Source organism: Ranitomeya imitator, chromosome 3 (genome assembly GCF_032444005.1).
Source record: "Ranitomeya imitator isolate aRanImi1 chromosome 3, aRanImi1.pri, whole genome shotgun sequence".
NCBI classification, from domain to species: domain Eukaryota; kingdom Metazoa; phylum Chordata; class Amphibia; order Anura; family Dendrobatidae; genus Ranitomeya; species Ranitomeya imitator.
The window spans coordinates 329,869,011-330,445,726 of record NC_091284.1 but is presented as its reverse complement, the minus strand read 5'-3'; the positions used below and the strand labels follow the sequence as shown (position 1 = coordinate 330,445,726).

The window sequence follows — 576,716 nt, the reverse complement described above, 5'->3', positions numbered from 1 at the left end:
TTGGTACTGGGCATGGAAGACTCATCAGATGAGGGAGACCTTGATCAAATTTCTGTTGTGCGATGTTGGGGGGAGAGGGCAGACGAAAGAAGCATTATTCTCACCTCGCCACCACCAAGACAACAAGGACTTGGTCCTCCTGGATGCGCAAGACACATGAGTGCCTTGTTGCTGCAGTACCTGCAACATGACCCTCGGATTGTCAGAATCCAAAGTAATGCCGACTTCTGGGTTGCCACACTCTTTGATCCACGGTACAAAAGTAAATTTGGCGAAATAATTCCTGCCATAGAAAGGGATTCACGCATGCAGGAGTATCAGCAGAGACTGTTACAGAATCTAACATCTGCTTTTCCACAAAACACCAGTGGTGCACATAGCGAATCTCTGAGTTCTAACTTGCCAACCGTGGGACTATCAAGTCATCACTCAAACCGTAACCGTAACATCGTATCTTGTGGTAACAGCAATTTTTTCCAATCGTTTCAAGATTTTTTTAGACCATCCTTTGCAAGGCCAAAGGAGACAAGAAGTCTGACGCACAGCCAACGCCTAGAGAGGATGGTACAAGAGTATCTCCAAGTTAACATCGATGCCATGACTGTGGAACTGGACCCTTGCTCATTTTGGGCTTCCAATCTTGAAAAATGGCCTGAGCTCGCCACTCACGCCTTGGAGATCTTGTCGTGCCCCGCAGCCAGCGTTCTCTCTGAACGTGTATTCAGGGCTGCTGGTGGTGTGCTGACAGATAAGCGCACGCGGCTGTCCAGTGACAATGTAGACAGACTAACGTTCATCAAGATGAACAAATCCTGGATCCGCAAGGACCTTTCTACCCCTGTGTCATCTTGGGGAGACTAAAAGCTTGATGATTTTTGAAAATCACCTCATCAACCGTTTTAAAAAACTCTGGCGAAATTGATGGCACTTAAGTGGTGTCTGTGGCCGAATTTCTGGAAAAAATGGAAACTCTTTATTTAATCCCCTTGCTGAGTTTTATATGACGTTGCCATCGTCAATTCCAGGTGGGTGGAGTCATCTGCAGAGTTGTTTACTCATACTATGGCCTGGGATCCAGAGGTCTGCTTCAAAGCTTCAGTGTCTGCTATTCAGCAGAGTAGCCCAGCCACCCACCACCTATTTACCTAAGTACTATTTTTAACGGCATCTGGCCCAGGAAATCCTTTTGGGCCTAGTAGAATTTAGTGCTACTCAGCAGCGTACCCCACCCATGAAGCAAGCTACACTGCCTGTTTACCTAAGTACTGTTTTGTAACGGCATCTAGCCCAGGAAATCCTTTTGGGCCTAGTAGAATTTGGTGCTACTCAGAAGCGTACCCCACCCATGAAGTAAGCTACACCGCCTGTTTACCTAACTACTATTTTGTAACGGCATCTAGCCCACAAAATCCTTTTGGGCCTAGTAGAATTTAGTGCTACTCAGCAGCGTACCCCACCCATGAAGCAAGCTACACCGCCTGTTTACCTAACTACTATTTTGTAACGGCATCTAGCCCAGGAAATCCTTTTGGGCATAGTAGAATTTGGTGCTACTCAGCAGCGTACTTCACCCGTGAAGCAAGCTACACCGCCTGTTTACCTAAGTACTATTTTTTAACGGCATCTGCCCCAGGAAATCCTTTTGGGCCTAGTAGCAATTTCTGCTACTCAGCAGAGTACCCCACCCATGAAGCAAGCTGCACCGCCTTCTTTCTTTCTCAAACTAACCCCTTGGCTCTGGGGTGTCCACTCTCCCTCCAGCTCTCTCCTTCTCACAGGTGTTTTCACACTGTGGCGAATCTTTTGGACCCAGGCATAAGAAGTCGTCGAGGTAATGGATAATATGTGCCGCCTTACAAACGTCCATGATGACACATTCGAGGAAGCAACTAAACGCCTCAAATAGTGAGCAGGATATGGAGCACCCCATGGGCAAACAGCGATCTATGTAGTATGCTCCATCACAGAAGCAGCCCAATGGGAGGACACTATTCGGAGGCACAGGTAGTAACCGGAACACCCCCTCAATGTCTGTTTTGGCCATTAGGGTGCCCCTTACCAACTTCTTGACCCGCCTGATTGCCTCGTCAAAGGAGGTACAGTACATAGTACTGTACTTGGTTCCACGTTTGTTGTTGTCGTTTACTGACCTGCCCCTTGGATATGACAAATGGTGGATTAGTCTGAATGTATTGGGTTCATTTTATGGCACAACACCCAACGGGGGTACCACTACGTCTTCCAAGGAAAGTGTTCTGAATGGACCTGCCGCCATTCTACCTAAAGATATTTATTTTTCTATTTTTTTTGTCAAGACGTCTGGGTGTTGGTAGAGTGATTTTAGATTTTTACTCCAGCCTTTCTTGATTTTAGAAGGGCATAACATGCCTATATCTGTGTCTACTCCTTTTACTCCTCCACCTCTTTTCTTTTCGCATGACTATATGTAGTTGTGACTTTTCCATGTGTTTGTCGTGTCTTCTGAGCAGTTTGTCAGCTTTTGGACACCTTTTAAGATGTTTTCTATGTGTTTTCTATGTGTTTGTGTTTGCCTGCCATTGGTTTCAATGGGGTTCGACGGTGTTCGGCGAACGTTCGACGAACATTCGTCGAATACGTCCCTGTTCGACGAACCGAACCGAACTCGAACACTAGGGAGGTGGCTCAACACTACTTATTACACTGAAAAACAATACTGTATAATGGTATGCACTACATGGAAAAAAGCATTGGGATACCTACACATTATACCTACAGGAAATGTTATGACATTTCATTCAAAATCAACTTTAAGGTCATGTTTACATGTTCAGTGTTTGGTTAGCATTTACATCAGTATCTGTAAGCCAAAACCAGGAGTGGAACAATCAAAGGGAAAATATAATAGAAACACGTCACCACTTCTGTATTTATCACCCTCTCCTGATTTTGACTTAGAAATACTGATGCAAAATACCGACCAAATACTAAATGTGTGAACGTGGCCTAAAGTTGTCCCACTTTTCAGTTTTTATTCTTCTCAGAACTTTTTCTCATAGGTCAGACACAGATGTTGGAGATGTCGTAGAGCCTGGTTTACAATCTCTTTTCTAGTTCAGCCCAAATGTGTTTGATGGGGTTGAGGTCAGGGCTCTGTGCTTGCAAATTAAGTTCTTCCACACCAAAGACACCCAACCATACCTTTGTAAATATTGCTCTGTGGGCTGGGGCACATTCATGCTTCAACAGAAAAGGGCCTTCCCCATAGTATTCTCACAAATTTGGAAGCGTACTATTGTCCAAAATGTCTTGATATGCTGAAGGATTAAGATTTCCCTCCATTGGAACTAAAGGACCTAGGTCAACCCTTGAACAACCCATGCACAATCCATCCTCCACCAAATTTTACAATTTAACATTCTTTTTGCATTCATGAAATTCAGTCTCGTCCATCAGACTGTCAGATAGATATGCATGATTCGTTACTAGACCACTTAAACCACTCCATCAAATGCTTGGTAATATGCTCGTTGATTTAAAGGAAACCTGTCAGCTCATAAATGCTGCCCAAACCATGGGCAGCATAAACAGGCTCTGGTTGTAATTTTTGTGTAGGAAGATGGACCAGAATAGTAGTCTCTCCTGCGTGTCCTGGCCGGATCTATCGGGTCTGTCACCTTTGATGCCGGGAGAAGCACTTTCCGACTGGGATAGACCTTAGCACCTGACTTCCGGGGGCGGGTGTGATATAAAGGCAACTGCGCGCGCAAAAACAGGGGTTTTGGCAGAGACCCAGCCTGTGCAACAGGAGAAGGTTGACTCCCTCTCTTCAGACCGACGCCAGCTTACATGCCCGATTCACAGAGTAACTTCCCCTGCGCATACATACTGTGCTATTCCAGAGACTAATTCCCCGTTGACCCCCGACCTTAACAGCACTAATCGGTTGGTGCAACTCACACCTGCTGACTATTTTTGCAACGCTGATCCAGCGACACAAGCGGTCAGCAGCTTTGACACTGAGGCCTACACTCCGAGACTTTGTACTTCTTTGGCTGTGCAGAAATCCTTCCCCAGTACTGCACCTCATTCTAGGACCACCAGACCATGTATAAGAAGATCAGGATACTCTGCCATCGTACAGAGTCAGTGCTTCACTTTTCTCCAGGATCGGCTCCGGAACGTCACTTGCCACCTAGACCGCCATCGTGGGATCTTCCAACCACCATCATCCAGGAACCAGAGACTGCTAAGTTAACCCGTTGTTTATCACCTGTTGCAATATATATATATATATATATATATATATATATATATATATATATATATATATATATATATTGTGGGCTGGGCTCTTATGCTTACACCCCCTTACTCCCTGCATGGAGTATTTACTGTTGGGACATATTCTGATATAAAATCTGTTAACTCTTGCTCTGCCTCCTGCTTGTCATTGCATCAAGCGTTCCTGCTTGAACCTTACAATTTCAGCCATGTATGTTTGACTCTGAATTCTTATGGAATTTCAGAGAAAAACATAATTTAAAAGCTGCCGGGAACCAAGCTGCAAGGCAGACTAGTCACACAGGTAGTTCCTCTGGTGGCTTCTTGCTGCCTGTTCCCCTTATGTGACAGGTCTTTTTCTGCATACGTACTTAGGGAAAGACCTGCAAGTCATTGGCAGCAGATGGGGAGAAGCTGTCGAGGATCCACCTTTCCGGCTGGTTTCTCTTGAGCCTTGGTCCCGGTTGGATTTTAAAGTATTTTTTTTCTCTGAGGTTCTTATGCTTGACCAAGGAAACCCATGCCATGAATGTTCTGGTGCACAGTTTTTTGCTGATGTCAATGCCAAATGAAGATTGGAACTTTGTGGTTATTAAGAGGCAACCCTGCCCTGTAACTTTACCTCATCTGCCACTTCATAGCTGAGTTGCTGTGGTTCCTAAACTCTTCCATTTTTCAATAATGCTACTAATACCTGATTGTGGAATATTTGGGAGACAAGAAATTTCTGAAATTGACATGTCCCCTCTGAATTGTACAGTGTTTTGGAATACATTGGCACTATAGAAATAAAATTAGACTGCTCCATGTACCTTACCTGAATAACAAAGCCCTATAGCAAACTTGACACAAAGACCAGTGTTGGGTGAACTAATGGCCACAGCTTTATTAATTTTACCAATGGACAATGAAAACCTTTGCTTCATTTTAATTTGGTCCTTGTATATGACCAAATGATAACTCCACCCCATGCAGAGTCACCGCTCAAAGCAGTGAGCATGTGTAAACCTCCGGGCCAAAACCAAAAGCTGTGATGACTACCACGCATGAACCACTTACCACAAAACAAAGGGAAGGGAGGGTGGTTGATTCTCCAACAATGAGGTGACATGAAAAGGTACCCTTCTTCCATCCTTATAAACCCCTTTGACCATCCATCAATCCAGGGTTCTGTGTGTCCACATGAGGCAAGTACAGTAATAGTTTTGTTGTAACTCCTTCATTTTGTTAACCTCTCGCAGTCCTAGGCGCTTTCACTACTTGCTATACTTGCTATGTTGCCCATAAGACTGCTCCATTTACCTTAGCTGAATACCAAAGCCCTATAGCAAACTTGATACAAATACCAGTAATGGTTGAACAAATGGTGACAGCTTTATTGATTTTATCAATAAACAATGCAAAACCTTTATTTTATTTTTGTTCCTGTATATCACCAAATTATATCTCAACCTCACTCACCATTCCAGGCAGTGAGCATTTGTAAACCTCAGGGTCAAAATTGCCACGGAAGAAGTATAAAATCACCTATTCGTTCCTCCGACCATCGCCCCTCAACAAAATCAACACACCTTTGATCCCATCCTGTATGCTGAATAGAAAAGTGTCATTACCAATAGCATTCAAATGTACACCATCCGCTAGAAGCAAATCCTGGTTGTTGTCTTCCAGCATTCAATGGCGTATGACCACCTGCCCATTAGATATGAAAAACCAAGAAACTTGCATAATCTGCAACCTGCAAACCTTTTCCTACGCTGCCAAATTCCTCACTCCTTTCCAAATCTTACTTGGAATGATTTCTGACCATACCAAAAATGCAATTTTTTTGGCACAAATTTTTAAACCTGGCCAAGTCTGCTTTTATGAAAAATAATGAGATGTGCCAACTTGATCTAACCCAGATCATTGCCCCCTACATCTGACTAAGACAACAGGCTATAACAGCGATTCACTAATTGCCGCTGCCTGTGGCAACAACTGGGCCCTCCTCAAACCTCTGAAACCTTGTATGTATGTATGAATTATCAAGGCGTCATATATGCGGAATTGATAAATCTGGAATAAAGCATAATCAGATATACCATTAAGACTACAGCAAAATAAAACTGAACGCCTATGTGCTTTACAACATATCCAGTCTCACATATGTATGAACGCAGGACGATTTACATGTACCTATTTAATTGCCTCATTACCTAGACCAAGTATGTTTGCCTCAGTAGCTATGCCAATCCTGAAGAAATGCATGCCAAATTGCCAGAAAACGCAACTCAGAAGAAAAAAACAGTCTTAAATTGAGTGCGTTAAGATAGTGTGTTAAGATGTCAGCAGACTCATGCACCAAAAATTGGGGAAATGAGAGACTTACAGCAGTAAATTCTTTTATGATTTGAACGGGGCAAAATGAACCCCCAAAATGTTTTACTGTTAAACAAAATTCTAGCCCACTTTGATCTGTTTTTGACTTCTGCACACAAATTCTCAAACCTTCGTCAGAAGCGATAACATCGCTGGCCTGCAAACCGCCTATGCAACTGCTGCTTGGTGCCACTAAATCACCCACCCATAAAGCAGCGATGCAAGCAAGGGAAAAAGTCGCCGCATAAAGACATGCCTCGAAAGAACTATTCATAAGAGACAAAAATACACCAAAAATACGGGTCAACATTGCAAAGGATACCTAATGCCTATAATCCTGATTCTACTTCTCCTCCCTCCAGCCTTTAACAATCTATTTTATCAAAAAAACCTTTCGTCACGTCCTGTATGCCCCATAATTTCAACATGAATGCAATACGTGCTAGACCCTTTTGCACACTAGGGCTGGAAATACCTTTTTTCCTTCAATAATCTAGTACTGATAATGTTATTTCCAAATGCTGCTGAGCAGTAGAGGCAAAGTTTGGACCAGCAATACTCAACCAAGTATCTCAGGCTGCAATATGGCTCCACCATGTGGACTGCGCCACTGTCGATCCTACTAAATACAACAGCTCGGTTCTAACAGTGCCCACAAGTAATCCGAAGGCAACATTCTGAAGCGATCCATTATCCAGACCTGCAATATGGTGGGCCCTGAACCATCCATTCAACTGGAAGCAGCATAACACCTAGAATCACAATAATGCAAGGAAGAACTGAAAAGAGAATTAACATTGTGTACAACAGCAATGGTGTCTGTCCAAAATTGGATCCACCTATTGGCCAACTCAGAGACCCAATGACAACAATTATGGGGAAAAAATTGAGAAAGGTTATATTGGTAACTAAGACAGAATCATAACACCCCAGAGGCCATGCTGCCTGACACCATGATGACAACCTCGAAACCAATGCTAACAGCAGCATTGGTCAAAAGCTGTAAATCATCATTGGACACCTCAACCTCCTTACACATTAGCCTGCCATTAAATTATGTTTTACTATTTTTGCCAAACCAACAGATCATGTTTTATAGCCTGTGCAATTATAATAAAATTGTCCAGTTTTTTCATACCGCTAGCAACCTGGGACAGGCGCTTTGAAAAAACTCGACCCATCGATATTATCCAACATGCAAAAACCAACAGACCTAACAATGACTGGACTTGTCTAAGATTAACCTTTTTGGCGGTGAAAAAATTATCAATAAGGGATACTAGTCTCTTCAATTTTTTGTCAGAAAGGCAAAAACCACGAAGAGTGTGCCGATCTCGACACCCCCCAACACAAAAAGAAGTCTAGTTGTTGGACCTTCAGCTTTCACCTCGGCTATAGGAAAGTCAATGTGCTCTATTAACCTCCCAAAAACATGCAACGCATAACTGCACGTGTTAGGCCGGTTTCACATTTGTGGTTGTGTCTCCAGCGTTTCTGATGCATACATCCGCATGCGTCTTGATTTCATATCTTTTACATTGTGGACGCAGGTACATGCGTTTGAATGCGTTCACCTGCGTTTGCTTATGCATGCGTCGTTTAGCGGTGTACGGCTGGGCGGGGCTAACACACCATGTTGCATTTCTTGAGGCGTCAAATTTCCGCCGCCATACGCATGCAGACGCTTGCGGAATCAGTGCGTAATAAAAAGCATTACAGTCTATGAGAATGCATAGGCATGCGTTTTTATGAGTAAATATGTCCAGGAACTTGTTTTAAGCCACCCCAAACAAAACTTTTAAAAGAGGGTGTGGGCTCTGGAAGTACATTTCTCTCCCGACTCTGGAAACGATATAAGGCATTGCGGCATCTTTTTTGGAAGACTCTGACTATCAAAAAGTGAGTATACAAGCTACAGTATATGTCTGCCTGTCTGTTTTTCTCCCTGCAGTCTGTAATCATTTCTGCCTCTCATGCACCACTCCTCACCATGTCCTCACACAGTGGACAAGAGACTGAAGTGAGTACATTTGCTACTGTGGCACCCCAGGAGTTCGGGTACCACAGTAGTGCTGCCTTCCTCTAGGGGAGGGTAGTGCTATGTTTGGAGACAAGTGGGATTCCATTTGGTAGGTTCACACACACAACACCTTCCAAATCCAGGCCAGGAGGGGGAGCTCAAAACCCTGTTTTAGGGCAGCTTCCCTGGATAAGGATCATGGTTTGGAGGCGGAGAGAGTTCAGTTAGTGCAGACAGTCTGTGTGCGAGGACAGACAGGGATGGAGCACACTGGAAATACAGGACTCCAGGAGGCCATGAGTAGGCCCCCAGGTAGTCAGTGTGCACAGAATCCGGGAACCAGGAGCCCGAGGCTTATGTGGATTATAATACACAGAGCAGATGAGGAGGGCATTGAATCACATGGACTTTGCCCATATTTACCTGTGGCACAGCAGCACCTTGGAGCCTGGAGTCACCGTGAAAGGACCCCAGTAGGCACGGCTCAAGCTTCCTGCGATAGAGGTACCTGTCTCTGGACAGGAGAACGAATAAGGACCTTGTTTGAGACGCTTAGTGGCAGCAGGGACCTGAGAGACAGTGAGCGCAGAGTGGAAGGCCCCTACCTGACTTACCCAAGGGATGCCACTTGTCTCTGGACTGCCCGGACTCCTAACCAACCTGTTGCTGGTACCCTGGACTGTAGCCTGTCACCCACAAGTAAACCAGGTAAAGACTTATCACTTGTCTCCTCCATTTATTCAATGGCTACACCATCTATGCCACACACCATATGACCCCTGAGGACCCCGCTTCACCTGTGGGAAGTGTAACATCTGGGCTGCCGCAATATCCCCCAGGGGACCCCTCTAAAGCAGCATCGGTCATCCTATTGACCGATCTCCACAGGTGGCATCACGACAAACATTGAACATTAATCCCTTTAACGTTGATGCCCACTGCCATGGTCCAGGTCGCAGCCACCGTGACATCCCCTTTGCAACCGGACCCGGTACCAAGTATCCCACTGCCCTGTGGGCGCGTCAACTTTGGCATCACAAACAGGATTTCATGCCCTAGCATCGCCATGTACTGTGTGCCAGTGCCTGAGACAGTTTGCCGCCAAAAACGCCATTCCTGCGCTGCATGGAGCGCGAGGGGAAGGAGGAGACATACCTTCGTGGGCGGAGCCAGCTGGAAAGAGCGCGAAGAGGAGAAACAGGTGCCACGCTGCTGAGAGGAATGCCGGAAGTGAAGGCGCCGTACAGCGACGCCAGAAGTGAAGACTCTGCAAAGTGCTGAGCGGCGCACCGGAGGAACCCCTGCAGACTACAGAGAGGAGGCCCGGCTTGCACTAGGTTACCGAGGGGGAAGAGCCATGTCCGACTCAGGGGGTGGATTGGCGGCGGACGCTGCCGCAGGCCCCATAGCACCCCCAGGCCCCGCAGTGGACGCAGCTGCAGGCCCAGTGATGCCCCCAGGCCCTACGATGGAAGCAGCCGCAGGCCCCATACCGCTTCCAGGCCCCGCAGAGCTCGCAGCTCCCGTAAGCCGGATGGACACCACCAAAGCTACGGCGCCCATCATGCACCTCTCCATGCCGTACATACCTGGAGCGTCATGGCTCCCACAGTATTCTGGAGAGTCACATACGTTAAATGACTTTAAAGAAAGTCTCTGCAGCCTGTTTGAAGTTTATCCTTTGACAGAGCATCAGAAAGTTAACATTTTGACTGGTCAGCTGATTGGTGCGGCCCTGATAGAGGTAAAATCCTGGCCAGATGTGGATAAAAGGACTGTGCAGCAGATCTTTGCTAAGATAAAAATTACCTTTGACACCTGCACCGCTGCAGAAATAAAGATGAAGTTCTTCGGGTGTAAGCAAAAAGCACAGGAAAGTATACTGGACTATGCCCTTAATTTGCAGGAGGCACTCCGGGCTGCTAATCAAGTGGATCCTAACAGTATGGAGATAGTCTCTTAAAAGAGCAGTTCATTGAGGGGCTCCTGTCTAGCACCTACAGGACTCAGTTACGCATCCTGGCCTTGCAAATCCCTGACCTGGACTTTGCGCAATTTAGGGACAGAGCCATCCGGTTGCTGCACGAACCTCTACTCAGCTGTTCAGTGCCTATTAAGCGTCCAGCCCTCACCTACCACCAGGAGGTGGCATCATATCCTCAGGTCCCCGTTGAAACTGATGCACAGGTCCTAGATGAGGATTCTTCTACAGGACTACGCTTCCAGGTGCAGGAGCTGACCAAGAGTGTTGCTGCTTTAGCCCAGACTGTACAGTCTCTACAGGAATCCCCTAAGGAGAGGATCAAGCTGGCTTCCAGACTGGAGGACATCCCCTGGTGATGACAGAAGAGGATCCCACTGACCAGAGGGAGAGACGACGACCGCTATCACCAGGATGGACGACCCATCTGCCGCTGCCGCTGCCGCAACCAGGCAGGACACATTGCAAGGTACTGTCATTTAAACGAGCGACCCCTGGGGCAGAGGGCCAACTCCCAGGAATAGACGACCAGGCCCACACAACTGGTGAGCCAAATACGTCGGAGGATGACTAGTTCTCCCCATTGTGATTGACAGCATCCCGATGAACGCTGTAATGCCGCTGGGTTTATACCTTGTTTCTTCGGCGTTACTTTTGCATGTCTCTGCTTTAACCCTTGCTCCTCTCCCCCCTAACTTGCAGGGATACTGTAGTCTGTTACCTGTATGGGTGCTGCTTAGTTCCCTGTGCTGCTGTGTAGCTGTACATATGCTGTGATGTCTTTGCTCTGCTGCATGACCACTCACATGTGCGGTCGCTGGCTGCCACTGTGGAAGCTATACGTGGCTTGCACGGTCCTCTGCAGCTGGTGCACGACTTTCCATGTGTGTTCAGGCTTGCAGTCACTGCCAGGTGCCCTAAGCCACAGTTCCTGTGCTGTCTGTGCTGTAATGGTTTCTGTTTGTGCTTAGGGTGCGCGCGGCCACATCTGCCCTGCTTTTATTAGGGCTTGAGTGTGCACCTGTGTTGCTTCCTCAGCCTATTGCTGAGGGGCAGCTCCTATATAAACACCCTCTTTCCTGTAGGGCGTTGCCAGAGCATTGCATTGTGTTTCTGTGTCTTGCCTTATGAGTTAGGTATCCAGCTCCCGTTCTGTCTGCAGTATGTTCTGGGAGAGCTGATACCTGTCTTCTGCCTGTTCTGGGGGCAGAGTACCCAGATCCGCCTATCCTGGAGGTTGCATATCCAGATCCGTTTGTGTTTTGTTTTTCCGCCTAATCTGGGGGCAGAGTACCCAGACCTGCCTATTCTGGAGGCTGCATATCCAGTACCTGACCCTGTCTGAACTGTGTCCTTGGTTATGTTCCTGAAGTCCTTTTGTGTCTGACACCCCGTACCCAGTGACTGAACTTCCTGGGCTCATCTTTTAAAGATGCTGAGCCCTAACTATGCTGTGCTCAGCCTGTTATGTGGTGCTAATCCCGTCTTGTCCAGGTCCAGTCCGGCAGTGCTTGCACCTTCACGCTTGAGTTCCTTCCTAGGTCTGATGCCCGGAGCCTGATGGCCGTAGCTAGGAACCTGATGACCACCGCTACCTGATCCTGTGCCATCTGAGTCTCAGCCGATGACCTGGGCTGCCTCGCCAGTGTCCCAGATGCCTATCCTGTATTCCTGATGTCTTGATGCCCTGCCTATGTCCTGATGTCCTTCCTGTGTCCGATGTCCTGATTTCCTGGGCTGCCACGCCAGTGTCCCAGCCGATGACTTGGGCTGCCACGCCAGTATCCCAGATGTCTATCCTGATGTCCAGCCTGTGTCCTGATGTCCAACCTGTGTCCTGATGTCCAGCCTGTGTACTGATGTCCAGCTTGTGTCCTGATGCCCAGTCTGTGTCTGATGTCCTGATGTGTCATGATCCCAATGGCAGGGGATCACAAAAGGACAAGCACAAAAACAAAACAAGCTCTAGGGTGATGGAACCTGAGCTGACCGCGATCCTGAACCTAAACACACAACTAGCAGTAGCCGGGGAACGTGCCTACGATGATTCCTAGACGTCTCGCGCCAGCCGAAGGATTAACTTCCCCTATAAGAAGAAACACAGACCTCACTTGCCTCCAGAGAAACACCCCACAGAAATAGCAGCCCCCCACATGTAATAATGGTGAAATGAGAGGAAAGCACATACGTAGTTATGAAAATAGAATCAGCAAAAATGAGGCCCGCTAAAGCTAGATAGCAGAGGATACAAAAGTGAACTGCGCGGTCAGCGAAAAACCCTTCAAAAAACCATCCTGAAATTACTTGAACTCATGTGCCAACTCATGGAACATGAGGAGTAATTTCAGCCCACTAGAGCAACCAGCAGCAAGGAATCACATATCTGCAAGCTGGACTAAGACAAAAATAAAGCAAAACGTGGAACAGGAAAATCAAAACTTAGCTTGTCCAGAAGATAACAGACGCAGGGAGCAGAGGTAAAAAGACACGCTGATTACATTGATAGCCGGCGAGGAAATGACAAAAAAGCCAGGTTAAATAGGAAACTCCCATAACCTGATGGAAGAGGTGGACACCAGATTCCGCAGAGAACACAAGTCACCCAGTACCATCAGTAACCACCAGAGGGAGCCCAAAAACAGAACTCACAACAGTACCCCCCCCTTGAGGAGGGGTCACCGAACCCTCACGAGAACCACCAGGGCGACCAGGATGAGCCCTATGAAAAGCACGGACCAAATCGGCAGCATGAACATCAGAGGCAATCACCCAAGAATTATCCTCCTGACCATAACCCTTCCACTTGACCAAATACTGGAGTTTCCGTCTGGAAACACAAGAATCCAAGATCTTCTCCACAACATACTCCAATTCACCCTCCACCAGCACCGGAGCAGGAGGCTCAAGCGAAGGAACGACAGGTACCTCATACTTCCGCAACAACGACCGATGGAACACATTATGAATAGCAAACGATGCAGGGAGATCCAAACAAAACGACACAGGGTTAAGAATTTCCAAGATCCTATAGGGACCGATGAACCGAGGCTTAAACTTAGAAGAAGAGACCTTCATAGGAACAAAACGAGAAGACAACCACACCAAGTCCCCAACAAGAAGTCGAGGACCCACGCGGCGACGGCGATTAGCAAACTGCTGAGCCCTCTCCTGGGACAACTTCAAATTGTCCACCACATGACTCCAAATCCGATGCAACCTATCCACCACCATGTCCACTCCAGGACAATCAGAAGGCTCCACCTGACCAGAGGAAAAATGAGGATGAAACCCCGAATTACAAAAGAAAGGAGAAACCAAGGTAGCAGAACTAGCCCGATTATTAAGGGCAAACTCGGCAAGCGGCAAAAAGGAAACCCAGTCATCTTGATCAGCAGAAACAAAACACCTTAAATAAGTTTCTAAAGTCTGATTAGTTCGTTCCGTCTGGCCATTCATCTGGGGATGGAATGCAGACGAAAAGGACAAATCAATGCCCATCTTAGCACAGAACGTCCGCCAAAATCTAGACACAAACTGGGATCCCCTGTCAGAAACGATGTTCTCCGGAATGCCATGCAAACGGACCACGTTTTGAAAAAACAGAGGGACCAACTCAGAGGAGGAAGGTAACTTAGGCAAGGGTACCAAATGAACCATCTTAGAAAAGCGGTCACACACAACCCATATGACGGACATTTTTTGAGAGACAGGGAGATCCGAAATAAAGTCTATGGAAATGTGCGTCCAAGGCCTCTTCGGGATAGGCAAAGGTAACAACAATCCACTGGCCCGAGAACAGCAAGGCTTAGCCCGAGCGCAAACTCCACAAGACTGCACGAAAGAACGCACATCCCTCGACAAAGAAGGCCACCAAAAAGACTTGGCCACCAAGTCTCTAGTACCAAATATTCCAGGATGACCTGCCAACACAGAAGAATGGACCTCGGAGATGACTCTACTGGTCCAATTATCCGGAACAAACAGTCTTTCCGGCGGACAACGATCAGGTTTATCCGCCTGAAACTCCTGCAAAGCACGTCGCAAGTCTGGGGAGACAGCCGACAAAATCACCCCATCCCTAAGGATACCAGTGGGCTCAGAATTTCCAGGGGAGTCAGGCACAAAACTCCTAGAAAGAGCATCCGCCTTCACATTCTTTGAACCTGGCAGGTATGAAACCACAAAATTGAAACAGGAGAAAAACAGTGAACAACGAGCCTGTCTAGGATTCAGACGCTTGGCAGACTCAAGGTACATCAGATTTTTGTGATCAGTCAAGACCACCACACGATGTCTAGCACCCTCAAGCCAATGACGCCACTCCTCAAATGCCCACTTCATGGCCAAAAGCTCCCGATTACCAACATCATAATTCCGTTCAGCGGGCGAAAATTTTCTAGAAAAGAACACACATGGCTTCATCACTGAGCCATCGGAGCTTCTCTGTGACAAAACCGCCCCCGCTCCGATCTCGGAAGCATCAACCTCAACCTGAAAAGGAAGCGACGTATCTGGCTGACGCAACACAGGAGCAGAAGAAAACCGGCGCTTAAGTTCCTGAAAGGCCTCCACAGCCGCAGGAGACCAATCAGTAACATCAGCACCCTTTTTAGTCAAATCCGTCAAAGGCTTAACAACACTAGAAAAATTAGTTATGAAGCGACGATAAAAATTAGCAAAGCCCAAGAACTTCTGTAGACTCTTAAGAGATGTAGGCTGCGTCCAGTCACAAATAGCCTGAACCTTGACGGGATCCATCTCAATAGTAGAAGGGGAAAAAATATACCCCAAAAAAGAAATCTTCTGGACTCCAAAGAGACATTTAGAACCCTTTACAAACAAAGAATTGGCCCGCAGGACCTGAAACACCTTCCTGACCTGCTGAACATGAGACTCCCAGTCATCAGAAAAAAACAAAACATCATCCAAATACACGATAATAAATTTATCCAGATATTCACGAAAAATATCGTGCATAAAAGACTGGAAGACAGAAGGAGCATTAGAAAGTCCAAAAGGCATCACCAAATACTCGAAATGGCCCTCAGGCGTATTAAATGCGGTTTTCCACTCATCACCCTGCCTTATCCGCACAAGATTATAGGCACCGCGAAGATCAATCTTAGTGAACCATTTAGCCCCCTTAATGCGAGCGAACAAATCAGTCAACAATGGCAAAGGATACTGATATTTGACTGTAATCTTATTCAAAAGACGATAATCTATGCAAGGCCTCAAGGAACCATCTTTTTTGGCCACAAAAATAAAACCTGCTCCCAAAGGGGACGAAGATGGACGGATATGTCCCTTTTCCAAGGACTCCTTAACATAATTCCGCATAGCAGTATGCTCTGGCACTGACAGATTGAACAAACGACCTTTAGGGAATTTACTGCCAGGAATCAAATCTATAGCACAATCGCAATCCCTGTGAGGAGGAAGCGAACTGAGCTTAGGCTCCTCAAAAACCTCCCGATAATCAGACAAAAATACCGGAACCTCAGAAGGAGTAGATGAAGCGATAGAAATCGGAGATGCATCATCATGAACCCCCTGACATGCCCAGCTTAACACAGACATTGTTTTCCAGTCCAGGACTGGGTTATGAGTTTGTAACCATGGCAGACCAAGCACTAAGACATCATGTAAATTATACAGTACCAGGAAGCGAATCACCTCCTGATGAACGGGAGTCATACGCATGGTCACTTGTGTCCAGTACTGAGGTTTATTCATAGCCAAAGGTGTAGAGTCAATTCCTTTCAAAGGAATAGGAACTTCCAGAGGTTCCAGACTAAACCCACAGCGATTGGCAAATGACCAATCCATAAGACTCAGGGCGGCGCCTGAATCCACATAGGCATCGACGGAAATGGATGATAATGAACAAATCAGCGTCACAGACAGAATGAACTTAGACTGTAAAGTACCAATGGCAACAGACTTATCAACCTTTTTTGTGCGTTTAGAGCATGCTGATATAACATGAGCTGAATCACCACAATAAAAACACAATCCATTTTTCCGCCTATAATTTTGCCGTTCACTTCTGGACTGAATTCTATCACATTGCATTATCTCAGGTGCCTGTTCAGAAGACACCGCCAAATGGTGCACAGGTTTGCGCTCCCGTAAACGCCGATCAATCTGAATAGCCATAGTCATGGACTCATTCAGACCTGTAGGCGCCGGGAACCCCACCATAACATCTTTAATGGCCTCAGAAAGGCCATCTCTGAATTTTGCAGCCAGAGCGCACTCATTCCACTGAGTAAGCACCGACCATTTCCGAAATTTCTGACAATATATTTCTGCTTCATCTTGCCCCTGAGAGAGAGCCAATAAAGCTTTTTCAGCCTGAATCTCTAGGTTAGGTTCCTCATAGAGCAAACCCAATGCCAGAAAAAACGCATCCACATTGAGCAACGCAGGATCCACTGGTGCCAATGCAAATGCCCAATTCTGAGGGTCACCCCGCAGGAAAGATATAACAATCTTGACCTGCTGAGCAGGGTCTCCAGAGGAGCGAGATTTCAAGGAAAGAAACAACTTGCAATTGTTCCTAAAATTCAGAAAACTAGATCTATCTCCAGAAAAAAACTCTGGGACAGGAATTCTAGGTTCAGACATAGGCGTATGTACAACAAAATCTTGTATATTTTGAACCTTAGCAGCAAGATTATTCAGGCTGGAAGCCAAACTCTGGACGTCCATGATAAACAGCTGAAGTCAGAGCCATTCAAGGATTAAGAGGAGGAAAAAAGCAGTCAAGCTGCAATTAAGGCTAGGCAGCAAACACTGAGGAGGGGAAAAAAAAAAAAAAAAAAAAAAACTTCCTCAGACTACTTTTCCTCCTACTTCAGCCAAAACGATGACCAATTTTTTCAGGCCGGCTATACTGTCATGATCCCAATGGCAGGGGATCACAAAAGGACAAGCACAAAAACAAAACAAGCTCTAGGGTGATGGAACCTGAGCTGACCGCGATCCTGAACCTAAACACACAACTAGCAGTAGCCGGGGAACGTGCCTACGATGATTCCTAGACGTCTCGCGCCAGCCGAAGGATTAACTTCCCCTATAAGAAGAAACACAGACCTCACTTGCCTCCAGAGAAACACCCCACAGAAATAGCAGCCCCCCACATGTAATAACGGTGAAATGAGAGGAAAGCACATACGTAGTTATGAAAATAGAATCAGCAAAAATGAGGCCCGCTAAAGCTAGATAGCAGAGGATACAAAAGTGAACTGCGCGGTCAGCGAAAAACCCTTCAAAAAACCATCCTGAAATTACTTGAACTCATGTGCCAACTCATGGAACATGAGGAGTAATTTCAGCCCACTAGCGCAACCAGCAGCAAGGAATCACATATCTGCAAGCTGGACTAAGACAAAAATAAAGCAAAACGTGGAACAGGAAAATCAAAACTTAGCTTGTCCAGTAGATAACAGACGCAGGGAGCAGAGGTAAAAAGACACACTGATTACATTGATAGCCGGCGAGGAAATGACAAAAAAGCCAGGTTAAATAGGAAACTCCCATAACCTGATGGAACAGGTGGACACCAGAGACCGCAGAGAACACAAGTCACCCAGTACCATCAGTAACCACCAGAGGGAGCCCAAAAACAGAACTCACAACACTGATGTCCAGCCCGTGTCTGATGTCCTGCCTGTGCTTCGATGTTCCACCGGTTCCCCGGGGTCCACCCTATGATGACGTCTGTCCTGGGTCAGTGTCTGATGTTCTCTTGCTGAGCCTGTGCTGTGCTTGAGGCCTGAGAGAGAGGCCATCCTAGCATGCCCGTGCCAGATAACCCTGGACTTCATCAACCCGTGATGTCCTCCTGCCTTCGTCCGTTATCCTGAGATGTGTACCCTACTCTAATGTGTGGAATCGGGATCCTGACATCATTATGTTTTGTTATGTACTGTGTTTTCATTTAAGTAAACTTTGTTTCTTCATACTTGAAGTTGTGCGGTGTAATCTAGTTCTGCATATTGCCATCTTGTTCACATGTTCAGCTGCCACAGACCCTGTTCGCTGCCCTTCCCTAATCTGGGTAGGTACAGGTTACTCTATGTAGTCCAGTGGGTCCACATCACGTTCCCATTTGGAACGCTCGCCCACGTCGTCATGGTTTGGCAACGTGGGGGCATCGGCTCGCCACGTTTACGGTCGCAGCCGTAACAAACGCTTTGTTGGACACCGGTTCACAGGTTACAACCATGCCTTACATCCTTTATAAGCGCTATTGGGCCGATACAGACATTAGCCGTGGTACAGATAGTGACTTAATGATAGTAGCAAGTAATGGTCAGCCTTTGCCGCAGGTGGGATACAAGGAGGTCACCATTAAAGTGGGGCAGGTAGAATTAAAAGCCAAAGGGATGGTGATTGTTGATATCGATCGACGTGAATGTAACCCTATGATGACCATTGGTACTAATGTTATTAAAAATTGCCTGGCAGAGGTTATTGTCTTGTTACAACAGGTGGCAGACACTGCTGGTTCCAGTGAACAGAGAGTTCTGTAATAGGAAATCAGAGCCCTGGTACAAAGACAACAGGTAGAACTATTTGGTGGAGAAATTGGCAAAGTCATAGTGAGTGATCCAATCCCCATTGCAATACCCCCCTGAAGTGAAATATTGATATGGTGTCGGGCAGCAATAAGTATCAGAGGTAACGACTACGAGGCGCTGGTAGAACCTGTGTATTCGGACAGTAGGCCTACAATCCTGACAGCCAGAGGAGTGGTTGAAGTCCCCAAGGGGAGGGTACCAGTACTTGTTCTCAACTGTGGGGAGGAGGAGCTTCACTTAACCAGATATGCCACAATAGCCAAACTGTTTACTGTTGATAACAATGTGATACAGGCGACAGAACCCTTGGTCCCTTGGACAAATGGGAGATTGTTGTCAGAAACTACACGTGGGCACTGAATTTACACCTTCACACCAGAAGCATCTTGGCTGCCGCAACATCCCCAGGGGAGCCCTCTAATGCAGCATCAGTCCCCCTATTGACCGAACTCAACAGGTGGCATCACGACAAACATTGAACATTAATCCCTTTAACGTTGATGCCCAGGGCCACGGATCGGGTCGCATCCACCGTGACATCCCCTTTGCAACCGGACCCGGTACCAAGTACCCCACTGCCCTGTGGGTGCACCGCTACTGATTGGTAAGTATTCACTGTCTCATTACACATATGGCAAAATATTTATTTTTCTTTTCAGAACCATTCCAGTGCAGATGAGAAGGAGCAGCAGACTCAGGACCAAGGCAAGATGATGTGTAAGTATTCTTGACTGTTTTCGGTTATTCTTGATTGTTTTTGGGTATTCTTGAGTATTTTTGATTTAAGTGTTTTATCATTACAACATTAATGTCTTTCTTTCATTGCTAGGTTACACAATGGGAGGAAGAAGCCATTGACAATGACCTCCTCATCACACTTGTGCAGGAGCGAGTTGCATTGTAGGAAACCCAGGAGCAGCAGCACTCGGACGCTGTGGTGATTCATCAGCTGTGGAATGAGGTGGACGAAGCGCTGAAGGATGACTGGGACAACGCCACGAGTCAGAAAGGAATTTCGTAAATATTGCATTATGGTCTGATGCGGCAGTGAACTTAAAGGCCAGGATCACACAGCCATGTGTGATGCGATAAACTCCTGCGAGGTTGTGTGATCCCGGCCTCAAGTGCATTGTTTAACAAAAATTTTTTTTCCCCCTTCACAGTGAACAAAGTCAAAACCTGTTGGCATACGATGAAGGATCTCTTCATAGGACCTGAGACAGGAGAACCAAGTTCACAGTGGTGCTGCAGCAAGGATCGGGATATATAAGTACCACCGGTTGCTGGCTTTCCTGAGGCCTGTCCTTGCTCAGAGAATGTAAGTATTTTTGTGTTGTATTCCATTGTGTTGTATTCCCTAATCTGAATTTTTCTATTCCACAGGAGCTGGCGCTTTTACAATTTTTATTTTTTGGTAGTAATGTTTTGCTTTTCTTTTCACAAAACCTGGATCGTACTCTGGAGCAGTCCCTCATTGAACAGCCATGGACCAGTCCCAGCCATCCACCAGAGATGCAGCAAGTGGGTCGGCGTCACAAGCTGGAGAACAAGCAGCTGGTCCTTCAGGTGTTCCCCTGTCCCAGTCCTGTGCCTCTTTTTTGGGGGGGTCTTTCCATCAGTGGCAGAAGGCCTCAGACAGGTCACTCATGCCCGAGTTTATTCACTCGGTCTTCCAGAATGGCCTGAAGGTGCTGGGAGATAGACTGGAAAGTGGTCTGACCCATATTAACACACTTTTCCAGGATGTCAACCAACGCCTTGACCCTCTGGAAGCCGACCTCCAGAGACCGGCACACCATTTTTTAAATAAGATAGAGCGGGGCATGTCGGAACACCTTATGCCTGAACTCCAGCTTAATGTGATGCAGGCCTGCAATGCTGCTTACGTTCAGACTATGCAGCAGACTTGGTACTTACAGCAGCCACGTAACAGGTATGTAACATTACATAACATTACAAGAACATTTTACTAAAGCATTTCATCTTGCCATGCCACACGTCCATTCTCATAAACAAAGTAGGCCGCAAATGTATCCCTCATTTGGGCAACTTCAACTGTTGTCCTCAGAGGGTGATGATGGTAATCTGGCAATGGGTTACTAAGAGGTTCAACAAGTTCAATGTTGGGTCGCTCTTTAGCCATTATATAGTTGTGCAGAACCACACACGCCTTGACCAACTCATCAAATGTCTCAATTTTCAGATTAATGGCTGTCCCTAAAATGTGCCATTTTGAGACAAGAATACCAAAGGCACTCTCAACAGTTCTTCGTGCCGTGGTCAGTCGGTAATTAAAAATCCTTTTTCTGTGGTTCAAGTCACGAATGGAGTTTGGTTTAAGGAGGTTTCCACACATCTCAAAGGCCTCATCCCCAACCACAACAAATGACATTGGCGGGCCTTCAGTGTTGGGAAGAGGTCGTGGCAGGGGGGAATTAAACTGATTCCCATACAACCGTTGGCCCATGTCCGAGTTTTTAAATGTCTGGGAGTCATTACCACAGCCAAAAGATCCAATGTCCACGGCGACAAACCTACAGTCCGGAGCTGCATTCGCCATAAGCACTATGGAAAAATATTTTTTATAATTAAATTACTTAGATCCAGTTCCAGCCTGTTTGGTAATCCAGATATGTTTTCCATCCACTGCTCCCAAACAGTTGTGGAAATTACAAACTTCAAAATATTTTTCTGCAGTTTCCTGCCAGATTTCCGTGGTGGGTAGGCAGTTAAATTCCTCATGGAGAACATCCCACAAAGCCTGGCAGGTGTCTGCAACAATCCCAGGTATTGTTGAAATTCCAATTTGGAACTGGAAATGGAGCGATGATAGGCTCCCTCCGGTAGCCAAGAATCTGCCGAACAGAGAAGGGGGGAAAAAAAGGACAAGGACATTGCTTTTAGAACAATAATATTTAGGACAGTTTTCTTTGCAAAACCAAAAAAGGGAAAAAAAATGAAGTACATTGCAGAACAATAATAATTCTGACAGGCGTTTATTTTTAAATATTACGTACCTTAATGTCACCAGCAGACATTCCTCAACAAGAATCGCTCTACGATGCTGGGTGTCTTGCCTGCTGATGGCTCCTTGTACACGAAGCAGCAAATCCATGAAGCTCTCTTGAGACATCCTCGTGTACTCAAAATATTTCTCTGGGTTTTCACAGAGCTCACTGTATAAGGAGTGGTAGACTCCACGGCTCTGTCGGAGTCAACAATCGGGTGCTGCGAAAAGTGCCGACGCCGTCTTCTCTGTCTTTCTCTTTTCCGTTCTTGCTCACAAGCAAATGCAAAGTAGACAACCCCTTTAAGGCTATATTTCGCTTCTGTTCATATGGAGTATACAGAGTCAATGCTATGTCATTGAGCTGTTTACACATCTGTATTGCTACATGACTGTATTCTACACGTATTTTACATCCTTTTTATAGTACCACATTATGGCACAATGCTGTGTCAGTATTTAACTCTGCATTATAAGTGCTTGCGACCCAAAGCTACACACAGTATGGTGCAGGGCATGTGCTGACAATTTTTTTCTTTTAAGCCAAAACTGGGATTAGAGCTAAAAAGGACTACAGGTATAATATTTTTCTTTAGATCTCTGATCCCATTTGGATCTTAACCAGTTTCAGGACACAGAAGAGGGCTGCAAACGTCTGTGGCCCATCCATTTGTTTTGCTGCTAGATATTGTGCTGCACCAACATGGTTAGCAATATTGGGGAGTAAGTACACTTTCATGATAAAATTATAGTTCACGGTATTTTTGGAGAGATATCATTCTTATCACATGTGAAATGTATACCACTTATGTGTCGCCCACCAGGGCCATGGGGTACCCGGTACCGGGTTCGGTGTTCAGAGGGGGATGTCACAGTGGTGACCTGGTCCGTGGCCCTGGGCGCCCATGTAATAGGGGAAATTGAATAAAGTTTAGGTTCGTGACGCCACTTGTAGTATTCAGTCAGTGGGGACCGACGCTGCTTTAAGGGGTCCTCTGGGGTAATGTTATGGCAGCTAGATGGTACAACTTACCACAGGTGAAGTATATTATTATTTATTTATATAGCACCATTAATTCCATGGTGCTGTACATGTGAAAAGGGGTTACATACAGGGTTATAGATATCATTAACAGTAAACAAATTTACAGTGACAGACTGGTACAGAAGGGAGAGGACCCTGTCCCTGTGGACTTACATTCTTCAGGATAGTGGGGAAGAGACAGGAGGTTGGTGTGCTGCAGCACTGGTTGTGGTGAGGTGGCAGCTCGGGTGGTCGTGGCGGCAGCTCGGGTGGTCGGTGACGTGGTGGCAGCTCGGGTGGTCGGTGACGTGGCGGCAGCTTGGGTGGTCGGTGACATGGCGGCAGCTCAGGCGGTCGGTGACGTGGCGGCAGAATGGTTATTGCAGGTTGTAGGCTTTCCAGAAGAGATGGGTTTTCAGGTTCCGTCTGAAGGATCAGAGGGTGGTGGATAATCGAACGTGTTGAGGCGTGGAATTCCAGAGGAAGGGGGATATTTGGGAGGAATCTTGGAGACGGTTGTGTGAGGAACGAATAAGTGTGGAGGAGAGTAGGAGGTCTTGGGAGGATGGGAGATTACGTGAGGGAAGATAGTGGGAGATTAGTTCAGAGATATAGGGAGGGGACAGGTTGTGGATGGATTTGTAGATCAGTGTTAGTAGTTTGAACTGGATTCGATGGGGAATTGGGAGCCAGTGGAGGGATTTGCAGATTGGTGAAGCAGGGGAGTAGCAAGGAGAGAAGTGGATTAGCCAAGCAGCAGAGTTGAGGACAGACTGGAGTGGTGCAAGGGAGTTAGCGGGGAGGCCACAGAGGAGGGTGTTGCAGTAATCGAGGCGGGAGATGATGAGGGCATGCACAAGAGTTTTAGTAGATTGTGGGCTGAGGAAGGGATGGATTCTGGCAATATTTTTGAGTTGGAGGCGACAGGAGGTGGCAAGCGTTTGGACATGCGGTTTGAAGGACAGGGCAGAATCGAGAGTTACCCCGAGGCAGCGTATTTCAGGTGCGTGAGAGAGCGTGATGCCGTTTACTATAATAGGTAGGGGGTATACGTGAGATGGGGGAAAGATGATGAGTTCGGTTTTGTCTAAATTGAGTTTTATGAAGCGAGAGGTGAAGAAGGAGGATATGGCCGACAGACACTCCGGGATTCTGGACAGAAGAGAGGCGACATCTGAGCCAGAGAGGTAGATCTGAGTGTCGTCCACATATAGGTGGTACTGGAAGCCATTGACTTTATGAGTTGTCCTAGGCCAAGGGTATAGATGGAAAAAAGTAGGGGCCCTAGGACAGAGCCTTGAGGGACTCCAACAGAGAGAGGGCGGGATGAGGAGGTAGTGTGGGAGTGAGAAACATTAAATGTGCGGTCAGAAAGGTATGAGGCAATCCAGGACAGGGCAAGGCCTTTGATACCAAGGGAAGAAAGATTCTGTAGCAGTAGGTGGTGGTCGACTGTGTCGAAAGCCGAGGACAGATCGAGAAGGAGGGGGATGGAGAACTATCTGTTAGCTTTGGCTGTCATTAGTAATTTTGGTCAGAGTAGTTTCGGTGGAGTGGTGGGGGCGGAAGCCAGATTGGAGGTTGTCAAGGAGAGTTAGATGAGAGGTGGGAGGAAAGTTGAGTATGGACATGCTGCTCAAGGAGTTTGGAAGCAAATGGGAGCAGTGATATGGGGCGATAGCTGGGCATAGCGGTTGGGTCAAGGTTAGCTTTTATGAGGATGGGTGTGATGGTGGCATGTTTGAAGGCAGCAGGGAAAGTACCAGAAGATAGCGATAGGTTGAAGAGAAGGGTTAGGGCTGGAATGAGCGTGTTAGTGAGGTTGGGGAGCAAGTGGGAAGGGATGGGGTCAAGTGCACAGGTGGTGAGGTGTGATTTGGAAAGGAGGCGAGTAAGTTCTCCTTCAGTGATGTTGGAGAGGGAAGTTATTGGGGAAGTGCAGAGGTCTGGTATATGGAGTGGTTGGGGTGGTGGAAAAGTAAAGGTTTGCCTTGTTTGGTCGATCTTGTTTTTGAAGTAGGTGGCAAAGTCCTCAGAAGAAATTAGGGGAGTTGGAGGTGGCAGTGGTGGGCGGAGGAGAGAGTTAAATGTGCTGAACAGTTGTTTTGGGTTGTAGGATAGTGAAGATACAAGGTTAGTGAAATAGGTCCCAGGTTAGTGAAATAGGAAATATATTCCCAGGGCTCCCGCTGTGTAGATGGAAGATGGTGAATGGCGCAGTAAAGAACGAGGACACAGGTTTGCAGTCTCTTTACCTGGTTTACTGAAGACTTCAGGCAGCCACAGTCCAGGGTATCGGATCACAGGGAAGGCAGAGTCCAGCCGGCTTGGAAGCGAATCCAGAGTCCCCTTTACCAGGTGGAGTTAAAAGTCTTCCTCTAGCGCGGTGGTGTTATGGCCCCTTACTACCTATGGCTTCAGATAAGGTCCTCACAGTTCTTCTCTCTGTCCCCCACATAGGATAGGACAATACCTGTATGACAGGTAACTCAAGCCTTTTTACAGGGACTCTATGATGCCCCGGGCTCTATGTTACTGTGTCTTCAGGTGTGTGTGGCAGACAGGTAACTTGCAATTCAGCTGTCCTGCCGGTCTCTGATCTAAGTCTTAGAAACCCTTACAACCTCGGTGTGCCAGCTATCGGTTATCTGCGCTTTGCCAGGGAGACAGTCTGCTCGCTGCTGTACTCCCCCTGGTGTCCTCGCCTGTGCCTCACTCTCCTTCACTGTCACTGAACAATGTCCTTTCCTTCAGTATCTCTGTCCAGGAGCTGCAGCACTTTCTCGTGACTGCACTGCCCCTCATGGGTTCTAACTGCCTCAGACTGCTCCAGTCTGCTTCCTAGCACTTTCTAACTGAAACTGAAACTAAATTTCCCTCCAAACCACAATATACTGTATATGATTATGCATGGGAGTCACCTAGAAATAGGATCAAAAGCTCCCCCTTGTGGCCTGGAGTGTGAACATGTTGTGTGTATGGTGATTGCCTGATAAAAGATATCCTTCATAGCTTCCAAGCGTAACATCACTCTCCCCGTGAGGAAAGCAATGCTACTGTGACGACCAGGACCCTGGGGCGCCACACTTATCTATACCCAGTTATGTACCTACATCTAATGTGTTACTTACATTTATTCGCTCTCTGTTGCCCGTGTTACAGCAGTTTATATGAACCAACCAGCTACCTACCTGTCTTTTAACAGCCTGTTTACACAGGCAGACCGCTCTTCAGATTTTCACTGCACAATCTATGATATATTGTTCGTGAGCATTGGATGGATGCCTTTGTTATTGGCAGCACAGGTAAACAGGCAGACCGCCCTTCAGATGTACACTGCACAATGTGTGATATATTGTTTGTGAGCATCGGCTGCCTTTGTTCTTGGCAGCACAAGTTCTGTTTATACAGTATGATGTGCTTCCCAGAATGATGATTTTTTTGTGTAGCCCAACAGGTCATTTCACCTGACGAACTTGTGGTTTGCTATTAATTCGGGTGATCGGCAGCATGTTTATGCTTCTAGACTATCATAAAATGAGCGCACCTGAAACACACATTCATAATAATCTTAATGAACCATTAGAGTCGGGTACTCGATATATTTAGAGTAGATTTAATTTGCTGATATGCATAGCCAGATAGCATGTGGTCACTATACACAGGGCACAGACTGGCTCTTCCAGAAGGAAAGGAAAGGAGAGCCGTGTCATCTATCGGAGGCAGCTAGTCTCATATTACACACACACACACACACACACGCACGCACGCACACGCACACACGCACACACGCACACACCTTCCTTTAAACCATTTTCTTGTTTCCAACCACTCATTCTCCCTTTGACCTCCTACCAGGCCATTACCCTGGATCTTCTCTCTTCCTCTACAGAGCTTTCAATTACTTTAAGTCACCCCTACTAACTCTTAATCACCACCCTGCTGCTTCTCACAACCTTCCCTAGTCACAGCCCCTATTACTGATTCCATTCCACACTCCATGCTACCCACATCTTGCCTCTTTCAGGCACGTGATACCATCTGCCCCTCCACCTCTTCTTTCTCCTGCTTTCTATCCCTTTACAGCCCCCAAGGGTGGAAAGGGCGACAAGAGGCTGGCATTCTGTTTGCACAGGGAAAGGGCTGGTTTAATGCCAATCTGTCTCTGCACACACAGCAGAAAAATCCAGTCTGGGAGTTATAGGGAGGAGGGAAAGAGGACTTTATGCAAGGAGGGAGGTGTGAAAACATCTGAATCAGCTGAGAGGTGTCTGTAATGTAACCCCAAGAGAAGGAGAAGACAGAGAGATACAGAGAAAAGATAGGGGTGGGAAGGAAAGAGTGAATCACTATGCAACAGAAAATAGCTAGGCTTCTTAGTACCGAAGAGACTGATTCCGGATAGAAATTAATGATAGACGGGTCACCAGATCTTTCTACGTCACGCAGTGTCTGATTGTAAAGGGTTAATTTTATTATTGAGGATCCAAGGCTTGTGGCCTGCTGCGTTAAAGTATAACTGTTAGTGGGCACCTGAATTAGTGAAATACATTATTAGCCTTTTCCTAATTTTCACTAGCCAACTCAGTATAGAGAAGCCGCAGGAAAACCTAATCCCCCGAGGTACCGCCACAGCCGCCACTCAGCGCTACACTGTTTATATGACGATATATATATCGCTCCTCTATAGATTGCCGCACAGCAGTGGAGTAACGATTGTGTGACCGGCTCCCGGGCGATATCGCAATTCCCTTTGGCTGCTCTGCGTCTGCTGCAGAAGAGATTCGACTAATGACAGCATTTTAGGGACGTGCAAATAATGCAATTCTCCACCACTAAACTGCTATCTTCAGATTTGCAGTACATGTTAACTGCTTGTTTTGCCAACAAATATAGCTTAAAGGAAATGTGTCAACCAAAAATGAAATTTACGTGTTTTTTTTTTAAATGTTTGCAGTGGTATATCTTTTTTTTAATCAAAATCTGAATGAAGAAATAAAATGATTAATCTTGCAATTTTCTTACTAGCCACTGGGCTATTTTAGACTCATACTTTTTGTCCTATTAGGCTGCGTGTCCACGATCAGGATGGCCGGCGGTATCGTCGGAGCGGCTTTGCCGCTCTGCGCTAAGCCCCGTCCCCTTCTGGGATGCGATGATGCCGGATGTGTTCACAGCACACATCCGGCATCATCGCACCCATCGCATAGGGCCCTGTGCTATATCTTGCGGCGATGCAGCGTCGCCGCAAGATATACGGACATGCTGCGATCTGAAAAGACGCGCAGCATGTCCGGAGTCGCAGGGCCGCCGCGTGCGTGTTACCACGCATAGTGGAGACGGGATTTCATTAAATCCCCTCCACTATGCTGTAACATCTGGACGCTGCGTGTTTGACGCTGCGTCTCTATGCAGCGTCAAACACGCAGCGTTTACTGCACGTGGACACATACCCTGAGGAAGAGTTTTCTGCAGGCATTTTATTGGAGCGCTCGTCAGGGCCTAGGGGTTACTCAGTACTGGGTTCTTTGGTCATTAAAGGGGTGGTCACGTGGCAGTGACCCAGTCCGTGGCCCTGGGCGTCCAAGTAAAAGGGAAAGGACTTTAAAGGGGATGTGGAATAAAGTATGTTCGTGACGCCACCTGTGGTATTTGGTCAGGGATGACCGACGCTGCTTAACCCCTTACCGGCATCGGACGTACTATACCGTCCGATGCCGGCTCCCCTGCTTTGATGCAGGGCTCCGCGGTGAGCCCGCACCAAAGCCGGGACATGTCAGCTGTTTTGAACAGCTGACATGTGCCCGTAATAGGCGCGGGCAGAATCGCGATCGGCCCGCACCTATTAACTAGTTAAATGCCGCTGTCAAACGCAGACAGCGGCATTTAACTACCGCTTCCGGCCGGGCGGCCGGAAATGACGTCATCGCCGACCCCCGTCACATGATCGGGGGTCGGCGATGCTTGTGAATGGTAACCATAGAGGTCCTTGAGACCTCTATGGTTACTGATTGCCCGTCGCTGTGAGCGCCACCCTGTGGTCGGCGCTCACAGCACACGTGCAATTCTGCTACATAGCAGCGATCAGCAGATCGCTGCTATGTAGCAGAGCCGATCGTGCTATGCCTGCTTCTAGCCTCTCATGGAGGCTATTGAAGCATGGCAAAAGTAAAAAAAAAAAGTTAAAAAAAATGTGAAAAAAATAAAAAAAACATAAAAGTTTAAATCACCCCCCTTTCGCCCCAATCAAAATAAATCAATAAAAAAAATATCAAATCTACGCATATTTGGTATCGCCGCGCTCAGAATCGCCCGATCTATCAATTAAAAAAAAGTATTAACCTGATCGCTAAACAGCGTAGCGGGAAAAAAATTCGAAACGCCAGAATTACGTTTTTTTGGTCGCCGCGACATTGCATTAAAATGCAATAACGGGCGATCAAAAGAACGTATCTGCACCGAAATGCTATCATTAAAAACTTCATCTCGGCACGAAAAAAATAAGCCCTCAACCGACCCCAGATCACGAAAAATGGAGACGCTACAAGTATCGGAAAATGGCGCAATTTTTTTTTTTTTTTTTAGCAAAGTTTGGAATTTTTTTTCACCACTTAGATAAAAAATAACCTAGTCATGTTTGGTGTCTATGAACTCGTAATGACCTGGAGAATCATAATGGCAGGTCAGTTTTAGCATTTAGTGAACCTAGCAAAAAAGCCAAACAAAAAACAAGTGTGGGATTGCACTTTTTTTTGCAATTTCACCGCACTTGGAATTTTTTTCCCGTTTTCTAGTACACGACATGCTAAAACCAATGATGTCGTTCAAAAGTACAACTCGTCCCGCAAAAAATAAGCCCTCACATGGCCAAATTGACGGAAAAATAAAAAAGTTATGGCTCTGGGAAGGAGGGGAGCGAAAAACGAACACGGAAAAACGAAAAATCCCCTGGTCATGAAGGGGTTAAAGGGGTCCACTGGGGTGATGTAATGGCAGCAGGGATTGTATGGCTTCTCAGAGGCGAAGCTGGGTCCCCAGGGCTCCTGGGAGAATAGGGACAGATGGTAGGTGGTGTAGAAAGAATCAGAGGACACAAACTTGCAGTCTCTTTACCTCTTTACTGTTGCTACGACAGTCCTGGGTACAGATCACAGATCCTGGTGTGGTCTGGCCGGTCTGGAAGCGATTATGGATCCCCTTTCAGGTGAGGTGGAAAGCCTTCCTTCTCACGCTTTTAGGCGAGTCCCTTGTTGCCTATGGATCCACACAAGGTCCTCTCTTTTACTGTCCTAAGACAGTACCCGCACGGCAGGCAATGCAAGCCTTTTTACAGGTGTCTCTAATTCTGACTCCATGCCCTATGTGTTGCTGTGCCTTCGGGTGTGGGTGCAGACAGATGACTTAGAATCTTCTGCTCTCTGGTTTCTGCTATGGGACATACAGTTCCACCCAGCCTCGGGCTCCCGGTACCTGGTTACTGTGCTTCAGCATGGAAGGAGCTCAGTCGCAGCTCCCTTCCAGCTCCTTAGTTCTCCTGTGCTTCGTCCCCTCTTGCACGTTCTACAAATACAACGATGTCTGCTTCTTCTCTCTGGCCTGGAGCTGCAGCACCACGTGGCTGTACTGCTACAACTTTTCTGTTCACTTCCTCTCTTCTCCAACTCCTCTCACAGACTGTCTAACTCCTCCTCCATGCCAGAATATTTATCTAGGGAAGCACACCTGAAACCGGGTTCAGAGCTCCCCCTTCTGGCCTGGAATCAGAACATGTTGCATGTGTGTACCACCTGTTAAAGGGATCCTCTTCGCTTCCAGGCATGGCATCAATCTCCCCAAAAGGAAGGCAACACCACTGTAACAACCGGTTCCATACACAGCAGATGACACAGGATCCACCATTCTCAGTAGCTGACCCTGCTCCCCCAGGGCCCAGCTCTTCAAAATTACCTTTGCACACTCTCATTAGATGCTTCAGTACAAAAGGCAGTCAGTCAATTGCTGGTAATGTACAAGCAGATTTTCTGAAACAAAAGTTTGAGTTTAAAATGGCCCTAGTGACCAATGTGAAAACTGCAACATTTCTTATTTTTATTTTTTAAAACAGATTGTGACATGAAAATTTTTAAATAACATATTCACTTTAAAGTACATGTACATAGGCAGATTCCTGTCCAGTGAGCACGACTATATACAAGCCAATCGAAGTCTCTTTCACACAGACCTATGCAAGCTGTTAGGGGACATAATGATAGTTAACAGCAAAATTCTTTCTACCCCCATGGAGAATGCATATTCTTGGCAGAACAGTGACTACTTTGTCAGCTTGTAAGTGGCATGGGTCAGCATGGTCGTTAGCACAGCTGCTTTGCAACGCTGGGGTCCTCTGAGTTCCAATCCCACCAAGGACAACATCTGCAAGGAGTTTGTATGTTCTCCCCTTGTTTGCTTGGGTTTCATCCAGGTTCTCCGGTTTCCTGCCACATTCCAAAGACATACTGATAGGGAATTTAGATTGTGAGCACCAATAGGGGCAGTGATGTAAAGAAGGGGGGCTGTAATGGGCGCAGCTGGATGAAAGCCCCCACATGACTGCGTTGCCAAGAAGGGAGTTTTAGAGTTTTGAATAAAAAAAAGGGATCTTATAGGTGATTGGTGGAAATTTTTGAATAAGGGGTGGACCTAGTGGGGAAAGGAGGCAGGGGCTGGAGAAGTGCGGGAAGGATCACTTGTGAGGTGAATCATCAGGAGAGAAGAAGTGTGCAGCTACTCACCATGGCCTCCATAGACAGCCTCGTGGAGCAGCTGCGCAGGGAATCCAGGTCCAGGAGCGATGGATGGCTGGAAGAGCAGCTCACCAGGCTGCTGGGCGACTGCGGGAGCCGGGGCAGCAGGACCAGGAGAACCCGGCCCCCAGAAAGATTGTCCCCTGACATGTCACCGCGCGGCAGGCGCAGGCCGCGGAGCCCCTCCGGGGACCCTGCGGGGGCTGCGGGACGCGGCGCGACCATCCTGCCCGTCCCCCCCTCCGGCAGGAATCCACCCGGCGGCTCTGCCGGCGCGAGGCGGCGACGTGGAGCGGCGACCAGCCAGGCATGGCCCGATGCCAGGGCCGCAGCGGAAGCCAGGGCCGCAACGGAAGTGCGGCCTAGTCCGGGAGCGAGCAGCGGTGCGGCGCCCTCTAGCGGTGCCAGAAGCAGCCGGAGCACAGCGCGGGCAGCGGCGGCAGAGTCAGGAGGAGAAGGGAGCACAGCGACGTCAGCGGTGAGGGCCGCACAGGTAGTGCGGCCTAGTCCGGGATCGAGGGGAAGTGCGGCGCCCCCCAGCGGCGCCAGGAACAGCAGACTTACAGCACAGTCAGCGGCGGCGACAACAGGAGGAGCCAGGAGTCCAGCGACGGCAGCAGTGAGGGGGAGCTATGGAGCAGCGGTGACAGCGGCGGGCTCACCTCCCCTAGGTGGGCCTGGCAGCGGCACGAGACGACAGAGTAGGGCGACGGGCAGGCTGGCATCGGTGGTTCAGCTGGGCCCGGGACGCGTTGGTCGTGGGGCAGGTGCCGGTCGGGCAAGTAGGCCAGGAGGCCGAGGTGGATTGCAAACAGCCGTCAGGTCAAGATCCGCCAGGAGGTCCAGCGACAGGAGTGTATCGCCAGTCTCGGTCCCCCCTGGTGACGTGGAGGCCAGGGGCGCGGGCCTGGGGCAATTCAGCGGCAGCGACGACCCCGGATCTGAGAGCGAACATCCAGAAGATGGCGAACAGCGGGATTCCGGAGACACGGCTGGTGGGGACACAGCACCTGCGCAGCCTCGTGAGTACATGTCTATTCCTATTTCGGTGCCGGGTACGGTGGGGTTAGTGGAGGGGGTAGGGGACGCTGGTTCTGGGCTTCCTGGCGTTAGAGAGCTTTTGGCAGGTATGTCGCATATTTTGAGGCGATTGGACGCGGGGCCAGCAAGTAATATGGGAGGGTCACCTGCTGGGGCTTGGTTGGTGGATCCTGTTAGTACAGCCGGGGGAGGGGGCTCCGGTGAATTAGTGAGGTCTGGGGCGGCCGCGTCGGCCCAGGCAGCTGGGGTGTCAGTGTCGGTTCAAACGGAGACGGGTAAGAAGGATGAGATAAAGTTGGATGATCGGGCAAAAGGGGAGGTCTTTGTGTGCTTTGAGGGTCCCCTCGGTGCCCATTTAAAGAAGGAGGTGAAGGAGAAGATCTGGAAGGATGAATTTGTTGAGATTTTCTCCCTCCTCCCTTTGGAAAAATTTAATCTGGACAAAGGGAAAAAAGATGATAGCAAAAAGGAAGAGGAGGAAAAAAGGCGTTGGCGCCTGATTCCGCAAACGTTTGTTAATTGGCAACAGGCTTTTGCTATCTTGGCCAGTGTGATAGGAGAAAAATTCCCGGAAAATTGCTCGGGTCTTTTCTGTTACTTTGATTCTATTGGTGAGGCACATCGTACGTATGGGGGCCAGGCTTGGCAGCGTTACGATGAACAATTCAGGCAGCGGAAGGCGGTTAGGCCTGAGATAAAATGGGAGCATAAGGACATTGGATTGTGGCTGAAGGTGATGGCCCCTGTGAGGTACGGGCAGTCCTTTCAAGGGGGCGCGGGGAGTAGTAGTCAGCAATCAGGACAAGGGGGAGGAGGAGGACAGGGGTATCAAGGGGCGAAGGAAAAAACGGGAACGTGCTGGCAGTTCAATGACGGCCAGTGCAAGTATGGCAATACCTGCAGGTTTAAGCACGTGTGTTCCCATTGTAGCGGAGCTTCACACGGGGCTTCAAAATGTTTCAAAAAAGCAAGGGGCAAGCCAGCAGGGGGTAGCGGTCATGGGGGTGACGCCGGTGAGGCTTCAAAAGATGGCCCCTTATCTAAGTAGATATCCGGACCGGTTGAAGGCGGTGGTGATTAGGGACGGTTTTGCTGAAGGTTTTAGGATTCCTCACCCGAATCATACGGTCCCCTTTTCTACAAAAAATCTGAGGTCAGCAAGTTTACATGCGGATGTTGTTTCGAGTAAGTTAGCAAAAGAGGTGGAGTTAGGAAGAATGGCGGGCCCGTTTAGTTCGCTGCCTATGGAAGGGGTGATCGTTTCTCCATTGGGGGTGGTGCCCAAGAAGGAGCCAAATAAGTTTCGTTTAATCCAGCACCTATCGTACCCAAAAGGTTGTTCTGTTAACGATGGCATTGCGGAGGAATTATGCTCGGTTGTATACACGTCGTTCGATGCGGCAGTGCAATGGGTTCGTATGTACGGAGCGGGGGCCTTGATGGCGAAGACAGACATCGAGTCTGCCTTTCGGCTTCTGCCGGTACATCCGGAGAGCATTCCGTTACTAGGTTGTTTTTGGAATGGAGAATTTTATTTAGACAGGTGTTTGCCGATGGGCTGTTCCATTTCTTGCTCGTTGTTTGAAACTTTCAGTACTTTTTTGGAATGGGTTGTTAGAGACGTTTCTGATGTTGCTTCGGTCATTCATTATTTGGATGACTTCATGTTTGTGGGCCCCCCGGACTCTGCGGTTTGCGGTAATTTATTGGCCACCATGGAATGGGTGTCCGGGCATTTCGGGGTCCCTTTGGCGCAGGAGAAAACAGAGGGTCCCTGTACGGTCTTAAGTTTTCTCGGGATTCTTATCGATTCTAGAAAGATGGAATGCAGGTTGCTCGACGACAAATTGTTGTTGCTGAAGCAGGAGGTGTCCAGAATCGGAAAATTGAGGAAAGTGACGTTGAAGGAGTTACAGTCGTTGCTAGGGCGCTTAAATTTTGCGTGCCGGATCATGCCTATGGGCCGGATTTTTTGCCGAAGGTTGTCCAGAGCTACGGCGGGAGTCCGTGCAGCTCATCATTTCATACGTTTGAGCCGGGAGCACAAGGACGATCTGTTGGTTTGGCAGCGTTTCTTGGAAAATTATAATGGCAGATCATTGATTCAGCAGGAGGATTTGAACGCCTTTGATTGTGAAATTTATACGGACGCAGCAGGGGGAGCCGGTTATGGCGCCTACTGTGCAGGAAAATGGAGTGTCGGAGTGTGGCCGGAAGAATGGCGGCAAAACGGGCTAACCAAAAATTTGGCATTGTTGGAGTTGTTCCCAATTGTAGTGGCAGCGTTTATTTGGGGCGAGAATTTTAAGGATCGTCGGGTACGATTCCATTGTGATAACTTGAGTGTCGTGTCAGTTATCAACAGTTTATCTTCCTCTTCTCCCCCCGTGATTAGGTTGGTTAGGGAATTGGTGTTGAGGTGTTTGGAATTGAATTCGTGGATTTCGGCGGTGCATGTACCAGGTGTCCAAAACAATATAGCTGATGCTTTATCTCGTTTTCAGTGGGACCGATTCCGGGAACTGGCGCCAGATTCGGAACCTACAGGAGCGGGATGTCCTTCGCATCTGTGGCAGATTGTTGCGGAAGGGGAGGTCGCTTGATACAGGCCTCACTGTCGAGCAGGACATGGTCGGATTATGCAGCGGCGTGGGAGATGTGGGAAGGTTGGTTGGTCCAATGCGGCCCAGTGGAATCCGACGGCGATAAGATTATGGCTCTGCTGGCTTTGATGGGTAAGGCGGCCGAATGGGGATGGTCCGTTTCGAGGTTAAACAAAGTTGTTGCGGGTCTGGCCTTTGGTTTTCGGTTGCAAGGTTCAGCTGATCTGACAAAAGATTTTTTGATAAGGCAGGCTTTGAAGGGTTTTCGGAAGGGCAATGTGTCTTTTGATAAGCGTAGGCCGATTTCTTTTGGTATGCTGGAACGGCTTGGGGAGGCTTTGGGCGGTATTTGTAGTTCGCAGTTTGAGGTTGTATTGTTTAGGTTAGCCTTCTCTTTAGCGTTCTTTGGCGCTTTGCGCCTGGGGGAGCTGGTGTCCCCAAATAAAAATAAGGTGGGTGGTCTGTTAGCGGAAGATGTTGACTTTTGGGCAGGAGGTATTGTATTTTGGATCAGGCGTTCTAAGACTGATCAGCTTGGTAGGGGTAGGCGAGTGGTGCTGGGGAGAGTTGACGGTAGCGGGATGTGCCCGCAGCACTGTTTGGAATCTTATTGGCGTCTGTCGGCACTGAGGGCAGGCCCTTTGTTACGACATCAGAACGGGGAATTTTTGTCGCGCTACCAATTTACGGCGCTGTTGAAGAGGGGTTTGGGATCGTTGGGTGTTGACCCGAAGAATTTCGGGTCGCATTCATTTCGAATTGGTGCTGCGTCCGAGGCGGATGGTCTGGGCCTAGGCGTTGATGTTATCAAAAGAATAGGCAGATGGAGTTCGGATCGATATCTGTCTTATATTAGGAATTAGGTCTGTGGGGGAGAGAGCCTTGTTATGGTGTTAATCATTGTTGTGTTTTTTCAGGTCGAACCTCCCTCCTGGCATGGATTATCGGACATTCATTTGTTCATTGGGGTGCGCTTCGTGCGGATGTCAGGCGAAATGGTAGGCAATTAGGCTTTGTAAGGGATTCGGTGGTTATTAGATGGTTGGGATTCCGGGGTATGTTATGGCGGAGTTTGTTGCCGGCAGTTGCCAACGCCGTTAGATTGGATCGACCCCCGGACATTTTGGTGGTTCACCTTGGAGGAAATGATTTGGGAGTTAGGCCAGTGAGGGAGTTGATCAGAGACATTCGTTTTGATTTTTTACGGTTGTGGGTATCTTTCCCGGGTGTTGTGACGGTGTGGTCGGACATTGTACCAAGGCGGAAGTGGCGTGATGTACGGTCCCATAGAGGGATCAATAGAGCCCGGGTGAAGCTGAATAGGGCGGTGGCAGGATTTGTGTCTCGGAACGGGGGTATTGCCGTTAGACATTTGGAGCTGGAGGATGGGATTGGCAATTATTGGAGGGATGATGGAGTGCATCTTAATGATGTTGGTATGGATTTATGGGCACTCGGGCTACAGGAAGGAGTCGAGAGAGCTTTGGTGGCGGTGGGGCACTCACGAGCCTGAGGTGGTCAGGGCTGTTCGTGTGTGGCGGGGGGTGGGGTTCTTGGAGGTGGTGATGACGTTTTTACGGGGTTGATCTGGCTTTTGTTTACGGGCTCTGGACGGGGAATTTACCTCGGGAGCTTTGGGGTTTTGGTTTGCCCGAAATGGGTTACATGGTGCCCTTGAGCTGGTGGTCACGGCTGAGGGTAAAGAAGTGTTTGGTTTTAAAGTTGGTGGTGGCTTTATGCCTATTTTTGAGCCAGATTTCTTACCCCCAAGAACCCTCCCCTCCAGGTTTTTACATATGGTATATATGTTGTTATTTATGTTATTGTTTGTTTAATAAAATGGCCGCTGTGGCCAAAATTATCCAAAGAAATTTACGTGTTGGTGTTTAATTTAAATTTACAGGAGAAGGGGAGAATGGCCCCCTGGGGATGGGGTGGGGGTCAGGAAGATTGAGTACGGGAAAGACCCTGTTTTGGCGATACGCGGTCAAGAAGGGGGGCTGTAATGGGCGCAGCTGGATGAAAGCCCCCACATGACTGCGTTGCCAAGAAGGGAGTTTTAGAGTTTTGAATAAAAAAAAGGGATCTTATAGGTGATTGGTGGAAATTTTTGAATAAGGGGTGGACCTAGTGGGGAAAGGAGGCAGGGGCTGGAGAAGTGCGGGAAGGATCACTTGTGAGGTGAATCATCAGGAGAGAAGCCCACCCTCCCTCCCTTTATTGTGGATTAGTTTAAGTGAACAGTTTGATGGAGGGGTAGCCGGGGAGTTGGGTTTTTTCTCATCTCGGTTTTTTAATCAGTTATTGCCAGAGGGGAGTTTTCGTTATCATTGTCACAGTGGCAGTTTTGGCGGGGGGTGGGGTTCTTGGAGGTGGTGATGACGTTTTTACGGGGTTGATCTGGCTTTTGTTTACGGGCTCTGGACGGGGAATTTACCTCGGGAGCTTTGGGGTTTTGGTTTGCCCGAAATGGGTTACATGGTGCCCTTGAGCTGGTGGTCACGGCTGAGGGTAAAGAAGTGTTTGGTTTTAAAGTTGGTGGTGGCTTTATGCCTATTTTTGAGCCAGATTTCTTACCCCCAAGAACCCTCCCCTCCAGGTTTTTACATATGGTATATATGTTGTTATTTATGTTATTGTTTGTTTAATAAAATGGCCGCTGTGGCCAAAATTATCCAAAGAAATTTACGTGTTGGTGTTTAATTTAAATTTACAGGAGAAGGGGAGAATGGCCCCCTGGGGATGGGGTGGGGGTCAGGAAGATTGAGTACGGGAAAGACCCTGTTTTGGCGATACGCGGTCATGACTGCTGTGGAATATGATGGCGCTATATAAGCAAAGCATAATAACAATATGTTATGGCTCTCATAGTGAGGCATGTAGAACTGGATATGATGGTCAGCACTTTGATACAGCAGAACTGAGAACCTGTTCCTTGGAATAGTAGAACTCAGTACAGGAAAGATATACACTGCTCAATAAAATAAAGGGAACGCTAAAATCCCACATCCTAGATATCACTGAATGAAATATTCCAGTTGTAAATCTTTATTCATTATATAGTGGAATGCGTTGACAACAATAAAACCTAAAAATGATCAATGTAAATCACAACTAATATCCCATGGAGGTCTTGAGTTGATATGATGCTCAAAATCAAAGTGGAAAATCAAATTACAGGCTGATCCAACTTCAGTGGAAATGCCTCAAGACAAGGAAATGATGCTCAGTAGTGTGCATGGCCTCCACGTGCCTGTATGACCTCCCCACAACGCCTGGGCATTCTCCTGATGAGGCAGCGGATGGTCTCCTGAGGGATCTCCTCCCAGACCTGGACTAAAGCATCCACCAACTCCTGGACAGTCTGTGGTGCAAAGTGACTTTTGGTGGATGGATCGAGACATGATGTCCCAGATGTGTTCAATCGGATTCAGGTTTGGGGAATGGGTGGGCCAGTCCATAGCTTCAATGCCTTCATCTTGCAGGAACTGCTGACACACTCCAGCCACATGAGATCTCGCATTGTCCTGCATTAGGAGGAACCCAGGACCGACCGCACCAGCAAATGGTCTCAAAAGGGGTCTGAGGATCTAATCTTAGTACCTAATGGCAGTCAGGCTACCTCTGGCGAGCTCAAGGAGGGCTGTGCGGCCCTCCAAACAAATGCTACCCCACCCCATTCCTCCTGACCCACTGCCAAACCGGTCATGCTAAAGGATGTTGCAGGCAGCAGATCGCACTCCACAGCGTCTCCAGACTCTGTCACGTCTGTCACATGTGCTCAGTGTGAACCTGCTTTCATCTGTGAAGAGCACAGGGCGCCAGTTGCGAATTTGCCAATCCTGGTGTTCTGTGGCAAATGCCAAAAGTCCTGCACGGTGTTGGGCTGTGAGCACAACCCCCGTCTGTGGACGTCGGGCACTCAGACCATCCTCATGGAGTCAGTTTCTAACCGTTTGTGCAGATACATGCTCATTTGTGGCCTGCTGGAGGTCATTTTAGGGAGGCATGCATCTCCCGGCAGCAAAGTATAACGGCAGCTAAAGTATTGTGAAGTGCAGTTATTTCAATGGCCGAGAATTAACATCCATCTCCTCTCTTCAAAAAGGTACAATCTCTGCTTGCTGTCATCTGCTGCTTATCATCCTGCAACAATTCTTTTAATGGTACAATCTCTGCTTGCTGTCATCTACTGATTATCATCCTGCAACAATTCCTTTAATGGTACAATCTCTGCTTGCTGTCATCTGCTTCTTATCATCCTGCAACAATTCATATAATGGTATATAACAGTGCCTTCTGAATGTTTGCTAAATTCCTTTGTTGCATTGCATTGAATACTTACTGCTGTACATCCACGCTGGGGTTACAGGAGATATTATCTGGTGCAAGGTGTTACAGCATATGGTTGTAGCCAGGCCCAGTGCCTTTGATCATGTAACCTCCCCTGGTGTGTTGGCCAATTGCTAATTTATCCCAAATATGGTCCCACAATCCCTCTCACATGATTCTCTACTTAGTCCTATAAATTTAGTAGCATTCTAGGGGGGCACGCGTGCGGTGTAGGCATGCGTCTCCCGGCAGCAAAGTATCACGGCAGCTAAAGTATCGTGAAGTGCAGTTATTTCCATGGAAGTTAGTCACGGCAGGACTCAGGACTACACACTTTGTATCTGTCTCTTTTGGGCATGTCTGCTGAATAAGCACTTTTTATTACTTGGATCTAGCTTTTGTATTAACCCATCTTACTCCTTCACCATGATAACATATGCCCTTACAGTGTTTGCTCCACTAATCCTCTCTCTCCTTTGCTATCCACAAACCCCAGCACCCTCTAACCAAATAATCATCTCCCCTTCCCTCATACCTAGCCACCTGTCCTCCTCTGCTGACCTGCTCCTAAACCTCAAATCTGTCTTAATAAAACATAAAACAAGCCAGCCACTCTCTTTCTCCCACCTGCTCTCCCTTTCTCTGCTTCTCCTCACTGCTGGCGACAAATCTCCCAACCCTGTACCCCCACAGCTCATGCCTCCCACTACTACCCCCTCCTACCACTCCCTATCTAATATGAACTACCTCAATCTTTCCAACATAAGTCCTGTTCCCCTTGACGCCCACGCCAATGCTCCCTCTCTCTGGAGCACTCTGGAATACTCGCTCAATCTGCAACAAGCTTCATGTGATTCATGAGCTTTTTCTCTCTAACAAGCTTGCCTTCCTCGGCCTCACAGAAACATGGCTAACACCCTCTGACACCGCCTCCCCTGATGCGCTGTGTTACGGTGGCCTCCACTTTACTCACACCCCTCGCCCCAGCAACAAACATAGTGGAGGAGTGGGTCTTCTACTTTCTTCAAACTGCACCTTTAACCCAATCTCACCTTTTCCCTCCCTTATCATCCCCTCTTTTGAAGTCCACTTTGTCCGCATCTACTCTCCCTCCAACGTCCAAGTGGTCGTCATATACCAACGTCCGGGCCTGGCCACTGCTTTTATTGACCAATTCTCCACCTGGCTTCTTCACTTTCTCTCTACCTAACATTCCCACCATCATCATGGGTGACTTTAACATCCCCACTGATACCCTTCAGTCAACAGCCTCCAAACTTCTGTCCCTTACTTCATCTTTTGGACTTACTCCGTGGTCCTCTGCAGCCACCCACACAGACGGACATACACTAGACCTGGTCTTCACCTGTCTCTGCTCTCTATCTAACTTCACCACCTCCCCTCTCCCTCTATCCGACCACCATCTGCTCATTTTCTCATCCCTGTCCTCCTTACCGGTCACCCATATCCACCAACATGCGCACCCCCACAGAAACCTTGCACACCTTGACACTCACACGCTCTCTGACTCTATCCTACCACTGGCATCCATATCCTCACTGCACGACACATACAGTGTCAATGCTTTCTACAATGCCACTCTCGCACCAGCTATTGACATGGTTGCCCCTCTCGTTCACGGCAGAGTGCGACATATCAATAGACAACCCTGGCACAATAACACCAGTAAAAAGCTCCGGCAAGTGTCCACGGTTGCAGAGCGGCATTGGAAGAAAACACATTCGCAAGCCGACTTCACTGCATTCAAACAGGCAACACTCGCTTTTAAATCTGCTCTCACCTCTGCTAAACCGGCCTACTTCACAACCCTCGTATCTCCCCTATCTTACAACCCCAAACAGTTATTCAAAACCTTTAACTCCCTCCTGCGCCCCCCACTGCCCTCTCCAACCTCCCTCATCTCTGCTGAGGACTTTGCCACACACTTTAAAAATAAGATCGACCAAAAAAGGGAAGTCTTTATTGTTCAACCACCACAACCCCTTTGTATACCAGACCAATTCCCAAACCCCATAACCTCCCTATCCAACATCACTGAAGGGGGCTTAACTGTCTCCTCTCCAAATCGCACCTCACCACCTGTGTGCTCGACCCCATCCCATCCCACCCCACCTCCTCCCCAATCTCACCACCACTCTTATCCCATCCCTAACCCACCTCTTCAACCTATCATTAACTCCTGGCACCTTCCCTTCTGCTTTCAAACATGCCACAATCTTACGTCTATCCTTAAAAACCCGACCCTCGATCCAACTGCTATGTCCAGTTATCCCCCAATATCACTGCTCCCATTCGCTTCCAAACTCCTGGAGCAGCACATCCACGCTGAACTTTCCTCCCACCTCTCACCTAACTTGCTCTTTGACAATCAACAATCTGGTTTCCGCCCCCATCACTCAACTGAGACAGCTCTGACCAAAATTAGTAACAACCTACTTACAGCCAAAGCTAAAGGTACCTTCACACATAACGATATTGTTAACGATATCGTTGCTTTTTGTGACGTAGCAACGATATCGTTAATAAAATCGCTATGTGTGACAGCGACCAACGATCAGGCCCCTGCTGGGAGATCGTTGGTCGCTGAACAAAGTCCAGAACTTTATTTCGTCGCTGGATCTCCCGTGGACATCGCTGGATCGGCGTGTGTGACACCGATCCAGCGATGTCTTCACTGGTAACCAGGGTAAACATCGGGTAACTAAGCGCAGGGCCGCGCTTAGTAACCCGATGTTTACCCTGGTTACCATGCTAAAAGTAAAAAAAAACAAACACTAGATACTTACCTACCGCTGTCTGTCCTCCAGCGCTGCGCTCTGCACTCCTCCTGTACTGTCTGTGAGCCGGAAAGCAGAGCGGTGACGTCACCGCTCTGCTTTCCGGCTCCCAGACAGTACAGGAGGAGAGCAGAGAAGCAGAGCGCAGCGCTGGAGGACAGACAGTGGTAGGTAAGTATGTAGTGTTTGTTTTTTTTTACTTTTAGCATGGTAACCAGGGTAAACATCGGGTTACTAAGCGCGGCCCTGCGCTTAGTTACCCGATGTTTACCCTGGTTACCGGCATCGTTGGTCGCTGGAGAGCGGTCTGTGTGACAGCTCTCCAGCGACCAAACAGCGACGCTGCAGCGATCCGGATCGTTGTCGGTATCGCTGCAGCGTCGCTAAATGTGAAGGGGCCTTAACAGACAATACTCTGTACTCCTCCTTCTAGACCTGTCCTCTGCTTTCGACACAGTTGACCACTGCCTCCTACTACAGATCCTCTCCTCCTCTGGCATCAAAGACATCACCCTATCCTGGATCTCCTCATACCTTTCCAACCATACATTCAGCGTCTCCCACTCCAATACTACCTCCTCATCCCACCCTCTCTCTGTTGGAGTCCTCAAGGCTCTGTTCTAGGACCCCTACTCTTCTCAATCTATACTTGGCCTGGGACAATTCATAAAGTCCCATGGATTCCAGTACCACCTTTATGCTGATGACACTCAAATCTACCTTTGTGGCCCAGACATTATCTCTCTGCTGTCCAGAATCCCAGAGTGTTTATCAGCCATATCCTCCTTCTTCTTCTGTCGCTTCCTCAAACTCAATATGGACAAATCTGAACTAATCATCTTTCCTCCATCTCATAGATCTTCCTTACCTGACCTATCTATTGCAATTAACGACATCACGCTTTCCCTCATACCGGAAGTCCGCTGCCTCAGAGTAACCCTTGACACGGCCCTGTCCTTCAAACCGCACATCCAAGCTCTTTCCACCTCCTGTCGCCTCCAGCTCAAAAATGTCTCCAGAATCCGTTCTTTCCTCAACCGTCAATCTACTAAAATGCTTGTGCATGCCTTCATCATCTGCCGCCTTGACTACGGCAACATCCTTTTCTGTGGCCTCCCTGCTAACACCCTTGCACCTCTCCAGTCCATCCTTAACTCTGCTGCCCGACTAATTTATCTCTCTCCTCGCTACTCCTCTGCTTCCCCCCTCTGCAAATTTCTTCACTGGCTCCCATTCCCTCAGCTTATCTAGTTTAAATTACTAATACTATCCTACAAAGCCATCCATAACCTGTCTTCCCCATATATTTCTGAACTAATCTCCCGATATCTTCCCTCACGTAATCTCCAGTCCTCCCAAGACCTCCTTCTCTCCACCACACTTATTCGCTCCTCACCCAACTGCCTCCAAGACTTCTCCCGAATATCCCCCATCCTCTGGAATTCTTTGCCCCAACACGTCCGACTATCAACCACATTCGAACGATTCAGACGGAACCTGAAAACCCACCTGTTCAGGAAAGCCTTCAGCCTGCCCTGACCCCGCTGCCTCCTCACCACTACCAAAGCTACCCAACGCCCAACAATGCCTTTTCCAGCACGATTGAGCACCTGGCCATAAAGCAAAGGTGATAACTAAATGGCTCGTGGAACAAAACAGAGATTTTGGGTCCATGGCCTGGAAACTCCCCAGATCTTAATCCCATTGAGAACTTGTGGTCAATCATCAAGAGACGGGTGGACAAACAAAAATCAACACATTCTGGCAAAATGCAAGCATTGATTATGCAAGAATGGACTGCTATCAGTCAGGATTTGGTCCAGAAGTTGATTGAGAGCATGCCAGGGAGAATTGCAGAGGTCTTGAAGAAGAAGGGTCAACACTGCAAATATTGACTTGCTGCATTAACTCATTCTTACTGTCAATATAACCTATTGGTACTCATAATATGATTGCAATTATATTTCTGAATGTGATATAAACATCAGACAAACACTAATAAAAACCAGAGGGCAGCAGATCATGTGAAAATATAATTTTGGTGTCATTCTCAAAAATTTTGGCCATGACTGTACTTTGCAGCAGATATCTCTGCACGGTGGACCGCGGGCTGCGAACGCACCTTGTTGCTTCCTACCTATACTCGGTGCGTTCCGCTTGCCCTAACACATTGTATAATATCTTTGTACCGTGTTAGCCAGTATAGATAAGAAAAAAATGTTGCTGTCCATTAGAGTTGAGCGACTTTTACTTTTTTAGGATCGAGTCCGGTTTTGAGAAGCCCCACTTTCTCAAAGGTTGGGTCGGGTGAAATCGGACGATTATTGCAAAAAGTCGGGGGCCGACCGAAACACGAAACCTAATGCAAATCAAAGGGGAATCAAAGTCGGCAGTGAGTGGAGGACAGGAAAACACCTACAGTGCCCATTTTAATGCCAAAAACATCAATTCGTATTACTGAAGCTTGTTAATCTTAATTTACTTTATAATAATAGTTAGGCATTGAAAACATGGGATCATTTGGCTAAAGTTGTGGGGGGGGGGGTAGGGCTGGCTCAAGATTTTCGTGGGCCCAGGAAACGCGGAATACGTCACGGCGGTGGAGCAGGAAGAGGTAAGTATTTCAACTTTGCAAGTGCTATGATCCTGTGTAAGCAGGGGAGCCCACTAGTTGGCACTGGCACAGGGCCCCTCATAGTACGGCGGTATGTTTGATGGCGGGTTCGCCTCCCACTGCCAGAGACATTTATGCGTACTATGAAGGGTCTTGTGCCAGTGCCAACGAGTATGCCCCCCCACCTGATGAAGGAACCTGCACTTTCATCTGCACCTTCCTCTTTGTCCCCGTGTAAGGTGGTATAGTATGCGGGAAGGGGAACCTGACTTTCAGCAGGGTCAGATTCTGGCTGTGTAGAGTGCAAGGGGAATGTAGTGGTCTGGGTCAATGTACCATTAGACTCATCAAGCAGTGGCTGGGCAATGGGCAGGATGAGGAGGAAACACAGATGTAGGCCCAACTAATAAAGTAGGCTAAATGCAGTTCAAAATTGGTAACAGGAGTACACAGGCGGCATTGCTTTGTTCAGTGGAGGAGGACAACTGTAATGAGTGGCTGAAAGCCAGACACAGGTAGTACGCCCAAATGATTAAGTAGGCTAAATGCAGTTCAAAATTGGTAACAGGAGAACACAGGCGGCATAGCTTTGTTCAGTGGAGGACAACTTTATTGAGTGGCGCAGACAGACTTAGTACGCCCAAAATAAAAAAGTAGGCTAAATGCAGTTCAAAATTGGTAACAGGAGTACACAGGCGGCATTGCTTTATTCAGTGGAGGAGGACAACTGTAATGCGTGGCGCAGAGAGACTTAGTCTACGTTCACATTAGCGTCACGTCGCCGTTGCGTCGGCGACGCAGCGGCGACGCACGGAAAAACGCGCGCAAACGTGCGTCGTTTTTGACGAAAATCGGACGCACAGAAAATGCTACATGTAGCGTTTTCTTGCGTCCGACGCTAGCGTCGGAAACGACGCACGTGGCGAAAAACGCCACCAAAACAACGCACGCGTCCCCTATGTTAAACATAGGGGCGCGTCGCCGCTGCGTCGCCGACGCAACAGCGACGCACATTAGCGTAACGCTAATGTGAACGTAGCCTTAGTAGGCCCAAAATAAAAAGGTAGGCTAAATGCAGTTCAAAATTGATAATAGGAGTACACAGGCGGCATAGCTTTGTTCAGTGGAGGAGGACAACTGTAATGAGTGGCGCAGAGAGACTTAGTAGGCCCAAAATAAAAAAGTAGGCTAAATGCTGTTCAAAATTGGTAACAGGAGCACACAGGCGGCATAGCTTTGTTCAGTGGAGGACAACTGTATTGAGTGGCGCAGACAGACTTAGTAGGCCCAAAATAAAGTTCTCATGTGGCATGATATTTTGTAATTTTCCTTTATATCGTGGATCCAGGAGGCAGGCCAACCAGAAATCGTCATCGGTCATCATTTTGATAATGAGGGGGTCCCTTTTCAGGATTCGCAAGGCATACTCAGCCATGTGGACAATATTCCAGTTGTCAATTCACTGCTTGTGCTAGGTTGAGGAGCACTTTCTTGCAAATCAACATCACTTGTGTCCCACAAAAACCCTGTACCTGACCTTGCAACGCCACCAGTTTCTTATGCCCCCTGAGAAGTATCCTCCTCCCATAAAAATTCATCCCCATCATCCTCCACCTCTTCGTCTGCCACCTCGTCCAGAAGAGTTCCCTGAGCAGACAATGGCTGACTGTCATCAAGGCTTTCCTCCTCGGCTGCAGATGCCTGCTCCTTAATGTGCGTCAAACTTTGCATCAGCAGACGCATTAGTGTGATGCTCATGCTTATGATGGCGTCGTCTGCACTTACCAGCCGTGTGCATTCCTCAAAACACTGAAGGACTTGACAGAGGTCTTGTAGCTTCGACCACTGCACACCAGACAACTCCATGTCTGCCATCCAACTGCCTGCCCGTGTATGTTTATCCTCCCACAAATAAATTACAGCACGCCTCTGTTCGCACAGCCTCTGAAGCATGTGCAGTGTGGAGTTCCACCTTGTTGCAACGTCGATTATTAGGCGGTGCTGGGGAAGATTCAGCGATCGCTGATGGTTCAGCATACGGCTGAAGTGTTCGGGCGACCGGCGGATGTGCGAGCAAAGTCTTCGCACCTTCAGGAGCCGGGTGTTATGACCTGGTGGTAAGGACAATAATGGACCTGGTGGTTAAGAGCACACGGAATGACCTGATAGTTACTAATAATATAGGATGAGCTCTGAGACGTGGGAACTCTGCTGACCGCAATCCCTAATCCTATCAAATACACTAGAAATAGCCGTGGATTGCTCCTAACGCTCCCTATGCAACTCGACACAGCCTAAGAAACTAGCTAGTCCTAGAGATAGAAAAATAAGCCTACCTTGCCTCAGAGAAATTCCCCAAAGGAAAAGGCAGCCCCCCACATATAATGACTGTGAGTAAAGATGAAAATTACAAACACAGAGATGAAATAGATTTAGCAAAGTGAGGCCCGACTTACTGAACAGACAGAGGATAGGAAAGGTAACTTTGCGGTCAGCACAAAAAGCTACAAAAAGACCACGCAGAGGGCGCAAAAAGACCTTCCGCACCGACTCACGGTGCGGAGGCGCTCCCTCTGCGTCCCAGAGCTTCCAGCAAGCAAGTCAAAAATCAAAATAGCAAGCTGGACAGAAAAATAGCAAACCAGAGAAAAACAAGCAGGAACTTAGCTTCTGCTGGGAAGACAGGTCACAAGAACGATCCAGGAGAGAACTAGACCAATACTGGAACATTGACAGGTGGCATGGAGCAATGATCTAAGTGGAGTTAAATAGAGCAGCCAGCCAACGAATCAACCTCGTCACCTGTGGAAGGAAACTCAGAAGCCGCAGCTCCACTCACAACCACCAGAGGAAGCCCATGGACAGAACCAGCCGAAGTACCATTCATGACCACAGGAGGGAGCCCGACAACAGAATTCACAACAGCCGGGCTGGTAACCCCGGATAATTTTTCAGGAAGCACTGCACCACCAGGTTCAAGGTGTGAGCCAGGCAAGGTATGTGTTTCAGTTCTGAAAGGGCTATGGCAGCCATAAAATTCCTTCCGTTATCACTGACTACCTTGCCTGCCTCAAGATGTACACTGCCCAGCCATGACTGAGTTTCTTGCTGCAAGTACTCGGCCAGTACTTCCGCTGTGTGTCTGTTGTCGCCCAAACACTTAATTTCTAACACAGCCTGCTGACGCTTACCACTAGCTGTTTGATAATGGGACACCTTGTGTGCAACTCTTGCAGCTGCGGATGGAGTGGTCGTGCGACTGCGCTCTGTGGACGAGCTTTCGCTTCTGGAGGAGGAGGAGGAGGGGTGGTGAACGCCTACAGCCAACTGTTTCCTAGACCGTGGGCTAGGCAGAACTCTCCCACTATGGCTGTCTCCTGTGGACCCTGCATCCACCACATTAACCCAGTGCGCCGTGATGGACACGTAACGTCCCTGGCCATGCCTACTGGTCCATGCATCTGTCATGAGGTGCACCTTTCTACTGACTGATTTCCTCAGTGCATGGACAATGCGGTCTTTGACATGCTGGTGGAGGGCTGGAATGGCTTTTCTCGCAAAGAAGTGTCGACTGGGTAGGTCATAGCATGGTACTGCGTAGGCCATCAGGGCTTTGAAAGCTTCACTTTCAACCAACCGGTAGGGCATCATCTCTAACGAGATTAGTCTAGCAATGTGGGCGTTCAAACTCTGTGTACGCGGATGACAGGATGAGTACTTTCTTTTCCTAGCGAGAGTCTCTTGTAGGGTGAGCTGGACTTGGAGAGCTGCATATGGTGGAACTAGCGGGGGTGGTGGTGGACATGGCAGATTGAGAGAGGGTTGGTGATGGTATTCTTGATGTTGGCCTACATACAGTGTTTCCTACCAAGAACCTTGTGATTCCCTGACTGCTTTGGCCTTGCAACAATTTCCCTTTCTAACCCAGGCACGGTATGTGTAAAGAGCTCCATGGAGTAAACTGTAGTGTCGCCTGCCGCTTCCTTCACTTTTGGTTTGGGTAAAGGACACAAGGAAGCGACTTGTTCCTGACCGAAAGCATCCACTGACGACTCGCTGCTTTTATATTTCTAACTTTCTGAAGAGGAGGCGAAAGAGCTAGAGGCTGAGTCAGCAAGGAAAGCCAAAACTTTTTCCTGCTGGTCCGGCTTTAAAAGCCGTTTTCCTACTCCCAGATAAGGGAGCCTTCAAGGCCTTGTGTAGCCAGACGATGACGCTGGTTCAACACCTCGAGCCTTTGGTGCTATTTTGCTTTTCACACTAACACCAGATGCTTCATCAGCACCACCACCATCAGTACCAACTGGCAACGACGCCCACGGCCTCTTCCACCAGACTTCCTCATTTTTGGGAAAATCTAACCAAAATAACAACCGTTATATGGTACTGTAAAACAAGGAGGAAGGTGTATATAAACTAGTTGAGAATTTAAATCTCCCTTTTTTTGGGGGGAGACTGAACCAAAACTCAGGCCCGGTGTATAACACTACACAATGTAAGTGGCAGAACGTGGCAGGCTGATATACAACAAACTAACAGAACTGACGTAGATCCACCTAGTGACAATTTAAATCTCCCTTTTTTAGGGGGTAGACTGCACCAAAACTCAGGCCCAGTGTATAACACTACACAATGTAAGTGGCAGAACGTGGCTGGAAGATATACGACAAACTAACAGAACTGACATAGATCCACTTTGTGACAATTGAAATCTCCCTTTTTTTGGGGGGAGACTGCACCAAAACTCAGGCACAGTGTATAACACTACACAATGTAAGTGGAAGAACGTGGCTGGCTGATATACGACAAACTAACACAACTGACGTAGATCCACTTAGTGACAATTTAAATCTCCCTTTTTTGGGGGGGAGACTGCACCAAAACTCAGGCCCAGTGTATTACACTTCACAATGTAAGTGGCAGAACGTGGCTGGAAGATATACGACAAACTAACAGAACTGATGTAGATCCACTTTGTGACAATTTAAATCTCCCTTTTTTGGGGGGAGACTGCACCAAAACTCAGGCACAGTGTATAACACTACACAATGTAAGTGGCAGAACGTGGCTGGAAGATATATGACAAACTAACAGAACTGACGTAGATCCACTTAGTGACAATTTAAATCTCCCTTTTTTGGGGGGGAGACTGCACCAAAACTCAGGCCCAGTGTATTACACTTCACAATGTAAGTGGCAGAACGTGGCTGGAAGATATACGACAAACTAACAGAACTGATGTAGATCCACTTTGTGACAATTTAAATCTCCCTTTTTTTGGGGGGAGACTGCACCAAAACTCAGGCCCAGTGTATAACACTACACAATGTAAGTGGCAGAACGTGGCTGGAAGATATATGACAAACTAACAGAACTGACGTAGATCCACTTTGTGACAATTTAAATCTCCCTTTTTTGGGGGGAGAATGCACCAAAACTCAGGCCCAGTGTATAACACTACCAAATGTAAGTGGCAGAACGTGGCTGGAAGATATATGAAAAAATACAAGGACTGTAGTACTATTTCAATCTCCCTACAATGATCTCTGGACAAGTATGGAAGCTATAAAAAGGACTGCTGCACACAAAAGTGTGGACAAAGAAACAAGATAACTGTGCAGAAAGGAGCAACAGGATTTTTGCTTTTAAAAAAGCAGTTGGTTTGTACAGCGGCGTACAAACAGCAATGCAGCTATCAGGGAGCCTTTTAAGGCAGCCTAATAAGCTACAGAGCTGATGCACAAAAATATAAACTCCACTGTCCCTGCAAAGAAAAGGTGATGTTGGACAGTGGAAATTGCTACAGCACAAGCAGTTTCGGGGCTTAATCTTCCCTCCCTAACTATATCCCTTCTTCTGATGCAGCTGCAGCAACCTCTCCCTATGCTACGATTGGCAGAAGTAAGATGGCAGTCGGCGTGCACGCCCCTTTATAACCCCTGTGACGCCGCAGAAAGCAAGCCAATCACTGTCATGCCTTTCTCTAAGATGGTGGGGACCGAGACCTATGTCATCACACTGCCCACACTCTGCATCCTCCTTCATTGGCTAAAAAATGACGCTGAAAACATCATACGAAACGCGACTTTGGTGCGAAGATCGACGACCTCATGGCCGATCCCACACTAGGATTGGGTCGGGTTTCACAAAACCCGACTTTGCCGAAAGTCGGCGATTTTTGAATTTGTCCGATCCGTTTTGCTCAACCCTACTGTCCATTTGCATGTTTCTTCAGAAGTGGCTTTATAGCATTATTTCTGTGCTGTGTTGTGCATAAATATGCGATTCTTCAGATATTATATTGCGGCGCACCAGTGTCCTGGTTATCGCAGTGATGTCATTATCCTTCCAGGGTAGAAATGATGTCATGTCTGAAGGGAATGAAAGACAACCACGTTCAGGTATCACACACATGCAACATGTTCACACTCCAGACCAGAAGGGGGAGCTCTAAGCCTGTTTAGGGTGAGCTCCCCGACTTACATCCTGATCTGGAGGAAAAAGGAGTTCAGTTCCTGTCAGGCAGTGAGAAGGAGAGGAGCTATGCTGGCATGACGTGCTGCAACTCCTGGGAAAAGACACTAAAAGGTGACCATACTGCAGAGAGTGTACAGGAAAGCAGAGCACAGGAGAGAAATACGAGAGGGAGATCAGCCAGGAACAAGCTACTCCTTTCTGAGGCGCAGAAGCCGGTAGCCAGGAACACCGAGGGAGCAACTGTCTCTAAGCCTTGCTCCAGAGTCCGGCAGGACAGTCAATTCCAGGTTGGCTGCCCGACTTTTATACCTAAGAAGACACGGTGGCAACTTGTGGGGGTCGGGGCGTCTCTAGGGTCCCTAGAAACAAGCCCTAGGCCATCAGTCATATGGGTTTGTCCTATCCACACAATCTGGGGGACAGAGAGGAAGAAATAACATATAGAACATGTACAAGAGTTGTGAGGACCTTACCGAGGAGCTCAGCAGGGAGGTACTACAACACACAGGCGATAGAAGGAAGGCTACTGATTTCCACCTGGATAATGGGAGTCTGGAATTGCCTTCAGACCTACCGGACTCTGCCTGCCCTGTCATCTGGCGCTCTGGGCTGAGGATACAATCTAAAGTCTTCAGTAAACAAGGTAAACGACTGCAAACCTGTCTCCTCGTTCTTTACTGCATCTTGCCCATATATAAACTCTGTTAATGGACACCCCTGAGGGCCACGGACCGGGTCAGCCACCGTGACATTCCCCCGAACCGCAGGACCCGGTGCCGAGTACCCCATTGCCCTACTCTGGGGGAGATCCAGTAAAGTCTATGCCTGATGAAGAGACCGGAGTAGTCTCGAAAGCTTGCAATTTGTTACCATCTTTTCAGTTAGTCATTAAAAGGTTTCAACCACTGAGGACTCTCAACTCTAAATATGTTTTTAGAACTCAGTAGGCAGACTAGTATTTTGATATAGGAGAGATGAATTTGTGGCCTGCATTTTGGAAAAGCAGAAATTAATAGGCACACTGAAACTTTGATATAGCTGCAGTGATTGTGTGGACTGCTTTTTGGAAAAGTAGAACTGAATAAGCAGACTGGTAACTTAATATAGCAGAGTTGGGTGTGCTGATTGCACCTTAAAACAGCAGAACTAAATAGATAGTACCTTTATTTAGCAGAGCCAAGTTTGCAGACTGCACCTTGGAAAAGCAGAATCAGATTGGTAGACACTATTTTATAGCTGGAAACAGCCGTAGCAGAGTTGAGTTTGCCTTGCATCAAAATATGGCATCAGGGTGGGCTTGCTACCTGAATACTCACACAGTACAACACTGCTTGAGTTAGCCTTAAAAGGCCTGTATGAGTGACATCAAATTAGCCCACTGCCTGGATTACAATGGTAACTAGTGTTGAGCATTCCGATACCGCAAGTATCGGGTATCGGATACCGGAATCGGAAATTCCCATAATTCAAAGAGCCCGAATTCAGCCAATGAGGAATGATTAGAAGTGTGGGCACATCCTGTTCTGCATGGTAGACATGTAACTACTGGCATGGCTGTGATGGCTGCTGAAATGATGTCATGATGCACTATAAAAGTCGCAGCCGCCATTTTGGGCTCACTCTGCTGTGAATTCAGTTAGGGACAGGACGCTGTGTTCTGACTGAGGGCCAGTTTAGAGATAGCGATTTGCTTCATTGTGCTTTACCCAGGCTAATTTAGCAACCGCTGTGTGAGAACCTTGCTTTTGCTGTCTGCAAGGTCTCTGTGTGTGTGAGTGCAGCTCACTCGGTATTCTGTCCGCAGCCACCGCTGGTTGTAGTCAGCTCAGGGTGCGTCACTGCCTCATACTATTCAATCCATTGTCCTTTTTTGCAATTAGTGCAGCCTGCTGCCCATTTTTTCAAATTTATCCTATTAGTGGCTTTTCATCCGTATCCTGCTAGATTGTGGAAAAACACTATATAGGATTACATAGAGGAGCTTGTTTTGGCCTTACAGTGCCGTTTACGGCTGTCTGCACGGTGTCTGTGTGAGTGCAGCTCGCTCTATAGTCTGTTCTGCCGCCACAGCCGGTTGTAGTCAGCTCAGGGTGCGTCACTGCCTCATACCGTTCCATTGTCCGTTTCTCAATTAGTGCAGCCTGCTGCACATTTTTTCAAATTTATCCTATTAATGGCTTTCCATCCGTATCCTGCTAGATTGTGGAAAAACACTATATAGGATTACATAGAGGAGCTTGTTTTGGCCTTGCAGCGCCGTTCACAGCTGTCTGCACGGTCTGTGTGTGAGTGCAGCTCACTCTGTAGTCTGTTCTGCAAAAAAATAAAAATAATAATAAAGTTCACCAAACACACCACTTTACAGTTGTGTAGGCCACATTAGCTCATATAAAAGTCTAGTCCACACTCTAGAAAATTAGTGTTTCTTATACCTGTTAGGAGCACACTAAGCCTTTAGTACTTTTCTGCTTATCTTTATCAGTCTACCAAGATGAAGAAGGCAGGGAGTAAGGGTACCGTCACACTATACGATTTACCTACGATCACGACCAGCGATATGACCTGGCCGTGATCGTAGGTAAATCGTAGTGTGGTCGCTGGGGAGCTGTCACACAGACAGCTCTCCAGCGACCAACGATGCCGAGGTACCCGGGTAACCAGGGTAAACATTGGGTTACTAAGCGCAGGACCGCGCTTAGTAACCCGATGTTTACCCTGGTTACCAGCGTAAAAAAAAACAAACAGCACATACTTACATTCCGGTGTCCGTCAGGTCCCTTGCCGTCTGCTTCCCGCACTCACTGACTGCCGGCCGTAAAGTGAAAGTGAAAGCACAGCACAGCGGTGACGTCACCGCTGTGCTCTGCTTTCACTTTACGGCCGGCAGTCACTGAGTGCGGGAAGCAGACGGCAAGGGACCTGACGGACACCGGAATGTATGTGCTGTTTGTTTTTTTTTAGTTTTACGCTTGTAACCAGGGTAAACATCGGGTTACTAAGCGCGGCCCTGCGCTTAGTAACCCGATGTTTACCCTGGTTACAAGCGAACGCATCGCTAGATCGCATCGCTAGATCGGTGTCACACACACCGATCTAGCGATGCCAGCGGGAGATCCAGCGACGAAAGAAAGTTCTAAACAATCTGCTACGACGTACGATTCTCAGCAGGATCCCTGATCGCTGCTGCGTGTCAGACACAGCGATATCGTAACGATATCGCTGGAACGTCACGAATCGTACCGTCGTAGCGATCGAAATGGCAGTGTGTGACGGTACCCTAAGGCACGTGGGCGTGGAGCAGGGAGAGGACGTGGGGATTCTGTGCCTGCTGCGGGCACCTACCACCTCTTCAGCTCGTGTTGTTGCCTCTTCCTCCAGCTCACACACAGCTGGTTCAGCTTCCTCACAGGATCGCCATGGAAGAACCTCTGGCACTGTTGTCCAGAGACCCAGTGTAATTCCTCCCACAGCACCATGTCCCAGTCATCCTCACACTCCCAGCCCAGTCTACAGCCATCGGTATCACAGGCATGGGAGAAAAGGCGGCCATTCTCGGCAAACCACCCCCGAGCACAGGCTCCGAATGCTGGCATTGCAAAACTACTGTCCCTTGAAATGCTGTCATTCAGGCTGGTGGAGACTGACACCTTCCGTAACTTGATGGCATTGGCAGTCCCACAATACAATGTGCCCAGTCACTTTTATTTCAGCAGGCAAGCCGTCCCTGCCCTGCAAAAGCATGTGGAGGGACACATAAAACACGCACTACTGAACGCCGTCAGTAGCAAGGTCCACCTAACCACCGATGCGTGGACCAGTCACCATGGACAGGGGCGATACCTTTCCCTCACTGCCCATTGGGTTAATGTTGTGGAGCCGGGTACAGATCATGCGAGTGGCGCAGGACGTGTTCTGCCAACTCCAAGGATTGCAGGAATCCAGTCTTTACACATTGCCTCCTCCTCATACTCCAGTTCCTCAGAATCATCGCTGCAGGAGCCGTCGTGGTCTACCTCCACCTTGACCCGTGAACGCTTACCTGTTACGACCGATATGAGCACAGCCGTGGCCAAACGGTCAACAGGCCGTACTGAAATTAATTTCTTTGGGAATCAAAGCCACACAGCACAGGAGCTCTGGAATGCCATCAAGCAGGAGAGCGACGTGTGGTTTGTGCCAGCGAATCTCCAGCCAGGCATGGTAGTGCGTGACAATGGTCAATATCTGGTGGGAGCTCTGGCCCGAAGCAACCTCACTCGCACACTTTTCCCCAACCAACACTGGTTTAGATATTTTCTCAACATTAAAGGATATTAATAAATTCATAAGGGATCTGACTGTGAAAAAACATTTTTTTGAAGAAAATAATGTGAGTGAAAACAAGTTCTCTATCCCTATTAATGAATTTACGGGTAAAAATTTCTCTGAACAAAATGGATTAATCTTTCTTATGGACTTGGATACGGAATTTAGCACCGGTGAACCTACTGACAGTTTCCCTGTATTCAAAACAAAAAACTCTTCATTTTATCCCATCCAGAGTCGGACTGAATCAATGGATTGTTTTCAGTAAATAGTCGAAAAGGAAATTCGTAATCTCACGATGCAGATCAACATTTGTACACACAAATATAATTTATCTAAAGTCGAACTTGATTCTCTGGATAATATTAAAAACTAGCTATTGAACCCGTTCTACGCACGGGTGGTGAGCATTTATATTGGTATATGGTCTCCATCCTGGTATTTGTTGCTTCCATTGCGCCCTAATCCTGTCATGTGCAGCCCCATCCTGTGCCCCCATGCTGTCATGTGCTGCTCCCATCTTGAGCCCCCATTCTGTCATGTACTGCTCCCATCCTTTGCCCCAGTTCTATCATGTGCTGCTCCTATCCTGCTCCCCCACCCTGCGCCCCCATTTTGACATGTGCTGCACCCGTCCTGCGCCTACATTCTGTCATTTGCTGCTACCATCCTGCTCCCCCATCCTGTCATGTGCTGCTCCCATCCTGTACCCCCATTCTGATATGTGCTGCACCCATCCTGCGCCTCCATTCTGTCATTTGCTGCTCCCATCCTGCTCCCCCATCCTGTCATGCGCTGCTCCCATGCTGCGCCCCCATTCTGAAATGTGCTACACCCATCCTGCGCCTCCATTCTGTCATGCGCTGCTCCCATCCTGCACTCGTACGATGAAGATATTCGGTTCATGTGAATAATTTTATTACATAAATGTTCAGGTGAAGCGATAAGCATAAAACGTTTCGGCCAACCCGTGGCCTTGTTCACTAAATTGCCTTAGGTAGAAGATTCTTCCTTCGAATATGTAAATAGTACTGCTGGGGTGTCAGCCAAGAAATAAAGGTAGGCAACCTTAATGTTAATGATGCCGTAGTCGCCGTGGTGCAGGGCAGACAGGTATATGTACCAATGGTTGTGAGCTTTAAGGGACCAGCCAGAGCAAATGTTGGATACCTTGGAAGAGTACAACCAGCAATGTGGGGAAATTCGTATAGCTTAATGTTAATGATGCCGTAGTCGCCGTGGTGCAGGGCAGACAGGTATATGTACCAATGGCTGTGCGCTTTAAGAGACCAGCCAGAGCAAAAGTTGGATACCTTGGAAGAGTGCAACCAGTAATGTGTGGAAATTCGTATAGCTGATGGATTGTGGAGCCAGCCAGAGCCAATGTACACTGAGCTAAACCAACGGAATAAGGGGATCAATGTCGATCCGTCCTCTGATGTCGCAGTGACACTGTGAGTGTCTGCTCTTCCCACTTGCCCACCAACGCTGGTCCTGGCCTCCTGTCTCCACGGACATCAGAGGACGGATCGACATTGATCCCCTTATTCCAAGGTATCCAACTTTTGCTCTGGCTGGTCTCTTAAAGCGCACAGCCATTGCACCACGGCGACTACGGCATCATTAACATTAAGCTATACGAATTTCCCCACATTGCTGGTTGTACTCTTCCAAGGTATCCAACTTATGCTCTGGCTGGTCCCTTAAAGCGCACAGCCATTGGTACATATACCTGTCTGCCCTGCACCACGGCGACTACGGCATCATTAACATTAAGGTTGCCTACCTTTATTTCTTGGCTGACACCCCAGCAGCACTATTTACATATTCGAAGGAAGAATCTTCTACCTAAGGCGATTTAGTGAACAAGGCCACGGGCTGGCCGAAACGTTTTATGCTTATCGCTTCACCTGAACATTTATGTAATAAAATTATTCACATGAACCGAATATCTTCATTGTACGAGTGCAGTGATTTTACATTCTATGACTGAGAGGACCACAGGTTCCGTTCATTTGCACCGTCACCTTCACAACTGTCGAGTGCTAGCCTTCTATACTCTCTATACAGTTCTGTCATGTGCTGCTCCCATCCTGCGCCACCGTTCTGTAATTTGCTGCTCCCATCCATATGCCCTATATGCTGCTCCATAAAGGTTGATGGCCCCCATAAGATGCTCCATAGTATATGCCCCGTATGCTGCTCCATAAATGTTGATGGCCTCCATAAGATGCTCCATAGTATATGCCCCGTATGCTGCTGCATTATGGTTGATGGCCCCCATAATATGCTCCATAGTATATGCCCCGTATGCTGCTACATAAATGTTGATGGCCCCCATAAGATGCTCCATAGTATATGCCCCGTATGCTGCTCCATAAATGTTGATGGCCCCCATAAGATGCTCCATAGTATTATATGCCCTGTATGCTGCTGCAATATATATAAAAAAAAAATAACATACTCACCTATCAACGCTGGGCGCCGAGTGCTGGGGGGCCTGAGCAGGCGGGGACACCGGCGTGCTGTGGGGGTCAGGTGCCGGAGTCGCCCCAAGCTCAGGCCCCCGACACTTGCTATAGTCACCTGGCCCTGATCCAGTGCTGCGTGCCGCTCCATCTTCCGGGTCCTCTGGCTGTGACTGTTCAGTCCGAGGGCGGCGCGCATTAAGCGCGTAATCACGCCCTCTGAACTGAACGTCACAGGCAGAGGACCCGGACAGAGCGGCACGCAGCGGTGGAACGGGGACAGGTGAATATAGCATACTTACCCTCCTGGCATGTCCCTGCTTCTCCGTTGGAGATCGCGGTGTGCGTTCAGTGCTTACACATACCGCGATCTCCTGGGCTGCGTCAATCTGTGAGGTCCAGACTGCGCCGGCGCTTGCGCAGTCTATAAAGGCTTCGGACAGAGTGACGCTCCCAGCGTTATATTATAGATAACTCTGACATAGTCATCAGAATGTCAGACAAGGGTGGCTCAGTGGTCATTCTGAATAAAACTGATTATTTTGACATTATCCATCAGATGTTACAAGAAAGTGATGTATATGTTCCCTTAAAATCAAATCCCACCTCAGAATATTTGTCACTTATCAAATGCATTGTGAATGATGGTCTTATTTACGTTTTTTTTTCTTCAAAACAACAGACTGAATATTTCATTGTAGATTTTCCAAAAATTCCCATATTACATGCCTTACCTAAAACTCAAAGGTATTTTTCTCCCTCCCATGCGTCTCATCATATCTGGCATGGGTTCATATAGTGAGCATTTGGGGGAATGGCTCAATGTTATATTACAGCCCTTAGTTCAGAGGGTACCAGGGTACATAAAGGACTCACGTGATGTGCTCAGTATGTTTCAGAATATCACATGGAATACTCAATGGTCTTGGCTCACTTGTGATGTCATAGCTCTCTATAAGTCGATACCCCATAAAGTGGCAATTTGTGCGGTTCAATTGCATTTACGTAAATATAGTCACTTTTCTAATGATCTTCAAAACTATATAATCTCGGTATTGTCTTTTTTTACTTTCCCACAATTATTTTTTATTTGATAACATTTTTTTTTTACAATCTAAAGGAGTTTCAATGGGGGCGAAATTTTCCCCTTCTGTAGCTAACCTTGTCATGTCGTGGTGGGAAGAAAATTACATCTTTAATGTAGATAATCCATTCCTATCGCATATACAATGGTACCTGAGATTCATAGATGACTTACTGCTAATTTGGAAGGGTGATTCTTTTTCTATTGATAGTTTTATTTTTTATATCAATAATAACCCATTCAATTTGCAATTTACATTCACATGGAATAGTGATCATATTAATTTTCTTGATCTAGCTTTATCTGGAGACCCGCAACGAGTTATTAAAACACACACCTATCGCAAGCCCACTGCGGTCAATACAATCTTGCCTGCAAGCAGTTTTCATCCAAGTCATACTATCAAAGCTATTCCTGTGGGGGAGGCAATCAGAGCTAAAAGAAACTGCAATGAGGAAACCACTTTTAACAAGGAAAAAATCACTATTCGGGAACGTCTTAAAAAACAGAAAATATCCTAAATGGGCCATAGATAGAGCTTTCAGTTTGGCAGACAGAAAGCCAAGATCAGCACTGTTGAATGGTACGTCAAATCAGATTTGTAATAATACCGCAGATTTAGTACAATCTCCAACAAATAAATTTTATGACAATCAACCGGTGCTGATACTCACCTATAGTACTCATTTTCAATCTATGTCCAACATTGTTCGCCGAAATTTAAATATTCTACGAGATGACCCTTTAGTAGATGTGATTTTGAATGACGGCATTAAAATTGTGTTGAGGAAAGCACCTACTCTAGGTGCTGCACTTGCTCCAAGTTTTTTATCATCAAATGTCTCTAACAATTCCTCCAATTGGTTGTCCACAAAAGGCTTCTTCAGATGTGGATCATTTCCATGTAAAACGTGCACTTATGTTAAAAAAACCACATCATTCTTCTGTGCTAAAAAACTTTTTAATCCAAAATTATTTGAATTGTAACTCAGACTACGTGATTTACATTATAGAATGCACAGATTGTAATTTACTTTATGTTGGATCCACAATACGGAAATTAAAAGAGAGATTTCGGGAACATCTAAATCACATTGTACAGCCCACTATTAGACATGTTTCCAATGTGTCTATCCATTTTATAAAAGCTAACAATAGACGCACCTCATCTTTAAAAATCTATGCAATTGAACAGATTTATAAAAACATGCGAGGTAGGGACAGAGAACAAACATTATGAGACAGGGAAACCTTTTGGATTTTAAATCTTAATTCTAGGGCCCCTTTAGGATTAAATCTCAGAAAGGAAATCATGCTATTTTACTAATATCGATTGATCTTATGTATTCCTGTTTTTTTCTCCATGTATATTAACAATTGTCCATGTATTTGTTTTTTTTTCTTGTTTTTGTTACTTGTCATTCTTTTGCTACTGTCATTTCCTTGGTTATTTTGCTGTTCCAGATTTGGATTCTAAATTCACTTTTTTTTTTTTCTTGGGTGGTTTAATTATTCCTTCACCTGTGGAGGTCTCACATAAGGAAATGTGACCTGCCTCTCTTTGTATTGAGGACTAAGAACCTAGTGTTCGAAACGCGTTCAGTTATGACTGCCGTGTGATCTTTTCTTCGTTTTTTTTTGTCAGCCTTTGCTATTTTAAATTATGGATAAAGATACAATATTTTTATATTTATGTCCTGGAGCTGGAAATCTTGCTTTGTTTGGTGCTTCATCCACGTCACAGTGGAGATGTCTTTCCCCTGCTCGGATGCTATAACCACAGCTTTTGGACTTTCATGGTGAGCTGAATACTTCTGTTTTTTTCTAACCTCACTCACATCCTATGTCTGGCACATGTGCTGAACTTGGTCGTGCAGAGTTTTTTGAGGGACTATCAGGAACTTGATGCACTGCTGCACAAGGTCCGCCTGGAGTGTGCTCACTTGCGGCGTTCCAGCATGGCAAGATCGCGCATTGCAGCTCTGCAGCGCCGATTCCGCCTTCCGGAACATCGCATTATATGTGACCTACCCACCAGGTGGAATTCCACGTTGGATATGTTGGAGCGGTTGTGTGAGCAGCAGCAGCAAGCAGTAATGGAGTACCAGCTGCATCAGGCGCAAAGAAGTCGCAGTGCGCGCCGTTCAGACTTCACAACCACTGAGTGGGCCACTATGAAGGACGTCTACCAGTTTTGCGTGCCTTCGATGATTCCGCACGGATGGCGAGTGCTAGGGTTGAGCGAAACGGATCGGACATTTTCAAAAGTCGCCGACTTTTGGCAAAGTCGGGTTTCGTGAAACCCAACCCGATCCTAGTGTGGGATCGGCCATGAGGTCGGTGATCTTCGCGCCAAAGTCACGTTTCGTATGATGCTTTCAGCGCCATTTCTCATCCAATGAAGGAGGACGCAGAGAGTGGGCAGCATGATGACATAGGTCTCGGTCCTCACCATCTTATAGAAGGGCATTACAGTGATTGGCTTGCTTTCTGCGGCGTCATAGGGGCTATAAAGGGGTGTGCACGCCGACCGCCATCTTACTTCTGCCGATCGTAGCATAGGGAGAGGTTGCTGCAGCTGCATCAGAAGGGATATAGTTAGGGAGGGAAGATTAACCCCAAAACTGCTTGTGCTGTAGCGATTTCCACTGTCCAACACCACCTTTTCTTTGCAGGGACAGTGGAGGTTTTTTTTTGTGTGCATCAGCTCTGTAGCTTATTAGGCTGCCCTAAAAGTCTCCCTGATAGCTGCATTGCTGTTTGTACGCCGCTGTGCAAACCAACTGCTTTTTTAAAAGCAAAAATCCTGTTGCTCCTTTCTGCACAGTTAACTTGTTTCTTTGTCAACACCTTTGTGTGCAGCAGTCCTTTTTATTGCTGCCATACTTGTCCTGAGATCATTGTAGGGAGATTGAAATTGTACTACAGCCCTTGTATTTTTTGATATATCTTCCAGCCACGTTCTGCCACTTACATTGTGTAGTGTAATACACTGGGCCTGAGTTTTGTTGCAGTCTCCCCCAAATAAAAGGGAGATTTAAATTGGCACTAAATGGATCTACATCACAGTTCTGTTAGTTTGTCGTACATCTTCCAGCCAAGTTCGGCCACTTACATTGTGTAGTGTAATACACTGGGCCTGAGTTTTGTTGCAGTCTCCCCCCCCCCCCCAAAAAAAGGGAGATTAAAATTCTCCACAAGTTTATATACACCTTCTACCTTGTTTCACAGTACCATAGATTTTTCCAAAAATGAGGAAGTCTGCTGGAAGAGGCCTTGAGCGGGCGTTGCCAGCTGGTACTGATGGTGGTGTTGGTGGCGGTGGAGCATCTGGTGGTAGTGGGAAAAGCAAAATAGCACCAAAGGCTCGAGGTGTTGAGCCAGCGTCATCGTCTGGCTACACAAGGTCTCGAAGGATCCCTTATCTGGGAGTAGAAAAACAGCTTTTAAAGCCGGAGCAGCAGGAAAAAGTTTTGGCTTTCCTTGCTGACTCAGCCTCTAGCTCTTTCGCCTCCTCTTCAGAAGGTTCGAAATCTAAAAGCAGCGAGTCGTCAGTGGATGCTCCCAGTCAGGAACAAGTCGCTTCCTTGTGTCCTTCACCCAAACCAAAAGTGAAGGATGCGGCAGGCGAAACTACAGTTTACTCCATGGAGCTCTTTACACATACCGTGCCTGGGTTAGAGAGGGAAAGCCCATTACAAGATGGATCGGACATGGAGTGCACAGATGCACAGCCACAGCTAGATTATAATGCTGTTCCATTGACTCAGATCACTACATTGCCCTCGCAGTGTACTGAGCCAGAATCTGACCCTGATGAGACTATGGTGCCCTGTCACGAACGCTATAGCACCTTACACGGTGACACAAAGGAAGGTGCACATAACATTGAAGAGGAGGTGATAGATGACCCAGTTGTTGACCCAGATTGGCAGCCATTGGGGGAAGAGGGTGCCGCTGCCAGTAGCTCCGAAGCGGAGGAGGATGATCCGCAGCAGCCATCTACATCGCATAAGCTTTAATCTGGCAGGCCCATATCTGGCCAAAAATGTTTGTCAAATCCAAAAACAGTTTTAGTACACCGTGGCCATCCGGTGAAAGTAGCACAGTGTGCAATGCCTGAAAAGGTAATCCATAGTAGGAAGAGTGCAGTGTGGGCATTTTTTAACCAAGATCTGAATAATCAGTGCAAAGTTATCTGTAAGAAGTGCTCAAGAATCTTTAGCAGAGGGAAGAATCTCCAAAGTTTAAATACAACGTACATGCGTAGACATCTAACCAGCATGCGCTTGCAAGCCTGGACTAACTATCAAACGTCCAGTACCATTGGTGCACCTGCTCAGAATGAAGGTAGTCAGCAACGCTACATTGCTTCTGCAGCTCCCCAGAGTCCTGGTCGTTGCAGTAATGTTATTCTTCCACCAGGAGGAGTGATGTTACGTCTGAGGGCAATGAAGGAGATCTTCTGTCCACGTATCACAACCACAAAACACACTTCACACTCCAGTCCGCCAGGGGGAGCCATGCTTCTATCTATTAGGGCACTTCTCACACTTAGGTAAAACTGGTGGGTTGGTTAGGAAGTGAGACAGGAGTTGACTGGGCTTCACCCACACAGTGAGTCCCGACCAAGTTTGGCAGAGGCTGGTTGGAGTGAGTTCCAGCCAGCTCCAGACTGTGGCCTGTGGAAGATGAGGGTACATGGAGCTGCGCCTGCATCCCATGCGGCAGCATCCTAAGAAAGGACATGAAAGGAATTGTGTTGCAGTGAGTGAGCAACGAAGTCATAGCAAAAGGAGAGGAACATCAGAGGGAGACCAGCTAGAAGCAGGCTGCCTCCTTCTGAAGCACACTACCGGTAGCTAGAACACCGAGGGAGTAAGGATCTCTATGCCGTTACTTCAGAGATTGGCAGGACAGTTGATTCCACGTCGGCTGCCCGACCATATACCCAGGAGGCAGGGTGGCAACTTGTGGGGGCCGGGACATCTCTAGGGTCCCTGTAAAAAGCCTCAGGCCACCAGTCATACGGGTTTGTCCTATCCATCAGGGGGACAGAGAGAGAAGAGACTTAACATCTATAATAGTTGTGAGGACCTTACCGAGTTGCTCAGCAGGGAGGTACTACAACGCCCAGGCGCTAGAGGAAGGCTATTGAATTCCACGTGGATAAGGGGACTCTGGATTTGCCTTCAGACTGGCCGGACTCTGCCTACCCTGTGGTCCCTACCCTGCACTGTGGATGCTGAAGCCTTCAGTAAAGGTAAAGAGACTGCAACTTTGTGTCCTCGTTATTCACTGCGCCTTACATCATCCACCATCCACCATCTACACTCTGGGAAGCCCTGGGGACATTCTTCACCTGTGGGAAGGTATACCATCTAGCTTCCATAACATCACCCCAGCGGACCCCTAAGCAGCGTCGGTCACCCTGACCGAATACCACAGGTGGCGTCCCTTTAAAGACCTTTCCCCATTTCATCAACGGACCTCCCGAGGGCCATGGACTGGGTCAGCCACCGTGACATCCCCACTGAGAACCGAAGAGCCTGGTACCGAGTACCCCATAGCCCTTGGGGGCGCTCCACTTCCCTCACAGTAAGCCCACCAGTTAGGACACCACCAGCAGCAAATGTGGAGGTATCGTCGCAAGGCCAAAGCAGTCAGGGAATCACAAGGTTCTTGGTAGGAAACACTGTAGGTAGGCCAAAATCAAGAAAATAGTTCCACCATATGCAGCTCTCCAGTCCAGCTCACCCTACAAGAGACTCTCCTTAGGAAAAGGATGTACTCATCCTCTCATCCGCTTACACAGGGTTTGAACGCCCACATTGCTAGACTAATCTCGTTAGAGATGATGGCCTACTGATTGGTTGAAAGCGAAGCTTTCAAAGCCCTGATGGCCTACGTAGTACCACGCCATGACCTACCCTTCTTTGCAAGAAAAGCCATCCCAGCCCTCCACCAGAATGTCAAAGACCGCATTGTCCATGCACTGAGGCAATCAGTCAGTAGAAAGGTGCACCTCACAAAAGATGCATGGACCAGTAGGCATGGCCAGGGATGTTACGTGTCCATCACGGCACACTGGGGTAATGTGGTGGATGCAGGGTCCACAGGGGACAGCCATAGTGGGACAGTTCTGCCTAGCCCACGGTCTAAGAAACAGTTGGCTGTAGGCGCTCGCCACCCCTCCTCCTCCTTCAGAAGTGAAAGCTCGTCCACAGAGCGCAGTCGCACGACCACTCCATCCGCAGCTGCCAGTGTTGCACACGAGGTGTCCCATTATGGAACAGCTAGTGGTAAGCGTCAGCAGGCTGTGCTACAAATGAAGTGTTTGGGTGACAACAGACACACCGCGGAAGTACTTGCAGCAAGAAACTCTGTCATGGCTGGGCAGTGTACACCTTGAGGCAGGCAAGGTAGTCAGTGATAACGGAAGGAATTTTATGAACTGAAAACAGAACTGAAACACATTCCTTGCCTGGCTCCCACCTTGAACCTGGTGGTGCAGTGCTTCCTGAAAAATTATCTTGAGTTGCCAACCCTGCTCCTGAAGGTGCGAAGACTTTGCTCGCACATGCGCCGGTCGCCTGTACACTCCAGCCGTATGCAGAGCCATCAGCGATCGCTGAATCCTCCCCAGCGCCGCCTAATAATCGACGTTGCAACAAGGTGGAACTCCACACTGCACATGCTTCAGAGGCTGTGCGAACAGAGGCGTGCTGTCATTTATTTGTGGGAGGATACACATACACGGGCAGGCAGTTGGATGGCAGACATGGAGTTGTCTGGTGTGCAGTGGTCGAAGCTCCAAGACCTCTGTCAAGTCCTTCAGTGTTTTGAGGAATGCACATGGCTGGTAAGTGCAGATGAAGCCATCATAAGCATGAGCATCCAACTAATGCGTCTGCTGATGTAAAGTTTGACGCACATCAAGGAGCAGGTGTCTGCAGCCGAGGAGGAGGGAAGCCTTGATGACAGTCAGCCATTGTCTGGTCAGGGAACTCTCCTGGACGAGGTGGCAGACGAAGAGGAGGAGGAGGAAGAGGGTGATGGGGATGAATATTTATGGGAGGAGGATGCTTCTCAGGGGGCAATAGAAACTGGTGGCGTTGCAAGGTCAGGTACAGGGTTTTTGCGGGCCACAAGTGATGTTGATTTGCAAGAAAGTGCTCCTCAACCCAGCACAAGCAGTGAATTGACACCTGGAACATTGGCCCACATGGCAGAGCATGCATTGCGTATCCTAAAAAGGGACCCCCACATTATCAAAATGATGACCGATGACGATTACTGGTTGGCCTGCCTCCTGGATCCATGATACAAAGGAAACAAAATATCATGCCACATGAGAACCTAGGTCAAATATTGACTACCAAACAAGCAACTCTTGTAGACTGTTTGGTTCAGGCATTCCCAGCACACAGAGGCGGTGATGGTTCTCACACGAGCTGTAGGGGGCAACATGGCAGAGATGTTAGAGGTACACAAATCCGAAGTGGCATTGGACAGAGGGGTTTTATGACCAGGTTGTGGAGTGATTTCGCAATGACCGCAGACACAACAGGTACTGCTGCATCAATTCAAAGTGAAAGGAGACAGCATTTGTCCAGTATCGTTACCAACTATTTTTCCTCCCTTATCGATGTTCTCCCTCACAGGTCATTCCCCTTTGATTACTGGGCATCTAAAATAGACACCTGGCCTGAATTGGCAGAATATGCATTACAGGAGCTCGCTTGTCCAGCTGCTAGTGTGCTATCAGAAAGAGTCTTCAGTGCTGCTAGTTCAATACTAACTAAAAAAAGGACACATCTGGCTACCCGAAATGTTGATCTAACCTTAATTAAAATGAACCAATCATGGATTTCAAATTGTTTTGCCCCACCTTCCCCTGCTGACACATAGCTTGCCTTAAAAATGTCTTGCTTTTGGTCTCCTCTTACTGACTGCTCCAATTCCTCCATTTGCAGCTGCTGAATGTCCACCATAGGCTATTTTTATACCTCCCTAAATGGGCTGACTCCCCCCAGAGGCCCTTGGTCACCACTTGGCGCAAGCACCCATGCGAGTGCCGTTTGCCTGGACAGGTGGGTGTGCCCACTCTTGGGCGACGGCACTGGCACTGGGTCCCTCATAGTACAATGAAGTGTCTCTGATGGTGGTGGTGCACAACCAACGTCAGACACACCATCGTAATATGAGGGGTCCTGTGCCAGTACCGCCGCCCATGAGAGAGTGTTCCCCCCCAGCTCGAACAGTGCTCTACCACTTGCAAAACTTACCTCTACCTGCTCCACCACTGTGTAGTCTGTGCTGTTAAATCCTTCAATGGCACTGCCAATACAAATTTGTTGAAATGATAGATGATAGTAAAAATATACAGGGGCCTTGGCCTCCATTTAGACCAGTTAACACTTTGCGCCAACTACCACTGTCTGCTACTCAGCAGAGGAGCCCACCCCTGTACCTAGCTATGCCACCAGTTTATTTATGAACATTTTTTTGGCTGACATTTAGCCCACTTTATTATTTTGGCCTATTAACTGTGTCAGCCACTTATTACAGTTGTCCTCCACTGAACAAAACAATGCCGCCTGTGTACTCCTATTACCAATTTTGAACTGTATTTAGCCTACTTACTTACTTGGGCCTTGTAACTTTGTGAGCCTCTCATAACAGTTGTCCTCCTCCGCTGAACAAAGCTATGCCGCCTGTGTTCTCCTGTTACCAATTTTGAACTGCATTTAGCCTACTTACTTATTTGGGCCTAGTAACTGTCTGCCCCTCATTAAAGTTGTCCTCCGCTGAACAAAGTAATGCCGCCAGTTCAGTCCTGTTAGCAATTTTGAACTGCATTTAGCCTACTTACTTTTTGGGTCCTACTAACTGTGTCAGCCTCTCATTACAGTTGTCCTCCGCTGAACAAAGCAATGCCGCCTGTTTAGTCCTGTTACCAATTTTGAACGGGATTTAGCCTACTTTCTTATTTGGGCCTATATCTGTGTTTCCTCCTCATCCTGCCCATTGCCCAGCCACTGCTAGATGAGTCTGCTGGTACATTGACCCAGACCACTACATTCCCCTTGCACTCTACACAGCCAAAATCTGACCCTGCTGAAAGTCAGGTTCCCCGTCCCGCATACTACACCACCTTACACGGGAACAAAGAGGAAGGTGCAGATGAAAGTGCAGGTTCCTTCATCAGGTGTGGGGGCATAATCGTTGGCACTGGCACAGGGCCCCTCAAAGTACGCAAAAGCGTCTTTCGCAATAATCGGTCGATTTCAACCGGGCCGACTTGAGAAAGTCGGGTTTCGCGAAACCCAACTCGATCCTAAAAAAGTAAAAGTCGCTCAACTCTAGCGAGTGCAGATGATGCACTAGTCAGCATGACTGTCCCCCTTATCTGCCTGCTTGAAAGAACACTGCAAGCGCTAAGGGGTGATGTTGTGGAAGAGTTGGAGGATGAGGAGTCACTAATTCCATCTGCTTCTGGACAGTCAGCACAACATGGTTCCTCACAAAGGCCTAGGCAGGGGACACTTTGTGAGGAGGATGAGGAGGAGTCAATGGAGGAGGAAGACATCGGTCCAGAGGAAGGAGTAACACAATTCTCAAGTAGTCAGTGTGTAGAGCGAGGGTGGGGTGATGCAGAGCAGGCAGAGATCACGCCTCAAGCAGGGGACAGCATTTCTTGGCCAGTTGGCAGTCTGCAGCACATGGTTGATTTCATGCTGCAGTGTCTCAGAAACGACCGCCGCATTGCCCTCGTTCTTAACACGGCTGATTGTTGAATGTACACCCTCCTAGATCCTCGCTACCGGGACAACTTACAAAGCCTCATAACACCGTTGAACCGGGAGCGTAAAATGCGGGAGTACCAAGACACACTGGTGCATTCCATCATCTTCTCCTGTCCAACTGAGAGCAGTGCTGCTAGTGCTTTACAAAGCAGCTCAGTGCGTCGAGGCAGTGGAGGAAGGTCAGCACAAACAGGGAGCAGAAGCAGTGCCTCAGCACAAGGCAAGACCAGTATGGCCCAACTGTGGCAAACTTTTGTGTGCCCGCCACAAATGTCTACACCATCACAGACGGCTCCAGTCAGCAGGAGGCAACGTTTCCGTCAGATGGTGACAGACTACATGGCTTGCCCTCTCAGTGTACTCCCAGACGGCTCTTCCCCCTTCAAGTTTTGGGTCTCTAAGCTGGATACATGGCCAGAGCTTAGCCAGTATGCATTGGAGGTGCTGGCTTGTCCTGCTGCTAGTGTATTATCGGAACGCAACTTTAGTGCATATCTTCACCTCAGGCTCTCACTCATCTCCCTCCGCCTTCTTCAGACTGTGCGTCGTCAGCTGATCCCTAATAGCATGCCACGGCCGTGACGCCGCACAGTCTGAAGAAGCCGGAAGGAGGTGAGTGAGAGGTGAAGATATGCACTGTGCATGTCCATGAATCCCAGGTCCGCAGTGTGATTAAATCTGAAGACACTGTGAGGCGGGATCTCGGGCAGTGCGGCCGCACAGGCGCAGTCAGCCTGACACCAAATGTTGTCAGAAGACGGGCAGCGCTAACTGCGCATGGCCAAGTTTGACCATAACAGCACAGGCTGCGGGACAGATTCAAACAACGCTGAAGAGGTGGCGCACGGCACCAAGGGGGTAGGAATGACGGCTGTGCTGCCTCCCATTACGAAGGAAAGTCCTTCGGGACGGTTTCACGGTATCAGGGGACACATTTTAGAAGTGTTTACTTCTGCGTTTGCAAGGAGCATAACTAAAAGAGCCACCCTCTCCTTGTGCAGCATTATTGCTGCACAAGGTGGCTCTTTCAGTTTCAAATACTCGGGGGGGGGTTAAAGGTTCCCTTTCAACTTGCTCCAATTAGGCCTCGGCCTACACTCTGCTTCTCCTGCATTCCCTGGGCTCCAACAAAGCCAGTTGTTGACCGGAAGTGCTGTCTGTACAGTCAACACTTGCTGCAGTGCTATTGGGGTTCAGTAACGCCAGCTGTTCCCCTGTGTGTATCTGGCAATGTGTCCTGCGACTGCCACACAGACACAACAACAGATATTAAACTGCCTCCAGTGCAGGCCTCGGCCTACACTCTGCTCCTCCTGGATTCCCTGGGTTCCAATACCGCCAGTTGGTGCTCAGAAGTGCTGGCTGCACAGAGAAAAACACTCGCCACTGTGTCAGTGGGGTTCAGTAACGTCAGCTGTTCCCCTGCTGTGTAGCCGGCAATGTGTCCTGCGACCGCCACGCTGACACAACAACAGACATTAAACTGCCTCCAGTGCAGGCCTCGGCCTACTCTCTGCTCCTCCTGGATTCCCTGGGCTCCAATACCGCCAGTTGGTGCTCGGACGTGCTGGCTGCACAGAGAAAAACACTCGCTCCTGTGTTAGTGGGGTTCAGTAATGTCAGCTGTTCCCCTGCTGTGTAGCTGGCAACGTGTCCTGCGACCGCCACGCTGACACAACAATAGATTTTAAACTGCCTCCAGTGCAGGCCTCGGCCTACAGTCTGCTCCTCCTGGATTCCCTGGGCTCCAATACCGCCAGTTGGTGCTCGGAAGTGCTGACTACACAGAGAAAAACAATCGCTCATGTGTCAGTGGGGTTCAGTAACGCCAGCTGTTCCCCTGCTGTGTAGCTGGCAATGTGTCCTGCGACTGCCACGCAGACATAACAACAGATATTAAACTGCCTCCAGTGCAGGCCTTTGCCTACACTCTGCTCCTCCTGGATTCCCTGGGCTCCAATACTGCCAGTTGGTGCTCAGAAGTGCTGGCTGCACAGAGAAAAACACTTGCCACTGTGTCAGTGGGGTTCAGTAACGTCAGCTGTTCCCCTGCTGTGTAGCCGGCAATGTGTCCTGCGACCGCCATGCTGACACAACAACAGACACTAAACTGCCTCCAGTGCAGAGAAATGTATAGTACAATGCCAGATTTCACTTCTTACATGAGTGACAGCTATTGTAAATTCTGCAGTGTATATATACAGGACAGGAGGAGTTGTACTGTGCAGTGTATATATACAGGAGAGGTGCTGTGCAGTGTATACATACAGGAGGAAAGGTGCTGGGCAGTGTATATATACAGGTCCTTCTCAAAAAATTAGCATATAGTGTTAAATTTCATTATTTACCATAATGTAATGATTACAATTAAACTTTCATATATTATAGATCCATTATCCACCAACTGAAATTTGTCATGTCTTTTATTGTTTTAATACTGATGATTTGGGCATACAACTCCTGATAACCCAAAAAACCTGTCTCAATAAATTAGCATATTTCACCCATCCAATCAAATAAAAGTGTTTTTTAATAACAAACAAAAAAACCATCAAATAATAATGTTCAGTTATGCACTCAATACTTGGTCGGGAATCCTTTGGCAGAAATGACTGCTTCAATGCGGCGTGGCATGGAGGCAATCAGCCTGTGACACTGCTGAGATGTTATGGAGGCCCAGGATGCTTCAATAGCGACCTTAAGCTCATCCAGAGTGTTGGGTCTTGCGTCTCTCAACTTTCTCTTCAAAATATCCCACAGATTCTCTATGGGGTTCAGGTCAGGAGAGTTGGCAGGCCAATTGAGCACAGTAATACCATGGTCAGTAAACCATTTACCAGTGGTTTTGGCACTGTGAGCAGATGCCAGGTCGTGCTGAAAAATGAAATCTTCATCTCCATAAAGCATTTCAGCCGATGGAAGCATGAAGTGCTCCAAAATCTCCTGATAGCTAGCTGCATTGACCCTGCCCTTGATGAAACACAGTGGACCAACACCAGCAGCTGACTGTGGGTACTTGACACTGGACTTCAGGCATTTTGGCATTTCCTTCTCCCCAGTCTTCCTCCAGACTCTGGCACCTTGATTTCCGAATGACATGCAAAATTTGCTTTCATCAGAAAAAAGTACTTGGGACCACTTAGCAACAGTCCAGTGCTGCTTCTCTGTAGCCCAGGTCAGGCGCCTCTGCCGCTGTTTATGGTTCAAAAGTGGCTTTACCTGGGGAATGCGGCACCTGTAGCCCATTTCCTGCACACCAGACCAAAAACTGTTTATAAAATATTTTATTTATACAATATTATAATAATAAAAAAAAAAAAAAAAAAAAAAAAAAAAGTAATATTACTATAACCATAAACATATAAAAAGGAAATCTTTATTGAGACCATACAATAAAAAAATATATAACAATTAACAAGATAAAAAATGTCAATAAAAAATATATAAAAAACGATATATTTGAATGCTTATTAATCCATGCGTAGATGTCAAACTTAATGACAGAGAAATTATTTATTTAGGGATTAAGTATTTTTTACTTGATGTTATTCTTGAATTTATTTCATTATCTTAATTAATATTAAATTTAAACATAATCCCTGTATGTGCAGGACAGGGCAAACCCCAAATGATCGGTACAAAGTACATACATGCAAAACTATATATAAAAAATGAATAATATTAAAAATGAATAATATTGTAAAAATAAATAAATATATTTTTTTACAAAATATGTATGCTATATGAGAGCATATGTGATCCAGAAAACATATCTAAAATGACCAAAAAAAATATGTAAAAAATAATAATATGTGAAGAAGTTATATATGTGAATAAATATATAAAAATATATAAAAAAAATTTTTTTGTGTATATATATATATATATATATATATATACATATATATATAAATAATTATATATTTAATAATAAATAATAATAAACAGTAATAAAGTGCCCATAATGTGACAATCCAAATAGATGACAACTAAAAAATGTGTTTGCGAAATAAGTCACTGAGATATAATATTATGCCAGATCACATATATAGCAAAACATACCACACATATATGATACAATGCAAAAACATAAATATAAATTGCACCAACCAATATGGGGAAGCCTGCCCTGCACACACCACTCCAACGCACGTTTCGCTCACCGCTTCGTCAGGGACTGACATGCTATATATGTGATCTGGCATAATATTATATCTCAGTGACTTATTTCGCAAACACATTTTTTAGTTGTCATCTATTTGGATTGTCACATTATGGGCACTTTATTACTGTTTATTATTATTTATTATTAAATATATAATTATTTATATATATATGTATATATATATATATATATATATATATACACAAAAAAATTTTTTTTATATATTTTTATATATTTATTCACATATATAACTTCTTCACATATTATTATTTTTTACATATTTTTTTTGGTCATTTTAGATATGTTTTCTGGATCACATATGCTCTCATATAGCATACATATTTTGTAAAAAAATATATTTATTTATTTTTACAATATTATTCATTTTTAATATTATTCATTTTTTATATATAGTTTTGCATGTATGTACTTTGTACCGATCATTTGGGGTTTGCCCTGTCCTGCACATACAGGGATTATGTTTAAATTTAATATTAATTAAGATAATGAAATAAATTCAAGAATAACATCAAGTAAAAAATACTTAATCCCTAAATAAATAATTTCTCTGTCATTAAGTTTGACATCTACGCATGGATTAATAAGCATTCAAATATATCGTTTTTTATATATTTTTTATTGACATTTTTTATCTTGTTAATTGTTATATATTTTTTTATTGTATGGTCTCAATAAAGATTTCCTTTTTATATGTTTATGGTTATAGTAATATTACTTTTTTTTTTTTTTTTTTTTTTTTTTTTTTTTTTATTATTATAATATTGTATAAATAAAATATTTTATAAACAGTTTTTGGTCTGATGAATTTTTTAGGAGGTTATGATTTGTATATCTTTTCATTGACCATAAAGAATTTTATATCTGGCATCCTTTTCTATATAAGTTTTTTCATTTCCTGCACACGCCTGTGCACGGTGGCTCTGGATGTTTCCACACCAGACTCAGTCCACTGCTTCCTCAGGTTCCCCAAGGTCTGGAATCGGTCCTTCTCCACAATCTTCCTCAGGGTCCGGTCTCCTCTTCTCGTTGTACAGCGTTTTCTGCCACATTGTTTCCTTCCAACAGACTTACCATTGAGGTGCCTTGATACAGCACTCTGGGAACAGCCTATTTGTTGAGAAATTTCTTTCTGGGTCTTACCCTCTTGCTTGAGGGTGTCAATGATGGCCTTCTTGACATCTGTCAGGTCGCTAGTCTTACCCATGATGGGGGTTTTGAGTAATGAACCAGGCAGGGAGTTTATAAAAGCCTCAGGTATCTTTTGCATGTGTTTAGAGTTAATTAGTTGATTCAGAAGATTAGGGTAATAGGTCGTTTAGAGAACCTTTTCTTGATATGCTAATTTATTGAGACAGGTTTTTTGGGTTATCAGGAGTTGTATGCCAAAATCATCAGTATTAAAACAATAAAAGACCTGACAAATTTCAGTTGGTGGATAATGAATCTATAATATATGAAAGTTTAATTATAATCATTACATTATGGTAAATAATGAAATTTAACACTATATGCTAATTTTTTGAGAAGGACCTGTAGGACAGGAGGAAAGGTGCAGTGTATATATACAGGAGAGGTGCTGTGCAGTGTACGTATACCGGAGGAAAGGTGCTGCGCAGTGTACATATACAGGAGGAGCGGTACTGTGCAGTGTATATATACAGGGGGAGAGGTGCTGTGCAGTGTATATATACAGGAGGAGCGGTACTGGGCAGTATATATATATAAAGGGGGAGAGGTGCTGTGCAGTGTATATATACAGGAGAGGTGCAGTGCAGTGTCGTGAGCAGGGCATTGTTGTATCAGAAAATCTTTTCTGTTTCGAGTTTTTCTATGAAACAAATACTTTTCTACATAAACAACGTTGTTTGGTTTTGCGGCCCTAACAGATCTGTGCTACAAAGTAACAGGCGGCTCGGGCATTAATGAGGGACCTGATGCTGAATCCTTTCCACAAACCCTAATGACCCAATTAGTGCCCCGTCATTAGAAGCTCATTAAACGCCTCCCTGTCCCGAGCAGTCATGTACAGTATGGGGGGATCCTGCAGCCCACCCCCTGACTGCTCCATACCATACACTGCCCTCTGTCACGCTCACTATTATCCTGTGCATTTCTCCGTCATCGTTACCCCATGTTACACTTGTCACCCCCCACTACAGAGTAGCAGGGCAGCCAATGTCACAGGTCACCCCCTCCCGGACCCTAATGGCAGCAGGAAATGTCTGCTCCTCTATTGAGTTGGAACCTGATTTAATCAAGGAATAATGTGGATTTGTTGCCGGTGGCTGCAGGGGAAGGGTTAAGTGATGCCATGTCCTTGGTGGGAGCAGTGGCAGCTGCTGGGACCTGGGCAGACACAACCAATGTTGCTGTGACTGCACAGTGTGATGTGGAGGTGAGAAGCTGAGACGCAGAAATCACCCACATGCCGGCACTGGGCGGAGTCCCTCCAGTCACCTGCCTGGGGCCACAGGGCCCCAACGTACAGCCCACAGCTCAGTTTTATCCATGGCAGCAGCTCCCCTTCCTCCTGGCATTTGGTTAACCCCATTTATGCGGGTCGGATTGTTATCTTTAAGGTTTAGCAATAACCTTCATAAGGATGGGAAGGGGTTAAGCTTCTTCCTACCCCACTGGTGCAAGTTCGGGTGGGGCATGCATGTATTCTGGGGTTCTGGGTGAGCTGGGCAGCTGCAGGTTGCAGGCTGCACCCCACCAGCTGCTCCTCCAGACATCACTCACATTTTTAGGCAGCGGAGACAGACAGCAGCAGACTGAGCCACAAGTCCATCTGCAACCACTGCTTTGCTGGATACCATATCACTCACTCAGGCACTGGTAGGAGCTCTGGAATCTGCATGATAAACTTCAGGACTGCAGCCAGCTTGGGGCCAGAGCAGGAGAACGTGCTCTCTCCGCCCACAATGTCACACTGGCTGCGTTTTCTTAACCCATATGTGTGCCTGCCTGGCTGCACTGACTGAGTGAGAAGATGCTTGTGTCAGAGCTGGCACATAGGGGTTAAGAGAACGCAGCCAGCAGTGACTTTGTGGGCGGAGAGAGCATGTTCTCCTGCTCTGCTCTCCCAGCTGTATCTATGACACCGTGAGTGGGCCCCCTCTCTCTCTAGGGCCCCGGCATTTGCCCAGGTGCGCCGGGTGCTGACGCCGGCCCTGGACACAACAACAGATATTAAACTGCCTCCAGTGCAGGCCTCGGCCTACACTCTGCTCCTCCTGGATTCCCTGGGCTCCAATACCGTCAGTTGGTGCTCGGAAGTGCTGGCTGCACAGAGAAAAACACTCGCTCCTGTGTTAGTGGGGTTCAATAACGTCAGCTGTTCCCCTGCTGTGTAGCTGGCAACGTGTCCTGCGACCACCACGCTGACACAACAGACTTTAAACTGCCTCCAGTGCAGGCCTTGGCCTACACTCTGCTCCTCCTGGATTCCCTGGGCTCCAATACCGCCAGTTGGTGCTTGGAAGTGCGGACTGCACAGAGAAAAACACTCGCTCATGTGTCAGTGGGGTTCAGTAACGCCAGCTGTTCCCCTGCTGTGCAGCCGGCAACGTGTCCTGCGATCGACACGCAGACAAAACAACAGACATTAAACTGCCTCCAGTGCAGGCCTCGGCATACACTCTGCTCCTCCTGGATTCCCTGGGCTCCAATACCACCAGTTGGTGCTCGGAAGTGCTGGCTGCACAGAGAAAAACACTTGCCACTGTGTCAGTGGGGTTCAGTAACGCCAGCTGTTCCCCTGCTGTGTAGCCGGCAATGTGTCCTGCGACCGCCACGCTGACACAGCAACAGACATTAAACTGTCTCCAGTGCAGGCCTCGGCCTACACTCTGCTCCTCCAGGATTCCCTGGGCTCCAGTACCGCCAGTTGGTGCTCGGACGTGCTGGCTGCAAAGAGAAAAACACTCGCTCCTGTGTTAGTGGGGTTCAGTAACGTCAGCTGTTCCCTGCTGTGTAGCTGGCAATGTGTCCTGCGACTGCCACGCTGACACAATAACAGACTTTAAACTGCCTCCAGTGCAGGCCTTGACCTACACTCTGCTCCTCCTGGATTCCCTGGGCTCCAAAACCGCCAGTTGGTGCTCGGAAGTGTTGGCTGCACAGAGAGAAACACTCGCCACTGTGTCAGTGGGGTTCAGTAACGTCAGCTGTTCCCCTGCTGTGTAGCCGGCAATGTGTCATGCGACCGCCACGCTGACACAACAACAGACATTAAACTGCCTCCAGTGCAGGACTCGGCCTACACTCTGCTCCTCCTGGATTCCCTGGGCTCCAATACCACCAGTTGGTGCTCGGAAGTGCTGGCTGCACAGAGAAAAACACTTGCCACTGTGTCAGTGGGGTTGAGTAACGCCAGCTGTTCCCCTGCTGTGTAGCCGGCAATGTGTCCTGCGACCGCCACGCAGACAAAACAACATATTAAACTGCCTCCAGTGCAGGCCTCGGCCTACACTCTGCTCCTCTTGGATTCCCTGGGCTCCTATACCGCCAGTTGGTGCTCGGACGTGCTGGCTGCACAGAGAAAAACACTCGCTCCTGTGTTAGTGGGGTTCAGTAACGTCAGCTGTTCCCCTGCTGTGTAGCTGGCAACGTGTCCTGTGACCGAAAAAGACCAAATTGAAATATTTAACAGATTTCTCTACCATGCTCACAACCCTAGTGGGGGAGCCTCCCAGAGAGAATCACAATTACAGATTGGACACTCCACAGTACAGGAATAACCATAAGGAATCGGAGTTAATGTCCATAAATATTCATCAAATTTTTATTAGTCATCAACCAATACAGCTACAAAATACTCATATTGATACATCATATTAAACAATACATATAAAATTAAGACAACAATAGGAGGGATGATGGTAGCAAAAAGATGGAAAAGCACTGCGTGGATATACCTAATGCCAAAAAATACTTTCCTAAAGTGCATAGTGCAACTACTAACTGGGCCAGGATCAAGGCACTATAAGGTTTCCATAGTAAGTCATAACAAATGCTTTTTCAAGTACGCTGAGCCATGCGCACTGGCTCAGAGGCCCTCTAATCAAAATACATTCATGCATAGAAATGTGCTCAAATGACCTTACCCAGATGCTGGCAGTTAGGATGCTCCACGCAGTGGCCCCAACGCGCGTTTCGCGTCAGCTTCGTCAGGGGGCGCCCAGATATGCACTGCGGATGCCCATGAATCCCAGGCCCGCTGTGTCTTCAGATTTATTCACACTGCGGGCCTGGGATTCATGGGCATGCGCAGTGCATTTATTCGCCTCTCACTGATCTCCTTCCGCCTTCTTCTGACTGTGCCGCATCATGGCCGTGGCATGCAATTTGGGATCAGCTGGCGCGGCACAGTCTGAAGAAGGTGGAGGGAGATGAGTGAGAGGCGAAGATATGCACTGCAGATGCCCATGAATCCCAGGCCCGCGGTGTCTTCAGATTTATTCACACTGCGGGCCTGTGATTCATGGGCATGCGCAGTGCATTTATTCGCCTCTCACTCATCTCCTTCCGCCTTCTTCTGACTGTGCCACGTCACGGCCGTGGCATGCAATTTGGGATCAGCTAGCATGGCACAGTCTGATGAAGGTGGAAGGAGATGAGTGAGAGGCGAAGATATGCACTGCGGATGCCTATGAATCCCAGGCCCGCAGTGTGAATAAATCAGAAGACACGGCAGGGCGGGATCTCTGGCAGGGCAGTCGCACAAGCTCAGCCAGTCTGACAACAAATGATGTCTGAAGACAGGCAGCGCTAACTGCGCATGGCCAAGGGATAACATAACAGTGCAGGCTCCGGGACAGATTCAAACAATGCTGAGGAGGCGGCGCATGGCACCAAGGGGGTGTGAATGACAGCTGTGATGCATCTCATTAAGAAGGGAAGTTGCGCCTCCGGGACGGTTTCAAGGTATGAGGGGATACATTTTATAAGTGTTAACTTCAACGTGTACAAGGAGCATAATGAAAAGAGGCACCTTTTTCTTGTGCAGCATTAGTGCCACACAAGGAGGCTCTTTTAGTTGCAAACACCTTTGGGGGTTAAAGGTTCCCTTTCAACTGGCTCCAATTAGGCCTCAGCCTATACTCTGCTTTTCTTGGATTCCCTGGGCTCCAACACAACCAGTTGCTGCTCAGTAGTGTCTTTGTCACGGGTAGTCCCTCCTGCCCATCCTGGTTCCAGTACCATCAGCTGGTTCTAGGCAGAGCCTTTGGCTTAGGTGCCTCCTTCTGGGTATCTGAGTTCCACCAACGTCAGGTGGTCCTTGGTAGTGCTTTCTGGCACGGGTACCTCCTGCTTAGTAACCGTGTTCCAGTAATGTCAGCTCGTCCTCGGTAGTTCCATTGGCTCTTGTACCTTCGGCTAGCCATCCGGGTTCCAGTACCATCAGCTGGTTCTCGGCAGTGTCTTTTGCTCTTGTACCTTCTGCTCCCCATCCTGGTTCCAGTACCGTCAGCTGGTTCCAGGCAGAGCCTTTGGCTTAGGTGCCTCCTTCTGGGTATCTGAGTTCCACCAACGTCAGGTGGTCCTTGGTAGTGCTTTCTGGCACGGGTACCTCCTGCTTAGTAACCGGGTTCCAGTAATGTCAGCTGGTCCTCGGTTGTTCCATTGGCTCTTGTACCTTCGGCTAGCCATCCGGGTTCCAGTACCGTCTGCTGGTTCTCAGCAGTGTCTTTTGCTCTTGTACCTTCTGCTACATTTCCAAGTTCAAGACCCTAAAGATGACGACCCTGAAGACCGAGAAGCAGAAGAACAAGAAGCTGCAGAACAAAAAGCAGAAGAACATTAAGCATAAGACTAAATATCAGAGTAAAATATATTATCTAAATTTATAAGCAGAAGAAGACTAAGCAGTGTATGGGGGGTGAGTCCGTTCCTCCTCGTGGTGCCCCTGGAAAAAACCTGCTGCTGCAGGCCAAACTGAACGCAGACAAATCCTGTTGTAAATCTTTTGTGACAGGCAGAACAGAAGGTGTAATCTTCAAACTTTAATAGATATCAACTACAGGAAGGCCTGGCTGTCACAAATAAGAATATGATGATGAAGAAGAAGAAGATGAAGAAGTTGATTATGAAGAATAATAGTTGAATAAAAGGAATATGAAGAATGTAAAAAAAAAAATAATATGAAGAAGGTGAAGAAGAAGAAGATGAATAAGGTGAAGGAGAATGTGAAGAAACCAGATTGTATCTTAATTACCCAGACAGCTACCTTTTTGCAAACCAATAAGAACTGACTTTTCATTTGTATATTGGCTGGTGCATTTAAGTGTTTATGTCTGGTGGTTCAAGAAGACAGACTTGCAAACTGATACCATTTAACATACAGTATAAGTCTGTAATAGTGACTTGTACATAGTGTGTGTTTATCTTTGTTTATTGATGTGTGCTGATATGCTAATTGTGCATTGAATTCCAGAACTAGCTTGGCCTCCCCGAGGCCAATCATCTGTGCCTTTATAGCCTTTTTACTAGGCACTGCTCCTAATAGCCAGATTCCTACTCCACACTGATGAGGGGCAAAAACCCCGAAACAGCTGTCTGTGGATGGATACCATGCTTGGCATAGGTGGCTTTCCTTCATAGGATGCTGCCCTTCCCGTGGTTGTTCCTTCCCGGGGAAAGGCCCGGCTATTCGCTGCTTGCGTCGAGAAACACGTGATGGTGTCTCTGCAGCTTCTTTACATGCATCTGCATATTTCCCATAAGGGATGGGGCAGTGTTCTGGAATCACTGCGTTGAGAAACACGTGATGGTGTCTCCGCGGTGTTGGATGTTTTGGTCTCCCCGAGGCCAATCATCTGTGCCTTTATAGCCTTTTTATTAGGCACTGCTCCTAATAGCCAGATTCCTACTTCACACTGATGAGGGGCAAAAACCCCGAAACAGCTGTCTGTGGATGGATACCATGCTTGGCATAGGTGGCTTTCCTTCATAGGATGCTGCCCTTCCCGTGGTTGTTCCTTCCCGGGGAAAGGCCCGGCTATTCGCTGCTTGCGTCGAGAAACACGTGATGGTGTCTCTGCAGCTTCTTTACATGCATCTGCATATTTCCCATAAGGGATGGGGCAGTGTTCTGGAATCACTGCGTTGAGAAACACGTGATGGTGTCTCCGCGGTGTTGGATGTTTTGGTCTCCCCGAGGCCAATCAACTGTGCCTTTATAGCCTTTTTACTAGGCACTGCTCCTAATAGCCAGATTCCTACTCCACACTGATGAGGGGCAAAAACCCCGAAACAGCTGTCTGTGGATGGATACCATGCTTGGCATAGGTGGCTTTCCTTCATAGGATGCTGCCCTTACCGTGGTTGTTCCTTCCCGGGAAAAGGCCTGGCTATTCACTGCTTGCGTCGAGAAACACGTGATGGTGTCTCCGCAGCTTCTTTACATGCACCAGTACATAGAGACCTGGCTGCTGGAGAAGGAGGTAAAAGAGTGAAATACTGGAGTCTTGACAGATAAATAACATTGTCACTACATTTAGGGCCCCTCCCTGAAAAGTCCATTAAAGGGACACTGTCACCAGAATTTAGAGGGAACAATATTCAGCCATGGAGGTGGGGTTTTTGGGTTTTTGATTCATCCTTTCCTCACCCGCTGGCTGCATGCTGGCTGCAATATTGGATTGAAGTTCATTCTCTGTCCTCCATAGTACACGCCAGCGCAAGGCAAGATTGCCTTGTGCAGGCATGTACTACGGAGGACAGAGAATGAACTTCTCTTAAAGGAGAGAGAGGTTGCTTATTATGAAACTTTTTGTGCAAAGTTGGGGCATAAATGTCCTATAGGTATCTTTCATCTCCCTTTGGGACCGTATTTCTTTCAGTCAATCAAACATAGAAAATTCCCAACAACTCTCTCGTAGTTCAGAATTTGGTTAATTTCATATACCATGTCAGGATCATGAGTAAACTTGACGGAAGAGGATAATTTATTGTGAACCAATGAATAAAGTAAAGAAATGAAAAAATCATTGGGAATCTTCAAGTTGGAGGTCAGTTTCAAACAGAAAGAGACTGAGTGGATATGCTCACTTAATTGAAGCAGGCTGATGAACCACCTTGGAGCCAGCTTTCTGAACATAGTCTTTAGTTGAATATTTGGATGGAATGCAAAACTTTATCACCAGAAGAGATGTAAGGGTACCGTCACACTATACGATTTACCTACGATCACGACCAGCGATATGACCTGGCCGTGATCGTAGGTAAATTGTAGTGTGGTCGCTGGGGAGCTGTCACACAGACAGCTCTCCAGCGACTAACGATGCCGAGGTCCCAGGGTAACCAGGGTAAACATCGGGTAACTAAGCGCAGGACCGCGCTTAGTTACCCGATGTTTACCCTGGTTACAAGCGTTAAACTAAAAAAAAAAAAACAGCACATACTTACATTCTGGTGTCCGTCAGGTCCCTTGCAGTCTGCTTCCCGCATTGTGACTGCCGGCCGTAAAGTGAAAGCACAGCCGCTGTGCTCTGCTTTCACTTTACGGCCGGCAGTCACAGTGCGGGAAGCAGAGACGGCAAGGGACCTGACGGACACCAGATGTAAGTATGTGCTGTTTGTTTTTTTTTAGTTTAACGCTTGTAACCAGGGTAAACATCGGGTAACTAAGCGCGGTCCTGCGCTTAGTTACCCGATGTTTACCCTGGTTACAAGCGAACGCATCGCTGGATCGCATCGCTAGATCGCTAGATCGGTGTCACACACACCGATCTAGCGATGACAGCGGGAGATCCAGCGATGAAAGAAAGTTCCATACGATCTGCTACAACGTACGATTCTCAGCAGGATCCCTGATCGCTGCTGCGTGTCAGACACAGCGATATCGTAACGATATCGCTGGAACGTCACGAATCGTACCGTCGTAGCGATCGAAATGTTATAGTGTGACGGTACCCTTAGGTGTAGGTCATCTATGTTTATCAGCACAGCCCCAGACTTTAGCTCAGACAAATAAGATAAACTATTTATGGCATTCAGTTACCTTTGATATGTAAATAGAAAAGGAAGATGAGGTTGCAAACCAAAGACTCTGGAAAAGGGAGATTTTCTGAAATACTCAGAAAAAGTTGTTGTAGTCAAGTTCAGGCCAAAGAAGCAAATAAGGCTAGGGTCACATTGCGTTAGGGCAGTCCATTTAGCGTATAGCGCTACGGACTGCGCTAACGCAATGTCCCAAAAGGGATCACATTTGCTGATCCCGCTAGCACAGATCCCCGATCTGCGCTAGCGAGGAACGGACCGCGAACGCTGCAAGCAGCGTTCGCGGTCCGTCACTCAAATGACGGCACATCGCTAGCGCACGCCCAATGTGGGCATGCGCTAGCGATGCATTCGCCATTACAATCAATGGCAGCATTAACGGACTACGTTACACTGCGTTATGCCGCGGTGTAACGTAGTCCGTTAAATGTACCGCCATAACGCAGTGTGACCCTAGCCTAAGCCATTTGTCCTCATGAACATGGATTATGCAAAGTGCCTTACAAAACCTGGAAAAAACTGTACACTACGATCTGAGACTATGCAAGCAGGAAGAATGTGGATCAGGAAAATTTCTCTAAAGAAAGCTAGGGTTAACTGTGGAGCAGATGGAAGTCCAGGTAATGGAAGAAAAGAAAACATCTTGGATAACTGGTCCACCATGACCCATATAGTAGTGAACACTTGTGCACCAGGAAGATCAGAAACCCAAAAAATTGAAATTTCAACACAAGGATTTGTAGCGACAGTAGAAAACCAAGAGGTGCTTGACAAGAAGAATTGAATTGTAGACATTGAGGGAAGAATGCCACAAACACTTTCATGTCCTGATTCAACTTAGTCCATCAATAAAAAAACTAGTTCTGCAGTTCAGTTTACTTCTGGATGACCAAATTGAAAAGCAGAATAAGCCTAAGCTGAGACCTTGAAACATGGCGCTTTGTAGACAACGAATCCAACAGATGTAAATTGACTATACCGAGTATTGAATGCTGGTTTCCATATGTCATACATTAATACAGTAAAGTATAGAAATATACCGCACACTCAATTCTGGTATGTTGCAAAAAAAAGAAGGTTTTGTGCCAAATTTATTCAAATACAGAATACAAAAAGTTGCCACATTGAAAATGGTAGAGAGAACCCAATGTTTCGACCCTCCCGGGTCTTATTCATGGGGTTGCTCTGGTTCTTGTTATAATTATACACAACAGTGGCAGTGGTAGAGGAAAAATAAACGATCCCTTCCAGGTATGACCTTAGCGTAGGGCCAGAAATAGTCTCTGTGTCCCGGGTGTATGGAGCCTGATAGGGAGGGCCGTCTCACTGTTAGAGCTCGTATCTTGGTGTGATGTCAGCGGCGCTCCCGCGCCCTGCTGTGGGGCGGGAGCGCCGCTGACATCACACCCTCCCTATCAGGCTCCATACACCCGGGACACAGAGACTATTTCTGGCCCTACGCTAAGGTCATACCTGGAAGGGATCGTTTATTTTTCCTCTACCACTGCCACTGTTGTGTATAATTATAACAAGAACCAGAGCAACCCCATGAATAAGACCCGGGAGGGTCGAAACGTTGGGTTCTTTCTACCATTTTCAATGTGGCAACTTTATGTATTCTGTATTTGAATAAATTTGGCACAAAACCTTCCTTTTTTTGCAACATACCAGAATTGAGTGTGCGGTATATTTCTATACTTTATTGACTTGGACCACACGGTCCGTTTTACCAGCACCTCCGTGTCCCAGACCCGAGTGCACACCATTACCCCTACATTTATACATTAATACAGATCAGGTTTTAGGCTGTACGTAGGTCTACGTTAGTGAAGATACAAGCATCCTTAATCAGATCAAAAAGCTCTGAGATGAGCCATTGATCAGGAGCGAGAACTCCCTTAAATCTTAATTTGGCCTAATCCCAACCTGAGTGAAAGGTCTTTATAAAGGTAGTCAGACATTCAGTAAGCATGCTGCTTGACCAAAAATCACAAAACATAAGGTCAAAATGTTATGTGGCTGCAAACTTGTGTTTCAAGCCAAGCAAAATTGCAATTCATATTTATTTTAAGGCATGTGACAATTTTACAAATTCTACCTTTTAATTAATTGAAAAGGAATTTAATGCATGCAATGGTATGAAGTTGGATGTACAAGGATATATTAATATGTATCTTTTCACAACTATTATAAAACCAGGACGACTTGCAGAACACAGAATAAGTCACACATGTCATCTGCGAAATTCCTCCGTATCAATATACAGTGGGGCAAAAAAGTATTTAGTCAGTCAGCAATAGTGCAAGTTCCACCACTTAAAAAGATGAGAGGCGTCTGTAATTTACATCATAGGTAGACCTCAACTATGGGAGACAAACTGAGGAAAAAAATTCCAGAAAATCACATTGTCTGTTTTTTTTAACATTTTATTTGCATATTATGGTGGAAAATAAGTATTTGGTCAGAAACAAACAATCAAGATTTCAGGCTCTCACAGACCTGTAACTTCTTCTTTAAGAGTCTACCTGTTTAAACTTGTTATCAGTATAAAAAGACACCTGTGCACACCCTCAAACAGTCTGACTCCAAACAGTGAAGACCAAAGAGCTGACAAAGGACACCAGAAACAAAATTGTAGCCCTGCACCAGGCTGGGAAGACTGAATCTGCAATAGCCAACCAGCTTGGAGTGAACAAATCAACAGTGGGAGCAATAATTAGAAAATGGAAGACATACAAGACCACTGATAATCTCCCTCGATCTGGGGCTCCACGCAAAATCCCACCCCGTGGGGTCAGAATGATCAGAACGGTGAGCAAAAATCCCAGAACCACGCGGGGGGACCTAGTGAATGAACTGCAGAGAGCTGGGACCAATGTAACAAGGCCTACCATAAGTAACACACTACGCCACCATGGACTCAGATCCTGCAGTGCCAGACGTGTCCCACTGCTTAAGCCATTACATGTCCGGGCCCGTCTGAAGTTTGCTAGAGAGCATTTGGATGATCCAGAGGAGTTTTGGGAGAATGTCCTATGGTCTGATGAAACCAAACTGGAACTGTTTGGTAGAAACACAACTTGTCGTGTTTGGAGGAAAAAGAATACTGAGTTGCATCCATCAAACACCATACCTACTGTAAAGCATAGTGGTGGAAACATCATGCTTTGGGGCTGTTTCTCTGCAAAGGGGCCAGGACGACTGATCCGGGTACATGAAAGAATGAATGGGGCCATGTATCGTGAGATTTTGAGTGCAAACCTCCTTCCATCAGCAAGGGCATTGAAGATGAAACGTGGCTGGGTCTTTCAACATGACAATGATCCAAAGCACACCGCCAGGGCAACGAAGGAGTGGCTTCGTAAGAAGCATTTCAAGGTCCTGGAGTGGCCTAGCCAGTCTCCAGATCTCAACCCTATAGAAAACCTTTGGAGGGAGTTGAAAGTCCGTGTTGCCAAGCGAAAAGCCAAAAACATCACTGCTCTAGAGGAGATCTGCATGGAGGAATGGGCCAACATACCAACAACAGTGTGTGGCAACCTTGTGAAGACTTACAGAAAACGTTTGACCTCTGTCATTGCCAACAAAGGATATATTACAAAGTATTGAGATGAAATTTTGTTTCTGACCAAATACTTATTTTCCACCATAATATGCAAATAAAATGTTAACAAAACAGACAATGTGATTTTCTGGATTTTTTTCTCTCAGTTTGTCTCCCATAGTTGAGGTCTACCTATGATGTAAATTACAGACGCCTCTCATCTTTTTAAGTGGTGGAACTTGCACTATTGCTGACTGACTAAATACTTTTTTGCCCCACTGTATATAATATGGCAGGTCGACCGCACATTGACTCATAATTCTGTTAATGGTTTCAAACACAAATTTTAAAAACGGTGAGTGAGCAAGCAACGTACCATAATGACTGGTATAACATATACAGTATATACTCGAGTATAAGCCGACCCGAGTATAAGCCAAGACCCCTAATTTGGCACAAAAAACTGGGAAAACTTATTGACTTGAGTATGTGATTTTTTTTTTTATTATCGCAGCAACAGCATATGGGGCAAATGTCTACATTGAGCATCTTATGGGGCATAATCAATGTTTGTGCAGCTTTATATGGGGCAAATATCTCTATGGAGCATCTTATGGGGTCATAATCAACGTTTGTGCAGCACTACAGTATATGGGGCAAATGTCTTTATGGAGCATCTTATGGGGTCATAATCAACGTTTGTGCAGCACTACAGTATATGAGGCAAATGTCTTTATGGAGCATCTTATGGGGCCATTATCAAAGTTTGTGCAGCATTATATGGGGCAAATATCTTTATAGAGCAACTTATGGGGCCATAATCAACATTTGTGCAGCATTATATGGGGCAAATGTCTGTATGGAGCATCTTATATGGCCATAATCCCCATTTGTGCAGCATTTTATGGGGCAAATGTCTGTATGGAGCATCTTTTGGGGCCATAATCCGCATTTGTGCAGCATTATATGGGGCATATTTTAATATGGAGCACCTTATGGGGCCCATCATAAACTTTATGGAGCATTATATGGGGCTCCTGATTCAATATGGATATTCAAAAACACAACCTAATGATGTCTCAATTAATTTTACTTTTATTGGTATCTATTTGCATTTTTGACATTTACCGGTAGCTGCTGCATTTTCAACCCTAGGCTTATACTCAAGTCATTAAGTTTTCCCAGTTTTTTGTGGCAAAATTAGGGGTCTAAGCTTATACTCGGGTCGGCTTATACTCGAGTATATATCGTAAAATTAATTGATACATCAGTAGGTTAAGTGTTTTTGAATATCCATATTGAATCAGGAGCCCCATATAATGCTCCATAAAGTTCATGTGGGCCCCATAAGATGCTGCATATTAAAATATTCCCAATATAATGCTGCATAAAAGGTTAATGATGGCCCCATAACATGCTCCAAAGAATATTATGCCCCATATAATGCTGCACAAAGGTTGATGGCCCCATTAGATGCCCAACATAATATTATGCCCCATATAATGTTGCACAATGGTTGATGGCAACATAAGATGCTCCATAGAATATTATACCTCATATAATGCTGCACAAAGGTTGATGGCCCCATAAGATGCTCAATAGAATAATATGCCCCATATGCTGCTCTATAAACGTTGATGGCCCCATAAGATGCTCCATAGAACATTATGCCCCATATAAAGCCGCACAAAGGTTGATGGCCCCATAAGATGCTTCATAGAATGTTATTGCCGATATAATGCTGCACAAAGGTTGATGGCCCTATAAGATGCTCCATAGAATATTATGCCCCATATAATGCTGCACAAAGGTTGATGGCCACATAAGATGCTCCATAGCATATTATGCCCCATATGCTGCTCCATAAAGGTTGATGGCCCCATTGTTGTGAATTCTGCTCTTGGGCTCCCTCCGGTGGTTATGAGTGGTAGTGCTTCGGTAGTTGGATCGCAGCATTTATCAGGTGTATCTATTTTTTGCAATTTGGGCTGGACTATATAGCCTTGCTTGATCCTTTAGTCAGTACCAGTTGCCCATTGTTTTTGGAGGATTCACATCTCTTCTGGTCTCTCCTGTTTGCTGTGCTTTTCTTCAAAGATAAGTCCTGGCTTTGTTTTTGCTGTCTACCTGCTGTGGACCTTATAGTTCTGTGCATTTTTCATGTTTTTGTCTTGTCCAGCTTAGTCTGTGAAGGATTTTTTGCAGCCTAGCTATTTCTCTGGAGATGCAGATATACCCTCCATGTCTTTAGTCAGATGTGGTGTTTTGTATTTTCTGTGGTGGATATTTTCTAGTGTTTTAATACTGACCGCATAGTACTCTGTTCTATTCTTTCTTTTTAGCTAGTATGGCCTCCTATGCTAAATCCTGATTTCATTTCTGCGTATGTTATTTCCCTCTCCTCTCACAGTCAATATTTGTGGGGGGCTGTCTTTCCTTTGGGGATTTTCTCTGAGGCAAGATAGGTTTCCTGTTTCTGTCTTCAGGGGTAGTTAGTTCTTAGGCTGTGTCGAGGGGTCTAGGGAGTGTTAGGTACCCCCCACGGCTACTTCTAGTTGCGCTGTTAAGTTCAGGGTTTGCGGTCAGTACAGGTTCCACCTTCTCCAGAGTACGTCTCATGCTGCTCCAAGGCCACCAGATCATAACACCCCATAAGATGCTCCATAGAATAATATACCCTGTATGCTGCTGCTGCAATAAAAAAAATGACATACTCACCTCTTGTCCTGGGCAGGCAGGGACACCGGAGTGCTATGAGGGCGAGGTGCCAGTGTCGCTGCTGGCTCAGGCCCCCGGCACTTGTGATATTCACCTGTCCCCGTTCCACCACTGCGTGCTGCTGTGTCTTCCGGGTCTCTGTAGTGACTGTTCAGGCAGAGGGCGCACACTAAACATGTCATCATGCCCTCTGACCTGCACGTCACAGCCAGAGGACATGAAAGACAGCCCAGCGATGGAATGGGGACAGGTGAATTTCGCATGGCTCACCCTCGTCCGTCATACTCACCCCCTCCTGGCACGGTCTATCTGTATGTCCCTGCTTCTCCGATGGTCTCTGGCACGCGCCGGCAGCTTGTTCCTGTGTTCAGCGGTCACATGGTACCGCTCATTAAAGTAATGAATATGTGCTCCATGCCTATGAGACCGTTGAACGCAGGAAGAGCTACGGGCGCCGGAGACCAGCGGAAAAGCAGAGACCATGCCGGGAGCAGGTGAGTGTGAGGTGACAGCCGCCATTCCTGCTGCTCCCCCTCCCCCGCTGACCCCCTGGGACAATGACTTGAATATAAGCCGAGTGGGGCGCTTTTAGCCTAAGAAAATGGGCTGAAAATCTCGGCTTATACTCGAGTATATACGGGTATGTGGTAGTCGACAAAGAAAAAAAGCTGATCAGTGTGCAAAAAGCAAAAATTAGGCCAAAATATTAAAATGCTGCAGTAAGCATGTAAAATATATTAATTAAAACTGCAAGAATAAGTAAAACTAAAGACGCATGTAATGACTACCAGAGTTGAACCTCCACGATCAATGTTCCTCTCATCAGATGAAACCTTTGGTGGAATATGTATTGGGTATGGTAGGTGAGATGATCTGTTAGACCTTTACTGATTATTTTATCCTGCTGTTTGCAGTATTTGATTATTTTATTGCAATGTGACCATTATGTTTCTATGTAATACTGGTTTTAAATGTCCTTTTTTTGCTTGACCCTATGTTAATATTGGCTGCTGTTTTTTAGTAAATTAATAAATTTTATTTTTAATATATTCAGGAAGTGAAGATGAACTTTGGTCTTTCACTGCCTTTTTCTCACTGGTGTTGATTTGTATACTGTTGCGCTTTGTGTCCGCTCACGATTGTGGAAACATTTTTTGGTGTCATTACATCAGCAGTTTCCCAAGTTTTTTTTATTAATGTTACTGTTATGACCAATGTTTCATGATTTAGTACTACAACATTAAGCCCATGTCATTGTTGCTCTTACTGAATGTTATACACTTCAAGAACATGTTCTATAGTTTGGCTGAAAAGATTCAGGAATCATCTCATAGTGAGCTGAAAGCAATTTAGGACCACACTGCTAAGCCTTCAACCTTTCTTCAGTGCTTGTTAAAATCACAATAAACTTTAGATATTGTCCCCAGGCTGATACTGTGGCTCTGTAGCTGTAAAATAATCTTCCAAAAATGACTGTAAGTACTCAAATGTTGGACGTTCCTCAGGATCACCCTTCCAGCACTGTAACATAAGGTCATGAAGAGATGGGGGGCAACCTGAAGGACATGGCATGCGGTACCCCCTTTCCACTTGCTCCAATACTTCTCTATTACTCATACCTAGTGTGGTGATAAAAAGACAATGGAATAGATTTGTACATATACATAATAACCTAACAAGCAAGACATATAAAATGGCACTTATTAAAGAAAAATGGCATCAGAAAGTGAACTAGTCTTTTGGGCTACTTTCACACATCAGGTTTTTTCATTCCAGCCCATTACGGCTATTTTTAGAAAAACCGTAACTGGCAAAATTCAAAACCAGAACCATTTTTCCCCCATTGACTTGTAGTAGCGCCGGATTGCGCCGCATGGCCCAACGTTCCTTTCTCTTTTTCCCGGATAGAGTGAAAATTTCAATTCCGTCATCTGGAAAAAAAACTTTTTGTCTGCGGCAAAAAAGCCGGAAAGGCCGGATTCCTACAATGCATGTCTATGGACGCTGGAATGTACCGGATCCGGAAAAAGCTGGATCCAGCGACCTGATCTGGCTTCTTAATCTGAGCATGCTTAGAACATATTGGCCTGCCCCCAGGATACATATATAAACAATGCCAGTGAGGCCCTCACTCATTACCAGCCATAGAGAGCCTGCCTGCCAAGAGCCTGCCAGCCAGAGAGCCTAGCCTGCCTGCCTGCAAAGAGCCTGCCAGCAGAGAGCCTAGCCTGCCTGCCAAGAGCCTACCAGCAGGGAGCCAAGAGCCTGCCAGCAGAGAGACTAGCCTGCCTGCCTGCCAAGAGCCTGTCAGCCAGAGAGCCAAGAGCCTGCTAGCCAGAGAGCCAAGAGCCTGCCAGCAGAGAGCCTAGCCTGCCTGCCAAGAGCCTGCCAGCAGAGAGCCAAGAGCCTGCCAGCAGGAGAGCCAAGAGCCTGCCAGCCAGAGAGCCAAGCCTGCCTGCCTGCCATGAGCCTGCCAGCAGAGAGCCTAGCCTGCCTGCCAAGAGCCTGCCAGCCAGAGAACCAAGAGCCTGCTAGCCAGAGAGCCAAGAGCCTGCCAGCACAGAGGCTAGCCTGCCTGCCTGCCAAGAGACTGCCAGCAGAGAGCCTAGCCTTCCTGCCTGCCAGCAGAGAGCCTGCCAGCCAGAGAGCTAAAAGCCTAGCCTGCCAGCCACAGAGCAAATCAGCCAGCCATCAGCCATGTCTTCTTCTGGGAGCCCTCCAGCGCACTGAGGTAAATAAAAGTTCTGTTTTTAGAGATACATTTTTTTTGCCCATTCTGAATATCTATCTATCTATCTATCTATCTATCTATCTATCTAATATCTTTTTTTATATGTATATATATATATATATATATATATATATATATATATATATATACAGGTCCTTCTCAAAAAATTAGCATATAGTGTTAAAGTTCATTATTTACCATAATGTAATGATTACAATTAAACTTTCATATATTATAGATTCATTATCCACCAACTGAAATTTGTCAGGTCTTTTATTGTTTTAATACTGATGATTTTGGCATACAACTCCTGATAACCCAAAAAACCTGTCTCAATAAATTAGCATATTTCACCCATCCAATCAAATAAAAGTGTTTTTTAATAACAAACAAAAAAACCATCAAATAATAATGTTCAGTTATGCACTCAATACTTGGTCGGGAATCCTTTGGCAGAAATGACTGCTTCAATGCGGCGTGGCATGGAGGCAATCAGCCTGTGACACTGCTGAGATGTTATGGAGGCCCAGGATGCTTCAATAGCGGCCTTAAGCTCATCCAGAGTGTTGGGTCTTGCGTCTCTCAACTTTCTCTTCACAATATCCCACAGATTTTCTATGGGGTTCAGGTCAGGAGAGTTGGCAGGCCAATTGAGCACAGTAATACCATGGTCAGTAAACCATTTACCAGTGGTTTTGGCACTGTGAGCAGGTGCCAGGTCGTGCTGAAAAATGAAATCTTCATCTCCATAAAGCATTTCAGCCGATGGAAGCATGAAATGCTCCAAAATCTCCTGATAGCTAGCTGCATTGACCCTGCCCTTGATGAAACACAGTGGACCAACACCAGCAGCTGACATGGCACCCCACACCATCACTGATTGTGGGTACTTGACACTGGACTTCAGGCATTTTGGCATTTCCTTCTCTCCAGTCTTCCTCCAGACTCTGGCACCTTGATTTCCGAATGACATGCAAAATTTGCTTTCATCAGAAAAAAGTACTTGGGACCACTTAGCAACAGTCCAGTGCTGCTTCTCTGTAGCCTAGGTCAGGCGCCTCTGCCGCTGTTTATGGTTCAAAAGTGGCTTTACCTGGGGAATGCGGCACCTGTAGCCCATTTCCTGCACACGCCTGTGCACGGTGGCTCTGGATGTTTCCACACCAGACTCAGTCCACTGCTTCCTCAGGTTCCCCAAGGTCTGGAATCGGTCCTTCTCCACAATCTTCCTCAGGGTCCGGTCTCCTCTTCTCGTTGTACAGCGTTTTCTGCCACATTGTTTCCTTCCAACAGACTTACCATTGAGGTGCCTTGATACAGCACTCTGGGAACAGCCTATTTGTTGAGAAATTTCTTTCTGGGTCTTACCCTCTTGCTTGAGGGTGTCAATGATGGCCTTCTTGACATCTGTCAGGTCGCTAGTCTTACCCATGATGGGGGTTTTGAGTAATGAACCAGGCAGGGAGTTTATAAAAGCCTCAGGTATCTTTTGCATGTGTTTAGAGTTAATTAGTTGATTCAGAAGATTAGGGTAATAGGTCGTTTAGAGAACCTTTTCTTGATATGCTAATTTATTGAGACAGGTTTTTTGGGTTATCAGGAGTTGTATGCCAAAATCATCAGTATTAAAACAATAAAAGACCTGACAAATTTCAGTTGGTGGATAATGAATCTATAATATATGAAAGTTTAATTGTAATCATTACATTATGGTAAATAATGAAATGTAACACTATATGCTAATTTTTTGAGAAGGACCTGTATATATACATATATATATATATATTTAGTTATTAATTAATGTATTTATTAATCTCTAATTTTTGTAGGAAGCTGCAGAAGAAGAGGTGCTTCCAGAAGAAGACTGAAGGGGTGGAGAGAGACCTGGAGTGGGATCGCAATTGGTAAGTTTCTTGCATGCATCGCGGAACCATAACCTCACACTACACCCAACACCTACAAACAAAACATCCTTACCAAAAAGAACACTGGACACAACACATAAAAAGCAAATACACAAGCACATAATTTTTTTTTCTTATAGTCTTCTGATTCCGGTGCTCGATCCAGAGGTCCTCTGAGCGGCTCCCAGGGTCATCGGCGTGAGGGTGCGGGTGGCTGTCATCGTGTAAGCATCTCCTTATTTATTTTTTTTATTTAAACTTAATGTTGTTTTGAATGTAATGTATTTTTTCTTCCCTTTTTAACACTCTTCACAGTGTGCTCCTGACGCGGACACTGAGGAGGTTGGGCTAAATATTGACCTCCTCATCGATCTGATCCAAGAGAGGGTGCCACTGTGGAACATGGCTGACCGCCACCACGATGATGTCATTGTGACCCGTCGGTTCTGCGAACAGCTGGTAGACAACTGGGAGGACCTCGATGTTCGGGCCCAGAATCAAGCACGTAAGTATACACAGCTCAGTTATGTTGATGGATTTAAAGTGTTGTATCCTAACCAATTTGTGTTTCTCCTTTTTTTACAGGTGAGAAGATTGTCAAGCGGTGGCGGTCGATCAGGGATCGCTTCAAGAAGGAGTTCAACAAAGAGATGCGGGCCCCGAGTGGATCTTGAGGATGCAGGAGCAGATATAAATATGCCCAAGCCCTGTCGTTCCTCAGGTGAACGATGGTGAGCCGAAGGTAAATATTACCCACCACATTTAATAACTAATGTTTTACATGTCTAACCCTCTTTTGCTGTTTCAGCCAGGGCCATGCAATATCAGTATATTAATTATATTTTCTTTTCGTTTGCAGCACTCGGGGCCTGCAGCAGAGTTGAACCCTTCTGCGGCGATCCCTCAGGAGTCTGCAACTGCGGGACACTTTGACAGTCCCGGCCCCCTGCACCTTCCCAGCCTTTCCTCACATCTGATCCCTCGGTCCCATCCACCAGCGCTGGGGCATCCTGGCCGGCTGCATTGCATGAATCTGCTGGTGAGGATAGCGTTTCCTGTACCCCACCCCTCTGATGCTGCCACCTCTACTACACCTGTGGCTTCGGGGCGGCAGCGCCAGAGGGGTCAGGTACAGAGCTATACGCCCGAGTTCTTGCACCTGAGCGCATCCTTCCAGAACTGTCTCAAAGTTTTGTCCGAGCAAATGGCTGCAGGTTTCAATTTGATAAATAAAAGTATTCTTGAGTTGCATACACTTCTGCTACGGATGCATTCAGAAGCAAGTCAATCCCGAACCACACTTTTTTCCGGTCGGTACTCGAGCACATGGATAAGCTATCTCCTGATCAGCAGATGCAAGTAATGCAATCGTGCCAGTCTACTCTAGTGCTTGTTACTTCTCAAGCCACTGCACCTGCCCCCCCTCCTGCACCTGCCCCCCTCCAGCCACTGTCCCTCACTCCAGCCACTACCAGCATCCTGCCCTGTACCAGCATCCTGCCCCGTACCAGCATCCTGCCCGTGCCCCGTCCCAGCATCCTGACCCGTACCAACATCCCACCCCATACCAGTTCCCAACAACATTTTCCGCACCTCCTCTCCCTGCCCACTACCACCAGTCTCCTTCACCCATCATGTCACTATCCCAACCCTTTTCTCTACCCATCACCTCTTCTGCCTCCCAATCCATCAACTATACCCCTCCATCATTTCAAATCCCAAATCCAACTCCCAGTTTCCTGTCCACCCGTCCACTTTCTTTCTCCACCCCTTCACCACTACCTACTGATCCTTCACCACCACCACCACATTCCCCTCTCAACACTCCCACTGTCGAAGTATCCCAATCTGACAGCCCCTCCAGTAATATCTCCACCCCAAATTATGCTAACTTATAAAAATTACTTTTGTTAAAAAAATTTGTATAATAAAACTGTTTTGGTCAAACAAAATTTGTATCTTATTTATAAGGTATTGTAATACATTTAAGAATGTGGTTAGAGGTTAAATCCTTCAAACAGCTATATAATTTGGGTAAAAGAAGGTAAAATACTTTGGGTACAACCCAAACAGGTACATAACTTGGGTGAAGGTAAAATACTTTGGGTACAACCCAAACAGGTACACAACTTTGGTTATATAAGGTTAAATACTTTGGGGGCAACACAAACAAGTACACAACTTGGGTACAATGAGGTAAAATACGGTTAACAAGGTCCAAGAAAAATTGTTCAAACTCTCTCATCTTGCCAGTCTACTCTTCCTTCAGGTGAGATAAAGTATTCTGCGAATTGGTCCCTCATTCTGGAAACTGCCACAGAACTTCTATACGTAATGTTGTTATAATCAGCCAAAGTGGTTTCTTCTGAGTGGTCTTCAATGGAAATATGCTCCTTGCATATCACATAATTATGCAGGACAACACACGCTTTAACCACCTCGTCAACAGTGTCATTCTTCAATAGCTGTCAATAGAACTCGCCATTTGGCGGTCAAAATCCCAAAAGCGCACTCCACCATTCTCCGTGCACGTGTGAGGCGGTAGTTAAAAATTCCTTTAGTTTGCGTTAATCCACTACTGGAGTAGGGTTTCAGCAGATGTTCTGACAGCTGGAAGGCTTCATCCCCAACACAAACAAAAGGCATTGGTGGCCCAGAGGTTTGAGGCAGTGGTCTTGGGGGGGGGGGGGGGGGGGGAATTGGAAGGTGTTTCCATACAGGTGACGCCCCATTGCAGACAGTTTGAAAACTTTGGAATCATTGGAGCGTCCATACGTCCCAATATCCACTGCTATAAATTTGTACTCCGCATCGGCGATGGCCATCAGCACAATGGAGAAGTATTTTTATAGTTGAAATATTCTGAGCCAGAACCAGCCGGTTTCATGATGCGGATATGTTTCCCGTCAACTGCGCCCACGCAATTGGGAAACTGACACGCTTGCTGGAATTTCTTGGCTACTTCCAACCAACTCTCCATTGTGGAATGTGGTATAAATTCACCATGCAAAGAGTCCCACAGTGCACGGCAGGTGTGCTTGACAATTCTGGAGATGGTGGCAATCCCAAGACTGAACTGGAAATGGACAAATAAATAAGGCAGCACACTGCGGCGCTAAAACATGTAAACATGAAACATGAAAATTGAACTGCATTACTGCATTAGAAATATGAAAAATGAGAGCGTTTAGCACATAAATTGGCCAATTCATGTGTACCTGGTAGCCACATTAAGGCATCTCTCGTATACCAGGACCTAGACATTCCTTTCCTCACTGAGAATAAACATGCCAAAAACCTGATGTGTGAAAGTAGCCTTAGTCAGGATTTTGTGTTACAAGAATTTAAAAGGAATCTTCACCAGGCTATTGCTATCTAATCTGAGAACAACATGATGTAGGGGCAGAGTCCCTGAATTCTTCGATGTGTCACTTACTGGTCAGCTTGGTGTAGTTTTGATAACATCCCTTTTGCCTGCAGGAGATTCATACTAGAGGACTAGTAAACATGCGGCCATGTAGCCTTGCATATTCAAAAGCTCTGTATAATCCTGCACCACCACTTATTTCCAGTTTTTTGCCTTTGCACAGTGTACACAGAAGGCTGCCAATCAGTGGTGGGTTATACAGAGCTCAGTAAACAGAAAACTGGTAGATCTTCAGACGAGAATACAGTTGTAAATCAAAATTGCAGTATCTAGCAAAGTTTGTGATACATCACTGGAATCTGGATCTCTGTCCGTACATCATGCTGCTCTGATATGGGGTAGTAAAAACGCGGTGACAAATTTCCTTCAAAGAATAAAAAATTCCATATCACAAGTTACCTAACACAAATCCAAATCATGCAAATTTCACACTCTCCAATAAGCCTAAAACTAGTTTCCTTTTACGTACAGGTGTGTTTTCAGTGGTCTCATTATCATGACAGATAGGGATTAAAACGACCAGTAATCCCCCTGCATACAGCAGATAATACAGGATCCACCATTCACAGTAGATGATGGTACATCTGATCTCTCCTCTCTTTGCCCGTATCGGAGTATTCTTAGCAAGCTCTCCTGTACAGCAATAAGGCAGTCTATTGCAGCCTATGTCAGTGTGGCTCCCTGCACAGAACAGGAACTAGAAGTCAAGTATTAGGCTTAGTGGACACTGTCAAATTTGCAATATTTTTTAGTTTTCTATTTTATATACATTATAATAGGAAAAATGTAAAAAAAAATAATGAAAAAAAATACATTTAACATAAAAAGTGATTTGAATAATAGATCGTATCCTGATGATACATTGCCAAGGAATACTGTTTTTCCATGTGATTGGAATAGGACTATTTTGTAACCATGACTGTGCGTATATGTGTGAATAAGCGGGGTCTGAGTACAGCTGGGTGTTGTTATGGCACAGAAGCTCGCGGATTTGGTTGCCTAGCAGAGTTTTTGCACCTGGATACGGAATTCTCCCCTTCGTCACTAGCTCACACACAAGGATTCCAAATGACCAGACATCAGATTTAATTGTGAATCTTCCATACATTGCAGCCTCAGGAGCTGTCCATTTGATGGGAAACTTGGCACCTGTTATAATAATAGAATATACATACAGTCATGAAATGTTCAGGGGTGACATGAAGCAGAGTGAGGAAATGGCAAATGTGCCTTTTTAATACAGCAATATTTTTTTCTACCATTTCAATTAGTGGGCATATGACAAAAAGTTTTACTTATATAGTGTAGCCAGTTCCTGCTTTAGGGGCAGGCAGACTAGGCTGCACCAGGCCGCTGCACCAGGGATTCCCAGCCAGTGGCATGTTGCTAAAAGCGGCACACCATGTAGCTATGGGGCCCATGAGTCAGGGGGGCCCACCTGGCACCAGCGGCGGAGCAGTGGGTGACAGGAGGCAGGAGCTGGCTGCTGCGGCTATCGTGGGTCCCCATTGCTAAAGAGAAATTAATATTCACTGCTCCCCACACCCTTAGTCTCTCCCACGTCTATGCACTGAAGCCGACACCGAGAGATGGATGGAAGGACTGTAGGAGTGGAGAGCAGTGAATATTCATTTCACTTTAATAGTGGGCGAGGTGGCAGCAGCTGCAGGCTTCCTGCTGATGGGAAATTACGTGTGTCCACTACAAAAGGGAATGAATATTCACTGCTCTCCAAGTCCATGGGCGTAGAGAAAAGTGAATCTTTATTTCACTTTAATAGCGGGCAGTGTTAGCTGCAGCCACTGGTTCCTGCAGCAGCTGGGAGATTACGTGTGCCCACTACTAAAGAGAATGAATATTCACTGCACTCCAAGCCCATGGGAGTGAAGAGCAGTGAATATTCATTCCCTTTAGTAGCGGGCACACTTGAACGCCCAGAAACAGGAAGCCTGCGGCTGCGGCTAACAGTGCCCGCTGTTGTGAATTCTGTTGTTGAACTCCCTCCTGTGGTCGTGAATGGTACTTCGGCGAGTTCTGTCCATGGACTCCCTCTGGTGGCTGTGAGTGAAGCTGCTGCTTCTGAGGTTCCTTACACAGGTGATGTGGTTTATCCTTTGGTTGGCTGCTCTATTTAACTCCACTCAGATCGTTACTCTATGCCAGCTGTCAATGTTCCTGCATTGGTTCAGTTCGCTCTTGGATCTTTCTGGTGACCTGTCTTCTCCAGCAGAAGCTAAGTTCCTGATAGTTATTATTTGTTCATTGTTTCCTTGTCCAGCTGGTTATCATGATTTTGTCTTGATAGCTGGAAGCTCTGGGATGCAGAGTGGCATCTCCGCACCGTTAGTCGGTGCGGAGGTCTTTTTGCACACTCTGCGTGGTCTTTTGTAGTTTTTTGTGCTGACCGCAAAGATACCTTTCCTATCCTCTGTCTGTTTAGCAAGTCTGGCCTCCCTTTGCTGAAACCTGTTTCATTTCTGCGTTTGTGACTTTCAACTTAACTCACAGTCAATATATGTGGGGGGCTGCCTTTTCCTTTGGGGAATTTCTCTGAGGCAAGGTAGGCTTTATTTTCTATCTCTAGGGCTAGCTAGCTCTTAGGCTGTGAAGAGGCGTCTAGGGAGAGTCAGGAACGCTCCACGGCTATTTCTAGTTGTTGTGATAGGATTAGGGGTTGCGGTCAGCAGAGCTCCCACATCCCAGAGCTTGTCCTGTGTGAGTTTAACTATCAGGTCGTGCCGGGTGCTCCTAACCACCAGATCCATAACAGTACAGCTGGCCCAAAGTATTAATGCATCTCAATAGAGGGATAAGAGAAGTTCTGAGACCATTTTTTTTTCTTTGCACTGTGTTTTGTCTTTCTTTTCCCCTAAACCTTTGGGTGGTTCAGGACACAGGTGTAGATATGGACATTCAAGGTCTGTCCTCTTGTGTGGATCATCTCACTGCAAGGGTACAAAACATTCAAGATTTTGTGGTTCAGAATCCAATGTTAGAGCCTAGAATTCCTATTCCTGATTTATTTTCTGGGGATAGATCTAAGTTCTTGAATTTCAAAAATAATTGTAAACTGTTTCTAGCTTTGAAACCCCGCTCCTCTAGTGACCCCGTTCAACAAGTAAAAATCATTATTTCTTTGTTGCGTGGTGACCCTCAAGACTGGGCATTTTTCCTTGCGCCAGGAGATCCTGCATTGCGTGATGTTGATGCGTTTTTTCTGGCGCTTGGATTGCTTTATGATGAACCAAATTCAGTGGATCAGGCAGAGAAAATCTTGCTGGCTTTGTGTCAGGGTCAGGATGAAGCGGAGGTGTACTGTCAGAAGTTTAGAAAGTGGTCTGTGCTTACTCAGTGGAATGAGTGTGCCCTGGCGGCAATTTTCAGAAAGTGTCTTTCTGAAGCCCTTAAGGATGTCATGGTGGGATTTCCCACGCCTGCTGGTCTGAATGAGTCTATGTCCTTGGCCATTCAGATCGATCGGCGCTTGTGTGAGCGCAAAGCTGTGCACCATCTGGCGGTATTCTCTGAGCATAGGCCTGAGCCTATGCAGTGTGATAGGACTTTGACCAGAGCTGAACGGCAAGAACACAGACGTCGGAATGGGCTGTGTTTTTACTGTGGTGAATCCACTCATGCTATCTCCGATTGTCCTAAGCGCACTAAGCGGTTCGCTAGGTCTGCCACCATTGGTACGGTACAGTCTAAATTTCTTTTGTCCGTTACTCTGATTTGCTCTTTGTCATCCTATTCTGTTATGGCATTTGTGGATTCAGGCGCTGCCCTGAATTTGATGGACTTGGAGTTTGCCAGGCGCTGTGGTTTTTTCTTGGAGCCCTTGCAGTATCCTATTCCATTGAGAGGAATTGAAGCTACGCCTTTGGCCAAGAATAAGCCTCAGTACTGGACTCAATTGACCATGTGCATGGCTCCTGCACATCAGGAGGATATTCGCTTTTTGGTGTTGCATAATCTGCATGATGTGGTCGTTTTGGGGTTGCCATGGCTTCAGGTCCATAATCCAGTGTTGGATTGGAAATCTATGTCTGTGTCCGGCTGGTGTTGTCAGGGGGTACATGGTGATGTTCCATTGTTGTCAATTTCGCCTTCCACTCCTTCTGAAGTCCCTGAGTTTTATCAGATTACCGGGATGTATTTAAAGAGCCCAAATCCGGTGCCCTACCTCCTCATAGGGATTGCGATTGTGCTATTAATTTGATTCCAGTTAGTAAGTTTCCTAAGGGCCATCTGTTTAATTTATCTGTGCCAGAGCACGCCGCTATGCGGAGTTATACAAAGGAATCCTTGGAGAAGGGTCATATTCGCCCGTCGTCATCACCGTTGGGAGCAGGGTTCTTTTTTGTGGCCAAGAAGGATGGCTCTTTGAGACCTTGTATTGATTACCGCCTTCTTAATAAGATCACAGTCAAATTTCAGTATCCTTTGCCGCTGCTGTCTGATTTGTTTGCTCAGATTAAGGGGGCTAGTTGGTTCACCAAGATAGATCTTCGAGGGGCGTATAATCTTGTGCGAATTAAACAGGGCGATGAATGGAAAACAGCATTTAATACGCCCGAGGGCCATTTTGAGTACCTGGTTATGCCATTCGGGCTTTCTAATGCTCCATCTGTGTTTCAGTCCTTTATGCATAACATCTTCCGAGAGTACCTGGATAGATTCATGATTGTATATTTGGATGACATTTTGGTCTTTTCGGATGATTGGGAGTCTCATGTGAAGCAGGTCAGAATGGTGTTCCAGGTCCTTCGTGCGAATTCCTTGTTTGTGAAGGGGTCAAAGTGTCTCTTTGGAGTTCAGAAGGTTTCATTTTTGGGTTTCATTTTTTCCCCTTCTACTATCGAGATGGACCCTGTTAAAGTTCAGGCCATTTACGATTGGACTCAGCCGACATCTGTGAAGAGCCTGCAGAAATTCCTGGGCTTTGCTAATTTTTACCGTCGCTTCATCGCTAATTTTTCTAGTATTGCTAAACAGTTGACTGATTTGACCAAGAAAGGTGCTGATGTGGTCAATTGGTCCTCTGCGGCTGTAGAGGCTTTTCAGGAGTTGAAGCGTTGTTTTTCTTCTGCCCCTGTGTTGTGCCAGCCAGATGTTTCGCTCCCATTTCAGGTCGAGGTTGATGCTTCTGAGATTGGAGCAGGGGCTGTTTTGTCGCAAAGAAGTTCTGATGGCTCGGTGATGAAACCATGTGCCTTCTTTTCTAGAAAATTCTCACCTGCTGAGCGCAATTATGATGTTGACAATCAAGAGCTGTTGGCCATGAAGTGGGCATTCGAGGAGTGGCGACATTGGCTTGAAGGAGCTAAACATCGCGTGGTGGTCTTGACGGATCACAAGAATTTGACTTATCTCGAGTCTGCCAAACGGTTGAATCCTAGACAGGCTCGATGGTCGCTCTTTTTCTCCCGTTTTAATTTTGTGGTTTCATACCTTCCGGGATCTAAGAATGTGAAGGCTGATGCTCTATCAAGGAGTTTTGTGCCTTACTCTCCGGGTGTTCCGGAGCCGGCGGGTATTCTTAAAGAGGGGGTAATTTTGTCTGCCATCTCCCCTGATTTGCGGCGCGTGCTGCAGAAGTTTCAGGCTGATAGACCTGACCGTTGTCCTATGGAGAAACTGTTTGTCCCTGATAGATGGACTAGTAGAGTTATCTCTGAGGTTCATTGTTCGGTGTTGGCTGGTCATCCTGGAATCTTTGGTACCAGAGATTTGGTGGCTAGATCCTTTTGGTGGCCTTCTTTGTCACGGAATGTGCGTTCTTTTGTGCAGTCCTGTGGGACTTGTGCTCGGGCTAAGCCCTGCTGTTCTCGTGCCAGTGGGTTGCTTTTGCCCTTGCCGGTCCCGAAGAGGCCCTGGACGCATATTTCCATGGATTTTATTTCTGATCTCCCCGTCTCTCAAAAAATGTCGGTCATTTGAGTGGTTTGTGATCGCTTCTCTAAGATGGTCCATTTGGTACCCTTGTCTAAATTGCCTTCCTCCTCTGATTTGGTGCCATTGTTTTTCCAGCATGTGGTTCGTTTGCATGGCATTCCAGAGAACATCGTCTCGGATAGAGGTTCCCAGTTTGTTTCGAGGTTTTGGCGGTCCTTTTGTGCTAAGATGGGCATTGATTTGTCTTTTTCTTCGGCTTTCCATCCTCAGACTAATGGCCAAACCGAACGAACTAATCAGACTTTGGAAACATATCTGAGATGCTTTGTTTCTGCTGATCAGGATGATTGGGTGTCCTTCTTGCCTTTGGCTGAGTTCGCCCTTAATAATCGGGCCAGCTCGGCTACTTTAGTTTCTCCTTTTTTCTGTAATTCTGGTTTCCTTCCTCGTTTCTCTTCAGGGCAGGTGGAGCCTTCGGACTGTCCTGGTGTGGATACGGTGGTGGACAGGTTGCAGCAGATATGGACTCATGTGGTGGACAATTTGACATTGTCCCAGGAGAAGGCTCAACGTTTCGCTAACCACCGGCGCTGTGTTGGAACCCGACTTTGTGTTGGGGATTTGGTTTGGTTGTCATCTCGTCATGTTCCTATGAAGGTTTCCTCTCCTAAGTTTAAGCCTTTATTTCATTGGGCCATATAAGATTTCTGAAGTTCTTAATCCTGTGTCATTTCGTTTGGACCTTCCAGCTTCTTTTGCCATCCATAATGTGTTCCATAGGTCGTTGTTGCGGAGATACGTGGCGCCTATGGTTCCCTCCGTTGATCCTCCTGCCCCGGTGTTGGTCGAGGGGGAGTTGGAGTATGTGGTGGAGAAGATTTTGGATTCTCGTGTTTCGAGACGGAAACTCCAGTACCTGGTCAAGTGGAAGGGTTATGGTCAGGAAGATAATTCCTGGGTTTTTGCCTCTGATGTTCATGCTGCCGATCTAGTTCGTGCCTTTCATTTGGCTCATCCTGATCGGCCTGGGGGCTCTGGTGAGGGTTCGGTGACCCCTCCTCAAGGGGGGGGTACTGTTGTGAATTCTCTTGTCGAACTCCCTCCTTTGGTCGTGAATGGTACTTCGGCGAGTTCTGTCCATGGACTCCCTCTGGTGGCTGTGAGTGAAGCTGCTGCTTCTGAGGTTCCTTACACAGGTGATGTGGTTTATCCTTTGGTTGGCTGCTCTATTTAACTCCACTCAGATCGTTACTCCATGCCAGCTGTCAATGTTCCTGCATTGGTTCAGTTCGCTCTTGGATCTTTCTGGTGACCTGTCTTCTCCAGCAGAAGCTAAGTTCCTGATAGTTATTATTTGTTCATTGTTTCCTTGTCCAGCTGGTTATCATGATTTTGTCTTGCTAGCTGGAAGCTCTGGGATGCAGAGTGGCATCTCCGCACCGTTAGTCGGTGCGGAGGTCTTTTTGCACACTCTGCGTGGTCTTTTGTAGTTTTTTGTGCTGACCGCAAAGATACCTTTCCTATCCTCTGTCTGTTTAGCAAGTCTGGCCTCCCTTTGCTGAAACCTGTTTCATTTCTGCGTTTGTGACTTTCATCTTTACTCACAGTCAATATATGTGGGGGCTGCCTTTTCCTTTGGGGAATTTCTCTGAGGCAAGGTAGGCTTTATTTTCTATCTCTAGGGCTAGCTAGCTCTTAGGCTGTGAAGAGGTGTCTAGGGAGAGTCAGGAACGCTCCACGGCTATTTCTAGTTGTTGTGATAGGATTAGGGGTTGCGGTCAGCAGAGCTCCCACATCCCAGAGCTTGTCCTGTGTGAGTTTAACTATCAGGTCGTGCCGGGTGCTCCTATCCACCAGGTCCATAACAGCCCGCTATTAAAGTGAAATGAGTATTCACTGCTCTCCACTGCTATAGTCCCGGTCGTGGGGAGCAGTGAATATTCCAACTAGTGTTGAGCGACTTTTACTTTTTTAGGATCGAGTCGGGTTTCGCGAAACCCGACTTTGTCAAAAGTCGGGTCGTGTGAAATCGGCCGATTATTTCGAAAAGTCGGGGGCCGACCGAAACACGAAACCCAATGTAAGTCAATGGGGAATCAAAGTCGGCAGTGAGTGGAGGGCAGGAAAACACCTACAGTGCCCATTTTTATGCCAAAAACATCAATTCTTATTTCTTAAGTTTGTCAATCTTAAGTTACTTTATAATAATAGATAGGCATTGAAAACAGGGGGTCATTTGGCTAAAGTTGTGGGGGGGTAGGGCTGGCTCAAGATTTTCGTGGGCCCAGGACATGCGGAATACATCATGGCGGTGGAGCAGGGAGACGTAAGTATTTCAACTTTGCAAGTGCTGTGATCCTGAGCAAGCAGGGGGCGCCCACTAGTTGGCACTGGCACAGGGCTCCTCATAGAAAGGAGGTGTGTTTGTCGGCGGGTGGCGCCTCCCACTGCCGGAGACACTTTTGCGTACTATGAGGGGCCATGTGCCAGTGCCAACGAGTATGCCCCCCACCTGATGAAGGAACCTGCACTTTCATCTGCACCTTCCTCTTTGTCCCCGTGTAAGGTGGTATAGTATGCGGGAAGGGGAGCCTGACTTTCAGCAGGGTCAAATTCTGGTTGTGTAGAGTGCAAGGGGAATGTAGTGTAGTGTAGTGTAGTCAATGTACCAGCAGACTCATCTAGCAGTAGCTGGGCAATGGGCAAGATGAGGAGGAAACACAGACATAGGCCCAAAATAAAAAAGTAGGCTAAATGCAGTTCAAAATTGGTAACAGGACTAAACAGGCAGCATAGCTTTGTTAAGTGGAGGACAATTGTAATGAGTGGCGCAGACACAGGTAGTAGGCCCAAAATACAAAAGTAGGCTAAAATCAGTTCAAAATTGGTAACATGACTAAATAGGCGGCATAGCTTTGTTAAGTGGAGGACAATTGTAATGAGTGGCGCAGACACAGGTAGTAGGCCCAAAATACAAAAGTAGGCTAAAAGCAGTTCAAAATTGATAACAGGACTAAGCAGGCGGCATAGCTTTGTTCTGATGAGGACAATTGTAATGAGTGTCGCAGACACAGGTAGTAGGCCCAAAATACAAAAGTAGGCTAAAAACAGTTCAAAATTGGTAACAGTACTAAACAGGCGGCATAGCTTTGTTAAGTGGAGGACAATTGTAATGAGTGGTGCAGACACAGGTAGTAGGCCCAAAATAAAAAGTTAGGCTAAATTCAGTTCAAAATTGGTAACAGGACTAAACAGGCGGCATTGCTTTGTTCTGATGAGGACAATTGTAATGAGTGGCGCAGTCACAGGTAGTAGGCCCAAAATACAAAAGTAGGCTAAAATCAGTTCAAAATTGGTAACATGACTAAATAGGCGGCATAGCTTTGTTAAGTGGAGGACAATTGTAATGAGTGGCGCAGACACAGGTAGTAGGCCCAAAATACAAAAGTAGGCTAAAAGCAGTTCAAAATTGGTAACAGGACTAAACAGGCGGCATAGCTTTGTTCTGTGGAGGACAATTGTAATGAGTGGTGCAGACACAGGTAGTAGGCCCAAATAAGTAAGTAGGCTAAATGCAGTTCAAAATTGGTAACATGACTAAATAGGCGGCATAGCTTTGTTAAGTGGAGGACAATTGTAATGAGTGGCGCAGACACAGGTAGTAGGCCCAAAATACAAAAGTGGACTAAAAGCAGTTCAAAATTGGTAACAGGACTAAACACGTGGCATAGCGAGGTACAGGGGTGGGCTCCTCTGCAGAGTTGTAGACAGTGGTAGTTGGTGCAAAGTATTAAATGGGTCTAAATGGAGGCCAGGGCCCCTGTATATTTTTACTATCATCTATCATTGCAACAAATTTGTAATTGCAGTGCCATTTTAGGATTTAACAGCACAGACTACACAGTGGTGGGGCAGGGAGAGGTAAGTTTTGCAAGTGGTAGAGCACAGTTCGAGCTGGGGGGGAACACTCTCTCGTGGGCGGCGGTACTGGCACAGGGCCCCTCATATTACGACGGTGTGTCTGACGTTGGTTGTGCACCACCACCGTCAGAGAAACTTCATTGTACTATGAATGACCCTGTGCCAGTGCCGTCGCCCAAGAGTGGGCACACCCACCTGTCCTGGCAAACGGCACTGCATGGGTGCTTGCGCCAAGTTGTGACCACGGCCCTGTGGGGGAGTCAGCCCATTTAGGGAGGTATAAAAATGGCCTACGGTGGACATTCAGCACCTGCAAATGGCGGAATTGGAGCAGTCAGTAAGAGGAGGCCAAAATCAAGAAATTTTTCTGGCAAGCTACGTGTCATCAGGGGAAGGTGGGGTAAAATAATTTGAAATCCATGATTGGTTCATTTTAATGAAGGTTAGATCATCAACATTTTGGGGAGCCAGACGTGTCCTTTTTTCGGTCAGTATTGAACCAGCAGCACTGAAGACTCTTTCTGATAGCACACTAGCAGCTGGGCAAGCGAGCTCCTGTAATGCATATTCTGCCAATTCAGGCCAGGTATTTAGTTTAGATGCCCAGTAATCAAAGGGGAATGACCTGTGAGGGAGAACATCGATAAGGGAGGAAAAATCGTTGCTAACCATACTGGACAAATGCTGTCTCCTTTCACTGTGAATTGATGCAGCAGTACCTGTTGTGTCTGCGGTCATTGCGAAATCACTCCACAACCTGGTCATAAATCCCTCTGTCCAACACCACTTCGGCTTTGTGCACCTCTTACACCTCTGCCATGTTTACCCCTACAGCTCGTGTAAGAACCATCACCGCCGCTGTGTGCTGGGAATGCATGAACCAAACGGTCTACAAGAGTTGCTTGTTTGGTAGCCAATATTTACTCTCATGTGGCATGATATTTTGTAATTTTCCTTTGCATCGTGGATCCAGGAGGCAGGCCAACCAGTAATCGTCATCGGTCATCATTTTGATAATGCAGGGGTCCCATTTTAGGATACGCAAGGCATACTCTGCCACGTGGGCCAAAGTTCCAGGTGTCAATTCACTGCTTGTGCTGGGTTGAGGAGCACTTTCTTGAAAATCTACATCACTTGTGGCCCGCAAAAACCCTGTACCTGACCCTGCAATGCCACCAGTTTCTATTGCCCCCTGAGAAGCATCTTCTTCCCATAAATATTCATCCTCATCATCCTCCTCCTCCTCCTCTTCATCCGCCACCTCGTCCTGGAGACTTCCATGAGCAGACAATGGCTGACTGTCATCAAGGCTTCCCTCCTCCTCGGCTGCAGACGCCTGCTCCTTGATGTGCGTCAAACTTTGCATCAGCAGACGCATTAGTGGGATGCTCATGCTTATGATGGCGTCATCTGCGCTGACCAGCCGTGTGCATTCCTCAAAACACTGAAGGACTTGACAGAGGTCTTGGAGCTTCGACCACTGCACACCAGACAACCGCATGTCTGCCATCCAACTGCCTGCCCGTGTATGTGTATCCTCCCACAAATACATGACCGCATGCCTCTGTTCGCACAGCCTCTGAAGCATGTGCAGTGTGGAGTTCCACCTTGTTGCAATGTCGATTATTAGGCAGTGCTGGGGAAGATGGTTCAGCATACGGCTGGAGTGTACGGGCGACCGGCGGATGTGCGAGCAAAGTCTACGCACCTTCAGGAGCAGGGCTGGTAAATCAGGGTAATTTTTGAGGAAGCACTGCACCACCAGGTTCAAGGTGTGAGCCAGGCAAGGTATGTGTTTAAGTTCTGAAAGGGCTATGGCAGCCATAAAATTCCTTCCGTTATCACTGACTACCTTGCCTGCCTCAAGATGTACACTGCCCAGCCATGACTCAGTTTCTTGCTGCAAGTACTCGGCCAGTACTTCCGCGGTGTGTCTGTTGTCGCCCAAACACTTCATTTGCAGCACAGCCTGCTGACGCTTACCACAAGCTGTTCGATAATGGGATACCTCGGGTGCAACACTGGCAGCAGCAGATGGAGTAGTCGTGCGACTGCACTCTGTGGACGAGCTTTCGCTTCTGGAGGAGGAGGGGTGGCGAACGCCTACAGCCAACTGTTTCCTAGACCGTGGGCTAGGCAGAACTGTCCCACTATGGCTGTCCCCTGTGGACCCTGCATCCACCAGATTAACCCAGTGTGCCGTGATGGACACGTAACGTTCCTGGCCATGCCTACTGGTCCATGCAACTGTTGTGAGGTGCGCCTTTCTACTGACCGATTGCCTCAGTGCATGGACAATGCGGTCTTTGACATGCTGGTGGAGGGCTGGAATGGCTTTTCTCGCAAAGAAGTGTCGACTGGGTAGGTCATAGCGTGGTACTGCGTAGGCCATCATGGCTTTGAAAGCGTCGCTTTCAACCAACCAGCAGGGCATCATCTCTAACGAGATTAGTTGAGCAATGTAGCCGTTCAAACCCTGTGTACACGGATGAGAGGAAGAGTACTTTCTTTTCCTATCGAGAGTCTCTTGTAGGCTGAGCTGGACTGGAGAGCAGCATATGGTGGAACTAGCGGGGGTGGTGGTGGACATGGCAGATTGAGAGAGGCTTGGTGATGGTATTCTTGATGTGGGCCTACCTACAGTGTTTCCAACCAAGAACTTTGTGATTCTCTGACTGCTTTGGCCTTGCGACAATACCTCCACATTTGCTACTGGTGGTGTTATAACCGGTGGGCTTCCAGTGAGGGAAGCAATGTTGCGTTGCTGACTAGCTTCAATATGAGCAGGTGCACCAACGGTACGGGATGTTTGGTAGTTAGTCCATGCTTCCAAGTGCCTGCTGGTTAAATGTCTACGCTTGCACGTTGCATTTAAATTTTGAAAATTCTTCCCTCTGCTAAGGGTCTTGGAGCATTTCTTACATATAACTTTGGACTGATCATTCGGATCTTTGTTAAAAAATTGCCACACTGCACTCGTCCTACTATGGAATACCTTTTCAGGCTTTGCGCGCTGTGCTACTGTCACCGGGTGGCCACGCTGTCCTACACCTGTTGTGGTTTTTGACACACGTTTTTGGCCTGATACGGGCCTGCCAGATGACAGTTTTTGCGATGTAGATGGCTGCTGCTGATCATCCTCCTCCGCTTCTGAGCTACTGTCAGCAGCACCCTCTTCCCCCAATGGCTGCCAATCTGGGTCAACAACTGTGTCATCTATCCCCTGCTCTTCAATGTCATGTGCACCTTCCTCTGTGTTACCGTGTAAGGTGTTATATAGTTCGGGACTGGGCACCATAGTCTCATCAGGGTCAGATTCTAGCTCAGTACACTGCGAGGGCAATGTAGTGATCTGAGTCAATGGAACAGCATAATAATCTAGCTGTGGCTGTGCATCTGTGCACTCCATGTCCGATTCATCTTGTAATGGGCTTTTAACAATTTCCCTCTCTAACCCAAGCACGGTATGTGTAAAGAGCTCCATGGAGTAAAGTGTTGTGTTGCCTGCAGCATCCTTCACTTTTGTTTTGGGTGAAGGACACAAGAAAGCTACTTTTTCCGAACCAGAAGCAGCCACTGACGACTCGCTGCTTTTAGATTTTGAAACTTCTGAAGAGGAGGCGAAAGAGCTAGAGGCTGAGTCAGCAAGGAAAGCCAAAACTTGTTCCTGCTGCTCCGGCTTTAAAAGCTGTTTTCCAACTCCAAGATAAGGGAGCCTTCGAGGCCTTGTGAAGCCAGACGATGACGCTGGCTCAACACCTCGAGCCTTTGGTGCTATCTTGCTTTTCCCAGTACCACCAGATGCTCCACTACCACCACCACCATCAGTACCAGCTGGCAACGAACGCCCACGGCCTCTTCCACCAGACTTCCTCATTTTTGGGGAAATGTTACCAAAATAACAACCGTTATATGGTACTGTTAAACAAGGTAGAAGGTGTATATTAACTTTTGGAGAATGTAAATCTCCCTTTTTTTGGCGGGAAGACTGCAGCAAAAAACAGGCCCTGTGTATTACACTACACAATGTCAGTGGAAGAACGTGGCTGCGAGATATACGACCAACAGAACTGACGTATAGAAACTTGTGGGCAATTTAAATCTCCCTTTTTTGGGGGGAGAATGTAGCAAAAAACAGGCCCAGTGTATTACACTACACAATGTCATTGGCAGAACGTGGCTGCCTGCTATACGACAAACAGAACTGACGTATAGAAACTTGTTGGCAATTTAAATCTCCCTTTTTTGGGGGGAGAATGTAGCAAAAAACAGGCCCAGTGTATTACACTGCACAATGTCATTGGCAGAACGTGGCTGCCAGATGTACGACAAACAGAACTGACGTATAGAAACTTGTGGGCAATTTAAATCTCTCTTTTTTGGGGGGGAGAATGCAGCAAAAAACAGGCCCAGTGTATTACACTACACAATGTCAGTGGCAGAACGTGGCTGCCAGATGTACGACAAACAGAACTGACGTATAGAAACTTGTGGGCAATTTAAATCTCCCTTTTTTGGGGGGGAGAATGCAGCAAAAAACAGGCCCAGTGTATTACACTACACAATGTCAGTGGCAGAACGTGGCTGCCAGATATGCGACAAACAGAACTAACGTATAGAAACTTGTGGGCAATTTAAATCTCCCTTTTTTGGAGGGGGGGAGAATGTAGCAAAAAACAGGCCCAGTATATTACACTAGAAAATGTCATTGGCAGAACGTGGCTGCCAGATATACGACAAACAGAACTGACGTATAGAAACTTGTGGGCAATTTAAATCTCCCTTTTTTGGGGGGGAGAATGTAGCAAAAAACAGGCTTAGTGTATTACACTACACAATGTCAGTGGCAGAACGTGGCTGCCAGATATACGACCAACAGAACTGACGTATAGAAACTTGTGGGCAATTTAAATCTCCCATTTTGGGGGGAGAATGTAGCAAAAGACAGGCCCATTGTATTACACTACACAATGTCAGTGGTGGAACGTGGCTGCCAGATGTACGACAAACAGAACTGACGTATAGAAACTTGTGGGCAATTTAAATCTCCCTTTTTTGGGGGGGGGGAGATTGCAGCAAAAAACAGGCCCAGTGTATTACACTACACAATGCCAGTGGCAGAAAGTGGCTGCCAGATATACGACAAACAGAACTGACGCATATAAACTTGTGGGCAATTTAAATCTCCCTTTTTTGTTGGGGAGAATGCAGCAAAAAACAGGCCTAGTGTATTACACTACACAATGTAAGTGTCAGAACGTGGCTGGCAAATATACGACCAACAGAACTGACGTATACAAACTTTTTGGCAATTTAAAACTCCCTTTTTTTTGGGGGGGGGGGAGAATGCAAAAAAAAAAACAGGCCCAGTGTATTACACTACACAATGTAAGTGGCACAATGTGGCTGGCAGATATACGACAAACAGAACTGGCGTATAGAAACTTTTTGGCAATTTAAAACTCCCTTTTTTGGGGGTGGGGGGGGGGGGAGAATGCAGCAAAAAAACAGGCCCTGTGTATTACACTACACAATGTAAGTGGCACAACGTGGCTTGCAGACATACGACCAACAGAACTGACGTATAGAAACTTTTTGGCAATTTAAAACTCCCTTTTTTGGGGGGGAGGATGCAGCAAAAAAACAGGCCCTGTGCATTACACTACACAAAGTCAGTGGCAGAACGTGGCTGGCAGATATATCAAAAAATACAAGGGCTGTAGTACAATTTCAATCTCCCTACAATGATCAAAGGACAAGTATGGCAGCAATAAAAAGGACTGCTGCACACAAAAGAGTGTGGACAAAGAAACAAGATAACTGTGCAGAAAGGAGCAACAGGATTTTTGCTTTTAAAAAAGCAGTTGGTTTTACAGCGGCGTACAAACAGCAATGCAGCTATCAGGGAGCCTTATAGGGCAGCATAATAAGCTACAGCGCTAATGCACAAAAAAAACCTCCACTGTCCCTGCAAAGAAAAGGTGGTGTTGGACAGTGGAAATCGCTACAGTAGAAGCAGTTTTGGGGTTAATCTTCCCTCCCTAACTATATCCCTTCTTCTGATGAAGCTGCAGCAACCTCTCCCTATGCTAAGATTGGCAGAAGTAAGATGGCGGTCGGCGTGCACGCCCCTTTATAGCCCCTGTGACGCCACAGAAAGCAAGCCAATCACTGCCATGCCCTTCTCTAAGATGGTGGGGACCGAGACCCATGTCATCACGCTGCCCACACTCTGTGTGCTCCTTCATTGGCTGAGAAATGGCGCTTAAAGCGTCATACGAAACGCAAGTTTGGCGCGCAGATCGCCGACCTCATGGTTGATCCCACAGTGGGATCGGGTTGGGTTTCACGAAACCTGACTTTGACAAAAGTCGGCGATTTTTTAAATTGTCTGATCCGTTCCGCTCAACCCTACCAACCAGTAATTGTCATCGGTCATCATTTTGATAATGCGGGGGTCCCTTTTTAGGATACGGAAGGCATACTCAGCCATGTGGTACAATGTTCCAGATGTCAATTCACTGCTTGTGCTGGGTTGAGGAGAACTTTCTTGCAAATCAACATCACTTGTGTCCCGCAAAAACCCTGTACCTGACCTTGCAACGCCAACAGTTTCTATTGCCCCCTGAGAAGCATCCTCCTCCCATAAATATTCATCCCCATCATCCTCCTCCTCCTCCTCTTCGTCTGCCACCTCGTCCAGGAGAGTTCCCTGAGCAGACAATGGCTGACTGTCATCAAGGCTTCCCTCCTCCTCGGCTGCAGACGCCAGCTCCTTAATGTGCGTCAAAGTTTGCATCAGCAGACCCATTAGTGGGATGCTCATGCTTATGATGGCATCGTCTGCACTGACCAGCCGTGTGCATTCCTCAAAGCACTGAAGGACTTGACAGAGGTCTTGGAGCTTCGACCACTGCACACCAGACAACTCCATGTCTGCCATCCAACTGCCTGCCCGTGTATGTGTATCCTCCCACAAATTAATCAGAGCACGCCTCTGTTCGCACAGCCTCTGAAGCATGTGCAGTGTGGAGTTCCACCTTGTTGCAACGTCGATTATTAGGCGGTGCTGGGGAAGATTCAGCGATCGCTGATGGTTCAGCATACGGCTGGAGTGTACGGGTGACCGGCGGATGTGCGAGCAAAGTCTTCGCACCTTCAGGAGCAGGGCTGGTAACTCCGGATAATTTTTGAGGAAGCACTGCACCACCAGGTTCAAGGTGTGAGCCAGGCAAGGTATGTGTTTAAGTTCTGAAAGAGCTTTGGCAGCCATAAAATTCCTTCCGTTATCGCTGACTACCTTGCCTGCCTCAAGATGTACACTGCCCAGCCATGACTGAGTTTGTTGCTGCAAGTACTTGGCCAGAAGAAAGTGGCTGGCTGACATACACCAAACTAACAGGACTGCAGTAGATCCACTTTGTGAGAATTTGAATCTCCCCTTTTTTTGGGGGGAGACTGACCCAAACCTCAGGCCCAGTGTATATAACAACACAATCTAAGTGGCAGAAAGTGGCTGGCTGACATACAGCAAACTAACAGGACTGCAGTAGATCCACTTTGTGAGAATTTGAAACTCCCTTTTTGGGGGAGACTGACCCAAAACTCACGCCCAGCGTATATATAACAACGCAATCTAAGTGGCAGAAAGTGGCTGGCTGACATACACCAAACTAACAAGACTGCAGTAGATCCACTTTGTGAGAATTTGAATATCCCCTTTTTTGGGGGGAGACTGACCCAAAACTCAGGCCCAATGTATATAACAACGCAATCTAAGTGACAGAAAGTGGCTGGCTGACATACAGCAAACTAACAGGACTGCAGTAGATCCACTTTGTGAGAATTTGAAACTCCCTTTTTTGGGGGGAGACTGACCCAAAACTCAGGCCCAGTGTATGTAACAATGCAATCTAAGTGGCAGAAAGTGGCTGGCTGATATACACCAAACTAACAGGACTGCAGTAGATCCACTTTGTGAGAATGTGAATCTCCCATTTTTTGGGGGGGAGACTGACCCAAATCTCAGGCCCAGTGTATAAAACAACGCAATCTAAGTGGCAGAAAGTGGCTGGAAGATATATGAAAAAATACAAGGACTGTAGTACAATTTCAATCTCCCTACAATGATCTCAGGACAAGTATGGCAGCAATAAAAAGGACTGCTGCACTCAAAAGTGTGGACAAATAAACAAGATAACTGTGCAGAAAGGAGCAACAGGATTTTTGCTTCTAAAAAAGCAGTTGGTTTGCACAGCGGCGTACAAACAGCAATGCAGCTATCAGGGAGCCTTATAAGGCTGCCTAATAAGCTACAGAGCTGATGCACAAAAATATAGCCTCCACTGTCCCTGCAAACAAATGGTGGTGTTGGACAGTGGAAATCACTACAGCACAAGCAGTTTGGGGGTTAATCTTCCCTCCCTAACTATATTCCTTCTTCTGATGCAGCTGCGGCAACCTCTCCCTATGCTACGATCAGCAGAAGTAAGGTGGCGCTCGGCGTGCATGCCCCTTTATAGCCCCTGTGACGCCGCAGAAAGCAAGCCAATCACTGTCATGCCCTTCTCTAAGATGGTGGGGACCGAGACCTATGTCATCATGCTGCGATCACTCTGCGTCCTCCTTCATTGGCTGAAAAATGGCACTGAAAACATCATACGAAACGCGACTTTGGCGCGAAGATCGCCGACCTCATTGCCGATCCCACACTAGGATCGGGTCGGGTTTCATGAAACCCGCCTTAACCGAAAGTCGGTGATTTTTGAATTTGTCCGATCCGTTTCGCTCAGCCCTAATTCCAACAGTTGTCCTCGGCTGTCATGACTGTCATGCGCTGCTTACAAGCTGAAATCAGCTGTTGGCATCAGAACAGGACTCTGCAAGGGAGCACAGGGAAGGTAAATAGAATGGTTTATGTTTTTTTATGTCTTTTCAGGGGGGCCATGCATACCAGAATGCAAGCCATTCATACCAGGATGAGGAGGGAGGGCATGCCTACCAGGATAGGGACGAGGGGCCCATTCATATCGGGATAGGGATGAGGGGACCATGCACAACAGAATGTGGAATGAGGGGGTCATGCATACCAGGATAGGGATGAGGAGGCCATTCATACTTAGCTGGGGATGATAGGGCAACATACACCAGGCTGTGGATGAGGGGGCCATGCATACCAGGCTGGGGATGAAGGGCCATGCATACCAGGGGGAGATTGAGGGGACCATGCATACCAGGATGGGGATGAGGGGGCAATGCATACCAGGATGGGGATGAGGGGGTCATGTATACCAGGATGGGGATGAAGTGGCCAAGCAAACCACGATGGGAAGGGGGCCATGCATACCAGAATATGAATAAGAGGGCCATGCATACCAGGATAGGGATCAGGGGGTCATGTATACAAGGATGGGGAGAAAGTGACAATGTATACCACAATGGGGATTGAGGCCATTCATACAAGGATGGGAATGAGTGGGCCATGTATACCAAAATGGGGATGAGGGTTCCATGCATACCAGAATAGGGATGAGGGGACAATATATACCAGAATGAGGATGGGAGCCATGTATAGCAAGATGGTGATGAGGGAGTCATACCAGGATAGGGATGAGGGGGCCATGCAAACTAGGATTGTAATGGGGGCTATGTATACCTGGATTGGAGACATATATATACCAGGATGGGGAATATTAGTACAGAATTGACCACATTTTGTACTTCTTTTCACTTCAATTTTTTCTGTTTTCCTCCTCTAAACCCTAGGTGTGTCTTATGGTCCAGTGCGTCTTATGGTCCGAAAAATATGGTATATATCAGTGAGTGAGACAGTACATGGTGGCCATAATACTGTAAGACTGCATTATATTCTATGGGGGGCTGCATTATATTCTATGAGGGGAGCTGTATTATATTCTATGTGGGGGCTGCATTATAATAATAATAATTTTATTTATATAGCGCCAACATAGCGCTTTACAAATTATAGAGGGGACTTGTACAGACAATAGACATAACAGCATAACAGAAATCACAGTTCAAAATAGATACCAAGAGGAATGAGGGCCCTACTCGCAAGCTTACAAACTATGAGGAAAAGGGGAGACACGAGAGGTGGATGGTAACAATTGCTTTAGTTAGTCGGACCAGCCATAGTGTAAGGCTCAGGTGTTCATGTAAAGCTGCATGAACCAGTTAACTGCCTAAGTATGTAGCAGTATAGACACAGAGGGCTATTAACTGCATAAAGTGTATGAGAACATGATGCGATGAACCCAATTATGTTGTTTTTTTTTTTTTTTGAATGGGCCACACAGGGATAGTTAGGTTAAAGTGTTGAGGCAGTAGGCCAATCTGAACAAAAGAGTTTTTAGTGCACGCTTAAAACTGTGGGGATTGGGTATTAATCATATTAATCTAGTTAACCTAGGTAGTGCATTCCAAAGAATCGGCGCAGCACATGTAAAGTCTTGGAGACGGGAGTGGGAGGTTCTGATTAGAGTTGAGCGACCTTGACCTTTTTAGAGTCGAGCCGGGTTTCGCGAAACCCGACTACCTCAAAAGTCGGGTCGAGTGAAATCGGCCGATTATGACGTAAAGTCGGGATCGACCGAAACACGAAACCCAATGCAAGTCAATGGGGCAGCATAGTCGGCAGTGAGTGGGGGCCAGGAAAACACCTAGAGTGCCCATTTTAATGTCAAAACCATACATTCTTCTTAATGAAGCTTGTCAAGCGTAATTTACCTTATAATAATTGGAAGGCATTTGAAATTGGGGGTCATTTGGCTAAAGTTGTGGTGGGTAGGGCTGGTTCAAGTAATTAGTGGGCCCAGGAAATCTGGACCACGTCACGGCAGTGGAGCAGGGAGAGGTAAGTATTTCAACTTTGCAAGTGCTGTGAACCTGAGCAAGCAGGGGGGGCCCACTCGTTGGCATTGGCACTGGCACAGGGCCCCTCAAAGTACAGCGGTGTGTTTGCACGGCGGGGGCGCCTCCCACCGGCAGCAACACTTTTGCGTACTATGAGAGGCCCTGTGCCAGTGACGTCGCCAACTAGTATTCCTCCCCCCACCTGATGAAGGAACCTGCACTTTCATCTGCACCTTCCTCTTTGTCCCCGTGTAAGGTGGTATGGTATGCGGGAAGAGCAACCTGACTTTCAGCAGGGTCACAATATTGTTGTGTAGCGTGCACGGGGAATGTTGCGTTATGGGTCAATGTACCAGCAGACTCATCTATCACTGGCTGGGCAATGGGCAGGATGAGGAGGAAACACAGATATAGGCCCAAATAATAAAGTGGGCTAAATGCAGTTCAAAATTGGTAACACAGGAATAACCAGGGGGCATTGCAGTGGAGGACAACTGGAATGAGAGGCTGACACAGAGAGTAGGCCCAAATCAGTAAGTAGTCGAAATGCAGTTCAAAATTGGCAACCGTAGTAAACAGGCGGCACAGCTTTGTTCAGTGGAGGAGAACAGCAAGGAGTGGCAGACACCGATAGTAGGCCCCAACCCAACTAGTAGGCCAAATGCAGTCTAACATTAACAACTACTTAACAAGCGCCTGAAAACGGAATTTCAGGACAGGAAACCAGGAGAACAGCAAGGAGCGGCAGACACTGTTAGTAGGCCCCAAACCAACTAGTACGCCAAATGCAGTTGTTCCATTTAACCACAATTTAACGAGAGCCTGAAGATAGAAGCTCAGGAAAGGCAACCTGGAGAACACCTTGGAGTGGAACACACCATCTCTCTCCACTCCATACCCATTTTGTAGGCCTAATGCTGTGTAGTTTTCTACAACTACTAAACGAGAGTCGGAAGACCGAAGCAATGGCAAGGCAACCTGGGGAACACCTTGGAGTGTAACACACCATCTCTCTCCACCCGATACCCATTTTGTAGGCCTAATGCAGTGTAGTTTTCTACAACTACTAAACGAGAGTCGGAAGATCGAAGCAATGGCGAGGAAACCTGGAGAACACCTTGGAGTGTAACACACCATATCTCTCCACCCCATACCCATTTTGTAGGCCTAATGCTGTGTAGTTTTCTACAACTACTAAACGAGAGTCGGAAGACCGAAGCAATGGCAAGGCAACCTGGGGAACACCTTGGAGTGTAACACACCATCTCTCTCCACCCGATACCCATTTTGTAGGCCTAATGCAGTGTAGTTTTCTACAACTACTAAACGAGAGTCGGAAGACCGAAGCAATGGCAAGGCAACCTTGGGAACACCTTGGAGTGTAACACACCATCTCTCTCCACCCGATACCCATTTTGTAGGCCTAATGCAGTGTAGTTTTCTACAACTACTAAACGAGAGTCGGAAGATCGAAGCAATGGCGAGGAAACCTGGAGAACACCTTGGAGTGTAACACACCATCTCTCTCCACCCCATACCCAATTTGTAGGCCTAATGCAGCCTACTTTCCGACAACTACTAAACGAGAGCATGAAGATCGAAGCTCAGGAAAGGCAACCTGGGGAACACCTTGGAGTGTAACACACCCTCTCTCTACACCACGGAAGGGCTGATTCTTAGGAAGGAAGGCTGTCGGAAAGAAGCAGGGCGCGTCCGAGGGTGATTATATTCTTATTAGGTATATACTCACCCTCGGACGCGCCCTGCTTCTTTATTTGTAATGAATGTTTATTTGCAATGTGGTTTTGACTTACTCTATTTTTTTGGTAAATAATGATTTTATTATTTTCATTGTTTTGCATCTTCTTGGCAATAATATAAAGAAGACGCGACAGGACAACACTCGGTGGATGCCATATCTGTGTTTAAAATTGAAAAAAACTTTCAGTTAACTACTTGCAGGAGAAAGTTATTGTAGCTGGTGGCCATTTTTAGTACTGTACCAGATTTTTGTTGTATGTGTTTGTTTTTAATGTTAAAATGTCTGCATTTGATATCTCTCCAGTATTTTCTTTTTTATAAGCAAAATACTTATTTTTATATTTTCTGATGTTGGTTCAAGGGGTACACGGGCAGCAGTAGACAGGTCAGTGGAGGCCTAGTGGAAGGAGGGACCGCAGACAGGCTTCGAAGCCCTAACATAATAAATTGGGCTGGCTGTAGGCAATTTAAAATTGGTTCCAGGGGAACCCGGGCAGCAGTAGACAGGTCAGTGGAGGCCTAGTGGAAGGAGGGACCGCAGACAGGCTTCGAAGCCCTAACATAATAAATTGGGCTGGCTGTAGGCAATTTAAAATTGGTTCCAGGGGAACCCGGGCAGCAGTAGACAGGTCAGTGGAGGCCTAGTGGAAGGAGGGACCGCAGACAGGCTTCGAAGCCCTAACATAATAAATTGGGCTGGCTGTAGGCAATTTAAAATTGGTTCCAGGGGAACCCGGGCAGCAGTAGACAGGTCAGTGGAGGCCTAGTGGAAGGAGGGACCGCAGACAGGCTTCGAATCCCTAACATAATAAATTGGGCTGGCTGTAGGCAATTTAAAATTGGTTCCAGGGGAACACGGTCAGCAGTGGCCTGGTCAGTGTAGTAGTAGTGGAAAAACGGGCCGCAGACAGGCTTCGAAGGCCTAACATAACAAAAATTGGGATGTAGGCAATTTACAATTGGTTCCAGGGGAACACGGACAGCAGTAGACAGGTCAGTGGAGGCCTAGTGGAAGGAGGGACCGCAGACAGGCTTCGAAGCCCTAACATAATAAATTGGGCGGGCTGTAGGCAATTTAAAATTGGTTCCAGGGGAACCCGGGCAGCAGTAGACAGGTCAGTGGAGGCCTAGTGGAAGGAGGGACCGCAGACAGGCTTCCAAGCCCTAACATAATAAATTGGGCTGGCTGTAGGCAATTTAAAATTGGTTCCAGGGGAACCCGGGCAGCAGTAGACAGGTCAGTGGAGGCCTAGTGGAAGGAGGGACCGCAGACAGGCTTCGAAGCCCTAACATAATAAATTGGGCTGGCTGTAGGCAATTTAAAATTGGTTCCAGGGGAACCCGGGCAGCAGTAGACAGGTCAGTGGAGGCCTAGTGGAAGGAGGGACCGCAGACAGGCTTCGAAGCCCTAACATAATAAATTGGGCTGGCTGTAGGCAATTTAAAATTGGTTCCAGGGGAACCCGGGCAGCAGTAGACAGGTCAGTGGAGGCCTAGTGGAAGGAGGGACCGCAGACAGGCTTCGAATCCCTAACATAATAAATTGGGCTGGCTGTAGGCAATTTAAAATTGGTTCCAGGGGAACACGGGCAGCAGTGGCCTGGTCAGTGTAGTAGTAGTGGAAAAACGGGCCGCAGACAGGCTTCGAAGGCCTAACATAACAAAAATTGGGATGTAGGCAATTTACAATTGGTTCCAGGGGAACACGGACAGCAGTAGACAGGTCAGTGGAGGCCTAGTGGAAGGAGGGACCGCAGACAGGCTTCGAAGCCCTAACATAATAAATTGGGCGGGCTGTAGGCAATTTAAAATTGGTTCCAGGGGAACCCGGGCAGCAGTAGACAGGTCAGTGGAGGCCTAGTGGAAGGAGGGACCGCAGACAGGCTTCCAAGCCCTAACATAATAAATTGGGCTGGCTGTAGGCAATTTAAAATTGGTTCCAGGGGAACCCGGGCAGCAGTAGACAGGTCAGTGGAGGCCTAGTGGAAGGAGGGACCGCAGACAGGCTTCGAAGCCCTAACATAATAAATTGGGCTGGCTGTAGGCAATTTAAAATTGGTTCCAGGGGAACCCGGGCAGCAGTAGACAGGTCAGTGGAGGCCTAGTGGAAGGAGGGACCGCAGACAGGCTTCGAAGCCCTAACATAATAAATTGGGCTGGCTGTAGGCAATTTAAAATTGGTTCCAGGGGAACCCGGGCAGCAGTAGACAGGTCAGTGGAGGCCTAGTGGAAGGAGGGACCGCAGACAGGCTTCGAAGCCCTAACATAATAAATTGGGCTGGCTGTAGGCAATTTAAAATTGGTTCCAGGGGAACCCGGGCAGCAGTAGACAGGTCAGTGGAGGCCTAGTGGAAGGAGGGACCGCAGACAGGCTTCGAATCCCTAACATAATAAATTGGGCTGGCTGTAGGCAATTTAAAATTGGTTCCAGGGGAACACGGGCAGCAGTGGCCTGGTCAGTGTAGTAGTAGTGGAAAAACGGGCCGCAGACAGGCTTCGAAGGCCTAACATAACAAAAATTGGGATGTAGGCAATTTACAATTGGTTCCAGGGGAACACGGGCAGCAGTAGACAGGTCAGTGGAGGCCTAGTGGAAGGAGGGACCGCAGACAGGCTTCGAAGCCCTAACATAATAAATTGGGCGGGCTGTAGGCAATTTAAAATTGGTTCCAGGGGAACCCGGGCAGCAGTAGACAGGTCAGTGGAGGCCTAGTGGGAGGAGGGACCGCAGACAGGCTTCGAAGCCCTAACATAATAAATTGGGCTGGCTGTAGGCAATTTAAAATTGGTTCCAGGGGAACCCGGGCAGCAGTAGACAGGTCAGTGGAGGCCTAGTGGAAGGAGGGACCACAGACAGGCTTCGAAGCCCTAACATAATAAATTGGGCGGGCTGTAGGCAATTTAAAATTGGTTCCAGGGGAACCCGGGCAGCAGTAGACAGGTCAGTGGAGGCCTAGTGGAAGGAGGGACCGCAGACAGGCTTCGAATCCCTAACATAATAAATTGGGCTGGCTGTAGGCAATTTAAAATTGGTTCCAGGGGAACACGGGCAGCAGTGGCCTGGTCAGTGTAGTAGTAGTGGAAAAACGGGCCGCAGACAGGCTTCGAAGGCCTAACATAACAAAAATTGGGATGTAGGCAATTTACAATTGGTTCCAGGGGAACACGGGCAGCAGTAGACAGGTCAGTGGAGGCCTAGTGGAAGGAGGGACCGCAGACAGGCTTCGAAGCCCTAACATAATAAATTGGGCGGGCTGTAGGCAATTTAAAATTGGTTCCAGGGGAACCCGGGCAGCAGTAGACAGGTCAGTGGAGGCCTAGTGGAAGGAGGGACCGCAGACAGGCTTCGAAGCCCTAACATAATAAATTGGGCTGGCTGTAGGCAATTTAAAATTGGTTCCAGGGGAACCCGGGCAGCAGTAGACAGGTCAGTGGAGGCCTAGTGGAAGGAGGGACCACAGACAGGCTTCGAAGCCCTAACATAATAAATTGGGCGGGCTGTAGGCAATTTAAAATTGGTTCCAGGGGAACCCGGGCAGCAGTAGACAGGTCAGTGGAGGCCTAGTGGAAGGAGGGACCGCAGACAGGCTTCGAAGCCCTAACATAATAAATTGGACTGGCTGTAGGCAATTTAAAATTGGTTCCAGGGGAACACGGGCAGCAGTGGCCTGGTCAGTGTAGTAGTAGTGGAAAAACGGGCCGCAGACAGGCTTCGAAGGCCTAACATAACAAAAATTGGGATGTAGGCAATTTACAATTGGTTCCAGGGGAACACGGGCAGCAGTAGACAGGTCAGTGGAGGCCTAGTGGAAGGAGGGACCGCAGACAGGCTTCGAAGCCCTAACATAATAAATTGGGCGGGCTGTAGGCAATTTAAAATTGGTTCCAGGGGAACCCGGGCAGCAGTAGACAGGTCAGTGGAGGCCTAGTGGAAGGAGGGACCGCAGACAGGCTTCGAAGCCCTAACATAATAAATTGGGCTGGCTGTAGGCAATTTAAAATTGGTTCCAGGGGAACCCGGGCAGCAGTAGACAGGTCAGTGGAGGCCTAGTGGAAGGAGGGACCGCAGACAGGCTTCCAAGCCCTAACATAATAAATTGGGCTGGCTGTAGGCAATTTAAAATTGGTTCCAGGGGAACCCGGGCAGCAGTAGACAGGTCAGTGGAGGCCTAGTGGAAGGAGGGACCGCAGACAGGCTTCGAAGCCCTAACATAATAAATTGGGCGGGCTGTAGGCAATTTAAAATTGGTTCCAGGGGAACACGGGCAGCAGTGGCCTGGTCAGTGTAGTAGTAGTGGAAAAACGGGCCGCAGACAGGCTTCGAAGGCCTAACATAACAAAAATTGGGATGTAGGCAATTTACAATTGGTTCCAGGGGAACACGGGCAGCAGTAGACAGGTCAGTGGAGGCCTAGTGGAAGGAGGGACCGCAGACAGGCTTCGAAGCCCTAACATAATAAATTGGGCGGGCTGTAGGCAATTTAAAATTGGTTCCAGGGGAACCCGGGCAGCAGTAGACAGGTCAGTGGAGGCCTAGTGGAAGGAGGGATCGCAGACAGGCTTCGAAGCCCTAACATAATAAATTGGGCTGGCTGTAGGCAATTTAAAATTGGTTCCAGGGGAACCCGGGCAGCAGTAGACAGGTCAGTGGAGGCCTAGTGGAAGGAGGGACCGCAGACAGGCTTCGAAGCCCTAACATAATAAATTGGGCGGGCTGTAGGCAATTTAAAATTGGTTCCAGGGGAACCCGGGCAGCAGTAGACAGGTCAGTGGAGGCCTAGTGGAAGGAGGGACCGCAGACAGGCTTCGAAGCCCTAACACAATAAATTGGGCTGGCTGTAGGCAATTTAAAATTGGTTCCAGGGGAACACGGGCGGCAGTAGACAGGTCAGTGGAGGCCTAGTGGAAGGAGGGACCGCAGACAGGCTTCGAAGCCCTAACATAATAAATTGGCCTGGCTGTAGGCAATTTACAATTGGTTCCAGGGGAACACGGGCGGCAGTAGACAGGTCAGTGGAGGCCTAGTGGAAGGAGGGACCGCAGACAGGCTTCGAAGCCCTAACATAATAAATTGGGCTGGCTGTAGGCAATTTAAAATTGGTTCCAGGGGAACCCGGGCAGCAGTAGACAGGTCAGTGGAGGCCTAGTGGAAGGAGGGACCGCAGACAGGCTTCCAAGCCCTAACATAATAAATTGGGCTGGCTGTAGGCAATTTAAAATTGGTTCCAGGGGAACCCGGGCAGCAGTAGACAGGTCAGTGGAGGCCTAGTGGAAGGAGGGACCGCAGACAGGCTTCGAAGCCCTAACATAATAAATTGGGCTGGCTGTAGGCAATTTAAAATTGGTTCCAGGGGAACCCGGGCAGCAGTAGACAGGTCAGTGGAGGCCTAGTGGAAGGAGGGACCGCAGACAGGCTTCGAAGCCCTAACATAATAAATTGGCCTGGCTGTAGGCAATTTACAATTGGTTCCAGGGGAACACGGGCGGCAGTAGACAGGTCAGTGGAGGCCTAGTGGAAGGAGGGACCGCAGACAGGCTTCGAAGCCCTAACATAATAAATTGGGCTGGCTGTAGGCAATTTAAAATTGGTTCCAGGGGAACCCGGGCAGCAGTAGACAGGTCAGTGGAGGCCTAGTGGAAGGAGGGACCGCAGACAAGCTTCGAAGCCCTAACATAATAAATTGGGCTGGCTGTAGGCAATTTAAAATTGGTTCCAGGGGAACCCGGGCAGCAGTAGACAGGTCAGTGGAGGCCTAGTGGAAGGAGGGACCGCAGACAGGCTTCGAAGCCCTAACATAATAAATTGGGCTGGCTGTAGGCAATTTAAAATTGGTTCCAGGGGAACCCGGGCAGCAGTAGACAGGTCAGTGGAGGCCTAGTGGAAGGAGGGACCGCAGACAGGCTTCCAAGCCCTAACATAATAAATTGGGCTGGCTGTAGGCAATTTAAAATTGGTTCCAGGGGAACCCGGGCAGCAGTAGACAGGTCAGTGGAGGCCTAGTGGAAGGAGGGACCGCAGACAGGCTTCGAAGCCCTAACATAATAAATTGGGCTGGCTGTAGGCAATTTAAAATTGGTTCCAGGGGAACCCGGGCAGCAGTAGACAGGTCAGTGGAGGCCTAGTGGAAGGAGGGACCGCAGACAAGCTTCGAAGCCCTAACATAATAAATTGGGCTGGCTGTAGGCAATTTAAAATTGGTTCCAGGGGAACCCGGGCAGCAGTAGACAGGTCAGTGGAGGCCTAGTGGAAGGAGGGACCGCAGACAAGCTTCGAAGCCCTAACATAATAAATTGGGCTGGCTGTAGGCAATTTAAAATTGGTTCCAGGGGAACCCGGGCAGCAGTAGACAGGTCAGTGGAGGCCTAGTGGAAGGAGGGACCGCAGTCAGGCTTCGAAGCCCTAACATAATAAATTGGGCTGGCTGTAGGCAATTTAAAATTGGTTCCAGGGGAACCCGGGCAGCAGTAGACAGGTCAGTGGAGGCCTAGTGGAAGGAGGGACCGCAGACAAGCTTCGAAGCCCTAACATAATAAATTGGGCTGGCTGTAGGCAATTTAAAATTGGTTCCAGGGGAACCCGGGCAGCAGTAGACAGGTCAGTGGAGGCCTAGTGGAAGGAGGGACCGCAGACAGGCTTCGAAGCCCTAACATAATAAATTGGGCTGGCTGTAGGCAATTTAAAATTGGTTCCAGGGGAACCCGGGCAGCAGTAGACAGGTCAGTGGAGGCCTAGTGGAAGGAGGGACCGCAGACAGGCTTCGAAGCCCTAACATAATAAATTGGACTGGCTGTAGGCAATTTAAAATTGGTTCCAGGGGAACACGGGCAGCAGTGGCCTGGTCAGTGTAGTAGTAGTGGAAAAACGGGCCGCAGACAGGCTTCGAAGGCCTAACATAACAAAAATTGGGATGTAGGCAATTTACAATTGGTTCCAGGGGAACACGGGCAGCAGTAGACAGGTCAGTGGAGGCCTAGTGGAAGGAGGGACCGCAGACAGGCTTCGAAGCCCTAACATAATAAATTGGGCGGGCTGTAGGCAATTTAAAATTGGTTCCAGGGGAACCCGGGCAGCAGTAGACAGGTCAGTGGAGGCCTAGTGGAAGGAGGGATCGCAGACAGGCTTCGAAGCCCTAACATAATAAATTGGGCTGGCTGTAGGCAATTTAAAATTGGTTCCAGGGGAACCCGGGCAGCAGTAGACAGGTCAGTGGAGGCCTAGTGGAAGGAGGGACCGCAGACAGGCTTCGAAGCCCTAACATAATAAATTGGGCGGGCTGTAGGCAATTTAAAATTGGTTCCAGGGGAACCCGGGCAGCAGTAGACAGGTCAGTGGAGGCCTAGTGGAAGGAGGGACCGCAGACAGGCTTCGAAGCCCTAACACAATAAATTGGGCTGGCTGTAGGCAATTTAAAATTGGTTCCAGGGGAACACGGGCAGCAGTGGCCTGGTCAGTGTAGTAGTAGTGGAAAAACGGGCCGCAGACAGGCTTCGAAGGCCTAACATAACAAAAATTGGGATGTAGGCAATTTACAATTGGTTCCAGGGGAACACGGGCAGCAGTAGACAGGTCAGTGGAGGCCTAGTGGAAGGAGGGACCGCAGACAGGCTTCGAAGCCCTAACATAATAAATTGGCCTGGCTGTAGGCAATTTACAATTGGTTCCAGGGGAACACGGGTGGCAGTAGACAGGTCAGTGGAGGCCTAGTGGAAGGAGTGACCGCAGACAGGCTTCGAAGGCCTAACATAAGAAAAATGTCAATACAATGGTATTGACAGTGCCAGGCATTGAAGGTTGTCAGCGCATAGACTAAACATTGGTGGAGCTGTGAGAGAAAATTTTGCAAGTGGTAGAGCACTGTTTGACCTGGGGGGGGGGGACTGTCTTGTGGCCGGCGGTACAGGCCCAAGGCCTCTCATATTACAACGGTGTGTCTGACGTTGGGTGCGCACCACCACCGCCAGACACTTTATTGTACTATGAGGGACCTAGTGGCAGTGCCGTCGACCAAAAGCGGGCACACCCACCTCTTCAGACAAACAGTACTCTCACGGGTGCTGGCGCCAAGTGGCGATACCACGGCCCCGTGTGGGGACTTTGGCCATTTAGGGAGGTGTTAACATGTCGGATGCTGGACAATCAGGTGCTGCAAATTACGAGATTGGAAAAGTCGTTCAGAATAGTCCACAGGCAAGACCTTTACATAGGAAAGCTAGGTGTCAGCCGGGCAAGGTGGGGCAAAAGATTTCGAAATCCAGTTGTGGTTCATTTTAATGAAGGTTAGATCATCTACATTTTGGGTAGCCAGACGAGTCCTTTTTTCTGTTAGTATTGAACCTGCAGCACTGAATACTCTTTCTGATAGGACACTAGCTGCCGGGCAAGCAAGCTCCTGCAATGCATATTCTGCCAATTCTGGCCAGGTGTCTAATTTTGATGCCCAGTAATCAAATGGGAATGACGGTTGAGGGAGAACGTCGATAAGGGATGAAAAATAGTTAGTAACCATACTGGACAAATGTTGTCTCCTGTCACTTTGAATTGATGCTGCAGTACCTGTCCTGTCTGCGGTCATAGCAAAATCACTCCACAACCTGGTCAGAAAACCCCTCTGGCCAACGACACTTCTGATTTCTGCCCCTCTAACACCTCTGGTCTGCTGGCCCCTGCAGCTCGTGTTAGAACGATCACGGGCGCTGTGTGCAGGGAATGCCAGAAGCAAACGGTCAACAAGAGTTGATTGTTTGGTTGCTAATATTAGTTCCAAGTTCCCATGTGGCATTATATTTTGCAATTTGCCTTTATAGCGAGGATCAAGGAGGCAGGCCAACCAGTAATCGTCATCGTTCATCATTTTTGTTATGCGTGTGTCCCTTTTGAGGATACGTAAGGCATAATCCGCCATGTGGGCCAAAGTTCCAGTTCTCAAATCTGTGGTTGTGCTTGGTTGAGGGGCAGTTTCAGGCAAATCCACGTCACTTGTGTCCCTCCAAAAACCAGAACCCGGCCTTGCCGCGCCAACAATTTCCACTGGCCCCGGAAAAGCTTCCTCATTAAAAATATAATCATCCCCATCATCCTCCTCCTCCTCTTCGCCCGCTACCTCGTCCTGTACACTGCCCTGGCCAGACAATGGCTGACTGTCATCAAGGCTTTCCTCTTCCTCAGCTGCAGACGCCTGATCCTTTATGTGCATCAAACTTTGCATCAGCAGACGCATTAGGGGGATGCTCATGCTTATTATGGCGTTGTCTGCACTAACCAGCCGTGTGCATTCCTCAAAACACTGAAGGACTTGACACATGTCTTGAATCTTCGACCACTGCACACCTGACAACTCCATGTCTGCCATCCTACTGCCTGCCCGTGTATGTGTATCCTCCCACAAAAACATAACAGCCCGCCTCTGTTCACACAGTCTCTGAAGCATGTGCAGTGTTGAGTTCCACCTTGTTGCAACGTCTATGATTAGGCGATGCTGGGGAAGGTTCAAAGAACGCTGATAGGTCTGCATACGGCTGGAGTGTACGGGCGAACGGCGGATATGTGAGCAAAGTCCACGCACTTTGAGGAGCAGGTCGGATAACCCCGGATAACTTTTCAGGAAGCACTGCACCACCAGGTTTAAGGTGTGAGCGAGGCAAGGAATGTGTTTCAGTTGGGAAATGGAGATGGCAGCCATGAAATTCCTTCCGTTATCACTCACTACCTTGCCTGCCTCAAGATCTACAGTGCCCAGCCACGACTGCGTTTCTTTCTGCAAGAACTCGGACAGAACTTCAGCGGTGTGTCTGTTGTCGCCCAAACACTTCATAGCCAATACAGCCTGCTGACGTTTGCCAGTAGCTGCCCCATAATGGGAGACCTGGTGTGCAACAGTGGCAGCTGCGGATGGAGTGGTTGTGCGACTGCGGTCTGTGGACGAGGTCTCGCTTCTGCAGGAGGACGAGGAGGAGGAGGAGGGGGTGCGAATGGCTACAGCCAACTGTTTCCTAGACCGTGGGCTAGGCAGAACTGTCCCAAACTTGCTGTCCCCTGTGGACCCTGCATCCACCACATTTACCCAGTGTGCCGTGATGGACACGTAACGTCCCTGGCCATGCCTACTGGTCCATGCATCTGTTGTCAGGTGCACCTTTGTGCTCACAGATTGCCTGAGTGCATGGACGATGCGCTCTTTAACATGCTGGTGGAGGGCTGGGATGGCTTTTCTGGAAAAAAAGTGTCGACTGGGTAGCTCGTAGCGTGGTACAGCGTAGTCCATCAGGGCTTTGAAAGCTTCGCTTTCAACTAACCGGTAGGACATCATCTCTAACGAGATTAGTCTAGCTATGTGGGCGTTCAAACCCTGTGTACGCGGATGCGAGGCTAAGTACTTCCTTTTTCTAACCATAGTCTCATGTAGGGTGAGCTGGACTGGAGAGCTGGAGATCGTGGAACTAGCGGGGGTGCCGGTGGACATGGCAGACTGAGAGACGGTGGGAGATGGTATTGTTGCCGCCGGTGCCCTAGATGCAGTGTTTCCTACTACGAAACTGGTGATTCCCTGACCCTGACTTCTTTGGCCTGGCAAAGAAACCTGCACAGATACTGCAGGTGGTGCAGAAAATGGTGGCCCTACACTGCCGGAAGGGATGTTGCGTTGATGACTAGCTTCATTGGCCGAGGGTGCTACAACCTTAAGGGACGTTTGGTAGTTAGTCCAAGCTTGCAAATGCATGGTGGTTAAATGTCTATGCATGCAACTTGTATTGAGACTTTTCAGATTCTGCCCTCTGCTTAAGGTAGTTGAACATTTTTGACAGATGACTTTGCGCTTATCAATTGAATGTTGTTTAAAAAAAATGCCAGACTGCACTCTTTCTAGCATCGGATACCTTTTCAGGCATTGCAGACTGAGCTTTAACCGGATGGCCACGCTGTCCTCCAACAGGTTTTGACTTTGCCACGCGTTTTGGGCAAGATACGGGCCCGGCAGATGGAACCTGTTGCGATGTTGATGCCTGCTGCGGCCCCTCCTCCTCCGCTTCAGAACTGCTGCCGCCTGCACCCTGTTCCCCCAATGGCTGCCAATCGGGGTCAAGAACTGGGTCATCTATTACCTCTTCTTGTAGCTCGTGTGCAACTTCGTCTGTGTCACCTTGTCGGTCGGTGGTATAGCGTTCGTGATGGGGCAACATAGTCTCATCAGGGTCTGATTCTTGATCAGCACCGTGCGAGGGCAATGTTGTGGTCTGAGTCAAAGGACCAGCATAGTAGTCTGGCTGTGGCTGTGCATCAGTGCACTCCATGTCAGATTCAACTTGTAATGGGCATGGACTGTTAACTGCTTCACTTTCTAAGCCAGGGACGGTATGTGTAAAGAGCTCCATGGAGTAACCCGTTGTGTCGCCTGCTGCATTCTTCTCTGTTGTTGTTTTTGCTGAAGAGGACAAGGAAGCGACTTGTCCCTGACCGTGAACATCCACTAACGACGCGCTGCTTTTACTTTTACCAGTTTCACGAGAGGAGGCAAAAGAGCTAGAGGCTGAGTCAGCAAGATAAGCCAAAACTTGCTCTTGCTGCTCCGGCTTTAAAAGCGGTTTTCCTACTCCCAGAAAAGGGAGCGTTCGAGGCCTTGTGTAGCCAGACGACGAACCTGGCTCCACAGCTCCAGACTTAGGTGCAATATTTTTTTTCCCACGACCACCTGATGCTCCACCACTACCACTACCCTCATTACCAGCTGACAATGAACGCCCCCGGCCACGACCTCTTCCACCAGACTTCCTCATTGTTTTAAAAACGTTACCAAACTAACGGTATTTGTTGCAGTCACACAACTTACACGGTGAGCTATAACTTCAGTATGATTTAGCTACCCCTTTACAGGTGGGTGAGACCACAACGAAAATCAGGCACAATGTTACACACTCTGTTGTTGGTGGCAACAAATGAGAGAGATGCCACACACGCAGGACTGTCACTGAAGCGCAAATGTAAATATTAATCTCCCACTGATTTGTGTTTTTTTTTTTAAAAAGGAGACTTTAGAAAAAAAAAAAAATGATTTTTTAAGGAAGAATTTATAAACCAAATAAAATGAAATGATTTTTTCAGGGAGAATTTAGAAAACAAATAAAACCTAAAATAGCCTTTCTAGGGTCCAGTGAGTGAGAGAGGACGCACACAGGAGTCAGGAGTGGCACACAAGCCCAGAGGCCAATATTTATCTCCCACTGATTGATTTAGTGATTTTTTCAGGTAGATTTTGGAACCCAAATCAAGCAAAAAAAATTAATAGGCTTTCTATGGCCCACAATTGGAGAGAGAGAGATGGCACACCCAGGAGTCAAGACTGGCACACAAGCAGAAAGGGCAATATTAATCTCCCACTGATTTGATTTTTTTTTTTTTTTTCAGGGAGACTTTAGAAAAAAAAATACAAAAAAATGAATTTTTCAGGAAGAATTTAGAAACAAAATAAAATAAAATGATTGTTTCAGGGAGAATTTAGAAAACAAATAAAAAAAAAATAGGCTTTGTAGGGCCCACTGAGTGAGAGAGGACGCACACAGGAGTCAGGAGTGGCACACAAGCCCAGAGGCCAATATTTATCTCCCACTGATTGATTTAGTGATTTTTTCAGGTTGATTTTGGAACCCAAATCAAGCAAAAAAATTAATAGGCTTTCTATGGCCCACAATTGGAGAGAGAGAGATGGCACACCCAGGAGTCAAGACTGGCACACAAGCAGAAAGGGCAATATTAATCTCCCACTGATTTGATTTTTTTTTTTTTTCAGGGAGACTTTAGAAAAAAAAAATACAAAAAAAATGATTTTTTTCAGGAATAATTTAGAAACCAAATAAAATAAAATTATTTTTTTCAGGGAGAATTTAGAAAACAAATAAAACAAAAAATAGGCTTTCTAGGGCCCACTGAGTGAGAGAGGACGCACACAGGAGTCAGGAGTGGCACACAAGCCCAGAGGCCAATATTTATCTCCCACTGATTGATTAAGTGATTTTTTCAGGTAGATTTTGGAACCCAAATCAAGCAAAAAAATTAATAGGCTTTCTATGGCCCACAATTGGAGAGAGAGAGATGGCACACCCAGGAGTCAAGACTGGCACACAAGCAGAAAGGGCAATATTAATCTCCCACTGATTTGATTTTTTTTTTTTTTTTCAGGGAGACTTTAGAAAAAAAAAATACAAAAAAAATGATTTTTTTCAGGAATAATTTAGAAACCAAATAAAATAAAATGATTTTTTCAGGGAGAATTTAGAAAACAAATAAAACAAAAAATAGGCTTTCTAGGGCCCACTGAGTGAGAGAGGACGCACACAGGAGTCAGGAGTGGCACACAAGCCCAGAGGCCAATATTTATCTCCCACTGATTGATTTAGTGATTTTTTCAGGTAGATTTTGGAACCCAAATCAAGCAAAAAAAATTAATAGGCTTTCTATGGCCCACAATTGGAGAGAGAGAGATGGCACACCCAGGAGTCAAGACTGGCACACAAGCAGAAAGGGCAATATTAATCTCCCACTGATTTGATTTTTTTTTTTTTTTTCAGGGAGACTTTAGAAAAAAAAATACAAAAAAATGAATTTTTCAGGAAGAATTTAGAAACAAAATAAAATAAAATGATTGTTTCAGGGAGAATTTAGAAAACAAATAAAAAAAAAATAGGCTTTGTAGGGCCCACTGAGTGAGAGAGGACGCACACAGGAGTCAGGAGTGGCACACAAGCCCAGAGGCCAATATTTATCTCCCACTGATTGATTTAGTGATTTTTTCAGGTAGATTTTGGAACCCAAATCAAGCAAAAAAATTAATAGGCTTTCTATGGCCCACAATTGGAGAGAGAGAGATGGCACACCCAGGAGTCAAGACTGGCACACAAGCAGAAAGGGCAATATTAATCTCCCACTGATTTGATTTTTTTTTTTTTCAGGGAGACTTTAGAAAAAAAAAATACAAAAAAAATGATTTTTTTCAGGAATAATTTAGAAACCAAATAAAATAAAATTATTTTTTTCAGGGAGAATTTAGAAAACAAATAAAACAAAAAATAGGCTTTCTAGGGCCCACTGAGTGAGAGAGGACGCACACAGGAGTCAGGAGTGGCACACAAGCCCAGAGGCCAATATTTATCTCCCACTGATTGATTAAGTGATTTTTTCAGGTAGATTTTGGAACCCAAATCAAGCAAAAAAATTGATAGGCTTTCTATGGCCCACAATTGGAGAGAGAGAGATGGCACACCCAGGAGTCAAGACTGGCACACAAGCAGAAAGGGCAATATTAATCTCCCACTGATTTGATTTTTTTTTTTTTTTCAGGGAGACTTTAGAAAAAAAAAATACAAAAAAAATGATTTTTTTCAGGAATAATTTAGAAACCAAATAAAATAAAATGATTTTTTCAGGGAGAATTTAGAAAACAAATAAAACAAAAAATAGGCTTTCTAGGGCCCACTGAGTGAGAGAGGACGCACACAGGAGTCAGGAGTGGCACACAAGCCCAGAGGCCAATATTTATCTCCCACTGATTGATTTAGTGATTTTTTCAGGTAGATTTTGGAACCCAAATGAAGCAAAAAAATTAATAGGCTTTCTATGGCCCACAATTGGAGAGAGAGAGATGGCACACCCAGGAGTCAAGACTGGCACACAAGCAGAAAGGGCAATATTAATCTCCCACTGATTTGATTTTTTTTTTTTTTCAGGGAGACTTTAGAAAAAAAAAATACAAAAAAAATGATTTTTTTCAGGAATAATTTAGAAACCAAATAAAATAAAATGATTTTTTCAGGGAGAATTTAGAAAACAAATAAAACAAAAAATAGGCTTTCTAGGGCCCACTGAGTGAGAGAGGACGCACACAGGAGTCAGGAGTGGCACACAAGCCCAGAGGCCAATATTTATCTCCCACTGATTGATTTAGTGATTTTTTCAGGTAGATTTTGGAACCCAAATCAAGCAAAAAAATTAATAGGCTTTCTATGGCCCACAATTGGAGAGAGAGAGATGGCACACCCAGGAGTCAAGACTGGCACACAAGCAGAAAGGGCAATATTAATCTCCCACTGATTTGATTTTTTTTTTTTTTTCAGGGAGACTTTAGAAAAAAAAAATACAAAAAAAATGATTTTTTTCAGGAATAATTTAGAAACCAAATAAAATAAAATTATTTTTTCAGGGAGAATTTAGAAAACAAATAAAACAAAAAATAGGCTTTCTAGGGCCCACTGAGTGAGAGAGGACGCACACAGGAGTCAGGAGTGGCACACAAGCCCAGAGGCCAATATTTATCTCCCACTGATTGATTAAGTGATTTTTTCAGGTAGATTTTGGAACCCAAATCAAGCAAAAAAATTAATAGGCTTTCTATGGCCCACAATTGGAGAGAGAGAGATGGCACACCCAGGAGTCAAGACTGGCACAGGTCAGTGGAGGCCTAGTGGAAGGAGGGATCGCAGACAGGCTTCGAAGCCCTAACATAATAAATTGGGCTGGCTGTAGGCAATTTAAAATTGGTTCCAGGGGAACCCGGGCAGCAGTAGACAGGTCAGTGGAGGCCTAGTGGAAGGAGGGACCGCAGACAGGCTTCGAAGCCCTAACATAATAAATTGGGCGGGCTGTAGGCAATTTAAAATTGGTTCCAGGGGAACCCGGGCAGCAGTAGACAGGTCAGTGGAGGCCTAGTGGAAGGAGGGACCGCAGACAGGCTTCGAAGCCCTAACACAATAAATTGGGCTGGCTGTAGGCAATTTAAAATTGGTTCCAGGGGAACACGGGCAGCAGTGGCCTGGTCAGTGTAGTAGTAGTGGAAAAACGGGCCGCAGACAGGCTTCGAAGGCCTAACATAACAAAAATTGGGATGTAGGCAATTTACAATTGGTTCCAGGGGAACACGGGCAGCAGTAGACAGGTCAGTGGAGGCCTAGTGGAAGGAGGGACCGCAGACAGGCTTCGAAGCCCTAACATAATAAATTGGGCTGGCTGTAGGCAATTTAAAATTGGTTCCAGGGGAACCCGGGCAGCAGTAGACAGGTCAGTGGAGGCCTAGTGGAAGGAGGGACCGCAGACAGGCTTCCAAGCCCTAACATAATAAATTGGGCTGGCTGTAGGCAATTTAAAATTGGTTCCAGGGGAACCCGGGCAGCAGTAGACAGGTCAGTGGAGGCCTAGTGGAAGGAGGGACCGCAGACAGGCTTCGAAGCCCTAACATAATAAATTGGGCTGGCTGTAGGCAATTTAAAATTGGTTCCAGGGGAACCCGGGCAGCAGTAGACAGGTCAGTGGAGGCCTAGTGGAAGGAGGGACCGCAGACAGGCTTCGAAGCCCTAACATAATAAATTGGACTGGCTGTAGGCAATTTAAAATTGGTTCCAGGGGAACACGGGCAGCAGTGGCCTGGTCAGTGTAGTAGTAGTGGAAAAACGGGCCGCAGACAGGCTTCGAAGGCCTAACATAACAAAAATTGGGATGTAGGCAATTTACAATTGGTTCCAGGGGAACACGGGCAGCAGTAGACAGGCTTTCTATGGCCCACAATTGGAGAGAGAGAGATGGCACACCCAGGAGTCAAGACTGGCACACAAGCAGAAAGGGCAATATTAATCTCCCACTGATTTGATTTTTTTTTTTTTTCAGGGAGACTTTAGAAAAAAAAAATACAAAAAAAATGATTTTTTTCAGGAATAATTTAGAAACCAAATAAAATAAAATGATTTTTTCAGGGAGAATTTAGAAAACAAATAAAACAAAAAATAGGCTTTCTAGGGCCCACTGAGTGAGAGAGGACGCACACAGGAGTCAGGAGTGGCACACAAGCCCAGAGGCCAATATTTATCTCCCACTGATTGATTAAGTGATTTTTTCAGGTAGATTTTGGAACCCAAATCAAGCAAAAAAATTAATAGGCTTTCTATGGCCCACAATTGGAGAGAGAGAGATGGCACACCCAGGAGTCAAGACTGGCACACAAGCAGAAAGGGCAATATTAATCTCCCACTGATTTGATTTTTTTTTTTTTTCAGGGAGACTTTAGAAAAAAAAAATACAAAAAAAATGATTTTTTTCAGGAATAATTTAGAAACCAAATAAAATAAAATGATTGTTTCAGGGAGAATTTAGAAAACAAATAAAAAAAAAATAGGCTTTGTAGGGCCCACTGAGTGAGAGAGGACGCACACAGGAGTCAGGAGTGGCACACAAGCCCAGAGGCCAATATTTATCTCCCACTGATTGATTAAGTGATTTTTTCAGGTAGATTTTGGAACCCAAATCAAGCAAAAAAATTAATAGGCTTTCTATGGCCCACAATTGGAGAGAGAGAGATGGCACACCCAGGAGTCAAGACTGGCACACAAGCAGAAAGGGCAATATTAATCTCCCACTGATTTGATTTTTTTTTTTTTTTTCAGGGAGACTTTAGAAAAAAAAAATACAAAAAAAAAGATTTTTTTCAGGAATAATTTAGAAACCAAATAAAATAAAATGATTTTTTCAGGGAGAATTTAGAAAACAAATAAAACAAAAAATAGGCTTTCTAGGGCCCACTGAGTGAGAGAGGACGCACACAGGAGTCAGGAGTGGCACACAAGCCCAGAGGCCAATATTTATCTCCCACTGATTGATTAAGTGATTTTTTCAGGTAGATTTTGGAACCCAAATCAAGCAAAAAAATTAATAGGCTTTCTATGGCCCACAATTGGAGAGAGAGAGATGGCACACCCAGGAGTCAAGACTGGCACACAAGCAGAAAGGGCAATATTAATCTCCCACTGATTTGATTTTTTTTTTTTTTTTCAGGGAGACTTTAGAAAAAAAAAATACAAAAAAAATGATTTTTTTCAGGAATAATTTAGAAACCAAATAAAATAAAATGATTTTTTCAGGGAGAATTTAGAAAACAAATAAAACAAAAAATAGGCTTTCTAGGGCCCACTGAGTGAGAGAGGACGCACACAGGAGTCAGGAGTGGCACACAAGCCCAGAGGCCAATATTTATCTCCCACTGATTGATTTAGTGATTTTTTCAGGTAGATTTTGGAACCCAAATCAAGCAAAAAAAATTAATAGGCTTTCTATGGCCCACAATTGGAGAGAGAGAGATGGCACACCCAGGAGTCAAGACTGGCACACAAGCAGAAAGGGCAATATTAATCTCCCACTGATTTGATTTTTTTTTTTTTTTTCAGGGAGACTTTAGAAAAAAAAATACAAAAAAATGAATTTTTCAGGAAGAATTTAGAAACAAAATAAAATAAAATGATTGTTTCAGGGAGAATTTAGAAAACAAATAAAAAAAAATAGGCTTTGTAGGGCCCACTGAGTGAGAGAGGACGCACACAGGAGTCAGGAGTGGCACACAAGCCCAGAGGCCAATATTTATCTCCCACTGATTGATTTAGTGATTTTTTCAGGTAGATTTTGGAACCCAAATCAAGCAAAAAAATTAATAGGCTTTCTATGGCCCACAATTGGAGAGAGAGAGATGGCACACCCAGGAGTCAAGACTGGCACACAAGCAGAAAGGGCAATATTAATCTCCCACTGATTTGATTTTTTTTTTTTTTCAGGGAGACTTTAGAAAAAAAAAATACAAAAACAATGATTTTTTTCAGGAATAATTTAGAAACCAAATAAAATAAAATTATTTTTTTCAGGGAGAATTTAGAAAACAAATAAAACAAAAAATAGGCTTTCTAGGGCCCACTGAGTGAGAGAGGACGCACACAGGAGTCAGGAGTGGCACACAAGCCCAGAGGCCAATATTTATCTCCCACTGATTGATTAAGTGATTTTTTCAGGTAGATTTTGGAACCCAAATCAAGCAAAAAAATTGATAGGCTTTCTATGGCCCACAATTGGAGAGAGAGAGATGGCACACCCAGGAGTCAAGACTGGCACACAAGCAGAAAGGGCAATATTAATCTCCCACTGATTTGATTTTTTTTTTTTTTTCAGGGAGACTTTAGAAAAAAAAAATACAAAAAAAATGATTTTTTTCAGGAATAATTTAGAAACCAAATAAAATAAAATGATTTTTTCAGGGAGAATTTAGAAAACAAATAAAACAAAAAATAGGCTTTCTAGGGCCCACTGAGTGAGAGAGGACGCACACAGGAGTCAGGAGTGGCACACAAGCCCAGAGGCCAATATTTATCTCCCACTGATTGATTTAGTGATTTTTTCAGGTAGATTTTGGAACCCAAATGAAGCAAAAAAATTAATAGGCTTTCTATGGCCCACAATTGGAGAGAGAGAGATGGCACACCCAGGAGTCAAGACTGGCACACAAGCAGAAAGGGCAATATTAATCTCCCACTGATTTGATTTTTTTTTTTTTTCAGGGAGACTTTAGAAAAAAAAAATACAAAAAAAATGATTTTTTTCAGGAATAATTTAGAAACCAAATAAAATAAAATGATTTTTTCAGGGAGAATTTAGAAAACAAATAAAACAAAAAATAGGCTTTCTAGGGCCCACTGAGTGAGAGAGGACGCACACAGGAGTCAGGAGTGGCACACAAGCCCAGAGGCCAATATTTATCTCCCACTGATTGATTTAGTGATTTTTTCAGGTAGATTTTGGAACCCAAATCAAGCAAAAAAATTAATAGGCTTTCTATGGCCCACAATTGGAGAGAGAGAGATGGCACACCCAGGAGTCAAGACTGGCACACAAGCAGAAAGGGCAATATTAATCTCCCACTGATTTGATTTTTTTTTTTTTTTCAGGGAGACTTTAGAAAAAAAAAATACAAAAAAAATGATTTTTTTCAGGAATAATTTAGAAACCAAATAAAATAAAATTATTTTTTCAGGGAGAATTTAGAAAACAAATAAAACAAAAAATAGGCTTTCTAGGGCCCACTGAGTGAGAGAGGACGCACACAGGAGTCAGGAGTGGCACACAAGCCCAGAGGCCAATATTTATCTCCCACTGATTGATTAAGTGATTTTTTCAGGTAGATTTTGGAACCCAAATCAAGCAAAAAAATTAATAGGCTTTCTATGGCCCACAATTGGAGAGAGAGAGATGGCACACCCAGGAGTCAAGACTGGCACAGGTCAGTGGAGGCCTAGTGGAAGGAGGGATCGCAGACAGGCTTCGAAGCCCTAACATAATAAATTGGGCTGGCTGTAGGCAATTTAAAATTGGTTCCAGGGGAACCCGGGCAGCAGTAGACAGGTCAGTGGAGGCCTAGTGGAAGGAGGGACCGCAGACAGGCTTCGAAGCCCTAACATAATAAATTGGGCGGGCTGTAGGCAATTTAAAATTGGTTCCAGGGGAACCCGGGCAGCAGTAGACAGGTCAGTGGAGGCCTAGTGGAAGGAGGGACCGCAGACAGGCTTCGAAGCCCTAACACAATAAATTGGGCTGGCTGTAGGCAATTTAAAATTGGTTCCAGGGGAACACGGGCAGCAGTGGCCTGGTCAGTGTAGTAGTAGTGGAAAAACGGGCCGCAGACAGGCTTCGAAGGCCTAACATAACAAAAATTGGGATGTAGGCAATTTACAATTGGTTCCAGGGGAACACGGGCAGCAGTAGACAGGTCAGTGGAGGCCTAGTGGAAGGAGGGACCGCAGACAGGCTTCGAAGCCCTAACATAATAAATTGGGCTGGCTGTAGGCAATTTAAAATTGGTTCCAGGGGAACCCGGGCAGCAGTAGACAGGTCAGTGGAGGCCTAGTGGAAGGAGGGACCGCAGACAGGCTTCCAAGCCCTAACATAATAAATTGGGCTGGCTGTAGGCAATTTAAAATTGGTTCCAGGGGAACCCGGGCAGCAGTAGACAGGTCAGTGGAGGCCTAGTGGAAGGAGGGACCGCAGACAGGCTTCGAAGCCCTAACATAATAAATTGGGCTGGCTGTAGGCAATTTAAAATTGGTTCCAGGGGAACCCGGGCAGCAGTAGACAGGTCAGTGGAGGCCTAGTGGAAGGAGGGACCGCAGACAGGCTTCGAAGCCCTAACATAATAAATTGGACTGGCTGTAGGCAATTTAAAATTGGTTCCAGGGGAACACGGGCAGCAGTGGCCTGGTCAGTGTAGTAGTAGTGGAAAAACGGGCCGCAGACAGGCTTCGAAGGCCTAACATAACAAAAATTGGGATGTAGGCAATTTACAATTGGTTCCAGGGGAACACGGGCAGCAGTAGACAGGCTTTCTATGGCCCACAATTGGAGAGAGAGAGATGGCACACCCAGGAGTCAAGACTGGCACACAAGCAGAAAGGGCAATATTAATCTCCCACTGATTTGATTTTTTTTTTTTTTCAGGGAGACTTTAGAAAAAAAAAATACAAAAAAAATGATTTTTTTCAGGAATAATTTAGAAACCAAATAAAATAAAATGATTTTTTCAGGGAGAATTTAGAAAACAAATAAAAAAAAAAATAGGCTTTCTAGGGCCCACTGAGTGAGAGAGGACGCACACAGGAGTCAGGAGTGGCACACAAGCCCAGAGGCCAATATTTATCTCCCACTGATTGATTAAGTGATTTTTTCAGGTAGATTTTGGAACCCAAATCAAGCAAAAAAATTAATAGGCTTTCTATGGCCCACAATTGGAGAGAGAGAGATGGCACACCCAGGAGTCAAGACTGGCACACAAGCAGAAAGGGCAATATTAATCTCCCACTGATTTGATTTTTTTTTTTTTTCAGGGAGACTTTAGAAAAAAAAAATACAAAAAAAATGATTTTTTTCAGGAATAATTTAGAAACCAAATAAAATAAAATGATTGTTTCAGGGAGAATTTAGAAAACAAATAAAAAAAAAATAGGCTTTGTAGGGCCCACTGAGTGAGAGAGGACGCACACAGGAGTCAGGAGTGGCACACAAGCCCAGAGGCCAATATTTATCTCCCACTGATTGATTAAGTGATTTTTTCAGGTAGATTTTGGAACCCAAATCAAGCAAAAAAATTAATAGGCTTTCTATGGCCCACAATTGGAGAGAGAGAGATGGCACACCCAGGAGTCAAGACTGGCACACAAGCAGAAAGGGCAATATTAATCTCCCACTGATTTGATTTTTTTTTTTTTTTTCAGGGAGACTTTAGAAAAAAAAAATACAAAAAAAAAGATTTTTTTCAGGAATAATTTAGAAACCAAATAAAATAAAATGATTTTTTCAGGGAGAATTTAGAAAACAAATAAAACAAAAAATAGGCTTTCTAGGGCCCACTGAGTGAGAGAGGACGCACACAGGAGTCAGGAGTGGCACACAAGCCCAGAGGCCAATATTTATCTCCCACTGATTGATTAAGTGATTTTTTCAGGTAGATTTTGGAACCCAAATCAAGCAAAAAAATTAATAGGCTTTCTATGGCCCACAATTGGAGAGAGAGAGATGGCACACCCAGGAGTCAAGACTGGCACACAAGCAGAAAGGGCAATATTAATCTCCCACTGATTTGATTTTTTTTTTTTTTCAGGGAGACTTTAGAAAAAAAAAATACAAAAAAAATGATTTTTTTTCAGGAATAATTTAGAAACCAAATAAAATAAAATTATTTTTTTCAGGGAGAATTTAGAAAACAAATAAAAAAAAATAGGCTTTCTAGGGCCCACTGAGTGAGAGAGGACGCACACAGGAGTCAGGAGTGGCACACAAGCCCAGAGGCCAATATTTATCTCCCACTGATTGATTTATTGATTTTTTCAGGTAGAATTTAGAACCCAAATCAACCAAAAAATAAATAGGCTTTCTATGGCCCACTATTTGTGAGAGAGATGGCACGCTCAGGACTGGCATACAAGCCCAGAGGCCATATATTAATCTCCCACTTTTTTTTTTTTTTTCCAGGGAAAATTTATAAACCCAATAAAAAAAATAATAAATAGGCTTTCTATGGCCCACTATCTGAGAGAGAGAGATGGCACGCTTAGGACTGGCACACAAGCCCAAAGGCCAAAATTAATCTCCCACTGATTGATTTATTGATTTTTTCAGGTAGATTTTGGAACCCAAATCAAGCAAAAAAATAAATAGGCTTTCTATGGCCCACTGAGAGATGGCACACACAGGAGTAAGGAGTGGCACACAAGCCCCGAGGCCAATATTTTTCTCCCACTGATTGATGTAGTGATTTTTTCAGGTAGATTTTAGAACCCAAATCAAGCAAAAAAATAAATAGGCTTTCTATGGCCCACTGAGTGAGAGATGACACAGACAGGGATGGCACTCTAGCAGAAATGCCAATCTTAATCTCCCACAAAAAAAAAAAAAAAAATGGAACTGTCCTTCAATTACTATCTCCCTGCAGTAATCTCAGCCAGGTATGGCAGGCAGCAATAAGGAGTGGACTGATGCACAAATTAAATAAAAAGTGTGGACAAACAAACAAGATAGCTGTGCAGAAAGGAAGGAACAAGAGGATTTGTGCTTTGAAAAAAGCAGTTGGTTTGCACAGCGGCGTACACACAGCAATGCAGCTATCAGGGAGCCTTCTAGGGCAGCCCAATGAGCTACAGCGCTGAGGGGAAAAAAAAAAAAAAATGTAGCTTCCACTGTCCCTGCACACCGAAGGTGGTGTTGGGCAGTGGAAATCGCTACAGCACAAGCAGTTTGGTGGTTAATGGACCCTGCCTAACGCTATCCCTGCTTCTGACGAAGCGGCAGCAACCTCTCCCTAGGCTCAGATCAGCAGCAGTAACATGGCGGTCGGCGGGAACGCCCCTTTATAGCCCCTGTGACGCCGCGGACAGCAAGCCAATCACTGCAATGCCCTTCTCTAAGATGGTGGGGACCAGGACCTATGTCATCACGCTGCCCACACTCTGTGTTTACCTTCATTGGCTGAGAAATGGCGCTTTTCGCGTCATTGAAACGCGACTTTGGCGCGAAAGTCGCGTACCGCATGGCCGACCCCGCACAGGGGTCGGATCGGGTTTCATGAAACCCGACTTTGTCAAAAGTCGGCGACTTTTGAAAATGTTCGACCCGTTTCGCTCAACCCTAATTCTGATTATTGAGGATGCTAACCTGAGGTCATTAGCGGAGCGGAGGGTACGGGTAGGGTGGTAGACTGAGACCAGAGAGGATATGTAGGGTGGTGCTGAGACATGGAGTGCTTTGTGGATGAGGGTAGTAGTTTTGTACTGGATTCTTGAGTGGATGGGTAACCAGTGTAATGACTGGCACAAGGTAGATGCATCTGTTATGATCAGGCGGCCTTGGAACAACATGAAAAGACCTTCGCTGGAGTAGTGGTAACTATACAGACCGCTAACCCTGAACTTATCACAGACACTAGAAGTAACCGTGGGGTGTACCTATCAGACCTAGACACCTCGACACAGCCGGAGGACTAAATTTCCCTAAAGATGGAAAATAGGAAAACTGACTTGCCTCAGAGTAGACCCCCAAAGTATAGGCAGCCCCCCACAAATAATGACGGTGAGTAGGAGAGGAAAAGACACACGCAGGCAGAAAACAGATTTAGCAAAGGAGGCCACTTCTACCTAGATAGGAAAGTATAGTACAGGATACTGAGCGGTCAGCACAAAATCTACAAAATATCCACCGCAGAAAAATACAAAATCTCCACCACCTAACTAAAGGTGTGGAGAGTATATCTGCAACTCCAGCAAATCCAACCAGACTGAGAAAACAACAGGACAGTCAAAGCTGGAACAAAATAGAAACTATGAACAGCACTGAAAAATAGAAACACAGCCTGTGAGCCTAAGAAAAAGAATAAGACACTTATCTTTAGCTGAAATAGCAGCAGGCAGGAGAGGCCAGGAGAGAACCATTACTGGCAATAGAACATTGACAACTGGCAGGGATTAATGAGTCCTGCAAAGCTAAATACCCGAGTCAGCTTTGCAATTAGCAGATACACCTGTCCAATCCTGCAGTCCAGGCACAACTGCATTACCATCTACAACCACCGGAGGGAGCCCAAAAGCAGAATTCACAACAGTACCCCCCCCCTTGAGGAGGAGTCACCGAACCCTCACCAGAGCCCCCAGGCCGATCAGGATGAGCCCGATGAAAGGTATGAACCAAATCAGCGGCATGGACATCAGAGGCAGAAACCCAAGAATTATCCTCCTGGCCATAACCCTTCCATTTGACAAGGTACTGAAGCTTCCGCCTCGAAAAACGAGAATCCAAAATCTTCTCAACAACATATTCCAACTCCCATCGACCAACACAGGGGCCGGAGGATCAACAGAGGGAACAATGGGCTCCACATATTTCCGCAACAAAGATCTATGGAAGACATTATGAATAGCAAAAGAGGCCGGAAGCGCCAGGTGAAAGGACACCGGATTAATAATCTCAGAAATCCTATAAGGATCAATAAACCGAGGCTTAAACTTAGGGGAAGAAACCTTCATAGGAACATGACGGGAAGATAACCAAACCAGATCCCCAACCCGAAGCCGGGAACCAACACAACGACGACGGTTAGCAAAACGTTGAGCCTCCTCCTGAGACAGCACCAAATTGTCCACCACATGAGCCCAAATCTGCTGCAACCTGTCGACCACAGAATCCACACCAGGAAGGTCAGAAGGCTCAACCTGCCCAGAAGAAAAACGAGGATGAAAACCAAAATTACAAAAAAAAGGTGAAACCAAAGTAGCTGAACTAGCCCGATTATTAAGGGCAAACTCGGCCATTGGCAAGAAAGCCACCCAATCATCCTGATCAGCAGACACAAAGCATCTCAAATAGGTCTCCAAGGTCTGGTTAGTTCGCTCAGTCTGGCCATTTGTCTGAGGATGAAATGCAGAAGAAAAAGACAAATCAATGCCCAGCTTGGCACAAATCGCCCGCCAAAACCTAGAAACAAACTGGGAACCTCTGTCGGACACAATATTCTCCGGAATACCATGCAAACGGACCACATGCTGAAAAAACAACGGAGCCAAATCAGAAGAAGAAGGCAATTTAGGCAAAGGCACCAAATGAACCATCTTAGAGAATCGGTCACAAACAACCCAGATAACCGACATCCTTTGTGAAACAGGAAGATCGGAAATAAAATCCATAGAAATATGCGTCCAGGGCCTCTCAGGGACCGGCAATGGCAAAAGCAACCCACTAGCAAGGGAGCAACAAGGCTGGCCCGCACACAAGTCCCACAGGACTGCACAAAAGACCGCACATCACGTGACAAAGAAGGCCACCAAAAGGACCTACCAACCAAGTCTCTGGTACCAAAAATACCAGGATGACCAGCCAACACAGAACAATGAACCTCAGAAATCACTCTACTAGTCCATCTGTTAGGAACAAACAGTTTCCCCACAGGACAATGGTCAGGTTTGTCAGCCTGAAATTTCTGAAGAACCCGTCGTAAATCAGGAGAAATGGCAGAAAGGACCACCCCTTCCTTCAAAATACCGCCTGGTTCCAAGACCTCAGGAGAATCAGGCAAAAAACTCCTAGAGAGGGCATCAGCCTTAACATTCTTAGTACCAGGAAGGTACGAGACCACAAAATCAAAACGAGAAAAAAACAAGGACCATCGAGCATGTCTAGGATTAAACCGTTTGGCAGACTCGAGGTGAATCAAATTCTTATGGTCGGTCAAGACCACAATACGGTGCTTAGCTCCCTCAAGCCAATGTCGCCACTCCTCAAACGCCCACTTCAAAGCCAACAACTCCCGATTGCCGACGTCATAATTGCGTTCCGCAGGCGAAAATTTACGGGAAAAGAAGGCACACGGTTTCATCAAGGAACCAACAGGATCCCTCTGAGACAAAACGGCCCCTGCCCCAATCTCAGAAGCGTTAACCTCAACCTGAAACGGAAGAGAAACATCCGGCTGACGCAACACTGGAGCAGAAGAAAAACGACGTTTAAGTTCTTGAAAGGCAGAGACAGCCGCAGAGTGCCAATTCGCCACATCAGCGCCCTTCTTAGTCAAATCAGTCAAGGGTTTTACCACGCTGGAAAAATTAGCGAAACCCAAAAAATTCTGAAGGCTCTTCACGGATGTGGGCTGGATCCAATCATGAATGGCCTGAACCTTAACCGGATCCATCTCTATAGATGAGGGAGAAAAAATAAAACCCAAAAAGGAAACCTTCTGCACCCCAAAAAGACACTTAGACCCTTTTACAAACAAGGCATTGTCACGAAGGATCTGAAATACCATCCTGACCTGCTGCACATGAGACTCCCAATCGTCGGAAAAAATCAAAATATCGTCCAATTATATGATCAAGAATTTATCAAGATAACTCCGGAAGATATCATGCATGAAGGACTGAAAAACAGATGGAGCATTAGAGAGTCCGAATGGCATCACAAGGTATTCAAAATGGCCTTCGGGCGTGTTAAATGCAGTTTTCCATTCATCACCCTGCTTTATACGAACAAGATTATAAGCCCCCCGAAGGTCAATCTTAGTAAACCAACTAGCTCCCTTAATCCTAGCAAACAAATCAGAAAGCAAAGGCAAGGGGTATTGAAACTTGACCGTGATCTTATTTAAGAGGCGATAATCAATACAGGGTCTCAAAGATCCATCTTTCTTAGAAACAAAAAAGAACCCCACTCCCAACGGTGAAGAGGATGGACGAATATGCCCCTTCTCCAAAGACTCCTTAATATAACTCCGCATGGCGGTATGTTCAGGTACAGAAAGGTTGAAAAGTCGACCCTTAGGAAACTTACAGCCTGGAATCAAATCAATAGCACAATCGCAGTCCCTATGCGGTGGAAGGAAACTGGACTTAGGCTCATTGAATACGTCCTGAAAATCAGACAAAAACTCCGGAATTTCAGAAGAGGAAGAAGGGGCGATTGACATCAGAGGAACATCATTATGAACCCCCTGACAACCCCAACTAGTTACAGACATGGACTTCCAATCGAAAACAGGATTATGGACCTGCAAGCACGGGAAACCCAGCACGACAGCATCATGCAAATTATGCAACACCAGAAATCGACAATCTTCCTGGTGGGCTGGTGCCATGCGCATGGTCACCTGTATCCAAAACTGGGGCTTATTTTTAGCCAAGGGTGTAGCAGCAATGCCCCTTAAAGGAATAGGATTCTGCAAAGGCTGCAAGGGAAAACCACAGCGCCTAGCAAAATCAAAGTCCATCAAATTCAAGGCGGCGCCTGAATCCACAAACGCCATGACAGAAAATGACGACAATGAACAGATCAAGGACACAGATAGCAGAAATTTAGGTTGTAGAGTACTAATGGTAAATGAACTGGTGACCCTTTTTGTCTGCATAGGGCAGACAGAAATGACATGAGAAGTGTCGCCACAATAAAAACACAACCTATTGAGACGTCTGAAACCTTGTCGTTCCGTTTTAGACTGAATGCTATCACACTGCATAGGCTCAGGACCTTGTCCTGAAGATAATGCCATATCACGCACAGCCCTGCGCTCCCGCAAGCGCCGGTCAATCTGAATGGCCAAAGACATAGAATCACTCAGATTGGAGGGTGTGGGAAACCCCACCATAACATCCTTAACGGATTCAGAAAGACCCTTTCTGAAAATTGCCGCCAAAGCATCATCATTCCATTTAGTCAGCACAGACCATTTTTTGAATTTCTGACAATACAATTCAGCCGCCTCTTGCCCCTGAGATAGGGCCAACAAGGTCTTCTCAGCTTGATCCACAGAATTAGGCTCATCATACAATAACCCCAATGCTTAAAAGAAGGAATCAACATTAAGCAAAGCAGGATTGCCAGATTCCAGGGAAAATGCCCAATCCTGTGGGTCACCACGCAGCAGGGATATGATGATTTTAACCTGCTGAATGGGATCACCAGAGGACTGGGGTCTCAATGCAAAAAACAGTTTACAGTTATTTTTGAAACTCAAAAATTTGGATCTGTCACCAAAAAATAAATCAGGAGTGGGAATCTTAGGTTCTAAAGCAGGAGTCTGAACAATATAATCTGAAATGCCCTGTACCCTAGCAGCAAGCTGATCCAGACGAGAAGCTAACTCCTGAACATTCATGTTAGTACTAGGTTCCTCAGCTACTCAGAGATTAAGAGAGAGGAAAAGACAAAACAGGCTAAGGAAAAAAAAATGGCTCAAAACCTTTCCTCCCTTCTTCTGAGATGCAATTAACTCATTGTTGGCCAGTTGTACTGTTATGATCAGGCGGCCTTGGAACAACATGAAAAGACCTTCGCTGGAGTAGTGGTAACTATACAGACCGCTAACCCTGAACTTATCACAGACACTAGAAGTAGCTGTGGGGTGTACCTATCAGACCTAGACACCTCGACACAGCCGGAGGATTAAATTTCCCTAAAGATGGAAAATAGGAAAACTGACTTGCCTCAGAGTAGACCCCCAAAGTATAGGCAGCCCCCCACAAATAATGACAGTGAGTAGGAGAGGAAAAGACACACGCAGGCGGAAAACAGATTTAGCAAAGGAGGCCACTTCTACCTAGATAGGAAAGTATAGTACAGGATACTGAGCGGTCAGCACAAAATCTACAAAATATCCACCGCAGAAAAATACAAAAACTCCACCACCTAACTAAAGGTGTGGAGAGTATATCTGCAACTCCAGCAAATCCAACCAGACTGAGAAAACAGGACAGTCAAAGCTGGAACAAAATAGAAACTATGAACAGCACTGAAAAATAGACACACAGCCTGTGAGCCTAAGAAAAAGAATATGACACTTATCTTTAGCTGAAATAGCAGCAGGCAGGAGAGGCCAGGAGAGAACCATTACTGGCAATAGAACATTGACAACTGGCAGGGATTAATGAGTCCTGCAAAGCTAAATACCCAGTCAGCTTTGCAATTAGCAGGTACACCTGTCTAATCCTGCAGTCCAGGCACAACTGCATTACCATCTACAACCACCGGAGGGAGCCCAAAAGCAGAATTCACAACAGGCATCAGTGTAACGATTGGTGAGGAATATGATCCTGGCTGCAGCATTCAGGACAGATTGGAGCGGGGCGAGTTTGGTAAGAGGGAGGCCGATTAGTAGAGTGTTACAATAGTCCAGACGAGAATGAATGAAGTGAAACAGTAAGAGTTTTTGCAGAGTCCAAAGTAAGAAAAGGGCCAATTCTAGAAATGTTTTTGAGATGCAGATAAGAAGAGTGAGTCAGTGATCGGATGTGGGGGGTGAATGAAAGCTCAGAATCAAGTATGACCCCAAGGCAGCAGGTATGTTGCTTTGGAGTAATGGTGGAACTGCACATGGAGATGGCAATGTCAGGCAAAGGTAGGTTAATAGAGGGAGAAAACACGAGGAGTTCAGTTTTTGACGGGTTCAGTTTCAGATAGAGGGAGGACATGATGTTAGAGACAGCGGTAAGACAATCACTGGTGTTTACTAAAAAGGTCGGCATGATAACAGGAGAAGAAGTGTATAATTGGGTGTCATCAGCATAGAGATGGTACTGGAACCCAAATCTACTGATTGTTTGTCCAATAGGGGCAGAATACAAAGAGAAGAGGAAGGGGCCTAGGACTGATCCTTGAGGAACCCCAACAGTAAGGGGAAGGTGAGAGGAGGAACCAGCAAAAGATACAGTGAAGGAGCGGTGAGAGAGATAGGAGGAGAACCAGGAGAGAACGGTGTCCTTGAGGCCGATGGAGCGGAGCATAGTGAGGAGGAGCTGATGATCCACAGTGTCGAATGCTGCGGAGAGATCCAAGAGAATTATATTCTATGAGGGGGCTGCATTATACTATATGAGAGCGGCATTATATTCTATGAGGGAGCTACTTTATATTGTATGATGGGGCTGTATTATATTCTATGGGGGGCTGCATTATAATCTATGGGGTGGCTGCATTATACTCTGAGGGGGCTGCATTATACTATATGGGGGCTGCATTATATATTATGGGGGCTGCATTATACTCTATGAGGCTACATTATACTATATGAGGGGCTTGCATTATACTATATGGAGGACTATGGAAGTGTATTATACTAAATGGAAGACAACGGAGGGTGCGTTATACTATATGGAGGACTATGAGGAGTGCATTATACAATGCACTATCACCTCATAAACTTTAAAACTGGTGTCCAGAATAAATGAGCAAATATCAGTTATTTACAGTACTACATATAATACACTATTTTATAAAGTCCATTTTAAATCAATAAAGTCCATTTATGTCCTTTAAGTACAATTACCTTGTCGAGCTGTGTACTCATTGTCTTCGATGAGCCGAGCAAGGCCAAAATCTGCCACCTTACAGACCACGTTGTTATCCACAAGAATATTGGCAGCTCTAAGATCACGATGAATATAGTTCATTCTTTCAATATATGCCATACCGGAAGCTACCTAAAAGTAGAGATGCAATGTTCATATAAGTCTATAGAATTAGCATTACTTCAATAATTGGCACATAGATACGTATAGCCAGGAGCTGTAGAGTGAGAAATTATGGCCAGTGACTGGTAACACTGGAGGAGAATGAGCTGAAGGGTTAAATCCATGAGGAAGCATACTAATATGGCAATGGCTCTGGATTGCCTTCAGATTAAACCTCAAAACTTCAGATACATATACAGAATAAACCTTTTTTTTATTTGGCTCAGGCACATTAAAAAATCACACCAGCATAACATTCAACCTTTCGCAACTGCTTTCAATACAAACTACCACAGAATGCTGCCCAGTGTATACAGTTCAAATACTGAAATCCAATATGCTGAATTCAGGAATGAAACAGATTACAGAATCCATTTTTTCCAGCAGCTGGGAAGTCAGAAATTTATAAAAATTGATACACGTATGAAATTGTCCCTTTAGATACCTTTACTGAGCAGGCCTCCTTTACTACATTGTCAGATGCTGTAATCACTTCCCTAAAACCCAGTAATGTTGGATTTCAATTATATTCCCATTTATGGATATCTTCTTTCTTTTTCTTTCATATTTGCCTTATCAAGTGTCTACGGAGGTTCTTTGTTTTCAAAAGCAAAGCAAGTGCTTGTATATGCAAGTGCTTCTCACTTAATTAGAATATCATCAAAAAGTTGATTTTATTTCAGTTCTTCATTACAAAAAGTGAATCTCATACATTATATAGAGTCATTAAAAACAGAGTGATCTATTTCAAGTGTTTATTTCTGTTAATGTTGATGATTATGGCTTACAGCCAATTATAACACCAGCTTGAAAAAATGATTTTAAAATCCGAAATGTTGGCCTACTGAAATGTATGTTCAGTAAATGCACTCAATACTTGGTCGAGGCTCCATCTGCATCAATTACTGCATCAATGTGGCATGGCATGGAGGCGATCAGCCTGTGGCACTGCTGAGGTCTTATGGAAGACAAGGTTGCTTTGATAGCAGCCTTCAGCTTGTCTGCCTTATTGGGTCTGGTGTCTCTCATCTTCCTCTTGACAAATCCTCATAGATTCTCTATGGGATTAAGGTCAGTCATGTTTGCTGGCCAATAAAGCACAGTGTTACTGTTGTTTTTAAACCAGGTATTGGTACTTTTGGCAGTGTGGACAAGTGCCAAGTCCTGCTGGAGAATTAAATATCCATCTCCAAAAAGCTTGTCGGCAGAGGGAAGCATGAAGTGCTCTAATATTTCCTGGTAGACGGCTGCGCTGACTTTGGTCTTGATAAAACACAGTAGACCTACACAAGCAGATGACATGGCTCCCCCAAACCATCACTGATTGTGGAAATTTCACACTAGCCTCAAGCAGCTTGGATTGTGTGCCTCTCCACTCTTCATCCAGACTCTGGGTCCTTGATTTTCAAATGAAATGCAAAATTTTATTTAATCTGAAAACACCTCGGACCACTGAGCAACAGTCCAGTTCTCTTTCTCCTTGGCCCAGGTCAGACGCGTCTGGCGTTGTCTATTGGTCATGAGTGGCTTGACACAAGGAATGCGACACTTGTAGCCCATGTCCTGGATACATCTGTGTGTGGTGGCTCTTGAAGCAATGACTGCAGCAGCAGTCAGCTCCTTGAGAATCTCCGCCAAATTTTTGAATTACCTTTTCTTAGCAATCTTTTCAAGGCTGCAGTTATCCCGGGTTGCTTGTGCACCTTTTCCTATCACACTTTTTCCTTCCACTAAACTCTCCATTAATTGTTGTGAATTCCATTCTTGGGCTCCCTCCGGTGGTTGTAAATGGCACTTTTGTGAATTCTGCCCTTGGGCTCCCTCTGGTGGTTTTGAGTGGAACTGCCGCTCCTTGGGCTTAGCTTTAGCAGCTGCTTTCACTAATCGTCTCTCCTGGCTCTGCTATTTAACCTGGCTCTAGTCTTCAGCCTATGCCACTTGTCAATGTTCTCTGGCTGGATTCACATCTCTGCTTGGATTCTCCTGGTTTCCTGACCAGTTCTGCAAAGATAAGTTCTGGCTTTGCTCATTTCAGTCCACATGTTGTGGACTTATTGTTCTGTGCATTCTATTTTTGTCCAGCTTGTCATTATGGATTTTTTCTGTTAGCTGGAAACTCTGGGAAGCAGATTTACCCTCCACACCTTTAGTCAGGTGTGGAGATTTTGTAAACTCTGTGTGGATTGTTTTGTAGTTTTTATACTGACCGCACAGTATCCTTTCCTGTCCTATCTTTCAAGCTAGACTGGCCTCCTATACTAAAATCTGATTTCATCTCTGCGTATGTTATTTTCCCCTCCTCTCACCGTCAATATTTGTGGGGGGCTATCTTTCCTTTGGGGATTTTCTCTGAGGCAAGATAGGTTTCCTGTTTCCATCTTTAGGGGAAGTTAGATCTTAGGCTGTGCCGAGGGGTCTAGGGAGCGTCAGGTACCCCCCACGGCTATTTCTAGTTGCGCTGCTAGGTTCAGGGTCTGCGGTAAATACAGATACCACCTCCTTCAGAGCTTGTCTCATGTTGTTCCTAAACCACCAGATCATAACAATTAATATGCTTGGATACAGCACTCTGTGAACAGCCAGCGTCTTTAGCAATTGCCTTTTGTGGCTAAAGGTACCGTCACATTAAGCGACGCTGCAGGTGATATAGACAACGAGCTGATCGCTGCAGCGTCGCTGTTTAGGTCGCTAGGAGACGTCAAACACGGCACCAGAGGGACGATGCAGGAGCGATCCAGTGACGTACTTATCGTTCTCGCTGGTTGTTAGCTCCATGAAAAAACATTGCAGGCATCGTTGCTTTCACTGTCAAACATGACGAATCACGCCAATCTGATGACCAAATAAAGTTCCGGACTTCTAGCTACGACCAGCGATGTCACAGCGGGATCCTGATCGCTGCTGCGTGTCAAACACAACGAGATCACTATCCAGGATGCTGCAACGTCACGGATTGCTGTCGTTCTCGTTCTAAAGTTGCTCAGTGTGAAGGTACCTTTACCCTCCTTGTGGAGTGTATCAATGACTGGCTTCTGGACATCTGTCAAGTCAGCAGTCTTCCCCATGATTGTGGAACTTACTGAAACAGACTAGGGGACCTTTTTAAATGCTTAGGAAGCCTTTGCCGATGTTCTTTGTTAATTATTCTAATTTACTGAGATAATGACTTTTGGGTTTTAATTGGTTGTAAGCCATAATCATCAACATTAACGGAAATAAACATTTGAAATAGATCACTCTATTTGTAATGACTATATAATATATGAGTTTCACTTTTTGCATTGAAGTACTGAAATAAATTAACTTTTTGATGAGATTCTACTTTAGTGAGCATTTGTAGATGTAAGCAGTTACAAAGCTCTGTAGTGAATGGAGAAGTGCATTTCAATGGAGTGATGCATGACCCCTCTTTATCAGACTGCAGAGACTGTAAAAGGTACAAAAATGCAGCCCCATCAGGTTGCCATATTTCGAACTGCATTTCTCAGTCAAAGTACCGTTGTTGTGATTCTTGTTAGAAACAGGGTAAATACAACACCAATATATAACAATACTAACTTGTATATGACACAAAATATGTTTACTATTAAGCGCCATATCATGGACTGATTGTTTTATCTTATTACAGTACTTATAATAAATTTCACACCACACCCATTTACCCATTTTGCATTTCTAGAAATATAGTAATGCCTTTATTTACAAGCATATTTTTTTTTTGTAAATTGAATCTAATACATGAGCATACATTTTAACAGCATTTAATCTAGGCTCAGTTAATTTCAGGTTCTTTGGACTAAGAAACTCTCATTTTTGCATGGTGGATCCCAGGAGAATCATAACTGAGCTTAATCAAGATGCTGAAGTCCAACAGTCTCCATGTACAACAGCCCGGAATGACTAGCTAGCAGCAACGTAAAATATTTCCTGGCTGTGTCCCTGGAACCCTGTAATTAGCAGCCTGGTAGTTGTTAGCATGAACAGGGATGCACACTGCCAGCGTAATGAACATCTGTATGTATCAAATGTTAAACAATAATCGTCCAGCACATCATATACTCAAGGCCAAAGGTATATTAACATAAAAACTTTCCCAATATATTCAAACGGCATGTCGCCGGGTGAAATACTCAAAACAGCATAATTAACACTAAGGAGAAAGAGTATAATAATAATCTTTATTTATATAGCGCCAAGATATTCTGCAGCGCTTTACAGTTTAACAGCTTCAATCACAACAGTCATAAGTAACAATGTTAACAATACAATAATTAAAGCAACACAAGATGACCCTTCTCGTGAGAGCTTACAATCTACAATGAGGTGGGGAGATACAAAGTACAGGTGTGTATTTACAATGATGTATTTACAATGATGGTCCAGCCATCTTCAGGGGGTGGGGAGTAGATGGAAGTAGTGAATGGGCTACACACAAACAAAATAACTGATTAGGGAACATGATAGGCCGCTCTGAACAAATTTGTTTTGAGGGAGCGCTTAAAACTATGCAAACTGTGGATGGTCCTAATTTCTTGGGGTAGAGCATTGGTGCAGCACAGGAGAAGTCTTGTAGTCGGGAGTAGGAGGTACGGATTAGTGTAGAGGTTAGTTGAAAGTCATTTGCAGAGCACAGAGGTTGGTTAGGCTGATAGACAGAAATGAGGGAGGAGATGTAAGGGGGTGCTGCACTGTGAAGAGCTTTGTGGGTGAGAACAAGTACTTTGAATTTTATCCTGTAATGAATGGGCAGCCAGTGTAATGACTGGCGAAGAGCGGACGCGTCCGAGTAACGATTAGCTAGATAGACGACCTTGGCTGCTGCATTAAGGATGGACTGGAGAGGGGAAAGTCGAGTGAGGGGGAGGCCAATTAATAGAGCGTTACAGTAGTCCAGGCGGGAGTGGATCAGGGTGACAGTGAGGGTTTTTACAACACCCACAAAATAACTATTTAACATTCAATTTTTATTAGACATATATCTAAATTACATATAACATACTTCAATAAATTAGCAAATGAAGGAGGAAACAAAGAATGGTACATAAAGGGAGGGTCACGTATCCACTATATGACCTGAGGGAGCACGCGCCTATATAAGATTGTAGAAAAAAACAAATACACAAGTGTTCCCAACTATACTAAGTAAGGTACCGCCAAATCCATTTAGCACATATTAAATCAGAGGCAATGCTCACCCATAAGTCCGGATACTGTCGTGACCTTCCCCACAACCCCTGACTCGCGTTTCGTGTGATGGCTTTCTCAAAGAGGATGTGATAACACAGTCCTGTCACTGCTTTCCTATTTATAGAAGCATGGCACACTAATCAAAATGGCGCATGCATCCACGGCCTCCCACACATAAATCGCATCCCCATGTCAGCGTTTCTGCACAGTGCGCATGCGGGTGGACACACACCCGATGACGTAAAAAAAAAACATGCGCACTGCGCGTTACAGTCACCTTCCTGAGTACGTGGTGTGAGACAGGTCGCAGTGCAAACGCGCACCATCAGTGGCCATTTTATGGTGGGCAAGCTCAAGGATCATCATCCAGGTAACCCTGCTCCATAGAGCCACCCTAGCTAATTTCCTTGCAGCCATAAGAACGAGTCTATTAGCAACAATATCGTTTACATAAATATCTACACAAATATTCCAAAATGCTACCGACCAGGTGAAAAAAAATAAGTTTGTGAATATCATTATAAAACCACATAGTAGAAAAGAGAACGGAAATTCTCATAAAAATGTCTGTATAGACTATATGTGCAATAAGTGACACTATAGACATAAAAAGACAATCCAGTATATGAAATATGTGAAAAATAACAAATTAATAAAATGTCAGACATTATTCCCCAAAATACATATATCTATGTCCGACAATAAATAATAATATCTAGTGAGGTGTTCACAACTATTATAACAGAATAATCCATTATATTAAATATTAAGAAACTATGACAATAATAAAGTGACTATAGTGCAAAATGAGAATTATATAAAACATATATACTCATAACACAGACGAACTTGCAGCAAAAAATGCTGCAAATAACACATTTTAAAAGACATGATCCGGATGGCCACTGGTGATGTCTTCTTGCCCTCCAACTGAAGACGATCAGAAGGATATAGTCCCAGTAAATGGAATAGGTGCCACAAGTATCATATATCTACTCTAAAAATCGAAAAAGAACTAAAAAACACAGAAACAGACAATAATTAAAAATCAAGGCAACAGGAAAATTTTTTTTTATATATACCGTAAATCCACTTATTTCACTCTACACCTACACAGTACCAATGATGGCTGTGGAGAAACATGACATCCAAAAAAATATATATAATGGTATGCTAGATGGAAAAATCACAAAAATGGTACAAATGTAAGCTTCTCGTTCAAACCCCTAGGAGACATAGTATCAAGGGTTACAATCCACCTACATTCACGCTGAGCGAGAATCTGCTTAAGGTTGCCACCCCTAACCCCAGCATGGACACAATCAATGCCCCTCACCTTCAGCCCACGGGGATCAGATCAGTGAAATTCCCTGAAGTGCCTCGGTAGCGTTTTTAATGTGGAGACATCTAGCACTTCTTTGGCAGCTATGATGTCACGCACATGCTCACAGGTTCTGATTTTTAATTCCCTGGATGTGAGACCCACATATATCAAGGAGCAGGGACACGTGGCATAATATACCATATATGAAGTGTTACAGGAGATATACTCATGAATCCTAAATTCCCTGCTCTCATCAGATGTCTTGAACGTCTCACACCTCAGGAAATTAGGGCATGCCACACATGACCCACAGGTGAAACAACCGTGTTTAGGGCCACCAGAATTGAACATTCTCTTCTGCTTCACCACATAGTGGCTTCGTACCAAATGGTCACATAAATTTTTTCTCCTCCTTTGTGTCATGTATGGAAAATGTGGAATATGAGCTGCCAAAACAGAATCCGTGCGCAGCACTGGCCAATGTCTATTCAGGATCTCACGTATCTGATCCCAGCGGCAATTCGACGTTGAAATATAGCTCATCCCATATTCACCCTTATTTCCTTTTTTGCTAGAAGGCTACAATAAATCATTTCTCCTTGTAGATCTTGCCCGCCTATAGCCGGCTTTTATACAGTGGGCACTGTATCCCCTGGACTTGAACCTCTCTGCCAGGATTGCGGATTGTCTCTCGAATCAGGTTTCTGTGGAGCAGACCCTCTTGTTCCTGATACACTGGCCAACTGGGATGGCCTTAATAGTAGAATGAATGAGTGCCGAGGAGGCATACAGGGGTGAATTCACAGAGGTGTCTTTTCTGTACAAATCAGTCTCTATTCTCCCATCCTCCCCAACAAACAGACTTATGTCCCAAAAATCAATGTTTTCTATGCCAATTAAAAGTAAATTTTAAATTGAACGAGTTGTTATTTAGCTGTTGCTTAAAGTTAGATAGGCTGGTCTCGTCACCCTCCCAAATCATGAGTACATCACCACTGTAACGAAACCGGCTTATCACTGGGTCGGCGGCCCGTGCCCCATCGCCCTGAAAAACCTGCCTCTCCCAAAAACCGAGGTTTGCGTATGACGAGGCACAGGTCACGCCCATCGCAGTACCCTATGTCTGCAGGAAAAAAACGATCCTTAAAAACAAAAAAATTGTGCATAAGAATAGATTCTAACAAATCCAAAACAAAATCTGAAAGGTGGCTATCCCAGTTGCCCGTCTCAAGAAAGAATCGGGCCGCTCTCAGATCATCAGAGTGTCTGATTGATGTATATAGTGACTCGATATCAATAGTAACCAACATCATACCCTCATCAATTGAGACAGGACTGTGACAGGACTGTGTTATCACATCCCCTTTGAGAAAGCCATCACGCAAAATGTGCATCAGGGGTCGTGGCGAAGGTCACAACGGTATCCGGACATACTATGGGTGAGCATTGCCTCTGATTTAATATATGCTAAATGGATTTGGCGGTACCTTACTTAGTATAGTTGGGAACACTTGTGTATTTGTTTTTTTCTACAATCTTATTTAGGCGCGTGCTCCCTCAGGTCATATAGTGGATACGTGACCCTCCCTTTATGTACCATTCTTTGTTTCCTCCTTCATTTGCTAATTTATTGAAATATGTTATATGTAATTTAGATATATGTCTAATAAAAATTGAATTTTTAAATAGTTATTTTGTGGGTGTTGTATATACTCTTTCTCCTTAGTGTTAATTATGTATCAAATGTTGTAATGTCTTAAACTCTCGACTTCTGTAAATTGATGAAGAGATTATAAATGGCCTAATGCTTCAGCTATTCTTAATATATAGAGACATGGAGTGATTTTGTTACCAATGCCTTAACAAGATAGCTCTAACATAACCCTCACCAAACCCCAAGCCAGATATAAGGCAGCCTGGCATAAAATGTGCCAGTCGTTGTTGAATTCCACACCATTAAAACTAGAACATATGAACAGAGTGACTGAACGTGACATGACCGTGAATTCTACAAATACAGCGCCTAGCATTAACAAAACCATAAACATAGTAACATAGTAACATAGTTATTAAGGTTGAAGGAAGACTTTAAGTCCATCTAGTTCAACCCATAGCCTAACCTAACATGCCCTAACATGTTGATCCAGAGGAAGGCAAAAAAAAACCATGTGGCAAATAGTAAGCTCCACTTTGAGGAAAAAAAAAATCCTTCCCAACTCCACATACGGCAATCAGACTAGTTCCCTGGATCAACGCCCTATCAAGGAATCTAGTATATATACCCTGCAACATTATACTTTTCCAGAAAGGTATCCAATCCCCTCTTAAATTTAAGTAATGAATCACTCATTACAACATCATACGGCAGAGAGTTCCATAGTCTCACTGCTCTTACAGTAAAGAACCCGCATCTGTTATTATGCCTAAACCTTCTTTCCTCCAGACGTAGAGGATGCCCCCTTGTCTGTCTCAGGTCTATGATTAAAAAGATCATCAGAAAGGTCTTTGTACTGTCCCCTCATATATTTATACATTAAAATAAGATCACCCCCTAGTCTTTGTTTTTCCAAACTAAATAGCCCCAAGTGTAATAACCTATCTTGGTATTGCAGACCCCCAAGTCCTCTAATAACCTTGGTCGTTCTTCTCTGCACCCGCTCTAGTTCAGCTATGTCTTTCTTATACACCGGAGACCAGAATTGTGCACAGTATTCTAAGTATAGAGGTAAAATTATGTTCTCCTCATGTGCATCTATGCCTCTTTTAATGCATCCCATTATTTTATTTGCCTTTGTAGCAGCTGCCTGACACTGGCGACTGAATATGAGTTGGTCATCCACCCATACACCCAGGTCTTTTTCATTGACGGTTTTGCCTAGAGTTTTAGAATTAAGTGCATAGCTATAAATCTTATTGTTAGGAGTCGAGTTTCCTCTGCTGCACAGGGGGAATCTCGATCCGTGTCTGCTGCGGTCTCCCATTCTGCTTCGGCCGCAGTGGGCTCTGCTCAGCGGAGGCGTCTCGCTGGGACTGATTCTGTGCAGAGGGTTACTGCTGCCTTTTCTGGCTCTCCTGTTGTACCCTGCACTGACCTGCGGCGAGCGAGCTTCTATGGGACTAAGTCCTTATTTGCACACACTGAGCATGCCCAGGGCAAGATCTCCCGTTGGAGATCGAGGGTCACATGCTCAGGTACTGCAGCACATCCCATTGGTCCTCCTGGCAGGTCCTGAAAGGGCAAAACTTCTGTAGCAGCTTCCTGTGCTGCAACTATATAAACTGCGCATGACCGCACGGCCATGCGCTAGTATTGTCTTGATAATGTGTGTGTGTAGATGGATGTACAGTTAGGTCCATATATATTAGGACAGAGACAACATTTTTCTAATTTTGGTTATAGACATTACCACAATGAATTGTAAACAAAACAATTCAGATGCAGTTGAAATTCAGACTTATAGCTTTCATTTGAGGGTATCCACATTTAAATTGGATGAAGGGTTTAGGAGTTTCAGCTCCTTAACATGTGCCACCCTGTTTTTAAAGGGACCAAAAGTAATTGGACAGATTCAATAATTTTAAATAAAATGTTCATTTCTAGTACTTGGTTGAAAACCTTTTGTTGGCAATGACTGCCTGAAGTCTTGAACTCATGGACATCACCAGACGCTGTGTTTCCTCCTTTTTGATGCTCTGCCAGGCCTTCACTGCAGTGGTTTTCAGTTGCTGTTTGTTTGTGGGCCTTTCTGTCTGAAGTTTAGTCTTTAACAAGTGAAATGCTGCTCAATTGGGTTGAGATCAGGTGACTGACTTGGCCATTCAAGAATATTCCACTTCTTTGCTTTAATAAACTCCTGGGTTGCTTTGGCTTTATGTTTTGGGTCATTGTCCATCTGTAGTATGAAACGACGACCAATCAGTTTGGCTGCATTTGGCTGGATCTGAGCACACAGTATGGCCCTGAATACCTCAGAATTCATTTGGCTGCTTCTGTCCTGTGTCACATCATCAATAATCACTTGTGACCCAGTGCCACTGACAGCCATGCATGCCCAAGCCATCACACTGCCTCCGCCGTATTTTACAAATGATGTGGTATGCTTTGTATTATGAGCTGGACCATGCCTTCGCCATACTTTTCTCTTTCCATCATTCTGGTAGAGGTTGATCTTGGTTTCATCTGTCCAAAGAATGTTTTTCCAGAACTGTGCTGGCTTTTTTAGATGTTTTTTAGCAAAGTCCAGTCTAGCCTTTTTATTCTTGATGCTTATGAGTGGCTGCATCGTGCAGTGAACCATCTGTATTTACTTTTTATGCAGTCTTCTCTTTATGGTAGATTTGGATATTGATACGCCGACCTCCTGGAGAGTGTTGTTCCCTTGGTTGGCTGTTGTGAAGGGGTTTCTCTTCACCATGGAGATTATTCTGCGATCATCCACCACTGTTGTCTTCCGTGGGCTCCCAGGTCTTTTTGCATTGATGAGTTCACCAGTGCTTTCTTTGTTTCTCGGGATGTACCAAACTGTAGATTTTGCCACTCCTAATATTGTAGCAATTTCTCGGATGGTTTTTTTTCTGTTTCTGTTCACAGCTTAAGGATGGCTTGTTTCACCTGCATGGAGAGCTCCTTTACCGCATGTTTACTTCACAGCAAAACCTTCCAAATGCAGCACCACACCTCAAATCAACTCCAGGCCTTTTATCTGCTTAATTGAGAATGACATAACGAAGGGATTGCCCACACCTGTCCATGAAATAGCCTTGGAGTCACATGTCCAATTACTTTTGGTCCCTTTAAAAACAGGGTGGCACATGTTAAGGAGTTGAAACTCCTAAACCCTTCATTCAATTTTAATGTGGATACCATCAAATGAAAGCTGAAAGTCTGAACTTCAATTGCATCTGAATTGTTTTGTTTCAAATTCATTGTGGTAATGTCTATAACCAAAATTAGAAAAATGTTGTCTCTGTCCAAATATATATGGACCTAACTGTATGTCGATGGATGAAAGCTCCTAAGTATCCCTCCCTAGTGTTGTTGACTGCTCGCGGATGATGGTAGCTATCTAGCGCCCGACTAGCCATCTGCACGTGACACACATCACAGCGTCCAGTTGCTGTGTCCGCCAGTACGGCGCCGTGCGCTTCCTTTGCGCTTACCTTACCCAAGCCTGGGTGGTTAGTGGCGTCCGTCAGTGCGGCACCGCACGCACTCTCGTGCCTTTATATTCCTTCCTTACACACCCAGTTGCGGTGTTGTGCCAGCAAGTGTCTAATCGGACTTCAATCCTGAGTAGGGGTTGAGTTCGCTGACTTCTTGCTCGCGCTCTATGTGCGGTACTGCGGTCCTGTGATGCAACAGGATCGCTTCCTTCACGCAGGGTGAAGTTAACCCATGTGTGTATACTTAGTACCGCCATATAGTCCATCTTACTAGCAGCAGGGTCTTTACCTGCACGGTGGACCTCGGACTGCGAACGCACCTAGTTTCATACCATCTATACTTGGTGCGTTCCGCCGGTCCTTAACATAATACTAGCGCCAAGGTCTGGCTAGTAATGACAGACGATCAGCGTCTACAGCGGTACATCCAGCAGCTGGAGGGAAGGTTGGCGGCTCTAGAGCGTTCAACCTCAGCTGTGGATGTTACTGCTGTCGCTGTTCAGGCTGCAAGTGTGGATGCAGCTACCTTGTCCACTGCCGCCCCTGTACCGACGCTATCTCGCCTCCCGCTACCAGAGAAATTTTCTGGTGACAGTAAGTCCTGTAGGGGTTTCGTGAGTCAGTGTTCAATACATCTCGAGCTTCTGGCCTCTCGTTTCCCTACAGAGCGGGCTAAGGTGGGCTTTATAATTTCCTTATTGTCGGACAGGGCGTTGCAGTGGGCTACGCCGCTGTGGGAGCGTGGCGATCATGTGGTGCAGATTGCTCCGTTATTCCTGAGCACTCTGAAACAGGTCTTTCTAGGACCTCGTGTCACCCATGATACGGCGCTCCAACTGTTGGCACTGACTCAGGGCTCGTCCTTGGTCAGCCTTTTTGCCGTCCACTTCCGCACTCTAGCATCTGAGCTGGAGTGGTCGGATAAAGCCCTTATCCCTAAATTTTGGAGGGGGCTGGCTGACCACGTTAAGGATGCTCTGGCCACTAGGGAGATTCCCGCCACACTGGCAGAGTTAATAACAGTATCTACTCGCATTGACCTCCGTTTTCACGAGCGGAGGTTAGAGCGAGCCCAGTGTAGGCAGAGGTTTCGGCTGGCTCCCACCTTCGCCAAACCTTTGGAATCTCCAGTCCAGGCTCCTGAGTTCCATGAACCTAAGGTGGTGTCACGAGCGGGATCTAAGTCCCAGACCGCTCGTGCACTCCAGGGTTGCCATGTATGCCAACAGTCAGGACATCTTGCCACCAGATGTCATCAGCGGTCGAGGAAACGTCAGCGTCTAGTGGTAGTAGGTGGAGGTGCACTAGACACTGCGACGTTTGCCTCCAAATTGTCCTTTAAGGGGACAATTACCTTTGGCTCATCCTCCCACTCGGTAGACCTCTGCGTGGATTCTGGGGCGGAGGGAAATTTTATGTCTTCTGCCTTCGCCCAACGTCACGCAATACCCCTAGTTATGCTACCTCAACCAGTAACGGTACGAGTGGTGAATGGGTCGACACTCCCCGCACAGATAACACATCAGACCATCCCTTTTACTCTGTCCATGTCGCCTTTCCATCAGGAGATTATTTCTCTGCTCATCATTCCTGAGGGTATTGATGAGGTCCTGTTGGGGATACCTTGGCTACGGTACCACTCTCCTCACATCGAGTGGTCATCAGGCAGAATTCTGTGATGGGGTGAATCATGTGGGGGTAGGTGTCACCGAGAGTGCGTTCAGGTTGCTACTACTGAGGTACCCGCAGATCTATCCTCTCTCCCCAAGCAATATTGGTCTTACGCAGACGTGTTCTCCAAAAAGGCGGCGGAGACCCTTCCACCCCATCGCCCCTATGACTGTCCTATCGATCTCTTGCCTGGTGCGGAGCCTCCCCGGGGTCGAGTTTATCCATTATCTCTCCCGGAGACGGAGGCCATGTCTCAGTATATTCAAGAGAATCTGGCAAGAGGGTTTATCAGGAAGTCAGTGTCACCTGCTGGGGCAGGGTTCTTCTTCGTGCAGAAGAAGAATGGGGAACTACGTCCATGCATAGACTACAGGGGTCTTAACGCTATCACCGTTAAGAACAAGTATCCTTTGCCCTTGATATCCGAGCTCTTCGATAGGCTTCGGGGAGCTAGAGTGTTTACTAAACTAGATCTGCGGGGTGCTTACAACTTGATTCGCATCCGTGAGGGGGACGAATGGAAAACGGCGTTTAACACCAGAGATGGGCACTATGAGTATCTGGTGATGCCCTTCGGGCTCTGTAATGCCCCAGCCGTTTTTCAAGACTTTGTCAACAACATCTTCCGGGATATGCTTTCCACCTCAGTTGTAGTCTATCTGGATGATATTCTCATCTTTTCTCCAGATATTGACTCCCACCGGAGAGATGTTGGCAGAGTCTTCGACCTCCTACGGGCAAACTCTCTTTACGCTAAGTTGGAGAAGTGTATGTTTGAGCAGGAGTCTTTACCGTTCCTGGGCTATATCATCTCCGCCCAGGGATTGGCTATGGATCCTGCCAAACTACAGGCTGTGATGGACTGGCAAGAGCCCCATTCTCTTAAAGCAGTGCAGCGCTTTATGGGGTTTATTAACTATTACCGCCAGTTCATTCCCCACTTCTCAACTCTGGTAGCTCCCTTGGTAGCCCTCACCAAGAAGGGAGCGAATCCTAAATTGTGGTCGGAAGAGGTCTCCAAGGCCTTCACTTCTATTAAGTCCCACTTTGCTAGCGCTCCCATCTTACATCGTCCCGATGTGGATAAGCCGTTCCTAATGGAGGTGGATGCCTCATCCGTTGGTGCTGGAGCAGTCCTCTATCAGAAGGATGCTCAAGGTCGGAAGCATCCATGCTTCTTCTTCTCTAAGACCTTCTCGCCAGCGGAGAGAAACTACTCCATCGGCAATAGGGAGCTGCTAGCAATGAAGTTGGCCTTTTCAGAGTGGAGACATCTTCTGGAAGGTGCGCGGTTTCCCTTCCAGGTTTACACGGACCACAAAAATTTGGTCTACTTACAAACAGCCCAGCGGCTAAATTCTCGCCAAGCCAGATGGTCCTTGTTCTTTTCCCGGTTCCACTTTTCTCTTCATTTTCTCGCCGGGGAGAAGAATATTCGTGCTGATGCTCTCTCTCGCTCCCTTATGTCAACTGAAGAGGAGGAAGAGGAGCCTCGGCTTATTGTCCCTTCTGAGAGCCTGAGAACCGTAGCGCCGGTTTCGCTAGAGTCTGTGCCTCCGGGCAAGACTTTTGTGCCCATTAATTTGCGACCGGAGGTTCTCTCTTGGGCTCATTCGTCCAGGGTGGGTGGACACTTTGGGACAAAGAGGACATCTGAGCTACTGGCGAGGACGTACTGGTGGCCGCATATGGTCCGGGATGTCAGGGATTATATTCTGGCATGTGTCTCCTGCGCCAAAAATAAATCTCCGCGTCAAAGGCCAGCTGGGTTGCTCTATCCCTTGCCGGTGGCAGATAGGCCCTGGGAGATGGTCGGGATGGACTTTGTCGTGGGTTTGCCCAAGTCTCGCGGCTGTACCATCATTTGGGTCATCACCGATCATTTCTCGAAAATGGTGCATTTGGTGCCGCTACCACGGTTACCTTCTCCACGGGCCTTGGCTGCGTTGTTCATTAAGCACATCTTCCGCCTACATGGTATGCCTGACAAAATTGTCAGTGACCGGGGTCCCCAGTTTGCGTCTCGGTTCTGGAGAGAGCTGTGTCGTCTTCTCAGTATTGAGTTGAATCTCTCTTCCGCTTATCATTCCGAGACGAATGGGTTGGTAGAAAGGGCCAATCAGACCTTGGTCACATACCTGCGACATTTTGTTTCAGCCAGGCAGGATGACTGGGCATCCTTGCTATCATGGGCAGAGTTTGCGCTGAACAACGCCGTAGCCGACTCCACTGGACAAACTCCATTCCTCCTCAACTGTGGTCAGCATCCACGGGTACCTGTGCCTATGCCCGTGTCTTCCGCAGACTCCAGGGTGGCAGACTGGGCTGTGGAGGCACGGGATATTTGGGACCGCACTCAGGATGCCATTCGGGCCTCTAAGGAGAGAATGAGGTCCTCCGCCGATGCTCATCGGCGCCCTGCCCCGACCTTTGCTCCTGGCGACTTGGTGAGGCTCTCCGCCCGTAACATCAGGCTGCGAGTTGAGTCCACTAAATTTGCTCCTCGCTACTTGGGTCCCTTCAAGGTCCTCGAACAGGTTAATCCTGTGGTCTACCGTCTGGCTCTTCCTCCACGCCTTGGTATCACCGACACCTTTCATGTGTCCCTCCTTAAGCCCGTATACATGTCCCGATTTTCTGAGTCATCTGCCGGGACATCGGGTTCGTCTACGGACGATTTCGAGGTGAACGCTATCTTGGGGTGCAAGGTGGTACGTGGCAAAAATTTTTTTTGGGTGGACTGGAAGGGTTACGGTCCTGAGGATAGGTCCTGGGAGCCTGCTGAGCACATTCGGGCTCCGCAGCTTATTGCTGCCTTCGAACGTAGCGAGGCCCAAGGAGGGGGGGGGGCCCTAGGAGGGGGGGTAATGTTAGGAGTCGAGTTTCCTCTGCTGCACAGGGGGAATCTCGATCCGTGTCTGCTGCGGTCTCCCATTCTGCTTCGGCCGCAGTGGGCTCTGCTCAGCAGAGGCGTCGCTCCCAGCGTCTCGCTGGGACTGATTCTGTGCAGAGGGTTACTGCTGCCTTTTCTGGCTCTCCTGTTTTACCCTGCACTGATCTGCGGCGAGCGAGCTTCTATGGGACTAAGTCCTTATTTGCACACACTGAGCATGCCCAGGGCAAGATCTCCCGTTGGAGATCGAGGGTCACATGCTCAGGTACTGCAGCACATCCCATTGGTCCTCCTGGCAGGTCCTGAAAGGGCAAAACTTCTGTAGCAGCTTCCTGTGCTGCAACTATATAAACTGCGCATGACCGCATGGCCATGCGCTAGTATTGTCTTGATAATGTGTGTGTGTAGATGGATGTATGTCGATGGATGAAAGCTCCTAAGTATCCCTCCCTAGTGTTGTTGACTGCTCGCGGATGATGGTAGCTATCTAGCGCCCGACTAGCCATCTGCACGTAACACACATCACAGCGTCCAGTTGCTGTGTCCGCCAGTACGGCGCCGTGCGCTTCCTTTGCGCTTACCTTACCCAAGCCTGGGTGGTTAGTGGCGTCCGTCAGTGCGGCACCGCACGCACTCTCGTGCCTTTATATTCTATTTATTAGTTTCCTTACACACCCAGTTGCGGTGTTGTGCCAGCAAGTGTCTAATCGGACTTCAATCCTGAGTAGGGGTTGAGTTCGCTGACTTCTTGCTCGCGCTCTATGTGCGGTACTGCGGTCCTGTGATGCAACAGGATCGCTTCCTTCACGCAGGGTGAAGTTAACCCATGTGTGTATACTTAGTACCGCCATATAGTCCGTCTTACTAGCAGCAGGGTCTTTACCTGCACGGTGGACCTCGGACTGCGAACGCACCTAGTTTCATAACATCTATACTTGGTGCGTTCCACCGGTCCTTAACACTTATTACTTCTACCCAAGTCCATGACCTTACATTTATCCCCATGAAAGCTCATTTGCCATTTATCAGCCCAAGGTTCTAGTTTACATAAATCATCCTGTAATATAGAATTGTCCTCCTCTGTATTGATTACCCTGCAGAGTTTAGTGTCATCTGCAAATATTGAAATTCTACTCTGAATGCCCCCTACAAGGTCATTAATAAATATGTTAAAAAAAGAGGGCCCAATACTGACCCCTGTGGTACCCCACTGCTAACCGCGACCCAGTCCGAGTGTGCTCCATTAATAACCACCCTTTGTTTCCTATCCCTGAGCCAGCTCTTAACCCACTTACACATATTTTCCCCTATCCCCATTATTCTCATTTTATGTATCAACCTTTTGTGTGACACCATATCAACAGCTTTTGAAAAGTCCATATACACTACATCCACTGGGTTCCCTTGGTCCAGTCCGGAACTTACCTCTTCATAGATACTGATCAGATTAGTCTGACATGAGCGGTCCCTAGTAAACTCGTGCTGATACTCGGTCATGAGGTTATTCCTCTTCAGATATTCCAGTATAGTATCCCTTAGAATGCCTTCCAGGATTTTACCCACAGTAGAGGTTAAGCTTACTGGCCTATAATTACCGAATTCAGTTTTTGTCCCCTTTTTGAATTTTGGCACCATATTTGCTATACGCCAGTCCTGTGGTACAGACCCTGTTATTATGGAGTCTTTAAAGATTAAAAATAATGGTCTATCAATGACTGTACTTAATTCCTGCAGTACTCGGGGGTGTATCCCATCCGGGCCCAGAGATTTGTCAATTTTACTGTAGTGATTTTTAGACACTGACATATTTCCTGCTGGGTTAAGTGTTGTGAATTCTGCTGTCGAACTCCCTCCTGTGGTCGTGAATGGTACTTCGGCGAGTTCTGTCCATGGACTCCCTCTGGTGGCTGTGAGTGGAGCTGCTGCTTCTGAGGTTCCTTACACAGGTGACGTGGTTTATCCTTTGGTTGGCTGCTCTATTTAACTCCACTCAGATCGTTACTCCATGCCAGCTGTCAATGTTCCTGCATTGGTTCAGTTCGCTCTTGGATCTTTCTGGTGACCTGTCTACTCCAACAGAAGCTAAGTTCCTGCTTGTTATTATTTGGTCATTGTTTCCTTGTCCAGCTGCATATTATGATTTTGCCTTGTTAGCTGGAAGCTCTGGGATGCAGAGTGGCATCTCCGCACCGTTAGTCGGTGCGGAGGTCTTTTTGCACACTCTGCATGGTCTTTTGTAGTTTTTTGTGCTGACCGCAAAGATACCTTTCCTATCCTCTGTCTGTTTAGTAAGTCTGGCCTCCCTTTGCTGAAACCTGTTTCATTTCTGCATTTGTGACTTTCATCTTTACTCACAGTCAATATATGTGGGGGGCTGCCTTTTCCTTTGGGGAATTTCTCTGAGGCAAGGTAGACTTTATTTTCTATCTCTAGGGCTAGCTAGCTCTTAGGCTGTGAAGAGGCGTCTAGGGAGAGTCAGGAACGCTCCACGGCTATTTCTAGTTGTGTGATAGGATTAGGGGTTGCGGTCAGCAGAGCTCCCACATCCCAGAGCTTCTCCTGTGTGAGTTTAACTATCAGGTCGTGTCGGGTGCTCCTAACCACCAGGTCCATAACAGTTAAGCAGGTGACATTTAATGGGGAATTTTTATCACTAGTCATTTTGTCTGCCATGGGATTTTCTTGTGTAAATACTGATGAAAAAAAGTCATTTAGCATATTAGCTTTTTCCTCATCCTCATCCATCATTTCACCCAGACTATTTTTAAGGGGGCCAACACTATCATTTTTTAGTTTCTTACTATTTACGCGGTTAAAGAATATTTTGGGATTATTTTTACTCTCTCTGGCAATATCCCTATTGATTATACCATATATACTCAAGTATAAGCCGAGATTTTCAGCCCAAAACAATGGGCTGAAAGTGCCCCTCTCGGCTTATACTTGAGTCATGGAAGGTGGGGGGGTCGGCGGGTGAGGGGGAGCGATGCCTGTCAAATACTCACCTGCTCCCAGCACTCCTGACGCGGTCCCTGCATGTCCCACGGTCTTCGGGCGCCTTGCAGCTTCTTCCCCTGTTCAGCGGTCACTGGTACCGCTCATTAAAGTTATGAATATGGACTCCACTCCCATAGGCATGGAGCCGCATATTCATTACTGTAATGAGTGGTACCATGTGACCGCTCACTACAGGAAGAAGCTACAGGCGCCCAAAGACCGTGGGACATGCAGGGACCACGTCAGGAGCGCCTGGAGCAGGTGAGTATGTCATATTCACCTTTCTGCGTTCCACCGCCGCCTCGTCTTCCCGTCCTCTTGCTGTGACTGTTCAGGTCAGAGGGTGCGATGACGTATTAGTGTGCGCGCCGCCCTCTGCCTGAACGGTCAGTGCGGAGAGACGGGACGCTGAGGAGCTGCGACGAGAAGTGAGTATGTCATTTTTTTTAGTGCAGCAGCAGCAGCATTACATGTGGCACAATGCATGGAAGAACTGCATGGAGCATTATATGGGGCATCTATGGGGCCATAACTGCATGGAGCATTATATGGGGCATCTATGGGGCCATAACTGCATGGAGCATTATATGGGGCATCTATGGGGCCATAACTGCATGGAGCAATATATGGGGCCATAACTGCATGGAGCATTATATGGGGCATCTATGGGGCCATAACTGCATGGAGCATTATATGGGGCCATAACTGCATGGAGCATTATATGGGGCATCTATGGGGCCATAACTGCATGGAGCATTATATGGGGCATCTATGTGGTCATAACTGCATGGAGCATTATATGGGGCATCTGCGGAGCCATAACTGCATGGAGCATTATATGGGGCATCTATGGGGCCATAACTGCATGGAGCATTATATGGGGCCATAACTGCATGGAGCATTATATGGGGCATCTATGGGGCCATAACTGCGTGGAGCATTATATGTGGCATCTATGGGGCCATAACAGCATGGAGCATTATATAGGGCCATAACTGCATGGAGCATTATATGAGGCATCTATGGGGCCATAACTGCATGGAGCATTATATGGGGCCATAACTGCATGGAGCATTATATGGGGCATCTATGAGGCCATAACTGCATGGAGCATTATATGGGGCATCTATGGGACCATAAAGAACTGCATGGAGCATTATATGGGGCATCTATGGGGCCATAACTGCATGGAGCATTATATGGGGCATCTATGGGGCCATAACTGCATGGAGCAATATATGGGGCCATAACTGCATGGAGCATTATATGGGGCATCTATGGGGCCATAACTGCATGGAGCATTATATGGGGCGATAACTGCATGGAGCATTATATGCGGCATCTATGGGGCCATAACTGCATGGAGCATTATATGGGGCATCTATGTGGTCATAACTGCATGGAGCATTATATGGGGCATCTACGGGGCCATAACTGCATGGAGCATTATATGGGGCATCTATGGGACCATAAAGAACTGCATGGAGCATTATATGGGGCATCTGAGGGGCCATAACTGCATGGAGCATTATATGGGGCATCTATGGGGCCATAACTGCATGGAGCATTATATGGGGCATCTATGGGGCCATAACTGCATGGAGCAATATATGGGGCCATAACTGCATGGAGCATTATATGGGGCATCTATGGGGCCATAACTGCATGGAGCATTATATGGGGCCATAACTGCATGGAGCATTATATGGGGCATCTATGGGGCCATAACTGCGTGGAGCATTATATGCGGCATCTATGAGGCCATAACAGCATGGAGCATTATATGGGGCCATAATTGCATGGAGCATTATATGAGGCATCTATGGGGCCATAACTGCATGGAGCATTATATGGGGCCATAACTGCATGGAGCATTATATGGGGCATCTATGAGGCCATAAATGCATGGAGCATTATATGGGGCATCTATGGGGCCATAACTGCATGGAACATTATATGGGGCATCTATGGGCCCATAACTGCATGGAGCATTATATGGGGCATCTATGGGGCCATAACTGTATGGAGCATTATATGGGGCCATAACTGCATGGAGCATTATATGGGGCATCTATGGGGCCATAACTGCATGGAGCATTATATGGGGCATCTATGGGGCCATAACTGCATGGAGCATTATATGGGGCATCTATGGGGCCATAACTGCATGGAGCATTATGTGGGGCATCTATGGGGCCATAAAGAACTGCATGGAGCATTATATGGGGCATCTATGGGACCATAAAGAACTGCATGGAGTGTTATATGGGGCATCTATGGGGCCATAACTGCATGGAGCATTATATGGGGCATCTATGGGGCCATAACTGCATGGAGCATTATATGGGGCATCTATGGGGCCATAACTGCATGGAGCATTATATGGGGCATCTATGGGGCCATAACTGCATGGAGCATTATATGGGGCATCTATGGGGCCATAAAGAACTGCATGGAGCATTATATGGGGCATCTATGGGACCATAAAGAACTGCATGGAGCATTGTATGGGGCATCTATGAGGCCATAACTGCATGGAGCATTATATGGGGCATCTATGGGGCCATAACTGCATGGAGCATTATATGGGGCATCTATGGGGCCATAACTGCATGGAGCATTATATGGGGCATCTATGGGGCCATAACTGCATGGAGCATTATATGGGGCATCTATGGGGCCATAACTGCATGGAGCATTATATGGGGCATCTATGGGGCCATAACTGCATGGAGCATTATATGGGGCCATAACTGCATGGAGCATTATATGGGGCCATAACTGCATGGAGCATTATATGGGACATCTATGGGACCATAACTGCATGGAGCATTATATGGAGCATCTATGGGGCCATAAAGAACTGCATGGAGCATTATATGGGGCATCTATGAGGCCATAACTGCATGGAGCATTATATAGGGCATCTATGGGACCATAAAGAACTGCATGGAGCATTATATGGGGCATCTATGGGGCCATAACTGCATGGAGCATTATATGGGGCATCTATGGGGCCATAACTGCATGGAGCAATATATGGGGCCATAACTGCATGGAGCATTATATGGGGCATCTATGGGGCCATAACTGCATGGAGCATTATATGGGGCCATAACTGCATGGAGCATTATATGGGGCATCTATGGGGCCATAACTGCATGGAGCATTATATGGGGCATCTATGTGGTCATAACTGCATGGAGCATTATATGGGGCATCTACGGGGCCATAACTGCATGGAGCATTATATGGGGCATGTATGGGACCATAAAGAACTGCATGGAGTGTTATATGGGGCATCTATGGGGCCATAACTGCATGGAGCATTATATGGGGCATCTATGGGACCATAAAGAACTGCATGGAGTGTTATATGGGGCATCTATGGGGCCATAACTGCATGGAGCATTATATGGGGCATCTATGGGGCCATAACTGCATGGAGCATTATATGGGGCATCTATGGGGCCATAACTGCATGGAGCATTATATGGGGCATCTATGTGGTCATAACAGCATGGAGCATTATATGGGGCATCTACGGGGCCATAACTGCATGGAGCATTATATGGGGCATCTATGGGACCATAAAGAACTGCATGGAGTGTTATATGGGGCATCTATGGGGCCATAACTGCATGGAGCATTATATGGGGCATCTATGGGGCCATAACTGCATGGAGCATTATATGGGGCATCTATGGGGCCATAACTGCATGGAGCATTATATGGGGCATCTATGGGGCCATAACTGCATGGAGCATTATATGGGGCATCTATGGGGCCATAAAGAAATGCATGGAGCATTATATGGGGCATCTATGGGACCATAAAGAACTGCATGGAGCATTGTATGGGGCATCTATGAGGCCATAACTGCATGGAGCATTATATGGGGCATCTATGGGGCCATAACTGCATGGAGCATTATATGGGGCATCTATGGGGCCATAACTGCATGGAGCATTATATGGGGCATCTATGGGGCCATAACTGCATGGAGCATTATATGGGGCATCTATGGGGCCATAACTGCATGGAGCATTATATGGGGCATCTATGGGGCCATAACTGCATGGAGCATTATATGGGGCCATAACTGCATGGAGCATTATATGGGGCCATAACTGCATGGAGCATTATATGGGACATCTATGGAACCATAACTGCATGGAGCATTATATGGAGCATCTATGGGGCCATAAAGAACTGCATGGAGCATTATATGGGGCATCTATGAGGCCATAACTGCATGGAGCATTATATAGGGCATCTATGGGACCATAAAGAACTGCATGGAGCATTATATGGGGCATCTATGGGGCCATAACTGCATGGAGCATTATATGGGGCATCTATGGGGCCATAACTGCATGGAGCAATATATGGGGCCATAACTGCATGGAGCATTATATGGGGCATCTATGGGGCCATAACTGCATGGAGCATTATATGGGGCCATAACTGCATGGAGCATTATATGGGGCATCTATGGGGCCATAACTGCATGGAGCATTATATGGGGCATCTATGTGGTCATAACTGCATGGAGCATTATATGAGGCATCTACGTGGCCATAACTGCATGGAGCATTATATGGGGCATGTATGGGACCATAAAGAACTGCATGGAGCATTATATGGGGCATCTATGGGACCCTAACTGCATGGAGCATTATATGGGGCATCTATGGGGCCATAACTGCATGGAGCATTATATGGGGCATCTATGGGGCCATAACTGCATGGAGCATTATATGGGGCATCTATGGGGCTATAACTGCATGGAGCATTATATGGGACCATAACTGCATGGAGCATTATATGGAGCATCTATGGGGCCATAAAGAACTTAATGTAGCATTGTATGGGGCATCTTATGGGGCCATAAAGAACTGCATGGAGCATTATATGGGGCATCTATGGGGCCATAAAGAACTGAATGTAGCATTATATGGGGCATCTTATGGGGCCATAAAGAACTGCATGGAGCATTATATGGGGCATATTTTGTATGGAGCATCTTATGGGGCCATAATTAACTGTATGGAGCATTATATGGGGCCTATTTTGTATGGAGCATCTTATGGGGCCATAAAGAACTGCATGGAGCATTATATAGGGCATATTTGTATATGGAGCATCTTATGGGCCATAATGAACTGTATGGAGCATTATATGGGGCCTATTTTGTATGGAGCATCTTATGGGGCCATAATGAACTGTATGGAGCATTATATGTGGCTCTTGATTCAATATGGATATTCAAAAACACTTAACCTACTGATGTCTCAATTAATTTTACTTTTATTGGTATCTATTTTTATTTTTAACATTTACCCGTAGCTGCTGCATTTTCCACCCTAGGCTTATACTCGAGTCAATTAGTTTTCCCAGTTTTTTGTTGCAAAATTAGGGGGGTCGGCTTATACTCGGGTCGGCTTATACTCGAGTATATACGGTAATTGCCAGACCTGAAATAATCACTTTTCACCTATTGTGTCCCCCCATTTCCTTGTAGATTGTAAGCTTGCAAGCAGGGACCTCACCCCTAATGTCACTGTTTAAATTGTCTTAACTTGTACTGAATTTATTGTCTGTACATGTCCCCGCTTAATTGCAAAGTGCTGCAGAATATGTTGGCGCTATATAAATAGAAATTATTATTATTATTATTATTAATGAGTCTCTCTGTCTCAATCTTTGCTGCCTTGATTTGCTTTTTACAGAATTTATTTAATTTTCTGTATTTATTTAATGCCTCCTCACTACCTACTTCCTTTAATTCTCTAAATGCTTTCTTTTTGTCGCTTATTGCACCCCTTACAGCTCTATTTAGCCATATTGGTTTCCTCCTATTTCTAGTATGTTTATGTTATGAACTGGTGATTCAGAAACGCAATGGACCTGGTGGTTAAGAGCACACAAAGTGACCTGATAGTTACTAATAACATAGGACGAGCTCTGAGACGTGGGAACTCTGCTGACTGCAATCCCTAATCCTATCACACCACACTAGAGGTAGCCGAGGAGCGCTCCTGACCAGACCTAGGCGCCTCGGGCACAGCCTGAGAAACTAGCTAGCCCTGAAGATAGAAAAATAAGCCTACCTTGCCTCAGAGAAATTCCCCAAAGGAAAAGGCAGCCCCCCACATATAATGACTGTGAGTAAAGATGAAAATACAAACACAGAGATGAAATAGGTTTTAGCAAAGTGAGGCCCGACTTACTAAATAGACCGAGGATAGGAAAGATAGCTTTGCGATCAGCACAAAAACCTACAAACAACCATGCAGAGGGCGCAAAAAGACCCTCCGTACCGACTAACGGCACGGAGGTGCTCCCTCTGCGTCCCAGAGCTTCCAGCAAGCAAGAAAAACCAATATAGCAAGCTGGACAGAAAAAATAGCAAACAAAAGTAACACAAGCAGAACTTAGCTTATGCAGGGCAGACAGGCCACAATAACGATCCAGGAGAGAGCAAGACCAATACTGGAACATTGACTGGAGGCCAGGAACAAAGAACTAGGTGGAGTTAAATAGAGCAGCACCTAACGACTTAACCTCGTCACCTGAGGAAGGAAACTCAGAAGCCGCAGCCCCACTCACATCCACCAGAGGAAGCTTATGGACAGAACCAGCCGAAGTACCACTCATGACCACAGGAGGGAGCTTGACCACAGAATTCACAACAGTACCCCCCCCTTGAGGAGGGGTCACCGAACCCTCACCAGAGCCCCCAGGCCGACCAGGATGAGCCAAATGAAAGGCACGAACCAGATCAGCAGCATGAACATCAGAGGCAAAGAACCAGGAATTATCTTCCTGACCATAACCCTTCCACTTAACCAGGTACTGGAGTTTCCGTCTCGAAATACGAGAATCCAAAATCTTCTCCACTAAATACTCCAACTCCCCCTCAACCAAAACCGGTGCAGGAGGATCAACTGATGGAACCACAGGTGCCACGTATCTCTGCTACAATGACCTATGGAATACATTATGGATGGAAAAAGAAGCTGGAAGGGTCAAACGAAAAGACACAGGATTAAGAACCTCAGAAATCCTATACGGACCAATGATACGAGGCTTAAACTTAGGAGAGGAAACTTTCATAGGAATATAACGAGACGACAACCAAACCAAATCCCCAACACGAAGTCGGGGACCCACACAGCGCCTGCGGTTAGCGAAACGTTGAGCCTTCTCCTGGGACAATGTCAAATTGTCCACTACATGAGTCCAAATCTGCTGCAACCTATCCACCACAGTATCCACACCAGGACAGTCCGAAGACTCGACCTGCCCTGAAGAGAAACGAGGATGGAAACCAGAATTGCAGAAAAACGGCGAAACCAAAGTAGCCGAGCTGGCCCGATTATTAAGGGCGAACTCCGCCAAAGGCAAAAAGGACACCCAATCATCCTGATCAGCAGAAACAAAACATCTCAGATATGTTTCCAAGGTCTGATTGGTTCGTTCAGTTTGGCCATTCGTCTGAGGATGGAAAGCCGAGGAAAAAGACAAATCAATGCCTGTCCTAGCACAAAAGGCTCGCCAAAACCTCGAAACAAACTGGGAACCTCTGTCAGAAACGATGTTCTCCGGAATGCCATGTAAACGAACCACATGTTGGAAAAACAATGGCACCAAATCAGAGGAGGAAGGCAATTTAGACAAGGGTACCAAATGGACCATCTTAGAGAAGCGATCACAAACCACCCAAATGACCGACATCTTTTGAGAGACGGGGAGATCCGAAATAAAATCCATAGAGATATGTGTCCAGGGCCTCTTCGGGACCGGCAAGGGCAAAAGCAACCCACTGGCACGAGAACAGCAGGGCTTAGCCCGAGCACAAATCCCACAGGACTGCACAAACGAACGCACATCCCGTGACAGAGACGGTCACCAAAAGGATCTAGCCACCAAATCTCTGGTACCAAAGATTCCAGGATGACCAGCCAACACCGAACAATGAACCTCAGAGATAACTCTACTCGTCCATTTATCAGGGACAAACAGTTTCTCCGCTGGGCAACGGTCAGGTCTATTAGCCTGAAATTTTTGCAGCACCCGCCGCAAATCAGGGGAGATGGCAGACAAAATTACCCCCTCTTTGAGAATACCCGCCGGCTCAGGCAAACCCGGAGAGTCGGGCACAAAACTCCTAGAAAGGGCATCCGCCTTCACATTCTTAGAGCCCGGAAGGTACGAAACCACAAAACGGGAGAAAAACAGCGACCAACGAGCCTGTCTAGGATTCAACCGTTTGGCAGACTCGAGATAAGTCAAGTTCTTGTGATCAGTCAAGACTACCACGCGATGCTTAGCTCCTTCAAGCCAATGACGCCACTCCTCGAATGCCCACTTCATGGCCAGCAACTCTCGATTGCCAACATCATAATTACGCTCAGCAGGCGAAAACTTCCTGGAAAAGAAGGCACATGGTTTCATCACCGAGCCATCAGAACTTCTTTGCGACAAAACAGCCCCTGCTCCAATCTCAGAAGCATCAACCTCGACCTGGAACGGGAGCGAAAAATCTGGCTGGCACAACACAGGGGCAGAAGAAAAACGACGCTTCAACTCCTGAAAAGCTTCCACAGCAGCAGAAGACCAATTGACCACATCAGCACCCTTGGTTAAATCAGTCAATGGTTTAGCAATACTAAAAAAATTATTGATGAAGCGACGATAAAAATTAGCAAAGCCCAGGAACTTTTGCAGACTCTTCAGAGATGTTGGCTGAGTCCACTCATAAATGGCCTGAACTTTAACAGGGTCCATCTCGATAGTAGAAGGGGAAAAAATGAAACCCAAAAATGAAACCTTCTGAACACCAAAGACACACTTTGACCCCTTCACAAACAAAGAATTAGCACGCAGGACCTGGAACACCATTCTAACCTGCTTCACGTGAGACTCCCAATCATCCGAGAAGACCAAAATATCATCCAAGTATACAATCAGGAATTTTTCCAGGTACTCTCGGAAGATGTCATGCATAAAGGACTGAAATACTGATGGAGCATTGGAAAGCCCGAATGGCATAACCAGGTACTCAAAATGGCCCTCGGGCGTATTAAATGCTGTTTTCCATTCATCGCCCTGTTTAATACGCACAAGATTATACGCACCACGAAAATCTATCTTGGTGAACCAACTAGCCCCCTTAATCCGAGCAAACAAATCAGATAACAGCGGCAAGGGGTACTGAAATGTAACCGTGATCTTATTTAGAAGGCGGTAATCTATACAAGGTCTCAACGAACCATCCTTCTTGGCCACAAAAAAGAACCCTGCTCCCAATGGCGACGACGACGGGCGAATATGACCCTTCTCCAAGGATTCCTTTACGTAACTCCGCATAGCGGCGTGCTCAGGCACAGACAAATTAAACAGTCGAACTTTAGGAAACTTACTACCAGGAATCAAATCGATAGCACAATCGAAATCCCTATGCGGAGGTAGGGCACTGGACTTGGGCTCATCAAATACATCCCAGTAATCCGACAAGAACTCTGGGACCTCAGAAGGGGTGGATGATGAAATAGACAGAAATGGAACATCACCATGTACCCCCTGACAACCCCAGCTGGACACAGACATAGATTTCCAATCCAATACTGGGTTATGGACTTGTAGCCATGGCAACCCCAACACGACCACATCATGCAGATTATGCAACACCAAAAAGCGAATATCCTCCTGATGCGCAGGAGCCATGCACATGGTCAGTTGGGTCCAGTACTGAGGCTTATTCTTGGCCAAAGGCGTAGCATCAATTCCTCTCAGTGGAATAGGATACTGCAAGGGCTCCAAGAAAAACCCACAGCGCCTAGCATACTCCAAGTCCATCAAATTCAGGGCAGCGCCTGAATCCACAAATGCCATGACAGAATAGGATGACAAAGAGCAGATCAAAGTAACGGACAAAAGAAATTTCGACTGTACCGTACCAATGGTGGTAGACCTAGCGAAACGCCTGGTGCGCTTAGGACAATCGGAGATAGCATGAGTGGAATCACCACAGTAAAAACACAGCTCATTCCGACGTCTGTGTTCTTGCCGTTCAACTCTGGTCAAAGTCCTATCACATTGCATAGGCTCAGGTTTATGCTCAGATAATACCGCCAAATGGTGCACAGTTTTACGCTCACGTAAGCGTCGATCGATCTGAATGGCCAAAGACATAGACTCATTCAGACCAGCAGGCGTGGGAAATCCCACCATGACATCCTTAAGGGCTTCAGAGAGACCCTTTCTGAAAATTGCTGCCAGCGCACATTCATTCCATTGAGTGAGCACAGACCACTTCCTAAACTTCTGACAATATATCTCTACCTCATCCTGACCCTGACACAGAGCCAGCAAATTTTTCTCTGCCTGATCCACTGAATTAAGTTCATCATAAAGCAATCCGAGCGCCAGAAAAAACGCATCAATATCACATAATGCAGGATTTCCTGGCGCAAGGGAAAATGCCCAGTCTTGAGGGTCGCCACGTAATAAAGAAATAATGATCTTAACTTGTTGAACTGGGTCACCAGAGGAGCGGGGTTTCAAAGCCAGAAATAGTTTACAATTATTTTTAAAATTCAGAAACTTAGCTCTATCTCCAGAAAATAACTCAGGAATAGGAATTTTAGGTTCTAACATAGGATTCTGAACCACTAAATCTTGAATGTTCTGTACACTTATAGTGAAATTATCCATCAAAGAGGACAGACCTTGAATGTCCATGTCCACACCCGTGTTCTGAACCACCCAGATGTAAAGGGGAAAAGAAAGACAAAACACAGTGCAAAGAAAAAAAAATGGTCTCAGAACTTCTCTTTTCCCTCTATTGAGAAGCATTAGTACTTTGGGCCTCCAGTACTGTTATGAACTGGTGATTCAGAAACGCAATGGACCTGGTGGTTAAGAGCACACAAAGTGACCTGATAGTTACTAATAACATAGGACAAGCTCTGAGACGTGGGAACTCTGCTGACCGCAATCCCTAATCCTACCACACCACACTAGAGGTAGCCGAGGAGCGCTCCTGACCAGACCTAGGCGCCTCGGGCACAGCCTGAGAAACTAGCTAGCCCTGAAGATAGAAAAATAAGCCTACCTTGCCTCAGAGAAATTCCCCAAAGGAAAAGGCAGCCCCCCACATATAATGACTGTGAGTAAAGATGAAAATACAAACACAGAGATGAAATAGGTTTTAGCAAAGTGAGGCCCGACTTACTGAATAGACCGAGGATAGGAAAGATAGCTTTGCGATCAGCACAAAAACCTACAAACAACCACGCAGAGGGCGCAAAAAGACCCTCCGTACCGACTAACGGCACGGAGGTGCTCCCTCTGCGTCCCAGAGCTTCCAGCAAGCAAGAAAAACCAATATAGCAAGCTGGATAGAAAAAATAGCAAACAAAAGTAACACAAGCAGAACTTAGCTTATGCAGGGCAGACAGGCCACAATAACGATCCAGGAGAGAGCAAGACCAATACTGGAACATTGACTGGAGGCCAGGAACAAAGAACTAGGTGGAGTTAAATAGAGCAGCACCTAACGACTTAACCTCGTCACCTGAGGAAGGAAACTCAGAAGCCGCAGCCCCACTCACATCCACCAGAGGAAGCTTATGGACAGAACCAGCCGAAGTACCACTCATGACCACAGGAGGGAGCTTGACCACAGAATTCACAACAGTTTATTCCCATACGGTATATACTGTGCACAGGTCCTATCCAGGATGCTAATAAATGTCTCCCATTTTCTTTGTGTATTTTTATGTCTCAGGATATCGTCCCAGTTAATTGCACCAAGATCCTCTCTCATCCGTTGGAAATTTGCCCTCCTGAAGTTTAGTCAACACAATAGTCGTAAGGGTACAACAAGGATGTGATAGAAGAGCCTAGATTTTTTCTTCAGTAATTTTTTTTTCTTTTGGAAATTTACTTTTGATTTCTGGGATTTCAGGGGTTCTCCAGGAAGAGAAAAAAAAGTAACTAAAGAAAATGCTGTTATGAACATATTCCTCAATAGTTTTAATTAGCAAATCAGGATTGTTTTGTCCAATGAGGTAATCAATGAAGAATTAAAGTGGACACTGTCCTGTAACAGCAGAGCTCTCCGCAAGATTTAACTCGGCACGTGTCTCTCTGAGGGACCGCCGTGACCTGAATGTCCGCACGGCAATGCTCTGCCCGGCGCACATCTCTCTGTGTGCCAGCCGATACCTGGACCTCTGTACTGCGATGCTCTGTCCAGCTCACACTCCAGCCGCACACCTGCTGATATGGGTGAGTCTCTAACATGGCTGCTCTGAATCTACGCACTGTGGCCTATCGCTCTCCTCGTTCGAGCCGTGGTCCGCACCGCACAATCCCTTTTAACCCACTGACCCTGGCTACACCCCCTTCACCCAGGTTACCGGCTCGCTCCGTCTGCAATTTCATTCCCTCCAGCAAAAGGAGGTTCAGCCCCAGCAGTTCTGGACCCGGCGCTTAAGCAGCACTTGCAGCCCGATCCTCTCTTCTCCACCTCCACCTTCCTTTAGCTCGCCATTCCACTAACGAGAGCTCTTTCACCAGATGTTCACAATTCTCAACTTCTTGGATAATTCTTTGCCAAAAAACTGATCTTGCTCGTAGCGGACGGGAGGCATTCCAGCTGTGGTTTGCTCTGATCGGCATAATTCGGCATGACTCGTGGGCGGTAAAGGGCTGCTCTGATCCAGTGGGTCTGCCACTTTAGCGACTTCCAGCATCGGTGGCTCAGTGCTCATCTCCCCGGGAGTGGTAGGTGGCAAATCAATGGGGTCTGAGCACAAAGCGGACACTCCCTCTTCTCCATCGAAGTTGGGAACCAGAGCTGGGGGCACCTCTCTGGTTTTTGGCAACTATTCTCCACTTTTGGGTTCTTTAGACAAGCAGGACCGCAACATGCTACGATGGACTACTCTAGTGGGTGCTCCTTCTTCCTGTTCAGGCTGAACTTCATACACCGGGGCCGCTTATTCCAGACCAAAACTCGATCACCGGGTTTCAGAGCTGGCCCTTGGATAGGTGGCGCCTCATGGTGCTCGAGTTCCTGAAACTTCATCTACACCAGCCGACAGGGTGTCTGCAATCGGTGTTCCTTAACCCAAGAGGACACCCCCATCCGTGGGTAGTCAGCTCCATAACCTCTCATCCTCTTTGTCCGAACTTCCATAACTCGCCCCTGAAAGCAGGCGCCTTGATCGGAATGGATTCTTTTCGGGCAGCTGTACACGAGGATTAAATCTTGACAGATGGCCTGTGCAGTTGACTCGGCAGTATGATCTCTAGTCGGAGTTACCACAGCAAACTTGGTGAAATGATCGGTCATCACCAATGTTCACAACCAAGATGTGCTGGTCCTACAGTAAGGTAGTTGATCGTCAGGACTTCCAAAGGGGCGGGAGTCACAATGGTCTGTGTTGGGGCCGCTGTCCTGGGGGCTTAGCCAGCTCACAGTTTCTGCATTGTTGGCAAGCATTTCCTACCGCATTCCTCAGTCGTGGGTGAAATACCAATCTCAGAGAGGAATTTCTCAATTTGGGGCAACGGATAAGAGTCTCGCACTGTGCAGGCGTTCAGCCGCCTATAATCGATGCAGAAAGTAAGGTTCCGTCTATTTTTCAGACTAGCACAATGGGGCTGCCCATGGACTCTGATTTTCTCGTATTACTCCACTGAGCCAGCATTTCCTTCATCTCCTTTATACATCTGTGGAGGCATTTAACAATATCTTTCTCCGTTTGGCATGGCACTCCCCGTAGGTATTTCATGAGCGACAGTCTGGGTGCATGCTGCGGCTTATCGCTCTCCTCGCTTCAGCCGTGGTCTGCACCTGCTCAGCACTCTGGCGGAAAGCCCCCTTCAGTTCCCGCACAACCCCTTTTAACTCACTCACACTGGCTATGCCCCCTTCACCCAGGTTACCGGCTTGCTCTGTCTGCAATTTCATTCCCTCCAGCAACAGGTGGTTTGGCCCCAGCAGTTCGGGACCCAGTGCTTCAGAAGCACTTACAGCCCAGTCCTCTCTTCTACACTCACACCGCTGTCCACCTTTTTTCTGATCTAATGCTGCAGATGTCAGTAACGCTGAGATACCAAGAGGCCACTCACAGCACCTATTTAAGGACCACTTTAGCTCCCCTCATTCACACACCACCAGGGAGAAGCCATAAAGTAAAACATACATTGGGGTTCCTTGTCCTGTGCATCAATTCCAATAAGGTAGTGTATGTGTAAGAAGAAGGACCGGGCCGGGGGTACCACTTTTATACCGGGTCCGGAACTGTCGGGCCATCTCTGTTGTCCGGGGATAAGCTTAGAGACCCGGACCGACCTTTGCACTTGTTGGCAGGGGACGTGGCTAGGTTAAATAAGAGCGAGTGCGAGCGGAAGCAGACAGACTTGGTGGGAAGAGATAGTGCGCAGCAGGTAGAAGCGAGTGCTCCATCTCCTGAGCACCGGAGCAGAGCAGGCCCGCACCGCAGCATTCACGCTAGTATTGCCAGAGACTGTGATCGAGAGCGTGCTGTGTGTCTTCTGCCTCCCAAAAGGCAAAGTGACAGAGTCTACGGGCCTGTAAGTGCCGCGCACTTGCCGCCTAAGAAAGACCGGGCCCGCTATTGGGAACTGTTCCTGGAACCCCGGTCCTCACCAGTCAGACTTTGTTAAGCTTTGGCCAGATGCTGAACTTTATTCTTCCAAAATACGAAGAAAAAATAGGAAGCAGCACAGCCTGATAACGAGATACAATGTGGAATCACTAAAAGAACCGCTGAGCCTAAACACACATAGGGAGGTGCTCACGTCTGGAACACAGCAGGTACTTACTAATACAAGATAAAGAAAGACGTGGCGACACTCACCGATCCTGTGAAGCAGACTATGCCCTTTTATTCAAGCAATGGTGAAGCCGTCTTCACGGCACGGGGGAGAAAAGAACAAGAGAGGTGAGCGGGAAGAGGACAACAGCCATTTCACGCCAACACCGGCGCTTCTACGGGTCCACGGGTTTATTCTTCTGCCGACCCAGCTTTCCCGGAACCTGAAACCTGCGACAGACAGCAAGGACTCGCCGCTCCCTCAGGACCCTGCTCATCCACGTCTGGAGGACCACGCCAGACTCATCACATGCTGATTATTTTTGGCGCCATCTTACTGTTCGTGGACATTCCACTCTAGGAGTCTCCAGGACCGGATAAGTTATACGTTTAATAACTGTTTGCTACTCCCCTTTCTACCTGCATACCCATACCCCATTTACTTCTCCCTGCGTGGAGTACAAATCTGTTCATAGTAAAAACTGTTAACCCTTGCTCTGCCTCCTGTCCATTACTACATCCCGCAACCTGCTCACACTTGGTGTAGTTGGCAAGATGCAGTTCAACAGCATGGAGGGGGCAGACCAAGCAGTTGGGGGTGCCCCAAGGTCCAGCATATCCTTGGGGGCAATATTCAGTAACCTCCCAAAATTTACTGGTAGCAACACTCTGCTATGGACTTGACTGAGCGAGTCAGGGGTATGAAGAGGATGCACCCCATGACCCCAGTATAAGAGGCAGAGGTTGCTATGATGGCTCTAGATGTGGAGGCAAGGAGTTCCGTTATGCTTCAGCCTCTTCATGAATGGGACACTTTTGAAAAGGCGCTGAAAATACTGGAGAAAAAGCATGGGGGCCCCACGAATGTCAGAGAATTGCACATGCGTGTCTTTGGCCATATTCAAAGGGAGGGGGGAGACTGTGACTCAATACATGAAAGTGCTACAAGAGATCCATGCTGCAGTTATCAAGCGGCCCCTTGATATAGTATTGCGAGATCAGCTGGTAGCAGGCTTGAGAGATGCACTGTTAAAGCAGGCGCTAAGGGAACACTTGTGGGTAAACATAATCTTTTCAGAAGTTGGGGGGTGAAGCGAGCGCAAGCGAGCAGGAGCAGGGGGTGACGGTCCCATCGGGGAAGGTCCGGAGTGGAGAGGTATCCATGTCAATGCTTACCAAACCGAGCTGGGTAGAAGAGCTATGGAAGGAGATTCTGAGCATATGGGAAGAGTTGGCTGATTCAAAGAAGAAACCCACTGCACCAGTGAGCTTCCATCTCGGGGGCAGAACTAGTCTTGAACCCCGTCAAGAAATGAGCGCGTCTCGCAGGGAAGAACTGCCTACCTGCTACAATTTTGGAGAAATTGGACATTTGGCTTGAGGTGTGGACGACAGGGGCAACCTCTCCAGTGCCGTCTGTTAAACTAGGAGGCTCCGTGGCTCGAGGATGCCGCCTAGAGCCTGAGCATTCAAGGAGAAGTCCAAAGAGAATCCACTCAGATCAGGGAGCCTGTTTCCAGGGGCGAGTGATGGAGGAATTACATTGCATATGCACCTCTCCAGTCCATCCTTAACTCTGCTGCCCGACTAATTCATCTCTCTCCTCGCTACTCCTCCGCTTCCCCCCTCTGCTAACGTCTTCACTGGCTCCCATTCCCTTAGCATATACAGTTCAAATTACTTATACTAGCCTACAAAGCCATCCATAACCTGTCTCTTCCATATATCTCTGAACTAATCTCCCAAAATCTTCCCTCACGTAATCTCCGGTCCTCCCAAGACCTCCTTCTCTCCTCCACACTTATTCACTCCTCACCCAACCGCCTCCAACACTTCTCCCAAATGTCCCCCATCTTCTGGAATTCTTTACCCCAACACGTCTGCCTATCAACCACATTACGATCCTTCAGACGGAACCTGAATACCCACCTCTTCAGGAAAGCCTACATCCTGCACTGACCCTGCTGCCTCCTCACCACTACCGAAGCTACTGCCTCACCAACACCGGAGCTCCTGCAACCCTCAACCTACTGTTTCCTTCCCCACCATCCTGTAGAATGAAAGCCCGCAAGGGCAAGGTCCTCGCCCCTCTGTATCAGTCTGTAATTCTTAGTTTGCTTACTGTAAGTGATATCTGTAATTTGTATGTAACCCCTTCTCATGTAGAGCACCATGGAATCAATGGTGCTCTATAAATGAATAATAATAATAATAATAATAATATATCAGATTGATAAGTCTCGAATGATAACTTATCATCCCCAAGGAATTTTGGGTTGTGAACGGTTCAATTGTACCTTGATTCACCTGTTGAGAACCCTGAAAGTAGACCTAAAAATTTGCTGGCCTGAGTTTGTGCCCGAGCTCATTTGGATGTACAATAACCGAGTACATCACACCACTGGGTATACACCCTACACCTTACTATTTGGTTGGCCGGGAATAGAGATCACCAAGCTGGAGTTGGATCTAGGGCAAGACTACCCGCAGAAGGGGGTGTCTACTTGGGTCTGAGAACATTGTCATCATTTGCAAACATTGCATCGACTTGTGCAGACTAGATATAGGGAACTTGAACATCCAGAAATAGCTCCTCTGTAAGGGACAGCTATTCAAGTTGGGGACCATGTGTTGGTTCGCCCATGGGGTAAGCTGGATTACCGTGGGAGAGAACTCCGTATCGTGTGAAGCGAAGAATCGGCTCAGAAGGTCCCGTTTATGAAATTCAACCTGAGGGAGAAAAAGACACTCCTACCCGAATGGTGCCCCGGAACACGTTACGTGCTTGTTTGTTAAAAGATCCTGATCGAGTAGAGGAGACGCCATGTGTACCTGAAATATCTGTTCCTATAGTTATTGACTCTGATAAAGAAGAGTGCCTACACTTGCCATGTGTGGACTCAGGGGAGGAACGGGCGCTCAATACCCCTAGATTAACTGCTCTACTAGATCATTGCGGGTCCCCACCCCTACCTACACGACCTAACCCTACTCCTCAGCCAGGTTCGACTGAACGAGCAACCGCTGGAATACCCCCAACAGATACAATCAAGACCAATTTATTTGGCAGCGAATTGTCCAAGGAGTGAAAGCATGTCAATGGCTACTGCAAGAAATCTCGCCCATGGAATGGTGAGCAAAAGGTGAGGGGGAGTGTAAGAAGAAGGACCGGGCCAGGAGTACCTCTTTGACGCCGGGTTCAGAACTGTCGGGGATGTCTTCTCTGTTGTTTGGGTATAGAAAACTATACTTCTTGCAGGGAATAGGGAGTTGAAGGGTGAAGGTAAGGAATGTGGCAGAACTGGGAAGATGGCAGGGTAGGATAGGGACGAACGGAAGTTGAGTAATAATTAAACTTATCGGACTGTAGACTTCTGATGTAAAGAAGTTCAAGATTCCAATGATGGCACTGGCAACAGCGGTGCAGGTCGATCTTGATGGAGCCTCTGACAGGCAGGAATCCAACGGTGGCACCGACAACAGTGGCGCAGGTCGTCTCATCGCAGTCTCTGGGAGGTAGGAAGTTTTCCCGTGCTCAAAACATATCTAGCGCGGTACTGAGTAGAGATGAGTGGTGTTCGAGTCGAACTGTATGTGTCATTGGCTGTGTATGTCACATGTCCTTGCCCTATAAGAACCAGCCATTTGCCCCGTCGCCACCATTTCCTCACTGCTGCAGCTTAGTGTTAGACGGCACCGCTGCTGATGTGGGCGCTATACAGTCTAAGAGTGATTTTTTTGGAGCGAATTTTCAGAGAGATAGGTTTAGGGAGTTGGGAGGAGTTGGGACTAGTTGTAATATCAGCCCTTTTCAGGGTAGGTTGACTGCAGTTCATAGCACTGTTTGGCAGACAGGTCTGTGCCAGTGCTGTGCAAGTGTTTGTCACAGCATTTGGTGTAATCTAGCTCAGCCAATCCTTTTGGGCTAGTAGCATTGTATCATAGTCATCTGAGTAGCCCATCTGTGAAGCTAGCTACACCGCCTGTGTATCTCAATTTTTACTGCATTTAACCCAGTCAATAGTTTTGGGCCTAGGAGCAGTGTCTGCACGTCAGCAGAGTAGCCCACCTGTGAAACTAACTATAACGCTTGTGTATCTCTATTTTTACGGCATCTAATCCAGTTAATAGTTTTGGGCCTAGGAGCAGTGTCTGCACGTCAGCAGAGTAGCCCGCCTGTGAAACTAAATACACCGCCTGTGTATCTCTATTTTTACTGCATCTAATCCAGTTAATATTTTTGGGCCTAGGAGCAGTGTCTGCACGTCAGCAGAGTAGCCCGCCTGTGAAACTAACTATACCGCCTATGTATCTCTATTTTTACTGCATCTAATCCAGTTAATAGTTTTGGGCCTAGGAGCAGTGTCTGCAGATCAGCAGAGTAGCCCGCCTGTGAAACTAACTATACCGCCTGTGTATCTCTATTTTTACTGCATCTAATCAAGTTAATAGTTTTGGGTCTAGGAGCAGTGTCTGCACGTCAGCAGAGTAGCCCGCCTGTGAAACTAACTATACTGCCTATGTATCTCTATTTTTACTGCATCTAATACAGTTAATAGTTTTGGGCCTAGGAGCTGTGTCTGCACGTCAGCAGAGTAGCCTGCCTGTGAAACTAACTATACCGCCTGTGTATCTCAATTTTTACTGCATCTAATCCAGTTAATATTTTTGGGCCTAGGAGCAGTGACTGCACGTCAGCAGAGTAGCCCGCCTGTGAAACTAACTATACCGCCTGTGGTTCTCTATTTTTACTGCATCTAATCCAGTTAATATTTTTGGGCCTAGGAGCTGTGTCTGCACGTCAGCAGAGTAGCCCGCCAGTGAAACTAACTACACCGCCTGTGTATCTAAATTTTTACTGCATCTAACCCAGTTAATATTTTTGGGCCTAGGAGCAGTGTCTGCACATCAGCAGAGTATCCCACCTGTGAAACTAACTATACTTCCTGGGTATCTCTACTTTTACTGCATCTAATCCAGTTAATAATTTTGGGCCTAGGAGCAGTGTCTGCACGTCAGCAGAGTAGCCCGCCTGTGAAACTAACTACACCGCCTGTGTATCTCAATTTTTACTGCATCTAATCCAGTTAATATTTTTGGGCCTAGGAGCAGTGACTGCACGTCAGCAGAGTAGCCCGCCTGTGAAACTAACTATACCGCCTGTGGTTCTCTATTTTTACTGCATCTAATCCAGTTAATAGTTTTGGGCCTAGGAGCAGTGTCTGCACATCAGCAGAGTAGCCCGCCTGTGAAACTAACTATACTGCCTGGGTATCTCTACTTTTACTGCATCTAATCCAGTTAATAGTTTTGGGCCTAGGAGCAGTGTCTGCACGTCAGCAGAGTAGCCCGCCTGTGAAACTAACTACAACGCCTGTGTATCTCAATTTTTACTGCATCTAATCCAGTTAATAGTTTTGGGCCTAGGAGCAGTGTCTGCACGTCAGCAGAGTAGCCCGCCTGTGAAACTAACTATACCGCCTGTGTATTTCTAGTTTTACTGCATCTAATCCAGTTAATAGTTTTGGGCCTAGGAGCTGTGTCTGCACGTCAGCAGAGTAGCCCGCCTGTGAAACTAACTACACCGCCTGTGTATCACAATTTTTACTGCATCTAATCCAGTTAATATTTTTGGGCCTAGGAGCAGTGTCTGCACGTCAGCAGAGTAGCCCGCCTGTGAAACTAACTACACCGCCTGTGTATCTCAATTTTTACTGCATCTAATCCAGTAAATATTTTTGGGCCTAGGAGCAGTGACTGCAAGTCAGCAGAGTAGCCCGCCTGTGAAACTAACTATACCGCCTGTGTATCTCAATTTTTACTGCATCTAATCCAGTTAATATTTTTGGGCCTAGGAGCAGTGACTGCACGTCAGCAGAGTAGCCCGCCTGTGAAACTAACTATACCGCCTGTGGTTCTCTATTTTTACTGCATCTAATCCAGTAAATATTTTTGGGCCTAGGAGCAGTGACTGCAAGTCAGCAGAGTAGCCCGCCTGTGAAACTAACTATACCGCCTGTGTATCTCAATTTTTACTGCATCTAATCCAGTTAATATTTTTGGGCCTAGGAGCAGTGACTGCACGTCAGCAGAGTAGCCCGCCTGTGAAACTAACTATACCGCCTGTGGTTCTCTATTTTTACTGCATCTAATCCAGTTAATATTTTTGGGCCTAGGAGCAGTGACTGCACGTCGGCAGAGTAGCCCGCCTGTGAAACTAACTATACCACCTGTGGTTCTCTATTTTTACTGCATCTAACCCAGTTAATTTTGGGCCTAGGAGCTGTGTCTGCACGTCAGCAGAGTAGCCCGCCTGTGAAACTAACTACACCGCCTGTGTATCTCAATTTTTACTGCATCTAACCCAGTTAATAGTTTTGGGCCTAGGAGCAGTGTCTGCACATCAGCAGAGTAGCCCGCCTGTGAAACTAACTATACTGCCTGGGTATCTCTACTTTTACTGCATCTAATCTAGTTAATAGTTTTGGGCCTAGGAGCAGTGTCTGCACGTCAGCAGAGTAGCCCGCCTGTGAAACTAACTACACCGCCTGTGTATCTCAATTTTTACTGCATCTAATCCAGTTAATAGTTTTGGGCCTAGGAGCTGTGTCTGCATGTCAGCAGAGTAGCCCGCCTGTGAAACTAACTACACAGCCTGTGTATCTCAATTTTTACTGCATCTAATCCAGTTAATATTTTTGGGCCTAGGAGCAGTGACTGCACGTCAGCAGAGTAGCCCGCCTGTGAAACTAACTATACCGCCTGTGGTTCTCTATTTTTACTGCATCTAATCCAGTTAATAATTTTGGGCCTAGGAGCAGTGTCTGCATGTCAGCAGAGTAGCCCGCCTGTGAAATTAACTATACCTCCTGTGTATCTTTATTATTACTGCATGTAATCCAGTTAATAGTTTTAGGCCTAGGAGCAGTGTCTGCACGTCAGCAGAGTAGCCCGCCTGTGAAACTAACTACACCACCTGTGTATCTCACTTTTTACTGCATCTAATCCAGTTAATAGTTTTGGGCCTAGGAGCAGTGTCTGCACGTCAGCAGAGTAGCCCGCCTGTGAAACTAACTATACCGCCTGTGTATTTCTATTTTTACTGCATCTAATCCAGTTAATAGTTTTGGGCCTAAGAGCTGTGTCTGCACGTCAGCAGAGTAGCCCGCCTGTGAAACTAACTACACCGCCTGTGTATCACAATTTTTACTGCATCTAATCCAGTTAATATTTTTGGGCCTAGGAGCAGTGTCTGCACGTCAGCAGGGTAGCCCGCCTGTGAAACTAACTACACCGCCTGTGTATCTCAATTTTTACTGCATCTAATCCAATTAATATTTTTGGGCCTAGGAGCAGTGACTGCACGTCAACAGAGTAGCCCGCCTGTGAAACTAACTATACCGACTGTGTATCTCAATTTTTACTGCATCTAATCCAGTTAATATTTTTGGGCCTAGGAGCAGTGACTGCACGTCAGCAGAGTAGCCCGCCTGTGAAACTAACTATACCACCTGTGGTTCTCTATTTTTACTGCATCTAATCCAGTTAATTTTTGGCCTAGGAGCTGTGTCTGCACGTCAGCAGAGTAGCCCGCCTGTGAAACTAACTATACCGCCTGTGGTTCTCTATTTTTACTGCATCTAATCCAGTTAATATTTTTGGGCCTAGGAGCAGTGACTGCACGTCAGCAGAGTAGCCCGCCTGTGAAACTAACTATACCGCCTGTGTATCTCAATTTTTACTGCATCTAATCCAGTTAATATTTTTGGGCCTAGGAGCAGTGACTGCACGTCAGCAGAGTAGCCTGCCTGTGAAACTAACTATACCGCCTGTGGTTCTCTATTTTTACTGCATCTAATCCAGTTAATATTTTTGGGCCTAGGAGCAGTGACTGCACGTCGGCAGAGTAGCCCGCCTGTGAAACTAACTATACCACCTGTGGTTCTCTATTTTTACTGCATCTAATCCAGTTAATTTTGGGCCTAGGAGCTGTGTCTGCACGTCAGCAGAGTAGCCCGCCTGTGAAAATAACTACACCGCCTGTGTATCTTAATTTTTACTGCATCTAACTCAGTTAATAGTTTTGGGCCTAGGAGCAGTCTCTGCACATCAGCAGAGTAGCCCGCCTGTGAAACTAACTATACTGCCTGGGTATCTCTACTTTTACTGCATCTAATCTAGTTAATAGTTTTGGGCCTAGGAGCAGTGTCTGCACGTCAGCAGAGTAGCCCGCCTGTGAAACTAACTACACCGCCTGTGTATCTCAATTTTTACTGCATCTAACCCAGTTAATAGTATTGGGCATAGTACCACAGTTTGGGCACTCAGTTCTGCTCGCTTTTCATACATCGGTTGTTGTGCCAAGTGCCAACAACTACAGATACAGAGTTGCCAATTAGTTAAGCACTAAAATGAGTGGCAAAAGGCCTGCTGCTGGTGGAAAGGGGAATAGGCGTGTTGGAAAGGGAAAATAAGGTTGTGTCCGTGGGGTAGGTGGTAAAGCAACAGTAACATCTGCAGAAGAAAGACCATCTTCCAGCCAAAGTAAGATGTCTACTTCTTTTCGTGGACAATCTGATATGATCCCTTTCTTACGACCATCGCTACAAGCATCGCCAAAAATTCCAGATGAGGCACAAAACCAGCAGGTGCTTGAACAGATATCAACTGCTCGTTCAAGTGGGCTCTCCTCCATGTCAACTTCAACATCACAACTACTCCAGTCCTCAGAGTTGTCACCCCAATCGCACTTGCTTCCTCACAGCTCCCAAGTCTCCAGCCGCCCGTCTGAGCATGGGGTAACAAACATGGTTGAGTCTGTAGAGCTGTTTACGCATACTATAGCCTGGGAATCAGAGGTCTGCTCCAGAGCTTCTGTGAATCCAGACGAGGAAATGATCTGCACTGATGCCCAGAATCTTTGTAAGTCGGATCCAGGCTCAGATGAAGAAGGTTCTGAGCATAATGTAGATCCTCGTTCCCAAACTGTAACTCCTGTTGGTGGAGACAATGAGGAAGATGATAATGAGACTGAGATACCTGATTGGAACGAAAACTTGACTTTTCGGTCAGGGCAGGAAGAGGTTGGCTCTGAGGACGACGGGTCTGAGAACACACAGGATGATGATGACAAGGTTGTAGACCCCACTTACTGTCAACCCCCAGTCTGCCAGTCCATGAGGTCAGCATAGGAGGTGGAGGAGGATGCTAGTGACGAGTCTGACGACGAGGTAATGGTGCGCCTTCCTGGATTGAGACTGAGTACTGGAAGCACGTCAACAACTGCATCCTCAACCCGAACTGTGCCTCAGACCAGAAGTCATGGTGGCTCTTCAGGTTGCACGGGCTCTAAGCCTTGCATAGCCTGGGCATTTTTTCATGTTGTCTGTAAGATTTGTCAATAAAATCTCAGTAGAGGACAAAAAATGACTAGCTTGAGTACTTCATGCATGAACCATCACATGGATATGAGGCATAAGTTGCAGTGGGAAGCTCACTGTGCTACAATGCGGCCTAGTGGGCCGGGTAAATCACCGTCTGCCCCATCAAGTGCATCCGCATCCTCTTCATCCTCTGTGACTGTGGGGACAGCAGTTGCACATGGTTTTGGATGCAGACCTTACACCTTTTTATCTGCAACAGCCAGTGTGATTGGCAGGTCGTCAGGACATTTGCAAGTGGAAACACCTGCTGTTGTTGAGCGCTCTCCGACATCGACACCACATTTTGATCAAGGCAACATAACATCTCCGCCTGCACCTTCCTCACAGACCAGCAGTTTGCCAGGGACACCCTACTCAACTCTGTCTAAGCACGGCAGCCAGCCCTCAGTCCCTCAGATGTGGACAAGTAAAAGACCATTTCCTCCTAGCCATGACAAAGCTAAGAGGTTGAATTTCTCCATCTGCAAGCTATTGGCTACAGAAATGCTGCCTTTCTGCCTGGTGGACACAGAGGATTTTCGAGACCTTATGTCCGTCGCAGTGCCACAGTACCAGATGCCCAGTTGCCACTACTTCTCAAAGAAAGCTGTGCCTGCGCTACACCAGCATGTCACACACAACATTACCGCCTCCTTGAGAAACTGTGTGTGACAGGGTGCATTTCACCACAGACACTTGGACGAGTAGACATGGACAGGGGCGTTATTGTCATTGTCATTGACTGGGCACTGGGTTACTACAGCGACATCAGGAGAAGGGTCTGCTGTCCAAGTCTTGCCGACCCCACGAGTTGCTCGTCGATCCTCTGTATCTAGAAGTTCCTCCACTGCTTCTGCCTCCTCAACCTCCTCTCGGTCCTCCACCTGCATCCAAAGCCTGTCTGGTAAGGCCACCTGCGTTGTAACTGCGCAGAAGGAATCCTGCACACCTGCTCACTATGCTGTCACCAGGGCTCAACGGCATCAGGCGGTGTTTACATTTAAATGTCTGGGAAATGTGAGTCACACAGCTGAGGAGTTGTGGTCAGCTCTGGAGACCGAGTTCCATCAATGGTTGTCTCCACTCAACCTGCAGCCAGGGAAGGCTGTGTGCGACAATGCTGCAAACCTGAGTGCGGCCCTTCGCCGGGGCAATGTCACACACGTGCCTTGTATGGCTCTCGTTTTGAACCATAGTTGTCCAGCAATTTTTATCCCACTATCCCAGACTAGATGGGCTTCTGAAGAGGGCATGGTCGCTGTGTGCTCACTTCCGCCATTCGCATCCCGCAGCTCAACGACTTACATCTCTGAAATGCGATGTGCCCACATGGTGGAATTTAACTCTGCACATGTTTGAATGACTGTGGCAGCAACGACAAGCCCTGGTGCAGTACGTTATGACGTAAAGCCTGGGCCAACGAGATCAAGAGGTGGGGCAAATCATGCTGCAGGATTGGTCTCAGATCAGGGACCTATGCACCCTTCTGCACAGTTTTGAAATAGCTACAAAGATGTTAAGTGGTGACGATGCCATTATCAGCATGACCATTCCGGTGATTTACATGCTGGAGCACACCTTAAACAGTGTTCGGAGTCAGGTGGTGGAACAAGAGGAGGAGGAGGAACAGGAGGAGTCGTATGCGGAAGGGATAATATCTCCAAGGTCAAGAAAGTTGGCAGCACCAAGGTGGCAGGCATTGGAGGCTGGGGAAGAGGGATTACCGAGGGCGCATGGTAGCAGCCAAACTGTTGAGGAAGGTGCAGGAGCAGAGGAAGAAGTGGAGGACGAACTGGCGCTGGGCATGGAAGACTCATCAGATGAGGGAGACCTTGATTAAATTTCTGTTGTGCGAGGTTGGGGGGAGAGGGCAGACGAAGGAAGCATGATTCTCACCTTGCCACCACCAAGACAACAAGGACTTGGTCCTCCTGGATGTGCAAGACACATGAGTGCCTTGTTGCTGCACTACCTGCAACATGACCCTCGGATTGTTAGAATCCGAAGTAATGCTGACTACTGGGTTGCCACACTCTTAGATCCCCGGTACAAAAGTAAATTTGGCGAAATAATTCCTGCCATAGAAAGGGATTCATGCATGCAGGAGTATCAGCAGAGACTGTTACAGAATCTAACATCTGCTTTTCCACAAAACACCAGTGGTGCACATAGTGAATCTCTGAGTTCTAACTTGCCAACCATGGGACTATCAAGTCATCACTCAAACCGTAACCGTAACATCGTATCTGGTTGTAACAGCAATTTTTTCCAATCTTTTCAAGATTTTTTTAGACCATCCTTTGCAAGGCCACAGGAGACAAGAAGTCTGACGCACAGCCAACGCCTAGAGAGGATGGTACAAGACTATCTCCAAGTTAACATCGATGCCATGACTGTGAAACTGGACCCTTGCTCATTTTGGGCTTCCAATCTTGAAAAATGGCCTGAGCTTGCCACTCACGCCTTGGAGATCTTGTCATGCCCCGCAACCAGCGTTCTCTCTGAACGTGTGTTCAGCGCTGCTGGTGGTGTGCTGACAGATAAGCGCTCGCGGCTGTCCAGTGACAATGTAGACAGACTAACGTTCATCAAGATGAACAAATCCTGGATCCGCAAGGACTTTTCTACCCCTGTGTCATCTTGGGGAGACTAAAAGCTTGATGAAAATCACCTCACCTACCGTTTTAAAAAACTCTGGTGATATTGATGCCACTTAAGTCGTGTCTGTTGCCGAATTTTGGGAAAAAATGGAGGCTCTTTATTTAGTCCACTTGCTGAGTTTTACATGACATTGCCATCGTCAATTCCAGGTGGGTGGGGTCATCTGCAGAGTTGTTTACTCATACTATGGCCTGGGATTCAGAGATCTGCTCCAAAGCTTCAGTGTCTGCTAGTCAGCAGAGTAGCCCAGCCACCCACCGCCTGTTTACCTAAGTACTATTTTTAACGGCATCTGGCCCAGGAAATCCTTTTGGGCCTAGTAGAATTTAGTGCTACTCAGCAGTGTACCCCACCCATGAAGCAAGCTACACCGCCTGTTTACCTAAGTACTATTTTGTAATGGCATCTAGCCCAGGAAATCCTTTTGGGCCTAGTAGAATTTAGTGCTACTCAGCAGCGTACCCCACCCATGGAGCAAGCTACACCGCCTGTTTACCTAACTACTATTTTGTAACGGCATCTAGCCAAGGAAATCCTTTTGGGCCTAGTAGAATTTGGTGCTACTCAGCAGCGTACCCCACCCATGAAGCAAGCTACACCGCCTGTTTACCTAACTACTATTTTGTAACGGCATCTAGCCTAGGAAATCCTTTTGGGCCTAGTAGAATTTAGTGCTACTCAGCAGCGTACCCCACCCACGAAGCAAGCTACCCCACCTGTTTACCTAACTACTATTTTGTAACGGCATCTAGCCCAGGAAATCCTTTTGGGCCTAGTAGAATTTGGTGCTACTCAGCGGTGTACTTCACCCGTGAAGCAAGCTACACCGCCTGTTTACCTAAGCACTATTTTTTAACGTCATCTGGCCCAGGAAACCCTTTTGGGCCTAGTAGCAATTTCTGCTACTCAGCAGAGTACCCCACCCATGAAGCAAGCTACACTGCCTTCTTTCTTTCTCAATCTAACCCCTCGGCTCTGGGGTGTCCACTCTCCCTCCAGCTCTCTCCTTCTCACAGGTGGACTACCGCGTGTTTTCACACTGTGGCGAATCTTTTGGGCCCAGGCATAAGAAGTCGTCGAGGTAATGGATAATATGTGCCGCCTTACAAACGTCCATGACGACACAATCGAGGAAGCAACTAAACGCCTCAAATAGTGAGCAGGATATGGAGCACCCCATGGGCAAACAGTGATCTATGTAGTATGCTCCATCACAGAAGCAGCCCAATGGGAGGACACTATTCGGAGGCACAGGTAGTAACCGGAATGCCCCTTCAATGTCTGTTTTGGCCATTAAGGTGCCCCTTACCAACTTCTTGACCTGCCTGATTGTCTCATAAAAGGAGGTACAGTACATAGTACTGTACTTGGTTCCGCGTCAATGTTGTCGTTTACTGACCTGCCCCTTGGATATGACAAATGGTGGATTAGTCTGAATGTATTGGGTTCATTTTTTGGCACAACTCCCAATACGTCTTCTAAGGAAAGTGTTCTGAATGGACCCGCCACCATTCTACCTAAAGATATGTCTTTTTTCATTTTTTTTGTCAAGACGTCTGGGTGTTGGTAAAGTGATTTTAGATTTTTACTCCAGCCTTTCTTGATTTTAGAAGGGCATGACATGCCTATATCTGTGTCTCCTCATCCTTTTACTCCTCCACCTCTTTTCTTTTCGCATGACTATATGTGTTATGGCTGGCAATCAGGCAACACAGCGTGCAGTAATCAGCGCACACACAGAGATCTGGCAACAACCAAAAACAACAGGACGAGCTCTGAGACGTGGAATCTCTGTAGACTGCAGTACCTGATCTATCCTCACACAACTATAAGCAGCAGTGGATTGCGCCTAACAACTACCTATGCAACTCGGCACTGCCTGAGGAGCTGACTAGCCTGAAGATAGAAATACAAGCCTGACTTACCTCAGAGAAATACCCCAAAGGAATAGGCAGCCCCCCACATATAATGACTGTTAGCAAGATGAAAAGACAAACGTAGGAATGAAATAGATTCAGCAAAGTGAGGCCCGATATTCTAGACAGAGCGAGGATAGCAAAGAGAACTATGCAGTCTACAAAAAACCCTAAAACGAAAACCACGCAAAGGGGCAAAAGACCCACCGTGCCGAACTAACAGCACGGCGGTGCACCCCTCTGCTTCTCAGAGCTTCCAGCAAAAGACAATAGCAAGCTGGACAGAAAAAAACAGAAAACAAACTAGAAGCACTTATCTAGCAGAGCAGCAGGCCCAAGGAAAGATGCAGTAGCTCAGATCCAACACTGGAACATTGACAAGGAGCAAGGAAGACAGACTCAGGTGGAGCTAAATAGCAAGGCAGCCAACGAGCTCACCAAAACACCTGAGGGAGGAAGCCCAGAGACTGCAATACCACTTGTGACCACAGAAGTGAACTCAGCCACAGAATTCACAACAGTACCCCCCCCTTGAGGAGGGGTCACCGAACCCTCACCAGAACCCCCAGGCCGACCAGGATGAGCCACATGAAAGGCACGAACAAGATCTGGGGCATGGACATCAGAGGCAAAAACCCAGGAATTATCTTCCTGAGCATAACCCTTCCATTTGACCAGATACTGGAGTTTCCGTCTAGAGACACGAGAATCCAAAATCTTCTCCACAATATACTCCAATTCCCCCTCCACCAAAACAGGGGCAGGAGGCTCCACAGATGGAACCATAGGTGCCACGTATCTCCTCAACAACGACCTATGGAATACATTATGTATGGAAAAGGAGTCTGGGAGGGTCAGACGAAAAGACACCGGATTGAGAATCTCAGAAATCCTATACGGACCAATAAAACGAGGTTTAAATTTAGGAGAGGAAACCTTCATAGGAATATGACGAGAAGATAACCAAACCAAATCCCCAACACGAAGTCGGGGTCCCACACGGCGTCTGCGATTAGCGAAAAGCTGAGCCTTCTCCTGGGACAAGGTCAAATTGTCCACTACCTGAGTCCAGATCTGCTGCAACCTGTCCACCACAGAATCCACACCAGGACAGTCCGAAGACTCAACCTGTCCTGAAGAGAAACGAGGATGGAACCCAGAATTGCAGAAAAATGGAGAGACCAAGGTAGCCGAGCTGGCCCGATTATTAAGGGCGAACTCAGCCAACGGCAAAAATGACACCCAATCATCCTGGTCAGCGGAAACAAAACATCTCAGATATGTTTCCAAGGTCTGATTGGTTCGTTCGGTCTGGCCATTAGTCTGAGGATGGAAGGCCGAGGAGAAAGATAGGTCAATGCCCATCCTACCACAAAAGGCTCGCCAGAACCTCGAGACAAACTGGGAACCTCTGTCAGAAACAATATTCTCAGGAATGCCATGTAAACGAACCACATGCTGGAAGAACAAAGGCACCAAATCAGAGGAGGAAGGCAATTTAACCAAGGGCACCAGATGGACCATTTTAGAAAAGCGATCACAGACCACCCAAATGACCGACATTTTTTGAGAAACGGGAAGGTCAGAAATGAAATCCATCGAAATATGTGTCCAAGGCCTCTTCGGGACCGGCAAGGGCAAAAGCAACCCACTGGCACGTGAACAGCAGGGCTTAGCCCTAGCACAAATTCCACAGGACTGCACAAAAGCACGCACATCCCGTGACAGAGATGGCCACCAGAAGGATCTAGCAACCAACTCCCTGGTACCAAAGATTCCTGGATGACCGGCCAGCACCGAACAATGAAGTTCAGAGATAACTTTACTAGTCCACCTATCAGGGACGAACAGTTTCTCGGCCGGACAACGATCAGGTTTATTAGCCTGAAATTTCTGCAACACTCTCCGCAAATCAGGGGAGATGGCAGACACAATGACTCCTTCCTTGAGGATACTCGCCGGCTCAGATAACCCCGGAGAGTCGGGCACAAAACTCCTAGACAGAGCATCCGCCTTCACATTTTTAGAGCCCGGAAGGTATGAAATCACAAAATCAAAACGAGCAAAAAATAACGACCAACGGGCCTGTCTAGGATTCAAGCGCTTGGCAGACTCGAGATAAGTCAAGTTCTTATGATCAGTCAATACCACCACGCGATGCTTAGCACCCTCAAGCCAATGACGCCACTCCTCGAATGCCCACTTCATGGCCAGCAACTCTCGGTTGCCCACATCATAATTACGCTCAGCAGCAGAAAATTTCCTGGAAAAGAAAGCACATGGTTTGAACACTGAGCAACCAGAACCTCTCTGTGACAAAACCGCCCCTGCACCAATCTCAGAAGCATCAACCTCGACCTGGAACGGAAGAGAAACATCAGGTTGACACAACACAGGGGCACAGCAAAAACGACGCTTCAACTCCTGAAAAGCTTCCACGGCAGCAGAAGACCAATTAACCAAATCAGCACCCTTCTTGGTCAAATCGGTCAATGGTCTGGCAATGCTAGAAAAATTACAGATGAAGCGACGATAAAAATTAGCAAAGCCCAGGAATTTCTGCAGACTTTTTAGAGATGTCGGCTGAGTCCAATCCTGGATGGCCTGAACCTTAACCGGATCCATCTCGATAGTAGAAGGGGAAAAGATGAACCCCAAAAATGAAACTTTCTGCACACCGAAGAGACACTTTGATCCCTTCACGAACAAGGAATTAGCACGCAGTACCTGGAAAACCATTCTGACTTGCTTCACATGAGACTCCCAATCATCTGAGAAGATCAAAATGTCATCCAAGTAAACAATCAAGAATTTATCCAGATACTCACGGAAAATGTCATGCATAAAAGACTGAAAAACAGATGGAGCATTGGCAAGTCCGAACGGCATCACCAGATACTCAAAATGACCCTCGGGCGTATTAAATGCCGTTTTCCATTCATCTCCCTGCCTGATTCTCACCAGATTATACGCACCACGAAGATCAATCTTAGTAAACCAACTAGCCCCCTTAATCCGAGCAAACAAGTCAGAAATCAATGGCAAGGGATACTGAAACTTAACAGTGATCTTATTAAGAAGGCGGTAATCAATACACGGTCTTAGCGAACCATCCTTCTTGGCTACAAAAAAGAACCCTGCTCCCAATGGTGACGACGATGGGCGAATATGTCCCTTCTCCAGGGACTCCTTCACATAACTGCGCATAGCGGTGTGTTCAGGTACGGACAAATTAAATAAACGACCCTTAGGGAATTTACTACCAGGAATCAAATCGATAGCACAATCACAATTCCTATGCGGAGGTAGGGCATCAGACTTGGACTCTTCAAATACATCCTGAAAGTCCGACAAGAACTCTGGGATGTCAGAAGGAATGGATGACGAAATAGACAAAAATGGAACATCACCATGTACTCCCTGACAACCCCAGCTGGTTACCGACATAGAGTTCCAATCCAATACTGGATTATGGGTTTGTAGCCATGGCAACCCCAACACGACCACATCATGCAAATTATGCAGTACCAGAAAGCGAATAACTTCCTGATGTGCAGGAGCCATGCACATGGTCAGCTGGGCCCAGTACTGAGGCTTATTCTTGGCCAAAGGTGTAGCATCAATTCCTCTCAACGGAATAGGACACCGCAAAGGCTCCAAGAAAAATCCACAACGTTTAGCATAATCCAAATCCATCAGATTCAGGGCAGCGCCTGAATCCACAAACGCCATGACAGAATACGATGACAAAGAGCACATTAAGGTAATGGACAAAAGGAATTTGGACTGTACAGTACCAATAACGGCAGAGCTATCGAACCGCCTAGTGCGTTTAGGACAATTAGAAATAGCATGAGTAGAATCACCACAATAGAAACACAGTCTGTTCAGACGTCTGTGTTCTTGCCGTTCTACTTTAGTCATAGTCCTGTCGCACTGCATAGGCTCAGGTTTACTCTCAGGCAGTACCGCCAGATGGTGCACAGATTTACGCTCGCGCAAGCGACGACCGATCTGAATGGCCAAGGACATAGACTCATTCAAACCAGCAGGCATAGGAAATCCCACCATTACATCCTTAAGAGCTTCAGAGAGACCCTTTCTGAACAAAGCCGCTAGTGCAGATTCATTCCACAGAGTGAGTACTGACCATTTCCTAAATTTCTGACAATATACTTCTACATCATCCTGACCATGGCATAAAGCCAGCAGATTTTTCTCAGCCTGATCCACTGAATTAGGCTCATCGTAAAGCAATCCGAGCGCCAGGAAAAATGCATCAACATTACTCAATGCAGGATCTCCTGGTGCAAGAGAAAACGCCCAGTCCTGTGGGTCGCCGCGCAAAAAAGAAATAATAATCAAAACCTGTTGAATAGGATTACCAGAAGAATGAGGTTTCAAGGCCAAAAATAGCTTACAATTATTTCTGAAGCTCAGGAACTTAGTTCTGTCACCAAAAAACAAATCAGGAATCGGAATTCTTGGTTCTAGCATCGATTTCTGATCAATAGTATCTTGAATCTTTTGTACATTTACAACGAGATTATCCATTGAGGAGCACAGAGCCTGAATATCCATGTCCACAGCTGTGTCCTGAAGCACTCTAATGTCTAGGGGAAAAAAAAGACTGAAGACAGAGCTAAGAAAAAAAAATGATGTCAGGATTTCTTTTTTCCCTCTATTGGGAATCATTGGTGAGGCTCCTTGTACTGTTATGGCTGGCAATCAGGCAACACAGCGTGCAGTAATCAGCGCACACACAGAGATCTGGCAACAACCAAAAACAACAGGACGAGCTCTGAGACGTGGAATCTCTGTAGACTGCAGTACCTGATCTATCCTCACACAACTATAAGCAGCAGTGGATTGCGCCTAACAACTACCTATGCAACTCGGCACTGCCTGAGGAGCTGACTAGCCTGAAGATAGAAATACAAGCCTGACTTACCTCAGAGAAATACCCCAAAGGAATAGGCAGCCCCCCACATATAATGACTGTTAGCAAGATGAAAAGACAAACGTAGGAATGAAATAGATTCAGCAAAGTGAGGCCCGATATTCTAGACAGAGCGAGGATAGCAAAGAGAACTATGCAGTCTACAAAAAACCCTAAAACGAAAACCACGCAAAGGGGCAAAAGACCCACCGTGCCGAACTAACAGCACGGCGGTGCACCCCTCTGCTTCTCAGAGCTTCCAGCAAAAGACAATAGCAAGCTGGACAGAAAAAAACAGAAAACAAACTAGAAGCACTTATCTAGCAGAGCAGCAGGCCCAAGGAAAGATGCAGTAGCTCAGATCCAACACTGGAACATTGACAAGGAGCAAGGAAGACAGACTCAGGTGGAGCTAAATAGCAAGGCAGCCAACGAGCTCACCAAAACACCTGAGGGAGGAAGCCCAGAGACTGCAATACCACTTGTGACCACAGAAGTGAACTCAGCCACAGAATTCACAACATATATGTAGTCGTGACTTTTCCGTGTGTTTGTTGTGTCTTCTGAGCAGTTTGTCAGCTTTTGGACACCTTTTAAGGTGTTTTCTATGTGTTTTCTATGTGTTTGTATATGTTTGTGTTTGCCTGCCTTTGGTTTCAATGGGGTTCGACGGTGTTCGTCAAACGTTCGATGAACATTCATCGAACACGTCCCTGTTCGACGAACCGAACCAAAACCGAATAGGGAGGTGGCTCAACACTAGTACTGAGTCTAGTATGGGGAACCGCCGGAATGGGACATCGCTCCACAGTGTACACAAGTTCTTGGTAAAGCCTAGCCATCTGTCTCTCTCTCTCTGCATCGCACACTCAGTGCTGTCTCTGCCTTCAACTAGGGTCACCTCCTAGTGTGGAGGGTAGCGTGGAGCTGATAGTCGGTCGTCCACAAATGGTGGACCTGTATGCAGGGTGCTGTCAAGTATGCGGTCACTCTTGGGCAGAGCATGTGCAGTACTCATTATCACGCTGGTACGGCACCTGGCTTAGCTCCGCATGGCTCCACACAGCTCCACTCTGTTGGCACGGCTCTGCTGGCACGGCTCTGCTCTGCTGGTTCGGCTCTTCACTGCTGGCACAGCTAACCCCCCAGCACTACAGATCCTATCCTGGACAGCAGCAGCATGGCCTTTCACAGGCCCAGCACTCTCAGTTAGGGAAAGCTGAGCTTATACTCCTTTGACTGTGTGATCTTTCTAGGCTCTCCCCACCCCCTCCTGTCAGCAGGAAGCTCCATCTCAGGCCTCCCTCTGGAAGCAGTGGAAGGTACACCTCCCTCAGGCTTCCACCCGGAAACAGAGGATTCAGCCCCTTCAGTTCCAGACCCGGAATGCAGGAACCCGCGGTCTGGTCTATCTTCTTACATTCCCCCTCTCTTTTAGCTCACTATTCCACGGGCGAGGACTCTTCGTGCTCCTCTTTGCCCTTTTGAGGGAAGACAGATACCCACAATTTTCGCATCTTCTCCTGCCTTTCTTTCCTTCATATGCAGCCGTAGAAGAAAATTCCTCAAACGAATTTTGTGTTGTCACATTAAACTTTCCTACAGCATCCACTGTCTTCTTTTTATTCTTCTTAGCTTTGCCACTAACAGACGTTTGAGCAGACGGTTGGCCCTTCTCTTGATCATCAGCGGAAACCGTAGGGACTTCTTGCTCTGGCTCCTCAGTTTGGGGACTTAGTTTTGCTAATTCTTTTCCATAGCTCCCCCTCTTTTTGACAGGCACATTCCCGTCAGAACTAGATTCGGATGCATTAAGACCATGCAGGCCAGACCCTTCATCATCCGCGCTGTAGTCGGCAGGATCTTGTGAGCTGACGGCTGGCAAACTTTCCATCTCTGGAGACGATACAAACGGCTCTTCCTTCTCATCAACGAGAACTGTAGGAGTGGGCGTCTCGTGAACACTTGTCACCTTATCTCCTTTGTTGCGAGCTTGTGGTGAGCATGATTTACTCCGATGGACCGCTCGGGCAGTCGCCCCTTCCTCATCTTCAGGTCGAGTCTCACCATCGGGACCTCTAGACCCAGATTGGAGTTCTGCCAGACTCGCCACCACGCATTGAGACAGCGCAGACATTTTACCGTGGACAGTCGACACCCTCTCTATCTCTTCTAGCCGTCCGACACCGTGGCACTATCTTGTTCTGAGTGGGGCTCTTCTCTTTCCCCGTACCTTTGCCTCCAGGGGTGACATTCCCTCCAATTAGCAGGACCTTCGGAGAGGTGAGCGGATCTTTGCTGTTGTTTTACTTAGGTAGGGCAATTTCTGGACAGGAGTCCCACTCTTCCGCACGCCTAGCACTCACGACTGCGTCTGTCTGGTGGATGCTTTATTCTGGATCTTTGGCCTCTGTGGGAAGCATATCCCATCTGCGAACGCTCTTTACTCCACGACCTAGAAGCAAATTTTGAAGCAACAGCTGGGGTACCTCTGCTGCTCCGCACCTCCCTTCTAAGTTCTTCTATTCTTCACCGTGAAGTACCTCGAGATATAACAGTGTGCTTCAGAACAGCAGCAAGGGCTTTCTTCAAGCTTTCGACTTCCTGCCATATTTTTTGCACACCCATGCCAGCTTTTCTTCGTTCGGGTTGGTACTCCGCAACTCCGGACCATCCCTGTCAAGGCTGCAATCCCCTGCTCCTGCTTGCCTATGCGCGCTTCTGCCCCTATTTCAGAGACAGTCATGCTTGGTCAACAATCGTATCGCCTATGCTTCACAATAGAGGCATTTACTTTCTCACCCTACACTAGTAGCTGTACTGTTATGATCCGGCGGTTCAGGAGCAACATGGGACGAGCTCTGAAGGAAGTGGTACCTGTACTGACCGCAGTCCCTAAGCTCAACACAACACTAGAAGTAGCCGTGGGATGCTCCTAACACTCCCTAGGCACCTCGTCACAACCTGAGAACTAACTACCCCTAAAGATAGAAACAGGAAAACTGTCTTGCCTCAGAGAAAATCCTCAAAGGATAGATAGCCCCCCACAAGTAATGACTGTGAGTGGAGAGGGAAAGACATACACAGAATGAAACCAGGATGATCACAGGAGGCCAGTCTAGCTAGATAGATAGGACAGGATGGAATACTGTGCGGTCAGTATAAAACACTACAAAAAATCCACACAGAGTTTACAAAAATCTCCACACCTGACTAAAGGTGTGGAGGGTAAATCTGCTTCCCAGAGCTTCCAGCATCACTGAATTAATTCATACTGACAAGCTGGACAAACATAGAAAGCACAGAACGGATAAGTCCACAACCTGTGGACAGAAAAGAGCAAGCAAGGACTTAGCTTTGCTGAACTGGTCAGGATAACAGGGAAATCCAAAGAGATGTGAATCCAACCAGGAACCATTGACAAGTGGCACAAGCCGAGCAGAATAGACAATCAGTGGAAGCAGCTGCTGACAGCTAAATCCAAGGAAAGGAGCAGCCATTCCACTTAAAACCACCGGAGGGAGCCTGATGTGAATTCTGTGGTCGAGCTCCCTCCTGTGGTCACAAGTGGTACTTCGGCTGATTCTGTCTATGGGCTTCCGTTGGTGGATGTGAGTGGTACTGCGGCTTCTGAGTTTCCTTCCTCAGGTGATGAGGTTAAGTCGTTAGGTGCTGCCCTATTTAACTCCACCTAGTGCTTTGATCCTGGCCTCCAGTCAATGTTCTAGTATTGGTCTTGCTTCCTCCTGGATCGTTCCTGTGGCCTGTTTGCCCAGCATAAGCTAAGTTCTGCTTGTGTTACTTTTTGTTTGCTATTTTTTCTGTCCAGCTTGCTTTATTGGTTTTTCTTGCTTGCTGGAAGCTCTGAGACGCAGAGGGAGCACCTCCGTACCGTTAGTCGGTGCGGAGGGTCTTTTTGCCCCTCTGCGTGGTTGTTTGTAGGTTTTTGTGTTCACCGCAAAGCTATCTTTCCTATCCTCGGTCTATTCAGTAAGTCGGGCCTCACTTTGCTAAATCTATTTCATCTCTGTGTTTGTATTTTCATCTTAACTCACAGTCATTATATGTGGGGGGCTGCCTTTTCCTTTGGGGAATTTCTCTGAGGCAAGGTAGGCTTATTTTTCTATCTTCAGGGCTAGCTAGTTTCTCAGGCTGTGCCGAGTTGCATAGGGAGCGTTAGGCGCAATCCACGGCTACTGTTATGGCTGGTAATTCAGTACCACAATGGACATAGAAGTCAGAGCACATACAGTGATCTGACAATAACCCAAAAACATAGAACGAGCTCTGAGACGTGGGAACTCTGCTGACCGCAATCCCTAATCCTCTCCAACCACACTAGAGGCAGCCGTGGATTGCGCCTAACGCTCCCTATGCAACTCGGCACAGCCTGAGAAACTAGCTAGCCTGAAGATAGAAAATAAGCCTACCTTGCCTCAGAGAAATACCCCAAAGGAAAAGGCAGCCCCCCACATATAATGACTGTGAGTTAAGATGAAAAGACAAACGTAGAGATGAAATAGATTTAGCAAAGTGAGGCCCGACTTTCTGAACAGAGCGAGGATAGGAAAGGTAACTTTGCGGTCAACACAAAACCCTACAAACAACCATGCAAAGGGGGCAAAAAGACCCTCCGTACCGACTAACGGCACGGAGGTACACCCTCTGCGTCCCAGAGCTTCCAGCAAGGAAGAAAAACCAAATAAACAAGCTGGACAGAAAAAACAGCAAACAAAAATAACACAAGAGCAACTTAGTTATGCAGAGCAGCAGGCCACAGGAACGATCCAGGAGGAAGCAAGACCAATACTAGAACATTGACTGGAGGCCAGGATCAAAGCACTAGGTGGAGTTAAATAGAGCAGCACCTAACGACTTCACCACATAACCTGAGGAAGGAAACTCAGAAGCCACAGTACCACTCTCCTCCACCAACGGAAGCTCATAGAGAGAATCAGCCGAAGTACCACTTGTAACCACAGGAGGGAGCTCTGCCACAGAATTCACAACAGTACCCCCCCCTTCAGGAGGGGTCACCGAACCCTCACCAGAGCCCCCAGGACGACCAGGATGAGCCATATGAAAGGCACGAACAAGATCGGGAGCATGGACATCAGAGGCAAAGACCCAGGAATTATCTTCCTGAGCATAACCCTTCCACTTAACCAGATACTGGAGTTTCCGTCTTGAAACACGAGAATCCAAAATCTTCTCCACAATATACTCCAACTCCCCCTCCACCAAAACCGGGGCAGGAGGATCAACAGATGGAACCATAGGTGCCACGTATCTCCGCAACAATGACCTATGGAATACGTTATGGATGGAAAAAGAATCTGGAAGGGTCAGACGAAAAGACACAGGATTAAGAACCTCAGAAATCCTATAAGGACCAATGAAACGAGGTTTAAACTTAGGAGAGGAAACTTTCATAGGAATATGACGAGAAGACAACCAAACCAAATCTCCAACACGAAGTCGGGGACCCACACAGCGTCTGCGATTAGCGAAACGTTGAGCCTTCTCCTGGGACAAGGTCAAATTGTCCACTACATGAGTCCAAATCTGCTGCAACCTGTCCACCACAGTATCCACACCAGGACAGTCCGAAGACTCAACCTGCCCTGAAGAGAAACGAGGATGGAAACCAGAGTTGCAGAAAAACGGCAAAACCAAGGTAGCCGAGCTGGCCCGATTATTAAGGGCAAACTCAGCCAAAGGCAAAAAGGACACCCAGTCATCCTGATCAGCAGAAACAAAGCATCTCAGATATGTTTCCAAGGTCTGATTGGTTCGTTCGGTCTGGCCATTAGTCTGAGGATGGAAAGCCGAGGAAAAAGACAAGTCAATGCCCATCCTTGCACAAAAGGCTCGCCAAAACCTCGAAACAAACTGGGAACCTCTGTCAGAAACGATATTCTCTGGAATGCCATGTAAACGAACCACATGCTGGAAGAACAATGGCACCAAATCAGAGGAGGAAGGTAATTTGGACAAGGGTACCAAATGGACCATCTTAGAGAAGCGATCACAAACCACCCAAATGACTGACATTTTTTGAGAGACGGGCCTCTTCGGGACCGGCAAGGGCAAAAGCAACCCAGTGGCATGAGAACAGCAGGGCTTAGCCCGAGCACAAATCCCACAGGACTGCACAAAAGAACGCACATCCCGCGACAGAGATGGCCACCAAAAGGATCTAGCCACTAACTCTCTGGTACCAAAGATTCCAGGATGACCAGCCAACACCGAACAATGAACCTCAGAGATAACTTTATTCGTCCACCTATCAGGGACAAACAGTTTCTCCGCTGGGCAACGATCAGGTTTATTAGCCTGAAATTTTTGCAGCACCCGCCGCAAATCAGGGGAGATGGCAGACACAATTACTCCCTCTTTGAGAATACCCGCCGGCTCAGACAAACCCGGAGAGTCGGGCACAAAACTCCTAGACAGGGCATCCGCCTTCACATTTTTAGAGCCCGGAAGGTACGAAACCACAAAGTCAAAACGGGAGAAAAACAGCGACCAACGAGCCTGTCTAGGATTCAACCGCTTGGCAGACTCGAGATAAGTCAAGTTCTTATGATCAGTCAAGACCACCACATGATACTTAGCTCCTTCAAGCCAATGACGCCACTCCTCGAATGCCCACTTCATGGCCAGCAACTCTCGATTGCCAACATCATAATTTCGCTCAGCAGGCGAAAACTTACTGGAAAAGAAGGCGCATGGTTTCATCACCGAGCAATCAGAACTTCTCTGCGACAAAACAGCTCCTGCTCCAATCTCAGAAGCATCAACCTCGACCTGGAATGGAAGCGAAACATCTGGTTGACACAACACAGGGGCAGAAGAAAACCGACGATTCAACTCTTGAAAAGCTTCCACAGCAGCAGAAGACCAATTGACCACATCAGCACCCTTCTTGGTCAAATCGGTCAATGGTTTAGCAATACTAGAAAAGTTGCAGATGAAGCGACGATAAAAATTAGCAAAGCCCAGGAACTTTTGCAGACTTTTCAGAGATGTCGGCTGAGTCCAATCATGGATGGCTTGGACCTTAACAGGGTCCATCTCGATAGTAGAAGGGGAAAAAATGAACCCCAAAAATGAAACCTTCTGAACACCAAAGAGACACTTTGATCCCTTCACAAACAAAGAATTAGCACGCAGGACCTGAAACACCGTTCTGACCTGCTTCACATGAGACTCCCAATCATCCGAGAAGATCAAAATATCATCCAAGTATACAATCAGGAATTTATCCAGGTACTCACGGAAGATGTCATGCATAAAGGACTGAAACACTGATGGAGCATTGGCAAGTCCGAATGGCATTACTAGATACTCAAAATGGCCCTCGGGCGTATTAAATGCAGTTTTCCATTCATCGCCTCGCTTAATACGCACAAGATTATACGCACCACGAAGATCTATCTTGGTGAACCAACTAGCCCCCTTAATCCGAGCAAACAAATCAGATAACAGCGGCAAGGGGTACTGAAATTTAACCGTGATCTTATTTAGAAGGCGGTAATCTATACAAGGTCTCAGCGAACCATCCTTCTTGGCCACAAAAAAGAACCCTGCTCCTAATGGCGACGATGACGGGCGAATATGTCCCTTCTCCAAGGACTCCTTCACGTAACTCCGCATAGCGGCGTGCTCAGGCACAGATAAATTAAACAGTCGACCTTTTGGGAATTTACTACCAGGAATCAAATCGATAGCACAATCACAATCCCTATGCGGAGGTAGGGTATCGGACTTGGGCTCATCAAATACATCCCGGTAATCAGACAAGAACTCTGGAACCTCAGAAGGGGTGGATGACGAAATAGATAGAAATGGGACATCACCATGTACCCCCTGAAAACCCCAGCTGGACACAGACATGGATTTCCAATCTAATACTGGATTATGGTCTTGTAGCCATGGCAACCCCAACACGACCACATCATGCAGATTATGCAACACCAGAAAGCGAATAACCTCCTGATGTGCAGGAGCCATGCACATGGTCAGCTGGGTCCAGTATTGAGGCTTATTCTTGGCCAAAGGCGTAGCATCAATTCCTCTCAATGGAATAGGACACTGCAAGGGCTCCAAGAAAAACCCACAACGCCTAGCATACTCCAAGTCCATCAAATTCAGGGGAGCGCCTGAATCCACAAATGCCATGACAGAATAAGATGACAAAGAGCAGATCAAGGTAACGGACAAAAGAAATTTTTGACTGTACCGTACCAATGGTGGCAGACCTAGCGAACCGCTTAGTGCGCTTAGGACAATCAGAGATAGCATGAGTGGAATCACCACAGTAGAAACACAGCCCATTCTGACGTCTGTGTTCTTGCCGTTCAACTCTGGTCAAAATCCTATCGCACTGCATAGGCTCAGGTTTATGCTCAGATAATACCGCCAAATGGTGCACAGATTTACGCTCACGCAAGCGTCGACCGATCTGAATGGCCAAAGACATAGACTCATTCAGACCAGCAGGCATAGGAAATCCCACCATGACATCCTTAAGGGCTTCAGAAAGACCCTTTCTGAAAATAGCTGCGAGCGCACCTTCATTCCATTGAGTGAGTACGGACCACTTTCTAAATTTCTGACAATATACCTCTATCTCATCCTGACCCTGACACAGAGCCAGCAAATTTTTCTCTGCCTGATCCACTGAATTAGGTTCATCGTACAGCAATCCGAGCGCCAGGAAAAACGCATCAATATTACTTAATGCAGGATCTCCTGGCGCAAGAGAAAATGCCCAGTCCTGAGGGTAGCCACGTAAAAAAGAAATAATGATTCTAACTTGTTGAACTGGGTCACCAGAGGAGCGAGGTTTCAAAGCCAGAAATAGTTTACAATTATTTTTGAAACTCAGAAATTTAGTTCTATCTCTAAAAAACAAATCAGGAATAGGAATTCTTGGTTCTAACATAGAATTCTGAACCACAAAGTCTTGAATATTTTGTACTCTTGCCGTGAGCTGATCCACACATGAAGACAGACCTTTAATGTTCATCGCTACACCTGTGTCCTGAACCACCCAAATGTCTAGGGGAAAAAAAAGGCAAAACACAGTGCAGAGAAAAAAAAATGGTCTCAGAACTTCTTTTTTCCCTCTATTGGGAATCATTAGTACTTTGGGCCTCCAGTACTGTTATGGCTGGTAATTCAGTACCACAATGGACATAGAAGTCAGAGCACATACAGTGATCTGACAATAACCCAAAAACATAGAACGAGCTCTGAGACGTGGGAACTCTGCTGACCGCAATCCCTAATCCTCTCCAACCAAACTATAGGCAGCCGTGGATTGCGCCTAATGCTCCCTATGCAACTCGGTACAGCCTGAGAAACTAGCTAGCCTGAAGATAGAAAATAAGCCTACCTTGCCTCAGAGAAATACCCCAAAGGAAAAGGCAGCCCCCCACATATAATGACTGTGAGTTAAGATGAAAAGACAAACGTAGAGATGAAATAGATTTAGCAAAGTGAGGCCCGACTTTCTGAACAGAGCGAGGATAGGAAAGGTAACTTTGCGGTCAACACAAAACCCTACAAACAACCATGCAAAGGGGGCAAAAAGACCCTCCGTACCGACTAACGGCACGGAGGTACACCCTCTGCGTCCCAGAGCTTCCAGCAAGGAAGAAAAACCAAATAAACAAGCTGGACAGAAAAAACAGCAAACAAAAATAACACAAGAGCAACTTAGTTATGCAGAGCAGCAGGCCACAGGAACGATCCAGGAGGAAGCAAGACCAATACTAGAACATTGACTGGAGGCCAGGATCAAAGCACTAGGTGGAGTTAAATAGAGCAGCACCTAACGACTTCACCACATAACCTGAGGAAGGAAACTCAGAAGCCGCAGTACCACTCTCCTCCACCAACGGAAGCTCATAGAGAGAATCAGCCGAAGTACCACTTGTAACCACAGGAGGGAGCTCTGCCACAGAATTCACAACAGGCTACCTCTAGTGTGGTGTGATAGGATTAGGGATTGCGGTCAGCAGAGTTCCCACATCTCAGAGCTCGTCCTATGTTTTTTGGTTATTGTCAGGTCACTTTGTGTGCTCTGAACTTCAAGGTCCATTGTGGTTCAGAATTACCTATTCATAACAGTACTGGAGGCCTAAAGTACTATGCTTCTCAATAGAGGGAAAAAAGAAGTTCTGAGACCATTTTTTTTTCTTTGCACTGTGTTTTGCCTTTTTTTTCCCCTAGACATTTGGGTGGTTCAGGACACAGGTGTAGTGATGGACATTACAGGTCTGTCTTCATGTGTGGATCATCTCACTGCAAGAGTACAAAATATTCAAGACTTTGTGGCTCAGAATTCTATGTTAGAACCAAGAATTCCTATTCCTGATTTGTTTTCTGGAGATAGAGCTAAATTTCTGAGTTTCAAAAATAATTGCAAACTGTTTCTGGCGTTGAAACCTCGCTCCTCTGGTGACCCAGTTCAACAAGTTAAGATCATTATTTCTTTATTACGTGGCGACCCTCAAGACTGGGCATTTTCCCTTGCGCCAGGAGATCCTGCATTATGTAATATTGATGCATTTTTTCTGGCGCTCGGGTTACTGTACGATGAACCTAATTCAGTGGATCAGGCAGAGAAAAATTTGCTGGCTCTGTGTCAGGGTCAGGATGAGATAGAGATTTATTGTCAGAAGTTTAGAAAGTGGTCCGTGCTCACTCAATGGAATGAATGTGCGCTGGCAGCTATTTTCAGAAAGGGTCTCTCTGAAGCCCTTAAGGATGTCATGGTGGGATTTCCTATGCCTGCTGGTCTGAATGAGTCTATGTCTTTGGCCATTCAGATCGGTCGACGCTTGCGTGAGCGTAAATCTGTGCACCATTTGGCGGTATTATCTGAGCATAAACCTGAGCCTATGCAGTGCGATAGGACTTTGACCAGAGCTGAAAGGCAAGAACACAGACGTCAGAATGGGCTGTGTTTCTACTGTGGTGATTCCACTCATGCTATCTCCGATTGTCCTAAGCGCACTAAGCTGTTCGCTAAGTCTGCCACCATTGGTACGGTACAGTCGAAATTTCTTTTGTCCGTTACTTTGATCTGCTCTTTGTCTTCCTATTCTCTCATGGCATTTGTGGATTCAGGCGCTGCCCTGAATTTGATGGACTTGGAGTTTGCTAGGCGCTGTGGGTTTGTCTTGGAGCCCTTGCAGTGCCTTATTCCATTGAGAGGAATTGATGCTACGCCTTTGGCCAAGAATAAGCCTCAGTATTAAACCCAGCTGACCATGTGCATGGCTCCTGCGCACCAGGAGGATATTCGCTTTCTGGTGTTGCATAATCTGCATGATGTGGTCATGTTGGGGTTGCCATGGCTACAAGTCCATAACCCAGTATTAGATTGGAAATCAATGTCTGTGTCCAGCTGGGGTTGTCAGGGGGTACATGGTGATGTTCCATTTCTGTCTATCTCATCATCCACCCCTTCTGAGGTCCCAGAGTTCTTGTCTGATTACCGGGATGTATTCGATGAGCCCAAGTCCAATGCCCTACCTCCGCATAGGGATTGTGATTGTGCTATCGAGTTGATTCCTGGTAGTAAGTTTCCTAAGGGTCGACTGTTTAATTTATCTGTACCTGAGCACGCCGCTATGCGGAGTTACGTAAAAGAATCCTTGGAGAAGGGTCATATTCGCCCGTCGTCATCGCCATTGGGAGCAGGGTTCTTTTTTGTGGCCAAGAAGGATGGTTCGCTGAGACCTTGTATTGATTACCGCCTTCTAAATAAAATCACGGTCAAATTTCAGTACCCCTTGCCGCTGCTATCTGATTTGTTTGCTCGGATTAAGGGGGCTAGTTGGTTCACCAAGATAGATCTTCGTGGTGCATATAATCTTGTGCGTATTAAACGGGGCGATGAATGGAAAACTGCATTTAATACGCCCGAGGGCCATTTTGAGTACCTAGTTATGCCATTCGGACTTGCCAATGCTCCATCAGTATTTCAGTCCTTTATGCATGACATCTTCCGAGAGTACCTGGATAAATTCCTGATTGTATACTTGGATGATATTTTGGTCTTCTCGGATGATTGGGAGTCTCATGTGAAGCAGGTCAGAATGGTGTTCCAGGTCCTGCGTGCTAATTCTTTGTTTGTGAAGGGATCAAAGTGTCTCTTTGGTGTTCAGAAGGTTTCATTTTTGGGGTTCATTTTTTCCCCTTCTACTATCGAGATGGACCCTGTTAAGGTCCAGGCCATTTATGATTGGACTCAGCCGACATCTCTGAAGAATCTGCAAAAGTTCCTTGGCTTTGCTAATTTTTATCGTCGCTTCATCTGTAATTTTTCTAGCATTGCTAAACCATTGACCGATTTGACCAAGAAGGGTGCTGATGTGGTCAATTGGTCTTCTGCTGCTGTGGAAGCTTTTCAAGAGTTAAAGCGTTGTTTTTCTTCTGCCCCTGTGTTGTGTCAACCAGATGTTTCGCTTCCGTTCCAGGTCGAGGTTGATGCTTCTGAAATTGGAGCGGGGGCTGTTTTGTCGCAAAGAGGTTCTGATTGCTCGGTGATGAAGCCATGCGCCTTCTTTTCCAGGAAGTTTTCGCCTGCTGAGCGAAATTATGATGTTGGCAATCGAGAGTTGCTGGCCATGAAGTGGGCATTCGAGGACTGGCGTCATTGGCTTGAAGGAGCTAAGCATCGCGTGGTGGTCTTGACTGATCACAAGAACTTGACTTATCTCGAGTCTGCCAAACGGTTGAATCCTAGACAGGCTCGTTGGTCGCTGTTTTTCTCCCGTTTTGACTTTGTGGTTTCGTACCTTCCGGGCTCTAAAAATGTGAAGGCGGATGCCCTGTCTAGGAGTTTTGTGCCCGACTCTCCGGGTTTGCCTGAGCCGGCGGGTATTCTCAAAGAGGGAGTAATTGTGTCTGCCATCTCCCCTGATTTGCGGCGGGTGCTGCAAAAATTTCAGGCTAATAAACCTGATCGTTGCCCAGCGGAGAAACTGTTTGTTCCTGATAGGTGGACGAATAAAGTTATCTCTGAGGTTCATTGTTCGGTGTTGGCTGGTCATCCTGGAATCTTTGGTACCACAGATTTAGTGGCTAGATCCTTTTGGTGGCCGTCTCTGTCGCGGGATGTGCGTTCTTTTGTGCAGTCCTGTGGGATTTGTGCTCGGGCTAAGCCCTGCTGTTCTCGTGCCAGTGGGTTGATTTTGCCCTTGCCGGTCCCGAAGAGACCTTGGACACATATCTCTATGGATTTTATTTCGGATCTCCCCGTCTCTCAAAAAATGTCGGTCATTTGGGTAGTTTGTAATCGCTTCTCTAAGATGATCCATTTGGTACCCTTGTCTAAATTACCTTCCTCCTCTGATTTGGTGCCATTGTTCTTCCAGCATGTGGTTCGTTTACATGGCATTCCAGAGAACATCGTTTCTGACAGAGGTTCCCAGTTTGTTTCGAGGTTTTGGCGAGCCTTTTGTGCTAGGATGGGCATTGATTTGTCTTTTTCCTCGGCTTTCCATCCTCAGACAAATGGCCAGACTGAACGAACCAATCAGACCTTGGAAACATATCTGAGATGTTTTGTTTCTGCTGATCAGGATGATAGGGTGTCCTTTTTGCCGTTGGCTGAGTTCGCCCTTAATAATCGGGCCAGCTCGGCTACCTTGGTTTCGCCGTTTTTCTGCAATTCTGGGTTCCATCCTCGTTTCTCTTCAGGGCAGGTTGAGTCTTCGGACTGTCCTGGTGTGGATACTGTGGTGGACAGGTTGCAGCGGATTTGGACTCATGTAGTGGACAATTTGACCTTGTCCCAGGAGAAGGCTCAATGTTTCGCTAATCGCAGATGCTGTGTGGGTCCCCGACTTCGTGTTGTGGATTTGGTTTGGTTGTCATCTCGTTATATTCCTATGAAGGTTTCCTCTCCTAAGTTTAAGCCTCGTTTCATTGGTCCATATAGGATTTCTGAGGTTCTTAATCCTGTGTCTTTTCGTTTGACCCTTCCAGTTTCTTTTTCCATCCATAACGTATTCCATAGGTCATTGTTGCGGAGATACGTGGCACCTATGGTTCCATCTGTTGATCCTCCTGCCCCGGTTTTGGTGGAGGGGGAGTTGGAGTATATAGTGGAGAAGATTTTGGATTCTCGTGTTTCGAGACGGAAACTCCAGTATCTGGTTAAGTGGAAAGGTTATGGTCAGGAGGATAATTCCTGGGTCTTTGCCTCTGATGTCCATGCTGCCGATCTTGTTCGTGCCTTTCATATGGCTCATCCTGGTCGGCCTGGGGGCTCTGGTGAAGGTTCGGTGACCCCTCCTCAAGGGGTGGGGTACTGTTGTGAATTCTGTGGTCAAGCTCCCTCCTGTGGTCACAAGTGGTACTTCGGCTGATTCTGTCTATGGGCTTCCGTTGGTGGATGTGAGTGGTACTGCAGCTTCGGAGTTTCCTTCCTCAGGTGATGAGGTTAAGTCGTTAGGTGCTGCTCTATTTAACTCCACCTAGTGCTTTGATCCTGGCCTCCAGTCAATGTTCTAGTATTGGTCTTGCTTCCTCCTGGATCGCTCCTGTGGCCTGTTTGCCCAGCATAAGCTAAGTTCTGCTTGTGTTACTTTTTGTTTGCTATATTTTCTGTCCAGCTTGCTTTATTGGTTTTTCTTGCTTGCTGGAAGCTCTGAGACGCAGAGGGAGCACCTCCGTACCGTTAGTCGGTGCAGAGGGTCTTTTTGCCCCTCTGCGTGGTTGTTTGTAGGTTTTTGTGTTCACCGCAAAGCTATCTTTCCTATCCTCGGTCTATTCAGTAAGTCGGGCCTCACTTTGCTAAATCTATTTCATCTCTGTGTTTGTATTTTCATCTTAACTCACAGTCATTATATGTGGGGGGCTGCCTTTTCCTTTGGGGAATTTCTCTGAGGCAAGGTAGGCTTATTTTTCTATCTTCAGGGCTAGCTAGTTTCTCAGGCTGTGCCGAGTTGCATAGGGAGCATTAGGCGCAATCCACGGCTACCTCTAGTGTGATGTGATAGGATTAGGGATTGCTGTCAGCAAGGTTCCCACGTCTCAGAGCTCGTCCTATGTTTTTTGGTTATTGTCAGGTCACTTTGTGTGCTCTGAACTTCAAGGTCCATTGTGGTTCTGAATTACCTATTCATAACAGGAGCCCAAGAGCAGAACTCACAAAAGTGCCACTTACAACCACCTGAGGGAGCCCAAGAGCGGAATTCACAACACTGTACTATATGTGCAATCTATTTCTGTTCCTTGTTATTATAATGCACTAATACTTTATTATATATATATATCTTTGTTTGGATGTTCATAAGTCACCTTATGTATGATATACACTGCTCAATAAAATAAAGGGAACACTAAAATACCACATCCTAGATCCACATCCTAAATATTCCAGTTGCAATTCTTTATTCATTGCAAAGTGTAATACGTTGAGAATAATAAAACATAAAAATGATCAGTGTAAATCACAACTAATATCCCATGGAGGTCTGGATTTGGAATGATGCTCAAAAACAAAGTGGAAAATAAAATTACAGGATGACAAGGAAATAATGCTCAGTAGTGTGTGTGTTTGTGGCCTCCACATGCCTGTATGACCTCCCTACAACACCTGGGCATGCTCCTGAAGAGACAGCGGATGTCTTCTGAGGGATCTCCTTCAAGACCTGGTTTAAAACATCAGTGAACTCTTGGCCAGCCTGTGGTGTAACTTGGCATTGGTGGATGGAATGAGATATGGTCTCCCAGATGTGCTCAATGGGATTCAGGTTTGGGGAATGGGCAGGCTAGTCCATAGCATCAATGCCTTCATCATACAGGAACTGCTGACACACTTCAGCCACATGAGGTCTGGCATTGTCATGCATCAGAAGGAACCCAGGGCCCACTGCACATGCATATGGTCTCACAATGGGTCTGAGGATCTCATCCCAGTACCTAATGGCAGTCAGGATACCTTTGATTAGCACACGGATGGCTGTGTGGCCCTCCAAAAAAATGCCACCCCACACCATTACTGACTCACTGTCCAACCGGTTATGCTGAAGGATGTTGCAGACAGCAGATCGCTCTCCACGGCATCTCCAGACTCTGTCACGTCTGTCACATGTGCTCAGTGTGAACCTGCTTTCATCTGTGAAGAGCACAGGGCGCCAGTGGTGAATTTGCCAATCCTGGTGCTCTGTGACAAATGGCAAGCATCCTGCACGGTGTTGGGCTGTGAGCACAGCCCCCATCTGTTGACGTCGGGGACTCAGACAATCCACACGGAGTCAGTTTCTAACCATTTGTGCAGACACATGCACATTTGTGGCCTGTTGAAGGTCATTTTGCAGGACTCTGGCAGTGCTCCTCCTGTTCCTCTTTGCACAAAGGCTGAAGTAGCGGTCCTGCTGCTGGGTTGTTGCCTTCCTACGGCCCCCTCCACATCTCCTGGTGTACTGGCCTGTCACCTGGTAGCGCCTCCAGCCTCTGGACACTACGCTGACAAACACAGCAAATATTCTTGTCGCAATGATGTGCCATCCTGGATGAGCTGCACTACCTGAGCCACTTGTGTGGGTTGTAGAGTCCGTCTCATGCTACCATGAGTGTGAAAGCACAACCAACATTCAAAAGTGACCAAAACATCAGCCAGAAAGCATTGTTACTGAGATGTGATCTGTGGTCCCCACCTGCAGAACCACTCCTATATTGAGTGTGTCTTGATAATTGCCAATAATTTCCATCTGTTGTCTATTCCATTTGCACAACAGCATGTGAAATTGATTGTCAATCAGTGTTGCTTCCTAAGTGGACAGTTTGATTTCACAGAAGTCTGACTTACTTGGAGTTATATTCTGTTGTTTAAGTGTTCCCTTTATTTTTTTGAGCAGTGTATGTTTTTTGGTCGCTCTATTATACTGGAACGCACTGGCACTTTTATAGTTTCTTCCATTGATTCAGATTCAGATACAAATCGAGTTTATGCCCATTTAATACAGGAAAGATATATATCTTTGTACCGTGTTAGCCAGTAGATAGAAAATTATATATAGATAGATAGATAGATAGATAGATAGATAGATAGATAGATAGATAGATAGATAGATAGATAGATAGATATGGATATTGTAGATAGATAGTAAGCTAAAGAACAATGAAATACAGTAGAAACATCCCTGTATCAGAAGCCAATCGACTGAGCAACATACCTTAAATGGGACAGTTCCATCCAAAACAGATAAAAAACTGGTTGCCTTAAAAATACTTTTTTGAATCAGGGCGACCATCCAAGAGCAATTGAAAAGTAAATTACAAGAGCCACCAGAATATCAAGGAATCACCTGCTACATTACAAAGCTAAAGAAGAATTAATCGGGTGCCTCTAGTATTCACCCACAATCCAAATCTGGAGATGCTAAGGGGAGCTGCATGGAAATTACAACTTTTACTACAAAAAGATGCCCGCTTACAATCCATTGTTCCAGACCCCCAGTGGCGTAGGAAGGGGGGTGCGGGGGGGGCGGTCCGCCCCGGGCGGCACAATGCTGGGGGCGGCCGGCGCTGCAGGAGAAGAAGATGGAAAAAAAAAAAAAAAAAAAAAAAAAAAGACGCCCCTTTAAATCTTCGGGCGGCGCCGTCCGCCGCCACGACCAGGGCCAGCTCCCCCCACCCCCGGGTCCCGCCCCCGCCCCCGCCCCCCGCTCTATACTCACCTCTCCTGGTTCCTGCGGCGCCGGCAGCTGCAGCGTCCTCTGACTCTGCGACGTCTCAGAGCAGAGGGCGCGATGACGTCACTACTGTGCGCGCCGCTCTGCCTCTCTGTCCTGAGCGTCGCAGAGCCGGAGAGATGCTGACTGCACCGGACCTGCGCTGGGAACGGGAGAGGTGAGGATTTTACTTTTTTTTTTTTTTTCTTTATGTCTGACTGTCTGGGGCTGGGGCAATGCTGGACACACTGGGGCAATACTGGAGACCATGGGGCAGATTGCTGGACACACTGGGGCAGTACTGGAGACCATGGGGCAGATTGCTGGACACACTGGGGCAATACTGGAGACCATGGGGCAGATTGCTGGACACACTGGGGCAGTACTGGAGACCATGGGGCAGAATGCTGGACACACTGGGGCAATACAGGAGACCATGGGGCAGATTGCTGGACACACTGGGGCAATACAGGAGACCATGGGGCAGATTGCTGGACACACTGGGGCAATACAGGAGACTATGGGGCAGATTGCTGGACACACTGGGGCAATACAGGAGACCATGGGGCAGATTGCTGGACACACTGGGGCAATACAGGAGACACTGGGGCAATACAGGAGACTATGGGGCAGATTGCTGGTCACACTGGGGCAATACTGGAGACCATGGGGCAGAATGCTGGACACACTGGGGCAATACTGGAGACCATGGGGCAGAATGCTGGACACACTGGGGCAATACTGGAGACCATGGGGCAGAATGCTGGACACACTGGGGCAATACTGGAGACCATGGGGCAGATTGCTGGACACACTGGGGCAATACTGGAGACCATGGGGCAGATTGCTGGACACACCGGGGCAATACTGGAGACCATGGGGCAGAATGCTGGACACACTGGGGCAATACTGGAGACCATGGGGCAGATTGCTGGACACACTGGGGCAATACTGGAGACCATGGGGCAGATTGCTGGACACACCGGGGCAATACTGGAGACCATGGGGCAGAAAGCTGGACACACTGGGGCAATACAGGAGACCATGGGGCAGATTGCTGGACACACTGGGGCAATACTGGAGACCATGGGGCAGAATGCTGGACACACTGGGGCAGTACAGGAGACTATGGGGCAGAATGCTGGACACACTGAATACTGGAGACCATGGGGCAGATTTCAGGACACATTGAGGCAATGCTGGAGACCCTGGGGCAGACTTCTGGACATACTGGGGCAATACTGGAGACCATGGGGCAGATTGCTGGACACACCGGGGCAATACTGGAGACCATGGGGCAGAATGCTGGACACACTGGGGCAATACAGGAGACCATGGGGCAGATTGCTGGACACACTGGGGCAATACTGGAGACCCTGGGGCAGATTGCTGGACAGACTGGGGCAATACTGGAGACCCTGGGGCAGATTTCTGGACACATTGAGGCAATGCTGGAGACCCTGGGGCAGACTTCTGGACACACTGGGGCAATGCTGGACACTGGGGCAGATTGCTGGACACACTGGGGGTAATATGCTGGACATACTGGGGCAATGCTGGACACTGGGGGTAATATGCTGGACACACTGGGGCAGACTGCTGGACACACTGGGGAAAGGCTGGACACTGGGGCAGATTGCTGGACACACTGAGGGCAGATTGCTGGACACACTGGGGGTAATATGCTGGACATACTGGGGCAGATTGCTGGACACACTGGGGGTAATATGCTGGACACACTGGGGCAGATTGCTGGACAACATGGGGGTAATATGCTGGACACACTGGGGCAGATTGCTGGACAACATGGGGGTAATATGCTGGACACACTGGGGGCAGGACTTGAGGCATGGGCAGAATGTAGATACGGGGCATGATTGGAGACACGGGGCAGGATTGGATCATGGGGCAGGACGGATACGATGGAGGCTGGTGGGGCAGGATGGGGAGATCATATGGGGTAGAATGGATACTCATGAGGGCAGGATACGACAACATATGGCTGGAGCCAGGAATGAGATAAACGGGGCCAGGGTGGGGAATATTATTACCATAGGGGATAATTAAGGGATATTATTACTGCAGTGATGTATTTATTTTATTTTTTGAGTATACTGTTTTAAATGGGGGGGCGGTCCTGTTACTGTGCAGAGTGACACTATATCGCCTTTTTTTCTTCATGTGGTGTAATGTAGAAGTTGTGAAAAATTAAGTAATGTGTTCTGCAAGCGGAGCTCGAGATAACTGTGTTATTTCCTGCAGAAACGAGTCCTGGCTGGAAGGAATGATGGCGGTCTGTGCTGGATGAAAGATGAAGGACTTCACCTAGAGACGTCACTGGTGAGTCAGTGTTACCTATACACTGACACTATACGCTGTATACTATATAGAGGTCCTGTGTATAATGTCACCAGTGATCTCTGTATTACCTCTACACAGACACTGCATACTAAGTACAGATCTCCTGTGAATACTGGCACTTATGGTGATAGTATTGTGGTTTTTTTTTATTACTGATCAGTATTGTAGTATTCAGTCACTGTGGTGGTAATATGTGGTCTGGAAATGGTGCGGTGGTATTTGTCCCTTGTATGTAGTATTATTCGGTCACTATGTGGCCTGGTCATGGTGTGGTGGTATTAAGTCACAGGTGTGGCATGTGGGGGTGACACCATTAGGCCCAGTTTAAGTTCTACAAAACAGGAAAACCATTTTTGGTAACCTTTGTCTGTATTGAGCTGGGGGGGGGAGGGGGAGGGGGCGCCAAACTCGGGAACAGCCCCGGGCGGCAAAAGCTCTAGCTACGCCTCTGCAGACCCCCCACTACTGTGTTTTAGGCAACCTTTAAATTTAAGAAGAATCATTGTCAGACGCTGCCTGTCCTCTCCAACAGCTGCAGGTACCTTTCCTTGTAACCAGAAACAATGTAAAACTTGTCTATTTATAATGACCATGGACAAGATAAAGATCCTCAACTCACATCAGGACTACAAGATCCCAGGAACTTTCAGCTGCATCACATCTAATGGGGTGTATTTAATTATTTGTACTAAATGTCCAACTGGGGGTCTGTATGTGGAGGAGACGGCAAAAACTTAGAATAAGATTAAATTCTCATTGCCACACAATAAGAGAAAAAAGAATGGACCTACCGGTAACAAAACATTTTTGTATCCCCGGTCATAGCAACATGGACATGAAATTACTTTACTTGTTTTAAAAGGTAATTTCAAATCTCAGAAAGACAGAAGAGTCTGGGAGTATATACTCATGATAACCTTTGACACACTCATTGCAGGAATGAATGTGTCGCATGGATTTATGTCTTTTTACATCAATTAAGGAATTTGCTCTTCAGACCTTCTGGGGTCATCACAACACAGAACCAGATCCATTCAGAGGACCATAAAGCATTAAGACTTCCTTATCTTTGAACTGTTCCAATATCTATGTCTATTCCTCTCACATAATGATAATTCTGCTTCTCGTCACTTGTCTTATCTATTGCCTTCTTTCTTTTGCATTAGTCTTTCCTGATGAAGACAAAAATTGAAAGGAACGTATGGCACTCACCGGTTAAAAAAACTTCTTTATTCCAATACTTTAATAATAATAATAATAATCTTTATTTTTATATAGCGCTAACATATTCCGCAGCGCTTTACAGTTTGCACACATTATCATCGCTGTCCCCAATGGGGCTCACAATCTAAATTCCCTATCAGTATGTCTTTGGAATGTGGGAGGAAACCGGAGTACCCGGAGGAAACCCACGCAAACACGGAGAGAACATACAAACTCTTTGCAGATGTTGTCCTGAGTGGGATTAGAACCCAGGACTCCAGCGCTGCAAGGCTGCAGTGCTATCCCCTGCGCCACCGTGCTGCCCGTGCTGCTTTAAAACATCACCATCGGGAGGATGGGGGGAGGAGGAGTGGAATGAATGACAGCATTTTCGCGCTGTGACCAGTAGAAGTACCACTGCAGCGCGAAACTGCTGTCGTCCATCCCACTCCTGCTCCCATCCTCCTGATGCAGATGTTTTAAATTATTGGAATAAAGAAGTTTTTTTAACCGGTGAGTGCCATCAGTTCCTTTCAATTTTTTCATCCATTGTGGCTATTTCTTTGGACTGGCACCTCGGCTCACGGAGCCCTCACTGTTGTATATATGCTTGCAGCACCAGTTCATGCAGTTACCTGTGCACTGAATGGGCTTCCCGGTTTTCCGGATTAACACTTTGTTGGAGCTTTGTTGATGAAGAGTAGTCTCGAAAGCTTGCAATTTGTTATGTTAAAAAAATAGTTAATCTCCATTCTGAATAAAATTGGAATTACTGAATATTAGTTGAGCAAGAGGTCATGCAGTACAGACCAAAAATTTGGACACACCTTCTCATTTAAAGATTTTTCTGTATTTTCATGACTATGAAAATTGTACATTCACACTGAAGGCATCAAAACTATGAATTAACACATGTAGAATTATATACTTAACAAAAAAGTGTGAAACAACTGAAAATATGTCTTATATTCTAGGTTCTTCAAAGTAGCCACCTTTTGCTTTGATGACTGCTTTGAACACTCTTGGCATTCTCTTGATGAGCTTCAAGAGGTAGTCACCGGGAATGGTCTTCCAACAATCTTGAAGGAGTTCCCAGAGATGCTTAGAACTTGTTGGCCCTTTTGCCTTCACTCTGCGGTCCAGCTCACCCCAAACCATCTCGACTGGGTTCAGGAATGGTGACTGTGGAGGCCAGGTCATCTGGCGTAGCTCCCCATCACTCTCCTTCTTGGTGAAATAGCCCTTACACAGCCTGGAGGTGTGTTTGGGGCCCATGTCCTGTTGAAAAATAAATGATGGTCCAACTCGGATGGAATAGCATGCTGCTGCAAGATGCTGTGGTAGCTGTTATGATTAGGTAATTCAGAACCACAATGGACCTTGAAGTTCAGAGCACACAAAGTGACCTGACAATAACCAAAAGACATAGGACGAGCTCTGAGACGTGGGAACTCTGCTGACCGCAATCCCTAATCCTATCCAACCACACTAGAGGCAGCCGTGGATTGCGCCTAACGCTCCCTATGCAACTCGGCACAGCCTGAGAAACTAGCTAGGCCTAAGATACAAAAATAAGCCTACCTTGCCTCAGAGAAATACCCCAAAGGAAAAGGCAGCCCCCCACATATAATGACTGTGAGTAGAGATTAAAATACAAACGCAGAGATGAAATAGATTTAGCAAAGTGAGGCCCAACTTACTGAACAGACCGAAGATAGGAAAGATAACTTTGCGATCAACACAAAACCCTACAAACAACCACGCAGAGGGGGCAAAAAGACCCTCCGCACCGACTAACGGTACGGAGGTGCTCCCTCTGCGTCCCAGAGCTTCCAGCAAGCCTGAAAAACCAATTAAGCAAGCTGGACAGAAAAAATAGCAAACAAAAATAACACAAGCAAAACTTAGCTTATGCAGAGCAGACAGGCCACAGGAACGATCCAGGAGGAAGCAAGACCAATACTAGAACATTGACTGGAGGCCAGGAGCAAAGCACTAGGTAGAGTTAAATAGAGCAGCACCTAACGACTTCACCACAGCACCTGAGGAAGGAACTTCAGAAGCCGCAGTACCACTCACCTCCACCAACGGAAGCTCATAGACAGAATCAGCCGAAGTACCACTTGTGACCACAGGAGGGAGCTCTGCCACAGAATTCACAACAGGTAGCCATGCTGGTTAAGTATGCCTTCAATTTTGAATAAATCCCCAACAGTGTCACCAGCAAAGCACCCCCACACCATCACACCTCCTTGTCCATGCTTCACGGTGCAAACCAGGCCTGTAGAGTCCATCCGTTCACCTTTTCTGTGTCGCACAAAGACACGGTGGTTGGAACCAAAGATCTCAAATTTGGACTCATCAGACCAAAGCACAGATTTCCACTGGTCTAATGTCCATTCCTTGTGTTCTTTAGCTCAAACAAGTCTCTTCTGCTGGTTGCCTGTCCTTAGCAGTGGTTTCCTAGCAGCTATTTTACCATGAACGCCTGCTGCACAAAGTCTCCTCTTAACAGTTGTTGTAGAGATGTGTCTGCTGCTATAACTCTGTGTGGCATTGACCTGGCCTCTAATCTGAGCTGCTGTTAACCTGTGATTTCTGAGGCTGGTGACTCGGATAAACTTATCCTCAGAAGCAGAGGTGACTCTTGGTCTTCCTTTCCTGGGGCGGTCCTCATGTGAGCCAGTTTCTTTGTAGCGCTTGATGTTTATTGCCACTGGACTTGGGGACACTTTCAAAGTTTGCCCAATTTTTCGGACTGACTGACCTTCATTTCTTAAAGTAATGATGGCCACTCGTTTTTCTTTACATAGCTGCTTTTTTCTTGCCATAATAAAAGTTCTAACAGTCTATTCAGTAGGACTATCAGCTGTGTATACACCAGACTTCTGCACAACACAACTGATGGTCCCAACCCCATTTATAAGGCAAGAAATCCCACTTACAAAACCTGACAGGGCACACCTGTGAAGTGAAAACCATTCCCGATGACTACCTCTTAAAGCTCATCAAGAGAATGCCAAGAGTGTGCAAAGCAGTCATTAAAGCAAAAGGTGGCTACTTTGAAGAACCTAGAATATAAGACGTAATTTCAGTTGTTTCACACTTTTTTGCTAAGTACAGTTAGGTCCATATGTATTTGGACAGAGACAACATTTTTCTAATTTTGGTTATAGACATTACCACAATGAATTTTAAACAAAACAATTCAGATGCAGTTGAAGTTCAGACTTTCAGCTTTCTTTTGAGGGTATCCACATTAAAATTGGATGAAGGGTTGAGGAGTTTCAGCTCCTTAACATGTGCCACCCTGTTTTTACAGGGACCGAAAGTAATTGGACAATTGACTCCATGGTAATTTCTTGGACAGTTGTGGGCAATCCCTTTGTTATGTCATTCTCAATTAAGCAGATAAAAGGCCTGGAGTTGATTTGAGGTGTGGTTCTGCATTTGTAAGGTTTTGCTGTGAAGTAAACATGCGGTCAAAGGAGCTCTCCATGCAGGTGAAACAAGCCATCCTTAAGCTGCGAAAACAGAAAAAATCCATCTGAGAAATTGCTACAATATTAGGAGTGGCAAAATCTACAGTTTGGTACATCCTGAGAAAGAAAGAAAGTACTGGTGAACTCATCAATGCAAAAAGACCTTGGCGCCCATGGAAGAGAACAGTGGTGGATGATCGCAGAATAATCTCCATGGTGAAGAGAAACCCCTTCACAACAGCCAACCAAGTGAACAACACTCTCCAGGAGGTCGGCGTATCAATATCCAAATCTACCATAAAGAGAAGACTGCATGAAAGTAAATACAGAAGGTTCACTGCACGGTGCAAGCCACTCATAAGCATCAAGAATAAAAAGGCTAGACTGGACTTTGCTAAAAAACATCTAAAAAAGCCAGCATAGTTCTGGAAGAACATTCTTTGGACAGATGAAACCAAGATCAACCTCTACCAGAATGATGGAAAGAGAAAAGTATGGTGAAGGCGTGGTACAGCTCATGATCCAAAGCATACCACATCATCTGTAAAACACGGCAGAGGCAGTGTGATGGCTTGGGCATGCATGGCTGCCAGTGGCACTGGGTCACAAGTGTTTATTGATGATGTGACACAGGACAGAAGCAGCCGAATGAATTCTGAGGTATTCAGAGACATACTGTGTGCTCAGATCCAGCCAAATGCAGCAAAACTGATTAGTCGTTGTTTCATACTACAGATGGACAATGACCCAAAACATAAAGCCTTAGCAACCCAGGAGTTTATTAAAGCAAAGAAGGGGAATATTCTTGAATGGCCAAGTCAGTCACCTGATCTCAACCCAATTGAGCAGCATTTCACTTGTTAAAGACTAAACTTCAGACAGAAAGGCCCACAAACAAACAGCAACTGAAAACCACCGCAGTGAAGGCCTGGCAGAGCATCAAAAAGGAGGAAACACAGCGTCTGGTGATGTCCATGAGTTCAAGACTTCAGGCAGTCATTGCCAGCAAAAGGTTTTCAACCAAGTACTAAAAATAAACATTTCATTTAAAATTATTGAATCTGCCCAATTACTTTTGGTCCCTTTAAAAACAGGGTGGCACATGTTATGGAGCTGAAACTCCTAAACTCTTCATCCAATTATTATGTGGATACTCTCAAATGAAAGCTGAAAGTCTGAACTTCAACTGCATCTGAATTGTTTTGTTTAAAAATCATTGTGGTAATGTCGATAACCAAAATTAGAAAAATGTTGTCTCTGTCCAAATATATATGGACCTAACTGTATATGTGTATATATATATATATATATATATATACTAGATGGTGGCCCGATTCTAACGCATCGGGTATTCTAGAATATGCATGTCCACGTAGTATATTGCACAGCCCACGTAGTATATTGCCCAGCCATGTAGTATATTGCCCAGCCACGTAGTATATTGCCCAACCACGTAGTATATTGCCCAGCCACGTAGTATATTGCACAATCACGTAGTATATTGCCCAGTCATGTAGTATATTGCCCAGCCACGTAGTATATTGCCCAGCCACATAGTATATTGCCCAGCGACGTAGTATATTGCCCAGCAACGTAGTATATTGCCCAACCACGTAGTATATTGCCCAGCCACGTAGTATATTGCACAGTCACGTAGTATATTGCCCAGTCATGTAGTATATTGCCCAGCCACGTAGTATATTGCCCAGCCACGTAGTATATTGCCCAGTGACGTAGTATATTGCCCAGCCACATAGTATATTGCCCAGTTACGTAGTATATTGCCCAGCCTCGTAGTATATTGCCCAGTCATGTAGTATATTGCCCAGCCACGTAGTATATTGCCCAGCCACGTAGTATATTGCCCAGTGACGTAGTATATTGCCCAGCCACGTAGTATATTGCCCAGTGACGTAGTATATTGCCCAGCCACGTAGTATATTGCCCAGCGACGTAGTATATTGCCCAGTGACGTAGTATATTGCCCAGTTACGTAGTATATTGCCCAGTCACGTAGTATACAGCACAGAGCCACATAGTATATTGCACAGCGACGTAGTATACAGCAAAGAGCCATGTAGTATATTGGCCAGTCACGTAGTATATTGCCCAATTACGTAGTATATTGCCCAGTGACGTAGTATACAGCACAGAGCCACGTAGTATATTGCACAGAGAAGTAGTATACAGCACAGAGCCACGTAGTATATTGCACAGCCACGTAGTATATTGCCCAACCACGTAGTATATTGCCCAGCCACGTAGTATATTGCACAATCACGTAGTATATTGCCCAGTCATGTAGTATATTGCCCAGCCACGTAGTATATTGCCCAGCCACATAGTATATTGCCCAGCGACGTAGTATATTGCCCAGCAACGTAGTATATTGCCCAACCACGTAGTATATTGCCCAGCCACGTAGTATATTGCACAGTCACGTAGTATATTGCCCAGTCATGTAGTATATTGCCCAGCCACGTAGTATATTGCCCAGCCACGTAGTATATTGCCCAGTGACGTAGTATATTGCCCAGCCACATAGTATATTGCCCAGTTACGTAGTATATTGCCCAGCCTCGTAGTATATTGCCCAGTCATGTAGTATATTGCCCAGCCACGTAGTATATTGCCCAGCCACGTAGTATATTGCCCAGTGACGTAGTATATTGCCCAGCCACGTAGTATATTGCCCAGTGACGTAGTATATTGCCCAGCCACGTAGTATATTGCCCAGCGACGTAGTATATTGCCCAGTGACGTAGTATATTGCCCAGTTACGTAGTATATTGCCCAGTCACGTAGTATACAGCACAGAGCCACATAATATATTGCACAGCGACGTAGTATACAGCAAAGAGCCATGTAGTATATTGGCCAGTCACGTAGTATATTGCCCAATTACGTAGTATATTGCCCAGTGACGTAGTATACAGCACAGAGCCACGTAGTATATTGCACAGAGAAGTAGTATACAGCACAGAGCCACGTAGTATATTGCCCAACTACGTAGTATATTGCCCAGCCAGATTTGTCACAGGTTAAAAAATAAAAAATAAACATATGCTCACCTTTCCAAGGGCCCCTTGTAGTCCATGGCAGCTTCCGGTCCCAGGGTTGGTATGAGCGCAGGACCTGTGATGACGTCACGGTCACATGACCGTGACGTCATGGCAGGTCTTTCTAGCGCAGGCGCGCAGGGCCTGTTATGACGTTGCGGTCACATGACCGTGACGTCATGGCAGGTCCTTCTCCCATGCCATCTTTGCCACCGGAACCTGCAACGGAAGATGGCGACAGGCGCGAGCGACTACAGAGGGTGAGTATAGCAGGTTTTTTTTAAATTATTTTTAACATTAATGGGCGGCACGGTGGCGCAGTGGTTAGCACTGTAGCCTTGCAGCGCTGGAGTCCTGGGTTCAAACCCCACCAAGGACAACATCTGCAAAGAGTTTGTATGTTCTCTCCGTGTTTGCGTGGGTTTCCTCCGGGCACTCCGGTTTCCTCCCACATTCCAAAGACATACTGATAGGGAATTTAGATTGTGAGCCCCATTGGGGACAGTGATGATAATGTGTGCAAAAATGTAAAGCGCTGCGGAATATGTTAGCGCTATATAAAAATAAAGATTATTATTATTATTAACATTAAATTTTTTACTATTGATGCCGTATAGGAAGCGTCAATAGTAAAAAGATGGGGACACACAGGGTTAATAGCAGCGGTAATGGAGTGCGTTACCCGCGGCATAACGCGGTCCGTTACCGCCTGCATTAACCCTGTGTTAGCAGTGACTGGAGGGGAGTATGCGGGCAACAGGCACTGACTGCGGGGAGTAAGGAGCGGCCATTTTCTTCCGGACTGTGCCCGTCGCTGATTGGTCACGGCAGCCATGACAGGCATCTGGCGAGACCAGTCAGCGAATGAATAACCGTGACAGAAGGACAGACAGACAGACAGACGTGACCCTTAGACAATCATATAGTATATATATATATATATATATATATATATATATATATATATATACATACTGTATGTTTACCTTTGGCTTGATTTACCCTGTAACCCCTCCTCTGCTCTAGTGGAGCATTTCAATGGAAATGTCACTTAATGATAATTACCACTAAATACTGTCAGACTGCCTTACCATGAATATTACACTTATCTGCACTAATCAGGGCTCTTGCTTATTAACAAAAGCACTAGCACTTTACAATTAGTTATGAGTAGTGTTGAGCGATACCTTCCGATATCGGGAAATATTAGATCAGATTAGATCAGACCGATACCCAAAAAATATCGGATATCGCCGATTCCGATACCGGAAACCAATGCAAGTCAATGGGACACAAATATCGGAATGAAAATAAACCCTTTCTTTCCTTGTAGGTTAAAAAAGATCTGCGGTTTTGCTGTGAGAAACGCTGCAGATCGGGAGGAGGGAAGAGTGCGTGGGCAGAGTGTGGTTGGTGCGTGGGCGGAGACTGTGTGTGCGGGGAAAATGTGCGTGTCAGTGTGCGGCGATTGCGAGGGTCTGCAGGGATCGCGGGGCTGCTGGGGGTCTGTGCCGGGCTGTGGGGGGTCTGTGCTGGGCTGTTGGGGGTCTGTGCCGGGCTGTTGGGGGTCTGTGCCGGGCTTTTGGGGGTCTACGGTGAGCTTTTGGAGGTCTGCGGTGGGCTGTCGTGGGGCTACGGCGGGCTGTGGGGGGGTCTGTGTCGGGCTGTCGGGGGTATGCGACGGGCTCTGGGGGTCTGTGCCGGGCTGTGGGGGTCTGTGCAGGGCTGTGGGGGGTCTGTGCCAGGCTGTCGTTGGTCTGCGGCGGGCTGTGGGGGGTCTGTGCCAGGCTGTGGGGGGTCTGTGCCAGGCTGTCGGGGGTCTGCGGCGGGCTGTGAGGGGTCTGCAGCGGGCTGTGGGGGGTCCTTGGGGGTGTGTGCGCATGCAGGCATCGTCCGATGGGACTACAAGTGACAGTGATTGACACATTAGCCAATGATGGGACAGCAGTAGTCCCATCATCCGGCTAATGTGTTGAATGTAAAAAAAAAAAAACACGAACATACAACAGAACATACAACATATGACAGAACATACAACATATAACATATGACAGTACATACAACATGCAACATATGACAGAACATACAACATATGACAGTACATACAACATATGACAGTACATACAACATACAACATATGACAGAACATAAAACATACAACAGTACATACAACATACAACATAGGACAGAGCATACAACATACAACATATGACAGTACATACAACATATGACAGAACATACAACATATGACAGTACATACAATATATGACAGAACATACAACATACATACTACATATATATAGACATACAATACATACATACAGTACATTCATACAATACATACATATAGACATACAGTACATATAACATAGAGTACATACTCACCCTCACTTGTCACTTTGATCACCGAAGCCAGTGTCATCTGTAAAAAATATTAATATAACAAACAAACACTATACTCCCTGATCTGCAGAAATCCACGAGTGTGCCACGACGACTCCCGTGGAGAGCAGCAGCATCAGCTGATGCGACCGCTCTCTAAGGGCTCAAGGAATATAATGACGGGAGGAAGGTATCCTTCCTCACTGTATTCCTCCGCCACTGTAAAAAATAGTCCCTAGTCTCACTTTTGGCATTGCTGTGTGAGAAAGTTCACACGCAGCAAATGCCATAAAGTGAGACCAGTGAACTACAGTAACCCCTCAGTGATGCACTGCAGGAGCCATTGTCTCCTGTCAGTGTGTCACTGGAGGTCCTATAGAGCAGTGACATCACCAGATGTCACTGTTCTATAGGGGAGATCGTCGTGGGACAATCGTTATTAATTGGACTGTTTTGGACAGGGAGTATACGGTTTATTATTTTACGTTTTTTGCAAGCGGTGAAGTATGGCAAATATGGTTAAATTAAGAATAATAAAATACTTTTTTCTGGCTGTGTCTTTATTTTGTTTTTAACTCTTTCACTACTCTAGGATTAATAATGGATAGGCGTCTTATTGACGCCTCTCCATTATTAACCCGGCTTAATGTCACCTTACAATAGCAAGGTGACATTAACCGCTTTTTACCCCATATCCCACGGATACTCGGGAGTGGGAAGAAAGGGGCTAAGATGCGCTATTTCTGGGGCGGCTGCGGACTGGTATTTGTAGCCGGGGGGGACCAGTATCCATGGCTCCTCTCTAGGCTATGAATATCAGCCCACAGCTGTCATTTTTCAGGGGGGTCCCCCTATTTTAATAGCCAGTAAAGGCTACGCAGACAGCTGCGGGCTGATATTCATAGCCTGGGAGGGGCCATGGGTATTAACCCCTTCCCAAGCTACAAATATTGGCCCCCGGCCATCGGCTTTCCCCCTCTGGCGCAGAAAATTGCGCAGAAGCCCACGCTGTTTTTTTTTTACCGTTTTTTTCTTTATGTTGATTAATCAACATCGGCCTATCTATGGATATACAGTGGGGCAAAAAAGTATTTAGTCAGTCAGCAATAGTGCAAGTTCCACCACTTAAAAAGATGAGAGGCGTCTGTAATTTACATCATAGGTAGACCTCAACTATGGGAGACAAACTGAGAAAAAAAAATCCAGAAAATCACATTGTCTGTTTTTTTAACAATTTATTTGCATATTATGGTAGAAAATAAGTATTTGGTCAGAAACAAACAATCAAGATTTCTGGCTCTCACAGACCTGTAACTTCTTCTTTAAGAGTCTCCTCTTTCCTCCACTCATTACCTGTAGTAATGGCACCTGTTTAAACTTGTTATCAGTATAAAAAGACACCTGTGCACACCCTCAAACAGTCTGACTCCAAACTCCACTATGGTGAACACCAAAGAGCTGTCAAAGGACACCAGGAAACAAAATTGTAGCCTTGCACCAGGCTGGGAAGACTGAATCTGCAATAGCCAACCAGCTTGGAGTGAAGAAATCAACAGTGGGAGCAATAATTAGAAAATGGAAGACATACAAGACCACTGATAATCTCCCTCGATCTGGGGCTCCACGCAAAATCCCACCCCGTGGGGTCAGAATGATCACAAGAACGGTGAGCAAAAATCCCAGAACCACGCGGGGGGACCTAGTGAATGAACTGCAGAGAGCTGGGACCAATGTAACAAGGCCTACCATAAGTAACACACTACGCCACCATGGACTCAGATCCTGCAGTGCCAGACGTGTCCCACTGCTTAAGCCAGGACATGTCCGGGCCCGTCTGAAGTTTGCTAGAGAGCATTTGGATGATCCAGAGGAGTTTTGGGAGAATGTCCTATGGTTTGATGAAACCAAACTGGAACTGTTTGGTAGAAACACAACTTGTCGTGTTTGGAGGAAAAAGAATACTGAGTTGCATCCATCAAACACCATACCTACTGTAAAGCATGCTGGTGGAAACATCATGCTTTGGGGCTGTTTCTCTGCAAAGGGGCCAGGACGACTGATCCGGGTACATGAAAGAATGAATGGGGCCATGTATCGTGAGATTTTGAGTGCAAACCTCCTTCCATCAGCAAGGGCATTGAAGATGAAACATGGCTGGGTCTTTCAACATGACAATGATCCAAAGCACACCGCCAGGGCAACGAAGGAGTGGCTTCGTAAGAAGCATTTCAAGGTCCTGGAGTGGACTAGCCAGTCTCCAGATCTCAACCCTATAGAAAACCTTTGGAGGGAGTTGAAAGTCCGTGTTGCCAAGCGAAAAGCCAAAAACATCACTGCTCTAGAGGAGATCTGCATGGAGGAATGGGCCAACATACCAACAACAGTGTGTGGCAACCTTGTGAAGACTTACAGAAAACGTTTGACCTCTGTCATTGCCAACAAAGGATATATTACAAAGTATTGAGATGAAATTTTGTTTCTGACCAAATACTTATTTTCCACCATAATATGCAAATAAATTGTTAAAAAAACAGACAATGTGATTTTCTGGATTTTTTTTTCTCAGTTTGTCTCCCATAGTTGAGGTCTACCTATGATGTAAATTACAGACGCCTCTCATCTTTTTAAGTGGTGGAACTTGCACTATGGCTGACTGACTAAATACTTTTTTGCCCCACTGTATCTATCTAGTACATAGACATATATCTATCTAGTACATATATAGTACAGACATGTGGGTCTGATTAAATCTTGCACACTTGATAAAGAAAAAATGGAGTGCTGCCTTCTTCTTTTTTGTATCTATAGATATATCTATAGATACATAGATGTTTCTATCCATATATCTATCTAATTTCACATATCTGGTTTTTGCTGTCAGGCACAATCCGGCGATTTTTGAAAAAACTGATCCTTTTTTTATCTGCTGGATCCGTTTTTTCTCATAGAGTTGTATTAGTGCCGGATTGCGCCTGATGGCCACACGTTTCATCCGTTTTTTGCTGGATCCGTCAAAAAAAGCTGTTTCCGCCAGACGGAAAACACATACAGAGGAATGGTTTTTCTGTCCAGCGAAAAAACGCACAGCGACGGATCCGGCGAAAAACGTATGAAACTGAGTTTTTTTATTTGTTTCCAAAAACTGCATCAAAACCACACCAAAAACTGCATCAAAACTGCAACAAAACCTGCATCAAAAACGCATCATAAACTGCACCAAAACTGCATATGTAGTATGTTGTATGTATGTATGTTGTATGTATGTAGTATGTTGTATGTATGTTGTATGTATGTGGTATGTTGTATGTATGTATGTAGCATGTATGTTGTATGTATGTAGTATGTTGTATGTATGTTGTATGTATGTGGTATGTTGTATGTATGTATGTAGCATGTATGTTGTATGTATGTAGTATGCATGTAGTATGTATGTAGTATATAGTATGTTGTATGTATGGATGTATGTATGTAGTATGTATGTTGTATGTACGTAGTATGTATGTAGTATGTATGTAGTATATAGTATGTTGTATGTATGTTGCATGTATGTTTGTGGTTTTTTTTTTACATTCAACACATTAGCCGGATGATGGGACTACTGTCTCATCATTGGCTAATGTGTCAATCACTGTCATTATAGCAGGCATAACCCGATGGGACTTGTAGTCCAATCGGATGATGCCTGCACACACACAAAGACCCCCGAGAGGCCCGCACAGACCCCCGACAGGCCCGCACAGACCCCCGGCAGGCCCGCACAGACCCTTGGCAGGCCCGCACAGAACCCCGGCAGGCCTGCACAGACCCCCGAGAGGCCCGCACAGACCCCTGGCAGGCCTGCACTGACCCCCGGCAGGCCCACACAGACCCCCGGCAGGCCCGCTCAGACCCCCGGCAGGCCCGCACAGACCCTGCACACACAGACACGCAGTCTCCACCCACACACCGCCCACACTCCATTATAGTGCATCATGACATCATTTCAGCAGCCAATCACAGCCATGCCATTAGTTAACATGCCTAAGAGGATGTGCCCACACTTCTTAGGATCCTTATTGGCTGAATAAAATCAAACTGGCTCATTGCATTATGGTAACTTTCAATTCCGGTATTCGATATTCTAAAAGTATCGGAACTCAGTATCAGAACTCCGATACAGCGAATATCGGTCAATACCGGATATTTCAGTATCGGAATGCTCAACACTAGTTATGAGTACATCTGTATATGCTCAACTGAGTCTGGACTATATAGTCTAAATTTAACATTTCCTGATCATTTGAATATTCAATATATAACATCTTTGTACAAAATTTATCCATTGGATTATTGATGTCAGAGTACCACCTTGGATATAATATTGTTCTACCTGCTTGAATTTTTAATATTATACTTTTTTAAATATAAATCATTAAAAATTTAACTTTAAAAAATTTTTTTTTTGCAATGGATCCTCCTTATTCCCTAACATTTATGCATTAAGGGGATGTGTTGTTATTACATCTAATTATGGAGATATTTCGCCTCTAAAAACTGCTCTATAGACTGTCTTAAGATAGAAGGTAATCAGTCTGAACCCACTTACCTGTGCAGACATATCCACTAACTCAGGTAGCTTCTTAAATCGGCCTTCCTTTTCTTTCATGTATTCTAGTAGGCTTCCTAGAGAAAAAAAACAGATTTATGTTGGACCATCTTTAGCAGCCTTATTTTACAGTAGTTTAAGATAAATATCCCCCAAAAGTCAAAACTTTGTGAGAAAACCATGCAAAAACTAAAGAAATGTATCATGTGCAGGGAAGTACCAGTCACTAGAAGAAATGTCATATCTAATTTATCAATGCTGTCAGCTTATTGTTTTATAAACTCACCCTGTGCCATATATTCAGTGACAATGTATATGGGTTCCTCAGAAACAACTGCATATAACTGGACTAGTTTATCATGGCGAAGCTTCTTCATAATCTGAGCCTCCTCCAAAAATGCTTCAGGAGACATAGTGCCTGGCTTGAGGGTCTTCACAGCTACATTTGTTGTACCATTCCATGTACCTTGTAAATGTGGAAAGGGAGTGTAATATGTGAAAATAGCAATTAACGTAGATATCTCCATACGAAAATACCAAGTTAGAAAACCATCGTGTTATGGAGGAAAACCAAGGCAGTGAATCATGGACATGCTTCTTCATTGCAGGCATCTATATTTTATTGATCTGCTGGCCACTCCTTGCTTTACAGGTCCCTCTCTAACTTTGTATAGGGTGACCTGACATTGAAGCCAAGGGTTAGTCAGGAACATCTAGGCTTTGGAGGAACATCTGAATAAGATTATATCGTCGAGATGTGCATGGATCTCCGAAAGACTGAATCAGCTAAATCAGACAAATTTTCTACACCAAATCTCCAGAATGTGAACATAAGATAAGCACAGAGTATAAATTTAGAACAAGTAAAACTTAAATATATAACAGTAAATGCATAAACTTAAAAGGGATGTGAAGCTATGGAGAATCCCTTCTACAATGCCTATTTAGGGTAGGTTTACCCATTAGGACACTTCATATTCCATAAATTAATGTGGACCTTGACAATCAGAGCTGTTGTCCTTTTGTCATCATGATTGAACAATAACCACAAAGAGTGCAGAAATGACCTCCCAAATCTGAGAAGTCTTACCTTTCCATACATCTCCAAAGCAGCCCTGTCCCAGCTTTTTATCAAGAGTGATAGACTCTCTTCCTATTTCCCAGGCATCTTTTGCTAGTCCCATTGTTTGGGGCTTTAGGTTGACACAAGGTTTTGTTAACAGTTGGCACAGACCATCATTGAATTCTGCGGATATGAGGAAACACCAAAAAACAGATAAAGATTATAACAGATGTGCAAAAGATATATATAATTTTTAAGTGTAGCTGTGAAAAGAATATATTGCTCTATTAAACTCTTTAACCCCTTCACGACTTTGGGATTTTCCATTTTTGTTGTGTGCTCCCCTTCTTCCCAGAGCCATAACTTTTTTATTTTTCCGTCAAAATGACCGTGTGAGGGCTTGTTTTTTGCAGGACAAGTTGCACTATTGAACAACACCATTGGTTTTATCTTATAGTTTATGGGAAAATGTGAAAAAAAGGAAAGTGCGGCGAATTTCCAAAAAACATGCAATTTTGCAATGCTTTTTTTCCTTACCATGCTCTGTCACGGATCCCTTTTCCGCGGTGTCACTAATTAGTCACGTGTCCACTCTCACAAGTGACTTGGGGTTGTGCCTGCAAGGGTTAATCTATCTCCCCACTCTCAGTCCAGCATTCAACCTCTGTCCTATGCTGTAATGGGAGCATAAATCACACACCGACCCAGGCAACACACCCGCTCATACACGCTGCCACTACTCACCGAATACACGGGCGATGAGTCCCAGACTATTAATACTAGTAATGTCTATCACTCATAAGGCTCACACACCTTAGGCTATGGATTCTTTTAGAACATTCAAGGTTCAACTTGTTAAAGTTTTATACTTTAATAACAAAAGGGTCAGTGCTTACAATAAGAAAAAGGTATAAAAATATGATAATAAAAAGACATACAACTTATGCAAAAACAGTATAAAATAAAGAGGAGAAGTTACAGAAATTATCTAACTGGTAGTTGCTTCTGCTCCCTGAGGGTAGAACAATTATAGATTGGATCACACCAGCTTCTCAGGCTGCCCCCATCATGTGAACACAATTCTCTGTCTGCAGCCTAAATTTATAACTTTGGTCTGAGGTCAGGTTTCTAGACCGGCCCCCCAGGTTAATATCATAATTGCGGTCTGTTTGATTGGGTATGGCCGCTCTACTAACGAATATATATTATTTTCCTCTGGAGACACTTGTGAGATGGTTCCCAGGAATAGCTAACCTCAGGCCGCAATTAACATCTCCCCTCCCCCTCTTGGCCCTAGCCAGACCTCCTGGTGAGATATGGAGACACAATTTCTACTAGTCCCAAGGAAGTACCTATTAACACCTAGGTGCGACTTCAGGACAGATGTTACATTATCACTAGTCACACATATGTCACTACACACATATAGATATATATACACATACTTCACCACAAGCTCAATAAATTCTAAAAAGACCTGCAATTATGATTCTCCAGGTCATTAAAATTCATAGACACCAAATATGTATAGCTTCTTTTTTTATTTAAGTGGTGAAAAAAAATCCAAAGTTTGTAAAAAAAGAAAAAAAAAGCCACCATTTTCCGAGACCCGTAGCGTTTTCACTTTTCGGGGTCTAGGGCTGAGTACTTGCTTATTTTTTGCACGCTGAGCTTACATTTTTATTGATACCATTTTTGGTTAGATACAATGTTTTGATCAACTGTTATTGCATTTTATTGCAATGTTGTGGCAAACAAAAAAACTGCAATCCTGGCGGTTTTATTTTTTTTCTCATTATGCTGTTTATCAATAGGATTAATTATTTTTATATTTTGATAGATCGGGCGATTCTGAACACGGCGATACCAAATATGTGTACTTTGGACATTTTGTTTATTGTTTTATTTTGAACTTTTAGATTTTTAATTTTTTACAACATATTTTTCTATTTTTTACTTGCTTCAATAGTCTATTTAGGAAACTTGAAGCTGCAATTTTCTGGTCGCTTGTGCTACACATAGCAGGGTTTTTGTCCTGCTATGTGCAGCAAAAATCATCATCTGCTATGAGCGTTGGCCAAGGAGCAGCATTCATAGCAGATCTGCAATGACAAGTACGGGGGTCTCCTGCAGATCCCTGGTTGTCATGCCAACCCATCGGCGCCCCGTGATCATTTGACAAGGGCGTCAATGGGCACGGTTTGTGACGCGCTTCTGGTGCACTCATGTTAAATGCCACAGTCAGAGATTGAAAGCGACATTGCGGCAGTTGGATTGCGATTCCACTTGCGGCTGTTAAAGGCACATGACAGCTGATCAGATCAACTATCATGTGCCTGAAAAGATGTGGGCTCAGAGCTGGAGCCGCATCAAAGGGAGGGAGGTGCCCTATGACATACCTATACGTCATACGTCGTAAAGGGGTTAAAGGGAAGCTGATACCTGATACAGTATTGGATTGGACAGCATGTATCAGACACTAGCTGGATGATTTCAGCTAAGTATGTGAGTCACCCTACCAGGGCCTGGGGTACTCAGCACCAGGTCCGGTCACTTCTTAAAGGGAAAATCACAGTGGCTGTGACCCGGTCCGTGCCCTGAGCGCTCACTATAAAGGGGAACGGTCTTTAAAGGGGAATTGTGAATAAGTCTGCCATGAAGCCACCTGTGGAGTTTGGTCAATAGTGGGACCAACGCTGCTTCAAAGGGGTCCTCTGGGAGATGTTGTTGCAGCAATGATGGTGACGCTTCCCACAGGTGAAGCGGGGTCCCCAGGGGTCATATAGTGTATGGCGATAATGATGTATGCTGGGCAATGAGCAAAGGACACAAGTTGTAAAGTCTTTACCTGGTTTACTGTAGTTGGCAGGCCACAGTCCAGGGTAGCGGCAACAGGTACAATAGGACTCCAGGCAGCCCGGAAACAAGTGGAATCCTCTTGGCAAGTCAGGTTGGGAGCCTTCCACTTTGCGCTTGCTATAGTCCCTTGCTGTCTGTAATGTCCTAACAAGGTCCTGGTTCTTTCCCCTGTCCTGGGACAGGTACCTGTATGGTAGGCAGCTTGAGCCGTTCCTTCTGGGGTCTCTGCACTGTGACTCCAGGCTCCAGAGTGCTGCTGTACCACAGGCTTAATTTGGACAGTATACCTGTAGTTCTGTGCCCTCTGATTTTGCTGTGTGTCCTACGGTTCCACTCTAGCCTCGGGCTCCCAGTACCTGGTTTCTGCGCTTTGGCTCCTAGGAAGCCCCTCACAGCCTCCTTGAGTCCTGAAATATTTCCTCTGCTCCTTTCCTGTCTGCTCTCCAGACTAAACTGAACTCACTGGTCTCTCACGACCAACTGTCTCCTCTGGTCTCTCTTGACCGACTGTCTGACTCCTCCAACAGACCAGGATCTTTATCCAGGGAAGCTGCCCTAAAACAGGGTTTTGAGCTCCCCCTCCTGGCCTGGATTCAGAAGGTGTTGTGTGTGTGATTTACCTGCCAAAGAGATCCCTCTTGCTTCCAGGCATATCACTACCTTCCCGAGAGGAAGGCAGCACTACTGTGTTACCTGAACTCCTGGGGTGCCACATATGTTTAACTGAAACACATGGGTGACTAGCTGAAGAAGACGGTCCCCGGGGGCTTCTCCCCACTTGCTGTCAATAATCAACAGGTCTTTCCTTATACACACGCATATGGAGAGCAGGGGCGGATTATAAGAGGGTCAATATGGGCAGTAGCCCAGGGCCCAGTGGTGTGGGGGGCCCTGAGCTACCGCACAGATCGCCCGCCGCCATCAGGGCATTACTGCCCGTGCCCAGACTGGTGTATCATTTATGGGCCCGGTGGGCAGAGAGAGGGGGCCCGCATTGGGCCCCGTCTCATCTGCTCACTGGGCCCCTACCGGCACTGCGGCGGTTTCCTATTGACGTGCGGGCGCGCCCGCACATCAATAGTTAACAACAGCCGCCAGCCAATTGGAGGCTGGCAGCTGAAGTCGGCCACATGCGCAGCGCACACGTCGCCGGCGTCTGACGTCATTGTCAGTCGCTGGCGAGTGCGCGCTGCTGGGGGGAGCTCGCCGCCTGGAGCGCTGGTCAGGTGAGGAGAACTCGGTTTGTTTTTTTGTTTTTTACTAACCTAACGATTGCTGGACACACTGGGGGCAATGCTGGAGGACACACTGGAGCAGATGATTGCTGGAGACACTGGGGCAATGCTGGAGACACTGGGGCAATGCTGGAGACACTGGGGCAATGCGGGAGACACTGGAGCAGATGATTGCTGGACACACTTGGGGTAATATGCTGGACACACTGGGGCAGATTGCTGGACACACTGTCTGGGGGCAATGCTGGACACACTGGGGCAATATGTTGGACATACTGGGGCAGATTGCTGGACACAATGGGGGCAATGCTGGACACTCTGGGGCAATATGCTGGATATACTGAGGCAGATTGCTGGACACACTGGGGGTAATATGCTGGACACACTGGGCAGATTGCTGGACACACTAGGGGTAATATGCTGGACACACTGAGGGCAATATGCTGGACACACTGGGGCAGATTGCTAGACACACTGTCTGGGGGCAATGCTGGACACACTGGTGCAATATGCTGGACATACAGGGGCAGATTGCTGGACACACTGGGGGCAATACTGGACACTCTGGGGCAATATGCTGGTCATACTGGGGCAGATTGCTGGACACACTGGGTGTAATATGCTGGACACACTGGGGCAGATTGCTGGACACACTGTCTGGGGGCAATGCTGGACACTCTGGGGCAATATGCTGGACATACTGGGGCAGATTGCTGGACACACTGGGGGTAATATGCTGGACACACTGGGGCAGATTGCTGGACACACTGGGGGTAATATGCTGGACACACTGGGGCAGATTGCTGGACACACTATCTGGGGGCAATGCTGGACACACTGGGGCAATATGCTGGACATACTGGGGCAGATTGCTGGACACACTGGGGGTAATATGCTGGACACACTGGGGGTAATATGCTGGACACACTGGGGCAGATTGCTGGGCACACTGGGGCAGACGGCTGGACACACTGTCTGGGGTAATGCTGGACACTCTGGGGCACATTGCTGGACACACTGGGGGCAATATGCTGGAGTCAGACACTGGGGCAGATTGCTGAACACACTGTCTGGGGGCAATGCTGGACACACTGGGGAAATATGCTGGACATACTGGGGGTAATATGCTGGACACACTGGGGGTAATATGCTGGACACACTGGGGCAGATTGCTGGACACACTGGGGCAAATTGCTGGACACACTGGGGGCAATGCTGGACACATTGGGGCAATATGCTGGATATACTGGGGCAGATTGCTGGACACACTGGGGGTAATATGCTGGACACACTGGGGGTAATATGCTGGACACACTGGGGCAGATTGCTGGACATACTGGGGCAGATTGCTGGACACACTGGGGGCAATGTTGGACACACTGTCTGGGGGCAATGCTGGACACACTGGGGCAATATGCTGGACATACTGGGGCAGATTGCTGGACACACTGGGGGTAATATGCTGGACACTCTGGGGCAGATTGATGGACACAATGGGGCAGATTGCTGGACACACTGTCTGGGGCAATGCTGGACACACTGGGGCAGATTGCTGGACACACTGGGGGCAATATGCTGGAGTCAGACACTGGAGCAGATTGCTGGACACACTGTCTGGGGGCAATGCTGGACACACTGGGGCAGATTGCTGGACACTGGGGCAATATGCTAGACATACTGGGGGTAACATGCTGGACACACTGGGGGTAATATGTAATATGCTGCACACACTGGGGCAGATTGCTGGACACAATGGTGGTAGGACTGGAGGAATGGGCAGAATGTAGATACGGGGCATGATTGGAGACACGGCGCAGAATGAAAGACATGGGGCAGGATTGGATCATGGGGCAGAATGGATACGATGGAGACAGATGGGGCAGGATGGGGAGATCATATGTGGTAGAATGGATACTCATGAGGGCAGGATGCGAGAACAAATGGCTGGAGCCAGGAATGAGATAAATGAGGCCAGGATGGGGAATATTATTACCATAGGGGTTAATTAAGGGATATTATTACTGCAGTGATGTATTTATTTTATTTTTTGAGTATACTGTTTTAAATGGGGGGGCGGTCCTGTTACTGTGCAGAGTGACACTATGTCGCCTTTTTTTCTTCATGTGGTGTAATGTAGAAGTTGTGAAAAATTAAGTAATGTGTTCTGCAAGCGGAGCTTGAGATAACTGTGTTATTTCCTGCAGAAACGAGTCCTGGCTGGAAGAAATGATGGCGGTCTGTGCTGGATGAAAGATGAAGGACTTCACCTAGAGATGTCACTGGTGAATCAGTGTTACCTATACATTGACACTATATACTGTATACTATATACAGAGGTCCTGTGTACAATGTCACTAGTGATCACTGTATTACCTATACATTATATACAGAGCTCCTGTGTATAATGTCACCAGTGATCACTGTATTACCTATACATTATATACAGAGCTCCTTTGTATAATACAACCAGTGATCACTGTATTACCTATACATTATATACAGAGCTCCTGTGTATAATACCACCAGTGATCACTGTATTACCTATACATTATATACAGAGCTCCTGTGTATAATACCACCAGTGATCTCTGTATTACCTCTACACAGACACTGCATACTAAGTACAGATCTCCTGTGAATACTGGCAGTTATGGTGATAGTATTGTTTTTTTTTATTTTTTTTATTTATTACTGATCAGTATTGTACTATTCAGTCACTATGTGGTGGTAATATGTGGTCTGGAAATGGTGTTGTGGTATTTGTCCCTTGTATGTGCTATTTGGTCACCAAGCGGTGGTAATATGGGGTCTTGACATGGTGCGGTGGTAATTGTTCCTTGTATGTGATATTATTCGATCACTGTGGTTGTAATTTGTGGTCTGGTCATGGTGCGGTGGTATTTGTTCCTTGTATGTGATATTGGTCAAAATATACCTAAACTGTATTGCATAGTTTAACAAATATTTAATAGGTTACAGTAGAGTAGGGCCTGGCCATTTTTCTGGAATAATCTGGTTCAGGTATATCATGACCCCGTCACATGACCCCCATCACATGACCGGGGGGCCCACAGTGTCTGAACAGCCCGGGGCCCTGGCTACACTTAATCCACCCCTGAGGGAGAGACCCGTCACTAAATGGAGGCTTGCAGGGAGAACCGGCTGGGGACCTGCCATTTTGACCAGTCATCAGTGTGGCTTGGTCTCCAGTGACTTTTAAAGTATTTTTTACCTTGAAACATGGCAGCGTTTCATAATCAAACATACAGTCCACGGACTTTTGCTTCCTGTCGACTGTTGCATGTAATGTATTAACAATTTTCAAGACATACAGAGCAGATTTTGTAACAATGTATTTTTTACTTTTTTAATTGTATTAGATATCAATCATAAAGTAAATGAAGAATTAACTTTTTAAATGATAAAAATATTTTTCTGAATATAGATTTTCTAATTTTCCATTTTGAAAATTCACATTACAATGTAGTATTTAACCCCTTAGCGACCGCCGATACGCCTTTTAACGGCGGCCGCTAAGGGTACTTAAACCACAGCGCCGTTAATTAACGGCGCTGTGGAAAAAGTGTATAGCGCCCCCCACAGGCCGATTTTCTCCGGGGTCTCGGCTGCCGAGGGTAGCCGAGACCCCAGAGAACATGATTCGGGGGGTTTTTAACCCTCCCCGCATTTGCGATCGCCGGTAATTAACCGTTTACCGGCGATCGCAAAAAAAAAAAAAAAAGCGATCTCTTTTTAATTTCTCTGTCCTCCGATGTGATCGCACATCGGAGGACAGAGAAAAGGGGTCCCAGGTGGCCCCCCAATACTCACCTAGCTCCCCCGATGCTCCTCGTGTCTCCCGGTGGGCGCCGCCATCTTCAAAATGGCGGGCGCATGCGCAGTGCGCCCGCCGGCCGGCACCGGGAGAATCTTTGGGGTCTCGGCTGCCTGGGGTAGCCGAGACCCCAAAGAGCATGATCGGGGGTCGGTTTTAGCGACCCCTGTTTTGCGATCGCCGGTAATTAACTGTTTACCGGCGACCGCAAAAAAAAAAAAAAAAAAAGTAAAGTGTAATTCTCTGTCCTCTGATGTGATCGCACATCAGAGGACAGAGAAATAGGGGGATTCGGGGACCCTAGCATACTCACCTAGGTCCCTGGATCCTCTTGCTGCTCCTCCTGGCCGCCGGCAGAAGAACATGGCGGACGCATGCCCAGTGCGCCCGCCATCTGTCTCCATCTGCCGGCCGGCAGGAGAACAGCGGTTAGGGCTAAAATTATGGTTAGGGTTAGGGGTAGGGTTAGGGGTAGGGTTAGGGGTAGGGGTAGGGTTAGGGGTAGGGTTAGGGTTAGGGGTAGGGGTAGGGTTAGGGCTAGGGTTAGGTTAGGGGTAGGGTTAGGGGTAGGGTTAGGGGTAGGGGTAGGGTTAGGGTTAGGGTAGGGTTAGGGCTAGGGTTAGGTTAGGGGTAGGGTTACGGCTAGGGTTAGGTTAGGGGTAGGGTTAGGTTAGGGGTAGGGTTACGGCTAGGGTTAGGTTAGGGGTAGGGTTAGGTTAGGGTTAGGGGTAGGGTTAGGTTAGGGTTAGGGGTAGGGTTAGGGGTAGGGTTAGGTTAGGGGTAGGGGTAGGGTTAGGGGTAGGGTTAGGGCTAGGGTTAGGGCTAGGGTTGGGGCTAAATTTAGGGTTAGGGTTGGGGCTAAATTTAGGGTTAGGCTTCTTTCACACTTACGTCGGTACGGGGCCGTCGCAATGCGTCGGCCCGACATACCGACGCACGTTGTAAAAATTGTGCACAACGTGGGCAGCAGCTGTAGTTTTTCAACGCATCCGCTGCCCAATCTATGTCCTGGGGAGGAGGGGGCGGAGTTACGGCCACGCATGCGCGGTCAGAAATGGCGGATGCGACGTACAAAAAAAGTTTCATTGAACGTTTTTTTGTGCCGACGCTCCGCCAAAACACAACTGATCCAGTGCACGACGGACGCGACGTGTGGCCATCCGTCACGATCCGTCGGCAATACTATGGGCAAAAAACGCATCTTGCGGGCACATTTGCAGGATCCGTTTCTTGTCCAAAACGACAGATTGCGACGGAATGCCAAACAACGCAAGTGTGAAAGTAGCCTTAGGGCTAGGGTTAGGGTTGGGGCTAAAGTTAGGGCTAGGGTTGGGGCTAAAGTTAGGGTTAGAGCTGGGATTAGGTTTAGGGTTTGGATTAGGGTTGGTATTAGGGTTAGGGTTGGCATTAGGGTTACGCTTGGGATTAGGGTTAGGTTTGGGATTAGGGTTAAGGTTAGGGTTGTGATTAGGGGTGTATTGGGATTAGGGTTAGGTTTGAGGTTAGGGTTGAGATTAGGATTAGGGGTGTGTTGGATTTAGGGTTTTGATTAGGGTTATGGTTAGGGTTGACATTAGGGTTGTTTTGGGGTAAGGGTTGTGATTATGGTTAGGGTTAGTGATTAGGATTATGGATCAGGTTGGGATTAGGGTTAGGGTTGGAGCTAGAATTGGGGGGTTTCCACTGTTTAGGTACATCAGGGGGTCTCCAAACACGACAGCGCTCAAAAAGTCAAATGGTGCTCCCTCCCTTCTGAGCTCTGCCGTGCGCCCAAACAGTGGGTTACCCCCACATATGGGGCATCAGCGTACTCGGGATAAATTGGACAACAACTTCTGGGGTCCAATTTCTCTTGTTACCCTTGTGAAAATAAAAACTTGGGGGCTACAAAATCTTTTTTGTGAAAAAAAAAAATATTTTTTATTTTCACGACTCTGCATTCTAAACTTCTGTGAAGCACTTGGGCATTCAAAGTTCTCACCACACATCTAGATAAGTTCCTTGGGGGGTCTAGTTTCCAAAATGGGGTCACTTGTGGGGGGTTACTACAGTTTAGGTATATCAGGGGCTCTGCAATCGCAACATAATGCCCACAGACCATTCTATCAAAGTCTGCATTCCAAAAAGGCGCTCCTTCCCTTCCGAGCTCTGCCGTGCGCCCAAACAGTGGTTTACCCCCACATATGGCACATCAGCGTACTCGGGATAAATTGGACAACAACTATTGCAGTCCAATTTCTCCTGTTACCCTTGTGAAAATAAAAACTTGGGGGCTACAAAATCTTTTTTGTGAAAAAAAAAATATTTTTTATTTTCACGACTCTGCATTCTAAACTTCTGTGAAGCACTTGGGCATTCAAAGTTCTCACCACACATCTAGATAAGTTCCTTGGGGGTCTAGTTTCCAAAATGGGGTCACTTGTGGAGGGTTTCTACTGGTTAGGTACATCAGGGGCTCTGCAAATGCAACATAATACCCGCAGACCATTCTATCAAAGTCTGCATTCCAAAACGGCGCTCCTTCCTTCCGAGCTCTGCCGTGCGCCCAAACAGTGGTTTACCCCCACATATGGGGTACCAGCATACTCAAGACAAATTGGACAACAACTTTTGGGGTCCAATTTCTCTTGTTACCCTTGTAAAAATAAAAACTTGGGGGCTACAATATCTTTTTTGTGGAAAAAAAAAATATTTTTTATTTTCACGGCTCTGCATTATAAACTTCTGTGAAGCACTTGGGCATTCAAGGTTCTCACCACACATCTAGATAAGTTCCATGGGGGGTCTAGTTTCCAAAATGGGGTCACTTGTGGGGGATTTCTACTGTTTAGGCACATCAGGGGCTCTCCAAACGCGACATGGCGTCCGATCTCAATTCCAGACAATTCTACATTGAAAAAGTAAAACGGCACTCCTTCTCTTCCAAGCTCTGCGGTGCGCCCTAACAGTGGTTTACCCCCACATATTGGGTATCAGCGTACTCAGGAGAAATTGCACAACAACTTTTGTGGTCTAATTTCTCCTGTTACCCTTGTGAAAATAAAAATTTGTGGGCAAAAAGATCATTTTTGTAGAAAAAATGCGATTTTTTTTTTTCACGGCTCTACGTTATAAACTTCTGTGAAGCACATGGGGGTTCAAAGTGCTCGCCACACATCTAGATAAGTTCCTTAAGGGGTCTAGTTTCCAAAATGGTGTCACTTGTGGGGGGTTTCCACTGTTTAGGCACATCAGGGGCTCTCCAAACGCGACATGGCGTCCAATCTCAATTCCAGCCAATTCTACATTGAAAAAGTAAAACGGCGCTCCTTCACTTCCAAGCTCTGCGGTGCGCCCAAACAGTGGTTTACCCTCACATATGGGGTATCGACGTATTCAGGAGAAATCGCACAACAACTTTTGTGGTCTAATTTCTCCTGTTACCCTTGTGAAAATAAGAATTTGTGGGCAAAAAGATCATTTTTGTGTAAACAAAAGCGATTTTTTTATTTTCACGGCTCTACGTTATAAACTTCTGTGAAGCACTTGGGGGTTCAAAGTGCTCACCACACATCTAGATAAGTTCCTTAAGGGGTCTAGTTTCCAAAATGGTGTCACTTGTGGGGGGTTTCCACTGTTTAGGCACATCAGGGGCTCTCCAAACGCGACATGGCATCCAATCTCAATTCCAGCCAATTCAACATTGAAAAAGTAAAACGGCGCTCCTTCACTTCTAAGTTCTGCGGTGCGCCCTAACAGTGGTTTACCCCCACATATGGGGTATTGGAGTATTCAGGAGAAATTGCATAACAAAATTTATGGTTACATTTCTGTTTTTACACTTGTGAAAATAAAAAAAATGGTTCTGAATTAAGATGTTTGCAAAAAAAAGTTAAATGTTCATTTTTTCCTTCCACATTGTTTCAGTTCCTGTGAAGCACGTAAAGGGTTAATAAACTTCTTGAATGTGGTTTTGAGAACCTTGAGGGGTGTAGTTTTTAGAATGGTGTCACACTTCATTATTTTCTATCATATAGACCCCTCAAAATGACTTCAAATGTGATGTGGTCCCTAAAAAAAAATGGTGTTGTAAAAATGAGAAATTGCTGGTCAACTTTTAACCCTTATAACTCCCTAACAAAAAAAAATTTTGTTTCCAAAATTGTGCTGATGTAAAGTAGACATGTGGGAAATGTTATTTATTAACTATTTTTCGTGACATATCTCTCTGATTTAAGGGCATAAAAATACAAAGTTTGAAAATTGCAAAATTTTAAAAATTTTCGCCATATTTCCGTTTTTTTCATAAATAATCGCAAGTAATATCGAAGAAATGTTACCACTAACATGAAGTACAATATGTCACGAAAAAACAATCTCAGAATCAGCGGGATCCGTTGAAGCGTTCCAGAGTTATAACCTCATAAAGTGACAGTGGTCAGAATTGCAAAAATTGGCTCGGTCATTAAGTACCAAATTGGCTCTGTCACTAAGGGGTTAAATGGGTTTCGCACAATTGCATACTGAGTATTGTTACATTGTCACAAAAGAGCACAGCCTTGAAATATAGTTAAAGCAGGATTGTGACATCATTGCAATAGAACACAACCTGTAAATGAATATATCAATCAATACACAATTAGGACAGAACACAGCCAAAATATAGCTACATATATTATTGTGACATCATTGAAATAGAGTGCAACTTATAAAGGCATACAGAGCCTATTGTAGTTTTATTACAATTAGAGATGAGCGATGTTCGAGTCGAACTCTTCCCCAATTTCAAATTTGAGCTGTTTGGGCGGTGTTCGAGTTGTTTGACGAACACGAACAATTTGCTTAAAATTTGGCTCTTCGAGTTTCTGTTCGATAACTGTTCGTTCACCATAAGCCTAACTTGATTTGCACATTAAAACTGTTTATCAATGTTAATAGACTGTTTCAATGTATAGTGAGTGAGTGTGTGTGTGTGTGTGTGTGTGTGTGTGTGGGGGGGGGGCAAGGAGGGGGCAATTTACGGACCGAAAAAATGGAGGAAAATCATGCGATTGTCATGCGAGTGTCATGCGATTTTTAATCGCAGCATCCGTAAGACATCCGTATGACATCCGTATTGCTGTCCGATTTTTACGCACCGGTGTCCTTTGAAAAGCCGGCAAATCAGTGCTGGGTACAGTAAAATCACACTGACACATTAGAAAAGAAAAGATAGAATAGATATATACACATAGAATAGGTATATATACATATATATACAGTTAGGGCCAGAAATATTTGGACGGTGACACAAGTTTTGTTATTTTAGCTGTTTACAAAAACATGTTCAGAAATACAATTATATATATAATATGGGCTGAAAGTGCACACTCCCAGCTGCAATATGATAGTTTCCACATCCAAATCGGAGAAAGGGTTTAGGAATCATAGCTCTGTAATGCATAGCGTCCTCTTTTTCAAGGGACCAAAAGTAATTGGACAATGGACTCTAAGGGCTGCAATTAACTCTGAAGGCGTCTCCCTCGTTAACCTGTAATCAATGAAGTAGTTAAAAGGTCAGGGGTGGATTCCAGGTGTGTGGTTTTGCATTTGGAAGCTGTTGCTGTGAGCAGACAACATGCGGTCAAAGGAACTCTCAATTGAGGTGAAGCAGAACATCCTGAGGCTGAAAAAAAAGAAAAAATCCATCAGAGAGATAGCAGACATGCTTGGAGTAGCAAAATCAACAGTTGGGTACATTCTGAGAAAAAAGGAATTGACTGGTGAGCTTGGGAACTCAAAAAGGCCTGGGCGTCCACGGATGACAACAGTGGTGGATGATCGCCGCATACTTAATTTGGTGAAGAAGAACCCGTTCACAACATCAACTGAAGTCCAGAACACTCTCAGTGAAGTAGGTGTATCTGTCTCTAAGTCAATAGTAAAGAGAAGACTCCATGACAGTAAATACAAAGGGTTCACATCTAGATGCAAACCATTCATCAATAACAAAAATAGACAGGCCAGAGTTAAATTTGCAGAAAAACACCTCAAGAAGCCAGCTCAGTTCTGGAAAAGTATTCTATGGACAGAATGATGGGAAGAAAAAAGTTTGGAGAAGAAAGGGAACGGCACATGATCCAAGGCACACCACATCCTCTGTAAAACATGGTGGAGGCAACGTGATGGCATGGGCATGCATGGCTTTCAATGGCACTGGGTCACTTGTGTTTATTGATGACATAAGAGCAGACAAGAGTAGCCGGATGAATTCTGAAGTGTACTGGGATATACTTTCAGCCCAGATTCAGCCAAATGCTGCAAAATTGATTGGACGGCGCTTCATAGTACAGATGGACAATGACCCCAAGCATACAGCCAAAGCTACCCAGGAGTTCATGAGTGCCAAAAAGTGGAACATTCTGCAATGGCCAAGTCAATCTCCAGATCTAAACCCAATTGAGCATGCATTTCACTTGCTCAAATCCAGACTTAAGACGGAAAGACCCACAAACAAGCAAGACCTGAAGGCTGCGGCTGTAAAGGCCTGGCAAAGCATTAAGAAGGAGGAAACCCAGCGTTTGGTGATGTCCATGGGTTCCAGACTTAAGGCAGTGATTGCCTCCAAAGGATTTGCAACAAAATATTGAAAATAAAAATATTTTGTTTGGGTTATGTTTATTTGTCCAATTACTTTTGACCTCCTAAAATGTGGAGTGTTTGTAAAGAAATGTGTACAATTCCTACATTTTCTATCAGATATTTTTGTTCAACCCTTCAAATTAAACGTTACAATCTGCACTTGAATTCTGTTGTAGAGGTTTCATTTCAAATCCAATGTAGTGGCATGCAGAGCCCAACTCGCGAAAATTGTGTCACTGTCCAAATATTTCTGGCCCTAACTGTATATATATATGTCACTGAGACACCTATATATATATATATATATATATATATATATATATTTATATTTAACACAGAGATAGATAGCAGAAAAGCCGGTAATTCAATTGCCGGCTTTTGCTATCTCCTTCACAAACCTGACAGGATATGAGACTGTTGTGAATTCCGCTCTTGGGCTCCCTCCGGTGGTTGTAAGTGGCACTTTTGTGAGTTCTGCTCTTGGGCTCCCTCTTGTGGTTTCTAGTGGTATGGCTGCTCCTTGGAGTTAGCTGTCATCAGCTGCCTCCACTTATCGTCTCTTCTGCTCGGCTATTTAAGTCTGGCTCTTTCTTCAGCCAGTGCCACTTGTCAATGTTTCCTGGCTGGATTCACATCTCTGCTTGGATTCTCCTGGTTTCCTGACCAATTTCTGCAAAGATAAGTTCTGGCTTTGCTCATTTCAGTCCACATGTTGTGGACTTATTGTTCTGTGCATTCTATATTTGTCCAGCTTGTCAGTATGGATTATTTCTGTTAGCTGGAAGCTCTGGGAAGCAGATTTACCCTCCACACCTTTAGTCAGGTGTGGAGATTTTTGTAAACTCTGTGTGGATTGTTTTGTAGTTTTTATACTGACCGCACAGTATCCTTTCCTGTCCTATCTATCAAGCTAGACTGGCCTCCTATGCTAAAATCTGATTTCATTTCTGCGTATGTTATTTTCCCCTCCTCTCACCGTCAATATTTGTGGGGGGCTATCTTTCCTTTGGGGATTTTCTCTGAGGCAAGATAGGTTTCCTGTTTCCATCTTTAGGGGAAGTTAGATCTTAGGCTGTGCCGAGGGGTCTAGGGAGCGTCAGGTACCCCCCACGGCTATTTTTAGTTGCGCTGCCAGGTTCAGGGTTTGCGGTCAGTACAGATACCACCTCCTTCAGAGCTTGTCTCATGTTGTTCCTAAACCACCAGATCATAACATGAGACATGGTTTACTTACAGTAATCCATTTCATATCCCTTATTTTATTACATATTCCTGACTACTAATATAAGAAGTGCCTTTGTGTAAAATTTGGGGGCTCTAGCTGTTAAAATAAAGGGTTAAATCACGGAAAAAATGGCGTGGGCTCCTGCGCAATTTTCTCTGCCAGAGTGGGAAAGCCAGTGACTGAGGGCAGATATTAATAACCTAGAGAGGGACCATGGTTATTGGCCCCCTTGGCTAAAAACATCTGCCCCCAGCCACCAGAAAAGGCACATCTGTAAGATGCGCCTATTCTGGCACTTGGCCACTCTCTTCCCACTCCCCTGTAGCAGTGGGATATGGGATAATAAAGGGTTAATGCCACCTTGCTATTGTAAGGTGACATTAAGCCTGGTTAATAATGGAGAGATGTCAATAAGACACCTATCCATTATTAATCCAATACTAGTAAATGGTTAATAAAACACACACACATTAGGAAAAAAGTATTTTAATGAAATAAAGACACATGGTGTTGTAATAGTTTATTATACTCTCAATCCAAATGACGACCCTCGTTCTGTAAAAAAGGAAAATTAAAAAAACAACAATATCCCATACCTCTCCGGCGTTACTGTCATGTCCCACGCTGTAAATCCATCTGAAGGGGTTAAATCATTTTACAGCCAGGAACCTGCTAATGCAGCTGTGCTCCTGCCTGTAAAAGCTGGGGAATGAATGGAAGCAGGAGAACATAGCTACCTAGACTTTCTGTGCGGCGCCCCCTGCTAGCTTAAACTTATATGAACTCTAGCGTGAGAAAATACCGTATATACTCGAGTATAAGCCGACCCGAGTATAAGCCAACTCCCCTAATTTTGCCACAAAAAACTGGGAAAACTTAATGACTCGAGTATAAGCCTAGGGTGGGAAATGCAGCAGCTACAGGTAAATGTCAAAAGTAAAAAGAGATACCAATAAAAGGAAAATTAATTGAGACATCAGTAAGTTAAGTGTTTTTGAATATCCATATTGAATCAGGAGCCCCATATAATGCTCCATAAAGTTTATGATGGCCCCATAAGATGCTCCATATTAAAATATGCCCCAGATATTCCTGCATAAAGGTTAATAATGGCCCCATAAGATGCTCCATAGACACATTTGCCCAATATAATGCTGCACAAATATTGATTATGGCCCCATAAGATGCTCCATAAAGATATTTGCCGCATATAGTGCTGCACAAAACTTGATTATGGCCCCATAAGATGCTCCATACAGACACTTGCCCCATATAATGCTGCACAAATGTTTTGGCCCCATACAGACACTTGACCCATATAGTGCTGCATATAGTGCTGTTATGGTCCCATACAGACACTTGCCCCATATAGTGGTGCACAAACGTTATGGTCCCATACAGACACTTGCCCCATATAGTGCTGCACAAACGTTATGGCCCCATACAGAGCTGCACAAACGTTATGGTCCCATACAGACACTTGCCCCATATAGTGGTGCACAAACATTATGGCCCCATACAGACACTTACCCCATATAGTGCTGCACAAACATTATGACCCCATTCAGACACTTGCCCCATATAGTGCTGCACAAACATTATGGCCCCATGCAGACACTTGCCCCATATAGTACTGCACAAGCATTGATTATGGCCCCATAGATGCTCCATACAGACACTTGCGCCATATAGTGCTGCACAAAATTTATGGCCCCATAGATGCTCCATACAGACACTTGCCCCATATAGTGCTGCACAAACGTTATATCCCCATAGATGCTCCATACAGACACTTGCCCCATTTGCGGTTGCTGAGATAAAAAAAATCACATACTCACCTCTCCGTTGCTCAGACCCCTGGCACTTTCAATATTCCGCTGCTCCCCATTCCGGCACCGCTCCATCTTCAGCGTCTTCTGCACTGACGTTCAGGCAGAGGGCGCGCACTAACCATGTCATCGTGCCCTCTGACCTGAGCGTCATTGCAGAAGATGCTGAAGACCGAGCGGCGCCGGAACGAGGAGCAGCTGAATATCGCGCAGTGCTCCCCTCCCCGTTATATTCACCTGCTCCTGGTGCAGTCCCTGCTTCCCCGACGCTGCAGCTTCTTTCTGTACTGAGCAGTCACCGTTACCGCTCATTACAGCAATGAATATGCGGCTCCACCCCTATGGGAGGTGGAGCTGCATATTCATTAATGAGCGGTACCATGTGACCGCTCACTACAGGAACAAGCTGGGGTGCCAGGGACCTGCAGGGACCGCGCCAGAAGCAGGTGAGTATAATAAGACAGCCCCCGCTCCCCCTCCCCTGCCGACCCCTGGGTATAACTTGAGTATAAGCCGAAAGGGGGACTTTCAGCCCAAAAAAGTGGGCTGAAAATCTCGGCTTATACTCGAGTATATACGGTATTCAGAAAAATTCCCACGCTAGAGTTCATATGAGTTTATATCAGCAGGGGGCGCATCAGCGCAAGTATAGGTAGCTACGTTCCCCTGCTTCCATTCATTCCCCAGCTTTTACAGGCAGGAACACAGCTGCATTAGCAGGCTCCTGTCTGTAAAAATCTTTAACCCCTTCAGATGGATTTACAGCGTGGGACAAGACTGAACGACGGAAGGTATGGGATATTGTTGCTTTTTTATTTTAACTTTGTGTCAGGTGACAAGGATCTTCAATTGGATTGAGCGTATAATAAACTATTACAACACCATGTGTGTCTTTATTTCATTAAAGTACTTTTTTCATAAATTGTGTGTGTTTTATTAACCATTTACTAGTATTGGATTAATAATGGATAGGTGTCTTATTGACGCCTCTCCATTATTAACCAGGCTTAATGTCACCTTACAATAGCAAGGTGGCATTAACCCGTTATTACCCCATATCCCACTGCTACAGGGGAGTGGGAAGAGAGTGGCCAAGTGCCAGAATAGGCGCATCTTACAGATGTGCCTTTTCTGGGGTGGCTGGGGGCAGATGTTTTTAGCCAGGGGGGTCAATAACCATGGTCCCTCTCTAGGCTATTAATATCTGCCCTCAGTCACTGGCTTTCCCACTCTGGCAGAGAAAATTGCGCGGGAGCCCACACCAATTTTTTCCATGATTTAACCCTTTATTTTAACAGTTAGAGCCCCCAAATTTTACACAAAGACACTTCTTACATTGGTAGTCAGGAATATGTAATAAAATAAGGGATATGAAATGGTTTACTGTAAGTAAACCATGTCTCATATCCTGTCAGGTTTGTGAAGGAGATAGCAAAAGCCGGCAATTGAATTACTGGCTTTTCTGCTATCTAGCGCTGCATCTACTATACAATTGTCTAAGGGTCACTTCCGTCTGTCTGTCTTTCTGTCTGTCTGTCACGGATATTCATTGGTCGCGGCCTCTGTCTGTTCTGGAAATCCAAGTCGCTGATTTGGAGCCACGACCAATCAGCGACGGGCACAGTCCGGAAGAAAATGGCCGCTCCTTACTACCCGCAGTCAGTGGCCGGCGCCTGCATACTCCCCTCCACTCACCTCTCATACAGGGTTAATGCCGGCGGTAACGGACCGCGTTATGCCGCGGGTAACGCACTCCGTTACCACCGCTATTAACCCTGTGTGTCCCCAACCTTTTACTATTGATGCTGCCTATGCGGCATCAATAGTAAAAAAATGTAATGTTAAAAATAATAAAAAAACAAAAAACCTGCTATACTCACCCTCCGTTGTCCGCTGTGCCGCTCGCGCCAGCTGCCATCTTCCGTTCCCGGCGATGTATTGCGAAATTACCCAGAAGACTTAGCGGTCTCGCGAGACCGCTAAGTCATCTGGGTAGTTTCGCAATGCATCCTGGGAACGGAAGATGGCGGCAGCTGCGCGCCGGAGCTCCACTGGATCCCAGGAGGTGAGTATGTAACTATTTTTTATCATAATTATTTTTTTAACAGGGATATGGTGCCCACACTGCTGTATACTACATGGGCTGTGTTATATACCGCGAGGCTCTGTGCTGTATACTACATAGGCAGTGTCATATACTCCGTGGGCTGTGCTATATATTACGTGACTGGGCAGTATACTACGTGGCTCTGTGCTGTATACTACGTCGCTGTGCAATATACTACGTGACTGGCCAATATAATAAGAATCTAAGAATATTAAGGCTGATGCCCTCTCTAGGAGTTTTTTGCCTGATTCTCCTGAGGTCTTAGAACCGGTCGGTATTCTGAAAGAAGGGGTGGTCCTTTCTGCCATTTCCCCTGATTTACGACGGGTTCTTCAGGAGTTTCAGGCTGACAAACCTGACCGCTATCCTGTGGGGAAACTGTTTGTTCCTGACAGATGGACTAGTAGAGTGATCTCTGAGGTTCACTGTTCCATGTTGGCTGGTCATCCTGGCATTTTTGGTACCAGAGACTTGGTTGGTAGGTCCTTTTGGTGGCCTTCATTGTCGCGTGATGTGCGTTCTTTTGTGCAGTCCTGTGGGACTTGTGCGTGGGCCAAGCCTTGTTGTTACCGTGCTAGTGGGTTGCTTTTGCCATTGCCAGTCCCTGAGAGGCCCTGGACGCATATTTTGATGGATTTTATTTCTGATCTTCCGGTCTCCCAGAAGATGTCTGTTATCTGGGTTGTTTGTGACCGGTTCTCTAAGATGGTTCATTTGGTGGCATTGCCTAAATTGCCTTCCTCTTCTGATTTGGTTCCGTTGTTTTTTCAGCATGTGGTTCGCTTGCATGGTATTCCGGAAAATATTGTGTCCGACAGAGGTTCCCAGTTTGTTTCTAAGTTTTGGCGGGCCTTTTGTGCTAAGCTGGGCATTGATTTGTCTTTTTCTTCTGCATTTCATCCTCAGACAAATGGCCAGACCGAGCGAACTAATCAGACTTTGGAGACTTATTTGAGATGCTTTGTGTCTGCTGATCAGGATGATTGGGTGGCCTTCTTACCATTGGCCGAGTTTGCCCTTAATAATCGGGCTAGTTCGGCTACTTTGGTTTCGCCTTTCTTTTGTAATTTTGGTTTTCATCCTCATTTTTCTTCTGGGCAGGTTGAGCCTTCTGTCTGTCCTGGTGTGGATTCTGTGGTTGACAGGTTGCAGCAGATTTGGGCTCATGTGGTGGACAATTTGGTGTTGTCTCAGGAGGAGGCTCAACATTTTGCTAACCGTCGTCGGTGTGTTGGTTCCCGGCTTCGGGTTGGGGATCTGGTCTGGTTGTCTTCCCGTCATGTTCCTATGAAGGTTTCTTCCCCTAAGTTTAAGCCTTGGTTTATTGGTCCTTATAAGATTTCTGAGATTATTAATCCGGTGTCTTTTCAATTGGCGCTTCCGGCCTCTTTTACTATCCATAATGTCTTCCATAGATCTTTATTGCGGAAATATGTGGAGCCCGTTGTTCCCTCTGTTGATCCTCCTGCCCCTGTGTTGGTTGATGGGGAGTTGGAATATGTTGTTGAGAAGATTTTGGATTCCCGTTTTTCGAGGCGGAAGCTTCAGTACCTTATCAAATGGAAGGGTTATGGCCAGGAGGATAATTCTTGGGTTTTTGCCTCTGATGTCCATGCCGCTGATTTGGTTCGTGCCTTTCATCTGGCTCATCCTGATCGGCCTGGGGGCTCTGGTGAGGGTTCGGTGACCCCTCCTCAAGGGGGGGTACTGTTGTGAATTCTGCTTTTGGGCTCCCTCCGGTGGCTGTAGGTGGTAATGCAGTTGTCCCTGGCCTGCAGTTCTGGACAGGTGTATCTGCTGATTGCAAATCTGACTGGGGTATTTAAGTTTGCAGGACTCAGTAGTCCTTGCCAGTTGTCAATGTTTCTTGTGAAGTGTTGGATCACTTTCTGGCTCTCCTGCTTAGCTGCCAATTCAGCAAAAGATAAGTGTCTGTTCCTTTTTCTGTGGCACACATGCGGTGTGCTAGTATTCTGTGCTATTCATTTGTTTTTCTCTTGTCCAGCTTAGACTGTGTCAGTGTTTTCTCAGTCTTGTTGGATTCTCTGGAGTTGCAGATATACACTCCACATCTTTAGTTAGATGGTGGAGTTTTTGTATTTTCTGCTGTGGATTTTTTGGAAGGATTTTTAATACTGACCGCTTAGTATCCTGTCCTATTCTTTCCTATTTAGCTAGTGTGGCCTCATTTGCTAAATCCTATTTCCTGCCTGTGTGTGTCTTTTCCTCTACTACTCACAGTCATTATTTGTGGGGGGCTGCCTATTCTTTGGGGTTCTGCTCTGAGGCAAGATAATATTCCTATTTCCATCTATAGGGGTATTTAGTCCTCCGGCTGTGTCGAGGTGTCTAGGTTTTGTTAGGCACACCCCACGGCTACTTCTAGTTGCGGTGTTAAGATCAGGGTTTGCGGTCTGTATAGTTACCACCTACTCCAGGGAAAGTTTTCATGCTGCTCCAAGGTCACCTGATCATAACAGGCATATAGTACGTGACTGGGCAATATACTACTGGGCAAGGGCTCTGGTTCCCCCCTTGCTGTCACACTACCAGGTAATTTTTGTGAGTACATGAGGCCATGTCCTGTTTGTGGATGGATATTTGTATGGGGACAACTGTGGACATATGGGGCGTTTGTGCCAATCTGCACTAGCAATTTATTTCCATATATGGGGCGTCTGTGCCCATCTGCATTGGCAATTGATTTCTATATTTGTCCATTGTTGTTCCCTATTATTGTCCATTATAGGATATTCACATTTGGCCCATGTTCCCGTTTATATCCGGTATTATTTAACTTTTTGATTATTAGTAATACCCTGGGTGTGTCTTTGTCTATGGGGGGCACCATGTAGCCCTTTTCTGTGTATTGTGGTGCTACATTTGGTTGGTTTTGACTAGCCCCATCTGTATTGTATGTATTTGTTCCGGTTTAGTTTTCTATGTATAGATATTCAATAAAGATTTATATTTTATACTTTATGGGACATATTGACTGTGTTCTTTCTGTGGTTGTGTAGGATTCCTGTTATACAGTTGTCCCTGCGAAATTAGTCCTTATATACACACATAGCACATCACATTTTGCTGTTATTATTAGTTATTGGTATTTACTTTTGTATGTGACCTATGTGTGTAATATGTGTACTACAATTCCTTTATCAAATATACTACGTAGCTGGGCAATATACTACGTAGCTGGGCAATATACTACGTGACTGGGCAATATACTACATCGCTGTGCAATATACTACGTGGCTGGGCAATATACTACGTGGCTGGGCAATATACTACGTGACTGGGCAATATACTACGTGACTGGGCAATATACTACGTCGCTGTGCAATATACTAAGTGGCTGGGCAATATACTACATGGCTGGGCAATAAACTACGTGACTGGGCAATATACTACGTAGCTGGGCAATATACTACGTGACTGGGCAATATACTACATGGGCTGTGCAATATACTACGTGAACATGCATATTCTAGAATACCCGATGCGTTAGAATCGGGCCACCATCTAGTTGAATATAAATATATATATATATAGGTGTCTCAGTGACACACATATATATATATATATATATATATATATATATATATATATATATACAGTTAGGTCCATATATATTTGGACAGACACAACATTTTTCTAATTTTGGTAATAGACATTACCACAATGAATTTTAAACAAAACAATTCAGATGCAGTTGAAGTTCAGACTTTCAGCTTTCATTTGAGGGTATCCACATTAAAATTGGATGAAGGGTTTAGGAGTTTCAGCTCCTTAACATGTGCCACCCTGTTTTTGAAGGGAACAAAAGTAATTGGACAGATTCAATAGTTTTAAATAAAATGTTCAGTTTTTGTACTTGGTTGAAAACCCTTTGTTGGCAATGACTGCCTGAAGTCTTGAACTCATGGACATCACCAGACGCTGTGTTTCCTCCTTTTTGAAGCTCTGCCAGGCATTCACTGTGGTGGTTTTCAGTTGCTGTTTGTTTGTGGGCCTTTCTGTCTGAATTCTAGTCTTTAACAAGTGAAACGCATGCTCAATTGGGTTGAGATCAGGTGACTGACTTGGTCATTCAAGAATATTCCACTTCTTTGCTTTAATAAACTCCTGGGTTGCTTTGGCTTTATGTTTTGGGTCATTGTCCATCTGTAGTATGAAACAACGACCAATCAGTTTTGCTGCATTTGGCTGGATCTGAGCACACAGTATGTCTCTGAATACCTCAGAATTCATTCGGCTGCTTCTGTCCTGTGTCACATCATCAATAAACACTAGTGACCCAGTGCCACTGGCAGCCATGCATGCCCAAGCCATCACACTGCCTCTGCCGTGTTTTACAGATGATGTGGTATGCTTTGGATCATGAGCTGTACCACGCCTTTGCCATACTTTTATCTTTCCATCATTCTGGTAGAGGTTGATCTTGGTTTCATCTGTCCAAAGAATGTTCTTCCAGAACTATGCTGGCTTTTTTAGATGTTTTTTAGCAAAGTCCAGTCTAGCCTTTTTATTCTTGATGCTTATGAGTGGCTTGCACCGTGCAGTGAACCCTCTGTATTTACTTTCATGCAGTCTTCTCTTTATAATAGATTTGGATATTGATATGCCGACCTCCTGGAGAGTGTTGTTCACTTGGTTGGCTGTTGTGAAGGGGTTTCTCTTCACCATGGAGATTATTCTGCGATCATCCACCACTGTTCTCTTCCATGGGCGCCAAGGTCTTTTTGCATTGATGAGTTCACCAGTGCTTTCTTTCTTTCTCAGGATGTACCAAACTGTAGATTTTGCCACTCCTAATAATGCAGCAATTTCTCGGATGTTTTTTTTCTGTTTTCGCAGCTCAAGGATGGCTTGTTTCACCTGCATGGAGAGCTCCTTTGACCGCATGTTTACTTCACAGCAAAACCTTCCAAATGCAAGCACCACACCTCAAATTAACTCCAGTCCTTTTATCTGCTTAATTGAGAATGACATAATGAAGGGATTGCCCACACCTGTCCATGAAATGGCCTTGGAGTCAATTGTCCAATTACTTTTGGTCCCTTTAAAAACAGGGTGGCACATGTTAAGGAGCTGAAACTCCTAAAACCTTCATCCAATTTTAATGTGGATACCCGCAAATGAAAGCTGAAAGTCTGAACTTCAACTGCATCTGAATTGTTTTGTTTTAAATTCTTTGTGGTAATGTCTATAACCAAAATTAGAAAAATGTCTCTGTCCAAATATATATGGACCTAACTGTATATATATATATATATATATACATGTATATATACCTATTCTATGTGTATATATATATTCTATTCTAACCTGTCAGTGTGATTTTACTGTACACCGCGCTGATTTGCCGGCTTTTCAAAGGACACTGGTGCGTAAAAATTGGACAACACTCGCATGGCCCGAGTGCTGTGCGATATTTTACTCACACCCATTGACTTACATTGGCGAGTCATGTCTGAGAATCACAGCAATACGCAGTATGCTGCAATTTTTTTCTCAGTTTGATTTCAGCTGAGAAAAAAATCGCAAATGAGATGTCACCCATTGAATAATATTGGTCCGACTGCAATCCAATTTTTTATCGGATTGCACTCGTCCATTTTTATCTCAAGTGGAAATGAGCCCTAAAAGTGTGAATTGCGAGCGAATTTCCAGTTAGATAGAGAGAGATAGGATTAGGGAGTCAGGACTAGTTGTAATATCAGCCCTTTTCAGGGTAGGTTACAGCAGTTCATAGCTCTGTTTGCCAGGCAGGTCTGTGCCAGTGCTGTGAAAGTGTTTGTCACAGCATTTGGTGTAATCTAGCTCAGCCAATCACTTGGGCTAGTAGCATTGTCTAGTAGTCATCTGAGTAGCCCGCCTGTGAAACTAGGTGTATCTAACCCAGTAAATCGTTTTGGGCTTAGTAGCAGTGTCTGCACGTTAGTGGTGTAGCCCGCCTGTGAAGCTGGCTACACCGCCTGTGTATATAAATTTTTACTGCATCTAACCCAGTAAATCATTTTGGGCCTAGTAGCAGTGCCTGCACGTCAGTGGAGTAGTCCGCCTGTGAAGCTAGCTACACCGCCTGTGTATCTAATAATTTTTTACTGCATCTAACCTAGTAAATCGTTTTGGGCTAGTACCACAGTTTGGCCACTCAGCTCTGCTCGGTTTCCATCCAACGTTTTTTGTGCCAACAACTACAGAGTTGCCAATTAGTTAAGCAGCAAAATGAGTGGCAAAAGGCCTGTTGCTGGTGGAAAGGGAAATAGGCGTGTTGGAAAGGGAAAAAAAGGTTGTGCCCGTGGGGTAGATGGTAAAGCAATAGTAACATATGCAGAAGAAAGACCATCTTTCAGCCAAAGTAAGATGTTTAAGATGGACAATCTGATATGATCCCTTTCTTAAAACCATCGCTACGAGCATCGCTACAAATTCGAGATGAGGCACAAAAAGAGCAGGTGCTTGAACGAATATCAAGTGCTCCTTCAAGTGGGCTCTCCTCCACCTCAACTTCAACATCACAAATACTCCTGTCCTCAGAGATGTCTCCCCAATCGCACTTGCTTCCTCACAGCTCCCAAGTCTCCAGCCGCCCGTCTGAGTATGGGGTAACACAGATGGTTGAATCTGCAGAGCTGTTTACTCATACTATAGCCTGGGAATCAGAGGTCTGCTCCAGAGCTTCTGTGAATCCAGACTAGGAAATGATCTGCACTGATGCCCAGAATCTTTGTGAGTTGGATCCAGGCCCAGGTGAAGAAGGTTCTGAGCATAATGTAGACGCTCGTTCCCAAACTGTAACTCCTGTTGGTGGTGACAAAGAGGATGATGATGATGATGAGTACTGACGGCACACTGGGTTAGCGTAGAGGAAGCCAAGACCCAGTCGAACATTGAGAGACCTTGTTGCTTATGTATGGAGACTTTGGGGAGGTTCTGGAAGGCTGTGTCTGTCATAGTTAGGGTTTTGAACTGTAGCCACTGGGCAATTGGAAGGCAGTGAAGGGCCTGGCAGAGAGGAGAGGCTGAGAAATAACAGAGGGACAGTTGGTTTACTTCGGCATCAGACTTTATGATAGATTGGAGTGGTGCAAGAGTGCTAGAGGGGAGGCCAGAGAGTAGAAGGTTGCAATAGTGTAGGCGTGAGATCATGAGGGCATGCGCAAAATTTTTGCAGTTTCTTGGAATGTACGGATCCTGGAAATGTTTTTGAGTTGTGGTGGCCAAGGGCTTGGATATGCATCTTGAAAGAGATGACAGAGTCGAGGATCACCCCGATGCCCCAAACATGCGGCACTATTTGTACCGGTGTGCCGTCCCGGCATTACACAGGCACGTGTCCCACAACATTACCCGTGCCCTCCACAATGCTGTTATTGGGAAAGTCCACCTAACCACAGACACGTGGACAAGTGCTTGTGGTCAGGGAAGGTACATCTCACTAACGGCACTCTGGTTTAACATGGTGAAAGCCGGGACACAGTCCGACCTTGGGATGGTGCACATCCTCCCAACCCCGAGTATTGTTGGCCCTACATCAATCTGGGTTGCCACCACAGTCTGCAGCTCCTGCACCTCCTCCTCCTTCGCATCCTCTTCGGCCTCCATCTCCGAAAGAAACACATCAGTCACAAGCTGGAAGCATTGCAGCACTGCCTCAGGCAATCAGCAACAGGCTGTGCTGAAGCTAATATGATTAGGTGACAAATCGCACTATGATGAAGAGTTGTGGACAGCTCTGAAAGAGCAGGCAGATCTGTGGCTGACACCACTGAACCTACAGCCAGGCATGGTCGTGTGTGACAATGGCTGGAACCTGGTGGCTGCTCTGTGTCGAGGCAAGCTCACACACGTGCCATGCCTGGCTCATGTGCTTAACCTCATTGTTCAACGTTTCCTGAAAAGTGACGCGGAGGTGCCAGATCTGCTAGGAACAGTACAAGGCTCTGCGTACCCAGTTTAAAAAGTCAGCTACAGCTTCATCTGCCCTTGCCGTGCAGCGCTTGCAGCTTTTGGCTCACTGACTGGTGTGTGATGTCCTCCCCATGCATTGGAACTCTACACTGCATATTTTGGAAAGGATATGTGAGCAGAAGAGGGCAGTTGTTGACTACCAGCATCAACAAGGTCTTGATATTCAGTTCTGACTTCACACATAAGATAGGAGTGGACATGGATGTCAGACATATTTACCATCCTCCAAAACTTTGTGGAATTCACCAAGATAGTGAGCGGCAATAACGCCATAATTAACATCTCCATCCTGCTTCTCTGTGTTCTAATATAAATATTCATAGTTATTTATATAGCGTCAACATATTTACAGTTTGAAACACAACAGTCCTAAGTAACAACGATGACAATAATACAATAATTAAACAGAAATAAAACATCCCTGCTCGTGACAGCTTACAATCTACACTAAGTAACAACGAGAAAAATAATTAAACCCAAAAAAAAATCCTGCTCGTGTCAACTTACTATCTACAATGAGGTGCAGGACATAAAAACTACAGGGGAATCCATTTACAGTGATGTATTTACAATGATATTACTGAGGTTTGTCAAAAGTTGTGGAGGCCTGAGGACAAGGAGGAGGAGGAGGAGAGCATGGTCAGTTGTCCTCTTGGTGATGACACGGAAGTATTGACTATTAGCAGTCTTGCACACATGCCTGAGTTTATGTTCCGCTAGCTTTCCCGTCACCCTCGCATTCTCAAAATTTTGGGTGACAGGGAATACTGATTGGTGACACTTCCAGACCCATGCTACAAGGAGAACTTTATTTCTCTTATTCCAGAGGCAGACAGGTGTAGTACAATGTTGGAGGACCATTATTGCTGAATTATTAACCCCTTAGTGACAGAGCCAAATTTTTGAAATCTGACTAGTGTCAATTTATGTGGTAATAACTCTGCAACGCTTCAACAAATCCCAGTGATATTGAGATTGTTTTTTCGTGACACATTATACTTTATGATAATGGCCAAGTTAGGTCAATATGTTTTGTGTTTATTTATGAAAAATATAAAAAATTTGAGAAAAATGTAAAAAAAATTAGCAATTTTCAAAATTTGAATGATTATCCCTTTAATCCAGATTGCCATACCACAGCAAACCATTAATAAATAACATTTCCCACATGTCTGCTTTAACCCCTTTCTGACATCGGACGTACTATCCCGTCGAGGTGGGGTGGGCCCCCATGACCATGGACGGGATAGTACGTCCAGCGCGATCGGCGGCGCTCACGGGGGAGCGCCGCCGATCGCGGCCGGGTGTCAGCTGCCTATCACAGCTGACATCCGGCACTATGTGCCAGGAGCGGTCACGGACCGCCCCCGGCACATTAACCCCTGGCACACCGCGATCAAAGATGATCGCGATGTGCCGGCGGTGCAGGGAAGCATCGCGCAGGGAGGGGGCTCCCTGCGGGCTTCCCTGAGCCCCCCGCAGCAACGCGATGTGATCGCATTGCTGCGAGGGTCTTACCTCCCTCCCTGCCTGCTCGAGCCCCGGATCCAAGATGGCCGCGGATCCAGGTCCTGCAGGGAGGGAGGTGGCTTCACAGAGCCTGCTCAGAGCAGGCACTGTGAAGCAGCCTGCACTGCTATTAGATCGGTGATCTGACAGAGTGCTGTGCAAACTGTCAGATCACCGATCTGTGATGTCCCCCCCTGGGACAAAGTAAAAAAGTAAAAAAAAATGTTTTCAAATGTGTAAAAAATTATTTTTAAAAATATTCCAAAATAATGAAAAAAAAAAAATATTATTCCCATAAATACATTTCTTTATCTAAATAATAAAAAAAAACAATAAAAGTACACATATTTAGTATCGCCGCGTCCGTAACGGCCCGACCTATAAAAATGGCCCACTAGTTAACCCCTTCAGTAAACACCGTAAGAAAAAAAAAAAAAACGAGGCAAAAAACAACGCTTTATTATCATACTGCCGAACAAAAAGTGGAATAACACGCGATCAAAAAGACAGATATAAAAAACCATGGTACCGCTGAAAACATCATCTTGTCCCGCAAAAAACGAGCCGCTATACAGCATCATCAGCAAAAAATAAAAAAGTTATAGTCCTGAGAGTAAAGCGATGCAAAAATAATTATTTTTTCTATAAAATAGTTTTTATCGTATAAAAGCGCCAAAACATAAAAAAATATATAAATGAGGTGTCGCTGTAATCGTACTGACCCGAAGAATAAAACTGCTTTATCAATTTTACCAAACGCGGAACGGTATAAACGCCTCCCCCAAAAGAAATTCATGAATAGCTGGTTTTTGGTCATTCTGCCTCACAAAAATCGGAATAAAAAGCGATCAAAAAATGTCACATGCCCGAAACTGTTACCAATAAAAACAAGACCTCACATGATTCTGTGGACCAAAATATGGAAAAATTATAGCTCTCAAAATGTGGTAACGCAAAAAATATTTTTTGCAATAAAAAGCGTCTTTCAGTGTGTGACGGCTGCCAATCATAAAAATCCGCTAAATAACCCGCTATAAAAGTAAATCAAACCCCCCTTCGTCACCCCCTTAGTTAGGGAAAAATTAAAAAAATGTATTTATTTCCATTTTCCCATTAGGCTTAGGGCTAGGGTTAGGGCTAGGGTTAGGGCTAGGGTTAGGGCTAGGGTTAGTGCTAGGGTTAGGGCTAGGGTTAGGGTTAGGGCTAGGGTTAGGGCTAGGGTTAGGGTTAGGGTTAGGGCTAGGGTTAGGGTTAGGGCTAGGGTTAGGGTTAGGGCTAGGGTTAGGGCTACAGTTTGGGTTGGGGCTAAAGTTAGGGTTCGGGTTGGGGCTAAAGTTACAGTTAGGGTTTAGATTACATTTACAGTTGGGAATAGGGTTGGGATTAGGGTTAGGGGTGTGTCAGGGTTAGAGGTGTGGTTAGGGTTACTGTTGGGATTAGGGTTAGGGGTGTGTTTGGATTAGGGTTTCAGTTATAATTGTGGGGTTTCCACTGTTTAGGCACATCAGGGGCTCTCCAAATGCGACATGGCGTCCGATCTCAATTCCAGCCAATTCTGCGTTGAAAAAGTAAAACAGTGCTTCTTCCCTTCCGAGCTCTCCCGTGTGCCCAAACAGGGGTTTACCCCAACATATGGGGTATCAGCGTACTCAGGACAAATAGGACAACGACTTTTGGGGTCCAATTTCTCCTGTTACCCTTGGGAAAATACAAAACTGGGGGCTAAAAAATAATTTTTGTGGGAAAAAAAAGATATTTTATTTTCACGGCTCTGCGTTATAAACTGTAGTGAAACACTTGGGGGTTCAAAGTTCTCACAACACATCTAGATTAGTTCCCTGGGGGGTCTAGTTTCCAATATGGGGTCACTTGTGGGGGGTTTCTACTGTTTAGGTACATTAGGGGTTCTGCAAACGCAATGTGATGCCTGCAGACCATTCCATCTAAGTCCTCATTCCAAATGGAGCTCCTTCCCTTCCGAGCCCTCCCATGCGCCCAAACAGTGTTTTCCCCCCACATATGGGGTATCAGCGCACTCAGGACAAATTGGACAACAAATTGTGGGGTCCAATTTCTCATGTTACCCTCGGGAAAATACAAAACTGGGGGCTAAAATATAATTTTTGTGGGAAAAAATGTTTGTTTTATTTTTATGGCTCTCCATTATAAACTTCTGTGAAGCCCTTGGTGGGTCAAAGCGCTCAGCACACATCTAGATAAGTTCCTTAGGGGGTCTACTTTCCAAAATGGACAAATTGTACAACAACTTTTGGGGTCCAATTTCTTCTCTTACCCTTGGGAAAATAAAAAATTGGGGGCGAAAAGATAATTTTTGTGAAAGAATATGATTTTTTATTTTTACGGTTCTACATTATAAACTTCTGTGAAGCACTTGGTGGGTCAAAGTGCTCACCACACCTCTAGATAAGTTCCTTAGGGGGTCTACTTTCCAAAATGGTGTCACTTGTGGGGGGTTTCAATGTTTAGGCACATCAGGGGCTCTCCAAACAAAACATGGCGTCCCATCTCAATTCCAGTCAATTTTGCATTGAAAAGTCAAATGGCGCTCCTTCCCTTCCGAGCTCTGCCATGCGCCCAAACAGTGGTTTACCCCCACATGTGGGGTATTGGCGTACTCAGGACAAATTGTACAACAATGTTTGGGGTCCATTTTCTCCTGTTACCCTTGGTAAAATAAAACAAATTGGAGCTGAATTAAATTTTTTGTGAAAAAAAGTTAAATGTTCATTTTTATTTAAACATTCAAAAAATTCCTGTGAAGCACCAGAAGGGTTAATAAACTTCTTGAATATGGTTTTGAGCACCCTGAGGGGTGTAGTTTTTAGAATGGTGTCACACTTGGGTATTTTCTATCATATAGACCCCTCAAAATGACTTCAAATGAGATGTGGTCCCTAAAAAAATATGGTGTTGTAGAAATGAGAAATTGCTGGTCAACTTTTAACCCTTATAACTTCCTACCAAAAAAATATTTTGGTTCCAAAATTGTGCTGATGTAAAGTAGACATGTGGGAAATGTTACTTATTAAGTATTTTGTGTGACATATCTGTGATTTAATTGCATAAAAATTCAAAGTTGGAAAATTGCGAAATTTTCATAATTTTCGCCAAATTTCCGTTTTTTTCACAAATAAACGCAGGTACTATCAAAGAATTTTTACCATTGTCATGAAGTACAATATGTCACCAGAAAAGAATGTCAGAATCACTGGGATCCGTTGAAGCGTTTCAGAGTTATAACCTCATAGAGGGACAGTGGTCAGAATTGTAAAAATTGGCCCGGTCATTAACGTGCAAACCACCCTTGTGGGTTAAGGGGTTAAATCAGCACCATTTGTAAAATGTTATTTCACTTTGCTAGCATTTTAGGAGGATTAAAAATGTACCAGCAGTTTTTCATTTTTTTCAAGGAAATTTGCAATATGTATTTTTTTTAGAGACTTATCCATGTTTGAAGTGACTTTAGGGGTCCCATATATTGGGAAACCCCAAAATGTGATACCATTTTTAAATCAGCACCCCCTGACGTATTGAAAACTGCTGTCAGGTAGTTTATTAACTCTTCAGGTGCTTTACAGGAATTAATGCAAAGTGGCATGACAGAAATGAAAATGTTTATTTTTATCACCTAAATGTCTCTAACTTCTGAACAGATTACTACAGTCATGGACAAAAATTTTGAGAATGAGACAAATATTAATTTTTCCAAAGTCTACTGCTTCATTTTTTCTAATGGCAATTTGCATATACTCCTGAATGTCAGAGTGATCAGCTTAACGGCAATTACTGTACTTGCAAAGTCAATATTTGCCCAGAAAATGAACTTTAACCCCTAAAACACATTTCAACATCATTGCAGTCCTGCCTTAAAAGGAGCAGCTAACATCGTTTTAGTGATTGATCCATTAACACAGGTGTGGGTGTTGATGAGGACAGGGCTGGCGATCAATCAGTCATGATTAAGTAAGAATGACATCACTGGACACTTTAAAAGGAGGCTGGTGCTTGGTATCATTGTTTCTCTTCAGTTAACCATGGTTATCTCTAAAGAAACACGTGCAGCCATTATTGCACTGCACAAAAATGGCCTAACAGGGAAGAGTATCGCAGCTTCAAAGATTGCACCTCAGTCCACAATCTATCGCATCATCAAGAACTTCAAGGAGAGAGCTTCCATTGTTGTCAAAAAGACTACAGGGCGCCGAAGAAAGACCAGCAAGCGCCAGGACCGTATCTTAAAACTGTTTCAGCTGTGGGATCGGACTGCCAGCAGTGCCAAGCTTGCTCAGGAATGGCAGCAGGCTGGTGTGAGTGCTTCTGCACGCACTGTGAGGCGGAGACTCTTTGAGCAAAGCCTGGTTTCAAGGAGGGCAGCAAAGAAGCCACTTCTCTCCAGAAAAAACATCAGGGACCGACTGATATTCTGCAAAAGGTACAGGGAGTGGACTGCTGAGGACTGGGGCAAAGTCATTTTCTCTGATGAATCCCCTTTTCGATTGTTTGGGACATCTGGAAAACAGCTTATTCGGAGAAGAAGAGGTGAGCGCTACCACCAGTCTTGTCTCATGCCAACTGTAAAGCATCCTGAAACCATTCATGTGTGGGGTTGCTTCTCATCCAAGGGAATTGGCTCACTCACAGTCTTGTCTAAAAACACAGCCATGAATAAAGAATGGTCTCAGAATGTTCTCCAAGAGCAACTTCTCCCAACTGTCCAAGAGCAGTTTGGCGCCCAACAATGCCTTTTCCAGCATGATGGAGCACCTTGCCATAAAGCAAAGGTGATAACTAAATGGCTCATGGAACAAAACATAGAGATTTTTGGTCCATGGCCTGGAAACTCCCCAGATCTTAATCCCATTGAGAACTTGTGGTCAATCATCAAGAGACGGGTGGACAAACGAAAACCAACAAATTCTGGCAAAATGCTAGCATTGATTATGCAAGAATGGACTGCTATCAGTCAGGATTTGGTCCAGAAGTTGATTGAGAGCATACCAGGGAGAATTGCAGAGGTCTTGAAGAAGAAGGGTCAACAGTGCAAATATTGACTTGCTGCATTAACTAATTCTAACTGTAAATATAACCTATTGGTACTCATAATATGATTGCAATTATATTTCTGTATGTGATATAAACATCAGACAAACACTAATAAAGACCAGAGGACAGCAGATCATGTGAAAATATAATTTTGGTGTCATTCTCAAAACTTTTGGCCATGACTGTACAGCCGTTAGATTCTTAGGCCACTATTTGGTCGTGAATTGCCATGGCAAACATCAGGACCACAAAATAATGATCTGAGGGCACCAATTTGGATAAAGAGGATGCCCCCACACTCTGTTAACCATTCATAATGATGTAGGCACTATTGACAGCAGCTTTAAGGGGTTAAACAGATATGGACGGTGCAAACACTGATCGTGGGTGATACAGAAAGTTGTCAGCTATAGTGTACAGTGGACAGCTGTTGGATTGTCTCCTGTATGGGGAGGCTATTCTCTTATATCTCAGGTCAGTTAAAAGACGTATTTGCTGTCATTAAGGGGTTAAAACAGTTCCAATCTGAAAACGCTGGCGGAAGAGGTCAAAGTTCGTTGGCCAAGCAAGTAGTACAGGTGAGAGAGACACAACTCCAATCCAGCAGAGGCAGTGGAACACTGACAAAGTTCGGGGAGAGTTTTCTCACACCCTCCTATCGCCCTGGCCCTGAGGCGTGGAGGAGTCTCACAAGGAGTGCTTTGTTTTGGAAAATGCTGAGGGAGTACCTTGCTGACCGTACCAACATCCTCTGTCATTCCTCTGTGCCCTTTAATTGTTGTTTTGCAAAAGTTGAACAAAGAACATGAACTGTCTCTCTACTGCGAACGTGCGCTGTACTCACCGTCATGGAGCGCATGGTGCCTCGCTTTTTGGCGGTCACTGTGAACATGGCTCCTCACTTTCTGGCAGTAACGCTTCTATTGATGGGAGCACACGCCTTCGTAATACAGAGACAGAGAACAACACCACAAAAGCGTTCACACTCAGCTCCTCAGACTTTCTATGTGTGCAGTGACTGCCTCTAGGCAGAAGATGATGATGGTGGTAGTTGGAGCATTTAACACAGTCATGAAGTAGCCATAACAACGTGAAAGAGAAGTATTTTTAACGAGAAACCACACTGTTCAATATGTGACCTGTATTTGTTAATATTTTAAACTAAAATAGTGTACCGAACTAGGGTAACAGATATCAAATAAAGCTGAATGTAGGCCTGAATTTCCACATTTTGTAGGCCACAAATACCACAGATGTCTGACAGCGATAACACACTGGAAAATATTATCATACAGAAGATATAATCTACAAGATATTACATAACAATTAATTGTTATTGGACAGTGATATGTATAATTTCTTAAAATGTCCTTTAATATTAATATTTAATAGTCACTGTTCCAATATCACTTGCGATTTTTTGAATTCATTCTATTTAATTTATCATGTGTATTTAATTATCCATACCCTCGTGCTGATTCCAGCATTTTTATTGCCACTTGGTGGCCTTTTCCTTGTTATATTTATGAATATTTTGCTATGATTGTATGAAATAATAAAACATATATCTTTCTCAAGAAATGAAGTGTGTATCATATGTTTAGGTTTACACAGGAAAATATGGCCTTTTTATAATTTGGCAAGGTAAATAGTGCTGTATAGAATTAGAGTATCAGACAGAAAAAAAAGAGGTCCACCGGCCTACAATGACCAAACTTGGAGCACGCAGATATATGAGGGCTGTCACAAAAATACCACACTGGCAAATATGTGGTCTTTTTTGATATGCTAAATAGTGCTGTATAGAATTAGAGTATTAGACAGGAAAAAAAGGGGTCCACTGGCCTACAATGACCAAACTTGAAGCACGCAGATATATGAGGGTGTCACAGAAAAACCACACTGCCAAATATGTGGCCTTTTTTTATATGCAAAATAGTGCTGTTTAGAATTAGAGTCTCAGACAGCAAAAAAAAGAGGTACACCCCAGCCTACAATGACCAAACTTTGTCAACGACATCTTCCGGGATATGCTCTCCACCTCGGTCGTAGTCTATCTGGATGATATTCTCATCTTCTCTCCAGATATTGACTCCCACCGGAGAGATGTTGGCAGAGTCTTCGACCTCCTACGGGCAAACTCCCTCTATGCAAAGTTGGAGAAGTGTATGTTTGAGCAGGAGTCTTTACCTTTCCTGGGCTATATCATCTCCACCCAGTGATTGGCTATGGATCCTGCCAAACTATAGGCTGTGATGGACTGGCAAGAACCCCATTCTCTTAAAGCAGTGCAGCGCTTTATGGGGTTCATTAATTAATATCGCCAGTTCATTCCCCACTTCTCAACTTTGGTAGCTCCCTTGGTAGCCCTCACCAAGAAGGGAGCAAATCCCAAATTGTGGTCTGAGGAGGTCTCAAAGGCCTTCTCTTCTATTAAGTCTCATTTTGCTGCGCTCCCATCCTACATCGTCCCGATGTTGATAAGCCGTTTATAATGGAGGTGGATGCCTCATCCGTTGGTGCAGGAGCAGTCCTCTTCTAAAAGGATGCTCAAGGTCGGAAGCATCCTTGCTTCTTCTCCAAGACCATTGGGGACAGGGAGTTGCTAGCAATGAAGTTGGCTTTCTCAGAGTGGAGACATCTTTTGGAGGGGGCTCGCTTTCCTTTTCAAGTCTTCACGGATCACAAAAATTTGGTGTATTTGCAAACAGCCCAGCATCTAAATTCTCGTCAGGCCAGATGGTCCTTGTTCTTCTCCCGGTTCCACTTCACCCTCCATTATCTCGCTGGGGAAAAGAACATTCGTGCTGACGCCCTCTCTCACTCTGTTGTGTCATCTGAGGAGGAGGAAGGGGAGCCTCGGCTTATTGTCCCTTCTGAGAGCCTGAGAACCGTAGCTCCGGTTTCACTAGAGTCTGTGCCTCCGGTCAAGACTTTTGCACCCATTAATTTGCGACCGGAGGTTCTCTCTTGGGCTCATTCGTCCAGGGTGGGTGGACACTTTGGGACAAAGAGGACATCTGAGCTGCTGGCGAGGACCTACTGGTGGCCACATATGGTTCGTGACGTTGGAGATTATATTCGGACTTGTGTCTCCTTCGCCAAACATAAGTCTCCTCGACAACGGCCAGCTGGGTTACTCTATCCATTGCCGGTGGCAGACAGGCCCTGGGAGATGGTCGGGATGGACTTTGTGGTGGGTTTGCCCAAGTCTGGTGACTGTACCATCATTTGTGTTATCACCGATCATTTTTCTAAAATGGTGCATTTGGTGCCGCTTCCACGGCTACCTTCTGCACGGGCCTTGGCAGCGTTGTTAATAAAACACATATTCCGCCTACACGGTATGCCGAACAAAATTGTCAGTGACCGGGGTCCCCAGTTTGCGTCTCGGTTCTGGAGAGAGCTTTGTCGTCTTCTCAGCATTGAGTTAAATCTCTCTTCCGCATATCATTCCGAGACGAATGGGTTGGTAGAGAGGGCCAACCTGACCTTGGTCACATATCTGCGACATTTTGTCTCAGCCAGGCAGGATGACTGGGCATCCTTGCTATCGTGGGCGGAGTTTGCGCTGAACAACGCTGTAGCCGACTCCACTGGACAAACCCCATTCCTCCTTAACTATGGTCAGCATCCACGGGTACCTGTGCCTATGCCCGTGTCTTCCGCCGACTCCAGGGTGGCAGACTGGGCTGTGGAGGCACGGGATATTTGGGACTGCACTTAGGATGCCATTCGGGCCTCCAAGGAGAGAATGAGGTCCTCCGCCGATGCATATCGGCGTCCCACTCCGACCTTTCCTCCTGGCGACTTGGTGTGGCTCTCCGCCCGTAATATCAGGCTGCGAGTTGAGTCCACTAAGTTTGCACCTCGCTACTTGGGTCCTTTCAACGTCCTCGAACAGGTTAACCCTGTGGTCTACCGTTTAGCCCTTCCACCACGCCTGGGTATCACCGACACCTTTCATGTGTCCCTCTTCAAACCAATATACATGTCCCGGTTTTCCAAGTAATCTGCCGGGACATCGGGTTAGTCTACGGAAGATTACGAGGTGAACGCTATTTTGGGGTGCAAGGTGGTACGTGGCAAAAAATTTTATTTAGTGGAATGGAAGGGTTATGGTCCTGAGGACAGGTCCTGGGAGCCTATTGAGCACATTCGGGCTCTGCAGCTCATTGCTGCCTTCGAGCGTAGCGAGGTCCAGGGAGTGGGGCCCTAGGGGGGGGGTAATGTTAGGGGTCGAGTTCCCACCTCTGCACAGGGGGAATCTCGGGCCATCTCCGCTGCGGTCTCCCATTCTTCTCCTGCCGCAGTGGAGTCTGCTCAGCGGAGATGTCGGTCCCAGCGTCTCGCTCAGTCTGACTCTGTGTAAAGAGTTACTGCTGCCTTTCCAGCTTCTGCCATTGAAGCCAGTGTTGGGCAGCGGCGAGCAGATGCTTTTGGGACTAAGTCCTGCTTTTCCCTTCTGAGCATGCTCAGGGTAAGATCTCTCATTGGAGATCGAGGGTCACATGCTTAGATACTGCAGCAAGACCCATTGGTTCTCCAGGAAGGTCCTGAAGTTCCTCAGGCTCTGTGGCAGCCTCTCATTGGTCCTTCTAGGAAGGTCCTGTACTTGCTGCAGCTACAAAATATAAGGTTTGCATGGCCGCACGGCCATGCGCTAGTATCAAATCTAAGTTATGTGCTTTGCGGCAGTGTGGTTATGTGAGAATGTATTCAGGGACCTGGCTGAAATAAACCCCTAGAATACCGACCCCTCTGGTGAGGAGATTGTATGAGTGTGTTCAGTAACCCGGCTGAAATAAGCCCCTAGAATACCGGCTTCTCCGGTGAGGAGATTGCATGTTGCATAACCACTGACTGCTATCAGCTCGGCAGTAAGCTTGTGCTCCTGTGAGGCTAACAGGGCGCAGTGCTTTCCTCTCACGGCTACTCTGTGAAGTAACAGAGCTAGTCTATACCGCCAAACAGTGCCGCCATTCGCTAGCAGCAGAATCCTCCTGCATGGTGGACCCCGGGCTGCGAACACACCAATTATAATAAACATCTCTATTTACTCGGTGCGTTCCGCTAGCCCTAACAGGCTGTCACAGAAATACCACACTGGCAAATATATGGACTTTTTTAATAAGCTAAATAGTGCTGTGTAGAATAAGAATATCAGACAGCAAAAAAGGGGTCCACCAGCCAACAATGACCAAACTTGGAGCACGCAGATGTAGGAGGGCCGTCACAGAAACACCACACTGCCAAATATGTGGCCTTTTTTATATGCAAAATAGTGCTGTATAGAGAATTAGAGTATCAGACAGCAAAAAAAGGGGTCCACTGGCCTGCAATGACCAAACTTGGAGCACGCAGATACAGTGGGGCAAAAAAGTATTTAGTCAGTCAGCAATAGTGCAAGTTCCACCACTTAAAAAGATGAGAGGCGTCTGTAATTTACATCATAGGTAGACCTCAACTATGGGAGACAAACTGAGAAAAAAAAATCCAGAAAATCACATTGTCTGTTTTTTTAACAATTTATTTGCATATTATGGTGGAAAATAAGTATTGTAGCCCTGCACCAGGCTGGGAAGACTGAATCTGCAATAGCCAACCAGCTTGGAGTGAAGAAATCAACAGTGGGAGCAATATTTAGAAAATGGAAGACATACAAGACCACTGATAATCTCCCTCGATCTGGGGCTCCACGCAAAATCCCACCCCGTGGGGTCAGAATGATCACAAGAACGGTGAGCAAAAATCCCAGAACCACGCGGGGGGACTTAGTGAATGAACTGTCGAGAGCTGGGACCAATGTAACAAGGCCTACCATAAGTAACACACTACGCCACCATGGACTCAGATCCTGCAGTGCCAGACGTGTCCCACTGCTTAAGCCAGTACATGTCTGGGCCCGTCTGAAGTTTGCTAGAGAGCATTTGGATGATCCAGAGGAGTTTTGGGAGAATGTCCTATGGTCTGATGAAACCAAACTGGAACTGTTTGGTAGAAACACAACTTGTCGTGTTTGGAGGAAAAAGAATACTGAGTTGCATCCATCAAACACCATACCTACTGTAAAGCATGGTGGTGGAAACATCATGCTTTGGGGCTGTTTCTCTGCAAAGGGGCCAGGACGACTGATCCGGGTACATGAAAGAATGAATGGGGCCATGTTTCGTGAAATTTTAGGTGCAAACCTCCTTCCATCAGCAAGGGCATTGAAGATGAAACGTGGCTGGGTCTTTCAACATGACAATGATCCAAAGCACACCGCCAGGGCAACGAAGGAGTGGCTTCGTAAGAAGCATTTCAAGGTCCTGGAGTGGCCTAGCCAGTCTCCAGATCTCAACCCTATAGAAAACCTTTGGAGGGAGTTGAAAGTCCATGTTGCCAAGCGAAAAGCCAAAAACATCACTGCTCTAGAGGAGATCTGCATGGAGGAATGGGCCAACATACCAACAACAGTGTGTGGCAACCTTGTGAAGACTTACAGAAAACGTTTGACCTCTGTCATTGCCAACAAAGGATATATTACAAAGTATTGAGATGAAATTTTGTTTCTGACCAAATACTTATTTTCCACCATAATATGCAAATAAAATGTTAAAAAAACAGACAATGTGATTTTCTGGATTTTTTTTTCTCAGTTTGTCTCCCATAGTTGAGGTCTAACTATGATGTAAATTACAGACGCCTCTCATCTTTTTAAGTGGTGGAACTTGCACTATTGCTGACTGACTAAATACTTTTTTGCCCCACTGTATACGAGGGCTGTCACAGAAATACCACACTGGCAAATATGTGGTCTTTTTTTTATATGCAAAATAGTGCTGTAGAGAATTAGAGTATCAAACAGCAGAAAAATGGGTCCTCCGGCCTACAATGACCAAACTTGGAGCACGCAGATATATGAGGGCTGTCACGGAAATGCCACATTGGCAAATATGTGGCCTTTTTTATATGCAAAATAGTGTTGTAAAGAATTAAAGTATCAGACGGCAACAAAAAGGGGTCCTCCGGCCTACAATGCCCATACTTGGAGCACGCAGATATATGAAGGCTGTAACAGAAATACTACACTGGCAAATATGTTGCCTTTTGTATACTGTATGCTAAATAGTGCTGTATAGAATTAAAGTATCAGACAGCAAAAAAAAGGGGTCCACTGGCCTACAATGACCAAACTTGGAGTGTGCAGATATATGAGGGCTGTCCCAGAAATACCACACTGGCAAATATGTGGTCTATTTTTTATATGCAAAATAGTGCTGTAGAGAAATAGAGTATCAGACAGCAGAAAAAGAGGTACACCGGCCTACAATGACCAAACTTGGAGCACGCAGATATATGAGGGCTGTCACAGAAACACCACACTGGCAAATATGTGGCCTTTTTTTTAAATATGCAAAATAGTGATGCATAGAATTAAAGTATCAGACAGCAAAAAAAGGGGTCCTCCGGCCTACAATGACCAAACTTGGAGCACGCAGATATATGAGGGCTGTCCCAGAAATACCACACTGGCAAATATGTGGTCTATTTTTTATATGCAAAATAGTGCCGTAGAGAATTAGAGAATCAGACAGCAAAAACAGAGGTACACCCCGGCCTACAATGCCCAAACTTGGAGCACTCAGATATATGATGGCTATAATTGTGAAATACTACACTGGCAAATATGTGGCCTTTTTTTATATGCTAAATAGTGCTGTACAGAATAAGAGTATCAGACAGCAAAAAAAGGGGTACACCGGCCTACAATGACCAAATGTGGAGCAGCCAGATATATGAAGGCTGTCACTGAAATACCACACTGGCAAATATGTGGTCTTTTTTTTATATGCAAAATAGTGCTGTAGAGAATTAGAGTATCAGACAGCAGAAAAAGTGGTCATCCGGCCTAAATTGACCAAACTTGGAGCATGCAGATGTATTAGGGCTCTCACAGAAATACCACACTGGCAAATATGTGGCCCTTTTTTTAGATGCAAAATAGTGCTGTATGGAATTAGAGTATCAGACAGCAAAAAAAGGGGTACACCGGCCTACAATGACCAAACTGGGAGCATGCAGATAAATGAGGGCTGTCACAGAAATACCACACTGGCAAACGTGTCGTCTTTTTTATATGCTAAATAGTGCTGTATAGAATTACAGAATCAGACAGCAAAAAAAGCGGTCTACCTGCCTACAATGAGAAAACTTGGAGCATGCAGATATATGAGGGCTGCAACGGAAATACCACACTGGCAAATATGTGGCCTTTTTGAAATTAGGAAGGTAAATAGTGCTGTATAGAATTAGAGTCTCAGACAGCAAAAAAAGGGGTCCACCGGCCTTCAATGCACAAAGTTGGAGCACTCAGATATATGAGGCCTACAACTATGCTACGTATGGCTGACAAACTATGATTTTTCAACAGGCCTCAGTCTGACAGAACAGACAGGCCTTGCATTGATGTGGATATGCTGTGCCCTGCCTACCCAGCGCTGCAATATCGGGAACCACGATTCTGACCCTATCTCGGCAGCAGCTTTCCCTACTCTCGCTGAATCCGGAGCTGAATGCGGCGAGTAGGGTGGCGCCAGGTCTCTTATACTCAGGATGATGCTGTACAGCCAAGCCAATCACTGCACGACCACAACAAACATGGCTGCGGTGTTTCATGGCATGGCAGACAATCCCTTGCACTGTGATTGGGTCTCTAAAGTCCGCCAAAAACGCTGGGTGGAGACACTAGTTACCGCCGAATAATCCCGGAAATGTACACTGCTCGCCGAGTACACCGCGCATAGTGATACTTGGGCGAGTAACGAGCAGTGGCGAGCACGTTCGCTCATCACTACTCAAGGTTCCTAAGAGCACAGTGGCCTCCATAATAATTAAATAGAAGAAACTTGGGACCACCAGAGTCTTCCTAGACATGTTCATCCAGACAAACTGAGCAATCGTGGGAGAAGAGCCTTGGTGAGAGAGGTAAAGAAGAACCCCAAGATCACTGTGGCTGAGCTCCAGAGATGCAGAAGGGAAATGGGAGAAAGTACCACAAAGTCAACTATCACTGCAGAACTTCACCAGTCGGGCCTTTATGGCAGAGTGGCCCAATGGAAGCCTCTTCTCAGTGCAAGACATAAGAAAGCCCACATAGAGTTTGCCCAAAAAAACATGAAGGACTCCCAGACTATGAGAAATAAGATTCTCTGGTCTGATGAGACGAAGGTAGACCTTTTTGTTGATAATTCTAAGAGGTATGTGTGGAGAAAACCAGGCACTGCTCATCACCTGCCCAATACAATCCCAACAGTGAAACATGATGGTGGCAGCATCATGCTATGGGAGTGTTTTTCAGCTGCAGGGACAGGACAACCGGTTGTCATTGAAGGAAACATGAATGCGGCCAAGTACAGAGATGTCCTGGATGAAAACCTCTTCCCGAGTGCTCTGGACCTCAGACTTCGCCGAAGGTTCACCTTCCAACAAGACAATGACCCTAAGCAGACAGCTAAAATAACAAAGTAGTGGCTTCAGAACAACTCTGTGACCATTCTTGACTGGCCCAGCCAGAGCCATGACCTACAAATCAAAAAGATCCAGCACTCAAAAATGTCTGCAATTTAGATTTATTTCAATGCAATCCCAAATTCATCGTAACGTTTCAGTCTGTTACTTAGACCTTCCTCAGACTGATTGCTGAATTGCTGTGAATGGCACGTGGTAAAGGATAAGCTCCTATTGGTAACAGCGCTTTTACCAATAGGAGCTTATCCTTTACCACGCGCCGTTCACAGTTAATGCTTTTCACCTTTCAGCAATCCGTCTGAGGAAGGTCTAAGTAACAGACCGAAACGTTATGATGAATTTGGGATTGCATTGAAATAAATCTAAATTGCAGACATTTTTGAGTGCTGGATCTTTTTGATTTGTGCGTGATAAGGGAGTGGTATCTGTTATGACCTGGTGGTCAAGACAATAATGGACCTGGTGGTTAAGAGCACACGGAATGACCTGATAGTTACTGATAATAAGGACGAGCTCTGGGACGTGGGAACTCTGCTGACCGCAATCCCTAAACCTATCAAACACACTAGAAATAGCCGTGGATTGCGCCTAACGCTCCCTATGCAACTCGGCACAGCCTAAGAAACTAGCTAGCCCTGAAGATAGAAAAATAAAGCCTACCTTGCCTCAGAGAAATTCCCCAAAGGAAAAGGCAGCCCCCCACATATAATGACTTTGAGTAAAGATGAAAATACAAACACAGAGATGAAATAGATTTAGCAAAGTGAGGCCCGACTTACTGAACAGACCGAGGATAGGAAAGGTTACTTTGCGAACAGCACAAAAACCTACAAAAAGACCACGCAGAGGGCGCAAAAAGACCCTCCACACCGACTCACGGTGCGGAGGCGCTCCCTCTGCGTCCCAGAGCTTCCAGCAAGCAACACAACAAATTAAATAGCAAGCTGGACAAAAAAATAGCAAACCAAAGAAATACAAGCTGGAACTTAGCTTCTGATGGGAAGACAGGTCACAAGAACGATCCAGGAGTGAACTAGACCAATACTGGAACATTGACAGGTGGCATGGAGCAAAGATCTAAGTGGAGTTAAATAGAGCAGCAGCTAACGAATTAACCTCGTCACCTGTGAAACTCAGAAACACCCACCAGAGGAAGTCCATGGACAGAACCAGCCGAAGTACCATTCATGACCACAGGAGGGAGCCCGACAACAGAATTCACAACAGTACCCCCCCCTTGAGGAGGGGTCACCGAACCCTCACCAGAGCCCCCAGGCCGACCTGGATGAGCCAAATGAAAGGCACGAACCAGATCGGCAGCATGAACATCAGAGGCAAAAACCCAGGAATTATCTTCCTGACCATAACCCTTCCACTTGACCAGGTACTGGAGTTTCCGTCTCGAAACACGAGAATCCAAAATCTTCTCCACCACATACTCCAACTCCCCCTCAACTAACACCGGGGCAGGAGGATCAACGGATGGAACCACAGGCGCCACGTATCTCCGCAATAACGACCTATGGAACACATTATGGATGGCAAAAGAAGCAGGAAGGGCCAAACGAAATGACACAGGATTGATAACCTCAGAAATCTTATACGGACCAATGAAACGAGGCTTAAACTTAGGAGAGGAAACCTTCATAGGAACATAACGAGACGACAACCAAACCAAATCCCCAACACGAAGTCGGGGACCCACACAGCTCCGGCGGTTAGCGAAACGTTGAGCCTTCTCCTGGGACAATGTCAAATTGTCCACCACATGAGTCCAAATCTGCTGCAACCTATCCACCACAGTATCTACACCAGGACAGTCTGAAGACTCAACCTGCCCTGAAGAGAAACGAGGATGGAAACCAGAATTGCATAAAAACGGCGAAACCAAAGTAGCCGAGCTGGCCCGATTATTAACGGCGAACTCAGCCAACGGCAAAAAGGACACCCAATCATCCTGATCAGCAGAAACAAAGCATCTCAGATATGTTTCCAAAGTTTGATTAGTTCGTTCGGTTTGGCCATTTGTCTGAGGATGGAAAGCCGAGGAAAAAGACAAATCAATGCCCATCCTAGCACAAAAGGATCGCCAAAACCTTGAAACAAACTGGGAACCTCTGTCAGAAACGATGTTCTCCGGGATACCATGTAAACGAACCACATGCTGGAAAAATAATGGCACCAAATCAGAGGAGGAAGGCAATTTAGACAAAGGTAACAAATGGACCATCTTAGAAAAGCGATCACAAACCACCCAAATGACCGACATCTTTTGAGAGACGGGGAGATCCGAAATAAAATCCATAGAAATATGCGTCCAGGGCCTCTTCGGGACCTGCAAGGGCAAAAGCAACCCACTGGCACGAGAACAGCAGGGCTTAGCCCGAGCACAAGTCCCACAGGACTGCACAAAAGAACGCACATCCCGCGACAAAGACGGCCACCAGAAGGATCTAGCCACCAAATCTCTGGTACCAAAGATTCCAGGATGCCCAGCCAAGACTGAACAATGAATCTCAGAGATAACTCTACTAGTCCATCTATCAGGGACAAACAGTTTTTCCGCTGGGCAACGGTCAGGTCTATCAGCCTGAAATTTTTGCAGCACCCGCCGTAAATCAGGGGAGATGGCAGACAAAATTACCCCGTCTTTGAGAATACCCGCCGGCTCAGGAACACCCGGAGAGTCAGGCACAAAACTCCTTGACAGGGCATCAGCCTTCACATTCTTAGAGCCCGGAAGGTACGAAACCACAAAATCAAAACGGGAGAAAAATAACGACCATCGAGCCTGTCTCGGATTCAACCGTTTGGCAGACTCAAGATAAGTCAAATTCTTGTGATCTGTCAAGACCACCACGCGATGCTTGGCTCCTTCCAGCCAATGACGCCACTCCTCGAATGCCCACTTCATGGCCAACAATTTACGATTACCAATATCTTAGTTATGCTCAGCAGGCGAAAACTTTCTAGAAAAGAAAGCACATGGCTTCATCACCGAGCCATCAGAACTTCTCTGCGACAAAACAGCCCCTGCTCCAATCTCAGAAGCATCAACCTCAACCTGAAACAGAAGCGAAACATCTGGCTGGCACAATACAGGGGCAGAAGAAAAACGATGCTTCAACTCCTGAAAAGCCTCTACAGCCGCAGAAGACCAATTGACCACATCAGCACCCTTCTTGGTCAAATCAGTCAACGGTTTAGCAACAGTAGAAAAATTAGCGATGAAGCGCCGATAAAAATTAGCAAAGCCCAGGAACTTTTGCAGGCTCTTCACAGATGTCGGCTGAGTCCAACCGTAAATGGCCTGGACTTTAACAGGGTCCATCTCGATAGTAGAAGGGGAAAAAATGAACCCCAAAAATGAAACCTTCTGAACTCCAAAGAGACACTTTGACCCCTTCACAAACAAGGAATTCGCACGAAGGACCTGGAACACCATTCTGACCTGCTTCACATGAGACTCCCAATCATCCGAAAAGACCAAAATATCATCCAAATACACAATCAGGAATTTATCCAGGTACTCTCGGAAGATGTTATGCATAAAGGACTGAAATACTGATGGAGCATTGGAAACCCCGAATGGCATAACCAGGTACTCAAAATGGCCCTCGGGCATATTAAATGCTGTTTTCCATTCATCGCCTTGTATAATACGCACAAGAATATACGCCCCTCGAAGATCTATCTTGGTGAACCAACTAGCCCCTTTAATACGAGCAAACAAATCAGACAGCAACGGCAAAGGATACTGAAATTTGACAGTAATTTTATTAAGAAGGCGGTAATCAATACAAGGTCTCAAAGAACCATCCTTCTTGGCCACAAAAAAGAACCCTGCTCCTAACGGTGATGACAACGGGCGAATATGGCCTTTCTCCAAGGATTCCTTTATATAACTCCGCATAGCGGCGTGTTCTGGCACAGATAAATTGAACAATCGGCCCTTAGGAAACTTACTACCAGGAATCAAATTAATTGCACAATCGCAATCCCTATGAGCAGGTAGGGCACTGGCTTTGGGCTCATCAAATACATCCCGATAATCCGACAAAAACTCTGGAACTTCAGAAGGAGTGGAAGACGAAATAGACAAAAATGGAACATCACCATGTACCCCCTGGCAACCCCAGCTGGACACAGACATAGATTTCCAGTCCAATACTGGAATATGAACCTGTAGCCATGGCAACCCCAAAACGACCACATCATGCAGATTATGCAACACCAGAAAGCGGATATCCTCCTGATGTGCAGGAGCCATGCACATGGTCAATTGGGTCCAATACTGAGGCTTATTCTTGGCCAAAGGCGTAGCATCAATTCCTCTCAATGGAATAGGATACTGCAAGGGCTCCAAGAAAAAACCACAGCGCCTAGCATACTCCAAGTCCATCAAATTCAGGGCAGCGCCTGAATCCACAAATGCCATAACAGAATAGGATGACAAAGAGCAAATCAGAGTAACAGACAATAGAAATTTAGACTGTACCGTACCAATGGTGGCAGACCTAGCGAACCGCTTAGTGCGCTTAGGACAATCGGAGATAGCATGAGTGGAATCACCACAGTAAAAACATAGCCCATTCCGACGTCTGTGTTCTTGCCGTTCAGCTCTGGTCAAAGTCCTATCACATTGCATAGGCTCAGGCCCATGCTCAGATAGTACCGCCAAATGGTGCACAGCTTTACGCTCACGCAAGCGTCGATCGATCTGAATGGCCATGGACATAGACTCATTCAGACCAGCAGGCATGGGAAATCCCACCATGACATCCTTAAGGGCTTCAGAGAGACCCTTTCTGAAGATTGCTACCAGGGCACATTCATTCCACTGAGTGAGCACACACCACTTTCTAAACTTCTGACAATATATCTCCGCTTCATCCTGACCCTGACACAGAGCCAGCAAGATTTTCTCTACCTGATCCACTGAATTAGGTTCGTCATAAAGCAATCCAAGCGCCAGGAAAAACGCATCAACATCACGCAATGCCGGATCTCCTGGCGCAAGGGAAAATGCCCAGTCTTGAGCGTCACCACGTAACAAAGAAATAATGATCTTTACTTGTTGAACAGGGTCACCTGAGGAGCGAGGTTTCAAGGCAAGAAACAATTTACAATTATTTTTGAAATTCAAGAACTTAGATCTATCACCAAAAAACAAATCAGGAATTGGAATCCTATGCTCTGACATCGGATTCTGAACCACAAAATCTTGAATGTTTTGTATCCTTGTAGTGAGATTATCCATCCAAGAGGACAGACCTTGAATGTCCATGTTTACACCAGTGTCCTGAACCACCCAGAGGTAAAGGGGAAAATAGAGACAAAACACACTGCAAAGAAAAAAAAATGGTCTCAGAACTTCTCTTATCCCTCTATTTAGATGCATTAGTACTTTGGGCCACCTGTACTGTTATGACCTGGTGGTCAGGACAATAATGGACCTGGTCGTTAAGAGCACACGGAATGACCTGATAGTTACTGATAATAAGGACGAGCTCTGGGACGTGGGAACTCTGCTGACCGCAATCCCTAAACCTATCAAACACACTAGAAATAGCCGTGGATTGCGCCTAACGCTCCCTATGCAACTCGGCACAGCCTAAGAAACTAGCTAGCCCTGAAGATAGAAAAATAAAGCCTACCTTGCCTCAGAGAAATTCCGCAAAGTAAAAGGCAGCCCCCCACATATAATGACTGTGAGTAAAGATGAAAATACAAACACAGAGGTGAAATAGATTTAGCAAAGTGAGGCCCGACTTACTGAACAGACCGAGGATAGGAAAGGTTACTTTGCGAACAGCACAAAAACCTACAAAAAGACCACGCAGAGGGCGCAAAAAGACCCTCCACACCGACTCACGGTGCGGAGGCGCTCCCTCTGCGTCCCAGAGCTTCCAGCAAGCAACACAACAAATTAAATAGCAAGCTGGACAGAAAAATAGCAAACCAAAGAAATACAAGCTGGAACTTAGCTTCTGATGGGAAGACAGGTCACAAGAACGATCCAGGAGTGAACTAGACCAATACTGGAACATTGACAGGTGGCATGGAGCAAAGATCTAAGTGGAGTTAAATAGAGCAGCAGCTAACGAATTAACCTCATCACCTGTGAAACTCAGAAACACCCACCAGAGGAAGTCCATGGACAGAACCAGCCGAAGTACCATTCATGACCACAGGAGGGAGCCCGACAACCGAATTCACAACAGGTATCCCTCTCCGAGCACCCCCCAGTTACAGAGTGACGTGCATTATATTTTTATAGAGCCCTGACCTAAACCCAATTGAGCATCTCTGGAGAGACTTGAAAATTGCTGTTCACCATCCAGCCTAACAGAACTGGAGAGGATCTGCAAGGAATAATGGCAGAGGATGCCCAAATTCAGGTGTGAAAATCTTGTTGCATCTTTCCTAAGAAGACTCATATCTGTAGTAGCTCAAAAGGGTGCTTCTACTCAATACTGAGCAAAGGGTCTGAATACTTATGACCATGTGATATTTCAGTTTTTCTTTTTTAATAAATTTGCAAAAATTACAACAATTCTGTTTTTTTTTTGGTCAAGATGGGGTGCAGAGTGTACATTAATGAGAAAAAAATGAACTTTTTTGAATTTAGCAAATGGCTGCAATGAAACAAAGAGTGAAAAATGTAAAGGGGTCTGAATACTTTCCGCACTCACTGTATAAAGTCAAATGACATTATCACATTTGAGCATGTAACTTTTTAAATAAAAAGAATCGCTATAGTGAGTGACATCATTGCTTTAGGATGCCACCTATAAAAAACACAGATGCTAATATGTCGTCATCACAAATATAATTAATAAACTAAAGAGTTAATCCCAAAAAATCAAGTTATCCCCTATTCCCTATTAATTTTGGATAACCACATTTCTTTTCAGCTATGCAGACAAATGGATTTTGTTGTCAGAATAAAGAAAGTAACTTAGATAATCCTGAAAGTAATACATATAAATGTTAACATTTTCCCCCTTTTGGCCTTTAGAGTGTGTTAAAAGACATATGTCACTTGTCTCTAACACCTTTACACTGTTCAAATGTTCAAGCATCAGTGCAATAATAGCAAAAGGTTTACTGTGAATGGCAAAAAAGCACAACTGTGACGTGGGTATGCAGACCTTACTTTTGTCTACTTCTCAATTTTTGAACTAACGCTGTTATTGCTAAGAAGGGTTAGGCTGGTTTCCCTCTTCCTTCAATCTGGAGGTTTTGTAGTGCTGGCATGATGACAAAGAAAAACATTCCTTATCTAAGAACTTGCCCGATATTTATGGAAATAACTGTTTATCACTCATGATAATTCTGCTTCATGTCACCTGTCTTAACCATAGGTTTTTTTCTTTGCTATGTTGTGCATAAATATGTGATTCTTCAGAATTTCTTTTAGTCTTTGCCTGATGAAGAGACCTGTGTAGTCTCGAAAGCTTGCAATTTGTTACCATCTTTTCAGTTAGCCATTAAAAGATATCAACCACTGAGGACTCTCAAATCTAAATATTTTTCTATAAAGAAAAATAGTTATCCAGTGAAGCTGCAATACCAGTTATGTCCTAATGATGGCAACATCACCCTGTGTTTTACACATTGCATTCACAGAGCAAAATATTTTTTCTAATATCATTTACCTTTGCATGCATTTTTGTAATATAGTAATATAGTACATAGTTATTAAGGTTGAAGGAAGACTTTAAGTCCATCTAGTTCAACCCATAGCCTAACCTAACATGCCCTAACATGTTCATCCAAAGTAAGGCAAAAAAACCCATGTGGCAAAGAGTAAGCTCCACATTGGGGAAAAAAATTCCTTCCTGACTCCACATACGGCAATCAGACTAGTTCCCTGGATCAGCACCCTATCAAGGAATCTAGTATATATACCCTGTAACATTATACTTTTCAAGAAAGGTATCCAGTCCGCTCTTAAATTTAAGTAATGAATCACTCGTTACAACATCATACGGCAGAGAGTTCCATAGTCTCACTGCTCTTACAGTAAAGAATCCGCGTCTGTTATTATGCCTAAACCTTCTTTCCTCCAGACGTAGAGGATGCCCCCTTGTCACTGTCTCAGGTCTATGATTAAAAAGATCATCAGAAAGGTCTTTGTACTGTCCCCTCATATATTTATACATTAACATAAGATCACTCCTTAGCCTTCGTTTTTCCAAACTAAATAGCCCCAAGTGTAATAACCTATCTTGGTATTGTAGACCCCCCAGTCTTCTAATAACCTTGGTCGCTCTTCTCTGCACCCGCTCCAGTTCAGCTATGTCTTTCTTATACACCGGAGACCAGAACTGTGCACAGTATTCTAAGTGTGGTCGAACTAGTGACTTGTATAGAGGTAAAATTATGTTCTCCTCATGAGCATCTATGCCTCTTTTAATGCATCCCATTATTTTATTTGCCTTTGTAGCAGCTGCCTGACACTGGCCACTGAACATGAGTTGGTCATCCACCCATACACCCAGGTCTTTTTCATTGATGGTTTTGCCTAGAGTTTTAGAAGTAAGCACATAGTTATACATCTTATTACTTCTACCCAAGTGCATGACTGTTGTGAATTCTGTGGTCAAGCTCCCTCTTGTGGTCATGAGTGGTACTTCGGCTGGTTCTGTCCATGAGCTTCCTCTGGTGGATGTGAGTGGGGCTGCGGCTTCTGAGTTTCCTTCCTCAGGTGACGAGGTTAAGTCGTTAGGTGCTGCTCTATTTAACTCCACCTAGTTCTTTGTTCCTGGCCTCCAGTCAATGTTCCAGTATTGGTCTTGCTCTCTCCTGGATCGTTCTTGTGACCTGTCTTCCCTGCATAAGCTAAGTTCTGCTTGTGTTACTTTAGTTTGCTATTTTTTCTGTCCAGCTTGCTATATTGGTTTGTCTTGCTTGCTGGAAGCTCTGGGACGCAGAGGGAGCACCTCCGTACCGTTAGTCGGTGCGGAGGGTCTTTTTGCACCCTCTGCGTGGTTGTTTGTAGGTTTTTGTGCTGACCGCAAAGCTATCTTTCCTATCCTCGGTCTATTCAGTAAGTCGGGCCTCACTTTGCTAAAATCTATTTCATCTCTGTGTTTGTATTTTCATCTTTACTCACAGTCATTATATGTGGGGGGCTGCCTTTTCCTTTGGGGAATTTCTCTGAGGCAAGGTAGGCTTATTTTTCTATCTTCAGGGCTAGCTAGTTTCTCAGGCTGTGCCGAGGCGCCTAGGTTTGGTCAGGAGCGCTCCATGGCTACCTCTAGTGTGGTGTGATAGGATTAGGGATTGCGGTCAGCAGAGTTCCCACGTCTCAGAGCTCGTCCTATGTTATTAGTAACTATCAGGTCATTTTCTGTGCTCTTAACCACCAGGTCCATTGTGGTTCTAAATCACCAGTTCATAACACATGACCTTACATTTATCCCCATTAAAGCTCATTTGCCATTTATCAGCCCAAGCTTCTAGTTTACATAAATCATCCTGTAATATAAAATTGTCCTCCTCTGTATTGATTACCCTGCAGAGTTTAATGCAATCTGCAAATATTGAAATTCTACTCTGTATGTCCCCTACAAGGTCATTAATAAACATGTTAAAAAGATAAGGGCCCAATACTGACCCCTGTGGTACCCCACTGCTAACCACGACCCAGTCCGAGTGTGCTCCATTAATAACCACCCTTTGTTTCCTATCCCTGAGCCAGCTCTTAACCCACTTACACATATTTTCCCCTTTCCCCATTATTCTCATTTTATGTATCAACCTTTTGTGTGGCACCATATCAACAGCTTTTGAAAAGTCCATATACACCACGTCCACTGGGTTCCCTTGGTCCAATCCGGAACTTACCTCTTCATAGAAGCTGATCAAATTAGTCTGACATGAACGGTCCCTAGTAAACCCGTGCTGATACTGGGTCATGAGGTTATTCCTCTTCAGATACTCCAGTATAGCATCCGTTAGAATGCCCTCCAGGATTTTACCTACAGTAGAGGTTAAGCTTACTGGCCTATAATTTCCGAGTTCAGTTTTTGTCCCCTTTTTTGAATACTGGCACCACATTTGCTATACGCCAGTCCTGTGGTACAGACCAGGGGCGTAATTACCGCGGTCGCAGCGGTCGCCATTTCGACCGGGCCCGTTTGGTCAGGGGCCCGGGAGGTCCAAGGCACCCGACCCGGGCGGCACAATGAGATGGGCGGCACAATGAGACGCGGGCCCTTTAAATCTTCGGGGGGCGCCGATCGGGGGGCCCTGGTCGTGGCGCCGATTGCCGCCACGACCAGGGCCCCCCCGGTGCCAGCACTGGCATTGGGCCCCCCTTCTTCTAATACTCACCTCTCCTGGTTCCTGCGGCTGCGCGGTAGCTGCAGCGTCTTCAGCGCTCTCTGACTCTGCGACGTCTCAGGGCAGAGGGTGCGATGACGTCATCACTGCGCGCTCAGCTTCTCTGTCCTGAGCGTTGCAGAGCAGGAGAGACACTGAGTGCACCGGACCTGCGCTGGGAACGGGAGAGGTGAGGATTTTACTTTTTTTTTTTTTTTATGTCTGACTCTGGGGGCAATGCTGGACACTGGGGCAGATTTCTGGACACACTGGGGCAGATTTCTGGACACACTGGGGCAATGCTGGAGACCCTGGGGCAGATTTCTGGACACACTGGGGCAGATTTCTGGACACAGTGGGGCAATGCTGGAGATGCTGGGGCAGATTTCTGGACACACTGGGACAGATTTCTGGACATACTGGGGCAATGCTGGAGACCCTGGGCAGATTTCTGGACACACTGGGGCAATGCTGGACACTGGGGCAGATTTCTGGACACACTGGGGCAATGCTGGACACTGGGGCAGATTGCTGGACACACTGGGGCAATGCTGGACACTAGGGCAGATTGCTGGACACTGGGGCAGATTGCTGGACATACTGGGGGCAATGCTGGACACACTGGGGCAATGCTGGAGACCCTGGGGCAGATTGCTGGGCACACTGGGGCAGATTGCTGGGCACACTGGGGCAGATTGCTGGACACACTGGGGGCAATGCTGGACACTGGGGCAGATTGCTGGATACACTGGGGCAATGCTGGACACACTGGGGCAGATTGCTGGACACACTGGGGGCAATGCTGGACACACTGGGGCAATGCTGGAGACCCTGGGGCAGATTTCTGGACACACTGGGGCAATGCTGGACACTGGGGCAGATTTGTGGACACACTGGGGCAATGCTGGACACTGGGGAAGATTGCTGGACACTGGGGCAATGCTGGACACTGGGGCAGATTGCTGGACACACTGGGGCAATGCTGGACACACTGGGGCAGTTGCTGGACACACTGGGGGCAATGCTGGACACACTGGGGCAATGCTGGAGAGCCTGGGGTAGATTGCTGGACACACTGGGGCAATGCTGGAGACCCTGGGGCAGATTTCTGGACACACTGGGACAGATTTCTGGACATGCTGGGGCAATGCTGGAGACCCTGGGGCAGATTTCTGGACACTGGGGCAATGCTGGACACTGGGGCAGATTGCTGGACATGCTGGGGCAATGCTGGACACTGGAGCAGATTGCTGGACACTGGGGCAGATTGCTGGACACTGGGGCAATATGCTGGACATACTGGGGCAGGTTGCTGGACACACTGGGGGTAATATGCTGGACACACTAGGGGTAATATGCTGGACACACTGGGGCAGATTGCTGGACACACTGGGGGCAGGACTGGAGGCATGGGCAGAATGTAGACATGGGGCATGATTGGAGACACGGGGCAGAATGAAAGACATGGGGCAGGATTGGATCATGGGGCAGGATGGATACGATGGAGACAGATGGAGCAGGATGGGGAGATCTTATGGGGTAAAATGGATACTCATGAGGGCAGGATGAAAGAACATATGGCTGGAGCCAGGAATCAGATAAACGGGGCCAGGGTGGGGAATATTATTACCATAAGGGCTAATTAAGGGATATTATTACTGCAGTGATGTATTTATTTTATTTTTTGAGTATACTGTTTTAAATGGGGGGGGGGGGGGGCGGTCCTGTTACTGTGCAGAGTGACACTATATCGCCTTTATTTCTTCATGTGGTGTAATGTAGAAGTTGTTAAAAATTAAGTAATGTGTTCTGCAAGCGGAGCTTGTGATAACTGTGTTATTTCCTGCAGAAACGAGCCCTGGCTGGAAGAAATGATGGCGGTCTGTGCTGGATGAAAGATGAAGGACTTCACCTAGAGACGTCACTGGTGAGTCAGTGTTACCTATACACTGACACTATACACTGTATACTATATACAGAGGTCCTGTGTATAATGTCACCAGTGATCACTGTATTACCTATACATTATATACAGAGCTCCTGTGTACAATGTCACCAGTGATCACTGTATTACCTATACATTATGTACAGAGCTCCTGGGTATAATACCACCAGTGATCTCTGTATTACCTCTACACAGACACTGCATACTAAGTACAGATCTCCTGTGAATACTGGCACTTATGGTGATAGTATTGTGGTTTTTTTTAATTACTGATCAGTATTGTAGTATTCAGTCACTATGTGGTGGTAATATGTGGTCTGGAAATGGTGTTGTGGTATTTGTCCCTTGTATGTGCTATTTGGTCACCAAGTGGTGGTAATATGTGATCTGTTCATGGTGTGTCGGTATTTGTCCCTTTTATATAGTATTATTCGGTCACTATGTGGTCTGGTCCTGGTGTGGTGGTGTTCCTTCCTGTATGTGATATTATTGGTCTTGGTATAGTGGATTGTGTTGTGTATGGCGGTCATTTGTTCTCTCTGATATTAATTAGGAGAAGATTCTTTATTTCCATTAGTTTTAATGCTTTGTACACAGCGGCGGAGATGCACTTACAGGGGGTTTCCTGTGGAAAAAAGTAATCACCTCTCCACAGGATAAGTGATAACGTATTGATTGGTGGGGGTCTGCCTGCTTGGACCATTTTTGCATGATTGGGGGGGCCCCATTTGAAAGTTCACATCGGGGCCCATAACTTTCTAGTTACGCCACTGGTACAGACCCTGTTATTATGGAGTCTTTAAAGATTAAAAATAATGGTCTATCAATGACTGTACTTAATTCCTGCAGTACTCGGGGGTGGATCCCATCCGGACACGGAGATTCGTCTATTTTAGTGATTTTTAGACGCCGCCGTACTTCCTGCTGGGTTAAGCAGGTGACACTTAATGGGGAATCACTGATCATATTGTCTGCCATGGGATTTTCTTTTGTAAATACTGATGAAAAAAGTCATTTAGCATATTAGCTTTTTCATCATCCTCATCCACCATTTCACCCAGACAATTTTTAAGGGGGCCAACACTATCATTTTTTAGTTTCTTACTATTTACATAGTTAAAGAATATTTTGGGATTATTTTTACTCTCTCTGGCAATGAGTCTCTCTGTCTCAATCTTTGCTGCCTTGATTTGCTTTTTACAGAATTTATTTAATTTTCTGTATTTATTTAATGCCTCATCACTACCTACTTTCTTTAATTCTCTAAATGCTTTCTTTTTGTCACTTATTGCGCCCCTTACAGCTCTATTTAGCCATATTGGTTTCCTTCTATTTCTAGTATGTTTATTCCCATACGGTATATACTGTGCACAGGTCCTATCCAGGATGCTAATAAACGTCTCCCATTTACTTTGTGTATTTTATGTCTTAGGATATCGTCCCAGTTAATTGCATTAAGATCATCTCTCATCCGTTGAAAATTTGCCCTCCTGAAGTTTAGTGTCCTTGTAACCCCTCTACTATACATCTTATTAATCCCTTAACGACCACCGATACGCCTTTTAACGGTGGCAGTTAAGGGTAATTAAACCACAGCGCCGTTAATTAACGGCGCTGTGGAAAAAGTAAATAGCGCCCCCCAGAGTCCAATTTTCTCCGGGGTCTCGGCTGCCGGGGGTAGCCGAGACCCCAGAGAACATGATTCGGGGTTTTTTTTACCGACCCCGCTTTTGCGATCGCCGGTAATTAACCGTTTACCGGCGATCGAAAAAAAAACAACGTGATTTCCCTTTTAATTTCTCTGTCCTCCGATGTGATCGTACATCAGAGGACAGAGAAATGGGGTCCTCGATAGCCCCCCAATACTCACCTGTCTCCCCGGTGCTCCTCGTGGCTCCCGATGGGCGCTGCCATCTTTTTCCGGCGGGCGCATGCGCAGTGCGCCTGCCGGCCGGCACCAAGTGGATCTTTGGGGTCTCGGCTGCCAGGGGTAGCCGAGACCCCAAAGAACATGATCGGGGTCTGTGTAACCGATCCCTGTTTTGTTATCGCCGGTAATTAACTGTTTACCGGCGATCGCAAAAAAAAAAAAGTGGTGTGTAATTCTCTGTCCTCTGATGTGATCGCACATCAGAGGACAGAGAAATAGGGGGATTCGGGGACCCTATTATACTTACCGGTGTCCCTGGGACCTCCTGGGTCCTCTCCTGCCCGCCGGCGTCTTCTTTGGGAAACAAAATGGCGGGCGCATGCGCAGTGCGCCCGCCATCTGTCGCCATCTGCCGGCCGGCAGGAGAAAGCAGTTGGGGCTAAAATTAGGGTTAGGGTTAGGGCTAGGGTTAGGGTTAGGGCTAGGGTTAGGGTTAGGGCTAGGGTTAGGGCTAGGGTTAGGGTTAGGGTTGGGGCTAAGGTTAGGGCTAGGGTTAGGGTTAGGGCTAGGGTTAGAGTTAGGGTTCGGGCTAAAGTTAGGGTTAGGGTTGGGGCTAAATATAGGGTTAGGCTTCTTTCACACTTGCATTAGTACAGGGCCGTCGCAATGCGTCGGCCCGACATACCGACGCACGTTGTGAAAATTGTGCACAATGTGGGCAGCGGATGCAGTTTTTCAATGCATCCACTGCCCAATCTATGTCCTGGGGAGGAGGGGGCGGTGTTACGGCCACGCATGCGCGGTCGGAAATGGCGGACGCGACGTACAAAAAACCGTTACATTGAACAATTTTTTGTACCGACGGTCCGCCAAAACACAACTGATCCAGTGCACGTCGCGATCCGTCGGCAATACAAGTCTATGGGCAGAAAACGCATCCTGCGGGCACATTTGCAGGATCCGTTTTTTGTCCAAAACAACGGATTGCGACGGATGCCAAACGACGTAAGTGTGAAAGTAGCCTTAGGATTAGGGTTGGGGCTAAAGTTAGGGCTAGGGTTGCGGCTAAAGTTAGGGCTAGGGTTGCGGCTAAAGTTAGGGTTAGAGTTGGGATTAGGGTTAGGGTTTGGATTAGTGTTGGCATTAGGGTTACGCTTGGGGTTAGGTTTGGGATTAGGGTTAAGGTTAGGGTTGTGATTAGGGGTGTATTGGGATTAGGGTTAGGTTTGAGGTTAGGGTTGAGATTAGAATTAGGGGTGTGTTGGATTTAGGGTTCTGATTAGGGTTATGGTTAGGGTTGACATTAGGGTTGTTTTGGGGTAAGGGTTGTGATTATCATTAGGGTTATGATTAGGATTATGGATCGGGTTGGGATTAGGGTTAGAGGTGTGTTGGGGTTAGGGTTGGAGTTAGAATTGGGGGGTTTCCACTGTTTAGGTACATCAGGGGGTCTCCAAACAGGACAGCCAATTTTGCGCTCAAAAAGTCAAATGGTGCTCCCTCCATTCTGAGCTCTGCCGTGCGCCCAAACAGTGTGTTACCCCCACATATGGGGCATCAGCGTACTCAGGATAAATTGGACAACAACTTTAGTGGTCCAATTTCTCCTGTTACCCTTGTAAAAATAAAATCTTGGGGGCTACAAAATCTTTTTTGTGGAAAAAAAATATATTTTTTATTTTCACGACTCTGCATTCTAAACTTCTGTGAAGAACTTGGGCAATCAAATTTCTCACCACACATCTAGATAAGTTCCTTGGGGGGCCTAGTTTCCAAAATGGGGTCACTTGTGGGGGGTTACTACTGTTTAGATACATCAGGGGCTCTGCAAACGCAACATAACGCCCACAGATCATTCTATCTAAGTCTGCATTCCAAAACGGCGCTCCTTCCCTTCCGAGCTCTGCCGTGCGCCCAAACAGTGGTTTACCGCCACATATGGGGCATCAGCGTACTCGGGATAAATTGGACAGCAACTATAGTGGTCCAATTTCTCCTGTTTCCCTTGTGAAAATAAAAACTTGGGGGCTACAAAATCTTGTTTGTGGAAAAAAAATATTTTTTATTTTCACGACTCTGCATTCCAAACTTCTGTGAAGCACTTGGGCATTCAAAGTTCTCATCACACATCTAGATAAGTTCCATGGGGGGTCTAGTTTCCAAAATGGGGTCACTTGTGGAGGGTTTCTACTGTTTAGGCACATCAGGGGCTCTCCAAACGCGACATGGCGTCCGATCTCAATTCCAGACAATTCTACATTGAAAAAGTAAAACGGCACTCCTTCTCTTCCAAGCTCTGCGGTGCGCCCAAACAGTGGTTTACCCCCACATATGGGGTATCAACGTACTCAGGAGAAATTGCACAACAACTTTTGTGGTCTAATTTCTCCTGTTACCCTTGTGAAAATAAAAATTTGGGGGCAAAAAGATCATTTTTGTAGAAAAAATGTGATTTTTTATTTTCACGGCTCTACGTTATAAACTTCTGTGAAGCACTTGGGGGTTCAAAGTGCTCACCACACATCTAAATAAGTTCCTTAAGGGGTCTAGTTTACAAAATGGGGTCACTTTTGGGGGGTTTCCACTGTTTAGGCACATCAGGGGCTCTCCAAACGCGACATGGCGTCCGATCTCAATTCCAGCCAATTCTACATTGAAAAAGTAAAACGGCACTCCTTCTCTTCCAAGCTCTGCGGTGCGCCCAAAAAGTGGTTTACCCCCACATATGGGGTATTGGCGTGTTCAGGAGAAATTGCATAACACAATTTATGATTACATTTCTGTTGTTACACATGTGAAAATAAAAAAAAATGGTTCTGAATTAAAATGTTTGCAAAAAAAAGTTAAATGTTCATTTTTTTCCTTCCACATTGTTTCAGTTCCTGTGAAGCACGTAAAGGGTTAATAAACTTCTTGAATGTGGTTTTGAGCACCTTGAGGGGTGCAGTTTTTAGAATGGTGTCACACTTGGTTATTTTCTATCATATAGACCCCTCAAAATGACTTCAAATGTGATGTGGTCCCTAAAAAAAAATGGTGTTGTAAAAATGAGAAATTGCTGGTCAACTTTTAACCCTTATAACTCCCTAACAAAAAAAAATTTTGTTTCCAAAATTGTTCTGATGTAAAGTAGACATGTGGGAAATGTTAATTATTAACTAATTAACTATCTCTCTGATTTAAGGACATAAAAATACAAAGTTTGAAAATTGCAAAATTTTACAAATTTTCGCCATATTTCCGTTTTTTTCATAAATAATCACAAGTAATATCGAAGAAATGTTACCACTGAGATGCAGTACAATATGTCACAAAAAACAATCTCAGAATCAGCGGGATCCGTTAAAGCATTCCAGAGTTATAACCTCATAAAGTGACTGTGGTCAGAATTGTAAAAATTGGCTCGGTCATTAAGTACCAAATTGGCTCTGTCACTAAGGGGTTAAAGGATACATGAAAACTTATTATTTTGTGATCACTATTTCCCAAGTGACCCCCAACCCTTATATTTGCTATGCGGTCTGGCCTATTGGTTAATATTAGGTCTAGCAGTGCCCCCCTTTTTATTGGGTCCTGAACCAGTTGTGAAAGGTAATTGTCTCTCATAGTTGTCAAAAACTGATTACCTTTGCTGGAACTGCAGATTTCCGTTCTCCAATCTATTTCAGGGTAGTTGAAGTCCCCCATAATAATAATAATAATAATAATTTTTATTTATATAGCGCCAACCTATTCCGCAGCACTTTACAATTAAGCGGGGACATGTGCAAACAATAAATTCGGTACAAGTTAAGACAATTTAAACAGTGACATTAGGAGTGAGGTCCCTGCTCGCAAGCTTACAATCTACAAGGAAATGGGGGGACACAATAGGTGAAAAGTGATTGTTATTTCAGGTCTGGCAATTATAATAAATAGGGATTTTCATACAAAGCTACATAATCCGGTCATCAGCCCGTGTGTTTAAGTGCAATAGTCAAGTATCAAGTGCAGTTATCATGTGCATGGAGGGTGTGGAGACAGATGAATAGTAGGGGGCAGATTCAGAGTAATATTTGGAAGGAGGGAACAGGGCAAAGTTAGTTTACTGAGTAGTTGATGTGGTATGCTTGTTTGAAGAGATGGGTTTTCAAAGCGCGCTTGAATAGGTCGGGGCTAGGTATCAGTCTGATCATCTGGGGAAGTGCATTCCAGAGAGCTGGCGCAGCACGAGAGAAGTCTTGGAGACGGAGGTGCGAGGTTCGGATTCCAAGGGATGTTAAGGTACCGACTCACAGTGGCACTTTGGTCGCTACGACGGCACGATCTGTGACGCTCCAGCATCGCTCCATTATCGCTCCAGCGTCGTAGACTGCGGTCACACTTCGCAATGCACGACGCTGGAGCGATAATTTCATGACGTGTTTGCGATGTAGAAGCTGTTGGTTACTATGCGCACATCGTATACAATATCGTGCACATCTTTGTTACACGATGCGATCATGCCGCCACAGCGGGACACTTGACGACGAAAGAAAGTTTCAAACGATCTGCTACGACATACGATTCTCAGCGGGGTCCCTGATCGCAGTAGCGTGTCAGACACAGCGAGATCGTAAGTATATCGCTGGAATGTCACGGATCGTGCCGTCGTAGCGACCAAAGTACCACTGTGAGACGGTACCCTTAGTCTTAGGTCATTTGTAGAACGGAGGGCACGTGTAGGGCGATAGGCAGAGATGAGAGAGGAGATATAAGGCGGTGCAGAACTGTGGAGGGCTTTGTGGGTGAGAGAGATGAGTTTATACTGGACCCTGTAGCGAATTGGTAGCCAGTGAATGACTGGCACAAGATGGAGGCATCGGTGAAGTGGCTGGACAGAAATATGACTCTGGCTGCAGCATTCAAGATGGATTGGAGAGGAGAAAGTTTGGTAAGAGGGAGACTGATCAGACAAGAGTTGCAGTAGTCCAGATGAGAATGAATAAGAGCGACAGTAAGAGTCTTAGCAGTTTTAACAGTGAGAAAAGGTCGGATTCTGGAGATGTTTTTTAAGATGCAGGTGACAAGAGCGAGTGAGTGATCGGATATAGGGAGTAAAGCAAAGTTCGGTGTTGAATATAACCCCAAGACAGCGGGCATGCTGCTTGGGAATTATGGTTGAACCCTCCAGGGTAATTTCAATGTTGAGTAGAGTGAGGTTAGTAGAAGGGAGAAACACAAGAAGTTCCGTTTTGGAGAGATTTAGTTTTAGGTAGAGGGAGGACATAGAGACAGCAGACAGACAATCCTTGATATTTTGAATTAGGGTAGGGGTGATGTCGGGGGAAGAAGTGTATAATTGGGTGTCATCAGCATAGAGATGATACTGGAACCCAAATCTGCTGATTGTTTGTCCAATAGGGGCCTTGTAAAGAGAGAAGAGGAGGGGGCCTAGGACTGAGCCTTGCAGAACCCCGATAGTGAGGGGACGAGGAGAGGAAGAGGAGCTGGCAAAAGATACAGTGAAGGAGCGGTCAGAGAGGTAGGAGGAGAACCAGGAGAGGGCTGTGTCCTTTAGGTCTATAGAGCGGAGCATAGTGAGGAGGATATGGTGATCCATGTCATAATTATGCTCCAACAACATTAGTTCTAATTCGTCCATTTTGTTGGCGAGGCTTCTGACATTAGTATACATACATTTTATGTATCTCTCTGCATCTCTATTCTTTCTTAAATTATTAATTGTTCTAACCCCACCCCCCATGCCACCGCCACCCCCAACTTCCTTATTTGTGCCCAGGTCTCTATCTGCACTGTCTTCCCCTCCTATAAAATGAATACCCTCCCCCCAATCCCTAGTTTAAACACTTCTCCAACCTTCTAGCCATTTTCTCCCCCAGCACAGCTGCACCTTCCCCATTGAGATGCAGCCCGTCCCTAGCGTAGAGCCTGTAGCCAACTGAGAAGTCGGCCCAGTTCTGAAGGAACCCAAACCCCTCCTTCCTACACCAGTTCTTGAGCCACTTATGAATCTCCCTAATCTCCCATTGCCTCTCTGGCGTGGCACGTGGTACAGGCAGTATTTTGGAAACTACCACGTTGGAGGTCCTTGCTTTCAGCTTGCAGCCTAATTCCCTGAAATCGTTTTTAAGGACCTTCCACCTACCTCTAACTTTGTCATTTGTGCCAATGTGCACCACGACCGCTGGGTCCTCACCAGCCCCTCCCAGTATTCTGTCAACCCGATCAGCGATGTGTCGGACTCGAGCGCCAGGTTGGCAGCACACCTTTCGATGATCCCTGACTTTGTGACAGATTGCCCTATCTGTTCCCCTAAAAATTGAGTCCCCCACTACAGCACCTGTCTGGCCTGCCCTGCGCTCCTATTTCCCTCCTTACTGGAGCAGTCACTCCTCCGTCTTTCAGAGGACATGCCTCTGTGCCAGATCAGGACTAGCCTCCCTCTTCCCTCTACTCCACCTTCTGACTGTCACCCAGCTGGCTGCCTCACTGTCCTGCAGCTCCATCCTACCATCCCACGCTTCACCTATCCCATTGAGCGTCTGCTCAGTGAGCAGAAGACTCCTCTCCATATTGTCTATGGATCTCAGTGTCGCCAGCTGCACATTTAGATTCAGAATCTGGGCTTCCAAATGCACAACGTGCTCACATCTCGCACAGCAGTATGCATCCTCGACCGGCTGTTCAAGGATTGTATACATGTGGCAAGATGTGCACTGGATGGCATTAACAATAGTGGAGCACATTTCCTAATGGGGATTGCACCAGACAGAAAAGTTAAATAAAAATTAAATACAAAGTATCAATAAAATACAGACAGCAATTCAATTATTCCTCCCTTGGAAACTCCCTGAATCCAAAGTCACTGAATCTCAAGTCACACTTACCGCCGTCCACACTTACGCTCAGGTCACACTCAGCTCGTTCACACTCGCTAAGCTGAAGATTCAAAGAGATTTTTTTTCTCATTCCCCTCAGCAGCAATCCACCTTGCTGTTCAATGCACTTCCAATGTATTTAGTTATAAAAAATAAAGTGTCACAGACATAGTTAAATATTATGTACTAAATGATGTCCCGATTCTAACGCATCTAGAATATGCATGTCCACGTAGTATATTGCACAGCCCACATAGTATATTGCCCAGCCACGTAGTATATTGCACAGCCACGTAGTATATTGCCCAGCCACGTAGTATATTGCCCAGCCACATAGTATATTGCCCAGCCACGTAGTATATTGCCCAGCCACGTAGTATATTGCACAGCCACATAGTATATTGCCCAGCCACGTAGTATATTGCCCAGCCACATAGTATATTGCCCAGCCACGTAGTATATTGCCCAGCCACGTAGTATATTGCCCAGCCACGTAGTATATTGCCCAGTCACGTAGTATATTGCCCAGCGACGTAGTATATTGCCCAGCGACGTAATATATTGCCCAGCCACATAGTATATTGCCCAGTCACGTAGTATATTGCCCAGTCACGTAGTATATTGCCCAGTCATGCTGTATATTGCCCAGTCACGTAGTATATTGCAAAGCCACGTAGTATATTGCCCAGCCACGTAGTATATTGCCCAGTCACGTAGTATATTGCCCAGTCACGCTGTATATTGCCCAGCCACGTAGTATATTGCAAAGCCACATAGTATATTGCCCAGCCACATAGTATATTGCCCAGCCACGTAGTATATTGCACAGCGACGTAGTATACAGCACAGAGCCACGTAGTATACAGCACAGACACATAGTATATGGCCCAGTCACGTAGTACCGTATTTTTCGGACTATAAGACGCACCGGACCATAAGACGCACCCCAAATTTTCAGAATAAAAATAAGGGAAAAAAAAAATGTTTCAAATGGCGGTACGTCTTACAGTCCGAATTCAGCTTACCAGTGAAGGGATCGGCACAGGTGGAGAAGTGGTCACAGGGGTCTTTTGGTGGTCCAGGCTGGTGCGTTGGCCTCCAGGAAATCCCATCCCAGGCTGGTGCTCTGTGCTTGGGCAGGGGTGGAGGCTCTGTGCTTCGGGGTAGTGGCTGTGCTCCGGGGCAGGGGCTGGGCTCCGGGGCAGGGGCTGTGCTCTGCTCCAGAACAGTGGCTGGGCTCCGGGGCAGTGGCTGGGCTCCGGGGCAGTGGCTGGGCTCCGGGGCAGGGGCTGGGCTCTGCTCTGGGGCAGTGGCTGGGCTCCGGGCCAGGGGCTGTGCTCTGCTCCAGGGCAGTGGCTGGGCTCCGGAGCAGTGGCTGGGCTCTGGAGCAGTGGCTGGGCTCCGGGGCAGGGGCTGTGCTCTGCTCCGGGGCAGTGGCTGGGCTCCGGAGCAGTGGCTGGGCTCCGGAGCAGTGGCTGGGCTCCGGGGCAGGGGCTGTACTCTGCTCCGGGGCAGTGGCTGGGCTCCGGAGCAGTGGCTGGGCTCCGGAGCAGTGGCTGGGCTCCGGGGCAGGGGCTGTGCTCTGCTCCGGGGCAGTGGCTGGGCTCCGGAGCAGTGGCTGGGCTCCGGGGCAGTGGCTGGGCTCCGGGGCAGTGGCTGGGCTCCGGGGCAGGGTCTGTGCTCTGCTCCGGGGCAGTGGCTGGGCTCCGGGGCAGTGGCTGGGCTCCGGGGCAGGGGCTGGGCTCTGCTCTGGGGCAGTGGCTGGGCTCCGGGCCAGGGGCTGTGCTCTGCTCCAGGGCAGTGGCTGGGCTCCGGAGCAGTGGCTGGGCTCCGGAGCAGTGGCTGGGCTCCGGGGCAGGGGCTGTGCTCTGCTCCGGGGCAGTGGCTGGGCTCCGGAGCAGTGGCTGGGCTCCGGAGCAGTGGCTGGGCTCCGGGGCAGGGGCTGTACTCTGCTCCGGGGCAGTGGCTGGGCTCCGGAGCAGTGGCTGGGCTCCGGAGCAGTGGCTGGGCTCCGGGGCAGGGGCTGTGCTCTGCTCCGGGGCAGTGGCTGGGCTCCGGAGCAGTGGCTGGGCTCCGGGGCAGTGGCTGGGCTCCGGGGCAGTGGCTGGGCTCCGGGGCAGGGGCTGTGCTCTGCTCCGGGGCAGTGGCTGGGCTCCGGGGCAGGGGCTGTGCTCTGCTCCGGGGCAGTGGCTGGGCTCCGGGGCAGTGGCTGGGCTCCGGGGCAGGGGCTGTGCTCTGCTCCGGGGCAGTGGCTGGGCTCCGGGGCAGGGGCTGTGCTCTGCTCCGGGGCAGTGGCTGGGCTCCGGGGCAGGGGCTGTGCTGTTTGGCTGTGGCAGCAGCTCTCTGGGCTCAGTGGGGGCTCCGATGGCATTATGAAAAAGCCCGGTAGCCCCCCGCTCATCCGTTAATGCATGGCCATGTTGCGGTGGCCTCCGAGAACATGGGCGCCGGGAAAATGGCCGCCGGCTGGCGCACGCTCAGATTCAGATCTTGTTGCCGAGATCTCGCCCCGAGATCTCGGGAGACGAGATCTCGTTGATGAGATTTGAATCTGAGCGTGCGCCGGCCCGGCGGCCATTTTCCCTGTGCCCATGTTCTCGGAGGCCACCGCAACATGGCCATGCATTAACGGATGAGCGGGGGGCCACCGGGCTTTTTTTAAATGCCGTCGGAGCCCCCACTGAGCCCAGAGAGCTGCTGCCACAGCCCCGCAGCCCCACAGCACAGCCCCTGCCCGCAGCACAGCCATAGCCGCACCAGCATGGGAAGGGAGGCTGCATCGGGACCGCCGCCGCTGCCGCATGATTTGTGAGTATATTGCGACTACAAGACGCACCCCCATTTTCCCCTAATATTTTTGGGGAAAAAAGTGCGTCTTGTAGTCCGAAAAATACGGTATATTGCCCAGCCACGTAGTATATTGCCCAGCCACGTAGTATATTGCCCAGCCACATATGTAGCAGGTTAAAAAAGACTTAAAATAAAAAATAAACATACTCACCTTCTGAAGGGCTCCTGTAGTCCTGGCGCCTGTGTGCGGTGCACGCGGCAGCTTCCGGTCCCAGGGTTGGTATGAGCGCAGGTCCTTCTCGCATAGCATCCTTAGCACCGGAACCTGCTGCTTGCACTGCCGAGGACAGTGCCACGTCGGAAGATGAGAATAACGTTTTTTTTTGTAACATTAGATCTTTTTACTATTGATGCTGCATATGCAGCATCAATAGTAAAAACTTGGTCACACAGGGTTAATAGCAGAGGTTACGGAGTGCGGTACTCGCGGCCCGTTACCGCTAGCATTAACCCTGTGTGAGCGGTGAGTGGAGGGGAGTATGTGGGCGCCAGGCACTGACTGCAGGGGAGTAGGGAGGGACTAATCGGACTGTGCCCATCGCTGATTGGTCGTGGCAGCCATGACAGGCAGCTGGTGAGACCAATCAGTGGCGCGGGATTTCCGTTACGGAAGTTGCAGACAGAAAGACAGGCAGACAGATGGAAGTACCCCTTAGGCAATTATATATATAGATGTATAAAGTGATACAGGCATGACCAATAATGCCCTTATTTACGTCCACAGACTATAAGTGCATAAGTCCTGCTTTTGGGAGAGAAGTGACTACAATTATATTCGGTCTGTACAATAGTTTGTGGGCTAAAAATTCTATGCTCCAAACTTATAAATTGTACCAAACTAGTGGAGAGCTTTATGCTGCTTTAATTGATATATCTAGCTCGCAGAACATTGTTTTAGATGCATAGAATTCTAATCACCTCTCATCAGAGAGCAGGACTATTTAGGTACCACTGAATTCAAAGGGATTTTACTACCTAATCAGTGATGTGTGACTTACTAGGCTGCTTAGTGTAGTTTTTATAAAATCACTGTTGTTTTCAACCTGAGTTAATCACTAGATTATTACTAGAGGATCAGTAATAGACCTGCTACCAGGTGGTCCAAACACTCTTTCACCAGTTAGCAGCTTTCTCCCTATGCACAGTGCATGATGCAGCGTCACTTCTCATTGACAAGCTGTGAATCAGGGTAGTCAAGGAGTCCGAGGTCAAGAGCCAAGAGGGTACATCATAAACAGAGAGAAAAGACAAAGGTGTAGTCAGGTAATGATCTGAGGTCATAATACGAGGAGGATATCGATCACAGCAAAGGGGATAGGGAAAAACAAATGGTCAGAATGAGGTCCAAGGTCAGGCAGCAAAAAGATGCACAAGCAAAGCACAAGTCACAAAGAAACTAAACCACACAGATCTGAATCTATGTCTGGCACAGATCTGGGACTGAATGCCCGGCTCAGTAGCTTGACAGTCACCTGGGACATGGAACACCTGAAGGCCCAGTACCTCCCAGTCTCAGATTGGATGGCCAAGCTGTCAATCAATACACAGACAGCTTAACACGCCGCTGTACCAGACTGGACAACTGAGCTTTCAATCAAAGCACTTACAGCTTCAGCATGCCCCTGCACCAGATTGGACTGCTAAACTGTCAGTAACTGAATCTCAGACACACTGAGGGGTGGAATCGCTGCAGGGCTACCAGATACCCAAGTTTCTCAAGAAATTTCAAACAAACAAACACCAGTACACAGCCTCGCCAGAAATGGCGCATCTCTAAGATGTGCCAATTCCTGCACTTAGCCTCTCTCTTCCCATTGCCCTGTAGTGGTGGCATATGGGGTAATAGGGGTTAATGTCACCTTTGTATTGTAAGGTGACATCAAGCCCATTAGTAATGGAGAGGTGTCAATAAGATATTTGTGAAAGGGTTAAATAAACACACAGCCAGAATAAAGTATTTTAATGAAATAAAACACCACACATTTTTCCCATATTTATTTTTCTGCTAATCCATGCGATGCCCTACATCTCCTGCAAAAAAAAAAAAAAATAAACCAACACAAACACTCCCTGTTAGGAAGCAGTCCATTTATTAATGACTGTCCCACGACAAACTCCCCTAGAAAGCAGTCACGTCAGGAGATGTGACTGCTCTATAAGCCTCCAGTGACACACTGACAGGAATAATGGCTCTTGCCGTGCATCACTCAGACTCTCACTTTACGGCAACGCTGCATGAGAATTTTCCCATGCAACAATGCTGGTGACAGTGACCTCTGACAGTGGAGTGATACACTGCAGAGGGATACCTTTCTTCATTGTATCACCGCAGCCCCTGGAGAGCGGTCACATCTCCAGATGTGACAGCTCTCAAAGGGAGATCGTCGTGGGACACTCGTTATTAAATGGATTACGTCAGAGCAGGGAGTATACTGTTTGTTTATTATTTTTTACAGGTGACCGAGGGCGTCGGGGATTAGCTGTATGGTGAATATATACTGTGTATGTGTGTGTATGTGTTTTTTTATTTTTACACAGTAGCTAGATGATTTTTGTTATTATTTATTTATATAGTACCATTAGTTCATGGTGTTGTACATTGGCACTACTGTTGTCCCATCATCGGCTAGCTGTCACTGTAGCAGGCATAGCCGGATGGGACTAGTGGTCCCATCGGACGATGCCTGCCTACATACAGATCCACACACACACACAGACACACACAGACACCCACACACAGACACCCGCACACAGACACGTGCACACACACAGACACGCACACACACACAGTCCCGCAGACCCCCGCACACACACACAGACACACACACACAGATACACACAAATACCCACACAGAGACACGGACATCTTTTCCACACACAAATAGTCTCCACCCCATACTCCGCACACACACTCTTCCTCTTCCTGATCTGCAGTGTTTCTCGCACCCAACTCTGCAGCAAAACCGCAGATCTTTTTAATCTGCGGTTTTGCTGCGGATTTGACTGAATCAATGGAAGTCGCTGGGTGCAGAAACGCTGCAGATCCACAAAAAACATTGACATGCTGCGGAAAATAAAACGTTGCAAATCCGTGTGTTTTTTTCCGCAGCATGTGCACACCAATTGTCAACTTCCCATTGACTAACATTGCTTGTGCACTACACTGTGGATTTGTTGCAATTCCACACCTACAAAAACGCTGTGAAAAACGCATCAAAATCCGCATCGTGTGCACATAGCCTAAGTCTAATGTTTCTAGATGATAACTAAACCCTATCTCCAATTTTAAAAACAGGACCCACCGAATGTCTTCTATCGACCTTCTGCTTTTTGGCAAATCTGAATGACTTCAATATTCTTTTGAACCTCCCTCCAGACATCATCAAGTCTCTGCACAGTGACCTCCACCCCACGACATTTAGAACAAATCCTAGAAAATGATCCAACATGGAGATGAAAACCATAATTACAGAAAAATGGTGAGGTTCCAATAGACCGATTTACTGGATTGTTTAAAGTGAACTCAGCAAGAGGTAAAAATGAAGACTGAGCCGCCACAAAGCACCTTAAAATTTGTTCCAAAGATTGATTTGTCCTCTCAGTCTGACCATTGGTTTCAGGGTGGTAAGCAGAAGAAAATGACAACTTAGTCCTCAGTTTACTACAAAAATCTTTCCAAAATTTGGAGACAAATTGCACTCCCCTATTAGACACAATGTTAAGAGGGATCCCATATAAAGCTAAAATATGAGAAATAAATAATCTGGAGAGTTTGCCTGTATTAAATAATTCTGACAAAGGAACAAAATTAACTTGTTTGCTGAATCAGTCAATCACCACTCAGATAGCATTTTTCCAACCAGACAGAGGCAAATCCGTCATCAATTCCATGGACAGATGGGTCCATGGTCTTTCTGGAATACGCAATGGAGCCAATTTCCTGTACGGGTATGACAGACTTTAGCTTTTGTGCAGACTTCACAAGCAGATACAAAATCTTTAATATCATTATGCATGGATGGCCACCAAAAAGTCTAGCAATGGCTATTCACGTAGCTGTGACCTCAGGATGACCACCAAGACAAAATCATGAAACTCCTGTAACAAACGCAATCTTAGATACACACGCATAAATAATTTAGACTGTGGAGTAGCCAGTGACCACACTAATACCTTAAAGCCAACAACCACACTGCAGCCAATGAAGGAGCTGTGGTGCCCCAGGGTCCTGGTTGTCACAGTAGTATTGCTTTCCTCATGGGGAGAGTGATGTTACGTTTGGAAGCGATGAAGGATATCTTTTATCAGGTAACCACAATCCATACAACATGTTCACACTCAAGGCCAGAAGGGGGAGCTCTAAGCCTAGTTTAAGGTGAACTCCCCTATAAATACATTCTGATCTGGAGGGAAAGGAAGAGAAAGTGCAGAAAGTTACAGACAGAGAAGAGAGCAGACCGACATGGAGTGTCTGAAGGGGCTGTGTATTCCGAAGTACTACAGCTCCTGGAAAGAGACATACAGAAAACCGAACATTGTTCAGTGAGCATGAAGGAGAGCAAAGCACGGGAAAGGAACATCAGGGGAGACCAGCCATGAGCAGGCTATCTCCCTCTGAAGCGTAGATCACCGGTAGCCGGAACACCGAGGCTTTTATGGGACTCTAAGACACATAGCAGAGACTGGCAGGACAGCTGAATTACAAGTTACCTTTCCACCACACACCTGAAGGCACAGTAACACATAGAGCTCGGGGCGTGCTAGAGTCCCTGTAAAAGAGCTTGCATTACCTGTCATGCAGGTATTGTCCTATCCTATATGGGGGACAGAGAGAAGAACTGTGAGGACCTTATCTGAAGCCATAGACAGTAAGGGACTACGACACCATCACGCTAGAGGAAAGTAACTCCACCAGGTAAAGGGGACTCTGGATTCGTTCCAAGCCGGCTGGACCCTGCCTGCGCTGTGATCTGGTACCCTGGACTGTGGCTGACTGAAGTCTTCAGTAAACCAAGTAAAGAGACTGCAAACCTGTGTCCTCGATCTTTACTGCACCTTTCACCATCATCTTCCATCTACACACCGGGAGCCCTGGGCATATACTTCACCTGTGGGAAGTTATACCATCTAGCTGCCATAACATCACCCCAGAGGACCCCTTAAAGCAGCGTCGGTCCCCACTGACCGAATACCACAGGTGGCGTCACGAACAGAAACTCTATTCACCAAATCCCTTTAAAAACTTTCCCCTTTTACATGGGAACCCAGGGCCACGGACCGGGTCACAGCCGCCGTGACATCCCCCTGTGAACACCGGATCTGGTACCGGGTACCCCACGGCCCTGGCGGGCAACTCAGAGCCAATGACCACACTAATACCTTAAGGAAAAATGGAGGATGGAGGTTCTGGTGGAGAAACTGAATCAAGACTACGAGCAGTGGCGTAGGAAGGGGGGTGCGGGGGGGGCGGTCCGCCCCGGGCGGCACAATGATGGGGGCGGCCGGCGCTGCAGGAGAAGAAGATGGAAAAAAAAAAAAAAAAGACGCCCCTTTAAATCTTCGGGCGGCGCCGTCCGCCGCCACGACCAGGGCCAGCTCCCCCCACCCCCGGGTCCCGCCCCCGCCCCCGCCCCCCGCTCTATACTCACCTCTCCTGGTTCCTGCGGCGCCGGCAGCTGCAGCGTCCTCTGACTCTGCGACGTCTCAGAGCAGAGGGCGCGATGACGTCACTACTGTGCGCGCCGCTCTGCCTCTCTGTCCTGAGCGTCGCAGAGCCGGAGAGACGCTGACTGCACCGGACCTGCGCTGGGAACGGGAGAGGTGAGGATTTTACTTTTTTTTTTTTTTTCTTTATGTCTGACTGTCTGGGGCTGGGGCAATGCTGGACACACTGGGGCAATACTGGAGACCATGGGGCAGATTGCTGGACACACTGGGGCAGTACTGGAGACCATGGGGCAGATTGCTGGACACACTGGGGCAATACTGGAGACCATGGGGCAGATTGCTGGACACACTGGGGCAGTACTGGAGACCATGGGGCAGAATGCTGGACACACTGGGGCAATACAGGAGACCATGGGGCAGATTGCTGGACACACTGGGGCAATACAGGAGACCATGGGGCAGATTGCTGGACACACTGGGGCAATACAGGAGACTATGGGGCAGATTGCTGGACACACTGGGGCAATACAGGAGACCATGGGGCAGATTGCTGGACACACTGGGGCAATACAGGAGACACTGGGGCAATACAGGAGACTATGGGGCAGATTGCTGGTCACACTGGGGCAATACTGGAGACCATGGGGCAGAATGCTGGACACACTGGGGCAATACTGGAGACCATGGGGCAGAATGCTGGACACACTGGGGCAATACTGGAGACCATGGGGCAGAATGCTGGACACACTGGGGCAATACTGGAGACCATGGGGCAGATTGCTGGACACACTGGGGCAATACTGGAGACCATGGGGCAGATTGCTGGACACACCGGGGCAATACTGGAGACCATGGGGCAGAATGCTGGACACACTGGGGCAATACTGGAGACCATGGGGCAGATTGCTGGACACACTGGGGCAATACTGGAGACCATGGGGCAGATTGCTGGACACACCGGGGCAATACTGGAGACCATGGGGCAGAATGCTGGACACACTGGGGCAATACAGGAGACCATGGGGCAGATTGCTGGACACACTGGGGCAATACTGGAGACCATGGGGCAGAATGCTGGACACACTGGGGCAGTACAGGAGACTATGGGGCAGAATGCTGGACACACTGAATACTGGAGACCATGGGGCAGATTTCAGGACACATTGAGGCAATGCTGGAGACCCTGGGGCAGACTTCTGGACATACTGGGGCAATACTGGAGACCATGGGGCAGATTGCTGGACACACCGGGGCAATACTGGAGACCATGGGGCAGAATGCTGGACACACTGGGGCAATACAGGAGACCATGGGGCAGATTGCTGGACACACTGGGGCAATACTGGAGACCCTGGGGCAGATTGCTGGACAGACTGGGGCAATACTGGAGACCCTGGGGCAGATTTCTGGACACATTGAGGCAATGCTGGAGACCCTGGGGCAGACTTCTGGACACACTGGGGCAATGCTGGACACTGGGGCAGATTGCTGGACACACTGGGGGTAATATGCTGGACATACTGGGGCAATGCTGGACACTGGGGGTAATATGCTGGACACACTGGGGCAGACTGCTGGACACACTGGGGAAAGGCTGGACACTGGGGCAGATTGCTGGACACACTGAGGGCAGATTGCTGGACACACTGGGGGTAATATGCTGGACATACTGGGGCAGATTGCTGGACACACTGGGGGTAATATGCTGGACACACTGGGGCAGATTGCTGGACAACATGGGGGTAATATGCTGGACACACTGGGGCAGATTGCTGGACAACATGGGGGTAATATGCTGGACACACTGGGGGCAGGACTTGAGGCATGGGCAGAATGTAGATACGGGGCATGATTGGAGACACGGGGCAGGATTGGATCATGGGGCAGGACGGATACGATGGAGGCTGGTGGGGCAGGATGGGGAGATCATATGGGGTAGAATGGATACTCATGAGGGCAGGATACGACAACATATGGCTGGAGCCAGGAATGAGATAAACGGGGCCAGGGTGGGGAATATTATTACCATAGGGGATAATTAAGGGATATTATTACTGCAGTGATGTATTTATTTTATTTTTTGAGTATACTGTTTTAAATGGGGGGGCGGTCCTGTTACTGTGCAGAGTGACACTATATCGCCTTTTTTTCTTCATGTGGTGTAATGTAGAAGTTGTGAAAAATTAAGTAATGTGTTCTGCAAGCGGAGCTCGAGATAACTGTGTTATTTCCTGCAGAAACGAGTCCTGGCTGGAAGGAATGATGGCGGTCTGTGCTGGATGAAAGATGAAGGACTTCACCTAGAGACGTCACTGGTGAGTCAGTGTTACCTATACACTGACACTATACGCTGTATACTATATAGAGGTCCTGTGTATAATGTCACCAGTGATCTCTGTATTACCTCTACACAGACACTGCATACTAAGTACAGATCTCCTGTGAATACTGGCACTTATGGTGATAGTATTGTGGTTTTTTTTTATTACTGATCAGTATTGTAGTATTCAGTCACTGTGGTGGTAATATGTGGTCTGGAAATGGTGCGGTGGTATTTGTCCCTTGTATGTAGTATTATTCGGTCACTATGTGGCCTGGTCATGGTGTGGTGGTATTAAGTCACAGGTGTGGCATGTGGGGGTGACACCATTAGGCCCAGTTTAAGTTCTACAAAACAGGAAAACCATTTTTGGTAACCTTTGTCTGTATTGAGCTGGGAAGGGGGTGGGGGGTGGGGCGCCAAACTCGGGAACAGCCCCGGGCGGCAAAAGCTCTAGCTACGCCTCTGACTACGAGATAATGCATTTACTTTTAGATTCTTAGACCCCGGCCTTAATGTGATAGAGAACCTAGAGACATAAATCTAGAGAAAAACATGAACCATCTGGCCTGTTAGGGAATTAATCGTTTAGTTGATTCAATATACGCTAGATTCTGGTGATCAGTGACCATAGTAACTTGATGAAAAAATGCCTCTATTCCTCAAAGGCAATTTCACAGCAAGTAACTCACAATTCCCAACACCATAATTTCTATTATCAGACAATAATTTAAAAAAAAAAATCACATGGACGCAGGTTAGTCAGAGTTATGGACCCTTGCGATAAAACGGTCACTACGCTGACCTCTGAAGCATCCATCTCCACAATTAAAGGTTCTTGGAGAACGGGTTGGATTAGAACAGCAGCAGACATGAAATACTATTTTGTCAAAAGCCCTAATACCAGCCAGTGGCAAAACCTTGAAATCCGCCCCCTTCCTTGTAAGGTCAGTAAAAGGTTTAGCAATCTGAGAAAACCCCTTGATACATTTTTTATATAATAATTGGCGAATCCAAAAAAACGTTGCAAAGCCTAAGGGCATGTGCACACGATGCGGATTTTGCTGCAGATCCGCAGCAGTTTCCCATGCGCTTACAGTTCAATGTAAACCTATGGGAAACAAAAAACGCTGTGCACATGCTGCGGAAAAAACTGCGCAGAAACGCAGCGGTTTACATTCCGCAGCATGTCACTTCTTTCTGCGGATTCCGCAGCGGTTCTACATCTGCTCCAATAGAAATCCACAGTTGTAAAACGCAGTGAAAACCACAGAAAAACCGCGGTAAATCCGCAGTAAATCCGCGATAAATCCGCAGCGGTTTTCCACTGCGGATTTATCAAATCTGCTGAAATCTGCTGCGGAAAAATCTGCATTAGACCAGAATACGTGTGCACATAGCCTTAAGGTCATAAGGTTGAACCCAATCAATTATGGCCTGCACCTTCCCAAGTCCTTCTTAAACCCTTCTGCTGACAAGATAAACCCCAAGAAAGAAATTTACTGAACAAAAAAAAACAGATTTATCTAATTTAGTAAACAAAGAGTTCCCTCTCAACCTTTACTACACAGACATGTTCCTGGTGAGAGTCCAAATTGAGTGAGAAAATTAGAATAATATCCAGGTGCATCGCAACAAATCTCCTAATGCAATCAGAGAAAATATAATTCATAAACAGCACGGTAGTGCATTATCACAGCGCCATGAGACAATACTTTTAAGAAGGTCCCACTGTTCTGATAAAGGCCATGTTATCGGCCGAAACATCAACTTTTTCCATACAGTGGATGATCCTGTATCAATAAAGTATTCTAATATTCTTTGCATCTACTTTGGAGTGACAAGATTATTTTTTACATTATTGTGGAGTGGAATCCTATTCGTGCACCAACCTACAGAGTATTGCTGTGCAGCCCTTTTTTTTGCCTGAGAATGAGTTGGCCAATTCTTGACAAAATGTCCAGCGAGACCACAATATAGTCAAAGCCTGAGATCTTGTCTACGTTTTCTTTCCACCTCACGAAAACTGGCAACTCTAATCTCCAATGGCTCCAGCTCAGGTAAACGGACCTGCTCCAGCAAAGTATAACGGGCGGCCTGCTATTCACACCGCCTCTCACTTATTCTGTGGTCCATACATATGGCTTGGGTCATGGCCTTCACCAGAGAAAAAGGTGTGTAATGAAGAACCAGACCTTTGCGAAACTGGCACCTGAGAGCTGCATCATTCCACAGAACTTCAGTGGACCTCTGCCCAGAACTCACTGCAGTAGTCCTCAGAAGTGTGGCCCCCCTGTGTTAGGTTCATGATCTTTGCCTTTGAGATCTAGATTCATTATAGAACAAAAAAGTATAAAAAAGGCATCCACAGAAGACCATTCTGGGACTTGTGGCTACTAAGAATATGCCCAGGTCTGAGGACCCGATCGTAGTAAGGGCATGATTATTCCCACCCGCTGGCACTCATCCCCTTACAGGTTTGGGAGATATCAACTGTGCGTCAGATGGTACTGATGTCACAGCCAGCACTGGAGGGCTATAGGAAGTTTTCAAAAAACTAATTATCTGACGCTCGAATTGATATTGTGATGATTTCCATCCTACATAATCTGCGTCAAATTTGCAACCTGGCCATAGAGCGTGTGAACAAGATCCATACTGGTGGAAAAGAAAAAAAGAAAAACATATAGGCCAGACGTAATGTGACGCTGAGTCACTTTCTCACGGACAAGCCGTGAGTCAGAGTAGTCAAGGAGTCTGAGGTCAGGAGCCATGAGGGTATCTCATAAACTGAGGGAAGAGACAAAGACATCAGGTAATGATCCGAAGTCAGAATACCAGGAGGATATCAGATAAGAGCAAAGGGGTGAGGCAAAATGGATGGTCAGAATGAGGTTCAAGGTCAGGCAGCAAAAAGATCCAAAAGCAAAGCACAAAGCACAGAGAAACAAGCCACACAGAGCTGAATCTACGCCTGGCAGATATCAGGGACTGACATCCCAGCTACGTCACTGTGCAATCACCTGGGTCAGGAAAAGCTGAAGGCAGCCCAGCACTTCCCAGTCTCAAATTGGACAGCTGAGCTGTCAATCAAAACATCGACAGTTCAGCACGCTCCTGTACTAGACTTGACGACTAAGCTGTGAATCAAAGTACTTAAAGCATAATCATTGGACAGCTGAGCTGCCAGTAGCTCCATCCCAGACACACTGAGCGGTAAATCATGACACAGTGCACACAGAAGGCTGCCAATCAGTGGCATTGGCGGGGTTGTACAGATCGTATTATCTACAGAACTACTAGATTTGCAGCAGAGAAAAGTGATTGTATCAAAACTACAACAAGCAGCTTCGTAAATATGATACATCACTGGAATCAGTATCTTTGCCCTCATATCATACTGTTCCCAGATTGGGAATCAAAAACCTAATGACAGATTCCATTTAAGGTTGGTTTCATGCACCCGTGAAACATGGACCGTTCTCACATTGGAAGATACAGGAAAACTGCTTATGAAGCAGGTGGCGCAGATCGGCTCAACGGGAGACCTGGCAGTCAGTCTGAGCCTTATGATGTGAGAACGGTCCGTATTTCACAGATGTCTGAAGTTGACCTAACCATGAGGTTACTCATTCACTATCATAAGAATGGCATGACATAGAAAAACAAATTTGCATATAATTTGCAACATATAGGCATTAAAAAGTTATACATGCTACTAAATATTAGAGAAACTAAAGATATAACTTTCCTCTTCATATCAACAGAGCAAACATACTGGACTTTACCAGTTCTGGCGCCATGTCATATGTACCTGTACTTAGTAGATTTTCATACCTGTGTAATGTTGTACCAGCTCCTGTACACTGTCAAACTGAACCCGTGTTGTGATGTAAAAGCCTCCGATGTCAATCTTCCGGATCTTATAGTGTTTGACATGATCTCCTTTGGTATTATCCCAGTCACGAATAGAGAGAGAGAATGCCCCTGTGTTTGGAGAGCAGGAGAGGTAACAACATGAGCAGCAAGGTAAATGAAGAGAAAGCACACTTATAGTGTAAGGGCATCAATCCAGAAGTTAACAGTATCTGTTGTAACACTTGACAGGTCTGTTTTAGTTAATACATGAATTTTGTTTGAAATTATAATTCCTCTGTTATTCCTTTTTGTCATTTATGAACAAATTGATAGCTCGGTGCTACAATTCTCATTGTCAAAGAGGCGTGTCTCTACACATTCTAGCACTTATTGGACAGTGTCAGAATATAGAGGCACGCCCTCAAATGGTAACACCCTGATGGCAATGTATTCATACATTTCAAAGAGGAATAACTAAGGGACTGTTCGATAAAGAGATAGGAGAGAAAATGATCTAAAATTATGGTTTGATAAGGAGTCCAAATGTTTAGTAAAATAGACAGCTTAGGAGAGCTGACAGGTGGTACTCTTTAAAAAAAGGCAGTGTTCACATCACCTCTGGACATTATGTTTAAGTTGAAATAAAAAAAAACAATACAGCATACTTATCCATAATGTAATACCATCACAGGGGCATCTGATTTGGCACAAAATGTATTCTGTAGTAGTGCAACGACCCTAAACGTACAGCCAATCTCATGAAGTACTGTGTTTAGCAAAAAAGAAGAACAATGATTCCAGGAAATGATGATATGGCCCCACAGAGCCCTAATGTCAACATCTTTGAATATGTGTGGGATTACATTAAGAGACAGGAGGATTTGTGTAAGCCCACATCCACAGAGGATCTGTGGTTAGATATCCAAGATGTCTGGAACAATTTGCTGCTAAGTTCCTACAAAAATAGTGTGCAAGTGTACCCCAAAGAATTGATGCTCTGGTGCGTTTTTGAAGCCAAATGGTGGTCACACCAAATATTGATTTGATGTAGATGTCACTTTTGTTCATTCACTTTGCATTTTGTTAATTGCAATAAACTATTACCATCTTTTGAACAGTACTGGACATCCTCGCTGTATGAGAATGATCATTTACAAGTAAGGCACTGTTCACATGTCCTGTTGTATGAGATGCAGTATTTTTGTTTATTATTAATGTTTCTTTTACACACTTCCATTAATTCCACAGCACTTTATAGTGTTGCAGCCTTGCAGATGCTGTTCTTGGTGGAATTTGAACCCAGGACCCCAACACTGCAAAGCAACAGTGCAAACCACAGAGCCACCGTACTATTTCAGCTTTAGGTTTTGAACACAAAAAAGGATGCCTTGAAAATCTGGCACTCGGCATGCACAGTACTAAAAAACTAATTCTTCAACAGATGACATGGCAGAGTCAATTTCCCATCAATAATAAAAAAAACAAATAATCCAGTTGCTATCATGTTTTTTGGCTGGATAAAAACGTTAGACAGACTACATTTTAGTTACAGCTAAAAAAAAAAAAATAGCAGCTGGAAAGGAGGCAAGCAGAAGACATTTTATGATATTGCGGTTCTCACTCCAATCAATGGTTCAGGGACTGGAATGTTTTGCTTCTATTTTTATTATCTCAAAAAGGACCCAAAACGGCAGTAACTACTGGATATGTGAACATAGCTTAGTGATTCAATAAATAATAACTTAATTTAGTTTTTTTATGCATCAATTTTTACCAACAATAAAAAAAACTAAAGTTTATTTTGTGTGTTTACATTGAACAATTTTCTTTGTGAACACTCATAATTGCAACTGGTAAACAGGATTTTACAGTATGGTTTCTAAACTGTAGGAGCTTTTGGTGATTTCATCTTTGATACATTTGTCTTAGGCTGCCGTCACACTAGCAGTATTTGGTCAGTATTTTACATCAGTATTTCTCAGCAAAAAACAGGAGTGGGTGATAAATGCAGAAGTGGTGCATATGTTTCTATTATACTTTTCCTCTAATTGTTCCACTCCTGGTTTTGGCCTACAAATACTGATGTAAAATACTGACCAAATACTGCTAGTGTGATGGCAGCCTTACACAGGAAATCTATCAGTCCTACAATAATTACTTTCCTGTATCAGTTCTCAGTTTTTCAATACCCAAAGTGCTGTGACAGATAAGCATCACCCATCTCTAAATCAAGGATCATATACATAGGTACAACCAACACCAGCTGCAATGAGTGTCAGAGTGTGTTATTCGTCCAGAGGATTAAACCATCATAAGCAAGGTGTCACGGTTCACAAGGAGGATGCCTTTATCATCCCCACCACTCACACCAACTTGTCATGAATCAGGGTTGTTTGGGTGCCCTGGTTCTTTCTGAAGGGGATTTATCTATATCCCACTTCCGGTTTGGAACGTGCAGCTCTCTGGCGCCCCCCCCCCCCCCCCTACCTTCAGGTCAGTCAGGGCACTTCCCCTAGGATAATTAGTCGCCAGAAAGGCTGCCTTAAATTGTACTGGCTAATGGGCACACTGCAGCAAGGGCGATATGACTACTCCCACTCAGGCAGGAACAATAATTATCAACGCCGCCGTCACTCCACAGCCTCCCAAATGCACAGGACAAATTCCGCTGCCACCAGTTCCGATTTCTTAATTATTAATGGGTCTTATTAATGGGTCCGGAGCCAACCCAAATTAGTAGCGTAATTCACTTCAGAGGACATGACAGTTCGTTAAAGAGCAAGGAGAGACAGAGCCAGTAATTTTTTATATTGTACTCCAAAAAAAGGTAGGCAGTGTTTACAGAAGTATAAAAATATATTATAAAGAAGACAAGTATCGTATGTACAGTACAATTGCAAAATAAAATGGGATTAAAGTTGAAAGAACACTTAAATTTCGTTCAGATCATATCATCTCCTGGCCGACCATGTGCTCAGGGGGACACATCAAGATGCATATCACACATCTGTAAAGCAGCTAGACCCCAGACAAGAGACAGATGAAGACTGCTGCTTCACTCACTTATTTCCCAGCCTAAAACTAAGGCAATCCCCCTGTGGTGACCTCACTTAGAGGCTGAATCCTCCCCTTTTCTTAGAGTTATGGCACCCATTTTAATACCTAGCTCGCTGTATGAACCTTGTATATGAAAGACACAATGATCAGGAGGTGCACCACATTGGGGGGATTCTTTTAAGTGTAAACACGGCGTAGGTACACAACCCGCTTATGGATAAACCCGCTGCTTGCACTTTTTTGGCTTAGCTTCTAGTGATTTCAGGGAGTTACATATCTTTCGATGGATATCCAGAATATATAATCCTTATATGTCAAGCCCTGATAGGTGCCAATATACATAACCTTAAAAGAACAATAGAATCCCATGCTCTCTGTACCAGTTTTAGCCAATATCAGGAGGGAGGGGAGAATGAGGAGTGTAGGGAGACTTGTCTGTTGCAACACAGAGCCATATTAATTCCTGAGGGAGGGGGGGGAAGAAGTATGGGATTACACAGACAGGCAGAGGGAGAAAAAGTGGCTTAGAATTCCAGCCTTGTGTTGGCAGGCAGAGGAAACTGCAGCTGAGAGCCCTGTATGTGTAATTGAAGTAGTCACAACTTCTTCCTATTTCCTGACACCTCCCCCTTTTGGACTGTGCTACAGAGGCAGAACCTTGTGGTACTCTTCTATGCACACCTCGGCAGGTTCGCCCTGGCGGGACAACCCGTCTGCATTGCCATACTCCCTGCCCATTTTGTGTTTGACTGTAAAGTTGTACTGCAGGAGGGCAAGGCTCCAGCGTACCAACCTTCTGTTGGTTCCACACATGGCTTGAAGCCAGCGCAGAGGGTTGTGGTCGGTAACCACAGTGAAGATGCGACCGTACAGGTAGGGATGCAAATGTTGCAGGCACAGACTATGGCCAGGCACTCCTCGATGGTGGAGTAGGCCACTTCCCTCGGTAGAAGCTTCCGGCTCAGGTACAACACGGGGTGCTCTTGGTTCCCTGAGTCGACCTGGCTGAGCACAGCACCGAGGCCAAACTTGCTGGTGTTGGTCTGCACCAGGAACAGTTGACTGCTGTCGACTGCTTTTAACACGGGAGTGTTGCACAGGGCTGTTTTCAAAGCCCTGGAAGGCCCCCTCACAGCCATCGGTCCAGTTGACTATTTGGGGTAGCTTCTTCCTGGTGAGGTCAATCAAGGGTTTTGCCAGACTACTATAGTTCTGTATGAAGCGCCTATAGTACCCTGCAGTCCCCAGGAAGGACATCACCTGTTTCTTGGTCCTGGGGTGGGCCAGGACACAATCGCATCCACTTTCCCAGGCTCTGGCCATATGGAGTTCCCACCTACCTGGTGTACAAGGTAGTGGACCTCTCTCATGCCCATCTGCCACTTTCCCTGCTTAATGGTCCGATCTGCTTGGTGAATTTCCCTGAGCTCTCCTGAAGATGCTGCAGGTGTTCATCCCAGGAGGAACTGAAGATGGCAATTTCATCCAAGTACGCCACCACGTACTTCTCCAGTCCCTGAAGCAGGAGATTGACCATCCGCTGGAAAGTGGCAGGGGCATTCTTCATACCAAAGGGCATGATCATGGACTCGTACAGTCCGAAGGGTGTGATAAAGGCGGACTTCTCCTACACCTCAGGGCTCAGGGGAATCTGCCAGTATACTCGACTCAGATCCTTTATGGACAGATATTTTGCACCAGCTAACTGCTCAAGCAGCCCCTCAATGTGCGATATTGGGTGCACATCAGAGGCTGTGATGACATTGAGCCCCCTGTAGTCAACGCAGAAATGGATGGTCCGATCCTTCTTTGGCACGAGAACTACAGATGAGGCCTACATGCTCTTTGACGTTGAATCACCCCCAGCTGTAACATCTCATCGATCTCCTGGCGCATAACCTGCTGCACCTCGTTGGAGATCCAATAGGGTGTTCGCTGTAGTGGGGTATAATTTCCGGTGTCCACCTCATGGACTGCTAACTCAGTCCTTCCAGGTCAGTTGGAGAACACGGCCCAGAAGGTTTCCAGCGTGGTTCGCATCTGTGACCGCTGGGGTTTGGTTAACAAAGCGCTTACCTCCAAATCCTTGATGGACCCATCGGCCTTGGCTTGGGCCAGCATGTCCAGGAGGAGGTCTTCCTCCCCATCTTCGGGCAGGCTGAAGACCGGTAGGACATAGGACTTGATGAGCCTTCATCATATTGACGTGAAAGGCCTTTCTCCTACCCTGAGCGTGGTCAAGCATGACCACGTAGGTGTTATGACCTGGTGGTGAGGACAATAATGGACCTGGTGGTTAAGAGCACACGGAATGACCTGATAGTTACTAATAATACAGGACAAGCTCTGAGACGTGGGAACTCTGCTGACCGCAATCCCTAATCCTATCACAAACACTAGAAATAGCCGTGGAGCGCTCCTGACGCTCCCTAGGTGCCTCATCACAGCCTAAGGAACTAGCTAGCCCTAAAGATAGAAAAATAAAGCCTACCTTGCCTCAGAGAAATTCCCCAAAGGAACAGGCAGCCCCCCACATATAATGACTGTGAGTAAAGATGAAAATTACAAACACAGAGATGAAATAGATTTAGCAAAGTGAGGCCCGACTTACTGAACAGACAGAGGATAGGAAAGGTAACTTTGCGGTCAGCACAAAAAAACTACAAAAAGACCACGCAGAGGGTGCAAAAAGACCCTCCGCACCGACTCACGGTGCGGAGGCGCTCCCTCTGCGTCCCAGAGCTTCCAGCAAGCAAGACAAAAATCAAAATAGCAAGCTGGACAGAAAAATAGCAAACAGAGAAAAATAAGCAGGAACTTAGCTTCTGCTGGGAAGACAGGTCACAAGAACGATCCAGGAGCGAACTAGACCAATACTGGAACATTGACAGGTGGCATGGAGCAATGATCTAGGTGGAGTTAAATAGAGCAGCCAGCTAACGAATTAACCTCGTCACCTGTGGAAGGAACCTCAGAAGCCGCAGCCCCACTCACAACCACCAGAGGAAGCCCATGGACAGAACCAGGCGAAGTACCATTCATGACCACAGGAGGGAGCTTAACAACAGAATTCACAGCAGTAGGTGACTGGGTTGAGCTGTTGGTGGATGATGTACGGGCCTTCCCAGGCTGCCTGAAGCTTATCCTTTGGTATGGGGACCAGTACCCACATCTTTTGACCCACCTGGTAGGTCCTGTTGTCATGCACCAACTGTGTCAAGGTCTGCATATTGTCACGGAAGCGCATGACATACTAAATTATGGACACTTCAGAAAGGTTCAGCTCCTCTTCCCAGGATTCCCTTGCCAACCCAAGGGGTCCCCGGACTCACCTGCTGTACAGGAGCTCAAAGGGGGAGAATCTCGTTGAGGCCTGCGTTACCTCTCGGTCAGCGAATAGCAGGTGTGGGAAGTTCCGCTCCCAGTCGCATCCTTGGGTCTCAACCAGCATGTGTAGCAGTTGTTTGAGGGTACCATTGAAGCACTCATACAAGCCATTCGTCTGTGGGTGATACACACTCGATACCAGATGCTTCACCTGCATTCTCTTAGGCTGGTTTCACATTTTCGTTTTTTGCTGCTGCGTTTGTAACGCATATAAACGCATGCGTCATGTTTTCCTATATTTAACATTAAAACGCATGCATTTTTTTGTTTGCGTTTGGCCGCGTTTAACGTTGCATGCGTCGTTTCGATGCTCGCGTCTTGGCGCGGAAATGCAACATGTAGTAATTTCTAGAGGCGTCTTTTTGCCGCAAGGAAACGCATGCATTCGATTGCGTCAAAAAAAGTATTGCTGTCTATGTAAACGCATGTGTTTTTTAGCACATGCGTTTGGTTGCGTTTTTGAACGCATGCGTTTCAATTAAGATAACAATGTCTAGACACTGATAAGCCACCCCCCACCATCAAGGTGATAAAAGGGAGGGTGTGGACAGTTGCAGGTCACTTCTCACCAGACTCTGAAGCCGAAGAGACACGGACAGGCCACATCTTGGAGGACAAGACCCTGAACAATGTGAGTATATCCTAGCCAATGCCTTTATTTTCTATTTTCTGTCTCTACATGTCCTAATTTCTGCCATTTCTTTCTTTCTACATGCATCAGTATGTCTTCTTCGGATTCTTCATCTGTTGAGGAGTTTCAGCCACGAGAGTAGGAAGTGGAGCATGTCAATGAGGTGAGTATTTGCCTCGTCAGCTTGGTAAGTATTCACAGTCACTGTTGTGAATTCAGCTTTTGGGCTCCCTCCGGTGATTGTAGAGGGTAATGCAGTTGTGCCTGGACTGCAGGAGTGGACAGGTGTATCTACTAATTGCAAAACTGACTGGGGTATATAGCTTTGCTGGATCCTTTAGTCAGTGCCAGTTGTCCATTGTTCTTGAAGGATTCACTTCCCTGCTGGTCTCTCCAGTTTGCTGTGTTTTTCTACAAAGATAAGTCCTGGCTTTGTTTTTGCTGTCCTCCTGCAGTGGACCTTATAGTTCTGTGCATTTTCATGTTTTTGTCTTGTCCAGCTTGGTCTGTGAAGGATTTTTTGCAGCCTAGCTATTTCTCTGGAGATGCAGATATACCCCCCATGTCTTTAGTCAGATGTGGTGATCCGTATTTTCTGCGGTGGATATTTTTTAGTGTTTTTATACTGACCGCATAGTACTCTGTTCTATTCTTTTTTTTTAGCTAGTATGGCCTCCTATGCTAAAATCTGATTTCATATCTGCCTATGTTATTTCCCTCTCCTCTCACAGTCAATATTTGTGGGGGGCTATCTATCCTTTGGGGATTTTCTCTGAGGCAAGATAGGTTTCCTGTTTGTGTCTTTAGGGGTAGTTAGATCTTAGGCTGTGTCGAGGGGTCTAGGGAGTGTTAGGTACCCCCCACGGCTACTTCTAGTTGCGCTGCTAGGTTCAGGGTTTGCGGTCAGTACAGGGACCACCTTCTCCAGAGTACGTCTCATGCTGCTCCAAGGCCACCAGATCATAACAAGTCACATCGACACATGTGACAATTTGATTTTTTTTTTTTTAGAGCTCTTCTACTGAGGCACAGACAGGGCAGGAGCAGCGGAGTCAAGGTCCGGTGGAAAGACGGCAGCGGGTACGTATACAAGGCTGACTGTTCTCAGTGCAATATTCTTGAATTCGTATTTTTAAACTTTTTCCTTCTGGAATCCTTTTGTATCTTTACTTTCCTATTCATGCCATTTCTCAGCATCTTTTTTCTTTCTTTTCCTTATGTAATTGAGCAAACTTTAATGACTTTCTTTAATTTTTAGGTTTCACAACGGGACGATAACCTGATAGACAATGACCTACTTATCACCCTGGTCCAGGAGCGAGTCCCATTGTGGGACAGCTGGGATCCACTGCACTCGAACAACACCACGATCCGGCGGTTGTGGAATGAGGTGGCCCAAGCGATGTGGGATAGCTGGGACAACGCCACAACACGGGTCTGAAGTGCATTTGGTAAGTATTGCACTGCAGTGTGAAGCAGCAGAGACCTTGGCCGTGCTCACTCGACTGTGTGTGATGAAAGAAACTCTCCGGAGTTTCTCTTATCACACACAGTTGTCTGAGCATGGCAAAAATTCCATTTTCTGACCATAATGTTTTGGGTTTTTTTAACAGTGGACAAAGTAAAAACATGTTGGCGTTCAATGAAGGACCGCTTCAACAAGGACCCTGGCATGGCTTTCCGTACCGCCCCCACCACGATGCAGCAGGACCTTGGCATGGCTTTTCGTACCGCCCCCACCACGATGCAGCAGGACCCAGGCATGGCTTTCCGTACCGCCCCCACCACGATGCAGCAGGACCCTGGCATGGCTTTCCGTACCGCCCCCACCACGATGCAGCAGGACCCTGGCATGGCTTTCCGTACCGCCCCCACCACGATGCAGCAGGACCCTGGCATGGCTTTCCGTACTGTCCCCACCACGATGCAGCAGGACCCTGGCATGGCTTTCCGTACCGCCCCCACCACGATGCAGCAGGACCCTGGCATGGCTTTCGGTACCACCTCCACCACGATGCAGCAGGACCCTGGCATGGCTCTCGGTACCGCCCCCACCATGATGCAGCAGGACCCAGGCATGGCTTTCCGTACCGCCCCCACCACGATGCAGCAGGACCCTGGCATGGCTTTCCATACCGCCCCCACCACGATGCAGCAGGACCCTGGCATGGCCTTCCGCTCTCCAAGCGCTATGGACTCTGGCATGGCTGCACGCTCGATGAGCACTATGGACTCTGGCATGGCTGCACGCTCTACGAGCACTATGGACTCTGACACAGTGCAGCCGGACCCTGGCAGGTCACCCGCCACCACGCCACAGCATATGAGCCCACCAAGACGTCCCCTAACCAGGCAAACCCAAAAAAAAAAACAGAAAAAAAAACAGAGGACTCTTAGCATTCCTCCCCCTTCACCTACCAATGTGTCTGTAATGTCAGTTTTGTCTCATCCTTCCAGTGCGTCTCAAGCCTCTCATGTGTCAAGCCCCATCCCCGAACTTCCAGACCCTTCTAGTTTCATTGCCCCTTCTCCTGCTACCTCTGCGACGTCCACGGTTAGCCAGACCTCAGTTCTTCACACCCCCTGTTTACATCACTCTACCCCAAACCGGCGCAGTAAAAAATAAATTTTTTCTGTTGTTAACAAAATAAAAAAAGTTTGATTTGCCACAATTATGTTTGGTTTATTGTGTCTATCGCCGCCGGCAACACACACCGTGCGCCAAGAAACGTCGCCACACACTTACTTTTTGGCCCACATCATATCTCCAGTAGTTAAAAATAAAAAGACTGCAGCTTTGTGTGTCTTTAGTATACAGATATGAGGTGGGCCAAAAAATATTACATGTATCTCCATAATCTCTTTTTGTCTGTGCCTAGTGTGGCAGTCTAAAGAGAAAATGGTGGAAATACAGTGCAGACCTCTACTGAACAGGTCAGGTGTCAAAAAACTCATTAGTTATGACACCTGACCTGTTGAGTAGATAACTGCCTTGTATAACCACCATTTTCTCTTCTTTATACATAACCTATTACACACAAATTGAGGGGACAATGGTTGTCACACGCTACATATCTATGCTCACCTGCACAGGTGTCAGAAATAGTGAATTCATGAGCCTGTATATGTTTATCACGAATTCATTATTTCTGACACCTGACTTGATGAGTATAGATAGTGTGACAGTGATTGTCTCTTTAGTTTGTGTCCAATGGATATAGGAGAAGACAATCATGACGCAATGACGTCAACAAGCTTACCAATAAAGCAACATGGCTGCCATTACTAGCAGTATGTGACCAGTGTTTTATATCAGTATTTGTAAACCAAAACAAGGAGTGGAACAATTAGAGGTGAATTATGATATTAACATAATAACTAGCACCTCTGCCTTTATCACCCACTCCTGGTTTTGGATTACAAAAACTGATATTAAATACAGATCAAATACTGCCAGTTTTAGGACAACCTTGGTTTGGAGAGGAAAAAGATAGGAGAGATGGTCAACACAAACAAAACTAAAGTTTATTAATGAGAAATATTATTATCATTGTAGAAAATTACTGGTACAGATATAATTACAACAGGACATTTACACAACATTGTCCTGCCATGACACACGTCCAATATCTGAATCAAAAAAGGCAGCAAATTGATCCCGCATGTGACCAACGGCTGCAGTTGACCGCAGCGGGTGATGCTGGAAATCGGGCAGTGGGTGTGCAACTGGTTCATCCAGTTCAATGTTGGGTCGCTCCTTAGTCATTATGTAATTGTGGAGAACCACACAGGCTTTGACCACCTCGTCGACTGTTTCCACTTTTAGATTTATGGCTGATGCAAGAATGCGCCATTTAGCGACAAGAAAGCCAAAGGTACACTCTACTATTCTTCGGGCCCTGGTCAGTCTGTAGTTAAAGATCCTTCTAGTGTAGTTCAAGTCCCGACTGGAATATGGCTTTAGTAGGTTTTCACACATCTGGAAGGCCTCATCCCCAACCATAACAAATGGCATCGGTGGACCTTGAGTGTTGGGGAGAGGTTGTGGCGGTGGAAAATTGAAATTGTTGCCATACACACGGCGGCCCATATCCGAGTTCTTGAAACTCTGGGAATCGTTGCCCCGGCCAAAAGCTCCAATGTCCACGGCGATGAAGCGACAGTTCGCATCGGCTATTGCCATGAGCACCACAGAAAAATATTTTTTGTAATTGAAGTACTCCGATCCTGTCCTGGCTGGTTTGATAATGTGAATGTGTTTTCCATCCACCGCTCCTAAACAGTTGGGGAAATCACACACGCTCCAGAATTTTTCCGCAATTTCAAGCCACATGTCCAAGGTGGGTAGGGGTATAAACTCATCCCGGAGTACATTCCACAAAGCCCGGCAGGTGTCCGCAACTATTCTGGACAGGGTGGACATTCCAAGCCGGTTTTGGAAGTGGAGGGATGATAAACTCTCTCCGGTGGCCAGAAATCTGGAAGAAAAACAAACACAAAAATAACATTACAATCTATTCTTTTTATGGTGTGGTTACGATAAAAAAAGAAAGGAAAATACAAAAAAAATACATGTCAGAAAAAACTAAATTTGGACTGTCATTGGTTTAGATTTTGAACGTACCTTAATGTAACCAGCAGACGTTCCTCGGGTGGAATCGCTCTACGGAGCTGGGTGTCCTGTCGCCGTATGGCTCCTTGGACACGAGAAAGCAAATCCCAGAACGAGTCTTGCGACATTCGTGTGTATTCCTGGAATTTCTCCGGGTTGGCAGTAAGCTCGGCATAAAGCGTGTGATAGGCTCCACGGCTCTCACGTACTTCAATAATGGGGTGCCTCCAAAAACGCCTACGTTGTCTCCTTCTCCATCTTTCGCGATTTCTGTCTTGCTCCCAAGCAAAAACACAGGCAAGAAACAGCTTGAAGCTGAAATCCAGGTTGAAATAAAAGCTCTCCATGCGAAGATCCATCATGACACAGGATACAGTAGCAAACTGTTAAAATTTCAGTAGCCCTAGGGTCTATATATAGAGATCCCATCATATACGCCCTCTGTAGCCCCTATTGGTGTCTGGTTATCTTGATTTTTCTCTTGTGAAATTTCTCATCGTGCGCACCAAAAACACAAACGCAGGAAAAAATGCATGTAAACGCGTACAAACGCGGCGTTTTTTTTAACCGCATGCGACAACGCATGCGTCTAAAAAACGCTGCATTTGTACGCGTTTATATGCGTTTTTTCCACCACTTGAGGATGCGTTTTAAACGCTGCGGATTTAAATGCAAATGTGAAACCAGCCTTAGAGAGCCTCCATTAGGCGAGACATGAATTGGGTCCCTTGATTGGTAAGCATCTCCCTGGGAAATCCTATCTGGGAAAAGATGGCCATTAGTGCATCCGCCACCTTATCTGCCATAGTTTAGTACAGAGCCACTGCCTATGGGTACCAGGTAGCATAGTCTACCACAGTGAGGACGTATTGCTTTCCAGAGCTGCTGAGGACGGCCAGCGGGCCCACAATGTCCACCGCGATCCTCTGGAAAGGCTCATCTATCACTGACAAAGGGATCAGGGGAGCCTTAAGAGCAAGCACCGCCTACCCCACTCTTTGACAGGTGATACAGGTGCTGCAGTAGTTTGTCACATCTGTCTCATCTTGGGCAATAGAAGTGTTGAGACAGCCGGGCTTTTGCTTTGCTGATCGGCAAGTGGCCAGCTAGCGGAATTTCATTGGCAGTCCACAACAACCCACCCCTGAATTGGTGCGGGACGACCAGCTGTCTTTCCCTCAACCACTCCTTTTGGGATTTTCTGGGTACTGTCTCCCAGTACAACCTCCCTCGTTCCCCGATCACCCTCTCCTTATCAGTCACGAAGGTGGGCATCTCGGCGAGGCGACTCAAATTCTCCAGGCTCGCATCGGAGTGCAGAGTGGCCTGGGACTCCTGGCTAGGGGCAGCCAGAAGCGACATCAGGGTCCCTTCCCCACAGGAACCCTCTGGGATTTGCTCTGGGTCCAGTTCCAGTTCAGTCACGCCTGTGACTGAGGAGGGTCCAGAAGGCAGAAAGTGCACTCTGACTGCGGGTGACAGCAGCAACGTAAGCCGTCTCCCTGGGGATTTCCACAGACCCATCAGCCGGCGCTGCTATGGGTACTATCTCCCCATCCACCCCCAACATCCCAGGAACAGTGCTACTTGTGGGGCAGCTACCTTCCTCTGTGGCACTGGTCAGTGGCACGGCATCACCTTCCTCATGGTTCCCATGCATCTCCTCATTTCCCTTAGCACCATCACTTGTTCCTGTTAGGGGTTCCTCAGCCATCCCACCCCGAGAAGTGACGTGACTGAGCACTCCTGCACCTGTGAACACATCATTCTTAGGTAATAAATGGATAGCAGGTAACACATGCAATTTTCCATCACTATCATCAGCAATCGATCGGGGAGGGGAGTCAAGGACATGATATGCCATCATCTGCCCCAAATCAGTCCCCAATAAAACGTCAGTGGGCAAGTTATCTGACAGCCTCACTCCTTCACCCTGCTCCCAGCACCCCAATCTATATACACTGAGGCCAATGGCAGGGGTCAACGGATGCCCCCAATCCCAGTGACAGTCAGGGTTTTCCCTGGAATAATCTCTTCAGGGACCACCAGTTCGGCTCGGATGAGGGTTCGTTCAGCACTGGTGTCCTTCAGGCCTTGGGCGACATGGCTCCCTACGGTGACGTGCTGCACGTTGTCATACACCCTCCCATTTGCCCTACCCACCAAAATAACTGCTGCATTAGACCCTGGGGCCTTGGCTGGGGAGTTCTTCTGCTTCTCTGGATAGTGGGCACTGATATGACCAGTCCGCTTGCACAAAAAACACTGGCGAAAGTTGGTGATCTGTCTGATGCTGTTGGCAACGAGGACAGGGCCTCTGGTAAGTTGGCTGGCAGGGGTACTGGCGCTAGTGGCAGGCTTACCCCCTTTCCAGCTGGCAGTGACTGGCTTCCAGACTTCCGTTTTACGGTTGGCCTCAATCTGTGCTGCTTTATCCACGTCTTTGGACTCTCGGTCCATCATGAACTGTCGCACCTCATCTAGGCAAAGATGTAAGAACTGGTCTTTGATTATCTGGTCTCCCAGCTGTTCAAAGGTGGTCACTGACAGTCTTTGGATCCACTGGTTAAAGTGGGTTCTAAGTCCATGCAGCACATTGCTAAAACTGTCGTGTGGGCCACGTTAGAGGTTTTGGAACTTTTCACGGTAAACCTCAGGATTTAGCTGGTACTTCTTTACCAGGGCCTGCTTGATGGCCTCATAGTCTTCATCTTGGTCTGGTGGGAGAGAAGCATACGCCTCCAGAGCTTTGCCTTTTAGCCCTGGAGTCAGGTATCGGACCCATTGGTCATCCGGCAGCCGATACTGTCTGCAGGCCTTCTCAAAGGCCCTCAAAAAAGTGTCCAAGTCCCCATCCTTTTCCACAGGAAAGTGCTCTGACCGGGGTTTAGAGGTCTGAGCGCTCTTGGGCTCACCGCTGGACTTGGACGACCTCGACCCCGGGAATCGGGCTAACTCCAGCCGTGCTCCCACTCCAGCCGTGCTCCCACTCCGCTTGCTGCTCGGCTCTCTCCACTTGCTGCTCGACTTTCGCCGCCTTCCGCTTGGCTCTCTCCACCTCCCGCTGGGCATCTGCTTTCTCTTGGTATTGCTGGATCAGCCTCAGACGTCCATCACGGTCGTCGGCGGGGAGTTGTTCCATAGCCATCGGCAGGTGGGGGTCCAGTCTGCCCTGGTTGCAAGTAGGGCCTGCATTCAGTGGTTGGAACTCAGCCGCAGCACCACCTGCACTGGTGCTGGCTATAGCATCCACTGGGCTCTGAGAGCGGTCTTGAGCGGCTTCCCATTGCAACAGCTCCGCGACCAGTTGGTCTTTGTTTTTGCAAGCAGATTGAATCTGCTTCGATATGCACAAGACCGTAAAAGCATCCTTGTTCTGCTTCTTAAAAAAGATTTCTCCCAGCATGGCGATGGTTGCCAAATAAAAGATATGATAGAAAAACAAAGAGAAAGGGAGGGGGTAATTGCAAGTACACACGGTATTGTCTCAGGACTAGTAAACACTGAGCTTGTTCTCCAAAACTTATTTGTGCCTAGTCCTCGCAAGAACTGTGCAAGTTTTTAGTGAGAGGAATGATTGCTCAAACCCGATCAGTAATGCTCTATGATCCCACCTCTCTGCCACCAATATGTCAGGAATCCCACTGCGCTGCCACCAATATGTCACGGTTCACTGGGAGGATACCTTTATCATCCCCACCACTCACACCAATTTGTCATGAACTGGGGTTGTTTGGTTGCCCTGGCTCTTTCTGAAGGGGATTTATCTAAAACCCACTTCCCAGTTCCGGTTTGGAACTTGCAGTTCTCTGGCGCCCCCCTTACCCTCAGGTCAGTCAGGGTACTGCACCTAGGATAATTTGTCACCAGAAAGGCTTCCTTTTCTTTGTACTGGCAAACTCGAGATGCAAACTCGGCTTTGGGAAAATGGCCGCCGCGATCTCTACTGCGCACGCGCGGCATCCCGCGGCCATTTTCCTGAAGCCCCGTGCAGCAGAGCACTCCATCTGCGCACGCGCGGCCCCAGGAAGATGGCCGCCCCCACCGATGCAAGGGATTATAGCGCAGATCGCGCGCTGTGTCTTCACGTGGGCGCAGGGAAGTCGGAACTCTGGACATGCGCACACCACTACGCCACCAACGGAAAGCTGGGGAAGAAAAGAGCGCTGTGAACACGCCCACCTGACCAGACCAGCCTGATTGACAGGCGAAAACGGCGACTTTGGTAATGTATTTCTCAGCATACATGGGGAATCAGGGTACACTACATACACTATAGTAACGCACAGCGCAGGCCCTATTTAACAGTATTTATAGCTCAATCTCAAAAAACGGGGTGACAGGTTCCCTTTAACAGCCAACCCAAATTAGTAGCGTAATTCACTTCAGAGGACGTGACAGTTCGTTATGGAGCAAGGAGAGACAAAGCCAGTAATTTTATATATTTTACTCCAAAAAAAGGTAGGCAGTATTTACAGAAGTATAAAATGATATTATAAAGAAGACAAGTATCGTATGTACAGTACAATTACAAAATAAAATGGGATTAAAGTTGAAAGAACACCTACAATATGTTCAGATCATTTCATCTCCTGACGGACCATGTGCTCAGGGGGACACATCAAGATGCATATCACACATCTGTACAGCAGCTAGACCGCGGACAAAGGACACGTGAAGACTGCTGCTTCACTCACTTACTTCCCAGCCTAAAACCAAGGCACTCCCACAGGGGTGATCTCACTTAGAGGCTGAATCCTCCCCTTTTCTTAGAGTTACGGCAGCCATTTTTATACCTAGCTCGCTGTATGTATCTCGTATACAAAAGACACAATGATCAGGAGATGCACCACATCGGGGGGATTTTTTAAAGTGTAAACACGGTGTAGTTACACAACCCGCTTACGGAGAAACCCACTACTTGGACTTGTTGAGTTTAGCTTCTAGTGATTTCAGGGAGTTATAGATCTCTCGAAGGACATCCGTAATATATAATCCTTATATCTCTAGCCCTGATCGGTGCCAATATACATAACCTTAAAAGAACAATAGTATCCCATGCTTTCTATACCAGTTTTAGCCAGTATAATAATAATAATCTTTATTTTTACATAGCGCTAACATATTCTGCAGCGCAGTTTACACACACTATCATTGCTGTCCTCATTGGGGCTCACAATCTAAGTCCCCTATCAGTGTGTCTTTGGAATAGGGGAGGAAACCAGAGTACCCAGAGGAAACCCAAGCAAAGACAGAGAGAACATACAAACTCTTTGCAGATGTTGTCTTTGGTGGGGTTTGAACTCAGGACTCCAGCGCTGCAAGGCTGCAGTGCGAACCACTGCATCAACGTGTGGCCCCAGGATGAAGGGGGGGGAATGAGGAGTGTAGGGAGCCTTGTCTGTCATAGCACACAGCCATATAAATTCCTGAGAGAGGAGGCAAGAAGTATGGGATTACACACAGGCAGAGGGAGAAAGAGTGGCTTAGAATTCCAGCCTTGTGATGGCAGGCAGAGGAAACTGCAGCTGAGAGCACTGTATGTGTAATTGAAGTAGTCAGAGCTTCTTCCTATTTCCTGACACCTCCCCTGTGCTATGGAGGCAGACTCTTGCGGTACTCCTCTATGCACACCTTGGTAGGTTTGCTCCGGCGGGACAACCCATCTGCATTGCCATGCTCCCTGCCTGTTTTGTGTTTGACTGTAAAGTCATACTGCTGGAAGGCAAGGCTCCAGCGTAGCACCCTTACATTAGTTTTACACATGGCTTGAAGCCAGCGCAGAGGGTTGTGGTCGGTCACCACAGTGAAGGTGCGACCGTACAGGTTGGGATGCAAATGGTGCAGGCCCAGACTATGGCCAGGCACTCCTTCTTAATGGTGGAGTAGGCCTCTTCCCTCGGCAGAAGCTTACAGCTCAGGTACAACAAGGGGTGCTCATGGTTCCCTCTCTGCTCTGTATGTGTAATTGAAGTAGTCAGAACTTCTTCCTATTTCCTGACACAAGGTATAAAGAACTTGATGCTTTATTAGGATAAAACTGCAACAAGTTTTGATTCCAAACTCAACAACCTTCCTCAGGCATAAAAATACATCTGCTTGATTTTAAATATAAACAAAATAATCCCTGAATTGTGGTAAATGCCATGAGACACATATCAAGGATTATTTGGTTTATATTTGTAACACCCCTTTAAGCTGCCTCTGTGGGCTGGGTGTTTGGTAGTTCTCATCTTAAACTGGCATAGTGCTCCACCTGAATCTCGCTGGTATCTGCAGTAGGATGTAGGAAGGTCTTCCTCTTTTGCCAGGAAAATACAAGATTCAGAAGGATCTAGATAAACTTGAACAATAGGCCGCGACTAATAGAATGGTATTTAACAGGGAGAAATGCAAGATTCTACATCTTGGCAAGAAAAACAAAAATTACATCTACAGAATGGGAGGAATAGAACTAAGCATCATCACGTGTGAAAAATACTTGGGTATACTAAATCACATACTATACATGGGTCAACAGTGTGATACAGCAGCAAAAAGGTCAATCGCAGTTCTAGGATGTAGAGTCTAGATCACATGAAGTAATTATCCCTCTGTACTCCCCCTTCATCATGCCATATCTGGAATACTGTGTCCAATTTTGAGCACCACATTTTAAAAAAGACATTGAAAAACTGGAGCATGTTCAGAGAAGAGCTAACAGGATGGTGAGCAAACTGCAAAGTATGTCCTACGAGGAATGGTTAAATGATCTGGGAATGTTTAGCTTACAAAAAAGAAGGCTACGAGTAGATGTAATAGCGGTCTACAAATATCTGAAGGGATATTACAGTTTAGAGGGATCATTCTTAGTCTCATTTGCACATGGAAACACAAGAAGCAATGGAATGAAACTGAAAGGGAGAAGATACAGATTAGATAATAGAAAAAACTTTTTGACAGTGGGGGTCATCAGTGAGTGGAACAGGCTGTCGCAAGAGGAGGTGAGTTCTCCTTCAATGGTAGTGTTCAAACAGAGACTGGACAGACATCTGTTTGAGATGGATTAGTGAATCATGCATTGAGCAGGGCGCTGGACACCATGATCCTTGAGGTCCCTTCCAACTCTAACATTCTATGATTCTATGATGCTGTACCTGCATCCTACATTGCGCCACCAATGACTCTTGGACAAAATACCAGGACAAGAATTTCCTGGGAAACCAATGCACACATTGAACAGCTAGCTGAAGCTAAACGGGACATTGCGCTATCTTTTACTTTGCATAAGCATTGATTTTACCCAATCGGTGATCCCCCATTGAAATAAAGGAAATAGGCGACTATGTGAAAAAGGCCATGTTCTGGCTGAAACATCAGCTGTTGCTATACACTTCACCGTTTGATCAATAAACATTCAACTAAAGCAAAAAAATTTCAATAGTATGTGTGCAGTGACTCTATAATTGAACTTCTATGATTAAATGATCAGTGACCACTAAAATGCTGATATTGCCCTAGTCAGGCTCAATTGAAATGAAGTCATTACACACTAGGTCAAGGGGGCTATCACTGGTAATGTTGACAAAGGGTGCGGACCGAGAAGGCAATGTTTTCCTCAGGACACACCATGCACAAAAATTAAAGTAACTCTCAACGTCAGTTTCCTTCCTTGGCCAGTAAAACCGATCTGCTATGAGACTAATAGTCTTCTCAACATCCAGGTGCCCATTGTCGTCATTCAGCACCTTCATGACCATCTTCTGAAATCGAGTTGGAAACACCAGCTGCTTACGAACTTCCATGTTCTAATGCTCAAACTCTTGAAACAGCAATCCATTTTTCACAACAAGAGACTCTAACTGTTGGGTCAGTAAGACAGATTCTTTGATCCTCAATGCATTCCTCTCAGGCATTTGGCCCCCTTTCACACAACATCCCACAACCTACACAGAAGGATCTTCCTGTTGGGTCTTAGGCAACTGACAGAACGAAGGTGGAGGAGCTTCTTTTGGAACTCTTAAGAGGGTAGCACAGCTGCCAGATCTAACAGTCTTCCCTTGGTGTTGATGAGACATAGTTTTCACCTCTGGGGTCGGGACTTTAATCCAAGCATCTTCTTTTTCCATTTTCAACATCTGCCTTGGCAGGTGGGACAAAGCATCTGCAGCAATATTGTAGGCACGAGGTCGATGCTTCAGGCTGAACTCATATACAACTAGTGCAGCGAGCCATCAATGACCAGTTGCATCAAGCTTTACTGTTGTCCTCACATAGGTCAGCGGATGGTTGTCTGTGTGGACTTCAAAATGCACCCCATACAGGTAGCCGTGTAGCTTGTCCACCACAGCGCACTTCAATGCTAGGAACTCAAGGTTGTGTGCTGGGTAATTGAGCTCATGCAGAGTCAATTCTCGACTGATGTAGCAGACTGGTCACAGGACCCTATTATGCTCTTGATACAAGAAGAAAGCATTCACATGAAGTACATATGGTTTCTTGGGGCCCGCATAGGCCAACACTGGTTTCTGTGTTAAGAAGTTTCTCCAAGGCCTCATGCCGCGCTGGTGTCAATCTCTCTCCGAATTGCTCATTTACCTTGAAATAAGCTTTTGTTGCATGGTTTTTGGAGTGAGCTGTCCCTTGTGGAGGGGGATACCCTTGGGTAAGAGTAGTTAAAGGTTTCACTATCTTGGAATCCTATAGTACAAATCTTCAGTAGTACCCGCAGATTCCTAGAAGAGAGAAAAGATCCGAGCTTTCTCAATTTGGTGATTTTGGGCCACTCAACCACAGCTTCTACTTTGGCCGGGTCTGTAAAGATCCCTTCCTGGCTGACATTATGTCGTACATACTTCACAGCCTTTTGGCAGAACTGGCACTTGTCAAGGGATAATTTTAGTCCAGCTTCTTCTAGTTACTCCAACACCTTGAATAACCTCTGGTTGTGCTCTTCCAAAGTGTACCTGAATACAATCAGATTATCTTTGTAGACCAGGACCTTACGAAAGTTCATTTCTGGCATTACATCTGGAAGGTAATTGGGGCACCCGTTCCTCCTTGAGGCATCCTCTTTAATTGGTAGAGCCCGATAGGACAAATGAAAGTGGTCTTCTCATGATCTTCCTTGGTCATGGGTATCTGGTAGTATGCACTCCAGAGATATAACACAGAAAACCACTGGCTGCCCTGCAGGCAATCTATGGCTTCATCAATCCTAGGCACAGTATACTGATCAGGTACTGTGCACTTGTCCAGAGTGGGATAATCCACACACATCCTGATAGCCCCATTTTGATTCTGAGCAACCACAATGTGAGATGTGTACAAACTATTTGACGCTATGATGACTCAAGTGTCCAGTAAGCCCCATAAGTGTTGTCTGATGTAAACCCCATGTGCGGGAGCCAACCTTCTGGATCTCTCTTGAAACAGCTTTTCATTAGTCAGCCGAATGTGGTGGTCCACACCTTTTATGAGGCCAAGATCCCAATCGCACAATGAGAAGGCCCTGGCACACTTCATCATACCACTTATCATGGACAGCTTTTCCTCCTTCTTCAAGTCACTACCTTCAAACAGGGGTCAAAATGTTTTGAATGTAGTTCCCTCCTTACATATTCCGCTTTCTTCTTATAAGCAAGCATACATACAGGATAAACTATGAGAGTCTGCGAATATCTATCACCTTCAACTTCTCAATGCCACTGAGCCAGAATACGGAAAAGGTACGCATTCATCCCCACTATAACAGGTACTGTTCCCCACTTTTCGTCCGCTTCTGGATAGATTAGGGCTATGTTGGTAACTCTATCTCCACCCCAGCGATAGTCTCTGGAAACCATCGTGTGACAGATACATGTCCTTTGTAACTGCTCTTCATCAGTTACATCAATGAGTTCATCACATACTGCAAAACTGCTTTCCGCTGAGATGATCATCTCCCCACACCATATGCACACTTGTGCTTCAGTTAAAGTTTCCATAATGAATGTACCTGTGTTAATCGTTCTCAGCAGTAGCACCACTTTAACACCCCTCTAAAGGAGCTCTGTCACACCAAAAATCATATCTGAGCTACACCCACCGGCATCAGGGGCTTATTTATAGCATTCTGTAATGCTGTAGATAAGCCCCCGATGTAACCTGAAAGTTGAGAAATAAAGGTTATATTATACTCACCCAGGTCCGATGGGCATCGGGATCCGGGTCCAGCGCCTCCCATCTTCATTCGATGACGTCCTCTTCTTGTCTTCTTGCAGCGGCTCCAGCGCAGGTGTACTTTGTCTGCCCGGTTGAGGACAGAGCAAAGTACTGCAGTGTGCAGGTGCCGTGCCTCTCTGACCTTTCCAGAATGCTGTAGATAAGCCCCTGTTGCCGGGGGCTTAGCTCAGATACGATTTTTGGGGTGACAGAGTCCCTTTAAGCCACCTCCATGTGCAGGGTGTTTGGTAGTTCTCAAATCAATATGGTGCGTGGCTCCACCGGAATCTTGCTGGGAGCTATATGAGATGCCACAGGGTCTTCCTCTTGTGCCAGGAGTCTACTTGGGAAACCCCTGTCCACACTTCTTATACACTCACAAGAGATGAGGTTGGAACAATTAATAGGTTTATTTGTAAAGCCGACAAATGGTGAATATAGTAAGGGGGATGGCAAGTAACAATAAAACAAATAGTATTACACAATCTGCAAATACAAATGCAATATAGAGCTTTGCAGTTTGCATGGATGTTAGGAATGACGTTTCCACTTTAAATCGTAACAAGCACACTCCTAATTAATACTGTTTAAACTGTAAATGGCTGCAGCAATGGAAACAACACAGTTCAATATTGGGGCCCGGTTTCTGCAGTTGATGGTGCGCTGGCATAGTCCGTTGGTGCATGTAATGCCATAGGAACACGATCCCCTCCACGGCTGATTCTATTATAACTCCAAGTGTGTTGAACCACATGTCGCAACAATGCTGCTTCCTTATAGACAGCATTTATATAATTGTCCCCAGTGGAACCACAAGTTCCAGCAAGCTACTCACTTCTTGATGTGGCAGTTCTGCAGTCACACAGGTTTCCAACCTGGAGCTTCAGGATTCAGTTGCTTAGGAATACAAGGCAGAGTTCTTCTATTTGATGCAAAGCCAGGAGGACATGTGCAACCCCATACAACCTGACTGGTCTGTAGTTGCAGTGCAGCGCCAAGGCTCTCTGTCCTCTCGCATTGAGCTGCAGAATTACCAGTCCGTACACTGTGCTCTCCTCCCGGATCACTGCTGTCTTCTCTCAGAAATGGCTAACAATCCTCATGTGCTCTGGTACTGACCCTCCTCCCTTTTTCTTCAGCCTACTCAGCCAGTCAGCCCTGTCCTCTGCTGCTGCTTTCCTTCTTTCAATTTGCCAAGGCAATGCAGCTAATCAGGAATTAAAGTCAGTTACTGAGAAACACTATCTGCTCCCATCAGACTCAGTTTCTCTATACCAGTCTTCCCTCACAGGGGTGACATATTTAAAATGGAACAGATGAAATTTTATGCCTGAGAAAGATTCCTGTGTTTAGGATCGAAACGCGTTGCAGGTTTATCCTAATAAAGCATCAAGTTCTATATACTCACGTCACCTGGCTCATTAAGGTTTAATCCTCCAGACAAACACCACACTCAGATTGCAGAACCATTCCGTTGATGTTGGTTGAACCTATGTATCTGTTCTCTTCCCCATCCTCCCGATATGAAACTGGGATTCCTTCTGCAGGAGTGTTGAGTGGACGTGGAGATCTATACTTGTGACAAACTATAATGATTGTATGCACAGTGCAACTCCAATACATAAGAGGACATCCTCTATAATTATTTTGTTCTCATCACTTGCAATATTACACTAAGGAGCACCCTTCCCTGTATTTTTACTCTTCCTAAAACAAGGATCATGTGACTTAACTTAAAATAAAATTTCTAATATCTTTGTTCATTGGTGTCATACAGGATTACATCCATGGCCTACATAGGATATAAAATCTATAACATGATGCACAACGCATGTCAAAGAAACAATATAAATTTTATTAATTAAATCACGAAATAGCAAAGATTAAAAAAATTGAAAAAAGTGAAAAAACTCAACCAGATAAAGGATAAAATGCACAGGAAGTGGGTTTACAAAAAATAAGAAAAAGTGATCTACACACATATGTATGCATGAAATAATAATACGATGGATGATTAAGTCAGGTAAGTACAATAGTAATGGTAAAATCCAAGAATTATATTTATCTAATGATTAAACCTGAGATGGTAAACCAAGATCAGTCCAAACCCAATGATTATCAACATGAATTTACAGATAAGACTGGAAAGAAAATGAATAGGGGTATATAATGTCCAAATAACAATAAATATTGTAACTTCAGTAAAAAAAAGGTCCGAATTGTACAACATCATTAACTGTCCAAATTCATAAAAGATAAGGTAAAGTGCCAAATGCTTTCAAACTTATAAACAAGATCAAATATTTGATGAAAAATCATGTGTAGTACACCGTGATAGGTTTTCACTGGCAAAATTCAAATTTTGCACTTCCTGTGCATTTTATCCTCTACCTTGCTGAGTTTTTTTTTCAATTTTTGAAATTATTGCTATTTTGTGATTTAATTAATAGAATTTATATTGTTTCTTTGACATGCATTGTGCATCATGTTATAGGTTTTAATTCCAATAGGATACACAGTGGAATTGGTTATCTATGTATTTCTCTTTTATACTACATAGGATGTAGATGACATATTCAAGTGTGTTTATTTATTCCCGGCCTTCCTAAACCATGATCCGCTACCACCCATATTTTTAGGATTGTCGCTCACCCTTTGTAGTTTCACTTTCTCTGATCAGGAAACTTCCTTGAGTATTGCCTTCACTCAACAATTGCCTCTCTGCATCCTTTCTTCCAAGTTTACCAAAGAACCACCTATGGGAATGGAGATAGTTAAAATAATTAAATCTATTACACTCCCTGTAGACACAGAATGACTGACAGAAAGCAAAAAAATAGCCTTTATACAAATTGAGAATGCACCAAATGATGGTGTTTCCGTGTAAGCTATAATCTCCACAGTAAGATTGAAAAAAAAAAACATCAGAGGAAGAGAGAGGAGTGAGAGCAGACACTGGGGCCATGCTGCCACGTGTGAGTTGCAGCTCCAAGAAAGAAAGATAACCTGAAGGGTTGAATTGTAGTGAGCATCTGAGCGAATAAGCACGGGAGCAGGAAAGGGCTTGGAGGGAAAACGTGACTGAGCACCCTCTGAGCCGAAGCGCAGGAACAGGGCAACGGGAGCCCAAGGCTGTGTTGTACTCCAGGTCACACAGCAGAAACAGAGGGCATAGGACTTTATGTAATTTGCCCGCACCCATACCTGAAGGTGCAGCAGTACACTGAGAGCCCGGGTCGTGACAGAGACCCTATAAAAAGGCTCACACTGCCCACCATACAGGTAACTGTCCCTGGACAGGAGAGAGAGGACTTTGTGCAGAAGGGACAGGCAGGAGGGACCTTGCATATGAGCGTGAGTTGGAAGGCTTACGGACCTCACCTGGGAGAGGGATCTACCTTTGCCTCCAGGTCGGCAGGACCATATCACCACCTGTTGCTGGTACCCTGGACTGCGGCTGCTTACAACCAGTAAACCAGGTAAAGACGTTACAACTTTGTGTCCTCCATTTATTTGCAGGCATACACCATCCCTGCTCAGCACATTGGGAGCCCTCGGGACACCGATTCACCTGTCGGAAGCGTTACCATCTTTGCTGCAGTAACATCATTCCAGAGGACCCCTTTAAGCAGCGTCCGTCCCCTCTGACCGAGAACCACAGGTGGCATCACGAACACAAACTTTATCACAACTCCTCTAAAAGACCATTTCCCATTTTACTTGAGCGCCCAGGGCCACGTTCCGGGTCGCTGCCACCGTGACCACCCCTTTAATTGCGACCGGACCCGATACTGTGTACCCCACGGCCCTGGCAATAAAAAAGTTACGGCTATTAGAAGAAGGGGGTGTAAAAATGTAAACAGAAAAATGCAAAATGGCAGCAGAGGTAAGGGGTTAATGAAATAGGCAAAATAATCATTGCCCTGTAGAAACCTCACAAGAGAGTCAGGGTTCTATTATTCACAGCCTACTGTGTACTTTACACTTCTACTATACTCACTCTTTTGCTTGAATTGAATCTATGGGAGCCACATAGTTACTGGGGATGTATCCTGCTTCTCCAGAACGCAGTGATCGTGCTTCCCACCAGTCACCCTCACTTTGAAGATACAAAAGATATACAGTAATGAAACAGCTATAGTTTACTAACATAAGTAACTTAAATACAATATATACACATACAGTACAGACCAAAAGTTTGGACACACCTTCTCATTTAAAGATTTTTCTGTATTTTCATGACTATGAAAATTGTACATTCAAACTGAAGACATCAAAACTATGAATTAACACGTGGAATTATATACTTAACAAAAAAGTGGTAAACAACTGAAAATATGTCTTATATTCTAGGTTCTTCAAAGTAGCCACCTTTTGCTTTGATGACTGCTTTGCACACTCTTGGCATTCTCTTGATGAGCTTCAAGAGGTAGTCACCGGAAATGGTCTTCCAACAATCTTGAAGGAGTTCCCAGAGATGCTTAGCACTTGTTGGCTCTTTTGCCTTCACTCTGCCGTCCAGCTCACCCCAAACTATCTCGATTGGGTTCAGGTCTGGTGACTTTGGAGGCCAGGTCATCTGGCGTAGCAACCCATCACTCTCCATCTTGGTCAAATAGTCCTTACACAGCCTGGAGGTGTGTTTGGGGTCATTGTCCTGTTGAAAAATAAATGATGATCCAACTAAATGCAAATCGGATGGAATAGCATGCCGCTACAAGATGCTGTGGTAGTCATGCAGGTTCAGTATGCCTTCAATTTTGAATAAATCCACAACAGTGTCACCAGCAAAGCACCCCCACACCATCACACCGCCTCCTCCATGCTTCACGGTGGGAACCAGGCACGTAGAGTCCATCTGTTCATCTTTTCTGCGTCGTACAAAGACACGGTGGTTGGAACCAAAGATCTCAAATTTGGACTCATCAGACCAAAGCACAGATTTCCACTGGTCTAATGTCCATTCCTTGTGTTCTTTAGCCAAAACAAGTCTCTTCTGCTTGTTGCCTGTCCTTAGCAGTGGTTTCCTAGCAGCTATTTTACCATGAAGGCCTGCTGCACAAAGTCTCCTCCTAACAGTTGTTGTAGAGATGTGTCTGCTGCTAGAACTCTGTGTGGCATTGACCTGGTCTCCAATCTGAGCTGCTGTTAAAATGCGATTTCTGAGACTGGTGACTCGGATAAACTTATCCTCAGAAGCAGAGGTGACTCTTGGTCTTCCTTTCCTGGGGCGGTCCTCATGTGAGCCAATTTCTTTGTAGTGTTTGATGGTTTTTGCAACTGCACTTGGAGACACTTTCAAAGTTTTTCCAATTTTTCGGACTGACTGACCTTCATTTCTTAAAGTAATGATGGCCACTAATTTTTCTTTACTTAGCTGCTTTTTTTCTTGCCATAATACAAATTCTAACAGTCTATTCAGTAGGACTATCAGCTGAGTATCCACCAGACTTCTGCTCAACACAACTGATGGTCCCAACCCCATTTATAAGGCAAGAAATCCCACTTATTAAACCTGACAGAGCACACCTGTGAAGTAAAAACCCTTTCTGGTGACTACCTCTTGAAGTTCATCAAGAGAATGCCAGGAGTGTGTAAAGCAGTTATCAAAGGCAAAGGTGGCTACTTTGAAGAACCTAGAATATTAGTCATATTTTCAGTTGTTTTACACTTTTTGTTAAGTATATAATTCCACATGTGTTAATTCATAGTTTTGATGCCTTCAGTGTGAATGTACAATTTTCATAGTCATGAAAACACAGAAAAATCTTTAAATGAGAAGGTGTGCCCAAACTTTTGGTCTTTACTGTATATATATATATATATATATATATATATATTAATCACCTTCATGGTGATGCAATAGCCCTTGTGCATGTAATTTTTATGTAGTTATATACTTCTGTGCAAGTTATACAGCCATTTACCTTAACAAATATGGTGCCGTGATCCTCAGAGCTGCTTTGCGTATTTGCAGCTCTAAGCACTATGGGCAATTGATATAGACATCTCAGACATGCGCAGTGAATTCATGAGGATGCTGAGGACTTGGCGTGCATGGAAAAATATACAAATGTGAGTGTGTTTTAATCTTGTTTCATAGGGATGGGACACCTGAATTTGCTTGATTGATTATTAAGTATATTTTAATCATAAATCACGCTGCACAATATGATTAAAGTCATACATAATGAATATTAAAAGATGGTTTAAATATGCACGAAAGCACTTTAATTGTAACCTACTATGAATGAACTATTATCATATTTTGTAATGCTTGTCTATAACTAAATTTATTAATGAGAAATGTATGTGTACCCTATAAATATATATGTACCACTAATGTGTTCACTGCTTGAGAAAGGATATTATATCCGAAATGTCACCACGCAATTGGGCAATAAAGTCTTTTTTCCTTTTTTTTTTCATGCTGTATTCATTTTTTTATTAGATATATACAGTATATAATTATATATATATATATATATGTATACAGTGGGGCAAAAAAGTATTTAGTCAGTCAGCAATAGTGCAAGTTCCACCACTTAAAAAGATAAGAGGTGTCTGTAATTTACATCATAGGTAGACCTCAACTATGGGAGACAAACTGAGAAAAAAAAATCCAGAAAATCACATTGTCTGTTTTTTTATCATTTTTTTTGCATATTATGGTGGAAAATAAGTATTTGGTCAGAAACAAACAATCAAGATTTCTGGCTCTCACAGACCTGTAACTTCTTCTTTAAGAGTCTCCTCTTTCCTCCACTCATTACCTGTAGTAATGGCACCTGTTTAAACTTGTTATCAGTATAAAAAGACACCTGTGCACACCCTCAAACAGTCTGACTCCAAACTCCACTACGGTGAAGACCAAAGAGCTGTCAAAGGACGCCAGAAACAAAATTGTAGCCCTGCACCAGGCTGGGAAGACTGAATCTGCAATAGCCAACCATCTTGGAGTGAAGAAATCAACAGTGGGAGCAATAATTAGAAAATGGAAGACATACAAGACCACTGATAATCTCCCTCGATCTGGGGCTCCACGCAAAATCCCACCCCGTGGGGTCAGAATGATCACAAGAACGGTGAGCAAAAATCCCAGAACCACGCGGGGGGACCTAGTGAATGAACTGCAGAGAGCTGGGACCAATGTAACAAGGCCTACCATAAGTAACACACTACGCCACCATGGACTCAGATCCTGCAGTGCCAGACGTGTCCCACTGCTTAAGCCAGTACATGTCCGGGCCCGTCTGAAGTTTACTAGAGAGCATTTGGATGATCCAGAGGAGTTTTGGGAGAATGTCCTATGGTCTGATGAAACCAAACTGGAACTGTTTGGTAGAAACACAACTTGTCATGTTTGGAGGAAAAAGAATACTGAGTTGCATCCATCAAACACCATACCTACTGGAAAGCATGGTGGTGGAAACATCATGCTTTGGGGCTGTTTCTCTGCAAAGGGGCCAGGACGACTGATCCGGGTACATGAAAGAATGAATGGGGCCATGTATCGTGAGATTTTGAGTGCAAACCTCCTTCCATCAGCAAGGGCATTGAAGATGAAACGTGGCTGGGTCTTTCAACATGACAATGATCCAAAGCACACCGCCAGGGCAACGAAGGAGTGGCTTCGTAAGAAGCATTTCAAGGTCCTGGAGTGGCCTAGCCAGTCTCCAGATCTCAACCCTATAGAAAACCTTTGGAGGGAGTTGAAAGTCCGTGTTGCCAAGCGAAAAGCCAAAAACATCACTGCTCTAGAGGAGATCTGCATGGAGGAATGGGCCAACATACCAACAACAGTGTGTGGCAACCTTGTGAAGACTTACAGAAAACATTTGACCTCTGTCATTGCCAACAAAGGATATATTACAAAGTATTGAGATGAAATTTTGTTTCTGACCAAATACTTATTTTCCACCATAATATGCAAATAAAATGTTAAAAAAACAGACAATGTGATTTTCTGGATTTTTTTTTCTCAGTTTGTCTCCCATAGTTGAGGTCTACCTATGATGTAAATTACAGACGCCTCTCATCTTTTTAAGTGGTGGAACTTGCACTATTGCTGACTGACTAAATACTTTTTTGCCCCACTGTATATATATATATAAATCTATCTATATAATCATCTAAGGGGTACTTCCGTCTGTCTGTCTGTAACGGAAATCCTGCGTCGCTGATTAAGCAACAGGCTAAGTCAGGCCGTGAATTGGTCCCTCCCTACTCTCCTCCAGTCAGTGCCCCCTCCCAACTCCCCTTCAGTCAGTGCCAGTGTGTCGCCCCATCCCGGACCAACTTTTTACTATTGATGTTGCCTATGCAGCATCATTATTAAAAAGATATAATGTTAAAAATAATAAAAAAAAAAAATTGTGCTATTCTCACCTTCCGACGTCCACCGATGCGCGCGCGTCGGGACAGCTTCGGTGGACGACGGAGGGTAAGTATATAACTATTTTTTATTTTAATTCTTTTTTTTAACAGGGATATGGTGCCCACATTGCTATATACTGCGTGGGCTGTGCTCTATACTGCGTGGGCTGTGTTATATACTGCATGGCCTGTGTTATATACTACGTCGGCTGTGTTATATACTACGTGGGCTGTGCTGTATACTGCCTGGCTGCTATATACTATGTGGGCAGTGTTATATACTGCATGGCTATGTTATATGCTGCGTGGGCTGTGTTATATACCGCATGGGCTGTGTTATATACTACGTGGACTGTGTTATATAGTACATGGGCTGTGCTATAGACTACGTGGGCTGTGCTATATATTACCTGGGCTGTGCTATATACTGCCTGGCTGCTATATACTACGTGGGCTGTGTTATATACTGCGTGGCCTGTGTTATATACTATGTGGGCTGTGTTATATACTGCCTGGCTGCTATATACTACATGGGTAGTGTTATATACTGCATGGCCTGTGTTATATACTATGTGGCTGCTATATACTATGTGGCTGCTATATACTACATGGCTGTGCTATATACTACGTGGGCTGTGTTCTATACTGCGTGGGCTGTGTTATATACTGCGTGGCCTGTGTTATATACTACGTGGGCTGTGTTATATACTACGTGGGCTGTGTTATATACTTCGTGAGCTGTGCTATATACTACGTGGGCTGTGCTATATACTACGTGGGCTGTGCTATATACTATGTGGGCTGTGCTATATACTACGTGGGCTGTGCTATATATTACGTGGGCTGTGCTGTATACTGCCTGGCTGCTATATACTACGTGGGCAGTGTTATATACTGCATGGCTATGTTATATAGTGCGTGGGCTGTGTTATATACCGCATGGGCTGTGTTATATACTACGTGGACTGTGTTATATAGTACATGGGCTGTGCTATAGACTACGTGGGCTGTGCTATATATTACCTGGGCTGTGCTATATACTGCCTGGCTGCTATATACTACGTGGGCTGTGTTATATACTGCGTGGCCTGTGTTATATACTATGTGGGCTGTGTTATATACTGCCTGGCTGCTATATACTACATGGGTAGTTGTTATGAAAGGCAATTCAGAATCACAATGGACATGGAGGTCAGAGCACATACAGTCCTATCACACTGCATAGGCTCAGGTTTAAGCTCAGGTAACACCGCCAAATGGTGCACAGGTTTACGCTCACGCAAGCGTCGACCGATCTGAATGGCCAAAGACATAGACTCATTCAAACCAGCAGGCATAGGAAATCCCACCATGACATCCTTAAGGGCTTCAGAGAGACCCTTTCTGAATATTGCTGCCAGCGCAGATTCATTCCATTGAGTGAGCACTGACCACTTTCTAAATTTCTGACAATATACCTCTATCTCATCCTGAGCCTGACAAAGAGCCAGCAAATTTTTTTCTGCCTGATCCACTGAATTAGGCTCATCGTACAGCAACCCAAGCGCCAGGAAAAACGCATCGATATTACTCAATGCAGGATCTCCTGACGCAAGAGAAAACGCCCAGTCCTGAGGGTCGCCGCGCAAAAAAGAAATGACGATCCTAACCTGTTGAATTGGGTCACCAGAAGAGCGAGGTTTCAAAGCCAGAAATAGTTTACAATTATTTTTGAAACTCAGAAATTTAGTTCTATCTCCAAAAAAGAAATCTGGAATAGGAATTCTCGGTTCAAGCAAAGAATTCTGGACCACAAAATCTTGAATATTTTGAACTCTTGCCGTGAGCTGATCCACACATGAAGACAGACCTTTAATGTCCATTGCTACACCTGTGTCCTGAACCACCCAAATGTCTAGGGGAAAAAAAAGACAAAACACAGTGCAAAGAAAAAAAAATGGTCTGAGAACTTCTTTTTTCCCTCTATTGAGAATCATTAGCACTTTTGGCTTCCTGTACTGTTATGAAAGGCAATTCAGAATCACAATGGACATGGAGGTCAGAGCACATACAGTGAACTGACAATAACCCAAAATAATAGAACGAGCTCTGAGACGTGGGAACTCTGCAGACCGCAATCCCTAAGCCTATCAAACCACACTAAAGGTAGCCGTGGAGCGCTCCTGACCAGAACCTAGGCGCCTCGTCACAGCCTGAGAAACTAGCTAATCCTGAAGATAGAAAAATAAGCCTACCTTGCCTCAGAGAAATTCCCCAAAGGAAAAGGCAGCCCCCCACATATAATGACTGTGAGTAAGATGAAAACACAAACATAGAGATGAAACAGATTTAGCAAAGTGAGGCCCGACTAGCTGAACAGAACGAGGATAGGGAAGATAACTTTGCGGTCAGCACAAAAACCTATAAAAAACCACGCAGAGGGGACAAAAAGACCCTCCGCACCGACTAACGGTACGGAGGTGGTCCCTCTGCGTCTCAGAGCTTCCAGCAGGCGAGAAAAACCAATAAAGCAAGCTGGACAGAAAAATAGCAACAAAATAACATAAGCAAAACTTAGCTTTGCAGAGCAGCAGGCCACAGGAATGATCCAGGGAAAAAACAAGTCCCACACTGAAACATTGACAGGAAGCATAGATCAAAGCATCAGGTGGAGTTAGGTAGAGAAGAAGCTAACGAGCTCACCAGATCACCTGAGGGAGGAAGCTCAGAAGCTGCAGTACCACTTTCCTCCACAAACGGAAGATCCCAGAGAGAATCAGCCGAAGTACCACTTGTGACCACAGGAGTGAACTCTGCCACAGAATTCACAACAGTACCCCCCCTTGAGGAGGGGTCACCGAACCCTCACCAGAGCCCCCAGGCCGTCCAGGATGAGCCACATGAAAGGCACGAACAAGATCGGGAGCATGGACATCAGAGGCAAAAACCCAGGAATTATCCTCCTGAGCATAACCCTTCCATTTAACCAGATACTGGAGTTTCCGTCTTGAAACACGAGAATCCAAAATCTTCTCCACAATATACTCCAATTCCCCCTCCACCAAAACCGGGGCAGGAGGCTCAACAGATGGAACCATAGGTGCCACGTATCTCCGCAACAATGACCTATGGAATACGTTATGTATGGAAAAAGAATCTGGAAGGGTCAGACGAAAAGACACAGGATTAAGAACCTCAGAAATCCTATACGGACCAATAAAACGAGGTTTAAACTTAGGAGAGGAAACCTTCATAGGAATATGACGAGAAGATAACCAAACCAGATCCCCAACACGAAGTCGGGGACCCACACGACGTCTGCGATTAGCGAAAAGTTGAGCCTTCTCCTGGGACAAGGTCAAATTGTCCACTACCTGAGTCCAAATCTGCTGCAACCTGTCCACCACAGTATCCACACCAGGACAGTCCGAAGACTCAACCTGTCCAGAAGAGAAACGAGGATGGAACCCAGAATTGCAGAAAAACGGTGAAACCAAGGTAGCCGAGCTGGCCCGATGATTAAGGGCGAACTCAGCCATAGGCAAAAAGGACACCCAGTCATCCTGATCAGCAGAAACAAAGCACCTCAGATATGTTTCCAAGGTCTGATTGGTTCGCTCGGTCTGGCCATTAGTCTGAGGATGGAAAGCCGAGGAAAAAGACAAGTCAATGCCCATCCTACCACAAAAGGCTCGCCAAAACCTCGAAACAAACTGGGAACCTCTGTCAGAAACAATATTCTCTGGAATGCCATGCAAACGAACCACATGCTGGAAGAACAAAGGCACCAAATCAGAGGAGGAAGGCAATTTAGACAAGGGTACCAGATGGACCATCTTAGAAAAGCGATCACAGACCACCCAAATGACTGACATCTTTTGAGAAACGGGAAGGTCAGAAATAAAATCCATAGAGATATGTGTCCAAGGCCTCTTCGGGACCGGCAAGGGCAAAAGCAACCCACTGGCACGAGAACAGCAGGGCTTAGCCCGAGCACAAATCCCACAGGACTGCACAAAAGCACGCACATCCCGCGACAGAGAGGGCCACCAAAAGGATCTAGCCACTAACTCTCTGGTACCAAAGATTCCAGGATGACCAGCCAACACCGAACAATGAAGTTCAGAGATAACTCTATTCGTCCACCTATCAGGGACAAACAGTTTCTCCGCTGGGCAACGATCAGGTTTATTAGCCTGAAATTTTTGCAGCACCCGCCGCAAATCAGGGGAGATGGCAGACACAATTACTCCTTCCTTGAGGATACCCACCGGCTCAGATAAACCCGGAGAGTCGGGTACAAAACTCCTAGACAGAGCATCCGCCTTCACATTTTTAGAGCCCGGAAGGTACGAAATCACAAAGTCAAAATGGGCAAAAAACAACGACCGACGAGCTTGTCTAGGATTCAAGCGCTTGGCAGACTCGAGATATGTCAAGTTCTTATGATCAGTCAATACCACCACGCGATGCTTAGCTCCTTCAAGCCAATGACGCCACTCCTCGAATGCCCACTTCATGGCCAGCAACTCTCGGTTGCCCACATCATAATTACGCTCAGCAGGCGAAAACTTCCTGGAAAAGAAAGCGCATGGTTTCATCACTGAGCAACCAGAACCTCTCTGCGACAAAACAGCCCCTGCTCCAATCTCAGAAGCATCAACCTCGACCTGGAACGGAAGAGAAACATCTGGTTGACACAACACAGGGGCAGAAGAAAAACGACGCTTCAACTCTTGAAAAGCTTCCACAGCAGCAGAAGACCAATTGACCACATCAGCACCCTTCTTGGTCAAATCGGTCAATGGTTTAGCAATACTAGAAAAATTGCAGATGAAGCGACGATAAAAATTAGCAAAGCCCAGGAACTTTTGCAGACTTTTCAGAGATGTCGGCTGAGTCCAATCATGGATGGCTTGGACCTTAACAGGATCCATCTCGATAGTAGAAGGGGAAAAGATGAACCCCAAAAATGAAACCTTCTGCACACCAAAGAGACACTTTGATCCCTTCACAAACAAAGAATTAGCACGCAGGACCTGAAAAACCGTTCTGACCTGCTTCACATGAGACTCCCAATCATCCGAGAAGATCAAAATGTCATCCAAGTACACAATCAGGAATTTATCCAGGTACTCTCGGAAGATGTCATGCATAAAGGACTGAAACACTGATAGAGCATTGGCAAGTCCGAACGGCATCACGAGATACTCAAAATGACCCTCGGGCGTATTAAATGCAGTTTTCCATTCATCACCTTGCTTAATTCGCACCAGATTATACGCACCACGAAGATCTATCTTTGTGAACCAACTAGCCCCCTTAATCCGAGCAAACAGATCAGATAACAATGGCAAGGGGTACTGAAATTTAACCGTGATCTTATTAAGAAGGCGGTAATCTATACAAGGTCTCAGCGAACCATCCTTCTTGGCTACAAAAAAGAACCCTGCTCCTAATGGCGACGATGACGGGCGAATATGCCCCTTCTCCAGAGATTCCTTCACATAACTGCGCATAGCGGTGTGCTCAGGCACGGACAAATTAAACAATCGACCTTTTGGGAATTTACTACCAGGAATCAAATTGATAGCACAATCACAATCCCTATGCGGAGGTAGGGTATTGGACTTGGGCTCATCAAATACATCCCGGTAATCAGACAAGAACTCTGGGACCTCGGAAGGAGTGGATGACGAAATTGACAGAAATGGAACATCACCATGTACCCCCTGACAACCCCAGCTGGACACCGACATGGATTTCCAATCTAATACTGGATAATGGGCTTATAGCCATGGCAACCCCAACACGACCACATCATGCACATGCAACACCAGAAAGCGAATAACCTCCTGATGTGCAGGAGCCATGCACATGGTCAGCTGGGTCCAGTATTGAGGCTTATTCTTGGCCAAAGGCGTAGCATCAATTCCTCTCAATGGAATAGGACACTTGCAAGGGCTCCAAGAAAAACCCACAACGCTTAGCATATTCCAAGTCCATCAAATTCAGGGCAGCGCCTGAATCCACAACTGCCATGACAGAATACGATGACAAAGAGCAGATCAAGGTAACGGACAGAAGAAATTTTGACTGTACAGTACCAATGGTGGCAGACCTAGCGAACCGCTTAGTGCGCTTAGGACAATCAGAGATAGCATGAGTGGAATCACCACAGTAGAAACACAGACGATTCAGACGTCTATGTTCTTGCCGTTCAACTCTGGTCAAGGTCCTATCACACTGCATAGGCTCAGGTTTAAGCTCAGGTAATACCGCCAAATGGTGCACAGGTTTACGCTCACGCAAGCGTCGACCGATCTGAATGGCCAAAGACATAGACTCATTCAAACCAGCAGGCATAGGAAATCCCACCATGACATCCTTAAGGGCTTCAGAGAGACCCTTTCTGAATATTGCTGCCAGCGCAGATTCATTCCATTGAGTGAGCACTGACCACTTTCTAAATTTCTGACAATATACCTCTATCTCATCCTGAGCCTGACAAAGAGCCAGCAAATTTTTTTCTGCCTGATCCACTGAATTAGGCTCATCGTACAGCAACCCAAGCGCCAGGAAAAACGCATCGATATTACTCAATGCAGGATCTCCTGACGCAAGAGAAAACGCCCAGTCCTGAGGGTCGCCGCGCAAAAAAGAAATGACGATCCTAACCTGTTGAATTGGGTCACCAGAAGAGCGAGGTTTCAAAGCCAGAAATAGTTTACAATTATTTTTGAAACTCAGAAATTTAGTTCTATCTCCAAAAAACAAATCTGGAATAGGAATTCTCGGTTCAAGCAAAGAATTCTGGACCACAAAATCTTGAATATTTTGAACTCTTGCCGTGAGCTGATCCACACATGAAGACAGACCTTTAATGTCCATTGCTACACCTGTGTCCTGAACCACCCAAATGTCTAGGGGAAAAAAAAGACAAAACACAGTGCAAAGAAAAAAAAATGGTCTCAGAACTTCTTTTTTCCCTCTATTGAGAATCATTAGCACTTTTGGCTTCCTGTACTGTTATGAAAGGCAATTCAGAATCACAATGGACATGGAGGTCAGAGCACATACAGTGAACTGACAATAACCCAAAATAATAGAACGAGCTCTAAGACGTGGGAACTCTGCAGACCGCAATCCCTAAGCCTATCAAACCACACTAAAGGTAGCCGTGGAGCGCTCCTGACCAGAACCAAGGCGCCTCGTCACAGCCTGAGAAACTAGCTAATCCTGAAGATAGAAAAATAAGCCTACCTTGCCTCAGAGAAATTCCCCAAAGGAAAAGGCAGCCCCCCACATATAATGACTGTGAGTAAGATGAAAACACAAACATAGAGATGAAACAGATTTAGCAAAGTGAGGCCTGACTAGCTGAACAGAACGAGGATAGGGAAGATAACTTTGCGGTCAGCACAAAAACCTATAAAAAACCACGCAGAGGGGACAAAAAGACCCTCCGCACCGACTAACGGTACGGAGGTGGTCCCTCTGCGTCTCAGAGCTTCCAGCAGGCGAGAAAAACCAATAAAGCAAGCTGGACAGAAAAATAGCAACAAAATAACATAAGCAAAACTTAGCTTTGCAGAGCAGCAGGCCACAGGAATGATCCAGGGAAAAAACAAGTCCCACACTGAAACATTGACAGGAAGCATAGATCAAAGCATCAGGTGGAGTTAAGTAGAGAAGAAGCTAACGAGCTCACCAGATCACCTGAGGGAGGAAACTCAGAAGCTGCAGTACCACTTTCCTCCATAAACGGAAGATCCCAGAGAGAATCAGCCGAAGTACCACTTGTGACCACAGGAGTGAACTCTGCCACAGAATTCACAACAGGTAGTGTTATATACTGCATGGCCTGTGTTATATACTATGTGGCTGCTATATACTATGTGGCTGCTATATACTACATGGCTGTGCTATATACTACGAGGGCTGTGTTCTATACTGCGTGGGCTGTGTTATATACTGCGTGGCCTGTGTTATATACTACGTGGGCTGTGTTATATACTACGTGGGCTGTGTTATATACTTCGTGAGCTGTGCTATATACTACGTGGGCTGTGCTATATACTACGTGGGCTGTGCTATATACTATGTGGGCTGTGCTATATACTACGTGGGCTGTGCTATATATTATGTGGGCTGTGCTGTATACTGCCTGGCTGCTATATACTACATGGGCAGTGTTATATACTGTGTGGGCTGTGTTATATACCGCGTGGGCTGTGTTTTATACTACGTGGACTGTGTTATATAGTACATGGGCTGTGCTATAGACTATGTGGGCTGTGCTATATATTACGTGGGCTGTGCTATATACTGCCTGGCTGCTATATACTACGTGGGCCGTGTTATATACTGTGTGGCTGTGTTATATACTACGTGGGCTGTGCTATATACTGCCTGGCTGCTATATACTACGCAGATAGAGTTACATACTGTGTGGCCTGTGTTACATACTACGTGGGCTGTGTTACATACTGCCTGGCTGCGATATACTACGTTGGCAGTGTTATATACTGCGTGGCTGTTGTGAATTCTGCTCTTGGGCTCCCTCCGGTGGTTATGAGTGGTAGTGCTGCTGTCTGTGGATCGCAGCATTCATCAGGTGTGTTGAATTTGGACTCAGCTATTTAGTCCTGCTTCATCCTTTAGTCTGTGCCAGTTGTCCATTGTTTTTCGAGGATTCACTTCCCTTCTGGTCACTCCTGTTTGCTGTACTTTTCTACAAAGATAAGTCCTGGCTTTGTTTTTGCTGTCCACCTGCTGTGGACCTTCTAGTTCTGTGCATATTCATGTTTTGTCTTGTCCAGCTTTGTCTGTGAAGGATTTTTTGCAGCCAAGCTGTGTCTCTGGAGATGCAGATATACCCTCCATGTCTATGGATATTTTCTAGTGTTTTAATACTGACCGCATAGTACTCTGTTCTATTCTTTCTTTTTAGCTAGTATGGCCTCCTATGCTAAATTCTGATTTCATGTCTGCGTATGTTATTTCCCTCTCCTTTCACAGTCAATATTTGTGGGGGGCTATCTATCCTTTGGGGATTTTCTCTGAGGCAAGATAGATTTCCTGTTTCTGTCTTTAGGGGAAGTTAGATCTTAGGCCTTGTTGAGAGGTCTAGGGAGTGTTAGGTACCCCCCACGTGTACTTCTAGGTTCAGGGGTTGCAGTCAGTACAGGGACCACCTTCTCCAGAGTCCGTCTCATGCTGCTCCTAGGCCACCAGATCATAACAGTACAACTCGCCAACAATGAGTTAACTGCATCTCAGTAGAAGGGAGGGAAGGTTTTGAGCCATTTTTTTTCCTTAGCCTGTTTTGCCTGTTCCTCCCTCTTAATCTCTGGGTGGCTACGGAACCTAGTAATAACATGAATGTTCAGGAGTTAGTTTCTCGGGTGGATCAGCTTGCTGCTAGGGTACAGGGTATTTCAGATTATATTGTTCAGACTCCTGCCTTAGAACCTTAGATTCCCACTCCTGATTTATTCTTTGGTGACAGATCCAAATTTTTGAGTTTCAAAAATAACTGTAAACTGTTTTTTGCATTGAGACCCCGGTCTTCTGGTGATCCAATTCAGCAGGTTAAAATCATCATATCTCTGCTGCGTGGTGACCCACAGGATTGGGCATTTTCCCTGGAAACTGGCAATCCTGCTTTGCTTAATGTTGATTCTTTCTTTCAGGCATTGGGGTTGTTGTATGATGAGCCTAATTCTGTGGATCAGGCTGAGAAAATCTTGTTGGCCCTGTGTCAAGGTCAAGAAACGGCAGAATCGTATTGCCAGAAATTTAGAAAATGGTCTGTACTGACTAAATAGAATGAGGATGCCTTGGCGGCAATTTTCAGAAAGGGTCTTTCTGAATCCGTTATAGATGTTATGGTGGGGTTCCCCACGCCTGCTGGTCTGAGTGATTCTATGTCTCTGGCCATTCAGATTGATCGGCGCTTGCGCGAGCGCAGAGTTGTGCACACTGTGGCGTTGTCCTCTGAGCTGAGCCATGAGCCTATGCAGTGTGATAGGATTTTGTCTAGAGCTGAACGTCAAAGATTCAGGCATCAGAATAGGTTGTGTTTTTACTGCGGCGATTCTGCTCATGTTATTTCTGATTGCCCTAAGCGTACAAAGATAATCGCTAGTTCTGTTACCATCAGTACTATACAACCTAAATTTCTGTTATCTGTGACCTTGATCTGCTCATTGTCATCATTTTCTGTCATGGCATTTGTGGATTCAGGCGCCGCTCTGAACTTAATGGACTTAGAATTTGCCAGACATTGTGGTTTCCCTTTGCAGCCTTTGCAGAACCCTATTCCTTTAAGGAGCATTGATGCTACACCGTTGGCTAAAAATAAACCTCAGTTTTGGACACAGCTGACCATGCGCATGGCGCCAGTCCATCAGGAAGATTGTCGTTTTCTGGTGTTGCATAATTTGCATGATGATATTGTGCTGGGTTTTCCATGGTTACAGGTACATAATCCGGTGTTAGATTGGAGATCTATGTCTGTGACTAGTTGGGGTTGTCAGGGGGTTCATGGTCACGTTCCTTTGATGTCAATTTCCTCTTCCCCCTCTTCTGAAATTCCTGAGTTTTTGTCAGATTTCCAGGATGTATTCGATGAGCCCAAATCCAGTTCCCTTCCACCGCATAGGGACTGTGATTGTGCTAATGACTTGATTCCAGGTTGTAAGTTCCCTAAGGGCCGACTTTTCAACCTGTCTGTGCCAGAACATGCCACCATGCGGAGCTATATTAAGGAGTCTTTGGAGAAGGGGCATATTCGGCCATCTTCTTCACCGTTGGGAGCAGGGTTCTTTTTTGTTGCCAAGAAGGATGGCTCCTTGAGACCCTGTATTGATTATCGCCTCTTGAATAAGATCACGGTCAAATTTCAATACCCTTTGCCTTTGCTTACTGATTTGTTTGCTAGGAATAAGGGGGCTAGCTGGTTTACTAAGATTGACCTTCGAGGGGCTTCATATTAAACAGGGTGACGAATGGAAAACTGCATTTAATACGCCCGAAGGCCATTTTGAATACCTTGTGATGCCATTCGGATTCTCTAATGCCCCATCTGTGTTCCAATCCTTCATGCATGATATCTTTCGGAGTTATCTTGATAAATTCATGGTTGTATATTTGGATGATATTTTGATTTTTTCCAACGATTGGGAGTCTCATGTGAAACAGGTCAGGATGGTATTTCAGATCCTCCGTAATAATGCATTATTTGTGAAGGGCTCAAAGTTGCTCTTTGGAGTGCAGAAGGTTTCTTTTTTGGGTTTCATTTTTTCTCCCTCATCTATAGAAATTGGATCCGGTTAAGGTTCAGGCCATTCATGATTGGATTCAGCCCACATCTGTGAAGAGCCTCCAGAAATTCTTGGGCTTTGCTAATTTTTATCGTTGTTTCATTGCCAACTTCTCCAGTGTGCTAAATCTCTGACCAATTTGACGAAGAAAGGCGCTGATGTGACGAATTGGTCCTCCGCGGCTGTTTCTGCCTTTCAGGAGCTTAAACGCCGATTTACTTCTGCCCCTGTGTTGCATCAGCCGGATGTTTCTCTTCCATTTCAGGTTGAGGTTGACGCGTCTGAGATTGGGGCAGGGGCCGTTTTGTATCAGAGGAATTCTGATGATTCTTTGATGAAACCGTGTGCCTTCTTTTCTCGGAAGTTTTTGCCTGCGGAACGCAATTATGATGTCGGCAATTGGGAGTTGTTGGCTATGAAGTGGGCATTTGAGGAGTGGCGACATTGGCTTGAGGGGGCCAAGCACCGTATTGTGGTCCTGACCGATCATAAGAATCTGATTTACCTCGAGTCTGCCAAACGGCTGAATCCTAGACAGGCTCGATGGTCCCTGTTTTTCTCCCGTTTTGATTTTGTGGTCTCGTACATTCCTGGTACTAAGAATGTTAAGGCGGATGCCCTCTCTAGGAATTTTTTTCCTGATTCCCCTGGGGTTCTTGAGCCGGTCGGCATTCTGAAGGAAGGGGTGATTCTTTCTGCCATCTCCCCTGATTTACGACGGGTTCTTCAGGAATTTCAGGCTAATAAACCTGACTGATGTCCAGTGGGGAAACTGTTTGTTCCTGATAGATGGACTAGTAAAGTGATTTCTGAGGTTCATTGTTCTGTTTTGGCTGGCCATCCTGGGATATTTGGTACCAGAGATTTGGTTGGTAGGTCTTTTTGGTGGCCTTCTTTGTCGCGGGATGTGCGTTCTTTTGTGCAGTCTTGTGGGATTTGTGCGCGGGCTAAGCCTTGCTGTTCCCGCGCTAGTGGGTTGCTTCTGCCTTTGCCGGTCCCTGAGAGACCTTGGACGCATATTTATATGGATTTTATTTCAGAGCTTCTGGTTTCCCAGAGGATGTCTGTTATCTGGGTGGTTTGTGACCGGTTTTCTAAGATGGTTCATTTGGTACCTTTGCCTAAATTGCCTTCCTCTTCTGATTTGGTTTTTTTCAGCATGTGGTTTGTTTGCTTGGCATTCCGGAGAATATTGTGTCCGATAGAGGTTCACAGTGTGTTTCTAGGTTTTGGCGGGCCTTTTGTGCTAGGCTGGGCATTGATTTGTCTTTTTCTTCCGCATTTCATCCTCAGACAAATGGCCAAACCGAGCGAACTAATCAGACTTTGGAAACTTATTTAAAATGCTTTGTGTCTGCTGATCAGGATGATTGGGTGGCTTTCTTGCCATTGGCCGAGTTTGCACTTAATAATCGGGCTAGTTCTGCTACCTTGGTTTCGCCTATTTTTTGTAATTTTGGTTTTCATCCTCGTTTTTCTTCAGGGCAGGTTGAGCCTTCTGATTGTCCTGGTGTGGATTCTGTGGTTGACAGGCTGCAGCAGATTTGGGCTCATGTGGTGGATAATTTGGTGTTGTCTCAGGAGGTGGCTCAGCGTTTTGCTAACCGTCGTCGGTGTGTTGGTTCCCGGCTTCGGGTTGGGGATTTGGTCTGGTTGCCTTCCCGTCATGTTCCTATGAAGGTTTCTGTTGTGAATTCCGCTCTTGGGCTCCCTCCGGTGGTTGTAAGTGGCACTTTTGTGAGTTCTGCTCTTGGGCTCCCTCTTGTGGTTTCTAGTGGTATGGCTGCTCCTTGGAGTTAGCTGTCATCAGCTGCCTCCACTTATCGTCTCTTCTGCTCGGCTATTTAAGTCTGGCTCTTTCTTCAGCCTGTGCCACTTGTCAATGTTTCCTGGCTGGATTCACATCTCTCCTTGTATTCTCCTGGTTTCCTGACCAGTTCTGCTAAGATAAGTTCTGGCTTTGCTCATTTCAGTCCACATGTTGTGGACTTATTGTTCTGTGCATTCTATATTTGTCCAGCTTGTCAGTATGGATTATTTCTTTTAGCTGGAAGCTCTGGGAAGCAGATTTACCCTCCACACCTTTAGTCAGGTGTGGAGATTTTTGTAAACTCTGTGTGGATTGTTTTGTAGTTTTTATACTGACCACACAGTATCCTTTCCTGTCCTATCTATCAAGCTAGACTGGTCTCCTATGCTAAAATCTGATTTCATTTCTGCGTATGTTATTTTCCCCTCCTCTCACCGTCAATATTTGTGGGGGGCTATCTTTCCTTTGGGGATTTTCTCTGAGGCAAGATAGGTTTCCTGTTTCCATCTTTAGGGGAAGTTAGATCTTAGGCTGTGCCGAGGGGTCTAGGGAGCGTCAGGTACCCCCCACGGCTATTTTTAGTTGCACTGCTAGGTTCAGGGTTTGCGGTCAGTACAGATACCACCTCCTTCAGAACTTGTCTCATGTTGTTCCTAAACCACCAGATCATAACACGGATCATGATGCATGGACTGTCTCCAGATCTCTTGACCTGAACTCAACAGCATTTTATATGCCTACTAGACGGTGGCCCGAATCTAACGCATTGGGTATTCTAGAATATGTATGTATGTATGTACGTCACTTAGCACAGCCACGTAGTACATAGCACAGCCACGTAGTATATAACACAGCCACATAGTATATAGCACAGCGGCATAGTATATAGCAGCCACATAGTATATAGCAGCCACATACTATATAGCACAGCCCACGTAACACAGACAGCCACGTAGTTTATAGCACAGCAACATAGAATATAGCAGCCACATGACATAGAATATAGCAGCCACATAGCATATAGGAGCCACATAGTATATAGCAGCCACATAGTATATAGCACATCCCACGTAACACAGACAGCCACGTAGTATATAGCATAGCCACGTAGTATATAGCAGCCACATAGTATATAGTAGCCACATAATATACAGCACATCCCACGTAATATATAGCACAGCCCACGCAGTATATACACAGGCCACGTAGTGTATAACAAAGCCCACGTAGTAAATAGCAGCCAGGCAGTATATAACACAGCCCACGTAATATATAGCACAGGCCACGCAGTATATAACTGCCCACGTAATATATAGCACAGCCCATGTAATATATAACACAGACCACGCAGTATATAACACTGCCCACGTAGTATATAGCAGCCAGGCAGTATATAACACAGCCCACGTAATATATAACACAGCCCACATAGTATATAACACAGCCCACGTAGTATATAACACAGGCCACACAGTATATAACACTGCCCATGTAGTATATAGCAGCCAGGCAGTATACAACACAGCCCTTGTAATATATAACACAGCCCACATAGTATATAACACAGCCCACGTAGTATATAGCACAGGCCATGCCGTTGTATAACACTACCCACGTAGTATATAGCAGCCAGGCAGTATATAACGCAGCCCACGTAATATATAATACAGCCCATGTAGTATATAGCACAGCCAATGTAGTATATAACACAGCCCATGCAGTATATAACACTGCCCACATAGTATATAGCAGCCAGGCAGTATATAACACAACCCAGGTAATATATAGCACAGCCCACATAGTATATAATACAGCCCACGTAGTATATAACACAGCCCACGTAGTATATAGCACAGCCCACGTAATATATAGCACAGCCCACGTAGTATATAACACAGCCCATGTGGTATATATCACAGGCCACGCAGTATATAACACAGCCCACATAATATATAGCACAGCCAATGTAGAATATAACACAGGCCATGCAATATATAACACTTCCCACGTAGTATATAGCAGCCAGGCAGTATACAACACAGCCCACGTAATACATAACACAGCCCACGTAACACATAACACAGCGCACATAGTATATAACACAGCCCACGTAGTATATAACACAGCCCACATAGTATATAACACAGGCCACGCAGTATATAACACAGGTTACACAGTATATAACACAGCCCACGCAGTATATAACACTGCCCACGTAGTATATAGCAGCCAGGCAGTATATAACATAGCCCACGTAATATATAACAAAGCCCACATAGTATAAGACACAGCCCACATAGTATATAACATAGGCCACGCAGTATATAACACAGGCCACAAAGTATATAACACTGCCCACGTAGTATATAGCAGCCAGGCAGTATACAACACAGCCCATGTAATATATGACACAGCCCACGTAGTATATAACACAGCCCACATAGTATATAGCACAGGCCTGTCTGTCTGTCCTGGAAATCCCGCGTCTCTGATTGGTCGAGGCCGCCAGGCCTCGACCAATCAGAGACCGGCACAGCATCGACGTAGAAATCCCGCGTCTCCGATTGGTCGAGGCCGCCAGGCCTCGACCAATCAGCAACGGGCACAGCGATGATGATGTCATAAAGGACGTAGACATCTCGCGTCTCTGATTGGTCGAGGCCGCCAGGCCTCGACCAATCAGCAACGGGCACAGAGACGATGATGTCATAAAGGACGTAGACATCCCGCGTCTCTGATGATTTTATAATGGTTGCCATGGCGACGATGATGTCATAAAGGTTGCCTCGACCAATCAGCGACGGGCACAGTCTGCCGCGAATTTTGAAATCATCATTGTCCATATACTACGGGGACATGCATATTCTAGAATACCCGATGCATTAGAATCGGGCCACAATCTAGTAGTATATAACACAGGCTACGCAGTATATAACACTGCCCACGTAGTATATAGCAGCCAGGCAGTATATAACACAGCCCATGTAATATATAACACAGCCCACGTAGTATATAACACAGCCCAAGTAGTATATAGCACAGGCCATGCCGTTATATAACACTACCCACGTAGTATATAGCAGCCAGGCAGTATATAACGCAGTCCATGTAATATATAGCACAGCCCACGTAGTATATAACACAGCCCACGTAGTATATAACACAGCCCACACAGTATATAACACTGCCCACATATTATATAGCACACATAGTATATAACACTGCCCACGTAGTATATAACAGCCAGGCAGTATATAACATAGCCCACGTAATCTATAACAACATAGTATAAGACACAGCCCACATAGTATATAACACAGGCCATGCCGTTATATAACACCCATCCACGTAGTATATAGCAGCCAGGCAGTATTTAACACAACCCACGTAATATATAGCACAGCCCATGTAGTATATAACACAGCCCACATAGTATATAAACACAGCCCACGTAATATATAGCACAGCCCACGAAGTATATAACACAGTCCATGTAGTATATAACACTGCCCACGTAGTACAGTATATAGCAGCCAGGCAGTATATAACACAGCCCACATAGTATATAACACAGCCCACATAATATATAACACAGCCCATGCAGTATATAACACAGCCCACATAGTATATAACACAGCCCATGTAGTATATAACAGCCAACGTAGTATATAGCAGTGTGGGCACCATATCCCTGTTAAAAAAATAATTAAAATAAAAAAGTTATATACTCAACCTCCGTCGCCCACCGAAGCTGTCCCGACGCGCACGATGCGGCCGCCAGCTTCCGATCCCAGAGATGCATTGCAAAATTATCCAGATAACTTAGCGGTCTCGTGAGACCGCTAAGTCATCTGGGTAATTTTGCAATGCATCTCTGGGAACAGAAGCTGGCAGCAGCAACGCGCACATCGGTGGACGTCGGAAGGTGAGAATAGCACTCTTTTTTATTATTTTTAACATTATATCTTTTTACTATTGATGCTGCATAGGCAGAATCTATAGTAAAAAGTTGGTCCGGGATGGGGCAACACACTGGCGCTGACTGGAGGGGAGTAGGGAGGGGGCACAGACTGGAGGAGAGAAGGGAGGGGCCAATTCGCAGCCGGACTAAACCTGTCGCTGATCAGCGATGTGGAATTTCCATTACAGACAGACAGACGGAAGTACCCCTTAGACGATTATATAGATAGATAAGGTTTGGGTCAGGAGATCGGACTGGGGTGTCTGGGGCCCACAGGGGGAATGGACTCTAGGGACCCACCCAGCATTTATATGCAAATATCTGTCAGTCATTATCCCTATTAGGCCGGCGTCACACTCAGCGTATAAAAATACGGTCCGTAACTTACGGCCGTAATACGCAGAAAAGTCCCCAAAATAGTGGTCCGTATCTCCTCCGTAGGCAGAGTGTGTCAGCGTATTTTGCGCATGGCATCCTCCATATGTAATCCGTATGGCATCCGTACTGTGAGATTTTCTCGCAGGCTTGCAAAACCTACATACGGACATACAATGGATCCATGTGCTCCCAAAAACATAAAAACATATGTACTGTCTATATATGTATATATATATATATATATATATATATATATATATAAATATATATATGTCAGTGAGACATATATATATATATATATATATATATATAAATATTTCATCCAGCGCGAGATAGCTTAAAAGCCGGTAATTCAATTGTCGGCTTTTGCTATCTCCTTCCTAAACCCGACATGATATGAGACATGGTTTACATACAGTAAACCATCTCATATCCCCATTTTTTTGCATATTCCACACTACTAATGTTAGTAGTGTGTATGTGCAAAATTTGGGCTGTCTAGCTATTAAATTAAAGGGTTAAATGACGGAAAAAATTGGCGTGGGCTCCCGCGCAATTTTTTTCCACCAGAGTAGTAAAGCCAGTGACTGAGGGCAGATATTAATAGCCTGGAGAGGATCCATGGTTATTGCCCCCCTTCTGGCTAAAAACATCTGCCCCCAGCCACCCCAGAAAAGGCACATCTGGAAGATGCGCCTATTCTGGCACTTGGCCACTCTCTTCCTATTCACGTGTAGTGGTGGGATATGGGGTAATGAAGGGTTAATGTCACCTTGCTATTGTAAGGTGACATTAAGCGAGATTAATAATGGAGAGGTGTCAATTATGACACCTTGTTAGGGTTGGCGGAACGCATCGAATATATTTATTAGGTGGAATTGGTGCGTTCGCAACCCGGGATCCACCGTGCAGGAAAGAACCTGCTGCTAAGTAAATGGCGGCACTATATGGCGGTATGAACCAGCTCTGTTAGCTTCACAGAGCAGCCGTGTTAGACTTTCACAGAGGCACAGGCCAACTACCCAAATGAGAGCAGTCAGTGGTCATGCATGCACACAAAACTCCTCACCGGAGGTGCCAGCACTCTAGGGGCTTATTTCAGCCGGGTCCCTGAACACATACAACATATGACCACACTGGCGCAAAGCACATAACATAAGAAGATATTAGCGCATGGCCATGCGGCCATGCGAGCCTTAAATAGTTGCAGCACAGTCAGGACCTTTCAAAGAAGGACCAATGGAGTTGCTGCAGTACCTGAGCATGTGACCCTAGATCTCCACTGAGAGATCCCACCCTGGGCATGCTCAGCGCGTGCAAACCAGGACTTAGTCTGTTGTGAATTCTGTGGCAGAGCTCCCTCCTGTGGTCACAAGTGGTACTTCGGCTGATTCTCTCTGTGAGCTTCTGTTGGTGGAGGGAAGTGGTACTGCGGCTTCTGAGTTTCCTCCCTCAGGTGATCTGGTGAGGTCGTTAGGTGCTTCTCTACTTAACTCCACCTAATGCTTTGATCCTGGCTTCCTGTCAATGTTCCAGTGTTGGACTTGCTTTTCCCTGGATCATTCCTGTGGCCTGCTGCTCTGCATAGCTAAGTTCTTCTTTGCTATTTTGTTTGCTATTTTTTCTGTCCAGCTTGTCTATTTTGTTGCTGGAAGCTCTGGGACGCAAAGGGTGTACCTCCGTGCCGTTAGTTCGGTACGGAGGGTCTTTTTGCCCCCTTTGCGTGGTTTTCTTTAGGGTTTTGTGTAGACCACAAAGTTACCTTTTCTATCCTCGATCTGTTAAGAAAGTCGGGCCTCACTTTGCTGAATCTATTTCATCTCTACGTTTGTCTTTTCATCTTAACTCACCGTCATTATATGTGGGGGGCTGCCTTTTCCTTTGGGGTATTTCTCTGAGGCAAGGTAGGCTTATTTTCTATCTTCAGGCTAGTTAGTCTCTCAGGCTGTGCCGTGTTGCATAGGCAGAGTTAGGCGCAATCCACGGCTGCCTCTAGTGTTGTTTGGAGAGGATTAGCGATTGTGGTCTGCAGAGTTCCCACGTCTCAGAGCTCGTTCTATGATTTTGGGTTATTGTCAGATCACTGTATGTGCTCTGACCGCTATGTCCATTGTAGTACTGAATTGCCTTTCATAACATTAGTCCTAACACCTACAGGACCTTCCAAGAAGGACCAATGGAAGTTGCTGCAGTATCTGAGCATGTGACCCCAGATCTCCACTGAGAGATCTTGCCCTGGGCATGCTCAGTGTGTGCAAAGCAGGACTTAGTCCCAGAAAAGCCTGCTCGCCGCAGATCAGTGCAGGGTACAATAGCAGAGCCTGGAGAGGCAGTAGTAACCCTTTGCACAGTATCTGTCTCAGTGAAATGCTGGGACTGACGACTCCGCTGAGCAGGCTCCACTGCGGCCGATGCAGATTGGGAGACCGCAGCAGACACGGATCGAGATTCCCCCTGTGCAGCAGAGGAAACTCGACTCCTAACATCACCCCCCTCCTAGGACCCCCCCACCTTGAGCCTCACTACGCTCAAAAGCTGCAATGAGCAGCGGAGCCCGAATGTGCTCCACAGGCTCCCAGGTTCTATCTTCTGGAACGTGACCCTTCCAATCCACCAGATGAAATTTCTTGCCACGTACCACCTTGCACCCCACGATGGCATTCACCTCAAACTCATCCGTGGATGAACCCGATGTCCTGGCAGATGACTCAGAAAATCGGGACAAATGAACGGGCTTTAAGAGGGAAACGTGAAAAGTATCGGTGATACCAAGGCGTGGAGGAATAGCCAAACGGTAGACCACTGGGTTGACCTGTTCCAGAATCTTGAACGGACCAATGTAGTGAGGCGCAAACTTAGTGGATTCAACTCACAGCCTGATGTTACGGGCGGAGAGCCACACTAAATCGCCAGGAGCAAAGGTCGGAGCGGGGCGCCGGTGTGTATCAGCAGAAACCCTCATTCTCTCCTTGGAGGCCCGGATGGCATCCTGTGTGCGGTCCCAAATGTCACGTGCCTCCACCGCCCAGTCTGCCACCCTAGAATCGGTGGAAGACACGGGCATGGGCACAGGGACACGCGGATGCTGGCCGTAATTAAGGAGAAAAGGAGTCTGCACAGTGGAATCGGCTACGGCGTTGTTCAAGGCAAATTCCGCCCAAGGTAGCAAAGATGCCCAGTCATCCTGCCTAGCAGAGACAAAATGCCGCAAGTATATCACCAGAGTCTGGTTGGTCCTCTCAACCAACCCATTCATCTTGGGATGGTATGTAGTGGAGAGATTCAACTCTATGCTGAGTAAACGGCAGAGCTCTCTCCAAAACCGAGACGCAAACTGGGGACCCCAGTCGCTGACAATTTTAGTACGCATTCCATGTAAGCGGAAAATATGTTTTATGAACAACGCTGCCAAGGCCCGTGCAGAAGGTAACCGTGGAAGCGGCACCAAATGCACCATCTTAGAAAAATGATCGGTGACTACCCAGATAACGGTGCAGCTACGAGACTTGGGTAAGCCCACCACAAAGTCCAACCCGACCATCTCCCAGGGCCTGTCTGCCACCGTCATGGGGTAAAGTAACCCAGCAGGCCGTTGCCGAGGAGACAGATTCTGGGCGCAGGAGACACATGCCCGAATATAGTCGCCCACGTCACGGGCCATATGCGGCCACCAGTGCGTCCTCGCCAAAAGCTCAGATGTCCTCTTGGTCCCAAAATGTCCACCCACTCTGGACGAGTGAGCCCAAGAGAGAACCTCCGGGCGCAAATTCGCTGGTACGAAAGTCTTGCCCGGGGGCACGGACTCTAGCAAAACCGGAGCCACAGTTCTCAGGCTCTCAGAAGGGACAATAAGCCGAGGCTCCTCCTCAGATGACACTACGGAGCGGGAGAGAGCGTCGGCACGAATGTTCTTCTCCCCGGAGAGAAAATGGAGAGTAAAATGGAACCGGGAGAAAAACAGGGACCATCTAGCCTGGCGAGAATTCAGCCGCTGGGCCGTCTGTATATATATATCAAGTTCTTGTGGTCAGTGAACACTTGGAAGGGAAAGCGAGCTCCCTCCAAGAGGTGTCTCCACTCAGATAAAGCCAACTTCATGGCTAGCAACTCCCTGTCCCCGATGGAATAATTCCTCTCTGCTGGTGTGAAGGTCTTGGAGAAGAAGAAGCAAGGATGCTTCCGACCTTGAGCATCCTTTTGGAAAAGGACTGCTCCAGCACCAACGGATGAGGCATCCACCTCCTTGATAAATGGCTTATCTACATCGGGGCGATGTAGGATGGGAGCGCTAGCGAAGTGTGACTTAATCGAGAGAAAGGCCTTGGAGACCTCCTCTGACCACAACTTGGGATTTGCTCCCTTCTTGGTGAGGGCAACCAAGGGAGCTACCAAAGTTGAGAAGTGTGGAATGAAATGGCGATAGTAATTAATGAACCCTATAAAGCGCTGCACCGCTTTAAGAGAATGGGGTTCCTGCCAGTCCATCACAGCCTGTAGCTTGGCAGGATCCATAGCCAAACCCTGGGCAGAGATGATATAACCAAGGAAAGGCAAGGACTCCTGCTCAAACACACACACTTCTCCAACTTGGCGAAGAGGGAGTTTGCCCGTAAGAGGTCGAAGACTTTGCGAACATCTTTCCGATGGGAGTCAATATCTGGAGAGTAGATGAGAATATCATCCAGCTAGACTACGACCGAGGTGGTGAGCATATCCCGGAAAATGTCGTTCACAAAGTCTTGGAAAACTGCTGGAACATTACAGAGCTCGAAGGGCATCACCAGATATTCATAGTGCCCATCCCTGGTGTTAAAAGCCGTCTTTCATTCGTCCCCCTCGCGGATGCGAATCAGGTTGTAGGCACCCCGCAGATCTAATTTTGTAAATACCCTTGCTCCCCGTAGCCTATCAAAAAGCTCAGATATCAGGGGTAACGGGTACTTGTTCTTAACGGTGATGGCGTTAAGACCCCTGTAGTCTATGCATGGACGTAAGTCTCCAATCTTCTTCTGTACGAAGAAGAACCCAGCTCCTGCAGGTGACACTGACTTCCTAATGAATCCTCTTGCCAGATTCTCTTGGATGTACTGAGACATTGCCTCCATCTCCGGGAGAGATAATGGATAGACTCAACCTCGGGGAGGCTCAGCACCAGGCAAGAGGTCAATAGGACAGTCATAGGGGCGGTGGGGCGGAAGAGTCTCCCCAGCCCTTTTGGAGAACACGTCTGCATAGGGCCAATAGTGCTTGGGGAGAGAGGATAGATCTGCGGGTACCTGTGTTGTAGCAACCTAAACTCACTCCCTCTGACATCTACCCTCGCAGGATTTACTCCATCCCAAAATTCTCCCTGAGGACCATTCTATATGAGGAGAATGATAGCGTAGCCATGGTATCCCCAACATGACCTCATCAATTCCCTCAGGAATGACTAATAGGGAGATAATCTCCTGATGTGATGGAGACACAGAAAGCGTGATAGGAATGGTTTGGTGGGTAATCTGTGAGGGTAGTGTCGACCCAATTACCACTCGAACGGTTACTGGTTTGGCGAACATAACCAGGGGTATTGCGTGACGCTGGGCGAAACCGGATGACATAAAATTACCCTCCACCCCAGAGTCCACGCATAGCTCTACCATAAGAATGGATGGGCCTAAGGTAATTGTCCCCTTGAAGAACAACTTTGAGGCAAATGTCGCCGTGTCTAGTGTACCTCCTCCAACTGCCACTAGACGCTGATGTTTCCCTGACTGCTGAGGAGACTTGGAGGCAAGATGTCCTGACTGCCGGCAAACATGACAGACCTTATGTGTAAGAGCAGACTGGGACTTGGATCCCGCTCGTGTCACCTCTATGGCCTCATGTGACCATTACTTAGCCAGATCCTGGCGCTAGTATTCTGTTAGGGTTGGCGGAACGCACCGAATATATTTATTAGGTGGAATTGGTGCATTCGCAACCCGGGATCCACCGTGCAGGAAAGAACCTTCTGCTAAGTAAATGGCGGCACTATATGGCGGTATGAACCAGCTCTGTTAGCTTCACAGAGCAGCCGAGAAGGCAAGGCTCTGTGCCCTGTTAGACTTTCACAGAGGTACAGGCCAACTACCCAAATGAGAGCAGTCAGTGGTCATGCATGCACACAAAACTCCTCGCCGGAGGTGCCAGTGCAGCGCCCCAGAGATCTGGTCGTTGCAGTATGACACTCTGCCACTAAGGGGAGTGATGGTATGTCTGATGGCACTGAAGGAATTCCACTGACCAGGTATCACCAGCACACATTACACTTCACATTCCAGCCACTAGGGGGAGCAAAAGGCTTTATTTATTGGGCCCCTCCTCACACTGGTAAAACTAGGGGTTGGATAGAAAGTTAGTCAGAAGCTGACTGGGTTGGATTCAGGCAACATCCCGTGGCAGGGGGTGTTGCAGGGAGAAGACACAGGGGGGTCCCTGTCAGGTGTGGGAACCTGGCAGGTACCTAGCGACCAGAACAGAACGTTATGGAACTGCGCCTGCACACCCCGCGGCGGTATCCTAAGAAAGAGACACGAAGCGAAGGACATTGTAAGACAGTGAGAAACGAGATCAAGCACAAAGGAGAACCAGTAGGAGTCTGTTATGATCTAGTGGTTTAGGAACAACATGAGACAAGCTCTGAAGGAGGTGGTATCTGTACTGACCGCAGACCCTGAACCTAGCAGCGCAACTAGAAATAGCCGTGGGGGGTACCTGACGCTCCCTAGACCCCTCGGCACAGCCTAAGATCTAACTTCCCCTAAAGATGGAAACAGGAAACCTATCTTGCCTCAGAGAAAATCCCCAAAGGAAAGATAGCCCCCCACAAATATTGATGGTGAAAGGAGGGGAAAATAACATACGCAGAGATGAAATCAGATTTTAGCATACGAGGCCAGTCTAGCTTGATAGATAGGACAGGAAAGGATACTGTGTGGTCAGTATAAAAACTACAAAACAATCCACACAGAGTTTACAAAATCTCCACACCTGACTAAAGGTGTGGAGGGTAAATCTGCTTCCCAGAGCTTCCAGCTAACAGAAAAAATCCATAATGACAAGCTGGACAAAAATAGAATGCACAGAACAATAAGTCCACAACATGTGGACTGAAATGAGCAAAGCCAGAACTTATCTTAGCAGAACTGGTCAGGAAACCAGGAGAATCCAAGCAGAGATGTGAATCCAGCCAGAAAACATTGACCAGTGGCATAGGCTGAAGACTAGAGCCAGGTTAAATAGCAGAGCCAGGAGAGACGATTAGTGAAAGCAGCTGCTAAAGCTAAACCCAAGGAGCAGCAGTTCCACTCAAAACCACCAGAGGGAGCCCAAGGGCAGAATTCACAAAAGTGCCATTTACAACCACCGGAGGGAGCCCAAGAACGGAATTCACAACAGTACCCCCCCTTGAGGAGGGGTCACCGAACCCTCACCAGAGCCCCCAGGCTGATCAGGATGAGCCAAGTGAAAAGCACGAACCAAATCGGTAGCATGGACATCGGAGGCAACAACCCAAGAATTATCTTCCTGGCCATAACCCTTCCACTTGACAAGATACTGGAGCCTCCGCCTTGAAAAACGAGAATCCAAAATCTTCTCAACCTCATATTCCAACTCTCCCTCAACCAACACCGGGGCAGGAGGGTCAACCGAGGGAACAACGGGCACCACATATCTCCGCAACAAAGATCTATGGAAAACATTATGAATGGCAAAAGAGGCTGGAAGAGCCAAACGAAAAGAGACCGGATTAATAATTTCAGAAATTTTATAAGGACCAATAAACCGAGGCTTAAACTTAGGAGAAGAAACCTTCATAGGAACAAGACAAGAAGACAACCAAACCAAATCCCCCACACGAAGCCGGGGACCGACACGCCGACGGCGGTTAGCAAAACGTTGAGCCCTTTCCTGAGACAACGTCAAATTGTCCACCACATGAGTCCAAATCTGCTGCAGCCTGTCCACCACAGAATCAACACCAGGACAATCAGAAGGCTCAACCTGCCCAGAAGAAAAGCGAGGATGAAAGCCAAAATTACAAAAGAAAGGTGAAACCAAAGTAGCCGAACTAGCCCGATTATTAAGGGCAAACTCGGCCAACGGCAAGAAAGACACCCAATCATCCTGATCAGCAGACACAAAGCATCTCAAATAGGTCTCCAAGGTCTGATTAGTTCGCTCAGTTTGGCCATTAGTCTGAGGATGAAACGCCGAAGAAAAAGACAAATCAATGCCCATCCTAGCACAAAAGGCCCGCCAAAATCTAGAGACAAACTGAGAACCTCTGTCAGACACAATATTCTCCGGAATGCCATGCAAACTAACCACATGCTGAAAAAACAATGAAACCAGATCTGACGAGGAAGGCAACTTAGGCAAAGGTACCAAATGGACCATTTTAGAGAACCGGTCACAAACAACCCAGATAACAGACTTCTGGGAAACAGGAAGATCCGAAATAAAATCCATGGAAATATGCGTCCAGGGCCTCTCAGGGACCGGCAAAGGCAAAAGCAAACCACTAGCGCGGGAAGAGCAAGGCTTGGCCCAGGCGCAAGTCCCACAGGACTGCACAAAAGCACCCACATCGCGAGACAAGGAAGGCCACCAAAAGGACCTAGCAACCAAATCTCTGGTACCAAAAATCCCAGGATGACCAGCCAACACTGAACAATGAACCTCAGAAATTACCTTACTTGTCCATCTATCAGGAACAAACAGCTTCCCCAGTGGACAGCGGTCAGGCCTATCAGCCTGAAATTCCTGAAGCACCCGGCGCAAATCAGGGGAGATAGCAGAAAGAACCACCCCCTCCTTAAGAATGCCAACCGGCTCAAGGACTCCAGGAGAATCAGGCGAAAAACTCCTAGAGAGGGCATCAGTCTTAACATTCTTAGATCCCGGAAGATACGAGACCACAAAATCAAAACGGGAGAAAAACAGGGACCATCGAGCCTGTCTAGGATTCAGCCGCTTGGCCGACTCGAGGTAAATCAGATTCTTATGATCGGTCAGGACCACAACACGGTGTTTAGCTCCCTCAAGCCAATGTCGCCACTCCTCAAACGCCCACTTCATAGCCAACAACTCCCGATTGCCGACATCATAATTGCGTTCCGCAGGCGAAAACTTTCTGGAAAAAAAAGCACACGGTTTCATCAAAGAACCATCAGACTCCCTCTGAGACAAAACGGCCCCTGCCCCAATCTCAGAAGCGTCGACCTCAACCTGAAAAGGTTGCCTTTTTACTAGGCACTGCTCCTAATAGCCAGATTCCTACTCCACACTGATGAGGGGCAAACACCCCGAAACAGCTGTCTGTGGATGGATACCATGCTTGGCATAGGTGGCTTTCCTTCATAGGATGCTGCCCTTCCCGTGGTTGTTCCTTCCCGGGGAAAGGCCTGGCTATTCACTGCTTGCATTGAGAAACACGTGATGGTGTCTCCGCAGCTTCTTTACATGCATCTGCATATTTCCCATAAGGGATGGGGGCAGTGTTCTGGATTCACTGCGTTGAGAAACACGTGATGGTGTCTCCGCAGTGTTGGATGTTTTGGTCTCCCCGAGGCCAATCATCTGTGCCTTTATAGCCTTTTTACTAGGCACTGCTCCTAATAGCCAGATTCCTACTCCACACTGATGAGGGGCAAAAACCCCGAAACAGCTGTCAGGAGTGAGGTTTCCTGGAGCAATCCAGACCCTTTTGCAGAGAATTCTGTTTTTTTCTGTGGTCATTTGTACCGACAGCTTTGAAGATGAGTTATGTGAAGAACACCATCCGAGTGACGTTGGAGCCATCTATCCGGGCAAGGAACAGCGTTGTCTTTATTGTACGTGACCTTATTGAGGAAAAGGCTGGAGGAAAGCGGGAGAACATCTATAGCATCAATGAGTTCCCTAATCAAGGTAACTACGATGTTACTTTTATGTCGGAGCATTATTGCCTGAATGTCTATGAGTGGTTTCGGAATCATGCCGGAGATCCCTGTTTGAAGGGAGTCAAATGTGAACCACTGTTTGGTCTTCAGGAAAGGCAGGTGACTATCACTGTCTATAACCCCTTTACTGAACCTGCATTGTTGGAGAGCTTCCTCTCACAGTATTGTGACTTTGTTTCAAAGGGAGAGAAGCAAGTGAACTGTTTAGGAATCTTCAATTGTCGATACAAATATCGTGTAAAGTTCAGAAGAGATCATGGCAGTGTGGGTGGGTTCAGACACCCTCCGGCGAACTTCTCTGTGGCAGGGCATAGGGGTTTCCTCACGTACCCTGGGCAGCCTCTGTTTTGCAGGAGATGTTTCTCTTTTGGACATGTCCAGGCAGACTGCCAGAAGGGGCAGTGTTGCCGAAACTGCAAGAAGGAGGGGCATATGGCTGGTGATTGCCCGATGGCTAAGACCTGTGACGTGTGTGGTAGTAGTGACCACATGTATAAGGATTGTCCGTGGAGGGCGCCTAGACGCTCAGAGAGTGAATGGAGAGAGGAGGAGGAGAGAAGGAGGAGGTTGGCGACTATCAGGAAGGAAACTGAAAGAATGGAGAGAGAGGAAAGGAGGGAGAGGGAGAGGGAAAGACGCTCTGTGACTCCAGATAACATTGTGCTAGCACCCCGTGGTACTATGAGTGATGCACAGAAGGAAGATGAGGAGTTTTGGTTGGCGGCAAAAAAAGTAGAGAAGGGGTTTAATAAGGAAGATCAGGAAGAAGATGAGGAAGAGGATGATGACTCTACTGTGCCTGAAATGTTTTCTCTTGAGGAAGCAATGGATGCAACGGAGGAAGACGTGCATATTTCTGAAGCTGAGAGCCCTGTGCACCCCTCAGATCCTCAGAATATTAGAGGGCTTTCTTCAGATCAGGACAGGGGTGCGAATAAGTGTCAGAGGGAGGAGGATGGGGAAAGTGATGAGGCATGCAGTAGTATGCCTAAGAGGAAAATTGGGCCAGCTAAAAAAAAATGGAGTGAGCACGAAGGGGTTAGTGGTTCAGAGACTTGCTGTTCAGTCCAAATGGCAGAGGAGGACAATGGTGATACTGGGTAAAATGAAAGCTCAGTGGATCTGTTTTTTTTTTCTCTCCTTTCTGTGAGTCTTGACCTTTGTCAAGGGCTTTTTGTGTAATGTGTGTAGTTTTGTGGTAATTTTTGCATTGTTTTTTTGTTTTTATAGTATGGGTTTTTCTATAGTTTCTCAAAATGTGAGAGTTTTTAAGAAAGCGAGGAGGAGAGCAGCAATTTTGGATTTTTTAGCTATGCAGAGTGCATCTATTTTTTGTTTGCAAGAATGTGGGATTGTGGATGGTGTGAAAGGGGATGAGTGGTCTTATGGTGCGTCTGTGTGGTCTGGTAGTGCAAATAATAGAAATGATGGTGTGGGTATTTTAGTTAAGGGGCAGGAGGTTGTTTTGAATAATTATTTGGTGGTGGAGGTGGGGAGGTGTATCTTAGCAAATTTTGAATATAAAAATGCTAAGTTTTGTGTTATCAATATTTATGCGCCAGTAGAAAAAAATGAGCGTAAGTTATTATTTGAAAAAGTGAAGCTTTTTGTTCCAGGAAGAGTGCCTGTGGTGATTGTGGGTGATATGAATTGTGATGTGGGGGGAGTGAATGTGGATGTGTCTGGAAAAGTTTTGCTGGAGTTAGTTACTGACTTTGATTTGAGTGATATGCAGCGTGTGTGTAAGGTTAACCCTTTGTTAGATACCTTTTTTCTGATAGTGGAAGAGCACAGTCCAGGTTGGATTATTGTTTTATTTCTAAAAATATTATTCCTGTTGGATATAAGCAGGATAGGGTCGTTTTTTCGGACCATGTTTGTGTGTTGTGCGAGTTAGATATTAATGTTAGTGGTGTGTTTGGAAAGGGTTTGTGGAAATTAAATGTGAAATTGTTGGAAAATGAAGCTGTGAGGAAGGAGTATGTGAGAAAGTATGAACAGTGGTGTAAAAGTAAGGAAAGTTTTGGGAATGTTTGTGAGTGGTGGGATTGGGTTAAGAGGCAGACAAAAAAGTTTTTTAAAAGTGTGGGGTATGAATTTGCGGCAATTAAGAGGGAAAAGTTTGTTAAGTTGAATGCCCGTTTATGTTTATTGTATAAATTGAGGGAAGGAGGAATGGAGGTGGAGGAGGGGATAAAAAAGGTTAAAAAAGAAATTAAAGAGTTTTTGGAAGAGAAAGGGAAGAGTATTATTTTTAGGGCAAAAATTGATAGAATGGAGCAAGATGAAAGGTGTTCGAGGTTTTTCTTTAAAAAGGTTTTTGGGAAAAAGCAGAGTATGGGTGTTTTGAATGCAGAGGATGGAAGAGAGGTAAGTGGGGAGGATATGTGTGAACATGTGGCTAAGTTTTATGAGGAGCTGTATGCAGTGAAGTGGAGGGATGAGGCTTTGGAGGAGGATGTACTAAGTGTATTAGAAAATAAATTGAGTGAGATGGAGAGAGAGAGAGTGATGGGTGAGGTGACAGGTGATGAGGTATGGAAGGTAATGAATAGCATGGCGTTAAATAAGACTCCAGGAGAGGATGGACTTCCTATAGAGTTTTATAGGGTGATGTGGCATGTGATTGGTAAGGATTTTGTGGATATGTGTAAGTATATGTGGTCTAGTATGGAGGTGGCTGAGAGTATGCGTGCAGGGATGGTTGTGTTAATACCTAAAAAAGGAGATTTGAAGAGTTTAAAAAATTGGAGACCGATAACATTGTTGAATTGCGATTATAAGATCTATGCGAAAGTAATGGCGAATAGGATGCGTGATGTGATAGAGAGTGTGATTGGGGATGAACAGTGTTGTGCAGTGCCTGGGAGACGTATACATGAGTGTGTGTGTATGTTGAGAGATTGTTTGTGGGACTGTATGAGTCGGAAGAAGAGTGTATTTGTTTTGAGTTTGGACTTTGAAAAGGCGTATGATCGGTTATCACATAGTTTTTTGTTCCGGGTATTATTGAGAATGGGGTTTCCGCCTGATTTTGTTTGGAGGGTGAGGAGCTTATATAAAGACATTTATAGTTGTGTTTTGATGAATGGTTCTGTGGGTAGAAGAGTGAATGTTTTTTCAGGTGTGCGACAAGGTTGTCCTTTGTCTCCTGTGGTTTTTATTTGTGCGATTGAACCGTTGCTTTGTATGTTGAGGAAAGATAAAGTGATTAGAGGAGTACAAGTGCCAGGAGGTGGAGGGAGGGAATGGAAGGTTAGTGCTTATATGGATGACGTGTGTGTGTTGTGTGATTCAGAGTATTCTGTGAGGCGGGTGAAGTTATTAGCGTCTATTTTTTGTGGTGCGTCAGCATTTAAGGTGAATTGGGAGAAGAGTGAGTGTAAGGTTTTTGGGGGAGGGGTTTTAAGTAAGGATGTAGGAGTGAATGAGGTGACTGGGTCTATTAAGGTTTTGGGGGTGAAATTTTCAGAGAGTTTGGATGGGAAAGAAAGTTGGGATGATGCGAAAGGAAAGGTTGAGCGGAAGTTATGTTTTTGGAAGATGAGAAGTCTTTCGTTTTTTGGAAAAATCTTAGTTATTAAAAGTGTGATTTTGCCTATTTTCTTATATATTGCAGTGGTCTTTCCACCGGGGTATATGTGTATGAGGGGGTTAAATAGGATTCTGTTTGTGTTTTTGTGGAATTCTAGAATGGAGAGGGCTAGGAGGGAGGTTTTGGTGAAACGTTTAGAAAAAGGTGGGTTGGGTTTTCCAAACCTTGAGGTGTTTTTTGGTGTAAATATTGTGGTTTTTGTGTTGAGGGTGATTAGGATGGATGGCAAGTTTTCTTGTCTGTGTAGGTTTTTGTTTGGGGCGTATTTATTTCGTTTGAAGTGGCGAGAGAGGGATCTGAGGTATCCGGTTGCTTTTGACGTGCCTAGATGGTATGTGTGGGTTTATAAATTTTTGGTGAAGTATGAGTTATGTGATGTGGATGTTAGGTTGTTGAGTAATAAGAAGGCTGTATATAGGATGATTGAATGTAGAGAGACAGAGTGTGGAATAAACATGGTAAGAGGGAATGATATAGAATAAGTATGGAAGAAAGTGCGGTTAGACGGTATGACGAATAGGCAGAGTGAGATTGTGTGGCAGTCTTTGCATGGAGTGTTACCAGTTAGGGAATTTCAGAAGAATCGTGGGTTGGGGAGAAATGATATGTGTCCGAGAGGTGGGTGTGGTGGAAGGGAAAGTGTAATACATGTGTTTTGGAATTGTCATTATGCTAGGGAGGTGATTGGAAGAATGGGACCGTTGTGTAAAGAATTGTGTGGTGTGAGCTTGTTATCATTCGAGTTGTTCATGTTTGGCTTGGGAATGTGTGATGGAGTGAAGGAGAGAGTGTTGTGGTTAATAGTTGCATGTATAAAGGAAGTATTATGGGATGTGAGGAATGTGTATGTTTTTAAGAGAAAGGAAATTGTAGTAAAGAATAGTCTAAAAGTGATTTTGGGGAAGATGTATGTGTGTTTTCTATGGGATAAAAGAAGAAGGGGGGAGGTGGATGCCGAAGGGATTTGGAAGGTGAAGAAGTGGAGATACCTTGTAAATATGTCTTGACTTGTTTTTTCTGATGTTGTAGTAAACTGAAATTTTCCGATGATGATGGGAACAGCTTTTGTGTTTTGGATTTGACGCAGCTGTTTGGGATTTTTCTTTGGTCTTGGATTTCTGGACCGTGGATTTTCCCATCTGAGGGGAAAAAAAAAAAAAGAAACAGCTGTCTGTGGATGGATACCATGCTTGGCATAGGTGGCTTTCCTTCATAGGATGCTGCCCTTCCCGTGGTTGTTCCTTCCCGGGGAAAGGCCTGGCTATTCACTGCTTGTGTTGAGAAACACGTGATGGTGTCTCCGCAGCTTCTTTACATGCATCTGCATATTTCCCATAAGGGATGGGGGCAGTGTTCTGGATTCACTGCGTTGAGAAACACGTGATGGTGTCTCCGCAGTGTTGGATGTTTTGGTCTGCCCGAGGCCAATCATCTGTGCCTTTATAGCCTTTTTACTAGGCACTGCTCCTAATAGCCAGATTCCTACTCCACACTGATGAGGGGCAAACACCCCGAAACAGCTGTCTGTGGATGGATACCATGCTTGGCATAGGTGGCTTTCCTTCATAGTATGCTGCCCTTCCCGGGGAAAGGCCTGGCTATTCACTGCTTGCGTTGAGAAACACGTGATGGTGTCTCCGCAGCTTCTTTACATGCATCTGCATATTTCCCATAAGGGATGGGGGCAGTGTTCTGGATTCACTGCGTTGAGAAACACGTGATGGTGTCTCCGCAGTGTTGGATGTTTTGGTCTCCCCGAGGCCAATCATCTGTGCCTTTATTCCCTCTGAGACAAGACGGCCCCTGCCCCAATCTCAGAAGCGTCGACCTCAACCTGAAAAGGAAGAGAAACATTCGGTTTACGCAACACAGGGGCAGAAGTAAATCGGCGTTTAAGCTCCTGAAAGGCCTCAACAGCCTCAGAGGACCAATTCGTCACATCAGCGCCTTTCTTCGTCAAATCAGTAAGGGGCTTAACCACACTGGAATAGTTGGCAATGAAACGGCGATAGAAATTAGCAAAGCCCAAAAATTTTTGAAGACCCTTCACAGATGTGGGCTGGATCCAGTCATGAATAGCTTGGACCTTAACAGGATCCATTTCTATAGACGAGGGAGAAAAAACAAAACCCCAAAAAGAGACCTTCTGAACTCCGAATAGGCACTTAGACCCCTTCACAAATAAAGCATTATCACGAAGGATCTGGAACACCATCCTGACCTGCTTCATATAAGACTCCCAATCATTGGAAAAAATCAAAATATCATCCAAATATACGACCATGAATTTATCAAGATAATTGCGGAAAATATCATGCATGAAAGACTGGATCACAGATGGAGCATTAGAGAGCACAAATGGCATCACAAGGTATTCAAAATGGCCTTCGGGCGTATTAAATGCAGTTTTCCATTCGTCACCCTGTTTAATACGAACAAGATTATATGCCCCCCGGAGGTCAATCTTAGTAAACCAACTAGCCCCCTTAATCTGAGCAAACAAATCAGTAAGCAAAGGCAAGGGGTATTGGAATTTGACCGTGATTTTATAAAGAAGACAATAATCAATACAGGATCTCAAGGAGCCATCCTTCTTAGCAACAAAAAAGAAACCCGCTCCCAATGGTGACGAAGAGGGCCGAATATGCCCTTTCTCCAAAGATTCCTTAACATAGCTCCGCATGGCGGCATGCTCTGGCACAGACAGATTGAAAAGTCGGCCCTTAGGGAACTTACAACCAGGAATCAAGTTAATAGCACAATCACAGTCCCTATGTGGAGGAAGGGAACTGGACTTGGGCTCATCAAATACATCCTGGAAATCCGACAAAAACTCAGGGACCTCAGAAGAGGGGGAAGAGGAAATTGACATCAAAGGAACGTCACTATGTACCCCTTGACAACCCCAAAGAACAAATCCGGAGTAGGAATTCTGGGCTCTAAAGCCGGAGTCTGGACAACATAGTCCTGGATACTCTGTACTCTTGCAGCCAGTTGATCCACACGAGAAAACAAACCCTGAGCATCCATTCCAGAGCATATATCCTGCACCACCCAGATATCAAAAGGAAAAAAGAGGCAAACCAGAGCACAGAAAAAAAAATGGTTCAGAACTTTCTTTTCCTTCTTTTGAGATACATTTAATTCATTTTTGGCCACTTGTACTGTTATGATCTGGTGGTTTAGGAACAACATGAGACAAGCTCTGAAGGAGGTGGTATCTGTACTGACCGCAGACCCTGAACCTAGCAGCACAACTAGAAATAGCCGTGGGGGGTACCTGACGCTCCCTAGACCCCTCGGCACAGCCTAAGATCTAACTTCCCCTAAAGATGGAAACAGGAAACCTATCTTGCCTCAGAGAAAATCCCCAAAGGAAAGATAGCCCCCCACAAATATTGACGGTGAGAGGAGGGGAAAATAACATACGCAGAGATGAAATCAGATTTTAGCATAGGAGGCCAGTCTAGCTTGATAGATAGGACAGGAAAGGATACTGTGCGGTCAGTATAAAAACTACAAAACAACCCACACAGAGTTTACAAAATCTCCACACCTGACTAAAGGTGTGGAGGGTAAATCTGCTTCCCAGAGCTTCCAGCTAACGGAAAAAATCCATAATGACAAGCTGGACAAAAATAGAATGCACAGAACAATAAGTCCACAACATGTGGACTGAAATGAGCAAAGCCAGAACTTATCTTAGCAGAACTGGTCAGGAGAATCCAAGCAGAGATGTGAATCCAGCCAGAAAATATTGACAAGTGGCATAGGCTGAAGACTAGAGCCAGGTTAAATAGCAGAGCCAGGAGAGACGATTAGTGAAAGCAGCCGCTAAAGCTAAACCCAAGGAGCGGCAGTTCCACTCAAAACCACCAGAGGGAGCCCAAGGGCAGAATTCACAAAAGTGCCATTTACAACCACCGGAGGGAGCCCAAGAACGGAATTCACAACAGGAGTCGTGCCGTGAGACCGAGGCAACATCCTACTGAGGCGCGTAGCCGGTGGCCGGAACACCAAGGGAGTAACTGACTCTATGCCTTACTTCAAACTCCGCAGGACACTTAATTATAACCTAAACACCTACGAAGACATAGGGGGCAACAGTGGGAGAGGGGCGACTCTAGGGTCCCGGAAGACCTCCAGGCCTTCCCTGTTATGATCCGGTGACCTTGGAGCTGCATGAGAACTTTCACTGGAGAAGGGGGCCCCTATACTGACTGCAATCCTGAACTTAACACTGCAACTAGAAGTAGCCGTGGAGTGTACCTAAAACACCTAGACACCTTGTCACAGCCGGAGGACTAAATACCCCTAAAGATGAAAATTGGAATACTATCTTGCCTCAGAGAAAATCCAAAGGATAGACAGCCCCCCACAAATATTGGCGGTGAGTCGGAGAGGAAAAAACATACACAGGCAGAAAAACAGGATTTAGCACAGGAGGCCACTCTAGCTAGATAGGACAGGATAGGACAGAGTTCTGTGCGGTCAGTACTAAAACCCTTCAAAACATCCACAGCAGAATATACAAAAAACTTCCTACATCTAACTAAAAGATGTACGAGCGTAAATCTGCAACTCCAGTGAAACCTACAATCAGAGCAGGAATAAAACTGAAACAAGCACACAGCCGTGTGCCACAGATACAAAAACCAAACACTTATCTTTGCTGAATTTGGCAGCAAGCAGGAGAAGCCAGAAAGTGATCCAACACTTCACAAGGAACATTGACAACTGGCAAGGGCTAAAGGATCCTGCACACCTAAATATCCCAGTCAGAATTGTAATCATCCGATACACCTGGCCAGGACTGCGAATCAAAGACAACAGCATTCCCACCTACAATCACTGGAGGGAACCCAAGAGCAGAATTCACAACAGCACCCCCTTCCTTGAGGAGGGGTCACCGAACCCTCGCCAGGGCCCCCAAGGACGATCCGGACGAGCCAGATGAAAGGCACAGACCAAATCAGCAGCATGGACATCATAGGCAAAAACCCAAGAATTATCCTCCTGGCCATAACCCTTCCATTTGACCAGGTACTGAAGCTTCCGCCTCGAGAAACGGGAATCCAAAATCTTCTCAACAACATATTCCAACTCCCCATCAACCAACACAGGGGTCGGAGGATCAACAGAGGGAACAACGGGCTCCACATATTTCCGCAACAAAGATCTATGGAAGACATTATGGAAAGCAAAAGAGGCCGGAAGCGACAGTCGAAAAGACACCGGATTAATAATCTCAGAAATCCTATAAGGACCAATTAACCGAGGCTTAAACTTAGGAGAAGAAACCTTCATAGGAACATGATGGGAAGAAAACCAGACCAGATCCCCAACCCGAAGCCAGGAACCAACACACCGACGACAATTAGCAAAACGTTGAGCCTCCTCTTGAGACAACACCAACTTGTCCACCACATGAGCCCAAATCTGCTGCAACCTGTCCACCACAGAATCCACACCAGGACAGTCAGAAGGCTCAACCTGCCCAGAAGAAAAACGAGGATGAAAACCAAAATTACAAAAGAAAGGCAAAACCGAGGTAGCAGAACTAGCCCGATTATTCAGGGCAAACTGGGCCAATGGCAAGAAGGCCACCCAATCATCCTGATCAGCAGACACAAAGCATCTCAAATAAGTCTCCAAGGTCTGATTAGTTCGCTCGGTCTGGCCATTTGTCTGAGGATGAAATGCAGAAGAAAAAGACAAATCAATGCCCAGCCTAGCACAAAAGGCCCGCCAAAACCTAGAAACAAACTGGGAACCTCTGTCGGACACAATTGTTATGATCTGGTGGCCTAGGAGCAGCATGAGACGGACTCTGGAGAAGGTGGTCCCTATACTGACCGCAAACCCTGAACCTAGCAGCGCAACTAGAAGTAGCCGTGGGGGGTACCTAACACTCCCTAGACCCCTCGGCACAGCCTAAGATCTAACTTCCCCTAAAGACAGAAACAGGAAACCTATCTTGCCTCAGAGAAAATCCCCAAAGGATAGATAGCCCCCAAAAAATAATGACTGTGAGAGGAGAGGGAAATAACATACGCAGACATGAAATCAGAATTTTGCATAGAAGGCCATATTAGCTAAAAAGAAAGAATAGAACAGAGTACTATGCGGTCAGTATTAAAACACTAGAAAATATCCACCACAGAAAATACAAATCACCACATCTGACTAAAGACATGGAGGGTATATCTGCATCTCCAGAGACACAGCTTGGCTGCAAAAAATCCTTCACAGACAAAGCTGGACAAGACAAAGCATGAATATGCACAGAACTATAAGGTCCACAGCAGGTGGACAGCAAAAACAAAGCCAGGACTTATCTTTGTAGAAAAGCACAGCAAACAGGAGAGACCAGCAGGGAAGTGAATCCTCCAAAAACAATGGACAACTGGCAGGGACTAAAGAGTCCTGCAAAGCTATATGCCCCAGTCAGTTTTGCAATTAGTAGATACACCTGTCCAATCCTGCAGTCCAGACACAACTGCATTACCCTCTACAACCACCGGAGGGAGCCCAAAAGCTGAACTCACAACAGTACCCCCCCATTCCTTGAGGAGGGGTCACCGAACCCTCACCAGAGCCCCCAGGCCGATCAGGATGAGCCCGATGAAAGGTACGAACCAAATCAGCGGCATGGACATCAGAGGCAGAAACCCAAGAATTATCCTCCTGGCCATAACCCTTCCATTTGACAAGGTACTGAAGCTTCCGCCTCGAAAAACGAGAATCCAAGATCTTCTCAACAACATATTCCAACTCCCCATCGACCAACACAGGGGCCGGAGGATCAACAGAGGGAACCACGGGCTCCACATATTTCCGCAACAAAGATCTATGGAAGACATTATGAAAAGCAAAAGAGGCCGGAAGCGCCAGGCGAAAGGACACCGGATTAATAATCTCAGAAATCCTATAAGGACCAATAAATCAAGGCTTAAACTTAGGGGAAGAAACCTTCATAGGAACATGACGGGAAGATAACCAAACCAGATCCCCAACCCGAAGCCGGGAACCAACACACCGACGACGGTTAGCAAAACGTTGAGCCTCCTCCTGAGACAGCACCAAATTGTCCACCACATGAGCCCAAATCTGCTGCAACCTGTCAACCACAGAATCCACACCAGGAAGGTCAGAAGGCTCAACCTGCCCAGAAGAAAAACGAGGATGAAAACCAAAATTACAAAAAAAAGGCGAAACCAAAGTAGCCGAACTAGCCCGATTATTAAGGGCAAACTCGGCCAATGGCAAAAAAGCCACCCAATCATCCTGATCAGCAGACACAAAGCATCTCAAATAGGTCTCCAAGGTCTGATTAGTTCGCTCAGTCTGGCCATTTGTCTGAGGATGAAATGCAGAAGAAAAAGACAAATCAATGCCCAACTTGGCACAAAAGGCCCGCTAAAACCTAGAAACAAACTGGGAACCTCTGTCGGACACAATATTCTCCAGAATACCATGCAAACGCACCACATGCTGAAAAAACAACGGAACCAAATCAGAAGAAGAAGGCACTTTAGGTAAAGGCACCAAATGAACCATCTTAGAAAATCGGTCACAGACAACCCAGATAACCGACATCCTTTGGGAAACAGGAAGATCGGAAATAAAATCCATAGAAATATGTGTCCAGGGCCTCTCGGGGACCGGTAATGGCAAAAGCAACCCACTAGCGCGGGAACAGCAAGGCTTAGCCCGCGCACAAATCCCACAGGACTGCACAAAAAAACGCACATCCCGCGACAAAGAAGGCCACCAAAAGGACCTACCAACCAAATCTTTGTTACCAAAAGTCCCAGGATGGCCAGCCAACACAGAACAATGAACCTCAGAAATCACTTTACTAGTCCATCTATCAGGAACAAACAGTTCCCCCACTGGACAGCGGTCAGGTTTATTAGCCTGAAATTCCTGAAGAACCCGTCGTAAATCAGGGGAAATGGCAGAAAGGACCACCCCTTCCTTCAGAATGCCGACCGGCTCAAGAACCCCAGGGGAATCAGGAAAAAAACTCCTAGAGGAGGCATCCGCCTTAACATTCTTAGTACCAGGAATGTACGAGACCACAAAATCAAAACGGGAGAAAAACAGGGACCATCGAGCCTGTCTAGGATTCAGCCGTTTGGCAGACTCGAGGTAAATCAGATTCTTATGATCGGTCAGGACCACAATACGGTGCTTGGCCCCCTCAAGCCAATGTCGCCGCTCCTCAAATGCCCACTTCATAGCCAACAACTCCCAATTGCCGACATCATAATTGCGTTCCGCAGGCGAAAACTTCCGAGAAAAGAAGGCACACGGTTTCATCAAGGAACCATCAGAATTCCTCTGAGACAAAACGGCCCCTGCCCCAATCTCAGACGCGTCAACATCAACCTGAAATGGAAGAGAAACATCTGGCTGACGCAACACAGGGGCAGAAGTAAATCGGCGTTTAAGCTCCTGAAAGGCAGAAACAGCCGCGGAGGACCAATTCGTCACATCAGCGCCTTTCTTCGTCAAATCGGTCAGAGGTTTAACCACACTGGAGAAGTTGGCAATGAAACGACGATAAAAATTAGCAAAGCCCAAGAATTTCTGAAGGCTCTTCACAGATGTGGGCTGAATCCAATCATGAATGGCCTGAACCTTAACCGGATCCATTTCTATAGATGAGGGAGAAAAAATGAAACCTCAAAAAGAAACCTTCTGCACTCCAAAGAGGCACTTTGACCCCTTCACAAATAAAGCATTATTACGGAGGATCTGAAATACCATCCTGACCTGTTTCACATGAGACTCCCAATCATTGGAAAAAATCAAAATATCATCCAAATATACAACCATGAATTTATCAAGATAACTCCGAAAGATATCATGCATGAAGGATTGGAACACAGATGGGGCATTAGAGAGTCCGAATGGCATCACAAGGTACTCAAAATGGCCTTCGGGCGTATTAAATGCAGTTTTCCATTCGTCACCCTGCTTAATACGAATAAGATGATATGCCCCTCGAAGGTCAATCTTAGTAAACCAGCTAGCCCCCTTAATCCTAGCAAACAAATCAGTAAGCAAAGGCAAAGGGTATTGAAATTTGACCGTGATCTTATTCAAGAGGCGATAATCAATACAGGGTCTCAAGGAGCCATCCTTCTTGGCAACAAAAAAGAACTCCGCTCCCAATGGTGAAGAAGATGGCCGAATATGCCCCTTCTCCAAAGACTCCTTAATATAGCTCCGCATGGCGGCATGTTCTGGCACAGACAGGTTGAAAAGTCGGCCCTTAGGGAACTTACAACCTGGAATCAAGTCAATAGCACAATCACAGTCCCTATGCGGTGGAAGGGAACTGGATTTGGGCTCATCGAATACATCCTGGAAATCTGACAAAAACTCAGGAATTTCAGAAGAGGGGGAAGAGGAAATTGACATCAAAGGAACATGATCATGAACCCCCTGACAACCCCAACTAGTCACAGACATGGATTTCCAATCTAACACCAGATTATGTAGCTGCAACCATGGAAAACCCAGCACAATATCATCATGCAAATTATTTCAAGAAAAGCACATCCAGCCCATGAATGGCAGCGCTTCCCAGGACTCACATTCAAAGATGATATTTCATATTTTTTTATTTCATAACTTAAAATAGAAGAGATACAACGCGTTTCGGATACAGTATATATCCTTCTATTTTAAGTTGCTTTTCTTGAACTACTCATCCTGTGTGAGCCTTACTCTGGCTCTCTCACTTGGATCCACCCGAGGCAAGCTGCAAGCCCTGTATATTGAAAAGTATCTCAGAGGGAATTTGGAGGATACACGATCTAAAGCCATTTTAGTCTTTTATCAGGTGAGTGCATAAAATTGTGCACCCTTTAAAGACTATAATATTGTGTTTACGCACTTAGGGCGCCGCGATTTGTCTGTTCTTCTCTCCCAAACAGGGTTTTTTTGTATCATGCAAATTATGCAACACCAGAAAACGACAATCTTCCTGATGGGCTGGCGCCATGCGCATGGTCAGCTGTGTCCAAAACTGAGGTTTATTTTTAGCCAACGGTGTAGCATCAATGCCCCTTAAAGGAATAGGGTTCTGCAAAGGCTGCAAGGGAAAACCACAACGTCTGGCAAATTCTAAGTCCATTAAGTTCAGAGCGGCGCCTGAATCCACAAATGCCATAACAGAAAATGATGATAATGAGCAGATCAAGGTCACAGATAACAGAAATTTAGGTTGTATAGTACTGATGGTAACAGAACTAGCGATTCTCTTAGTACGCTTAGGACAATCAGAAATAACATGAGCAGAATCGCCGCAGTAAAAACACAACCTATTCTGATGCCTGAATCTTTGACGTTCAGCTCTAGACAAAATCCTATCACACTGCATAGGCTCCGGGCTCCGCTCAGAGGACAAAGCCACAGTGTGCACAACTCTGCGCTCGCGCAAGCGCCGATCAATCTGAATGGCCAGAGACATAGAATCACTCAGACCAGCAGGCGTGGGGAACCCCACCATAACATCTTTAACGGATTCAGAAACACCTTTTCTGAAAATTGCCGCCAAGGCATCCTCATTCCATTTAGTCAGTACAGACCATTTTCTAAATTTCTGGCAATACGATTCTGCCGCTTCTTGACCTTGACACAGGGCCAACAAGATTTTCTCAGCCTGATCCACAGAATTAGGCTCATCATACAACAATCCCAATGCCTGAAAGAAAGAATCAACATTAAGCAAGCAGGATTGCCAGTTTCCAGGGAAAATGCCCAATCCTGTGGGTCACCACGCAGCCGAGATATGATGATTTTAACCTGCTGAATAGGATCACCAGAAGACCGGGGTCTCAATGCAAAAAACAGTTTACAGTTATTTTTGAAACTTAAAAATTTGGATCTGTCACCAAAGAATAAATCAGGAGTGGGAATCTTAGGTTCTAAGGCAGGAGTCTGAACAATATAATCTGAAATACCCTGTACCCTAGCAGCAAGCTGATCCACCCGAGAAACTAACTCCTGAACATTCATGTTAATACTAGATTCCGTAGCCACCCAGAGATTAAGAGGGAGGAAAATACCAAACAGGCTAAAGAAAAAAAATGGCTCAAAAGCTTCCCTCCCTTCTTCTGAGATGCAATTAACTCATTGTTGGCCAGTTGTACAGTTATGATCTGGTGGCCTAGGAGCAGCATGAGACGGACTCTGGAGAAGGTGGTCCCTATACTGACCGCAAACCCTGAACCTAGCAGCGCAACTAGAAGTAGCCGTGGGGGCTACCTAACACTCCCTAGACCCCTCGGCACAGCCTAAGATCTAACTTCCCCTAACGACAGAAACAGGAAACCTATCTTGCCTCAGAGAAAATCCCCAAAGGATAGATAGCCCCCCACAAATATTGACTGTGAGAGGAGAGGGAAATAACATACGCAGACATGAAATCAGAATTTAGCATAGGAGGCCATACTAGCTAAAAAGAAAGAATAGAACAGAGTACTATGCAGTCAGTATTAAAACACTAGAAAATATCCACAACAGAAAATACAAATCACCATATCTGACTAAAGACATGGAGGGTATATCTGCATCTCCAGAGACACAGCTTGGCTGCAAAAAATCATTCACAGACAAAGCTGAACAAGACAAAGCATGAATATGCACAGAACTATAAGGTCCACAGCAGGTGGACAGCAAAAACAAAGCCAGGACTTATCTTTGTAGAAAAGCACAGCAAACAGGAGAGACCAGCAGGGAAGTGAATCCTCCAAAAACAATGGACAACTGGCAGGTACTAAAGAGTCCTGCAAAGCTATATACCCCAGTCAGTTTTGCAATTAGTAGATACACCTGTCCAATCCTGCAGTCCAGACACAACTGCATTACCCTCTACAACCACCGGAGGGAGCCCAAAAGCTGAACTCACAACACACAATATTCTCCGGAATACCATGCAAACGAACCACATGCTGAAAGAACAACGGACCAAATCAGAAGAGGAAGGCAATTTAGGTAAGGGCACTGTTATGGCTGGCAATCAGGCAACACAGCGTGCAGTAATCAGCGCACATACAGAGATCTGGCAATAACCCAAAACAATAGGACGAGCTCTGAGACGTGGAATCTCTGTAGACTGCAGTACCTGATCTATCCTCACACAACTGGAAGCAGCAGTGGATTGCGCCTATCAACTACCTATGCAACTCGGCACTGCCTGAGGAGCTGACTAGCCTGAAGATAGAAATACAAGCCTGACTTACCTCAGAGAAATACCCCAAAGGAATAGGCAGCCCCCACATATAATGACTGTTAGCAAGATGAAAAGACAAACGTAGGAATGAAATAGATTCAGCAAAGTGAGGCCCGATATTCTAGACAGAGCGAGGATAGCAAAGAGAACTATGCAGTCTACAAAAAACCCTAAAACGAAAACCACGCAAAGGGGCAAAAAGACCCACCGTGCCGAACTAACAGCACGGCGGTGCACCCCTTTGCTTCTCAGAGCTTCCAGCAAAAGATAATAACAAGCTGGACAGAAAAAACAGAAAACAAACTAGAAGCACTTATCTAGCAGAGCAGCAGGCCCAAGGAAAGATGCAGTAGCTCAGATCCAACACTGGAACATTGACAAGGAGCAAGGAAGACAGACTCAGGTGGAGCTAAATAGCAAGGCAGCCAACGAGCTCACCAAAACACCTGAGGGAGGAAGCCCAGAGACTGCAATACCACTTGTGACCACAGAAGTGAACTCAGCCACAGAATTCACAACAGTACCCCCCCCTTGAGGAGGGGTCACCGAACCCTCACCAGAACCCCCAGGCCGACCAGGATGAGCCACATGAAAGGCACGAACAAGATCTGGGGCATGGACATCAGAGGCAAAAACCCAGGAATTATCTTCCTGAGCATAACCCTTCCATTTGACCAGATACTGGAGTTTCCGTCTAGAGACACGAGAATCCAAAATCCTCTCCACAATATACTCCAATTCCCCCTCCACCAAAACAGGGGCAGGAGGCTCCACAGATGGAACCATAGGTGCCACGTATCTCCTCAACAACGACCTATGGAATACATTATGTATGGAAAAGGAGTCTGGGAGGGTCAGACGAAAAGACACCGGATTGAGAATCTCAGAAATCCTATACGGACCAATAAAACGAGGTTTAAATTTAGGAGAGGAAACCTTCATAGGTATATGACGAGAAGATAACCAAACCAGATCCCCAACACGAAGTCGGGGTCCCACACGGCGTCTGCGATTAGCGAAAAGCTGAGCCTTCTCCTGGGACAAGGTCAAATTGTCCACTACCTGAGTCCAGATCTGCTGCAACCTGTCCACCACATAATCCACACCAGGACAGTCCGAAGACTCAACCTGTCCTGAAGAGAAACGAGGATGGAACCCAGAATTGCAGAAAAATGGAGAGACCAAGGTAGCCGAGCTGGCCCGATTATTAAGGGCGAACTCAGCCAACGGCAAAAATGACACCCAATCATCCTGGTCAGCGGAAACAAAACATCTCAGATATGTTTCCAAGGTCTGATTGGTTCGTTCGGTCTGGCCATTAGTCTGAGGATGGAAGGCCGAGGAAAAAGATAGGTCAATGCCCATCCTACCACAAAAGGCTCGCCAGAACCTCGAGACAAACTGGGAACCTCTGTCAGAAACAATATTCTCAGGAATGCCATGTAAACGAACCACATGCTGGAAGAACAAAGGCACCAAATCAGAGGAGGAAGGCAATTTAACCAAGGGCACCAGATGGACCATTTTAGAAAAGCGATCACAGACCACCCAAATGACAGACATCTTTTGAGAAACGGGAAGGTCAGAAATGAAATCCATCGAAATATGTGTCCAAGGCCTCTTCGGGACCGGCAAGGGCAAAAGCAACCCACTGGCACGTGAACAGCAGGGCTTAGCCCTAGCACAAATTCCACAGGATTGCACAAAAGCACGCACATCCCGTGACAGAGATGGCCACCAGAAGGATCTAGCAACCAACTCCCTGGTACCAAAGATTCCTGGATGACCGGCCAGCACCGAACAATGAAGTTCAGAGATAACTTTACTAGTCCACCTATCAGGGACGAACAGTTTCTCGGCCGGACAACGATCAGGTTTATTAGCCTGAAATTTCTGCAACACTCTCCGCAAATCAGGGGAGATGGCAGACACAATGACTCCTTCCTTGAGGATACTCGCCGGCTCAGATAACCCCGGAGAGTCGGGCACAAAACTCCTAGACAGAGCATCCGCCTTCACATTTTTAGAGCCCGGAAGGTATGAAATCACAAAATCAAAACGAGCAAAAAATAACGACCAACGGGCCTGTCTAGGATTCAAGCGCTTGGCAGACTCAAGATAAGTAAGGTTCTTATGATCAGTCAAAACCACCACGCGATGCTTAGCACCCTCAAGCCAATGACGCCACTCCTCGAATGCCCACTTCATGGCCAGCAACTCTCGGTTGCCCACATCATAATTACGCTCAGCAGCAGAAAATTTCCTGGAAAAGAAAGCACATGGTTTGAACACTGAGCAACCAGAACCTCTCTGTGACAAAACCGCCCCTGCACCAATCTCAGAAGCATCAACCTCGACCTGGAACGGAAGAGAAACATCAGGTTGACACAACACAGGGGCACAGCAAAAACGACGCTTCAACTCCTGAAAAGCTTCCACGGCAGCAGAAGACCAATTAACCAAATCAGCACCCTTCTTGGTCAAATCGGTCAATGGTCTGGCAATGCTAGAAAAATTACAGATGAAACGACGATAAAAATTAGCAAAGCCCAGGAATTTCTGCAAACTTTTTAGAGATGTCGGCTGAGTCCAATCCTGGATGGCCTGAACCTTAACCGGATCCATCTCGATAGTAGAAGGGGAAAAGATGAACCCCAAAAATGAAACTTTCTGCACACCGAAGAGACACTTTGATCCCTTCACGAACAAGGAATTAGCACGCAGTACCTGGAAAACCATTCTGACTTGCTTCACATGAGACTCCCAATCATCTGAGAAGATCAAAATGTCATCCAAGTAAACAATCAAGAATTTATCCAGATACTCACGGAAAATGTCATGCATAAAAGACTGAAAAACAGATGGAGCATTGGCAAGTCCGAACGGCATCACCAGATACTCAAAATGACCCTCAGGCGTATTAAATGCCGTTTTCCATTCATCTCCCTGCCTGATTCTCACCAGATTATACGCACCACGAAGATCAATCTTAGTAAACCAACTAGCCCCCTTAATCCGAGCAAACAAGTCAGAAATCAATGGCAAGGGATACTGAAACTTAACAGTGATCTTATTAAGAAGGCGGTAATCAATACACGGTCTTAGCGAACCATCCTTCTTGGCTACAAAAAAGAACCCTGCTCCCAATGGTGACGACGATGGGCGAATATGTCCCTTCTCCAGGGACTCCTTCACATAACTGCGCATAGCGGTGTGTTCAGGTACGGACAAATTAAATAAACGACCCTTAGGGAATTTACTACCAGGAATCAAATCGATAGCACAATCACAATTCCTATGCGGAGGAAGGGCATCAGACTTGGACTCTTCAAATACATCCTGAAAGTCCGACAAGAACTCTGGGATGTCAGAAGGAATGGATGACGAAATAGACAAAAATGGAACATCACCATGTACTCCCTGACAACCCCAGCTGGTTACCGACATAGAGTTCCAATCCAATACTGGATTATGGGTTTGTAGCCATGGCAACCCCAACACGACCACATCATGCAAATTATGCAGTACCAAAAAGCGAATAACTTCCTGATGTGCAGGAGCCATGCACATGGTCAGCTGGGCCCAGTACTGAGGCTTATTCTTGGCCAGAGGTGTAGCATCAATTCCTCTCAACGGAATAGGACACCGCAAAGGCTCCAAGAAAAATCCACAACGTTTAGCATAATCCAAATCCATCAGATTCAGGGCAGCGCCTGAATCCACAAACGCCATGACAGAATATGATGACAAAGAGCACATTAAGGTAATGGACAAAAGGAATTTGGACTGTACAGTACCAATAACGGCAGAGCTATCGAACCGCCTAGTGCGTTTAGGACAATTAGAAATAGCATGAGTAGAATCACCACAATAGAAACACAGTCTGTTCAGACGTCTGTGTTCGTGCCGTTCTACTTTAGTCATAGTCCTGTCGCACTGCATAGGCTCAGGCTTACTCTCAGACAATACCGCCAGATGGTGCACAGATTTACGCTCGCGCAAGCGACGACCGATCTGAATGGCCAAAGACATAGACTCATTCAAACCAGCAGGCATAGGAAATCCCACCATTACATCCTTAAGAGCTTCAGAGAGACCCTTTCTGAACAAAGCCGCTAGTGCAGATTCATTCCACAGAGTGAGTACTGACCATTTTCTAAATTTCTGACAATATACTTCTACATCATCCTGACCCTGGCATAAAGCCAGCAGATTTTTCTCAGCTTGATCCACTGAATTAGGCTCATCGTAAAGCAATCCCAGCGCCTGGAAAAATGCATCAACATTACTCAATGCAGAATCTCCTGGTGCAAGAGAAAACGCCCAGTCCTGTGGGTCGCCGCGCAAAAAAGAAATAATAATCAAAACCTGTTGAATAGGATTACCAGAAGAATGAGGTTTCAAGGCCAAAAATAGCTTACAATTATTTCTGAAGCTCAGGAACTTAGTTCTGTCACCAAAAAACAAATCAGGAATCGGAGTTCTTGGTTCTAGCATCGATTTCTGATCAATAGTATCTTGAATCTTTTGTACATTTACAACGAGATTATCCATTGAGGAGCACAGAGCCTGAATATCCATGTCCACAGCTGTGTCCTGAAGCACTCTAATGTCTAGGGGAAAAAAAAGACTGAAGACAGAGCTAAGAAAAAAAAATGATGTCAGGATTTCTTTTTTCCCTCTATTGGAAATCATTGAATGGCTCCTTGTACTGTTATGGCTGGCAATCAGGCAACACAGCGTGCAGTAATCAGCGCACATACAGAGATCTGGCAATAACCCAAAACAATAGGACGAGCTCTGAGACGTGGAATCTCTGTAGACTGCAGTACCTGATCTATCCTCACACAACTGGAAGCAGCAGTGGATTGCGCCTATCAACTACCTATGCAACTCGGCACTGCCTGAGGAGCTGACTAGCCTGAAGATAGAAATACAAGCCTGACTTACCTCAGAGAAATACCCCAAAGGAATAGGCAGCCCCCACATATAATGACTGTTAGCAAGATGAAAAGACAAACGTAGGAATGAAATAGATTCAGCAAAGTGAGGCCCGATATTCTAGACAGAGCGAGGATAGCAAAGAGAACTATGCAGTCTACAAAAAACCCTAAAACGAAAACCACGCAAAGGGGCAAAAAGACCCACCGTGCCGAACTAACAGCACGGCGGTGCACCCCTTTGCTTCTCAGAGCTTCCAGCAAAAGATAATAACAAGCTGGACAGAAAAAACAGAAAACAAACTAGAAGCACTTATCTAGCAGAGCAGCAGGCCCAAGGAAAGATGCAGTAGCTCAGATCCAACACTGGAACATTGACAAGGAGCAAGGAAGACAGACTCAGGTGGAGCTAAATAGCAAGGCAGCCAACGAGCTCACCAAAACACCTGAGGGAGGAAGCCCAGAGACTGCAATACCACTTGTGACCACAGAAGTGAACTCAGCCACAGAATTCACAACAGGGCACCAAATGAACCATCTTAGAGAACCGGTCACAAACAACCCAGATAACAGACATCCTCTGGGAGACCGGAAGATCAGAAATAAAATCCATCGAAATATGAGTCCAGGGCCTCTTAGGGACTGGCAATGGCAAAAGCAACCCACTAGCACGGGAACAACAAGGCTTGGCCCACGCACAAGTCCCACAGGACTGCACAAAAGAACGCACATCACGCGACAAAGAAGGCCACCAAAAGGACCTACCAACCAAATCTCTGGTACCAAAAATGCCAGGATGACCAGCCAACACGGAGCAGTGAATCTCAGATATCACTCTACTAGTCCATCTGTCAGGAACAAACAATTTCCCCACAGGACAACAGTCAGGTTTGTCAGCCTGAAATTCCTGAAGAACCCGTCGTAAATCAGGGGAAATGGCAGAAAGGACCACCCCCTATTTCAGAATACCGACCTGCTCTAAGACCTCAGGAGAATCAGGCAAAAAACTCCTAGAGAGGGCATCAGCCTTAATATTCTTAGAACCCAGAAGGTACGAGACCACGAAATCAAAACGGGAAAAAAACAAGGACCATCGAGCCTGTCTAGGATTCAGCTGTTTAGCAGACTCGAGGTAAATCAAATTCTTATGATCGGTCAAGACCACAATACGGTGCTTAGCTCCCTCAAGCCAATGTCGCCACTCCTCAAACGCCCACTTCATAGCCAACAACTCCCGATTGCCGACATCATAATTGCGTTCAGCAGGCGAAAACTTATGGGAAAAGAAGGCACACGGTTTCATTAAGGAACCAACAGGATCCCTCTGAGACAAAACGGCCCCTGCCCCAATCTCAGAAGCGTCAACCTCAACCTGAAACGGAAGAGAAACATCCGGTTGGCGCAACACTGGAGCAGAAGTAAATCGACGTTTAAGCTCCTGAAAGGCAGAGACAGCCGCAGAGGACCAATTCGCCACATCAGCGCCTCTTTTCGTCAAATCGGTCAAGGGTCTAACCACGCTGGAAAAATTAGCAATGAAACGGCGATAAAAATTTGCAAAACCCAAAAATTTCTGAAGGCTCTTCACAGATGTGGGCTGAATCCAATCATGAATGGCCTGAACCTTAACCGGATCCATCTCTATAGACGAAGGAGAAAAAATGAAGCCCAAAAAAGAGACTTTCTGCACCCCAAAGAGACACTTAGACCCTTTCACAAACAGGGCATTGTCACGAAGGATCTGAAATACCATCCTGACCTGTTGCACATGAGACTGCCAATCATCGGAAAAAATCAAAATATCGTCCAAATATACAATCAAGAATTTATCAAGATAAGTCCGGAAGATATCATGCATGAAGGACTGAAAAACAGATGGAGCATTAGAGAGTCCGAATGGCATCACAAGGTACTCAAAATGGCCTTCGGGCGTGTTAAACGCAGTTTTCCATTCATCACCCTGCTTAATACGAACAAGATTATATGCCCCTCGAAGGTCAATCTTGGTAAACCAACTAGCTCCCTTAATCCTAGCAAACAAATCGGAAAGCAAAGGTAAAGGGTATTGAAACTTGACCGTGATTTTATTCAAGAGGCGATAATCTATACAGGGTCTCAAGGAATCATCTTTTTTAGCAACAAAAAAGAACCCCGCTCCCAACGGTGAAGAAGATGGCCGAATATGCCCTTTCTCCAAAGACTCCTTAATATAGCTCCGCATGGCGGTATGTTCAGGCACAGATAGATTAAAAAGTCGACCCTTAGGAAACTTACAGCCTGGAATCAAGTCAATAGCACAATCGCAGTCCCTGTGCGGTGGAAGAAAACTGGACTTGGGCTCACCGAATACATGTTGAAAATCAGACAAAAACTCTGGAATTTCAGAAGGTGAAGAAGAGGAGATTGACATCAAAGGAACATCATTATGAACCCCCTGACAACCCCAACTAGTCACAGACATGGACTTCCAATCCAACACAGGATTATGTACCTGCAACCACGGAAAACCCAGCACGATAGCATCATGCAAATTATGCAACACCAGAAATCGACAATCTTCCTGATGGGCTGGCGACATGCGCATGGTCACCTGTGTCCAAGACTGGGGCTTATTTCTAGCCAAGGGTGTAGCATCAATGCCCCTTAAAGGAATAGGGTTCTGCAAAGGCTGCAAGGGAAAACCACAACGCTTGGTAAACTCAAAATCCATTAAATTCAAGGCGGCGCCTGAATCCACAAACGCCATGACAGAAAATGATGACAATGAGCAGATCAAGGACACAAATAACAGAAATTTAGGTTGTACAGTACTGATGGTAATAGAACTGGCGATCCTCTTTGTCCACTTAGGGCAGACAGAAATTACATGAGAAGCGTCGCCACAATAATAACACAACCTATTTTGACGTCTGAAACCTTGTTGTTCCGTTCTAGACAGAATTCTATCACATTGCATAGGCTCAGAAATTTGCTCTGAGGATAACGCCACAGCGCGCACAGTTCTGCGCTCCCACAGGCGTCAGTCAATCTGAATGGCCAGAGACATAGAATCACTCAGGCCGGAAGGCGTGGGAAACCCCACCATAACATCTTTAACGGATTCAGAAAGCCCCCTTCTGAAAATTGCCGCCAAAGCATCATTATTCCATTTAGTCAACACAGACCATTTTCTGAATTTCTGACAATACAATTCTGCCGCCTCTTGACCCTGAGACAGGGCCAACAAGGTCTTCTCAGCTTGATCCACAGAATTAGGTTCATCATACAATAGTCCTAAAGCCTGAAAAAAGGAGTCAATATTAAGCAAAGCCGGATTCCCAGATTCCAGGGAAAACGCCCAATCCTGCAGGTCGCCACGCAGCAGGGAGATTACTATTTTTACCTGCTGAATGGAATCACCAGAGGATCGAGGTCTCAGGTCAAAAAACAGTTTACAGTTGTTTTTAAAACTCAAAAATTTAGACCTGTCACCAGAAAACAAATCAGGAGTAGGAATCTTCGGTTCTAAAGCAGGAGTCTGAACAATATAATCAGAAATACCTTGCACCCTAGCAGCAAGCTGGTCTACACGAGAAGCTAATTCCTGAACATTCATGCTTGCACCAGGCTCCTCAGCCACCCAGATATTAAGAGGGAAGAGAACACAAAACAGACTGGAGAAAAAAATGGCTCAAGAGCTTCCTTCCCTTCTTCTGAGATGCATTTAACTCATTGTTGCCAGTTGTACTGTTATGATCCGGTAACCTTGGAGCTGCATGAGAACTTTCACTGGAGAAGGTGGCCCCTATACTGACCGCAATCCTGAACTTAACACCGCAACTAGAAGTAGCCGTGGAGTGTACCTAACACACCTAGACACCTCGTCACAGCCGGAGGACTAAATACCCCTAAAGATGGAAATTGGAATACTATCTTGCCTCAGAGAAAATCCCCAAAGGATAGACAGCCCCCCACAAATATTGGCGGTGAGTCGGAGAGGAAAAAACATACACAGGCAGAAAAACAGGATTTAGCACAGGAGGCCACTCTAGCTAGATAGGACAGGATAGGACAGAGTTCTGTGCGGTCAGTACTAAAACCTTTCAAAACATCCACAGCAGAATATACAAAAAACTTCCTACATCTAACTAAAAGATGTAGGAGCGTAAATCTGCAACTCCAGTGAAACCTACAATCAGAGTAGGAATAAAACTGAAACAAGCACACAGCAGTGTGCCACAGATACAAAAACCAAACACTTATCTTTGCTGAATTTGGCAGCAAGCAGGAGAAGCCAGAAAGTGATCCAACACTTCACAAGGAACATTGACAACTGGAAAGGGCTAAAGGATCCTGCACACCTAAATATCCCAGTCAGAATTGTAATCATCCGATACACCTGGCCAGGACTGCGAATCAAAGACAACAGCATTCCCACCTACAACCACTGGAGGGAACCCAAGAGCAGAATTCACAACACTTCCCGTCATATGGGTGCGTCCTAGCCATAACATACCTGGGGGACGTTGAACTAGAAACATCTGAAACTAAAGAAAGAGAGAGCTGTAAAGAACGAACCAATGAGAAAAGCAGTTGTGAGGACTATTCCGAATGCTCAGCAGGGTAGCACTACAACACACAGGCGCTATTGGTAGGCAACAATTTCCACCTGCAAAGGGAATTCTGCAAGTGCCCATCGGAGCGGCCTGTCTCAGATAGCCCTGTTAAGCGTGCTCTGGATTGCGGATCCTGAAGTCTTCAGAAAAGAAGTAAAGAGACTGCAACCCTGTGTCCTCATTATTACCGGCACCTCACACCATCACCATTCACCTTACTGGGAAACCCTGGGGACATACTTCACCTGTGGGAAGGTATACCATCCAGCTGCCAGTCCATCACCCCAGCGGACCACACAGCAGCGTCGGTCGCCCTGACCGAACACCACAGGTGGCGTCACGAACCCCTGACAGACTGTGCCACCTTTATTGGACGCCCCTTAGCAGGGTCGCGGACCGGGTCTAGCCACCGTGACAGCTTCAGAACCGAACCAGAGAGGCCCAGTACCGAGAACGCGTGGCCCTTTGTCTGGGGGCGCTCCAACTTGGCGTCACATACAGGATCGTACTTAAGCCTGAGAAGCAGGTCATGTGTGCCTGGGAATTGTGATTGAAACGTGTTTGAACTGTGATTTATTGCAAAGACTGTGTACTGCTATCTGCCGCAAGATTCCCACCAAAACTGCCGCCATTGCCGCGCCATGAGGAGCGCAGGAGAAGAAGAAGGGCGTGGTGGTGGGCGTGAGCAAGCTGAAGAGCACGAAAAGTAATGGCCGCCCAGTCTAAATATTTCTGTACCTTGAGGACGTGTCCGTCAGCAGCTGACATCCGCCTCCTGATCCTCAATGGAGGGCGGAGAAACAAGAAAGGGAACCGCCCACGAAGGAGAGAGCTGGAAAGAGATCAGGGAGTGACCCACGTGGAGGACGCCATGGCCGGCTGCTCAGACTCAAACTGAGGGGTTGAAGCAGAGGGCTCCCCCAGCTACCTGGATGAGCACAGCAGCCAGAGCCTCACCTCTGGGACCGGTCTCCTGCAGGGTGAGATGGAGGACCTTGTGGAGCAGCTTCTCCAGTAGCGGCTGGAGACCAAGGCCTTGTGCCAGGAGGCACCAGTGGAGGAACTCCCGACCCCGGATCCTTCACCATCCTTGGAGTCGGCTGCAGCGGAGGAAGTCGAGTCGGTCGGTGAGTCTGCTGACCCCGTCCCGCCGGCTGAGGATCTGCTGATAGGCCCCGTTGCGGCGCCCCCTTCCCCCGGGCCCTATGCTTGCAAGTCTCTTCTACATTGGAACTGGGCCACCGGCATGGAGCATTTCTATAAGGCCCCAATCTCGCTGAACGTCATGCCAGGCGAGGTCTACGCTGAGCGCACCATATGTCGCTGGGTGAACCCGGGGTCGAATATTATGGGGTTCCCTGGGGTGAAGACGCGAGAAGGGGAGATGGTGGAGGCCCTTAGCTGGTAAGAGTACCAGTCCCAGCTGGATCGGCAGTGAGAGGATCAGGAGAAACAGCACCAGGCCCAGCGAAAAGCCCACTACCGGCGGGACCTCGAGGTGAAGGATCGGGCCCGCAAGGTCCGCACCACCCACCAGGCCCCGCGCAGGCAGGGCACCGTTGTGGACTTCAAGCTCCATGGGGGATGGGGCTTCTCTTAAGGAACCGGATCTGTATTCCGAGGTTTTCGTAAACCAGAGGGATGTGGAGTCCCATCTCAAGGAAGGCCACCCGGACCGGGATCTATACAAGGGGGACGAAGTCACCTATACCCGGCATTTTGGGGAGAGGGGGTGGTTCGCCCTGAATGTGCGCAAGCGACCAGTCCCCATGACATCACCAGTCAAAGCGGCGGAGAAGCCGTCCCCCATAGTGAGGGTGCCCCCTTGTGACCAGACCACGACCGTCACCAAGACCAGGGTGGTGACCCCCACATGCACCATTGTGAAAACCACCACTTGCACCGTGGACACTGCTACTACGGTGGTGGCGGAGAGCTCAACCTCAGGAGTGGTTGGCACCTCGGTTGCTGCGAGGTCCAGGACAATTGCCACACAGACTCCTGACTGGAGCCCGGGGTCTCCTGTGACCACACCGAGTGCCCGCTAGTACCCGGCGGGGTGGCCCCGCCCATTGCTGCCGGTGGAGTTGTCACGACCACTAACGCCGAGGAAATAAACCTCGGAAGCCCGCAATTGTACATAGTTAACTGTTTCCTGTTTGCTGCTTTAAACCCGACCAGGGTTAACTCCTAGGGATCCCTTTGTTTACCCGGGATCCCTCTTCTTTTTGTTTGTTTATCATTGTTTAAAAGACTGCCGGATCATGAACAGTGAATGAATCCAAAACTGCTTTGTATATAGTTTGCACCTTCTTAAAGGTGCTCCCTACTGGTTTTACACAGAAAGAAGACTTTGCGAAGATAATGCTTCTGGACATGACGCAGAAGGTCTTGCTTTCATTGGACTTGCAGACAGAGAGAATCTGCACTACCTCGGAGAGACTTGGTTCCCTCTTAAAGGGAATGTTCACATGTTGCACGGAAGTTATAATGTTGCCTTGAGAAAAGTTGGAATGTTAATAATGTTGAAATTTAGGATAGTTTGATAATGTTGATAGAGATTGAGGACAGGAAAGATTGAAAGTGAACCCGTAGGGGTTAGAGAGAGAGTCCTCCTGAGAACTGTAGAATGATAGTTGGTTGCTGAAAGAGAGACAATGACAGTAGGCCCGACCTAGGAGCTAGGCGGTCCTGCATTGGTGAAGCTAGAAAGGAAAGACAAGTTGAGTTATTTTATAGTATTTTATAGTAGGCCTTTAGTGGGTTCAGCTTATACGTCCTTAAAGGAGAATTTGCACTGAGTAGAATACCCGGTTGGGTGAAAAGAGTTATTTATAGTCATAATGTTATTTAAAAATATTTAATCTTGTTTTGTTTGTAACGTTCAAGTGTCCTCACCTTCCACAAAGGGAAGCATTGTTCTATTTACTTGTTTTAAGCATTTCAAAATTTTGAATGTCTTTTGCTGAATTGTATTGTTGTTCTTCTTCCCAGTCCAGGAGTACTGGATTTAACCGGGGGGGGGAGGGGGGAGTGCAGCGCCCCAGAGATCGGGTCGTTGCAGTATGACACTCTGCCACTAAGGGGAGTGATGGTACATCTGATGGCACTGAAGGAATTCCACTGACCAGGTATCACCAGCACACATTACACTTCACACTCCGGCCACTAGGGGGAGCAAAAGGCTTTATTTATTGGGCCCCTCCTCAAACTGGTAAAACTAGGGGTTGGATAGAAAGTTAGTCAGAAGCTGACTGGGTTAGATTCAGGCAACATCCCGTGGCAGGGGGTGTTGCAGGGAGAAGACACAGGGGGATCCCTGTCAGGCGTGGGAACCTGGCAGGTACCTAGCGACCAGAACAGAACGTTATGGAACCGCGCCTGCACACCCCGCGGCGGTATCCTAAGAAAGAGACACGAAGCGAAGGATATTGTGAGACAGTGAGAAACGAGATCAAGCACAAAGGAGAACCAGTAGGAGTCGTGCCATGAGACCGAGGCAACATCCTACTGAGGCGCGTAGCCGGTGGCCGGAACACCGAGGGAGTAACTGACTCTACGCCTTACTTCAAACTCCGCAGGACAGTTAATTATAGGTTAGCTGTCTAACCTAAACACCTACGAAGACATAGGGGGCAACAGTGGGAGAGGGGCGACTCTAGGGTCCCGGAAGACCTCCAGGCCTTCACGTCATACGGGTGCGTCCTAGCCATAACATACCTGGGGGACGTTGAACTAGAAACATCTGGAACTAAAGAAAGAGAGAGCTGTAAAGAATGAACGAATGAGAACAGCAGTTGTGAGGACTATTCCGAATGCTCAGCAGGGTAGCACTACAACACACAGGCGCTATTGGTAGGCAATGATTTCCACCTGCAAAGGGAATTCTGGAAGTGCCCATCGGACCGGCCGGTCTCAGATAGCCCTGTTAAGCGTGCTCTGGATTGCGGATCCTGAAGTCTTCGGTAAAGAGGTAAAGAGACTGCAACCCTGTGTCCTCGTTATTACCTGCACCTCACACCATCACCATTCACCTTACTGGGAAACCCTGGGGACATACTTCACCTGTGGGAAGGTATACCATCCAGCTGCCAGTCCATCACCCCAGCGGACCCCACAGCAGCGTCGGTCACCCTGACCGAACACCACAGGTGGCGTCACGAACCCCTGACAGACTGTACCACCTTTATTGGACGCCCCTTAGCAGGGTCGCGGACCGGGTCTGGCCACCGTGACAGCTTCAGAACCGAACCAGAGAGGCTCGGTACCAAGAACGCGTGGCCCTGTGTCTGGGGGCGCTCCACCAGCATTCTAGGGGCTTATTTCAGCCGGGTCCCTGAACATACATAAACACAATCTCCTCGCCGGAGGTGCCAGCATTCTAGGGGCTTATTTCAGCCGGGTCCCTGAACACATACAACATATGACCACACTGGCGCAAAGCACATAACATAAGAAGATACTAGCGCATGGCCGTGCGGCCATGCGAGCCTTAAATAGTTGCAGCACGTACAGGACCTTTCAAAGAAGGACCAATGGAGTTGCTGCAGTACCTGAACATGTGACCCTAGATCTCCACTGAGAGATCCCGCCCTGGGCATATTCAGCGCGTGCAAAGCAGGACTTAGTCCTAGCACCTACAGGACCTTCCAAGAAGGACCAATGGAAGTTGCGGCAGTACCTGAGCATGTGACTCCAGATCTCCACTGAGAGATCTTGCCCTGGGCATGCTCAGTGTGTGCAAAGCAGGACTTAGTCCCAGAAAAGCCTGCTCGCCGCAGATCAGTGCAGGGTACAATAGCAGAGCCTGGAAAGGCAGTAGTAACCCTTTGCACAGTATCAGTCTCAGTGAGACGCTGGGACCGACGACTCCGCTGAGCAGGCTCCACTGCGGCTGATGCAGAATGGGAGACCGCAGCAGACACGGATCGAGATTCCCCCGGTGCAGCAGAGGAAACTCAACTCCTAACACACCAATCCATTATTAATCCGTGGGAACTTTTCTGAATATTTTCCCAGCCTCGAGGTCATATGAGGACATCCAGCAGAGGACGCATCACCGCGAATGAAGGTAACTACAGGTCATTGACCTACATTCCATTCCTTCCCCGGGGTTTTACAGGCAGGAGCACAGCTGCATTATAGCAGAGCTCCTGCCTGTAAAATAATTTAACACCTTCAGATGGATTTACATCGTGGGACATATCGACGGAAGGTATGAGATATTGTTGGTTTATTATTTTTAATTTGTTACAGGTCGAGGGTCTTCAGGTGGATTGAGAGTGGAATAAAATATTAAAACAACCTGTGTGTTTATTTCATTAAAATACTTTGCAATATTGTGTGTGTTTTTTTAACCATTTCATGCTATTGGATTAATAATGGATAGGTGTCATAATTGACACCTCTCCATTATTAATCTGGCTTAATGTCACCTTACAATAGCAAGGTGACATTAACCCTTCATTACCCCATATCCCACCGCTACACGGGAATGGGAAGAGAGTGTCCAAGTGCCAGAATAGGCGCATCTTCCAGATGTGCCTTTTCTGGGGTGGCTGGGGGCAGATGTTTTTAGCCAGGGGGAGGCCAATAACCATGGACCCTCTCTAGGCTATTAATATCTGCCCTCAGTCACTGGCTTTACTACTCTGGCGGAGAAAATTGCGCAGGAGCCCACGCCAATTTTTACCGCCATTTAACCCTTTAATAGCTAGAGCGCCCAAATTTTGCACATACATACTACTAACATTAGTAGTGTGGAATATGCAAAAAAAATGGGGATATGAAATGGTTTACTGTATGTAAACCATGTCTCATATCATGTCGGGTTTAGGAAGGAGATAGCAAAGCCGGCAATTGAATTATCGGCTTTTAAGCTATCTCGCGCTGGATGAAATATTAATATATATATATATATATGTGTGTCTCAATGACATAGAATAGGTATATATATATATATATATATATATATATTATTATTATTATTATTTATTATTATAGCGCCATTTATTCCATGGCGCTTTACATGTGAGGAGGGGTATACATAATAAAACAAGTACAATAATCTTGAAAAATACAAGTCACAACTGGTACAGGAGGAGAGAGGACCCTGCCCGCGAGGGCTCACAATCTACAAGGGATGGGTGAGGATACAGTAGGTGAGGGTAGAGCTGGCCGTGCAGCGGTTTGGTCAATCGGTGGTTACTGCAGGTTGTAGGCTTGTCGGAAGAGTATATATATATACCTATTTTATGTGTACACACTTATTCTACCTACTCTATTGTAAGCTGTCAGTGTGATTTTACTGTACACCGCACTGAATTGCCGGCTTTTCTCTCTAACACCGCTGCTGGTCCGTGTGTAATCCGTATTTCTCGCCCCCATAGACTTTCATTGGCATATTTTTTGCGGAATACGGTGACAAATGCAGCATGCTGCGATTTTCTACGGCCGTAGAAGACCGTATAATACGGATCAGTAAAATACGGCTGATAGGAGCTGGGGCATAGAGAAGCATTGTACTGTATGCAATCCATATTTTCAGCACCTCTCTTACGTCCGTAAAACACGGTAGTGTGACGCCGGCCTTATAGTGGAACATTGGCTGTAAAACACAGGTGGCTCCTGCACATCTACTGTGTGCCCCTATAACTGGGATGTATAATTACAGTAGTTTACAGTAATGGAGTCCTCTGATTAAAACAAGTTATCCATGGGTTCTATAGGATAGGTGATCGCTTAGGTCCGACCATTAGGAACTACACCGATTGGAAGAATGAGGATGTTTTATCATTGATAAGCAAATTGCCTCTTCAGAGAAAAAGAGTACTTGAACTCTACAGCGCCACCTTTTGGAAGAGGCAATTTGCATATTAAATTTTTCAGAGAACCATTGCACGGCGAATAAGCCTCCTTACCTTGCCAAGCCACAACTGGTACATTATTCTGCACAAGGAGAAACCTTACCCCTTAGACTTCAGTGCAGAGCCTCTCACCTAGCCAAATTAGTTCTCATGCTTCGCACTGACGAGGGCCAACAGCCCAAAACACTGTGCCTCCAAATTGAGATACTGATTTGGCTTTTATCCTAAGTCATATTACAAGACTCGTTAAAAGGGTTGATTGTGATTTGTAGGATCGCTACTTCCAACAGGTGGCACTATAGAGTTCAAGTCTTCTTTTTCTCTGAAAAGGCAATTTGCATATTAAATTTCCCAGAGGAGCATTGCACGGTGAATAAGCCTCCTTACCTTGACAAGCCAGAGCTGGTATGCCACTCTCCATAAGGAGAAAACTTGCCCCTTATCATGGATAAGACACTTATTCCCATTGATAAGACACTTATTCCCATTTTAAAATGGAGCGGCAGGTGGGATATCTGACCTGAAAAGTTCCACATTTTGCTGAATGGGTCCAAGCAGTCAGACCCCCACCAATCAATTCATTATCACTTATCCTATATGGGGAAGTTGGGTCAATGATTAGGGCATCAAATCAAAATACAATATGTAAGAAATACTGCCAAAGAGCCAAACAAAAATGGACATATATAGGATTCAGTACAATATGGTAGAATCAGAAAAAGAAAAAACGTACAGAGGAACCAATTGTGGGACCCCAGGAGTCCAGATGCCTTTATGGTATTGCCTTCCTCACGGAGGAGGAGATGCCATGACTGGAAACAAGGAGGGATCCCTAAATCAGGTAAAACTGAAATGCAACACCGTCCTGACTCCAGACCAGAAGGGAGAGCTCTAAACATGGTCTCAGGGGAACTTCCCTTACAAATGGTCTGGAGGTGGGGTTAGTTAGTTGAGTGTGAGTCTGCGAAGGGTGAGGAGGCAGAGGCAAGGAGAGGAGCCTGGGGTCTGGAGCTGCGAGTGGGCTCACCCCAGATGAAAGCGCCAAGAGACCGGACACCAGAGTCCGTGGTGGTGTGGGAATTGCAGACTCAGCCACTGAATCAGGAGGGCAGGAGATTGCAAGTCTCCTGTACCACCTAACACCTGGAGATACCACAGCAAGTCAGGAGCCTGGGGCTGCCCAGAGAGAGGGGACAGTGCCCATGAAAGGTTCAGGCTGTCAGCCATACAGGTTGAGAATACAGGCGCAGAGAGGATTTGTGCAGAGCTTCAGGCATCAAGGGTCAGATTATACAGTGCAGAAGGAAGGCCTCCGAACCCACTTGGCTAAGTGGACACCAAGCTGTTTCCAGGCTGCCCAGACCCCACCATCACCTGTTACCTGTACCTGCATTCTACCAGTAAAAGGTAAAGGAAACTGCTATCTCTGGGTCCTTCAATTATTTCCTGCACCCTAAGTCCTGCACCCCACCGTCAATCATCCCTCTTACCAACTACACCAGGAGCCCTGGGGACCAAGCCCTACCTGTGGGGAGCTATATCAACCCTGCTGCAAAATCATGAGCCCCAGAGGACCCCTTTAAGCAGCGTCGGCCACCCCTGGCCGAATACCACAGGTGGCGTCACGAACATACTACATTAGACTTTATTCCCATTTCCATTAACTCCCTTTAACTGGACGCCCAGGGCCACGGACCAGGTCACTGCCACTGTGACCACCCCTTTAAGAACTGCCAGACCCAGCCCGAGTACCCCACGGTCCTAGCGGTTCCACGATCATAATAAAAATACAAAATTTTATTGACAAAAAAGAACCAAAAAGACAGACAAGGTTATTAAAAAGTGGAAAAGCAAAAAATGTACACCAGAAACCCACCGCATGTTATAAAGAGGTTGGACATGGAGCTTTTTAAAGGGACACTGTCACCTGAATTTGGAGGGAACAATCTTCAGCCATGGAGGCGGGGTTTTGGGGTTTTTGATTCACCCTTTCCTTACCCGCTGGCTGCATGCTGGCTGCAATATTGGATTGAAGTTCATTCTCTGTCCTCCATAGTACATGCCTGTGCAAGGTAAGATTGCACTGTGCAAGCATATACTACGGAGGACAGAGAATGAACTTCAATCCAATATTGCAGCCAGCATGCAGCCAGCAGGTAAGGAAAGGGTGAATCAAACACCCAAAAACCCCGCCTCCATGGCTGAAGATTGCTCCCTCCAAATTCAGGTGACAGTGTCCCTTTAAGCTAGCACACTTCACACTTTTCAGAATATTTTCCCAGGCTCGAGTTCATATGAGGACATCCAGCAGAGGACGCATCACCGCGACTCGAGGTAACTACAGGTCATTCCCCTGCATTCCATTCATTCCCCGAGTTTTTACAGGCAGGGGCGGCTGCATTAGCAGGCTTCTGCTTGTAAAATTAGTTAACCCCTTCAGATGGATTTACAGCGTTGGACTGAACGACGGAAGGTATGGAATATTGTTGTTTGTTTTTTTTTCACTTTGTTTCAGGTGACAAGGGTCTTCAGGTGGATTAAGAGTATAATAAAATATTACAACAACCTGTGTCTTTATTTCATTAAAATACTTTGTAATAATGTGTGTGTGTTTTATTAACCATTTCGTACTACTGGATTAATAATGGATAGGTGTCATAATTGACGCCTCTCCATTATTAATCTGGCTTAATGTCACCTTACAATAGCAAGGTGGCATTAACCCTTCATTACCCCATATCCCACTGCTACACGGGAGTGGGAAGAGAGTGGCCAAGTGCCAGAATAGGCGCATCTTACAGATGTGCCTAATCTCTGGTGGCTGGGGGCAGATGTTTTTAGCCAGGGGGGTCAATAACCATGGACCCTCTCCAGGCAATTAATATCTGCCCTCAGTCACTGGCTTTACCACTCTGGCGGAGAAAATTGCGCGGGAGCCCACGCCAATTTTTTTCCGCGTTTTAACCCTTTAATTTAATAGCTAGAGACACCAAATTTTACACACATACACACTACTAACATTACTAAAGAGGAATATGTAATAAAAAAAGGGATATGATATGGTTTACTGTATGTAAACCATGTCTCATATCATGTTGGGTTTGGGAAGGAGATAGCAAAAGCCGGCAATTGAATTACCGGCTTTTCTGCTATCTAGCGCTGTATGAAATATTAATATATATATATATATATACATATATGTGTCTCACTGACATATAGACAGTATATATGTTTTAACGAATATTTGAGGCCATGGATCCATTCTATGTCCGTTTTGCAAGCCTGCGAGAATATCTCGCCATACGGATGTCACACGGATGTCAAACGGATCATTTGAGGCAAGAAAATTGCATCCTCGCACTGCACACGGATCACTGTTTTATTAACATTTGTGCGATTCTCGTCCGTGAAAAACTGAGCTTTTTTTATACGTTGTGTGTGTCCCCTGCCTTTTGCTCAACCTGTAATTGCCCTGCAGTGACATCAGAGGAGGGTGTCATTTCATCTCATACAGTTGCAGCCCAGAAGAGACTGTGTCTTTGTGACAGGTAATGACATATTGCCCTAATCTCACTGCAGAGTGATTACAGGATGCCTGAGCACAACAGATACACGTTTGATTTCATCTCAAAGCTGAGAAACCTGTTGTAAGCTATTGTAGGGGTGTGTTCTTTTTTCCTTTGAGTTTCGCTGCCTGCGTATGAACTGTTCCAATATTTATGGACACAACTGTTTATCACTCTCCCATATTGGAAGTTCTGCTTCAGGTCACCTGTCTTATCTATGGCATTATTACTGTGATGTGTTGTGCATAAATATGTGATTCTTCAGATTTTGTATTAGTCTATGCCTGATGAAGAGACCTGTGTAGTCTCGAAAGCTTGCAATTTGCTACCATCTTTTCAGTTAGGCTAGTTTCACACTAGCATTTACATGATCTGCGGAGGGCTGCGGACTTCCTCCGTGAAGCCCCGCCCTTGGCTGCACCTCCGCCGCTAGCTCCGCCTACTTCTGCATGTGACTTGCATACAACCTGCGTACCTATCTTTAACATTAGGTACGCAGGTCGTGCCGCTATATGCGGATGCTTCCGCATTCGTCGTTTTGACGATGCTGTGACCATCGTAGGACGCAGCCTGTAGCAATTTTTTCTTTCTCCACATCGTCAAAACGACGCATGCGGAAGCATCCGCATACAGCTGCACGACCTGCGTACCTAATGTTAAAGATAGGTACGCAGGCCGCATGCAGGCCGCATGCAGAAGTAGGCGGAGCTAGCGGCAGAGGTGCAGCCAAGGGCGGGGCTTCACGGAGGAAGTCCGCAGCCCTCCGTAGATCAGGTAAACGCTAGTGTGAAACTAGCCTTAGCGATTAAAAGGTATCAACCACTGAGGACTCTCAATTCTGAATAATTTGCATATGAATGGTCAGCATCTTATGGGGGGGGAGCTGAAAACTGATAACATCCTCTTGGACTTAACAAAAGTTAACACATTAGATAACAAATACTTTGATTGCTAATGGAGAGGTTATTAATATCTACAACCACTATTACATCAGGTGTCCAGTTCAACTTGAAAAATTTGGTGAAAGGTCATCTTTAAAATGGGTTCAGGTTAAATGGAAAACTGTCCTAAAGAAAAGAGCAAAATAATCTTCCAGCCTGTTACCACTGCACAGTTCAAAAGCTTCCATCTCTGATGGTACGAGGTTGCATTAGAGCCTATGGCATGGGTTGCTTACATATCATTAAAGGCACTATCAAAGCTGATTATTATATAGAGGTTTAAGAACAAAATGATCCCATCCAACTTTTATTTCTGGGAATACGTTCCACATGCTGTATCCATCACAACAGCATGGCTTTGCAGAAGAGTTCAGGTAATGAACTGGCCACCAGCAGTCCAGACTTTTCACCAATAGAAAACATTTGGTGCATCATGAAACTACAAATCTGGCAAACACCCAGGACTGTGGAGCAGGGAGAATCCAACATCAGACAAGAATGGGACAACATTCCTCAGCCAAAGTTCAGCAATAGGTTTTTCTCACTTCTCATTCAGACTGCCGAAAAAGAAATTGGAACTCTACATAATGGGGCCGGTCATAATGTTTTTGAGATGTATTGCTGCCATCATTTTCTAAGTGAGTTTTTTCAAATGAAATGAAAAAGAATCTTTAACCTTCTGATCTGAGTTCTATCCTCTGTTGTGTATAAAGTATGGCAAGAAGAAGTTTACAAATCATTGCATTCTTGTTTTCGTAACATTTTACACATTGTCCCAATTTTTTTGTAGTTGGAGATGTAATTGATATTGTGTAATACTTAACAGGATTAAACAGCAACAAAGATCAGTTCACCTCCTCTCAGTCCCACCGCGCAGATCATGCAGTGCTGCAAGTGGTATGAAGGTGAAGCAGAAGTCCAGCGTGGGTGATATCCATAACAAATAACTTTTATTCCTTTTTCATTAAAAGCACGTAAGTCCAAAATCCATCTTTATATCCAGAGACCCAAAAACGGGTGATTCATACCAGTGACAGTCACAGGCTTAAAGTGCATTTAAAATCATACGCATTTCAACGGTCGTGCCGCCTTAGTCATTGTGACTAAGGCGGCACGACCATTGAAACGTATATAATTTTAAATGCACTTTAAGCCTGTGACTGTCACTGGTATGAATCACCCGTTTTTGGGGCTCTGGATATAAAGATGGATTTTGGACTTATGTGCTTTTAATGAAAATGGAATAAAAGGTATTAATATCACCCACGCTGGACTTCTGCTTCACCTTAACAGGATTGTTACATTAAACATATATTATCATTATTATTATTATTATTATTAAAGATGTGCTCAGATTAGGTGTTATCTGAACATGCTTGGGTGCTGAGTGTCTTCGGTGTGCTCTAATAATATGTTTTCAGACCCAGGTGCTGCATATCTCGTGGCTGTTCGACAGCCTCAATACATGCGGGGATTGCCTAACAAACAGGAAATCCATGACATGCAGGCATGCAGGCTCAAACAAATTATTTGAGTATGCCGAAAACACTCAGTTAGCACCCGAGCACGCTTAGATAACACCTTTTCCGAACACGTTCGCTCATCACTAATTATTATTTATCCCAAAGTTAGGTGACAAAAGTATGATCTCTTTGCATTCAACTGCTGGGACCACTAACAACCACAAGAATTGGAATTCCAAAGTCCCTTCTTTGAATGGAGAATAGTGAGCATCAGAGGCCACTGCTCAATTCACTGTGTATAATAGTGGTGGTCTCACATGCTCCATACTGCTCCATTTACACAGACTATTGGCATACCATTCTCAGGATTGGTGGGGATCCCAAACTAGAACCACTCCCAATGTGACAAATCTTCCAGTAATTATGCTTGTAACATACTTATTATTTTATAACGATTGTTTTGTTAGTTAGAAGATGTTTTGATTACATACGAGTTGTTTATAATGTGAAATTTGTCCCCCTTTACAAAACTGTGGTCATCTTCTGTCCGAGCTTCATAATCATACAATGCAATGAAGGTTGTTGCTCCTAGGAAGAGGTGGAGAAGAAAGATTACAGGAGAGAATAGTGGATATAATAGTCTTAGTTTCAAAAAAAGTAAAACAAAACCGTAGCCCTGTTTCAAAATGAAAGCAACAAAAAAATTGTATATTCAAACTTAAGGGATAAAATATCAGTCGGTTCAGCATTTCCTGTGCCTTACGCATTTCAATTACCACGATGGTAAGAGAATATTCCAACAACTCAATATGTGACCTCAGCTGTTTTCAGTTCTCTATGAGGCTGTGGCCACAATATGGATCACAAAGGACTTGATGAGGAGGTGTGCTGGAGTCATATGCTCCTGAATCATTAAGCGGTACATACCATTAATGAGTCAGGACCGTCGGGCAAGTGACATATACCTCTTTGTGCGCCTCACCACAGTTTTTACTCCAGCCTCAAGTTGTAGCAAAAATGTGTGACTGTTCAAGGCTTATTACAACAGAATTCTGGCATAAAAGCTTTGATGAATCAGACCCTATAAGGGAATCGGAATCAAAGAGGGAGTGTGGGGATGGGGAGGGTGCCAGTGGTCCCAAAAACATTGACTTTGGGGGTCAATTGTTCTTATATATGGAAATGCTACATTGCCATCATTCACAAATTTACCTATGCTTCAAAAAAATAATCATCAGGATACTGTATAGTTTGACAAATGAATGAGGAGATACTGCCCTTTTCCATACATAGTGAATCAAATGTATTGTGCCATCTATTGCTCATATACGGAGTGGGGCTCTCTCCCGCAGCGGAGCCCACCAGTGGATTCACCTGTTTCCAGTCCGAACCTGCATGCAGCGCTCTGCTTGCTGAGGAGGCTGAATTACACCATACACTCATTCTCTCTTACTGATGTTCCCCTGGACTATTGCATCATGACATGATCTATCGAAATTCTACATTGGTAAGTGTGTGTTTATATGTGTGTGATGTATGTGTAATGTGTATGCATTGTGTATAATATGATGTATGAGGTTGTATATTGTATGACTTATATGTGGGAGGGTGTATATTATACACTGATATATACTGGGTTCAGGACGTTATACTGTAGACTGCGGAGACCAGTGTGTCGTAAACAGTGCCCTCCCACCAATCCCGAAAAGACAACGCAAACAGGCATAGATGGGTTGAAAAGGTCGGTAACAGTTTCTTAATTTGATAAGCAGGGAGGGGCAATTACATTTCACAATGGGCTCACAGCCGTGGGCCCAGTCTACGACCACCGGGCGGGCAGCCAATGAGCAGCTACCAACCTTTGCCCCTCCCTCCGCTTCCGCCACTGAGGATCATGTGTACTACCTACACATGACTAGGACCCCCACCCACCAGGGTTAGGGCCTGTTCGATCCCTTCCTGCAGACCTGACAAAAATATATCAAGCCCAATGTCCATGAGATGAATACCGTTGGTCCTCAGTAACCCTGATTTGTCACTTTCCAGTTGGTAGTGGCGAACTACGATGCCAAATTTTCCTTTGGCCCTCTAAGCGATGTCGACTACTTCTGGGAAGATCTTTTGCCATTGTAGCCCTCTTATACCTCTCCAGTTGACCTCTACGTTCCTGAAGCCTAAATTCGCACCGCCCAGCCAATGTTCGGCCCTTTTCTTAGCCCAGTAGATGTACGAGTGTGTACAGCTTCCAGACACTGATTAAAAATTGTGTGGAACTGGTATTTAGTAAGGGGGGAGCCATCTGTATGTGACAGAAAGAATCTACTTGCGTGTTTTATTGCCATGTATCGTCTGACTATGTTAAGTGGGCATACAGGACTGTCCGACGACTTAACGAGGACCTATGTCCCTATCCTGGCGGGGTCACATTTGGATTCGCCCCCCTAATGCGCAGTGCGTCGCTGCATATGACGAGGTCTTCGTTGATTAGACCGCCTTCCGACAAGGTTTTTGAACGCGGTACCAGCTCGCTAATACAAAGCGCTCAAAAAAAGGCAATGGTGAACGCAGCCGATGCTAGGATTGCCTCGTATTGGGACGTGCATACCGATGGGGAAATTGTGATAATATCGTGCAGTAGCCTCAACGAAATGGGTCGACGACATTCCTGACTAGATTGGAGCTTTTTCCAGCCTTTAACGGCTTGTCTGATGAAAAAATACTTCGTCATATCCGCCCACCCCATTAGCTGGAAGAAAAAGGCTATTCCCGAAATATGATCCTGCGCCGCTGTTTCTGATGTTCCTCTTTGCCTGAGCATATTCAAGAGATCAACCAGCACCTCACATCTTGCCCGATCGCACCTATCGACCGGTGCTCGATCGGCCGTGAATTAATGAGCACCACTCGTCCCACGCCTTACGGTAAACCTGCCAGGTAGCCGATATCACCGATGCACGGATCAATGGCATCATTGATTGGCTACAATAACCAACAGGAGTGTTGGACACTGGACACTTGATGGTTGCCCGTTCGGGAGGTGTTATGATGCGGTGGTTCAGGAGCAACATGGAACGAGCTCTGAAGGAAGTGGTAACTGTACTAACCGCAGTCCCTAAGCTCAACACAACACTAGAAGTAGCCGTGGAATGCTCCTAACTCTCCCTAGGCATCTCATCACAGCCTAAGAGCTAACTACCCCTAAAGACAGAAGCAGGAAAACTATCTCGCCTCAGAGAAAATCCCCAAAGGATAGATTAGCCCCCCACAAATAATGACTGTGAGTGGAGAGGGAAAAGACATACACAGAATGAAACCAGGATAAACACAGGAGGCCAGTCTAGCTTGATAGATAGGACAGGATGGAATACTGTGTGGTCAGTATAAAACACTACAAAAATCCACGCAGAGTTTACAAAAAATCTCCACACCTGACTAAAGGTGTGGAGGGTAAATCTGCTTCCCAGAGCTTCCAGCAAGACAGAATTAATTCATACTGATAAGCTGGACAAACATAGAAAGCGCTGAACGGATAAGTCCACAATCTGTGAACAGAACAGAGCAAGCAAGAACTTAGCTTTGCTGAACTGGTGAGCAAAATAGGGAAATCCAAAGAGATGTGAATCCAACCAGAAACCATTTACAAGTGGCACTGGCTGAAGAAAGAGCCAGACCTAAATAGCCGAGCAGAAGAGATGATAAGTGGAGGTAGCTGATGACAGCTAACTCCAAGGAGCAGCCATACCACTAGAAACCACAAGAGGGAGCCCAAGAGCAGAACTCCCAAAAGTGCCACTTACAACCACCGGAGGGAGCCCAAGAGCGGAATTCACAACAGGAGGATAGCTTTGAAGGCCTGCCAATCAGAAAATAACAGAGAGTTAGCAAAGTTATCATTGACCGACGTTACTACGGCACGACATCGGATGTTGTGTTTCAGGCATAGTAATGCTAGGCGGCGCAGGAGAGCGAGTAAAGGTCGGGAAGCAGAAGACATGCTGTTTAAGCTCTTTGCTGTTCCGGGGTATTTAGTTAAGAATCTGATGTTCCTGTTCTCTAGTTGTGCGCCCCAGAGCTCTACTGCAACTACAATCGAAAAGACTTCTAGCAGGGCCGGGTCGTGGCCCCAGCCGGCCGTGGTCCATAACGCTGGCCAGCTGCCTTTGGACCATTGGTCCTTGTAGACAGCCACAAAACCGATTTTGAGACTTATTTTGAGACGTTTATCCCATATCTTCTGTTTTATCTCTAAATCTACGTGAGTACCTAGGGGGCTAATTCCACAAAAATGCGTCTTTGTGAAGACTAGCTGACTGGGTTTTCCTTGCGTCAGTTGATCCAGCAGGGCTAGTCAGCTGGTGGACAAGTGTCCTGATAGAGGATGCTAATTCGCCTTTTCCTGCGATGTGTATGGCGTGGTGCTTGCTGAGTTCGAAACACTTACCGCTCTCCGACGCAGGCCGAGTGTCTCCCGGTGGCGGAGGGACTCAAACTCCCGTCGTAGCGAAGACTTGTTGGCAGGAAGCCCAGGGAGATGGAGATGGGGTTCCCTGGCCGGTAGCCAATGACGCAGCACATGGTTGCAGTCTGCCGTGTGCTGTGGCGAGAGTGACTCCTCCGTCTCCCGATGTAGTGGTGCTTTGTTGTAGTTGGCCGTTAGCCTGGGGAAATGACGGTGGGTATCCCCTGCCAGCAGCCAAGGCTGGGGCACGTGAGAGCAGAGGCTCGTCGTGTGCCTGGGAAGTTACCGTGGATGGTATCGCTCCGGCCCTGTCGATGGATCCTCGGGGTGACCGCCATCTTCTCTGGTACCGCCTATCACGGCTCTCGGAACCATCGAACCATCCTGATGTAGATAGTGAGTGCCACATAGCGGACCGAGACCTGTGGTGGTACCTATGTGTGCTGCGTCAACGTCTTAAGGGGGAATAGTGGGAATTAGAGGGACGGGGAACGTGATGTATGGAGTCTTCGGATGAGGATCCTCGCTGGCGCGCGGTGCAACCAGGGTGGGTGCTCGGACCTGGAGAAATGGGCAGCAAGATCGTGGGCCAGGGTAAGGGGCCTGGTGGCGTGGCATGTGCCATGTCTGTGATACAGGGGTGGAGGTGGGCAGGTGCCCATTGGCTCGCGCTGCACGCTAAGCAGCTGTGCGAGCCTGCAGGCCAGAAGTGGGCGGTGCTTTCCAGGCTCGCACTGCACTGTGGATGACAGTGCGGGCCTGCATTATTGGAGTGGGCGGGGCTTTCCCCACACGTGCTAAGCCCTGGTCTGCTAACCAGGGACCGGAAGTGACCGGGGCCTGCGTGCTTGTGGAGGAAGGAACCTGGCACGGACGGGCCCGATGACCGGACACCTTGCGGCGGGCAGCGGCGCCCGGCAACAACATTGCGATGCCCACCGCACCCCCCGGAGCCATGCGTGGGGCAGCGGAAGGAGCTCGGCAACTTGGAAGCGCAGGCTCCCCAAAGACACATAGGCGCTAGGGAGGAACGCCCCGAGCATCTACCCGGAGGCAACGCTGCAGCGCTGGCGATAGGAGCGCCGGTGGCCGCAGACAGAAGCTCTGGCGGAGCGGTGGAGGATAAATAGCCCGCTGGACTGGCAGTGGACAGAGGTGAGTCCGTGGGCAGGGGAGGGGGAACTGGCAGTCCAGGAGAGGGGTCAGTGGGAGATCTGGAGGCGATGCCCGTGTGACCCTGGGAAAGGATAGGAGAGGGCAGAGCTCTAGGGAAGAGAATAGAGAGGAGGGAGCCCTGGGGGACAATGGGGAGGCCTGAGAGGAGGCTAGGGGGTCGCAAGAGGGCACAGAAAGGTGAGCGCCCATGCCTGATATAAGGGATTGTAAACACTGCTCACTATCCTGTGCTGCTCTCTGCCGCAGGGCCTCGATCATGGCTTCAAACATGGTTGTCAGGAGGTCCGGGACAACAAATGTACAAATGCTTCCAGGGGGTCAGCTGGGGAGAAAGAGGAAGGCACTGACCCTGGCACCTGGATTTAACCTTCCTGTTTCTTCCCGTTGGTTAGCTGGGAGTCCCAATTATGGCATCACCTGGGGAAGTAGTGGGAAGGGGGAATTTGCACTGCACGGTGTTTCCTACTAGCTTTTCCATAGGGGCTCTGCAGTCCGAGGCCCATTCCCTATGCGGTATCGTGCCTGCCAGACTGATGTATAAGGGGGAGTCTACATTATGTAATGATGTATGCGTGTGGTATTCATTATATACTGATATATACTGGGTGCAGGACATTTTACATTGATATATACAAGGCGCAGGACATTACATATTGATATATACTGGGTGCAGGACATTATACACAGATGAATGATGGCGTGAACACTATATACTGATGCATAAGGGGAGCCTACATTATGTAATGATGTATGAGTGGGATATACATTATATACTGATATATACTGGGTGCAGGACATTATACACTGATATATATATTGGGTACAGGACATTATACACTGATATATAATGGGTACAGTACATTATACACTGATATTTACTGGGTGCAGCACATTATACACTGATGTCTACTGGGTGCAGGACATTATACACTGATACAGTTATATGAAAAAGTTTGGGCACCCCTATTAATCTTAAGCTTAATGTTTTATAAAAATTGTTTTTTTTTTTGCAACAGCTATTTCAGTTTCATATATCTAATAACTGTTGGTCACGTAATGTTTCTGCCTTGAAATGAGGTTTATTGTACTAACAGAAAATGTGCAATCTGCGTTCAAACATAATTTGACAGGTGCATAAGTATGGGCACCCTTATCATTTTCTTGTTTTAAATACTCCTACCTACTTTTTACTGACTTACTAAAGCACTTTTTTTGGTTTTCTAACCTCATTGAGCTTTGAACTTCATAGCCAGGTGTATGCAATCATGAGAAAAGCTACTTAAAGTGGCCACTTGCAAGTTGTTCTCCTGTTTGAATCTCCTCTGAAGAGTGGCATCATGGGCTCCTCAAAACAACTGTCTAATGATCTGAAAACAAAGATTATTCAACATAGTTGTTCAGGGGAAGGATACAAAAAGCTGTCTCATAGATTTAACCTGTCAATTTACACTGTGAGGAACATAGTAAGGAAATGGAAGAACACAGGAACAGTTCTTGCTAAGGCCAGAAGTGGCAGGCCAAGAAAAACATCAGAAAGGCAGAGAAGAAGAATGGTGTGATCAGTCAAGGACAATCTTCAGACCACCTCCAGAGAGCTGCAGCATCTACTTGCTGCAGATGGTGTCACTGTGCATCGGTCAACTATACAACGCACTTTGCACAAGGAAAAGCTGTATGGGAGAGTGATGGGAAAAAAGCCGTTTCTGCAAGCACGCCACAAACAGAGTCGGCTGAGGTATGCAAAAGCACATTTGGAGAAGCCAATTTCTTTTTGGAAGAAGGTCCTACGGACTGATGAAACCTTCCAAATGCAAGTACCACACCTCAAATCAACTCCAGGCCTTTTATTTGCTTAATTGAGAATGACATAACGAAGGGATTGCCCACACCTGTCCATGAAATAGCCTTGGTTTGAATTGTCCAATTACTTTTGGTCCCTTTAGAAAACAGGGTGGCACATGTTAAGGAGCTGAAACTCCTAAACCCTTCATCCAATTTTTAATGTGGATACCCTCAAATGAAAGCTGAAAGTCTGAACTTCAACTGCATCTGAATTGTTTTGTTTAAAATTCACTCTGGTAATGTATATAACCAAAATTAGAAATATGTTGTCTCTGTCCAAATATATATGGACCTAACTGTATACCTCATAATTCTGGGACACAGTACGCTATTTTCCCTGAAGAAGCCGCAGTGAGTGCAGCAATACATGTGGGTGTCTATCCCACACTCTCTCCCCTCCCAGCTAATATGGCTGCATCCAGGACTTGAGGATTCCCACATCTTTTGGTCTGAGCATTTGGGTTTCTGTTTCTTTCTTTTTCTTACTATCAGAAAAGGAATGGTAACTCCCCTTTCTCTTTCAAATATTTTACTGTGATTACTGCATTATATTGCTATCATCTGATCTATCCTTTTTTGAGCCATATTATACCATTATGCTGTGAGGGGTTGTTTTGTGGGTTGTCATTGCCATTACCACAAGGCATGACTAGCACATGCATCTTTAATGGTTTTAAAATGTTTTAACACTGTTGTTGCTGTGTTCTGTTCAAAATTGTTTGAATTTTGAATTTTTGGGGTAATAAAGTATGTTTGTTTACCTGTTACGGGTGTTCCCATTCTGTGGGCATGTTCTGTCCTCTTTTTCTTCTATAGTATGTTTCACATGCTTATGGAGAACCCTGTGTACATTGTTTAGTGGTGCCCTCCAACCTTTCTTTATTTCATACTGTATAATGGCCTCGCATGATGCTGCGTACAGTATAATGGCCCCACATGATGCTCCATACTATATAATGGCCACACAGTGCTCCATACTGTATAATGGCCCCACATGATGCTCCATACTGTATAATGGCCACACGTGATGCTCCATACTGTATAATGGCCACACATGATTCTCCATTCTGTATAATGGCCACACAGTGCTCCATACGATATAATGGCCCCACATGATGCTCCATACTATATAATGGCCACACAGTGCTCCATACTGTATAATGGCCACACATGATGCTGCATATTGTATAATGGCCTCACATGATGCTTTGTGCAGTATAAAGAAAACACCGGAGACTAGACCGAGGTGGACATGACTTGGGGATGGGTGGACCGAGAACTCCTGCAGCTTTTGTTTGTTTTGCGGTGTAGATTTTAAACAAGAGTGTTGTTGCTTTAAGAGGAAGGAGTTTAGATGTTTGTGCCTGTTGTATTACTGTGAGGAGGGTGGGGCTTATATAGGGGAGGCAACTCTGGCTCTCCCTCTTTCTCTCACAGGATGGACAGGAGGAAACATGTCTGCAGTTTCAGGGAGTATAATACTGGGGTTATCACTTCACATTATAGCTGATAGGAGTACTGTTATGATGAGGTAATTCAGTACCACAATGGACATAGAAGTCAGAGCACATACAGTGACCTGACAATAACCCAAAAACAAAGAACGAGCTCTGAGACGTGGGAACTCTGCTGACCGCAATCCCTAATCCTCTCCAACCACACTAGAGGCAGCCGTGGATTGCGCCTAACGCTCCCTATGCAACTCGGCACAGCCTGAGAAACTAGCTAGCCTGAAGATAGAAAATAAGCCTACCTTGCCTCAGAGAAATACCCCAAAGGAAAAGGCAGCCCCCACATATAATGACTGTGAGTTAAGATGAAAAGACAAATCTAGAGATGAAATAGATTTAGCAAAGTGAGGCCCGACTTTCTGAACAGAGCGAGGATAGGAAAGGTGACTATGCGGTCAACACAAAACCCTACAAACAACCACGCAAAGGGGGCAAAAAGACCCTCTGTACCGAACTAACGGCACGGAGGTACACCCTCTGCGTCCCAGAGCTTCCAGCAAGCAAGAAAAAAAAAATAAGCAAGCTGGACAGAAAAAACAGCAAACAAAATAACAAAAGCGGAACTTAGCTATGCAGAGCAGCAGGCCACAGGAACGATCCAGGAGGAAACAGGTCCAATACTAGAACATTGACTGGAGGCCAGGATCAAAGCACTAGGTGGAGTTAAATAGAGCAGCACCTAACGACTTCACCACATCACCTGAGGAAGGAAACTCAGAAGCCGCAGTACCACTCTCCTCCACCAACAGAAGCTCATAGAGAGAATCAGCCGAAGTACCACTTGTGACCACAGGAGGGAGCTCTGCCACAGAATTCACAACAGAGTACATTCACCTCACACATCATGTATTAGTGTGGTATCAGCTCCTACATCATATATGGGATCAATTTTACCTCAGAAATTCATGTAGCCCCATGTTCCCTCATGTGTACCTCCCTGCAGACATGGCTGATATACTACTCCACATTTCTCATGTATTAGTGTAGTCTCAGCTCTTACATCTTATTTGGGAGTAATATTACCTCAGAGATTCATGTAGCTGCCATGTTCCTTCATGGGTCTGTTACAAGTTGCCTCACACACTGCAGAGACAGCTCCTGTTTGACCTCCTTACAGACATGGCTGTTGTATCACATTTCTGCTGTATTATACAGAGTCTTCATGAGTTTTGGGTATATGTGTGATAGGTCAGAGCATGGACACATATAGTGTCTGCTATTGGTAGCGTGGAGCTGGGCAGTTACAGGGACTAGTCATTGGTGAGAGGGAGCAGTAACGGGATGGTATATATATATATATATATATATATATATATATATACACTGTATATATATATGATGGTAAGAGGCTGCACTTCATGTCTGTGCATTGCATGCTGCTGTGTGCTGAATCCCTCCCTTCCCATTTTTGGAGTCTGGTGACCTGTATGTGACCTCATCTCTGCTACAGTACAGTCTGATGATGCTGGGTGTACAGATCCAGCATAATCAGGTGACTCACGATATATATGTTGTGATGGTGTGATATGCTATGTGGGTATCATTTTGTGTATATTTCTATTTTACTTATTTTCATGGTGTTCTCTTGTAGAAGGAGTTATTTGCTAACTGAATTGAATGGCTGTTGCTGCCACCTGATATCAGCCCCCACAGTATTGTATTATATGCTAATGACATGTTGACCTAACTTGTTGAAATAATGAGCCCCTGAGACCTTCCCCCTCCTGACCTGTGAAGGAGGAGGGAGACTTGTAAATATCAGTGAGGTGAGACACAGGTCAGTCTTGTATGGAATAAAGGTACCGTTACACTGAACGACTTACCAATGATCACGACCAGCAAATACGACCTGGCCGTGATCGTTGGTAAGTTGTTGTGTGGTCGCTGGGGAGCTGTCACACAGACAGCTCTCTCCAGCAACCAACGATCAGGGGAAAGACTTCGGCATCGTTGAAACTGTCTTCAACGATGCCGAAGTCCCCGGGTAACCAGGGTAAATATCGGGTTACTAAGCGCAGGGCCGCGCTTAGTAACCCGATATTTACCCTGGTTACCATTGTAAAAGTTAAAAAAAATAAAACAGTACATACTCACATTCCGATGTCTGTCACGTCCCCCGGCGTCAGCTTCCCGCACTGTCTGTGTCAGCGCCGGCCGGCCGTAAAGCAGAGCACAGCGGTGATGTCACCGCTGTGCTCTGCTTTACGGCCGGCCGGCGCTGACACAGTCAGTGCGGGAAGCTGACGCCGGGGGACGTGACAGACATCGGAATGTGAGTATGTACTGTTTTTTTTTTTTTAACTTTTACAATGGTAACCAGGGTAAATATCGGGTTACTAAGCGCGGCCCTGCGCTTAGTAACCCGATATTTACCCTGGTTACCAGTGAACACATCGCTGGATCGGCGTCACACACGCTGATTCAGCGATGACCAAAAAAGGTCCTGATCATTTCCAGCGACCAACGATCTCCCAGCAGGGGCCTGATCGTTGGTCGCTGTCACGCATAACGATTTTGTTAACGATATCGTTGCTACGTCACAAAAAGCAACGATATCATTAACGAAATCGTTATGTGTGAAGGTACCTTAAGGTGAACAGAGCACATTAGAGAGAAGGGGAAGCATATGGACCATTTTTTATCCTGATGGATCGTATATATGGACCTTTCGTGTTTTGCCTAAATAAAGGTCTTGGAATTGTTCACTATTCTCTTGCTCTGTTGATTGTGTGATACCGGAGAAGGAACCCGTGACATATGTGATTTATGAGAAAAGGCTCCATCTCTGCACAGCATGCTTATCATGTATACAGACTTTGAGTACATGTTAGATCCTGGGTCTCCAGGTTATTTTCCTTGTTGCACATACAGTATAATCTGTGCATGACTTCCAAATCCATGCTTTATTTCTGGAGATATGGCAGCCTTTAGTCCTATTATGTTGCATGCTGTCCTTCCTGATAAATCCACCCCTTTTTCTGTATATTGTCCCCCTCATATGTTTGCAGGATTGGGTTATAACCACTGAGCGCTTTTTTATATTACCTAAGATGGTGGATAGCACTAGCCTGAGTGGATTATCTAGAGCCTTACTATATATATTTTATCAGGTGTCAATAATTATTTGGGGAGTAATTCAGCACATGGCAGTATGGCAGTGAGTGGGCACTACTAACGCAGTCATGGCGGGCAGTGAGTGCGCACTAATAACTCAGCACATGGCGGGCAGTGAGTGGGCACTCCTAGTATGATGCTGCACCGTACTCTGGAGAATACATCATGGGCCCAGTTTTCAGCCCTGTCTCTCGTCTATTGTATGTAGGTAGTGTGACTGACTGGGGACACAGACCTTGCAGTTTTCTGCACATACACTTATGGCTGCAGGCAGCTTATACTAGACCAACATATTATATTTTCTTACGTTGTAAGTGCAGCTGGTGATTAGAGAGCCTGTCTGTAACTGCTGTAGAGGAGCAGGCGGCTTCTTTATTGTTACAGCATATAACACAGCATTGCCCATCATCGAATGTATCTGACCTTATGATGGGACATTTTCCAGTATCAACCTGTAATATACCTTGGTTGCAAACTTACATGGTGTTTTCATCTTCACTTATCCCACATCTTGTGCAGTTGGGGGGGTCCTTGAAGTTGGTTATAAATTTGTCTGGGGGATTCATTGGGATTTGTATTCCTCTTTTTGGAATTTAATTTGGTTCTTGATCTGGTGCAATGTAGAGGTGATTTTCAGCAAGGGTTTGTTGAATCCTCAGGAAGTTCAAGTGAACATTGGAACCCTGTGGTTGTGGTGCTCCCGGGCTAGTGGTGTATCGGCTGGGAGTAATTGTTGGTACATTTTATGTTCACTTTTTGTTTGGTAATCACCAGATCTTATGAGCTTCAAGGACTCCTCCCAGCATGTTAATGTTCTTTATGCTTTGATGCTTTATTGTATGTTCTTTTAATTCTTATATTGTCCTCTTCATATATTTGCAGGAATAGTGTACACCCACCGAGCGCTTAATTTTATATTACCTAAGGTGGTGGATAGCACAGACTGAGTGGATTACCTGGAGCCGGGCAGTTGGGGGGGTCCTTGAAGTTGGTTACAAATTGGTCTGGGGAATCTATTGGGATATGGATTCCTCCTTTTGGTATTAAGTATGGTTCTGGATCTGGTGCAATGTGGAGGGGAGTTTCGGCAAGGGTTTGTCGGATCCTCAGGAAGTTCAAGTGAACATTGGAACCCTGTGGTTATGGTGCTTCCGACCCAGTGGGGTAACGGCTGGGAGTAATTGGTGCATTTTATGTTCACTTTATGTTTGGTAATCGCCAGATCTTATGAGCTTCAAGGACTCCTCCCAGCGAGCTAAGGTTATTTATGCTTTGTTGGGTTATTGCATGTTTGTTTTGATAAAGGTGTGTATTATTAAAAAAAAAAAGAAAGCACTTATTTGTTTCTTTTTTAGTGGGTCCTTGAAGCTAATTATAATTTAGTCAGTAGGGGTAACCATCTCAGGTATGGATCCTCTATTTAGGGGGTATTGATCATAGTATAACCCCTTGTGTGGAGGAGTAAACATCTCGGGTATGGCCCCTGTTTGGAGGCGTGTACATCATAGTATGACCCCCTGGTATGGAGGGGTAACCATCTTTGGTATGGCCCCATGGTGTGGAGGAGTGACCATCGCAGTATGGCTGGTTTCCAGAAGCATTTATATCTTACAAGACCCTGTTGGGTTAAAGTCCCTGTGGTCCTGGCAATCATATTTTACATGCCTACAAATTAAATTGGGTCCTATGAGCTAGGAACAATAGCTGGAACAAGAAAAAAAAAAGTAGGCATGCATTTCAATACAATCTGTAGCTTCAAGGATGCTCTCTTTTTCATGTGACTTGAGAATGCTGAGGCACAGATTTTGATTGTTTATATTGACCAACTCCTGTTTCTTTCAAGAAATGTAGTAAGGAGTCTGGACAATGTAGTAATATGGGGCATTAAACTGAAGAGCAATGTACCTAATATGGGTGCCCTGGAGACAGTGGGAGTGACTAAGGGAAAAGTAATAAAGTGCATCCCGATGCCCTTGAGCCAGTGGGAGCCGCTAAGGGTGAAGTAATCAAGCGTATTAACACAAAGGGCAATGTGCCTATTCCCAATGCCTTTGTCCCAGTTGGAGAGGGTTAATGGTATATGTTATCAAGTGCTTGTAAAGCAATTAACAATGACATGGAAAGGTTATTAATAATGCCATTGTAGACTTTTCTGCTATAGGCTTATTTAATTTAGTATGTCCAAATATTACAGAAATTATTTAAATTATTCAATGATCGGTTATACTGACGATATTATATTGTGTATGGCTTTTAACTACCGTACTCCTTGTTTATAGTGTCTTTCTCTTTATATACACTCATCACTTTTTGGGTAGTAATAGTAAGTGGGTTTAAGAATTGGTTACTGCATCCCAGCTACTGTATGTAATGGTGGTTTCTAGAACTAAAATCTGTGAATTGGTGAGTTATTAGAGCTGGCTACAATACATGTGGTATAATAGTGTTTGTGGCATGACAGATGTTATTATACAGGTAGTCAGACTGTGGCTACCCCTTTGTTATGGTTTAGTTTCCGCATTCCCCATTATAGGATCCTCATTGCAGGATGTTTAGAGGCTGTTATTTTGCTGTAGTTACCGTATTACCGATCATAATTTGGTAGTGTTCCATTGTTAAAATTAATCTGTTGTAGCCCTGGAATTTTGTTACTCATATGCACAGTCTTTCCATAGCAAGCAGAACTGGTTGATGACTTTATTAGGCATGGGTGATGGGGGTCGAGTCCATTCAAGGTGTCAAATGGCCTCGCTGGTGGCAGTTTAGGAGTCAGGTGGAAGTTGCAGACAAGTTAACGTGGACTCATTTTAACTAATGGAGGATGTAAAACCTCATGGTGGTGAGCAGGCTCGGCTTTGGTGGCCAGCCTCAAGGACGTTGTAATGGTAACATCAATCAGGGGCGGGCATAGTGGTTAAGCAAAGGAGTGATGATAATACGGTCATTGGTGCCCTGAAAGTTTACTGGCTCTGCTTGAATGGCAAGCCAGTGCGTGCCGCCCCTTTATGGCTGTCTGTCCTGGTGCTGTATGTCAGACAGCTGGGGATATCGCAGTACTTGTGAATCCCAATGTACTAGCACTCCTCCTGACTCCTACTGTGATTATTTAATCCTGTGATTTCAATAAAAGCTGTGGCCATTTTGACAACCAAAATAATGTGTTTTGTGTATTTATTTTAGTACCTAGGTTTACAGAAGTTATGGTGGTTTGAAGATGGAGTGGGGTCCATCCCATATCCAAAGGTCATGGCCCCACATGATGCTGCGCACTGTATAATGGCATTGTTAGGGGTCGCGTTCCCGCCTCTGCACAGGGGAATCTAAAGCCATCGCCGCTCCGGTCTCCCATTCTTCTCCTGCCGCAGTGGAGCCTGCTCAGCGGAGGCGTCGATCCCAGCATCTCACTCAGTCTGACACTGTGCAAAGCTGCCTTTCTAGCTTCTGCCATTGTAGCCAGCACTAGTCAGCGGCGAGCAGAAGTCTTTGGGACTAACTCCTACTTTTCCCCTTCTGAGCATGCCCAGGGTAAGATCTCTCATTGGAGATCAAGGGTCACATGCTCAGGTACTGCAGCAACTCCCATTCGTCCTCTAGGAAGGTCCTGAAGTTGCTCAAGTTCTGTGGCAGCCTCCCATTGGTCCTTCTGGGAAGGTCCTGTAGTTGCTGCAGCTATAAAAGGTTCGCATGACCGCACGGCCATGCGCTATTATCAATCTATGTTATGTGCTTTGCGCCAGTGTGGTGTTGTGTGTATGTATTCAGGGTCCCGGCTGAAATAAACCCTAGAATACCGGCACCTCCGGTGAGGAGTTTGAGTGTGTGCAAGACCACTGACTGCTATCAGCTCAGCAGTTAGCTGTGTACTCCTGTGAGTCTAACCGGGCACAGTGCTTTCTTTTGTCGGCAACTCTGTGAAGTAACAGAGTTCGCTTATACCGTCATATAGTGCCATTTGCTAGCAGCAGGTTCCTCCTGCACGGTGGACCCCAGGCTGCGAAAGCACCAATAACTTTATCTATTTACTCGATGCGTTCCATTAGCCCTAACACATATGATGCTGGGTACAGTATAATGGGCCCACATGATGCTGCATACGGTATAATGGCCTCACATGATGCTTTGTACAGTATAATGGCCCCACATGATGCTGCTTTCTCCATAATGGCTCCACATGATGCTGCGTACATTATAATGGCCACACATAGTTTCCCCACCCCCATCATTGCCTTCTCCATCTCCACACACACACCTCTCACCGCGCTCCCTCACAGCAGCCGGTAGCTTCCTCTCCCACGGCGCTGAATTATGTCATCCAGCAGCGCCATGCCGCTGACTGCTCATGGAGCACCCCCATGGCAGGGCAATGGGGTACTCGGAACCGGGCCCCCTTCTGTAGTCGGTGGAGATGTCGCGGTGGCTGGACCCGGCCCGTGGCGCTTTGAAGGGCGTCCAATAAAAGAGACAACAGTTTATAGGATAGTGTTCCTGACGCCACCTGTGGTATTCGGTCAGGATGACCGACGCTGCTTAGGGGTCCGCTGGGGTGATGTTATGGTGGCTAGATGGTATACCTTCCCACAGATGAAGTGTACCCCCAGGGCTTCCCAGAGTGAAGTTGGTAGATGTTGGATGTTGTAATGCGCAGGAAATAACGCGGACACAAGGTTGCAGTCTCTTTACCTTTACTGAAGGCTTCAGCATCCACAGTCCATCGTACCAGACCACAGGGCAGGCAGAGTCCGGCCGGTCTGAAGGCAATATCCATAGTCCCCTTGTCCAGGAGAAATTCAATAGCCTTCCCCTTGCACACAGTAACGCAGTAGGTCCCTACTTGCATAAGCTACCATAAGGTCCTCACTGTTGTTACTCCTCTCTGTCCCCCAGATGGTGCAGATAGGACAAAACCCGTATGACTGATGGCCTGAGGCTTTTTATAGGGACCCTAGAGATGCCCCGGCCCCCACAAGTTGCCACCGTGTCTTCTTAGGTATAAAGGTCGGACAGCCAACTTGGAATTAACTGTCCTGCCAGTCTCTGAAGTAACGGCATAGAGCTCTTTACTCCCTCGATGTTCTGGCCACCGGATCTGCGCTTCAGATGGAGGCTTCCTGCTTCTAGCTGATCTCCCACTGATGTTTCACTCCTGTTGCTATGACTTCTTTTCTCACTTACTACAGCACAATTCCTTTCGTGTCCTTTCTTGGGATGCTACCGCAGCTCCATGTCCTTCTCCCTCCTCAGATTTCAGTCTGGATCTGACTAGAGATCACCCTAGCCAGCTCGACCAGGAGACCTTTCCTCGTTGGTCCCCAGCCAGGAACTCTCCTCTCCTCGTTCTGACTCTGACTAACTTCCTAACCAACCCCCCAGTTTTACCCTAATGTGAGGAGTGGCCTAATAGATAGAACCCTTAGCTCCCCCTGGTGGGCTGGCATGTGAAGTGTGTGTGGCTGTGATACCCCGACAGCAGATCTCCTTCATTGCCTTCAGACGTAACATCACTCCCCCTGGTGGAAGAATAACATTACTGCAACGAACCAGGACTCTGGGGCACTGCACTTACATCGCTGCAGCTCTGGTATGCCACTGATTAAGACCTCTCCATGTCTCCCTTGAAAGACAGTGTCAAAGCGAGGAGCAATATCTGCTATGATCCGACAAAGATAACGATCGTGCAAGCAGTTTAAAGCGGCGGTACATTTGGTCTGAGGCCATGCGGGGAAATGAGGATCCCAGCCAGGACAGTGGGACAGAGTCTAAAAACTGGGACTGTTCCTCTGGATCCGGGATGGGTAGGAGTTATGCACATGCGACTCCGCACCGTACACCTCGTACACATGCGGCTCTGCTCCGTACACCTTGTACACACGCGGTTCCGCTCCGTACACCTCGTACATATGTGGCTCTGCTCCGTACACCTTGTACACATGCGGCTCTGCTCCGTACACCTCGTACACACACAGCTCCGATCCATACACCTCTTACACACGCAGCTCCGATCTGTACACCTCGTACACATGCGGCTCCTGCTACATCCACACTGTAAGGTTATGTGCACACGTTGCGGATTTGGCTATGGAGCACATTGGCCGCTGCGCATTTGCAGCAGTTATCCATGTGGTTTACAGTACTATGTAAACCTATGGAAAACCAAATCAGCAGTGCCCATGCTGCGGAAAATACAGCGCGGAAACACTACGGTTTATTTTCTGCAGCATGTCATTTCTTTGTGCGGGTTCCACAGCGTATTACACCTGTTCCTCAATAGGAATCCGCAGGTGTAAAAACACAGGTGAAGTCCGCACAAAAAATGTGGTAAATGCACGGTTAATCTGCAGATTTTACAAAAACTGTGCTGAAAAATCCGCACACGAATCCGCAACATGGTCACATAGCCTAAACCCCTCCTAACCCCACAAACAAAATTACCCTCATCCAGCACCTTGACAACCAGCACAGCAGAGTCCTGCATACACGGAGGCCCCTGATCATGTGACCCCTGACTCCTCTCCTCTTGTGACCTCATTACAGGTCCTGTGTGCACAGAGCAGCCATCCGGATGTTGTACAAAGAAAAGCTGCAGAGCAAGTTTCCCCACGTCTCTTAGCAATCAGTCGGTGAATGAATAATGGACCACAGTCAGTGCAGTGTGGGAAAAGTAAGATCCTGGCCGTGACAGCAGGGCAGACTCTTAAAATCGGGACTGCCCTGCTGGATCTGGGACGGTTGGGTGGTCTGGAACAGTAAGCACTCCATATAGGAGCTGAAGATTGAATGTAGGGACTATTATTGTAGATAGTGAGAGGGATTTCTGTGGGAGCACATTATGAATTAATGGGAAAAATGGTGAGAAAAGAGAAGCATGGGGGATATTATGGAGAGGGGCAGTGTGTGTAAGGGATATTATGGAGGGAGGCAGTGTAGGGGAATATTGTGGAGAGGGCAGTGTGAGGAGGAATTATGGAGAGTGCAGTGTAGGGGGATGTTATGGAAAGGGCAGTGGGGAAATTATTAATGAGAGGGGCAGTGTGGGGAGGGGGGATATTATGAAGAAGGCAGTGCATGTAGGATATTTGAAATGTGCATGCTCTCATACAGTTTCTTAAGTTAATAATGGCAGTTTATTAGTAAAATTCAAGTTCAAAACGGATGTTCCATGTAGGGTGCGATTTTTTTTTTCCTTTTGTTCATCTGTAGACTCAAATGGACAACTATCATGCTATACATGGTAGAGTATAATGCATGCTTTTTTCACATAGACACTAACTAGATCCATATGAGAAAATTTAATACGTGTGAGCTTAATGTCCAAGTTCAGAAATGGTAGATTTGAGGTGCAGATTCCACAACACATGTCTGCAGCAGTTTACAGTATATAACGTGGGTGGGGTTATTTTACGGCAGGAAAAAAAACTGTGTGGAAAAACCCAAATTAATTTTCAAAAAAATAAAAGTGAGCCTCCTGCTAATAAATTTGTCCTGGGGAAACTGAAGAAAAAAAAAACATTGGGTTTGGAGCACCAAAGGGAAATTTAGCACAGGGCCCAATGCAACCTAAAGCTAATGCTTTACTCTCATTAGATTTTTATGGCTTAGCCATGAGCCTCCTTGTTGTCTGCGATCCCTTGCACAATGCTTTATATTAAAGCACACTATCTTTATTCACCTTACCTGAAGTTCCTGTGACACCCATGCCTCTCTGTCCTCCTCCCAAAAAAGGTCCTCCAACTATGCATAATGACTTGCTGTCAGAAGTACCAATGTCTTGATTATGGAATGCTGCTACAGGATCTGGGTAATAGCGTTTATTGGATATGTTCTCCGCACTTACATCCCATGCTTTTTCTTCTTCCATTTTGTACTGTGCACAGCCCATTACCTGTAGAGATAGTAGCAATCTAAGGAGTTTTAGGTTCAGGCAGGTAAAAGTGTACAGATAATTATGAAAATGTACAGATAATTAATTGCACAATAGAAGAAATCAAACACTTTCATCATATTATGCAATCATAATAGGGCTTTATTTACAACTAGATGGTGGCCGATTCTAACGCATCGGGTATTCTAGAATATGTATGTAGTTTATTTATGAAGATTTCAGAATAATGCAATGAATACACAGGATTCGGCCGGCCGGGTACGACCAATTAGCGAAGCGTGGTTCAAATCCCGCACCAATTCGCGGACGGACTGCGTCTGTCGCTGATTGTTCGCAGCCAGCCGGACACGACCAATCAATTAAGTCAGGGCGAGCTCCAGGTTTTTGAGGGCCCCGGGCGAAAGAGTCTCACAGCCCACGTAGCATATAACACAGCCCACGTAGTATATAGCACAGCCATGTAGTATATAGCACAGCCACGTAGTATATAACACAGCCACATAGTATATAGCACAGCCACGTAGTATGTTGCACAGCCACGTAGTATATTGCACAGCCACGTAGTACATAGCACAGCCACGTAGTATATAGCACAGCCACGTAGTATATAGCACAACCCATGCAGTATATCACACAGCCCATGTAGTATATAGCACAGCCCACGTAGTATATAGCACAGTCCATGCAGTATATAACACAGCCCATGTAGTATATAGCATAGCCCACATAGTATATAGCACAGCCCACGTAGTATATAGCACAGCCCACGTAGTATATAACACAGCCCACGTAGTATATAGCAGCCAGGCAGTATATAACACAGCCCACGTAATATATAACAAGGTGATTCCCTATGTCTCTGGCGAAGACAGCAATCAACCTGGATCACCATAGACATGGCTGCCTCAAGGGAGTCAGGAGTCTCATACAAAGCCAAGGCATCTTTCACCCTTACAGTTAGCCCCTCACAGAACTGACTAAGGAGTGCAGTTTCATTCCACTTAGTGTCTGTTGGCCACCTCTGGAACTCAGAACAATATTCCTCCGCAGGCCGGTCTCCTTGATGAAGTTGCCGCAGTGTGGACTCAGCTAAGGAAACGCGATCTGGGTCATCGTAAATAAGGCCCAGTGCCTGAAAAATATCCCTCCATTGTCTAAAGCGACTGAGAGTCAGACGGGAGAGAAAATGCCTATGCTTGGTGGTCCCCCTGAAGGAGCGAGATGACTATTCCCACACATTGCTCCTCTATACCTGAGGAAACCGGATGTAACTTGAAGTACAATTTACAGGCATCTCTGAAAACAACAAACTTGTCACGCCCCCCAGAGAACATGTCAGGTAATACAACCTTGGGCACCACTATGGTTTGCCTCAGAGATGAGATTCGCACCTCAGATGTATTAGGGTGCTGCAAAACCACCATGCATAAATCCGCCAGCTCCAGGCTGAGCTGCTGCAACTGGATCAGAGAAAATGACTGCGCTCAGAGCTAATGTTAAGACACAACTGTCTTCCCTGTCTCTTCGCCCTGCTCCCCGGGATACTTGAGATGATGAAGATGCCGGGGCCTCTACCCTTGCCTTATCTCCTATGTTAGCTCTCCATCTTTTCTCTTCCCCCACCCAGGGAAGAGAGGATGCTACTGTGTATCATAGGACACCAACCCGACAAACCAGGCTACACAGACAAGGGATAACTGAAAACTCAAGGCATACAAAATATTCATTCACATGTAACAGAGGAGTGCACCGAGGTGTGAAGGTAAGGGAATAAGCAAAAACAGAGAAGGATAAGGAATTACCATGCATACAAACCAAGCAACAGTCATTAATAACACCTTCAATTCTCCTCATATGTACTCCTCTCCCACCGATAGCCATGAAGCAAATGCTAGCTCTGATGAGGATTAGTAACAGAGCTCAGATGATAAAGGGAAAAGGAGTGGCTAACAGAGCACAGTTGTGAGCACAGTGATCTACAACATGGCCGATTAACCAGTAGAAGTGCTTCTTCTCAGTGCCGGAGTAGGAGCAATCAGATGCTGTGGTCTTCTGGCTCCACACTGTCGTGGTAGCCCCATGACAAGCACGTTTCGATACTCCAGCATTCGCAGGTCCCTTTCCAAGGCAGGAAGCATCTGGTAAAATTTGGTCTTTTAATGTGTATCTCAGGCCTCTTTCACGGGTCCCTGTCTCTGGTATGTGTGGTGACAGTTTTCACACGTAGCGGTGTACACAAGTAAACCCATTATAATCTATGTGTCTGTGTACATGTGTGTGTTTTCACATGGACTGTGTGTCCGTGTGCAAAACTTGTAGACATGTCCGTTTTTTCCCTTCAGCATGTACCGCAATACGGACGGCACACGTGCACACGGATGAGCATCCGTGTGCTGTCCATGTGCGTTTTTGAAATCATTGTATCATTATTAGAGTTGAGCGACCTTGACCTTTTTAGAGTCGAGCCGGGTTTCGCGAAACCCGACTATCTCAAAAGTCGGGTCGAGTGAAATCGGCCGATTATGGCGAAAAGTCGGGATCGACCGAAACACGAAACCCAATGCAAGTCAATGGGGCAGCATAGTCGGCAGTGAGTGGGGGCCAGGAAAACACCTAGAGTGCCCATTTTAATGTCAAAACCATCCATTCTTCTTAATGAAGCTTGTCAAGCGTAATTTACCTTATAATAATTGGAAGGCATTTGAAATTGGGGGTCATTTGGCTAAAGTTGTGTGGGGTAGGGCTGGTTCAAGTAATTAGTGGGCCCAGGAAATCTGGACCACGTCACGGCAGTGGAGCAGGGAGAGGTAAGTATTTCAACTTTGCAAGTGCTGTGATCCTGAGCAAGCAGGGGGGGCCCACTTGTTGGCATTGGCACTGGCACAGGGCCCCTCAAAGTACAGCGGTGTGTTTGCACGGCGGGGGCGCCTCCCACCGGCAGCAACACTTTTGCGTACTATGAGAGGCCCTGTGCCAGTGACGTCGCCAACTAGTATTCCTCCCCCCACCTGATGAAGGAACCTGCACTTTCATCTGCACCTTCCTCTTTGTCCCCGTGTAAGGTGGTATGGTATGCGGGAAGAGCAACCTGACTTTCAGCAGGGTCACAATGTTGTTGTGTAGCATGCACGGGGAATGTTGCGTTATGGGTCAATGTACCAGCAGACTCATCTATCACTGGCTGGGCAATGGGCACGATGAAGTGGAAACACAGATATAGGCCCAAAGAATAAAGTGGGCTAAATGCAGTTCAAAATTGGTAACATAGGAATAACCAGGGGGCATTGCAGTGGAGGACAACTGGAATGAGAGGCTGACACAGAGAGTAGGGCCAAATCAGTAAGTAGTCGAAATGCAGTTCAAAATTGGCAACCGTAGTAAACAGGCGGCACAGCTTTGTTCAGTGGAGGAGAACAGCAAGGAGTGGCAGACACCGATAGTAGGCCCCAACCCAACTAGTAGGCCAAATGCAGTCTAACATTAACAACTACTTAACGAGAGCCTGAAAATGGAATTTCAGGACAGAAAAACCAGGAGAACAGCAAGGAGTGGCAGACACCGATAGTAGGCCCCAAACCAACTAGTACGCCAAATGCAGTTGTTCCATTTAACCACAATTTAATGAGAGCCTGAAGATAGAAGCTCAGGAAAGGCAACCTGGGGAACACCTTGGAGTGTAACACACCATCTCTCTCCACCCCATACCCATTTTGTAGGCCTAATGCAGTGTACTTTTCTACAACTACTAAACGAGAGTCGGAAGACCGAAGCAATGGCAAGGAAACCTGGGGAACACCTTAGAGTGTAACACACCATCTCTCTCCACCCCATACCCAATTTGTAGGCCTAATGCAGTGTAGTTTCCAAGAACTACTAAACGAGAGCCGGAAGATCGAAGCTCAGGAAAGGCAACCTGGGGAACACCTTGGAGTGTAACACACCCTCTCTCTACACCCCATACCCAATTTGAAGGCCTAATGCAGTGTAGTTTCCAAGAACTACTAAACGAGAGCCGGAAGATCGAAGCTCAGGAAAGGCAACCTGGGGAACACCTTGGAGTGTAACACACCCTCTCTCTACACCCCATACCCAATTTGAAGGCCTAATGCAGCGTAGTTTCCAACAACTACTAAACGAGAGCCGGAAGATCGAAGCTCAGGAAAGGCAACCTGGGGAACACCTTGGAGTGTAACAAACCCTCTCTCTACACCCCATACCCAATTTGTAGGCCTAATGCAGCGTAGTTTCCGACAACTACTAAACAAGAGCATGAAGATCGAAGCTCAGGAAAGGCAACCTGGGGAACACCTTGGAGTGTAACACACCCTCTCTCTACACCCCATACCCAATTTGAAGGCCTAATGCAGTGTAGTTTCCAAGAACTACTAAACGAGAGCCGGAAGATCGAAGCTCAGGAAAGGCAACCTGGGGAACACCTTGGAGTGGAACACACCATCTCTCTACACCCCATACCCAATTTGAAGGCCTAATGCAGCGTAGTTTCCAACAACTACTAAACGAGAGCCGGAAGATCGAAGCTCAGGAAAGGCAACCTGGGGAACACCTTGGAGTGTAACACAACGTCTCTCTACACCACGGAAGGGCTGATTCTTAGGAAGGAAGGCTGTTGGAAATAAGCATTGCGCGTCCGAGGGTGATTATATTCTTATTAGGTATATACTCACCCTCGGACGCGCCCTGCTTCTTTATTTGGAATGAATGTTTATTTGCAATGTGGTGTTGACTTTCTCTATTATTTTGGTAATTAATGATTTTATTATTTTCATTGTTTTGCATCTTCTCGGCAATAATATAAAGAAGACGCGACAGGACAACACTCGGTGGATGCCATATCTGTGTTTTCAATTTAAAAAACCTTTCAGTTAAATACTTGCAGGATAAAGTAATTGTAGCTGGTGGCCATTTTTAGTACTGTACCAGATTTTAGTTGTGTGTTTGTTTTTAATGTTAAAATGTCTGCATTTGATATCTCACCAGTATTTTCTTATTTATAAGCAAAATACTTTTTATTTTATTTTATGATGTTGGTTCAAGGGGTACACGGGCAGCAGTAGACAGGTCAGTGGAGGCCTAGTGGAAGGAGGGACCGCAGACAGGCTTCGAAGCCCTAACATAATAAATTGGGCTGCCTGTAGGCAGTTTAAAATTGGTTCCAGGGGAACACGGGCAGCAGTAGACAGGTCAGTGGAGGCCTAGTGGAAGGAGGGACCGCAGACAGGCTTCGAAGCCCTAACATAATAAATTGGGCTGCCTGTAGGCAATTTAAAATTGGTTCCAGGGGAACACGGGGAGCAATAGACAGGTAAGTGGAGGCCTAGTGGAAGGAGGGACCGCAGACAGGCTTCGAAGGCCTAACATAATAAAATGGGCTGGCTGTAGGCAATTTAAAATTGGTTCCAGGGGAACACGGGCAGCAGTAGACAGGTCAGTGGAGGCCTAGTGGAAGGAGGGACCGCAGACAGGCTTCGAAGGCCTAACATAATAAAATGGGCTGGCTGTAGGCAATTTAAAATTGGTTCCAGGGGAACACGGGCAGCAGTAGACAGGTAAGTGGAGGCCTAGTGGAAGGAGGGACCGCATACAGGCTTCGAAGGCCTAACATAATAAATTGGGCTGCCTGTAGGCAATTTAAAATTGGTTCCAGGGGAACACGGGCAGCAGTAGACAGGTAAGTGGAGGCCTAGTGGAAGGAGGGACCGCAGACAGGCTTCGAAGGCCTAACGTAATAAAATGGGCTGGCTGTAGGCAATTTACAATTGGTTCCATGGGAGCACGGGCAGCAGTAGACAGGTCAGTGGAGGCCTAGTGGAAGGAGTGACGGCAGACAGGCATCAAAGGCCTAACATCATAACATTGGGCTGTTGGCAATTTAAAATTGGTTCCAGGGGTACACGGGCAACAGTGGTCTGGTCAGTGGAAGTCTAGTGGAAGGAGTGACGGCAGACAGGCATCAAAGGCCTAACATAATAACATTTGGCTGTTGGCAATTTAAAATTGGTTCCAGGGGTACACGGGCAACAGTGGTCTGGTCAGTGGAAGTCTAGTGGAAGGAGTGACGGCAGACAGGCTAAGAAGGCCTAACATAACAAAATTGGGCTGGCTGTAGGCAAGTTTAAATTGGTTCCAGGGGAACACGGCCAGCAGTGGCCTGGTCAGTGTAGTAGTTGTAGAAAGAACGGACCGCAGACAGGCTTCGAAGGCCTAACATAACAAAAATGTCAAAACAATGGTATTGTCAGTGCCAGGCATTGAAGGATGTCAGCGCATAGACTAAACATTGGTGAAGCTGTGAGAGATAATTTTGCTAGTGGTAGAGCACTGTTTGAGCTGGGGGGGGAACTGTCTTGTGGCCGGCGGTACAGGCCCAGGGCCCCTCATATTACAATGGTGTGTCTGACGTTGGGTGCGCACCACCACCGCCAGAGACACTTTATTGTACTATGAGGGACCCAGTGGCAGTGCCGTCGACCAAAAGCGGGCACACCCACCTCTTCAGACAAACAGCACTCTCACGGGTGCTGGCGCAAAGTGGCGATACCACGGCCCCGTGTGGGGAGTTTGGCCATTTTGTTAGGAGTAAACATGTCGTATGCTGGACAATCAGGTGCAGAAAATTACGAGATTGGAAAACTCATTCAGAAGAGTCCACAGGCAAGACCTTTTCATAGGAAAGTTAGGTGTCAGCCGGGCAAGGTGGGGGCAAAAGATTTCAAAATCCAGTTGTGGTTCATTTTAATGAAGGTTAGATCATCTACATGTTGGGTAGCCAGACGAGTCCTTTTTTCAGTTAGTATTGAACCTGCAGCACTGAATACTCTTTCTGATAGGACACTAGCTGCCGGGCAAGCAAGCTCCTGCAATGCATATTCTGCCAATTCTGGCCAGGTGTCTAATTTGGATGCCCAGTAATCAAATGGGAATGACGGTTGAGGGAGAACGTCGATAAGAGATGAAAAATAGTTTGTAACCATACTGGACAAATGTTGTCTCCTGTCACTTTGAATTGATGCTGCAGTACCTGTCCTGTCTGCGGTCATAGCAAAATCACTCCACAACCTGGTCAGAAAACCCCTCTGGCCAACGCCACTTCTGATTTCTGCCCCTCTAACACCTCTGGTCTGCTGGTCCCTGGAGCTCGTGTGAGAACGATCACGGGCGCTGTGTGCAGGGAATGCCAGAAGCAAACGGTCAACAAGAGTTGATTGTTTTGTTGCTAATATTAGTTCCAAGTTCTCATGTGGCATAATATTTTGCAATTTGCCTTTATAGCGAGGATCAAGGAGGCAGGCCAACCAGTAATCGTCATCGTTCATCATTTTTGTAATGCGTGTGTCCCTTTTGAGGATACGCAAGGCATAATCCGCCATGTGGGCCAAAGTTCCAGTTGTCAAATCTGCGGTTGTGCTTGGTTGAGGGGCAGTTGCAGGCAAATCTACGTCACTTGTGTCCCTCAAAAAACCAGAACCCGCCCTTGCCACGCCACCAATTTCCAATGACCCCGGGAAAGCTTCCTCATTAAAAATATACTCATCCCCATCATCCTCCTCATCCTCCACCTCCTCTTCGCCCGCTACCTCGTCCTGTACACTGCCCTGACCAGACAATGGCTGACTGTCATCAAGGCTTTCCTCTTCCTCTGGTGCAGACGCCTGATCCTTTATGTGCGTCAAACTTTGCATCAGCAGACACATTAGGGGGATGCTCATGCTTATTATGGCATTGTCTGCACTAACCAGCCGTGTGCATTCCTCAAAACACTGAAGGACTTGACACATGTCTTGAATCTTCGACCACTGCACACCTGACAACTCCATGTCTGCCATCCTACTGCCTGCCCGTGTATGTGTATCCTCCCACAAAAACATAACAGCCCGCCTCTGTTCGCACAGTCTCTGAAGCATGTGCAGTGTTGAGTTCCACCTTGTAACAACGTCTATGATTAGGCGATGCTGGGGAAGGTTCAAAGAACGCTGATAGGTCTGCATACGGCTGGAGTGTACAGGCGAACGGCGGATATGTGCGCAAAGTCCACGCACTTTGAGGAGCAGGTCGGATAACCCCGGATAACTTTTCAGGAAGCACTGCACCACCAGGTTTAAGGTGTGAGCCAGGCAAGGAATGTGTTTCAGTTGGGAAAGGGAGATGGCAGCCATGAAATTCCTTCCGTTATCACTCACTACCTTGCCTGCCTCAAGATCTACAGTGCCCAGCCACGACTGCGTTTCTTGCTGCAAGAACTCGGACAGAACTTCCGCGGTGTGTCTGTTGTCGCCCAAACATTTCATAGCCAATACAGCCTGCTGACGTTTGCCAGTAGCTGCCCCATAATGGGAGACCTGGTGTGCAACAGTGGCAGCTGCGGATGGAGTGGTTGTGCGACTGCGGTCTGTGGACGAGCTCTGGCTTCTGCAGGAGGACGAGGAGGAGGAGGAGGAGGAGGGGGTGCGAACGGCTACAGCCAACTGTTTCCTAGACCGTGGGCTAGGCAGAACTGTCCCAAACTTGCTGTCCCCTGTGGACCCTGAATCCACCACATTTACCCAGTGTGCCGTGATGGACACGTAACGTCCCTGGCCATGCCTACTGGTCCATGCATCTGTTGTCAGGTGCACCTTTGTGCTCACAGATTGCCTGAGTGCATGGACGATGCGCTCTTTAACATGCTGGTGGAGGGCTGGGATGGCTTTTCTGGAAAAAAAGTGTCGACTGGGTAGCTCGTAGCGTGGTACAGCGTAGTCCATCAGGTCTTTGAAAGCTTCGCTTTCAACTAACCGGTAGGGCATCATCTCTAACGAGATTAGTCTAGCTATGTGGGCGTTCAAACCCTGTGTACGCGGATGCGAGGCTAAGTACTTCCTTTTTCTAACCATAGTCTCATGTAGGGTGAGCTGGACTGGAGAGCTGGAGATCGTGGAACTAGCGGGGGTGCCGGTGGACATGGCAGACTGAGAGACGGTGGGAGATGGTATTGTTGCCGCCGGTGCCCTAGATGCAGTGTTTCCTACTACGAAACTGGAGATTCCCTGACCCTGACTGCTTTGGCCTGGCAAAGAAACCTGCACAGATACTGCAGGTGGTGCAGAAAATGGTGGCCCTACACTGCCGGAAGGGATGTTGCGTTGATGAGTAGCTTCATTGGCCGAGGGTGCTACAACCTTAAGGGACGTTTGGTAGTTAGTCCAAGCTTGCAAATGCATGGTGGTTAAATGTCTATGCATGCAACTTGTAATGAGACTTTTCAGATTCTGCCCTCTGCTTAAGGTAGTTGAACATTTTTGACAGATTACTTTGTGCTGATCAATTGGATGTTGTTTAAAAAAATGCCAGACTGCACTCTTTCTAGCATCGGATACCTTTTCAGGCATTGCAGACTGAGCTTTAACCGGATGGCCACGCTGTCCTCCAACAGGTTTTGACTTTGCCACGCGTTTTGGCCAAGATACGGGCCCGGCAGATGGAACCTGTTGCGATGTTGATGCCTGCTGCGGCCCCTCCTCCTCCGCTTCAGAACTGCTGCCGCCTGCACCCTGTTCCCCCAATGGCTGCCAATCGGTGTCAAGAACTGGGTCATCTATTACCTCTTCTTGTAGCTCGTGTGCAACTTCGTCTGTGTCACCGTGTCGGTCGGTGGTATAGCGTTCGTGATGGGGCAACATAGTCTCATCAGGGTCTGATTCTTGATCAGCACCCTGCGAGGGCAATGTTGTGGTCTGAGTCAAAGGACCAGCATAGTAGTCTGGCTGTGGCTGTGCATCAGTGCACTCCATGTCAGATTCAACTTGTAATGGGCATGGACTGTTAACTGCTTCACTTTCTAAGCCAGGGACGGTATGTGTAAAGAGCTCCATGGAGTAACCCGTTGTGTCGCCTGCTGCATTCTTCTCTGTTGTTGTTTTTGCTGAAGAGGACAAGGAAGCGACTTGTCCCTGACCGTGAACATCCACTAACGACGCGCTGCTTTTACTTTTACCAGTTTCACGAGAGGAGGCAAAAGAGCTAGAGGCTGAGTCAGCAAGATAAGCCAAAACTTGCTCTTGATGCTCCGGCTTTAAAAGCGGTTTTCCTACTCCCAGAAAAGGGAGGGTTCGAGGCCTTGTGTAGCCAGACGACGAACCTGGCTCCACAGCTCCAGACTTAGGTGCAATATTTTTTTTCCCACGACCACCTGATGCTCCACCACTACCACTACCCTCATTACCAGCTGACAATGAACGCCCCCGGCCACGACCTCTTCCACCAGACTTCCTCATTGTTTTAAAAACGTTACCAAACTAACGGTATTTGTTGCTGTCACACAACTTACACGGTGAGCTATAACTTCAGTGTGATTTAGCTACCCCTTTACAGGTGGGTGAGACCACAACGAAAATCAGCCACAATGTTACACACTCTGTTGTTGTTGGCAACAAATGAGATGGCACACACGCAGGACTGTCACTGAAGCGCAAATGTAAATATTTATCTCCCACTGATTTGTGTTTGTTTTTTTTAAAAGGGAGACTTCAGAAAAAAAAAAATTTAAAAAAAATTATTTTTTACAGAAGAATTTATAAAACAAATAAAATGAAATGATTGTTTCAGGGAGAATTTAGGAAAAAAAAAAAAAAAAAAGGCTTTGTAGGGCCCACTGAGTGAGAGAGGACGCACACAGGAGTCAGGAGTGGCACACAAGCCCAGAGGCCAATATTAATCTCCCACCGATTGATTTAGTTATTTTTTTTGGTAGATTTTGGAACCCAAATCAAGCAAAAAAATTAATAGGCTTTCTATGGCCCACAATTGGGGAGAGAGAGAGAGATGGCACACCCAGGAGTCAAGACTGGCACACAAGCAAAAGGGGCAATATGAATCTCCCACAGATTTTTTTTTTTTTTTCAGGGAGACTTGAGAGAAAAAAAAATACAAAAAAAATGATTTTTTTCAGGAATAATTTAGAAACCAAAGAAAATAAAATGATTGTTTCAGGGAGAATTTAGAAAACAAATAAAACAAAAAATAGGCTTTCTAGGGCCCACTGAGTGACAGATGACGCACACAGGAGTCAGGAGTGGCACACAAGCCCAGAGGCCAATATTAATCTCCCACTGATTGATTTAGTGATTTTTTTTGGTAGATTTTGGAACCCAAATCAAGCAAAAAAATTAATAGGCTTTCTATGGCCCACAATTGGGGAGAGAGAGAGATGGCACACCCAGGAGTCAAGACTGGCACACAAGCAGAAGGGGCAATATGAATCTCCCACAGATTTTTTTTTTTTTTTTTTTCAGGGAGATTTGAGAGAAAAAAAATACAAAAAAAATGATTTTTTTCAGGAATAATTTAGAAACCAAAGAAAATAAAATGATTGTTTCAGGGAGAATTTAGAAAACAAATAAAACAAAAAATAGGCTTTCTAGGGCCCACTGAGTGACAGATGACGCACACAGGAGTCAGGAGTGGCACACAAGCCCAGAGGCCAATATTAATCTCCCACTGATTGATTTAGTTATTTTTTTTGGTAGATTTTGGAACCCAAATCAAGCAAAAAAATTAATAGGCTTTCTATGGCCCACAATTGGGGAGAGAGAGAGAGATGGCACACCCAGGAGTCAAGACTGGCACACAAGCAGAAGGGGCAATATGAATCTCCCACAGATTTTTTTTTTTTTTTTTTTCAGGGAGACTTTAGAGAAAAAAAAATACAAAAAAAATGATTTTTTTCAGGAATAATTTAGAAACCAAAGAAAATAAAATGATTTTTTCAGGGAGAATTTAGAAAACAAATAAAACAAAAAATAGGCTTTCTAGGGCCCACTGAGTGACAGATGACGCTCACAGGAGTCAGGAGTGGCACACAAGCCCAGAGGCCAATATTAATCTCCCACTGATTGATTTAGTGATTTTTTTTGGTAGATTTTGGAACCCAAATCAAGCAAAAAAATTAATAGGCTTTCTATGGCCCACTATTTGTGAGAGAGATGGCACGCTCAGGACTGGCACACAAGCCCAGAGGCCAATATTAATCTCCCATTTTTTTTTTTCCAGGGAAAATTTATAAACCCAATAAAAAAAATAATAATAAATAGGCTTTCTATGGCCCACTATCTGAGAGAGAGAGATGGCACGCTTAGGACTGGCACACAAGCCCAAAGGCCAATATTAATCTCCCACTGATTGATTGATTGATTTTTTCAGGTAGAATTATGAACCCAAATCAACCAAAAAAATAAATAGGCTTTCTATGGCCCACTATTTGTGAGAGAGATGGCACGCTCAGGACTGGCACACAAGCCCAGAGGCCAATATTAATCTCCCACTTTTTTTTTTTTCCAGGGAAAATTTATAAACCCAATAAAATAATAAAAAAATAGGCTTTCTATGGCCCACTATCTGAGAGAGAGAGATGGCACGCTTAGGACTGGCACACAAGCCCAAAGGCCAATATTAATCTCCCACTGATTGATTTAATGATTTTTTCAGGTAGAATTTAGAACCCAAATCAAGCAAAAAAATTAATAGGCTTTCTATGGCCCACTGAGTGAGAGATGGCACACACAGGAGTAAGGAGTGGCACACAAGCCCTGAGGCCAATATTTTTCTCCCACTGATTGATTGATTGATTTTTTCAGGTAGAATTATGAACCCAAATCAACCAAAAAAATAAATAGGCTTTCTATGGCCCACTATTTGTGAGAGAGATGGCACGCTCAGGACTGGCACACAAGCCCAGAGGCCAATATTAATCTCCCATTTTTTTTTTCCAGGGAAAATTTATAAACCCAATAAAAAAAATAATAATAAATAGGCTTTCTATGGCCCACTATCTGAGAGAGAGAGATGGCACGCTTAGGACTGGCACACAAGCCCAAAGGCCAATATTAATCTCCCACTGATTGATTGATTGATTTTTTCAGGTAGAATTATGAACCCAAATCAACCAAAAAAATAAATAGGCTTTCTATGGCCCACTATTTGTGAGAGAGATGGCACGCTCAGGACTGGCACACAAGCCCAGAGGCCAATATTAATCTCCCACTTTTTTTTTTTTTCCAGGGAAAATTTATAAACCCAATAAAATAATAAAAAAAATAGGCTTTCTATGGCCCACTATCTGAGAGAGAGAGAGATGGCACGCTTAGGACTGGCACACAAGCCCAAAGGCCAATATTAATCTCCCACTGATTGATTTATTGATTTTTTCAGGTAGAATTTAGAACCCAAATCAAGCAAAAAAATTAATAGGCTTTCTATGGCCCACTGAGTGAGAGATGGCACACACAGGAGTAAGGAGTGGCACACAAGCCCTGAGGCCAATATTTTTCTCCCACTGATTGATGTTGTGATTTTTTCTGGTAGATTTTGGAACCCAAATCAAGCAAAAAAATAAATAGGCTTTCTATGGCCCACTGAGTGAGAGATGACACAGACAGAGATGGCACTCTAGCAGAAATGTCAATCTTAATCTCCCACAAAAAAAAAAAAAAAAAAAAAAAGGAACTGTCCTTCAATTACTATCTCCCTGCAGTAATCTCAGCCAGGTATGGCAGGCAGCAATAAGGAGTGGACTGATGCACAAATTAAATAAAAAGTGTGGACAAACAAACAAGATAGCTGTGCAGAAAGGAAGGAACAAGAGGATTTGTGCTTTGAAAAAAGCAGTTGGTTTGCACAGCGGCGTACACATAGCAATGCACCTATCAGGGAGCCTTCTAGGGCAGCCCAATGAGCTACAGCGCTGAGGAAAAAAAAAAAAAAAGGAGCTTCCACTGTCCCTGCACACCGAAGGTGGTGTTGGGCAGTGGAAATCGCTACAGCACAAGCGGTTTTGTGGTTAATGGACCCTGCCTAACGCTATCCCTGCTTCTGACGAAGCGGCAGCAACCTCTCCCTAAGCTCAGATCAGCAGCAGTAACATGGCGGTCGGCGGGAACTCCCCTTTATAGCCCCTGTGACGCCGCAGACAGCAAGCCAATCACTGCAATGCCCTTCTCTAAGATGGTGGGGACCAGGACCTATGTCATCACGCTGCCCACACTCTGCGTTTACCTTCATTGGCTGAGAAATGGCGCTTTTCGCGTCATTGAAACGCGACTTTGGCGCGAAAGTCGCGTACCGCATGGCCGACCACGCACAGGGGTCGGATCGGGTTTCATGAAACTCGACTTCGCCAAAAGTCGGCGACTTTTGAAAATGTTCGACCCGTTTCGCTCAACCCTAATCATTATTATATATTATATTATATATATTATAGACAGCTGTCCTGAATTTGAGAGGAAAAAAAAACTCTGTCTTGGCCTTTTCTTTGGTGAGGTCAATTTGTTGTGTGTGGAGGCACATGTGTGTAGTTCTCCTGCATTTTCATGACATCATGGCACCTCGTATTGATACTGAGCGCCTAATATCTCTTGTGGAACAACACCCAGAACTTAGGGACGCTTGTGTGGTGGGATACCAGGACCTGCTGAATATAGAGCATGGATGGCGTGCAGTAGCAGAAGCATTGTTTGCACAAAGTGGTTGGTCAACATGTTCCCTATCCAAGCAAGGGAAGTATGGTGACTGCACCCATGGATGTTCCTATGTCATAATGGAGCGCCCCCAAACACAGGGCCACGTGTTTCGGTACCTGGCCTCTCTGGTTCGGTGCTGAGGCTGTCACGGGGGCTAGACCCGGTCCGCGACCCTGCTAAGGGGCGTCCAATAAAGGTGATGGTACAGTCTGTCAGGGATTCGTGACGCCACCTGAGGTGTTCGGTCAGGGTGACCGACGCTGCTATGGGGTCCACTGGGGTGATGGAATGGCAGCTGGATGGTATACCTTCCCACAGGTGAAGTATGTCCCCAGGGCTTCCCAGTAAGGTGGATGGTGATGGTGTGAGGTGCAGTCAATAATGAGGACACAAGGTTGCAGTCTCTTTACCTCTTTACTGAAGGCTTCAGGATCCTCAATCTAGAGTATGTTTAACAGGGCTCTCAGAGACCGGCCGGTCCGATGGGCACATCCAGAGTTTCCTTCGCAGATGGAAATCGTTGCCTACCACTAGCGCCTGTGTGTTGTAGTCCTACCCTGCTGAGCATTCGGAATAGTCCTCACAACTGCTGTTCTCGTCCGTTTGTTCTCTACAGCTCTCTCGTTCTTTGGTTCCAGATGTTACTAGTTTCTAATGTCCCCCAGGTATGTTATGGCTAGGACGCCACCCGTATGACGGGAAGGCTTGGCGGTCTTCCGGGACCCTAGAGACGCCCCTCTCCCAATGTTGCCCCCTATGTCTTCGTAGGTGTAGTAAGGTAGACAGCCAACCTATGATTAACTGTCCAGCGGAGTTTGAAGTAAGACTTGAAGTCAGTTACTCCTACGGTGTTCCGGCCACCGACTACCCGCCTCAGTAAGATGTTGCCTCTCTCTCTCTTGGCACGACTCTTACTGGCTCTCCTTTGTGCTTGATCTCGTTTACACGGTTCCACAATATCCTTCCCTTCGTGTCTCTTTCTTAGGATACCGCCGCAGGGTGTGCAGGCGTGGTTCCGTTACGTTCTGTTCTGTTCGCTAGGCACCTGCCAGGTTCCCACGCCTGACAGGGACCCCCCCTGTGCCTTCTCCCTGCAACACCCCCTGCCACGGGATGTTGCCTGAATCCAACCCAGTCAGCTTCTGACTAACATCCTCCCCAGCCCCTAGTTTTACCAGTGTGAGGAGTGGCCCAATAAATAAAGCCTTTTTCTCCCCCTAGTGGCCGGAGTGTGAAGTGTAATGTGTTCTGGTGATACCTGGTCAGGAGAACTCCTTAGTGCCATCAGACGTACCGCTACTCCCCTTAGCGGCAGAGTGCCATACTGCAACGACCAGGTCTCTGGGGTGCTGCACTCCCCCCCGGTTAAATCCAGTACTCCTGGACTGGGAAGAAGAACAACAATACAAAACAGCAAAAGACATACAAAATTTTTGAAATGCTTAGAACAAGTAAATAGAAAAGGTGCTTCCCTTTATGGGAGGTAAGGACACTTAAACGTTACAAACAAGAAAACAGGATTAAATACTTTTAAATAACACTTTGACTATATATAACTCTCAGTACCCAGCCGGGTATTCTACTAAGTGCAAACTTTGAACAATAAGTTAACTTTCCTTTAAGGGCGTATACGCTGAACCCACTAAAGGCCTACCATAAAATGCTATATAAATAACTCAACTTTCTTTCCGTTCCAACTTCACCAATGCAGGACCGCCTAGCTCCTTGGCTGGGCCTACTGCCATTGTGCCGACCATCTTTCTACATCTCTCAGGAGGACTCTCTCTCTAACCCCTACGGGTTCACTTCAAACTTTCCTGTCCTCAATCTTTATTAACATTATCAAACTTTCTAAATTTTAACATTATTAACGTTTCAACTTTTATTAAAGCCATCATGTAAACATTCCCTTTAAGAGGGACCCAAGTCTCTAGTGCAGATTCTCTCTCTGTCTGCCAGTCCACCGAAAGCAAGACCTTCTGCGTCATATCTGGAAGCATCATCTTCGCAAAGTCTTCTCTCGCTTGTAAAACCAGTAGGGAGCACCTTTAAGAAGGTGCAAACTATATACAAAAACAGTTTTGAATCATTCACCGTCCATGATCCGGCAGTCTTTTAAACAGTGATAACTTGTGCAAACGTAGAAAAGAAATAGAAAACATTAGGGATCCCGGGTAAACAAAGGGATCCCTAGGAGTTAACCCTGGTCGGGTTTAAAGTAGCAGCAACAGTAGGAAACAGTTAACTATATACATTTCGGGTCTCCGAGGTTTATTTCTATAATAGGTTGCAAGGCATCCATCGGTAATGAACACTTCCCGGCCGTGGAAGCCCTGGTTCCATGTTCTCGCCGGATGCGGTGTCAGTGTCGTGGGTTTGTCTCTCAGGTGCGACCAGGTCACCCGGTGTCTGATCCAAATGTCAGCTTTGGTTGCAAGTTCAGTAGCGGCGATAATGCACACTGTGGTGATAGGGGTGGAGTTCGTCAAATCAGGGTTAGTCGTAGTCGGGGCAGCAGGTGACGCCATTACCGGCTTGCATCGGTAGACATTTCGAGAGCACCACCCTTGCGCACTCCGATGGCGGGTGTACGTCACCTGGTCCCCTCTATGTAGCAGCTGTCCATCACCTCGATCGCGGCGCGGTTCCTTCACATTGTAGCTAGTAAAGAAGATTTCCGTCGGTAGCCCCGGTTCCTGTATATAGCCCTAACCCCGCTTTGGGTGAAAGGCCAGTACAGTTCCCCGCTTTACCGGACTCCCTTTACTGCGTTCCGTCTTTGGTTCTTGTACTTTCGGTGGGTCACTTTGTTCTGTCTCTTTTCGGTCTTTCCAGTGTAAAATTAGACATTGTTTATATTGTTCCCAAGTGAGCGCAGCGATGCTGAGGCCCTCCTGTCTGGTCCCGTCTGGCTCTACCTTCGGGTTATCCCATTGGAAGATCACCCCCTCGGAGCTTACGCACAGTGGTGTCCCCATAGTTGTCGGTAGCGGAGGCACCAGCTTCTCCATGGTGCTGGGGGCTATAACCACCAGTTCAGGGGCAGGGAATCGGTCACTGTCAGGACGGGGAGCAGTCGCGGGAGCCGGATCGGTCAGGAGGGCAGGGGTGTTTTCCATACCTCCGTCTGATGTGGTTCCACCGATGCCGATCGGTTCCGTTGATAAGGACACTGGAGTCGGCTGCGGCTCGAACTGCGGTTCTCCCGACGCGGCTCTCGGTGGCGGCTCTGATCTCCATTGCTTCACATCGGCTGGCCCCACGCTCGAGATAGGCCGACCCGGGTCCCCCGCCCACAGCTCCAAGCCCGAGTCCTCCAGCCGCGGCAAACTCGAGCCCAGATCCTCCTCCAGCTGACGGGCACAGGCCAGAATCACTCCTTCGTCGTTCGGGCACCCGCTGGTCGTCATCCCCACTCAGGGATCTGCGATGGCACTCACACACTGCTCCTCCATTTTCTGGGGGTGGAGCTCCTTCTTGTCTTGGTTCCCGCCGTTGCAAATCACGGGGCGGTTCTCCTCTCCTTCGGGGCAGATCGTCCTCCCGCAACAGCAATCGGAGGGGGCGGTCAGCACTTCTGGTGCCACTTTGATAGTCTCCTCCCATGGCACGCCCTCCTTCTTCTCCTGCGCGGCAATGGCGGCGGTTTTGGCGGGAATCTTGCGGCAATAGCAGTACACAGTTTTTGCAATAAATCACAATCCAACACGTTTCAATCACAGTTCCAAGGCACACATGACCCGATTCTTCAGGCTTAAGTACGATCCTGTTTGTGAAGCCAAGTTGGAGCGCCCCCAAACACAGGGCCACGCGTTTCGGTACCGGGCCTCTCTGGTTCAGTGCTGAGGCTGTCACGTGGCTAGACCCAGTCCGCGACCCTGCTAAGGGGCGTCCAATAAAGGTGATGGTACAGTCTGTCAGGGGTTAGTGACGCCACCTGTGGTGTTCGGTCAAGGTGACCGACGCTGCTATGGGGTCCACTGGGGTGATGGAATGGCAGCTGGATGGTATACCTTCCCACAGGTGAAGTATGTCCCCAGGGCTTCCCAGTAAGGTGGATGGTGATGGTGTGAGGTGCAGTCAATAATGAGGACACAAGGTTGCAGTCTCTTTACCTCTTTACTGAAGGCTTCAGGATCCTCAATCCAGAGTACGTTTAACAGGGCTCTCAGAGACCGGCCGGTCCGATGGGCACATCCAGAGTTTCCTTCGCAGATGGAAATCGTTGCCTACCACTAGCGCCTGTGTGTTGTAGTCCTACCCTGCTGAGCATTCGGAATAGTCCTCACAACTGCTGTTCTCGTCCGTTTGTTCTCTACAGCTCTCTCGTTCTTTGGTTCCAGATGTTACTAGTTTCTAACGTCCCCCAGGTATGTTATGGCTAGGACGCCACCCGTATGACGGGAAGGCTTGGAGGTCTTCAGGGACCCTAGAGACGCCCCTCTCCCAATGTTGCCCCCTATGTCTTCGTAGGTGTAGTAAGGTAGACAGCCAACCTATGATTAACTGTCCGGCAGAGTTTGAAGTAAGGCTTGAAGTCAGTTACTCCTACGGTGTTCCGGCCACCGACTACCCGCCTCAGTAAGATGTTGCATCTCTCTCTCTTGGCACAACTCTTACTGGCTCTCCTTTGTGCTTGATCTCGTTTACACGGTTCCACAATATCCTTCCCTTCGTGTCTCATTCTTAGGATACCGCCGCAGGGTGTGCAGGCGCGGTTCCGTTACGTTCTGTTCTGTTCGCTAGGCACCTGCCAGGTTCCCACGCCTGACAGGGACCCCCCTGTGCCTTCTCCCTGCAACACCCCCTGCCACGGGATGTTGCCTGAATCCAACCCAGTCAGCTTCTGACTAACTTCCTCCCCAGCCCCTAGTTTTACCAATGTGAGGAGTGGCCCAATAAATAAAACCTTTTTCTCCCCCTAGTGGCCGGAGTGTGAAGTGTAATGTGTTCTGGTGATACCTGGTCAGGAGAACTCCTTAGTGCCATCCGACGTATCGCTACTCCCCTTAGCGGCAGAGTGCCATACTGCAACGACCAGGACTCTGGGGCGCTGCAATAACAAACTGTACTTAATTTATGTTTCAAATAGTGCTAACAGTGCTGATGTGTTAGGCTGGTTTCACACTTGCGTTTCAAAACGCATGCGTTTTTGCATGTGGTGAAAAAAACGCGGCGTTTTGACACGTTTACATGCGTTTTTCATGCGTTTGCGTTTTTTAAACACATGCAGATAAATGTGTGACAGCTGCCAATCATCAAAATAAAGTAAAAAACCCACTATAAACAGAAAGAGCTAGGGTTAGGGTTAGGGGTAGGGTTAGGCGTAGGGATCCTAACTCTAACCCTAAAGGGATCCTAACCCTAACCCTAGCCCTACCCCTAACCCTAACGGGATCCTAACCCTAACCCTACCCCTACCCTTAACCCTAACCCTACCCCTAACCCTACCCTTAAAGGGATTAGGGTTAGGGGTAGGGTTAGGGGTAGGGTTAGGGGTAGGATCCCTTTATCAATTTTATGGTGTAGGGTGGTTTACCAGTGTGTTTTTTTGTTTTGTTTTTTTTAAAAAACGCATGCGTTTTCAACGCATGCAAACGCATGTGGCTAAAAATGCATGCGTTTACATAGACAGCAATGCATTTTTTTGCTGCTAAAAAACGCATGCTTTTTTTGCGGCAAAAAAAAGGCCGCTAAAAATACTACATGTTGCATTTCTGCAACACAACGCATGCAGAAAAAAACCACATGCGTTGCAAAAACGCATCAAAACGCATACAAAAAAAAACGCATGCGTTTTTAATGTTAAATTTAGGGGAGAAAACGCATGCGTTTTTTTTTGCGTTTTTTACCGCAAAACCGCAAAAAAAAAAACGCAAATGTGAAACCACCCTTAAGTTGAGTTATTGGGCCATCAAAATAGCATGTAAATTGTAAGAACTCATCAGTATCACAGTCACTAGACATCTGAATGTGCTTGTTGAATGCTAAAAATAACCTTCAGGGTATGTGCACATGTCAGGATTTCTTGCAGAAATTTCCTGAAGAAAACCGGAAATTTTCTGCAAGAAATCCGCATTTTTTTTTTTTGCGTTTTTTTTTAGCATTTTGCAAGCGTAATTAGCTTGCAGAATGCTAAAGTTTTTCAAGCGATCTGTAGCACCGCTTGGAAAACTGACTGACAGGTTGGTCAAACTTGTCAAACATAGTGTTTGACAAGTGTGACCAACTTTTTACTATAGATGCAGCCTATGCCGCATCTATAGTAAAAGATAGAATGTTTAAAAATAATAAAAAAATGGTTATACTCACCCTGCAGACAGCCGATCTCCTCAGCGGCGTCCATTCCTATAGATGGTGTGTGTGTGCAGGACCTTCGATGACGTCGCGGTCACGTGAGCGGTCGCACGACCAATCACAGGACCGCGACGTCATCGCAGGTCCTTCACACAGACCATCTATAGGAACAGAAGCGTCAGCATGCACCGCTGAGAGGCGGGAGGACTCCGGGGCCATCAGAGGGAAAGTATATGACTATTTTTTATTTTATTTCTTTTTTTTTTACTAATTATATGGTGCCCAGTCCGTGGAGGAGAGTCTCCTCTCCTCCATCCTGGCTACCAACCGCACATAATCTGCTTACTTCCCGCATGGTGTGCACAGCCCCATGCGGAAAGTAAGCAGATCAATGCACTCCTAGGTGTGCCGAATCCCCGCAATTCCGCATTTTTAATGAACATGTTGCTTTTTTTTCCGCAATGCAATTTTTTCGCGAAAAAAAAGCAACATTTGCACTAGAAATGCGGAATACACTGTAATTAATAGGATGCATATGTAAGCGTTTTTTTTCGCGTTTTGATTACATTTTTATAGCGAAAAAACGCGAAAAAAAGGCGAAAAATACATTTGTACATTTGAATAGTCTTTTTAAGTACTCACAAAAAACTTGTTAAAATTGTTGTTGCACAATGTTATCACACATTACTGTTGGGCCTGGTCTGGACAACCATGCCTCTGCAAGCCCCCAAAGTATAGTCTCCCTTGTTCAGTGTTGGTCATACACAAGTTTTAGTGGACCCTGCACTTTTTCCCTCTTCACTTGTTTATTTCAGCAGTAGTTGGTTATTTTGCAAAACCCCAGCAAATATCTTCCACCAATACTGCCCTTATCGGTGTCTGGCAGGCATTGTAAAGGTTGTGTATACTTACTACTCTACACACATAAACCTGGAAATGATTTTTTTCTGCTACTAACCTTAGCACTGTGTACATTATGGTGCTGGGTAGAGTTGTAAACTTTATGCATGGCAGGAGGCATCTAAGTGCCAGGAATTACATGTATAGTAAGGCCATAGCTGCTGTTTACTTTTGTGAACATACTGAGCAAGTTAGCATTAAAGGCATATGATGTTTTTACTAATTTTCTTTGCGTATATTGCATAGGCATAATTTGTAAGATTGCAATTTTTTTTTTTACTTTGTCTACAGTGGCTTTGCTGAAACGATGCTGGCGCTCAGCAAGGGACCAGTACCGCCAGGAATATTATCCCCTTCCCTCTACATCTGGGGCAGCTATAAAGCGCCAATATGTGTATTTCTGGCATTTTGAATTCCTGCGCCCAGTCATGGAACTCAACCAGTAAGTGTTCTGCTTCAACCAGCTCAATTTTCAGTGTGGTTTCTCCCACACCAATATTGTTTGAGGCTAACTATGTAGGTGGTACTGTAAATACTCAAGTAATCATCAATGTACATGCACATGTAAAATACCTTGTCACACGCAAGTGTGTTGATTTTAAAATTAAGGTTCAAGATTAATCCTACCGAAACCAAAAAAAAAGGGACAAAAATTGGTTGAATAAAAATACCAAGGTTGACAAAAATCACAGTTGAACTAGAAGGGTCTGACCTCACATCCCCTATTGCTAGCTCACATTTTTTAATATTAGTAATTTTTAATGAGAAAATTGAAAACATGTTTATGTGACACCTTTTGTGACAATGTCCATGTCTTTAATTCTAGGCTGAGGAGAACTTGGACGATTCTGATGAATCACCAACAGCTGTAGCCTCTGCACCTTGTACGTCAGCATCGGAGACGGATCAGACAGCTGTGGCCAGTCAAACAACACAGCCACAACAGCCATCTGATGCTGGTGAAACAAACACTAAGGGTGTGATTTTAAGCAGCCAAATAACAACAGAACAACCATCACAGGCATCAAGCGCCCCAGCACCCCAGCCATCACAAGCATCACCAACCATCCCATGCAGTGCATAGCAGCTAGTGTGAGAGGAAGACGCAGCAGGCGACATGAGGAGATCAAGATGTTGCCTGAAGCAATTAATGGAAGATTGCTGCATATCATGAACTCACTGACGCCAGAAACAGATGCTGAACAGTTTTACCGCTCACTGTCTCCTTGTCTGTCAAAAGTACCCACACAACATCAAGAACAAGTCCGGGCAGCTATGCTGACCCCTCCTTGCTGCCAGCCAGGGAGAGAATGAGCCCAACCAGGTGCTTGCAACCATACAGTAGAACAGTGGCGTACTGACCAAAATCAGACCCAGTTGACAACTACAGCGTCAACACACCAGGAGCAACAGGTGCCTGCAACCTCTATGGCCCTGAACAACCGTCAACCAGCTAACAAAACCCACAAATGGGCGCACCATATTATGTCCAGGAACCACCCCCTGCATCAAGCCAACAGACATAGGCTACTGGGTGAAGTTGCTCACACATTTCAAGTGCAACAGCAGTACACTCTGCCACCAAGGCAAATGACACCTGTCCTAACTAGATTTGGGCATCTGACCCCTCTGCCAACAACACAACAAACAACTGGCCAAACATATCAAGGTTACATATCACGGCCACAAAGGCAAATGCAACCTGTTGGTCAGGTTGTACAATACTCAGTCAGTGCAAACTACCAGCAACAATCACTCCAACCACAACAACCCTTTTATGGCCTCTCCTTAGAAACTCAAAGCTACCACACTACTACCTCAGGATACTGACAAATGTATGTTGGAACATCTGTCGATAATCAACCACTGCAGCCACAAATAACACAATATCAAATGCCCCCCCAATCTGCCATCATGGAAGGTGTAGTCCCAGAAAACACTACACAAGAATCAGTGTCTACTCAGGAAGAGAGGCCGTACTGGGCCCTCAGCCCTTTAGGGAAGGCGTAGTCCCAGAAAACACTACACAAGAATCAGTGTCTACTCAGGAAGAGAGGCCGTACTAGGCCCACAGCCCTTTAGGGAAGGCCGACATGACAAGGAGATGTGGGAATATAGGAGCGGACAGGGTTGGAAAGAGATTAAGGGGTTAATGGCACATGTGATACGTTGGAGTGATGAGGTCACGGGGGAGGAGGTAGCAGAGGCGGGATTAAGGGGACAATATAAAATGGGGAAGTTATATTATTGGGGCAACCATTTTAGGTACCCACTGGTTAGGTTACAAAGCTCAGCGGAACCTGGTGTGGAGATGGAGGCCTTGCTCCAACGCTTAAGGGATGCTTTGGGTACTCATGGCACAGAATGGCTGCAGGCATCGATCAGTAGCTTGCTGCAGGGGTCAGCGGTGGAAGCTTCCCAGGCTCTATCAGATGGCAGACGGCCACGGAGATCCAGGTCTCTGGTGTGCCTGAGTCCAGACGCCATCCCCCATGTTCGGTGCCGAATAAGGACCCCCTCCGGGGACCCTCCGGTTAATGACACATGCCGCAGGCTGGTGGCTCCTCGTCAGAGGGCCGGGAGGAATCCAACAAGGCAGTGGGGACAGCAGCAGGGGGAGGAGTCAGCCTCCCTCGCGTCCATAAGTACACAGCAGAGTATGTCGGGACCCGGACCGCTGGGCGCCTGGGCGACAGCAGGGCCCTCTCTGCAGAGAGGTCAACCCATCAGCGTAGGGAGAACAGCGGGCGGCACCCGGCCGGCTCCGGTAGCAGCGCGTTGCCGGCGGCAGTGCTGTATGGGATACAGCAATGTAGCTCGGGCCCAAGGGGGGGGGTCGGCACATGTGTCCTATGTGGGATGCGGGAGCAATCGGGTGCCTCGGTCGTCAATTCTGCACACCCAATGCATGAGCCTGGGGGATCTGTTGTGAATTCTGTGGCTGAGTTCACTTCTGTGGTCACAAGTGGTATTGCAGTCTCTGGGCTTCCTCCCTCAGGTGTTTTGGTGAGCTCGTTGGCTGCCTTGCTATTTAGCTCCACCTGAGTCTGTCTTCCTTGCTCCTTGTCAATGTTCCAGTGTTGGATCTGAGCTACTGCATCTTTCCTTGGGCCTGCTGCTCTGCTAGATAAGTGCTTCTAGTTTGTTTTCTGTTTTTTCTGTCCAGCTTGCTATTATCTTTTGCTGGAAGCTCTGAGAAGCAAAGGGGTGCACCGCCGTGCTGTTAGTTCGGCACGGTGGGTCTTTTTGCCCCTTTGCGTGGTTTTCGTTTTAGGGTTTTTTGTAGACTGCATAGTTCTCTTTGCTATCCTCGCTCTGTCTAGAATATCGGGCCTCACTTTGCTGAATCTATTTCATTCCTACGTTTGTCTTTTCATCTTGCTAACAGTCATTATATGTGGGGGGCTGCCTATTCCTTTGGGGTATTTCTCTGAGGTAAGTCAGGCTTGTATTTCTATCTGCAGGCTAGTCAGCTCCTCAGGCAGTGTCGAGTTGCATAGGTAGTGATAGGCACAATCCACTGCTGCTTATAGTTGTGTGAGGATAGATCAGGTACTGCAGTCTACAGAGATTCCACGTCTCAGAGCTCGTCCTATTGTTTTTGGTTATTGCCAGATCTCTGTATGTGCGCTGATTACTGCACGCTGTGTTGCCTGATTGCCAGCCATAACAGGGATCATCCTAAGGAGAGCACAGTGTGACTGGAGTCATAGCCAGAACAGCAGCGGCTTCATGGGTCAGCATCAGCTGAAGGGATTTGGCAGCCTGGCAGACAGGGAGACCCTGGAGCCATGGAAACAGCATAGAATCGATCCAGGATTGGAGCAGGACAACTTCACCAGGAGTCATTTTCTGGGGGAGTGAGCGGGGGTATGGTTTTAATATTGCATGGTCTTAGGGATTTAGCTGTCTCCGTCAGCCGCGTGGTTGGGGGATTCGAGTTCGCTTATGGGTGTCGGGGGCCCAGTTGGAACCGGGGGAAGTTTGAGTAATTTAGTTATTAATACTGGTGGTACTTCCTCTTTAACGGGTGGGGGTAGGGCATCCGGAGCTACTACGGTTGTGGATAACCCGGCTAGTACTAGCCAGAATGTGGGGACGGGTGGTGAAAAAGAGAAAGAAGATGCGGTAAGTTTAGATTACACAGCAAAGGGGGAGGTTTATGTATGCTTTAAGGGACTGTTGGGGGCGCATTTGAAGCAAGAGGTGAGAGAAAAAATATGGAAAGGTGACTATATAGAAATATTTTCTTTGTTGCCATTAAAGCGTTTTAATTCAAGGAGAGGAGGTACCGTTTAATCCCTAGAACGTTCTCTAATTGGTTGCAAACATTTGCCATTCTGGCTAGCGTAATTGGGGAGAAGGACCATGAAAATTGTACAGGTCTTTTTTGTTATATGGGCGCCATAGGCAAGGCTTATCGGGTTTATGGGGATCAGTGTTGATTGATATATGTTGAACAGTTTCGTCAGTGGAAGGCAGTTTGGCCCAGTATTAGGTGGGACCACAAGGATTTAGCCTTGTGATGGTTCCGTCTAGGGTAGGTCAGGGTGGTCAGCCTTTTCAAAGGGGCACTGGGGGTTCTGGACAGTCAGGACACTCAGTGGCTATGCAAAAAAGGACTGTGTTTTCCATTCAATGAGGGAAACTGTAGGCTTGGGGGACAATGTAAATTCAAACATGAATGTTCAGTTTGTGGGGGTACATACGGGGCCGCAGAATGTTTTAGGCAGAAGGGAGGAGATACAATTGAGAAAGGGGGAGACCCCAGTGTGGCTGGGCAGGATAGAGGTATATCTAAATAGGTATCCTGACGGTTTTAGTGAAGGACGGCTTTAAGGAGGGTTTTAGAATTCCGTTGAACAAGAAGTTAGGTTGTTGAAAAAGAATTTAAAGTCTGCATTGCAGTTTCCAGATGTGGTTTCAGATAAGTTACCAAAACAGGTCACCTTGGGTAGGATGGCTGGTCTGTTTGCTGTGGCTCCCCTCTGTAATTTGAGGGTATCTCCACTTGGTGTAGTTCCTAAAAAAGAGCCCAATAAGTTCAGATTTATCCATCACTTTTCATTTCCAAAGGGGTCATCAGTAAACGATGGGATCAACCTCCAGTTGTGTTCGGTCTTGTATATGTCATTTGATGCAGCCATGGATTGGGTCAGGTTATGCGGAAAAGGGGCATTGCTAGCAAAAACAGACATTGAAGCTGCATTTTGTTTGTTGCCAGTGCATCCGGAGAGCATGCATTTGTTGAGTTGTTTTTGGGATAGGTTTTTTTTGGAGATCGTTGTCTCCCTATGGGCTATTCTCTATCTTATTTCGAAACCTTTAGTACATTTTTGGAGTGGTTGGTTAAGGACGTATCTGGTTTGAATTTTTGTATTCATTATCTTGATGACTTCTTGTTTATTGGTCCGGCCCAGGCAGCTGATTGTTCAGTTTTACTGCATACAATGGACAGAATGGCGAAAATGTCTGGGATTCCATCAGTGGCTGATAAAACAGTTGGGCCGGTTGTTTCATTGAGTTTTTTAGTAATAGAGATTGACACGTTGACGAAGGAGTGTAAATTGCCAGAAGAAAAGGTGATGGCTTTGAAGGAAGAGGTGGGAAAAGCAGCGAGTTCACGTAAATTGATTTTGAGGGAGTTACAGTCTTTGTTAGACAAGCTGAATTTTGCTTGCAGGATCTTGCCAATGGGGCGTGCTTTTGGTCGGCATTATCTTTGGCAACGGTGGGGGTAAAATCACCTATGCATTTTATCAGACTTAAAAATAATAATAATAATCTTTATTTATATGGCGCCAACATATTTCACAGTGCTTTAAGTTTAAGGCTAAGTTTAAGGCTACTTTCACACTTCCATCAGTACGGGGCCTTCGCAAACCGTCGGCCCGACGTACCGATGGACGTTGGGCAAAATAGTGCACAACGTGGGCAGCGGATGCAGTTTTCAGACCCATCCGCTGCCCATTATGAGTTCCGGAGAGGATGGGGCGGAGTTTTGGACGCGCATGCACAGTCGAAAATGGCGGACGCGTGGCCCCCCAAAAAAGTTACATTGAACTTTTTTGTGACGACGGTCTGCCAATTACCGACGCATCCAGTACACGACATATGGAACGTGTGTCCATACGTCACGATGCGTCGGTAATACAAGTCTATGCAAAAAACGCATCCTGCGGGCAACTTTGCAGGATGCGTTTTTTGCACTGAACGATGCATTGCTACGTCTGTATAAAGACGGAAGTGTGAAAGTAGCCTAACAGTTTCAAACACAAGTTATTAGTAACAACGTTAACAATACAATAATTAAAGCACAATAAGATGACCCCGCTCATGAGAGCTTACAATCTACAATGAGGTGGGGAGATACAAAGTACAGGAGAATATTTACAATGATGTATTTACAATTATGGTCCAGTCAGGGGGTGGGAGATATATGGAGATAGTGAATTGGGCAACACACGCGTCCTTACACATAAAATGACTTTTATTAGGGAACGTGATAGGCCAGTCTGAACAAATATGCTTTAAGGGCGTGCCTAAAACTATACAAATTGTGAATGGTCCTAATTTCTTGGGGTAGAGCATTCCAGAGGATTGGCGCAGCGCGGGAGAAATCTTGGAGACAGGAGTGGGTCGTAAGGATTAGTGCAGAGGTTAGTCAAAAGTCGTTTGCAGAGCGCAGCGGTCGGCTAGGCCGATAGACAGAAATAATGGAGGAGATGTAAGGGGGTGCTGCATTGTGAAGAGCTTTGTTTGTGAGAACAAGTACTTTGAATTGGATCCTATAATGAATGGGCAGCCAGTGTAACGACTGGCGAAGATACCGGTTAGCCAGGTAGATGACCCTGGCTGCTGCATTAAGGATAGACTGGAGAGGGGAAAGTCGAGTGAGGGGGAGGCCAATTAATAAAGCGTTACAGTAATCCAGGCGAAAGTGGATCAAGGCAACATTGAGGGTTTTTGTTGTTTCCATGGTGAGAAAAGGGCGGATTCTAGAGATGTTCTTTAGGTGTAAGCGACAAGAGCGGGATGTGAAGGAGAAATCGGAGTCAAACATAGCACCCAGACAGCGCGCCTGCTGCTGGGAAGTTATGATGGTGCCACCCACAGAGAGGGAAATGTCAGATTTAGGGAGGTTAGTAGACGGTGGGAGCAGAGGTTGAGTTTCAGATAGAGAGCGGACATGATGTTGGAGACTGCGGACAGACAGTCACCGGCGTTCTGTAGGAAGAGGGGACGAAGTGGAGTCAACGAACAATACACTGAAGGAGCGGTGAGAAAGATAGGAAGAGAACCAGGTGAGAGCAATGTCCTTAATGCCTAGAGACTAGAGCCCAGACAGTAGGAGATGGTGGTCAACAGTGTCAAAAGCTGCAGAAAGGTCGAGAAGAATGAGCAGAGAGTGGTCACCATTACACTTTGCTATCAGAAGGTCATTGGTCACTTTGATGAGTGCAGTTTCTGTTGAATGTAGGAGGCAGAAGCCGGACTGTGAAGGGTCTAGGAGAGAGTGAGTGGAGAGGTAACTGGTAAGACGGGAGTAGACCAAGCGTTCCAAGAGTTTAGACATGAAGGGGAGATTGGAGACTAATCTGTAGTTATTTGTGCAGGATGGATCGAGAGAGGGTTTCTTTAGTAATGTTGTAATTATAGAGTGTTTGAATGAGGAGGGGAAAATGCCAGAGGAGAGGGAGAGATTAAAGATTGTAGTTACGGTAGGCGAGTTGTGACGACTGGAGAGAGCGACTGGAGGAGGTGTGAGGGAATGGGGTCAGTAGTGTGTGTAGTCAGACGAGAAGAAGAGAGGAGCCTGGAGACTTCTTCTGTGATTGGATCAAATGTGAAGAGTGTGCCAGGGGAAATGCAGGAAGGTATGGGAGTCACTGCACTTGGTGGCTGGAGCAGATTTACTGACGGATATTATTTATTTTCTCTATAAAGTGGGAGGCCAGGTCATCAGCACAAATGTCTCTGATAGGGGCTTGTGCTTTTTGGCCTGAGAAGGGAATGAAAGGTGTCAAAAAGTTTCTTGGGGTTGTTGGATAGTGAGAAGATCAGGGTGGTGAAGTAGGTCTGTTTGGTGAGGTGAAGGGCAGAATTATAGGTTCTTAACATAAATTTGAAGTGGATGAAATTTTCTGGTATGCGAGTTTTCCTCCATAAGCGTTCAGCACTTCTAGAGCATCGCTGGAGAAGCCAAGTTTGCGTTCTGAGCCAGAGATCAGGGAAGATTTAAAGGTGTGGGCACTTTTTCTGGAAGATTATAACGGCCATTCCATTAGGATTCGGCCAGTCGCGGATGCTGATGTTCTGGGTTTTTCATCAGTGTGGATGAAAAGCGAGGTTTTGGTCTTTTCTTTCAAGGTAATTGGATGGTGGCAAATTAGCCTCGGGCATGGCTTGATTTGGGTCTATTGGCAAACCGCATTTTACTTCTATTGTTTCCCAGAGTCATAGCGTTGTCGCAGGGAAGGGGGGGGGGGGAAATGGTCCAGAACAGGAACATTTGTTTCCTTTGCGAGAATACAGGTGTGGTGACGGCAATAAATACGCTATCTGCTGCGACGCCGGCAGTTGTAAAAATACTGCAGCACTTGGTGTTTTTGTGTTTAAAATTTAATTTATGAATTGTGGCGGATGTTGGGGTTGTTACGTTTAATCCTGTTGCTGATGCTCTTTTTCATTCACAGTGGGATCGGCCTCTGGAGTTGGATTAGTGGGGCATGGAGTGTCTAGCAGAATTATGGAAACTGCCCTGTGGGCCGTAAGGGAACTGTTTTCTAGGTCACTGTCGGACAGGTCATGGAAGCATTATGGCCAAGCTTGGAGCATGTGGGAGGTTTGGAGGGCATCCTTAAGTGTGCATATGGAGGATGAGAGTAAATTATTGTTGTTAGTGGGTCATGAATGGAATCATGTTGGTCTGTTTTGAAGCTGAATATGTTTTTAGCGGGTTTATCATTTGGTTCTAAGGTTAGAGATGTTAGAGACGAAACCAAATCATTTTTAATGCGGCAAGTGGTTAGGGGCTTGAGGAAGGGGTGAAAGTCAGCGGATAGTAGGCGGCCAGTTTCATACGAAGTATTATTAGTGATTGGTAGGCAATTATCAAGGTATATGTTCTTCCGCATGGGAAATGGATTTATTTAGCGCAGCTTTTGCTTTGGCGTTCTTTGGGGATTTTCGTTTAGGGGAGCTATTTAGTCCATCAAGGTCTAAAAGAGGTGGCCTGTTGAGGGAAGATGTGGACGTTTATGTTGATAGCATTGTGGTGTTCCTTAGCTCCTCTAAAACAGATGTGAATGGTAATGGTTGTAGAGTGATGTTGTTTGGGGTTCATGGTTCTCCTTTGTGTCTGGAGGTTTGAGTGAGTAACTTCATGAAGCATGGTGGGGTATTAAGGGAACCTTTACTAGTACATGAGGACAGCTCTTTTCTGTCTCGATTCCAGTTTATCACTGTATTCAGGCGTTGTCTGGGGGCATTCCAGCTGCAGATTATAGTGGTCATTCATTCAGGATTGGTGCAGTGACAGAAGCTGCTAGAATGGGCTTGAGGGGAGGAGATTGTGAAGCGGATTGGGCGTTGGGAATCAGAGAGATTTCGGTCACATGTTCGCCCAAATCTGGTTTGAAATTTAGCGGTTCTGTTTTTCCAATTTTCAGTCTTAAATAGGGTTTTGCTTTTCTTTTTTCTATTGAAGAGCATCATCAATGGTTAATTTGGATAATGGGACACTCTGAAGGCAATAGTGCGCCCGACTGGGCGACAATTGGGATTTCCTCGGGAATCAACAACCCTGTGGTGGATTGGTAAAAGGGATATTTGGGGACAATTCCTACCTGAATTTCATTGTTTTGTTTGATTGGATCTTGTTCCTGATATAGTTGTTATACACTTAGGGAGGAATGATCTAGGTAAGAGGCCCTGTAGAGAGTTAATAAAATATATTAAGTTTGATATGTTGAGGCTATGGGAGATGTTTCCAAAAGTTGTGATGATTTGGTCTGATATTGCTCCTCGGAAGGTCTGGCGAGGAGCGAGATCAGTGATAGGGGTTAAAAACGCAAAGATTAAAGTGAATAAGGCTGTTTCTCGTTTTATGGGGAGGAATGGGGCAGTGGTCGTACATCATGTGGATTTGGAATCAGTTGAGGGAGGTTTTTGAAGAGCGGATGGCGTTCATTTCAACAAGAGGGCATCGAGACAGCTTTAAAAGTATGGAGGGACATAAATGTTTGAGGGATCAGAACATTTATGTTGGTGGTGTGGGGGGGAAGGTGCTTGAAGTTGATGGAAATGAAAACTATGGATTGGTGGGAAGGATCTCACGAGGTCCTGGACTTCCCTAGGTCAATTCGGATGGATGAGGTCTGTACAATCCTATGGAAAGGTTAATCAAGGGACCAGTGAATGGGTCAGCGATTCGACCAGGTTGGTTGTTATCTGCCCCCAAGCTGGTGTAGCGATGGGGGTAAGACTTAACCTGGGGCCATGGTGGGTTTTGGGATATTTGTGGCATATGCGTTTTGCTTTGAGGACCATCCCTTTCAGGTTTATTGTTAAACTGTTTTATTAAATGTTAATAAAAGGCTCCTGTGGCCATTTAATCCAATTTACGTTGTAGTGTTTAATTTGGGGATGGTCACTGTGACAAGTATTTTGGGGGTTGTGTGCTGGGAAGGGTTAAAAACTGAGTATCATCACAAGCTACCATGAGTCACGGAAACCCTCTGTCTAGACAGGACGTACTGTGCCCTCGGCCCTTTAAGGGAGGCCAACATGACAAGGAGACATGGGAATATAGGAGCGGACAGGGTTGGAAAGAGATTAAGGGGTTAATGCACATGAGATATGTTGGAGTGATGAGGTCACATGGGGAGGAGGGGCAGAGGCGGGATTAAGAGGTCAGTATAAAAAGGGGAAGCCATATTAGTGGGGCAGCTATTTTAGGTACCCACAGGTTAGGTTACAAAGCCACCTTCCCTTTATTGTGGTTGAGGTTGTAGTCATGCTTAGATGGAGTCTTTAGTATGAGGGCTAATTTCGAATTCGGTTGACCATTGAATTTATGTTTATTTTGTCAATATGTCATGGCAGCGGGGCGTGGGGGGGAAGGTCCTCGAAGTTGATGGAAATGAAAACGGTGGAATGGTGGGGGGAGGGGAAATCTCACGAGGTCCTGGACTCCCCTGGGTGAATTCGGATGGACGGGGTCTGTACAATCCTTTGGAAGGTTTAATCAAGGGACCCGTGAATGGGTCAGTGATTCGGCCAGGTTGATTGTTATCTGCCCTGGAGCTGGTGTATGGCGGCTGGGGGAAGACTTAACCTGGGACCATGGTGCTTTTTGGGATATTTGTGGCATATGTGTTTTTGGGGCTTCGAGGACCATCCCTTTCGGGACTTTATTCTTAAACTTTTATTAAATGTTAATAAAAGGCTGCTGTGGCCATTTAATCCAATTTACGTTGTAGTGTTTTATTTGGAGATGGTCAATATAAGGCCAGAGTCACACTACAGCGAGATACGACCGAGTCTCGCTGGTTAAAAGCAAGCTCTGGCACCGGCTTTCCGGAGCGGAGCGTGCAGCTCCATGTATTGCTATGCGGCCACACGCTCCGTTCTGGAGTGCCGGTGCCAGAGCTTGGTTTTAACCAGCGAGACTCGGCCGTATCCCGCTGTGTGTGATCCCAGCCTAACAAGTATTTTGGGGTTTGTGCGGGGAAGGGTTAAAAACTAAGTAACATCGGAAGCTACCATGAGTCATGGATACCCTCTGTCATCATGAGCTTCTAAATATTTAATTTTCAAAAATGTTTTCTACATTTGTTCGCAAATATCAGGAATGTACCAATGTCATGAATGCACATTTTTAATCATATGTTGTGTGAAAAATAAAAAATGTTCTTTTTTTGTTGCCTAGTAATAAAAATAGTTTTGCGAAAAACAAAAATGTTGTCCCTGTTGTGTTTTGTTGGATCACCATTACTAAATAGTTTTAGGCTAGGTAGCACCAAGTGATCAAATGCACAATCTAAAATACACAATAAAAATAATGTCGTAAATTGGGAGGACATAAGTTTTGCAACACAGGTAAATAAATGGCGTTCACAAGAAATAATAACAACACAGGCAAAACATCATTTTTTGTTTAAACAAAAACTTTAATTATTACATTAAAAATTTTAAAACAAATTTCGAGGGGAAACATAGTGATATTATTTTGAAGGACAGCAAAGTCACTTAAAAAATACAATGGCAAAAAAACAATGCCTCATTGTAAAAAACATATATAACCTCACCCACAAGCAAAAAACCATAAGCCAAAGGAGAAATGGCCAAGATCAATGAATTTATTAAGCTTTAACCCCTTTACCCCAAAGGGTGGTTTGCACGTTAATGACAGGGCCAATTTTTACAATTCTGACCACTGTCCCTTTATGAGGTTATAAGTCTGGAACGCTTCAACGGATCCAGGGGATTCTGACATTGTTTTCTCGTGATATATTGTACTTCATGTTAGTGGTAAAATTTCCTTGACATTACTTGAGTTTATTTGTGAAAAAAAACAGATATTTGGAGAAAATTTTGAAAATTTCACAATTTTCCAAATTTGAATTTTCATGCTCTTAAATCACAGATATGTCACACAAAATACGTAATAAGTAACATTTCCACATGTCTACTTTACATCAGCACAATTTTGAAACCAAAACGTTTTTTTGTTAGGGAGTTATAAGGGTTAAAAGTTGACCAGCAATTTCTCATTTTTACAACATTTTTTTTAGGGACCACATCACATTTGAAGCCACTTTGAGGGGTCTATATGATAGAAAATACCCAAGGGTGACACCATTCTAACAACTGCACCCATCAAGGTGCTCAAAACCACATTCAAGAAGTTTGAAAACCCTTCAGGTGTTACACAGGAATTTTTGGAATGTTTAACCCCTTTACCCCCAAGGGTGGTTTGCATGTTATGGACTGGGCCAATTTTTACAATTCTGACCACTGTCCCTTTATGAGGTTATAACTCTGGAACGCTTCAACGGATCCCAGGGATTCTGACATTGTTTTCTTGTGATATATTGTACTTCATGTTAGTGGTAAAATTTCCTTGACATTACTTGAGTTTATTTGTGAAAAAAAAACATTTGGAGAAAATTTTGAAAATTTCACAATTTTCCAAATTTGAATTTTCATGCCCTTAAATCACAGATATGTCACACAAAATATGTAATAAGTAACATTTCCACATGTCTACTTTACATCAGCACAATTTTGAAACCAAAATGTTTTTTTGTTAGGGAGTTATGAGGGTGAAAAGTTGACCAGCAATTTCTCATTTTTACTACACCATTTTTTTAGGGACCACATCACATTTGAAGCCACTTTGAGGGGTCTATATGATAGAAAATACCCAAGGGTGACACCATTCTAAAAACTGCACCCATCAATGTGCTCAAAACCACATTCAAGAAGTTTGATAACCCTTCAGGTGTTACACAGGAATTTTTGGAATGTTTAACCACTTTACCCCCAAGGGTGGTTTGCACGTTATGGACCGGGCCAATTTTTACAATTCTGACCACTGTCCCTTTATGAGGTTATAACTCTGGGTCGCTTAAACGGATCCCGGGGATTCTGACATTGTTTTCTCGTGATATATCGTACTTCATGATAGTGGTAAAATTTCTTTGATATTACCTGCGTTTATTTGTGAAAAAAATTGAAATTTGGCAAAAATTTTGCAATTTTTCCAACTTTGAATTTTTATGCAATTAAATCACAGAGATATGTCACACAAAATACTTAATAAGTAACATTTCCCACATGTCAACTTTACATCAGCACAATTTTGTAACCAAAATTTTTTTTTGTTAGGGAGTTATAAGGGTTAAAAGTTGACCAGCAATTTCTCATTTTTACAACACCATTTTGTTTTAGGGACCACATCTCATTTGAAGTCACTTTGAGGGGTCTGTATGATAGAAAATACCCAAGTGTGACACCATTCTAAAAACTGCACCTCTCAAGGTGCTCAAAGCCACATTCAAGAAGTTTATTAACCCTTCAGGTGTTTCACAGGAATGTTTGGAATGTTTAAATAAAAATGAACATTAAACTTTTTTTCACAAAAAATTTACTTCAGCTCCAATTTGTTTTATTTTACCAAGGGTAACAGGAGAAAATGGACCCCAAAAGTTGTTGTACAATTTGTCCTGAGTACGCCGATACCCCATATGTGGGGGTAAACCACTGTTTGGGCGCATGACAGAGCTCGGAAGCAAAGGAGCGCCATTTGACTTTTCAATGCAAAATTGACTGGAATTGAGATGGGACGCCATGTTGCGTATGGAGAGCCACTGATGTGCCTAAACATTGAAACCCCCAACAAGTGAGACCATTTTGGAAAGTAGACCCCCTAAGGAACTTATCTAGAGGTGTGGTGAGCACTTTGACCCACCAAGTGCTTCATAGAAGTGTATAATGCAGAACCATAAAAATAAAAAATCATTTTTTTCACAAAAATTATCTTTTCGCCTCCAATTTTTTATTTTCCCAAGGGTAAGAGAAGAAATTGGACCCCAAAAGTTGTTGTACAATTTGTCCTGAGTACGCTGATACCCCATATGTGGGAGTAAACCACTGTTTGGGCGCATGGGAGAGCACGGAAGGGAAGGAGCGCCGTTTGACTTTTCAATGCAAAATTGACAGGAATTGAGATAGGATGCCATGTTGCATTTGGAGAGCCACTGATGTGCCTAAACATTGAAACTCCCCACAAGTGACACCATTTTGGAAAGTAGACCCCCTAAGGAACTTATCTAGAGGTGTGGTGAGCACTTTGACCCACCAAGTGCTTCACAGAAGTTTATAATGCAGAACTGTAAAAAAAAAAATTTTTTTTTCACAAAAATTATCTTTTCGCCTCCAATTTTTTATTTTCCCAATGGTAAGAGAAGAAATTGGACCCCAAAAGTTGTTGTACTATTTATTCTGAGTACGCTGATACCCCATGTGTGGGGGTAAACCACTGTTTGGGCGCATGGGAGAGCTCGGAAGGGAAGGAGCGCCATTTGACTTTTCAATGCAAAATTGACAGGAATTGAGATAGGATGCCATGTTGCATTTGGAGAGCCACTGATGTGCCTAAACATTGAAACTCCCCACAAGTGACACCATTTTGGAAAGTAGACCCCCTAAGGAACTTATCTAGAGGTGTGGTGAGCACTTTGACCCACCAAGTGCTTCACAGAAGTTTATAATGCAGAGCCGTAAAAATAAAAAAAAATATTTTCCCCCCAAAATTATTTTTTAGCCCCCAGTTTTGTATTTTCCTGAGGGTAACAGGAGAAATTGGACCCCAAAAGTTGTTGTCCAATTTGTCCTGAGTACGCTAATACCCCATATGTGGGGGGAACCACCGTTTGGGCGCATGGGAGGGCTCGGAAGGGAAGGAGCACCATTTGGAATGCAGACTTAGATGGAATGGTCTGCAGGCGTCACATTGCGTTTGCAGAGCCCCTAACAGCGTCGGACTGGAGTACCTTGGGCCCACCAGAGAAAAATCATTCTTGGGGCCCACCATGCAGTTTAAAAATACCACACAGGATAGATCCTATATACCACACCACACAGGAGAGCTGACAGATCCTCTATATACCACACCACACAGGAGAGCTGACAGATCCTCTATATATTACACCACACAGGAGAGCTGACAGATCCTCTATATACTACACCACACGGGAGAGCTGACAGATCCTCTATATACTACACCACACAGGTGAGCTGACAGATCCTCTATATATTACACCACACAGGAGAACTGACAGATCCTCTATATACTACACCGCACGGGAGAGCTGACGGATCCTCTATATACTACACCACACAGGAGAGCTAACGGATCCTCTATATACTACACCACACAGGAGAGCTGACAGATCCTCTATATACTACACCACACGGGAGAGCTGACAGATCCTCTATATACTACACCACACAGGTGAGCTGACAGATCCTCTATATATTACACCACACAGGAGAACTGACAGATCCTCTATATACTACACCGCACGGGAGAGCTGACGGATCCTCTATATACTACACCACACAGGAGAGCTAACGGATCCTCTATATACTACACCACACAGGAGAGCTGACAGATCCTCTATATACTACACCACACGGGAGAGCTGACAGATCCTCTATATACTACACCACACGGGAGAGCTGACAGATCCTCTATATACTACAGCACACGGGAGAGCTGGCAGATCCTCTATATACTACACCACACGGGAGAGCTGGCAGATCCTCTATATACTACACCACACACGAGAGCTGACGGATCCTCTATATACTACACCACACGGGAGAGCTGACGGATCCTCTATATACTACACCACACGGGAGAGCTGGCAGATCCTCTATATACTACACCACACAGGAGAGCTGACAGATCCTCTATATACTACACCACACGGGAGAGCTGACAGATTCTCTATATACTACACCACACAGGAGAGCTGACGGATCCTCTATATACTACACCACACAGGAGAGCTGACAGATCCTCTATATACTACACCACACAGGAGAGCTGACAGATCCTCTATATACTACACCACACAGGAGAGCTGACAGATCCTCTATATACTACACCACACGGGAGAGCTGACGGATCCTCTATATACTACACCACACGGGAGAGCTGGCAGATCCTCTATATACCACACCACACAGGAGAGCTGACAGATCCTCTATATACTACACCACACAGGAGAGCTGACAGATCTTCTATATACTACACCACACAGGAGAGCTGACAGATCCTCTATATACTACACCACACAGGAGAGCTGACAGATCCTCTATATACTACACCACATGGGAGAGCTGACAGATCCTCTATATACTAAACCACACGGGAGAGCTGGCAGATCCTCTATATACTACACCACACAGGAGAGCTAACAGATCCTCTATATACTACACCACACAGGAGAGCTGACAGATCCTCTATATACTACACCACACAGGAGAGCTGACAGATCCTCTATATACTACACCACACAGGAGAGCTGACAGATCCTCTATATACTACACCACACAGGAGAGCTGACAGATCCTCTATATACTACACCACACGGGAGAGCTGACAGATCCTCTATATACTACACCACTCGGGAGAGCAGACGGATCCTCTATATACTACACCACTCGGGAGAGCTGACAGATCCTCTATATACCACACCACATGGGAGAGCTGACGGATCCTCTATATACTACACCACACGGGAGAGCTGACGGATTCTCTATATACTACACCACACAGGAGAGCTGACAGATCCTCTATATACTACACCACATGGGAGAGCTGACAGATCCTCTATATACTACACCACACGGGAGAGCTGACAGATCCTCTATATACCACACCACACAGGAGAGCTGACAGATCCTCTATATACTACACCACACAGGAGAGCTGACAAATCCTCTATATACTACACCACACGGGAGAGCTGACAGATCCTCTATATACTACACCACATAGAAGAGCTGACAGATCCTCTATATACCACACCACACGGGAGAGCTGACAGATCCTCTATATACTATACCACACAAGAGAGCTGACAGATCCTCTATATACTACACCACACGGGAGAGGTGACAGATCCTCTATATACCACACCACACAGGAGAGCTGACAGATCCTCTATATACTACACCACACGGGAGAGCTGACAGATCCTCAATATACTACACCACACGGGAGAACTGACAGATCCTCTATATACTACACCACACAGGAGAGCTGACAGATCCTCTATATACTACACCACACAGGAGAGCTGACAGATCCTCTATATACCACACCACACGGGAAAGCTGACAGATCCTCTATATACTACACCACACAGGAGAGCTGACAGATCCTCTATATACAACACCACACAGGAGAGCTGACAGATCCTCTATATACTATACCACACGGGAGAGCTGACAGATCCTCTATATACTACACCACACGGGAGAGCTGACAGATCCTCTATATACCACACCACACAGGAGAGCTGACAGATCCTCTATATACTACACCACACAGGAGAGCTGACAAATCCTCTATATACTACACCACACGGGAGAGCTGACAGATCCTCTATATACTACACCACATAGAAGAGCTGACAGATCCTCTATATACCACACCACACGGGAGAGCTGACAGATCCTCTATATACTATACCACACAAGAGAGCTGACAGATCCTCTATATACTACACCACACGGGAGAGGTGACAGATCCTCTATATACCACACCACACAGGAGAGCTGACAGATCCTCTATATACTACACCACACGGGAGAGCTGACAGATCCTCAATATACTACACCACACGGGAGAACTGACAGATCCTCTATATACTACACCACACAGGAGAGCTGACAGATCCTCTATATACTACACCACACAGGAGAGCTGACAGATCCTCTATATACCACACCACACGGGAAAGCTGACAGATCCTCTATATACTACACCACACAAGAGAGCTGACAGATCCTCTATATACAACACCACACAGGAGAGCTGACAGATCCTCTATATGCTACACCACACGGGAGAGCTGACAGATCCTCTGTATACTACACCACACAGGAGAGCTGACAGATCCTCTATATACTACACCACACAGGAGAGCCGACAGATCCTTTATATACTACACCACACGGGAGAGCTGACAGATCCTCTATATACTACACCACATGGGAGAGCCGAAAAATCCTCTATATACATACATATATATAAACATATATACATACATCTCTATATACTACACAACAGAGGAGAACAGTAATGTAGGTCCACTGTGTGTAGTAAAATACTTACCAGTGGCCATATTCCACTGCAATGAAGACACAAGCAACGACACAGCGGCAGAAGACGGCGACTGCTGCGTATTTTATTACACACAGGGAAGCTTTCTGTTGGGGGCGAGACATTGTTTTTATTAGTATGATTTTGGGATAGATGTGATGTTTTCATCATTTGTTATAGCTTGTGGAATTGTGGCGAACAGAAAAAAGGACATTTGGCATATGTTTCTTTTTACGGTGTTTTCTGATCAAGTTAATTGTTTTTATAGTTTGATTGATCGGACTTTTCTGAACCCAGCAATACCAAATATTTGTTGTTTTTTATTTTTAAAATATATTTATTTTCAATGGGATAAAAAGGGTAATTTGAACTTTTAGGAATTTTTTTTATTTTCTTTTTACCTTTCACTGGTACAGTTAGCCCCCTTAGGCTATGTGCACACGTTGCGGATTCTCTGCGGATCCGCAGCATTTTATGCAGTGCAGAAACGCTGCAGATCCGCAATTGATTTACAGTACAATGTAAATAAATGAGAAAAAAAAATGCTGTGCACACTTGGCGGAAAATCTGCTGCGGAAACGCCGCGGTTTAAAAAGTAGCATGTCACTTCTTTTTTGTGAATCTGCAGCGTTTTTGTACCCATTCCATTATAGAAAACTGCAGGAGTAAAAACCGCAGCAAATCCGCAAAAAAAAAAGCAGCAAAACCACACAAAAAACGCTGCGGAACCGCACAAAAAAATGCGACAAATCCGCAGGTGCGTTTTCTACCAGGAGAGGCAGAATCCATACCAGAAATTCCTAAGCCTAATCCGCAACGTGTGCCCATAGCCTTAAAGGGAACCTGTCACCCCGTTTTTTGAGATTGAGCTATAAATACTGTTAAATAGGGCCTGCGCTGTGTGTTCCTATAGTGTATGTAGTGTACCCCGATTCCCCATGTATGCTGAGAAATAACTTACCAAAGTCGCCGTTTTCGCCTGTCAATCAGGCTGGTCAGGTCGGGAGGGCGTGGTGACATCGCTGGTTCTTCCTCAGCTTTACGTTGGTGGCGTAGTGGCGTAGTGGTGAAGACACAGCGCGCGATCTGCGCTGTCATCCCTTTCGTCGGTGGGGGCGGCCATCTTCCTGGGGCCGCGCGTGCGCAGATCGAGTGCTCTGCTGCACGGGGCTTCAGGAAAATGGCCGCGGGATGCCGCGCGTGCGCATTAGAGATCGCGGCGGCCATTTTCCCAAAGCCGAGTTTGCATCTACATGATGCAATCCCATGCGTTTACAGTACCATGTAAACCTATGGGAAACCGAAAGCGCTGCGCCCATGCTGTGGAAAAAATGCGCAGAAACGCAGCGGTTTACATTCCGCAGCATGTCTCTTCTTTCTGCGTTTTCCGCAGCGGTTTTACAACTGCCCTTATGGAAAACTGCAGTTGTAAAACCGCAGTGGAAAACGTAGAAAAACCGCGGTAAATCCACGATAAATCTGCAGCGGTTTTCCACTGCGGATTTATCAAATCCGCTGCAGAAAAATCCGCAGTGGACCCTAGTACGTGTGCACATAGCCTAAAATAGAGGTGGTTGACACAATGGGGGAGGGGCCCACAAGAAAATTAGAATATCACTGTGGGCCCCCTCCCTTGTGTCACCTATAGGATGCATGGGGCCCCCTCCCCTAACTGCCTCTGTGGCCGGAGATCTACTAAGGGTGCAGGAATCCTAACTATTTATGTACTTACCGTCATACTGACTGCAGCCATCAGACTCCCTCTGCTCCACTGCTGCTTGGGTAGGACTCCTGACCAATCACAGCACAGCTCCTTGCCTGAGCTGTGCTGTGAGCTCACACAAAGAAAACTAACGCTGATTGGCTGAATTGCAGCCAATCAGTGTTTACACTGCTATCCAGGGCTTTGCTGAAGAGGAGCAGAGGGACAGAGCACAGGAAACTGGTGACTGACTGCGGGCCGTCAGCTGCTGTGTGCTGTCTGCTCTCAGCCTCACAGTCAGCTGTTCCTCTGACTGCTGGCTGAAGTGAGGGTCGGCACTCTGCACACACAGCTCTCCTGGCAGAGGAATGGCAGCGGCAGCAGGTGATGTGAAGGAGCTGCTCCTGCACTTCCCATCACCTGTGTAGTCTGCCAGCCGATGCCGGCTATACAATAACGTGCGCACTGCTGGGTGCACGCTATGAGCATGATGCAGGGCAGGCACAAATGAGGGAGGCAGGGGCTGGGGGCGGGGCCCACCGGAGGATTCTCCGGTGTCCCGGTGCCCCAGTCCGACCCTGGCCCCTAATGTACCTAAACAGTAGAAACCCACCACAAGTGACCCCATATTGGAAACTAGACCCCCCAAGGAACTTATCTAGATGTGTTGTGAGAACTTTGAACCCCAAGTGATTCACTACAGTTTATAACGCAGAGCCGTGAAAATAAAATAAAAAAATTTCCCCAAAAAATTATTTTTTAGCCCCCAGTTTTGTACTTTCCCAAGGGTAACCGGTTGAAATTGGACCCCAAAAGTTGTTGTCCAATTTGTCCTGAGTATGCTGATACCCCATATGTTGGGGTAAACCCCTGTTTGGGCGCACAGAAGAGCTCGGAAGGGAAGGAGCACTGTTTTACTTTTTCAACGCAAAATTGGCTGGAATTGAGATCGGACGCCATGTCGCGTTTGGAGAGCCCCTGATGTGCCTAAACAGTGGAAACCCCAAATTATAACTGAAACCCCAATCCAAACACACCCCTAACCCTAATCCCAATGGTAACCCTAACTACACCTCTAACCCTGACACACCCCTAACCCTAATCCCAACCCTATTCCCAACCGTAAATGTAATCCAAACCCTAACCCTAACTTTAGCCCCAACCCTAACTCTAACTTTAGCCCCAACCCTAACTGTAGCCTTAACCCTAGCCCCAACCCTAACCCTAACCCTAGGCCTAACCCTTGCCCTAACCCTAACCCTAGCCCTAACCCTAGCCCTAGCCCTAACCCTAGCCCTAACCCTAATGGGAAAATGGAAATAAATACATTTTTTAAATTTTTCCCTAACTAAGGGGGTGATGAAAGGGGGTTTGATTTACTTTTATAGCTGTTTTTTTAGCGGATTTTTATGATTGGCAGCCGTCACACACTGAAAGACGCTTTTTATTGCAAAAAATATTTTTTTGCGTTACCCCATTTTGAGAGCTATAATTTTTCCATATTTGAGTTCACAGAGTCATGTGAGGTCTTGTTTTTTGTGGGACGAGTTGACGATTTTATTGGTAACTTTTTCGGGCACGTGACATTTTTTGATCGCTTTTTATTCCGATTTTTGTGAGGCAGAATGACCAAAAACCAGCTATTCATGAATTTCTTTTGGGGGAGGCATTTATACCGTTCCACGTTTGGTAAAATGGATAAAGCAGTTTTATTCTTCGGGTCAGTATGATTACAGCGATACCTCATTTATATCATTTTTTATGTTTTGGTGCTTTTATGCGATAAAAACTATTTTATAGAAAAAATTATTATTTTTGCATCGCTTTATTCTGAGGACTATAACTTTTTTATTTTTTTGCTGATGATGCTGTATGGCAGCTTGTTTTTTGCGGGACAAGATGACGTTTTCAGCGGTAGCATGGTTATTCATATTTGTCTTTTTGATCGCGTGTTATTCCACTTTTTTTTTTAAACCATAAATTTTTATTGAAGTTTGCATATATGATACAGGAAAAGAAGAAACTTTAGTATTATCATATAGTACATTGCATCATAACAAGGGGGTAACAGTCCTTCATTTATGTTCTGATAACTGGCAATAAACTTAAGACGAGTCATATCAAAGGACGAGTGTAACAGCGACAAAAACACACACAAAATGGGGGACAAGGGTTAGGGGAGGGGGAAGGGAAGGGGGACCCGAGAAGAAGTTATAATGAATCCATACCCATTTGGGTAATTTTAATCAGAAGCCTGAGGACTACGGTTAGATAGTCGAGATACTGGAATAGCGAAAGTGGTGTGGCAGGCATATTCCGCCCAGGGGAGCCAAGTAAGTTCAAATCTCTCTACTTTGTCAGTGAGTATAGCTGATAATTTTTCATTTACCATGTACCATGATAGACGAGATTTAACTCCCGACAAATCCAAGCCAGGTTTTTTCCAAGCCGAGGCTATAGTTTGTTTGGCTGCTAAGAATATAAACGTGATAAGGGCTCGGGAATATTTAGAAATATTGGGGATACGCTTGTTTAGTAGGGCTTCCCAGGGGTTTTTCCTAAGATTGATATTTGTTATTGAGAGAATCAAGTAGTATACCCTGGTCCAAAACCTTGGAGACGTTGGGCATAACCACCAGATATGAAGCATATCTCCTATAGAGTTACTTCCCCGAAAACAGTTTGAAGAGTAGTTAGCAACTGCCTTCGCCACTCTAGCTGGGTTCAAGTACCATCTTGTAAGTACTTTGTAATTGGTCTCTAGCATGAGGGTGTTAAGCAAGCCTCCAGTGGAGGAAGATCAAATCTGGGTCCATTTCGAGTCCGTCAGGGTTGAACCAATATCAGACTCCCAGCGAGAGGTGTAGCCCAGGCACCGCCTGTGAGTTGGAGAGTTGATGTGTGAGTAAAGAAGGGATATGATACCTGGAGCATGTGGGTTTTGGCCGCATCTCTGTTCAAAGGGGGTGAAGGAATAGGGGGGGCAGAGTTTCTTAGTAGAGATTGAACAAAATTTTTAAGTTGCAAGTATCGAAATTTTTCTCTCGGTGTGGTATTTTTCACTCAAAGCAGAAAATGGGATAAGCCCATCCACGTTGATGAGATGGTGAACTCTCGTTATTCCCGCCGCGACCCATAGTCGGAAGTCCCTCAGGGAATCCACTCCCGGGGGGAACTGGGCATTACCCCACAAGGGGGCCAAGGGTAGGAATGAAGATATTAAATGTGAGGAGTATTTTAATGAGTCCCAGATTCTGAGAGAGTGAACCATGATGGGGTTAGTGATTTCTCTCCGGTGTGTTGGGAGAGTCCAGAGCAACGTATCTAGGGTACTCAAGTGGAGTTCTGAGGCCTCTAGAGCTAGCCATAGGGGGGTTCAGAATAGGCGTGGTACAACGTCAGTTGACCAAGTTGGGCTGCTTGATAATATTTCGAGAGGTTTGGGACCCCCAATTCCCCTTTTAGATGATGGAGGTAAAGGGTGGCTCTATTAACCCTAGGGAGACCCCCCTCCAAACAAAGGTATTAATTGCTCGCTGAGCTATTTTAAGGTATTGTGTGGGGACCGAGACTGGGAGGACCCAAAATAGATAAAGTAATTTAGGGAGTATAGTCATCTTTAGTGCGCGTACTCTGCCGAGCCAGGAGAGGTTAAGTTTGCCCCATGACTGGATTATTGCTCGAATTTTTTTTATGGAGCATATGAGGATAATTAGCGGCGTATAATGAGCCGTACTCTGAAGTAAGTTTCACTCCTAAGTAGTCCAAATGGTTAGAGGTCCACTGAAATGGGAAATCTTGTTTTAGCAATGTGATAGTGGAGGAAGGGAGAGTGATGTTCATGGCATAGGATTTAGAGGGATTAATTTGTTTACCTGAAATGTGTTGAAAGTTATTAAGAGTTTGAAGTAGGGCTGGGAGGGATGACCGAGGAGATGTTAGGAGGAGCAGCATGTCGTCAGCAAACAAGAAAAGTTTATGGGGGACTGATGCTATAGTGACTCCCTGTATGGATGAATTGAGTCGAAGGTGTATCGCCAAGGGTTCAAATGCTAAAAGAAATAATATAGGTGATAACGGGCAGCCTTGGCGAGTGCCTCTATGAATAGGGAAGCGCGGGGAGGAGAAGCCGTTGTATCGTACATATGCAGAAGGGGAGCTATAAAGGGCCTGAATCATTGTAAGAAAGTAAGGAGGGAAACCCCATTTCCGCAAGACCGCAAACAGATAAGACCAAGAAATAGAGTCAAAGGCTTTTTTAATGTCAAGCGATAATAACATGCTTGGTAAATTGCGCTGTTTGCAATGGTGCAACAGGTGAGAGACTCTTCTTATTTTATCTGATGCTTGTCTTTTGGGAACGAAACCTACCTGGTCTTTATGTATTATGGCTCCCAGACCCGAGTTTAGACGTTGGGATAGAATCTTGGCTAATATTTTAAGGTCTATGTTAATTAGGGATATTGGTCTGTAGTTAGACCATACTAACTGATCAGAATTAGGCTTTGGTATCATAGACACAGCTGCTATTTATGATGCCTCTCCAGGTTTATTACCGTCTCTCAAGGAGTTAAAGTAATTGGTAAGATGGGGTATCCGAAGTGGGGCATATTTTTTATAATATAGGGCTGTAAAGCCGTCCGGGCCGGGCTTTTTATTGACTTTCCATTGTTGGATAGCTAACTCTATGTCGTTAGAGGAAATAGGTTGGTTCAGCGAATCAATCAAACTTGGGCCAAGAGCCGGGAGTGGGACGGAGTCCAAGAAAGCTTCCAGCTCCCCTGAATCGACAGTTGAAGTGGCACTATATAATTGTTTTAATTTCTGCTGAAACAATTGCGTGATCTTCAGCGGGTTGGATGTGATTCCTGAGGGGGTACGTAATCTTACTGGGGGACGGGGTTGGGGTAGGCATTTTAACCGACGTGATAAATTGGAGTTGTTTTTATTATTGAGGGCATAAAACCGTTGTTGGGACAAGTGTAAGGCTCGGTTAGCATTTTCAGATAGACAGAAGTCAAGTTCAGTTCGGGCGTGGGTGAGATTTCTATATATGTCAGGGGATGGCGAATTCTTTAATTGAGTCTCAAGCACTGATACCCTGTCCTCCAATTCAGCCATCTTCGCACATCTCTCTTTTTTCCTGCGGGAGGCCACTTGAATACAGAGGCCTCTCAATACTGCCTTATGCGCTTTCCACAAAGAAATAGGGGAAGAAGCTGATTGAAGATTTAAAGAAAAATACTCTTCTAGGTGACCTTTTAATTTCAAATTGATATCAGGGTAGGAGAGCAGAGAGTCGTTCAGGATCCAATTATATGATTGCGGTTTAGGGTGCAGCGCGGAACATATAAGCAAGATTGGGGAATGATCAGACCATGGGGTGGAAAGGATGGAGACATTAGAGACGTTAGGAATGAAGGATGGATGGGCAAATATGTGGTCTATTCTGGTATGGACTAAGTGTCGCGGGGAAAAATACGTATAATCTCTCTGTGAGGGGTGCAAGTCCCTCCCCAGGTCCACCCACTGGTATTGGGAGAGGAGTTTATTAAGGGAGGACGAGTCCGCCGACGGAAGAAGCAATGGAATAGTAAGGGATTGTGTAATTGTTGACCTATCCAAATGGGGTTTGAGTATACAGTTAGAATCGCTGCACAGTACCGTAGCTCCTTGGGCATGCTCGGTGATTAATTCACATAATTGAGAGAAAAAGGCGGTTTGATGGGTGTTAGGGGCATAGTACGAAACGATGGTTACCAGTTCGTCCGAAATGGTGCCTGTAACTATCAAGTAACGACCTTCTTTATCGGCTACTAAAGATTTAAAGACAAAAGGGACGGACCTCTTAAAGCAAATGGCAACGCCTTTAGTCTTATTTGGGGCAGTAGCTAAATAATATAATGGGTAGGAAGCGGATAAGAACTTAGGATAAGAACTGGCCGAGAAGTGTGTCTCTTGGAGACAGACCACGTCAGCCCGTTGAGACCTATAATAGCGAAAGGTCTTGGTACGTTTGTATGGAGAATTAAAACCGCGTACATTGTGTGAAATGATCGTTAGCGACATGATAAAGAGATGTGGGGTTCGCCTATGGTAGCCATCTTTCGTGGTTTGGGATTGGAAATGAAAGAGTCCTCTTGGTTCAGGCAAGATAGATAGTGTTTACTCGGGTGGGGAATGGGGGAGGAGAAGTGGGTGGTCGGGTATAACTGGGATATAAGGGTAACAGGGGAAACCGTAACATTAGCCAAGCACAACATGCTGAGCAGCAGTGTATAGGGACACTGTAGGGACATAAGGACAATTCAGGGACAACGCAATTTAGAGTAGACCTAGTAATTAAGTGTGAAGGAAGGGTGGGGTAGGTGGGGAAAGCTGGATATATGGAGTGCCAATAAGGCCTAGCAATATATCGGGTCTACATGTAGGCTGCGAACTGTGCCAGCCCTGTAGGGGCGCTTATTAAGAAAGAACTTACAGCTATAATGGAATACCAAAACAAAACAAGGCATGAAGTTAGTATCAATAACCTTATAACACAAATAAACAACGGTGCATTATAAGAAAAATAGACCTTCTTAGGCACTCATAGCTGATAAAATAACAAATCAAATCTGGATTCCAAGTAAACGTCCAATAGAGGCCAAAGGCGCTGAAGAATCATAGAAAAGAAACTGGAAAAGAATCCTAAACTGAAGTGAAAAAACATTAGTATGCGTCAATAGCATTAACACGAACTTTTCTGTCTGCTATGTGTTATTCCACTTTTTGTTCGGCGGTATGATAATAAAGCGTTGTTTTTTGCCTCGTTTTTTTTTTTTTCTTTCTTACGGTGTTTACTGAAGGGGTTAACTAGTGGGACAGTTTTATAGATGGGGCCGTTACGGACGCGGCGATACTAAATATGTGTACTTTTATTGTTTGTTTGTTTTTATTTAGATAAAGAAATGTATTTATGGGAATAATATATATATATTTTTTTCCATTATTTAGGAATTTTTTTTTTTTTTTTTACACATGTGGAAAAAATTTATTTTACTTTTTTACTTTGTCCCAGGGGGACACATCACAGATCGCTGATCTGACAGTTTGCACAGCACACAGCACAGTGCAGGGTTACCAAGCTCTGAGCAGGCACTTGGTAAGCCACCTCCCTCCCTGCAGGACCCGGATGCCGCGGCCATCTTGGATCTGGGGCCTGCAGCGAGGAAGGAGGTAAGAGACCCTCGCAGCGATGCGATCACATCGCGTTGCTGCAGGGGTGTCAGGGAAGCCCACAGGGAGCCCCCTCCCTGCACGACGCTTCCCTATACCGCCGGCACACCGCGATCACGTTTGATCGCGGTGTGCCGGGGGTTAATGTGCCAGGGGCGGTCCGTGACTACTCCTGGCACATAGCGCCGGATGTCAGCTGCGATAGGCAGCTGACACTCGGCCGCGATCGGCCGCGCTCCCCCCGTGAGCGCGGCCGATCGCGCTGGACATACTATTCCGTCCTTGGGAAGTAGGGCCCCCCCACATGGATGGAATAGTACGTCCAATGACAGAAAGGAGTTAAAATAAAAGAACATTTAACTTTTTTTCACAAAAAATTTACTTCAGGTCCAATTTGTTTTATTTTACCAAGGGTAATAGGAAAAACTGGACCCCAAAAGTTGTTGTACAATTAGTATTGAGTACGCCGATATCCAATATGTGGGGGTAAACAACTGTTTGGGCACATGGTAGAGCTTGGAAGGGAAGGAGCGCCATTTGACTTTTCAATGCAAAATTGGCTGGAATTGAGATAGGACGCCATGTCGCGTTTGGAGAGCCTCTAATGTGCCTAAACAGTGGAAACACCCCAAAAGTGACACCATTTTGGAAAGTAGACCCCCTAAGGAAGTTAGCTCAGCACCACACGATCATCAAGCTCGCACAGCAGCATTACCCATTCCAGCGCCCTGCCCGACAAGAGGGATAAAATAAATCCCACTTTTGCCTGTTCCGTAGCAACTCGGCTTCAGGAAAATGGCCGTCGAGATCGCCATCTGCGCACGCGCGGCGTCCCGCGGCCATTTTCCTGAAGCCCCGGGAAGCCGAGAAGAACCATCTGTGCACACGCGGCCTCACAAAGATGGCCGCGCCCACCGATAAACGGCTGAATAGCGCAGATCGCGATATTTTCCTTGAAGCTGCGCAGTGGATTCGCCACTTGGACATGCGCACACCACTACGCCACCAACGGAGATCTGGGGGAGAAACAGCGCTATCACAACGCCCATATGACCTGACCAGAGTGAGTGACAGCCCAAAACGGCGACTTTACAAAGGTATTTCGGCAGCATAGGTGGGGAATAAAGGCTCCAAAATACACTAATGTAAAGCCCAGCTCTGCCCCTATTTAACGCTATTTTTAGCTCTTCTTGAAAAAACGGGGTGACAGGTTCCCTTTAACAAGTGAAATGCATGCTCAATTGGATTGAGATGAGGTGACTGACTTGGCCATTCAAGAATATTCCACTTCTTTGCTTTGATAAACTCCTGGGTTGCTTTGGCTTTATGTTTTGGGTCATTGTCCATCTGTAGTATGAAACGATGACCAATCAGTTTGGCTGCATGTGGCTGGATCTGAGCACACAGTATGGCTCTGAATACCTCAGAATTCATTCAGCTGCTTCTGTCCTGTGTCACATCATCAATAAACACTAGTGACCCAGTGCCACTGGCAGCCATGCATGCCCAAGCAATCACACTGCCTCTGCCGTGTTTTACAGATGATGTGGTATGCTTTGGATCATGAGCTGTACCACGTCTTCGCCATACTTTTCTCTTTCCATCATTCAGGTAGAGGTTGATCTTGGTTTCATCTGTGCAAACAATGTTCTTCTAGAACTGTTCTGGCTTTTTTTCGATGTTTTTTTTAGCAAAGTCCAGTCTAGCCTTTTTATTCTTGATGCTTATGAGTGGCTTGCACCGTGCAGTGAACCCTCTGTATTTACTTTCATGCAGTCTTCTCTTTATGGTAGATTTGGATATTGATACGCCGACCTCCTGTAGAGTGTTGTTCACTTGGTTGGCTGTTGTGAAAGGGGTTTCTCTTCACCATGGAGATTATTCTGCCATCATCCACCACTGTTGTCTTCGGTGGGCGCCAGTGCTTTCTTTCTCAGGATGTACCAAACTGTAGATTTTGCCACTCCTAATATTGCAACAATTTCTCGGATGGGTTTTTTCTGTTTTCGCAGCTTAAAGATGGCTTGTTTCACATGCATGGATAGCTCATTTGACTGCATGTTTACTTCACAGCAAAACCTTCCAAATGCAAGCACCACATCTCAAATCAACTCCAGGCATTTTATTTGCTTAATTGAGAATGACATAATGAAGGGATTGCCCACACCTGTCCATGAAATAGCCTTGGAGTGAATTGTCCAATTACTTTTGGTCCCTTTAAAAAACAGGGTGGCACATGTTAAGGAGCTGAAACTCCTAAACCCTTCATCCAATTTTAATGTGGATACCCTCAGATGAAAGCTGAAAGTCTGAACTTCAACTCCATCTGAATTGTTTTGTTTAAAATTCATTGTGGTAATGTCTATAACCAAAGTTAGAAAAATGTTGTCTCTGTCCAAATATATATGGACTTAACTGTATATATCTTTATATTTCATACAAAGCTAGATAGCAGAATAGCTGATGATTCAATTGTCGTGTTCTGTAAAATCATTACAGAACCCGATAGGATATGAGACATGGTTTACATACAGTAGACCACTGCACATCCATTAGATTTTTATATGTCCCTCACTAATAATGTTAGTAGTAAGTGTGTGCAAAATTTTGGAGCTATGAAAATTGTACATTCACACTGAAGGCAGCAAAACTATAAATTAACACATGTGGAATTATATACTTAACAAAAAAGTGTGCAACAACTGAAATTATGTCTTATATTCTAGGTTCTTCAAAGTAGCCACCTTTTGCTTTGATGACTGCTTTGCACACTCTTGGCATTCTCTTGATGAGCTTCAAGAGGTAGTCACCGGGAATGGTCTTCCAACAATCTTGAAGGAGTTCCCAGAGATGCACTACTAATTTACTTAGATTCACAGGAAACAGTAGATTAGTTTCAAAAAGTGGGCACATCTAGAGCAGTTCCTTGGGGAGAAACCCAATAAAGGATGGGCACACGAGCTAAAATGAACAATTTTATTGAAGACAAAAATCTAAAAGAGTATATAAATACAACAACAGTACAGACAACAGTAAAACAGATGCAATGAAAAAAGAAAGGCAACACTAGTGCCACGCACAAGCAAAAATGGTCAGGTAAACCATACAAAAAGTACATATAAGTATATGCCTATAAATGACCAAAGTAGGTGAGCTTGATTACTCCACATGCATAAAAATCCAATTGAATGATTGTGCTAATAGCTAATAAAGCATAGGAGCAGCCACACCAACAATAGAAGGCTCTATGGCGTACCACATCAATAAGGAGGTTCAGGGTATAAACATGCAAACAATTACTTTAATACAATCCTAGTACTGTAAGGAAACCCATACAGCCTATTGGGAATAGTATGTGCCGATATTTTTGGGGATGTCCCGTAAATATATAGTAGATGAGGCCAAAAATAAATCCTTAATGGTAGCAAAGGATAGAGATGGATAGTAAGAAATATAACTGAAAACAATGAACCAACCTGCTGCTTGTGCGTGGAAAGAGGGGCCCCTTTCCTACCATTAAGGCTCCTCCTCCACTGATGGTACTACGGAGTGGGAGAGAGCGTCGGCACGGATGTTCTTCTCCTCGGAAAGATAATGGAAAGTGAAGTGAAAACAGGAGAAGAACAAGGACCGTCAAGCCTGGCGAGAATTTTGCCGCTGGGCAGTCTGCAAGTAACCCAAATTTTTATGGTCAGTATAGACTTGGAAGGGAAAATGAGCCCCCTCCAGGAGGTGTCTCCATTCTGAGAAGGCCAACTTCATAGCTCGCAACGCCCTGTCCCCGATGGAATAATTCCTCTCCGCCGGTGTGAAGGTCTTAGAGAAAAAAAAGTAAGGATGCTTCCGACCTTGAGCATCCTTTTGGAATAGGACTGCTCCAGCACTGACAGATTAGGTATCCACCTCCATTATGAAAGGTTTATCTACATCGGGGCGATGTAGAATGGGAGCGCTATCAAAGTGGGAGTTAATAGAGAGGAAGGCCTTGGAGACCTCCTCCAACCACAATTTGGGATTTGCTCCCTCCTTGGTGAGGGCAACCGGAGGAGCTACCAAAGTTGAGAAGTGAGGAATGAACTGGCGATAATAGTTGATGAACCCCATAAAGCGCTACACCTCTTTGAGAGAATGGGGTTCCTGCAGGTCCATAACAGCCTGTAGCTTGGCGGGACCCATAGCCAATCCTTGGGCCGAGATGATATAGCCCAGGAAAGGCAAAGACTCCTGCTCAAACACACACTTCTCCAACTTGCCATAGAGGGAGTTTGCCCGTAGGAGGTCGAAGACTTTGCAAACATCTCTACAGTGGGAGACTATATCTGGAGAGTAGATGAGAATATCATCCAGATAGACTACAACTGAGGTGGAGAGCATATCCCGGAAGATATCGTTCACAAAGTCTTGGAAAACGGCTGGGGCATTACAGAGCCCAAAGGGCATCACCAGTTATTCATAGTGCCCATCCCTGGTGTTAAAAGCCATCTTCCATTCGTCCCCCTCATGGATGCGAATCAGGTTGCAAGCACCCCACAGATCTAGTTTAGTAAATACCCTTGCTCTCTGAAGCCTTTCAAAGAGCTCAGATATTAGGGGCAGTGGGTACTTATTCTTAACGGTGATGGCATTAAGACCCCTTTAATGTCTGCATGGACGGAATTCTCAGTTTTTCTTCTGCATGAAGAACCCAGCCCCTGCAGGTGACACTGACTTCCTAATGAATCCTCTTGCCAGATTCTCCTGGATGTACCGAGACATTGCCTCCATCACCGGAAGAGATAACGGGTAGACTTGACCCCGGGGAGGCTCAGCACCAGGCAAGAGGTCAATAGGACAGTCATAGGGGCTGTGAGGCGGAAGGGTCTCCGAAGCCCTTTTAGAGAAAACGTCCGCATAGGGCCAATATTGCTTGGTGATAGAAGAAAGATCTGCGGGTACCTCAGTAGTAGCAACCTGAACGCACTCCCTCTTACATCTACCCTCACAAGATTCACTCCATCCCAAAATTCTGCCTGTAGACCACTCTATATGAAGGTAGTGGTACCACAGCCAAGGTATCCCTAACAGGACCTCATCAATTCCCTCAGAAATGACTAGTAGAGAAATACTCCGATGAGATGGTGACATAGAAAGAGTAAATGGGATGGTCTGGTGTGTTATCTGTGAGGGCAGTGTCGACCCATTCACCACTCGTAGGGTCACTGGTTTGGCGTGTCGTTGGGCGAAGGCAGATGACATAAAATTGCCCTCCACCCCGGAATCCACACAAAGCTCTACCGAATGAGAGGATGAGCCTATGGTAATTGTCCCCTTAAAGGACAGTTTGGAGGAAAACGTTGCAGCGTCTAGTGTACCTTATCCTAGAACCACTAGATGCTGACAGATGGGAACATCTGGAGGCAAGATGTCCTGACTGCCGGCAGACATGACAGACCTTGGGTGCACGAACGGGTTGGGACTTAGCTCCCGCTCGTGACACCTCCATGGCTTCATGTGACTCAGGCGCCTGGACCAGAGATTCCAAAGGTTTGGCGAAGGTAGGAGCCAGCCAAAACCTCTGCCTCCACTAGGCTCGCTCCAACCGTCATTCGTTAAAATGAAGATCTATGCAAGTAGATACAGCTATTTGCTCCTCCAGTGTGGCGGGAATTGTTATGAAAGGCAATTCAGTATCACAATGGACATGGAGGTCAGAGCACATACAGTGATCTGACAATAACCCAAAATAATAGAACGAGCTCTGAGACGTGGGAACTCTGCAGACCGCAATCCCTGATCCTCTCCAAACACAACTAGAGGCAGCCGTGGATTGCGCCTAACGCTCCCTATGCAACTCGGCACAGCCTGAGAAACTAACTAGCCTGAAGATAGAAAAAATAAGCCTACCTTGCCTCAGAGAAATACCCCAAAGGAAAAGGCAGCCCCCCACATATAATGACTGTGAGTAAGATGAAAAGACAAACGTAGGGATGAAATAGATTCAGCAAAGTGAGGCCCGATATTCTAGACAGAACGAGGATAGGAAAGATAACTTTGCGGTCTACACAAAACCCTAAAGAAAACCACGCAAAGGGGCAAAAAGACCCTCCGTACCGAACTAACGGCACGGAGGTACACCCTTTGCGTCCCAGAGCTTCCAGCAAAACAAATAGACAAGCTGGACAGAAAAAATAGCAACAAATAGCAAAGAAGCACTTAGCTATGCAGAGCAGCAGGCCACAGGAATGATCCATAGAAACACAAGTCCAACACTGGAACATTGACAGGAAGCATGAATCAAAGCATTAGGTGGGGTTAAGTAGAGAAGCACCTAACGACCTCACCAGATCACCTGAGGGAGGAAACTCAGAAGCAGCAGTACCAGTTTCCTCCACAAACGGAAGCTCCCAGAGAGAATCAGCCGAAGTACCACTTGTGACCACAGGAGGGAGCTCTGCCACAGAATTCACAACAGTACCCCCCCCCTTTAGGAGGGGTCACCGAACCCTCACCAGAGCCCCCAGGCCGACCAGGATGAGCCACATGAAAGGCACGAACAAGATCGGGAGCATGGACATCAGAGGCAAAAACCCAGGAATTATCCTCCTGAGCATAACCCTTCCATTTAACCAGATACTGGAGTTTCCGTCTTGAAACACGAGAATCCAAAATCTTCTCCACAATATACTCGAATTCCCCCTCCACCAAAACCGGGGCAGGAGGTTCAACAGATGGAACCATAGGTGCCACGTATCTCCGCAACAATGACCTATGGAAGACGTTATGTATGAAAAAAGAATCTGGGAGGGTCAGACGAAAAGACACAGGATTAATAACCTCAGAAATCCTATAAGGACCAATGAAACGAGGTTTAAACTTCGGAGAGGAAACCTTCATAGGAATATGACGAGAAGATAACCAAACCAGATCCCCAACACGAAGTCGGGGACCCACACGGCGTCTGCGATTAGCGAAACGTTGAGCCTTCTCCTGGGACAAGGTCAAATTGTCCACTACATGAGTCCAAATCTGCTGCAACCTGTCCACCACAGTATCCACACCAGGACAGTCCGAAGACTCAACCTGTCCTGAAGAGAAACGAGGATGGAACCCAGAATTGCAGAAAAATGTCGAAACCAAGGTAGCCGAGCTGGCCCGATTATTAAGGGCGAACTCAGCCAAAGGCAAAAAGGACACCCAGTCATCCTGATCGGCAGAAACAAAGCATCTCAGATACGTTTCCAAGGTCTGATTGGTTCGTTCGGTCTGGCCATTAGTCTGAGGATGAAAAGCCGAGGAAAAAGACAAGTCAATGCCCATCCTACCACAAAAGGCTCGCCAAAACCTCGAAACAAACTGGGAACCTCTGTCAGAAACGATATTCTCTGGAATGCCATGCAAACGAACCACATGCTGGAAGAACAATGGCACCAAATCAGAGGAGGAAGGCAACTTGGACAAGGGTACCAGATGGACCATCTTAGAAAAGCGATCACAGACCACCCAAATGACTGACATCTTTTGAGAGACGGGAAGATCTGAAATAAAATCCATAGAGATATGTGTCCAAGGTCTCTTCGGGACCGGCAAGGGCAAAACCCACTGGCACGAGAACAGCAGGGCTTAGCCCGAGCACAAATCCCACAGGACTGCACAAAAGAACGCACATCCCGCGACAGAGACGGCCACCAAAAGGATCTAGCCACCAACTCTCTGGTACCAAAGATTCCAGGATGACCAGCCAACACCGAACAATGAACCTCAGAGATCACTTTATTTGTCCACCTATCCGGGACAAACAGTTTCTCCGCTGGACAACGATCAGGTTTATTAGCCTGAAATTTTTGCACCACCCGCCGCAAATCAGGGGAGATGGCAGACACAATTACTCCCTCCTTGAGGATACCCGCCGGCTCAGATAAACCCGGAGAGTCGGGCACAAAACTCCTAGACAGAGCATCCGCCTTCACATTTTTAGAGCCCGGAAGGTACGAAATCACAAAGTCAAAACGGGCGAAAAACAGCGACCAACGAGCCTGTCTAGGATTCAAACGCTTAGCAGACTCGAGATAAGTCAGGTTCTTATGATCAATCAATACCACCACGCGATGCTTAGCTCCTTCAAGCCAATGACGCCACTCCTCGAATGCCCACTTCATGGCCAGCAACTCTCGGTTGCCCACATCATAATTCCGCTCAGCAGGCGAAAACTTCCTGGAAAAAAAAGCGCATGGTTTCATCACTGAACAATCAGAACCTCTCTGCGACAAAACAGCCCCTGCTCCAATCTCAGAAGCATCAACCTTGGACTTGGACGGAAGAGAAACATCAGGTTGACACAACACAGGGGCAGAAGAAAAACGACGCTTCAACTCTTGAAAAGCTTCCACAGCAGCAGAAGACCAATTGACCAAATCAGCACCCTTCTTGGTCAAATCGGTCAATGGTTTGGCAATACTAGAAAAATTGCAGATGAAGCGACGATAAAAATTAGCAAAGCCCAGGAACTTTTGCAGACTTTTCAGAGATGTCGGCTGAGTCCAATCATGGATGGCTTGGACCTTAACAGGATCCATCTCGATAGTAGAAGGGGAAAAGATGAACCCCAAAAATGAAACCTTCTGCACACCAAAGAGACACTTTGATCCCTTCACAAACAAAGAGTTAGCACGCAGGACCTGAAAAACCGTTCTGACCTGTTTCACATGAGACTCCCAATCATCCGAGAAGATCAAAATGTCATCCAAGTACACAATCAGGAATTTATCCAGGTACTCTCGGAAGATGTCATGCATAAAGGACTGAAACACTGATGGAGCATTGGCAAGTCCGAATGGCATCACTAGATACTCAAAATGACCCTCGGGCGTATTAAATGCAGTTTTCCATTCATCGCCTCGCCTGATTCGCACCAGATTATACGCACCACGAAGATCAATCTTGGTGAACCAACCAGCCCACTTAATCCGAGCAAACAAATCAGATAACAAAGGCAAGGGGTACTGAAATTTAACAGTGATCTTATTAAGAAGGCGATAATCTATACAAGGTCTCAGCGAACCATCCTTTTTGGCTACAAAAAAGAACCCTGCTCCTAATGGCGACGACGACGGGCGAATATGCCCCTTCTCCAGGGATTCCTTCACATAACTGCGCATAGCGGTGTGCTCAGGCACGGATAAATTAAACAGTCGACCTTTTGGGAATGTACCACCAGGAATCAAATTGATAGCACAATCACAATCCCTATGCGGAGGTAGGGCATCGGACTTGGGCTCATCAAATACATCCCGGTAATCAGACAAGAACTCTGGAACCTCAGAAGGGGTGGATGATGAAATTGACAAAAATGGAACATCACCATGTACCCCCTGACAACCCCAGCTGGACACCGACATGGATTTCCAATCCTATACCGGATTATGGGCTTGCAGCCATGGCAACCCCAACACGACCACATCATGCAGATTATGCAACACCAGAAAGCGAATATCCTCCTGATGTGCAGGAGCCATGCACATGGTCAGCTGGGTCCAGTATTGAGGCTTATTCTTGGCCAAAGGCGTAGCATCAATACCTCTCAATGGAATAGGACACTGCTAGAGCTCCAAGAAAAACCCACAACGCTTAGCATATTCCAAGTCCATCAAATTCAGAGCAGCGCCTGAATCCACAAACGCCATGACAGAATATGATGACAAAGAGCAGATCAAGGTAACGGACAGAAGAAATTTTGACTGTACCGTACCAATGGTGGCAGACCTAGCGAACCGCTTAGTGCGCTTAGGACAATCAGAGATAGCATGAGTGGAATCACCACAGTAGAAACACAGCCCATTCAGACGTCTGTGTTCTTGCCGTTCAACTCTGGTCAAAGTCCTATCGCACTGCATAGGCTCAGGTTTAAGCTCAGGTAATACCGCCAAATGGTGCACAGATTTACGCTCACGCAAGCGTCGACCGATCTGAATAGCCAAAGACATAGACTCATTCAAACCAGCAGGCATAGGAAATCCCACCATGACATCCTTAAGGGCTTCAGAGAGACCCTTTCTGAACATAGCTGCCAGCGCAGATTCATTCCATTGAGTGAGCACTGACCATTATCTAAATTTTTGGCAATATACCTCTATCTCATCCTGACCCTGACAAAGAGCCAGCAAATTCTTTTCTGCCTGATCCACTGAATTAGGCTCATCGTACAGCAATCCGAGCGCCAGGAAAAACGCATTGATATTACTCAATGCAGGATCTCCTGGCGCAAGAGAAAATGCCCAGTCCTGAGGGTCGCCGCGCAAAAAAGAAATAATAATCAAAACCTGTTGAAATGGATCACCAGAGGAACGAGGTTTCAAGGCCAGAAATAACTTACAATTATTTTTGAAACTCAGAAACTTAGTTCTATCTCCAAAAAACAAATCAGGAATAGGAATTCTTGGTTCAAACATAGATTTCTGATCAATAGTGTCTTGAATCTTTTGTACTCTTGCCGAGAGCTGATCCACAAATGAAGACAGACTTCTAATGTCCATCGCTACACCTGTGTACTGAACCACCCAAATATCTAGGGGAAAAAAAAGACAAAACACAAAGCCAAGAAAAAAAAATGGTCTCAGAACTTCTTTTTTCCCTCTATTGAGAATCATTAGTACTTTTGGCTTCCTGTACTGTTATGAAAGGCAATTCAGTATCACAATGGACATGGAGGTCAGAGCACATACAGTGATCTGACAATAACCCAAAATAATAGAACGAGCTCTGAGACGTGGGAACTCTGCAGACTGCAATCCCTGATCCTCTCCAAACACAACTAGAGGCAGCCGTGGATTGCGCCTAACGCTCCCTATGCAACTCGGCACAGCCTGAGAAACTAACTAGCCTGAAGATAGAAAAAATAAGCCTACCTTGCCTCAGAGAAATACCCCAAAGGAAAAGGCAGCCCCCCACATATAATGACTGTGAGTAAGATGAAAAGACAAACGTAGGGATGAAATAGATTCAGCAAAGTGAGGCCCGATATTCTAGACAGAACGAGGATAGGAAAGATAACTTTGCGGTCTACACAAAACCCTAAAGAAAACCACGCAAAGGGGCAAAAAGACCCTCCGTACCGAACTAACGGCACGGAGGTACACCCTTTGCGTCCCAGAGTTTCCAGCAAAACAAATAGACAAGCTGGACAGAAAAAATAGCAACAAATAGCAAAGAAGCACTTAGCTATGCAGAGCAGCAGGCCACAGGAATGATCCAGAGAAACACAAGTCCAACACTGGAACATTGACAGGAAGCATGAATCAAAGCATTAGGTGGGGTTAAGTAGAGAAGCACCTAACGACCTCACCAGATCACCTGAGGGAGGAAACTCAGAAGCAGCAGTACCAGTTTCCTCCACAAACGGAAGCTCCCAGAGAGAATCAGCCGAAGTACCACTTGTGACCACAGGAGGGAGCTCTGCCACAGAATTCACAACAGGGAATCTCCCTAGTGGCCAAAGCGTCCTTGACATGATCAGCCAGCCCCCTCCAAAATACAGGGATGAGGGCTTTATCTGACCACTCCACCTCAGATGCTAAAGTCCGGAAGTGGACGGCAAAATGGCTGACCATGGACGAGCCCTGAGTCAATGCCAACAGTTGGAGAGCTGTATCATGGATGACTCGAGGTCCTAAAAAGACCTGTTTCAGAGTGCTCAAGAGCAGCAGAGCACTCTGCACCACATGATCTCCATGCTCCCACAGCGGCGTAGCCCACTCCAAAGTCCTGTCCTACAGGAGAGATATAATGAATACCACTATAGCCCGCACTGTGGGAAAACGTGCAGCCAGGAGCTCAAGGTGTATTGCGCACTGGCTCACGAAACCCCTACAAGATTTCACCAGAGTATTTAACTGGCAGTGGTAGGCGAGCTAAGGTTGGAACAGGGGTGGCAGTGGACAAGCTTGTTGCAGCCACGTTAGCAGAATGAACAGCTACGGCGGTAACATCCACAGCTGAGGTTGTGCGCTCGAGAGCCGCCAACCTGCCCTCCAGCTGCTGGATGTACCACAGCAGTTGCTGTTCGTCTGCAATTACTAGCCAGACCCTGGCGCTAGTATACTGTTAGGGCTAGGGGAATGCACCAAATAATAGAGAGATTGATACGAGGTGCGTTCGAGCCTGGGGTCCACCATGCAGAGATACCTGCTGCAAAGTAATGGCAGATGGACACTGAGCTCGCACGTGGGTTAAACTTCACCCCATGTGAAATGAAAGTGAGCTCTGTTGCCTCACAGAGTCACGCTGTACACAAGGAATAATACCCTAACTAAGGTTGTGCTTGCTCTGGAACTCTTCTGTGCTAACCGCACACATGAAGGAACCAGATGCTAAGCCAAGGCTAATTGCCACCACTGACGCTAGCTGCCTGCCTGAGTGTACAGCCCGAAAGCTAAACAGACTCATACCACATGTGAACTGAGTGGTAGAATATCCACTGGCAACAGCCATACACAAATGATACAGTGTGGCCATGTGAACCTTTTATAGTTGTAGCTCTCCAGGACCTTCCCAGTGGACCAATAGGAGCTGCTACAGGACCTGAGCGTGTGACCCCCTACCTCCAATGAGAGGTCTTCCCTTGGGCATGCTCAGAAGGAGAAAAGCAGGACTTAGTCCCAGGAGCGCCTGCTTGCCCTCGAACAGTACTGGTTATAATGGCTGAACCTGGAAGAGCAGCAGTAACCGAACGTGGAGTATCTGTCCGAGCCAGGCGCTTTTACTGACGTCTCCGCTGAGCAGGTTCCACTGCGGCTGGAGAAGAATGGGAGACTGCAGCGGACTTGGTTTGAGATTCCCCCTGTGCAGCGGCAGGAACTCGGCACCTAACAGACAAATTGGACAACTTTTGGGGTCCAATTTCTCCTGTTACTCTTGGGATAATAAAAAATTGGGAACTAAAAGATCATTTTTGTGGGCAAGCAATAGGATTTTCATTTTCACGCTCGAGCATTATAAACTTTAGTGATACACTTGGGGGTTCAAAGTTCTCACCACACATCTAGATAAGTTCCTTAGGGGGTCTAGTTTCCAAAATGGGGTCACTTGTGTGGGGTTTCTACTGTTTAGGCAGATCAGGGGCTCTGCAAACAGAGCATGATGCCCGCAGGCACAGACAAATCCATCAAAGTCTGCATTTCAAAACGTCACTACTTCTCTTCCGAGCCCCGACGTGTGCCCAAATAGTAATTTTCTCCCACATATGTGGTATCTCCATACTCAGGAGAAATTGGACCCCAAAATTTGTTGTCAATTTGTCCTGTTACCCTTGGGAAAATAAAAAATTGGGGACTAAAATATAATTTTTGTCGACAAAAAGTAGGATTTTTATTTTCATGTCCGGACATTATAAACTTTAGTGAAACACTTGGGTTCAAAGTGCTTCCTTAGGGGATCTAGTTTCCAAAATGGGGTCACTTGAGGGGAGTTTCTACTGCTTAGGCACATCAGGCTCTGCAAACTGAACATGATGCTCGCAGACTGTTGTGAATTCTGTGGTTGAATTCACTCCTGTGGTCACAAGTGGTACTGCAGCTTCTGAGCTTCCTCCCTCAGGTGTTCTGGTGAGCTCGTTGGCTGCTTTGTTATTTAACTCCACCTGATTCTGTCTTCCTTGCTCCTTGTCAATGTTCCAGTGTTGGATCTGAGCTTCTGGATCTTTCCTGTAGCCTGCTGCTCTGCTTAGATAAGTGCTTCTTTGCTTTTGTTGCAACTTTTTCTGTCCAGCTTGTCATTTCGTTTTGCTGGAAGCTCTGAGACGCAAAGGGTGTACCGCCGTGCCGTTAGTTCGGCACGGTGGGCCTTTTTGCCCCCTTTGCGTGGTTTTTTGCTTTAGGGTTTTTTGTAGACTGCAAAGTTCTCTTTGCTATCCTCGCTCTATCTAGAATATCGGGCCTCACTTTGCTGAATCTATTTCATCCCTACGTTTGTCTTTTCATCTTGCTAACAGTCATTATATGTGGGGGGCTGCCTTTTCCTTTGGGGTATTTCTCTGAGGCAAGTCAGGCTTGTTTTTCTATCTTCAGGCTAGTCAGCTCCTCAGGCTGTGCCGAGTTGCATAGGTAGTGTCAGGCGCAATCCACAGCTGCCTTTAGTTGTGTTTAGGTTAGGTTCAGGTATTGCGGTCTACAGAGATTCCACGTCTCAGAGCTCGTTCTATTGTTTTTGGGTTATTGTCAGATCACTGTATGTGCTCTGATTGCTGGCACACTGTGTCACTGGATTGCCTACATAACATTACAAGGAGCCGATCTAATGATTCTCAATAGAGGGAAAAAAGAAGTTCTGACATCATTTTTTTTTCTCAGCTCTGTGTTCAGTCTTTTTTTTCCCCTAGACATTTGGTTGTTTCAGGACACAGGTGTGGACATGGATATTCAGGGTCTGTGCTCTTCAATGGATAATCTCGTTACACATGTACAAAGGATTCAAGATACTATTGATCAGAAATCTATGTTAGAACCAAGAATTCCTATTCCTGATTTGTTTTTTGGTGATAGAACTAAGTTTCTTAATTTCAAAAATAATTGTAATCTATTTCTGGCCTTGAAACCTCATTCTTCTGGTAATCCTATTCAACAGGTTTTGATTATTATTTCTTTTTTGCGCGGCGACCCTCAGGACTGGGCATTTTCTCTTGCGCCAGGAGACCCTGCATTGAGTAATGTCAATGCGTTTTTCCTGGCGCTCGGATTACTTTACGATGAGCCTAATTCAGTGGATCAGGCTGAGAAAAATTTGCTGGCTTTGTGCCAGGGTCAGGATGATATAGAAGTATATTGTCAGAAATTTAGGAAGTGGTCAGTACTCACTCTGTGGAATGAATCTGCGCTGGCAGCTTTGTTCAGAAAGGGTCTCTCTGAGGCTCTTAAGGATGTCATGGTGGGTTTTCCTATGCCTGCTGGTTTGAATGAGTCTATGTCTTTGGCCATTCAGATCGGTCGACGCTTGCGCGAGCGTAAATCTGTGCACCATTTGGCGGTATTGTCTAAGATTAAACCTGAGCCTATGCAGTGCGATAGGACTATGACCAGAGTTGAACGGCAAGAACACAGACGTCTGAATGGTCTGTGTTTCTACTGTGGTGATTCCACTCATGCTATTTCTGATTGTCCTAAGCGCACTAAGCGGTTCAATAGGTCTGCCGTCATTGGTACTGTACAATCCAAATTCCTTCTGTCCATTACCTTGATATGCTCTTTGTCATCGTATTCTGTCATGGCGTTTGTGGATTCAGGCGCTGCCCTGAATCTGATGGTTTGGATTATGCTAAACGTTGTGGGTTTTTCTTGGAGCCTTTGCGGTGTCCTATTCCGTTGAGAGGAATTGATGCTACACCTTTGGCCAAGAATTAACCTCAGTACTGGACCCAGCTGACCATGTGCATGGCTCCTGCACATCAGGAAGTTATTCGCTTTCTGGTGCTACATAATCTGCATGATGTGGTCGTGTTGGGGTTGCCATGGCTGCAAACCCATAATCCAGTATTGGATTGGAACTCTATGTCGGTATCCAGCTGGGGTTGTCAGGGGGTACATGGTGACGTTCCATTTTTGTCTATTTCGTCATCCACTCCTTCTGAGGTCCCAGAGTTCTTGTCTGATTATCAGGATGTATTTGAAGAGCCCAAGTCCGATGCCCTACCTCCGCATAGGGATTGTGATTGTGCTATCAATTTGATTCCTGGTAGTAAATTCCCTAAAGGTCGATTATTTAATTTATCCGTGCCTGAACACGCCGCTATGCGCAGTTATGTGAAGGAATCCCTGGAGAAGGGACATATTCGCCCATCGTCATCACCACTGGGAGCAGGGTTCTTTTTTGTAGCCAAGAAGGATGGTTCGCTGAGACCGTGTATTGATTACCGCCGTCTTAATAAGATCACTGTTAAATTTCAGTATCCCTTGCCATTGTTATCTGACTTGTTTGCTCAGATTAAGGGGGCTAGTTGGTTCACTAAGATAGATCTTCGTGGTGCGTATAATCTGGTAAGAATCAGGCAAGGAGATGAATGGAAAACTGCATTTAATACGCCCGAGGGTCATTTTGAGTATCTAGTGATGCCGTTCGGACTTGCCAATGCTCCATCTGTGTTTCAGTCTTTTATGCATGACATCTTCCGTGAGTATCTGGATAAATTCCTGATTGTTTACTTGGATGACATTTTGATCTTCTCAAATGATTGGGACTCTCATGTGAAGCAGGTCAGAATGGTTTTCCAGGTCCTGCGTGCTAATTCTTTGTTTGTGAAGGGATCAAAGTGTCTCTTCGGTGTGCAGAAAGTTTCATTTTTGGGGTTCATCTTTTCCCCTTCTACTATCGAGATGGATCCGGTTAAGGTCCAAGCCATCCAGGATTGGACTCAGCCGACATCTCTGAAAAGTCTGCAAAAATTTCTGGGCTTTGCTAATTTTTATCGTCGCTTCATCTGTAATTTTTCTAGCATTGCCAAACCATTGACCGATTTGACCAAGAAGGGTGCTGATTTGGTTAATTGGTCTTCTGCTGCTGTGGAAGCTTTTCAGGAGTTGAAGCATCGTTTTTGTTCTGCCCCTGTGTTGTGTCAACCAGATGTTTCTCTTCCGTTCCAGGTCGAGGTTGATGCTTCTGAGATTGGAGCAGGGGCGGTTTTGTCACAGAGAGCTTCTGGTTGCTCAGTGTTGAAACCATGTGCTTTCTTTTCCAGGAAGTTTTCGGCTGCTGAGCGTAATTATGATGTGGGCAACCGAGAGTTGCTGGCCATGAAGTGGGCATTCGAGGAATGGCGTCATTGGCTTGAAGGAGCTAAGCATCGCGTGGTGGTATTGACTGATCATAAGAACCTTACTTATCTCGAGTCTGCCAAGCGCTTGAATCCTAGACAGGCCCGTTGGTCGTTATTTTTTGCCCGCTTCGATTTTGTGATTTCGTACCTTCCGGGCTCTAAAAATGTGAAGGCGGATGCTCTGTCTAGGAGTTTTGTGCCCGACTCTCCGGGTTCATCTGAGCCGGCGAGTATCCTCAAGGAAGGAGTCATTGTGTCTGCCATCTCCCCTGATTTGCGGCGAGTGTTGCAAAAATTTCAGGCGAATAAACCTGATCGTTGTCCGGCGGAGAAACTGTTCGTTCCTGATAGGTGGACTAGTAAAGTTATCTCGGAACTTCATTGTTCGGTGTTGGCTGGTCATCCTGGAATCTTTGGTACCAGAGAGTTAGTGGCTAGATCCTTCTGGTGGCCATCTCTGTCACGGGATGTACGTACTTTTGTGCAGTCCTGTGGGATTTGTGCTAGGGCTAAGCCCTGCTGTTCACGTGCCAGTGGGTTGCTTTTGCCCTTGCCGGTCCCAAAGAGGCCTTGGACACATATTTCGATGGATTTCATTTCTGACCTTCCCGTTTCTCAAAAGATGTCAGTCATTTGGGTGGTCTGTGATCGCTTTTCTAAAATGGTCCATCTGGTGCCCTTGGTTAAATTGCCTTCCTCCTCTGATTTGGTGCCTTTGTTCTTCCAGCATGTGGTTCGTTTGCATGGCATTCCTGAGAATATTGTTTCTGACAGAGGTTCCCAGTTTGTTTCAAGGTTTTGGCGAGCCTTTTGTGGTAGGATGGGCATTGACCTATCTTTTTCCTCGGCTTTCCATCCTCAGACTAATGGCCAGACCGAACGAACCAATCAGACCTTGGAAACATATCTGAGATGTTTTGTTTCTGCAGACCAGGATGATTGGGTGTCCTTTTTGCCGTTGGCTGAGTTCGCCCTTAATAATCGGGCCAGCTCGGCTACCTTGGTCTCTCCATTTTTCTGCAATTCTGGGTTCCATCCTCGTTTCTCTTCAGGACAGGTTGAGTCTTCGGACTGTCCTGGTGTGGATTCTGTGGTGGACAGGTTGCAGCAGATCTGGACTCAGGTAGTGGACAATTTGACCTTGTCCCAGGAGAAGGCTCAACTTTTCGCTAATCGCAGACGCCGTGTGGGTCCCTGACTTCGTGTTGGGGATCTGGTTTGGTTATCTTCTCGTCATATTCCCATGAAGGTTTCCTCTCCTAAATTTAAACCTCGTTTTATTGGTCTGTATAGGATTTCTGAGATTCTCAATCCTGTGTCTTTTCGTCTGACCCTCCCAGACTCCTTTTCCATACATAATGTATTCCATAGGTCGTTGTTGCGGAGATACGTGGCACCTATGGTTCCATCTGTTGAGCCTCCTGCCCCGGTTTTGGTGGAGGGGGAATTGGAGTATATTGTGGAGAAAATTTTGGATTCTCGTGTTTCTAGATGGAAACTCCAGTATCTGGTTAAATGGAAGGGTTATGCTCAGGAAGATAATTCCTGGGTTTTTGCCTCTGATGTCCATGCTCCAGATCTTGTTCGTGCCTTTCATGTGGCTCATCCTGGTCGGCCTGGGGGCTCTGGTGAGGGTTCGGTGACCCCTCCTCAAGGGGGGGGGGTACTGTTGTGAATTCTGTGGTTGAATTCACTCCTGTGGTCACAAGTGGTACTGCAGCTTCTGAGCTCCTCCCTCAGGTGTTCTGGTGAGCTCATTGGCTGCTTTGTTATTTAACTCCACCTGATTCTGTCTTCCTTGCTCCTTGTCAATGTTCCAGTGTTGGATCTGAGCTTCTGGATCTTTCCTGTGGCCTGCTGCTCTGCTTAGATAAGTGCTTCTTTGCTTTTGTTGCAACTTTTTCTGTCCAGCTTGTCATTTCGTTTTGCTGGAAGCTCTGAGACGCAAAGGGTGTACCGCCGTGCCGTTAGTTCGGCACGGTGGGTCTTTTTGCCCCCTTTGCGTGGTTTTTTGCTTTAGGGTTTTTTGTAGACTGCAAAGTTCTCTTTGCTATCCTCGCTCTATCTAGAATATCGGGCCTCACTTTGCTGAATCTATTTCATCCCTACGTTTGTCTTTTCATCTTGCTAACAGTCATTATATGTGGGGGGCTGCCTTTTCCTTTGGGGTATTTCTCTGAGGCAAGTCAGGCTTGTTTTTCTATCTTCAGGCTAGTCAGCTCCTCAGGCTGTGCCGAGTTGCATAGGTAGTGTCAGGCGCAATCCACAGCTGCCTTTAGTTGTGTTTAGGTTAGGTTCAGGTATTGCGGTCTACAGAGATTCCACGTCTCAGAGCTCGTTCTATTGTTTTTGGGTTATTGTCAGATCACTGTATGTGCTCTGATTGCTGGCACACTGTGTCACTGGATTGCCTACATAACAGCAGACCATTCCATCAAAGTCTGCATTCCAAAACATCACTACTTCCCTTCCGAGCCCCGACGTGTGCCCAAACAGTAGTTTTCTCCCAAATATGGGGTACCAGCGTACTCAGGACAAAATGTGCAACAACTTTTGGTGTCTAAATTCCCTTGTTACCCTTGGGAAAATAAACAATTGGGGACTGAAATATCACTTTTGTGGGCAAAAAATAGGATTTTTTATTTTCATGCCCGGCCATTATAAACTTTAGTGAAACACTTGGGTTCAAAGTGCACACCACACATCTAGATAAGTTCCGTAGGGGGTCTAGTTTCCAAAATGGAGTCACTTGTGTGGGTTTCCACCGTTTAAGCATATCAGGGTCTCACCAAATGCAGCATGGCGTCCGATCTCAATTCCAGCCAATTTCCCTTCCGAGCCCTGCCGTGCGCCCAAACAGTGGTTTCTTCCCACATATGAGATATTAGCATACTCAGTACAACTTGGACAAAAGGTGAGCTCCCTGCTGCCTGAAGCTTCCTGCAGATTCCTTTATTCCCCCTGTCCTAAGAGAGGTACCTGCATGACGGGCAGCTTGAGCCTTTTTACAGGGACTCTATCATGCCCCGAGCTCCTCAGGTGCTGCTGTGTTTCAGGCGTGGTGTGGGCAGTTAACGTGTAGTGTTGTGCCCTCCGGCTCTGTTCTGTGTCCTAGAGTCCCACAAAAGCCTCGGAATCCCGGTCCCATGTACTGCACTTCAGCTCTTAAGGTGCCCTGCCACAGTTCACCTCTGAGCTCTATTCCTCTTCTGTGCTCCTTCCCTTCCGGGTTATCTGTCCTTCCAGAGGCTGCAGCTCCCTTGTGGCTGCCAGGTCTCTGTGTGCACTCAGTTCCAGACTTCCGTCTACTTCAGTGTCTCTCAACAACTGACTGCTTGGTCTCCAAGGACCAACTAACTAACTCCTCCTCCAGGTCAGGATACATATAGCCTAGGGAAGCTCCCCTGAATCCTGGTGCTGAGCTCCCCCTCCTGGCCTAGATTCAGAATGTGTTGCATGTGTGTGCCTTACCTGGTGAAGAGAACTCCATTGCCTCTGAGCATGACATTACCCTCCCCGAAGGAAAAGCAATATCACTGCAGCAACTGGTCACCTGGGGTGCTGCACTGTCACACAGGCGGGTGCCAAGGGAGGGTGGTTTACTGCAATTGAGGGGGGCTGGTGATAACAGACAAACTGTTAGTGAAGGTGCAAGATCCAAGGAAGAAATGGAGGAGGAAGAGGTGATAGGCGAGCAACTGTCAGGAGATTTAGAGGATAGTCATACCTTCGCTGTTGTTCGTGGTTGGCGAGAGGGGACAGAGGAAACAAGCATTAGTGTTACCCAGCCACCAACACAGCATGGACCTCATGGAAGAGCCTGTCAAATGTGTGCCTTCTTGCTGCACTATCTTCAAAATGATCCAAGTACACTTATGATTTGCAATAGTGCTGACTACTGTTTTTCCTCTCTGTTAGGCCTGTTTCACACGTCCGATTTTTTCCGGTACCGGAAAAACCAGTACCGGAGATATTCGTATTTGTATGTCCCTGTGTCCATGTGTATACTCCGTGTGTCATCCGTGTGTCATCTGTGTGGACACGTACCGGAAAGAAGTTTTGGAGTCTGCAATTAAAAGGTTGGGCCTGTAATTACAGGGTTAGATGAGGGAAAGGTGCACTAATTTACTAATTTGCATTTTAACCCCTTTCTGACATTAGACGTACTATCCCGTCGAGGTGGTCTGGGCCCCTATGACCACCGATGGGATAGTACGTCATCACTGATCAGCAGCGCTCACGGGAGGAGCGCGGTCGATCGTGGCCAGGTGTCAGCTGATTATCACAGCTGACATTCGGCACCATGTGCCAGGAGAGGTCACGGACCGCGAACACTGCGATCAAACATGAACGCAGCGTTCTGGTGGCATAGGAATCATCACGCAGGGAGGGGGCTCCCTGCGTGCTTCCCTGAGACCCTCTTGTTGTGAGCACTTAGGGGTTCAAAGTGCTCACAACTCAGCTGTTCAGGCTGCGAGTGTAGCTGCAGCCAGTTTATCCTCTGCCACCCCTGCTCCGACTTTATCCCATCTCCCACTTCCTGACAAGTTTGCTGGTGACAGTAAGCTATGTCTGGGATTCGTGAGTCAGTGCTCCATACATCTAGAGAACCTGGCTGCACGTTTTCCTACGGAACGGGCGAAAGTGGGATTTATTTTATCCCTCTTGTCTCGCAGGGCGCTGGAGTGGGCAGCGCCGCTGTGGGAGCGTGATGATCGTGTGGTGCCGCGTGCTCCTCTGTTCCTGGACGCTCTGAAACAGGTCTTTTTAGGACCTCATGTCACCCACGATACTGCGCTCCAATTGTTGGCAATTACATAGGGTTCATCCATGGTCAGCCAGTTCGCCATCAAATTCCGGACTCTGGTCTCTGAGCTGGAGTGGCCAGATAAAGTCCTTATTCCGGTTTTCTGGAAAGGACTGGCAGACCATGTGAAGGACGCCTTGGCCACCAGGGAGATTCCCGCCACACTGGAGGAGCTCATTTCAATATCTACCCACATCGACCTCTGTTTTAGCGAGCAGAGTTTAGAGCGGACCCAGTGTAGGCAGAGGTTTCGGCTGGCTCCCACCTTCGCCATACCTCTAGAATCTTTCGTTTAGGCGTCCGACTCCCATGAGGCCATGGAGGTTTCTCAAGCGGGACCAAAGTCTCGGACCACTCGAGTACCCGTGGTTTGTAAAAATTGCCAACAGTTAAGACATTATGCCAATAAATGTCGACGGCGGTCGGGAAACGATCGCGTCTAGTAACCATTGGAAGAGGTTCACTAAACACAGCGGCATTTTCCTCCAAGCTGTCCTTTAAAGGGACAATCACGTAAGGCTCATCCACTCTAACAGTCGAGCTTTGTGTGGACTCTGGAGCAGAGGGGAATTTCATGTCCACTGCTTTTGCTCTGCGCCATGCAATACCTCTGGTGATGCTCGCCAAACTGGTGACTGTTGGAGTAGTGAATAGGTCGACACTTCCCTCACAAATCACACACCAGACTGTCCCTTTCATGTTATTCATGTCCCCTTCCCACCAGGAGATTATTTCCCTTCTTGTCCTTCCTGAGGGAATGGACGAGATTCTGCTGGGAATACTCTGGCTCCGTTTCCACTCCCCACATATTGAGTGGACCTCTGGGCGGATATTGGGTTGGAGTGTATCATGTAAGGGCAGATGTGTGAGGGAGTGCGTTCAGGTTTCCACTACCGAGATACCCGCAGATCTTTCTTCCCTTCCCAAGTGCTATTGATCTTATGCAGACGTGTTCTCCAAAAAGGCTGCGGAGACCCTTCTACCTCAACGCCCCTATGACTGTCCTATTGATCTCATGCCTGGAGCAGAACCTCCTCGGGGACGGGTCTATCCCCTCTCTCACCCAGAAACAGAGGCTATGTCCCAATACATCCAGGAGAATTTGGCAAGAGGATTCATTAGGAAGTCAGTGTCACCAGCAGGGGCGGGGTTCTTCTTCGTGCAGAAGAAGAATGGAGAATTACGTCCATGCATAGATAACAGGGGTCTTAACGCCATCACCGTTAAGAATAAGTACCCATTGACCCTGATTTCTGAGCTCTTTGATAGGCTACAGGGAGCAAGGGTATTTTCCAAATTAGATCTTCGGGGTGCTTATAACCTGATTTGAATCCGTGAGGGGGACGAATGGAAGACGGCGTTTAATACCAGGGATTGGCACTATGAGTATCTGGTGATGTCCTTCGGGCTCTGTAATGCCCCAGCTGTTTTCCAAGACTTTGCTAACAATATCTTCCGGGGATATGCTCTCCACCTCGGTCTTAGTCTATCTGGATGATATTCTCATCTTCTCTCCAGATATTGACTCCCACCAGAGAGATGTTGGCAGAGTCTTCGACCTCTTACGGGCAAATTCCCTGTATGCAAAGTTAGAGAAGTGTATATTTGAGCAGGAGTCTTTACCTTTCCTGGGCTATATCATCTCCGCCCAGGGATTGGCTATGGATCCTGCCAAACTACAGGCTGTGATGGACTGGCAAGAACCCCATTCTTTTAAAGCGGTGCAGCGCTTTATGAGGTTCATTAATTACTATCGCCAGTTCTTTCCCCACTTCTCAACTTTGGTAGCTCCCTTGGTAGCCCTCACCAAGAAGGGAGCAAATCCCAAATTGTGGTCTGAAGAGGTCTCCAAGGCTTTCTCTTCTATTAAGTCTCATTTTGCTAGCGCTCCCATCCTACATCGTCCCGATGTTGATAAGCCGTTTATAATGGAGGTGGATGCCTCATCCGTTGGTGCAGGAGCAGTCCTCTTCCAAAAGGACGCTCAAGGTCGGAAGCATTCTTGCTTCTTCTCCAAGACCTTCACACCAGCGGAGAGGAATTATTCCATCGGGGACAGGGAGTTACTAGCAATGAAGTTGGACTTCTCAGAGTAGAGACATCTTTTGGAGGGGGCTCGCTTTCCCTTCCAAGTCATCACGGACCACAAAAATTTGGTATATTTACAAACAGCCCAGCGGCTAATTCTCAACAGGCCGGATGGTCCTTGTTCTTCTCCCGGTTCCACTTCACCCTCCATTATCTCGCTCGGGAGAAGAACATTCATGCTGACGCCCTCTCTCACTCCGTTGTGTCTTCTGAGGAGGAGGAAGAGGAGCCTTGGCTTATTGTCCCTTCTGAGAGCCTGAGAACCGTAGCTCCGGGCAAGACTTTTGTACCTATTAACTTGCGACCGGAGGTTCTCTCTTGGGCTCATTCGTCTAGGGTGGGTGGACATTTTGGGACAAAGAGGACATCTGAGCTGCTGGCGAGGACGTACTGGTGGCCACATATGGTCCGAGACGTTGGAGATTATATTCAGGCGTGTGTCTCCTGCGCCAAAAATAAGTCTCCTCGACAACGGCCAGCTGGGTTACTTTATCCCTTGCCGGTGGCAGACAGGCCCTGGGAGATTTTCGGGATGGACTTTCTGGTGGGCTTGCCCAAGTCTCGTGGCTGTACCATCATTTGGGTTATCACTGATCATTTTTCTAAAATGGTGCACTTGGTGCCGCTTCCACGGCTACCTTCTGCACGGGCCTTGACAGCGTTGTTTATAAAACACATCTTCCACCTACACGGTATGCCGGACAAAATTGTCAGTGACCGGGTTCCCCAGTTTGCATCTCGGTTCTGGAGAGAGCTTTGTCGTCTTCTCAGCATTGAGTTGAATCTCTCTTCTGTATATCATCCCGAGACGAATGGGTTGGTTTAGAGGGCCAACCAGACCTTGGTCACATATCTGCAACATTTTGTCTCAGCCAGGCAGGATGACTGGGCATCCTTCCTATCGTGGGCGGAGTTTGCGCTGAACAACGCCATAGCCGACTCCACTGGACAGACCCCATTCCTCCTTAACTATGGTCAGCATCCGCAGGTACCTGTGCCTATGCCCGTGTCTTCCGCCGACTCCAGGGTGGCAGACTGGGCTGTGGAGGCACGGGACATTTGGGACCGCACTCAGGATGCCACTCGGGCCTCCAAGGAGAGAATGAGGTCCTCTGCCGATGTACATCTGACCTTTGCTCCTGGCGACTTAGTGTGGCTCTCCACCCGTACCATCAGGCTGTGAGTTGAGTCCACTAAGTTTGCACCTTGCTACTTGGGCCCTTTCAAGGTCCTCAAAAGGTTAACCCTGTGGTCTACCGTTTGGCCCTTCCACCATGCCTGGGTATCACCGACACCTTTCATGAAGCCTGTAAACATGTCCCGGTTTTCCGAGTCATCTGCCGGGACATCGGGTTCATCTACAGATGATTACGAGGTGAACACTATTTTGAGGTGTAAGGTGGTACGTGGCAAAAAAATTTATTTGGTGGACTGGAAGGGTTATGGTCCTGAGAGCCTGCTGAGCACATTCAGGCTCCGCAGCTCATTGCGGCCTTCGAGCGTAGCGAGGTCCAGGGAGAGGGGCACCCTATGGGGGGGGGTGATGTTGGTGGGTCGAGTTCCCACCTCTGCGCAGGGGGAATCTCGGGTCATCTCCGCTGCGGTCTCCCATTCTTCTTCTGCCGCAGTGGAGTCTGCTCAGCAGAGATGTCGGACCCAGCGTCTCGCTCAGTCTGGCTCTGTGCAAAGGGTTACTGCTGCCTTTCCAGCTTCTGCCATTGTAGCCAGTACTGGGCAGCAGCGAGCAGACGTTTTTGGGACCAAGTCCTGCTTTTCCCCTTCTGAGGATGCCCAGGGTAAGATTTCTCGTTGGAGATCAAGGGTCACATGCTTAGATACTGCAGCTAATTCTATTGGTCCTCTAGGAAGGTCCTGAAGGGGCTCAACTTCCGTGGCAGCCTCCCATTGGTCCTTCTGGGAAGGTCCTGTACTTGCTGCAGCTATAAAAGGTTTGCATGACCGCACGGCCATGCGCTAGTACCGTGTTTCCCCAAAAGTAAGACAGTGTCTTACATTCTTTTACCACTCAAAAGTCCCACTATGTCTTACTTTCGGGGTATGTCTTACATTGGGAAAAAAAACGCTGCGTTTTTTTTTCCAACGAACAGTTTACTACCGCACTAGTGTTGAGCGATACCGTCCGATACTTGAAAGTATCGGTATCGGATAGTATCGGCCGATACCCGAAAAATATCGGATATCGCCGATACCGATACCAATACAAGTCAATGGGACACAAGTATCGGAAGGTATCCCTGGATGGTTCCCAGGATCTGAAGGAGAGGAAACTCTCCTTCAGGCCCTGCGATCCATATTTAAGTGTAAAATAAAGAATTAAAATAAAAAATATCGCTATACTTACCCTCTGACGCGCCCTGGTACTAACCGGGAACCTTCCTTCCTTCGAATCAGCGCTTCCAGGACCTGCGGTGATGTCGCGGTGACGTCGCAGCTTGTGATTGGTCGCGCGACCGCCCATGTGACCGCTCGCGCGACCAATCAGAAGCCGCGACGTCACCGCGACGTCACCGCAGGTCCTGGAAGCGCTGATTCGAAGGAAGGAAGGTTCCCGGTTAGTACCAGGGCGCGTCAGAGGGTAAGTATAGCGATATTTTTTATTTTAATTCTTTATTTTACACTTAAATATGGATCGCAGGGCCTGAAGGAGAGTTTCCTCTCCTTCAGACCCTGGGAACCATCGAGTTTCGGCCGACCCCGACACTACTCAGCACTACGGTATTTACTACGTCTTACTTTCGGGGTACGTCTTACATTAGCCGACCCCACTAAAACCCCCACTACGTCTTACTTTCGGGGGTGTCTTACTATCGGGGAAACACGGTATCAATCCAAGTTATGTGCTTTGCGCCAGTGTGGTTATGTGTGATTGTATTCAGGGACCTGGCTGAAATACTGTAAGCCCCTAGAGTACCGGCACCTCCGGTAGGGAGATTGTGTGATTGTATTCAGGGATCCAGCTGTAATAGGCCCCTAGAATACCAGCACCTCCGGTGAGGAGATTGTGTGTTTGCATGACCACTGACTGTCATCAGTTTGGCAGTTAGCTTGTGCTCCTGTGAGTCTAACAGGGCGCAGTGCTTTCCTTTCACGACTACTCTGTGAAGTCTCTGTCTCTGGGGTTGGGGGACTTACGGAGAACATTGGGAAACATATTGACTCTTTTCTCAGGCCCCTGGTAGAGACAATTCCATCGTATCTTAAAGATACATCTGATTTTTTTTTAAAAACTGATTCCGTCCACATTGAGGAGGACATTGCTAGTTACTTGTGACGTGGAGTCACTTTACACTAGCATCCAACACCAGGATGGCCTGAGAGCCGTTTCACAATTTTTGTCCATGACCTCTCTCTCCCCTAGTGACACTACTTTTCTTATTGTTTTGATTGAATTTCTTTTGACCCATAATTTTTTTCTGTTCAACGGATCCTTCTTCCTGCAGCTCCAGGGGACACCAATGGGGGCGGCCTGCGCGCCTTCATATGCAAACCTGTTCCTGGGGCTGTGGAAGAGGGATCTGTTCTCGTCAGATCGGGGTTCATCGATGGAGCGGGTTCTTTTCTGGGCCCGCTACATCGATGACATCTTCCTGATCTGGCGAGGTACTCCATCAGAGTTACAATTCTTTTTTCAGGAGTTGAATATTAATGATTTGAATATACGTCTTACATATAAATTTGATTTCCACCATACAGATTTTTTGGATGTCCTAGTGGAGAGAGAGGCGGACGGTCTTTTGGGTGCCAGTGTTTTCCGTAAGGATAAAGCAGTGAACTCTGTACTTCACGCTTCATCTTCTCACCCACCCCATGTGATCAATGCGGTCCCTGTTGGGCAGTTCTTTCGCCTCAAAAGAATTTGTACATCAGTTGAAACTTTTGAATCACAAGCCGAGGATCTCAGACAGTGGTTCTTGGCCCGTGGATACAGTAAAAGGAGTGTAAAAAAGGCATACAACAGGGCCAGGAATACCAGTCGACATCAACTTCTTTTTTCTAACCCATGGGTCAAAACAAACAACAGGTAAGGATGATTACTCAATATCATTCTCGGTGGAAGGAGATGTCACGGATTTTGTCTAAACACTGGCCTATACTCCTTGCTGACCCAGTGCTCAAACAATACTTACCATCTTATTCCTCAGTAGTTGCCCGCAGATCTAAGAATTTGGGCGACCATTTGGTACGGAGTTATTTTCCACCAAATATTCCACCTATTTTTCCAACGGTCTCAGGCCACCAACCCTCTCGTTGGGGCTGCAAACCATGTGGGAAATGTATCGCGTGCCCTAATGTTAATAGTGCCACCCATTTTGTGTCTTCGGACGGTCATGAATTCACAATCATGCACTCTATCAACTGCTCCACTACTATGGTGGTGTATCATGGCACATGCCCTTGTGGCAAAATTTATATCGGTCTCACAACACGTGCCCTCAAGATACGTGTACGTGAACACGTCCGCAACATTTTGGCAGCTAAAAAGGAGGACAACATTGAATGTTTAAAAACAGTTCCTCACCACTTTAAACGGTGCCATGGGTGTGACCCCTCAGGCTTTAAAATTATAGGCATAGACCATTTAATAACAACACTACGAGGTGGCAATCTTGGCCGCCATCTTGCACAAAAAGAAGCACGATGGATCTGGAGGCTCAAAACCTTGCAACCCCAAGGCCTGAATGAAATTCTTAGTTTCTCTCCATTTCTCTGAATCACTTGTCCCTGCTTTTTAATTGGCTTTTTTAATTTATATTTTTCATTGTTTTTAATATTTTGCTGTTTATTTTCCTTTAGTTCCTCTGGATGTCGCTATTCGTTTGCCCATTCATGGTTGTGTCTGCGGAAAGAGTGTTCTCCACTTTGTGTATCCATCTATTGCAATTTTGGGAGTCTCTTCCTTGTTGCTGTTATCCACATGTGATTGTTTCACCTTTTTTTTATATAATTGTATAATATTTATGCATATGGCTCTTAATACATATTTATTTATATATCACAATGCCTTTTATATATATATATATATATATATATATATATATATTTGTGCACATATGTTTTTTTCTAGGTCATTGTAACAGATCTCACTTTTGTTTCACTATCGGTTACTTTTTGGTGTATATTTGTGTCTTTTGGCACATATTTTGTTTTTTTGTCACTGTGCGATTTTTTTCACACATCTGACTCCACATAAGTAAATGATTGTATATAAATGTTCCATTGTAATATATAATGTGGCACAATTACCCCCCTTTTTCTCCTTTGTGCGTATCTTACCCTCTTTCTATTTGTTCTCCCATTATATGCGCATTGGTGCCTTGTTGCCGGGCAGCGGTAGGGGCGTCTTCTTGAGTTGCACGCTGGGATCCCTTCTATCCGGCTCGCGCCTTATCGGTGGGCGTGACCTGGATGATCCTGACGTCCTCCTCTTCTGACGCCCTTTCTGTTTCCCTGGCAACATCTGGACCAAGTGTGCAGGCGCTGCGGCACTATCCTTCTGTTAGACGGGACCTGATTGGTCTCTTTCAGTTGATCGCGCTATAGCGTGCCACTGTGTGCGCATGCGGGGTTGGTACCTAGAAACGCGGCATTTTAGTAGGGGCCTCGGGATTGGTTGACATCACGTTTAAATATCTCATATGTCTGGATTACGCCACACCCCCGGAAGAAGGCACCGCGCCGAAACGCGCGTTGGGGCTCGTGGCAGTGTGGTCTCCCCTTAAGTATTATGACCGGTTTACCTTATGCTTGTTCACCTCTCTTTATTAGATTTCAGCTTTGCCTTACATGTTTAGGTAACACTTTGCACTTTTTGCTGTCTACTTATCTATATATCCATGCATTGGTAGGGGCTGATATGTTTTACTGCACTGTGTAACAGAGCGTACTTGCATTTTATAGGAGTGAATATCAGTTTATGATGTACTGTGTATCACTTACCTGCGGGTCTCCACACTGTCTGTGTTTGGTGATCATTTGTCATGTCCTGGATTCCCTTTTTGATATCTGCATGCTGTTTTTATTGGTTATTTAATAAAGATTGTTATCTTTTACTTGGTTCTTCGTAGTGCTGTTTTTTTAGGTTTCTATATGTACTCTTGGTTGCACTAAACCTTTAATATATCCGAGCACCCGTAGGTATTGTACATAGTGGTGCATGTATGGTCTGGTGTATATGATTAGGAAGTAACAGAGCTAGCCTATACCACCAAATAGTACCACTATTCACTAGCAGCAGGTTCCTCCTGCACGGTGGACCCCGGGCTGCGAACGCATCAATAATAATAAACATCTATATTTACTCAGTGCTTTTCCGCTAGCCCTAACACAGGGTGGCATATGTTAAGGAGCTGAAACTCCTAAACCCTTCATCCAATTTTAATGTGGATACCCTCAAATGAAAGCTGAAAGTCTGAACTTCAACTGCTAAATAAATAAGGCAGCACACTGCAGCGCTAGAACATACAAACTTGAAATACGAAATTTGACCTGCATTACTGCACTAGAAATATGAAAAATGAGAGCGTTTAGCGCATAAAAATGGCCAATTTTATGTGTACCTGGTAGCCACTTTACGGCATCTCTCTTATACCAGGTCCTACGCTTGCCTTACCTCACTGAGAATAAACGTCTCCATCTGAATGGGTACATGTGAAACCTCTTCCTAGACTAAAATTCTCTCTCTCTATGGAGGGGTATTGGACCTGCTGTAATTAAAACACCTGTGGCTAGAAGGCGGAGTGCACGATCAGAAGGCTAGAGAATACATTTCAAAAACCTGACCTGCACATCCAAACATAGACTAAGTGTGAACAGGTGCTGAACCTAGAGTCGCCAACTCGTATATAGTTAAATAAATAAGGCAGCACACTGCAGCGCTAGAACATACAAACTTGAAATACGAAATTTGAACTGCATTACTGCACTAGAAATATGAAAAATGAGAGCGTTTAGCGCATAAAAATGGCCAATTTTATGTGTACCTGGTAGCCACTTTACGGCATCTCTCTTATACCAGGTCCTACGCTTGCCTTACCTCACTGAGAATAAACGTCTCCATCTGAATGGGTACATGTGAAACCTCTTCCTAGACTAAAATTCTCTCTCCCTATGGAGGGGTATTGGACCTGCTGTAATTAAAACACCTGTGGCTAGAAGGCGGAGTGCACGATCAGAAGGCTAGAGAATACATTTCAAAAACCTAGAACATACAAACTTGAAATACGAAATTTGAACTGCATTACTGCACTAGAAATAGTATATTTAACTATATACGAGTTGGCGACTCTAGGTTCAGCACCTTTTAACGCCTTTTAACGGCGGCCGCTAAGGGTACTTAAACCACAGCGCCGTTAATTAACGGTGCTGTGGAAAAAGTGAATAGCGCCCCCCAGAGTCGGATTTTCTCCGGGGTCTCGGCTGCCGGGGTTAGCGGAGACCCCAGAGAACATGATTCGGGGGGTTTTTAACCCACCCCGCATTTGCGATCGCCGGTAATTAACCGTTTACCGGCGACCGCAAAAAAAAAAAAAAGTCAAAGTGTAATTCTCTGTCCTCTGATGTGATCGCACATCAGAGGACAGAGAAATAGGGGGATTCGGGTACCCTGCCATACTCACCTGTGTCCCTGGGTCCTCCTGCTGCTCCTCCTGGCCGCCAGCAAAAGAAAATGGCGGGCGCATGCGCAGTGCGCCCGCCATCTGTCTCCATCTGCCGGCCGGCAGGAGAAGAGCAGTTGGGGCTAAAATTAGGGTTAGGGGTAGGGTTAGGGGTAGGGTTAGGGTTAGGGGTAGGGTTAGGGCTAGGGCTAGGGCTAGGGCTAGGGTTAGGGGTAGGGTTAGGGCTAGGGCTAGGGTTAGGGCTAGGGGTAGGGTTAGGGCTAGGGCTAGGGCTAGGGTTAGGGTTAGGGCTAGGGGTAGGGTTAGGGGTAGGGTTAGGGCTAGGGTTAGGGTTAGGGCTAAATTTAGGGTTAGGGTTGGGGCTAAATTTAGGGTTAGGGTTGGGGCTAAATTTAGAGTTAGGGTTAGGGCTAAATTTAGGGTTAGGCTTCTTTCACACTTACGTCGGTACGGGGCCGTCGCAATGCATCGGCCCGACATACCGACACACGTTGTGAAAATTGTGCACAACATGGGCAGCGGATGTAGTTTTTCAACGCATCCGCTGCCCAATCTATGTCCTGGGGAGGAGGGGGCGGAGTTACAGCCACGCATGCGCGGTCAGAAATGGCGGATGCGACGTACAAAAAAAGTTACATTGAACGTTTTTTTGTGCTGACGGTCCGCCAAAACACTGATCCAGTGTGGCCATCCGTCACGATCCATCGGCAATACAAGTCTATGGGCAAAAAACGCATCCTGCGGGCTCATTTGCAGGATCCGTTTCTTGTCCAAAACGACGGATTGCGACGGATGCCAAACAACGCAAGTGTGAAAGTAGCCTTAGGGCTAGGGTTAGGGTTGGGGCTAAAGTTAGGGCTAGGGTTGGGGCTAAAGTTGGGGTTAGAGTTGGGATTAGGGTTAGGGTTTGGATTAGGGTTGGTATTAAGGTTAGGGTTGGCATTAGGGTTACGCTTGGGATTAGGGTTAGGGTTGTGATTAGGGATGTATTGGGATTAGGGTTAGGTTTGAGGTTAGGGTTGAGATTACGATTAGGGGTGTGTTGGATTTAGGGTTTTGATTAAGGTTATGGTTAGGGTTGACATTAGGGTTGTTTTGGGGTAAGGGTTGTGATTATCGTTAGGGTTAGTGATTAGGATTATGGTTCAGGTTGGGATTAGGGTTAGGGGTGTGTTGGGGTTCGGGTTGGAGCTAGAATTGGGGGGTTTCCACTGTTTAGGTACATCAGGGGGTCTCCAAACACGATAGCCAATTTTGCGGCTCTGCCGTGCACCCAAACAGTGGGTTACCCCCACATATGGGGCATCAGCATACTCGGGATAAATTGGATAACAACTTCTGGGGTCCAATTTCTCTTGTTACCCTTGTGAAAATAAAAACTTGGGGGCTACAAAATCCTTTTTGTGGAAAAATATATATATATTTTTTTTATGACTCTGCATTATAAACTTCTGTGAAGCACTTGGGCACTCAAAGTTCTCACCACACATCTATATAAGTTCCTTGGGGGGTCTAGTTTCCAAAACGGGGTCACTTGTGGGGGGTTACTACTGTTTAGGTACATCAGGGGCTCTGCAAACGCAACATAACGCCCACAGACCATTCTATCTAAGTCTGCATTCCAAAACGGCGCTCCTTCCCTTCCGAGCTCTGCCGTGCGCCCAAACAGTGGTTTACCCCCACATATGGGGCATCAGCATACTCAGGATAAATTGGACAACAACTTTAGTGGTCCAATTTCTCCTGTTACCCTTGTGAAAATAAAAACTTAGGGGCTACAATATCTTTTTTTGTGAAAACAAAATATTTTTTATTTTCACGACTCTGCATTCTAAACTTTTGTGAAGCACTTGGGCATTCAAAGTTCTCACCACACATCTAGATAAGTTCCTTGTGGGGTCTAGTTTCCAAAATGGGGTCACTTGTGGGGGGGTTACTACAGTTTAGGTACATCAGGGGCTCTGCAATCGCAACATAATGCCCACAGACCATTCTATCAAAGTCTGCATTCCAAAAAGGCGCTCCTTCCCTTCCGAGCTCTGCCGTGCGCCCAAACAGTGGTTTACCCCCACATATGGGGTACCAGCATACTCAGGACAAATTGGACAACAACTCTTGGGGTCCAATTTCTCTTGTCACCCTTGTGAAAATAAAAACTTGGGGGCTAAAAAATCTTTTTTGTGGAAAAAAAAATATTTTTTATTTTCACGACTCTGCATTCTAAACTTCTGTGAAGCACTTGGGCATTCAAAGTTCTCACCACACATCTAGATAAGTTCCATGGAGGGTTTAGTTTCCAAAATGGGGTCACTTGTGGGGGGTTTCCACTGTTAAGGCACATCAGGGGCTCTCCAAACGCGACATGGCGTTCAATCTCAATTCCAGCCAATTCTACATTGAAAAAGTAAAACGGCACTCCTTCTCTTCCAAGCTCTGCGGTGCGCCCTAACAGTGGTTTACCCCCACATATTGGGTATCAGCGTACTCAGGAGAAATTGCACAACAACTTTTGTGGTCTAATTTCTCCTGTTACCCTTGTGAAAATAAAAATTTGTGGGCAAAAAGATCATTTTTGTAGAAAAAATGCGATTTTTTTTCCACGGCTCTACATTATAAACTTCTGTGAAGCACATGGGGGTTCAAAGTGCTCACCACACATCTAGATAAGTTCCTTAAGGGGTCTAGTTTCCAAAATGGGGTCACTTGTGGGGGGTTTCTACTGTTTAGGCACATCAGGGGCTCTCCAAACGTGACATGGTGTCCAATCTCAATTCCAGCCAATTCTACATTGAAAAAGTAAAACGGCGCTCCTTCACTTCCAAGCTCTGCCATGCGCCCAAACAGTGGTTTACCCTCACATATGGGGTATCGACGTATTCAGGAGAAATCGCACAACAACTTTTGTGGTCTAATTTCTCCTGTTACCCTTGTGAAAATAAGAATTTGTGGGCGAAAAGATCATTTTTGTGTAAACAAAAGCGATTTTTTTATTTTCACGGCTCTACGTTATAAACTTCTGTGAAGCACTTGGGGGTTCAAAGTGCTCACCACACATCTAGATAAAGTTCCTTAAGGGGTCTAGTTTCCAAAATGGTGTCACTTGTGGGGAGTTTCCACTGTTTAGGCACATCAGGGGCTCTCTAAACGTGACATGGCGTTCGATCTCAATTCCAGCCAATTCTGCATTGAAAAAGTCAAACGGCACTCCTTCACTTCTAAGTTCTGCGGTGCGCCCAAAAAGTGGTTTACCCCCACATATGGGGTATTGGCGTATTCAGGAGAAATTACATAACAAAATTTATGGTTACATTTCTGTTTTTACACTTGTGAAAATAAAAAAAATGGTTCTGAATTAAGATGTTTGCAAAAAAAAGTTAAATGTTCATTTTTTCCTTCCACATTGTTTCAGTTCCTGTGAAGCACGTAAAGGGTTAATAAACTTCTTGAATGTGGTTTTGAGAACCTTGAGGGGTGTAGTTTTTAGAATGGTGTCACACTTCATTATTTTCTATCATATAGACCCCTCAAAATGACTTCAAATGTGATGTGGTCCCTAAAAAAAAATGGTGTTGTAAAAATGAGAAATTGCTGGTCAACTTTTAACCCTTATAACTCCCTAACAAAAAAAAATTTTGTTTCCTAAATTGTGCTGATGTAAAGTAGACATGTGGGAAATGTTATTTATTAACTATTTTTCATGACATATCTCTCTGATTTAAAGGCATAAAAATACAAAATTTGAAAATTGCAAAATTTTAAAAATTTTCGCCATATTTCCGTTTTTTTCATAAATAATCGCAAGTAATATCGAATAAATGTTACCACTATCATGAAGTACAATATGTCACGAAAAAACAATCTCAGAATCAGCGGGATCCGTTGAAGCGTTCCAGAGTTATAACCTCATAAAGTGACAGTGGTCAAAATTGCAAAAATTGGCTCGGTCATTAAGTACCAAATTGGCTCTGTCACTAAGGGGTTAATCATCTCAAGGCAGCGGGGACCACAGTCATCAAGAAAACCATTGATGACTCATTATGCTGTAAAGGTTTAAAATCCTGCCGTCCCCCTGCTCAAGAAGGCACATGTGCAGGCCTGTCTGATGTTTGCCAGTGAACATCTGGATGATTCTGTGAGTGATTGGGAGAAGGTTCTGTAATCAGATGAGACAAAAATTGAGGTATTTGGCATTAACTCAACTCGTCGTGTTTGGAGGAATAGAAAGGCTGCCTTTGACCCAAAAAACACCGTCCCCACTGTCAGGCATGAAGGTGGAAACATTATGTTTTAGAGGTGTTTCTCTGTTAAGGGCACAGGACTACTTCACCGCATCAGTGGGAGAATGGATGGAGCCATGCACCGCAAAATCCTGAGTGACAACCTCCTTATTTCTGCCAGGACATTAAAAATGGGTCGTGGCTGGGTCTTCCATCAAGACACTGACCCAAAACATACAGAAAAGGCAACAAAGGAGTGGCTCAAACAGAAGCACATTAAGTGTTGTGGATTCTGTTTTTGGGCTCCCTCTGGTGGTTACAGATGGTACTGGGTGACTTGTGTTCTCTGCGGTCTCTGGTGTCCACCTGTTCTATCAGGATATGGGAGTTTCCTATTTAACCTGGCTTTCTTGTCATTTCCTTGCCGGCGATCAATGTAATCAGTGTGTCTTGTTACCTCTGCTTTCCGCTTCAGTAATCTTCAGGACAAGCTAAGTTTTTGATTTTCCTGTTCCACGTTTTGCTTTATTTTTGTTTTAGTCCAGCTTGCAGTTATGTGATTCCTTGTTGCTGGTTGCTCTAGTGGGCTGATATTACTCCTCATGTTCCATGAGTTGGCACATGAGTTCAGGTAATTTCAGGATGGTTTTTTGTAGGGTTTTTCGCTGACCGCGCAGTTCACTTTTGTATCCTCTGCTATCTAGTTTTAGCGGGCCTCATTTTGCTGAATCTGTTTTCATTACTACGTATGTGCTTTCCTCTCATTTCACCGTCATTACATGTGGGGGGCTGCTATTTCTGTGGGGTGTTTCTCTGGAGGCAAGAGAGGTCTTTGTTTCTTCTAATAGGGGAAGCTAGTCCTTCGGCTGGCGCGAGACGTCTAGAATCATCGTAGGCACGTTCCCCGGCTACTGCTAGTGTTGTGAATTAGGTTCAGGATCGCGGTCAGCTCAGTTTCCATCACCCTAGAGCTTGTTCTGTTTTTTGTGTGCTTGTCCTTTTGTGATCCCCTGCCATTGGGATCATGACAGTATCGCCGGCCAGAAAAGTGGTAATCATATTGGCTGAAGTAGGAGGAAAAGTAGTCTGAGGAAGTTTTTTTTTTTTTTTTCCTTCCCTCAGAGTTTGCTGCGTCTTACCTCCTCTTAATCCTTGAATGGCTTTGACCTCAGCTGTTTATCATGGACGTCCAGAGTTTGGCTTCCAGCCTGAATAATCTTGCTGCTAAGGTTCAAAATATACAAGATTTTGTTGTACATGCTCCTATGTCTGAACCTAGAATTCCTATCCCAGAGTTTTTTTCTGGAGATAGATCTAGTTTTCTGAATTTTAGGAACAATTGCAAGTTGTTTCTTTCTTTGAAATCTCGCTCCTCTGGAGACCCTGCTCAGCAAGTCAAGATTGTAATATCTTTCCTGCGGGGTGACCCTCAGAATTGGGCATTTGCATTGGCACCAGGGGATCCTGCGTTGCTCAATGTGGATGCGTTTTTTCTGGCATTGGGTTTGCTCTATGAGGAACCTAACCTAGAGATTCAGGCTGAAAAAGCTTTATTGGCTCTCTCTCAGGGGCAAGATGAAGCAGAATTATATTGTCAGAAATTTCGGAAATGGTCGGTGCTTACTCAGTGGAATGAGTGCGCCCTGGCTGCAAGATTCAGAGATGGCCTTTCTGAGGCCATTAAAGATGTTATAGTGGGGTTCCCTGCGCCTACAGGTCTGAATGAGTCTATGACTATGGCTATTCAGATTGATCGGCGTTTACGGGAGCGCAAACCTGTGCACCATTTGGCGGTGTCTTCTGAACAGGCACCTGAGACAATGCAATGTGATAGAATTCAGTCCAGAAGTGAACGGCAAAACTATAGGCGGAAAAATGGGTTGTGTTTTTATTGTGGTGATTCAGCTTATGTTATATCAGCATGCTCTAAACGCACAAAAAAGGTTGATAAGTCTGTTGCCATTAGTACTTTACAGTCTAAGTTCATTCTGTCTGTGACTCTGATTTGTTCATTATCAGCCATTTCCGTCGATGCCTATGTGGATTCAGGCGCTGCCCTGAGTCTTATGGATTGGTCATTTGCCAACCGCTGTGGGTTTAGTCTGGAGCCTCTGGAAGTCCCTATTCCTTTGAAAGGAATTGACTCTACACCTTTGGCTATGAATAAACCTCAGTACTGGACACACGTGACCATGCGTATGACTCCCGTTCATCAGGAGGTGATTCGCTTCCTGGTACTGTATAATTTACATGATGTCTTAGTGCTTGGTCTGCCATGGTTACAAACTCATAACCCAGTCTGGGACTGGAAAACGATGTCTGTGTTAAGCTGGGGATGTCAGGGGGTTCATGATGATGCACCTCAGATTTCTATCGCTTCATCTACTCCTTCTGAGGTTCCTGTATTTTTGTCTGATTATCGGGATGTTTTTGAGGAGCCTAAGCTCAATTCGCTTCCTCCTCACAGGGATTGCGATTGTGCTATAGATTTGATTCCTGGCAGTAAATTTCCTAAAGGTCGTTTGTTCAATCTGTCAGTGCCAGAGCATACTGCTATGCGGGATTATGTTAAGGAGTCCTTGGAAAAGGGACATATCCGTCCATCTTCGTCTCCTTTGGGAGCAGGTTTTTTTTTCGTGGCCAAAAAAGATGGTTCCTTGAGGCCTTGTATAGATTACCGTCTTTTGAATAAGATTACGGTCAAATATCAGTATCCTTTGCCATTGTTGACTGATTTGTTCGCTCGCATTAAGGGGGCTAAATGGTTCACTAAGATTGATCTTCGGGGTGCGTATAATCTTGTGCGGATTAAGCAGGGTGATGAGTGGAAAACCGCATTTAATACGCCTGAGGGCCATTTTGAGTATTTGGTGATGCCTTTTGGACTTTCTAATGCTCCTTCTGTCTTCCAGTCCTTTATGCACGATATTTTCCGTGAATATCTGGATAAATTTATGATTGTGTATTTGGATGATGTTTTGGTTTTTTCTGATGACTGGGAGTCCCATGTTCAGCAGGTCAGGAAGGTGTTTCAGGTCCTGCGGGCCAATTCTTTGTTTGTAAAAGGTTCAAAGTGTCTCTTTGGAGTCCAGAAGATTTCTTTTTTTGGGGTATATTTTTTCCCCTTCTACTATTGAGATGGATCCCGTCAAGGTTCAAGCTATTTGTGACTGGACGCAGCCTACATCTCTTAAGAGTCTACAGAAGTTCTTGGGCTTTGCTAATTTTTATCGTCGTTTCATAACTAATTTTTCTAGTGTTGTTAAGCCTTTGACGGATCTGACTAAGAAGGGTGCTGATGTTGCTGATTGGTCTCCTGCGGCTGTGGAGGCCTTTCAGGAACTTAAGCGCCGGTTTTCTTCTGCTCCTGTGTTGCGTCAGCCAGATGTTTCGCTTCCTTTTCAGGTTGAGGTTGATGCTTCTGAGATTGGAGCGGGGGCGGTTTTGTCACAGAGAAGCTCCGATTGCTCGGTGATGAAGCCATGTGCGTTCTTTTCTAGAAAGTTTTCGCCCACTGAGCGGAATTATGATCTTGGTAAACGGGAGCTTTTGGCCATGAAGTGGGCATTTGAGGAGTGGCGTCATTGGCTTGAGGGTGCTAGACATCGTGTGGTGGTCTTGACTGATCACAAAAATCTGATTTACCTTGAGTCTGCCAAGCGTCTGAATCCTAGACAGGCTCGTTGGTCACTGTTTTTCTCCCGTTTCGATTTTGTGGTTTCATACCTGCCAGGTTCAAAGAATGTGAAGGCGGATGCTCTTTCTAGGAGTTTTGTGCCTGATTCCCCTGGAAATTCTGAGCCCACTGGTATCCTTAGGGATGGGGTGATTTTGTCAGCTGTCTTCCCAGACTTGCGACGTGCTTTGCAGGAGTTTCAGGCGGATAAACCTGATCGTTGTCCGCCTGAAAGACTGTTTGTTCCGGATAATTGGACCAGTAGAGTCATCTCCGAGGTCCATTCTTCTGCGTTGGCAGGTCATCCTGGAATATTTGGTACTAGAGACTTGGTGGCCAGGTCTTTTTGGTGGTCTTCCTTGTCGAGGGATGTGCGTTCTTTTGTGCAGTCTTGTGAAGTTTGCGCTCGGGCTAAGCCTTGCTGTTCTCGGGCCAGTGGATTGTTGTCACCTTTGCCTATCCCGAAGAGGCCTTGGACGCACATTTCCATGGACTTTATTTCGGATCTCCCTGTCTCTCAAAAAATGTCCGTCATCTGGGTTGTGTGTGACCGCTTTTCTAAGATGGTTCATCTGGTACCCTTGCCTAAGTTACCTTCCTCCTCTGAGTTGGTCCCTCTGTTTTTTCAGAACGTGGTTCGTTTGCATGGGATTCCGGAGAACATTGTTTCTGACAGGGGATCCCAGTTTGTGTCTAGATTTTGGCGGACGTTCTGTGCTAAGATGGGCATTGATTTGTCCTTTTCGTCTGCATTCCATCCTCAGACGAATGGCCAGACGGAACGAACTAATCAGACCTTGGAAACTTATTTAAGGTGTTTTTTTTCTGCTGATCAAGATGACTGGGTTACCTTTTTGCCGCTTGCCAAATTTGCCCTTAATAATCGGGCTAGTTCAGCTACCTTGGTTTCTCCTTTCTTTTGTAATTCAGGGTTTCATCCTCGTTTTTCCTCTTGTCAGGTGGAGCCTTCTGATTGTCCTGGAGTGGACATGGTGGTGGATAGGTTGCATCAGATTTGGAGTCATGTGGTGGACAATTTGAAGTTGTCCCAGGAGAGGGCTCAGCAGTTTGCTAATCGCCGTCGCCGCGTGGGTCCTCGACTTCGTGTTGGGGACTTGGTGTGGTTGTCTTCTCGTTTTGTTCCTATGAAGGTCTCTTCTCCTAAATTCAAGCCTCGGTTCATCGGTCCCTATAGGATCTTGGAAATTCTTAACCCTGTGTCGTTTCGTTTGGATCTCCCGGCATCGTTTGCTATTCATAATGTGTTCCATCGGTCGTTGTTGCGGAAGTATGAGGTACCTGTTGTTCCTTCGCTTGATCCTCCTGCTTCGGTGCTGGTGGAGGGAGAATTGGAGTATGTTGTGGAGAAGATCTTGGATTCTCGTGTTTCCAGACGGAAACTTCAGTATTTGGTCAAGTGGAAGGGTTATGGTCAGGAGGATAATTCTTGGGTGGTTGCCTCTGATGTTCATGCTGCTGATTTGGTCCGTGCATTTCATAGGGCTCATCCTGGTCGCCCTGGTGGTTCTCGTGAGGGTTCGGTGACCCCTCCTCAAGGGGGGGGTACTGTTGTGGATTCTGTTTTTGGGCTCCCTCTGGTGGTTACAGATGGTACTGGGTGACTTGTGTTCTCTGCGGTCTCTGGTGTCCACCTGTTCTATCAGGATATGGGAGTTTCCCATTTAACCTGGCTTTCTTGTCATTTCCTCGCCGGCGATCAATGTAATCAGTGTGTCTTGTTACCTCTGCTTTCCGCTTCAGTAATCTTCAGGACAAGCTAAGTTTTTGATTTTCCTGTTCCACGTTTTGCTTTATTTTTGTTTTAGTCCAGCTTGCAGTTATGTGATTCCTTGTTGCTGGTTGCTCTAGTGGGCTGATATTACTCCTCATGTTCCATGAGTTGGCACATGAGTTCAGGTAATTTCAGGATGGTTTTTTGTAGGGTTTTTCGCTGACCGCGCAGTTCACTTTTGTATCCTCTGCTATCTAGTTTTAGCGGGCCTCATTTTGCTGAATCTGTTTTCATTACTACGTATGTGCTTTCCTCTCATTTCACCGTCATTACATGTGGGGGGCTGCTATTTCTGTGGGGTGTTTCTCTGGAGGCAAGAGAGGTCTTTGTTTCTTCTAATAGGGGAAGCTAGTCCTTCGGCTGGCGCGAGACGTCTAGAATCATCGTAGGCACGTTCCCCGGCTACTGCTAGTGTTGTGAATTAGGTTCAGGATCGCGGTCAGCTCAGTTTCCATCACCCTAGAGCTTGTTCTGTTTTTTGTGTGCTTGTCCTTTTGTGATCCCCTGCCATTGGGATCATGACAATTAAGGTCATGGAGTGGCCTAGCCAGTCTCCAGACCTTAATCCCATAGAAAACCTATGGAGGGAGTTGAAGCTCCAAGTTGCCAAGCTACAGGCTCAAAATCATAATGATATAGAGATGATTTGCAAAGAGGAGTGCACCAAAATTCCACTTGACATGTGCGCAAACCTTATCATCAGCTACAAAAAACGTCTGACTGCTGTGCTTGCCAACACAGGTTTTGCCACCAAGTCTTAAGTCTTGTTTTCCTGAGGGATCAAATACTTATCGCTCACTGCAAAATGCTAATAAATTTATATCAAAAAATGTAGAAAAAAGTGGGCACTCACCATCTGCTAATATTCAGTCTTTATTGTGCCACATGCCAAATGCAGAAATAGCAGGGAGAAACGTGATATAAAAAGACGACCATCGTTTCGCGCTGCACAATAAAGTGCTCACGCCAAAAACTGTGCTCTAATAAAAAACTGGTTTGATCTCACCAATTAATTAAACTGTGCTCTAATAAAAAACTGGTTTGATCTCACCAATTAATTGGTGAGATCAAACCAGTTTTTTATTAGAGCACAGTTTTCAGTGTGAGCACTTTATTTTGATATGTGTTGTGTATTGTTTGTCCATTTTTTAGTATTATTAGTAAAGGTTATGTTTTAATTTTATTGGGCTATACTCTTCTAGCTGCTATTCAGAGATTACCCTAGCCAGCTTGACCTGGAGACCTTTCCTCGTCGGTCCCCAGCCAGGAACTCTCCTCAGACTTCTCGTTCTGATACTGACTGCCTAACTTCCTCACCAACCCCCCAGTTTTACCCTAATGTGAGGACTGGCCTAATAGATAGAACCCTTAGCTCCCCCTGGTGGACTGGCGTGTGAAGTGTGTGTGTGGCTGTGATACCTGGACAGCAGATCTCCTTCATTGCCTTCAGACGTAACATCACTTTCCCTGGTGGAAGAATAACATTACTGCAACGAACCAGGACTCTGGGGCGCTGCACATACATGCTACATACATACTACATACATGCTACATACATGCTACATACGACATACATTCTACATACATACATACATGCTACATACATGCTACATACATACTACATACATACTGCATACAGTACATTCATACATTACATACAATACATACATACAGACATACAGTTCAGTAAACATAGAGTACATACTCACCATTACTTGTCACTTTGTTCCCCGAAGCCAGTGTCATCTGTAAAAAAAATATGAAAATAACAACCAATATACCCCCTGTCCACAGAAATCCACGAGTGTCCCACGACGATCTCCCGTAGAGAACGGCATCGTCAGCTGATGCAACCTCTTTCTAGGGGCTCCAGGAACATAATGACGGGAGGAAGGTATCCTTCTGCAATGTATTCCTCCGCTGCTGTAAAAAAAAAATAGTCCCTAGTCTCACTTTTGGAATTGCTGTATGAGAAATTTTCCCACGCAGCAATTGCCATAAAGTGAGACTTTGTCCTAAGGTAACCTCAGTGATGCACTGCAGGAGCCATTGTCTCCTGTCAGTGTGTCACTGAGGGTCCTATAGAGCAGTGACATCACCCGATGTCAATGTTCTATAGGGGAGATTGTCGTGGGACACTCGTTATTAATTGGACTAGGCGGATAGGTAGCATACGGTTTATTATTTTACATTTTTTGCAGGCGCTGAAGTATGGTAAGTATGAGTAAATGAAGAATATTAAAATACTTTTTTCCAAATGTGCGTGTGTTTTATTAACCCTTTATTACTATTGGATTAATGATGGATAGGCGTCTTATTGACGGAAGAGAGGGGCTAAGTGCAGTAATTGGCGCTTCTTACAGATGCGCCAATTCTGGGGCGGCTGCGGACTGGTATTTGTAGCCGGGGGGATCAATATCCATGGCTCCTCTTTAGGCTATGAATATCAGCCCGCATCTGTCTGCGTAGCCTTTCTGGCTATAAAATACAGGGGGACCCCACGTCATTTTTTGGGGGTCCCCTATTTTAATAGCCAGTAAAGGCTACGCAGACAGCTGCGGGCTGATATTCATATCTTTGTACAGCACCCCCGGTCGTGAAGATGTCTTTTACTACGCTTGAATAAAGTTACCTGCACCGGATATCCAGTGAGTGCGCTCCATTTCTTTCTTCTTTTGAAACCTACACGTGGATTGTTTCCAGCGGAGCTTTGCACCCAGGACCGGATACATTGGCCCACAGGACACAGGTGAGCGGTTCCCACTATACTCCTCGGCTGTAGTGCGGCCCGGCTGTTTCTTTTTGTATTTACATAGATGTATCTATCCATATATCTGGCTGCTTTCACACACCAGGTTTTTGCCGTCAGGCACAATCCGGCGAGTTTTGAAAAAAAGGATCCGCTTTTTCTGACGGATCCGTTTTTTTCCACCTGATCCGTTTTTTTTAACGCCAGATCCATTTTTTTCAGCCATCCCATTTTTTTCCACCGATCCGTTTTTTTTTTTCGCAGGATCCGTTTTTTTCCGCCGGATCAGTTTTTTTCTTCTGGATCAGTTTTTTTCTTCTGGATCCGTTTCTTTTCGCCGGATCCGTTTATTTCCGCCGGATCCGTTTTTTTCTTCCGGATTTGTTTTTTTCCGCCAGATCCAGTTTTTTCAAAACTCGCCGGATTGTGCCTGACGGCAAAAACCTATGTGTGAAAGTAGCCAGATATATATGGATATCTATAGATATATAATAGACAGGCCGATGTTTCTAAGGCTACTTTCACACTTGCATTTTTAGCAATCCATTGCAATCCGTCGTTTTGGGAAAAAACGGATCCTGCAAATGTGCTCGCAGGATGCGTTTTTTACCCATAGACTTGTATTAGCGATGGATCGCGATGGATGGCCACACGTCGCGTCCGTCGTGCAACGGATCCGACGTGTTTTGGCGGATATTCGGCACTGCATCCGCTGCCCACGTCGTGCACAAATTTCACAACGTGTGTCGGTACGTTGGCCCGACGCATAGCGACAGACCCGTACCGACACAAGTGTGAAAGAGGCCTTAATGAGCGGTGAATTAAAAAAATTGACAAAAATGGCGTGGGCTCCCGCGCAATTTTCTGCGCCAGAGGGGGAAAGCCGACGGCCGGGGACCAATATCTGTAGCCTGCTATGAATATCAGCCCGCAGCTGTCTGCATAGCCTTTACTGGCTATTAAAATACGGGGACCCCCCCAAAAAAATGACGTGGGGTCCGCCCTATATTTTATAGCCAGAAAGGCTACGCAGACAGCTGCGGGCTGATATTCATAGTCTGGAGAGGGGCCATGGATATTGCCCCCCCCCCCCCGGCTACAAATACCAGTCCGCAGCCGCCCCAGAAATGGCGTGTCTGTAAGATGCGCCTGTAACGGGGGTCTACTGTGCTGTAGTACCTCTTTCAGCACCCCCCGTGTTTCTGGAGCTCCATTCTGCTTTTGCTGGATTCTGAATGAAGGGCGCTGGCTAGGATTTTTTGATTACATGGGAGCATATAAAAGCTGACTGCTACTCCAGGTATTTCCAGTCTAAAGGCCCCTTCACATTAAGCGACGCTGCAGTGATACCGACAACGATCCGGATCGCTGCAGCGTCGCTGTTTGGTCGCTGGAGAGCTGTCACACAGACCGCTCTCCAGCGACCAACGATGCCGGTAACCAGGGTAAACATCGGGTAACTAAGCGCAGGGCCGCGCTTAGTAACCCGATGTTTACCCTGGTTACCATCCTAAAAGTAAAAAAAACAAACAGTACATACTTACCTAACGCTGTCTGTCCTCCAGCGCTGTGCTCTGCACTCCTCCTGTACTGGCTGTGAGCACAGCGGCCGGAAAGCAGAGCGGTGACGTCACCGCTCTGCTTTCCGGCTGACCGACGCTCACAGTCAGTACAGGAGGAGTGCAGAGCACAGCGCTGGAGGACAGACAGCATTAGGTAAGTATGTACTGTTTGTTTTTTTTACTTTTAGGATGGTAACCAGGGTAAACATCGGGTTACTAAGCGCGGCCCTGCGCTTAGTTACCCGATGTTTACCCTGGTTACCAGTGAAGACATCGCTGGATCGGTGTCACACACGCCGATCCAGCGATGTCAGCAGGGAGTCCAGCGACGAAATAAAGTTCTGGACTTTCCCCAGCGACCAACGATCTCCCAGCAGGGGCCTGATCGTTGGTCGCTGTCACACATAACGATTTTATTAACGATATCGTTGCTACGTCACAAAAAGCAACGATATCGTTAACAATATCGTTATGTGTGAAGGTACCTTTAAAGAACACACTTTATTTACAGCACACAGAATATATAACACAGAGACACAGGGCAGGCCAATAGAAAAAACAGGCCAGACATACATTACAGTAGCTGCAGGGGGCCGGAGCCTGCTGGTATTTACTGGGGAAATTACAAAGGTGGGGGAGGACAGAAGGGGGATATCTTGTCCTCTCTGCCCAGGGATGCAGCCTGTGGACTGATGCATTTCACATGGAACCTATTATACATAATATATATATAGCATAACATATTCTTGGTGCTGGGGGTTCTGTAACACGGCTCCCCTTTTCAGCGACGCGATCGGCATACACAGTCTGATCCTTAACGGATCGGTTTGGGGATGACCGAAGTTTACGGGGTTGGTACAAGTTCCGTTTGTCGACTTAGTCCATCGGCGTTACCGTTTTGTTTGCCGGGTCTGTAGTGGATGGTGAAGTCCAGAGGTTGTAGGGCTAAACTCCATCGCAGTAATCTGGCGTCTCCGGAGACCGGATTAAGCCAGACTAGGGGATTATGGTCCGTTAGGAGGGAAAACTGTCGTCCATACAAATATGGTTGTTACTTTTTGAGTGGCCATACTATTGCCAGGCACTCCTTCTCAATGGCCGCATAGCTCACTTCACAGGGCAGTAGTTTCCGACTCAGGTAAGCTACTGGGTGTTCTTGGCCGTCCGGCCCGACTTGGCTTAGTACTGCCCCCAATCCAAACATAGAAGCGTCTGTGTGAACAAGGAACCATTTAGTTGGATGGGGTGCGGCCAATACAGGGGTATTGGTGAGGGCGTCCTATAGCTGGCGGAAGGCTTCCTCACACTCTGGGGTCCAGGTTACCTGGCGGGGTTGGTTCTTACGGGTCAGATCAGTGAGGGGCTTGGCCACGCTGCTGTAATTGGGAACAAATTTCCTGTAATACCCCGCTGTCCCTAGAAACGCCATGACCTGTGTTTTAGTGCGTGGGGTGGGCCATTTTTCTATGGCCTCAATCTTGGCTGGTTCTGGTCTCTGTTTCACACTTCCCACCCAATGCCCTAAATACTGAACCTCTGCTTTGCCCACGTGACACTTGTTTGGGTTCAGGGTGATTCCGGCCTTGCGGATCCTGTCTAATACTGTCTCTAGGTGATTTAGATGCTCTTCCCATGACCATCCAGAAGCCGGTCAGCCAGCCTCTGGAAGGTCGCGGGGGCAGTCTTCATCCCAAATAGCATAACTTGAAACTGGAATAAGCCAAACGGGGTGACAAATGCCGACTTGGGAATAGCATCAGGACTAAGGGGAATCTGCCAGTAGCCTTTGCATAGATCGATGGTGGTCAAATACTTTGACCCCGCCAGCCGGTCTAACAACTCATCCACATGCGGCATGGGATACGCATCCGTCACTGTTTTCTCATTGAGCTTACGATAGTCTACACAAAACCGTGTAGTCCCATCCTTCTTGGGCAATAACACTATGGGGGATGCCCAGGGACTATCTGACTCTTCAATGACCCCTAAACGCAACATCTCTTGTATCTCTTGTCGCATCCCTTCTCGTACAGACTCAGGGACGCGGAAGGGGGTTGTCGCAGGGGGGTCTGATCCTGGGTCTCAACCTTGTGTTGTGCCAGGTGAGTGTACCCGGGTTTCCCCGAAAACATCCTCTGTTGCTGCCTCAACAACTCCTCCGCCTGCTGTCTCTCCCGGGGACCTAAGTCTTCACCCCAGTGTACCTGGTCCCATGTTTTAGACTGAGTCCTCTCCCCCCCCTGCTACACGGACTTCCACTGTCCGGTCCGTCTTCTCTTGGTCCCGGACGAGATGAGGCTTCACAAGGGTCAACGTTGCTCCGGAATCTCTTAGTCCCTGCATGCGTTTCCCATTAACCCACACGACCTGTCGATGCTGTTGTCGATTATCTGCCAATAGAAAAAACAGGCCAGACATACATTACAATAGCTGCAGGGGGCCGGAGCCTGCTGGTATTTACTGGGGAAATTACAAAGGTGGGGGAGGACAGAAGGGGGATATCTTGTCCTCTCTGCCCAGGGATGCAGCCTGTGGACTGATGTATTTCACATGGAACCTATTATACATAATATATATATAGCATAACATATTCTTGGTGCTGGGGGTTCTGTAACATCGCCAATTCCGGCACTTAGCCCCTCTCTTCTCACTCCCGTGTAGCGGTGGGATATGGGGTAATAAGGGGTTAATGTCACCTTGCTATTGTAAGGTGACATTAAGCCGGGTTAATAACTGAGATGCGTCAATAAGACACCTATCCATTATTAATCCAATAGTAATAAAGGGTTAATAAAACACACACACATTAGGAAAAAAGTATTTTAATATTCTTCATTTAACCATACTTACCATACTTCAGCGCCAGCAAAAAACGTAAAATAATAAACCGTATACTAACTGTCCACTGTAGTCCAATTAATAATGAGTGTCCCACGACGATCTCCCCTATAGAACAGTGACATCGTGTGATGTCACTGCTCTATAGGACCCTCAGTGACACACTGACAGTAAACAATGGCTCCTGCAGTGCATCACTGAGAGGTTACCTTAGGACAAAGTCTCACTTTATGGCAATTGCTGCATGTGAAAATTTCTCATACAGCACTGCCAAAAGTGAGACTAGGGACTATTTTTTTTTTTACAGCGGCAGAGGTATACAGTGCAGTGCAGGAATACATACCTTCCTCCCGTCATTGTGTTCCTGGAGCCCCTAGAAAGCGGTCGCATCAGCTGATGCTGCCGTTCTCTACAGGAGATCGTCGTGGGACACTCGTGGATTTCTGTGGACAGGGGGTATATTGGTTCTTTGTTATTTTCATATTTTTTTACAGATGACACTGGCTTTGGGGAACAAAGTGACTAGTAATTGTGAGTATGAACTCTATGTTTAATGTACTGTATGTCTGTATGTGTGTATGGTATGTAATGTATGAATGTACTGTATGCAGTATGTATGTAGTATGTATGTAGTATGTATGTATGTATGTAGTATGTATGTAATATGTATGTATGTATCATGTATGTAGCATGTATGTAGCATGTATGGTTTTTTTTTTTCACTCAACACATTAGCCGGATGATGGGACTACTACTGTCCCATCATTGGCTAATGTGTCAATCACTGTCACTGTAGTAGGCATCATCCGATGGGACTTGTAGTCCTATCGGACGATGCCTGCACAGAGCCCCGGGAAGCCGCACAGAGCCCCGCACGCAGCACAGAGCCCCGGCACGCCGCACAGAGCCCCGCACACCACACAGAGCCCCGGCACGCCGCACAGAGCATCCGGCACGCCAGACATAGCCCCGGCACACATGCACAGAGCTCCGCACGCCGCACAGAGCCCCGCACACCGCACAGAGCCCCGGCACGCTGCACAGACCCCCGGCAGGCACGCACAGACCCCCGGCAGGCAAACACAGACCCGAGAGGCCCGCACAGACTCCACCCGCTCACACAGAAACGCACAGTGTCTGCCCACACACCGCCCATACTCTTCCCCCTCCGGAGCAGGATGTAGAAGGACAGAAAGGGCTTATTTACATTCTGATATTTGTGTCCCATTGACTTGCATTGGTATCGGGAATCAGTATTGGCTATATCCGATATTTTTTGGATATTGGCCGATCCAATCCGATACCGATACTTTTGGATATCGGAAGGTATCGCTCAACACTACTGTTCATGTCTTTGTCAGTGGGCAAACTTACAAAATCAGCAAGGGATCAAACACAGTTGTTGACCTAGATTGGGAGCCATTGGGGGAAGAGGGTGCCGCTGCCAGTAGCTCAGAAGCAGAGGAGGATGATCCGCAGCAGCCATCTACATCGCAACAGCTGTCATCTGGCAGGCCGGTATCAGGCCAAAAATGTTTGTCAAAAACAGTTTTAGGTCAGCGTGGCCATCCGGTGAAAGTAGCACAGCGTGCAATGCCTGAAAAGGTATTCCATAGTAGGAAGAGTGTAGTGTGGCAATTTTTTAACCAAGATCCGAATGATCAGTCAAAAGTTATCTGTAAGAAATGCTCAAAGACCTTTAGCAGAGGGAAAAATCTTCAAAATGTAAATACAACGTGCAGGCTTAGACATTTAACCAGCATGCACTTGCAAGCCTGGACTAACTATCAAACGTCCCGTACCGTTGGTGTACCTGCTCAGAATGAAGGTAGTCAGCAACGCTACATTGCTTCCCTCACTGTAAGCCCACCGGTTAGGACACCACCAGCAGCAAATGTGGAGGTATCGTCGCAAGGCCAAAGCAGTCAGGGAATCACAAGGTTATTGGTAGGAAACACTGTATGTAGGCCAACATCAAGAAGACCATCACCAACCCTCTCTCAATCCGCCATGTCCACCACCACCACCACCGATAGTTCCACCACATGCAGCTCTCCAGTCCAGCTCACTCAAAGGCTGAACAGCCAATCACAGCCTTTCTCATTGTTTCAGCCAATCAGATTGGCTGAAACAGTGAGGTCCCAGGCTAGGATCGAGTACCAATCTACTCGATCCTGGGGCCGGTGCCTGGCAACGTCAGGCATCGGCCCAAACCCCCCGGATTGGCGCGATCGACGATCACATTGATCGTGCCAATCGTAGGGAACAGTCGTGGTGTTACCGCTCTGTGCCTTGCCTGCAACTTCCTGGATCAGTGCTGTAATAGCACCGATCCTACTCCGGAGTCTGCAGCTACTGATTGGCGCGATCGATGTGATCATCGATCGCGCCAATCACAGGGCACAGCAGCGGTGTAACCGCGCTGTGCCCTGATGGTGACCTGCCGGTGACCTGCTGGTCACTTTCTGGTGACCTGCCAGTGACCTGCCTATGATCGGAGCTGTGATCTCCGATCATAGGCTGGTGCATAGCAACACCGACGTCACCAGGGCCTCCTCTGATTGGTGGGATTGATGTGATCATTCGATCCCACCAATGACAGGCCACAGCAGCGGTATGACCGCTCTATGACCTGTCTCACCTCTCTCTGACCTGTTTGACTGCTCTGCAGGAATCCTCACACTTGTTGAGGATTACTGCAGAGCGGTCACGCTGACAGATCCCCTCCTGTGCTGAGACTTGTGGTGCCATAGTAGCCTGTGACACCACAATTCTTGCTAAAGAAAAAAGAATGAAGACAGAAGAAAGAAGAGAAACTACAAACGTAAGTGTTCATCCCCGATCCCGGCCCGATCTTTCTTCACCCTCTATCCCCTCCCCTTTCCCCCTCCACCCCCACTTTGCGCCACGTCTGTCCATGCCCAAATTTAGCAGCCGCTGAGCATTGATTGGTGACGCAGTTCACCGATAAACACTCGTGCTTGCTTTTCTTTTCCACATCCCCGTCCACACACACAGCCGCCGCGTCTAAACCCTTGCCTTTCGTTTTTTTTTTTCCAACATCCCGTCCGCGCACCCAGCCACTGCGTCTAAACCCGTGCCTTTCGTTTCTTTTTTGTTTCCTCATCCCGTGCACGCACCCAGCCGCTGCGTCTAAACCTGTGCCTTTCGTTTCTTTTCTTTTTTTTCACATCCCCATGCGCTCACCCAGCCGCTGCATCTAAACCCGTGCCTTTCGTTTCTTTTTTTTCCTCCACCTCCCCGTGCACACACCCAGCCGCCGCCGAACTTTGATAAGTGATGCAGTTCACTTATCAGAGCTCTCATGCCTGCCATTTTTTTCACATCCCCGTTCACACACCCAGCAGCCGCCGAACTTTGATAAGTGACGCGGTTCACTTATCAGTGCTAGGGCCTGCTGTTTTAGACTTTTCCTTTCACAGGTATTTTTTTCTCCCTATTTGCTTTTTTTTCCTTTAGCTATTTCTTTTCAGAATAGTTTGCACCAAACACTATCCCCCCACACATACACAGTTACTAATAAAGTACACCCAAGCACCATACTAAAAAAAAAAATGTCCCGCTCGTCCCGTTCGTCCCAACAGCGCTATTCAGCGGAGGAGGCATATTCTTTCCTTGCCTCTGACACTGATAGCGAGGGAGAGGATCCCACATTCCTTTACTCTTCAGATTCTTCATCCTCTTCCTCCTCCTCATCTTCCTCCTCAGGTCCTGCGGAACCGCCACGCAGATGCCACAGGACAGAAGATAAGGCAGCACCCACCATTCCTGAACCAGCACGCCCCTCTTCGGACCCCATATGGACCTCGCCACCCGAAAAATACGAGCCACTGATTCCTGATTTTGTGGCAGAATCAGGAATCAAGTTTGACACTTGAAAAGTTAGACTTTTTTAAAGTCTTTTTCTCTGAGGATTTTGTTAACCTCATGGTGGAGCAAACTAATTTGTTTGCTCGGCAATTTTTGGAGCAAAACCCTGGTTCATCATTTTCTAACTGGTCTCCTGTAGACGCAGTTGAAATGATTTTAACCAAAGATAGAAAAACGGCCTATCTACATGACACTTCCAAAAAAGGCAACAAAAATCCAAAATTAGTACAAACAAGGAAGCAAATGTCATAAATATAATACAAAAATTCTTTATTAAGGATAATAAATCTCTTTTACCAAAAATAGTATAAAAAATGGAGATGCACATGCAAATCAACAGCAGATGCCGTTACGGTATCACATCTATCTACATATCTCTGAACCTGGTATATATGCAGAGAAAATACACAGAGCTGTTGCACACATTATAAAAGTCATACCATATAGGACAAATGGACCAGATTAGTGACTGCTAGTTAAATATATGGGCCAGATTAATAGTAGATAGTTAGAAACCAATAAAAAATGCTACACGCTTTTTATCAAATGCTAGTGCATATCGGTTCATACCACCATCAGTAAAGTTCTAGGTGCGCCCTATCACAGGATCCTGAACAACAGCCACATAGTCCCAATTAGAAAGTGCTGCTCATCTGCTGCATACAGAGTACACATCTAAGCCCAACTTCATGTTGTATCCATATAGTAATAACAAGTAAGGGTGATAAATAACCTGCTCGTGCTGTGAAGAGCCCCAACGCGCGTTTCGCGTTAGCTTCGTCCGGACGAAGCAACCCCCGGACGAAGCTAACGCAAAACGCGCGTTGGGGCTCTTCACAGCACGAGCAGGTTATGTATCACCCTTACTTGTTATTACTAAATGGATGCAACATGAAGCTGGGCTTAGATGTGTACTCTGTATGCAGCAGCACTTTCTAATTGGGACTATGTGGCTGTTGTTCAGGATCCTGTGATAGGGCGCACCTAGAACTTTACTGATGGTGGTATGAACCGATATGCAATAGCATTTGATAAAAAGCGTGTAGCATTTTTTATTGGTTTCTAACCATCTACTATTAATCTGGCGCATATATTTAACTAGCAGTCACTAATCTGGTCCATTTTTCCTATATAGTATGACTTTTATAATGTGTGCAACAGCTCTGTGTATTTTCTCTGTTCATATATACCTGGTTCAGAGATATGTAGATAGATGTGATACCATAACGGCATCTGCTGTTGATTTGCATGTGCATCTCCATTGTTTATACTATTTTTGGTAAAAGAGATTTATTATCCTTCATAAAGAATTTTTGTATTATATTTATGACCTTTGCTTCCTTGTTTGTACGAATTTTGGATATTTGTTGCAGTTGAAATGATGCAGTTTTGGGGCCTGGTCCTTCATATGGGGATCCTGAAGAAGCCAGAAATTCGGCAATATTGGAGTGTTGATATTTTAAATAACACTCCAGTGTTCCGAATGGTCATGGTCCGGATGCGTTTTGGAGGCCATCCATAAGGTCCTGCATTACAACGATAATGCACGGTGTTCCGCACGAGATCACCCCAATTTTGACTGTCTGTTCAAAGTTCGGCCAGTCATCGAACACTTCAGAAAAAAAGTTTGCTGAAGTGTACGTGCCCCAAAGGGACATCTGCGTGGATGGAGTCCTTGGTTCATTTTAAGGGGCGGCTCAGATTCCGTCAATACCTGCCCAACAAGAGGGCCAGGTACGGAATCAAACTCTACAAGCTGTGTGAGAGTACCTCAGGGTACACCTACAGCTTTAGAGTGTACGAAGGGAAGGACAGCAGGATTGAACTGCCTGAGTGTCCTTCTATCCTGGGAGTGAGTGGGAAAATTGTGTGGGATTTGGTGCACCCACTGCTGGATAAAGGTTATCACCTCTACACCGATAACTTTTATTCCAGCATCCCACTCTACAAATCCCTCTCTGCGTGAGGTAGCCTGCGGTACTGTCCGCAAAAATCAGAGAGGCCTCCAGAAGACGATACATGGGCAGATGCTCAGAAAAGGTGAGAGCAAATCCTAATGTAGAGACCACCTGCTGGTTTTCAAGTACAAGGACAAGAGGGATGTCCTCTTGATCACCATACACGGTGATGGCAGTGCCCTCAGCACTGAACGGGGTACCTCTACACAGGTCAGCAAACCGGACTGCGTACTGGGGTACAACAAAAACATGGGGGGCATTGATCTTTCTGATCAACTCCTCCAACCGTACAGTGCTTTGAGGAAGGCCAGGGTGTGGTACAAAAAGCCGTCCGTGTACATCGTACAAAAGGCAATGCTTAACGCTTTCCTGCTGTCACGATGTGCACGACACACTGATACGTCATACCTTCAGTTCCAGGAGGTAGTGGTTAAGGCCCTGATGTTTGGCACGAGGGAAGGAGTGGGCCCCAGTACTTCTGGAACTGAGGGTGCTCGTATCGCAACAGGTCAGCATTTTCTGGGGCTGATCCCGCCAACTGGAAGAAAAGGTAAGCCGCAAAAAAGGTGCCGAGTGTGCCTCAAAAGAGGAATACGCAAGGACACCATCTATCAATGCGACACCTGCCCCGAGAAACCTGGCCTGTGTATGAAGGATTGCTTCAAATTGTACCACACCTCCATGCACTACTAATTTACTTTACAGGAACTAGTAGATTAGTTCCAAAGAGGGGGCACATCTAGGTAAGTTCCTTGTGGGTCTAGGTTCCAAAATGATGTCAATTGTGTTTTTTTTTACTGTTTAGGCATATCAGGGGCTCACCAAACGGAACATGACGCCCTCAGACCAGTCCATAAAAGTCTGCATTCCAAATCGTCACTGCTTCCCTTCTGAGTCCCGACGTGCCCAAACAGTTTTTTCCCACATATGGGGTACTAGCGTACTCAGGACAAATTGGACAATGTTTGGGGTCCAATTTCTCCTGTTACCCTTGGGAAAATAAAAAATTGGCGACTGAAGGATCATTTTTGTGGGAAAAAAATAGAATTTTTTATTTTCACGCCGGGTGTCATAAACTTTAGTGAAGCACTCTGGGGTTCAAAATTCTCACCACACACCTAGATAAGTTCCATAGGGGTCTAGCTTCCAAATTGGGGTCACTTGTGCGGAGTTTCTACTGTGTAGGCACATCAGGGGCTCACCAAATGGAACATGATGCCCGCAGACCATTCTATCAAAGTCTGCATTCCAAAACGTCACTTCTTCCCTTCCGAGCCCCGAAGTGTGTCCAAACAGTAGTTTTCTCCCACATATGGGGTACCAGCGTACTCAGGACAAATTGGACAACAACTTTGGTGGTCCAATTTCTCCTGTTACCTTTGGGAAAATAAAAAATTGGAAACTGAAAGATCATTTTTTGTGGGGAAAAAAATTGAATTTTTAATTTTCACGCCCTGGCGTTATAAATTTCTGTGAAGCACTTGGGGGTTCAAAGTGCTCAACACACATATAGATAAGTTCCCTAGGGGGTCAAGTTTCCAAAATGGGGTCACTTGTGGGGGGTTTCCACTGTTTAGGCACATCAGGGGCTCGCCAAATGCAACATGCGTTCGATATCAATTCCAGCCAATTTTAGCTTGAAAATATGAAACGGTGTTTCTTTCCTTCTGAACCCTGCCATGCGCCCAAACAGTGGTTCCCCCCACATATGGGGTATCAGCATACTCAGAAACATTGGACAACAACTTTTGGGGTCCAATTTCTCCTTTTACCCTTGGGAAAATAAAAAATTGGGGACTTAACGATCATGTTTGTGGAAAAAAATAGGATTTTTTATTTTCACGCCCGGGCGTTATAAACTTTTGTGAAGCACTTGGGGGTTCAAAGTGCTCAACACACACCTAGACAAGTTCCTTAGGGGGTCTGGTTTCCAAAATGGGGTCACTTGTGGGGGTTTCCACTGTTTAGGCACATCAAGGGCTAATCAAACGTGACATGGCGTCCGATCTCAATTCCAGCCAATTTTAGCTTGAAAATGTCAAATGGTGCTCCTTTCCTTCTGAGCCCTGCCGTGCGCCCAAAAAGTGGTTCCCCCTCACATGTGGGGTACCAGCATACTCAGGACAAATTGGACAACAACTGTTGAGGTCCATTTTCTCTTTTTATTCTTGGGAAAATAAAAAAAATTATTGCTGAAAGATCATTTTTGTGACTAAAAAGTAAAATGTTAATTTTTTCCTTCCATGTTGCTTCTGCTGCTGTGAAACACCTGAAGGGTTAATAAACTTCTTGAATGTGGTTTTGAGCAGTTTTCAGAATAGTGTCACTTTTGGGTATTTTGTGCCATATAGACCCCTCAAAGTGACTTCAAATGTGAGGTGGTCCCTAAAAAAATGGTTTTGTAAATTTTGTTGTAAAAATGAGAAATTGCTGGTCAAATTTTAACCCTTATAACTTCCTAGAAAAAAAAATTTTGCTTCCAAAAGGGTGCTGATGTAAAGTAGACATGTGAGAAATGTTATTTATTAACTATTTTGTGTCACATAACTCTCTAGTTTAACAGAATAAAAATTCAAAATTTGAAAATTGTGAAATTTTCTAAATTTTTGCCAAATTTCCGTTGTTTTCACAAATAAATGCAAGTTATATCGAAGAAATTTTACCACTATCATGAAGTACAATATGTCACAAGAAAACAATGTCAGAATTGCTAAGATCCGTTGAAGCGTTTCGGAGTTATAACCTCATAAAGAGACAGTGGTCAGAATTGTAAAAATTGGCCTGGTCATTAACGTGCAAACCACCCTTGGGGGTAAAGGGGTTAAGCGATTGACCTTGTGCTTTGTTTATAGTCATAGCAAATGCAAGTCGGATTGGGAACTGCAGACATTTAAAATTGAAGGGCATGTCGCTTGGTAGCAAAGGAATACACGGAATGAAAACATTTGCTCCCTTAGAGTTTCCCATAAGAATAGTGGCTTCAGTAACATTGGGCATGAAACTCTTAAAGGGACTCTGTCACCTGAATTTGGAGGGAACAATCTTCAGCCATAGGGGCGGGGTTTTCGGGTGTTTGATTCACCCTTTCCTTACCCGCTGGCAGCATGCTGGCTGCAATATTGGATTGAAGTTCATTCTCTGTCCTCCGTAGTACATGCCTGCACAAGGCAATCTTGCCCATTACACATTTTTGGTGGGTCAAGGTTCCAAAGCAAAATGATTGTGACTCCTATTTTTATAGTTAACGTATGCAATGGCATTCCAGGAGGCTCCAAAGAATTCAGGAACTCCAATGGATACATAACGGCCTGTTCACTCTCCATGACTAAATCAATGGACATGTATGTGGTCGCTAGACCAGGCTTCAATGAATTAGTAGATTTATGGAGCTGACACCATCATTTTTAGGCGCTAGGATTGCACGTTCACAAAGCCACTGATAGTTGTTAAAATTGTTACAAATATCAGGGAAAACTTGGTCAATAAGTTCCATTACCAAAGATGTCATTTCGCAAAAATCTTCTGGAAAGGAAATGAGACCAGTAGTGGAATCAGTAGGGAACCTGTCATTTCCAAGGCATAGTAGCGGTTGTGTAAATTTGTCCGCAGTTGTATTTCCCATTAAATGAACCCGCATATTAGTAGTAAGAGTTAGCTTCTGAACATGTATCCACAGATAAGATTTTAGACAGGCATTCAGCTCATCCGCTGCTGTTGCTCCCTTAAGAACAGGTAATGTCTGGCAGAAGTCACCTGTAAAAATTACAACAATTCCCCCCCATTAAACAGTCAGTTCCCCGCAGATCTTTCAAGGTGCGATCAAGGGCCTCGACAGCTTTCTTGTGCGCCATGGTACATTCATCCCAAACAATTACTTTGCAAGTTTGTAATACCTTAGCTTTCCCAAAGCCCTTAGTGATGTTACAGACAGGAGTTTCTGACAGAGCTAGATTAAAGGGCAATCCTACACCATGTTCCAAATTATTATACAAATGTTATTGTTCTCAGATTTTTCTAAATGGTCGGAGCAAATGTCAGTCAGTCTAATAAAAGTCATCACCCGGTTAGAGTATACATCACATTTTATTGAAGAAACCTCCCAATGATAACAGTATAATCTTCTAAATGAATAAAACCTCAGAATGCACTGTTCCAAATTATTAGGCACAGTAGAATTTCTAAATATTTGATATGTTTTAAAGAACTGAAAATGCTCATTTGTTGAATTTGCAGCATTAGGAGGTCACATTCACTGAACAAAAAAGCTATTTAACTCCAAAACATCTTAACAGGCCAAGTTACATGTTAACATAGGAACCCTTCATTAATATCTCCTTCACAATTCTTGCATCCATTGGACTTGTGAGTTTTTGGAGAGTTTCTGCTTGTATTTCTTTGCATGAAGTCAGAATAGCCTCCCAGAGCTGCTGTTTTGATGTGAACAGCCTCCCACCCTCATAGATCTTTTGCTTGATGATACTCCAAAGGTTCTCTATAGGGTTGAGGTCAAGGGAAGATGGTGGCCACTCCATGAGTTTATCTCCTTTTATTTTCATTTTCACACCTTCAGGAACCATAATGGGCCCTACCAGCTGTTTCCCCATGATTCCAGCCCAAAAAATGACTGCTCCACCTACTTGCTGATGTCGCAGCCTTGTTGGGACATGGTGGCCATCCACCAACCATCCACTACTCCATCCATCTGGATCATCCAGGGTTGCTCGACACTCATCAATAAACAAGACTGTTTGAAAATTAGTCTTCATGTATGTCTGGGCCCACTGCAACCATTTCTGCTTGTGAACATTGTTTAGGGGTGGCTGTAGGTTTATGAATCAAAGCAAGCCTTTGAAGGATCCTACACCTTAAGGTTCGAAGGACTCCAGAGGCTCCAGCAGCTTCAAATATCTGTTTGCTGGTTTGTAATGGCTTTTTAGCAGCTGCTCTCTTAATGCAATGCACTTGCCTGGCAGAAACCTTCCTTATTATGCCTTTATCAGCACGAACATGTCTGTGCTCAGATTCAGCCACAAATCTCTTAACAGTATGATGAGCATGCTTAAGTTTTCGAGAAATATCTAATATTTTCATCCCTTGACCAAGGCATTGCACTATTTGATGCTTTTCGGCAGCAGAGAGATCCTTTTTCTTTCCCATGTTACTTGAAAACTGTGGCCTCCTTAATAATGTGGAACATCATTTTTAAGTAGTTTTCCTTTAATTAGAATCACCTGGAAAACTAATTATCACATGTGTTTAAGATTGATTTCAGTGATCCATTAAGCCCTGAGACACAATACCATTCATGAGTTTATTTGAAAAACAAAACAATTAAATCTTTATGACACTTAAATCCAATTTGCATAATAATTTGGAACACTTTGTAGTGCTGAATGAGCCATGCCCCTCCATCTAAAAGAGTGGCTGCAATCCCAGAAGATGCAACAGCCAAGGCAAGGTCATTGTTTGAGCGAATTTCTGCAAGCAGCAAATTCATTAAAATGGTTTACCAGTACCTCCTTATGCGTTTGAGTGAATTTCTGCAAGCAGCAAATTAATTAAAATGTTTTACCAGTACCTCCTTATGCATCTAGGAAAATAGTCCCCCATTTCCACTGGAAATCTGAGCCATAATTACCATATAGGCCGATCTTTGGTCATCAATCAAAAGAGGCTTATTTAATATGACAAATTCTTTACATTTTTCCAAATCATAGCTTTTTTCTTGCAGAATATCTCTGATCATAATATCAAAGTCTGGTTGGTTGATTTGGTGCTGGTAAACATAATTTTATTAGAGTTTTACTATTGATAGATATTAACCTTTCTTCTAACATCAAGAGGGCTTTGTTGAATATGTCAGCAGTGAAAGTTAAGTCTGAGTCTGAATTAACTTTCTTTTGCACTCTAAGAATATCTTCACTAAGATATTCTTTGTATTTGTCCCAAAGTGCACAGGGATTGGAAGGTGCACATTATACACAGGTGTAATTATTATAGCGAACAGGTCTCTTAGTTGAGGTGGAAAGAGAGTAATAAGAGATGCTTCCTGCAATATCACGTCAAAGTGTTGATCTTCTTCGATCAGACCACGCTTTTGGCATGCTTCTTTCTAAGTTTGACACAGCTCTCCATCAACTATTTTCAAATCTGTGAAAGAAGTTGGCCCACGGACAGTGTGAAGCAGTAATCGGAGGTAGTCACACTGCGTTGTTTGGATGCACTGTATACACATGTCCAAGAGCATCATTGGAACATCCGTCCCATCCTGGCACCCTTGCAGCTTGTTTCCTCTTGCAAAATACTTTTCTCGATTTATTAAATGTATAATATTTTGGAACATCTGAATATAATAAAGTCCTTGCAAATGGATCTGCTTGACATAGGAGAAAGAAAGCTGCCAATGTTGCATTGGGTGGTCGAGCAGCTCTTTCCTCTGCATTGTTGGGAATAAAATAAACACGTTCATTTTCAAGATGGACATTGAGATGAACTACAGTCAGATGTCTTTCATGGATGGGAAAATTTAGTAATCTCCACACGGCTTCATTACTACTGATATACCTTCCCATCTGATACAGCATAATCTCATCAGATGTACATTTTGGATTCTCTAGCTGGAAAAATGCCATATCACTGCCCTTGATAACATACTGTATTTGCAAATGTACTTAATTGACTTAACAGAGTTACAATATTCTACATTAATGTGCGCATCAAACATTTTTGAAAGCAGTGGAGAGTAAAGGTACCTTCACACATAACGATATCGTTAACGATATCGTTGCTATTTGTGACGTAGCAACGATATCGTTAATGAAATCGTTATGTGTGACAGCGACCAACGATCAGGCCCCTGCTGGGAGATCGTTGGTCGCTGAATAAAGTCCAGAACTTTATTTCGTCGCTGGATCTCCTGCTGACATCGCTGGATCGGCGTGTGTGACACCGATCCAGCGATGTCTTCACTGGTAACCAGGGTAAACATCGGGTAACTAAGCGCAGGGCCGCGCTTAGTAACCCGATGTTTACCCTGGTTACCATGCTAAAAGTAAAAAAAAACAAACACTACATACTTACCTACAGCCGTCTGTCCTCCAGCGCTGTGCTCTGCTCTCCTCCTGTACTGTCTGTGAGCCGGAAAGCAGAGCGGTGACGTCACCGCTCTGCTTTCCGGCTCCCAGACAGTACAGGAGGAGAGCAGAGAAGCAGAGCACAGCGCTGGAGGACAGACAGCTGTAGGTAAGTATATAGTGTTTGTTTTTTTTTACTTTTAGCATGGTAACCAGGGTAAACATCGGGTTACTAAGCGCGTCCCTGCGCTTAGTTACCCGATGTTTACCCTGGTTACCGGGGACCTCGGGATCGTTGGTCGCTGGAGAGCGGTCTGTGTGACAGCTCTCCAGCGACCAAACAGCGACGCTGCAGCGATCCGGATCGTTGTCGGTATCGCTGCAGCGTCGCTTAATGTGAAGGGGCCTTAAGGGTACCGTCACACTATAACATTTCGATCGCTACGACGGTACGATTCGTGACGTTCCAGCGATATCGTTACGATATCGCTGTGTCTGACACACAGCAGCGATCAGGGATCCTGCTGAGAATCGTACGTCGTAGCAGATCGTATGGAACTTTCTTTCATCGCTGGATCTCCCGCTGTCATCGCTAGATCGGTGTGTGTGACACCGATCTAGCGATCTAGCGATGCGATCCAGCGATGCGTTCGCTTTTAACCAGGGTAAACATCGGGTAACTAAGCGCAGGACCGCGCTTAGTTACCCGATGTTTACCCTGGTTACAAGCGTTAAACTAAAAAAAAACAGCACATACTTACATTCTGGTGTCCGTCAGGTCCCTTGCCGTCTCTGCTTCCCGCACTGTGACTGCCGGCCGTAAAGTGAAAGCAGAGCACAGCGGCTGTGCTTTCACTTTCACTTTACGGCCGGCAGTCACTGAGTGCGGGAAGCAGAGACGGCAAGGGACCTGACGGACACCAGAATGTAAGTATGTGCTGTTTGTTTTTTTTTAGTTTAACGCTTGTAACCAGGGTAAACATCGGGTAACTAAGCGCGGTCCTGCGCTTAGTTACCCGATGTTTACCCTGGTTACCCAGGGACCTCGGCATCGTTGGTCGCTGGAGAGCTGTCTGTGTGACAGCTCCCCAGCGACCACACTACGATTTACCTACGATCACGGCCAGGTCATATCGCTGGTCGTGATCGTAGGTAAATCGTATAGTGTGACGGTACCCTAAGGTACAACCCATTGATTATCTATTTCAATATCTGTGTTTTGTTTAACCCTTATTAATCTGATTGTTGCAGTATATCCTCCCTGTTCAGGTTTCAGTCTTCTGTAAAGAGGATAACCATCATCTCCTGTTTGTTTTTCTACAATCAAGTTGCGAGGATACTTTTTAGTACATTTTCCTTCCTATGTACATGGTAATCTTGGGTTAAGTGGCCCACATGAGCCATGGATCATATTCTTAGAAATAGTTTCAAAAAGTACCAGGTCATCTTCTGGATTTGGAAGCTCAGCAGAAATATCACTGTCAATTTGATTGGTGCATATCTTATCCTTTAGCCATATCAGTAAGTGAGCATGTGGAAGACCTCTTTTTTGACACTTAATTGAATACATCTAACACTGACTTTCACCAAAAATGTAACACTTTGTAATTACGTCCATGAGCTTGATCAGTTTTTGTTTAAAAACCCTTGCTATTAAATCATGTTGATCAGAGGAGCCCTGACCATTCAGAAGCTCTTCCCTTATCTCTGGCCAAGTTGGATTACATGTAACTGTAAGGCTAAGTGCACACGTTGCAGAATTGTTGCGGAAATTTCCACGGCAATTCTGCAATTCCTGCCACAGGTATATCACATGCGGAATTGGCATGCGTATTCCCGCTAAACACTAGCGTTTTACAAGCGTAATTAGCTTGCAGAATGCTAACGTTTTCCAAGCGATCTGTAGCATCGCTTGGAAAACTGATTGACAGGTTGGTCACACTTTTCAAACATAGTGTTTGCCAAGTATGAACAACTTTTTACTATTGATGCGGCCTATGCAGCATCAATAGTAAAAAGATCAAATGTTAAAAATAATTAAAAAAAAGAAAAAAATGGTTATTCTAACCTTCCGATGCCCTGATCTCCTCAGCGGTACACGTGGCGGCTTGACCGCGACATCATCGCGATCCTTCGCACACAGCATCCCGGGGAACTGAAGGCGCCGCGTGTACCGCTGAGAGTCGCGACGACTCCGGGGGCCATCGGAAGGTGAGTATATCACGATTTTTTATTTTAATTCTTTTTTTTTAACAATTATCTGGTTCCCAGGGCCTGGAGGAGAGTCTCCTCTTCTCCACCCTGGGTACCATCCGCACATGATCCGCTTACTTCCCACATGGTGGGCATAGCCCCATGCGGGAAGTAAGCGGATCAATGCATTCCTATGTGTGCGGAATCCCCATGATTCCGCAAATTAATGAACATGCTGCGTTTTTTTCCGGAATGCATTTCCGCTCAGGAAAAAAATCAGCATGTGCATACAAAATGTGGATTGCATTCTTTAAATAGGATGCTTAATGTGAGCGTTTTTTTTGCGGTTTTATCGTGCTTTTATAGAGAAAAAACATGAAAAATCCGCAATGCGTGCTCACAGCCTCATAAACAAATCAGGACGACCATATATCTGAACATATGTCATGGCGTTCTGAGCATACTCATGCATATGTCTGGGACTTCCTATAAATGTAGCCGGTAAAATAAACATACGCCCAATGTCAGCCACGTTGCCATCATTAGCAATAGCATCCCTTAAATGAATGTATTCATCCACTCTAAGTTTTTGTTGGTTCAATCGTATGTACAAAACATGCTCACTTTCCACCTTGACATACATATCAACTATAAATTAATGAAAAAGTTGCCTACATTGTAAAATGTGGTTAGGAGACCCATGTCTGATCATTATTTGGTAGGCATAAAAGTCCATAGCTGATTTTTTTTATTGGTTGGCCTAGCAGTCTTGGGATCAGTCTGTGTTAGATTAGAGTGATAGCCATTTCAGCCATTCAAAAATATTATTGGATATTACAGAGCATCATATGATCTATGTGTTTCTGCAATACGTTGAAGATTGTCGCTTCGTCGCTGAATAATTATATCTCAGCTTTGAAAGTCCTGGCCAAGCATTACAATAGCTACTTTGTTAACAGTGGGAGAATTAAATCACCTTTCATGCTCGCCAACCGGTGTCTTGTCTGCTCTTATTACAACTGCCAGGAGCAAGCGACACTACTCTGTCCTCCTTCTCCTGGACCTGTCTTCTGCCTTTGACACTGTGGACCACTCAATTTTGCTACAAATTCTCTCATCTCTTGGCATCACAGACTTGGCCCTTTCCTGGATCTCGTCATATCTGACAGACCGAACATTCAGTGTCTCCCTCCCCCACACCACCTCCTCACTTCGCCCCTTGTCAGTCGGTGTTCCTCAAGGCTCTGTTCTAGGACCCCTACTCTTCCCATCTACACTTTCGGCTTGGGACAGCTCATAGAATCCCACGGTATGCAGTACCATCTCTACGCTGATGACACGCAGATCTACCTATCCGGACCTGACCTCACCTCCTTACTTACCAAAATCCCACACTGTCTGTCTGCTATTTCAGCCTTCTTTTCTGCTTGCTTTCTACAACTGAACATGGACAAAACAGAATTCATCATCTTTCCCCCATCTCACTCTACCCCTCCACCAGACCTATCCATCAATGTCAATGGCTGCTCACTTTCCCCAGTCCAACACGCCCGGTGCCTCGGGGTGATCCTCGACTCTGCCCTCTCCTTCAAGCCACATATCCAAGCCCTTGCCTCCTCCTGCCGTCTCAAACTCAAAAATATTTCCTGGATCCGTGCTTTCCTTGACCGCGACACTGCAAAAACGCTAGTGCATGCCCTTATCATCTCCCGCCATCGACTACTGCAACCTCCTACTCTCTGGACTCCCCTCTAGCACTCTGGCACCGCTCCAATCCATCCTACACTCTGCTGCCCGACTAATCTACCTGTCTCCCTGCTATTTCCCAGCCTCTCCCCTATGCCAAGCTCTTCACTGGCTTCCTATCGCCCAGAGACTCCAGTTCAAAACCCTCACAATGACATACAAAGCCATCCACAACCTTTCTCCTCCATACATCTGTGACATGGTCTCCCGGTACCTACCTACACGCAACCTCCGATCCTCTCAAGACCTCCTTCTCTACTCCCCTCTCATCTCTTCTTCCCACAACTGCATCCAAGACTTCTCCCGTGCTTGCCCCATACTCTGGAACTCTCTACCCCAACACATCAGACTCTCGCCTACCATAGAAACCTTCAAAAAGAACCTGAAGACCCACCTCTTCCGACAAGCCTACAGCCTGCAGTGATCCTGAAGTTACTGAACCGCCGCGCAACCTGCCCTACCCTCTCCTAGTGTTTCATCACCCCTCCCCTGCAGACTGTGAGCCCTCGCGGGCAGGGTCCTCCCTCCTTATGTACCCGTGTGCCTGTTATCTGCTCATGTTTAATGTATTTGTCTATATTTGCCTCGTATTCACATGTAAAGCGCCATGGAATAAATGGCGCTATAAAAATGTATAATAATAATAATAATAACTTGATAGTCCTTACTCGGCATTCTTTCTGAGGCTATTTTGAAAAGGTGTACTAACTGATTGCACTGAAGGAAAAATCATTGCAAATTCAACACAATTTCTTTTTTTTTGCCTCAAGTATATCTTCACAACGTCTATCAGCTTGCATTTGTTCGTGTCCCAAAAAATGCATTTGTAAAAACTTTGGATCTTCATTTGCTACAGAAAGCATTGAACCGATTTTGTGATATATTTGACCCTGGACTTTAAAAGTTGGCATAAATCCTGCTTTCTGGAGTACAGCTGTCGTACCAAAGGATGTCATCTGGAAAAATGAACTGTATCTCCTAATATTTTGCAGAAATTGCTTGGACTCGGGAGTTGTTTCTGACATGTATGAAAGAATTGGTTCAGGAGGTAGATCTAAAGGTGGCAAACTGACTTTGCCATTTGAGCAGCACATACCAGGCGATTCCAAGTTAAAGACCATACCTACTATATATTTTAAAGCATCTTGGTTATAATGAAGGTCTTGCATGATGACAACTTTATGCACTTTCAATTCATCATCAGGAAAATTTCATCACAACAATCAGACAGAAGTAATCACACTTTTAAGAAATACAAAACTACTGTATATCCTGTGAGCTTTGCCATGTGACAGTTTTTATAGCTGTGCAAAAACAAAGGTTACCTTACATAGGCATTATCTATACATCGTGAGAAACCTTGAAATTAAACAGGTCCACAGGATGTGACCATTTCCTGTAGAGCATATTGAGCATGGACCACATTGCACAGGATGTATTAGCTTATTCTTCAGGTTAGTAGGTGTCTCTTACTTTCCAAATAAATGTGCTATGCTTGGAAAATAATAAAATATTATGAATAGTCTCTAAAATAAAAAAATTTTTAGCAGCACTCTGGTATGGCTGATTTTGGTGAACTCGTTGACACCATTGGGATGATCATGCACACTGCCACTCTTTCCAGTCTGTTGGGAGTGTTGAAGATCAGTGCTCAGCAATCTCTGGCAGTCCATTAGGAATGAATGGAGTGGCAGTGCGTGTGACCGACCAGCGATGCATTCAGTCGGGAGAGCCCTGGTTTTTAAGGTAAGTGACTGCCCCAGCAGTCAGACCTCCAACTATCCCCTTCTCCACAATAGTTGCTATATTTCAAACTTGAGAATACCCCTTTACTGATGTTCCTAATAACATGCCTAAACATTTCTTTGCAGTATGACAGGGCACAATGTCCTACAAAAGAACCCACTGCCATAATAATGGTGTCTACAATGTTTAGATAGATGCTATGTTAAATTAACACACACATAAATGCCTGGGCTCACTGTTTACTAGCAGAACCCTGCCTGGAGCACTGGTGAGTGCCCTGCAGTATTTCTGCTGTTGTGAAACTACAACTCCCAGCATATGCAGCTCCCCAGAGTCCTGGTCGTTGCAGTAATGTTATTCTTCCACCAGGGGGAGTGATGTTATGTCTGAAGGCAATGAAGGAGATCTTCTGTCCAGGTATCACAACCACAAAACACACTTCACACTCCAGTCCGCCAGGGGGAGCCATGCTTCTATCTACTAGGGCACTCCTCACAATTAGGTAAAACTGGTGGGTTGGTTAGGAAGTGACATAGAAGCTGACTGGAGAGAGTAGGAAATAGTCAGTGAGTCCCAACCGAGTTTGGCAGAGGCTGGTTGGAGTGGGTTTCAGCCAGCTCCAGACTGCAGCCTGCGGAAGACGAGGGTACACGGAGCTGCGCCTGCATCCCATGTGGCAGCATCCCAAGAAGGAGACATTGAAAGGAATTGTGTTGCAGTGAGTGAGAAATGAAGTCATAGCAAAAGAAGAAAAATATCAGAGGGAGACCAGCTAGAAGCTGGCTGCCTCCTTCTGAAGTGCAGTACCGGTAGCCAGAATACCGAGGGAGTAAGGATCTCTATGCCGTTACTTCAGAGACTGGCAGGACAGTTGATTCCACATTGGCTGCCCGACCATATACCCAGGAGGCACAGTGGCAACTTGTGGAGGCCGGGGCGTCTCTAGGGTCCCTATAAAAAGCCTCAGGCCATCAGTCATACGGGTTTGTCCTATCCGTCAGGGAGACAGAGAGAAAGAGACTTAACATCTACAATAGTTGTGAGGAACACCCGAGTTGCTCAGCAGGGAGGAACTACAACACTCAGGCGCTAGAGGAAGGCTATTGAATTCCACCTGGATAAGGGGACTCTGGACTTGCCTTCAGACTGGCCGGACTCTGCCTACCCTGTGGTCCCTACCCTGGACTGTGGATGCTGAAGCCTTCAGTAAAAGGTAAAGAGACTGCAACTTTGTGCCCTCGTTATTCACTGCGCCTTACATCATTCACCATCCATCATCTACACTCTGGGAAGCCCTGGGGACATACTTCACCTGTGGAAAGGTATACCATCTAGCTGCCATAACATCACCCCAGCGGACCCCTAAGTAGCATCGGTCACCCTGACCGAATACCACAGGTGGCGTCACGAACACTGTCCCTTTAAAGACCTATCCCCTCATTTTCAACAGATGTTCCCCCAGGGCCACGGACCGGGTCAGCCACTGTGACATCCCTGACGAGAACCAAAGGGCCCGGATCCGAGTACCCCACAGCCACCACACATACTGTACACCATAAAATCAGTCTGCGAGGGCATGCTAGGAATCAATATTTCACAATAGTCACAGTTCGACAGGTTGCTGACCCTTGACCTGAAGCATCATATTGCCTGGGTTTCTTCCTCTAGTACAGAGTTCCTGAACTCCAGTCCTCAATGATTTCCATATTATTGCACAGGTAATAAATCCAGGACTGGAGTTCGGGATCACTGCTATAGTGCATCCTGGAGCCATCCCTTTCCCCTGAGTAAGTGACACAGAAGTACTCAGCTGTCCACATTATGAAAAAAGGAAACGTGATTCATAAAACAAGGCCGACACCTACCACTTCTCCATAGTTCTGCTATGAACATTGTGTGCCAATTGTAGACACTTCTGCGGTGGTCAGAGCAGGCCAGCATGAACTCTCCTACCAGACTGGAGCTACGTAGCCCCAAACACAACAAGCTATGAGTGCACTATGAGCATGGACACTTTTCTATCATTGCCAGCATTAACATTGCTTAACAATTTATGCTACAGTAGCGTTTCAGTGGGATTGGACTGGACAAGCTAACCTATATTCTCCATGCATCAATGACACTTGGGTAGTCAAGACACTACTGGCTGTCTTTCCGTTGACCACTCTTGGCATTTACTAATCATTTCTTAGCAGAAACACCCCACTATCTAGTCATAATGGTCCAACACAATGATGCAGATTTACTTTTCAAAATTTGTTAGAATGCTATTTGAAATTCAGCCGGAATTCGGGCGCACATGGTAAGTGTTTTAGGCCTCCTTCAGAGGCTTGTAAGTCACAAGTGAGTTCTATCTTTATTGTACCCAATACAATCTACAGGGCTGTTCTCGTGCCTGTGTTATTCTACAGGTTACAAAGCTGTCCAGCCTTCTTACTGAAATAGCGGGTGCCATTAGAAAATGAACTTCATAGCTACTGGGAGCTGATGGCTTTCAGTCATAGAGAATCATAGAGAATACATAGGGAGCAGTGACTGTAAGCATGTCCTGCCACTTTATTATGAGATATTTAATTGATGGCACTTTATGTGAGTAAAGTAGATAAATAATTTCCTTGATATGATATTTAAACATGCTTTTTTTTAATAAATCAGATAATCCCTATGTGATCTGTTTGTTTTGCGACTTTATAATTTCTTTATTAGATCAATCCTCCTCATTGCAGACAATTTTGTTAATGAAGTAATGTTGTATAATTACTATATATATTGTACAATTCCCTAAAATATGAAAGTTCTTTTTAGTTTTACTAAAGTAGTAAAAGGTTTTGTAAATTTAATATTGTACATTTTATACCTAAAACAATATTTAACAAGAAGTTTTGCTTTGTTCAATGCTTAAAGGGACACTGTCACCCCCCTCCAGCCGTTATAAACTAAAAGAGCCAACTTGTGCAGCAGTAATGCTGCATTCTAACAAGGTGGCTCTTTTAGTTTTTGCTGCTGTTATTCCCTCAATAAAGCATTTTATAATTTTCCCCAAATACCTATCTTTAGCCAAGGAGGCAGGTCTGAAGCCTCCTCTGTGAAGCGCCCAACTGCCATCACTCATCTCTTCTGGGGCACTGGTCGCCGCCCCCTGAGCGCTGTTTTCGTCTGAAATCCGGCGCCTGCGCTGTGCGTGCCTGCCACTGGCAGTCGTATTGAGCATTGGCCATCATAGCTCAGATGCCGTGTTCCTGACTGCGCCTGTTACTGAATCCCCGACCCGCACTGTGTTATGCATTATGCACAGTGCGGGGCTTGGATTCCTGGGCTTGTCAGACGCTCCCCCAGGTCCCCCGCCTTCCAACGTCGGTCTGTGCAGCTGATCCATCCTCCTTCCAATCGCCGGCAAGGATACTTGTATATTCCTGCAAGGATGGATCAGCTGCACAGACCGACGCTGGAAGGCGGGGGACTTGGGGGAGCGTCTGACAAGCGCAGTGCGCATGCCCAGGAATCCCAGCCGCGCACTGTGCATAATGCATAACACAGTGCGGGGCGGGGATTCAGTAACAGGGTGGCCGCACTGCCCGCACAGGCGCAGACCGGAACCCGGCATCAGAGCTATGACGGCCAATGCTCAATACGCCTGCCCCAGGCAGGCGAGCACAGCGCAGGCGTCGGATTTCAGACGAAAACAGCGCTCAGTGGGTGGCGACAAGCGCCCCTGAAGAGATGACTGACGGCAGCTGGGGCTTCAGACCTGCCTCCCTGGCTAAAGATAGGTATTTGGGGAAAATTATAAAACGCTTTATTGAGGGAATAACAGCAGCAAAAACTAAAAGAGTCACCTTGTTAGAATACAGCATTACTGCTGCACAAGGTGGCTCTTTTAGTTTATAACGGCTGGAGGGGGTGACAGTGGCCCTTTAAAGTGGTTGTCTGAGACTGCCCCTGCCAATCTGCTTTTCCTAGTGTTGGCAGCAGAAAGAACTGCTCAGTTAAGGAGTTGTGCATCACAACTGTATAGAGGCTGCGGCTGGGTTCAGCACATCCACCATTCTATTCAGTCAAAAGGGGGCGGATGTGCAGTACTCGGCCTCGACCACTATTACGTTAATGGAGCTGTACTGTGAAGCTCCACAACTGAGCACTTCCAGCCATCGCCGATGATACGGGAACAGCTGAACGCTGGGGTTGTTGGGTGTCGCACCCCCAGCGATCAGACATTGCTGACCTATCCTTAGAATAGGCAATCAATGTTAAAGTCCTGGACAACCCCCTCAAGACAAATATGGCCACTGATAAACATTATATTTGACATATCATTCAGCTTTTACTTCACTGTCCTGTACATGTGGCTTTAACAGTCTATGAGAAAGCACCATGTGGTACGAGATTTTGCGATTACAAATTTTCTATTCTAACACAATTGTGCATAGAATTATATGTAGATTATACAGCTTTCAGAGGGTTACATTGGCAGTCAAAACTCATTTTGTTGTAGCGTTATATTTAAAAGCGTAGTACTTAGCTCAATCAGGTGTTTTGTAGATGAAACACCTGATTGAGCTAAGTACTACGCTTTTAAATATAACGCTACAACGCTCCATCTAGCAAAAGTGCAACGCTTTCATGTGCTACAAGTACCAACAAGTTGCGGATTTCTTTTAGCATCATTTTATTTTACTTCCTCCCCGAGGCTTACTACATGACAGTTCCCCTACTCTAGTCCCTGCACACCGACCATTCCAGTCCTGCTACACGTATCCTAGACGTATTCATAATTGTTTTTCTACTAGCAAGTCCCTGCACACCGGCTATTCTCAGTTCTGGTATATGTGCCCTAGACGGACTTACTACTGTTTATCCGCCCATAAGGTAATTACCTATCGTGGTTGTGTACTATAGTTCCCTTATAAGGTTAAGCGCAGGTACATATACTGTGATATACAGTTTTGTGTTCTATAGCCTCTCCCTTTCTCCTCGGTGTGGTGAGGAGCAGTACCCGCAGCTACCTTCTTTCATCTCACAAGCGCCGCTAGTGTATACACTATTGTATTTATAGCTTTATTCTAGATTTTAATATAACTTTCAGCCCATCTAATATATAAAGCTGAATGTGTATGTATGTGTGTATGTGTGTATGTATGTCCGGGATTGGCATCTGCACCGTCGCAGCTACAGTCACAAAATTTTGCACAGTCACACACATGGACCCCGAGAGCGTCATAGGCTATGTTGTGAGGCGAAATTTTAACCCCGCGCGTTCCAATTCACAAAACAATTTTGCCCCTATCTACATAATGGGGAAAAAGTGAAAGGAAAAGTGTTGGAGGTGTCGCAGCTACAGCCACAAAATTTTGCACAGTCACACGTGTGGACCCCGAGAGCGTGATAGGCTATGTTGTGAGGTGAAATTTTAACCCCGCGCTTTCTAATTCACCAAACAATTTTGCCTCTATCTACATAATGGGGAAAAAGTGAAAGGAAAAGTGTTGGAGGCAAATTGACAGCTGCCAGATGTGAACAAGGGGGACTTAAAGAGTGGGAGCGATGGTGCCAAAGAGTATATACCGTACAGTTGCTATGGTGGGGCCCCGACATGGGATACTCACCACACACGGGGATATGAACACACACACAAAATGCGCCACACACTACCACGTGCTTGAACACATATACCACCCTCAGCACACATTTCACCACACATACACCAACCTCGCCACATAAAAGTCGAAACACAAAAGTCGCCGCTCAAAACTCGCCACGCGCAAAACTCACCACATGCAAAACTAGGTTCACGCAAAACTCGCCACACGTGCAAAACTCACCTCATGGAAAACTCGCCACAGGTGGAAAAATTGCACACGCGGAAAAATTTCCACACGCACAAAAGTTGCAACACATGCAAAAGTTGCCTCACACAAAACTTGCACATACTCAAAACGCACCACACATAAAACTCGCCACACGCAAAACTCACCATGCGCAAATCTTGCTGCACACAACTTGCTACACTAACCTGTCACATGCAACTCGAAACACAAAAAGTTGCTACACGCATGTCGCCACACAAAACTCATCTCACAAAAGTCGCTACATGCATGTCGCCACATGCAACTCAACACACACAACTTGACACATGAAACTAGCCCTAAAACACACACAAGTCTGGTATTATCCTTCAAAAATTAAAATCTGATTAATAAGCAGACAAACTACCAGAGCAACAAATGTACCATATAGGAAAAACAGCAGCTGGCAGTCACATGACCTGTCTATTATGTGTATGTGTGAGCTAATATATACTGCCAGAGGGGAGGGCTTCCTGTTGGCTGGGGATTTATCAGGCTGCCAATTTAGCTTACAAATACTGAGGTAAAAATACTGACCAAATAACATGTGAACGCGGTCTAATACAGGAGGAGATGACACACAGATATATATTATATACAGGAAGAGATGACACACAGGTATATACTATATACAGGAGAGATGACACACAGGTATATACTATATACAGGAGGAGATGACACACAGGTATATACTATATACAGGAGGAGATGACACACAGGTATATACTATATACAGGAGAATATGACACACAGGTATATACTATATACAGGAGCAGATGACACACATGTATATACTATATACAGGAGGAGATGACACACGTATATACTATATACAGGAGGAGATGACATACAGGTATATACTATATACAGGAGATGACACACAGGTATATACTATATACAGGAGGAGATGAGACAGAGGTATATACTATATACAGGAGGAGATGACACACACATATATACTATATACAGGGGAGATGACACACAGGTATATACTATATACAGGAGGAGATGACATACAGGTATATACTATATACAGGAGGACATGACACACAGGTATATACTATATACAGGAGGAGATGACATACAGGTATATAATATATACAGGAGGAGATGACAACCTGGTATATACTATATACAGGGGAGATGACATACAGGTACATACTATATACAGGGGTGATGACACACAGGTATATACTATATACAGTGGAGATGACACACAGGTATATACTATATACAGGAGGAGATGACACAGGTATATACTATATACAGGAGCAGATGATACACAGGTATATACTATATACAGGAGGAGATGACTTACAGGTACGTACTATATACAGGAGGAGATGACACACGTATATACTATATACAGGAGGAGATGACATACAAGTATATACTATATAAAAGAGGAGATGACACATAGGTATATAGAGGAGGAGATGACATAAAGCAGATATATACTATATACAGGGGAGATGACATACAGGTATATACTATATACAGGAGATGACATACAGGTGTATACTATATATAGGAGGAGATGACATACAGGTATATAGTATATACAGAAGAGGTGACATACAGGTATATACTATATACAGGAGGAGATGACACATGGGTATATACAATATACAGGAGGAGATGACATACAGCAGGTGTATACTATTTACAGGGGAGATGACATACAGGTATATACTATATACAAGAGAAGACATACAGGTGTATACTTTATATAAGGGAGATGACAAACATGTATATACTGAGGTGAAAATGAGGGGTGTGAGGTGAAAATGAGGGGTGTGAGGTGAAAATGAAAAGGTGTGAGTGCAAAATGAGAGGAGTGAGGGAAAATAGTGGAGTGATCGGAAAATGACAGATGTGAGGTCGAAATGACAAGTGTTAGGGGGGAATGACAGGAGTGAGGGGGAAAATGAGAGGTGTTAGGGAGAAAATGAGAGGTGTTAGGGAGAAAATGAGAGGCATGATGGGAAAATAAGAGACGTGAGGTGCTATAACTAACCACAGATATTTACTATGCCCAGGCAACGCCGGGCTCTTCGGCTAGTAGCATATAAAGTATAATTATATTTTTACTTTACTCTAGTTTATTATGAGATAACTTTTCCAGACCTCTATGGACACTGGAACAGCATCTCTCTTAACATGTCACCACATTGTACAGGACATTTACTGCAACTATCAACTTACCTTTTAATGTGTGATGGTGATGGCTTTCATCGGTTGGTCTTTCCTCTCTTCTTTCTTAAATTTGATCTTCCTTTCCCTTTTAAGTCTCCTGCTTTTCTATTAAACTACTTTTACATCTGTCTCCAAATTTTGGTCTGTCTATTTCACACACTTGTTCTTTCTCGGAAACTTCCTCCTTTCTAAGGTTCCTCTTTAACATCATAAAAGGAAGTTAAACATTTAGAAACTGCACTGTGCATTCTCCAGTCCTAGGTTTTAACTCAATGGCAATTTATGAAATATGTTTGAGAAATATGGATAGTTATATTATGTACACCTATGCACATTTTTCTACATCATGGCATGGATTATATCATGTTTCTAGTGATGTGGTTTTGGTGCTCATGTACGAAGATGGAAGTGTTGCCAACGTTTCCCCTGAAAGACACAGATATTATTGCAATGAATTTTATGTGCAACATGCTTAGTAATGTGTGTTATTAGTGATAAGTTGCGTTCTGCCCAGCAGAAGGGTGTTTATAGGGACGATTTGGGTTAATAGTTGGGACTGGCCCAGAGTGGAAAGGGCTAAAGTGAAAGGACAGAGACAGTTTCTTATCAGAAATCAGATAGGGCCCAGCTTGCAGCAGAAGCAGACCTATTGTCTGATAAGGAAGCAGAGCCGCATGACGTGGTTGGTGTCCCTGGGGTGAGTGGAGACCGAAGGAACGGATAGCGAAATACAGGAAAGAGGCAAGAGAAGGTGGAAGAATGTTTGAGTGATTCTCAGGATCTGGAGGCAGGAAAGTTAGCAACGCAATACTGAGCTTGCAAGACCAGAAGGTAACAGGACGGATCAGAGCAGGAAACGGGAGACAAAGAGAGTACCTTGCAAAGTAGTTCCAATGCATAGACAAGAAGAGAAATTAAGTAATGGCCATAGTGGCAAAATACCTCCTCTAAGGGGAAAAAGAGGTTGACGCATAGAACTCTAACTTACTGACTTGAAGAGGACATGGTTGGCTGCTACAGTTAATCTAGCTGATGGAGCAGGAACTGACACCATGGAGGGGATGATCGCTTGCCTAACTGGTGGTATGCTGTTTCCGAGCAAGTGCACACCATTGCAAGTGGTGTCATCATCCATCCCGGACTGTGAAGGCAGAAAAGTCAGAGTCAAACGGCATGAAGAAAAGGCTAAATGGTCAGGCGGTGAAGGCCACCGGGTCCAATGGGGAAGAGCCAGATGCAGGACTGGAGCTGGGGCTTGGATCGTGGCCTGCAGAAGAGCCAAGCAACTGCTAGTCTTACAGGTTCAAGTGCCGAAGCGCTTCCAACCAAACCCTAAACCAGCCTCTACCTTGTAAAAGTGACTTATACCACCATGCCTCGATGGATCGCGGATGTGATTGAAGTTAAGAAGAAAAGAATAGAGTGGATGAAGGCCCAGTTGGACGGTCCTGCGGGAGAAGACCTGGTTAAGCATGTGAGGCGGGGGATGATGCTGTTCTTCAACTGGGAGAAAGGATATGGTTTCTTTGAGGAAGAACGTACCAGAAGCGTGGTATACATAAATTTTCACTCTGTCTGGGGAGGAGTCAGGAGCCATGGACTACCAGTTGCTATAGCAAATCCAATGGTTGCGCACATGACCCAAGGTGCCCTTTTGACATTGCTCATGCAGGAGACGGGGCCAAGGAAGACCTGGGTCTGAGAGGGACCAGAAGAGAATAAGTTTAAAAAGAGTCGGGAGCAGGTAGAAATTCACTTTGTGCCTCAATGACTGGAATAGTTGGAGGTTTCAGGGAGCTGAAGTCCAGTGGATCTATGGTCCAATAGCCCTGGACTCTAGTGATCTGATAGCTGGGGATGAGTGAATTGTTTACCCCTAGCTTGTTGTGCCTTCACCTGCTGGATTAAAAAGGGAAGAAGCGGCTGGAGGGTCCTACACCTTCAGTTAATGATTGAGCCCAATCCAGGATGAACAGTGCCCCTAATGGGCTGCATCCTTGACCTAAAGACTTATGACGAAACAATGGACAAACATTTGTTGTGAGGGCTACCTGTAAAAGACAGGCTTTGTGGTTGATTTCTTCTAGGGCCCTTGCCAAGAAAGGAGAGGCCAACCTGATATACTGGTACCATGTTAAAAGAACTTGGTTGGTTGCAGTTTTGTGGTCCTTGCCGGAAAAGACTGCGTCCACTTTGCTCTACGAGATGAAGAGGACACTGCACTTTTTTATATTTGCTGTGCAGTGAGACTGTTGGTGTATTTCAGGTTCCAGATGGCCCTTAAACAAGGGGGAAAGGTAAAAAGATAGAAGTGTTGCCAACATTTCCCCTGAAAATCATGTTTATTATTGCAATGTATTTTATGTGTGACATGTTTAGTAATGTGTGCTATTTGTGATAGGTTGTGTTTTGCCCAGCAGCAGGGAGTTAATAGGGATGGTTAAGGTTAATATTTTCGACTAGCCCAGAGTGGTACGGGCTAAAATGAACAGAGACAGCTTTCTTTCAGGAAGTCAGATAGGGTCCAGCCTGCAGCAAAAGCAGACCTACGGTCTGATAAATAAGCAGAGCCCCATGACAAGGGTGTCCCTAGGGTGAGTGTAGACCAAGGGAAAAGATAGCAAGATCCAGGAAACAGGCAAGAGAATGTGATAGAAGGTGTGATTGATTCTCCGGAGATGGGATCTGGAGACAGGAAACCTAGCAACGCAATACCGAGCTTGCAAGTCCAGAAGGTAACAGGACGAATCAGAGCAGGGAATATCAGATGAAGAAAGTGCCCTGGGCAGTAGTTCCAAGGCATCAACAAGCAGTTGAGTGTTCAGTGGAGGAGGACAACTGTATTGAGTGGCGCAGACAGACTTAGTAGGCTTAAAATAAAAAAGTAGGCTAAATGCAGTTCAAAATTGGTAACAAGACTAAACAGGCGGCATTGCTTTGTTCAGTGGAGAAAAACTGTAAAGAGTGGCTGACACAGTTAGTAGGCCCAAATAAGAAAGTGGGCTAAATGCAGTTCAAAATTGGTAACAGGACTAAACAGGCGGAATTGCTTTGTTCAGTGGAGGAAAACTTTAGTAACAGCCATATTGGTAAAGTAACTTCCCTAAGAGGAAAAAGGCTGTACAGGACTCTCACTTACAGTCTAATACTGATAATAGTGTAAATTTTTGTACAATTCCACAAGTTGTGCAAAAAATTTAGATGATGTTATGCAAAAAATAATTATGTGAAATTATTGCAAATCTCCATGTGATCATTATTCCAGGTAATTGCCATGCTTCCTAGCTAGGCTGTATCTCCCAGACGTACATTCAGCTTGTGAGGTTTGTTCTCCTGTGCCTTGAGTTCTGTATGCTTGACCTGTTGCCTGACCTTGGACTTCATTCTTACCATCCACCTGTTTAACCCATTCAGATCTGATCCATTATCCTCCCTGTACTCTGACCTCGGAATGTTACCTGACTACGCTTTTGTCTCTTCCTTTTGTTTATGATGTACGCTCCTGGCTTCTGACCTTGGACTCCTTGAGTACACTAACTCAAGGCTTGGCTGTGAGAAGTGACTAGCGTCATACAAAATAGTAATGGCTAATATATCTATGTCTTTCCCTTACCATCAGTTTCATCTGAGGAAAATAAAGAGGAGGGAGACGACCTTATAAAAAATTATTCTTCAGGATGCACAATGAAATAGGAGTTATCAAAATTTCTCATTTCTCAGTATAACCTCCAAAACCAATGTAGCCACTGGCTGTGTGCCAACTTAGAAACAAGAACTTCCAATATGATCTGCGGCCACTGGGTAGATTCCCAGGTACCACAATGCTCGGGCTCCAGTCCCATGTCTCTAGTGATGTGCTCCAGCCTCAAGTCTCCTGTGATGTGCTCCAGCTATAGGCTCATGCAGGGCCGGTTTTAGACAAAGTGGGGCCATGGGCAAAACTTTAAAATGGGGCCCCGAATGCTCACATATTGCACCATCGCAAAGAAACATCTTGATTGTATTTACATGCGCATATTTCAGGTCACTAAACAAGTGTGATCAACAATAATTAAGTCGTTTGATGCTTGCGGAGCGCCCGCTAGGGCCGTGGGGTACTCGGGCCGGGTCCGGTGGTCATTGCAGGGCTGTGGCAGTGCTCCTCCTGTTCTTCCTTACACAAAAGCTGAGGAAGCAGTCCTGCTGCTGGGTTGTTGCCCTCCTGCGGTCCCCTCCATGTCTCCTGGTGTACTGGCCTGTCTCCTGTTAGTGCCTCCAGCCTCTGGACACTCCCCGGACAGACACAGCAAACCTTCTTGCCACAGCTCGCATTGATGTACCATCCTGGATGAGCTGCACTACCTGAGCCACTTGTGTGGGTTGTAGAGTCTGTCTCATGCTACCGAGTGTGAAAGCACAACCAACATTCAAAAGTGACCAAAACATCAGCTAGAAAGCAATGGTAATGAGATGTGGTCTGTGGTCCCCACCTGCAGAACCACTCCTTTATTGAGTGTGTCTTGATAATTGCCAATAATTTCCATCTGTTGTCTATTCCATTTGCACAACAGCAGGTGAAATTGATTGTTAATCAGTGTTGCTTCCTAAGTGGACAGTTTGATTTCACAGACGTTTGATTTACTTGGAGTTATATTCTGTTGTTTAAGTGTTCCCTTTATTTTTTTGAGCAGTGTCGCATAATACACTACCCATAGTCCTCCATATAGTATAATACACTTTCCTCCGTCCTCCATATAGTATAATGTGCCCCATAGCCCTCTATATAGTATAATACACTCCCCATAATTCTCCATAAAGTATAGTACACTCCCCATAGTTCTCCATACTGTATAATACACTCCCCATAGTCCTCCATATAGTATAATACATTCCCCATAATTCTCCATATAGTATAATACACTCTCCATAGTCCTCCATATAGCATAATACACTCCCCATAGTTCTACATATAGTATAATACACTCCCCATAGTCCTTCATATAGTATAATACACTCTCCATAGTCCTCCATATAGTATAATACACTCCCCATAGTCCTCCTCCTAGTGCATGTTTTGATACTATGATGATTAGGATAAGGAATTAGGACTTGGGTGTGAAAGATAAGATACGAAAGTAGCTATAGCTAGAATTGGGAGAGTACAGGGGAGGGCACTAGTTATATACAGTTATGGTATGAGCAGTAAAAACAGTAGGACACTTTCTGGTAATTAGTTAGTTGGAGAGATAATGAGATTAGAAGGAAAGCAGATTGAGCCAAGGGGCTGAATAGCACTGACGAGTACAGGACTCCAAAAGAAGCAGCATGCATTACTACTAACTTCAGTGGGTCTTCCAAGGATATCCGGGGCCTACAGCCATAATCAGGAATGAAAACAGATGTCTTATTCACCTTCCATAATGGGAAGCTGGATGGGAAACTGTGTTATAAGAATGGGCCCAAAATCATGGGAGCTGCAGAGGTGGAACGAGCGTCTCCGGGGCCAGTGATGCCAGGAACTGATGAGAGAGCCCAGGATGAATAAGTGGATACGTATTGTGCTGTATCTGCAATTAATCATCTGATGTTAAATAAAACTGAGTTATTGAAAAAGGAAACAGAGTCTTTCATTCAATGTGTGGTGGCACCCAGATCCAGTATCGCAGGACCAGAGGAATCTCCAAGCTCAAACGTGAGTCTATGCACAAACCACACAAAAGACAGGACATTATCTTTTATTTGTGCCATGCCAGGGTGTGAAATAACAGCAGCCCCTCATCATGACTACGACCCTGGCCACCTCACATAGCTCCAGCTCCATGTTTCCTGTAATGTGCTCCAGCTCCAGCCCCATGTCTCCTGTCATACATGCTCCGGCCCCAGCCCAATGCATCCTGTGATGTGTCCCAGCCAGCCCTATGTCTTCTGTGATGTACTCCAGCACCAGCTCCATGTTTCCTTTGATGTGCTCCAACCCAATGTCTCCTGTGTTCTGTTGCAGCCCTAGCCCCAGGGCCAGACTGGCCATCTAGCAATTCTGGCTAATGCCAGAAGGGCCTGTCTGGTCGGGGGCTACCTTGTCTGCTATGTTGTTAACAGAATCGGTGCTCTCAAGATACCCATACGGTTAAGAATTGTGATGGAGAACAAAGTAGCTGACTCCGTCACTTAACCCAACATTCCACGAGTATCATTAGAAATATTGGTCTTGTAGAAAATCTTCCTTTCCTCTATCCAGGGTAATATTAGTAATATATCCCATCTAGTTCATGGGGACAGGGACAACATGGGCCTGTGTGATTTCAAATGCCAGGACTGAATTTCAGCCCCAGTCCGTACCTGCCTAGTCCCATTTCTCCTGTCATACATGCTCCGGCCCCAGCTCAATGTGTACTGTGATGTGCTCCAACCCCATGTTTCCTGTAATGTGCTCACGTTCCATCCCAATGTCTCCTATGATGTGCTCCAGCCCCATATCTTCTGTCATACATGCTCCAGCTCTAGCCCCATATCTTATCTGGTGTGCTACAGGACAATGTCTCCTGTGATGTGCTCCAGCCCCATGTCTTCTGTCATACATGCTCCAGCTCTAGCCCCATGTCTTATCTGGTGTGCTACAGGACAATGTCTCCTGTGATGTGCTCTGTTGTGAATTCTGTGGCAGAGCTCCCTCCTGTGGTCACAAGTGGTACTTCGGCTGGTTCTCTCTGTGAGCTTCCGTTGGTGGAGGAAAGTGGTACTGCGGCTTCTGAGTTTCCTTCCTCAGGTAATGTGGTGAAGTCGTTAGGTGCTGCTCTATTTAACTCCACCTAGTGCTTTTATCCTGGCCTCCAGTCAATGTTCTAGTATTGGACCTTTTTTCCTCCTGGATCGTTCCTGTGGCCTGCTGCTCTGCATAGCTAAGTTACTCTTTGCTATTTGTTTTGCTGTTTTTTTCTGTCCAGCTTGTCTATTTGTTTTTTTCTGCTTGCTGGAAGCTCTGGGACGCAGAGGGTGTACCTCCGTGCCGTTAGTTCGGTACAGAGGGTCTTTTTGCCCCCTTTGCGTGGCTTTTGTAGGGTTTTGTGTTGACCGCAAAGTTACCTTTCCTATCCTCGCTCTGTTCAGAAAGTTGGGCCTCACTTTGCTAAATCTATTTCATCTCTACGTTTGACTTTTCATCTTAACTCACAGTCATTATATGTGGGGGATGCCTTTTCCTTTGGGGTATTTCTCTGAGGCAAGGTAGGCTTATTTTCTATCTTCAGGCTAGCTAGTTTCTCAGGCCGTGCCGAGTTGCATAGGGATCGTTAGGCGCAATCCACACGGCTGCCTTTAGTGTGGTTGGAGAGGATTAGGGATTGCGGTCAACAGAGTTCCCACGTCTCAGAGCTCGTTCTTGTTTTTTGGGTTATTGCCAGGTCACTGTATGTGCGCTGACCTCTATGTCCATTGTGGTACTGAATTACCTTTCATAACAGTACTGGAGGCCAAAAGTACTAATGATTCTCAATAGAGGGAAAAAAGAAGTTCTGAGACCATTTTTTTTCCTCTGCACTGTGTTTTGCCTTTTTTTTCCCCTAGACATTTGGGTGGTTCAGGACACAGGTGTAGAAATGGACATTAAAGGTCTGTCTTCATGTGTGGATCAGCTCACGGCAAGAGTACAAAGTATTCAAGACTTTGTGGTTCAGAATTCTATGTTAGAACCGAGAATTCCTATTCCTGATTTGTTTTTTTGGAGATAGAACTAAATTTCTGAGTTTCAAAAATAATTGTAAACTATTTCTGGCTTTGAAACCTCGCTCCTATGGTGACCCAGTTCAACAAGTTAGGATCGTTATTTCATTTTTGCGTGGCGACCCTCAGGACTGGGCATTTTCTCTTGCGTCAGGAGATCCTGCATTAAGTAATATCGATGCATTTTTCCTGGCGCTCGGATTGCTGTACGATGAGCCTAATTCTGTGGATCAGGCAGAGAAGAATTTGCTGGCTCTGTGTCAGGGTCAGGATGAAATAGAGGTATATTGTCAGAAATTTAGAAAGTGGTCCGTACTCACTCAGTGGAATGAAGGTGCGCTCGCAGCTATTTTCAGAAAAGGTCTCTCTGAAGCCCTTAAGGATGTCATGGTGGGATTTCCTATGCCTGCTGGTCTGAATGAGTCTATGTCTTTGGCCATTCAGATCGGTCGACGCTTGCACGAGCGTAAATCTGTGCACCACTTGGCGGTATTACCTGAGCTTAAACCTGAGCCTATGCAGTGCGATAGGACTTTGACCAGAGTTGAACGGCAAGAACACAGACGTCTGAATGGGCTGTGTTTCTACTGTGGTGATTCCACTCATGCTATCTCTGATTGTCCTAAGCGCACTAAGCGGTTCGCTAGGTCTGCCACCATTGGTACGGTACAGTCAAAATTCCTTCTGTCTGTTACCTTGATCTGCTCTTTGTCATCATATTCTGTCATGGCATTTGTGGACTCAGGCGCTGCTCTGAATTTGATGGACTTGGAGTATGCTAGGCGTTGTGGGTTTTTCTTGGAGCCCTTGCAGTGTCCTATTCCATTGAGAGGAATTGATGCTACGCCTTTGGCCAAGAATAAGCCTTAGTACTGGACCCAGCTGACCATGTGCATGGCTCCTGCACATCAGGAGGTTATTCGCTTTCTGGTGTTGCATAATCTGCATGATGTGGTCGTGTTGGGGTTGCCATGGCTACAAGTCCATAATCCAGTATTAGATTGGAAATCCATGTCTGTGTCCAGCTGGGGTTGTCAAGGGGTACATGGTGATGTCCCATTTCTGACTATTTCGTCATCCACCCCTTCTGAGGTTCCTGAGTTCTTGTCTGATTACCGGGATTTATTTGATGAGCCCAAGTCCGATACCCTACCTCCGCATAGGGATTGTGATTGTGCTATCGATTTGATTCCTGGTAGTAAATTCCCAAAAGGTCGACTGTTTAATTTATCTGTGCCTGAGCACGCCGCTATGCGGAGTTATGTGAAAGAGTCTTTGGAGAAGGGGCATATTCGCCCGTCATCGTCGCCATTAGGAGCAGGGTTCTTTTTTGTAGCCAAGAAGGATGGTTCACTGAGACCTTGTATAGATCACCGCCTTCTAAATAAGATCACGGTTAAATTTCAGTACCCCTTGCCATTGTTATCTGATTTGTTTGCTCGGATTAAGGGGGCTAGTTGGTTCACCAAGATAGATCTTCGTGGTGCGTATAATCTTGTGCGTATTAAGCGAGGCAATGAGTGGAAAACTGCATTTAATACGCCCGAGGGCCATTTTGAGTATCTAGTAATGCCGTTCGGACTTGCCAATGCTCCATCAGTGTTTCAGTCCTTTATGCATGACATCTTCCGAGAGTACCTGGTGTAATGTCCATACGATGTAAGGAATTTAAGAGAGAGTAAGCTTTAACTGTATTTTATTCTCCTCTTCTTCCTCCAGCACACAACATACAGCAGCATAAGATTTCCTCCTCAGGCCAGAACTGAAACTAAAACTCCTCTCAACTCCCGCCCTCGCTTTCTTAAAGAGACAGATCTAATTCTTATACATTACATCATCCCCTTTTTTTTTTTTTTTTTTTATATATATGTTAACCTAAAACAAATATTGACAATGTAACAATACAAAAATGTCCAAGAAAAACCATATGTCTGTATTGTCTTATTCCCCCTTTTTTTTTAAACTATATCTCTTCAATAAGTCTCGATGGAGCCCTTCTTTCCCGTGTAGGGTAATGTCTGGGTTTATTGGGGGTGTCCAGTGCTGACGGATCAGTCACCTCTTGTTGGTCCTCTCCACCGTCGGGTATCAAATCTTCCACTGGTGGGAGTTCATTATCATTGTTCTGCGGTATGATTTTAAAATGTGAGGAATTTCGAGTGATGGAGTGTCCGTCTCGCTCAGCCGTGACCATACTGCCTTTTCTCTCAGTAACATTATATTTTGCAGGACTATATACAGGTGAGGTTTTGTTGGTTGATTTTTGACGTACAACAACCATATCACCTCTTTTGATGGCACATGGCTGTGCCCGTCGCCTTCTGTCTGCATAATGTTTCATGGCTTGCTTGTTAAAGAAATCCGTTGATCGCACTGAAGAGTCATTTGGTAAGGGATGACTGGTCACATCAGGGATCCGTGTACGAAGAGTTCTGCTGAACATTAGATGAGATGGCGCAGCATTAGTGGTGGAATGTGGCGTGTTGCGGTAATTGCGCAGGAATTTGTATAGTGACTGTTTCAGTGGGGTGTGCTCCAGGCTAGCTGCCTTGATTCGTTTCCCCATGGTGCGCATGAAACGTTCTACGATTCCATTGGCTTGCGGCCAGCAAGGTGTGATTTTTCTGTGGCTGAACCCCAAGTATTCAGAAAACTGTGCAAACACATGTCCATTGAATGGAGGTCCATTATCTGTTTTGACCACTCTTGGAATGCCATATGCAGAGAATATGTCGTCCAGTTCTGGTATGACACTATTAGCAGACGTTGAAGAGATGAATGAAATGACAGGGTATCTAGAATATTCATCAATTGTTACTAGAATGTATTGGCCATTTGGTAATGGTCCATATATGTCGACTGCCACTTCCTCCCATACAGCAGTGGGTAACGGAGACATTTGTAATGGCTCTAGAGTTGATGATGGAGTAATTAATTGACAAGTGGAGCAATGTCCAATCTTCTCTTCCACCAATTTATCCATATTTGGGAACCACACTTTTTCTCTGAGTAACTTTTTTGTGCCAACAATTCCTATATGACCTTCGTGTGCTATCTGTATGACTAGGTTGCGCAAGGCCTTAGGTACAACCAGTTTGGTACCACGAAGGATGAGTTGATCTTCAGTGACTGATAATTCCTCACGTACATTTGAAAATAGTTTTAACTCTTTCAGATCAATCCCATCTTCAGGAAATTTTTTCTTTTGAATTTCATGCCACCTTCTATTTTGGATAATTTGTATTAAGGCACAGAGTGTCTTGTCACTTGTTGTTGTATTCACAAACTGATCAACAGAAAGTGCTTTTGGCACAGCGTGAGCTGCAACAAAGTGCATGTATTCTTCAATGGAGGAATGCACAGGTAAATCATCATTCGTGGGATGTCTTGAGAGATAATCAGCCGGATTGCTGTATTTTCCAGGTTTGTGAACAATTTTGTAATTATAGTCCTGTAGACGTAAACCCCATCGTTCAATCCGTGCTGGCATTTTAGCTCGGGGATTTCCAAAAATTGTAAGGAGAGCTTGATGATCTGTGACAATAGTGAAGGGAGTGCCATAGAGAAATAAGTGAAAGTGTTCACATCCCCAGACGACTGCCAAGCTTTCTTTTTCAGGTTGTGAATACTTTCTTTCAATGCTTGTTAAGCTTTTACTTGCATAGGAAATGATGTGGGGACTTTGATTGTCATCCTTGTATTGTGCTAAAATTGCACCCAGTCCCACGGGACTAGCATCCACAATCAGTTCGGTTCGAAGAGCTGGATCAAAATAGGCCATAGTGGTTGTTGAGCAGAGTTCGTTTTTGATTGTTTCAAAAGAGGCCTGACAGTCTTGGGACCATTGAAAAACGCAATTTTGTTTCGTAAGTTCCCTTAATGGAGTGCTGATTGTCGAAAAATTTGGAATATATCTAGCACAGTAACTTGCCATTCCAAGAAAAGAGCGCACTTCACTGGCTTCCTGTGGAATTGAAGCTGCTCTGATGGATTCCACTTTCTTGGGATCAGGTCGTACTCCTTCCGCCGAGAAAATGTGACCATAGAACTCCAATGAATTTTTATCAAATTCGCATTTTTCTTTGTTTAAAGTGAGTCCAGCAGAGAGCAGACATTCAAAGATAGCATATAGAGCACGATTATGTTCAGCTTGAGTTTTCCCAAAAACCAGTATTTCATCACTGTAATTAAAGGCATTTGGAATATGTTGAATGACGCTCCTTATCGTATCTTGAAAAATTTCTGCTGCTGAGCAGACCCCAAACGTCAATCTTTTGTATCTTCTGAGACCCACATGGGTGGAAAATGTTGTTAAGTATCTGGATTCTGGACTCAATTCTACTGTAATTGATGATAGCCCTTATTGAGGTCGAGCTTTGAAAAAACAGTTGCTCCATTTAATAAATTGATAATGTCATCAATTGTGGGTGAGATGTGTCTTTCCCTTTGAATAGCAGTGTTGGGCAGGCGCATGTTAACACACAGTCTTACCTGCTCTGGAGTCTTTGGTTTTGGAACTACCACAAGTGGAGAGACCCACGGAGTGGGACCAGAAACAGTTTCAATGACATCATCATCCATGAGTAATTGGAGTTCCTTTTCTACCTTCTTTCTCAGGTGAAATGGAATACGCCTGTGAGCCTGGGCTACTGGACGGACACTGTCATCCACATGAAGATGCACTTGAGAGTCCTTTAATTTTCCTAATCCACTAAATAGGGAGGGAAAACTGTTCACCATGGCTTGTACATCCAGGTCCGCAGGGTCGGTTATGGTATGAACAATCTGGATGAGTCCTAGCTTCAAGGCAGTGTGATAGCTGAGAAGACAGCCTCCTGATCCTTGTAATGTGTGAAAAGTGGTTTTCTGCCTATTTTCTTTATAGCTAAGTTCAGCATCAAATTGTCCCATTGTAACTAGAGGTGTTTTAGATCCATATGGGAAGATTTTAGTATGCACTTGCTGTAAGACTGGCTTTGTTTTCAACTGTTCATAAGTATTGCTGTCTGTCGGGATCACACTCAGTCGGAGCAGCCTTTGGAAGTGGGGAATCACCAGAAATAATACACAAGACACGTCTTGTATAGTGTATCACTGGGAAGTCTCTGAAGCACGCCTGCCTTCAAGGTGCTATCCCTTCTTTATATAGTTGTTTCAGTAGGTTTAGTGGTTATACAAGTTTTGCATGTTTAAACAAAGAGACAAAACAGGAAAGAAAGAAAAGAAAAGAAAACAGTTTCGTGGCCGGCAGTTTCACAACAAACAGTACAAAGGCAATTCCACAGACAAGAAAAACAGGATTTCATACTATAGCTAAAATGTCCTTGAATGGACAGGTCAATATTTATCACAAATTCTTTTTTTTTATTTTTGTTCATTGAGGTAATCATTTTTGTTCTGCTCTTCACAATCCCCCCTTTGACATATTCCATTCAAAACCTTGTCGATCATTTTAGTCATTCTTTTTGTGATATTACAAAAAAAAAAACTTTATATTCTCGCATCCATTACACAAAATTTATTTGTGCATACCGAGATACCCTTGAGTACAACCTTGAATAATACATATATAATTACAATAACCATAACTGTATGTATTAGGCTTTGCATAATCCCGGTAACCCACCCACCGATCCCTCTGAACCAATTGGCCGGGTTAAGAAAAGAAAAGGTATCTGACCACCAGCTATCCTTATTTTGGTCATTGTCTTTGTCATACTGATCCCTGAGTCGTTGTACGTCTTTTAATTTAACCCCTTCCCGACCTTTGACGCATACGCTGCGTCATGAAAGTCGGTGCCATTCCGACCCATGACGCAGCATATGCGTCATGGAAAGATCGCGTCCGTGCAGGCCGGGTGAAAGGGTTAACTCCCATTTCACCCGATCTGCAGGGACAGGGGGAGTGGTAGTTTAGCCCAGGGGGGGTGGCTTCACCCCCTCGTGGCTACGATCGCTCTGATTGGCTGTTGAAAGTGAAACTGCCAATCAGAGCGATTTGTAATATTTCACCTAAAAAACTGGTGAAATATTACAATCCAGCCATGGCCGATGCTGCAATATCATCGGCCATGGCTGGAAACACTTATGTGCACCCACCCCACTCCTCCGATCGCCCCCCCAGCCCCCCGATCTGTGGTCCGCTCCCCTCCGTCCTGTGCTCCGCTCCCCCGTCCTCCTGTCCGCTTCCCCGTGCACCAATCACACCCCCCGCGCTCCAATCAAACCCCCCCGCACTCCGATCCCCCCCCCGCACACAGCGACCCCCCCGTGCTCCGATCCACCCCCCCCGCACAGCGATCCCTCACCCCGTGCTCCAATCCTTCCCCGTGCTCCAATCCTCCCTCCCGTGTTCCGATCCACCCCCCCCATGATCCGATCCACCCCCCCGTGCTCCGACGCCCCCCCCCCCCGTGCCCTGATCTCCCCCCCCTTATACTTACCTGGCCGCCCGAGGTCCGTCCGTCTTCTTTCCTGGGCGCCGCCATCTTCCAAAATGGCGGGCGCATTTGCAGTGCGCCCGCCGAATCTGCCGGCCGGCAGATTCGTTCCAGAGTGAATTTTGATCACTGAGATATAACCTATCTCAGTGATCAAAATAAAAAAAATAGTAAATGACCCCCCCCCTTTGTCACCCCCATAGATAGGGACAATAAAAAAAATAAAGAATTTTTTTTTTTTTCACTAAGGTTGGGGTAAGAACTAGGGTTAGGGTTAGGGGTAGGGTTAGGGGTAGGGTTAGGGTTAGGGGTAGGGTTAGGGTTAGGGCTAGGGTTAGGGTTAGGGGTAGGGCTAGGGTTAGGGTTAGGGTTAGGGGTAGGGTTAGGGGTAGGGTTAGGGCTAGGGTTAGGGCTAGGGTTAGGGTTTCGGTATGTGCACACGTATTCTGGTCCTATGCGGATTTTTCCGCAGCGGATTTGAAAAATCCACAGTGCTAAACCGCTGCCGATTTATCGTGGATTTACCGCGGTTTTTCTGCGCATTTCACTGCGGTTTTACAACTGCGATTTTCTATTGGAGCAGTTGTAAAACCGCTGCGGAATCCGCAGAAAGAAGTGACATGCTGCGGAATGTAAACCGCTGCGTTTCCGTGCAGTTTTTCCGCAGCATGTGTACAGCGATTTTTGGTTCCCATAGGTTCACATTGAACTGTAAACTCATGGGAAACTGCTGCGGATCCACAGCGTTTTCCGCAGCGTGTGCACATACCATACAATAGAATTAGGCTATGTGCACACGGTGCGGATTGGCCGCTGCGGATCCGCAGCAGTGTTCCATCAGGTTTACAGTACCATGTAAACATATGGAAAACCAAATCCGCTATGCCCATGGTGCAGAAAATACCGCGCGGGAACGCTGCGTTGTATTTTCCGCAGCATGCCAATTCTTTGTGCGGATTCCGCAGCGTTTTACACCTGTTCCTCAATAGGAATCCACAGGTGAAATCCGCACAAAAAACACTGGAAATCCACGGTAAATCCACAGGTAAAACGCAGTGCCTTTTACCCGCGGATTTTTCAAAAATGATGCTGAAAAATCTCATACGAATCCGCAACGTTGGCACATAGCCTTAGAGTTGGGTTGGAATTAGGGTTGTGGTTAGGGTTAGGGGTGTGTTGGGGTTAGGGTTGTGGTTAGGGGTGTGTTGGAGTTAGGGTTGTGATTAGGGTTACGGCTACAGTTGGGATAAGGGTTAGGGGTGTGTTGGAGGTAGAATTGAGGGGTTTCCACTGTTTAGGCACTTCAGGGGGTCTCCAAACGCAACATGGCGCCACCATTGATTCCAGCCAATCTTGTATTCAAAAATTCAAATGGTGCTCCCTCACTTCCGAACCCCGACGTGTGCCCAAACAGTGGTTTACCCCCACATATGGGGTACCAGCATACTCAGGACAAACTGCGCAACAATTACTGGGGTCCAATTTCTCCTGTTACCCTTGAGAAAATAAAAAATTGCTTGCTAAAACATCATTTTTGAGGAAAGAAAAATGATTTTTTATTTTCACGGCTCTGCGTTGTAAACGTCTGTGAAGCACTTGGGGGTTCAAAGTGCTCACCACATATCTAGATAAGTTCCTTGGGGGGTCTAGTTTCCAAAATGGGGTCACTTGTGGGGGGTTTCTACTGTTTAGGCACACCAGGGGCTCTGCAAACGCAACGTGACGCCCGCAGACCATTCCATCAAAGTCTGCATTTCAAAAGTCACTACTTCCCTTCTGAGCCCCCACGTGTGCCCAAACAGTGGTTTACCCCCACACATGGGGCATCAGCGTACTCAGGAGAAACTGGACAACAACTTTTGTGGTCCAATTTCTCCTGTAACCCTTGGGAAAAGAAAAAATTCTGGGCTAAAAAATTATTTTTGAGGAAAGAAAACGTATTTATTATTTTCACGGCTCTGCGTTATAAACTTCTGTAAAGCACTTGGGGGTTGAAAGTGCTCACCACACATCTAGATAAGTTCCTTTGGGGGTCTAGTTTCCAAAATGGGGTCACTTGTGGGGGGTTTCTACTGTTTAGGCACACCAGGGGCTCTGCAAACGCAATGTGACGCCCGCAGACCATTCCATCAAAGTCTGCATTTCAAAAGTCACTACTTCCCTTCTGAGCCCCCACGTGTGCCCAAACAGTGGTTTACCCCCACACATGGGGTATCAGCGTACTCAGGAGAAAC

At 46.1% G+C, this 576,716-nt stretch overlaps 1 protein-coding gene across 2 annotated transcripts; it reads right to left on the bottom strand.

Annotated features, from left to right (window-relative positions):
• Nucleotides 1-91,189: 91,189 nt before the first annotated feature.
• FGR (FGR proto-oncogene, Src family tyrosine kinase) lies at nt 91,190-560,489 on the bottom strand. 2 transcript variants are annotated; one of them, XM_069756720.1, is made up of 12 exons: nt 560,354-560,489; nt 435,820-436,027; nt 416,538-416,634; nt 346,035-346,133; nt 344,687-344,790; nt 320,145-320,294; nt 240,735-240,890; nt 239,931-240,110; nt 239,645-239,721; nt 151,653-151,806; nt 99,091-99,222; nt 91,190-91,630 (listed from the first exon to the last, which is right to left on the bottom strand). In XM_069756720.1, the coding sequence occupies exons 2-12, from the start codon at nt 436,022-436,024 to the stop codon at nt 91,422-91,424; spliced, it is 1,563 nt and encodes a 520-aa protein (XP_069612821.1). In that variant the 5' UTR covers nt 436,025-436,027; nt 560,354-560,489; the 3' UTR covers nt 91,190-91,421. The 2 variants fall into 2 exon arrangements, with proteins under 2 accessions (XP_069612821.1, XP_069612822.1); XM_069756721.1 differs by lacking the exon at nt 99,091-99,222 and having other exon boundaries at nt 91,287-91,630; nt 560,354-560,485.
• Between the last annotated feature and the right edge of the window lie 16,227 nt (nt 560,490-576,716).

Excerpts from the sequence above, each read along its gene's own strand:
- FGR (XM_069756720.1), bottom strand. The coding sequence starts at position 436,024 with ATGGGCTGTGCACAGTACAAAATGGAAGAAGAAAAAGCATGGGATGTA. Across the intron at positions 346,134-416,537 it reads TTTCACATTATAAACAACTC|TGAGGGTGACTGGTGGGAAG; the intron begins GTATGTAATCAA and ends GTATCTTCAAAG. Across the intron at positions 320,295-344,686 it reads AGAAAGTGAAACTACAAAGG|GGGCATTCTCTCTCTCTATT; the intron begins GTGAGCGACAAT and ends CTCCAAACACAG.